This window comes from Lithobates pipiens, unplaced genomic scaffold, assembly GCF_037356315.1.
Source record: "Lithobates pipiens isolate NorthernLeopardFrog02 unplaced genomic scaffold, aLitPip1_a1.2 Scaffold_22, whole genome shotgun sequence".
Taxonomy (NCBI): Eukaryota; Metazoa; Chordata; class Amphibia; order Anura; family Ranidae; genus Lithobates; species Lithobates pipiens.
Window position 1 is genome coordinate 92,995,525 of NW_027507784.1, and position 576,716 is coordinate 93,572,240.

The 576,716-nt window shown below is 43.0% G+C and overlaps 6 protein-coding genes and 1 long non-coding RNA gene across 12 annotated transcripts in view; 2 read left to right on the plus strand and 5 right to left on the minus strand.

Moving 5' to 3' along the window:
• Window positions 1-2,785: 2,785 nt before the first annotated feature.
• Window positions 2,786-75,630, minus strand: LOC143923951 (dehydrogenase/reductase SDR family member 9-like). Of its 2 annotated transcripts, none has more exons than XM_077447901.1 (5): window positions 75,503-75,630; window positions 21,459-21,798; window positions 17,849-18,107; window positions 14,156-14,319; window positions 2,786-6,077 (listed from the first exon to the last, which is right to left on the minus strand). In XM_077447901.1, the coding sequence occupies exons 2-5, from the start codon at window positions 21,769-21,771 to the stop codon at window positions 5,854-5,856; spliced, it is 960 nt and encodes a 319-aa protein (XP_077304027.1). In that variant the 5' UTR covers window positions 21,772-21,798; window positions 75,503-75,630; the 3' UTR covers window positions 2,786-5,853. The 2 variants fall into 2 exon arrangements, with proteins under 2 accessions (XP_077304027.1, XP_077304026.1); XM_077447900.1 differs by lacking the exon at window positions 75,503-75,630 and adding an exon at window positions 26,511-26,802.
• On the plus strand, window positions 41,112-44,145 carry LOC143925428 (uncharacterized). The gene is made up of 2 exons (XR_013261972.1): window positions 41,112-41,234; window positions 44,035-44,145. It is a non-coding gene; the product is annotated as an uncharacterized LOC143925428 (long non-coding RNA).
• Window positions 75,631-83,883: 8,253 nt separating the features above from the next.
• Window positions 83,884-240,816, plus strand: LOC143923952 (bile salt export pump-like). The gene is made up of 29 exons (XM_077447902.1): window positions 83,884-84,042; window positions 90,265-90,358; window positions 92,715-92,733; window positions 95,933-95,968; window positions 100,832-100,883; window positions 104,678-104,916; window positions 105,029-105,116; window positions 109,009-109,142; window positions 110,569-110,740; window positions 110,827-110,951; window positions 111,516-111,690; window positions 115,111-115,224; window positions 118,104-118,214; window positions 122,031-122,156; window positions 125,860-126,063; window positions 180,821-180,991; window positions 181,715-181,916; window positions 188,770-188,851; window positions 192,604-192,727; window positions 193,507-193,671; window positions 196,805-196,909; window positions 196,999-197,160; window positions 202,114-202,317; window positions 203,993-204,234; window positions 205,754-205,910; window positions 210,615-210,812; window positions 229,848-230,054; window positions 232,163-232,309; window positions 236,622-240,816. The coding sequence occupies exons 2-29, from the start codon at window positions 90,289-90,291 to the stop codon at window positions 236,820-236,822; spliced, it is 4,032 nt and encodes a 1,343-aa protein (XP_077304028.1). The 5' UTR covers window positions 83,884-84,042; window positions 90,265-90,288; the 3' UTR covers window positions 236,823-240,816.
• LOC143923953 (uncharacterized) lies at window positions 134,666-145,676 on the minus strand. Of its 4 annotated transcripts, XM_077447906.1 has the most exons (4): window positions 145,523-145,675; window positions 139,992-140,180; window positions 135,541-138,827; window positions 134,666-135,294 (listed from the first exon to the last, which is right to left on the minus strand). In XM_077447906.1, exons 1-4 carry the CDS (start codon window positions 145,581-145,583, stop codon window positions 135,061-135,063), a joined length of 3,771 nt encoding a protein of 1,256 aa, XP_077304032.1. In that variant the 5' UTR covers window positions 145,584-145,675; the 3' UTR covers window positions 134,666-135,060. The 4 variants fall into 4 exon arrangements, with proteins under 4 accessions (XP_077304032.1, XP_077304030.1, XP_077304029.1 ...); XM_077447904.1 differs by having other exon boundaries at window positions 134,666-138,827; window positions 139,992-140,123; XM_077447903.1 differs by having other exon boundaries at window positions 134,666-138,827.
• LOC143923955 (uncharacterized) lies at window positions 166,959-178,214 on the minus strand. Its single transcript, XM_077447907.1, has 3 exons — window positions 178,047-178,214; window positions 173,268-173,456; window positions 166,959-170,878 (listed from the first exon to the last, which is right to left on the minus strand). Exons 1-3 carry the CDS (start codon window positions 178,105-178,107, stop codon window positions 168,123-168,125), a joined length of 3,006 nt encoding a protein of 1,001 aa, XP_077304033.1. The 5' UTR covers window positions 178,108-178,214; the 3' UTR covers window positions 166,959-168,122.
• Window positions 240,817-242,088: 1,272 nt separating the features above from the next.
• On the minus strand, window positions 242,089-364,056 carry NOSTRIN (nitric oxide synthase trafficking). The gene is made up of 17 exons (XM_077447908.1): window positions 363,803-364,056; window positions 352,778-352,863; window positions 350,200-350,283; window positions 301,354-301,416; window positions 299,556-299,637; window positions 298,305-298,367; window positions 297,115-297,219; window positions 293,726-293,851; window positions 290,625-290,723; window positions 279,085-279,210; window positions 278,871-278,979; window positions 267,454-267,542; window positions 265,919-266,044; window positions 259,546-259,768; window positions 253,719-253,802; window positions 248,945-249,073; window positions 242,089-244,026 (listed from the first exon to the last, which is right to left on the minus strand). Exons 1-16 carry the CDS (start codon window positions 363,851-363,853, stop codon window positions 248,946-248,948), a joined length of 1,644 nt encoding a protein of 547 aa, XP_077304034.1. The 5' UTR covers window positions 363,854-364,056; the 3' UTR covers window positions 242,089-244,026; window position 248,945.
• Window positions 364,057-376,964: 12,908 nt separating this feature from the next.
• The window catches only part of CERS6 (ceramide synthase 6), a 318,039-nt gene continuing 118,287 nt past the window's right edge, over window positions 376,965-576,716 (minus strand). The window contains exons 4-11 of one of the 2 annotated variants that reach the window (XM_077447909.1): window positions 555,769-555,826; window positions 522,199-522,249; window positions 517,392-517,484; window positions 456,582-456,710; window positions 436,858-436,964; window positions 389,658-389,814; window positions 383,057-383,080; window positions 376,965-379,345 (exon numbers count right to left, since the gene is read on the minus strand). In XM_077447909.1, the coding sequence (XP_077304035.1) occupies window positions 379,187-379,345; window positions 383,057-383,080; window positions 389,658-389,814; window positions 436,858-436,964; window positions 456,582-456,710; window positions 517,392-517,484; window positions 522,199-522,249; window positions 555,769-555,826 (778 nt within the window). In that variant the 3' untranslated portion in view covers window positions 376,965-379,186. The remainder of the gene's footprint in view (window positions 379,346-383,056; window positions 383,081-389,657; window positions 389,815-436,857; window positions 436,965-456,581; window positions 456,711-517,391; window positions 517,485-522,198; window positions 522,250-555,768; window positions 555,827-576,716) is intronic. The other variant, XM_077447910.1, reaches the window with a different exon arrangement.

The following is a 576,716-nucleotide window of genomic DNA, read 5'->3' on the forward strand; positions in this document are numbered from 1 at the left end:
TTGGATCTACCAAAAAACTATGTAGTGCAAGGACCTGCCTAATTGGATACATATTGATTGGATAATTTAGGTAGGTTCTCATTTACCATAGTTTTGGTAAATATAAAGTTTATTGTACGATTTTATGGTCAGATTGTAACATGTATAGTGACTCCAATACTCATGTCTCTTGACTCATCTGTACAGCTGTCGCTGCAGTCTCTCCCAATCTTTTAGCCCTTGTACACACGGTTGGAGATTCCGACAACCAAATCCGTCATATTTTGTCCGTCGGATTTTGTCCGAAACTGTTGCATACACACGGTCGAACAAAGTTGTTGGAAAATCCCTCGTGATTACGTTATTTCGTTATGACGGGACTACATTCACGCTAGTAGCCAATAGCTTTGGTGTACGAATTTGACCTGAGCATGCGTGGCACTTTGTCCGATCGGAATGCTCTACACATGATCGGAGTATGTCCGATCGGAGCATTTTGTCTGAAAATTTTACCAACAAGTTGGAAAACTTGGTCCGTCGGATAATCCGACGGAAACAGTCCGATGTAGACCACACACAGTCAGAATATCCGACAAAACGGTCCGATCGGACACATTCCGTCGGAATCTCTGACCGTGTGTACAAGGGCATACACATGTACAGAAATCCTCCATTTATTTCTATGGAGAGGCCATCCATTAAGTATATCAGACGTGGAAGAAGTGAATAGCCTCTCCACAGGAACACATGAAGATGTTTTGTCCTGCAGAAATGGAGGAGAGGGACATGGAGGTGCCTGGTGTAGTTCCCCAATTTGGCCACTAGATGTCACTTTAGTCAGAGTTTGGAACCCTGTAGTGAGGGTGGGCAGTGTAGTTGCCTAGCTATCCACTAGAGGCCCCCAGAGTAGTGAGTGCAGTGTACTATAGATAGCAAAGGAATGCCGCCCTGCCCCTGCCATTGTGGACTTCTTGAGTAGAGGGATATGTATATATAGTTTGACGAGAGTCTCCCTGGTGTTTCGGTTGATCATAGGAAGCAATACAAGGACCACAACACAAAGAAGTCATTTTTGAGGATATAGATTCTGGGAACTTCCCTTTTGGGGGAAGCAGTCAAGGAAAGGTGCAGGACCATGAGACTGCTCACACCCCTTGGGTATGGGATGAAAAACTCTGACTGAAATCCCTAAAAGTATGGGCTGCTTCTTGACTCGGCTCTCTGCCCTGTTTTCTGTTTACAACTGAAGTATTGTACTGTCACCACTTGGCATGGCTGAATCATGTACATATGTGATTAACTTTGTTCCACAAAAAGGGGTAAAAAGCTGTCATTGTATGGCTCTCTTAACCTCTATTAGGAAACTAAACTTGTGCGGAATGGCTGCAATTGGCGTCCAATGTTGTAAGGCGTGAGATAGGTATAGGACAGATTACTGCTGGTGCTGGTCACACCAGACCAGGGGCATCCCGTGGAATGCCTCTGTTATGGTGTTCTGCTGTGTGTACACGTGGACTGTGAATACATGTGCATTATATTGTTGAGTACCTGTGTATTGTTGAGTATTAGTGTCAGGAAGCTAATTGTTAGTTAATTTGGACAGGGTATAATCCCCAATCCTCATTAAATTGGCAGGTATGATGCTCGGCGGGTGTGGAGATGCGACTCAGTGTACATCTTGCGGGCCAAATGTCGGCCGGCATCAGCCGGTTCAAGAGAATGGCAGCCTTATGTCTTATGCCATGTACACACGATCAGAATTTTAGTCGGAAAATGCTCTGATAGTTTTCCGGTTGGAATTCCAATGGAATTACGCTCAAACTGTCTTGTCTACACACGGTCACACCAAATTCCAACCGCCAAGAACGTGGTGACACACATATGACAGGACTACAAAAAGGAAGTTCAATACCTAGTAGCCAATAGCTTCCATCTCCTAGTTGAATCTGAGCATGAGGGAGTTTTTGCACGTCAGAATTGCATACACGCTTTCGGAATTTCCGATAGAAAGTTTTTCCATCGGGAAAATTGAGAACATGCTATCAAATTTTTGCTGGCGGGAATTCGGCCAGCTAAATTCTGATGGAGCATACACCCCGGTCTCATTTTCCAATGAAAAGCTCTCATCGGTCTTTTGCTGGCTGAAAATTCCGAACGCGTGTACGCGGCATTAGGTTGTCAGTTTTTTTTCCCAGGCTGGTTGAATGATAAAAAAAAACTAGGGGTGTGTACTAGGCTTAACCCAGAGTAAGCATGCAGATTATGATTCTAAATGCAGTCTGGCTGCAAGTTTGCTTAATTTCAATGGCTCAGAAGGTTCTAAGAGTACAACATAGGTGATAAGGTTAGCATTTCTAAAAGGAAATCATCCCACATACACCCTTCAGTACAGCTTGTCTTTACTCCATGCACACTATAAGCTAAAAAATGGCATACAAACGCTGGATGGAAAACACTCATAATAGCATTTTTGTGCCAGCTTTTAGCAACAATTTTTTTATCTGCTGGCAAATTGCTCCCAAAAACGCAAAAAAAGTTTTTTTTTTGCTTCTAGAAGCTGAAGCTTCAAAAATGCTTCTAGACTAAAATAGTGTGCATGGGCGCATAGGATAACACTACTTGCTTCTAGAAGCAGAAAAAAAAGTTAGTGTGCATGGTGCTTGCTTCTAAAATTAAAATTGAATAATAAACCCTAAAAGTATATTATAATTTGTAAGTACAGTATACCAAATAATGGATTCACTCAATGGAGTAATGAAAGGTGGCTTGATCGGAGATTGTCATTCATGCTAATAAAACAACATCGTTTTTACATTTAATTATTTATTTATGAATAAAAAGGCTATAGATATACAGGTTACAAATAGAACAACCACTCACAGTATTGCCATTATAATAAATAAATGTTATTTACAGAAAGCATTTGTAATAAACTGCAAATCAGCTCTTGAAAAACATGAAAGGGCACAGGATTTCAACATCTAAGTTGTCTTGCCAAACCCCGTCTGATAATGCTGGTTCTTCTGATGGGCATTCAAGCCCATCTGCTGAAACAAATGTAGACTTCAAGAGGTCTGACTTTAAAAGGTAACTTCACTTTCATTGAAAAAAAGGATATTTATTAGGTAGACCAATCAGCACAATAATCAGACAAGTAGGATTTTCAGAAAGGTATTTCTGGTGCGGCAGGCTCCTTTTAGGCCCGTGTAGTTAAAATAAATAAACTAACTATATTACTTCACAAAATGTTTAGAAAAGAAAGCCTTATTTTCCAACAAAGATAAGTGTAATTTTGGTAAATGCTAATTTTTAAGCTCATTTTGTAAGACAATGTGCAGTAAACCCTGAAAAACATGAATGTCTACCTTAGTAAACTGAATTTTAATTGGTTGGCTTATGGCAGTTTGCTCTATGCATTTTTAGGTCTCATGCAAATGGATGTTTAGGGAGCAAATCTGCTCTAGCATAAATATCCTAGCAATTTTCTGTATCTGGGGAGCTGCAGGCGGCTATACATGCTTGTTCTTGTGTAAACACCAACACTTTCTTACATTGTCATGTACATATGACATATTCTTCAGACACAAAATTTATACTATTGCCATAAATCTCAGTATAAATGTATACAGTCATTCTCTTCTATAGCTATCCACAGCTCCCATGGTCAAGAAAAATTCTGCTATTTTTGTGCATTTTTTTCAGCTTGTGTTAGTGATTTACATAAAAAATAACATGCTGGTCTGCCATCTCAGCACTTCCTATGGCTAAGTATAAGTGTAATTTTATACAAAATATGAACACCCCAATACCCTTAACTGAATGGAACCCCTTTGCTCTATTCAGTTTTCTTCCACACTCTCTGGCTGTATAGAGTCAATGCAGCATTAACAGGAGCTCTGGCACAGGAGGACAGGCACCTCTATTGTGGTGATGATGAGGAAGTGGTGTCTATGGTGGTGTGGCCATTACTTTCTGGCACAGTCCACTTCCCCAGTCTCTGTTTCTGCCCCTACTGGATATTACAGAGTTGAAGCTACTTAAATGCTACTACTGGCCTGCACAGATTGAGCATTTTGCAGGAGAAGCTCAGATGATGGGCTAAGGGGTTCTAGATACAGGCATACCCCACTTTTAAGTACACAATGGGGTTTATTTACTAACGCTGGAAAGTGCAAAATCAGACTCACTTCTGCATAGAAACCAATGAGCTTTTAACCCCAGCTTGTTCAATTAAGCTTTGGTAATAAAACATGGAAGTTCATTGCTTTCTATGTAGAAGTGAGCCTGATTTCACACTTTCCAGTTTTAGTAAATAAACCTCATTGTGTACTTAAACGTGGGGTATGCCTGTAGTTATTGGCATGGCAGGTTGGGTCTGTTTCTGCAATTTTGTACAAAACTTTAATATTCCTTTGCATAAATATATAAAACTTACACATTTTGCAGCTGATTAAATATAGATAAATACTGATTGGATTAACCATTTGTAGTATGGGAGAAATGCAATGATGCCAATATTTATACCTCATTCTGCTAATGATCTATTTGTTGCCTACCTCATACAAGTGAAGTCAGAACTCCTGGTTTGCATTACAGCCAGATAACTAGCACTTTAAGACCCCCTTCATGCTGGAGGCGTTTTTCGGGCACTAAAGGGCTAAAAATAGCTCCTGTAAAGCGCCTGAAAATGCTTCCCCTGCAGTCCCAGTTTGAAAGCCGAGTGTTTTCACACTGGGGAGGTACGATTGCAGGACGTTAGAAAAAGTCCTGCAAGCAGCATCTTTGGGGCGGTGGAGGAGCGGTGTATGAACCACTCCTCCAATGCCCCTGCCCATTGAATGCATGGGCAGCTCTGCTGAAACGCCTGAAAAGCGGGAATGAACTAAGCTTCCTGCAACATTATAATGGCACAGGAAACTGTCAAAATTGGCGTGCACCACATTAACTAAGCAGACAGACCTGTTTCCTGATCTATTAGTGCCACCTTTGCCAGTTTCTATTTCAGAGTGAAAAATAAACTATCCCATGTCTGTTTCTAATTAACAAAGGGAATGTGGCAGTTTACAGAAAGAAAACTGCCGCTGATTCCTGCTAGGTGGGACCCATCATATGATATGGAATCTGGCAGTAGACTGCTCACATCCCTCTCTCTGCTTGTGCAGTGATTATACTACAAGAGCAGAGCCTGCTGGGTTAACAACCTCCCTCCCCTCCTGCTCTGAGCGAACAGGGGGCAGCAGGGAGATTGAATGATGCAGCTCAAGCTCTCCGTTCTCTGTGCTGTCTGTCAGACATGGCAGAACAAAGAACTGTGCTCCTTCTTAATGAAAGGGCTTGTGTCCCTTTTGTTATTTAGGCGCTGCCTCTGCTCCATTTTCTATATTTAGAAGAGTGATACATGCATAGTGCTTGCACATCCCTCTTTTTTAGTTCCTCCCTTAGTTTGAAGAATCACTACAAGACTGAGCTATACACAATCATGCACTGAGGTAGAAGGAATCATTGTGAAGGTAGCACAGCATGCACACAGCATTGGCAGATAACACCGTCCCAGGGACATAGGTAGTTTAAAAGTACATATTGTAACAATGTATTTCAAACATTATATGCAAGTAATTATATTCACATTAACCGGGTGATATTATTTACAGTTAAGACCACAAATTTTTTTGCCGTCTTCAAAATTGAAAAGACATCTCTCCAAACTGAGGGCATTCCCCTCTTATACAGTAGTCATGACAAGTGTCCTCCTGATGCAGATGGCCCAATAGACACATGGAGAGGTTGAATTTCCTGAGTGGGGGCACCGACAGCAATATAAATCTGTTCATACTCTCATTTTGGCATAAAGATTAACATTGTGCTACAGAATTTTTATATTGTACTGGTGGTAGGGATCTTCACTTTGTTTTTGAGTATGATATAGTCCTGAACAAATGTTGGCATGTAAGACAATGGCACCCAGAAATAGTTGGCATCTGTTCCAACACTGTAACGAGTTCTAGGATGTTGACTGGTCAGAGCATGTTCCATGCACCATACGACAATGGACAGGTCACTACTCCGGATAAGGTTTAATTTTTTTTTCTTTGCTGCATCTGCACAGGAAAAATTATGTTTTAAGTCTAAATTGTGAAAACCCAATGCAGTGTATTAAAGGTTTGTATAACAGTTTTATAAACAAAACAAAGACACCAATGTAAATGTAACAGATTATATATAATACTACAATATCAATAGTAATAACAAAGACAATGGGAGTTATTTACTAAAGGAAAATCCACTTTGCACTATAAGTGCACTTGGAAGTAAAGTCCCTGTAGATCCGAGGGGGACATGCAAGGAAAATAAAAAACTGCATTTTAGCTTGCACATGATTGGATGATAAAATCATCAGAGCTTCCACTCATTTCAGATCTACCCCTTAGATTTAGAGTGACTGCACTTCCAAGTGATCTTTAAATGCAAAGTGGTTTTGCCTTTCGGAAATAACCCCCAATAAGTCTCTAACTATACATGGGGTGGGTGTGCAAGGAGGAAAGGAAAAAATGCATGAATTTCAGATTGAATTTTATTTAGACTCCTATATCATAACAATCCAATGCGAAAGGGTTCCCCTACCATCAGGGTTTGATAATGTTAGACAAAGCATGCGCTGATTGGACTGATAAAATTGGAGGAATCCCAAAGGTTAATTATTAAGATTGCTCCAGATGCCAATTAACAAAAAAACACAGCTCTGGCTGTAAAGCTCACCTTCAATCCAAAGCTGTCTGCTACAGCACCTCTTTGCCATAATATTTTTGTAGCCCTAAGGCTACTTTCACACTGAGGCGCTTTACAGGCACTACAGCGCTAAAAATGGCGCCTGTATAGCACCTGTAAAGCGCCTCTCCTGTATCTCCAGAGCTACAATGCTTTACGGGCGGTTTTTCAGCTGCTAGCGGAGTTTAAAACCACCCCGCTATCGGGCGAATAGCGCCACCAAACAGATGGTAAAGTGGCGCTAAATATAGCGCTACTTTACCGCCGACGCCCACAATGCTCTAGTCTGAAAGTAGCCTAAAGGATGAATAATGCCCAGCATTACCCAACCCAGAACACTGGTGGAATCACAAGCTTGTTGGGCATCGTGGGCCTGCCCCAAGAGGATTCATCACCACTGTGCACTGAATTCACTATGTAATAGTGCAGATCTGCATCATTGAGAACCACGTAACTCATAAAGACAAAGAGGAAGAGAACCCTGTGGTGTCACATGACAGCCTAAAGACTTGTTTAAAGGAAAAAGAAACAAAATCAGCATAACATAATTGAGGGGGCCTCTATGGGGAAGAGTAAGAGACTTGGGGGTTAGCCTTCTCTCTTGGACAGTCATTCTTGTGATACACACAGCTGATAGTCAGGACAATCACTCTACTACACTCTGAAATCGTGTCACCTGTATTGCTTTTTGGGTCTGTTCCCTATGCATTGGAAAGAGGTGATGATGCTGATTTACTGAGGATTCTGGAGGAAGAGAAGTGACAGAAAAAGAACTGCTGAACCACAACGACAAGTTGCTTAAGGAACTATGGGGTTGATTTACAAAAGACAAAAAGACTGTGCACTTTGCAAAGTACAGTTGCAGTTGCTCCAGAGCTTGGTAAATGAGCAGAAGCTCTGCTGACTTTCACCATCCAATCATGTGCAAGGAAAAATGCTGTTTTTTGAGAATTTTCCTTGCAGCTGATTGGGTATTCTTTGGAAAAAGAAGTGTTACCTCATTTACTAAGCTTTGGAGCAACTGCACTTGCCCTTTGCAAAGTGCACTGTCTATCTGCCTTTAGTAAATCAACCGCTAGGATTGCATTCCAGACTGGTTAGGTAAGGACTGGAAGGTCTCTTCCTCACCACACATCTTGTCTTCTATCACAAAGAGAGATGTTGCATCATCCTCAGGGGCCCCTGCAATGTGCCTTTGCTTTGCTGAAAAATGTGCCGGTAGGTGTCTCTATAAATAACTATATATATACCTGGGTATATTTGCAAAGGACTACTCTATCATGTGGTGTATCATGACTAACCTGGAAGATGACAACTGGTTCTCCCATATTGTTTCTGTGAGATGGTCTATGTAGATGTTGCCTCAGATGTTTATAGAGGAAAGCCCTGACAGTTCAAACTGCTCCATTCAGGCACTTACACAGTTTGAGCCCTATGGATTTGGTCTGTATAGATTTTCTCTGCACTGAAAATTATTCAAGAGGAACTATAAATGATAGAATAGTCGTTTGATTGGATTACTGGTGTAGTACCCTTCTAGATAGATGCTAGGATTAGGCAAATATAGCTATGGCTCACTGTATACAGTGGAGCTGCAGTTTGATGTTAGGCAAATTTAGTTTTGGTTCACTGTAACCAGTGTGCCTGTGATGATTATTCCAGTCTGTTCCGTGTTTCACCTGCTGCAGGTTTTATCTCTCTCTCTCTCTCTCTCTCTCTGCTTTCTGGAGAACTGTGGGTTGTTCTGGAAGATAGACGTGGAGCAAGGCAAACGGGCAGCATGAATATTTCTACAGCCCTGGCTAATCCCTGGGAGGGTGGCTTGGGTGGCTGCTGGGGGTTTGTGTAAATCCTCTGAGACACAGAACTTTCAGGTCAATTTCCTTGGAAAAAGATCACAACCTAAGGGCCGGTTCACACAGCGAGGCGAGGCGAGGCGACACGGCTCGCCTCGCCTCGCTCCCGCAAGTCGCCCCCGTTCTGTACAATGGAACCGTTCTGAGAGGAGCGACTCGAGTCGCTCCGACTCAGAAAAAAGGTTCCTGTACTACTTCGGGGCGACTTCGGGGGCGACTTGCATTGACTTCTATACAGAAGTCCTCTGCAAGTCGCCGCTGAGCTCCCCGCAGGTCGCGGCGAGGTAAGTCGGAGACGCCTCGCCGCGCCTCGCTGTGTGAACTGGCCCTAAGGGGTCCTGCTTCCCCTAATAATGTGGAGTATCAAGGTCTCAGGTGGGTGACCTGAGGGCCTTCTTTCCTGAAAGCTGCAGAAAGCTGACTGCAGGACTGTCGTCTGAGGATCTAGCCTGGTATCACAGGGAGAAGGTGTCACATTGATGTTGGAAGGAGGCAACCAACTCTCCAAAGACATTTGTGAGTACAGACTGGTGAAAAAATCCTAGAAAACTTGGGCTGAGGCCGTTCTTTTGTGGGTCAGTCAGCTGTGTGTGTGTAAAGGGGACAAAGTGTACAGTGTTCTGAAAAGCCTGGTCGATTCAATTCCCTGTGAAAGGACTTTGCTTGGACTGTTCACCAGAGGAATATTGCAATACTCAAGTTTGCTACAGGCTCATAATTATACAGAAGATAAGTGTTCTCCATTTTGTACACAGTTTTTGGAGTTTCCCCCTCAATGCCCTAACCCTACCCCCGAGGCTGTTCATTGAGCCAAAGAGTGACTGTGTCTGTGTGTCTTGCTGTGGGGCAACTGTTAGGAAAAGGAACCCTGGGAATCTTTCTAGCAGCTCCTATGGTTGTGGTGCTACACTGGTGTCAGGTCACCTGAGACCAGGTGACAGATGCACTCCTTAGGAGTCAGGAGGGCACCGCTAAGGTAGTGGACCCTAGGACTGACTGCTGCGAATTGAACACTGGGAGGGTCAGGAAGCAGTTCTACTAAATCACTAACACAGATCCCAGTGGGAACTAGAGCATAGATTCCACAGGGGGAGGAGTCTAAGAGCCAGCAGGTGTCCACCAGAGCCTCTAGTGGTGAGAGGGTCTCACAGCTCACGGTCACGGTAGACTACAGGAGATAGAGGAAGGAAGCAGCAGACTTGAACAACAGGGATAGTAAGGGGATAAGCCAAAGGTCAGGGTGACTAGCAGACAAGGATAAACATAGAACACGCCAAGGGTCAGGGTCACAAGCAAACAGGGATAGTCGTGAACAGGCCAAGATTGATAACTGAAATCATACGTCGGAGACACAGCAAGTACACACAAAATCTAACACACAATGGTTGATCAGCATGGTTGGCGTGCAATGCACAGGTTAATATGGTGTTCCTAATTAGAGTGTGAGCTGGAGCTCAGGGAATGCTGAGGGAAAATTATATATGCAGTCAGGTGAGAGTGGCTGGCCTCTAAAGGAACACATAGGAGGAGAGGTAAGCTGACAGACACATTACTGCATAACCACGACAGTACCCCCCTTCTTACGAGGCCTCCCCCTCCCCCACCTGGGCCCAGGCTTAAAGGGAAACTCCAGATGAAACCTCCTCAGCAGACGAGGTGCAAAGATCACAGATGCAGTGATCCAAGACCTCTCCTCAGGACCAAACCCTTTCCAATGTACGAGGTACTGAAGAATGCCTCTACGGAACCAGGAATCCAGAACTTGACTAACCTCGAACTTTAGATTATCCTCAGAGACCGAAACTGAGGTAGGGAGAGGACAAGAGGACTTATTGAGGACTAAAGGCTTCTTAGGAATGGGTAAGGACTTGAGAAGACCATCAGGAGTCTGAGCAGGGTCCCCCAGACCCTTAAAGATGAGCTGGACATCCAGCACAGGACCATCAGACTGGGCAGAGGTCAGTGGATCCCTGAGGCCAGGTTGATTAGAAGGTGATGTGTCACAGGAGTCAAGCTGGATAGCTGAAACACAAGCAGAATGCAGAGAGCCCAGAAAGAAAGATTAAAAACCCCACCTGGCCAAATGAGGCTGTCTATCCAAAGGATGGATTGAGCCTCTTAAACAGGTTTGAATGGATGTAGTAGTAGTAGGGTGAGGCCAGGTTACAGAAGGTCCTGAATAATAAGAAGCAGGAAGCTCACTGGGCATAGGCTGGACTGGCATAACTGGTGCAGAGGCCGACTGAATAGCATTGCCAGGTGCAGTGACTACCACAATTGCATCGCAGGGCGTAATGACTGTGGATCTGGTGGACAATTCAACCTGGGTGTGCATCCAAGGGAGTTTAGGGACAGGCAAAGGTAAGTGGTTATGCAAACTGGAGTGAATGATCGGCTCAGGATCATAGCTGGGCTCCTCATCCAGAGTGCCACATGACTTAGAGAGTGTGTCAGTCTGACTATTGCAGGGCACATCCCAGAAATCGCTATATACAGCGGTAGGAGCAGAAGATACTAGGATGGTGGCAACAGGAAGTTTCACCTTTGGGGCAACCTTGAGTAGACAAGAAGAGGAACAGGAGGAACCCCAAGCCAGGATCTGTCCAGCAGTCCAGTCAACATGTGGAGAATGTAGCCGCAACCAAGGAAGACCTAATATGATAGGAGATGACAAGGAAGGATATCCACTCCTGGTGGAGTGTCACTATCGACATCTTAACGGGGAGGGTCTGGAAGCGCATAGGGCTCCCTGGGAGAACGCTGTCATCAATCGGCAAGACCACCAATGGCATTGTGAGGGGAAAAAGGGTAAGTCTAATGGAAGATGCAGTTCCCCAGTCCATGAAAGAGGCTCCAGAATCCAGATATGCCGAGACCGAATGAGAGGAAGCGCCGACATGAAGGAGCACAGAAAGGAGAAGACGAGAATGTGAAGGTGATATTTCAGGGTCTAATACTCCACCTTCCAGATGTATTAGCCCGAATGTTTTTCCGGATGAAGAGAACAAGTGTCTCGAAAATGACCTTTGACCCCACAGTAGAGGCATAGGCCCAGAGTTCTGTGCCTAGCGTGTCCTTCGGGAGATAGCTTGGTCCAGCCCAGCTGCATAGGTTCCTCAGCAAGCAGGAGGTGCTCCTCGGGTCGAAGAGAAGGGACAGGGAGCTCAGGCTGCCTAAAGAATGGGGAGTGCTGGTGTCTTTTTTCCAGGGACCTCTCCTGAAAGCAAATATCGATCTGGTTACACAAGGTGATGACACCTTCCAGATCTGCAGGGAGGGATATTCCTGCTAATTCATTCTTCACTCTATCAGAGAGGTCATGCAAAAAGGTTGCAGCTAAGGCCTCATTATTCCATCTCAGCTCAGCAATCAAAGTACGAAAATGAAGAGCGTACTGTCCCACAGAAGCAGACTCTTGATGGAGACATAAAAGAGCACTGGCAGCTGAGGAGACATGACCCGTTTCCTCGAAGATATTCCAAAAAAGTTTCATGAAATCAGACAGGCTAGGCACTACTGGATCAAGTTCCCACAGAGGAGTAGCCCAGGCTAATGCCTCGCCGGAGAGGAGGGATATAATATAGGCTACCTTGGCCTGATCGGACAGGAAGTTTTGAGGCTGGAGTTCAAAATGAATTGTGCACTGGCTAAGGAACCCCCTGCAGGCGTTGGAGTCCCCAGAGAAGCGGCCCAGAGAGGGCAGTTGTAATGAATGTGTGGCTGCGACTGGTGCAATAGGTGCAACAGAAGATAGTGGTTGAGGTTGTTGTACTGGGGGTCCTAATGAGGCCTGAACCTGTTCAAAACAGGAGGCCAAATCCTGAAGGAATCACATCACCTGGGTCTGATTAGATTCCTGGGTCTCAAATCTGCGGACTATACCTTTAAATGGGTCAGCTGCAGGAAGCGGCCTGTCAGGTGACCTGAGACCAGGTGACAGATGCACTCCGTAGGAGTCAGGAGTGCACCGCTAAGGTATTGGACCCTAGGACTGACTGCTGCGGATTGGACCCTGAGTGGTTTGGGAAGCAGGTCTACTAGATCACTAACAAAGATCCCAGTGGGAGCTAGAGAATAGATTCCCCAGGGGGCGGAGTCTAAGAGCCAGCAGGTGTTCACCAGAGCCACTAGTGGGGAGGATGGACTGCGCTGCAATCTGGCTCCAGGTCGTGGCCCCCAGGGTCTCACAGCTCATGCTCACGGTAGACTGCAGGAGATAGAGGAAGGAAGCAGCAGGCTGGAACAACAAGGATAGTAAGGCGATAAGCCAAAGGTCACGGCGACTAGCCGACAAGGATAAACATAGAACATGCCAAGGGTCAGAGTCACAAGCAAACAGGGATAGTCGAGAACAGGCCAAGATCAGTAACTGGAATCAGACGTTGGAGACACAGCAAGTACACATGAAAGCTAACACACAATGGATGATCAGCAAGGTTGGCTTGCAATGCACAAGTTAATATTGTGTTCCTAATTAGAGGCTGAGGTGGAGCTATGCTGAGGGAATATTATATGTGCAGTCAGGTGAGAATGGCTGACCTCTAAGACCCCTTTCTCACTGCCAAAGTTTTTCAGGCGCCACAGAGATAAAAATAGAGCCTGCATCGCGTCTGAAAAAAGCCAAGGGCTTTCACACTGGAGCGGTGCTCTGGCAGGGCACCAGAAAAAGTCCTGCCAGCAGCTTCTTTGGAGCAGTGAAGGAGCGGTGAACTTACTGCTCCTCCACCGCTCCTCCACCTGTGCTCCCCTTTTCGGGTTAAAACTGCCCCATTAGCAGCCAAATATCGTCACTAAATCAACGGTAAAGTGGTGCTAAAAATAGCGCCTCTTTACTGCTGACGCCTGGGCTGCTCGGTGTGAAAGGGGTCTAAAGGAACACATAAAGGAGAGCTAAGCTGACAGACACACATTACTGCATAACCATGACAACTGGTTAATTTCCCAGGAAAGGAATCTGTCCCTGGGTGGAGGCACTGGCAAATTATCAACCCCACTCTTCCGCTTAGCAAAGGTTCCAGTTCCCTTATTTACCTACAGGTTTAGTGTAATATCCCGTTTGGAGAGGGACATTTCTTATAACCCCAAAAAAGAGCTACAATTGTTAGACCAAAAAATACAACAGGCACTCATTTTTGTAATGGACACATTTGATGTGAAAATCACCAGAAGATTAGTATTTTATAATATGAACGCAAAGGAAACCTGTCATAAGAGATATATTAGGCTGCCATGGCTGATTTCCTTCTGAAATTGCAAATTGTCTGCACTTCTCTAGTGTGATTACGCTTTAAATTACTCAGTAAGAACACGGAATGCCAGACTGAAGTTAGAACTCCTGATATGTGTACATGATCTAGGACCCACATAGAGTCAGCATAAAAGCTAATCAGGTAGAATTTTTTTCTAAGAATATCAGCAGTAATCTGCATTTTTCTTATGGTAGTTTTCTGACAAAATACAGGAAATGGCAGCCTAGTGTGAACAAGCCCTAATAAGAAACACACACACACACACACACATACATACGCATACCAATTCGTGCTAAAAAATAATACCTGCTGATAAATAATTGTCTCCATATTCTTCCTTAATACTGCCACTTAGTTTCTCCCAGATATGTGTACGTTGTTGTAAAACCGTGTTCGGATCAGACAAAGGTGTTTTAAATAGTCCAGGTTCAATGCAGGAGACTTTTACTCCAAACGCCTTCATGTCTCTCCTTTACAGAGATAAAAAAAAAAAAAAATGAAATGCCATATGGATTTTTCCTTTTAGTTGAAATGTGTATTGTATATTTTTATGATTATAAACCAGGTTAAGGGAAGCAACTAACCAATAATCAATGTCTGAATATACAAACCTTATACAATATACAAACCTTTAAAATGTATGTCAGGTCAATATAAAACAATAACACATGCATATATATCTCCATATTTAATTTTTCTAAATAACCTGCAAGTGCAGTAAAATATCTAATGATCCACCAGTAATCTGGACTGAGTGGTGTCAGTTCTGCACAGTCTCTTACTAAACTACTCAATCTTTAATCTCTCATCTCCACAAAAAGATTTGCTGTGTGAATCGTATTTGCGAATAATGTCCATAATGTGTTTAACGTTTATTTTGTTTGGTCATCTAGTAGCCATGATGCATTATTTTCCATATTGAGGTATTTTGGAAAAATGCTGGAGCTGTTTATCAAAGAAAATGTGACAGCAGTGTAAACGCTGAGACATTCGCACAGAACATCTTTTAAAATAGACCTCTAATAATTCTGTAGTCCCAAAATATGAACTAGGAGGGCTGATTAGAATCCTTGACAAATTTTGCACAGGACACATGGTAGGTAGCTGTAGATTTTTGATGTAATGAATGCATATTTTGTGCAATCAGAATGTTTTATTTTATTTTTATTGTTAAAGTGTATGGAAGCCCTAAACCCTAAATTCTTTCCTTTTGGTCTGGTAAATATGTAATTGAAAGCATTTTGTTCTATCTGTTTGATAAGTGCAAAAAAATACTTGTTGATCCTTCCAGAAATCCAGTACTGTCCGGTATCCTGTAGTCTTTTCTCCAGCAATCAGACTGCTCGGTCCAGGTTACCACTGTGAACTACAGAACATTTCCTTCTTATGAAGATGAGAAACAAGGGAGGTGCTCCTTGGACTTAAGACACGTCCTGTCATAGGGTGAATACATGTCTTCTCCATAAATACAGTATCATAAGTGAGCATTGTCACCCTATGGCAGGAGGTGTGTTACTGGCAGGATCACCAGATGAATATAAATGAAACCCTTCAAACCTATGGAGCGACCATATCTAAGGACTTGCACATACAATAATTCTCAATGAGAACATGGGACAGAGAAAGAATGGCTCTACTACCACTTTTTATCAAAAGTAAAAAAAAAATTGATTGCAAACAGTGCCTTCATTTCTGCTTCCCCAAATTACTTTCAGCAAGGAAATGGTGTTTGGAAACTGCTTAACCTCCCTGGCGGTACGATTATTTCGGATTTTAGGTGCTAAAAGCGGTACAATTATTTGCATGAAAATTTGGCATTTTATATTGTAGTCCTGTAATTCTAAAGCCCCATACACACTATCAGATTGTCTGCTGAGTTTTTCCTTCAGACTTACCAAAACCATGTAGTAGAAGGGCCTGCCTGATTGCATACAAATTGAAACTCCTAAGGTTTGACCTCATATTATATGGTTTTGGTAAATCTGAAGGAAAAACTCAGCAGACAATCTGATAGTGTGTACGGGGCTTTAGGAATAACTCTCTTAAATCTGTCCAAACTAGAGTCTAGCAGACATCCCGGGTATGATAAAGTTTGAAAAATGAAATCATAAATTATAATATAATAAATAACTATAAATAATTGTACCAAATAATAATATAACAATAATAAAAATTATTCAATATTGTAATCAAATCAAAAACACTGAAATTTGCTCAGTTGCAGAATTGTCACTGTCATTACTTTTCAATATTTGATGATGGATCTCCCCACAAATCGCTATCCCTTAATTCTGCGAGTGATTACAATTTATTATCGCTGTTTTCTAGCTGGTCTAAAACCATTTTTGATGTAAAGGGACAGTTTTGGTTGCTATGGACAATCTCCAGTTTCCAGGCATAAAGAACAGTTTTTATAATATAAAACTGCATGCAGGACACTGGACAGACCACTAGGGACAAAGGGGATGTGAAATAATTACATACAGCAATGTAATCTGTAAGATTAAATTATACTGTATGTATATTGTGTGTTTCACTTTTTGAATTTGGCGCCGATCTCCGTCCCCGTGCGTCGCAACGCTCGCAGGGAACGGAGATCAGCTCCAAGATAGATCGAGCGAGACATGGCTCGCTCGTACAGCGGGGAGACAACGCTGGATCTGAGGGAGAAGGTAAGTAAACCTCCCCCTGGATCCAGCGACGCGGTCCCGAGTCTGGCTCGGGGTTACCGCTAATGGTACAAAAATTCCACCCCGAGCCAGACTCGGGAAGGCCGTCAGGGGGGTTAAGAGGCTCTGGTTGGGGGTAAAACTATTTTTCATATATGATGAATGGAGAAGTTCAGCTTAAAGAGGATGTAAACCCCCGATGGGTTTACTTCCTCTTTGATTCTCTGCAAAGGTAAAGCATAATGGGCTACTATGCATTGCATAGTATCCCATTATGTGTCACTTACCTGACACAGGAGCCAGCGAAGTCACCGCTGTCCCCTGTAGTCCGGAGCCTCCATCTTCTTGGTGGGTCTCGCTGCTCCGGCGCTGTCATTTGGCGTCCCTCCCGCGCATGCGCACGGGAGCTGCCACTCGCGGCATATCGCCGTTAACTGTGGCACGCTCAGTGCGCCTGCGAACCGCTGTCTACGGCGCATGCGCCGTAGACAGCGGTGCCTGTCTTACAGCAAATATCTCCTAAACCGTGTAGGTTTAGGAGATATTTCTTAGACCTACAGGTAAGCCTTAATCTAGGCTTACCTGTAGGTCAAAGTGTGTTGTAAGGGTTTACAACCACTTTAAAGAGGAAGTAAACCCTGATGGGTTTACTTCTTCTTTGATTCCCTGCAGGGGTAAAGCATAATGGACTACTATGCATCACATAGTAGTCCATTATGTGTCACTTACCTGACACAGGAGCCAGCAAAGTCACCGCTGTTCCCTTGTGTACAGAGCCATCATCTTCTTGGTGGGTCTCGCTGCTCCAGCGCTGTCATTCGACAGAGCCGCGATGGTATCACTCCTGCGCATGTGCACGGGAGCCGCCACTCGCGGCATATCGCCGTTAACAGCGGTGTGTTCAGTGCGCCTGCGCACCGATGTCTACGGCACATGCGCTGTAGACAGTGGTGCCTGTCTTTTGGAAAATGGTTTAGGAGATATTTCTTGGACCTACAGGTAAGCCTTAATCTAGGCTTACCTGTAGGTCAAAGTGGTTTGTAAGGGTTTACAACCACTTTAAAGTGGTTATAAAGGCTGCATTCTCTGTGTTAAGGTGAAAATACTTCCTATTGGGGAACTCATCGGGGGGGGGGCAGGAGCATCAGCGGGGGACCCCAGAAAAGGATGATCAGGCTGGTCTGTGTAAAATCAATGAACAGAGCATGTACATATGACATGTTTATTATTTTATTGAACAAAAAAATTGTAGGTTTACAATCACTTTAACAAATGAGAGCAAACAAGTTGACAGGGTTTTCATACACTTTAAGCTAAAATAACAACTTACCGTAAGCTGTCATTAAATCCTTCAACCCCATATTTAGAGCTAAAGTATCCACCGCCACTAGCAGCCACTCTGCCACCAACACTGGATATGTTCACAATCCGACCCTTTGCTTTCTTAAGCATGGGAAGCATGACCAAGGTGACGTGGATTAAACCAATTAAATTAACTTCAATAGGTGCTCGAATGTCATCAAGAGAGAGCCAGTCCATGGGAGCCAGAGTACCCATAATTCCAGCATTGTTAACTAAACCCCAAAGACCTAAAAGAAGAACAAGACAAAAATAATACATATACAGTAAAAAAAAGGACTTACGGTAATATTACTGTCAGAATCCGAAAATGTTGGAGGACTTAGTAACTGAACAAATCATGTAAATCATGTAAAATGACATGACCGTTTACGGTTCACATCAATTTCTGCTAGGCCAGTGCAGTGGGTGGTGAGAACTCACAGCCATATGTCCCTTCCTTTGATGCCATTACCTTGGACTGCACTTCAACTCCCAAATACTGTTTTCCCCTGTGGTTGGTGGATATGTATCCTGAGCAGCAAGACAATTGGGTTGATTTACTAATACTGGAGAGTGCAAAATCTGATGCAGCTCTGCTTAGAAATCAGCTTCCAGTTTTTTGTTTTTGGGCAAAGCTTAATTGAACAAGCTGAATTTAAAAGCTGATTGGCTACCACAATTGCACCTGGTTTAGCACTTCCAGTTTTAGTAAATCAACCCCATAGCCTGCAAACAAGGATACTAGCAGACGCGGAGGGCTTCTATGCCACTGCTGCATTGTAAGGCAGTAGGTGTGCTCACCTATCCATATATCCATATTGTCACCTTGGAACAAGATATAAAAACCACAAAGCTGGATTACACAGACAGTGGTTTAAATTGTAACTTGTCCACCAAAGTGAAAGGGTCATTGGCCACAAAACAATAATTGGCATTTTTAGGGTTTACATGCAATTTTTTTTTTGGTTTACATGCAATTTAAAGAATTCTTGGGTTGCTTAAAACTGACTTCCAAGGGTATAAAACATTCACGCTTGCATCGGGTCCCACCAGGTCTGGTGCAAGGATTTTTGACATCCTAGGCGAAACCTAATTTAGCCTCCCCCATTGGCTCCACCCTTGACTCTACTGCCTTTGCCCTGCCCATGTATACTCCACCTTTTCAATAAAGTGCCCATCAAATGCAGCCTCACCAGCGCCCCTCAATGCAGCCTCACCAGCGCCCATCAAATGCAGCCTACCAGCACCCCTCAATGCAGCCTCACCAGAGCCCATCAAATGCAGCCTGACCAGCGCCCATCAAATGCAGCTTCACCAGCGCCCATCAAATGAAGCCTCACCAACCCCCCCTCCATGCAGCCTCACAGCACCCCTTAATGCAGCTTCACCAACGCCCATCAAATGCAGTCTCACCAGAGCCCATCAATGAATGTTTGCTTGCTTTCATTAATTCGGGAGTCGGGACACAGACACAGTCCTCCGCCACCACTGCGCCTCTGACAGTATGTGCGAACGGAACAGTGGCTGCCTGCTGATGCTGAGACTTAGTTGCTTGCAGCAGAGGGAAGAGAGTAGGAACACTAGTGGCTGGGCACCCTAGGCAACAATATGCCCTAGACGGCTGCTTAGTTTGCCTAGTGGTAGCACCGGCCCTGGGTCCAACTCCCTACTGCAAAGGTTACTGTTCATTTTGCCTACGGGATGCAGGGGCGGATCCAGGGGGGGCGGCAACAGGGCAATTGCCCCCTCTGAGAACACGGCTGGCGGGTGACAGCGCGGCCGGTTCCGCAGCCAGTTCCACGGGTGCCAGCGCGGCCGGTTCTGTGGCCGGTTCCACGGGTGCCAGCACGTTTGGTTTCCGTGGCCGTTTCCGCGGGTACCAGGGCGGCCGGTTCCATGGGTGACTGCACTGAGTGCTGGTGAGTAGACGGGTGAGGGGGGGCAGCTGGGCGGCTTAGGGTCTGAGGGCTCCTGGCCAATCAGGAAGCCAGCAGGCAGGGGAGCAGGGAGATGACATCATCTCTCACTACCCTGCACCCCTCCAGTTCTGCCCTCACTGTGCGGGAAGCTGTGTGCAGCAGAGAGATTACATCATCTCTCTGCTGCCTATCACAACAAAAGACCACCAGAAAAGTGACACAGTAGGTGGCAATTACGGAATGTGTGGCAGGCTACATGTCAAGTGCCAATCCGCAATGTGAAGCAGGTGACGTGGCAAGTGACAATCCGCAATGTGTGGCAGGCAACGTGGCAAGTAACAATCCGCAATGTGTGGCAGGCTACGTGGCAAGTGACAATCAGCAATGTGTGGCAGGTGACGTGACAAGTGGCAATCCGCAATGTGTGGCAGGTGACGTGTCAAGTGACATTCCGCATTTGGTGACGAGTGACGTGGCAAGTGACAATACGCATTTGGTGACAAGTGACGTAGCAAGTGACAATCCGCATTTTGTGGCAGGCGACATGGCAAGTGACACCCTCAGGGCTCCCGCTGATTCTGCATTATGGTGAGTTGAATATTATATTATATTACAATGTAATAATAGAAATTATGCGCTTCAATCATCCTGACACCATAACAACCATGGTGCCGTAATGATTGAAGCGCCAATACCAGCCATTTCCCATATAAATTGCCCCCAAAAAAACATATTTTATAGCAGTGCCCCTCCCGAGACTAGACTCTGGATCCGCCCCTGACGGGATGATGAATAAGGTGATATACTTACCTCATTCTTCATTTCCCTGGTAGTCGTTGCTCTACTTCGCAGTTTGATGCTCCAAACAATGCAAAACTACTAGTGTTGGGGATGAGGGCAGAGAGATGATGGGTAATGTAGGGAAGAGGCTTCAGAGAGCAGGTCGCCCGGAAAGAAGGAAACCTGCAGGAGCACCAAGTAATTCATTTTGTTCATCACACCCTGGACAAAACAAGAAGTTAACCTTTGCAATGGGAAGGGGGGGGGGCATTGCAAGGGTTAATGGTTTTCACCTCCAACTTTAATGTTTGGTGTTAAAAAAAAGACCTTCCAGGGAATGGAAGCAATGGAAGAGAAGTCCTTGACAGGGGCGTAACTATAGGGGGTGCAGCAGTCGCGACCGCAACTGGGCCCTGTGATGCAGGGGGCCCATGCAGCCCCCTCTACATATGGCCGGCAGCAGCATAGGCAGCTAGGGGTACCAGTGCACCATGCACACGAGTGGCTGGAGGTGGAGGGTGACTAGCAGAGCTCCATGCTCGACTATCACACTGGCTGCTCTTTAGTTGTGCATTCCCCGCATTACTTGTGTCCTCGGCCGGCTCCTCAGATACCCCTCTCCTGCTCCATGCATTGCCGCTCAGTCCGATGTCTGTTCTCCCCAGCCAGTGGTGGAACTACAGGGCTCACAAAGGTCATACCTGTGACCACGCCCTGGAGTTCCACCGCCGGACTCGGAGGAAAGGGCCCTGGCTGGAGTTTAGGGGGGCCCTTCATGGTTTCTTGCATCGGGGCCCTGAAGGTTCTAGTTACGCCACTGGTCCTTGATATAGGATTTATAGGTGATGTCCACAGAGAAAAAAATATTTTTGAGCCAACACTTTTTTTTAGGTAACTCACCTTGACTCCCAACTTCCTCTTTCACCCATTCACCAACTCTCTGCACATTCTTAGCATCAGTTACGTCCAATAACACTGTTTTAAGTCTCTCTGATGTCTCCTGCTTCAGATCTCGAGCTCCACTTTCCGTCAGACAGGTTGCTAGGACTCGGAATCCTTGTTTATCGAATATTCGTGCAGCGTAATTTCCAAACCCAGTGTCACATCCAGTAATTAGAACATATTTGTTTGTAACTGTAGCAATTCTTGAGCCATCTCTTATCCACCACCAGATATAGAAAACAGCTGCACAAATTAACACGTATACAAACATTGTCACAATTTTCTTGATTAGCACTTCCTAGAAAAAAAAAAAAAGTTGAAAGTCAAATGAATGTAAAAAGCCTCAGCAGTGTTATACAATTAAAAAAAATGATCAATGTTATAATTAGCAGCATTATCAGTAAAAGAGCAGATTGGTTAGAATGCATTTCCAGTAATACACTTATTTCATTTCAGAAGATGCACCAAGGAATGCTGGAAGCTACTCTACCTATATTTGTGCATTTAGTTTACAGGAAGGTCAGTTTTTTCAGCACATAGGATATAATTGTTTTCTCCTGGTTCTCGTCGATGTTTCCAGTAATTTGCACATCCTTAATTATAGGAAAAATTGCACTCATGAAAAAAAACAGCAGAGTCAAGTGCATAGTGGATGGTTGAGGGAGTTCAAATTCCACTACTATTTAAATTTAGCTTTACATAGACTGCATGCATGGGCGTAGCATAAGGGGTTGCAGGGGTCACAATCGCAACCCCCCTAGCTCCAGAGGGCCCCTGCAGCCTCCATGTCATATTATCATATCCTCCACAAAGTCCAGTTCCGATCTGCCCTAGGGCCCCACAGCCACGCTCCAGTCCTGGGCTTCCACTTTGCCTTCCACAGTCCACACCCCTCTGTTCTCTTTGGCTGGGGAGAAGCTGTGAGCCATTTCCTGAATGGAGAGGAGCATGAGGTGGGAACAATCCAGGATGGGGAAGTGTCTGTGCTGTGTGCTGGCAACATGGAATGGTAAACGAGCTCAATGAGTTAAGAGGAGGAGAGTGTTGTCCTGTAGCCATGATGGGACCAATGTCACTGGTGAGGTAAGACTCCACTTAGTGTCATCTAGTCACTAGCTGAGATTCTCGGTACCCCCCCCCCCCCCACCTGGGGATGTCCGCTTACCCCACTTCCCTGACAACTGGGGAAAAGACATGCACCTCCGGGAGGTGACCTTTCCCCAACACCTGCCAACGTTGACAGAGAAACCTTCAGAAATTGCTAAAATAAATCCCCTAACACCTCCTGGGGGCCCCTGAGGGGTTGCAGGCTCCAGATTCCATGTCACATGGCTTTGCCCCCCCAGATGTAAGTTTTGCCCCCCCCCCCAAAGCCCCCTGAACACCCCCTCCTTCCTGGATGCTATACCCGCTGCTGAGCTTCTTTCCCAGTAAAGCACTCTATACTGCTCCTCCTCCACGGGACTGAAATCACATTTTTTTACAACACAGCCAGTTAGCCATGATCTGCACAGAGTATATCTACCTACTGCAACTACGCTGCCATTCCGACCAGAGAATTTCACAGGTTTTACAGTGTTGGAATGGGAAAGGAGCTCTGCCAAATGACCTGCCGGAGGTCACTGTCCTCTGATTCTCCAGGGGTGGTCCCTGTCCTCTGATTCTCCAGAGGGGATCCCTGTCCTCTGATTCTCCAGCGGTGATCCCTGTCCTCTGATTCTCCAGGGGTGGTCCCTGTCCTCTGATTCTCCAGCGGTGATCCCTGTCCCATGATTCTCCAGCGGTGATCCCTGTCCTCTGATTCTCCAGGGGTGGTCCCTGTCCTCTGATTCTCCAGGGGTGATCCCTGTCCTCTGATTCTCCTGCAGTGATCCCTGTCCTCTGATTCTCCAGCGGTGATCCCTGTCCTCTGATTCTCCAGGGGTGGTCCCTGTCCTCTGATTCTCCAGGGGTGATCCCTGTCCTCTGATTCTCCTTCAGTGATCCCTGTCCTCTAAATCTCCAGCAGTGATCCCTGTCCTCTGATTCTCCTGCAGTGATCCCTGTCCTCTGATTCTCCTGCAGTGATCCCTGTCCTCTGATTCTCCAGCGGTGATCCCTGTCCTCTGATTCTCCAGCGGTGATCCCTGTCCTCTGATTCTCCAGGGGTGGTCCCTGTCCTCTGATTCTCCAGCGGTGATCCCTGTCCTCTGATTCTCCTGCAGTGATCCCTGTCCTCTGATTCTCCTGCAGTGATCCCTGTCCTCTGATTCTCCAGCGGTGATCCCTTTCCTCTGATTCTCCAGGGGTGGTCCCTGTCCTCTGATTCTCCAGGGGTGATCCCTGTCCTCTGATTCTCCTGCAGTGATCCCTGTCCTCTGATTCTCCAGTGGTGATCCCTGTCCTCTGATTCTCCTACAGTGATCCCTGTTCTCTAATTCTCCTGCAGTGATCCCTGTCCTCTGATTCTCCTGCAGTGATCCCTGTCCTCTGATTCTCCAGGGGTGATCCCTGTCCTCTAATGTAAGGAGGAACTCTGGAAACTCTAAACTCTTAAGCCACTTTGAGTATCTTGGCATGCGGTGGGTGTATCTGCACACAAGGTGGAAGTGGTGGGTGGTAGTGGGGGGGGGGGGGGGGCAGGTCAACTCTTGCATCGGGGCCCACAAGCTTCAAGCTGCGCCTCTGACTATGCATTATTTTAGGCAGTGCACCACATTGCAATGTTGGTGTGCTGCCATGTGCTGCATTACACTGCAATGCCGGTCAATCGGAAAGGTGTTTTGGGGTGATATTCAGAATGAATTTAGCGTGCTTTGCGGTGCATTTCAATGACCTGTTTGATAATGTATGTGCTGCCTCACACAATCCAAAAACAGCTTGGCATGTGAGTGTGGTGGGGACATTCAGAGTAGAGGAGGTACAAAAAAAAAAGCCCTGGATATAACAAACAAATTAAAGAATATGTTATCCCAACATTTATATGTGTATGCTGTACCATGTACTTGTATGAAAAAGCCTCCTGTTCTCTTTGTATTGCTTATATTATGTGAAATCCCTGGTGTTCCTGCCAGTCCCCCTGCTTTTCTATTAAAAACTGACTACACTAGGCATGAGCGCACAGCGTGGCCAGTTCTCTAGCTGTGTTCACAACTCAGCCTGCTCGCCTCCAATGATCAGACTGGTGCTGGCACCCCCCTTTCCTGTACAGTCATTCAGTGGGAAGGCCGGTGCACTGCTATTTCTCCTCCTCCAGCTCTCTGAGTCCCTTATGCAGAGAACAGAGGGCATGTGATGTATAATGTAGTGTATAATATGTTTTATATATATATATATATATATATATATATATATATATATATCTATCTATATATATCTATATATCTATATATAGATATATATATATATATATATAGATATAGATATATATATATATATACACAAATGCTTTTAATTATTATTTTAAATTGAATTGGTTGTTTTACAAGGTGAGGGATCACATATACTTTAATGCAACAATGCAACTCTGTATCTATTAATATATTATTTAGCAATGAGTCACACTTAACAATTCTGTTCACAAGTAAGGGAATTATTCCTGACTTGATACCACCTTGCAGTCCCTGTACAGCAAATCTTGGACTGGAAGAGGAAGAAGCAGCAGAAATAGCCAGTCAGTTGGGCCGTTATGCTCATGTGCTAATATAGAACATATTGATAGGAGAGAGCAGAGTGACAGAGAGATGGCACCTGTAAGAACTGTAACGTAAAGTGATTGTAAATGACCACCTTGTAAAACAGCCCATTCAGTTTAAAATAGAAATGAAAGGCAAAACAGTTTTGCATAGATATATAAAAACAAAAACAAAAATTGCTTTTTGCCTTTATTATAAGGGATCACATTCCCTCTGTTCTCAGCTTCATAAGAGCTGGGGGGAGGAGAAACAGCACACTGAGCTTTCCAATGAAAGGCTGTGCAGCGGGGGCATGTCAGGACAAGTCTGAACATTGGAGAAGAGTATACTGAGTTCCCAGCATAGCTAGAGAACTGGCCATGCTGTGTTGTCCTGCTTAGTGTGGTCAGTTTTAATAGTAATGCAAAGGGGGTAGCATGAACACCAGGGATTTCAAATAAAGTAAGCAATACCAAGAGAACAGAATACTTTCTCATACAACTACATGGTACAGCAGGCACATACCAGGAATATGAATTATTGGGGTAACAAACGCTTTAACCGCAGCAAACAAAAATTGTTTTCCCTGGAGCTCAACTTTAATGGTACTACTAAAATTTTTCCAATGAGTCTCACTGCTTCTACTACAAAATCAATGAATGTAACATATATGTACAAAATTGCAGGGAACATGAGAAGCATAATTAATATATTTATTATGGAATAAAACTATCTGGGCCTATTTATTATTGCTGTAAAACTTAATACAAACATATACACAAGAATTTGTATTTTTTACAAGTTTTTAAACATTTAGTTATGCTTTTTTTTTTTTTTTGAACGTTGAAGTATTTATGAACTTTACACATTTACTATTTTTTTTTACAATGAGGTAATTTATTAATGGAGAAGGGAATGCTCACTTAGAAAAAAAAAAAGGTTCACTTAAATAAGGAGCAGAGAAGAGCTTTGTTAAATTCAAATTCCCAGCTAAGTCAATTAACAACAGAAATGAAAAATTATTTCTGTTTGCACATGATTGGATGATTATGTCCCCACCTTATTGAATAAACTTAGTGAAAAAAAAGGTTTGAATGTAGAACTATGAACTTACTAAATAAACATTCTCTATTCTCTTAGTAAATCAGCCATAATGCTGTACATGCAGGTACATGGGATATTAAAATGGGGCGAATATACTTTTTATCAGTAAACGACCACAAACAAATAAAAAAAAAGTTTCTGTATATTATTCACACCTGTAATCAGTCCTGGATGATGGAATATCTGGGTATAAAAAATAAATCATCGTAAAATCTCTGAATCAATGAAATATATTCAGACTCGCAGTACTTACATGATGTGACCTCTTGCAGCGTTGAACTCAAAACACAAGCTTGTTGCTTTGACAGCTTCCGTCTGTTAGTATTTGAGGAAGTTGCTGACCTGCTTTATATTATGACATTGTGACGGATTATGACACCAATCATATGTATTTCCTAAGAAGTAAAGGTGTGAGTAGTACAAACAGCTGCTATTATTGGCATGAGGTCAATGAGGTAATGAGCTCCTGCTATGCATTTCCAAGTTATAACTCCTCCTACAGTCTATGCAAAGTGACTTCACTAACGATTCGTTGTAATAAATCATAAAATATGATATAATTTTATTCTATTGGGTAGCTGCATTGTTTTAGATTTTTTTTATATCTTAGTCTAAGTTTAGCTAAAAAAGAACAAAACATAAAAAAATAAGCACAAGGGACATAACCTACGGTTAATATTATGTGTCCCTTGTGTCGATTCTTCTTGTTTCATGAGAAATCTTTCTCTATCCTAATAACCTCTCACCACCCCGCTACCATGATTGAAAGGCAAGCCCTCCTCCATCAGTGCCGCCAATCAGTATACAAAAAGGAAAACTGTAAGCGCAGAGATATGTGTACCTCTATATATGCAACAGTCACAGTTCATCTGTCCATATGATAAGCTAAACTATGGTAGAGCCTAAAAGGAAATGGTGGTGGTGGGAGGCAGCTTTCCTTAGAGAGAAGCCAGCTCTATAATAGGAAGACAAGGGTACAAAAAGGAAGCCCACCTAAGTGAAATAAGGTAAGTAGGATTTTAATGACACAACAATTAATGCACTTACAGGAAGGTGAATAAAATCAGGCTCATCTATGCTGGGGTACAAGGTGCAGTCCAGTCGCTGGTCCATCCTAATCCATGGGGAGGTGGTCGTGGGAGACAAAATGTGCAGTCTTTTCCTGTGGTCACCAGGAAGACAGCCAGATCTGACGTGGAACACAGGTGAAACACAGGCGATGATGTCACAGCGCTGCCAATCTGTACCCATCAGTGAGGCCTATCAGTGCCTATCACTGCCACTTATCATTGTCGTCTATCAGTGCCCATCAGTGCCGCCTATCAGTGCAGCCTCATCAGTGAATTCTCATCAGTAAATTCTCAATAGTGTCACCTCATCAGTGCCCATCACTGCCACTTATCATTGTCGCCTATCAGTGCCCATCAGTGCCGCCTATCAGTGCAGCCTCATCAGTGAATTCTCAACAGTAAATTCTCAATAGTTCCACCTCATCAGTGCCCATCACTGCCACTTATCATTGTCGCCTATCAGTGCCCATCAGTGCTGCCTATCTGTGCGGTCTCATCAGTGCATTCTCATCAGTGAATTCTCATCAGTAAATTCTCAATAGTGCCACCTCATCAGTGCCCATCAGTGCAGCCTATCAGTGCGCATCAGTGCAGCCTCATGAGCGCACATCAATGAGGGAGAAAAATTACTTATTTACAAAATTGCATTACAGAATCTAAGAAATTTTTTTTTATTTTCATTTAGCAAAAAAGAAAAAGAAAACAGTGGCAATTAAATACCACCAAACGGAAATCTGTCTCGCAAAAAATTTGGGTGCAGTGTTGTATGACTGGGCGATTGCCATTCAAAGTGCAACTGCACTGAAAGCTGAAAAATGGCCTGGGCAGGAAGGGGGTGAAAGTGCCATGTAGGCAAGGGATTAAAGAGTTTGGAGAACTCCTTTGATATCAACAGTATCTGAAATCTTTTTTTACTTAATGCTTTCTCTGACGTATGAGATAATTATATACTTCACAAGTAATACAAACACTGTTTGCTCTAACAAAACAAGTTTAATCATTTACAAGGTAAAGACAGGTTTCGTTGGTTTCTGGACACACCCAGAACATCGAATAAAATTGCACTATCATAGTATTGGCAACAGTATTTGCATGCCAATCACCTATGACTCACGGAAATACCAATCATTTAATGCAGCTAGAGCTCGCTGAGCAGTTTTTAGATTGGTATCATATTTAGCATTTCCCATATTACATCATGAAGGATGAATATTATTATTATTATTATACAGGATTTATTTAGCGTCAACAGTTTGCGCAGCACTTTACAAAATATAACATGACATCACGCAAAGGCAAATACCAAACTTTTTCTCTTTTAAATAAAATTCACCTCCAGCTACAACATTTTCATGTGTTTCGTATAGAGCAGGGATGGCTGAAGTCTTTCAGGTTTTATTAATCTGTCTTCTGGTTGGGGAAATGTCCCCTCACTTCCTACCAGGACAGGACATGATAGAAAATCTCAACAATGGGAACAAAGAAATAAAAACACATATTTTCAGCAGAGTGAGGAAAGGTTATACAGAGTCCCATTAAGAGCCAAGGAACTGGCAACATCAGCAAAGGCAATATAGATAATTCAATTAAGAGTGAGTTCTTTTAATAATGTATTACCAATTACTATAAATGTTTTTACTATAAATGTTTTTACTATAAATGTTTTTACTATAAATGTTTTTCAAGTGATCCAAAAATTTAGTGTAGGCAGGTGCAGTCTACTTTTGATTTGCAGAGGGAGGGAGCATGTTTTCTCTATGGTTTCCTGGGTAACTGGGGGAGCTATCCACTTGGATTCTACCACCCCATGTGACTCTGGTGGCCATCTTGGGTCAGGCAGAGTTTATTTAAGACCTTGGTTCCCGTGCTTGGAGCACATTTTACGTGTTGGTAGTGTATATGGACAGGTTGTCCGTCTGTAGGGGACAGTATTAGTGGTAGGGAGACGTTCCAGACCAGTAGGGAAAGGGCAACCTTCCTGGAAGCCTCCCCGTTTGGGCAAAGACCAGTCAGGCTGCACTCCATCCCTCAAGAATGATGCTTTTGGGAGTACCTGAGACCTGCTGTTACATTTTACCACTTTCTGTGGGTGCGCCCGGTCAGGCTGACTTCCATCCAGGTAGTTATGCCTATTTGAACTTGAAATGGCCCTGTCTAGATGACTGGCCAGTGAACTCTACAATTAATGTCCTGCTGTTGTTTGAGCCAATGGATATCCTCCCAGCCCAGTTGCAAGGGGAGGGTCTAGGCCGCTGGCTGTGGCTCCCCTCTCCCTGCATTGTCACTCAAGCAGGAATGGGATCAATAAGCTGCAGCTGGGGTAGAAACTATCTGTCTGGTGCCTTAAAAGAGCTACCACCCAACACTACACATGCAGATGTCAATATTAAGCATAATTAATTTCCATATTTTGCTATTAATTCAGTAAAGACAGTTTAACATCACTCTTGACAAGGTGAAAGTGTGTTGCCTGCCATACCTATACATTAAAGTGTTACTAAACCCACAATAGTAGAATCAGTCTGTATATGCAGTAAAGCATACGTGTCATACTCACTGTGTAACCTAAGGGGTTAATCATCTGCATCATGTAAAAAGGCTGTTTGATTCTGTCTTCTCTGATCCCCCCTTCTTCCACTGTCCCCTAACCTTCTCCTGATAGAACAGAGCCTTGGGGGCAAGCTGCACATGCTCAGTTTTGTGTATTGCTAGAGAGGTTTTTTTTTCTTGGGAAAAATGCATGTGATCAGCACAGGGCCAATCAATACTGTCCAGGGAGATAGTCAGGGGTCCTGCAGCCTCATAGGACAGTCAGAGCAGAATGAAAACTCATCCTACAAGCTTTAACCAGACACTGATAGTCACAAGACTGCTATATACTGCTGATGAGAAAAGGTATTTAGCAGTTTATATTTACAAAGACTATTGCATTTCTATGTTCTGTGTACTGTGGGAGACCAGATATGGTGAATGCCGGGTCCTGGGTTTAGTAACACTTTAAACTTGTTGCGGACATACGGGCCATAAGAAAGTGTAAGAATTGCAGATAAAAGAAAAATATAAAAATTGTCTTTTTCACTGAATCATTTAAAAATTGCCTCCTTAGCTGTGTTTCAATAACATTGTAGTATTTTTTTTGTTTTGCTGGTTTTTACTAATAATCTAATGTATCAAAGGGAACTACCGAATAAAACACACGTTAGTAGTAAATTTAAAGCCAATAGCTATTTACCTCTCCTTGCGTTTTACTTAGCAAATAAAGCTCTGAACATGGACATGGACGAAACGTGTTGACTTGGTACACAGTTGACACTCTACTCCACATCTACAAACTATGGGCAAATGATGGTGACCCCGGCTGTAACAGTGAGTGGTATCCCATATGAGCATGTAGAGAAGGTAAAGGTTTGGTACAGGCGCAATGGTTGGGGCACAGGTGGATGAAGTAAGATCAGCAAATAAGACTACTTAAACATTACTGAAAACATTACTGATACAAGATTGCTAATGTATACAGCAGTGGCGGTCCCATGTGTGGCCTCTAGATGGCCTTAAAGCTCAAAAATATGAGGGTTAAATGATTGCTTAGTCTAGGGGCAGAGGATACTTACCTTATTCCTCACTCCAGCAGGGTTCTCCTATCACTGTGACCTGTCCCCCACAGCTGCTCTGTAAGGTGTAATCAGCTCCAGCCTCTCTCCTGTCTTCTCGGTGTACAATACAGGGTTAATGTACTTGTATTATATGTGATGGTGCCAAAGCTTTGCCCAGAGCTAGCTGAAGCAAGGTGGTGGCAGGTAAATAAAATTGTCTGTGCTTTAACCCCTATATATAGATAACAAACATATTTAGTAGTCACTGGGTTTTTAATGTTTTACTATATAAAGGAACAAAAATACAGTGGAATCTTGGTTAATGAGTAACGTGGTTAACCACTACAGCCCCGGACCAATAAACACCTTAACCACTTTCAGACCGGACCAATTTGCTGGTCAAAGACCAGACCACTTTTTGCAATTCGGCACTGCGTCGCTTTAACTGACAATTGCGCGGTCGTGTGACGTGGCTCCCAAACAAAATTGATGTCCTTTTTTTTCTCCCACAAATAGAGCTTTCTTTTGGTGGTATTTGATCACCCCTGCGGTTTTTATTTTTTGCGCTATAAACCAAAATAGAGCGAAATTTTGAAAAAAACGCATTATTTTTTACTTTTTGTTATAATAAATATCCCCCAAAAATATATAAAAAAACATTTTTTTCCCACAGTTTAGGCCGATACGTATTCTTCTACATATTTTTGGTAAAAAAAAATCGCAATAAGCGATTATTGATTGGTTTGCGCAAAAGTTATAGCGCTTACAAAATAGTGATAGTTTTATAGCATTTTTATTAATAATTTTTTATTATTATTTTTTTACTAGTAATGGCGGCGATCAGCGATTTTTATTGTGACTGCGACATTGTGGGGGACCCATCGGACATTTTTGACACATTATTGGGACCATTGTCATTTATACAGTAATCACTGCTATATAAATGCAGTGATTCCTGTGTAAATGACACTGGCAGTGAAGGGGTTAACCAGTGGGTGGCAGTGTAGGGGTTAAGTGTTCCTAGGGGTGTGTTACTAACTGTGGGGGGGTTGGGCTTTCATTTAGTGAACACTGATCTCTGCTCCAATCACATGGAGCAGAGATCAGCGTCACTAGTTGCTAGGCAGAATGGAGAAATGCTGTTTACTCAGCATTTCCTCCATTTGGCCGCTCCGTGAGACGATCGCGGGGATGCCCGCGGCGATCGAGTCCGCGGGTCCCGCGACCAGACTGACGGGGGTCCCGACCAGCCGGCGGCGCGCTCCCGCTGGCAGGGCGGCATTGAATATTGGACGTACCTGTACACCAATATGCCTGCCCGTGCCATTCTGTCGACGTACATCGTCGTGCGCTGGTTCGGGAAGTGGTTAAGGACCAGAGGTCTTTTTACAATTTCGCACTGCGCTGCTTTAACTGGTAATTGCGCGGTCATGCAATATTGCACCCAAACTAAATTTGCATCCTTTTCTTCCCACAAATAGAGCTTTCTTTTGATGATATTTGATTGCCTCTGCGATTTTTATTTTTTGCGACATAAATGGAAAAAGAGCGAAAATTTTGAAAAAAAATAATATTTTCTTCTTTTTGTTATAAGAAAAATCGAATAAACTAAATTTTAGTCATACATTGAGGGCAAAATTTATTCAGCCACATGTCTTTAGTAAAAAAAATGTCAATAAGCGTATATTTTTTGGTTTGCGCAAAAGTTATAGCGTCTACAAACTAGAGTACATTTTCTGGAATTTACACAGCTTTTAATTTATGACTGCCTATTTCTTGAGGTGCTAAAATGGCAGGGCAGTACAAACCCCCCCCCAAATGACCCAATTTTGGAAAGTAGACACCCCAAGGAAATTGCTGATGGGTATGTTGAGCCCATTGAATATTTATTTTTTTTGTCCTAAGGGATTGAATAATGACAAAAAAAAATAAAAATTTACAAAAAGTTGTCACTAAATGATATATTGCTCACACATGCCATGGTTATATGTGGAATTGCACCCCAAAATATATTCCGCTACTTCTCCCGAGTATGGGGATACCACATGTGTGGGACTTTTTGGGAGTCTAGTCGCGCACGGCACCCCGAAAACCAATCACCACCTTCAGGATTTCTAAGGGTGCAAATTTTTGATTTCACTCCTCACTACCTATCACAGTTTCGAAGGCCATAACATGCCAAAATAGCACAAAACCCCCCAAAATGACCCCATTTTGGAAAGTAGACACCCCAAACTATTTACTGAGAGGCATGTTGAGTCCATGGAATATTTTATATTTTCCCACAAGTTGCGGGAATATTACAAACTTTTTTTTTTTTGCACAAAGTTGTCACTAAATGATATATTGCTCACACATGCTATGGGCATATGTGAAATGACACCCCAAAATACATTCTGCTGCTTCTCCTGAGTACAGGGATACCACATATGTGGGACTTTTTTGGAGCCTAGCTGTGTACGGGACCCCGAAATCCAAGCACCGCCTTCAGGATTTCTAAGGGCATACATTTTTTATTTTACTCCTCACTACCTATCACTACCTATCACAGTTTTGAAGGCCATAAAATGCCAAGATGGTACAAAACCCCCCCAAATTACCCCATTTTGGAAAGTAGACACCCCAAGCTATTTGCTGAGGGCCATGTTGAGACTATTGGATATTTTTTTTTTTTGTCCCAAGGGATTGAATAATGACAAAAAATAAAATTTTATTTTTTTTTGTTTACAAAATGTTGTCACTAAATTATATATTGCTCACACATGTCATGGTTATATGTGGAATTGCACCCCAAAATACATTTTGCTGCTTCTCCTGAGTACGGGGTTACCACATGTGTGGACTTTTTGGGAGCCTAGCTGCGTACGGGGCCCCGAAAACCAATCACCGCCTTCAGGATTTCTAAGGGTGCAAATTTTTGTCTTGTTGTCTGAACGAAAAAAAAAGAGATTGATCGGTGGGTATGCCCACCATTAGAATACCTCCCTTCATCCACCCACTTCTAATGATGGACATACATGCACCATTTATATATGCCGAAGCATGGGGGCATCCTCCCGCAAAAAAGTTATGCCGCGTACATACGTTCAAACTTTTCCATGGGCAAGCCCTCCGTCGGAATTTTGACCGTACGTACGCGGCATTAGGAGCAAAATCGCTCCTCCACCCCTTATGCCCCCATGCTTCGGCATATATGCTCTTTTTTAACTGTGGTGGTGAAATCACCTCCTACAGCACTGGAGTCACGGCTTTATGTATCGTGGGAGCAAACGCTGTTGCTGTCAAGATAAATAAATCCATGCTGCAGCTGAATAGCGTACCTGAAAACATGAAAAATGGTTAACAATAAAGCACAGTAAACAGTAAAGTATAAAAAATTAGAGAGAAGAGAGAGAGAGAGAGAGAGAGAGAACAATAAAACGACAACTATTTTTGGTTTTTATATTTTTTTTGTTTTTTTTATTTTACTTTTTTTTTATATACACTTTTTTTTGAACTGTAAACTGTAACAACTGTAACATTTCGGGTCTCTCAAAATGCAATGGCATCTTGGGAGACTCTGTGTTAGTGTGCCTAGCCTGTGAAATGCTGTACCCTACGCTAATACTTCACTAGTGTGTGGTAGCGTTCAAAACACTCACCAAGGCAAAGACCAGGATTGCCAGGACAGCGTGGACAATAACAACGGATGTCATGCCTAAATCTGCGCTTGGTACAGACACGACATCTTTTTTGGGGGGCTCGTTGAGTAGGAATACTCGGGATGGCATAAGAATAATGCCTCTCATGCAGCCGGCTTACTGCATTTGGTTGGGAATGGTGAGGTGCAGAACCGTCTGGATACAGAAGCTCTGTGACAACCTCTCTTTGGAAGAAAAGAAAGGTTAAAGTCCCGCCTGAAGTTTTGTATAGCACAAAAGCATTCAGCAAAGCCAATTGAAATAAGGAAGCAGACACTTTTTTGTACCAGCGTCTGGCCTTACGGGAAGCTAGATACGGCGCCAACAACTTGTCATTGAGGTCCACCACTCCCATATTTTTGTTATATTCGTGGACACAGAGGGGTTTCTCCACAATACCAGTCGCCGTAGAAATTTGGACCGTCGTGTCTGCATGAAGGGAGGTAAGAACGAAAACATTCTTATTATCCCTCCACTTCATAGCGAGCAAATTATTACACCGATAGCAGGCTCTCTCCCCAGCCTAAGACAGGAATCTACAAGCCGCTGGGGAAAGCCCCGGCGATTAGGTCGCACGGTGCCACATGCTCCAATCTGATTATCAAACAAGTGACTAAACAGTGGCACGCTGGTGTAATAATTGTCCACGTACAAGTGGTACCCCTTCCGAATAAGGGTGCGACCAATTTCCACACTATCTTGCCAGCGCTTCCTATGTAGTCAGGGCAGTTCTCCGGCTCTACGTAACTATCTTTACCCTCATAAACCATAAAGCTCCATGCATAGCCTGTGGCCCTGTCACAGCACTTATAGAGCTTGACCCGGTATCTGGTACGCTTGTTGGGAATGTACTGTTTGAATGACAAGCGACCAGTAAACTTAATCAGGGACTCATCAACGCAGACAACTTTTTGGGGAGTAAACAAGTCTGCAAAACGTTGGTTGAAGTGGTTTATGAGGGGCCGAATTTTGTAGAGCCGATCGTATTCAGGGTCTCCACGATGACGACAAAGTTCATTGTCACTGAAGTGCATGAACCGCAAGATCTGCTCGTATCGTTTCCTGGACATGGAGTTAGAGAACACGGGCATGTGGTCAGTCGGATGCGTGGACCAATAAGCCCGCAACGTCATGAATTTATGTGTGCCCATATTGAGGGAAAGGCCCAGAAAGTTCTTAAATTCGGAAACCGTAACTGGTTTCCAATCTCTGGCAAGGGACGGCAACTGGGGATTAGCGGCGATGTGTTGACCAGCATATAAATTGGTTTGGTCCACAATAGATCTATAGAGATCTTCCGTGAAATACAGAGAATAAAAATCAATTGGCGTAAAATCATCTGTATCCACCTGAATACCGGGTTGGGCAGTGAATGGGGGAAGTACTGGTGCTGCAGAAGTGGTGGGCACCCATTTAGGATTGGCGAATTCTGCAGGAAGGGCACTATGGGAACGACAGGCCTGTCTTCGTCTTCTTCTTGGTGGCAGTGGGACACTACTTGTGCTTGCCACCTCGCCAGCTTGAACTGCACTTATGGGACTCGCCACGTCACCACGTGATACTGCAGTGCTGGATGTACGTCCAGGGTGTACTAGGCCGCTGGTGCTTGCCAGTTCACCAAAAGGATGAGCGGCGCTAGTACTGGCTCTATACTCCATACGAGGGACTTGAGGTTCCTGCACCTCAACAACATCAGAAGATTGGGGTCGGGTACGCCTGACGTTAGCAGGGACCTCTTCTTCGTCGTCAGAGCTATCTGACATGGAGGCGCTGTCCTCTACAGGTTCGTATTCTGAGCCTGAATCTGACAGATCAGTGTCTTCCTCTTCACTATCTGTCATGCTCAGAAACGTGTAGGCCTCTTCACTAGTGTACCTTCGCTTTGCCATTTTGGGCTCTAAATTTAGGGGTACACTAGTGAGACTCACAGGTAAAAAAGCACCTAGCCTGTCAGCGACTGTATAAAACGCTACAAAAAAAACTGTTAGCGATAGCAGGGATCAAGCTTGACTCTGCGAACGCTGCAGTTATGTGTGTTGTGTTTTGTAAGTGACAGTAATCGATCGATACTGCACTTGGGTGGGCTGGGCTGGGCGGAGGGGCAAAACGCAGGTGCTAGCAGGTATCTGGATTGATCCTGCTAACAATGCGTTTTTTTAGAACCCTAAATTGCTGGGCACGCTAGTATAGATCTGATCAGATATTGATCTGTTCGGATACTATACCACTAAGGGAGGTGTATGCTTTGCGCCTAAAACCAAATTTATATCACCCGCCGGGTGATCAGGGGGTTAAACCTTTATTAGGTAATAAATGGCGGGTGCCCTGATGCTATAAAAAGCGAACTACCTAACCAGCGTCACCCGTAACACTTATACGGTGATCACTGGTGAAAGGGTTAACTAAGGGCAATCAGGGGGTTAAAACCTTTATTGGGTATTTATATGGGGGTACCTGAAGCTTTATAAAAACCTGACGGGGAGCCTAAATAACTAAATAACTAACTGGCTAACCAGCATCACCAGTGACACTTATACAGCGATCGCTGGTGAAAGGGTTAACTCTAGGGGCAATCAAGGGGTTAAAACCTTTATTAGGTTATATATCGGGGTACCTAACGCTATAAAAACCTGGCGTTGAACCTAAAAAAAAAACTAGCTTCCTAGCGGGACCAGTGACACTAATGCAGCGATCAAAAAAACGATCGCTTAGTGACACTGGTAAAAGGGGGTGAAAGGGTTAACTGGGAGGGCAATCAAGGGGTTAAACCTGTATTAGGGGGGGTAGGGGGCTACCCTGGACCTAAAGGGGCCTAACACTAGCTGCCCTGACACTTTTTACAGTCACAACTGACACTAAATGCAGTGATCAGTAAATAAATGAACACTGCAATTAGCGACACTGTGACTGGGGGGGGGGGGGGCGGGGGCCGATCTGGGGGGGTGATTGGGGGGTGACTGGGGTGAAATGTGTGCCTATGTGTACCTATGTGTCAGTGGACTGTTGGTGCACTTACTTGTATGTCTTCACTCCGCACTGTCCGGTCAAAAAGACCGCCACGAGGAGTGTGACATCACTTCCTCCTTCCTGTGTTTACATTTTCACAGGGGAGGAAGCTCGTCATTGGCCAGGAGCGATCGAGAGGGGATGGCGAGAAACCAACGGCCATCTCCTCATCACGGATCGCTCCTGCAGCGAACCGGACCCCCCACCCGCTGGAAGGCAGGCACGTACATGTACATGCTTGTGCCTGCCTGTGCCATTGTGATGACGTACAATGGCAATACGGCGGTCCTTAAGTGGTTAATAAATGCTTTGAAAGATGAGCAACTTTTTTTTTTTATTCTGACTCAGTTTGCTAGTGTTGTCTCGCAAAACAAGCAGAATTCAAGCTAATGGGGTGTGCGGTACCGCCGGGGACATTCGGAATGGTTTGGAGCCATTCGGAAAAACTTGGAATCACTTGGAAATACTCAGAAACACTTGAAAATACTCCATTCCCGAGTGTTTCCAAGCCTTTCCGAGGCTTTCCGAGTTCAGCCGAGCTGGCTCCGAGTATTTTCGAGGCTCTCCAGTGCCCCCCCCACCTCTGGCCACATGCAGTATTGCATACAATAGAAGTCAATGCATAATCCAAGCTTCCACTGTACCAACATTTAAAAAAAAATCCCTTACTTTTTGTTATAATAAAAATGGGATTTAAACACAGAGCTATGTAATGTTGAACTAGATATAGCACAAAAGCGAGTAGTGGATAATGGGGGTAATGTAAAGGTCGCAGGATAAGGGAGGTGAAGGAGGTAATACACAGATAACATAGACAGGCTGGAGATCAGTAGTGTAGGAGAGGAGGAGGGGTTAAAGAGTTACTCTTTATTTGCAGCTGTTCCGTCCTTCTCTATAGTGGTCAGGAGTAAATGAATCATTAGTCATTGAGTCATTATTCTGTAGAAATAGGATATAGCTCGGCTGCCGCAAACCTCACTCAGCCCAAGTGGCTAGCAGGTAAAAGCAACCTCAGCTCAATTCATCCAGGCCATGCCCCCAAACATATTTCAGCCCCCCCCCCCCCCCCCTGCTTAATCATTATCAAGCCCCAGGGACGGGGCTAACCACTAGGGTCAGGCAAGGTGTGCGGCAGCCGAGCTATCTCTTCCTATTTCTACAGTGTGCTTTGAGTCTGGATGAACCTTTCCCCAGCCTGCACCCTCACTAGTCAGCGGCATCCAACTCATTGGACCTTGTCAGCCTGAGTGGGGGTCCATAAGCATTTATCATGATTTATTCATTGTTCATATGTGTGACTGATCATAGCATTCCCAAGCAAAGCCAATTGGATCAGCTCCATACATAGTGTTTGTAAACCAAGCCATCACAGGCATTAATCGGCCCCGTAGCCACCCAACAGTGCTTTATCCAGTGCTGTTCATAAATTGCATCATCTGAATAATCACTTTGCCATTTTTAGACTCATGGCAGTAGTAAAGTGGTCAACTAGCAGATGCCATTGTGATGAATATCTTTCCTGTACTACTATGAGTTTTGGTTCAGGCATTTCAATTAGTGTGGTATGGTGCAAAAGTTTTGGCAGTACAACTCCAGTACAGTTCATCATAAAGCATTTTTGTAGTTCAGTTGGTGCAATACACAGCTCTCTGACCTCTTCATTAGAGCCGAACGCACAAAGAGTGAGGGAAGATATTCTCCGGCATTCGCTATGACACATGGGGAGTCCAAGAACACTTCTCTGCATATTATGCTAAGTAAAATGCCAATCATCTCCAAGTAAACACCTAGGTAAGGAACAGGTCCATAATTATGTGTAATTGGGTCCCATTGCAAAATCATGATGGAGACTCCTATCTTTCTCTAATCTCCATTTCAGACAATTAATTCTGTGAACTCCATGCATATATACGAGTCACAAATGATTGCAGCTCTGTAATCATTTACACATCAATAAATGTATATATACAGTGCTGTGAAAAAGTATTTCCCCTCTGCCTGATTTTTTATTTTTTTGCATATTTCTCACACTTTAATGACTCAGATCATCAAACAAATGGTATAATTACACAAAGATAACCTGAGTAAATACAAAATGCAGTTTTTAAATGATGGTTTTATCTATTAAGGTAAAAAAGCTGTCCAAACTTGCCTGGCTTTAGGTGAAAAAGTAATAACTATTTGTGCCACCCTTGGCGGCAACAACGCAATCAAGCGTATGCGATAACTGGCAATGAGTCTTTCACATTGCAATTTTGGTCCAATCTTCTTTGCAGAATTGTTTTAGTTCAGCCACATTGGAGGGTTTTCCAGCATGAATGGCCTTTGTAAGGATATGATACAGCATCTTAATTGGATTTAAGTCTGGGCTTTGACTAGGCCACTCCAAAACCTACATTTTGCTTTGTTTGAATCATTTGGAGGTGGACTTGCTGTTGTGTTTCGGATGATTGTCCTTCTGTATAACCCAAGTGCACTTGAGCTTGAGGTCATGAACTTCTCCCTTATGATTTTCTTGGTTCCCTCAATTATGGTTAGTCGTCCAGCTCCTGAAGCTGCAAAGCAGCTGCAGACCATCACGCTACCACCATCCAAAAAGTTAAACTTTTGTCTCATCAGTGCACAGAATATTTGCTATATTGAGGGATAATCAGGATGTTTTTTGGTAAATGTGAGATGAGCCTTTGTGTTCTTTTTGGTCAGCAGTGGCCTCTGAACTCTCACATGGATGCCATTTTTGCCCAGTCTCTTTCTTATGGTTGAATCATGAACACTGATCTCGCCTGAGGCAAGCGAGGTCATGCTCTTGGAGTCATTTTTGTAGGCCGGTCACTCCTGGAAAGGTTCACCACTGTTCCAAGTTATCTCCATTGTGGATAATGGCTCTACCCATGGTTCATGGGAGTTCCAAACCCTTAAGAAATGGCTTTGAAACCCTTCCTAGACAGATACTGTACATGCACATTACTTTGTTTCTAATCTGCTATTGATTTTTTAGATTGTGGCATGATGTGTGGCTTTTTGTGATCTGATAGCTTGCTTCACTTTATCAGACAGCTTCTATTTATGTGATTTCTTGATTCAACAGGTCTGGCAGTAATCAGGCCTGGGTGTGGCAAGTGAAATTTAACTCAGCTTTCCAAAAAATTGTGGTTAATCACAGTTCATTCATGATTCAGCACGGGAGGGGGCAATTACTTTTTCACATAGGGCCAGGCAGGTTTGAACAGCTGTTTTCTCTTAATAAATTAAATAATAATTTAAAAAACTGCATCTTGGATTTACTTGGGTTATCTTTGTGTAATAATAACATTTGTTTGATGATCTGAATCATTTAAGTGTGAGAAATATACTTTTTCATACGCATTGTTTCATTCAAGCAGGATAAGTACCTGAATTTAACCTGGCAGTAGCCTCACAAGGATCCAATCAGTCCATGTATTAATATGCTGATAGGTGGCATAGATGAGCTCATTACTGTGCTGCTTCTCCTTTCACTGTCTAGTCACAGGCCGGGGAGGGTCCTGGGTGACCCGTGCTCAAAATTTGCATGCCAATGCCATCAGACTGAGGACATCTCCCAGTGGAGGAAAAAAACTGTGCTGTGGGGGAGATCTCTGGATTGAAGGTATATATTGCGGCAAACATTGGTTTTATTTGATCTTTTAATTGACTATTCATGTTTATCTGGAATTCTTTTTAATGCTAATTGCATTTTAACAACAATGTACTGGATCCTGAACTAGATCTACTATCAATAATCCAAATTTATTGGTCAAATCTCATTGCTACCTGGCACCTGCACGAGTCATTGTGTAACCAGACCACCCATGGTCCCATAGATATCACTTAGTTGGCTATGTCTATAGTTATGCCCTTGTTAGGGAAAACTAATACTACAGGCTACTGGGAACCAAGGGATACAAACTGAATGCCCAAGACCCACATGCAGCCCTAACATTGGATACCAGGGGTCTACAGGGCCTAAGGACTAAGATAGGACTAAGGCCTAATTTACACAGTGTACTCATCTGTACACCGATGCAGAGGGCTGTCTCCACCCATGCACAGGCAGCCTGTTGAAATCAATGAGGGGCAGCTGGCTACACAGACCTACACGGATCTCCAAGCACAACCCGAAGTGTACAATCTGCGTAGGTCCGATGCAGGGATCAGAATGCAGATGTACTGCATTCCAATCTGTGAATCAGACCCGTATAGATGTACAAGGGTTGATTTACTAAAGGCAAATAAACTGTGCACTTTGTGACAAGTGCTCCAGAGTCTAGTAAATAAGGTGATACTAAAGAATAACCATCACATGCAAGGAAAATGTAAAACAAAAAACAGCATTTTTTCTTGTACATACTCTAATTGGGTGAAGTCAACAGAGCTTCCTTTCATTTACTAAGCTCTGGAGCCACTGCACTTGCAAAGTGCATAGCATATTTGCCTTTAGTAAATCAACCCCAATGTCGGGGATGCTTTGGTGATCCGTGCAGGTCTGTGCAGCTAGCCGCTCGTCATTCATTTTAACTGTGCATCGCTTTCAGTTGAAGACAGCCCCTGGCTGCATAGATGTACAGATGGGCCGCAACAAGGTCATCTAGAGTCCAGGGCGAACATGCCAAATTGTGCCCCCCCCCCCCCCCCCAAGATGTATAAGCAATATATGTCAGCAAAAATCCACTCTCCCACAAAAATCGAGCTCTATTCTGCATGATTAGCTCAAATCCTCTTATTCTACATATGCTCCCAGCACAATTATCCACCCCTCACCCAAAAAAACAGTTCCTAGCACAAATCCTTTACCCCTTAACTTTACCCTCTGGGAACAAATCCTCTCCTCCCCCACTCTAAATCCCCCCTCCCCTAACCCCCGCCCCCCTAGCAAACTCCCCCCCAAAAAATTTTTACCCCCTAGCACAAATCCCCTATTAGCACAAATCCCCCTCCAAAAAAAATTCCCCTCCTAGCAAAAATCTCCTTCCCCCACTATATTATCTTTTCTAGAACAAACTCCCCAAATCCCCCATCCTAGCACAACGCATCTTCCCCATCTCCCCTCACAACATAAATCCCCCCAAATCACCACTCCTAGCACACAAAACTTCTCAAATTTCCCCTCTTAGAACACTTCTTAACCTCTCATCGCTCCCCCCAAATTCCCCCTCCCAACACAAATAACCTCCTCCTAATCTCCTTGTCACCCCCCCGAACCTCACATGATACCATGGTGCCCAGGACAGCTGCCCCTTCTGCCCACCTCTTGTCCCGGTCCTGGGTACTCCTGTATGAATGAGGCCTAAAGACAGCCATAGGCGCTTTGAATTATGACCAGTTCAGCAGGGACCTGCTAAGATTCAAACCAGGAGGGACGGCTCTTCTCGACCAATCCCCCCCCCCCCCCCCCCACAGTGCTGGGAGAACACAGTAGCTCAGCGGGAGGGATTCCCCCATCAACACTTACTGTGTTGATAGGAGAATCGAGCAATTTTGGTTGCAGGAAAAAGAATTGCACCATCTATGGTCGGCCTAAGAAGGCCTACCACCAGGGCTACCACCTTTTCTGTAAGCCAAACCCGAATACTTTAGAAGCCTGGGACACCTTTGGGTGCCCAAGGAGAGTAGTAATGAGGTGTGCATAGCGTGTCACAGCAAAATATGGGTAAGGCCAAATTGCTCTTGCTGACATCATCACCCTGCCCCCCAGTGATGCCGAACCTGCCCCCAGACAGCCACCCACAGCTCCCGGACGGCAAAAAAAGTGTGTGTGACTATCTTGGTAACTTGGGGAGCCACGGCCTGGTCAGAATAATGTGTCTGGGTTTCAGTCCTCCTGAAACCCGAACACAGGATTCAAAACCCAGACTGTTTGGGTGAATCCCGGACAGGTGGAAACCCTACCTACCTCTCCATTTTGAAACTTTTACATAGTTTTTATTTGGCTTGTAAAATCAGCCCACTAGATGAATTGGTGTAGTCAATATAGTAATTGATGTGATCATTATAATAAATTAATACCACATTTTTCATAATTTAGCTGGAAATGTTGCTTTTTATAGCCATTTATTTCATAAATAAGAACTTTGGCATTAAATCAAAGTACTCGATATATGCCTTCAGCTTACCCCACTATGGAAATGTTTCTACTGCTTTAGCTTGTAATAAGTTCCACAAACGATATCCCTATAACCTCTGTGAAATGTCCTTTTACTTCTAAAATAGAGACAGTTTCTCATACTTCTCCGAAAAAAATGTCCTTGCCAGCTTTTCCAGTCAGTGAAATTTCGTATCAGCTGTACAGTACTGCATCATTTTGACATAAATTAATGTCTGAAAGAGATTTCCCATCTACTGTTTGATATACATATGAAAATCCAGCTGGGCTGTGTTAAAATTATTAATATGTCATCCTTTGTTTTCAGGAAATTGAAGTGCACAGCTTTGTCAAGGGGCAACGTCAGCACCACGATGCCCCCTAGTGGTGCTTGGAGCTTTTTCATGCCAAATACAATAAAACCAGATTATACTCTCCATCAGTTGTTTTTGCATGTTTTCATCAGAGGAGCCAAATAGGAAAAATGATGACCTTACTGGAACCAAAGAAAATAAATATTACCACTGATCTACTGTGCACTAGAACAAATTACGGTCGTGACTAGGTTACACGGTGGTAACCCATCATAAACACATCTGCAATTCAAGTTGGGTCCAGACCCACAGTTTAGCCACATTTGGGTTTCTTATCAGATCCTGGATGCAGTGACGGCTGGTGCTCAAATTTTTTTTTTTGGGGGGGGGGGGGGGCGCAAACAAATTTGAAAAAAAATCGTCAATTGTAGCCACTGTGCCATCAAACGCTGCCACTGTGCACATCAAACACTGCCACTGTGCCCATCAAACACTGCCACTGTGCCCATCAAACGCTGCTACTGTGCCATCAAATGGTGCCACTGTGCCCCCAAATGCGACCAATGTGCCATAAAACTATGCCACTGTGCCTTAAATGTTGCCAGTGTGCCAAACGCTGCCACTGTGCCTATTAAACGCTGCCACTGTGCCAAACGCTGCCGCCACTGTGCCCATTAAACACGTTCACTGTGCCAAACGCTGCTGCCACAGTGCCGTAAAACGCTGCCACTGTGCCCATAAAACGCAGCCACTGTGTCATCAAACGCTGCCACTGTGCCATCAAACGCTGCCAGTGTGCCCATTTTATGCTGTCAGTGTGTCCATAAAATGCTGCCAGTTTGCCCATCAAATGCTGCCAGTGTGACCCCCCCGCCCACTCGCAGTCTGCCCGGCACTTACCCTGTCTTGGTGGGGCAGTGGTGTCCTTTGTGCGTCTCCTGCCATCGTCATCTCCAGTCCTCTCCTCTTGATAGGCGTCCAATAGCAGCACCTGTCGTTTCAGCCAATTAGGTGACAGGTAACAGACCCGAGCACCTGATTTGCGGAGATGCAGTTTAGTGTTAGGAAAGCAAATAGTCACCCAGCATGGCGCTCGCAGGTCACCTTTTTTGACACCTATGGCTTATGGCTCTAATCAGGTGCTTCAAAAACACCCCCGCCACTGCAATTCGGGCGCCCTGTGTCTGAAAAGGGGCCGGGCCCCTGAATAGGGGACGGCAGCGGCGGTCATAGATAGATTCATGCAATGCATGAATCTATCTATTGGTGATAGAGGGGTGGCAGGAGAGAGGGTGCAGCGCCCGTGCGCCCTTAATGCACAAGCCGCCACTGACTGGATGCACAGAATTTTATTTTCTCTAAACACAGTTACACACAGCTAAATACATTGTGTGAATAGAAGCATTGAAAAAAAACATTACACGCATTTACCTGTGTTTAAAAATGTACTTTTAACCTATATACTGTAAATGCAGGTTCGACAGTGCCAGTGTAAATGAGGCCTTAGAGACTAATTAAAAAAAGGAGGTTATGCACTCACTCTCCACTTTATTAGGTACACCTGGCTAGTACTGGGTTGGACCCCTTTTTTGCCTTCAGAACTGCCTTATTTCTTTGTGGCATAGATTTAACCAATTCAGTCCCGGAAGGATTTGCCCCCTTAATCACCAGGCCATTTTTTGTGATACGGCACTGCGTTGTTTCAACTGACAATTGCGCGGTCATGCAGCGTTGCACCCAAACAAAATTAACGTCCCTTTTTTCCCACCAATAGAGCTTTCTTTTGGTGGCATTCGCTCATCTCTGTGAGTTTTATTTTTTGCGCTATAAACAAAAAAAAGCAACAATTTATAAAAAAAATAAATATTTTTTACTTTTTGCTATAATAAATATCCCTAAAAAATTAAAAAAACGTTTTTTTTTCTCCAGTTTAGGCCGATATGTATTCTTGTACATATTTTTAGTACATATTCTTGGTAAAAAAAATTGCAGATCGCTCTGATCTCTAAGAGGAGACCTCCAGTGCGGACTTATCATTTGCAATGGGAGAGGGAGTTTGGGAGGAAGCTGGATCCGGAGGACTGGCGGGCAATGACCCTAGCCATATCCAAATGCTCACGCAACGTAGTAATTCTGGAAAATGCATATAAGGTGTTATACCGGTGGTATTACACCCCGGTGCGCCTGGCTCGCTTTGCCCCATCCTATTCCCCTCTTTGTTTCAGGGAGTGTGCACAAGAGGGCACTATGGCCCATATTTGGTGGACGTGCCCGCGAGTGTGCAGACTATGGGTCAGGGTGTATGCATTGCTCCGTAGCCTGCTTCGAGTAAATCTTAAAAGGGATCCGTTTGAGGCGCTCCTTGGCAAACCAATCAATGCGCTATTGCGCCCAGAGCGCCAATTGGCGCAACATCTTTTTACTGCAGCTAAATTGACAATAGCCAGAGCATGGAGAACCCCAGCCCTGAGCTTCGAGGCAGTTAAGAATCGGCTAAATGAGGTTATGGTCAACGAAAAATTGTCTTCTGTTCTTTCTGACACTCATGCCAAGTTTCTGCGTGTCTGGCAGCCCTGGATCGCGTATCATTATTCTCCTAGATTCGATGTCGCTATATTGTCATTGTAAGAATCGGCTGTGCATACCCTGTGAGCCCAATCTCTTCCCCCCCTCCCCTCTCTCTTCCTCAACCTCCCCCTCTTTTTTTCTTCTCTTTCTTTCTTTGCTCTTTCCAATTTACAGTAGATGGTTACTATGGGCTGTCAAAGTATTGAACGACAAGCTTCTGTTGCAGTCATGTGAACACCCGGGTCCACCCGGACACAGAAAATGTTGGCATCGTTTGGGCAACAGCCTGCTTTACTTAATATTATACTGTGAAACACCTGAACTGTGATTTGTATGAAAGCCTATTGTATTCGAATGCAATTAATAATAATAAAAACTTTTGTAAAAGAAAAAATTGCAGATCGCCACCATTACTAGTAAAAACTATTTTTAAAAAAGTCCTTAAATCTATCTAATAATTTGTACATGTGATAACTTTTGCGTAAACCAATCAATATACACTTATTGTGTTTTTGTTGAACCAAAAATATGTAGAAGAAAATATATCAGCCTAAACTGACTAACAAATGTGTTTTTGTATGTTTTGTTTTTGAATGGTATGTATTATAGCAAAAAGTAAAAACAAAATATTTTTCAAAATTGTTGCTCTTTGTTTGTTTATAGCGCAAAAAAATAAAAAGCGCAGAGGTGATCAAATACCACCAAAGGAAAGCTCTATTTGTGGGAAAAAAAGGACGTCAGTTTTGTTTTGGTACAGTGTCGCAAGACCTCGCAATTATCAGTTAAAGCAACGCAGTGCCGTATCGCATAAAAATGGCCTGGTCATTAAGGGGGCAAATCCTTCCGGTCCTTAAGTGGTTAACTAAACTTCACACTTTGCTTAAGTGTGTAATTATTTTTCATTCTAAGTACAGAGTTTATGTAGGAGATTGAATGTTGCTGATGTCCTTGAAAAAAACTGTGTGTTTCCATAAACACCAGAGGACCAGCAGCTCTTCCAGCACTTCTCATTTGCCAGTGAAAGACTGAGGATGAAAATACCACCTCAACCATGTGAGTCACCACCACCAGATCAAAGCTGCACCATGGATCAAAGAATGCCACTGATATCATAGAGCTCCTGATCAGCCATTTCTGGTTAACCATAATGGTTACCTGTATGATCAGGCAACTAATCATTATAATGTACAAAGCTATAGATTGTTGATTGCATTTTTCCTAGTGCAGATCAAAGTAGGCTTCATAAGATTTTATGACTGGAGCTACTACATATACAGTATCTCACAAAAGTGAGTACACCCCTCACATTTTTGTAAATATTTTATTATATCTTTTCATGTGACAACACTGAAGACATGATACTTTGCTACAATGTAAAGCACTGAGTGTACAGCTTGTGTAACAGTGTAAATTTACTGTATACTCAAAATAACTCAACACACAGCCATTAATGTCTAAACCGCTGCCAACAAAAGTGAGTACATCCCTAAGTGAAAATGTCCAAATTGGGCCCAAAGTGTCAATATTTTGTGTGTCCACCATTATTTTCCAGCACTGCCTTAACCCTCTTGGGCATGGAGTTCACCAGAGCTTCACAGGTTGCCACTGGAGTCCTCTTCCACTCCTCCATGATGAAATCACGGAGCTGGTGGATGTTAGAGACCTTACGCTTCTCCACCTTCCATTTGAGGATGCCCCACAGACGCTCAATAGGGTTTAGGTCTGGAGACATGCTTGGCCAGTCCATCACCTTTACCCTCAGCTTCTTTAGCAAGGCAGAGGTCGTCTTGGAGGTGTGTTTGGGGTCGTTATCATGTTGGAATACTGTCTTGCGGCCCAGTCTCCGAAGGGAGGGGATCGTGCTTTGCTTCAGTATGTCACAGTACATGTTGGCATTCATGGTTTCCTCAATGAACTGTAGCTCCCCAGTGCCCGCAGCACTCATGCAGCCCCAACCCGTAACACTCCCACCACCATTGTTGACTGTAGGCAAGATAAACTTGTCCTTGTGCTCCTCATCCGGTTGCCACCACACATGCTTGATACCATCTGAACCAAACAAGTTTATCTTGGTCTCATCAAACCACAGGACATGGTTCCAGTAATCCATGTCCTTAGTCTGCTTGTCTTCAGCAAACTGTTTGCGGGCTTTCTTGTGCATCATCTCTAGAAGAGGTGTCCTTCTGGGGACACAGTCATGAAGACCAATTTGATAAAGTGTGCAGATTTTTTCAGATCCTCAGAGAGTTCTTTGCCATGAGGTGCCATGTTGAACTTCCAGTGACTAGTATGAGAGAGTGAGAGTGATAACACCAAATTTAACACACCTGCTCCTCATTCACACCTGAGACCTTGTAACACTAACGAGTTACATGACACCAGGGAGGGAAAATGGCTAATTGGGCCCAATTTTGACATTTTCACTTAGGGGTGTACTTTGTTGCCAGCGATTTAGATATTAATGGCTGTGTGTTGACTTATTTTGAGGGGACAGAAAATTTACACTGTGCTACACATTTACACTGTGACAATGTGATATACTCATTACTTTACATTGTAGCAAAGTGTAATTTCTTCAGTGTTCTCACATTAAAAGATAAAATAAAATATTTAACACAATGTTAGGGGTGTACTTACTTTTGTGAGATACTGTATAGCAGTGATGGCGAACCTTGGCACCCCAGATGTTTCGGAACTACATTTCTCATGAGGCTCAACTACACTGCAGAGTGCAGGAGGGTCATGGGAAATGTAGTTCCAAAACATCTGGGGTGCCAAGGTTGGCCATCACTGCTGTATAGCTACATCTGTATCTTGAAGTGCTATCACCCCAAAAACATGAAATATAGCACTTAAAAATAGATAACAAAACAGCAAAATGGGGAAGAGCACAGCTCCGAAAGAAGAGAAAATTGATAGAAAAAAATGCCTTATAACTCACTTATTACTGCTAAATATGTCCTGCACCCATGTAGGCAACTGTGTTGCTAAGCCGCTGTGCAGATGGAGTGGAGGCTGGGAGGAGCATTGTTCCTCTACAGACTTTGTAAGTGTCACCAGGGAAGCAGTGATCCAATTGGAGTGCCTTTTGTTGCCATCTTTAGAATGGGCAGTGTTTAAAAATTCCTCTGCCCGCCTGGAAGTGGCGTGCATTTGCGAGGGGCTAGAGTAGGAAAGGAACCACACTTGTCGGGAACAGTGAACTAGATTCATGGAAAGGTGCCTGTGTGAGTAGGTAAAGATTGCTATTCACGGGTCTCTGAACTTGTTGCACAGGATCTGCAACTCAACAATATAAAAACTGTTCAATCTTTTTCTGGACTCTGTGGGGTTGCTTTACTAAAAGCAAATAGACTGTGCACGTTTGCAAAGTGCAGTTGCTCCAGAGCTTAGTAAATAAGGTAAAGCTTCGCTCTACAAAGAATACCCAATCGTATACAAGAAAAAAAAAACCTGCATATTTGCTTGCAAATGATTGGATGATGAAAGTCAGCAGAGCTTCTGCTCATTTTCTAAGCTCTAGAGCAGGGCTAGGGAACCTCGGCTCTCCAGTTGTTTTGAAACTACAAGTCCCATGAGACATTGCAAGACCCTAACAATCACAGGCATGACTCCTAGAGGCAGAGGCATGATGGGATTTGTAGTTTCAAAACAGCTGGAGAGCCAAGGTTCCCTACCCCTGCTCTAGAGCAACTGCACTTTGCACAGTGTACAGGCTAGTTGCCTTTAGTAAATCAAGCCATGTGTGTCATTCCTTGGGTATCCACCTTCTGGCCATGTCCACACGCAGGCATGAACTGATCAACTCCTTCAAAAAAAATCCTATGTCTTCACCTGAGCTCCTAGAGGTGGGGATGTTACATTGCAGGCCATACCCAGGTTGCGTTCTTCTGCCTCGCCCATGCAGGCTGCAGCTGAAAGCAAGTGCAAACTGTTTTGCAACACTGGGGCACTGGACTCACAAGACAGCAAAGTACACAGGAAATATTCAGAAAGCACTGGAATACACTGACAGACAATGAGAAACATAGGCTGGGAGTGTACAGGTGCTGATAACGACACTGGCTGGGATTAACAGGAGAAACAGACTGGTGCAACGAAGCACATAACAAAATTCACTTCTGTGAATGACTGAAAGTCAGCGACTGCACACAGAGGGAAAGGTCTGCCACTGGAGTGTGTAACATGCATGCCATATAAAGATCCTGCTTAACTTTATTAGTCACAGTACAGTCTGTTAATAAAGGGGCTGGTTGTAGGGACTTTATGAAGGCATGACCTGGTAAGGTCAGTTCTTCCAACCCTTGGGACTTTAAATTAAATGAACCCGGTAAGGTCACACATTTCCATCCCTGTAATGATCAAGAGGGGAAGAGAGCAAGAGGGTGGGACTTTAAATGAAGCACGTGGTTGCAATAGGATAATTTGGTGAACATGATAGGAATTTATTGATTGCCATGAAGTACACACAGAATATACAATATAAAGATACTACATGGGTAATACATGAGTAATACAATAAAACTTGGTTATGGTACAATCTGTAAAAGTGTCTTCTACTGACGCATTTCACTCTGTAAAACTTAATTGTAGAAGCTGAATTAAGTAAAGTGTAAACTTGACTTGACACATTGCTGCTATTCTTATTCACCCTCAGCATCAGCTTTCTTTTCTGCTCATGGCACTCGGTTACATGACAATTTGGGGCAGGACTTTACAGCTAAGGACCATAACAGCCCAGAATTATATGCATAGTATGGGGGTGTGCAGCAGGGAGCTATGGCATCACTCCACAGTCGGCAACAAGTCCCCTCTCCCATTGCTTTGCATCCAGGCAATTACAGTGTAGCTCTACCACCAGGGGAGCCGCAGAATTGTTTTGTGATTTGATTTCTCTGCACACCTGAAGATGGTACACCTCACTCATCCAACACTTACTGATAAACCTTGAGGTATTTCAAAATAATTTATTAGGTCAAGCATAGCCTAAAAGAAGAGAGGATTAGCAACTGTACTTAGTGAATACAAATGTAGCACCCCTAGCTGTGTTGCTAGAGTGCTAGGATTTTTGTTTGTTGGTGTAGGTCAATTTCAGATCTAACTGGCAGCCAAGCCTGGTTGTTTTTTTCCTGGGTTGGGCAGAGATCCATTGAGAGCTGGATGACTCACAGGCAGCATCACTGAGACTTCCCCCCTACTTCTAGAATGTACTGGAACATTCTAGAAGAATGGGGGGGGGGGTAAAGTGGAGCTAGCTGGATTATTCTGAGGGCCCTGACAAATCCCCAGCAGAAGGGTTGGCAGGCTCCCTCAAATACTCAGAGTCAGCCCAGCATTGGCAGTATGGAGTTCGGATGGAAGCTGGAGATGGAGTGTTAGACTGTTGTGGCCTCTATGGGAGCTCCACAGTCTGGGGGTGACCTTGGACCTGGGCTTGGGTGTGGACAGGACCCTCTTCAAGACACACATAGGTGTCCTGACCAGAAGGCACAGAAGCAAGGAGAGAACAGCAGCAAAACACTTCCAGGCAAGTCTCCAAGAAGAAAAAGAACAGACAAGAGGGCTGGTGAGTGACACACAGTCGGGGGGACTGGCAGGCATGCTTGAGAGGATTGGGATGGTGCAGTCTGGGATGGATGTAGAGCCAGTCAGGAGGACTGTGGAGGGCTGGCAGTGCCTAAAGAGGTGATACTGGGAGCAGTAGCCAGATATAGGACAGCTAGCACCAAAGACTTCAATTTTTCTTGGCTACACCATAGGGGTCCATGGTCCCTACCTTCAAAGGGCATTCCTCTATATTCAGCTGAGATTATGCTAGCTGGTACTGGGAGTTGTTGTTCTGCAAACATGTTTGTGCTGGTGGTAGAAGGCATGTCCGAGCAAGTTCTGCAAGCATCAGAAGGCCTGCAAGCTTCAGTACAGCTAACAAGAGGTTACAGCCATGCACGCAGGAAGATACCCGCTAAAAAGTTCTGCAGGCGCCAGCCCACCTGGAAGCCTGGGGGTGGAGCTATGCCCCAGAGAAAAATCCAGTACCCTACTAGTAGAGAGGAACAAGATGGCGGTGTGTGTTTCCAGCACTGACCTGGTTGCCTGATCTGCAGGAGTGGACTCGGTGGACACCGGTGTCTGGTTGGAGCATTGCAGGGGATATGCCTTTGGGATGATCGAGAGGACAGATCAACTGCCTGCTGTGTCCAGAATGCCGGATACCGACCGGTGGTCAGTGCCTGGATCAGGTACGGGCACTGTGACGGGCCACTTACTAGGCTAGTATCCAGCCAGCAGGGGCTACAGTACTATGGCGTGGACCTGAAATCAGACTGCACAAACTGCAGCCGCGGGAAGTCCCGGAAGGCCGGATCGGTCCTTGGATCATCTGAGCAAGGTGGGGTCAAGAAGACCAGTGACTTTGAGGAAAAGAGATCTGCCGTGGCCTGCAGCCTGGTCTGTGACCTGGTAACAGTAAGCACTGCCCAGCAGAGACCAGATAATGTCCCTGAAATGCCAGCTACTTTTATGTGCTGTTCTGACCCCACCTGGAAGGAGCCAGAACAGGAGGGAAATGTGCCTTCAGGTGAGCCAGAAGAGAAAAGCAGAGACAGAGCCATAGATTGAGGTTCCCCCAGAAGCTAAATTCAGGCCCCTGGAAAATGAGATAGCAGATTGGTCATCACACTGTAGTTCATAGAAAGAGTGGGAGATGGGAGGCTCTCCGGTTCAGGAAGAGATCCAGTCTGAGGTATTAGATGTACCAGATCCTGCTGGGGGAACTAGAGAAGCTGCAGGAACCCTGATCAGTGTATAAAAGATTTTATGTGACAGATCCTCCACCACCCAGACCAGAGCAGCTAAATTCAAGCAGTGGGCCAATAGGTCCCCCAACCTTTGTGTCCTGCCAGGAAAAGGGCAGCCAAGAGAACTGTCCAGGTTTTTCAGGTTTCAGCAGGACGTTCAATGTATAAATGCTTTGGAGTGGGGTCTGGACTACCCGTATGCCCCTCCTGACATAATGGACATAATTGAGGACTCCCGGAGAGAGTTTCCGGTGGAGCAACTTGACTTAGAGCTGAGACTGTAAGCCATGCCTTCTCTCCAACATCAGTGTCTAACTTCACAAATGATTCTGGAAGAATGTTCAAACATTCCCATAGACACACTCTTAAGCCTTATGGACAGCCTTCCCAGAAGAGTTGAAGCTGTTATAGCTGCAAAGGGTGGGCCAACTCAATATTGAACCGTAACGGACTAAGACTGGGATTCCATTAAAGTTTATGTGGGTGTAAAGGCAGGTGACCCAATACTTTTGGTAATACAGTATATATATATATATATATATATATATATATACTGCAACCACTTTAAGCCAGTAAATCCACTCCATATCATCTTCTTTTTCTGAAATCCCTGTACCTTGGATTCTGCAAATTCTCATGTGTGCTGCTGATGGAACTGTAGTGTAAGGGAAGTTTGGCTAACAGATGTGCACCTGCACACAAGCATGGGCACACCAGTGTGTATCGGCGCATACACGGGCGCGCCAACGCATGCGCACAGATGTGCGCCAATGCGCACACAGATGCACGCCAATGCTCGCACACAGACGCCCACCAATGCTCGCATAACAGATGCGCGCCAATGTGCACACGTGCACTTGTTCGAGCACATGCACACGTATGGGCACCAAGTAGTGTATTTAAACAAAACGCTGACACATGAGCCTTGCTGAGTGGTCTTTCAGCTAGTACCTGTTACCTGTATATGATCTGTTCCAGCGTTCCTGTGTTTGACCCGGCTTGTACCTGAACCTTCCCGTTGACTTCTGCCTGCCTTCCTGTGACCCCGGCTTGTGTTTGACCTTGTTCCTGCTTCATGCTCCTGTACTACGCTGCCCGACTGCGTACCGAACCCGGCATGTATCCTGTCTTTGATTCCGTCTCACATTCCGATACCTGCTCTGCTCGGCTGTTGATGACATCCTGGCTTATGTTCCGACCACAGCTCTGCCTGCTGATCCAGCAACACGGAGTTCCAGTCCTCGGTGCCCATCTGTGATCTGCAGCTCGGGTTCCTGCCAAGACCCATCCTGAGCCATCTGCTACATCGGCCCTCGTGCCACTCTGTGTCTTTCACTCCCATCTCTACCAGGGGTGCTAGACAGGAGGTGCAAGAGAAGCCCTCTCTACAGCTCAGTCTCCACCAGGTACGTGACATGTAGACTCCAATCGTATGAAATTCATAGCCAGGTGCTTGACTAAGAATGGAGAGTGAGAGAAACACTGGCTGCAGCTCTCTGTAACTGCTGCCCAGAAGTGCTGAACTAATAGCTATATTAGCAAGAGGAGAGAGCTGCTGTGCAGGAAGAGTTTAAAAGACTGAGTCAGGCAGCATTGCACTGTGGAAACTGTAGTCCAGAAAAGAGAAACTCTACTGTAATCAAGAGCTTTTGAACTTCCTTCCCTAGAGGGAAATTAACAGGAGGAAGGGAAAGAGCTGCATTTTCTCAAGCTGGACAGGGCACAGCTTCCTCTTGCTAAGAAGGAGACTAAACAGTGCACCTTGCTGTCCTGTATGAACCATCACTGCTGCGTATCTGTGGCCCGAGTGGGATCCAAAACAATAAGTATGAGGGTGCTAACAGCCAGAGTCCCCTGAGTGAGAGAGTGAACTAATTGCTGTAAATGACCAGATGGTGAGCTACAATATCACTGGGACTGGTGAGCTGCTGCTGTAGGGATTTACTATTTGCTGCTATAGTGACTGAGCCCTTTAGGAGCTCACCATATGGCCATTTAGTAGCCTTATTGCTGCCTGCAGGCTTCACTGGGACTATTCTCATGTGCACCAATGGTACAACCGGGCCCCAACCTTAGTCGGCTAAAGAGTTAGGACTAAAGACTGTCCCTTTATAGCTGATACACAGAAAGATTCACTTATTGCTTATGATAAAAGGTACCTCCCACGGGGCATTGTCACATATCCTAGCCATTCTCCTAAAGTGCCCTCTAGACTAGTTATAATATTATTTTTCTTTTTTTTTCTTTTTTAATATAATTTTTATTGAAAGATTTTTCAAATACAATTCAAGATATACATTTGTACAGTGTTCAGAAGCAGTTTAAACAGTGGTGCATTTATCAGAAACATAGTGTTATAACATCCAGCAACTATCTGGTAACTACAAGAATAAATGTAATTGTGTACACCAACGCACTTTTATGCGAGCTTACATTATGGATCAAAACAGCACCTATCTCTACATCACTTTATTAATAACCAGAATACCAAGCAACAAAGGGTGTCACGTAATCTGTCTAATGTTGATCCAAGGTGCCCATTGGGTGTAAAAGCGGGAAGACTTTCCTTCTATGATGTCCATAATTTGCTCATATTTGAAAGTTTCATCAACTTTTTTGACAACCTCACTGATGCTTGGGGAATTGGAAGATTTCCACTTATTAGCAATTGTCAGTCTTGCCGCCATGAAGATCTGTATTACCATTGATCTAAGAGAAGGTGGGTATTGGTCTACATGTATGCTTAATATGGCCATGTCCAGGTTTCCCATTTTAATGATACCAGTAGTTTTAGATATTAATTTAAATAAATCTCTCCAGAAACTCCTGAGATTGGGGCATTCCCATATCATGTGTAATAGAGTACCTATTTTGCCACAACCGTGCCAACATTTGTTAGAGCTATCCTTTGAGAATTTTGCAGTGATATAAGGAGTGTAATACTAACTAAGGAGTAGTTTCTCAGCTGATTCCCAATGAGTTATGGATCTAATGTAGCAGTAGTTAAATTTGATGGCTTTTTTCCATTGATCCTCTGTAAAGGATGCAGAGAGGTCCCTTTCCCATTTTTGAAGTGGTGGTAGTTTAGTAAAATGGTTCTTTTGTTGTAACAGGTTATAAAAAAGAGAGATCCCTATGGTAAGTTTTATCATATCAGTCCAAAATGCCCAAGCCTGATGCGGGATTTTGACAGGTGTCAAAGGGTGCGACCTTAGAAAAGATGCGATTCTCATGTACATGAAATGGTCTGACATGGGAAGTGAGTATTTTTGAGCTAGTGCTTTAAAGGAGATGACTCTGCCCTGATTCATCAGATCTGTAACTAATAAATTCCTTTTTGTTCCTAAGACGCTAGTGTAAGGTCACTTATATACGTACACATTGAGGATAGAGGAATGGGAATTTCAGTAAGAGTAGAGTTATGTTCCATGTCCTGGCAGAAGTTTCTCCAGGTGTCCATTACCAGTTGTATAATAGGGTGTGAGGATCTAAACGTTGTTTTTAAAAAGGAGTTCGCTACTAGTGTAGACCGTAAGGAGTTAGGACTTGTCTATGAACTTTCTATTGCAACCCAATGCTTTAATGCGTGTGGTTGGAGCCAATATTTCACTTGGTCCAATATGCTTGCTATGTGATAATCTCGTAGAATAGATAGTCCCATTCCTCCAATCTTTCTACCTCTGGACAGGGAAGACTGGGGGCATCTTGGTTTTTTATCTGCCCACACAAATTTGTTGAGTTGAGCTTAAACTGTTTGGGAGGGCTCTAAAAAAATATAAAAGTCTCAGTAAAATAGTCATTTTATATGCCGCCAGTCTGCCCATCCAGGATAAGTGACAAGTTTTTAGTCTATTTAATTCTTGCTGAAGGGAGGAAATGAGAGGTACATAGTTTAATTTAAATAAGGTGGAACTAGGTGTCGTTACTTGAATGCCCAGGTATTGAATGGGCTTAACTGCCCATGGGTATGGGAATTGTAAGGCCAAGGATGTTTGTACTGTTTCTTCTGCATTTATAGCTAATAGGTTTGATTTGGAAGCATTGACTTTGTAGTATGAGACTCGGTTAAAATGTTTTAGCGTAGCATGTACAGCTGGCAGGGAAGTCTTGGGGTTTGATAAAGATAGAATTACATCATCGGCGAATAGAGTAATAGAGTGGGTTTATTGGGAAATTGGTATACCAGAAATGCTTGGGTGTGATCTTATTTTTTCGGCAAGGGGCTCCACTAAAAGGGTGAATATTAAAGGTGACAGCGGGCACCCTTGCCTTGTCCCATTTGTGATATTAAAACTGTCAGAGAACATACCTTCTGTACAGACCATTGCGGAGGTATTGGTGTACAGTGCCAAAATAGCTGAATTTATTTTGTCCGATATTCCAAATTTATGTAGTACTTGTCTTAAGTATCCCCAGTGGATTCTATCGAAGGCCTTCTCTGCATCTAACGAGAGAAGCAGAGAAGGAACCCCCGATGACTCCGCAGCATGAATCAAATTAATAATTCTTCTCGTTGCATCTGGTGCCTGATGACCTGGCACAAAGCCAACCTGGTCTTGTTTTATCAGGGTCGGCAGGAGTCCAGACAGTCTGTTCGCTAGTATCTTAGCGTAGACCTTCAGAAAGAGAAATAGGTCTGAAGTTGTGCGGTGAATCTGGTGATTTTCCTAGTTTGGGTAGGGTTACAATTGTGGCCGCTAACATTTCTGGAGGAAAAAAGGTTTCCAAAGTAGCCTTTTCAAATGTTTTCAGTAAGTTTGGGCTTATTATGGGACAGAATGTGCGGTAATACTCGGATGAGAATCCGCCTGGGCCTGGGAATTTGTTGAGTGGCAGTGACATAATTGTTTTATGAATTTCACCTAACATAATGGGATCATTCAGTTTTGTGAGTTGGTCGTGATTCACTTTGGGCATGGATATTGAGTCCAGGAACTCCTGGATCGATTCCTGAGAGGGTTGTGGGATAGAAGAGTCTTCCTTTAGGTTGTAAAGTGTGCAGTAGTAGTCCCTAAATGCGTTAGCAATTTCCTTTTACTGCCTGTGATTGGATGGAAAATAAATGGGATTTTCTGTTTTATTGTTTTCTCCTTTATCTGTTTAGCTAATAGTTTCCCGGCTCTATTTCCCTGGCAGTAGAAACGGGCCTTCCATTTTTGGAACATGTGATTATGTTGTGAAATTAGTAAGAGTCTGAGCTCATGCCTAAGTCCATCTAGTTGGGAGCTATTGGACGGGCCAGGTGATTTTTTATTTAAAGATTCTAATTTGTCAATCTGAGATATTAGATCTTGAAATTTCTGGTTCCTTTGTTTTTTGGCTATACTGCTTATTTTCATTAGAACCCCCCTCATAAACGCCTTGTGGCAATTCCAAAGCGTAAAAGGGTCCGACACAGACGGGGCATTAACGCTAAAGAAAGCTCAGAAGCGATACTGCTTTTGAAATCTGGGTGCTCGAAGAGAAAGGAGTAATTTTTCCATCTATTGGCCCTGGTCTCCGTGCGTAACCCCTCCACTACAATGGAAACCGGGGCATGGTCCGACCATGTAATACTATGTATAGTTGACATACTAACATTTTGCAGTAGAAATTTGTCCACCAAAAAAACATAAATTCTTGAATACGTGCGGTGCACACTGGAGAAGTAAGAGTAGTCCCGTTCTGTCGAGTGCTGACACCACCACACGTCATATAGGTTTTCTGAGGCCATGAAAGGGTTACTCTTTCTCTAGATTTGGAAGAACTTGACGAGACATCTAATGACTGGTTGGGTATGGCATTAAAATTGCCGCATAATATGGTATAACCTTGTGCATTGCATTTACCTGTTTCCAAACCTTATTTAAAAAGGACAGCTGTTTCACATTAGGTAAATATATGTTCACTACAGTGTAAACCGTGTTGTTTACCTCACATACAAGGATAATATATCTGCCCGATTTGTCTAATTCAATGTGAATACATTTAAAAGATTCAGTGTCCTTGATGAGGATGGCCACCCCTCTGTTTTTCTTTTGGGCGTTTGAGCAAAACACTGTTGGAAAACACCTGTTTTGAAACTTTGGGGGTTTAGAAGCTAAATAGTGCGTCTCTTGAAGGCATAAAATATCGCTCTGTAACCGCCTAGCTTCTTTCCAGAGCATGCTTCTTTTTTGAGGGCTGTTCAGCCCCCTGACATTAAATGAAGAGATTTTAAACCCCATAGTATGATTTAGAAGAAATAGTCGTTACTGGAGACCTTGGATCTTTCACACTTACTGTGTATCAAGTCGTGCTCAATAAGTGAGTCTGAAAATTCAACTCAGTGTTAATAAACCAAAGTGTAGAGCGATTAACGTAATTATAGATGTGGATTGCACCGGAGAGTTAACAAACTCTTTGTCTCCGGTGTAAGTAAAACAAGAAAGAAAAAAAACGTTAAAAAAAGATGTTTCAAGTGAATCAGTAGGGATAAAATCCCGTAAACTTCAAGGGGCGAAAGGAGAACTAATCATAGTTCCACAGATGTACTGGAGCTACAGATGGGTTGTAGAGTACTGTTACCTGTGCGGTCAGTCTTTCATCTCTCGGGGCCAGGCAGGAGACCGAGGACGTGGTGATGAGGCTGTCGACTGTAAGTCCTCTTCCATGTCCAGAATGCGCTACTCTCACAGAAGTTGTATGACTTCTTTCACTGATTTAATAGTAACCATTTTTCTGTCTTCCGTGATGACAAGTTTTGCCAGATAAGCCCATTTGTACGTTATCTGGTGATTTCTCAGGGGCTTGGTGATGGTAGCCATATTTCTTCTACTTTGCATTGTGTAAGCTGATAGGTCTGGATAGAAGGACAAGCCCTGTGCAGAAGCTGGCATGTTTTCTGGGTTCCTCACGAGGTGAAGGAACCTCTCCTTGGTTTGGAAGAAGTGGATCCATGCAATCATATCTCTTGGCAAATGGTCTGGGAGATGCCTAGGTTTGGGCAGTCTATGGATCTTATCTAAATAAAGGTCTGTTAGAGAGGCCTCTGGCAATGCATCCTGAAGAATTTGTTGGTGTGCACTCAGATTTGATGTTTTAACCGACTCCCGCGGATTTTAATGTTGTTCCTTCTCGAACGATCTTCGAGATTGGCCTATTTTGCCTTCATTAGTTGTAGATCATCTTCTCTCTCATTATGGGCATCAATAACTTAATTGATAGTACCTGCAAATTCACTCATTTTGTGTTCTATATGAGCAATTAACTGTTGTCTGCTGCTTTGACCTCTTTAAAATGGTTTGTGAGGGTCATGATATCTGCATGCAAGGTACTGCGGAGGGACACCAGCATATCCTTCAGGGTAGTATCGATTACTGGCTGATTTTTGGTAGGAAATTCTAATATAGAGTTCTGGAGCTCCCTGGTGTCATTAAGGGATGAGTTAACCTCCTCCTTCATATCATTCCCCTGCACATGTTGCATTTTTGCTTTGACTTGAGGCTGTGGATGATGGCTGCGAAGGGTTGTTGCACCCAGCGTGGGTGTCATTAGAGATAGATGCCTGGTGCAGTGTTGTAGCTTTGTGAACAGAGAGCCTGCCACATTCTCTGTCACAGTGCTTACCAGCGCCATCTTGGATCTGGATGCTGCTGGGATGTCGGTAAAAGTCTGTCATTCTGCTCAACCTCCTTTCTTCTTTCCTCTTCCTAGACATGGTCCCACGGTATGCCCGACCTTGTGGAAGCTAATATCGCCGATTTTGGACGCTCAGGAGCTCGGTAATATGCTCCGGTGTACCCGCGGAAGATGGAGCTCTCTTACAACGTGGCCATACTCCTCGTTGCCGGCAACGCCCCTATAGTATTATTTTTCACATGGTAGTTGATGCTTCTGTGCACTGTGTATTGCTGACTTTTTTGATTCATGAGTTAATCATAGTCTAGTGGTACAGAATTCTATTCTAAGTTACCTTGGCATAGTGATTATACTCTCTAGCGGACTGTGTCTGAATCTAATTTCTGTGTGTTTATTTATGTTCTAACAACCATTTATTCTAACCCATACCAATACATTGAGTTAATTTACCACTTCTTGGTGTCAATTCACAGGCAAGTTGTACTTGTGTTTTTATAAGTGCTATAAGTGCTTGAAGTAAATTTCATTCAACTAGGTGTGTTAAAGGGGATGAGGTTGTTTTTGCAGTCAAGGCACAGAACAAAGAACTCAAATTACTAAGTGGCTCCTTAAGGAGATAGTGCTACAATATGTATCTATTTCAAAGTTTAATTGTATGAAACAAAATGTTTGAATTGCTACACATTAAAAATAGAGGTTTATCCAATTATACCTTAAAACTCACTAATGTTTTAATGCAGTTTCCAATATGCTGCACATCGTTATACTATTTTCTATGAATAAATTAGGGATGAGCCGAACACCCACCGGTTCGGTTCGCACCAGAACTTTCGAACGGACCCCAAATTCGTACGAACTTTAGAACCCCATTGAAGTCTATGGGACTCGAACATTCGAAATTAAAAAGGCTAATTTTAACTGCTAATATGCAAGATACTGTCCTAAAAAGTATCTGGCTCCTGCCCCAGGGGACATGGGTCAATGCCTAAAATGTTTTTAAAAATGGCCGTTTTGGCGGGAGCACTGATTTTAACCACTTAACAACCGGCCCATAGCCGAATGACGGCTACAGGGCGGTTGTTTAACTCTGGGAGGACGTCATATGACGTCCGCCCATAATTCCGCTCTCGCGCGCCCCCTGGGGCGTGCACTTGAGAGCATCCGTGACCGCCGGGTCCATAGGACCCGGCGCATCACGGATCACGGTAAACGGCCGCTCATCGCGGCCGTTTACCACGTGAATGCTCCGTCAAATGACAGAGTGATCACTTGTAAACAAACCGGCGTCATCTTATGACGCCGGTTCCTCCCTCCCCTCTCTGTACCGATCAGTACAGCGGAGGGGGAAGAGATCGGTGTCAGCAGCGATGTGGGCTGCATCTGCAGTGCCCACATCGCTGCTCACCGAAAATTAACCCCTCAATTCCCTGCCATTACTCTGCATTACTCTAAAATACTCTGCAATACTCTGCAATACTCTAAAATACTGTGCAATACTCTGCATTACTGTGCAATACTCTGCATTACTCTGCATTACTGTGCAATACTCTGCATTACTGTGCAATACTCTGCATTACTCTGCATTACTGTGCATTACTCTGCATTACTCTGCATTACTGTGCAATACTCTGCATCACTCTGCATCACTTTGCATTACTCTGCATTACTCTGGATTACTCTGCATCACTCTGCAATACTCTGCAACACTCTGCAACACCCGCAAATACCTTGCAACACTCTGCAATGCTCTGCAACACCTGCCAATACCCTGCAACACCCCGCCAATACCCTGCAACACTCTGCAATGCTCTGCAACACCCCGCCAATACCCTGCAACACTCTGCAATGCTCTGCAACACCCGCCAATACCCTGCAACACTCTGCAATGCTCTGCAACACCCGCCAATACCCTGCAACACTCTGCAATGCTCTGCAACACCCGCCAATATCCTGCAATGCTCTGCAACGCAATACTCTGCAACGCCATACTCTGAGATACCCAGCCATAGTCGGTGATACCCTGCAATACCCAGCCATAGACATCCCCAGCCCCCTCCCGCCGCCCTCCGGTGCTTCTACCGACTCGCCAATACGATCAAAGCCAGAATCTTTTTTTTTTTTTTTTTTTTCAGGCTTCCCAGCTTAGAGGTGAGATGCAGGGTCTTATTGACCCCATATCTCACTGTAAAGAGGACCTGTCATGCCATATTCCTATTACAAGGGATGTTTACATTCCTTGTAATAGGACTAAAAGTGATCAAAAAATTAATTTTTGGGGAAAAAAATGTCAAACTAAAATAAATAAAGTAAAATGAACAATAAAAAAATTTTTTTTTTTAAAGCGCCCCTGTCCCCATGTGCTCGCATGCAGAAGCGAACGCATACGTAAGTCCCGCCCACATATCAAAAAGGTTTTCAAACCACACATGTGAGGTATCGCTGCGAACGTTAGAGTGAGAGCAATAATTCTAGCCCTAGACCTCCTCTGTAACTCAAAACATATAACCAGTAAAAAAAAAAAATTAATTGTCGCCTATGGGGATTTTTAAGTAGCAACGTTTGGCGCCATTCCACGAGCGTGTGCAATTTTGAAGAGTGACATGTTAGGTATCTATTTACTCAGCATAACTTCATCTTTCACATTATGCAAAAATTGGGCTAACTTTACTGTGTTTGTTTTTTTTTTTAAGCACAAAACTGTTTTTTTTTCCAAAAAAAAGCATTCGAAAAATTGCTGCGCAAATACCGTGGAAGATAAAAAGTTGCAACGACCACCATTGTATTCTACAGGGTGTTTGCTAAAGAAACATATATAATGTTTTGGGATTCTATGTAATTTTTTAGCAAATAAATGATGATTTTTACATGTAGGAGAGAAATGTCAGAATTGTCCTGGGTGCTCCAGAACGCCTGATGGCGCTCCCTGCATGTTAGGCCTCTGTATGTGGCCACACTGTGTAAAAGTCTCACAAATGTGGTATCGCCGTACTTGGGAGTAATAGCAGAATGTGTTTTGGGGTGTAATTTGTGGTATGCATATGCTGTGTGTGAGAAATAAACTGATAATATGACAATTTTGTGAAAAAAAAAAAAAGTAAAAAAAATCTTGATTTTGCAAAGAATTGTGGGAAAAAATGACAACTTCAAAAAACTCACCATGCCTCTTACTAAATACCTTGGAATGTGTTCTTTCCAAAAAGGGGTCATTTGGGGGGTATTTGTACTTTTCTGGCATGTTAGGGTCTCAAGAAATGAGATAGGCCGTCAGTACTTCAGGTGTGACCAATTTTCAGATATTGGCACCATAGCTTGTGGACTCTATAACTTTCACAAAGACCAAATAATATCCACCAATTTGTACTTATTTTTACCAAAGATATGTAGTAGTATAAATTTTGGCCAAAATTTATGAAGAAAAAATTACTAATCTGCTAAATTTTATAAAAGAAACAAAGAAAAATTCTTTTTTTTTACAGAATTTTCTGTATTTTTTCTTTTATAACACAAAAAATAAAAAAAACGAGCGGTGATTAAATACCCCCAAAAGAAAGCTCCATTTGTGTGAAAAAAAGGACAAAAATTTCATATAGGTCCAGTGTTGCATGACTGAGTAATTGTCATTCGAAAATGTGAGAGCACCGAAAGCTGAAAATTGGTCTGGTTATTAAGGGTGTTTAAGTGCCCAGTGGTCAAGTGGTTAATGACGATTAAAGTGAAAAAAAAGTGAAATATTCCTTTAAATATCGTGCCTGGGGGGTGTCTGTAGTATGCCTGTGAAGTGCCACGTGTTTCCTGTGTTTAGAACAGTCCCTGCACAAAATGACATTAAACGGAAATAACATCATTTAAAACTGCTTGCGGTTTTAATGTTATATCTGGTTCCTGCAATATGGTTGAAAATCATTGAGAAAAATGGCATGGGTAGCCCTCCATGCCCATTACCAGCCCCTTTGGGTCTTGTACGCATATTAAGGGGAACCCTGTACCCATATTAAAAAAAGAAAATGCGTGTGGCCCCCAGGCCCTATATACTCAGAACAGCAGTATACAGGCGGTGCAAACAAGACAGGGACTGTGTAGGTTTGTTGTGTTAAGTTGAATCTGTTTGTAATTTTCAACTGGTACATTTTTAAAGTGTAGCTCCAGTCAAAAAAACTATTTTTAAGCTTTTTGGAAAACATAGGGAAGGGTTATCACCCCTGTGTAATTTGTTTTGTCGTCCATCTTTTTTCATCTCACTTGCTGTTGTCTCCTTCCGTTTGCAAGTAGGAGATGTTTGTAAGTTGGATGTTTGAAAGTAGGGGCCTGCCCTATATGCTCTGCAGAAATGGCGGAACAAGGTGTTGGTTTTGCCACAACATTGTAAGCCCTCAAAGTGACTCTTGGTGGGCGCTGGAGCGCCCTGCTGTGAAATATTATATCAAGAATTGTAATTACATGTCCCTGTTAAACAGGGGCAGAAAAATTGGGCCTTAGGCACTGGTGCTGGTGCCACGACACTGCAACCTCTCCCATATACTCTTGTTTTATTGCAGGAATTAGCCCTGCTGCAAAGCATTGCATCAAAAATTGTAATTAAACGCCCTGTTAAACAGGGGCAGAAAAATTGGGCCTTAGGCACTGGTGCCACCACACTGCAACCTCTCCCATATACTCTAGTTTTATTGCAGGAATTAGCCCTACTGCAAAGCATTGCATCAAAAATTGTAATTAAACGCCCCTGTTAAACAGGGGCAGAAAAATTGGGCCTTAGGCACTGGTGCTGGTGCCACCACACTGCAACCTCTCCCATATACTCTTGTTTTATTGCAGGAATTAGCCCTGCTGCAAAGCATTGCATTAAAAATTGTAATTAAACGCCCCTGTTAAACAGGGGCAGAACAATTGGGCCTTAGGCATTGGTGCTGGTGCCACGACACTGCAACCTCTCCCATATACTCTTGTTTTATTGCAGGAATTAGCCCTGCTGCAAAGCATTGCATCAAAAATTGTAATTAAACGCCGCTGTTGAACAGGGGCAGAAAAATTGGGCTGATGGCATCACCCAGAGCCAGAAATGTTCTTCCAACATATCAGCAGAGGAGGAAGAGGATAGACAATCAACATAACAGGACAGTCACTCAGCATCAGCATAGGCAGTCTTGAAAGGATGTGATATTTCAAAAAAAATTATTCGGTTACATCAGCTTCAGGTGCTTGGTAGCTGTGGGTGATCCAAGACTGATTCATCTTGATGAAGGTCAGTCGATCAACTGATTCGGTGGACAGGCGCACCCTGTGATCGGTAACAAAGCCACCAGCAGCACTGAAGGTGCGTTCCGAAAGAACGCTGGATGCAGGACAGGCCAGTAGCTCAATTGCATACTGTGCAAGCTCTAGCCAGTGATCCATCCTCAAGACCCAGTAAGCCAGAGGATTTTTGGTGGGAAAGGTGTCCAAGTCTGACCTTGCCCCTAGGTATTCCTGCACCATGTAAATCAGACACTGGCGATGGTTGCTGGAACCGATCGTACCTTGGGGCTGCGCACTAAAAAAGTGTCTGAAAGCATCAGTCAGGCGGCCACCTTCTCCACCGCTCCTTCTGACCGATGCCTCAGCAACATGTTGTCCAGGACCAGGAGTTTGTAACCTCCCAGTCTCTGGGAACGCGTTGCACAGACCTTTCTGCAAGGCCTCCCGGAAATGTCTCATCCTCTGCTCCCTCTGCGATGGCAAGATAAGGTCGGCAACCTTACCCTTGTATAGTGGATCAAGGAGAGTGGCCAGCCAGTAATGGTCCCTCTCCTTGATCCGAAGAATACGAGGATCCTTCCGCAGGCTTTGCAGGATCAGGGAGGCCATGCAGCGTAGGTTAGCTGAGGTATTCGGTCCGGAGTCCTCTGGGTCACTAAGGACAACATGATCCGCAGCTACCTCCTCCCAGCCACGTACAAGTCCACGTGTTTCTTGGGACTGTAAATCATCCCTACAAGACTGCTGCTGCTGCTGCTGCTGATGCTGAGTGCCAGCCTCCACCTCCATGCTGACACAATCATCCTCCTCCTCCTCTTCCTCCTCCTCATCCTCTTCCTGTGTGATGAGTGGCACAGCAGGAACACTATCTGGATAAAGGGGGCCTTGAGAGGCAAGGAAGTCCTCCTCTTCCTGCCTCTGTTCTGCCTCAAGTGCCCTGTCCATTATTCCATGCAGCGTATGCTCCAAGAGGTGGACAAGAGGTACAGTGTCACTGATGCATGCACTGTCACTGCTCACCATCCTTGTGGCCTCCTCAAACGGTGACAGGACAGTGCATGCATCCCTGATCATGCCCCACTGGCGTGGTGAGAAAAAACCGAGCTCCCCTGACCCTGTCCTGGTGCCGTAGTCGCACAGGTACTCATTGATGGCCCTCTGCTGCGTGTGCAGCCGCTGCAGCATGGCCAACGTTGAGTTCCACCTGGTGGGCATGTCACATATAAGGCGGTTCTTGGGCAGGTTCAACTCCTTTTGGAGCTCAGCCAGCCGAGCACACAGACTTTCCTGGCCTGCTTCAGGACATCCTGTAAGCCGGGGTACCTGCCCAAGAACCGCCGCACCACCAGGTTAAGGACGTGAGCTACACATGGCACATGGGTCAGTTGTCCCTGTCGGAGGGCGGAGAGGAGGTTGGTGCCATTGTCCCAAACCACCATTCCTGGCTTAAGCTGGCGTGGCGTCAACCACCTCTCGGCCTGCCCCTGCAGAGCTGACAAAACATCCGCCCCAGTGTGGCTCCTGTCCCCCAAACAAACCAGCGCAAGCACGGCATGGCATCGTTTTGCCTGCGTACTTGCGTAGCCCCTGGAACGCCTACGGAGCACCGCTGGTTCTGAGGACAGAGCACTGGAAGAGGCCATGGAGGAAGAAGAAGAGGAGGGGGTGGAGGAGAGAGGTGTGTCACAACCAATAGTAGCATTTTGGAGGCGTGGTGGCGGAACAACCTCCAACACTACTGCACCTTGTCCTGCATCCTTTCCAGCTGCCAGAAGAGTGACCCAATGGGCCGTGAAAGACAGGTAACGTCCGTGTCCATGCCTGCTGGACCATGAGTCAGCGGTAATATGCACCTTACCGCTGACCGCCCTGTCCAGCAAGGCAAGGACATTGCCTTCCACATGCCGGTAGAATCACCTTCCGTGAGAAAAGGTGGCGTTTGGGGACCTGCCACTGAGGAACCGCACATTGTACAAACTCACGGAAGGGGGCCAAGTCTACCAACTGAAAAGGCAGCAGTTGAAGTGCTAGCAATTTAGCCAAGCTAGCATTCAACCGCTGGGCATGTGGATGGCTGGGAGTGAACTTCTTTCGCCGGTCCAGTAGCTGGGGCAAGGACATTTGCCTGCTATAATCGGACGTGGGTGTACTGCTAGCAGAGTGCCCGGAAGCACTTGGCTGTGACACACCTAATTCTACACCTTCATTCCTCTCAGAGCAGGTTTCAGAGAGGACTAAAGGTCTAGTGGGGTTGGAGATGCCAGCTGATGAGGAGCAAGGAGAGGTCCGCTTTGTTCTTTGGTGTGGGTCTTTGAGGTACGCTTGCCAACGAGCTGCATGGCAGGTCAACATATGTCTGGTCAAGCATGTGGTGCCCAAGCGGCTGATGTTTTGGCCACGCGAGATACGCTTGAGACATATGTTGCAAATAGCAGCGGTGCGATCTGATGCACTCGTCTCAAAAAAGGCCCACACCAAAGAACTTTTAGAATAACGTGTAGAGGCAGCGCCCTGCACAGGCGGAGCTCTGCGGTGTGATTCAGTCGGGGTGCTGCCCCTAAGCTGGCCCCCGGAGGACATCCTGCCTCGTTGGACATGTGCCTCCTCCTCCTCCTCTCTCCTACCAGGCACCCACGTGGAGTCAGTGCCCTCATCATCCCCTCCCTCTTCATCGCTGTAGCAAACCTGGCAATATGCTGCAGCTTGTGGAACATGACTGCCAGATTGCTGTCCTTCTTGAGCATCCCCTCTCTCTGCATTCACGCTACTACCTTCCTCTAGCTGAGGCCGCGTACACACGGGCGGACTGTTCGCCCAACTTTGTCCGCTGAACAGTGTTTCAGCGGACAGTCCGCTCGTGTGTGGGCTTCAGCGGACAGTTTCAGCGAACAGTCTGTCGAACAAAGTTTTTCGGAATTTCCGCAAGACAGTCCGCTGAAACTTGGTTTCAGCGGACAGTCCGCTCGTGTGTAGGCTTGTTCGACAAACTAAGTTTCGCGCATACTCAGAAAGGATTTACACAGCGAAGGTTGCATTGCAGTGTATTGGACGTCGAATTTCTCGTCCCGTCGTACGTGCCGTTCACGTCATCGCGCACGCTTTCAGCGGACTGTTCGTTCATCGTGTGTGGTCAAGTCCGCTCATGCAAATTTTGTGTGTGTACGCGGCCTGAGTGTCATCATCAGAGGCTACAAAACACTGGGCATCCTCCTGGAGCATGTACCCAACACTGTGCTCAAAGAGTTCAGGAGACTCCTCAGGAGGACATGGTGGGTCTAGGGAAGGAGTCACTGATGATGACATTGAGACGAGGGAAGACGATGCGTTGGCAGCTGCTTTGCTATTACCCTGAGACTGGGTGAGAGAGGATGAGGAGGATGAAGAGGGCTTGGTCATCCACTCTACCAAGTCATTGGCATGTTGCGGTTCAACATGTCCAGCTGCCGAAAAGAAGGACAAGCGTGTCCCATGGCCACATGTTGATGACAATGCACCGCGTCCACGACCAGCACTGTTGTCTCTAGACACAGAGCCTGCTTGCCCTCTTTTATCGGCTCGCGCCCGTCTGCCTCTCCTTGCTGGCCTTCCAGACATGGTAATGGCCTGAAAGGAGTTGGGTAAAACAGCAGTTGGGTAGTGTATATTGTGCTGGAGGCACACAACACCCACTAACTCCTGCAGATGCCTTTATTATAGAACACCAGAGATAAAGGGGTATACTGTAATGGAGTCACACAACACCCACTAAGCCCTGCAGATGCCTTTATTATAGAACACCAGAGATAAAGGAGTATACTGTAATGGAGTCACACAACACCCACTAAGCCCTGCAGATGCCTCTATTAGAGAACAGCAATAAAGGGTAGATACAGGTGTATATTGTGCTGGAGGCACAAAACACCCACTAACTCCTGCAGATGCCTTTTTTATAGAACACCAGAGATAAAGGGGTATATACAGATGTATACTGTGCTGTGCTGGAGGCACACACAACTTCCAATAACTCCTGCAGATGGCAAGTGGGCTCAAATAGAGAAGAGCTATGTAGGTGGATATAGCGGTATGTACAGGGTACAGAGCATGCAGACAGCACGCACAAGCTCCTAACACTACTGACTGCAAGCTCTATTATAAAGGATAGATCACTAGCTATATGGGTGAGGTGAATATAGTGGTGTATACTGCGGTCAGAGCACACAGACAACAATCACTACAGAAGAGCAAGATCGAAAATCGGCCGATAACGATCGGTGTATACTGTGTTGAAGGTACACAGAACACCCACTAACTGCTTCAGACGCCAACACACTACACAAGGCTGCCACGCTGGCGGCCTTATATAGTGTGGGGCGTGTACTACACAGCCTGAGCTATGATTGGCCACAGGCATCCTGCCTGTGGCCAATCATGGCTCTCCTCGCTGCTGGCGCTGTGATTGGCCAAGCATGCGGGGTCACAGTGCATGCTTGGCCAATCATGAGCCAGCAATGCACTGCGATGACGCAGTGCATTGTGGGCCGTGAGCGCCACACAAATTTGGCGCGAATGGCCCATAACGTTCGGAATTCGCCGAACGGGCGAACAGCCGATGTTCGACTCGAACGTATGTTCGACTCGAACGTATGTTCGACTCGAACACGAAGCTCATCCCTAGAATAAATATGTTTAATTCCGTTAGAACACAGCAGCAAGCCAGTACTGTCCATCTGTTCTTACAAAGTTTACACTAATGCCCCTCTCTTGTTTTGTACTTTCTATCCCAAGAGCAGGTTCTTTGTAGAGAACATGTGGACAGTAACCCAGCGATCATTGCCCTTAGTAAAATCAATATTTTTACTTTAACATGTCCATGTGCTGGTAGACAAAACCTCTAATATTAACTAACTGGTAGTGTACTGTAAGTATCTATCGATTTCTGTTTATCATTTTCTATCTAATAATCCATCTATCTGTCATATAGATATGAATTGTTTTTGTTCATGTTATTCATAGATATACCACTAGGTATTAAACTATTAAAAGGTATTATTTCTAATTTTCCCTCCCCTTGCAAAGGCTTGGTTTTCTTCCTTCCTTAGCAGACACTTCACAGAATCTCACAAAAACTGGCAAGTAAATGTACTGAAAAAAAATAAAATAAACGGGGGTGCGCTGGCCCACATACCAATGGCCAATGAGAGACACAAAAAAAATCAACCTTTGCTGATTAAAAATATATATCGTAAAGAGAAAGAACAAGCAAATGGGTGTATGTGTATACTTATAGGATGGAATGCCTATTAATTCTGTAGGAGAGCAGAAGGTAGAAAGATAGCAAGTAGTGCAAATCTGCTAATCTTTTTTAGTCTGTTCCTATGAATATAGGAATTCTAGATAGATGGTCATTATCTGCAAGGTAGCCTCTCTCTTTCAAACAATTTGACTGGCTAATTATCATGGAATGGTGTCTAACATCCACGCCATTCGTTGGTCTCAGGTAAAAAGAGCCCTCTGAACTATACAGAAAACTGCTTATAAAAGAAAAAGCAAATGGATGTATGTGTACACTTAAAAGATGGAAAGCATATAAATTCTGTAGGAGAGCAGAAGGTAGAAATATGTGCCAATATTACTAATCTGCTAATCTTTTTTAGCCAGTGCCTATAATATAGGGGTATCAGATAGATAGTCACTATCTATAACGAGATCTCTCACAATTTGACTAGCCAATTACCGTGATATGGTGTCATGCATCCAAGCCACTTGTTGGTCTCAGTCAAGACAGGGTAATTTTCATATCCCCATTGTAACCTAAGAGGTAGAGGAGAGATCACCAACAACGGCTGCAGAGCCTGGGCAATGACATCACCCATAGGCTTAATATGAAGCATCCATTGTCTGCTGTATCTCCTCTGCACTGGAGCTGGTGCTGGGACCCAGTCATGTGACAGGACCAGAGCACCTTTAGCGTATATAAGTGTACAGATCTTCCCTTTACAGGGTATATAGACTAAGCTTAGAATGGGGGTGGGAGTAGATTTATTATAGATATTGTTTGACTGAACGTCCACTTTAATGCTATTATACTGGACTGATGTAAATGTACCCCAAATGTACCAAAGAAATACCAGAATTGTGGACTGTTGCATTTTTATTTGTTTTGGAGTAAAGTTTCAAGCAAAAGAAACCCTTTGACTCTTTAATGTTTGCGCTAGAAGTAAGTTTGGAAGTCATGAATAAACTGTTCTGTAGTGTGTAAAGAGGAACCTACTGTGCAAACCTGGTTGACCATAGAGAGGGTGGTGATTGAAAGAGGAAAAAAGAGTGGGTTGCGCTAAAAAATAAAAAAATATATACTATAAGCAAAATTACACCAGTGTGGATAACTAAAAAAATGACTTAATAATTAATCAATCCTGTGCAAAAGGAAATTAGATCACATAAAAGTAAACTGTGCTGTGTCAATGAAGATAACAAATATAAATCCTTATTGTTCATGAGAACACCATAAATAATAATAAATTACTCTAATGCAGTGTGAACAATAAAGAAGGGAGAAAAAAAAAGGACTTTTTTTTCTCAAATAATCAATTGACTTAATATGTTAATGAAACATAATTGTAAATAATGAAAAAATATTATAAAAAAAGAGTGTTAAAATGTCCATAAAGTCTTTAGAAGAAAAATCTGTTTCCAACAGCTCCACGGTGATACAGTGACGGCAAACCATCCAAAATTAATGTGAACAGTGCACGACCTCCACCACAGATATTACTGCCACTTACCAAAGGTGTATGGTTCCTTATTACAGAGAACCATGCAGCGCAAGTGACTGATTCCCCCAGTCCAAGGTATTCGCAAGTGGATACAAGAGGATACAGGAACCCGTTACTTCTCCCAGCCTCCAGACATACTCCCTCTCATCGGTTTTCATAAAGAAAATAAAACTCGCAATAGTATAAAACCCAAATGATTTAATCAAATAAAAAACAGATTGCGCACTTACAGAAATGTTGCTTAAACAAGTCGCGTAACAGTACCCCGTGACCACGTCCCATAGTGACGAAACGCGTAGGGAGGAGGAGCAACGTCCTGACGCCATCAGCTCACGTGTTTGTTTGCGGAAGTATTGGGCGCTACTTATCGAGACCGGCCGGCTCGAATCTGTTACGCGACTTGTTTAAGCAACATTTCTGTAAGTGCGCAATCTGTTTTTTATTTGATTAAATCATTTGGGTTTTATACTATTGCGAGTTTTATTTTCTTTATGAAAACCGATGAGAGGGAGTATGTCTGGAGGCTGGGAGAAGTAACGGGTTCCTGTATCCTCTTGTATCCACTTGTGAATACCCTGGACTGGGGGAATCAGTCACTTGCGCTGCATGGTTCTCTGTAATAAGGAACCATACACCTTTGGTAAGCGGCAGTAATATCTGTGGTGGAGGTCGTGCACTGTTCACATTAATTTTGGATGGTTTGCTGTCACTGTATCACCGTGGAGCTGTTGGAAACAGATTTTTCTTCTAAAGACTTTATGGACATTTTAACACTCTTTTTTTATAATATTTTTTCATTATTTACAATTATGTTTCATTAACATATTAAGTCAATTGATTATTTGAGAAAAAATTCCTTTTTTTTTCTCCCTTCTTTATTGTTCACACTGCATTAGAGTAATTTATTATTATTTATGGTGTTCTCATGAACAATAAGGATTTATATTTGTTATCTTCATTGACACAGCACAGTTTACTTTTATGTGATCTAATTTCCTTTTGCCCAGGATTGATTAATTATTAAGTAATTTTTTTAGTTATCCACACTGGTGTAATTTTGCTTATAGTATATATTTTTTTATTTTTTAGCGCAACCCATTCTTTTTTCCTTTATGCCAAATGTAGTATAACATTTGGGTTTGCTGCTGAACTTTTTCTAAATTATCTTTTTACCTGACAAGCGCGGTTTTTCCTCTTTTTTTATATTTGGTGATTAAAAGAGCCTGATGGTGAGAGAAGACCTCCTCAGGTAACGCGCACTAGGTGATTCAAGCTACCATGAAACATGAATCCCGGGTGTCTGGTTGGAATTTGGGAGCTCATACTTGGACAATGAGTAAGACATAGTACTATAAATAGTGGCACAGTTGCTAAGGGGTTAATAGAGGCTGGAACCAGGAGAATGAGTCTGTGTGGCCTCGGCCCTTATGTAGAAGAGGTGATCTTGGACACTTGATCCAATGCACGTCTTGGAGTATAACCCCATACAAATCTATGGGTTGGTGGGGGAAAACTGTACAGGAGCAGGCAATGTTATGTGAATTTCGGCTGGAGAGGTTTTAGGTGTTGCAGCGGGCTACTGCTGTGCTTTAGAGATAAGTAAAAATCTGGGGTGGGGGATTTATGTAGATTCTAGGGCTAGGGAAGGTGGATTAGATCAGTTTTTATCAACTTTTATGTATATAGATATAGTAGGGAATTGATAAAACCTGTTGTGTGTTTCTCATTGGGAGTATTTCCCATCTCATCTTGTCCCAGAGACACAAAAGGCAATGAGACAAAATTCCCCACAAAGGAGAGGTAAATTCCCGGCTTATAAAGTTGTCGCTGGAAAATATACCCCCACCTCTTATTCTGGTGACCACTGTAAAATGTGGATTTCTCCTCACTTTCTATTCCTGTGAAAATGGTCACCAAAAAATATTGAAAGCATTAAAGTATTAAAAATCTGGCAGGTGGCATAAACCTTCCCCACTATCCAAAACAAAAAAGGTTTGCCTTTACATATACTTTAAGATCGCTTTTTGGCCAGCTACAATGGTCACCAGTAGTGATGAATTTGGGTGCCTTTTATAGCATCAATGCCCTTTGTATGTGTGCAGCTATGGGGTGGGCAAGCTCATGATTAGCCCATACAGGTGAAAGCTTTCTTGTCGGCTCACAAGCGTGGGTTTGAATCCAAGTCCAAATATATTTGAGCTCATCTCTAGTCACCATAATAAACAGTAGAAAATTGTCTCTGCAGTTTGGTAAAATTATGTTTTATCTCTTTAGTTTAATATATAAAATATACATGATAAAAATCTATCCCAAAATCACTATAAGCAGTCTTACTTTTCCTTATAATAGTGTGGTAGTACAAGTTAACTTTTTCGTTTTGAGAGCACAGTGAACATAAAGGTAACCCGAAGGGCCAGTGACACGAAGAAGACAGATTCACAAATAGGCCATTGAGTGCACTCACCTTTTGCACAGTCACACAATTTTCAAAATGTATTGATTTTACCACAAAAAAAATCTATGTACCCTACCTTTCTGAAGCAGGTTTCTTTCTCTGCCTATGTCTGCTGTGTGGCTTATCTTTCTGTTGGGCATTCTACATAACAGATTGCTCATAGTAAAACGACAGTTCTGGTGTGTGATCCATTGACAGTGCTGACCTATGGTATGCAATATCTACCAGCTTGTTTGTGTGTAGTTGACAAAACTCTGCTGAGCCCAGCAGAGTAAAATTGTTTATCAATCAGCATAACAGCTGAGTATTCCTGCTGACTGTAGCCATATCATAACCATAGGCTAGGACCAGATTGAAGGCAACTGGTGCCCTAAGCACAGCCCAAAATTGGTAACCCCTCAGCTCCTCCTCACGAGACTCAATAATTACAGAAAGTGAAAAAGAAGTTTGAAAATTTCTAAACCTGCTGGCAAATGAACTGGCCAGGACATAAAGGTAGACAAGTACCATGCACTGGCATGGAGAGAGAAGATTTGTGGCAAGGCATGGAAATAAATAATGGAGACCATGGCAGTAGAATCTCTTGTAGAAAGAAGGAGGGTGGGATCAGTTAGCTCAGGGTAAAGGGTTAAAAAGTATAAGTGCACAGTGTTAAGCCGCGTACACACGGGCGGACTGTCTGGCCAACTAAGTCCGTCAGACAATCCGACGGACAGTCCGTCCTACTTTCGAATGAACAGACTTGACCACACACGATGAACAGACAGTCTGTCGAAAGCTTGCGCGATAACGTGTACAGCACGTACGACGGGACTAGAAATAGGACGTCCAAAACACAGCAATGCAACCTTTTGCCGTGTAAATCCTTTCTGAGCATGCGCCATACTTAGTCCGTCGAACTAGCCTACTCACGAGCGGACTGTCCGCTGAAACCAAAGTTGGACGGACAATATTACGGAAATTCCGAAATACTTAGTCCGCCAGACTGCACGCTGAAAAAGTCCGCTGAAGCCCACACACGAGCGGACTGTCCGCTGAAATGTGTTTCGGCGGACTAAGTTGGACAGACAGTCCGCCCGTGTGTATGCGGCTTTACTATCCTTATTTTAATATATGCTCATATGCAGGGACAGAATGGACCAGGATGTACAGCAGAGGAGGATGGAGAAAGGGTTAAAACGATCCTACAATCTAGTAAACACCTCTATCATCTGCTGCTTCCTGTGATCTCCTAGTAATGAAGGATTCATTCATACATTCCAATCTCCTAACCAATGTAAACATTAGTCTCTTTAGTCTAGAAAAATCACATGATCACATGGTACAGAACCACTTGGATTGACTCTATACAGTGTCCCTGTGATCAAAGCTGTCTGCTGATGGTTCAGCACACTGGCCATCTGTGCATTATTTCTGAGATGACATTTATAAATGGCAGGCCATAAATAGACATCTACCTCCCTGCCACTTTTTCACATCAGGATAGTAAGGAGGTGGATAGGGGGAATAATGGCTAGGCGGAAAACTCTCTGGTGCCTCTCTGTTGATTTCTTCAGCACATGCTTATTTTTCTTAATTGTTAAACTATCCCTACCATAATTCATTTTAATATGACCTGAATACCCTGTATACAAATTGAACATGGTTAGTGTTTCCAGCCCCAGAAAAGTGTAACCGTTTGGTGTATTCAGAGTCCTGTTTTCTACTCAGAATGATATATAGACAAGGACTTAACTGCATGTTCCATTGCCAAAGAACGGTTATTATGAAGAAAACAAATAAATACCCCAGCATGATCATGATCAAAACACGCAACTGGGAATTATTACACTGCTATGCTACAATGAAGACAGCAACCCTTTAGATGGCCATAAACTAGCAGAATTGTAAGAATATTTGTTCAATTTTCTAATGATTAGTAGGGTCAGATTGATGCTCGTTTTCAAAAGCAGTAATAAAAAAATTAGAAGAAGCCGGATGGAAAGTTTTTCTTCTGGAAATTTCTAACAGTATATGTGGTTTTCATTTGGTTGATTATTTGTTTCAAAATACATTTGTCAAAAGCAAACAAAAATTCCCTTGAACAGCATTTCTTCAAGTCATCAAATTTACAGAGAATTGTTGTACAATTTTTCCTATGAACGTCAGTTCTAAAATCTACAAGTGAATGCCCAGCTTTACAAACATATAGCAGTCAGAAAAATAAATGAATCACGGCACTTTGGGCTACAGCAACATTTTTTATTTATTGTATATTGCAGACCAACTTGGGTACTTTGCAGTGGTGCCTATAATGAGTCACTCACCTTGTGCAGTGTGTATATACAGTATCTCTTTCTGAAATGTATATTTGGAATGATGGCTATGTGGACTGAAAGTAAACTTATTAGCACAAGTCACAACTTATTAGCACAAGTCATGAAACCAGTTAATTATACTCTGACATATCTGCCAGTATAACATAGTAATATGATAGGACCTCGTAATTAGGTTTCACTACATAACCAAACTTCACAAAATATCCCCACTGCTCCTCCCAAAACCTCCTGCTCTCTAACTTCCTAATCTCCTCCTTCTATGCTCAACTCCAGAACTTCTCCAGAGCCTCTACCATCCTCTGGAATGCTCTACTTCAATCTGCTCAGCTAAGTCCTACTCCGTCCACCTTCGATCCCTGAAAACTCATCTCTTTAGGAAAGCCTATTCCGTCTCCACCTAACAAATGAACTTTTAATACTTCTATCAGCTTACCCCTCACAGTTATTGCTTTCTGTACCACTTTCTCCACCCTATTAGATTATAAGCTCTTATGAGAAAGACCCTCCTAACCCTCTTGTATTGTATTGCATTGTATTGTAACTGTACTGTCTCCCTTTATATTGTATAGCACTATGCAAACTGTTGGCGCTATAATTATACTGTATACAGTACAGCGCCTAGAGGCGATTCAGTTCGCATTGTGCGCTATATAAGTATTTCATTCATTCATTCATTCATATAATAACAATGATAATAATAATACTTCCTACAAGATCAATGGTGTCACAGGTTTGGGGATTTTAAAAGCGGACCCCACTGGGTGACTGAAGATGACTATCTACACATAACTACAGTCCATTGAAATTTTCCATATTTTGTTATGTTACAACCAAAAATGTAAATGTATTTTATTGGGATTTTATGTGAGAGGCCAACAAAAGTGGCACATAATTGTGAAGTACTTATATTGGCAGAAGAAAGGGAATGGGATTTTTAGGGTGCCCAAAGAAATATAATAGTCAGATATATTAAAAAAAAATTGCAATTATTGATACAGAATATAGGGATGTGGTGCCCTTTTGATTATCCAATTTCTAGCAATTCTCAATGTTTTATAATTGTGAAGTAGAAGGAAAATGATAAGTGGTTTTCACATTTTTTTACAAACAAATATCTGAAATGTTTGGCGTGCATTTGTATTCAGCTCCCTTTACTCTGATACCCCTAACTAAAATCGAAGGAACCAATTGCCTTCAAAAGTTACCTAATTAGTAAATAGAGACCACCTGTGTGTAATTTAATCTCAGTATACATACAGATGTTATGTGAAACCCTCAGAGGTTTCTTAGAGAACCTTAGTGAACAAATGGAAAGAGTATGGCACAACTGCAAAACTACCAAGACATGGCTGCCCACCTAAACTGACAAGCCAGGCAAGGAGAGCATTCATCAGAAAAGCAGTCAAGGGGCCCATGGTAACTCTGGAGGAGCTACAGAGATCCACAGCTCAGGTGGGAGAATCTGTCCATAGGACAACTATTAGTCCTGCATGCCAAAAATCTGTCCTTTATGGAAGAGTGGCAAGAAGAATGCCATTGCTGAAAGAAAGCCATAAGAAGTCCCGTTTGCAGTTTGCGATAAGCCATGTGGGGGAAACAGCAAACATGTGGAAGGTCTGGTCAGATGAGACCAAAATTGAACTTTTTGGCCTACAAGCAAACACAATGTGTGGTGGAAAACTAACACTGCACATCACCCTGAACACACCATTGCATCATATTGTGGGGATGCTTTTTTTCAGTGATGCTGGGAAGATGGATGGAGCCAAATACATGTTAGAGTCTGCAAAAGACTTGAGACTGGGGTGGAGGTTCACCTTCCAGCAGGACAATGACCTTAAACATGCAGCCAGAGCTACAATGCAATGGTTTAGATTAAAGCATATTCATGTGTTAGAATGGGCCAGTCAAAGTCCAGAACTAAATCTAATTGAGAATCTGTGGCAAGACTTGAAAATTGCTGTTCACAGATGTTCTCCATCCAGTCTCACAGAGCTTGAGCTATTTTGCAAAGAAAAATGAGCAAAAACATCACTCTTTAGATGTGCAAAGCTGGTAACGACATTACCAAAAAGACTTGCATCTGTAACTGCAGCGAAAGGTTGTTCTAAAAAGTATTGAGTATTCTCAGATATTTATTTGGAAAAAATTTGGAAAACCATTCATCATTTTCCTTCCACATCACAATTATGTGCCACTTTGTGGTGGTCTATCTGTCACGTACCTGGTTGAGACTGAGATGTAGAGAGGGCTTCTCTTGCACCTCCTGTCTAGCACCCCTGGTAGAGATGACAGGGAGTGAAGGACACAGAGTGGCATGAGGGCCAATGTAGCAGATGGCTCAGGATGGGTCTTGGCAGGAATCCGATAGCTGCAGATCACCGGATGGGCCCCCGGGGACTGGAACTCCGTGTTGCTGGATCAGCAGGCAGAGTCGTGGTCAGTACATAAGCCAGGAGGTCATCAACAGCCAAGCAGAGCAGGTACCGGAACGTGGGATAAAATCAAAGACAGGATACAGGCTGGGTTCTGTACAAAGTCAGGCAGCGTAGTACAGGAGCATGAAGCAGGAACAAGGTCAAACACAAGCCGTGGTCACAGGAAGGCAGGAAGAAGTCAACGGGAAGGTTCAGGTACAAGCTGGGTCAAACACAGGAACGCTAAAACAGATCAGATACAGGTAACAGGTACTAGCTGAAAGACTACTCAGCAAGGCTCATGTGTCAGCATTCTGTTTAAATACACTACTTGGCGCCCAGACGTGTGCATATGCGTGCACGTGTGCACGTGTGCGCATTGGCGCGCATCTGACTGTGCATTGGTGTGCATCTGTGTGCGCATTGGTGCACATCTGTGTGCACGTGTTGGCACGCACGTCTGTACACGCCCGTATATGCGCTGATGCACACTGGTGTGCCTGTGCTTGTGTGCAGGTGCACGTCTGTTAGCCAAACTTCCCTTACACTAGCACATAAAATACCAATAAAATACATTTACGTTTTTGGTTGTAAAATTACAAAATGTGGAAGATTTCAGGGGGTATGAATACTTTTTCAAGGCACTGTATATTATGACCTAGATAAGTGAAAACAAGATGGAATGGATCTTTCATTGCTCACTTATCTTTGATCCTGGCCCTATCTACACTATTTCGTAAGACAGTGCGCTTGGCAATGAGAATAAAGCCAATAAAGTCTAAAACACCTGAACTCCACTCCTGCATGCTTCGTCTAGGTTACTGATTAGCAAAGCCAAGTTCAAAATTGGTGTACTAATGGTTTTGGTACATTTTGACCCATAACAAGCATGGAAGAAGAACAGCTAGGTCAAAGTTGAGACTCCAGATATCTGTAGCCTGATCTGCAGAACTGGCAGGGAGGGAGGAGTAACATCATGGGCCTGACTGCCAGTTTCCTATGTACAGTTCTGTTCTTGCTCACGTTTGAGGAAAGGGTTTTTGTGTCTGTTCAGCAATTGAGACAGTCTACAGGCAAGGCTGCAGGAGAGACTGCTGCCACAGAACATAGGCAGCCAGTGTTAAGCCACCCTTCATCCACTTGGGCGGTGAACTATGGATATGGACTGCTAGAGACTCTGGAGAGAAGTGTGGGGGATTGTGGGAGGTATAGTTTCTACAGACTGGACTGGCCTTAGATTCTAAGAGGGAAATACTTCAGCTCCCAGCAGCACTATGGTGGAGAGGAAGAGGGGTGTGGTAAACTCTTGGGTGGGGGGGGGGGGGGGGGGGCAGAGGTCTTGCAGAGAAACTAAAGATGCGTCAGGACCATTGCACCTGAATGAAAGAGTAAAGCAGTAGTGGCCATTCTACCACATCAATGCCCTGGATGCTGGTTGAGCCTGCTGCCTAACTGAGGAGCTGGATACTGAAGGCACTGACCAGGGTACACTTTGTCAGTGAGCAGAAAAAGATTCCCTGTTGACACAAACTGGTGAGAGGCTGCTGGCCAACCCTGCACTACACCTTGACAAAATAGGGACACAATTGTCTGTACGAAATACAGTGGCAGTGCCTGCACCAGTCTTTAAATAGGCACTCCCTTGAACACACCACCATAACAGTTGGGCCCCAGTAGTGAGCTGGCCAGCGAAAGAAATAGGGATATATATGTGTGTTATTGTTTCTGCAGCACATTACTCCTATTGCTTAATCGCTGCAGTATATTTCTCTTGCTGTTTAACTATTGCAGTATTGTCTTACCATGTATTCATTACAGTATATTTGAGTATATTTGCCACCAATAGCAGCTTACATACTGTATGTCCCTCAGTAAAGACTATATTTAAAATACTACTGGTAAATGCCTCCAATTAATATCCTATGCTATACACTAATAAACATTTTCTTAGCCCATCACAAGTAGTGACATACAACAATGTACATGAATGGGTCAGTGTGTATTAAGACATGGCAAAGAATAAAAGTGATATAAGATTATGCAAGCACAATTCAGCTGAACACAAAGGGTTGCTTGCTCTGCACCTCAAATATTCAGAGAACATCTTGTCTTTTCTCAGATAATATAAGGCTTTCTCTCATTGGGCTGGATGGAGATTGTGATGTCATTCACCTCTCCTCTCCACCTAGGTTAATCAGGGAACACTTTGTGAGATATGAAGAATTAGATGTAATTAAGTGGGACCAATGTAATTTGTAAAAAAATGATAATTTGTAAATTACAGCATTAATTGTGCCCAAGCTGTACTACATTTTTCCTTAAATTCCTCCTAAAAAATAGCGTGCTTCCTGTGCTTTGAGCATCTTAGATCTTTATCTGCATTGTGAGATAATCTAAGGCTAGCCATAAATGGAGCAAATTCATTTGATTCCCCCATCAAGACAGACAGTGTTGATGCGTAAATCCCTCCTGCTGGGCCATTGTCTTCTCACGGCGGGGGAAGCCATCCCCATTGGGAGAAGACAGTGATAATTGCAAGAGAGGTTGGTTCTGCGGTACCAAAGCTGAACAATCAATCAACATGGTACATTCAGCCAGCCTTTTAAAGTTTCGAAGTTCTGCAGGAGAGATTTGAATTGTGCGTGGCTGGCCTAAGGCAATGCCGATTGGTAGTCTCAAGAGATTCGGCGATGCCACTACTATGCTGCTCACTGTTGTTCTTGCTGGAGAGGAAGCTGAACCTGAGAACCCACAGTGTTAGGATCTCCTTGGTTTTGCACCATTTATTCTGCAAATCTATGCCTCCTCCATCTCCCCTACTACTTCTTGAGTATTACCCTGTTAACTATCAAATCACCAGTCATCAGATCCCTGCTTCTTTCTCTTCCAAGTTCACTGCCTTCAAACATAGACACAGTGCAGAACAACATGCTCAAAAAAAAACACTGGAAACCTTAGATTTGCATGTGGAAGCAAAATTTCAAACAGGCTTAATAGCGCTAGAGAACTGATTCCCTCAAAGCAAGGCTTTCCTCAAAGCCGTAGAAATACAAAAAGGAGTGCCAGATAAAACCTGATATAATAGTCAAAAATATTTGTATTTGTTGGTAAAAAAGCAACTGCTGTCAATTTGTTCCCCCATTAGCAAAGTTCAATCCTAGTTCTAATATAGATCTGTGAAGTCACTTTTTTCTCCGAGTTCATCCAGGTTTTATCCTGTGCTGAACCCTGATGAAGGAGGAGTAGCATTGCCCCAAAAGGAGTTGGAAGGTTTTGTGTGACTTTTTTAACTGACAATAAAATTAAGTTTTTCCTTGCTTTAGTCTGTTACTCCTTTCTGTATTTCTAGTTATAATTCTTTTTCACTCATTAATAAATAAATTACGGGATGGAATTAATCCAGTTGATAGATTCAGCACCATAAAAGAATATTAAATATACCTTTAACAGTCTGAGTTTATCCAGTATGAAAACTTTGTTAAACAATTTTTTTTGTGCAGCTGGGGTATTGTAACCGAGGTCACTGCCAAATTCTCTGTCCACTACAGAATTTAACCAGTTATGTAATGAGGAATGTTTTGTCTCTATACTGAACTTGGCCATTTTACTCCAATGCATGGAGACCTGCTGGAAATCTATAACCAAATCTCAGTGACCATGCAAAGATTTTCACTCGTGCAACCAGAGTCATTGAACTGTCAGAGAGGCGTTCGTCCGGCCATTAACCTTTCTGAAAACATCCAATACATGCTTTAAAACTTCACTTCATATTACTGGGCTGTCATTCTCCACCTGGACACTCGATATGGACATACACACCTCTCTGTGACAAAACTCAGCTAGAATACTTTTAGTGAGAACAAGCATCAGTTACAACTCAGGTAAAAGCATTTTTTACTATTTGTGTCATATATGAATATGATACAAGTTGTCATTATTTTATATTACATACAATTATCATTATCAAAAATGTATTCTAACTAAAAATGTGTTTTATTTTTTAACTTAAACAATACAAACTAACATACAATAATATATTATTATTATTAGTAGTAGCAGTAGTAGTAGTAGTAGTAGTAGTAATATTCATGTTAATAGTAGTATTTTATTTTTATTTTTTTTTATTATTGTTTTGCTTGTAGAAGTAAAACAAGAATTTTAAAAGGCTTCCTTTATCAAAACATATAATTAATAATACGTCTATAATACAGTATGGATCAGAATTTCTTAAACATGATTAATAAGAAGTCTTTTTTGAAAAATGCAATGCTAGAAGAATATTAAAAGTCAATTTACTTTTGAGCGGTGTGGGGTATTAATGCATGTCCATTAATACAATCTGGGCGATTTGCTAAAACTGGTGCAGAGAGAATCTGGTGCAGCTGTGCATAGTAACCAGTTGGCTTCTAGGTTTTAGGCCCGGTTCACACCGATGCGACAATTGCTCCGACTTTGGAGCACTTGTCGCATCAGAAGTCAGACTCTATTCGAACACCATTCTGTGTAATGGAACCATTCTAATTGGTGCACCTTGAGTCACTCCAACTTAGAAAAAGGTTCCTGCACTACTTTTGGTCTGATTTTGGTAAGACTTGCATTGACTTCTGTTAAAGAAGTCGCATGCAAGTCATGCCAAAGTCACGCTGGGGTCCGACTTCAAAGTCGCACAGAAGTCGTTAGCGGTGTGAACCCAAGCGTATTGTCGAAGCTTAATTGAACAAGCTGCAGTTAGAAGCTGATTGGTTACTATTCATGGCTGCAACAGATTCAGTATGTTCCAGTTTTAGTAAATCTTCCCCATTATATTGTGATTTAACAGGATATTCAAAGGCAGCCTATGGAAAATAATGGGCTGCCATTGCACCAACATGCACCAAAACTCAGACAGGACACAAAATTTGTAATGCAACGGACTATGGTGCGTTGCCATATGTTGTCATGCCTTACACCGTGCTACTGTGTTTGGGTATTATTCAAAAGTAACGCACAACTTCTCACTTCATTGGTGTAAATATGCCCTCAGTTAGAACAATAAGTCAGCATTTCAGTGATAACAGAGCACTGTGTAGACTCAGGCTAGTGATCCTGTCAATCTGGCTCATTGTTGATCACATGGTTTTCAGGCAGACATATTTCAGCTTTATATTGTTTTGCTGACACAACAGATATTTGTCAATTCCCTTTAAAACAGATACAAATATCCAACTGTCTCTCAAATAAAATGCTTTTCAACCCTACATTTTCAGCAGATTTTCAAAGTTTGTAGATGCCCTTTTGTAGCTATTTGGTATGCATTTGGATAAAGAGACTGAAATCTTACATGGTTAATTTATTATTATAGCTCTGATCGGGTTGCTATGATAAGCTCTGTGTGTCAGAATTTGATTGCGGATTTTAATGACAATGTATCACTCAGCAGTTTCCTTAAATTAGCATCACTTCAGATACACTCTGTAGAACATTTACTTGCAAATACCAATTAGATTATAATGAGCTGCACATAAAAACACTGTAAAATACAAACGAACATGCATTACCAAAAACAGCATATGATCAAGAAATATTCTGTAGTCAAAAAAAGAGACAGTTATAGGTAAACATATCTTATTTGTAAAATAATAATAATAGATATTACCGGTGCTAATTTTGTGTTTTTTTTATATTTTTTTCATAATCTTTTTGGGTGTTTGTAACTCAAAGTTATCTACTATGGTTATTTATTTGTATTAAATAGTTTGATTGTAGCTTCAGGGAATTTCAAGGGTATGTAAACTAATGGTAAATGTTTTTTTGTTTTTCCTTTGTTTTTAATAACAAACGGGTTTATACTTACCTACTCTGTGCAATTAGATTGCACAAAGTGGCCTCGATCTCCCCTTCTGGAGACCCCAGTCAGTGCTCCTGGCTCCTCCCCTCCATTGAATTCCCCCATAGAAAGCTGTTTTCTATGGAGATACTCATGCGGGTTCACTCCTGAGCCTTGCTGTCTGCGTCTATTACAGACAGCGGAACTTGGACCTACCACCGCTCCCTCGTCACTGTCTTTGATTAACAGCAGCGGGAGCCAATAGCTCCTGTTGACTTGGCAAAGTAAGTGAGACTAGGAAGCAAAGGGATTAAAGAGCTTCAAACAGGTACGGCACTGGTTGTTCTCCTCAGTAGACATCTACATACAACTAAATGCCTAGGCACCGGATACGTGACTGACTACCATGGAGTAGCAGTTAATGATGTGATATATCACTTTCATGGAGTGGGATTGCTTACCCCCCAACAGTCCTTGATTTCCTCCTAATTTTTCCCTCATTTTGGTCTGATCTATATAGATGTATATAAAATGCACTATTTATCTTTCAAAAGTTTTTTTCAGCGCTAAACCTTTCATCCAATTTCTGCATTTGTAAATTTCAAAAGCCAATATAAATAAATAGTAGTGGTAAAAAAAACTATTTGGGGTTTAACCAATCTTTTTTTGTACATTTATCCTTTAAGGGGGCAAGGGATATATGGGACTGTCAGTGAAGAGTGGCTTAACCGGTTCTCGACCGGCGCATGCCGATGTACGTCTGCAGAATGGCACGGGCAGGCATATTGGCGTACAGGTACGTCCAATCTTCAATGCCGCCCTGCCATCGGGACCCCCGTGAGTCCAGTCGCGGGTCCCGCGGACTCGATCGCCGTGGGCATACCCGCGATCATCTCATGGGGCTGCTGAATGGAGAAATGCCGTTGTAAACAGCACTTCCCCATTCTGCCTAGCAACTAGTGATGCTGATCTCTGCTCCATGTGATTGGAGCAGAGATCAGTGTTCACTAAATGAAAGCCCAGCCCCACACAGTTAGTAACACACCCCTAGGAACACTTAACCTCTACACTGCCACCCACTGGTTAACCCCTTCACTGTCAGTGTCATTTACACAGGAATCACTGCATTTATATAGCAGTGATTGCTGTATAAATGACAATGGTCCCAAAAATGTGTCAAAAATGTCAGATGTGTCCGCCATAGTTTTGCAGTCACAATAAAAATCACTGATCGCTGCCATTACTAGTAAAAAAATAAATATTAATAAAAATGCCATAAACTATCCCCTATTTTGTAAACACTATAACTTTTGCGCAAACCAATCAATTATCGCTTATTGCAATTTTTTTTAACAAAAATATGTAGAAGAATACGTATCGGCCTAAACTGAGGGAAAAAATGTTTTTTTTATATATTTTTGGGGGATATTTATTATAACAAAGCGTAAAAAATAAAGCGTTTTTTTCAAAATTGACGCTCTATTTTTGTTTATAGCACAAAAAATAAAAACCGCAGGGGTGATCAACTACCACCAAAAGAAAGCTCTATTTGTGGGAAAAAAAGGACGCTAATTTTGTTTGGGAGCCACGTCGCACGACCGTGCAATTGTCAGTTAAAGCGACGCAGTGCCGAATCGCAAAAAGTGGTCTGGTCTTTGACCAGCAAAATGGTTCGGGGCTGAAGTGGTTAAAGCGTTTGTAAAGCTCTGAAATGAAAAATTAATAAAGCATACCCTTCTATAGTGTGTAGTTGCCTCTATCCAAAGCACTGAGTGTTATTTCTGTCTGCTCTGTCATTGCACTGCTATCTTTATGAGTCACTTCTGACAGTCTGTGTCAATGCCAGACAATCCCGGGAGATGGCCCTGCCCCCCCACCAGCATATAGCAGATGATTGACAGCTCACCTACTATGTAACTATGTAAGGGTTTACAACCACTTTCATTTTTAGGAAATTTATGGTAGCAGCATAGACTTTCCTACATATTTTATAATATGTTATTATAAAATCAGCATTGTAATAACAATAAAAACAATGGTTATTTTGACAACAGCTTATTTGAAAAATCTCTATTCATATTGTGAGTTCTGCTTGTCTGCTGCCCAGCTCTCTCTACACCTTCCTGAATTCCCTGCATGCTTTGCAGCTTCTTCTCTGCTGTTTACTCATATTTAAGGACTACATATCCCATGGTTCTTTGCTGCTTGTAGGCAGTAATTCCTGTAATGACTCTGTCTCCTGAAAGTCCTTATCTCAGCACCTCTGTAGTTCAGAAGACTGGCTCTGTGAAATGTGTGACACAACAGTATGAATGTGTCACAGAATTAAAGGGGGTGTGGGGAGCCTCACAAAGTAAGTTTAAAAATGTATGGAAGAATTATGATTTTAAATTTTGACCATAGATATGCCTTACTTATCTTTATATATTTAATGCCATGCAACCAGGGGGTACCACCGGTCTTCTTGGAGGGGGGTCACAGGTGGGTCCGGCGTGCAGTGGGAATCAGATGTGGGCAGGACAGGTCGAAGAATCTGTGCCTGCAGGGGCAATTAGAGGAGCAATGCCCTGTGTCTCTCCTTGCAGCAGCTAAAAGACAGATTCTCCCCCTCTCCCTCCCCCTGCCACATGGTCCCCCTCCCCCTCCCTGTGCTGCCGACATCTCATTCCCCCTTCTGCAAGATGTCCCCCTTCTGCGACATCTTATTCCCCCTTCTGTGTTCTCTCCCGCCCTGTGTGCCTAGTGGGAGGTAGGTGGCCTGTGAGGTAGGCTATTTAGCATCCCATGATTTCTAACAGCAGTCCTGCATGCAACCCTGGGAAACTTGGTTGGAATCCCAGTTAGGACTCTATTTGGAGTTTGCACATTCTCCCTCTGCTTGTGTAGCGGTACCTCCTTAGGAGCTGCTGTATGTAGTGGTCCGTCTGTCACCCTGCCCCAGCCTGGCACACACTTTCACTTGCTCAGAGACATGAAAGCAGTCCTTGCACTTTTTTTAATGTTTTTATTGAGGGGATTAAACTTGGATAGGGATGGGGACTTATGAGATGCCAGGGTAATCAGTCAACGTTGGGACTACTATATGCATCACAGTATATACAATCTCCTCTTCTCCTCCTGCACTTCCTTTCTTGCAGAGTATCACTCCTCAATCCTCCAGCACATCACTTCCTTTCTTGCACTCTCCAGATTAGCCATCACTGTAGGCCTGACACTGGCTCAGCCAGGCCCAAAGCAGATGCCCTTTACAGGTAGGGAGCGTGGGCCCCTATGGTGTTGCAAAAAGAGAGTTCGAGTGCTAGCTGTCCCTGTGACTACTGCTCCCAGGTACCACCTCTTCAGGCACTGCCAGCCCTCCTGGCAGCATCTTCCTCACTCCACTGCCCATGACACCACCATCCTCCAGACTGGCTCTGCGCCCATCCCAAACTACTGCATCTCAGTCCTCTCAGGCGTGCCTTTCAGTCCTCCCGACAGTGGACAGTGTATACACATGCCAGCCCTCTTGACTGCCTCCGTGGAACTCTTGGAGACTTGCCCGGCAGTGTTCTCCCACTGTCCTCTCCTACTCCTCCTGTGCCTGCTTGCCAGAACACCTCTGTGGGTTGTAAGAGGGTCCTGTCACACCTGAGCCCAGGCCAGGCCCAAGGTCACCCCTCTCCCAGATTGGGGAGCTCCCTCAAAAGCCCAGACAGCCTAACACTCCATCTATACACTCTCACCCGATCCAACTCCTCCCCAGCTGGGCTGACTCTGGGTATTTAAGGAGGCCTGTCCCCTGCCAATCCAGATTAGGGATTGATTAGGGCTCCTCAGAACACCCCAGGTGGCTCCACCTCCCCTCTCCACCTCTCTTCCCAGAAAGTACAAGAACATTCTGGAAAGAAGTGGGAGGTCCTAGTGACACCACCTGTGAGTCACCCAGCACTGCTCTAGGTTACTCCCAACCCAGATCGCAAAACACACCCAGGCCTGGCTGCCTACCAAGCCTGGAAATTTACCTGTTCCTGTTCCCTGGTTTCTTACCACATTTAAAAGACATGACGGTAGGATAGATGGCTCCAGTCTAAATTGGTCCTATTATGTTTGTGCGAGTATGTATGCAAGTAAAATAGGGACCTGAGATTGTTAATTCCTGGAGGGTAGAGACTGATGTGAATGTGCATAATGCAAGGTACTGCATAAATTGTTGGCACTATATAAAGAATAATAAATGAATAATGAAATCTGTGCAAGTACTTGTTTTCATATATTGTATATTCATATGAATTTAGTTAATCGCTTGCTTCCCTCATAGGGTCTGACTAGGAAGGAGAACACCATGTCAGTCACGTTGAAGAGCATTAAAAAACTTGGGACAGAAAATAGCTCGTTTGAGTCAGATGAATCAGGTATAATATAGTTTCCTAATGTATGCCATCAAACATGCAAAAGACAAGCAATGGACACAGTACACCAGATGTTTTCAAGATTAATCCAACATGCAGTGTAAATGTGGAGATTAGCGAGTACTTGCATGATTTCCTGCCAACAATGTAAAGGGCTCATTAACACTTCCTTCAAAACATGGTTTTGGACATGCTTTTTTAAAGCTCTCTGAGCACCAGTCAAAGCCCCTGTCTCTAAATAAAATGGTTAGCTTACTGTCTTGTTAACACCTGCTTTTGCTTTGCTTTGCTTCAAAAATGATACCCCAAGTATAATGCTTTAGTGGTGCTTCAAAGCCTCTTCAAAGCCTCCATAGAAGTCTATAACAAAGCTCGCTTGAAGCACGTAAAGCTTTTGAGAGGCTCTAATTCAGCTTTAGCTTTGCTTTGTTTTGGAGGTATTGCAAGTATGAGATATCGACACACACACAGGGCATCTGTCAAGCTTCAAAAAAGCACCACTGAAGCATCATCGAAGCACCATCAAAGCATCATAGAAGCATGAAAAACACAGCAAAAAAAAGCATGTTGAAGTTGAAGCAAGTATAAATGAGCAGTACTTTATTCAGAAAGTACACATGTGATGTCAGATAAATGTACAGAATTCAGCTTGTAGCATGCATGACCAGCTTCAAGTGTTAGATGAAGTTTAGAATGGATCTTAAACACATTTCCTTATTTACATGAACTTATAGGCCACATTTACACTGGAGATGGGGAGCGGATAGTTCCGAGGCCGTTAAATATCACTCCTTGGTTGAAGCTGCACTCTGTGCTATGGACATGTACACCGTGGCTGATTGGCTGCAGCAAATGTGTGTGTGGCCAGGAACTCTGAAGAAATGCAGTCCCTGGACACACATTGACTACTTCCAGGGTTGGTCAGAGGTTCTATTCACATGTAACAGCTCAGATCAATGGTTGCATGCGAACAGCAGCAGTGCTGGCCATTGATTTATAGAGAGTACAAATCTGACAGTTGCTGCTGTTCACACGCACTCCCTGAAATACAGATACAAAATATTGAGCCTAGTGGACCCATGTGTTTTGCATAGACTCAGTGCTTCTTCAGGATCCACAAGCTCTATATATCTAGATATGAGTACAATATCTAAAAAAAAAAAACAATAAATGTCAACCAGCCAGTGTATCTTGTATTACCCAAGCTGTATATCAATGAAATGTAGATGTCTCAGTATTAGACCATAAAGGGACCCAAGTTTCCATATGATGTGTTGTAAAATGATGGATCCGCCATTCTTGGTGTAGTCAATGGCCAGTGTATGACAGGTACTATCTTGTGGAGGAGTGGAGCATTACACTCTGGGATTTAACTTACCAAACTGAGTGTTGATTGGTCCCTTCATATTTGATGGAATGATGTAATTTGTGGACATTTGTGTTTACCCCTGACTTTATGGGAGCATTTTGCAACTCATCATTTAGAAAATTGGATCCCTTTTCTGGTCTAATACTGAGACATCTACATTTCATTGATATACAACTTGTATAATCCTAGCTACACTGGTTAGTTTACATATATTGGTGTTTTTAGACATTGTACCCATATCTTGATATACAGAGCTTGTGAATCCTGAAGAAGCACTGGATCTATGCAAAATGCGTTAGTCCACTAGGCTAAATATATTATATCTTATACTCTCATATCATACAATTATGGATACATTTTAAACAAAAATAATCTTGCTTTAAATATTAATAAAGATGTACTATTTATTTTTAAACATCATTTCTATTTTGTGTATTGTGTGACACTCTAACATCCCCCTACTCCAAGCTCCTCCTTCGGAGATTTGGGGTTTTCTTTCCCACTTTTTGCTCATAACAATTTAATTAGGATGGTGTCAGTTTTTTTTTGACTAGGGCACAGTCTTTCCTCCTACTTGTATATTCATGAGAAAAAAGAATGCCTTGCATAATTCTCAATTCATTGAATGCTTTCTGTGATTGGGTGAGGTGGCATTTGGGAAGTCACCACCCCACCTCTTCACCTTGTCCAAACAGAGAATTTGATTAATTGAGAAGAATGCAGGGCATTTTGTGATTTGCACCAGTGCAGAGAGAGCAACTCCCCTGTGGTTACCATATAGGACAGCCCAGCTGCACAGGACCTTAAAAACAGCAAGGATTACTGTAGTAGCAGCAACTACTTCCACAGCGGTTACACAAGTATGGCATATGCATACTTACATTGGTCCAAGCTGGACTATGCAATAAAATTAGGTGTTTGCCAGAACGCAAAATAACTTTAATCTGTGTTCTGAATTATAAACTGTTTTTTTTTATTGCTTCTTCACAGATAATCTAAAGTGTAAAGAGTAAGTATTCACATTTACTTTCCACTAAAGTCAATTGTATTTGCAAAACTTCATTGGCATCCAGGGTAGAGGTGCATCACTGGAGCCTAAAGGCTCACAACCTTTGGCTTTCTCAAGAAAGTTTTTTTTTTTTTCCAAGTTAACCTATGTGCATAGGCATTGTCTTTTGTATTCTTAGATATTTAATCTTATTTTGATTTTATGTTCTGTTTATATACCTATTATGGATTGCCATGATGACCAAGGTGTAATGTGTGAAGGGCTGTGTGCCACCTGTGGGAGTATTCTCATCCCAGGTCCTGACCATTGTGGCTATGTGACAATATGTGCCTTTCCATGTTGTATACAGAAGCAAGAGATATTGCCCTTAATTTATATGAGGAACAGTGTTATCTTTACTTTCTCCACAGTAATATTCCCAACGAGATCTTTTGGCTAAGTTGTACATATAAAGGGTATGCTTTAAAACATGCCTTCCCTGGTCCATGTAGCTTCCATGTAGCTTTCCTGGTCCATGTAAAGGAATTCATCCTCTAAATTCATAACAGAAGCACTGAAGTCCTCAAACTCAGCCCTGTCAGTAGCTAAGCCCACCCTGCTCCCACTTTCAGCAGTGACTCAGCAGCCTTCCAAACTTCGAATCCCTAGGAGCTCTGGAAGCGGGAGCAGGGGAGTTGAGCTGTTGAAAGAGCTGACATTTACAACTTCAGTGTTTCTGAAATTGGAGAACGTTTTATAGTGTCTTGTGCTACAACGGTAGTTGAGGATTTTCTAAAGGTAATTTCCTGCTTATTAAGAACGTATAAATATTTGAATGTCCATATATTTGCCACAGGTCCAGTTTAAGGTGTCTACAGAATGTAGAGAGTCATCTAGTAGACCATGTAAACCATGTGCATTCACAAGCATGTCACCAGGAGTCACTAAATATCATTGGCTTTAGCATGCTGGTTTAGAGCAGTGGTGGCCAACTTTCTGGATATAGAGGGCTCAAGTGCAGTCCCTGATATTACTAAAGGGCCACATATTGCATTCAGTTAAAGTAATAACAGAAAGCTGTCAAAAGCTGCAAATATGCAACAAGACATAATCAAAGTCAAAGGGACGCCATCTAGTGCGGAATTTGTTTTTGCAGCTTCAATCATACAAGATAGCTCTACAACATAGAATACGGAAAGTTCTGTTGTAGCTGAGTGGATATGTGTCACATTCATTCAGTAAACTGTTTATACAAAGACCCCTTTGAGGATGGTACAGGAGATGGTCAGAGAGTGCAAACATTATTATTATACAGGATTCATATGGCACCAACAGTTTGCGCAGTTGCAGGAGTTGGTCAGAGACTGTGAGCATGGTATAGTAGTTGTTGGAGACTCGACACATTCTTCAGAAGACAGTCAGATTGGAGACATGTTTCATGCGATGCCTAGAAATCACTGCAATTATAGTACCTTTACAAATCAATGCTTCAATATTTGTGTTTCCTAAAGCCCAGTTAACGTATATACTTATAATAATAATAAAAAAAAAAAGAAGCACTAAATGGGGAAAGGAATAGACAGCACAAAATGCCATCTACTAGAACCTGGTATAAAGAATATTTTTCTTCACTGGTCTGAGGAAACACCTAGGTAAGGGAAATACAGACTACTGTGTGCGTGTCTACAAAGACCTCGAGGACCACACAATAAGTACCAATGGGCCATCAGATGCTTGTAAGGTTGCTTGCAAATGGTTAAAATTGTAAGTCCCTGCCCTGCTTCCTCTCCTGCTAGAACAGGAACCCTCTGGCTTGAGACTTTGACCCTCTGCCATTTTGTACCGACTTTGTACTAGACTCCTCCTCCCAACATTCACAGCCCTTAACCTTTATATCCCCAAAAGAAGGAATATACAACCAAAGATAGGGTTGTTGCACTTTACTGATGGAGCTTTAAAGATAGTATATACAAACACATCACATTGACATACTATCTGTTGTCACTTGACAGTACGTTGTCAAACGCATTTACTGGATAGTCCACAGGTGAAAACATCATGTAGCACCTTTTGTAAGCCATCTTCCCTAGCTCAGCCTCCTCCCACCTGGGGTCATTAGTACTTACTCAGGAGGTGTCCACTCATTGCTCCCCACAGGTAGTCTCACTGAGATGGGACCACTGCAGTCACCTCCTACTTGGATACACCTCTCCCAGGTCCTCCAGGGGAATAGCCTCACAACAAGGCATGCTTGGCCTGGCCTACAAGGCCTTGTGCAACACTCCCTAGCCCCCACCTTCCTAAGGGTCAGGAAGTCTACTGCACGGTCTACCTCTCTCTGGCCTCCAGCCCTGTCCAGGGCCTCCACTTGCTGGCTACATCTACCTGATGGTACGAGTCGCTGGCTCCCATGCCCCAACTGCCCTAAGACACCTCCCAACCTTGCTTATATATTTGGGCACTGACTCACTCACACATTACATTACTACAGGAAGGCTTTCGATAAAAGAAACCTAGCACCCGATGACACTATTCTCTGTAACCAGATACTTTACTGGAACAGAGCCATCTAGTGGCAGACCAGATAACAGCACCTGCTTACATGTTGTACTCATTTCCCTACAAGGACCCATATACCGCTAATGTTATTTACCTTAATACATTCCCTGCAATAAGGTAAAAAATACACTACTTTTCCTGCCCCCTCCCCCCTTACCTAAACACTTACCTGTCTCCTTCCTCTCACTGATCAAGCACTGTCTCGGCTGCAACAGTGCTGCCCCCACTTCCAGGCCTCATAGGATACACTGAGAGCAGTGGAAGTCATAGAGTCCAGTTGCTGTCATTCAAATTCTGTGAGGAGGGAGCAGGGAACGTGGCTGAGCTGCCCTTTTTGTGTCTATGGATGCACTTCGCCTGGCTCAGAAGTGTGTGTGCATGGGAGACCCCCTAGACACCATGCTCGCTAAGGGGGTACTCAGAGGAAGAAGGAGCGAGGAGCGGGGGGACTGAAAATGAGGAGGTGAGAGACAGCTCTGTGTAATATTGTTGCACAGAGCAGGTAAATATAACATCTATAAGTACAACATAAGATGAAAAAGGTAGCCTTTTTTTTTAATCAATTTAGAGTTGCTTGTTCTTTGTTTTCAGTGCAGGTTGGGCTGGTATCTCTAAAACAAAACTAATGCTATGTATTTTTATTTCCTTTTCAATTTAACAGAGACAAATATGAAAATGATACAGCAAAGAAGAAAAAGTAAGTTTCTGCAATGCTTCGAAAATGCCATACTGATGAAATAAAATGTACTCTTCATCTAATCACAATTTCTGGCTAGGTAGAATTATTTTTCTATGCTGTTTTGAAAAAGTTAATTATTTATTTAAAAAAATGGAGCAAGGAAAATTGCTGCCAATGGCAATCACAGTCCTTGTTTCACACAATAAAGAGTAGTGGTTTCTATTTTACTTTGTTCTAGGTTTGGTTGATCAAACTCAAAATTTTATAGTAGGAGTGCTACAATACTCTGTACATAGTAGTGATGGGAAATCTTTAAAGTTGAACTGAATTACAACAAAACCTTACAGCTTTGCTTCATAATCCTAAACATAACTGGAAATGTGTGTTAGCAATGGCCTATGTACAGGGTACTTGCCATTTTTGTTCCCAAAACAGTTGATAAATACTATGTTAAATCCTATGTTAGTCTGATAAATCCTATGAAGAGACCATGGCGACCACCAACACTCCCATTGAGTCTTTGTACTTTAACCACTTTTGCCGATGATCGGTCCACTCCATAGCAGTTTTACTGCTACAGGGTGGCTCACTCTATTCACAGCTGAAGCGGATCTGCAGGTGCCAAGCGCTCAATGTTCTCCGGCACCCACCAATACACACAGAACTGAAATCTGCAAATGTAACAACGGTAGAACTGAGTTCTGACAAGGGGGGAGGAATGGATTTTATGTTCCTTCAAAGCAGGGAACAAAATCCATCTCTTTCCTTAGTAGAAGCACCTCACACAGTATACAAAAGCACTGGTTAGGCTCACAGTTATTCCTTTGATTGCCCTAGATGTTTAGCCCCTTCCCAGCCAGTGTCATTAGTACAGTGACCGTGCACATTTTGAGCACTGATCATGGTAATAGTGTCGCTGGTTCCCGTAAAGTGTCAAAAGTGTCAGTTAGTGTTTGATTGTCTGCTGCAATATTGCAGTCACACTATAAGTCGCTGATCGCCGCCATTACTAGTATATAAAAAAAAAATCTATATCCCATAGTTTTTAGATGCTATAATATTCGCCTACACCAATCAATATACCCTTATTGGGATTTGTTTTACTAAAAAACATGCAGGAGAATACATGTTGGCCTAAATTTATGAAGAAATTCGTTTTTTTTTTTTTTTTATGGGGTGTGATTTGTAGCAGAAAGTAAAAAATATTGTTTTCTTTTTCACAATGTTGGTCTTTTTTTGTTTATAGAGCAAAAAATTTAAAACACAGAGGTTATCAAATACCACCAAAAGAAATCTCTATTTGTAGGAAAAAAAAATACATACATTTTATTTGGGTATAGTGTCGCAACACAGCGAAAATGTACATTAAAGTAGGCCCTCAACTGAAGCAGGGTCTAGCAGATTTGTACAAGTTCATTTCACTGAGATTTACTGTACATTATTCAACCTGGAATAGGTGAACATGGGCTTGACGTTGAGGCTTCTTGTATGTCATGGATTTTCCAATAGTGAGATCTCTACCATAAACCATGACTCTGTTCCTGTTCATTTTAGAGTTTTGGTTGTTTCTGCCCACCGGTTCCTCCTGTTGCGTTCTCCCTAAAATCTAAGAGTGAGTCCCTTCATAATTGCCACAGCCTGTGTGCCAACCTGAGATCTTAGCATGAAGATCTTCATTAAACAAATTGCTGAGTGAGTGTCTGTCAAAAATAATTGCCTTTATTTGCCTAATCTGTTTATTTCCTATGATCATCATCTCTATCTAGTGGCCAAAATGTGGTATTTTTTAGAAATAACTCAGGAAAATGCCAGGTTATGGTCATTAGATGGAGGTGATGTCATAGGAAATAAACAAATTAGACAAATTCCCCGGATTATTCAGGACAGCTTTGTGAATGCTTGAGACATATGCAGAGCACAATATTTTTTTTATAAATAAACCCCCTCAATGTCCTCTTAGAGATATAAGACTATGGGGTTGATTTATAGCCAAATAGACTGGGCACTTTACAAAGTGCAATTGCACTCTGTAAGTGCAGTTGCTCCAGAATATAGTAAATGCACAGTCTATTTGCTTTTAGTAAATCAACCCCACTGTCAGTGGGTGGTGTCACTCTCCCACATCTCCTTAAAGTGGTTGTAAACCCTTACAAACCACTTTGACCTACAGGTAAGCCTAGATTAAGGCTTACCTGTAGGTCCAAGAAATATCTCCTAAACCGTATGGAGATATTTACCCAAAGACAGCCACCTCTGTCTACGGTGCATGCGCCATAGATAGCGGTGTGCAGGCGCACTGGGCAAGCCACAGATCGCGGGAATATGCCGTGAGTGTCGACTCCCGTGTGCATGCGCGGGAATGACGTCATCGCTGTTCCGGCGAATCACAGCGCCGGAGCAGCGAGACCCACCAAGAAGATGGATGCTCGGAACTACAGGGGACAGCGGTGACTTCGCTGGCTCCTGTGTCAGGTAAGTGACACATAATGGACTACTATACGATGCATAGTAGTCCATTATGCTTTACCTTTGCAGGGAATCAAAGAGGAAGTAAACCCATCAGGGTTTACTTCCTCTTTAAACTGACAGTTTATGGTGGACTAAAGACAAATTTACTGTGCACTACACACTTTGCAAAGTGCAGTTGCACTTTAAGAGCAGTTGCTCCAGAGCATAGTTCTGCTGACTTCCATCATCCAATCACATGCAAACAAAAATGCTGTTTTTGTTATTTTCCTTAAATGTGATTGGGTATTCTTTGCAAATGAAGCATTACCTCATTTACTAAGCTCTGGAGCAACTGCATATAGAAAAATGGGGGACAAGGTCCACAGAGATTCTTCAAGGAGAAGCAGACGGCAATATCAAAAATAAAATTTTGTTTATTTGAAAATTCCACATACAACAATGGTGACAATGATATAAATAACCTCCACCACTTTCAATTAAAATTTGACAATGTTGTTAAGACACAGGTAGCTACTACAGACATTCAATCACCACACTCATATTATATAGGCTCTGAAGAAACTTGTGTTTCAAGTGAAACGCGTCAGTTGACGCCATCATGTGAGGAAGTGAGGACACAGACTGTCTGCTAGACACATTCTCCTAACCAACACTCCAGGATGTACTGTACTGTGGTGCACAGAAGTGATCCCTTGATGTGAGCGGAAGTCGCGGCGTGAGACTCTAGTGGTGTATGCTGAATAGTGAGCAGGCTCCATCCCCTCTTCCTTTTGTGAGGACATCGCTTTTACCTTGGCATGACGGTCTGTGAATCTGGAGATTGGTGAGCTGCGTTTGCTCTTTCTATATCTGGCTGGGAACTGACATTACTGCATCAATTTCTCCCTGTCTGGTCACCTTGATGCCAGGTGACAGATGCACACTGTAGGGATCAGGAGTGCACCGCGAGGTTGTGGACCCTACGGCTGACTGCTGCGGATGGAAGTCAAGGTGATAAGGAAGGCAGGGCCGCTGGAACACCGAGACGGATCCCACCGCGGTTAGAGCGTAAGATTCCCTGGGGCGCGGAGTCTAAGAGCCAGCAGGTATTCACCAGAGCCTCTAGTGGTGAGGATGGACTGGGCTGCAACTGGCTCCAGGTCGCGACCCCCAGGGTCCCCCAGCTCACACCCATAGTAGGCAACAGGAGGTTAGGGATAGATAGGGATAAAGCCAAGGTCAGGGCCGCAAGCAGACAGAGATAGTCAGGGATACGGCACAAGGTCAGGATGAGCTTTGATCACCCCTTTATACATTTACACTGAATACATCTGTGGAATTGCTATTATCCTTTAGTGGAATATTATACTGATCATTTATTGAGCAGATAGCCATTTCAGTATTGTGAATAATTTCCCAATTAAAGGCTAGCCCATCCAGATTCAGTTTTATATTATGTGAGTGTGGTGGTTGAATGTCTCTGGTAGCTACCTGTCAAACGTTGTCAAATTTTAATTGAATGTGGTGGAAGTTATTCATATTATTTTCACCATTGTTTTATGTGGAATTTTTCAAATAAAGAAAATTGTGGTTTCTCCTTGAAGAATATCTTTGGACCTTGTTCTCCCTTTTTCTATATGCTGCTTTTTGTTTCAGAGGAACACCCCTTGTCTCCCATTAGGACTAATTGAGGTGGCAGTATTTTTTTACCTGGTTGAGGAATGGTTATTCAAGACCTTTTGCTCCCCACTAATTGTACATTCAGGTGTAGCTTTAGTGACTCTTTTATCCTTGTTATATGAGAGTGCAACTGCACTTTCCAAAGTGCACAGTCTATTTGCCTTTAGTAAATTAACCCCATTTTGGGTTGCAGGCAGCACTATGCTACATGTTCCTACATTGCAAATGAGTTTCTGTGAATTGTGATTTTTCTCTTTACAGGCATACCCCAGTTTTAAGTAACCAATGTTTTTTTTTTTTACTAAAGCTGGAAAGTGCAAAATCAGGCTCTCTTCTGCATGGAAACCAATCAGCTTCCAGGTTTTATTACCAAAGCTTAATTGAACAAACTGGGGTTAGAAGCTCATTGGTTTCTATGCAGAAGTGAGCCTGATTTAGCATTTTCTAGCTTTAGTAAATAAACCCCATTGTGTACTTAAAAGTGTAGTATGCCTGTAATCCATATGTATACATTATGAGGCTTATTTACTAAACCATTTATGATTGTTCGGTCAACAAAATGTGAAGATTTGGTTCAAAATCCCCTTATTTCACCTGAACAAGACAATAATTAAATTGAATATTCACACAATTTATTTTCAGACCTTTAGTAAATCAGCCTTTTTACCTTCATGTTATAGCCATTCTTGAACACTTAATATCTTATCTTAGTGAAATAAGAAAATATATATATATATAAATATCTTCTCTTAGGCCTAACAAACATGCAGCTGCTGACAGCATACGTGTTGGTTTCTTTCAGCTGGTAAGTTCAATATGTATGTATTCATATGTATGTTAGTTGTGTACTATTATACTGTACTCTATATGTATAGTACATCATACCCAATATTATTGAATTGCTCAAGTATATATATATATATATATATATATATATATATATATATATATATATACACACATACACACACACTTTATTACCAAAAGTATTGGGACACCTACCTTTATACGCACATTAATTTTATTGGCATCCCAGTCTTATTCCGTAGGGTTGAATCTTGCTTTGGCCCAACCTTTGCAGCTATAACAGCTTCAACTCTTCTGGGAAGGCTGTCCACATGCTTTAGTAGTGTGTCTATGGGAATGTTTGACCATTCTTCCAGAAGCACATTTGTGAGGTAAGGCACTGATGTGGATGAGATGACCTGGCTTGCAGTCTCCATTCTAATTCATCCCAAAGGTATTCTAGGTTGAGGTCAGGGCTCTGTGTAGGCCAGTCAAGTTCCTCCACCCCAAACTGGCTCATCCATATTTTTATGGATCTTGCTTTGTGCATTGGTTCGCAGTCATGTTGGAACATGAAGGGGCTATCCCTAAACTATTCCCACAAAGTTGGGAGCATGAAATTGTCCAAAATGTCTTGGTATGGTGATGCCTTAAGAGTTCCCATCACTGGAACAAGGGGTCAAGCTGAACCACTGAAAAACAACCCCACATCATAATCCTCCCTCCACCAGGTGTTTTGGACCAGTGCACAAAGCAAGGTCCATAAAGACATGGATGAGCAGGTTTGGGGTGGAGGAACTTGACTGTCCTGCAGAGTCCTGACCTCAACCCCATAGAACACCTTTGGGATAAATTAAAGCTGAGACTGTGAGCCAGGCCTTCTCATCCACATCAGTGCTTAAACTCACAAATGCACTTCTGGAAGAATGGTCAAACATTCCCATAGACGCACTCCTAAACCTTGTGGACAACCTTCCCAGAAGAGTTGAAGCTTGTAGCTGCAAAGAGTGGGCCAACTCAATATTGAACCCCATGGACTAAGACTAGAATGCCATCAAAGTTTATGTGCGTGTAAAGGCAGGTGTCCCGAAACTTTTGATAATATAGTGTATAGATAGATAGATAGATAGATAGATAGATAGATAGATAGATAGATAAAGTATACTGTATATATTAGCGATTTCTGTTATGCTAGAATGTTTTAACCTGTATTAAGATAAATATTCAGGCTGCCATTGCTGATGCACACAGATGCAAACACGGCTGCTGATAGGCATATGCTCATTTATGACCCAGTAATAAATCAATACCTTGCCCAACCCCCACCCACAACCCTCCAAAAAACAAAGAGGCTGATTAAGTTGGAAATAGGGCAAAGCTACAGCTTTATTGAACTTTCCAAATGTACCAAATAACCAATGCCAGTCATAGTTTTACTGTGAGCACCCATAAATCATAAGCTCATGTAGTCAATGAGGCCTGTCCTTACCATCGGTGCCAGAGAGACATTGGACTAACCCCAAAATTTAACTTGAGGACAGAGCCCATTAAAGAAACTTTATTTGCTGGCAAGGTCACAACTTCCGCATGCAAGACACCAGATTGTAGGGTGAGACTAAAGATATAAACAAACCCTATCAGGCCTCAATAAACTATTGGTTTTGCCCTCAATATCCTTGTGGAGGACGATGCCACCAATCATGCACAATTTTTTTTCAATCCTGGGCATTCATCTTGGGTCTAAACCGCTCCAAACACGAGCTAGGTATGTGAGGGGCCCAGAAAGGAGTGACAATTTCAGGCCAAACTATAGTTAAATTGGTAAAAGTGTCACAACACTGAGCCATATCATGCTTAATGGAGGAGATTAAATGTACAACCAAGAAATGCCCTACATCGTTTCCCCCCACATAAATGATAAGCATTATGAGATCTGACTCAGATTTTCAGATGTCTAATAGCTCAGGTAATACCTGCGACCAGCGGAGGCCATGAAAAGCACACCAATGAACTCTGGTGACTTCAAATAAAAATCCAAGGTTCTTCCTGTAGTGTTGAATTTCAGCAATAAATGAAGCAGTTGTCAGTGATCCAAACGAGCACTGGGGAAAACCCTGAAATCAGAACAAAAGGTGAGGCCGAACATATAGTGAAAAACAAGATCAATCCCATCTATCTAACCACAGTGCCCAGCCTTATTTTAGAGCTCAGGATCCACCCCTTCACCAAGTGCCATTGTAGCCATGCCTAGCATAGACCAGTTAATCTCCATGTGTTGCCATGCTTTTAGCAGTCAAGGCTCTCTTTTCCTTAAATGGGGTTCAGGAAGCCTTCAATTAAAGCAGTAGTAAGCAAAAACAAATAAGTATTGGGTCCCCTGCCAGTTTATCCCATAATTATGATGCACTTACCTGCACGCGAGCCCTCCAATGCAGCACTGTCACGGCTCCCCCGGTGATTCCATCTTCACCTGGTCTTCCTTCTGGGTTCACAGGCTCCGGCTCTTTGAATGGCACATGTGCTCAAGAGCCCCCGTGCTCTGCAGTCAACGGAATAGTGTATGCCCTGAATGTAGAGTGTTACTGCACATGCAAAAGGGGCATCATCGGCTATTACCAATGTGAATATCTCCTAAACGGTTCATGAGCACGATTAGGAGACATTCATTGTAATTACAGGTAAGCTTGACCGTAAGCTTACCTGTAGGTAAAAATTATTCTAGTGACTTTGCTACCACCAGGGCTGTCTTTAATATTGATTGGGCCCTGGGCAAACATTTTCTTAGGGCCCCCCTCCCTCCATGCAATTTCGCTCTCAACCTTCTCTGAGGCATAAAATAAATAGCAGCTAGACTTAAATTCAGTATACTGTATCAGATCAGGCAGCGATTGTGATTGGTTGCCAGAGGTTACAGCATATCATTACCGCTCACTGACTGGCGGCTAGAGGTTACAGCACTCCTTAAGGCTCACTGATTAGTTGCTAGAGGTTACAGCACATGATTTCTGCTTGTTGATTGGCTGCTAGAGATTACTGTACAGTAATACTGCTCACTGGTTGCTATGGGTTACATCACATCATCTCCTCACTGCAGCCGGGCATGATATACATATGAATGCTGCCTTTGTTTACATATCAATTCCGTTGGCCTCAACTATTTACATATGCATGTCACTGCTATTTACATATGAATGCCGCTTATTTACATGTAAACATAGGGTCTGCAGGTGAGTCATCTGTACACAACAATAGGGCAGAGCTGGGCAGCATTAGTAGCAGCACTTCCCACTGAGATATCGGGACACAGCACAGGACTAAAACTTCAAGGGAATGTAAACTGGGATAGTTGGCAAGTATGAGGCAGTTGCTTTGGGCCCCACAACAATGACAGAGCCCAGGGCAGATGCCCCTTTTGCCCTGCCTTAAAGACGGCCCTGGCTACCACTGTAATGCATGTCCAATAATTCCATTGTCACAGTCCTGGAGAGAGCAACATGCAAAATAGTAATGAATATAATATATTATTATTATTATTATTATTATTATACACGATTTATATAGCACCAAAAGTTTACGGAGCGATTCAATAATTACATTGCTGCAATGTTGAACCAATATAACTATGTGTAAATATCCATACCTGGAATTATTTTTTAATTGTTTTATTTTGGACAATCAAATCGTAGCAGCAAAAAAGTGTACTTGTGTATGTCAGCAAAAAAAAGTTTTATTGTGTATGTCAGTCTGATTTATTCTTATTATGAGAGTGCTTAGACTTTTCAGTGTCCCTTTATACTTGTGCTATGTCTACAGTTCAGGTTCTCCTCTTGCTCTGAGACCTGTATGATGATATTCGGCAGCATCGCTGCAATAATCCATGGTGCAGCTCAGCCGTGCATGTTACTGGTCTTCGGCGTGATGATTGACACATTTATTTTGTATGATATTGAGTTGCAAGAAATGCGAGACCCAAACAAGACTTGTATAAACAATACTATCGCTTGGATTAATGGATCTCTTTTTGAAAAAGAAAATGAGACTCTAACCTGCGGGTAAGAAATTATTACAATTATAAATTGTTTTAATAAGCGTCTGCTAAAATATGTAACATATTTTTACGATATTATAAGTGAAGCTGAATCACCTCCCTGTGTTTCCTGGCAGCTTGCTGGATATTGAATTGGAAATGACGAGATTTGCAAGCTACTATGCAGGGATTGGATGTTCTGTCCTATTCTTGGGATACATACAAGTAAGTTCAGATTTTAATATCAGCCTATTGCTTACTACAGCTCATGGTGACCTTAACAAAAACTGCATTTTTGGGTGGCAGATGAAGTTAGAGCCTAACTCCAGGCAAGCAGCTAAAGACTACGTTAACACTTTTCCGTTTTTAGGCATGCATTTCTTTATAGAATTGTATTTAAATCTATGAAAGCCTGCATCAAATTATGCCTTAATGCATGTTGCAAAGCACTTTGCAACCCATGTAAAAATGCTTGTCAGCATATGTCAATTTTCCCAAACAAGCAGGAAAGGGCTGGGGAAATATTAACCATAGTGCTCACACAGTGAGACGGATAATAAATACCCACATATTAAAAGGTATTTAGGAAATGGCAAACTTTACCGAGGGGTCCTTGTACACACTGGCCTATAGAACGCCCTACTCTAGACAAAAATTTGTATTTGAGCTTAATTAGAGAAAATCTGGGTAGAAGCTGTCAGTATTTTATTTTTTACTTGTGTTTCTGTTTTAGAGATTTTCCCCCTCAGTTCCTGGCAGTACAGGAAGTGAAGGAAGGTCGCTTCAATGGAATCATAGACCCCAGGGGCCCCAAATTAGGCCCCTGAACAGAGTGCTAAAACCTCCCCTTCAACACCCCCCTTATTACTGTAGTGAGGTCCCAGGCCTCCTTTGGTCTAATGATAACCTCCAAAGCCAGAGATAGCTGACATCCTCCTGTATGTAGTGGGTTGTAAGGCATAGTGGGTGCAAAGATGGTGAAACTCATTGGGCGCCAGACACTTCTTGAATGCAAAAGAAAGTTTATTTCTCTTAACTAACTTTTCTGGGGGAAAGGGTGGTAGGACCAGGACACCCTTAGGTATTTGAAAGTTCAGTTGGCAGACTCTGAGACCTCAACAGGAGGACAGCCATGCAGGGAAAGGCATCTAACAAGATGCCACATTTGCAAGTGCAGGAATTTTGTCTCCTATGGCAACATTTAACAGTTCCTAAACTGTAGTATTTCCCCCACATTGGGGATTAGTTGACAAAGACCACTTTACTTTAGCAGATAGGTGGAGAAGCCCTGCTTATATTGGTGGTCAGTTCAGTGGAGAAGCACAACTTATACTGGTGGTCTGTGGGGAAGCACAGCTTGTATTGTTGGTCAGTGGAGAAGCACAGTTCATATTGGTGGTCATTGGAGAAGCCTAGCTTATATTGGTGGTCAGTGTAGAAGCCCAGCTTTTATTGTTAGTCAGTGGAGGAGCCCTGCTTATATAGGTGGTCAGTGGAGAAGCCCAGCTTGTATTGGTGGTGAGTGGAGAAGCCTAGCTTCTACTGGTGGTCAGTGGAGAAACACAGCTTCTACTGGTGGTCAGTGTAGAAGCCCAGCTTCTACTAGTGGTCAGTGGAGAAGCCCAGCTTATACTGGTGGTTAGTGGAGAAGCCCAGCTTATATTGTTGGTCAGTGGACAAGCCCAACTTTAATTGGTGGTTAGAGGAGAAGTCCAGCTTATATCGGTGGTCAGTGGAGAAGCCAAGCTTATACCAGAGGCCAGTGGAGAAGAGCCCAGTTACATTGTTGATTAGTAGAAAGGTACCCTCTTATGTTGTTTGTCCATGGAGAACTACCTAATATTTGCCATCTTATGCCTGGACAGTGAAAGGAGAAGCATGACATTGATAAGTTAATTTCTCTGTCACCCTATCCTCTGATCAAGATATTTCTTGCCCTGCAGCATACCTGATTTGCTGTTTGTGCTGCTTCTCCCTTCCCTTATCAGTGCTCTGCTGTAGAAATCATACAGAAGAATGCAAAAGGCTAATACAAATTAAAAATCAGGTAGTTGCTAAAATGGTGCTTGAATTAAAAAAAAAAAAATGTTTTTATGTTGTATAGATGAATCTAGAGCTGCATTTATTTATGCTTTATCTGCCTAAAGTTCAGTTTTAGGTTTAAAGAGATTTTGAAATCATAAAGACTAGGTATAATATGAACACAGTGCTGCGCTACTAGTATACCGTAAATGCTTCAGTAAATTAAAATTGTGACACAATGAAAACGTCCATGTGTATAGTCCCAATATCAAATGATTGCAAAGTCAACAGATGACATCAAGGATTCAATCTTCACCCTAAACCGTGCACAAATATATCTAAAAATGCTAGTGCTCTCCTCCACCAATGTGCTCTAGCCGCTCACCTTACAATCTGACCCCTTTTTCACCAGTGGGTCAAACACAGCAGGTCCCCTTTAAGAGGAGCACTAGATCCAGTGTTTTTGTCCCCATGATTAGGGATGAGCTTCGAGTTCCAGTCGAGCTCGTGTTCGACTCGAACATTGCCTGTTTGCCTGTTCAGCAAACAGTGATCAATTTGGGCTGTTCGTGGCAAATTCGAAAAGCCGAAACACCCTATACAAGTCTATGGGAGAAATCTAAAGTGCTAATTTTAAAGGCTAATATGCAAGTTACTGTCCTAAGTGTCTGATGTAACCCAGGTTTCCGTCCCCTCTTTTCCTGCGGCCTGCCAGGTTGTGTGCTCAGATAAAGGGTCTGGTATGGATTTTTAGGGGGACCCCACGTAATTTTTTTATTTTATTTGACGTGGGGTTCCCCTTAATATCCATACCAAACCTGAAGGGTCTGGTATGGATATTTAGGGGGAACCCCACGTCAATTTTCTTTTAAATTTGATGCGGGGTTCCCCTTAATATCCATACCAGACCTGAAGGGTTTTTTGTTTTTTTTATCAATGAATGAATTGTCGGCTCCCGTAATACAGAGAACACTCGTGTTCTCTGTATTACGGGAGCCGACAATTCATTATAGCTGCGAGTGATTTTAAATGAATTTTTTTTCTGCAGAAATGACACTTTGTGCAGGGACAGTTCTAAGCACGGGAACATGCGCCCCTTCACAGGCATACTATAGACACCCCCCAGGTACGAAATTTAAAGGAATATTACACTTTTATTGTTTCACTTTAATCATTATTAAAATCACTGCTCCCAAAACAAACGTCCGTTTTTAAAACTTTTTTTGCATTGATCTATGTCCCCTGGGGCAGGACCCAGGTCCCCAAACACTTTTTAGGACAGTAACTTGCATATTAGCCTTTAAAATGAGCACTTTAGATTTTGAACGTTCGAGTCCCATAGACTTTAATAGGGTTCTGAAGTTCACAGGAAGTTTAGGTCTGTTCGCAGGTTCTGGTGCGAACCGAACAGGAGGTGGTCGGCTCATCCTTACCCATGATATACCCAATATCCTTGACATAGACTCGAGACTGGTGAAGCCAGTAAGGAGGAAGAGGGCAAAACGGAGGGATTACATGTTAACAGCATGCCGGGTCGATCTACTGATTACCCCTTAAAGGGGACCTGCTGTGTCTGACACACTGGTGAAAAAGGGGTCAGATTGTAAGGTGAGCAGCTACAGCACATTGGTGGAGAAGATCACCAGCATTTTTATATATATTTGTGCACTGTTTCAGGTGAAGATTGAATCTTTGATGTCATCTGTTGACTTTGCAATCATTTGATATTGGGACTATACATATGGACGTTTTCAGTTTGTCAAAATATTAATTTACTCAAGCATGAATTTATACTAGTAGTGCAGCACTGTGTTGATATTATATTTGATTAATGTGAAGTGAACATGTTGTTAGTGATAGAAGCAACTAGGTGGAATCGTTTTATTTATCTTGATATATATGTTTTTTTGCACATCACTGTATGTAATTACGATTACTAGCAGTTTTTCATAACGTATTGTTTATACACATAATTTCACACTATACACTAGTGGGTTGCGCTGATAAATTTTACTGGATATAAAGACTAGGTAGTGCTGTATTTACTGTATACTTTCCTTCAATAGCACATAATCTCACCATCTCTCTACCACAGATTAGCTGCTGGGTCACTTCTGCAGCCAGGCAGATCCAAAGAATAAGGAAGCTCTACTTCCGCAAAGTGATGAGGATGGAGATTGGTTGGTTTGACTGCACATCCGTTGGAGAGCTGAACACCAGAATGTCCGAGTAAGTCATTTTGCTTGTTGTAACTCTCATATGTGTGAGATTAAGGTGGCCATACACTATCAAGTGACTCACTGACAATGACAGGCAAGACCATCCTCATACAAGCTATGTTGCACTGGGATCGGTTGTCTTATCTTGGTCAAGAATGGTTGAGGATGTTAGTAGTACGTGGGGAGGTGCAGAGTGCTGTGGTGGCAGTAAACACTCAGCTCAGGTTCACACTTGCCGACCAGTCCGATTTTGAGGTGCCATTTAATTTTCGGCTTGTGACTTCATTTAACAGAAGTCAATGCAAGTAGAAATGACATCGCAAAAATAGCAGCACAGGAACCTTTTTCAAAGTCGCTGTAACTTGAGTCACAATGCTTTGAATGGTTTAATTTCTGGCAAATGGGTGCAGCTTGTCATACGATTTTGGACTGTCAAATCGCATGACAAATTGCATTGGTGTGAACCAGGGATCAGAGTCCAGTTGCAGGGAACAGAACTTATATTAACATTGGGTTCATCCATTCGCAACAAGCCCAGCAGGAAGGTGCCCAAAAGGGAAAACTCACAGAATACAACAGCGATGTGTAGCAGAGCAGGTCTCGGATGTGCTGACACCATCTGTCTTGAGGGGTAAAAAGTGGCCTGGCCAATCTGTACCCAAATGGGGAGGTCTCCAGGAAGGATGGCATGTCCCTATCCTTTTCCTACTCATCTGGAACCTCTCCCTACTGCTAATCACTGTCCCTGTCAGATGGGTGACCTGACCTTACACTACCCACACTTAAAAAGCATCAAGCCTGGGAGCCAGGGCCTTAAATAAGCTCTGCCTGACCAAAGCTGGCTGCCAGAGTCACATGGGGTGGCAGCAACCAAACAGATAGCTTCCCCAGTGACCCAAGAAACCATAAAGGAACCTTATTCCCCTTGATTTCTCCTCCAACTGCAAGGCTGCTGTGGTTGAGCGCTATTTACAATGCAGAAAATAGACTGCACCTGCCTACAAGTACATGCAGAGTAAAAGTGTCAAGCCCTTTTATTTACTGAAAAGGGAATGATCAGCTATTTGTTGTACCGTAATCCAATTTTCCAGTTTATTGAAATATTTTTTCATAATTCAGATGTCTTATTCTACAATTAACATAATCCAATTTCTATTTTTACATTTAACCTAATGCCTTGTGCTGGAAATATTATTTGCTTATTGATTAACACATCATTCACAGTAAGCTACACAGCAGAAATCATGCATATGAATACACAAGCACTGGAACATCATTATGTCATCAATAAAGAAAGAACCTGCCTTATCTTGGTGGCAATGTTACCTCGGCTTTACTAAATCAAAATCTCTGCATACTTATGTAACTAAATTAATTTCTTCAATATAAATCAAATTTTCATAAATCTAACATGATTTCTTTCTGTGTATTCTCAGTGATATAAACAAAATTAATGATGCCATTGCTGACCAAGTTGGGATATTCGTCCAGAGATTTACCACATTTCTTGCCGGCTTCTTGTTAGGATTTGTCAATGGCTGGAAATTGACCTTGGTTATCATTGCTGTAAGCCCACTGATTGGAGTAGGAGCTGCTCTTATGGCATTGGTAAGAAGTCTTTAATCAGGTAATCATGAAGTCTTCATTGTCCTCAATGATATTTGTGCACATTCTGAAATGTCTTTTTTTTCAAGGCTGTTGCAAAATTGACAGGAAGAGAACTGCAGGCATATGCTAAGGCCGGGGCAGTTGCTGATGAAGTTCTGTCTGGTATTAGAACTGTTGCAGCTTTTGGTGGCGAGTTAAAAGAAGTTGAGAGGTTTGTTATTTATTATTTAACCATATCTTTAACCATAGCAATAAATGCTATTTAAAGATGTAATGGATGGAAATATTTTTGCTTGCGACTTTCAAAAATATCTTCCTAGTTAATACATTTTAATAACAAAAAAACCTTTTGTGGTCCTAGCATTGTAACTTTTGTTTAAAACCCTGTTCCAGTCTCCACAATCTGCATGTTTCTTTAAATTTTTTACTTAATCATTTTTTATTAATGTCTACTGACAAGTAATGTGGCAAATATGTTACCCTCTTTGCCTCTTTGTCCAGCTCTGGATGGTCCTTAATGATGCAGATTATTGCTAACATGATGATGTCAACATTAGGCCCTGCATTATTCAATTACGAGTGCAGGGTGATATGGCAACGCACCCCCGGCGGGTGGATCCTTGATACCCTGAACTCACAAGAAGTTACTTAAATAATGCTTGACAACATCCAGCTCAAGAGAGAAACTGGTGGTAGATCGCTGAGCAGTGAGTCGATGTGGTTATGTTGTATGTGTGATGCAATTTAAGGTTGTATTTTGTTTCTTTTCACACAGGTATGACAAAAACCTTGTTTATGCTCAGCGCTGGGGAATAAGGAAAGGTATTATTATGGGATTCTTCACTGGATACATGTGGTTTATCATATTCCTCTGTTATGCTTTGGCGTTTTGGTATGGATCCCAGCTGGTCCTGGATGAGGAAGAGTATTCACCTGGAAACCTGTTACAGGTAAGAAAGTATCCTCAGTGGAAGTCTACATAGTCTAAATAAAACCTGACCCAGATTGTATTTGTAGAACATGACTAGGGTATTAAAGATGAATTTTTCTCCCATACTGCCCGACCACCATTTTACTACTCTTTAATACCTAAGTAACCCACTCAAGACACAAAATGGAGGTTAATGGCCATCACAGCTTTTTATTAACAAATTGTATAAATAGAATAAGACTCAATGCAATAAAAATAGGAATGGTGCCCCAACGTCCTTGTAGCCTTTTCTGCTTAAAAGAATATCTGCATAAACCTGTAACTTAGGCCTCCAGCCGAACAATTCTGACTTGTTGTCTTTTACACCAAAAGCAGAAGATACAATGAATGACCTCCAATTCACTGTCAATGAACCATACAAAATAAGGGTCCTATGATGGGTCCTTATCAATTTACATTTGATCATAATGACCACCTCCAAGGACCTTGTACCCTACCAATTGCTATGACTATCCAAAGCAAACCTGTAACAGTTCACGGCAGAATGACAATAACCATAAAACAATCTTAAAGAGTGGTGGGAGCAGTGGTACATTTTTCCGACACCAGTTATATTCTGACTCCATGTTTTATTTTAACTTGAAAACTTTTATACGCCAACCCAAGTTTTAACCTGCAGGCCCTATGTCTATGTTTCTTCTCCTTGACTTTGGGTATAACATTCTAATTTGTTAGTATCTTTCTCCTTGAGATTAAGTTTGTTTTACTTATTTTAGAAGTAGAAAACACTCCCTTAGCAATAGGAATATTATTAACCTTCCTAGGAGTACTACCAAAAGCGGTAACCCCAAGTCACACGCGGGATCGCATTGCGGGATCCAGGTAAAGTTACTTACCTTGTCCCCAGGATCCTGCAATGTCTCCCCCCTGTGTGTACCGAGCCGTGTCCCCGGCTCAATTCATCAAAGTGCCGGGCTCTGTTCCCTGTGAGCTTTACGATGCATGGGGGTGGAGCCGGTGCCAAAATCAGGGAGTAGGATAGGTACAGAGCCCCACTGGATATTGAAAAAGCAGAAGTAGCATTAGGGAGACTTATTTTTATCTTTGAAGGACATCACGTATGTCTTAGATTCAGATTTAAAGGACAGCTGTACCTTTAGTACAGTTATTCTTTAACTAAACCCCCCAACCCCCCTGCATGCAGCCTATCTGGTCAAATATATACCTTCCTCCCCATTCTGGCCATATTTACTATGTGGCCTGTATCCTGCCCAGCACTGCACAGTCTTTGCAATGAAAACATCCAAGCCAAGTCCTTTAGAGGCCACCAAGAGTATGGTTGATCCATAAATATGAATAAGCCGGGGTGCACATGTGCAATGAAAAAGGCTTTCTGAGGGGAGGTTGTTTACATTGCAAAGGCTGTGTAACATGGGGCAGGGCTTCACAGTTAATATTGGAAGGAAGGTATGTATTTTTACCAGACAAGCTGCATTTAGGGTGGTGGGAGAATTAATTAAAAGACAACTGTATTATGGTACATTGTCCTTTAAGGGTAAATTCATAACATTAGCAAAGAGTTAATGTTTCCTAGATAGCATTAGAATTACTTCTTGAGTATTCTTAATGCCTGAAGCTGCTCTATACTTATCTCCTAGTAAAATGCTGATAAGAATCCACATGCCCCAGCACTTACTACAAATGTTAAGTAGATCTTTTCCCACAGGAATACTTGTAGAGGTTCTTTCCCTGTATATTTTTTTCCTACTTTGAAAATATAACTTTTATTGTCCCACCTAATTTAAATAACTCCACTGTCATCTAATTTTAGCTAAACCCTTAAATATATATTGATGTTGTACTCATTTCCACATATTTAATGGTGTTGCCTATTTAACCTGGCCAGTCAAGCTTTGTGCAGAAGTTCTGGGAATGGAAATGTAAAAACCTTGCTCAAGGTCGCATCTTAAGTCGATGGTAATTAATATTGCACACACAAAGGCATGACTGTAGGCACTGCAACCCATGCAAGATTGATTTATTCACTCTGAAATTGGTTTCAGCAGTTACAGAGAATAAATGAAATGTGTTCTTCAGGTAGGGATCCAATCATTCAGATAAGTTAATATTACATTTTAAAGGGGAATAATACTGTGTCGTGTTTTGAATAAACATGTAAAAGTGATCAGCTCTATGCAAATATTCTTTTGAACAATATTCTAAAAAAAATAGTTTCTATGTTTAGTCTGTAAATATATATGCAAATTGACACGTTTTTCATACTCTGTACTCTGCTACCTGGTTGTGGTTCCCTGAATGTTTTCTTACTAATACAGGGCAGGGTATTTCTGAGTTCAGTGGACTCTGCAGTCTTCAGTGGTGTGAAAGTTCCACAATGCTCCTGGTGGCTAAAGACGTGATCTTTGTCTAGGATTTGGACCATACAAGGGAGCTTGGGAGCAGCACATTTTTACTTTTACATTCATAATAAAGTACCTTTTTACTCAAAGTGATGTGATTTGGTTATCTTGACATTTGTTTTATTGATTTATGGCAAGTGTGTATAACTCCTTCTCTTAAAGTGTTGTTAAATGACCCCCTAAGTAGTGTGTTTGGCTAACTTTTCAGTCTTACGGTCTTGGTATATTGTGAAATTTAAAAATAAATTGGGCACCAGTGATTTGTTACCTTTTATTACTGAGCTTAATTCTAGGAGAGAAGGTTTAGGGGCACATGATACCCAAAAATAGCACAGAAATAAGACAGGTATTCTGATAGCAGTAGCGGTAGCCACTTAAGGAGCATGCTCAGGGCAACTGCAGTCTATCCTAAGGTGTGGTGGATCTCTGTAATCAATGGGGTTGGTTTACAAAAGGCAAATCCACTTTGCACTGCAAGTGCACTTGTAAGTGCAGTCGTTGTAGATCTGATGGGAAGATCGAAATAAGGGGAAGTTCTGGGTCAGATATCAATTCATAATTCAGTGATTGTCCTGCCCACACTTATTACTGGAACCTCCTCAACTGTAAAAGAGTGTAGCTGCTGACTTTTAATAAGCAGGCACCCATCTGTCCAATAAACCAGCAGTGCACTCGCCCCAGTCATTTTCACCCTGTGCCCTCCCTCGGCAGCGCCGGCCTCTTTACCATGGGCACTTGAGCTTAAAGTGTAACTTCCCTTTTTGATGGAGCTCCGCTTTAACTATACTGATAATCACTGTGCAAACAAAGACAGGTCTGCACTGTTCCACATCCCAAGTATGTTCCTCTGGTCCTCTGGTCCCCCTCTGCCAAAGGTCACGTCTTATTTCCCCCTCCTTTCCACCCTAGACTGTATAGGTCTCACCTTGATTGCACTTTTTCGTAAACCTTGGGGTGTTTTTCATTTTTTCTATAGTGATAATTAGTCAAATTTTAAGTATGGACTTTGTTTATTCTAGGTATTTTTTGGTGTCCTGGTGGGTGCTTTGAACCTTGGACAAGCATCTCCCTGCTTACAAGCCTTCGCCTCAGGACGTGGAGCTGCAACAAACATTTATGAGACCATCGACAATGTAAGCTACCACGGCATAAGATAACTGTCAAGTATGTTAAGTAAGACAGAGATCAAACTGACACATGCAGTATACCATAACAATGCATCCAAATGTTGCTTTTACTAGCTTCAGTAAATTCTACTTGTTTTGGTTAACACTACATTTTGCTAGAAAAGAATATTGCTCCAAATTCACTGATCAGGACTTTAAAGATGTCATGCCATCATCCATAAGAATTATAATGTTAAAGCATGATTTTTATTTACATATAATATCATAGAATTGTACAAAAATTACTATAAATAGATTATTGTTTCCCGCTAATGGCACCATAGTTGTATACAAAATATGGTGTTAAAATACATTTACCATATATCTCAGGGAGTTAATAGCTTGAAACTGAACAGACTCAATGTCTTGCTCATTGTGCTGTTTTGATTGTGAGGTGATTACGCATTTCAATAGATATTGTCTGCTTTTTAAGACAGTATATACATAGCCATAGGTGTGGGCACTCTATATATAAATATACACACAGGCGGACACACTGTTATAAATAAATGTGATTAACATTTTAAAATATGTTAGGTAGGTCAGTAGGGAAGACGTTGGTGTCAATAGGTCAGTGGGTGGGGTCAGTCAGTAGAGCAAGGGACGGTGTCAGTGGGATAATGGATGGTGTCAGTAGGGCAGTGGACAGTGTCAGTAGCTTTATATATTTATTATTTTATTTTAAAAACTTTTTTTTTTCTATATTATTTTTTACTATTTATTATACAGTTTTTTTAGGATCCCGATTGGGAGGCTTTGGCAAAATATCAGGGGTATAAATAGACCCTTGATGTCTCACATTTGAAACAGAGAAAGGGATGGAGGACAGAGATCCCCCAGTATCTTTCTCTGTGGTCTCAGCTGCACTAGACAGTGAATGAATGGGAAGTGCTCTGTGCTGAGTGGCTTCCTGTTCATTCACAAACTGGAGCATAGTAAGCCATAATTGCTATGTTTTAGTTATGAATGAACACAGTGATAATTCCCGGGTGGGGGAGGGCAGGAAGCAGGGGGGATCTGCGCCACACAGGGTGATTAGGGTGTGCCCAAGCACCCTGGCACAACCTGTGTGCACGCCTATGTACATATCTAAAATAATGTAATAATATAATTAGTCATGACAATATTGCACATGTCCTTCAGTCATATTACTCCATTAGGGAGTAGGGGGTATTAAATCAGCCACTGAGGGCACCAAGAGCATTGTATGTGCCCGAGTGATAAGGGAGTAGGTGCACACCTCAGGGCTAAAGAGCAAAGGTAACCAAACACTGAACACCCACCATTATCAAAACTTTGGAGTAAGGGAACCATGAAGCACTGCAAAGGAAAAGGACGATCCCAGAGGTGCTGGATTCTGCACAGACTTCACTTATCGATTTTTATAATATTAAGCGTTATAGCAGGAAAGTTACATTATTACTTCCTTGTCTGCTAGTATCAACTTAATTTTTATATGTGACAGTTTCAGTTTAACATGGAACCGAAGTAAAAAATAATTACCTTAGTTCCAACAGCCCAACACCCAGGATGCCCCTAGCCAGTGCCAGCATCTTCTCCATGGCTTCTTTTCCGGGTGCCAGTCTTCAGCTTTTTTTGATTGGCCATGTGTGGGGTGACATCATTCCCGCTCATGTGCAGAAGTGCATGTGCAGCTCATTAAAAAATTGTTAGGTCAAGTACAGAAGCATAAATACCTCCATCCCACATACTTACAAAGAAGTAAAAAAAATTGCCCATGGGACTTTTTTGGAAACACCAAAATATAAAATAGAAATAACATCCACTTTATTAGAGCATATGAGAATAAAATAGATTCGCTGTTTTTAATCTATTGTATTCTCTATGCTCTAATAAAGTTGATGTTATTTCTTTTTTTATATTTTGGTGTCTTATGACTTCCAAAAAAGTCCCATGGGCAATTCGCTTTGACTTCTTTGCATGTGCAACAGGGGATTGCGAACAGGTAGATACGTCAGTTTTATTGCAGAAGAGACATTACACGTCTCTTCTGCAATAAAGAGCCTGCCTGTTCGCAGTTTCTTTTCAGTTTTTGTCCCACTTTAAGTCTTGCAACTACATGTCAGACTGTGCTGAGACTGGTATGTGTCATGAGTTTCACTATTTTTTTACTGCCGCTCAGCTACGGAATTTTAGACTGGTGGTTATTTCGCTTGTTATAAAGCTATTTTTCTTACTCAATATAAAACACAAGATTTACAGTTGTGATTTCCAGAAAATAATAAATTTTATGCTGAAATACAGCAAAAAGCCAGGTAAACCCAATGGGATAATTTTCGTAAGTGCACTTCTATTCTACCCAGAGACGTATATGGCCAATTTTACACGTTGCAGCATTTTCTAAACTACATCTCATACAGTGCATGTAGTGACTTCCAATTTCCTTCAAATGTTCATGCAGCTCCCTTAAAGGGAAACTAGAATGGTGGGCAGATTTTAATAATTTTTTTTAACGTTTATACAATTTTAAACTGCCATTTTTGTTAGTTTTTAGTCATATAAAACCTTTGTTTTCCAAAAACACATTTAATACAGGGTGCGGTGTTAACAAATGTGTGTACTCAGGATATTTATATCACAATTTATTTGCTTGTTGGTAGTTGTTATAACCTATAGTGGTACATTTTAGATAAGCTTATGCACATCAAAGCAAGCGCTGTCTAGGCATAGCATTTCACTATATTGCAATGCCGCTGCAGTGAATAGAGCTGTATTAAAATGTGAATGGTGACATTTCAATAAAGTTCTGTGAAAAAAGCAAAATAGGCCTATGGGCACCCTGAAGTCACAAAAGCTCATCATGCAAAATGTCTGCTTTGTTGCAGGAGCCAAAAATTGACTGCATGTCTGAAGAGGGCTTTAAATTGGATAAAGTCAAGGGAGAAATTGAATTTCACAATATTAGCTTCCACTACCCATCCAGACCAGAGGTCAAGGTAAGATGCAGGACTCAGCAATGGCTTTGGTCTGTATAATGAGCATATGCTGGTCCCACAGCATGCATTGCATGAGCAGAGTATATTCACTGTACGTTTAAGGATGAACTGCTCCATAGTGCCTGCAGCTACAGAGGTCAGTGTGGGCTTGTTTTAAAGTTTAGTCAATACTTTAATGTCCATAGCTCCACTGCACATCTGGGTTAATCATGGAAAAGCATACAGAGAACACTGCTTAGATACCCAGGGTTTCAGTTTTTCTTGCAAGCTGTAGTTCATCAGTCCAACCTGTTTGTGAGAAATTTGGTGATCTGGTTTCTTTTCTAAAGCAGGAAAAATATTTCCAAAAATACCCAATGCAGGTTACTGCCTATGACATACAGAAAGGTTAATATAAAAAATGCATAATTGCAACTCTGATGACTAAAGCGCTTAAAAACACACCTTTGTGAGTAAATTATTAACCTATATTCGTATCCAATGCTTACAAATAGTATAAAAGTACATACAATAAACAAATGCTTAAAGTGGAATTTCACCGCTGACCTGTGACATGCCCCAGGTGATTGCCGAGAGGGAGGGGGAGAGGTGATCTCCCTTCTGATGCCGCTGTGCGCCAGGAGGAAGTGGGAGCTGGGACCTTCTAAAAAGAGAGTACCGGCTCCCCCCCCCCCCCAGGCTCCCCCCCCAAAAAAAAATGACATTCCAAATGGGGCATGTCAGGGGGTCATCTGCCTTAAAGCGGAAGATCCATTTTTGGGTGGAACTCCGCTTTAATTCTGGTTGGCTTAGCAGGGGATCTCTCTGCTAATCCCCTGCTGAGCAAAGTAGAGTGTGCAGAGGACAGGTCCATGTACTCTAAGTTTATGCAGAGCGGACACAGCCCTCTCTGCTCTCTGTAAATGTACTTGTGTCTGTTTACACCTGACTGCCCTCCAATCCAGTCCAGCCAGATGGAGGGGAACGAATCCCTTTCCATTTGTTTTTTGCCAAATTGGATTTGCGGTGGGCGGTGTAAACGGGCAAAAGTATGTACATCTACCACTCCATAGAGAAAAATAGAAGGTTCGATTGGGTCTGCCTGAAAAATGGACATGCTGACCTGATTTGCCCTATCATGTGAAAGGGGCCTAAGTGGTTTATACTTACCAATTATTTGCATAAAATCATATTAGAAGATTTTGATGATTGTAGCAGAGTGACTTTTACCTTTTTTGAGCACTTTGTTGTCGCACAGTAGCACTTTCCTTTTTTTTATGACTTTAGTCATTAGCGCTGCTATTATATATTTTTACTTGTTTTATCATATAATGGTGTCAGGGGGAGTACTCCCACTGGTAGCAGATGAGAATTGTAGTGATATAGGCTTTTAAACATTATATACAGTATCTCACAAAAGTGAGTACACCCCTTGCATTTTTGAAAGTATTTTATTATATCTTTTCAAGTAGTGAGTGTACAGCTTGTATAACAGTGTAAACTTGCTGTCCCCTCAAAATAACTCAACATGTCCAAACCGCTGGCAACAAAAGTGAGTACACCCCTAAGTGAAAATGTCCCCAACTAGATATTTTCTCTCCCACGTGACCCATTAGTGTTAAAAGGTCTCAGATGTGAATGAGGAGCAGGTGTGTTAAATTTGGTGTTAACGCTCTCACTTTCTCATACTGGTCATTGGAAGTTCAACATGGCACCTCATGGCAAATAAATCTCTGAGAATCTGAAAATAAATGTTTTTGCTCTACATTAAGATGGCCTAGGCTATAAGAAGTTTGCCAAGGCCCTGAAACTGAGCTGCAGCATGGTGGCCAGGACCATACAGCAGTTTAACAGGACAGGTTCCACTCACAACAGGCCTTGCCATGGTTGTCCAAAGAATTTAAGTGCACATGCTCAGTGACATATACAGAGGTTGTCTTTGGGATATAGAAGTATGAGTGCTGTCAGCATTGCTGCCGAGGTTGAGGGGGTGGGGGGTCAGCCTGTCAGTGCTCAAACCATACGCCACACACTGTATTAAATTGGCTTGCATGGCGTCTTCTAAAGATGATGCACAAGAAAGCCTGCAAACAGTTTTCTGAAGACAAGCAGACTAGAGACATGGATTACTGGCTACTATGTAACTATGAATCTATGACCTGTGGTCTGATGAGACCAAGATAAAAGTATTTGGTTCAGATGGTGTCAAGCTTGTGTGGCAGCAACCAGGTGAGGAGTACAAAGACAAGTGTGTCTTGCCTACAGTCAAGCATGGTGGTGGGAGTGTCATGGTCTGGGGCTGCATGAGTGCTGTCGGCACTGGGGAGCTACAGTTCATTGAAGGAACCATGAATGGCACCATGTACTGTGGCATGGTCCCCTCCCTTTGGAGACTGGGTCACAGGGCAGTATTCCAAAATGACGACCCCAAACACATCTCCAAGACGACCACTGCCTTGCCAAAGAAGCTGAGGTGATGGACTGACCAAGCATGTCTCCAGACCTAAACCCTATTGAGCATCTGTGGGGCATCCAACAAGCATGGTTTCTAATCATTTGATCACTATAACAGCCATATATCAGAGTGATGGCATGGCGTTTGTTTACAAACCTACCAGCTGCAGTTGTCACTGTAAATAACAGTGTGTAAAAAAATAAGCTGAAAACATTTGATTAGCAACTGCTAAGTGTAAGGTAACTTTAAAATAGTCATAAAGTTATTTTAAATTTAACTAAAGTATCCTGAAACTTAGTCTGGGCATCTGGGTTTGAATTTTCTCTGGTTTTGACACTATTAAGGGGTTGTAAAGCTCAGTCATGGAATCTGAGCGAAGCACGTATATCTGTAGTGTTAACTTATCTCTCTCAAAAGCTTGTATTGTTGTTTCTTTCCGGTGCTTTGTTACTCTGTTATCAGCATTAGTCACTTCTCAGAAGTTTTCCTGTCACATGAGATAAATTTGTGTTGGGAGGGGGAGGGGGTGAGAGCTCAGAACCAAGTTTGTCTATTCAGAACACAGTTCTTCTGCTGTGTGGAGGGGGTGTGTTCCTTTCCTCCAATCAGCTCTCACACATTGTAACTGCAGGCTCTCCACCCCCTCCTCTGTGCTCCTGACAGACGAAGAACAATTTTTAGCAAGATATTCCCTTTTGAAGGGGTGTAGGGGACAGAAGACTGCAGATAAACAAGTAAAACCTATGTAGGAGGATCTGTTTAATCTCTGTGTATCATCTGAGCCTGTTCACTTTACTGGGTATATGAGAGGGTTTACATCCTCTTTAAGTAACACATGAGATGACTTTAGCGCTCTTCTGAAAAAGTGCTAATTTTTTCAGCTTTCCATTGATTAAATCTTCTGCCTTTATTGTTTTAACTTTAGATAGTAAAACTTTTTTTTTCTGCCAGTAAATACCTTATACAGCATACTTCTTGTTTATTGTGTGGTCATTAGCCTAGGCCTATGACATCATGCACAGCTCTCTCTCTCTCTCACTCTTGTGAGAGGTTGCCAGGAAGGGAGAGGTGAGTCATAGGAGGGCCAATGAGAGCTTCAGGGCTGCAGAGCTGGAGGTGTGCTTCTGTGTGTCTGTGTAAATCCAGGAAGTAAACAGGCAGCAGCTTCAGCTGCCCACAGTTAAAATGGATGCAGCCAGACTCAGTGAAGGGATATTTCTGCAGACTATTTGGTAAGTACAGAATCACAGTATTTATAAAATAATATGCAAAATGGTTGGAGTTAAGCTTCAAATGGCAAAGATGTTTTTATTACAAATTATGTGAGCAGACTGCAGTTCCTCTCAAAGTGATTGACAAGTGATTTAAATTTTTTTTTTCAGATTTTAAACAAATTAAACATGATTGTTAAAGCTGGTGAAACTACAGCCTTTGTAGGTCCTAGTGGAGCTGGCAAGAGTACAACAATTCAACTTATTCAACGCTTCTATGACCCCGATCAAGGCATGGTGAGTAGACTAGATATCTTTTTCAGTGGCTTGGACTTTTTTTTATTTGCCTGGATATTTAAATGCTGATTTGGTCAATCTACTGGATGTTCGGTAAATTAATTAGTTTTTTAATTAATCCTCAAAATTCACTAGAGAAGTGCTGAAGTCAATGCAGCAGGGTTTCTGCACTTAGTTCCTCCGTCCCAAGTACCTTCTCTGTTTTTACAAGTTAGAAGGCTAGAAGGCTGTAAAGTCACTGCTGGAAGGGGGGAACATGATAAACAGAGCTGCTAAAAGTGCTCCTACTGTACAGATTGAGGATGGATTACTCCAAAGTTTCTGCAGCTTCAGAGGTCAGCGAAAGCTTGGTTTTAAGCCTATTTGTTAACAAAGGGTCAATATTTAAATGTCATCAACCTGGGGGGCAGAGAAAAACGTGTTGGGGAGCGTGGCCTGGTCAGAGTCTAGGCTGAGGTTGCCACCCCATTCAGTTCAGTAGGACACCTTAGATCTGCGGCTTCCAGAGCTCATCCTTCGTTCCTTGACCTATTACAGGAGCCATGACCGACTCCATCCCCTGCCAGCATTTGCACTTTAACTCCTGATTCCAGAGTAGGGATGAGCTTCGTGTTCGAGTCGAACGTACGTTCGACTCGAACATTGGCTGTTCGGCCGTTCGGCGAATTCCGAACGTTTGGGCCGTTCGCGTCAAAATTCAAAAGACGCTCGCGCGGACCACAATGCACTGCGGTGGCGCAGTGCATTGCTGCCCCATGATTGGCCAAGCATGCACTGTGACCCCGCATGCTTGGCCAATCGCAGCGCCGGCAGCGAGGAGAGCCATGATTGGCCACAGGCATCCTGCCTGTGGCCACTCATAGCTCAGGCTGTGTAGTGCACGCCCCACACTATATAAGGCCGCCTTTGAGGCGGCTTCGTGTAGTGTGTTACTTAGCATCTGAAGCAGTGGGTGTTCTGTGTACCTTCAACACAGTACACACCAATCGTTTTTGGCTGATTTCCTATCTTGCTGCTGTGTAGTGGTTGTTGTCTGTGCCCTGACTGCAGTATACACCACTATATTCACCTCACCTATATAGCTAGTGATCTAGCTTTAACCACTTAACAACTGCCCATTGCCGATTAATGGCTTCAGGGGGGTTGTTTAACTCTGAGAGGCCGTTAATTAACGGCCTCCCAGAATTCTGCTCTCGCGAGGTGTGCGCACTCGAGAGCATCCGTGACCGCCGGGTCGCATCACGGATCACGGTAAACGGCCGCTCATAGCGGCCGTTTACCACGTGATTGCTCCGTCAAATGACGGAGTGATCACTTGGAAACAAACCGGCATCATGTTATGACGCCTGTTCCTCCCTCCCCTCTCTGTACCGATCGGTACAGCGGAGGGGAAAGAGATCGGTGTCAGCAGCGATGTGGGCTGCATCTGCAGTGCCCACATCGCTGCTCACCGAATTTAACCCCTCAATTCCCTGCCAATACTCTGCAATACCAGTGCATACTTTGCAGTACCCTGCCATTACTCTGCAGTACCCCGCCATTACTCTGCAGTGCAGTACCATGCCATTACTCTGCAGTGCAGTACCCTGCCATTACTCTGCAGTACCCCCCATTACTCTGCAGTACCCCCAATACTCTGCAGTACCCTGCCATTACTCTGTAGTACCCCCCAATACTCTGCAGTACCCTGCTATTACTCTGTAGTACCCCGCCAATACCCCGCCAATACTCTGTAATACCCTGCCATAAATTGCCATACCCAGCCATACTCAGAGATACCCAGCCATACTCGGTGATACCCTGAAATACCCAGCCATAGACGCCCCCCACCCCTCACCGCCCTCCGGTGCTTCTACCAACTCGCCAGTACGATCAAAGCCAGAATCTTTTTTTTATTTTTTATTTCAGGCTTCCCAGCCTAGAGGTGAGATGTGGGGTCATATTGACCCCCCAGATTTCACTGTAAAGAGGACCTGTCACCCCATATTCCTATTACAAGGGATGTTTACATTTCTTGTAATAGGAATAAAAGTGATCAAAAATATATTTTTGGGGAAAAAAATGTCAAACTAACATAAATAAAGTAAAATGAACAATAAAAAAATAAAAAAAAAATTAAAGCGCCCATGTCCCCATGTGCTCACATGTGCCACACATGTGAGGTATCGCCGAGAATGTTAGAGCGAGAGCAATAATTCTAGTCCTAGACCTCCTCTGCAACTCAAAACATGTAACCAGTAAAAAAAAAAATTAAAGCGTCGCCTATGGGGATTTTTTAAGTAGCGACGTTTGGCGCCATTCCACGGGCATGTGCAATTTTGAAGAGTGACATGTTTGATATCTATTTACTCAGCATAACTTCATCTTTCACTTTATGCAAACATTGGGCTAACAAGTGGTTAATAATAGAGCTTGCAGTCAGTAGTGTTAGGAGATAGTGCGTGCTGTCTGCGTGCTCTGTACCCAGTACATACCGCTATAATATAGGGCAGGCCCCTACTTTCAAACATCCAACTTACAAACATCTCCTACTTGCAAACGCAAGGAGACAGCAGCAAGTGAGATGAAAAAAGATGGACGACAAAACAAATTATACAGGGGTGATAACCCTTCCCTATGTTTTCCAAAAAGCTTAAAGATAGTTTTTTTGACTGGAGCTACACTTTAAAAATGTACCGGTTGAAAATGACAAACAGATTCAACTTAACACAACAAACCTACACAGTCCCTGTCTTGTTTGCACCGCCTGTATACTGCTGTTCTGAGTATATAGGGCCTGGGGGCCACACGCATTTCCTTTTTTTAATATGGGTACGGGGTTCCCCTTAATATGCGTACAAGACCCAAATAGGCTGGTAATGGGCAGGGAGGGCTACCCATGCCATGTTTCTCAATGATTTTCAACCATATTGCAGGAACCAGATATAACATTAAAACCGCAAGCAGTTTTAAATGGTGTTATTTCCGTTTAATGTCATTTTGTGCAGGGACTGTTCTAAACACGGGAAACACGTGGCACTTCACAGGCATACTACAGACACCCCCCAGGCACCATATTTAAAGGAATATTTCACTTTTTTTTTTTCACTTTAATCGTCATTAAAATCAGTGCTCCCGCCAAAACGGCAGTTTTTAAAACTTTTTTTTGCAGTGACCCATGTCCCCTGAGGCAGGAGGCAGGTCCCCAAACCCTTTTTAGGACACTATCTTGCATATTAGCCATTAAAATTAGCACTTTCCAATTCGAACGTTCGAGTCCCATAGACTTCAATGGAGTTCTAACGTTCGTACCGAACGCGGGGGTCGTTCGCAAGTTCTGGTGCGAACCGAACCGGGGGGTGTTCGGCTCATCCCTATTCCAGAGAAAGGATTAGGGACTTTGTTCGATATTTAAGTTTGCTTTGGTTCCTCTTTTGGATATTTTACCTGTCAGAAGAAGAAATTATAGAAAATATCGCCTATGGAGACACAGAAGAAAAAAAGACATTTTGAGTAGGGTAGAAGGTTGAAAATATTTTTTCTGCTCTCTATGACTTTCCATCCAGGTGACCACTGCACCCCCACCTATTTTTGTATAGGTGTCACAGGAAAGAACAGGAAGTGAAGATAATATTTCCCTAGAGACAGAAAACAAAACTAGGTTTTAAAATTCAGGTTAGGTTGCCTCACCCTCATCATTTTGTTGCTACTTTTAAACTTCTAGGTCACACTGGATGGACACGACGTACGCTCTCTGAATATCCAGTGGCTGCGCTCTCTGATTGGTATTGTAGAGCAAGAACCTGTTTTATTTGCAACAACTATTGCAGAAAACATCCGCTATGGTAAAGACAGTGCAACCAGGGAAGAAATCATCGACGCAGCCAAGGAAGCAAATGCCTACAACTTCATTATGGACCTACCTCAGGTATTTTTGCTTTTAAAGCCTGTCTAAAATATATTTAGGTTTATGAAATAACATTGCAAATTGGCACTAGTTAGACCCTCTGAGTGGTGCATTGAAACACCACTGTAGCTGTCCACACAGGTTTTTTTTTTTTTGCTAGCACTGCTTCATCAGGAGTAGACCGAGTAGCAGTGAAATGGATAGGTATTCCAGTATTTCTTAAAAAAAAAGCACAGACTACGTTTAATAGGCTCAGTTGATTTTTTATTTCCTAAATTGAGAGTCATTGAGAGCCATTGTGTTTTTAAGGGCTCACCAGCTCCACGCTCTAGGACTTGCCATATAAAAGACTAGATAGTTCACTGAACTGGGATGGAATGGGAAAAAAAGACTCTAATAACATGTGTAGAAAGGCTCATTCAGGGTACTGGTGAGACAGACCTGGCTCCAGGATAAATCAACTGGACCTATTAAACATAGCTGGAGCTATCACTTCTTGAATTTCTTTTTTGCATCACTACTACAGAGGTCTCTGTTAGGTTCACCTGTTTTACAGAAAGGTGCCCTTACTACAAGCTTGCAAATTAGTCCTTACAGGAGTGTATAGTGCTTGACCAGTGTTTTTGAAATGCGCTGTTCACTGTTTTTTACGTCTAGAGGAAAAGAGATTTCATCTCCAAATACAGACAGGTTTCTTCACAGTAAGAGCTGTGAAAATGTGGAATAGACTCCCTGCAGAGGTGGTTCTGGCCAGCTCAGTGGATTGCTTTAAGACGGGCCTGAATTATTTCATAAGTGTACATAATATAACTGGGTACTAACATTTATAGGTAAAGTTGATCCGGGGAAAATCCGTTTGCCTCTCGGGGGATCAGGAAGGAATTTTTTCCCCTGCTTTAGCAAATTGGATCATGCTCTGCTGGGGTTTTTTGCCTTACTCTGGATCAACTGTTGGTATAAAATTGGGTATATGGGATTGTATGATATTATTATTATTATTTTTTTTTTTGTGGTTGAACTAGATGGACTTGTGTCTTTTTTCAACCTGACTAACTATGTAACTATGTAAGCTCTGATTTTCATTTAGACGGCCCCTTGTGGGGCAGGGGTCCTTCTTTAACCTCTGGAGGGCAGCTAGGAATGCCATCATTCAGAAGGTCAAATGGGGTGGGGGTATTAAGGTGATGAGGAATGTCAGTGAAGTGCAGCTTAGCTCTGTACACTGGGCCACTCTGGGAGATATTTTCGTTTACCTCCTTCTGGTTGGTCACTCCACCATGTTTGGTATCTGCCTGGCTTATCATCTATTCTCTACTCCATACTCTCTTCATCCCTTTGCATGAAAGTTTATTTATATAGCACTAGACATTGAATAAGGCCATGGCTAGTTCCATTCAAAGTTTTAAGACTGTTGGAATAAAAACGAAGATCGGTCAGTGCTTAAAGTGGAACTTCACTCTACCAATCAAAATTGACTACCTTTAATCCTCATGCTGCTAGCATTGGTAAATAAATGGGAACGTATTTCATATTTACTTGTTTTAAAAAATGTTTCTACATTTGTTTAGTTACTTCCTGGTTTCTTGGCAAGGCCAATGATGTCATATATCCCAGGAGTCTTCGGTAGGGGAGGAGAGGAGGAAGGGTTTTTTTCAGCTAAGCACACTCTCCTGCATGCATGCCTAAAGTGTTTGCTACCCCAACATTTCATATTCCTAATATGTGGCTGCTGTATGAGAAAGTATTATGTTCTCTTTGTATTGCTTCCTTTATTTGAAATCCCTGGTGTCCTAACCTCGCCGTGTGTATGTAATTTTCTCTTCTGCCTCGATCCCTCCCCTCCCCCCACCGCTGCCTTCTGGGACCTGTGTGTGTTCCAGAAGACGACGGGGCCATTCAGAAAGTGCAGCACAAGTCACGCATGTGCAGCAGGAAACCGGCTGCTGGGTTCCCTTAGTTGCAATGGTGGCACCTGCACCCGAGCCAATGGAATTGCGGGCTCCCTGGACAGGTAAGTTCCTTATTAAAAGTCAGCAGCTACAGTATTCAACCTTTTGACCTTCCTGGGCCACCTTGGAAGAAGAGGAATGGTCTTGGACCACACATAAAATATGCTATGAACAAGGCTAGTTGATGAGCACAAAAAGTTAAGCAGATCACAAGTTACAGATCACGGATATAGATGTACCTATCTGAGTAATTCTGTCCCTAGTAAACCATTGGAAAGATATCTCCCATGGGACTTTGTTGCAGCAATAGAAACCACGCAATTGGAATATATAAAAAAATATATTTTTTGAATAAGAAAATTATAATAAATGTTAATAAAGATTAAATTTTTTTATATTGTTGTGTGATTGTTGATTTCCATTGCTGCAACAAAGTCCCATGGGAGATATCTTTCCAAACCTTTTATTACATTGATATGATCAATATTTTGTTGATACGTTGGTTACTTTGCTATTGGGTGTCTGCATGTACACTGTATTCGTACCTCTTTTTACAACAAAATTAAAACATACTGAATACAGGGGCGTACCTAGAGCATTTGGCACCCGGGGCGGATCCTATATCTGGCACCCCCCCCCCCACCATAAAATGTAAAAACACCCACCGTGTCCCCTGCATACCTCTGCATCCTTCAATATCTTTTTGTCACTACTGTGTACCCCCCCTCTCCACAACTGCACCTCTGGACCCCTTTAAATTACACAGCACCCTGCACCTCTGGACCCCTTTACATTACACAGGACCTTGCACCTAAGGACCTCTTTACATTACACAGGCCCCTGCACCTCTGGACCCCTTTACATTACACAGCAGCCTGCACCTCTGGACCCCTTTACATAACATAGCACCCTGAACCTCCTGACCCCTTTACATTACACAGCGCCCTGCACCTCTGGACCCTTTTACATTACACAGGACCTTGCGCCTAAGGACCTCTTTACATTACACAGCAGCCTGCACCTCTGGACCCCTTTACATTACACAGCTCTTGTACCTCTGGACCCCTTTACATAACATAGCACCCTGAACCTCCTGACCCCTTTACATTACACAGCCCTTGTGCCCATGGATCCCTTTACATTACACAGCACCCTGAACCTCTGGACCCCTTTACATTACACAGCCCTTGTACCTCTGGACCCCTTTACATTACACAGCACCCTGCACCTCTGCACCCCTTTACATTACACAGCCCCTCACAGCTCTGGACCCTCTGCATGTTACACAGATCCCCTACAGTGCAGACCCCCCTCCCTACCATACAGACCCCCATCTACAGTGTAGACCCCCCTACAGTACAGAATCCTCCCCTACAGTGCAGACCCTCCTACAGTACAGACCCCTCCACCCTATAGCGCAGACCCCCCCCTACAGTGCAGACCCTCCTACAGTACAGACCCACCCCCCTACAGCGCAGACCCCCCTACAGTACAGACTCCCCTACAGTACAGAATCCTCACCTACAGTACAGACCCCCCTACATTGCAGAATCTTCCCCTACAGTACAGACCCCCCCTACAGTGCAGGACCCCTTCTACAGTGCAGGACCCCTTCTACAGTGCAGGACCCCCCTACAGTGCAGGAACCCTTCTACAGTGCAGGACCCCCTACAGAGCAGGACCCCTTCTACAGTGCAGACCCCCCTACAGTGCAGGACCCCTTCTAGAGTGCAGGACCCCTTCTAGAGTGCAGGACCCCTTCTACAGTGCAGACCCCCCTACAGTGCAGGACCCCTTCTACAGTGCAGGACCCCCTACAGTGCAGGACCCCCCCTACAGTGCAGGACCCCCCTACAGTGCAGGACCCCCCCTACAGTGCAGGACCCCCCTACAGTGCAGGACCCCTTCTACAGTGCAGGACCCCCCTACAGTGCAGACCCCCTACAGTGCAGGACCCCTTCTACAGTGCAGAACCCCCCTACAGTGCAGGACCCCCCCTACAGTGCAGGACCCCTTCTACAGTGCAGGACCCCTTCTACAGTGCAGGACCCCTATAGTGCATGACCCCTTCTACAGTGCAGGACCCCTTCTACGGAGCAGGACCCCCTACAGTGCAGGACCCCTTCTACAGTGCAGGACCCCCCCTACAGTGCAGGACCCCCCCTACAGTGCAGACCCCCCCTACAGTGCAGACCCCCCCTACAGTGCAGGACCCCCCCTACAGTGCATGACCCACCACAGTAAAGAACCCCCCTACAGTGCAGGACCCCCCTACAGTGCAGGACCCCCCCCTGCAGACCCCTCACAGTGCAGGACCCCCCTACAGTGCAGGACCCCCCCTACAGTGCAGGACCCCCTACAGTGCAGGACCCACCACAGTAAAGAACCTCTAGTGTACCTGGAGCCCAAGGCAGCGGCATTGCAGGGGGGAGGTGCGAGCAGCACCCGAGTGGAGTGTCACCTGTCGGCTCAGTGATCCGGGACCCGGCGCAATAATCCCCTTCTCTCTGTAGTCACGTGACTCACATCGCGCCGTTCAGATCAGTCTCGGGCAGCGGCTGTCACTCACAGCCGAACAGAGTGAAGCCGCCTCCCCCTCCTTGTCTATACAGTGCTGTGCATGGAGGAGGGGGAGGCGGCTTCACTCTGCTCGGCTGTGAGTGACAGCCGCTGCCCGAGACTGATCAGAACGGCAGCACGACGCGACCACAGAGAGAAGGGGAGCCGGGTCCCGGATCACTGAGCCGGCAGATGTCACTCCACTCGGGTGCTGCTTGCACCCCCCCCCCCCGCAATGCCGCCCACTGCCAGTGCCTCGGGCTCCTCACGGCGCTGTCTGACACATCAGTTGCGGAGAGGGGAGGGGGGGGCGCTGGCCTGACACCACCCCCAGTGTGTGGCACCCAGGGCGGCACGCCCCCCCGCTCCCCCACTTAGTACGCCCCTGACTGAATAGAAAATAATATTGATTTGATCTTGAAAGAAAATTGTAGTGAAGCTTTCTTAAATTGTTTTACAAAAGATAGCAAAAATGAATCAATGCAAAGAAACAAAAACTTTACATTAAAGACTCTATGGAGAAAATACTATATTATTGTAATGTACCCAGTATAACAACTTACAGTGGTTCTAAATTGGGGCCAAGCCCCGTTCAATGGGTTTTATTTACTAAAGGCAATTCCACTGTGCACTACAAGTGCAATGCACGAGCACTTGGAAGAGCACTTGGAAATGCAGTCACTGTAGATCTGAGAGTGGCATGCAGGGAATATAAAAAAACAGTATTTTTGCTTGCACATGATTGGATGATAAAATCAGCAGAGCTTCCTCTCATTTCAGATCTTCCCCTTATCTTCCTCTCATTTCAGCACTTCCAAGTGCACTTCCAAATGGACTTGCAGTGCACTTGTAGTGCACAGTGGATTTGCCTTTATTATATCAGCTCCTGTGTGTCTTATAGACACACAGTGCAGGGCTCATGAGCAAGCATGCACAAGTGCCCCCATATCAAGCTGCTTGTTATAGGGGCACTCAGAGAAGAGGAGGAGCCAGGAGCTCCAGCGAGGGACTTGAGAAGAGGATCGGGGCTGCTCTGTGCATAACCATTGCACAAAGCAGGTAAGTATTAAATGTTTGTTATTTTATTTTTATTAACCACTTGCCGCCCGCCATATAGCAAAATGACGGAGGCAAAGTAGCTTCAATATCCTGACCGGAAGTCATATGACATCCAGCAGAATAATAGCCGCCGTTCGCCCGTGGTGGGGGCACGCATCGCGGCGATTGGTGGTGCTGTGTGTCAGTCTGACACACCACTACACCGATCTTGGTAAAGAGTCTCTGATGGAGACTCTTTACCATGTGATCAGCCGTGTCCAATCATGGGTGATCACAGTGTAAACAGGAAGAGACCTTGATCGGCTTTTCCTCACTCGTGTCTGTCAGACACGAGTAGAGGAGAGCCGGTTGACTGCTCCTCTCACAGAGGGGATGTGCGCTGATCGATTATCAGCACAGCCCCCGTGAGGATGCCCACACTGGACCACAAGGGACATCACTAGGACCACCAAGGATGTCACCACCAGGTATGCCACTCTAGACCACCAGGGATGTCAATCAGTGTCCGTAATGGATGCCAATCAGTGCCCACAATGGGCATCACTGATTGGCAGGCATTATTGTTTGGCACTGATTGGCATCCATTTGTACCATTAATTAGTGTACATCAGTGCCACCTATCAATGTCCATCCATGCCCATCTGTGCCACCTATCTGTGCCCATCTGTGCTGCCTATCAGTGCCCATCCGCACGGCCTTTCAGTGCCCATCAGTGCCACCTATGTGTCCCCATCAGTGCTGCATATCAATGCCACCTATTAGTGTCCATCCATGCCGCATATCAGTGCTCATTTGTGCTGCCTATCAGTGCCCATCCGCACCACCTTTCAGTGCCCATCAGTGCCACCTATGTGTACCCATCAGTGCTGCATATTAATGCCACCTATGAGTGCCTATCAGTGCCGCATATTAGTGCCCATCATCAGTGCCCATCATCAGTGCCCATCAGTGCCACCTCATCAATGCCACCTTATTGGTGCCACCTCATCGGTGCCCATCAGTGCCGCTGTATCAGTGCCCATCAGTGAAGGAGAAAACGTACTTATTTACAAAGCTTTGTAACAGAAACAAAAAAAATCTATTTTTTTTTCAATTTATTTTTATTTTATTTATTTTTTATTTGTTTAGCATTAAAATTCCATAGGGGATCAAATACCACCAAAACAAAGCTCTATGTGTGGGAACAAAATTATCAAAATTTAGTTTGGGTACAGTGTAGCATGACTGCGCAATTGTCATTCAAAGTGCGACAGTGCTGAAAGCTGAAAATTGGTCTGGGCAGGAAGGTGTATAAGTGCCCAGTATTGTAAGTAATAAGTGGTTAAAATGTTACTGAACCCAGGACCCTGCATTTACCATATCTTGTCTCCCACAGTACACAGAACATGGAAATTTAATTATTTTAGTAAATATAAACTGCTAAATACCTTTTCTCATCAGTAATTTATAGCAGTCAGTGTCTTGTTAAAGCTTGTAGGCATTTTCATTCTGCTCTGACTGTCCTATAAGGCTGCAGGACCCCTGACCCTCGACCGTGCTGATGATTGGCCATGTGCTAATCACAACCCCCCCCCCCAAGAAAAGAAAAAACCATTGAGCAATACACACTAAACTGAGCATGTGCAGCTTGTCCCCCAGCCTCTGTTCCATCAGGAGGTGGTTTGTGGACAGTGGAAGACAGGGAGGACCGGAGAAGAAAGGATCAAACAGCCTTTTTACACAATGCAGAGAATGAACCCCTTAGGTTCCACAGTGAGTATAACAAGAATGCTTTACTGCATATACACACTGATGTTATTATTGTGGGTTTAGTAACACTTTAAATCTTTAATTGCACTTTAAACTACATAAACCATAGACATCAGGACCACATTTCAGTTTGTCTCTTAAAATCTCATCTTCTTTAAGCTGTCAGTTTGTTAAAAATGTTGGTGTCATGTACAGTAGTGATGGTCATCTCCAACATGACATCTGATCTCGCCTGGAGTAGCATGTGAAATATTTAAACTTTTTTGCTAGTTTTGGATAGCGTAGGGGTGGGTTAAATCCCAAAAGCTTTGTGAAACCCCCTCTTAAATTGTTGTTACCATGACAGATGTCCCTATTAGAAGGTGTCTTGGAAGGAAAGGAAATATACAGTAGGTCTAATTTTCCCTGCAGGACAGCAGAAAACATCTGAGAGAGCATTAACACTACCCTATCCAAATTTTTTTAAAAAGTGTTGATTTTAGATAGATGTATAGATAGATGTATGATATTTAAATATCAGCAGTGTAACTACCTGCATTTGATCTAGTATTAGTCCTTTGCAGTCCCTGTACAGCAGAGCTAACTCCGGGGAATGGGAATCAACACAGGAAGCCAATCAGGTTTGCTGCAGTGCTAGGGGCATACTGATAGGAGGAGAGTAGAGAGACAGAAATATGAGCTCATCAGTGTGCTGCTTCTCCTTTCACTTTGTGTACACAGGGTGGGGACATGTATGTGAAAGTGAATCGGTAGCATAAAAAAATCAGGTTCCCTCTCCTGCTAGACAGGGTTGTGCTGTAGGGAAGAGCTATGTGAATCGCAGGACTATATTAACAGACATGCTAATCCTTCTGCAGGTAAAACAGCTCCTAGATATGCATTTGTTTTGTGTATTTAGGTGTTTACCTGGAGTTCCCTTTTCTGCATGTCTTGCAGAAACCTTTCACTATTTGAATTTTGGTTAATCTAGCTATTCACGGTTAAATTCTCTTTAGTTCATCCAGCTTGCGGGATCCCACAAGCTGAACCAGAGAAAAGCATTGCTAAACGGCATAGATGTAGGAACCTCCCACTGCCTGAGTACAAGGGCACTGACGAGCAGTGATGGCATCTGACAGGATGCCGTCACTGCCCAAAATTTTCCAGAATTAATTTTTTTATCCTCAATCAATTTTTTTAATTTGTTTGTGTAGCCAGTTGGTGCTTGCAGGGCCACTCATGGCTGGAACGTAGGTTGATTCAACAGGAATTGGACGAAATCAAAGCTTCCTATGACCAGCATTAGGAAAGGAAACAAGACTCTGGAATTGTCTTTGAAGATAGCTCTTTAATGAAAGTTTTGCACAGGAACAAAGTCGGTAACTACTTAGGAAGACACCAGAAAATAACATGTTAGTCCAAAGTGGCCTAGTGTTGCCTAACATTATAGTACACAAGGATATTTAGTATAAATTCAAAAACTAGCAATCCAATATTTGTTTCCCTGCATCCCTGTTATATTCTATATTTACTACACCAATTATAACATAAACTACATTTCAGTGCTGTTTACTTGCAGAAACTAACTACTTTTCGCTTGTACTATGTCAGCACAGAAGTAATGTTGGCTGTTAATTTCCCACAGTTACTAGTTGCTTTTTGGAAGTGGCATCTCGTCAACTGTAGCTGATGGCTGTGCAATTGCTGATGACTGTTCTTCAATTCACTCTGATTCATGAGAAGAGCTCCCTCCTGAATCATTTCTGTTTTCTTTTTTATTCTTTCTGATTTCTTTACTTTTTTCTTCCTCACTGGATTTATTTTCTTCAGATTCATATTTTTGTTTCCTTTGTGAATTCTTTTCTTTCTGTTTTTCATGTCTCTTTACCCTAGCTGTATGTGTTTTTTTATTCTCCTCTATTTCTTCTTTTGATTCTTTGTTTTCTCTTTCCAGTTCCTTCTTGACTGATATTCTCCCTGATTTACATTCTCTTCGTGTATGGTTTTCTCCATGCTTACCCTTTCCCCTTTGTTCTATGGTCCTGTTATGCCTATGTGTACAGGTACCATTATGTTCACAGGTAGTATTATCATGGTGTCTTCCCTTGGTACATTTATGTTCATGTCTCTTCACCCTAGCTGTATGGGTTTTTTTACTTTCCTCTATTTCTTCTTTTGATTCTTCATTTTCTCTTTCCAATACCTTGTTGTCTGATATTCTTCCTGATTTACATTCTGTTCTTGTACAGTTTTCTCCATGCTTACATTTTCCCCTGTGTTCCCATTTCTTCTCATGCTTGTGTTCAATGGTCCTGTTATGCCTATGTGTACAGGTACCGTTATGTTCACCGGTAGTATTATCATGGTGTCTTCCCTTGGTACATTTATGTTCATGTCTCTGGGTCCCGTTACTTCCATGCTTACGTGTTTCATTGCAGTTGTGATGCCTGGTATGTTTTACCTGATCTTCCCTTTCCCCAGGTTCCTGTCCTGTTGTCTCTCCTTCTTTATAGTTGAGCTTTTGTCCCAGACTAGGAGATTTGGCATGTCTTTTCTCCCTAACTACATTGTGTACATTTTCCCCCTGATTGTGACTTGGGCTGGAATTTTCTCTTTTTAAATAGCCGAGTAAATCTCTTGGGTATCTGCTGACGTGATTACCAGTTTTTTTTCTGGCTTCTCTTTTCTCTCTAACTTCATTATCTGCATTTTTCCATTGATTGTAACTTGGGTTGTTAGATTTATTTTTCTTGGCCACATTTTGACCTACCCTTTCTCCTGGTTCCTGTCCTTTTCTCTCTCCTTCTTTATGGCCTAGTTTTTCTCCATGATTACCAGATCCGGCATGTCTTTTCTCTCTAACTACATTGCCTGCATGCTCTTGTTGACTCTTCTCTGCTGCTATGGCCAGTCCCTTGTCATTCTGGTTCTTCTGTTGATTCTCTTTTGTTTTATGACTGTTTTCTCCATGATTAGCCTGTCTATTCTCTTCTGCTATCTTATGACCCTTTTCACTGTGATTTTTGTTTCTCTTTGCCTCTGCTATGTCGTGAACTTTTTCACCATGATTTTGTTGTCCTTGCTCATTAATTTCCTCAGATTTGGAATTTTCATTTACATCCCTAGTTTCCTTATTTGAACGGGCTCTTCTTTCTCCCTTCTTCTGACCTCGTCTTTCTCCCTTCTGATGTACCCCTTCTCCTGGTTCCTGTCCTTTTCTCTCTCCTTCTTTATGGCCTACATTTTCCCCATGATTACCAGATCCAGCATGTCTTTTCTCTCTAACTGTATTGTCTACATGCTGTTGTTGACTCTTCTCTGCTGCTGTGGCCAGTCCCTCTTCACCATGTTTCTCTTGTTGCTTCTCTTTTGCTGTTTCAATACCCTTTTTTTCATGTTTAGCCTGTCTATTCTCTTCTGCTATCTTATGACCCTTTTCACTGTGATTTTTGTTTCTCTTTCCCTCTGCTATGCTGCAACCTTTTTCACTATGATTTTGTTGTCCTTGCTCATTAATTTCCTCAGATTTGGAATTTTCATTTATATCCCTAGCTTCCTCATTTGAACTGGCTCTTCTTTCTCCCTTCTTCTGACCTCTTCTTTCTCCCTTCTGATGTACCCCTTCACCTGGTTTCTGTCCTTTTTTCTCTCCTTCTTTATGGCCTAAATTTTCCCCATGATTACCAGATCCAGCGTGTCTTTTCTCTCTAACTGCATTGCCTGCATGCTCTTGTTGACTCTTCTCTGCTGCTGTGGCCAGTCCCTCTTCACCATGTGTCTCTTGTTGCTTCTCCTTTGCTGTTTCAATACCCTTTTTTTCATGTTTAGCCTGTCTATTCTCTTCTGCTATCTTATAACCCTTTTCACTATGATTTTTGTTTCTCTTTCCCTCTGCTATGTTGTGACCTTTTTCACCATGATTTTGTTGTCCTTGCTCATTAATTTCCTCAGATTTGGAATTTTCATTTACATCCCTAGCTTCCTTATTTGAATGGGCTCTTCTTTCTCCCTTCTTCTGACCTCTTCTTTCTCCCTTCTGATGTAACCCTTCACCTGGTTTCTGTCCTTTTCTCTCTCCTTCTTTATGGCCTAAATTTTCCCCATGATTACCAGATCCAGCATGTCTTTTCTCTCTAACTGCATTGCCTGCATGCTCTTGTTGACTCTTCTCTGCTGCTGTTGCCAGTCCCTCTTCACCGTGTTTCTCTTGTTGCTTCTCCTTTGCTGTTTCAATACCCTTTTTTTCATGTTTGGCCTGTCTATTCTCTTCTGCTATCTTATGACCCTTTTCACTGTGGTTTTTGTTTCTCTTTCCCTCTGCTATGCTGCAACCTTTTTCACTATGATTTTGTTGTCCTTGCTCATAAATTTCCTCAGATTTGGAATTTTCATTTACATCCATAGCTTCCTCATTTGAACATGCTCTTCTTTCTCCCTTCTTCTGACTTCTTCTTTCTCCCTTCTGATGTAACCCTTCTCCTGGTTCCTGTCCTTTTCTCTCTCCTTCATTATGGTCTAGCTTTTCCCCATTATTACCAGAATTAGCATGTCTTTTCTCTCTAACTGTATTGTCTACATGCTGTTGTTGACTCTTCTCTGCTGCTGTGGCCAGTCCCTCTTCACCATGTTTCTCTTGTTGCTTCTCTTTTGCTGTTTCAATACCCTTTTTTTCATGTTTAGCCTGTCTATTCTCTTCTGCTATCTTATGACCCTTTTCACTGTGATTTTTGTTTCTCTTTCCCTCTGCTATGTTGTGACCTTTTTCACCATGATTTTGTTGTCCTTGCTCTTTAATTTCTTCAGATTTGGAATTTTCATTTATATCCCTAGCTTCCTCATTTGAATGGGCTCTTCTTTCTCCCTTCTTATGTACCCCTTCTCCTGGTTCCTGTCCTTTTCTTTCCCCTTCATTATGGCCTAGCGTTTCCCCGTTATTACCAGAATTAGCATGTCTTTTCTCTCTAACTGCATTGCCTACATGCTGTTGTTGACTCTTCTCTGCTGCTGTGGCCAGTCCCTCTTCACCATGTTTCTCTTGTTGCTTCTCCTTTGCTGTTTCAATACCCTTTTTTTCATGTTTAGCCTGTCTACTCTCTTCTGCTATCTTGTGATTCTTTTCACCTCTTCTCTTTCCCCCTTCCATTGTGCAAACTCTTTCATCATGATTTTCTCTTCTCTTTCCCTCTGTTATATTGCGACCTCTTTCACCATGATTTTCTCTTTTCTTCCCCTCTGCTATTTTGCGACCTCTTTCACCATCATCTTCTTCAATACTCTGTTCATCCTTTTCACTGACATCTCTCTTTCCTCTTGATTTGCCCTGTTTGACCCCATCTTCTTCACTGCTCTGTTTATCATCTTCTCTGCTTTGTCCATCTTCAAGGCTACTATTTTTTGTTTCACGATTGACGTCTCTTTCGTGTCTTACTTTGTTATCGCCATTCTTGTGATGTGTTTCTTGCTTTACATCATTATATCCTTGTGCGGATTCTAAACATAAAATACAAAGCTTTTAGTAACACTTGAAAATATATTACCTAATAAATAGCTAATATCAAGTAGGTGGCTTTACTGTTTTTTAAACATTCAGTTCTCCCAAGTACACTTGCACACAGCTAAGGAATTTTTAGATATAGTCCAGTGCATAAACAATTAGACCATCCAAGTGCTAATCAATATGCAATCAATAAATCAAACAGACTCAGTTGTGTAGGTTAAGGGATAAGTTCACCTTTTGCAACATGTTACTTGTTTCACCTATATGTAACATGTTCCAGCAGCTGCAGCCTGTCCTCCTCTCCCCCCTCCCAGTGACAGAGAGTGGGCATCTTCTCCGAGAGCCCACTGTCATTGTTTGAAAATAGCGCAGCCACACGCGGTTCCGCCCACCCAGCCGTGCCATTCTTTAACAGGGTTCAGTATGTAGCACACTCCCCTTAGGGTTTGTTGAGTGTTGACTTCATAGGTCTCTCCCTGGTTACCTGCAGGTGGTTGCCAATGGTTCCCACTTAGATGCAAAGGGTTTCCCACTTAGGTGCAGAGAGTTTCCCACTTAGGTGCAGAGGGTTCCCCACTATGTTGCTAGGGATTTTTGCGTGGTTGCTGTGAGAACCTACTTGTTCCACCCTTACTCCCACTTGCTCACCGCTCAAAGACCAGTCCAGGGTATTTGGGGTTTGTATCTTATTTAGAACTTGGATGGGAGAAGTGATAAGTGGGATACTCTAACTAGAACTATTCACAATCGATAATGACAATACTCACTTGACCTCACCAGATTATCTGTAGAAGCAGACATACTGCTTTTAACCATACAGCCACATGTATGGAAGAATTAAGTCTTCTTGTTCTCTCTAGCTGCAGACTTGATGCACTAAATTATTTGCAGGATGCTCTCTAGCACCCCCTTTACTGGCTGTTCTAGCTAAAGGGGCGGTCCTCACTCGACAGGCCCCAAAGACACAGATCTGTACTCACAATAGGCAGAATCAGATGCTTTCTGGCATCTCCCTTCCATCAGTTTGAATATCTAACATGAATCCATTCCATGAATTTCCACCAAATTGAGTGCACAGAACTGATATAATGTATGCGTTCCACCTCAGTTTAGTATAACTAATGTATATAAATAACAATATATTTAGGAATACTTACCACTGATGCCAGTAACACATCTCATTCCACAGCTGATTTCACAGCAGATTTTGTTATCGTGACAGTCGTCATCTGAAGTACAGGCTGGCTGTGCGCAGGCGCTACAATTTCTAACACTCTTGTTTTCTTGCCCTGAAGTGGTTGAATTTTTTTTGGTGAATACAGGACATTTTTGGTGTTTCTTCCGACCTGCAAACAATTCCTTAGTTAAATAACAGTACAAATATAACTGCATTTAGATGGCAAATAACAAAAGTATATACAACCACCCGGCAGGTGTAAATGAAATTGTGTCTGTTTTCACCCATCTACCTCTAAACTGGTCTGTCTGCTAAAAAGAAATTAAAAGGTGTCCATCCCCTTCCATCTAGGCAGATCAGAAGGCAGTCGGGTGTAAATGGAGAGTGCAGTTCATTTTCTCCCACCGGTCCATAGAGCAAAGCGGGCTTGGTCCATGTCCACTCTGTATAAACTGAGCGGATACAGACCAGTCATCCACCCCCTCTGCTCTGATCAGCATGGGATCAGCGGACAGATTCCCTGTTGATCACAACAGAGTCCGTCCAAGTAAGGGGCCTGACAAAAATACAATTTTTTTTTAAATGTATATCTTACTTAATGAATCCACAATGAATATAAATCCACTCTGTGCACCACACTAAAATCACACTAACAGGAAGTAAAAGGAAATGTCTCCAAAAGAGTGGAAAAGCCTGTTTTAAGCTGGCCATACATTGAAGACATTTTTGTCAGGTTCCTGATGAACCCACTGATATTCAAACTGTGTGTGGTCCTGTCAGAATCCCACGGGACGTATGAGGTCCTCCGACTGGACATCCTGGGTTCTGAAAATTGAAAATGCCAGGTAAAGACATTTTCAGCCAAACAGCAGCTGTATCCAAGCAGATGCAGCCACTGTTTGGGTATTCTGACAGCTGTAGTTGCAGGCTGTCTGAATAGGTGGCAGAGGGGATTCATCCATTCAGCACTGGGGGGGGGGGGGGGGGGGCGAGTGATTTCTCTTGTTCATTCTGGATTTCTGGATTTCCCATCAATTTTTATATGGAAAAGTTGCATTGCTTCTGCAAAGCCCCCCCCCCCATATGCTCTAATCCAATTTTTACCTTATCTGTGCTCCCTTTCTGCTTATTTCTCATCCTCCACAGCCAGCAACATCACCCAGCACTTCCAAGACTAAAGGCGCATGTGACCTCCTCCCCCATGGGAGTGCTTGCGTCTAGAAAAATCATTTCTTGGTGTAAATCCCCTTAATTATGAACACTAAAAAATTACTAGAGGCTCCAACCCTTCCATGCTTCTTGTAAGATTCTCCATGGAAGCTGGACATCACTGTAAACTTTGCTACTTCAGTGATTTTCACTATCTTTCAGGTCCTGTGCTGAGCATCTGCCCTGCTGCATAATGCACACAGAAGATTTCTCACTGTTTATCAGTGAATTTAAAGCATTGTCTGATTGGACCAGGTGGAGAGGCAGGCCAGTGATGTCACAGTGATGTCACAGTGATGTCACAGTCCTCACCCCACCCAATCAAAGAACACTTTACATTCACTGAAAAAAAAAAAAACCTCCTGTGTTCACTATGCAGCAGTGCAGCCACCCAGTACAGGAAGCTAATGAAGATGACTGGAGTAGCCTTGTCTAGTACAATAATTTCCAGTTACATACTTACTTACTTTGGTCCAAGCTGAACCAATGTAACAATGTAGTGATGTAAAAATGACCAAACCTAAACCTCAATTTTAAGCTGCTGTCAGTCACCCCTGGACATAAATCACACTAAATCTGATAGGGTGTCAGGGGTCAGAAAGATACTACTTTACATATTATGTCACTTAGAAATGATAGAATAGCAGAACATTGAAACACTATCATTTATTTTTTGGCAGCATTAATATTGATATATCTATATGTATACAGTATATGTATCTCTCTCTCTCTCTCTCTCTCTCTCTATATATATATATATAGATCTATCTATCTATCTACGGTATCTATCTATCTATCTATCTATCTATCTATCTATCTATATATATATATATATATATATATATATATATATATATATATATATATATACTTATTTTGTACATATATCATATATATAGCAAGACGTGCAAGACATTCAAGACATTCCATTTATCTGGGCCTCAACCTTTTTCTACCCTGTAAAGAGTAGTGATGATTTAAAAAAAATGCAATAATTCACAGCAAATAGATTTCTATTACAGAAAGCAGGCCAGTGAAATTAGAACTGTGAAATTTTCTCGTGAGGAATTAAATGACCTTTGGACATATCCTTACTTGTAAGTTAAGCATGTAAAGGTCTATGCACAAGAATACACTTTCATGACTGGAGGAAATATATATTTTTTTCTATTCTGCTTCTCTTTAGTAAGCTTGTGTATAACCACATTCAGACATTTTTTTGTCAACTAAGCATAAACCTGGACCACTTTTAGACTGACAACATGGCAAACATCAATGAAGAGTTAAAAAATGTAATGTAAATGACATTGTTGACTGTCCTGCCTTATCATGTTTAAATGTATGTCAAAGTCACAGCCCAAAATCCAAAAGAATCTCAACAATAAGGGACATATTTATAAAGGAATGGATGTGGCATTCGCCAAGTAGTCACAGTTTAATTAATGATTTCCTCTAATTTAAAAGAAATGCCAGGCACTTTAAAGTAAATATTTGGTGAAAGTCACATTTACGGGTTTGTAAATTTGCACAAATGTCACCTAATGCAGCACTTCCAATGCCATCGCAGCCCTGCTTTATGTCAAATGAACAGATTAGCGCAAAAAGCCTTAGAGATTGGTCCGGATATTATTTTTATTTGTCAAAGTAAGAGGGATTTTTTTATTCTTTTAATGTGGCAAATAAAAATGATATCTGAACCGTTCCCGGAGAATTGGTGGTCTCGTGCTTTCACTTCACATGACCTGATTCTCCTACCTGTAGGAGTTCCAATGGGCATTAGGGCTGATTTATACCATGCAACCTGCTGGTGTACATTGGTAGGGTGCAGTGCTGAAGCACTAAGCCTGGTGCATCACACTATTTCATGCCGTACTTTTATTTAGCGCACACCATAGCAACACAGTGTTGTGAGCTGACATCATAGGAAACAAGGCAAATGTCCTTGTCTTTGCGTTGAGACTGTGGTGGGTATCCCTGCCCAGTGCATCCCAATGCAAATAGTGTGAATGGGCCCTGCAATCATCTGATTTCTTCAGAACCCCTACCAAGCTTGGATTCCAGTACTCTACCACCTTAACTCCAGAACATCCCAGTACCACTGGCATTAAAGCTTAACCCCAGCCCAGATGTTTTGTTTTAGTTTTGGATAGAGTAGTAAAGAGTTAGATTCAATTGGGTTTTGATTTCTGTCTGTGACCTTATTCATCAGGAGATTTTTTATTTACTTCCTATTGTTGTAGTACCTATGCAACACATTGGGGTGCACCTTTCACTGGGACAGGTGAACAAAGAAAGCAAAAAAAAAAAACAGTCAGAAGTTCTAATGCCACTATTATGGCCCTGTTGGAGAGAAATCTTGATAGTTGAAATCTGAAAAATCGGGTCACAGAGGGAGTCAAAACTTGACAGAGGCACTAACTCTTCCCAGATCCATCCAAAACAAAATAAACAGGTTTGGCTGGAGTTGAGCTCAAGCCATCTTTCTATATGGCTGGTTCCTCTTCTGTGCGTGCCATGCAGATTCTGTATCATTGTCTACATTGGGGTTGATTTACTAAAGCTGGGGAATGCAAAATCTGGTGCAGTTTTTCATAGAAACCAATCAGCTTCAAGATTTTTAAAGCTTAATTGAACAAGCCAAAGTTAAAAGCTTATTGGCTACCATGCGCAGCTGCACCAGATTCTGTGTGCACAAGTTTTAGTTAATCAATCCCATTGTGTACCTGGCAGCAAAAAAACCTGTGAAAGACACACCCCTAGATAATACCAAAATACCAACCAAGCCGTCCTCTTCAGTCATCCCAAGACCTCCTGCTCTCTAGCTCCCTTGTCACCTCCTCCCATGCTCGCCTCCAGGATTTCTCAGAGCTTCTCCCATCCTTTGGAACTCCCTACCCCAATCTGTCCAACTGTCCCCTAATCTATCCATCTTTAGACGATCCCTGAAAACTCTTCTCTTCAAAGAAGCCTATCCTCCCTCTAACTAACACTGTTTTACTTCCTCCATCAGCTCATCCCCCCACAGCTATTACCTTTTGTATCAATTGCCCCTTCCTTTTTAGAATGTAAGCTGTAATGAGCAGGGCCCTCTGATTCCTCTTGTACCAAATTGTAATGTAACTGTAATGTCTGCCCTCATGTTGTAAAGCCCTGAGCAAACTGTTGGCACTATATAAAACCTGTATAATAATAATAATAGATAAGGCCAGAGACGAACTTCTCATTTAGGGCCCATACACACTGGCTTAAAGAATGCTGCTTCTACAGTTTTGCATTTTGCCTGTAGAAGCAGCTCAGTGTTTTCCTATGCATCCAGGACGATTAGAGGCATATTTTAAGCCCAAGAGGCAGGAAAAACAAAAACTTTCTGGTTTGCGTTGTTGATTGGAGCTTTCTGGCAGAAACAATGCCACAAACCTAAAATTGATTTAACCAATTTAACATAAACCTTCTAAGCTTGGATGTGTTTCGGCACCTTGTACACCATTACTGCACCTTGCAGAAGTCCAAGGAGGTAAATTAGTGAATCTCCTAAAAAATGCATGCCTTTGGAAATGCTGTTACTCCCATTGCTACCAACTACAAGGAGTAAATTAGAAGTGTTATGTTAACTGGTCCATAACAGTAGGATAAGCATGTTGGCTAAATGTTTTCCATGTTTACCCTGCAATGATGGTCCTGTGTTCACTTCCAACCAGGAAAACTATCTACATGGAGAATTAGCATGTTCTCCCCAGCTTTTCTTAGGGCTCCTCCTTCAATCCAAAGGATGCTGATAAATTTCACACAAATTGAGTGTGTAGAGACGTTAGATTGTAAGTTTCTTTAGCATTAATGCATTTAAAGTAGAACTATAGGCAAAACATATTTTTTTATATTTTGGATAGAGCAAGGAAGGGTTATAACCCCTGTAAGATTTTGTGTCCCATTGCGGAGATTTATCTTCACTTCCTGTTCCATAGCCCAACAGGAAGTGAGAGGAAATCCCTGTCAATCAAGGGGATTCCTTGGGGTCACCAGAACTAGTGAAGATTTCCCCCTTTATTACTTTTCTGGGGACAACACAAAATTTGATAATGTGTGGGTAATTTCTCTTACTTTCAATGATAATGGTAAACAGGACCAATACAGAGGGTGAATCTCCTTAATGGGGGCATAGACAGCAATACAAGCTGGCAGGTGTTCTAATCCCTCTCCACTATGTGCAAAACAAAAAAAAAAAGTTTTCGCCTTTAGTTATACTTTAAGTAAAGCTTTATCCAAACAAATAAAATAATAGCATACAATGAAATAGGCACTTACCATCGGGGATTGATCTTGCTGTCACTGCTACCAGCAGCAAGGAAAAGATGAGAAGCTTCATTCTCAGTGGCACCAGGTCTATTCAGTGTATGTGTATACCGTGCTCAGGAGAAAGGAGTTCTTCAGCTGATGTTCTTCTGTCACTTTCTCTGCTATATATACCTGGCTGGAGCCATTATTCTCCCTTGTATCATACACAAGGATCAGCCCCTGCAATTAATGAATTATCCCAGGTGAAAGAAACCCATCATTAGTGACTGGTAAGAGAGGTGGCACTTTTCTGTAAAGGTCACTGGCTACGTATGTCAACCTATTGAGTTCTCACATTTGTACTTATTGTTTTAATGTAAACTCTATTCCCAGAATGAACCATTTAATAAATATTATGTTCTCACTATTTATATTGCCCAGTCCACTCAAATCCAATAGCTTTTTACTGGTGAGACAGACCTGGCTCCAGGATAAATCAACTGGACCTATTAAACATAGCTGGAGCTGTCACTTCTTGAATTCCTTTTTTCATCACTACTACAGAGGTCTCTGTTAGGTTAACCTGTTTTACAGAAAGGTGCCCTTACTACAAGCTTGCAAATTAGTCCTTACAGGAGTGTATAGTGCTTGACCAGTGTTTTTGAAATGCACTGTTCACTGTTCTTTACGTCTAGACGAAAAGAGATTTCATCTCCAAATATGGAAAGGTTTCTTCACAGTAAGAGCTGTGAAAATGTGGAATAGACTCCCTGCAGAGGTGGTTCTGGCATGCTCAGGGGATTGCTTTAAGAAGGGCCTGGATTATTTCATAAGTGTACATAATATAACTGGGTACTAACATTTATAGGTAAAGTTGATCCGGGGAAAATCCGATTGCCTCTCGTGGGATCAGGAAGGAATTTTTTACCCTGCTTTAGCAAATTGGATCATGCTCTGCTGGGGGTTTTTGCCTTCCTCTGGATCAACTGTGGGTATAGAATTGGGTATATGGGATTGTATGATATTATTATTATTATTTTTTTTTTTGTGGTTGAACTAGATGGACTGTGTAACTATGTAACTATGTAAGCTCTGATTTTCATTTAGACGACCCCTTGTGGGGCAGGGGTCCTTCTTTAACCTCTGGAGGGCAGCTGGGAATGCCTTCATTCAGAAGGTCAAATGGGATGGGAGTATTAACCACTTGACCACTGGGCACTTAAACACCCTTAATAACCAGACCAATTTTCAGCTTTTGGTGCTCTCACATTTTGAATGACAATTACTCAGTCATGCAACACTGTACCCATATGACATTTTTGTCCTTTTTTTCACACAAATAGAGCTTTCTTTTGGTGGTATTTAATCACCGCTGGGTTTTTTTTTTTTGTGGTATAAAAGAAAAAAGACCGAAAATTCTGTAAAAAAATGAAATTTTCTTCGTTTCTGTTATAAAATTTAGCAGATTAGTAATTTTTCTTCATAAATTTTGGCCAAAATCTATGGTGACAATATCTGAAAATTGATCACACCCAAAGGACTGAAGGCCTATTTCAATTCTTGAGACCCTAACATGCCAGAAAAGTACAAATACCCCCAAAATGACCCCTTTTTGGAAAGAAGACATTCCAAGGTATTTAGTAAGAGGCATGATGAGTTTTTTGAAGTTGTAATTTTTTCCCACAATGCTTTGCAAAATCAAGATTTTTTTTCCTTTTTTTTTCACAAAATTGTCATATTATATGTTTATTTCTCACACACAGGATATGCATCCAACATGCAGGGAGCACCATCAGGCGTTCTGGAGCACCCAGGCCAATTCTGACATTTCTCTCCTACATGTAAAAATCATCAATTATTTGCTAGAAAATTACATAGAACCCCAAAACATTATATATATTTTTTTAGCAAAGACCCTAGAGAATACAATGGTGGTCGTTGCAACTCTTTATCTCGCACGGTATTTGCGCAGCAATTTTTCGATCGCTTTTTTTTGTGCTTAAAAAAAAACAAAGCAGTAAAGTTAGCCCAATTTTTGCATAATGTGAAGGATGAAGTTATGCTGAGTAAATAGATACCTAACATTTCACCCTTCAAAATTGCACATGCTCGTGGAATGGCGCCAAACGTCGCTACTTAAAAATTCCCATAGGCAGCGTTTTAAATTTTTTTACTGGTTACATGTTTTGAGTTACAGAGGAGGTCTAGGGCAAGAATTATTGCTCTTGCTCTAATGTTCACAGTGATACCTCACATGTGTGGTTTGAACACCGTTTTCATATGTGGGCAGTACTTATGTATGCGTTCGCTTCTGCATGCGAGCACATGGGGACAGGGGCGCTTTCAATTTTTAATTTTTTTTATTGTTCATTTTACTTTATTTATTTTAGTTTGACATTTTTTTCCCCAAAAATACATTTTTTGATCACTTTTATTCCTATTACAAGGAATTTAAACATCCCTAGTAAAAGGAATATGGCATGACAGGTCCTCTTTACAGTGAGATATGGGGTCAATAAGACCCCACATCTCACCTCTAGGCTGGGAAGCCTGAAATAAAAAAAAAGATTCTGGCTTTGATCGTATTGGCGAGTCGGTAGAAGCACCGGAGGGCGGCGAGGGGGGGGGGTGGTTTGGAGACGTCTATGGCTGGGTATTGCAGGGTATCACCGAGTATGGCTCGGTATGGCTGGGTATCTCCGAGTATGGCTGGGTATGGCAGAGTATTGGCGGGGTATTGCAGAGGATTGGCAGGGTATTGCAGAGTATTGGCTGGTATTGCAGAGTATTGGCGGGTATTGCAGAGTATTGGCTGGTATTGCAGAGTATTGGCGGGGTATTGCAGAGTATTGGCGGGGTATTGCAGAGTATTGGCGGGTATTGAAGAGTATTGGCTGGTATTGCACAGTATTGGTGGGTATTGCAGAGTATTGGCGGGTACTGGCAGGGTATTGCAGAGTATTGGCTGGTATTGGTGGGTATTGGCAGGATATTGCAGAGTATTGGCGGGGTATTGCAGAGTATTGGTGGGGTATTGCAGAGTATTGCAGAGTTTTGGCTGGTATTGCAGAGTATTGGCTGGTATTGCAGAGTATTGGCGGATATTGCAGAGTATTGGCTGGTATTGCAGAGTATTGGCGGGTATTGCAGAGTATTGGCGGGTATTGCAGAGTATTGGCGGGTATTACAGAGTATTGGTGGGTATTGCAGAGTATTGGCTGGTATTGCAGAGTATTGGCTGGTATTGCAGAGTATTGGCGAGTATTTCAGAGTTTTGTCTGGTATTGCAGAGTATTGGCGGGTATTTCAGAGTATTGTCTGGTATTGCAGAGTATTGGCGGGTATTGCAGAGTATTGGCTGGTATTGCAGAGTATTGCCAGGGTATTGAGGGATTAAATTCGGTGAGCAGCTATGTGGGCACTGCAGATGCAGCCCACAGCGCTGCTGACACTGATCTCTTCCCCCTCCGCTGTACCGATCGGTACAGAGAGGGGAGGGAGGAACCGGCGTCATAAAATGACGCTGGTTTGTTTACAAGTGATCACTCCATCATTTGACAGAGCGATCACATGGTAAACGGCCGCAATGAGCGGTAGTTTACCGTGATCCGTGATGGACCCGAGTGTGCGCCCCAGAGAGCGCGCAAGAGCAGAATTCTGGGAGGCCATTAATTAACGGCCTCTCAGAGTTAAACAACCGCCCTGTAGCCGTTAATCGGCTATGGGTCGGTTGTTAAGTGGTTAAGGTAATGAGGAATGTCAGTGAAGTACAGCTTAGCTCTGTACACTGGGCCACTCTGGGAGATATTTTCGTTTACCTCCTTCTGGATGGTCACTCCACCATGTTTGGTGTCTGCTTGGCTTATCATCTATTCTCTACTCCATACTCTCTTCATCCCTTTGCATGAAAGTTTATTTATATAGTACTATACATAGAATAAGGCCATGGCTAGTCCCCTTCAAAATTTTAAGACTGTTGGAATAAAAACTAAGATCGGTCAGTGCTTAAAGTGGAACTTCACTCTACCAATCAAAATTGACTACCTTTAATCCTCATGCTGGATTAAGCAGGTGAAACCGCGCTATGGAATGGGTTCTGGCCAGCAGGAATATATATAGGTGTTAATTTATACCTGTAACCTTGTATTTTATATGATTTTTTTATGATGTTTATTGGTTACAATTCTACTTTCTAATTCTTTATCCTAAAAGGTTTATTAGGAGTTTTCTCTGATTTTATGAGGTTGCTGCCACCCTAGTGTGCACAGGCTGCATTGACAACCTGCTTTCATGGAATGGTTCTTAATTATAGGTTACTGGCGCTACCTCCAACCAACTTATTCCAATACCACTATTTATTTCCTCAAACTTTTATGTCTATTACCTCAACCTGTCCCCAGGGACTACGTGAATTGAACCCGTGTTCCGTGTTTTAATTCAGCACCACCCCACTTATCCAACACCTCAAACTCAAACCAAAAGTGATTAAGCACCACTTTATATCTCCTCTACTAGGTGAGCTGATACCACTTATTCTACATATAATTTCATTAGTACTTCAAATCAAAAAATGTAAGTATAAGTGAAAAAGTGATAAATGATTAATAAACCTCTACCGCAAAAAAACCAAAACCAAATTTTTTTTTTAAAAATCCAAACAAAAAAGACAAAAAAAACATAAAAAACCCAAAAAAGAAGGTAAAAAAACAGAAAAAACCCCCAAAAAAAGGGGGGAGAGAAAAAGCTTCCAGGTGTTATATAGTGCAAACACTTCCTAACTGGGAAGCAAAACTACCTTCAATTTTTGTACAAATTACTTGTGCTAATTATTAAATATCCCAAATATCCCTACATTAGTAAATGTGAAAAATATAAAGAAATATATAAAAAGTCCGATTACATCCAGTGATATATGTACCAATCCAAAACCATATAAAATTGTGAAAGGATCAATAAGGCAAATATATATACAAAATAACCAGTGTATGTATCATAAAAATATTTCAGTCCACAGTGAGTCTTCTATAGCCGTATCAATGTGCCATTACACCTCTTCAAAATACAGGAAAGGTGACTTTCGTGAGAGTGCCTGCGCTTTATTAGTGACTTTCGTGCTTGTTCCCCCTCAAGGATCCCCACTCACCAGATCCATTCACCCCCTAAGGGGTTATACGCCCATAATCTGTATCCCGTTTGTCCGGAGATTCCACCAACTAGTTGTGTCTTCAGCGGATCCTTCTCAGGGTTTTTTGTAAAGAGATGCAGGTAGATCCTTATATCCACTAGTAATTCCTCAAATAAAAGAAAATTCCCTCATGGTGTAGTATTTTTGATTATACTTGGGAAAGAGGGGAGAACAGTCTGATATTCTTCTTTAAGGCAGGTATTTTTAATTATGTAGAAACAGTAGGAGGCTAGTATCCACTTAAAAAAATGCTTTATTACCAAAAACTTTATACAACACTGTATGCAAAACAAGGGTTTTTTTTATGCAAGATGCAGTTTAACAAACCATACATCAGCATACACCGTATATGAATTGTATTATACGGCTAACAAAAAAAGAACCAAAAGGAACGAAAAAAAGGGAAAAACTGCGCTACGGAATACAAATGGTATTGAACGGAAGCTGCAATTCAAATGTACACCAAGAATACACCAAACAGAAATAGAAAAAAAGAAAAAAGAAAGAACTGCGCTAACCACGAATACCCAAAGTGAGTAGGGTATGTATATGTGCCAGACCCACAATATGGGTCTTAGTATCTTAATGTCTCTAAGACCACCTCCAAAATATAGTGCAAACCATATACAGATAAGTGCAATAAAATACAAAAACAAACCATAAATGTGTGTCAATAGTGTGAATTCCCCAAACACAATATGAGTATATCAAACTCAGTGCATATACCTCTAGAAAATAAAAAATAGAATAGAATATGAAAAAAATGTTTACAATTTTTTTCCATAAATGAACTATCAGAAAAAAAGATTGTATTTAGAGACACTCTATATAATGTCCATATAGTCATATATCAAAAAATAATAATAGAATGTCCATATAGTAAACGAACACCAGTGAAGTAAAACTTCAAGTGGAGTACAGCAGTGAAGACCAAACTTCAAACAGCTGAGTTATAAGTACACAAATTAATAATCTTCTCCAAAGATGTACTGTGCTTTTCCCATCACCGAATGAGTGAATTGGCTCCTTACCAGATCCAAGCGACCCCCCGTTACAGAGGGTCACCACAGGCGACAATAGTCAAAGGATATCCGGATAGCGATTCCTCCTCAAGCGATCCTGAATCTTTCACGCGATAGGGTTATGGCTGTTATTCCACATATCACTCCCAACTCAACGTGGTATCACATAGGGAAAAACATAGGCTCCAGATAGTGTAAAACCAAATGACTTTAATTTGCAAAAACGAACGTATACACTTACATAAAAGACTTTAAAAGCAGGTTCAAAACAGAAGCGTGCACCGGCCGGATGCACGCCAACGCAGAAACCGACCCGTCCTTCCTGGTCCAAAAAGAACGAACACGACTGGGGTGACGTCGACACGTTCGCACCGCCCTACGCGTTTCGTAATAATTTACGTCGTCCAGGGGCCTATGTTTTTCCCTATGTGATACCACGTTGAGTTGGGAGTGATATGTGGAATAACAGCCATAACCCTATCGCGTGAAAGATTCAGGATCGCTTGAGGAGGAATCGCTATCCGGATATCCTTTGACTATTGTCGCCTGTGGTGACCCTCTGTAACGGGGGGTCGCTTGGATCTGGTAAGGAGCCAATTCACTCATTCGGCACAGTACATCTTTGGAGAAGATTATTAATTTGTGTACTTATAACTCAGCTGTTTGAAGTTTGGTCTTCACTGCTGTACTCCACTTGAAGTTTTACTTCACTGGTGTTCGTTTACTATATGGACATTCTATTATTATTTTTTGATATATGACTATATGGACATTATATAGAGTGTCTCTAAATACAATCTTTTTTTCTGATAGTTCATTTATGGAAAAAAATTGTAAACATTTTTTTCATATTCTATTCTATTTTTTATTTTCTAGAGGTATATGCACTGAGTTTGATATACTCATATTGTGTTTGGGGAATTCACACTATTGACACGCATTTATGGTTTGTTTTTGTATTTTATTGCACTTATCTGTATATGGTTTGCACTATATTTTGGAGGTGGTCTTAGAGACATTAAGATACTAAGACCCATATTGTGGGTCTGGCACATATACATACCCTACTCACTTTGGGTATTCGTGGTTAGCGCAGTTCTTTCTTTTTTCTAAAAAAAGAACCAACCCTTTTCAGCAAAAAAAGAAAAACAATATATCTTTAAAAAATGTAAAATAAAAACAAAAATACAAACCAAAAAGATAAAAATAAATATAACGCACTGATTCCGGAGTGCAAAAAATATATATATATATACCAAAAAATCCACAAATTGTAAGAGTAAAAAATGTAAAATAAAAATAAAATCCAAAGTCACCTACAGCCCTTGCAGCAATAACTGCACTTCGTCCCAAAAAAGCCCTATTCCCCCAGTGCTAGAGTCCCCTTACTGCAATGGAGTTAGATGATGGTCTCCCCAGGGGACCGTTTACCAGGCTTAAGTAGGTTAAGAATGGGGCTATGTAGGTGAAAACAGCCAATATAGGATGAAAAAACCATAAAGGTTAAAAGGATTTGAAAGGTTGTTATTGGGCTCGCTTTCTTCAGCCCAAGTATTCAAACTAGCCGGTCCGCCGCGATGCAATTCCCCTGAACGCTCGGCGTGCGCTCCAGGCTGCGTTCCAGCGGGTCTGGCGCACCGGAAGTGACGTGTGTGCGTAATGACGCTGTACGCGTTTCGTCAGAGACGTCCTCAGCAGCGATCTTACATTTTTTAAAGATATATTGTTTTTCTTTTTTTGCTGAAAAGGGTTGGTTATTTTTTTGTTAGCCGTATAATACAATTCATATACGGTGTATGCTGATGTATGGTTTGTTAAACTGCATCTTGCATAAAAAAAACCCTTGTTTTGCATACAGTGTTGTATAAAGTTTTTGGTAATAAAGCATTTTTTTAAGTGGATACTAGCCTCCTACTGTTTCTACATAATTAAAAATACCTGCCTTAAAGAAGAATATCAGACTGTTCTCCCCTCTTTCCCAAGTATAATCAAAAATACTACACCATGAGGGAATTTTCTTTTATTTGAGGAATTACTAGTGGATATAAGGATCTACCTGCATCTCTTTACAAAAAACCCTGAGAAGGATCCGCTGAAGACACAACTAGTTGGTGGAATCTCCGGACAAACGGGATACAGATTATGGGCGTATAACCCCTTAGGGGGTGAATGGATCTGGTGAGTGGGGATCCTTGAGGGGGAACAAGCACGAAAGTCACTAATAAAGCGCAGGCACTCTCACGAAAGTCACCTTTCCTGTATTTTGAAGAGGTGTAATGGCACATTGATACGGCTATAGAAGACTCACTGTGGACTGAAATATTTTTATGATACATACACTGGTTATTTTGTATATATATTTGCCTTATTGATCCTTTCACAATTTTATATGGTTTTGGATTGGTACATATATCACTGGATGTAATCGGACTTTTTATATATTTCTTTATATTTTTCACATTTACTAATGAAGGGATATTTGGGATATTTAATAATTAGCACAAGTAATTTGTACAAAAATTGAAGGTAGTTTTGCTTCCCAGTTAGGAAGTGTTTGCACTATATAACACCTGGAAGCTTTTTCTCTCCCCCCTTTTTTTGGGGTTTTTTTCTGTTTTTTTACCTTCTTTTTTGGGTTTTTTATGTTTTTTTTGTCTTTTTTGTTTGGATTTTTTTTAAAAATTTTTGGTTTTGGTTTTTTTGCGGTAGAGGTTTTTATTAATCATTTATCACTTTTTCACTTATACTTACATTTTTTGATTTGAAGTACTAATGAAATTATATGTAGAATAAGTGGTATCAGCTCACCTAGTAGAGGAGATATAAAGTGGTGCTTAATCACTTTTGGTTTGAGTTTGAGGTGTTGGATAAGTGGGGTGGTGCTGAATTAAAACACGGAACACGGGTTCAATTCACGTAGTCCCTGGGGACAGGTTGAGGTAATAGACATAAAAGTTTGAGGAAATAAATAGTGGTATTGGAATAAGTTGGTTGGAGGTAGCGCCAGTAACCTATAATTAAGAACCATTTAATCCTCATGCTGCTAGCATTGGTAAATAAATGGGAACGTATTTCATATTTACTTGTTTTAAACATTTTTTCTATATTTCTTTAGTTACTTCCTGGTTTCTTGGCAAGGCCAATGATGTCATACATCCCAGGAGTCTTCGGTAGGGGAGAAGAGGAGGAAGGGGTTTTTCAGCTAAGCACACTCTCCTGCATGCATGCCTAAAGTGTTTGTTACCCCAACACTTCATATTCCTAATATGCGGCTGCTGTATGAGAAAGTATTATGTTCTCTTTGTATTGCTTCCTTTATTTGAAATCCCTGGTGTCCTAACCTCGCCGTGTGTATGTAATTTTCTCTTCTGCCTCGAACCCTCCCCCTCACCCCCACCGCTGCCTTCTGGGACCTGTGTGTGTTCCAGAAGACGATGGGGCCATTCAGAAAGTGCAGAACAAGTCACGCATGTGCAGCAGGAAACCGGCTGCTGGTTTCCCTTAGTTGCAATGGTGGCACCTGCACCCGAGCCAATGGAATTGCGGGCTCCCTAGACAGGTAAGTTCCTTATTAAAAGTCAGCAGCTACAGTATTTGTGGTTACTGACTTTTAGAGGCTGGATCTCCGCTGTAACCACATAATGCAGTGTTGTTCAACCTTTTGACCTTCCTGGGCCACCTTGGAAGAAAAGGAATGGTCTTGGACCACACATAAAATATGCTATGAACAAGGCTAGTTGATGAGCACAAAAAGTTAAGCAGATCACAAGTTACAGGTCACTGATATAGATTTTTTATTGTAAAAGTAAAAGAGAGCAACATAAAACTAGTGCGACATGTGATAAACTAACACATCGGTAGCTGGTTGGATGGATGTAGTAGCAATTCTGAATGAATTCTCAAAGTGCTCATTGGATATTTTGGTTCTAAGTTTGCCCTTCATGTGCTTCATCCTTGAAAATAGTTGCTCACAAATATAGGTTCTGCTGAAAAATGATGACATGAATAAGGCGTGATTGTGAAGAATGGGAGATTTTTCTTTGAGAAGATAAAACATAGAAAAGTCCAGTAAAGAGACACTGGGGGTTATTTATGAAAGGCAAATCCACTTTGCCGTCGCGCTAAATCTGAGGGGTAGATCTGAAATGAGTGGAAGCTATGCTTATTTTATCATCCAATCATGTGCAAGCTAAAATGCTGTTTTTTATTTTCCTTGCATGTCCCCCTCGGATCTACAGCGACTTTACTTTCAAGTACACTTGCAGGGCAAAGTGGATTTTCCTTTAGTAAATAACCCCCACTGTCATTTTTTCTTTGGCTGCATGTGTTGTGTTAGGCCGCGTACACACGGGCGGACTGTTCGCCCAACTTTGTTTGTCAAACAGTTTCGGCAAACAGTCCGCTCAAAATTAGCATGGACGGACATGGCCACACACGGCACTTTTTGAGCGGACTGTTTCAGCGAACTGTTTGCCAAACAGTTCGCTCAACTTTTGAAATGAACGGACTCGCCCACGTAAGGCGGAGGCAAATCCGCCCATTTCGAGCGCGTGTACAGGTAGGCGGGGCCCGCGAAGGAGACGTCGCGGGCTCCGCCGCCTGGAATGGACTTAAAGGGGAACCCCAACGCCGAAAAAAATCGGCGTGGGGTCCCCCCAAAGTCCACAACAGACCCTTGTCCGAGCACGCTACCCGGCCGGCCAGGAAAGGGGGGCGAGCGAGCGCGCCCCCCCTCCTGAGCCGTACCAGGCCACGTGCCCTCAACATGGGGGGGTGCCTTGGGGAAGGGGGGGCCACGCGGCCCCCCCACCTCAAAGCACCTTGTCCCCATGTTGATGAGGACAAGGGCCTCTTCCCGACAACCCTGGCCGTTGGTTGTCGGGGTCTGCGGGCGGGGGGCTTATCGGAATCCGGGAGCCCCCTTTAAGAAGGGGGCCCCCGGATACCGGCCCCCCACCCTATGTGAATGAGTATGGGGTACAATGTACCCCTACCCATTCACCTGTGAAATAAAGTACAAAAAAAAACACAACACAGAGAAAAAATATTTTATTGCACAGCTCCGGGGGGCTTCCGTCTTCGGGGGTCTTCTCGCCGGACTCCTCCGCTATCTTCGTGTAGCTCTTTTACTAGCGGAGGAGCCCGGCTTTCTTCCTCCCCGCCGCCGGCCTCTTCTCCCGACTTCGGGGGTCTTGTCCCCCTCTTCGGTTCTTCTGCCGGGCCACCGCGCCTTCTTGTAGCTCTTTTACAGGCGGTGGCCCGGTCTTCTGTCGCCGCTGCCTTCCGTTCTTCTGTCGCCGCCTTCGGTTCTTCTGCCGGGCCACCGCGCCTTCTTGTAGCTCTTTTACAGGCGGTGGCCCGGTCTTCTGTCGCCGCTGTCGCTGTCGCCGTCGCCGCCTTCCGTTCTTCTTCTTCTTCTTCTTCTTGTTCTTCTTCTTCTTCCCCAGGAGATGTTGACACGTCGCTCTCTCCGGCCGGAATGCCAGAGCCGCGCTGTGCGGTCACTTATATAGTGACAATGGGGCGGTGTCACATGGTATATGTCACATGGGTTGGTCACATGGTGACCCCGCCCCCTTACGATGTCATAGTCCCCATGTGACATCAACCCATGTGACCAACCCATGTGACATATACCATGTGACACCGCCCCATTGTCACTATATAAGTGACCGCACAGCGCGGCTCTGGCATTCCGGCCGGAGAGATCGACGTGTCAACATCTCCTGGGGAAGAAGAAGAAGAACAAGAAGAAGAAGAAGAACGGAAGGCGGCGACGGCGACAGCGGCGACAGAAGACCGGGCCACCGCCTGCTCGCTCGCCCCCCTTTCCTGGCCGGCCGGGTAGCGTGCTCGGACAAGGGTCTGTTGTGGACTTTGGGGGAACCCCCACGCCGATTTTTTTCGGCGTTGGGGTTCCCCTTTAAGCCCATTCCAGGCGGCGGAGCCCGCGACGTCTCCGTCGCGGGCCCCGCCTACCTTCACACGCGCTCGAAATGAGCGGACTTTCCTCAGAGCGGGAACAGTTTGCTCATTTCGAAAGTAGCCTACACACGGGCGGACTGTTCGCTCAAACACAGTTTCAGCGGACAGTTTTTCGGAATTTCCGAAAGAATTTGTCCGTCAAACTGTCCGCTGAAACTGTCCGCTGAAAGCCCACACACGAGCGGACTGTCCGCCCAAACACTGTTCAGTGGACAAGGTTGGGCGAACAGTCCGCCCGTGTGTACGCGGCCTTAAAGCCGGAGTCCGCTGGGAGTCCGCCGTTTTTTTTTTTTTAAAAGCCAGCAGCTACAAATACTGCAGCTGCTGACTTTTAAAATAGTGACACTTACCCGCCCAGCGCGCCCGCGATGTCGTCACCTGAAGCCGATCTCTAGATCGTCTCTCGGGTGCTGCCGCCGCCATCTTGGGTATGGGAATCAGGAAGTGGAGCCTTTCGGCTTCATTTCCCGGTTCCCTACTGCGCATGCACGAGTCGCGCTGCGCAATAAGGATGGTCCCCACTGTCTCTGGGATCCGTGTGTTACCCAGCAGGCAGCGGGGGACTTTCGTAAAGGGGTGTCGATTCTGCGGAAAGGGGCGTACCTTCTGCAGAATCTACGCCGGAAGTGGGTGCAGATACCTGTACTGTACAGGTACCTACACCCCCCTCCCCCCTGAAAGGTGCCAATTGTGGCGCCGGAGGGGGGGGGGATTCCAATGAGCGGAAGGTCCACTTTAGGGTGGACCTTTGCTTTAACTTTGTTTTTTAAGTTTACTATTTTCTGTTAAGCCGCATTCATAACCGCCTGGGGCCGTAAGTGGCCTCTGGACCACAGGTTGGACACCTCTGCCCTAATGTCTGCAAAGCAGGTTTTCTTTTCAACCACAGAGATCACACTAGACTAAGGATGAGCCGAACACCCCCCGTTTGGTTCGCACCAGAACCTGCGAACAGACCTATACTTTGTGTGAACTTTAGAACCCTATTAAAGTCTATGGGACTCGAACGTTCACAATCTAAAGTGCTAATTTTAAAGGCTAATATGCAAGTTACTGTCCTAAAAAGTGTTTGGGGCCGTTTTTTCAGGAGCAGTGATTTTAATAATGATTAAAGTGAAAAAATAAAAGTGTAATATTTAAATTTCGGACCTGGGGGGTGTCTATAGTATGCCTGTGAAGGGGCGCATGTTTCCCGTGCTTAGAACTGTCCCTGCACAAAGTGTAATTTTGCAAGGAAAAAAAGTCTTTTAAAATCAATTTCCATTGTCGGCTCCCGTAATACAGAGAACACTCAATGAGTGTTCTCTGTATTAGCCGACAATTCATTAATTGATAAAAAAAGCGTGGGGGTTCCCCTAAATTCAATTACCAGGCCCTTCAGGATTGGTATGGATATTAAGGGGAACCCCGTGTCAAATAAAAAAAAAAAAATTGACGTGGGGGTCCCCCAAATATCCATACCAGACCCTTCAAGTCTGGTATGGATAATAAGGGGAACCCCGCATCAAAATTTTAAAACATTTAAAAAGGGGACCCCCAGATGCTGCCCCCCCTGTTTGAAATGGTAAGGGGGTACAGACCCCCAAAGCATGCTCCCAATGTTGAGGGCATGTGGCCTGGTATGGTTCAGGAGGGGGGCGCTCTCTCGTCCCCCCCTCTTTTCCTGCGGCCTGCCAGGTTGCGTGCTCGGATAAAGGGTCTGGTATGGATTTTTAGGGGGACCCCCACGGCAATTTTTTTTAAAATTTGATGCGGGGTTCCCCTTAATATCCATACCAGACCTGAAGGGCCTGGTAATTGAATTTAGGGGAACCCCCACGCTTTTTTTTTTTATCAATGAATGAATTGTCGGCTAATACAGAAAACACTCATTGAGCGTTCTCTGTATTACGGGAGCCGACAATGGAAAGTGATTTTAAAATACTTTTTTTCCTTGCGAAATGAGACTTTGTGCAGGGACAGTTCTAAGCACGGGAAACATCCTTGCAGTGGCGGATTACCAAATAAGTAGAGTAGGCGCCGACCTATAGGCCGCATGCTGTTTAGAAGCCCCATGACAATAGATTAGAATAATATTTCTTTTTCACACCCCCGCATCCCTCTTCCTTGCTCCTCTATTCACCTCTCCCTTACCTCCTCCTAACCCTTCCTCCCCCTTTTTTCCTTTGTGTTTTTCTTTTTTCTGTCCCTAGTAAACCATTGGAAAGATATCTCCCATGCGACTTTGTTGCAGCGATAGAAACCGCACAATTGGAATGTATAAAAAAACTATTTTTTGAATAAGAAAATAATAATAAATGTTAATAAAGATAATTTTTTTTTATATATTCCAGTTGTGATTTCCATTGCTACAACAAAGTCCCATGAAAGATATCTTTCCGAACCTTTTATTACATTGATAGGATCAATAATTGTTGATACGTTGGTTACTTTGCTATTGGGTATCTGCATGTACACTGCATTCGTACCTCTTTTTACAACAAAATTAAAACATACTGAATAAAAAATAATATTGATTTGATTTTGAAAGAAAATTGTAGTGAAGCTTTCTTAAATTGTTTTACAAAAGATAACAAAAATGAATCAATGCAAAGAAACAAAAACTTTACATTAAAGACTCTATGGAGAAAATACTATATTATTGTAATGTACCCAGTATAACAACTTACAGTGGTTCTAAATTGGGGCCAAGCCCTGTTCAATGGGTTTTATTTACTAAAGGCAATTCCACTGTGCACTACAAGTGCAATGCACGTGCACTTGGAAGAGCACTTGGAAATGCAGTCCCTGTAGATCTGAGAGTGACATGCAGGGAATATAAAAAAAACTGTATTTTTGCTTGCACGTGATTGGATGATAAAATCAGCAGAGCTTCCTCTCATTTCAGATCTTCCCCTCATCTTCCTCTCATTTCAGCACTTCCAAGTGCACTTCCAAATGGACTTGCAGTGCACTTGTAGTGCACAGGGGATTTGCCTTTATTATATCAGCTCCTGTGTGTCTTATGGACACACAGTGCAGGGCTCGGGAGCAAGCATGCACGATACCAAGCGATACGATACCATACCAAGCTGCTTACTATAGGGGCACTCAGAGAAGAGGAGGAGCCAGGAGCTCCAGCCAGGGACCTGAGAAGTGGATTTGGGCTGCTCTGTGCATAACCATTGCACAAAGCAGGTAAGTATTAAATGTTTGTTATTTTATTTTTATTTTTATTAATCACTTGCCGCTCGCTATATAGCAAAATGACGGGGCAAAGTGGCTTCAATATCCTGACCGGAAGTCATATGACATCCAGAGGATAATAATAGCCGCTGTTCGCCCGTGGTGGGGGCAAGCATCGCGGCGATTGGTGGTGCTGTGTGTCAGTCTGACACACCACTACACCGATCTTGCTAAAGAGTCTCCAATGGAGACTCTTTACCATGTGATCAGCCGTGTTCAATCATGGGTGATCACAGTGTAAACAGGAAGAACCCTTGATCGGTTTTTCCTCACTCGTGTCTGTCAGACACGAGTAGAGGAGAGCTGATTGACTGCTCCTCTCACAGAGAGGATCTGCGCTGATTGATTATCACAGCCCCCATGAGGATGCCCACACTGGACCACAAGGGACACCCCTAGGACCACCATGGACATCACTAGGACCACCAGGGATGTCACCACCAGGTATGCCACCCTAGACCACCAGGGATGTCAATCAGTGCCCACAATGGATGCGAATCAGTGCCCACAATGGGTATCACTGATTGGCAGGCATTATTGTTTGGCACTGATTGGCATCTATTCGTACCATCAATTAGTGTTCATCAGTGCCACCTATCAGTGTCCACCCATGCCCATCTGTGCCACCTACCTATGCCCATCTGTGCTGCCTATCAGTGGCCATCTGCACTGCCTGTCAGTGCCCATCAGTGCCACCTATGTGCCCCCATCAGTGCTGCATATAAATGCCACCTATTAGTGCCCATCCATGCCGCATATCAGTGCTCATTTGTGCTGCCTATCAGTGCCCATCCGCACCACCTTTCAGTGCCCATCATTGCCACCTATGTGTACCCATCAGTGCTGAATATCAATGCCACCTATGAGTGCCCATCAGTGCCGCCTATCAGTGCCGCATAGTAGTGTCCATCGTCAGTGTCCATCAGTACCACCTCATCAGTGCCACCTCATTGGTGCCAACTCATCGGTGCCCATCAGTGCCGCCATATGAGTGCCCCTTACTGAAGGAGAAAACTCACTTATTTACAACGTTTTGTAACAGAAACAAAAAAAACGATTTTTTTTCAAAATTTTCGTTTTTTTTAATTTGTTTAGCAGAAAATTAAAATTCCATTGACAGTTGGTAAAGTGCTGTGTGACAACGGTGCCAATCTGCTTAGCGCATTGAAACAGGCAAAAATTACACACATGCCATGCATGGCACACTTTTTAAACTTGGTCGTGCAGCGATTCGTTGTCAAATACCCTGGGGTCCAGGACATCTTGCGGCAGGCAAGAAAAATCTCGGCCCATTTCAGAAGATCTTACACGGCCATGGCTCGCCTTGCTGACATTCAGCGGCGACACAATCTGCTGGTCAGATGTCTTGTTTGCGATTGCCCGACGCAATGGAACTCAACCTTCTATATGCTTGATAGGCTGCTCCAGCAGAAATGTGCAGTTAACGTCTACCTGTATGAACTCTGCGGCAGAACAGGTTCTGGGGAGCTGTTTATTTTTTCACCATGCCAGTGGCTGCTCATGCGCAACGCATGCAGACTTCTGCGGCCATTTGATGAGATCACCAAATTGGTCAGTCATAGCCATGGCGCCATCAGTGACATGGTACCTTATGCCTTCTTTATGGAGCGTGCATTGCGTCGTGTCATTGATCAAGCCATGGAGAAGCAGGAGCAGGAAGTCGCAATGCTGGATGAATTCCCAGGGGGGCCTACTCTATCTGAGACAAGTCTACAACAGGAGTCTGAAGAGGAGTCAGAGGAGGATGGTGCCGGGGCGGATGAGGAGGAGCAAGAAGATCATGCTTTAAGCCTTTCTGGGATCCCTATTGTTGTGCGTGGATGGGGAGAGGAGAACGAGGAGGACGACATTATCCTGGATGATGAGCAGGAGCCTGGCCACCGCACCACTTCCAGTTTAGTGCAAATGGGGGCCTTCATGCTCCAGTGTTTTAACAGGGACCCTTGTATAAAAAGCATAAGGGTCAAGGACCAGTACTGGGTGGCAACGTACTTAGACCCCCGGTACAAACACAAAAAGACGGAAATGTTACCACCATCACAGAGGGCTGTCAGAATGGAGCTCTTCCAGGCCTTGCTTCGAGAAATGCTGCATTCTGCTTTTGCTGGCAGAGGAGCAATTCCCACTCCCAGAGAAAGAGTTGCGGGTACCAATCCAACAGCGCCTGCAAGAAGAGGGCGGTTTGAAGATGTGTTGGTGACTTCTGATATGAGGTCATTCTTTCAGCCAACCCATCAACAGGTGTCATCCGGATCCAGCATCAGGGAACGCCAAGACCGACAGATGTCCGACTACATCGGGTTAACGGCCGATGTGGAAGCTCTGAGGAGTGATGAACCCCTGGACTACTGGGTGGGCAGGCTTGACCTCTGGCCAGAGCTTGCCCAGTTTTCAATGGAACTGTTGGCTTGCCCCTCCTCCAGTGTCCTGTCCGAAAGGATATTCAGCGCAGCGTGACCGATAAGTGCACTCGCCTAGCTCACGACAGTGTTGACTACCTCACATTTATAAAAAATGAATGAGGCATGGATCTCGGAGGAATTCAACACATGTGACCAGTAGACCATGTATATCTCTATAAACAATTTATTTAATCAAGCACACAGACCTTTTTTCTAGATTTGGCTCACTTCCTTGTACAAAAAAAGCACACTGTACTATATGCCCGTACCCCCCCCCCTCCCCTCCCGGTTGAAGAGGTTGAGTGGTGTCATATTTTTGGTGCCCAGCAGCGTGTTGCTAGTATCGGTGCTGGTGTCAGTGTTCTATATCACAGTGCTGGTGTCAGTGCTCTATATCACGGTGCTGGTGTCAGTGTTCTGTATCACGGTGCTGGTGATCATCTTCTGCACCCTCTTCATAGCGTACCCTGACCTTTCCTGAATTGTCAATATTTCACATATAAAAAAAGAATGCTTGTAGTTGTTGATCCCAGATTCACTGGGACTATGTTTGCACAGCTAGTAATTATTTTGTGGCTGGAAATATGACCTGTAGGTTTTCAAAGTTCGCCTGCCATTGAAGTCAATGGGGCCCACCGCAAACTTTGCGGTTCAAGAACTTCCGGACGCAGTCGCAGTTCGCGTTCGCGAAACGCCCCGCCAGGAAATTCGTCCATCTCTAGGGGCGTGGCACCGTTGCTGAGGATGTCTATGACGAAATGCATACAACGGAGTCACACACACGACGTCACTTCCGGTCCACTGAGTTCGTGGAGCGCAGCTGGAACGCACGCTACTCCTCCACGATCTCCCTGCTACGGCGCAAAGTTTTTTTCTTAAGCCTATTGCTTTATTATTATTTTTTATTTTTAACTTTGATCTTTCACTCTGAGCTGCTTGCATAGATATGGCTATTGTTTATACAGACATTTGAGTATAAATATGGCATGTACCATCTGGCTCCTATAGAGAGCCTTATGTAGCCATACACAGTGGTCATATATATATCTTTTTGATTCTGATCTTATATGCCAGCTTTGGGGCCACATATATAAATATTATTTTGATGAAGAATATATATATTTTTAATTTAATACATTTTTTATGAATTTTCAATTTTATTTATTTTGTGATTTTTTGGATTTGTGAATAACAATTTTTGGCATTTAAATCATTAAAAAGCTTTTTAAACAATATATTTTTTTGCGTTGGATATATAAACATACAAATCCATACACAATTTTTGGGGACTGTCTGCCAACGTTTTTATCCTGTGGTGACGAACATATTACACTATTGAGGATTGGTCTTTTTTCCTTCTGAGGAAACATCTGCCCGATGATCACCATTTGAAAAGAAGCACCATCTGGGTACCAACCACACAACAAGGAGGTGGAAGTATTCGATATAAGACGTACACAGGCGGAGATACTACATGCCCGTAACCCCTTAGGGGGATAGGAATGTGGTGAGTGGGGACCCAAAAGGGGCACGAGCATAGAAGTCACTGGATTTATGTGAACACAAAAGTCACCTTTTTAGAGGCATCTGGAACTTCATGAGACATTTATTGAGCTTTATATATACAGCTTTCACTGAGCACTTTTTGGGATATTATTGTTGTGTATTTTAGCAAATCTCACAATTTTTTTCACCTGATTATTGTGGGAGGCTGCTGAGTATAAAAAACACATTACGGTTGTTTGTATGGTCAAAAATATTGCTGCAATTGTTCTTTCTGTATTTATTTATTGCATTACGTTTTTTTTTTTTTTTTTTTTTAAATAAATCTTTTTATTGAAAAAAAATAGTGGTTGTACATATAGTAGGAAATCATCATAAAATGATCAATTGAAATGTGATTACAATGAGCATATGCATATCACCTCCAATCGATAACAGTCTGGAAATAATGATAATCATATCCATTGGTAATAAACGAGTAAAAAGTCACTTTCAAGAACATAAGAAAGAAAACAATCTTAAATGTCATATATAAAACAGTCGTCCTGTTTAATTGTTTAAACTCTAATTTGAGAGTATGTATAAGTCTTAGACTCTATTGCAATACAGTTTCCATGGGAGCCAATTCCTATCAAATTTTTGTATATTGCCATCCCTATATGCCAGGATTTGCTCATAGGTCATTACGGAGTTAAGTTTAGCTATTACGTTTTTTTTTGCACGTATTGCACTTTAGCACTATTTGCACTTTGAGGATACTGTATTATTTTTTACATTTTTTAATGGCGTGGATCCTCTAGTATTTGTGAGATAAGGATCTGTAGCTTGTATTTTTTGGATACAATAGAGTGTGAACATTATCTAGATCCTTCTAGTAAGAAGGATACACTAAACATGTATAGGTAATGGTTTATTGGACTCTTGCACCTTTTATCTTTACTTTTATTTTTATTTTTCACATTTCACCACTCTTACTGGAAGGGACATCTATGGAGTTTGCACCCACTACCTACCTTAGGTAAAATACATTTTGAACGCACCACAGCTGAGGGGTGTATATATAGGAGGTAGGTGGGAAGCAAAATCACATTAGGAGAAACGGGTTTTTTTCTGATAGGGACTTTGTTTACATATAAGATATTGATTTGAGCCCCCTTCCTTTCTCTTCTTATTCTGGTTGCTATCTCCTTTATAATAGTATAGAGCATATATGATTGATACGTGGGGTGTGGATAAGTAAATTTTTGTTTATACACTGGCACGAGGATTGGGAAATATAACCGGGGTATTATACTATAGATAAACTTGCCATTCTGTTATAGGTAGCGCCACAAACCCTATAATAACATTATAAATAGCTAAATTGCCTTAGCTCCCTAATAGGGGCTGAGGACCTAGAGGGTGGCAGCAACCTAAAAATAAAATTAAAAATACCCTGCTTCCTAAAGCGCGGCTATATATATATTTTTTATCCATATTAACAGACATGCTAATCTTTCTTCAGGTAAAACAGCTCCTATATATGCATTTATTTTGTGTATTTAGGTCAGTGTTTCTCAATTCCAGTCCTCATGGCCCACTAACAGGTCATGTTTTCAGGCTTCCCATTATTTTGCACAGGTGATTTGATCAGTTTCACTGCCTTAGTAATTACCCCAGCTGTTTCATCTGAGGGAAATCCTGAAAACATGACCTGTTAGTGGGCCATGAGGACTGGAATTGAGAAACACTGATTTAGGTGTTTACCTGGAGTTCTGTTTTCTGCATGTCTTGCAGAATCCTTTCACTATTTGAATTTTGATTAAGCTAGCTATTCAAAGTTAAATTCTCATCCAACTTGAACCAGAGAAAAGCATTGCTAAACGGCATGGATGTAAGAACCTCCCACTGCCTGAGTACAAGGGCACTGACGAGCAGTGACGGCATCTGACAGGATGCCGTCACTGCCCAAAATTTTCCAGAATCAATTTTTTTATCTTGAATCCATGTTTTTTAATCTGTTTGTGTAGCCAGTTGGTGCTTGCAGGGCCACTCATGGCTGGAACGTAGGTTGATTCAACAGGAATTGCACACAATCAAAGCTTCCTATGACCAGCATTAGGAAAGGAAACAAGACTCTGAAATTGTCTTTGAAGATAGCTCTTTAATGAAAGTTTTGCACAGGAACAAAGTCGGTAACTACTTAGGAAGACACCAGAAAATAACATGTTAGTCCAAAGTGGCCTAGTGTTGCCTAACATTATAGTACACAAGGATATTTAGTATAAATTCAAAAACTAGCAATCCAATATTTGTTTCCCTGCATCCCTGTTATATTCTATATTTACTACACCAATTATAACATAAACTACATTTTAGTGCTGTTTACTTGCAGAAACAAACTACTTTTCGCTTGTACTATGTCAGCACAGAAGACTATTACGGTAATTATCTAAAGTTGATTGTTGCATGGTCTATGCACCCAAAGCCTGTTCTTCAGGTGGGTTTTGTGGTTGGACAGCTGGAAGTAATGTTGGCTGTTAATTTCCCACAGTTACTAGTTGCTTTTTGGAAGTAGCATCTCGTCAACTGTAGCTGATGGCTGTGCAATTGCTGATGACTGTTCTTCAATTGACTCTGATTCGTGAGAAGAGCTCCCTCCTGAATCATTTCTGTTTCCTTTTTTATTCTTTCTGATTTCTTTACTTTTTTCTTCCTCACTGGATTTATTTTCTTCAGATTCATATTTTTGTCTCCTTTGTGAATTCTTTTCTTTCTGTTTTTCATGTCTCTTTACCCTAGCTGTATGTGTTTTTTTATTCTCCTCTATTTCTTTTTTTGATTCTTTGTTTTCTCTTTCCAGTTCCTTGTTGTCTGATTTACATTCTGTTCTTGTACAGTTTTCTCCATGCTTACATTTTCCCCTGTGTTCCCATTTCTTCCCATGCTTGTGTTCCATGGTCCTGTTATGCCTATGTGTACAGGTACCATTATGTTCACAGGTAGTATTATCATGGTGTCTTCCCTTGGTACATTTATGTTCATGTCTCTGGGTCCCATTACTTCCATGCTTACATGTTTCATTGCAGTTGTGATGCCTGGTATGTTTTACCTGACCTTCCCTTTTCCCAGGTTTCTGTTCTGTTGTCTCTCCTTCTTTATGGTTGAGCTTTTGTCTCAGACTAGGAGATTTGGCATGTCTTTTCTCCCTAACTACATTGTGTACATTTTCCCCCTGATTGTGACTTGTGCTGGAACCTTCTCTTTTTAAATAGCCGACTAAATCTCTTGGGTATCTGCTGACGTGATTACCAGTTTTTTTTTCTGGCTTCTCTTTTCTCTCTAACTTCATTATCTGCATTTTTCCCTTGATTGTAACTTGGGTTGTGAGATTTATTTCTCTCCCCCACATTTTGACCTACCCTTTCTCCTGGTTCCTGTCCCTTTCTCTCTCCTTCTTTATGGCCTAGTTTTTCTCCATGATTACCATATCCAGCATTTCTTTTCTCTCTAACTACATTGCCTACATGCTGTTGTTGACTCTTCTCTGCTGCTGTGGCCAGTCCCTCTTCACCATGTTTCTCTTGTTGCTTCTCTTTTGCTGTTTCAATACCCTTTTTTTCATGTTCAGCCTGTCTATTCTCTTCTGCTATCTTATGACCCTTTTCACTGTGATTTTTGTTTCTCTTTCCCTCTGCTATGTTGTGACCCTTTTCACTATGATTTTTTTGTCCTTGCTCATTAATTTCCTCAGATTTGGAATTTTCATTTACATGCCTAGCTTCCTTATTTGAACGTGCTCTTCTTTCTCCCTTCTGATGTACCCCTACTCCTGGTTCCTGTCCTTTTCTCTCTCCTTCATTATGGCCTAGCTTTTCCCCATTATTACCAGAATAAGCATGTCTTTTCTCTCTAACTGTGTTGCCTACATGTTGTTGTTGACTCTTCTCTGCTGCTGTGGCCAGTCCCTCTTCCCCATGTTTCTCTTGTTTCTTCTCTTTTTCTGTTTCAATACCCTTTTTTTCATGTTTAGCCTGTCTATTCTCTTCTGCTATCTTATGACCCTTTTCACTGTGATTTTTGTTTCTCTTTCCCTCTGCTATGTTGTGACCTTTTTCACTATGATTTTGTTGTCCTTGCTCATTAAATTCCTCAGATTTGGAATTTTCATTTACATTCCTAGCTTCCTCATTTGAACGTGCTCTTCTTTCTCCCTTCTTCTGACCTCTTCTTTCTCCCTTCTGATGTACCCCTTCTCCTGGTTGCTGTCCTTTTCTCTCTCCTTCTTTATGGCCTAGATTTTCCCCATGATTACCAGATCCAGCGTGTCTTTTCTCTCTAACTGTGTTGCCTACATGCTCTTGTTGACTCTTCTCTGCTGCTGTGGCCAGTCCCTCTTCGCCATGTTTCTCTTGTTGCTTCTCTTTTGCGGTTTCAATACCCTTTTTTTCATGTTTAGCCTGTCTATTCTCTTCTGCTATCTTATGACCCTTTTCACTGTGATTTTTGTTTCTCTTTCCCTCTGCTATGTTGTGACCCTTTTCACTATGATTTTTTTGTCCTTGCTCATTAATTTCCTCAGCTTTGGAATTTTCATTTACATTCCTAGCTTCCTCATTTGAACGGGCTCTTCTTTCTCCCTTCTTCTGACCTCTTCTTTCTCCCTTCTGATGTACCCCTTCACCTGGTTTCTGTCCTTTTCTCTCTCCTTCTTTATGGCCTAAATGTTCCCCGTTATTACCAGAATTAGCATGTCTTTTCTCTCTAACTACATTGCCTGCATGCTCTTGTTGACTCTTCTCTGCTGCTGTGGCCAGTCCCTCTTCGCTATGTTTTCCTTGTTGCTTCTCTTTTGCTGTTTTATGACCCCTTTTTCCATGTTTAGCGTGTCTATTCTCTTCTGCTATCTTATGACCCATTTCACTGTGATTTTTGTTTCTCTTTCCCTCTGCTATGTTGTGACCCTTTTCACCATGATTTTGTTGTCCTTGCTCATTAATTTCCTCAGATTTGGAATTTTCATTTACATCCCTAGCTTCCTCATTTGAACGGGCTCTTCTTTCGCTCTTCTTCTGACCTCTTCTTTCTCCCTTTTTCTGATCTAGTCCTTCTCCTGGTTCCTGTCCTTTTCTCTCTCCTTCATTATGGCCTAGCTTTTCCCCGTTATTACCAGAATTAGCATGTCTTTTCTCTCTAACTGTATTGCCTACATGCTGTTGTTGACTCTTCTCTGCTGCTGTCGCCAGTCCCTCTTCACCAGGTTTCTCTTGTTGCTTCTTCTTTGCTGTTTCAATACCCTTTTTTTCATGTTTAGCCTGTCTATTCTCTTCTGCTATCTTGTGATTCTTTTCACCTCTTCTCTTCTCCTCTGCTATAATGCCATCCCTTTTACCAGGATTTCCATTTCTCTTTTCCCCTTCCATATTGCAAACTCTTTCATCATGATTTTCTTTTTTCTTTCCCTCTGCTATTTTGTGACCTCTTTCACCATGATTTTCTTTTTTCTTTCCCTCTGCTATTTTGCGACCTCTTTCACCATGATTTTCTTTTTTCTTTCCCTCTGCTATTTTGCGACCTCTTTCACCATGATTTTCTTTTTTCTTTCCCTCTGCTATTTTGCGACCTCTTTCACCATGATTTTCTTTCTTCTTTCCCTCTGCTATTTTGCCACCTCTTTCACCATGATTTTCTTTTTTCTTTCCCTCTGCTATTTTGCGACCTCTTTCACCATGATTTTCTTTTTTCTTTCCCTCTGCTATTTTGCGACCTCTTTCACCATGATTTTCTTTTTTCTTTCCCTCTGCTATTTTGCGACCTCTTTCACCATCATCTTCTTCAATACTCTGTTCATCCTTTTCACTGACATCTCTCTTTCCTCTTGATTTGCCCTGTTTGGCCCCATCTTCTTCACTGCTCTGTTTATCATCTTCTCTGCTTTGTCCATCTTCAGGGCTACTGTTTTTTGTTTCACGATCTTTATTGACATCTCTTTCATGTCTTACTTTGTTATTGCTATTCTTGTGATGTGTTTCTTGCTTTACATCATTATATCCTTGTGCGGATTCTAAACATAAAATACAAAGCTTTTAGTAACACTTGAAAATATATTACATAATAAATAGCTAATATCAAGTAGGTGGTTTTACTGTTTTTTAAACATTCAGTTCTCCCAAGTACACTTGCACACAGCTAAGGAATTTGTAGATATGGTCCAGTACATAAACAATTAGACAATCCAAGTGCTAATCAATATGCAATCAATAAATCAAACAAACAGACTCAGTTGTGTAGGTTAAGGGATACATTCACCTTTTGCAACGTGTTAGTTGTTTCACCCATATGTAACATGTTCCAGCAGCTGCAGCCTGTCCTCCTCTCCCCCCTCCCAGTGACAGAGAGTAGGCATCTTCTCCGAGAGCCCACTGTCATTGTTTGAAGATAACGCAGCCACACGGGGTTCCGACACCCAGCCGTGCCATTCTTTAACAGGGTTCTGTATGTAGCACTCTCCCCGTAGGGCTTGTTGAGTGTTGACTTCATAGGTCTCTCCCTGGTTACCTGCAGCTGGTTGCCACTGGTTCCCACTTAGATGCAAAGGGCTTCCTACTTAGGTGCAGAGGGTTTCCCACTATGTTGCTAGGGATTCTCCCGTGGTTGCTGTGAGAACCTACTTGTTCCACCCTTACTCCCACTTGCTCATCACTCAAAGACCAGTCCAGGGTATTTTGGTTTTGTATCTTATTTAGAACTTGGATGGGAGAAGGGATGAGTGGGATACTCCAACTAGAACTATTCACAATCGATAATGACAACACTCACTTGACCTCGCCGGATTATCTGTAGAAGCAGATATACTGCTTTTAACCACACAGCCACATGTATGGAAGAATTAAGTCTTCTTGCGCTCAATAGCTGCAGACTTGATGCACTAAATTATTTTCAGAATGCTCTCTAGCACCCCCTTTACTGACACTGACTGTTCTATCTGAAGGGACGGCCCTCACTCGACAGGCCCCAAAGACACAGATCTGTACTCACAATATGCAGAATCAGATCCTTTCTCGTGTCTCCCTTCCAATCAGCTCTGCAGGACCTCTGGGTTCTGCTTCTCTCTCTCTCTCTAGGCCCCTGGGTCAACATCCCAGGGCCGCACAACCGCCTCCGCGGAGGAGAAGACAGCCACCCCTCTCCCTCCTGGGTTCTTTCTCCAGCTCAACTCCCCTGAGCACATGTACTCTGGCCTTATATACAGTATCCCACAATGCATGCAAAAAGAAGGGAGTGCGCTTATTCAATATAGTGTGCCGTAAACATAAAAAACAAAAATAAAATAAAATAAAATAAATTGCAAAAAAAGTCCAAGTAAAGCCCAATGGTAGGAATCAGTTTATATAGAGATGGATATCTCAAAAATGATAGCTTGATAGAAGGAAAACAAATCATCAATCCAACATCGATTGTAAAATTTATACAAGGCTCATCAGGCAGTGAATGGGGAATCCTGTTGGTGGATCTGTGGAGACATTCAGGTCCCAAGCGAAGACGAAATACTGCATGGAATCTTAGCACCAACACATCCTGCGCTCACCACTGGGTAGTTCCATATATAGAGAAAAGCTTTCACCAAAGCACAAAAACTTCTTGTGTAGATGGCAAAGGTCTATATATGAGCCTTAGCTAAGGCTTGTTTAAAATCTTGTTTAAAAAAATAAATAAATAACAAAAATTGTATACTTACCTCCCCTGTGCAGTTGGTTTTGCACAGAGCAGACTGGATCCTCCTCTTCTCAGGTTCCTCTTTGCTGCTCCTGTTCCTCCCACCTGTTGAGTGCCCCCTCAGCCAGCAGCTTTCTATGGGGGTACTCTAGCAGAGTCAGAGCTCTGTGTATCCATTCAGACACAGAGCCCCAACCTGACCACGCTCCTTTCTCCTCTGATTGGCTGACTAGCTTTGATTGACAGCCATGGGAGCCAATGGTGCCGCTGCTGCATCTCAGCCAATCAGAAGAAGAGCCCCGGATGGCTTAGACACTCATGGACATCTCTGGTGAGAGAAGGGGCTCAAGTAAGTAATTAGGGGGTGCTGGGGAGGCTGCTACACACAGAAGTTTTTAAACTTAATGCATGTAGAGACGTTTGGCTTTTGTAGAGTCTGTGTTACACTAATGTACTAAAACATTTGGTCATCTTATTACCATTGCAATGTTTAGTTGCTGCCTTTAAAGCTGTCCATTACTTGCTTTGGTAAAATATTTATATCATTTTTGAAGTGTTAATGTGATAACCTCCTCCTTGTTTTTACCTTGAGGATCAGTTTGAATATCTAATTCAATATGAATCCATTCCATGAATTTCCACAAAATTGAGTGCACAGAATTGATATAATTTATGTCTTCCACCTCAGTTTAGTATAACTAGTGTAAATAAATAATAATATCTTTAGGAATGCTTACCACTGATGCCAGTAACACATCTCAAGCCGCAGCTGATTTCACAGCAGATTTTGTTATCGTGACAGTCGTCATCTGAAGTACAGGCTGGCTGTGCGCAGGCGCTACAATTTCTAGCACTCTTGTTTTCTTGCCCTGAAGCGGTTGAATTTTTTTTGGTGAATACAGGACATTTTAGGTGTTTCTTCGGACCTGCAAACAAATCCTTAGTTAAATAACAGTACAAATATAACTGCATTTAGATGGTAAATAACAAAAGTATATACAACAACATAGGTAGTCTATTTAGGTTATACTTGAGGCCCTTTTCACATGGACCAGTCAATTTTTCAGGTGTACCTGCTTGGACCCCCCATTCAGCCTCTATGTCTGGCAGGTGTAAATGGACTTGTGTCTGTTTACACCCATCTACTTCTAATGGACTCTAATTGACTAATGGACTTGTGTCTGCCTGCTAAAAAGAAATGAAAAGGTGTCCATCCCCTTCCATCTAGGCAGATCAGATCAGAAGGCAGTTGGGTGTAAATGGAGAGTGCAGTCCATTTTCTCCCACCGGTCCATGGAGCAAAGCGGGCTTGGTCCATGTCCACTCTGTATAAACTGAGCGGATACAGCCCTGTCATCCGCCCCCTCTGCTCTGATCAGCATGGGATCAGCGCACAGATTCCCTGTTGATCATAACAGAGTCTGCCCAAGTAAAAGGGGCCTGACGAAAATATTTTTATTTATTTAAATGTATATCTTACTTAATAAATCCACAATGAATATAAATCCACTCTGTGTGCATCACACTAAAATCACACTAACAGAAAGTAAAAGGAAATGTCTCCAAAAGAGTGGCCATACATTGAAGACATTTTTGTCAGGTTCCTGATGAACCCACTGATATTCAAACTGTGTGTGGTCCTGTCAGAATCCTCCCACTGGACATCCTGGGTTCTGAAAATCGAAAATGGCAGGTGAAGACATTTTCAGCCAGACAGCAGCTGCATCCAATCAGATGCCACTGTTTGGGTATTCTGCCAGCTGTAGTTGCAGGCTGTCTGAAAAGCTGGCAGAGGGGATTCATCCACTCACGCTATTTAGCACTGGGGGGGGGTCGAGTGATTTCTCTTGTTCGTTCTGGATTTCCCATCAATTTTTATATGGAAAAGTTGCATTGCTTCTGCAAGTCCCCCCCCCCCCCCCCCCCATATGCTCTAATCCAATTTTCACCCTATCTGTGCTTCCTTTCTGCTTATTTCTCATCCTCCACAGCCAACATCACCCAGCACTTCCAAGACTAAAGGCGCATGTGACCTCCTCCCCCTTGGGAGTGCTCGTATCTAGCAAACACATTTCTTGGTGTAAATCCCCTTAATGATGAACACTAAAAAATTACTAGAGGCTCCAAACTTTCCATGCTTCTTGTAAGATCCCCATGGAAGCTGGAAATCACTGTAAACATTGCTACTTCAGTGATTTTCACTATCTTTCAGGTCCTGTGCTGAGCATTTGCTCACAGAAGATTGCTCACTGTTTATCAGTGAATGTAAAGCATTGTCTGATTGGACCAGGTGGAGAGGCAGGCCAGTGATGTCACAGTCCTCACCCCATCCAATCAAAGAACACTTTGCATTCACTGAATCTAACTATCTACCTATCTATCTATACATATACACACTTTTTTTTGTACATTGTATATATATTATTTTATGAGCATACATGAAAGAACAGAAAAATGGAATGTTGTGCTATATAATCGTTATATAGATATAGATATATATATATATATATATATATATATATATATATATATATATATATATATATATATATATATATATATCTATCTATCTATCTATCTATATATACATATATATAGCAAGACATTCAAGACATTCCATTTATCTGGGCCTCAACCTTTTTCTACCCTGTAAAGAGTAGTGATGATTTAAAAAATACGATAATTCACAGCAAATAGATTTTTATTACAGAAAGCAGGTCAGTGAAATTAGAACTGTGAAATGTTCTCGTGAGGAATTAAATGACCTTTGTACCTATCCTTACATGTAAATTAAGCATGAAAGTATAATGTAAAGGTCTATGCACAAGAATACGCGTTCATGACTGGAGGAAATATATATTTTTTCTATTCTGCTTCTCCTTAGTAAGCTTGTCAACTAAGCATAAACCTGGACCACCTTTAGACTGACAACATGGCAAACATCAATGAAGAGTTAAAAAATGTAATGTAAATGACATTGTTGACTGTCCTGCCTTATCATGTTAAAGTGCATGTCAAAGTCACAGCCCAAAATCCAAAAGAATCTCAACATTAAGGGGCATATTTATAAATGAATGGATGTGGCATTCACCAAGTAGTCACAGTTTAGTTAATGATTTCCTCTAATTTAAAAGAAATGCCAGGAACTTCATGTGCAGTAAATATTTGGTGAAAGTCACATTTACGTGTTTGTAAATTCGCACAAATGTCACCTAATGCACCACTTGCAATGCCATCCCAGCCCTGCTTTATGTCAAATGAGCAGATTAGCGCAAAAAGCCTTAGAGATTGGTCCAGATATTATTTTTATTCGTCAAAGTAAGAGGGAATTTTGTATTCTTTTAATGTGGCAAATAAAAATTATATCTGAACCGTTCCCGGAGAATTGGTGGTCTCGTGCTTTCACTTCCCGTAAGAGTTCCAATGGGCATTAGGGCTGATTTATACCACGCAACCTGCTGGTGTACATTGGTAGGGTGCAGTGCTGAAGCACTAAGCCTGGTGCATCACACTATTTCATGCCATACTTTTATTTAGCGCACACCATAGCAACACAGAGTTGTGAGCTGACATCATAGGAAACAAGGCAAATGTCCTTGTCTTTGCGTTGAGACTGTGGTATGTATCCCTGCCCAGTGCATCCCAATACAAATAGTGTGAATGGGCCCTGCAATCATCTGATTTCTTCAGAACCCCCCTACCAAGCTTGGATTCCAGTACTCAACCACCTTAACTCCAGAACATACCAGTACCACTGGCATTAAAGCTTAAGCCCAGATGTTTTGTTTTATTTTTGGATAGAGTAGTAAAGAGTTAGATTCAATTGGGTTTTGATTTCTGTCTGTGACCTTATTCAGGAGATTTTTTATTTACTTCCTATTGTGGTGATATCTGTGCAACACATTAGGATGCACCTTTCACTGGGACAGGTGAACAAAGAAAGCAAAAAAAAAAACAAACAGTCAGAAGTTCTAATGCCACTATCATGGCCCTGTTGGAGAGAAATCTTGATAGGTGAAATCTGAAAAATTGGGTCACAGAGGGAGTCAAAACTTGACAGAGGCACTAACTCTTCCCAGTTCCATCCAAAACAAAATAAACAGGTTTGGCTGGAGTTGGGCTCAAGCCATCTTTCTATATGGCTGGTTCCTCTTCTGTGCGTGCCATGCATATTCTGTATCATTGTCTACATTGGGGTGGATTTACTAAAGCTGGGGAATGCAAAATCTGGTGCAGTTTTTCATAGAAACCAATCAGCTTCAAGATTTTTAAAGCTTAATTGAACAAGCCAAAGTTAGAAGCTTATTGGCTACCATGCACAGCTGCACCAGATTCTGTGTGCACAAGTTTTAGTTAATCAATCCCATTGTGTACCTGGCAGCAAAAAAACATGTGAAGGACACACCCCTAGATAAGGCCAGAGACAAACTTCTCATTTAGGGCCCATACACACTGGCTTAAAGAATGCTGCTTCTACAGTTTTTCATTTTGCCTGTAGAAGCAGCTCAGTGTTTTCCTATGTGTCCAGGACGATTAGAGGCATATTTTAAGCCCAAGAGGCAGGGAAAACAAAAACTTTCTGGTTTGCGTTGTTGATTGGAGCTTTCTGGCAGAAACAATGCCACAAAGCTAAAATTGATTTAACCAATGAAACATAAACCTTCTAAGCTTGGATGTGTTTTGGCACCTTGTGCACCATTACTGCACCTTGCAGAAGTCCAAGGAGGTAAATTAGTGAAACTCCTAAAAAACGCATGCCTTTGGAAATGCTGTTACTCCCATTGCTACCAACTACATGGAATAAATTAGAAGTGTTATATTAACTGGTCCATAACAGTAGGATAAGCATGTTGGCTAAATGTTTTCCATGTTTACCCTGCAATGATGGTCCTGTGTTCACTTCCAACCAGGAAAACTATCTACATGGAGAATTAGTATGTTCTCCCCAGGTTTTCTTAGGGCTCCTCCTTCAATCCAAAGCATGCTGGTAAGTTTCACACAAATTGAGTGTGTAGAGACGTTAGATTGTACGTTTCTTTAGCGTTAATGCATTTAAAGTAGAACTATAGGCAAAACATTTTTTTTTTCCGTTTTGGATAGAGCAAGGAAGGGTTATAACCCCTGTAAGATTTTGTGTCCCATTGCGGAGATTTACCTTCACTTCCTGTTCCATAGCCAAACAGAAAGTGAGAGGAAATCCCTGTCAATCAAGGGGATTCCTTGGGGTCACCAGAACTAGTGAAGATTTCCCCCTTTATTACTTTTCTGGGGACAACACAAAATTGGATAATGTGTGGGTAATTTATCTTACTTTCAATGATAATGGTAAACAGTACCAATACAGAGGGTGAATCTCCTTAATGGCGGCACAGACAGCAATAAAAGCTGGCAGGTGTTCTAATCCCTCTCCACTATGTGCAAAACTAAAGAAAAAATGTTTTCGCCTTTAGTTATACTTTAAGTAAAGCTTTATCCAAACAAATAAAATAATAGCACACAATGAAATAGGCACTTACCATCGGGGATTGATCTTGCTGTCACTGCTACCAGCAGCAAGGAAAAGATGAGAAGCTTCATTCTCAGTGGCACCAGGTCTATTCAGTGTATGTGTATACCGTGCTCAGGAGAAAGGAGTTCTTCAGCTGATGTTCTTCTGTCACTTTCTCTGCTATATATACCTGGCTGGAGCCATTATTCTCCCTTGTATCACACACAAGGACCAGCCCCTGCAATTAATGAATTATCCCAGGTGAAAGAAACCCATCATTAGTGACTGGTAAGAGAGGTGGCACTTTTCTGTAAAGGTCACTGGCTACGTATGTCAACCTATTGAGTTCTCACATTTGTACTTTATTGTTTTAATGTAAACTCTATTCCCAGAATTAACCATTTAATAAATATTATGTTCTCACAATTTATATTGCCCAGTCCACTCAAATCCAATAGCTCAGAGTCAATGCTGGTGGGAATGGCAAGTCTTAGCCCTTGTACACACGGTCGGACATTCCAACGGAAAATGTCCGATCGGACCGTGTTGTCGGATAATCCAACCGTATGTGGGCTCCATCAGACTGTTTCCGTCGGAATATCCGACGGACCAAGTTTTCCAGCTTGGCTATAAAATTTTCCGACAACATGATCCGATCGGACCTTGTGTAGAGAATTCCGATCGGACAAAGTGCCACGCATGCTCAGATCAAATTCCTAGACCAAAGCTATTGGCTACTAGCCTGAACGTAGTCCCGTCCTAATGAAATAACCTCCTCACGTTAAGTACGATCGTATTTTCTGACAACTTTGTCCGACTGTGTGTATGCAACAGTTTCGGACAAAATCCAACGGATTTGGTTGTCGGAATGTCCGACAGTGTGTACAAGGGCTAAAGCTTCTTATTAGGCTTGTGCAATTTGTTTCGTAACGAATCGAAATTCGGTCGAATTTTGCATCTTTCGGACATTCGGATGCATCCGAATGTCCGAATTAAAAAATAACGAATTACAACGAATAGGAAATATAACGAATGAATTCGAATGAATTCAACATGATTCGGTAATTCTTTAAAGATCTAATGAAACAAAAGGTCAGCTCAAAGTAAATCTTATAGTCCAATCAGCTAATTAATTTTGTGCCGGAGGATGGATTACTGGCAAAGCGCATTCCTGAGAACTGAGTTAGAAGGGTGTTGTATTGTATTTGAGCCGAGGAGAAGAGACGTTGTCATTGTGTGTGTTAAAAGATTCAATAAACAAGCGACTTTCCAAACTACGAATCATTATCACGAATGTCTATACATACATAAATAGCAAATTTCAATGAATACGAACAAATTAATTTGACACTCTACGAATAATAACAAATTATCCGAAAACGTAATAACATAACATAACGACTATAACAGAACGAAATGATGTATTTTACGAGTGACAACGAACCGAAACTAAACGAAATTTTCCATTGTGCACAAGTCTACTTCTTATTCCTCTCAGGGGGTGCAAGTGATGACATATCCTTAATATGGTTTTCAGCTGTTATTTCGCCACTGTTTCTTATATTATCTGCTGCACTTGTGCCAATTTATACAAAGCATATTCAGAGATATGCCCCCTTATAATAGACATTGCAGGTAGAAAACCCTATAAGCTCAGGCATGTAAAGGCCAAGATTGTCCCTAGGAGATATTATAACTTACTTTCTAGTTTCACCTGTTTAAATTTTCAAAAGACTAAAATATCATTATTGGATGGACTGGCTCAGGTCTGGTGCAAGTTTTTTGTCTATACAGGTAAGGTTGTATTTTTTTTGGTTTCATAAATTCACAAGCGAAGGAGTATCTTGCTGAACCATCCTCCCGCTACCCTCCCCCCCTCCACAATGGAACGCTCTTATGGCATACACTTTATTCACTCCCCACATCCCCTCGCTCTCTTCAGCCACACTGGTATGCCCTTCACGTTGTATCTGTAATGTTATGGGGCCCAGAGTGAAGGACATCACACAGCATTGAAAATTTGATCTGTGCTGAACTGTCACTAAACAGAAGTGTGTAATGAGGTGGGGGGGGGTGGGGTTATGCATTCCCCACTTCCCCTTACTAGCTACCCTCAGCTGGCAGGTGAGCCAAATGTAAACTTCCACACTGTGCCCAGAAGGAGAGACGGTGCAGTGTTAGGGAAGGAAAGGTATATTAAAAATCCAAATTCCCAGTATGTGCCTGGGGATTTGAATTTTTCCACCCCACCCCCATCCATGTTGGTGCCCTAAGGCAGCTGCCTAAGGAGCCCTATGCTGGTGCCGGCCCTGGACTGGCCATCCAATATATGTCAGTGTGGCAAAAAAATATACTCTTGAGATCCCAATGCCAGCCTAAGCTTCTTGCACACAGATGGCAACATTTAGAATTCTGTTAATTTTCTACTCTGACCCTTGCAGGTAAACCACAATTCAATTTTGGGAATGGAGGCCATAATGTACACTCAGAGCTATTTGGACCATGGAGACACAGCCATTGGTTGTTTGTGTTTGCCAAAATCCTCTCTTCTTTGGCTTGTATTTTTTGTACATATTTCTCTACCCTGCAGAGAGAAGTGGAGAATAGCTTGCCTCTAGCAGATGGAGAAAAACATATAGAGATAAATGTGCATTTTTGACACGTGCACAGAATATTAAAAAATTAATGGTAGCAGGAGAATATTTTATTATGATTAGGCCATTTATGCATTTATTTTTAATGCCATAGTCATAGTGAGGATTGGCAGGTTTCTCTATTCACCATTTTTTTTTTTATTCCCAGCAATTTGATACCCTTGTTGGAGAAGGAGGTGGGCAGATGAGTGGAGGACAGAAGCAGAGAATCGCCATTGCTCGGGCGTTGGTCAGAAATCCCAGAATCCTTCTTCTTGACATGGCCACATCCGCTCTGGATAATGAGAGTGAAGCTATTGTCCAAGAAGCTCTTGATAAGGTGTTTTTATTTTAGAGGTTAACTGCGAGTGTGCATGAACTAACATAAAACACATTTCAAGAACAATAAAATTAATTTTCTTAAGCAAATATAAGACATACGCTTAGCTATAAACAACCAGTTGATTGCTGTGGGGGTGCAAAATCACAGGGCATCAAGTATACACACAATAAATGTTGTGTTCCCTTTCATTGCACATTCTGCTGCTTCTATAATAGACCATATTAATGCACTGGAAAATGTAATTGACAATGTGTGGCACAGTTTTCTATGCTTCTAACAGGGCTGTGGACTACACAAAACACTCACCAGTCATAATGCTACAGCTGGTTCTTTTGGAAAACTAGATAAAAAAAGTGTCAATTGGATGTATTTAAGATTATCTAAAGCCCCCTGCTTTCCCATGAAACTGGAGATCATCTTTAAAAATGTATTTTCTTCATCATGAGATTTGATTGCATCCACAGTAAACTAGCCTCAGATATCTTTAAAATAATATTTATATTTATGTGTGAAAGCTAAAGATGCAGGCATATTAAAAGCAAGATCAATCTATTCAAAGGTAAGATGAGCTTGCCCTCAATTTTAGGGCAGAAACTCAAGGACACTAGGACAACCTCAAAACCTTGAATTTTTAGCATCAATCCGTGAGAGCTCATAGGTATGAAAGAGACCGTGTTGCACAATGCTTTGAGAATTTAATGCAAACTTTTTTATGTTCAGGTTCGTTTTGGTCGCACCACCATTTCTATTGCTCATCGTTTGTCCACCATCAAAAATGCAGATGTAATTATTGGCTTTGAACATGGAAGAGCTGTGGAAAGAGGAACACATGATGAACTGCTTGAGAGAAAAGGGGTTTATTTTACCTTGGTGACATTACAAAGTCAAGGAGATAAAGCTCTGAATGAAATGGAGAAAAAAGGTAGGCAATGCTTTCTCTTGAATTTTTATTATGTCTGCTTGATATTAAATGTTTCACTTGGTTACTTGGGTTAAAAAATAAATTTTGGACAAACGCGACATTCCTGGAACTAGAGATGTAGGACAGCAGGCAAATTAATATGCCAGAATCTAGGGATCTACCTATAAATCTATGTGTCATTCCAGTTTCATTCTAAAAGTACAGTGCCTTAACAATATTCAAAAATGCAGCCAATTATTAGAAAGGATGTTAATAATACACTTAAGTCAAGGCTGAAAATTAAACAACAATATGTCTAGAGAGCAGTGACTACCCACTAAGTAGATAATTTTTGTCAAAGAATTTCTTATTTCCTTTAATATGGTGATCCTGGAACAAAACTTCTGGTGATGCTCGAACACCTTCCTTACTTCCTTACTGCATTACACAGAAAGCATTACACAGGGTTAAGAAAGTGTAAACCCACCCTCTTAAACTAGCATTTTTTCCTATTGGATAGAGCAAGGGAGGATTATAACTCCATCTATGTCCCATTTTGGAGAATTCCCTTCTTCCTGTCCCATAGCCAAACAGGAAGTGAGAGGAAAACCCTGTAAATTAAGGGAATTCCTTGAGGACCCCCAGGTCACCAGAACTTTTTTCCCAATCAGAAGATATCCCCTCTGTTGCTTTTCTGGGGACAGCGCAACATTTGTGATTTTCTTTTGCTTTCACTTTCAATGATAATAGTAAGCAGGACAAATACAGAGCGTGAATCTTCTTATCAGGGGCACAGAAAGCAAAAAACAAACAAACTGACAAGCGTTCGTATTCCTCTGCACCCTATCCTAAACTTAAAAAAATAAGTTTTGCCTTTAGTTATCCTGTATGGAGCTTTATTGTGCTTATTCAGCAGGGGATTAAAGAGAACTTAAATTAGGTTAGATTGAGTGAACTTTTGGATTTTAGAACAGTTTCTGTGTTTACTGGATATAATTAGTAGCTCAAGAGTGCTTTCATTTATTGCATGCCATTTTGCATCAATTTGAGCTATTGACTGTAACAAAGTAACCACATGGTACTCTATGCCCAGGTTAGGTGATCTAAGCCCAGTAGTAGTTGACATGACTTCCAACAGTTAAATAAATCAGTAGATCTCCTAATTCATTTTATTCAAAGAGTAATCTGGCATCAAGGCCCCAGGTGTACAGCTTGTAGCAGCTTTGGGTCACATGACTATAAAAACAGAAGTGCCACAGACTCCTCTTGTTACAGCTGTAGCACCCTCATACATAGTCTGTTGGGTAAACTTAGTATGGGGCTTCTTCTGCAGCCACAGGAGCCAGAATTATTTAGTTCTGTCTGCTCAGGACTCTACAAAGTGGGACTTTGATAGCCTCTCAGTGACTCTGGGAGAAGCTTGTGGATATTAGGGAGGATTCAAATACCTGGCCTGAATTCTTAGAAGAGCCTATCCAGTCCTTTGTGGTGGTGTGCCCAGATAGTGGATGGTTTCCTGTTAAAAAGGCTAGAGATCAGAGTAAGGGGTCTTTTTCTCCTGTGTAGGAGTAGATATGTGAGCTCCAGGGGCTGCTCCTCCTGGTTCACTCATTGGCTTGACGCTGGACTTTCATGGGACTCCGTGAGTAAAGTCTCCTCTTTTGATCTGGAGTTCTTTCGGTCTCAGGCTGTGAAACATGGGCTACTTTAGTCCTCCTTGCTACATTTTTGGATGAATGGTTCCCAGCTGTGCACATACAGACTGCATTAGCTGATTATCATCCCCTTTGGAATTTCCTGATAAAAGTGACCTCAGTTGGCAATCTGTTTTGTTTTTGGGGTATTTTACATGATTCCCAAAACACATCTACAAGTTTGTATGTCGGTAGATATGTTTCTACAACCCAATGATGCATAACATTCCTTCTGAGCTGACAGGTGCTTGATGAACAGTCGCACAGCTGTAAGCATAATCTTACAGGAAAACGGTCCGCAACTCTGTACATGCTCTTAAAATTCTTCAATTTATTGATTCTTCAAAAAAGTCATAATATCAGTACAGCAGTTGATGTGTTTCACCCTTATTAATAATGAATGAATGAGGCTGACAAGGCTGAAACATGTCAACTGCTGTACTGATATTATGACTTTTGTTGGGAATCAATAAATTCAAGCATTTTAAGAGCATGTATAGAGTTGTGGATCATTTTCCTGTATGATTATCTGTCTCCAAGTTTACCGGCATTAAAAGAACAAAAAGAAACCCTTAGGCTGTTTACTGAGCCAAAAATGTATGGATGACAATAGTGTGCCTGGCTGCATTGCACTGATTATGAAAGAACCCCGGGAACATTAACCGCGGATCCTTCTGTAGTGCGCTATACCTCTAATGGCTAAGTTTATGTTTGTTATAATATCACTATCCTCTTAAATTGATTTCTTGTTGTGGAGATATAAAACAGACCGAAATTCTCAGGTTATTCGAAGGATGGAATCTATCCGTCTTATGGAACGGATCCACCATACGCTACTGGACTCTATGCACATTCACACTGCCAAGTGGGCAACTTGGCCGCTCGGTTTGGGGGCGGAGGGGTTGGTACTTCCTCCCCTTTCCCCGCAGGTGGATCCCTGAGATGAGATAGCACTGGGCCTTGCTTTTGGGACATAGCAGTTTTAAGGACCCTGTTTTGGTTACCTTGTCCACCAAATCTCCGCACATTTTCTATTTTCTGAGATTGGTCCTATACCAGTCGTTATGGGGCTGAAGTCTATGAAAGAAGAGATTTTTTTTTCTTTTCTCTGCTACGGTCAGTTGTTGTTATTATGGTATATTTAATGTGTTTTTTCCTTAACCTACACAGTCACCCTAAAGGTCTTAGCATGGTACTTCTAGAACAGTTGCATACGACCTCTCTGATGACAGTTTACGTTTAACTGGCTCTATAGCCCTGTTCTATTTCTTTTTTGTTGTATGTTTTCTCTGGATATTGTTCCTCATTATTTCATCGGAGCGTTACTGTAACTCTGTACAATGCTACTGCAAGTTGTGTATATGTGCACTACTGTGTATTCTGTTTCTCACCCAATAAAAACGTTTGTATTAAAAAAAACAGACCGAAATTCAGAGTTTACATAAACCTTATATCAACAAGTGGGGTCATTCCTTTTTAGGAATATTACATTACATAAATTCTCCACATCAGTTTAGTGGCCGCTGTCATCTCTCGCTGACATATTTTTGGCTCATTTTGGGAGTTCTATTCAGAATGCTTGCCATATTGCTGGGAAACTGTTAAAAGGCATAACTAATACCCTGATTTGCTGGAATTAATGTGCTTTATTTTATTAATGTCAAAGCCCGACTGTACTCACAAAATAGATATGCAATGGGTCACATAGATGTTGTGGCTCTATTTTCATATTTCATGCAAAAATCTCAATTTCATAGATATATCTCATCTTTCCTGTTACTTTTTTTATAATTTTTCCTGTAGATTTACCAAAACCATATAATATGAGGTCAAACCTAAACAATTTCCTTGTCAAAAAGATTTTATTGAACATACAATAGAGTATTAGACAATAGGTTAAGTACATAATATACAACAGAAGTAATGAAACTCAGAGTTATATATTCAATACAATGTAAATGATATATTCAATTATAATTACTACTATAACAATAACGCATATTAATGGTATGGTTTATTAGAGGAATTAGCTTCTTAAGTAGCAAAGAGCTTAAAAATCATAATAGGAATAGATAGAGAAGAAAGGAAAGATAGGAAGAGAAGAAACTAGGAAGGGAAGAAGAGAGGTCCGCAGGGTCGAGTCAAGGGCCGCCATATCACTCAGAATCCATATACTGTAATCGCTTACCCATTGGTTCAGCTACCATGGTAATAGAACTTCTTTGTTAAAATTTGATGGTAAATAATTTTTTATCCACGGATGCCATACTTTTTCAAATTTGATAAGCGTGTCAGCTTCAAGAGCTGCCATTTTGGCTTGCGTCATAGTGTTGTTCATACTATTCACTACCTCATCCACAATCAATGAAGGGGATTTCCAGGCTCTTGCAAGTGTTTGTTTTGCTGTGGTGAATAAATTAACAATTAATTTAAATTGGGTGTGTGTTAGAAAGTCTGGCTTTCAATTGATGAGTGCCATTGAGGGATTTGGGGTAATGGATATTCCTAACATTTTAGATGCTATAGTAAAGATCTCATTCCAATAAATTTGAGCTTTGGGACATGACCACCAAATGTGGAAATGTGTTCCTAACTCAGCGCATCCACGGTAACAATCTGATGAGTAGTTATGCACATATTTTGCTATTCTAGCCGGTACAAGGTACCATCTTATTAGTACTTTATAATTTGCCTCTACTGCTAATATATTGGGAGAGGCTGTTTTGGTTGTTAACCAGACTTGATTTCATTCTGTGGTTTCCAGTGTTTGTTCTGAGTCCACCTCCCATTTCTGGACCTGGTTTTACTGTTTCAGGTTTAGCTAACAATTGAACATATAAGGTCGAGATTATGCCCCTAGCATGAGGGTCGTTTTTACAATATTTTTCAAAGTTAGTTAAATTAGTTAGTGAACTGTCTGTGGTTAAAAGAGGCATAAAGACATTTTTGATCTGGAGGTACCTAAATAGTTCTGATTACGGTATTCCATAATTATCACAGAGGGTTGGGAAAGGTATAAAGGACGAGGAATTCACAAGTTTGTGCATCTGCAGCATATCACTTCTAGCCCATGCTCTGAAAGATCTAGGAGATACCCATGCTGGGTAAAATACAGGGTTTTGGTAAAAAGATAGTAGAGGATTATGTAATGATTGCAAATGATTTCTGAATTTGTATCTGTCCCGTAGGGAAACAAAATATTTTGTAATTGGATTATGCAACCCTCTACAATTTCTCAGTGAGAGCCAAACCTAAACACTTTCAATGTGTATTCATTCAGGTATTTACTTTCAACTACAAAGTTGAAGGTAAATCTAAAGAAAATTGAATAAGAAAATTGTATAGTGTATTGCCAGCCTTAGTAATCAATATTCAGTGTAACGCCTGGTACACACTACTCATTTTTTTCACCCCAGTGGGCTGAATGGAAAAAAAAACGGAGGCGCTTTGGAGGAGCCGCTGTACTAACTATTACATGTATGTGAAGTTTGTGCAGCGATTTCTCCGCTGAACTATTATGTTCTGAAATGGGTACTGCCCTCCACCAGAACACAGATCGAATGACGATCGGCTGCTGGTTTTTCAGCATGGCCATTCAACAAAAGCTGGACAGGCTGCTGTACACACTGGCCTTTCAAGTACTTTCAAACAACATTTATCCAGTCATTGAACATCCAAAGATTTTTCACACAAATGTTTGTTCGTAAATCTACTAGTGGGTGGCTTACATAATGGCAAAAAACAGCATTTTTACTGAAAATGGTATTTTAAAGCTAATCTACAGCTTTAATTTTAATTTAACTAGTTTGTTCAGGCCAAGCTGGCCCGCACTATTACCCTCAGTAACGTACGCCCGCTGGGTGTGCCGTATATACTCCATGTAGCTGAGTCTACGTACAGTATACAGCATTGTGTTCCGGGTGTGAGATGACCCTCCCATCTCAAACCCAGAACAAAGTAGCATCAGTCTGAGAGGCGCTCAGCCATTCCTAGGCTTTTTTTCTCTTTCAATTAATAAAAAGCTTTTTCTGAGTCAGAGAGCAGGCAGGTTGATGATGTTACAATCTCCGACTCAGCAAATTAGAGGAAACTTTGTATTAATTGATAGAATACAAAGCTGACTATGAATGGTTGAGACTGATGCTATTTTGTTTGGGGTGTGAGACATCGGAACACAGTGCTGTATGCTGTACGTAGCCTCAGCTAGTGAGGTAAATAACTTATTTGGGCCAGCTTGGCCCAAACTAACTATTTTAACTGAAACTAAGGCTGGAGATCAGCGTTAAGATTTTTGCAAGAAAAAAGTAGTCATAAATTATTACATACAATGGGCTATATAAACTTTAAAAGTTGTGAATCTTTAGTTGAGCTATAAAGTGTATCCAAAGCCAACCACTTTGTTACATTTTGGAGTCACCAAAAAAAAAAAGAAGCTAAGGTCTTCCATTATAGGGACACTTCTTATGAGGAAAACTGAGAGATGTGGAGAGATTTCCTCATATTCAGTGTTGTGTCTACAGACAGTGGTTTGAACCCTTTCCAACTGTATCTAAAACTACAAAAAGTTAAAAATTTAAACTTTAAAATGAATCCTTGTAGTCTGGTAATGTCTGCACTGCAATGGGTAGCTGCTCATTTTGTCTAGTGAAGAGGAGATCCACCTTTACATACCTGATCCTCCACCCCCCTGGCAGAGGACTGTCCCTCCTCTATGTTCCCCCATGCTGCGGTAGTTGACTATACCTCAGTGTCATCATGTCAAGTGCAGGAAAATGGAAAATACATTAGGCTTGATGATATGACCTTAGACTGCTGGAGAAGATGCTGCAGGGACCAGTCTAGCGGTACAAAGAAGTGGAGGATCAGGTACGTAATTCCTATTTTCTGTGTCTCCTAGACCTGAATAATCAAGGAATAATTTTAAAGTTTCTCAGAGTTGAGCTGTAAATAGCGGGGTTTGTTCCTGCAAACTTAGACTGGATGAAGAGAAAATACACATCTACTACTGAAATAGAAAAAAAAATATTTACTTTTTGTAGTATTTTGATTTATTGGGGATTTAATAAAATTGCTATATTGTGATTGTTGTCTTTTTTCTGCAATTTTTTAATTAAAAATGTAGTTCAAATTCCTGCTTTGCCTATTAAATAATTGTTGATTTTTACATGTTATTTTTTTAGGAAAGGAGAATAAAGAATTTGAAGAGCCTAAACTGGAGACGCTTCAACCTTTAAAAAGAGGCAGCTATCAAGCTAGCTTACGGTATTATCACCAAATAGATTTTGTAAAGTTCACAGGCTGCTTGAATAGCAAGCGCCCTAGACGTATGTTACCGTAATTAGGTTGTTAGGTAGGAGTTGCTGATGAATAAACTCTCTAAATTGATTATTTATATATCTATATACACCTTAGTACTTAGGCTCTTGTGACAGTGATGCAATTTAATGTCTGATACCTGATAGCTTACAATAATATCTAGGTAAAGGGAGAGTTGTTTTAGAAAGGTATATACTAAAAGGTCACATTTAAGATAGGTACAATTATACATTATGATAGTTTACGTGAGGAAATGTACCCAGACGTCAGAAGACTGGCATTAAAGAATCTATTATTATGTTAGACGTATGTATATTCTAAAAGACAGATGCATTAACATACAATAAGCATTTTATTGTTCATGTACCTTTAATTTAAAAGCGTAACTCAACTTTGATGGAAAATAAGCAAACAAATAATAATAATATAGCATATACAATTACTACACAAGACATATTGTTGTTTAATGTTATTAAAAATTATCATTTCATTTATATCTGCAGACGCTATAATTTTTTTGTAAAGTTTAATGCAATATGATAACCTGGAAGCTTTCTGTACGCAGTTTGTGTAAAGAATGCCTTCAAAAATCTAATTTCCTGCTTGTTTGATTTTTGGTGAGATACTGCCCAAAGGTTTAAAGTGGTTCTAAAGCCAAAAACTTTTGTTTCCATTACTTGCATTAAGGTAAAAAACCTTCTACTAGTTGTTCCTTCCTAAATACTTACAGTTGTGCTCATAAGTTTACATACCCTGGCAGAATTTATGATTTCTTGGCCATTTTTCGGAGAATATGAATGATAACACAAAAACTTTTCTATCACTCATGGTTAGTGTTTGGCTGAAGCCATTTATTATCAATCAACGTAACTGTTTTCTCTTTTTAAATCATAATAACAACAGAAACTACCCAAATGACCCTGATCAGAAGTTTACATACCCCAGTTCTTAATACCATGTATTGCCCCCTTTAATATCAATGACAGCTTGAAGTCTTTTTTGGTATTTGTGGATGCGACTCTTTATCTTCTCAGATGGTAAAGCTTATCACTCCTCTTGGCAAAAAGCCTCCAGTTCCTGTAAATTATTAGGCATGAACTGGATGTTTGAGATCTCCCAGAGTGGCTCAGTGATATTGAGGTCAGGAGACTGAGATGGCCCGTCCATAACCTTCACTTTATTCTGATGTAGCCAATGACAAGTCAACTTGGCCTTGTATTTTGGATAATTGTTTTGTTTCAATATCCAAGTACGTCCCATGCGCAGCTTCCTGGCTGATGAATGCAAATGTTCCTCCAGTATTTTTTGATAACATACTGCATTTAACTTACCATCAATTTTGACCAAATTTCCTGTGCCTTTGAAGCTCACACATTCCCGAAACTTCAGCGATCCATCTCCATGTTTCACAGTAGGAATGGTGTACCTTTCATCATAGGCCCTGTTGACTCCTCTCCAAATGAAGCATTTATGGTTGTGGCCAAAAATCTAAATTTTGGTCTCATCATTCAAAAGGACTTTGTACCAGAAGGTTCGAGGCTTGTCTCTGGGCTGTTTGGCGTATTGTATGCGGGATACTTTGTGGCATTTGCGTAGTAATGGCTTTTTTCTGGCGACTCAATCTTGCAGCCCATCTTTCTTCTAGTGCCTCCTTATTGTGCTTCTTGAAACAGCCACACCACATGTTTTCATAGAGTCCTGTATTTCACCTGAAGTTATTTGTGGGTTTTTCTTTGCATTCCGAAAATTTTTCCTGACAGTTGTGGTTGAAATTTTTAGTTGGTCTGCCTTACCGTGGTTTGGTTTTTAATCCACTTCTTGATTTCAATTCCTTGGATATCTTTTTATATCCCTTTACTGTTTTACACAGTTCAACTACCTTTTCCCACAGATCCTTTGACAATTCTTTTTCTTTCCCCATGACTCAGAATCCAGAAACATCAGTACAGCACTGGATGAAAGGTGTAAGGGTCTGTCAGGAGTCCAGAAACTCATTGACCTTTTATACACACACACTAATTACAAGAAAACAGATCACAGATGAGGATGGTTACCTTTAATAGCCATTAAAACCCATTTGTGTCAACTTGTGTGCAAGGGGCTTCTGTGCCTCTCCCATTCGCCTATTGCTCAAAACATATTTACGATAGACCAATAGACAGGTAGATAAATAGATGCTGATGAAGTGTAGCCTTTTGGATGAGGAAATAGTTCATGGTGTCTCATAGGCTTTACTTTATCAACATCTATTCATCTACCTGTCTATGGATCTATAGTAAATATGTGTTGAGCAATAGGCAAATGGGAGGGGCACAGAAGCCCTTTGCTTTCTCTGTCCATTGTTGCCATATTTTATGTACCAAAGTCTTTTACCTCACCCAGTCTAATGAGAACCTTCAAGGCCAAAAACATCTGACATCCTTCAAAATGTACTGGGTTGTGAGGTATAGTGGGTGCAAAGATGGTGGAAGTCATTAGGCGCCAGACACTTCTTGGATGCAAAAGAGGTTTTATTTCTTTTAAGTCCTTTTTATATTTTGCAAGGGAAAGAGGGTTAGAGACACCCTTGAGTAGTTACAATTTCAACTGGCAGACTCCAAGACATCAATAGGAGGACAGCCATACATGGAAAGGCCCCAGCAAGGTGCCACTTCTACAGGTTTGCTGTCACCTATGGCAACAGTATCTAACAATTCCTTACACAGTTTTCTCAGCTGCACTACAATGTCCACTTGTAGCTCTTCAGCCCCTTGAGTTCCTAGTCTCTCAATGGACTCTCTGATTCACTGACTCTGAATCCCATGAACTCCTCTAGGCTTTTGCGGTGGTATCTCCCTCAAGCTGCACCAACGTTTCCCTGCTGGGTCCCTAGCTTGGCACACCAGATACCTTTCAAGCTTCACCCCTGCTAACCGTCTCAGTCCCTGGCTTGACACACAAGGCTGCTCTGCAAGCCTCACCTCCGCTGGCTGGGTCCATGACTTGATCCCCGTCTGAAGTTTCCCCATTCTCCACCGTGCCCAATTGGTGATAATACTGCTCCGATACTTGCTTCAGTTACTCATTTTGGTCCCTGGTAAAAGTGGTTGGTCCCTTAATGGTGATAGCTTCCCTTCTACCTCCGACCGTGACAGGTTCTCTGGCCGGCAGAACCGTCACTGTTGGTTGGGCTGCAAGCCGCAGTCCCAACCCTGTGCTGCCCTCTTATTTCTGGATAAGCCCTCACACAGCCTGGTAGCCAGACGCCCCCTGGGATAGCCCCATTTTCTGACCTAGCAGCTCTGGGGCATACTGGATAGTGAACTGCCTGGTTGTCCCCAGAGGCTGAGAAAATAGCCACGAATGACAAAGTGGACAGTGCCTTGAAGCACATCAAAATGAGCATAGACCTGGAATGGATTTGATTAGAGTATAACTGGCAACTTAGTTGGTTTCTGGGCTCCAATTTTAGTATGTGATGTTTAAAGTGGAATATTAGTCTTGGGTGAAGTTAACCCATTTTGGATTCAGATGGTTTTTGCAAACCAAGTGAAACTCTAATTTGTCTATAAGGTTTCTAAATTGAATGTAGTGTGGCAATTTATTTCTTTATGGATCACAGTAGATCATATTAGATAGACCTAGAACATATCCTTCAAAGTCTTAGCATACCCTGGTAGCATCATGTAGTATATTCTGTTTGTTTATTCTTCCCCCAGTGCATCTATACGCCAGCGCTCAAGATCTCAGCTATCCAATGTTGTCCCTGATACGCCATTTTTGACAGTAGCCGATACATCCGAAGCGTTTCACCAGTATGAGGAATTCGGCAGAAGTAAAAAGGTGAGTTTATGCCAAGAGACAAGAGGTGTATCCATAGTAGATTTTGTAACGACCTTAAAAAAAATATATCTCATCCATTAGGTGTTAAATTATATCATACTGATACACAGCTTTAGGGCTTTAGCAAAGAGACAGTAGTACAATAGATTTTTTGAACATTACCTTCTGTTCTTTTGGGTCTAGTAGCACCTGTAAACTCTGCAATCTCGTTGTCTGTGTGATGTGATATGTGTGAAAATTCAGCTTTTTTCCCATTGTTTTGGCAAAATAATATTTTTGGTAAATATGTCATCCATTAATCTTTAATGTCTAAGTTCAGCCAAAATGAAAAACACAAATATCAGCACAAGGGATATTAGTTACAGTCAGTAGGATGTGTCCTTGTGCTAATGCCTCTTCTGTTTGGTGAAATCCTCCTCCATCTATGCTCCCCCACCTCCTCTGCTATAATATATTGGTGCAGTGGGGATTAATAGAACTGTGAGAGTTTTCCAACCAGCTGCTCCATTCCTAGAAACCTTACTACAGCTTCTTTGAATGAAACAGGATCTATGAATGGGAGGGGTGGACCTATCAATCATCCTCTATATCCTTCATTCATAGATCCTGTTTCATGCCAGAAGACATCAGCACAAGGGACACATCCTACTAACTATAAATTATGTTCCTTTTGCTGATATCTGTGTTTTTCTATTTTGACTACACTTAGATGTTAGCTATTCTATATTTTATGAGCTAATTGATTATAAATATTTAAGGATTGCCCTGCTTTGTTTCAGGAAGTAATTGCTGACGACGATGACAATGTAGAGCCAGCTCCAGTGGCCAGGATATTAAAGTATAATGCTCCTGAATGGCCCTATATGTTACTAGGTTCCTTTGGAGCTGCTGTGAATGGCGCTGTAAATCCACTCTATGCCCTCCTTTTCAGTCAGATTCTTGGGGTAGGTACTCGTATCCTGCTAAACAGCTTATTAAAAAAAAACACCCATTTGGTATTTATTTTTATAAGTAATTTAGTGCTGACGTATTTTATATAAAAACAAAAAATTGTGTGAAAGAGATAAACTGTTATACTACCTTGATGGCAGTTTGGATCTCAGTGTATAGACCCAGAATGGGTAAACTATAAGGCAGCACATATATTAGTTCTTTTTTTTTTGTCTAGATGAATGATGGATGAATAAATGACTTTTGCTGAGTTATTGTATTCTCATAGAGAGAAGACTTTCCGGCCCTGATAGCTATTCTACCAACTAAAATACCTGTGCTGCTTTGAGACAGCAACAATGGGGCTGAATTACAAAGCATTTGCGCCATGAGTAGCGGCGCACACCAACGCACAACGGCCGTTTTTGTATTCACAGAGCATTTGCGCCTGTAACACAGTGCAATTCTCCATTTACTATCATGTTGCCGGCGCACGGACGGCCGCAATCTGTGCGTTGTTATAGACCTGTTGCATGGAATCTTCAACTCAGAATTAAAAGAAGCTGTAAGTGCAAATATTATGGGGGTGATGTGGGGTGATGTGAGGAAGTATAGATATGGCTGTCCAAGTAACAAATATGGCCAAAATAGGATGGAATATAAACTTTCTCTGAGCAAGCCTGCCGCGTCTACACTGGAACTGCGTGAGATCATTTTATGCACTGTGCATGCGCAAACGGCATTTGCGCCCGTTCAAGTGCTCTGGTTCACTGCGCCGGCAAAATCTTAGTAAATGTCAAGTCACATAGGTTCATTTGCATAAGTTGAACAGGTGCACCTCTAAACTTGACTTTTATTTTTGCGCTGGTTCACTTCTATGGGTTTTTTTAAGGCTATTTGCACACAGGTTATGTTAGCATTAAGAAAAAAAATTAAGAAAAAAAAAATTTGTGGGGGTCCCCCAAAATTCTGTACCAGGCCCTTCAGGTCTGGTATGGATATTAAAGTGATCCCCGCACCCCAAAAAAAATGGCATGGGGGTCCCCCTCAAAATCCATACCAGGCCCTTCAGGTCTGGTATGGATATTAAGGGGAACCTCGCGCCAAAAAAATGGCGTGGGGGTCCCTCTCAAAATCCATACCAGACCCTTATCTGAGCACGCAACCTGACAGGCCACAGGAAAATAGGGGGGAGAGAGCGTGCCCCCCTCCTGAACCATACCAGGCCACATGCCCTCAACATTGGGAGGTATGTTGATGAGGACAAGGGTCTCATCCCCACAACCCTGGCCGGTGGATGTGGGGGTCTACACTAACATAAAAGATACAATTTCTTACCCCAAAAGTGTCCCCAGTTGAGAACTCAGGACTAACACCCTAGGCAAAAGTAATAACCACATAGACCAGTCCTTTTCAACACTTTTTACTCAAGAGGAACTATTAAAAAGTTTTCAGGTCTAAAAGAAACCCTTCTTAAAATAATTATACCCACAGCTCATGTTGCATTAGCATGCTGAGTAATTGGTAGAACGTTTTAAATCAGATAATATAGAATATTACATTCCCAGAGTATTGAACATCCACGACAGAACACCCCCTCATTTGTATGACAAAGACATTTTCAGTAAAAATATTGAAATGGATCATAATAATAACAAAAAGAAACACAGACTAAAATTTTTTTTAATGGATGATAATGTACATTGAAAAAAAAACTATTGATTAAATTCCCCCAAGGACTTTTGTGCAGCAAAGAATAAATCGGACAAAATGCAAAAAATGGCAATAAATTGATGAAAACGTTATTGTTACAACAATTAAAACCAACATATTGCTTAAAAAGCTATGGTATAATTATATCCCCAATATTAACCACTTGAGACCCGCACTACGTCTATTGACGTCATGGGGTTTCGCTGGTTATATCTAAATGATGCCTGAGGCCACAGACATCATTCAGATATTGCAGTTTTCAGCCGGCGATTCCCTACACCATAAGAATGATCATAGCGGCTGTTCCGCCGCTTGATCGTTCTTACGGGCGGCGGGAGGGGACGCCCCCCCTCCTGCCGCCCTCCGGTGCTTCTACCGACTCACCGTTTCCATCAGTGAGTCGGTCACAGGATCCGCCGGCCCCAGCAAGTGATCATAGAGATTTCCGGTGGACTAGATTGTCCCCGGAGTCTCTATGATCGTTCGGAGGCCGGGAGCGATGTTATGATGTCACGCCCGGCCTCGGTATTCAAATTAACGGCGCCGATCTGGCTAGGAAGCCATGATCGTTTTTTTTTGTTTTTTTTATTATTCTTCCCAGCCTAGAGGTGAGATATGGGGTCTTATTGACCCCATATTTCACTGTAAATAGGTCCGATCGTGCCATATTCCTATTACAAGGGATGTTTACATTCCTTGTAATAGGAATAAAAGTCATCAATTTTTTTTTATTTATTTTTTTCGGCGTATCCTCCTCTTTCACATTATGCAAAAAAATTGGGCTAACTTTACTGTTTTTTTTTTTTAAGCATGAAACTGTTTTTTTTCTGAAAAAAACGCGTTTGAAAAATTGCTGTGCAAATACCGTGCGAGATAAAAAGTTGCAATGACCGCCATTGTATTCTCTAGGGTTTTTGCTAAAAAAACATATATAATTTTTGGGGGTTCTATGTAATTTTCTAGCAAAAAAATTAGGAATTTTACATGTAGGAGAGAAATGTCAGAATTGGCCTGGGTCCAAAGTGGTTAAGGTATAATTTACTAGATGAATGTTGCACAGCACTTTTTTCTAGATATTTATTAATTGTACTGTTTTGCAGCAACGTTCTGATTATTCAGAGATATGTTTGGTTTATTTTGAGTCATTTTCACAATTGAAGGCTGTGCAGAGTATTTGATTTCTTTATAATTATTTACTAAGCACTGTTTTTATTGCTTTGTTATTTTTTTTTCTTACCCTTTAGAGATTACTAGATGTTCCAGACCTATCATTTATTATTATTATTATTATTATTATTATTATTATGATTATTATTATTATTATGATAAGTATTATTAATGGTATTATATTTATTTATTTAAAACTGAAGTTTTATTTATATTTATTATTTTTATATTACATATATTATATTTTTATCGCTTATTATTTTGCAGACATTTTCCTTACCCGATGAAGAAGAACAAAGGAATCAAATTAATGGCATTTGTATGCTGTTTGTTCTTATCGGCTCAGTATCTCTAATGACACAGTTTTTACAGGTAATTATTTTCAGACCTTTAATCTAAAATGAGTGCAGAAGATTATGTTTTCATTGCTTATGATTACCTGTTACTGTGTGATTTTCCAGGGCTACACATTTGCCAAGTCAGGAGAATTGCTCACCAGAAGGTTACGTAAGATTGGATTCAAAGCTATGATGGGCCAAGAAGTTGGATGGTTTGATGACCCTCGAAATAGTCCTGGAGCTCTTACAACAAGGCTGGCAACAGATGCATCACAAGTACAAGGGGTAAGAATCCTACAAAGCCTGGGTAAACAATTGTGTAACTTCAAGACAGGGACATTTAATTTCCATATTTACATATTATACCACCAAGAGCAAAAGCAAGTAAAAAGGAGTCAAAGAACCAGAACTATTTTTTAAATTGACATTAAAGGCAAAAAATCAAAATGACATGTATGATGCAGTCTGTCACTAGCATTAACACAGCAGTCTTTGTTTTTCCTGTAACTTTGTTTTTATTATGTTGATCCAGCCACTATGTTTGCTATTTTTCCCAGACCATGCTGTCCAGCAAAAGTGGTGGTCAGGGGGTTGAAACAAAGGCAACCCTATTGCATCTCCGCAGATAGAGGAAACAACCTTAAGCCCCATACTCACTATCAGTTTTTCTGCTGAGTTTTTCCTTCAGATTTACCAAAACCATGTAGTACAAGGGCCTGCCTGATTGCATACAAATTGAAACTCCTAAGGTTTGATCTCATATTATATGGTTTTGGTAAATCTGAAGGAAAAACTCAGCAGAAAAACTGATAGTGTGTATGAGGCTTAAGACAGGAAGTGTGTGGCTTATAGGATCACCAGGTGAAAATAAGGGGAAAAAAACTAAAAGCAGAAAACAAATTCAGCAACCACATCTAAAGATTGGCAAACTTCAGTCTTTTAAATTTAGTTTTTGTGTTTAGATATGGTTCAATATACAGTACTGTGCAAAAGTTTTAGGCAGGTGTGCAAAAAGGCTGTAAATTAAGAATGCTTTTGGAAATAGAAGAGTCAACAGTTTATTTTTATCAATTAACAAAATGGAATGTAAATGAACAGAAGAGAAATCAAAATCAAATCAATATTTGGTGTGACCACCCTTTGCCTTCAAAACAGCATCAATTCTTCAATTCTTCTAGGTACACTTACTTGCATGCAGTTTTTGAAGTAACTCTGGAGGTAACTTGTTCCAAATATCTTGGAGAACTAACCACAGATCTTCTGTGGTTGTAGGCTACCTCAGATCCTTATCTCTTCATGTAGTCCCAGACAGACTCGATGATGTTGAGATCGGTTTTGTGGGGACAAAACTATCACTTCCAGGGCTCCTTGTTTTTCTTTACGCAGAAGATAGCTCTTAATAACTTTGGCTGTATGTTTGGGGTCATTGTCCTGCTGCAGAATACATATGGAACCAATAACACGCCTCCCTGATGGTACAGCTTGATGGACAAATATCTGCCTGTATGGGAGCTCCTTAACCACTTCAGCTCTGGAAGGTTTACCCCCTTCATGACCAGTACATTTTTTGCAATACGGCACTGCGTTATTTTAGCGGACAATTGCACGGTCGTGCAACGATGTACCAAAATAAAATGTATGTCCTTTTTTTCCCACAAATTGAGCTTTCTTTTAGTGGTATGCAATTACCTCTGGGTTTTTTTTTCTGTGCTACAAACAAAAAAGACAGACAAATTAAAAAAAAAATATATATATATTTTTTACTTTCTGCTATAAAACTATAAAAAATTTAAAAAATCTATTTCTTAATCTTAATCTTAATTTAGGCCAATATGCATTCTGCTACATATTTTTGGTAAAAAAAATCCCAATAAGTATATGATGATTGGTTTGTGCAAAGGTTATAGCAAAAAGTAATCGCAAAACGTAATTAAAAAATAAAATTGCAAAAACAAAAAATAAGTCAAATAACGGTAAAAAATAATGCAAGAAATAGAATAACAAAAATAGAAAAACTACTGAGAACAGTGGCTGAACTACCAGGGTCACATAGGCCACACTTGTGACCAGACTCTAGCATTCCACCACCGGGTTCTGAGGGAGGGCCCAAGCTGGGGGTCAGGGGCCCTTTGTGGTTTCTTGCACCAGGGCTCTGAAGGTTCTAGTTATGCCTCTGCAGGCAATAGTAAAGCATGGTGGAGGATCCTAGCAAGTTTCGGGCTGCATTTCTGCAACTGGAATTGGAGATTTGGTCAGGATCAATGGTGTACTCAACATTGAGAAATAAGGGCAGATACGTATCCATCATGCCATGCAATCAAGGCGGCGTGTGATTGGCCCCAGATTTATTCTGAAGAAGGACAAAAACCCCAAACATACAGCCAATGTCTTTGAGAACTATATTCAATGTAAAGAAGAACTAAGGAGTCCTGGAAGTGATGGTTTGGCCCATACAGAGCCATAATCTCAACACTGATTCTGATTACATGAAGAGACATATAGATTTGAGGGAGCCTACATCCACAGAATATCTGTGAGTACTTCTTAGAGATGTGTGGAAAACCTTACCTGACAAGCTCCTTCAAAAACTGTGAGCAAGTGTACCTAAAAGAGTTGATGCTGTTTTGAAGGCAAAGGGTGGTCAGACCAAATATTAATTTGATTTGGATTTCTCTTCTATTTGTTTACTTTCCATTTTGCTAAATGATACAAATAAACCATTAACACTTCTATTTCTGAGAGCATTTCTAATTTACATGTTTAAAGCGGCGGTCCACCCTAAAGTGGAGCTTCCGCTCATTGGAATCCTCCCCCCCCCTCCTGCGCCACAATTGGCACCTTTCAGGGGGAGGGGGGTGCAGGTACCTGTACAGTACAGGTATCTGCACCCACTTCCGGCGTAGATTCTGCAGAAGCTACGCCCCTTTCCGCAGAATCTACGCCCCTTTCTGAAGGTCCCCCGCTGCCTGCTGGGAAACACATGGATCCCAGAGACAGCGGGGACCATCCTTATTGCGCAGCGTGACTCGTGCATGCGCAGTAGGGAACCGGGAAATGAAGCCGCAAGGCTCCACTTCCTGATTCCCATACCCAAGATGGCGGCGGCAGCACCCGAGAGACGACTGAGAGATCGGCTTCGGGTGCCGACATCGCGGGCGCGCTGGGCGGGTAAGTGTCATTATTTTAAAAGTCAGCAGCTGCAGTATTTGTAGCTGCTGGCTTTAAAAAAAAAAAAGAAAAAGGTGGACTCCCACTTTAACACTTTTTTTTCCCCCACTTTTCGCACTTCTAAAACTTTTGCACAGTGCTGTATATGGCATTGTACCAATGTGCACTGTGTAACTGCTACATGCACTTTCCAAGAGAAATTAAGTTAACATTCCATGCCCTTTCCTTTTCTCATATATTCATCTGCACCTTCCTCTTACAAAAAAAATGTAACATTTTAGGAACAGGCATGGCCCCTTTATCAAAGCAAAGTAAGTTGTCACAGATAAAGGATGCTGCACAACCCGGAACCATTGACTATGCTTACTGTGATGATTGTGATTCTTCAATAATCTAAAATTTCATTTTTACATGGTAGGTATGCTAGTGAAGCTCTTATTGAATGTGTGATGACACCATTCATCTTGTCACTATAGCACTCAGTATAAGTTATGTGGCGATTGATGTGCAGCTGTTCCTTATTCCTTTCCTCTGCTAGAACCTGTACAGAAATGTAGTATTTGTCATTGCTCACTAGTTTTCAGCAGGCTGAATTCACATTATAGCATTTTAAATGCTGTATGTTTTACTGTATGTCTGTTACAACATTTTTCAGTTCTTTACTTATTTTAAGCTCAAATTTATACTGATCGGTTACCTTCAGCTGTTGAGCGTATTTTCACTCCACATATTACCTTATGCACACTGGGTGTTTAGACCCAGTCCATGAGACTCCAGTGTTTAGATGCAGGTGGAAGGCACAGATGCACCAATCAGCTCTGCTGACAGCAGCCTGTGAAAACCTATGAGAGGCTAACAGCTGCTGCGGATGGACAGGGCTGAATGGCGCACCAAGCCATACTAACCTTTAGGGCAGTATGCATCTGGGGTGACTACTTACATTCTGGACATTTATCACTGGGCGTATACTGCCCTAAATATTGATATCACTTATGCGCCGTTCATCCTCATCAAGCCGCAGGAGCTCTCAGCTTCTCATAGATGTTTACAGGCTACCGGCGGGGGGTCGTTTCTAGTTTCCACCCACACCCAAGCACCAGAGTCTATTGGCTAAATGCCTAGCGTGCAGGAGGCCTTAGAAGAAACCAGCAAAAATAAATAACTATAAAGAATAAACCTGACACTTTTCTCATGTGGCAGCTGTATTTTTTAATAGGTTTAGGTGGTTCTGATTTGTGCATATGAGCTGAAACCCCTGACCAGATAACCTGCACAGACCCAGTGACCTTGTTCTCTCTACACAAAAGAATTATGTTGAACATTGGAAGGATAATTGGTTTTATGAAATTTCCTTTCACATAAATAATAACTTAATACCCAACTTCCATGGAAAAATAAGTCTATTTCATGGAAGCAATGCAGCTCATTCATAAACAGCAACATATCACTCTCTGAAAACAGCTGCATTGTCACAATTAATACAAAACAAAAATAAAAAATGGCTATAGAAATATTTCAATACTATGACCCTTCAAAGGACAGTCCAAACAAAGCAGATATTTCAGATTGTGCTGTAAGTCAGCAGGTGAAGTCAACTGTTAGCTTTAAGGAGACCTGTACTGACGAAGTATGGTCACTAAAGTTTCTGCCCCCTGTTCTGAAAATGCTAGTTTCCTCAATGTCATTATGTTCCAATGGCTTGAGTCACAGACGTGGAACAATTATAAAAATGTGGATTTTATCAGTGGTAGCCTCCATATTTATCTTAGTACAGGCTTACCTTAATTTATCTCTGGTGTAGCCTGTTGAAGAGATTTTGGAGCCCTGGGGTCAGTTTTCAATGTCTTTGATTATTACAAGGGGTTCATTGGCATTACTTACCTTGAAGAAGCCATCCTCTATGGTCCTGACACATAAGGTCTAGATAGTGAGTCTGCAATGCCTGTGTATTTACAAAGAAGACTATATACATTTACACAAGAATATGTATTTACACAAGAATATGTATTTATTTGTTGGTTGGTGTTTGTATGTGTACTAATACTAACAATAAATGTACCTGGATTATAGGCTACCGGATCGCAGATTGGCATGATTGTAAACTCTCTCACCAACATCGGAGTGGCCATTATCATCGCCTTCTATTTCAGCTGGAAACTGAGCTTGGTCATCACCTGCTTTTTGCCCTTCCTGGCATTATCCGGGGCCCTCCAGGCTAGAATGCTTACTGGATTTGCCAACCAGGACAAGCATGCAATGGAATCAGCAGGCAGGGTAAAAACATATATTTTTTTTAAACTAAACTAAGGGTCAAGGTGTACCTGGCTTCTGATGAAACACAGCATAAAAGACATTTAATACAGACCTGTAGGGGGAAAAAACTAAAGCATATACTTATCTTTTTCCTGGCTTTTGCCTGTGGTGTCTAGCTGAGGGTGTGGAGTACTTCTAGAAAAACACTCTCTGCACTGTGAGCTAGACTTGGAGTGCTTACCGTTCCCCAGATCTCATTGCCAGGAGAATGACATCACCCCTTGCACACCAAAGCCAGAGGAAAGGTAAAGATTTATATTTTGTTATACCTTTTTCTCCCATAAACTTTTACTTTTTACTGTGTTTTAACAAGCAGAAAGAGGGGGATTAATAAACGCAAATTTTTAAAAGTAGAGAAACTCACATTGCTAGAGGAAAAAATACTGACATGACATGTAGTGACTACTACTACAGCTATAGGGTGTGACTTTATTACTTTACCTCTATCCAGGACCAATATTCCAATACTGTAGGGACTCCAATGAGCCACTGGATTCATGCTTTTCTTTGGCAGCCTGGTAAAGAGAATCCTTTCAACTTTTGTGTGCTCAAAACTCACTGATGTGAAGATGTGTTGAAAGGCTTTGGCTGGCTGTTGCAGAGACTTTCGGCACATCTGTGCACATGCAGAATTTCCCCCTTGCACACCCACAAAGATGCTGCAAGTAAAGGTGGTCATGCATCTTTGTTTTTATGCACATGCATAGTCAGGACTTTTTTTTTGGAGAATAGGTGCAGGAACTCCCCCTTTCAGGATCACCCCTTGTCTCCGACCACCTACTCACCTTCAAGCACTTGGTTTCAACCCCTACCCACCTCCCAGTATCACCCCTTTTAGAGAACACACAACCAAGTAACATTTGTAGTGGTAAGTAATTTGTATGTAATTTGTCAATGATAAAGAGAAAAGCAGTAAAATAGATAACCTGCAGCCAGCAGCAATAGACCCCCCCCCCCCCCCCATCAACAACAGATCCCCGTACACACACACGTGTCTGTGTTTGCTTTGGGGTGCACACCCTAATGCAATAGGCGATGCACACCTATGTTCACTTCAATGCCTATCCAGGAAGAAGCTTAGAATTGATTGTCCCTCTCACAATTATACATACAGATACATACACTGGATCTAATTTTAGTCAGGGCCTGTGTTGACAGACTTGGGGCTTGTGTCCATGGCCTCAGTTTGACATCAGTATGAATGCTTTTGAGATTGTTCCGAACTCATTAGCTGATATATTTGACCTGTCCATCAACACAGGGCTTTACACAGTTACTTGCCCATTTAAATTGAAAAAACAGGAGCATCTAGAGGAAGTCTATGCAGACATTAAATTCCTCAGTGGATTCCCATAAGAGAATGCAAAACCACCTTCACGCAGGTCAAATATACCTAATAATGAATTCTGAACGATCTCAGAAGAGTCTCAAATTGATGTTAAACTGATGCCAGCAATGCAAGCCCCAAGCCTCAAAAAAGTTGAATTTAGAAGGTACCGTATAGCAGTAACACACTGTTGCTGTTCTGCGTGTTTCATAATAACCCACTGGGTAGTACTTTAGCTATTTAAAAAGGTTAAAGATCCATTTATCAATGCTCATTGTTAATATAATCAATTTCATTCTATTTCCCCAGATTTCCAGTGAGGCTCTTGGGAACATCAGAACTATTGCTGGAATTGCAAAAGAGAAGCTGTTTATTGAAATGTATGAGGAACAGTTGGAAGCCCCCTACAGAGCGGCAATCAAAAAAGCCAATGTTTATGGAATGTGCTTTGGCTTTGCTCAGTGTATCGTTTTTATTGCAAATTCAGTCTCTTACCGGTATGGAGGATACTTGGTAGAGGCAGAAAATCTCCATTACAGCTTTGTGTTCAGGTACTCCATTTATTTAAACATGCTGAGTCTCCTAAAGCTGCAACAGTGCCCTTTCACAGAGAGTAGACCATCGTATTGCTGTGGCCCCTGTAGAGACCTGGGAAATCAAGAGAAGAAATTAGAATTCATAATCTTAATCTGGTTCATTTTAGTTTCTAAAAAAAAACTATTTTTGAGGTAGCTTTAACAGTGACAAATGTGTAATTTCTTTAAATTGTAATAGGCCTGTTCTAACTGGAAGATATAAATAGGCCAATAGTTCACTGTGGCTGTCCCTGCTCTTACTGGTTAAAAAAACTGTCCTGGCAATGCCTAATCTCTATCAAGTTCTCAACAAACATTTAGAGACTGCAGATGATGCAGGAGTGTAAAATGGACCAGCAGCTGGACACTTGTAATGAGGGAGATTTTGCCAAAATGCACTAGAGAAAAAGTGTAGGCAGGCGTTCTACTAGAGCAATTAAGAGGCTACAGATAGTAGTTTGGTTTAAACTGCCTAGCAGCAGGACAATTTTAATGGCCAAGGCTAGGTCCAATTTACTAGAGATAAAGAGCACAGGCTGGGGCTTTAACACAAGAACTAAGATACTCAAAATGCTACAGTACTGTAAAACTGGCCAGCAGCAGGGCAGTTTTAATTATGGTTAATAGTCCTAACTGATATATTCCTAATAACTATTTAATCTATGTGGATAGATGGGGTGCAGTGATTATGAGGTGAGGTGAGGTAGGTGCACACAATTCTTCTTCTTAGCTTTTTCTTTCAATGATGCAGCTCTATGCTGAGAGCAAAAAGCAGCCCCAGGAACAGATTGTTACTAACAAATAAACGAGGCAACTTAAGCACCTCAGATTTAGAAAAAGACCTGTGAACATAAAATGAAAATACAAAAATAAATGAAAACCCCAAAATACCACCTCTGAAATAAAGGCCCACAAAAGCCTCACAGAGACAAATCAGTTTAATCTAAAGTAAAGGCCCTATGAGCATAAAATAAAATAAATATTACCCCAAAATACCACCCCCTGAACTCAAGTCCATTTTTTTTAAGTTTTTCAGCTTTCCATATGTTTTCCCTAAAATTATTTACAATTCACTGACTCTACCCCCTTTTAATAATGAGGAAGATGGCTTAACCAAAAGTCCCGTTATTGACTTTGCTTGGCCTGGTGATCATAGCTGTAAGTGCATTACAATTAAAAAAAAAATCTCCTGGGCGAATCTGCTTTTAACTTTGCTGGTACTGTGAATGTGAAACCTGCAATCTCAATCTCATATCCGCAATCTCAATCTCATATCCGCAATCTCAATCTCATATCCGCAATCTCAATCTCATGTCTGCAATCTCAATCTCATGTCCACAATCTTAATCTCATGTCCCATTTTAATAAACTCATGATAGCAATCATTTGACAAAATTGTAGAATTTGACTGCACTTCTTATGTAAGGCTGCCTTGCAAAAGCTAGTTCATCAAGTTGCCCTATTCTAATAAATAATGCTTTATGTTTGATTCCAGGGTGATATCTGCAGTTGTAACCAGTGGAACTGCCTTGGGAAAGGCATCTTCTTATACTCCAGATTATGCTAAGGCCAAAATATCTGCTGCACGTTTTTTTAAACTGGTGGATCGTGTTCCAAAGATTTCTGTATTTACAACTGATGGAGAGAAATGGGTAAGAAGCATTTTAAAAATACTTATAATCCAGTTCATAATAGAACTCTAGGCAGCTCAAAAATGTTTGGGTGTCCAGAAAATCAAAAGCTAATTAAAATATGCTGTAGTCATAAACATACATACAATCAGATGTCTTCAGTTACCATATACTGTACATAGATCATATTTAATGATGAAGATAAAAACTTGGGCCTGAAATATTTTCCAGCCTTTACTGTCACTAACTGTGCTGTGACAGCATGGGGTGTGTTAATAGTCATATGTATAATACCAATTCCTTATATTAGTAAAATGCAACTTGAAATCAGAGGAAACCTTTATGATCTTGGCACCATAACATTTCTTAAATTTTTTTTATTAATTTCTAATGTGAACATGGCTGTATTTTTTTGATTTATACAGACTAAATTCTAAAAACCTGGGCACTTTAGACTAATGTGTTTTTAAAAGCAGTGCAAAGACTGAAATGTAATGATGGTCACCCAGTGCAACAAATCTATTTTCACCATTTATCTGTTTAGAGCAATCAGGTTTTTTTCTTCAATGGTTATGATGGGATACTGCATATTGCTTTATCTCTAATAAATATGTTAAAATATGGATGTTAAAGAGGACCAGTGCTGTGTAAACTGAAAAAAGGCAATTGAAAGGCAAAGGACTCTTCACTGGTAGAGCCTGTGGTCTCCCTGCCCCTGATCTTTTCCTGTTAATGACCTACCATGCCTTGTTTCACATTGTGTCTCTGTGTGGAGGCACCCATCTTGGTAGGTTTTGCTTCCTCAAATCAAAGCTGCCCCACAAAGATTGGTGATCTGATGGGGTTATATTCAAGAAATGGCAGGGGAAGTGAAGGAAACGCATCCATAGAATGAATAAGGCAGAAGCAAGGAGATCCTTTCACTACAGGTACTCAGGTATACTTTTTTCTATGGCAAGCTTTTGGAAGAATATTAGCTAGCATAGTATTGGCATCACAACTGCTCATGCTAAGTCTAAGCAGAAGCCAAAAGCAGGAGTGGAAGAAAAAATATTTAGGATGGCCACACATGGAGCAAATTTCTTTCCTGCAATCTTGGGTTTACAGGAAAGAAATTTGCTTGATTCTCCAATCAACACAGACAGTGTTGATGCAGGCATCTCTCTTGCCAGGCCATTGTCTTTTCCCGGTGGGGGTGAAAGCTGTCCCCAGTGGGAGAAGACAGTGATTATTGCTAATAGCTATAGCAGCTGATAGTGATTATCATAGGTAAAACCAGGCATGCTGGTTGTACCCAAGTTGATTGATCAGCTTGGTACATTCAGCCTGCTCATACATGGTTAGAATCTGCTGAATTGGCTGAGATTTGAGCCGTAAATGGCCTTAGATCAGGGGTGGCTAACCAGTGGCCCACGGATCCCTTTGATGTGGCCCGCAACCTCCTGCTCTGGAATGGCAGGTTAGCAAGCCCAGATCGCAGGTTGCCGACCCATCATACCACAGCATCGGTGTTGTGAATGAAGCTGGTGGTAGAAGAAGAAAATGGCTGCAGAGCAGAGCCCGTAAGCCGATTTTGCCACAGGCAGAGTCTATGGCAAAGTTCAGGTAACCCACAGGATAGACCCAGGTGCACTATGCTGCACCCGCAGTGTGGGTAATCATCAGTGTGAAAGCAGTTTAGGCCCTTTTCACACAATCAGCCCTACCCAATCGGACCCTCAATTCACCTCTACAGAGCGGTAGATGTAAACATATTTTTGTCCGTTTACTCTCGCCTGCCTCCAATCCGGTCCTAAAAATCTGATTAAAAAAATAGAAGGGAGTTCGCCCCCCTTTCATCTGGGTGGATCGGATTGGAGGGCCTATAGAGTAGCCGTGACCTGTCATCCGCCCGCTCCGCTCATTGTGGCCTGCGACTGGTTACCAAGTTGCTTAAGTGGCCCTCGCTCTTAAAAAGGTTGGGCACCCCTGCCTTAGATGAACTCACCCTGCAGGTATACATCTGTAACAGGAGTGCTAAGGCACAGTCACATGCTTGGAAGTTCACTGCTATTTTTCCAGAGGAATTTAAGACAAAAGGTATATTTTTTAGGGTAGTCATTAAACACAATTCACATTTATGCCCTGTACACACGATCCGAAAATCGTACGGAAAATACCGCTTTCGAAGCGATCGTACGATAATCGGATCGTTAGTACAGAGCTTTCGAGAGCCGATTAGGACAGTTCATCTGATATTATTCTATCGGACATGCACGGAAATTTTTTTCGTACGATGCCAGATCGTACGATTTTCATTTAATCAATACAGCTATCGTTCGAAAATGCAATACAAATGCATTACAACACATGACATCACTTCGGAAATTTTTTTCTGTCGTGCGGGAATTTTCGTGACTTTAGTAAACTCATCAGATTCGATCTGAGATTAGCATGCAATAAAAAATGGACGATCATTCGTCCGATAATCTCATCATGTGTATGGGGCATAAGGCTGCTTTCACACTGGGGTGGCCCGAGTATTAGTGCTAAAGCGCCACTTGTTTTGGCAGCGCTTTAGCACTGTTTAAGCGGCGCTTTTCGGCCGATAGCGAGGAGCTTTTAACCCATGCTTGCGGCCGAGAAGGGGTTAAAAGCAGCCCTGTTGTGGCGCTTTTTGGGTGCTTCGGAAGTGCTGCTCATTCATTTCAGTGGCTAGTGTGCCCCAAAGATGCAGCTTGCAGGACTTCTTCTAACGTCCCACAAGCGCATCGCCCCAATGTGAAAGCACTCAGGCTTTCACATTCGGGCAGCATGGGAGGCAGTTTTCAGGTGCTTTAAAGGCACTATTTCTAGCGTTAAAACGCCTGAAAACTGCTTCAGTGGGTCTGAATTTTCTCATTAAAATATTCACTTTTTGAGCATAGGTCCACTTTAATGACAGCCAATATTCACAAGGTCACATCTAGCATGTAAGTGTCCCGAATAAGACCCTCTAAGCTATCCCAAGTGTAGTTTAAAAATTTTCTTTATTAATATCCCAGTTGAAATACATATATGGGGGCTGTTTTAATTGCCAAAGAATTAGTAACTTTGTCCAGTCAGTCCTGATGTTTACACAGCACTCACAGACAGCAGGGTTGGGTTTGTGACCTCACGTTTCTCTGCAGCAGCTAAAGTGATTGTAAAGGTTTTCTTTCTTTAAATAAAAATAACAAACATGTTAAACTTACCTGCTCTGTGCAAGGGTTTTTCACAAAGCAGCCCCAATACTCCTCTTCTGGGGTGCCCTGGCGGTGCTCCTGGCTCCTCCCCTTCATTGGGTGCTCCCACAGAAAGCCCCCCCTGAGTCCCGGTGCTGCATCCATTGACACAACAGCTGTACTTAGCCCCAGATATATGTGACTTGCAGGTTGCAGAATGCAGATATATGCATTAAGGTGAAAAACCTTGAGACTTTACAATCACTTTAATGCATTCTCTGTATTAAAGTAAAAAAAAAATGTATAATAGTCACCCCCCTCTCCCCCCCCACTACTCACCTGAGCCCAATTTAAATACAGCGATGTGCACGTCTGCAGCAACTCTTCTCTCCTGTCTCATAGGCTTGCCTGAGAGCAGCTGGAGCCACCATTGGCTCCTGCTGCTGTCATTCAAAACTTGTAAGCAGGGGATGGAGTCAAGCCAGACTGTGTGTCTAAATCAAACACCCCGGCTCAGGCTTGAGCAAGCTGTTTCCTATGGGAGCAGTAGCGCCGCCCCCTCTATCCAAGGCCTCTATCCATCGCCACCGCCACCTCCTATTCATGCATCCAGCCTTTTTCAGGAAGCTGGGCGCCTGAATTACAGCAGTGGGGTTTTTTCTTTTAAAACACCTGATTAGAGCCAGAGGCTTTAATAGGCTACAAAATTGGGTGGGCTTGTGGTGCAGAGCGTTGCGCTACGAGCCCAGACAGGTGTTACAACAGCGAATATTCATTGCAACACTGATCCTCCTCCTGCCCAACCAAGGCAATCCTATTGGACGCCTAGGAGTAGGGGAGGAGATGCATGGCAGAAACGAGGAGGAGGGAGGAGGAGAAGACACAGGAGCCGCTACCCAATGCCCCGTTGCCCACCGCAGCCTGATGGCTGCCAATCCCCATTGCTCCTTGATGTCCCCTGCTGCCTGATCCCCACCAATGCCCATCACCTAGCTCCCTGCCGCCCCCCGAAACAAACAAAAAACTAGCCGCCACTGTATGGGAACAATGGGTGGGGGTAGGAGCCAGGAGTGTGGGCGTGGACCCCAAGAGGAGGAGGATTAAGACTGCTCTATGCATAACAATTGCATAGAGCAGGTAAGTATGACATGTTTATTATGTTCATGAAAAAAAAAATAAAGCTTTACAATCACTTTAAGCAATACTGCCTGGTCACCTCTTTTCCTCCTGCCTCTCATTGGACCCTGATGAGTTTGCTACTCACTTCTCTCCTCCTGTCAGCATGTTCCTTGTCACATCACATGTAGCCCCTTACTAACTCAGAGTTCTACTATACTGTAAAAGTGATTACAAGCTGATATCAAGACTAATTTAAGTACTTTTGTATGTAGTCATTAAAAAATGTTAAAAACAACTTGTTTAATTGGTGCCATTTTAACATATTCATGGAGTTCAGCTTTAATGAACCATGCTCTAAATGTAATTCTGTCTAAAACTCAAACACTGGTAAGTGAATAATAATTATATTTATTACCATTTCCAGAACAATTTCAAAGGAGGCATTGAGTTCATTAACTGCAAGTTTACATATCCCACCCGTCCGGATATCCAAGTACTGAATGGCCTCAATGTTTCAGTCAAATCTGGACAGACGTTGGCCTTTGTTGGCAGCAGTGGTTGTGGCAAGAGTACCAGCGTTCAACTTCTTGAAAGGTTTTATGATCCTGACCATGGCAAAGTGGTACGTTGAATATAGAAGCTTGTCAATGGGGTATTGCCTCAGTTGAGATTTTTTCTAAGGTAAGGGTGGGTACCATCACCCATATAATATAGAAAGAGGTGTCTGGGGTCACCTCAGAAGTGCTCCTGGCAAAGAGGATAAGGATTTGGACTTTAAATAAAATGTAATAATGTATAGAAACTAAAAACATTGTGGAATGAACCACAAAGACAAAAAAATTGGTTATTTTCCTAAACATCAGGCAAAACTGAGAAAAAATATATGCAATGCTTACCCTAAAAAGCTGTGGCAGTAGGGCAGCACAGACAGAGGCACCCGAAGGCATTTCCCCCCACGGTGGACACTAGGGACTGCTGAGTTCTAGATTTACAGAATGTATAGGTAGTGCGGTATATCATCCACCAATTATTTATTAAGACATATAGGATACAAAGAAAGAAAAAACTGAATGGCAAGGTAGCAAAGGGAAAAAGAAAGGAAGGGGGGGGGGGGACACAAGGGAAAGGGGAGGAAGAGGGAAGGCAGGGTTAGGTGAAACAGGGGAGATGATGATTGAAGGAAAAGAATAACACAATAAGAAAATAATGAAAATGTGAAAAAAGAAAAAATAGATTGAAAAGATTGATATATTCAATATGTTTAGTAACCGACCTATTGTGTCAGAGTATCCAATATAGCGCCCTGGGGAGGGATGCAGGAAGCTTTGTGCGATTTCAACTGATTGTTTGCAGAGTTTTGCTAGACAGTTTTTAACTAGTGAGTGTTTAGATAGAGGTCTTCTCATAAGGTATATCTGAGCAAGATCACAAGCCCCTGATGGATATACATATTAAATTCTGCGTCCTTGCTTGATGCTAATCTTAGCACCACTAGCACCACTTGCACGGCTGGCAGAGGATCAGCCCCAGTATACAGTTAGTCCCCAGTATTCTAAGACTCACCATTTGTTATTCCTGCATCCAGTTGACACTGGGGAATGGCCACCATGCTTGGGCCCACTCCTGGCATCTCTATATGCCTCCAATCCAGCTGACGCTCATCAACCGGCAGACCCTGGCGAATGGCGTCCCATGGATACGACCCTCCTCACTGCGTGAGAATCGCACACGCGCAGTGACCAAATATGGGATGCAACCAGCGGCCATTATCCTGGTGATGGGTTGTGACTCACTAAGGAGCCTCTCCCTTCCCTGGAGAACTGCTGGGGAAGCTATACCTCAAGCTGACACATGCCACAGCTAATCCTGAAAGCAATGCATAATATATTATTTATGACATTTTATTACTTTAATAACATTAGGATAGAAGATAGCCAGGTTATAGAGATTAAACATGGCCAGCTTAGTAACCAAATTACAAACATTTATTTACATATATATATAAATGTTAACATCCGCATCGATGAATCAATATTGTAATTTTAGATTAATTTTTTAGATTAAGAAGAACAGCAAGAACAGGAATAGGTCCAGCATGGTTAAAATATAAGGATATTTAGACCATAATTATAGAAATGCTTTGTATGTGCATGTTTCATTTAAGAAAGGATCTATATTAGCGTTTAATCGTTCAATCCAAATAGCTTCTTCCTGAAGGATTATGGAATCTTAGTCACCTCCCTGCAAATCTTCAGGGATCACTTCAAGCACCATAAATTTAGCTACTTCAAGCTCAAATCTGTGGTGCAAGCCTATGTGATGGCCTACTGTAGTGAATTTTCCGTTGGCAGAATAATATAGGTGATCTCCTATTCTTTGTTGGAGCTCTCTGATGGTCTTGTCCACATAAAAAGCATTACAGACACAGACCATCAGATAGATAACTCCTCTTGTGCTGCAGTTGGCATGAAATGCAGGTGTAAATAAGTCTCCGTTGACAAGTATAAGTTTTGTACCCTCCTGTATCCAAGGACATGCACAATGCACATTGACCACAGCGAAAAATGCCACAAGGTTACCCTGGTAATGGCTGCTCCTTAATATATCTCTCAGTGAAGTTGCCCTGTGAAATACCAGCTCTAGGGTTGGTCTGACATACTTTTTGAGGATAAGATGATCGGTCAATATATGCCAATGATCAGATAGGAGGTTTTTTAGTTGGTTATGATGGGCAGAGATTTTAGTCATGATTTTAACTGTTTCTGGTTTTCTGCGAGGAGGACCATATAAGAGCGAAGCTCTGGTACGCGCCAGGGTTTTGTTATAGGCTTTTCTGAGGTTAGTTAGAGTATAGCCTCTTGTTAGTAGGTGTTTACGTAGGGCAGAAGCCTTGGTGTAGAATATATATGTTTAATGTGGGACTAATGTAGCAAAGTTAGACCCTGTAGATATAGGTTCCAACACAGGTATATATGCTTGGCCTATATCTGGCTGGAAAATGAGGAAGACAATCATGTGATGTAATGTCTTGCCATGCCTCCCATTATCAAAATACTGCAGGTCTTTTTCTCTGCACAGTTTCATAATACTTTGTCAGTTCTTCAATACCCTTTAATTTATGGATTAACCTTTAAAAGACAAGCACACTTGTTAACTGGTAAATCTCAACCCCACCTCCATCCGTCTCAGTAGGCACACAGATACAAACGCTTACGCAATACAATACAAACTAAAGCTGTTTTTCATTGCTGAGTCAGCCTATTGTACATCTAGGCTCTGGTGGCATTGCCAGAATATTAATTTATAAGTGTATTTGCTCAGGTGACAGAGAGCATGTGGAGTTTACTAATTCAAACAAGCATTTGTTTTTTAAATGGTCCTTAATCACACAATAATAGTGCAGCATTCTCACACATCCTAAAGTCTAAAGTATTGAGTCATTATATACATTATAATATATATATATCCCGTATCTCATAAAAGTGAGTACACCCCTCACATCTTTGTAAATATTTTATTCTATCTTTTCATGTGACAACACTGAAGAAATGACACTTTGCTACAATGTAAAGTAGTGAGTATAACAGTGTAAATTTGCTGTCCCTTTAAAATAACTCAACACACAGCCATTAATGTCTAAATCGCTGTCAACAAAAGTGAGTAGACCCCTAAGTGAAAATGTCCAAATTGGGCCCAATTATCCATTTTCCCTCCCTAATGTCATGCGACTTATTAGAGTTACAGGGTCTCAGCTGTGAATGGGGAGCGGGTGTTTTAAATTTGGTGTTATCGCTCTCACTCTCTCATACTGGTCACTGGAAGTGCACCATGGCACCTCATGGCAAAGAACTCTCTGAGGATCTGAAAAAAAGAATTGTTGCTCTACATAAAAATGGCCTAGGCTATAAGAAGATTGCCAAGACCTTGAAACTGAGCTGCAGCACGGTGGCCAAGACCATACAGCGGTTTAACAGGACAGGTTCCACTCAGAACAGGCCTCGCCATGGGCGACCAAAGAAGTTGTGTTTTCAGCGTCATATCCAGAGGTTGTCTTTGGGAAATAGATGTATGAGTGCTGCCAGCATTGCTGCAGAGGTTGAAGGGGTGGGGGTTAGCCTGCCAGTGCTCAGACCATACGCTGCACACTGCATCAAAATGGTCTGCATGGCTGTTGTCCCAGAAGGAAGCTTCTTCTAAAGATGTTGCACAAGAAAGCCTGCAAACAGTTTGCTGAAGACAAGCAGACTAAGGCCATGGGTTACTGGAACCATGTCCTTTGGTCTGATGAGACTAAGAAAAACTTATTTGGTTCAGATGGTATCAACCAGGTGTTGTGGCATCCAGGTGAGGAGTACAAAGACAAGTGTGTCTTGCCTGCAGTCAAGCATGGTGGTGGAAGTGTCATGGTCTGGGTCTGCAAGAGCGCTGCCGACACTGGGGAGCTACAGTTCATTGAGGGAACCATGAATGCCAACATGTACTGTGACATACTGAAGCAGAGCATGATCCCCTCCCTAAAGCCCCATACACACTATCAGATTATCTGATGAGTTTTTCCTTCAGATTTACCAAAACCATGTAGTAGAAGGGCCTGCCTGATTGCATACACATTGAAACTCCTAAGGTTTGTCCTCATATTATATGGTTTTGGTAAATCTGAAGGAAAAACTCAGCAGATAATCTGATAGTGTGTATGGGGCTTTAGACATTAATGGCTGTGTGTTGAGTTATTTTGAGGGGACAGCAAATTTACACTGTTATACAACCATATAATAAAATATTTTCAAAAATATAAGGGGTGTACTCACTTTTCTGAGATACGGTATATGTGTCTCTCTCTCTCTCTCTCTCTCTCTATATATATATATATATATATATATATATATATATAAATGCAACACTTTTGTGTTTCCCCTTATTTATCACGAGCTGAACTCAAAGATCCATGACTTTTTCTATGTACACAAATCCAGGCCTTTTTCTGTCAAATATTGTTCACAAATCTGTCTAAATCTGTGTTAGTGAGCACTACTCATTTGCCAAGATAATCCACCCAGGTCACAGGTGTGGCATATGAAGATGCTGATTAGACAGAATGATTATTGCACAGGTGTGCCTTAGGCTGGCTACAATAAAAGGCCACTCCAAAATGTGCAGTTTTACCGTATGGGGGGGGGGGGGGGGTGTCCGAAAACCAGTCAGTATCTGGTGTGACCACCATTTGCCTCACGCAGTGCAGCACATCTCCTTTGCATAGAGTTGATCAAGTTGTTGATTGTGGCCTGTGGAATGTTGGTCCATTCCTCTTCAATAGCTGTGCAAAGTTGCTGGATTTTTGGCAGGAACTGGAACACGCTGTCGTATACGCCGGTCCAGAGCATTCCAAACATGCTCAGTGGGTGACATGTCCAGTGAGTATGCAGGCCATGCAAGAACTGGGATGTTTTCAGCTTCCAGGAATTGTGTACAGATCCTTGCAACATGGGGCCGTGCTCCTAAACCTTGTGGCCAGCCTTCGTAGAAGAGTTGAAGCTGTTATAGCTGCAAAGGGTGGGCCAACTCAATATTGAACTCTACGAAATAAGACTGGGATGCCATGCCATTAAAGTCCATGTGTGTATAAGGGCAGGTGTCCCAATATGATTGACAATATTGTGTATATATATATATATATATATATATATATATATATATATATATATATATATATATATATTGTAAGATATGGGGGTGATTTAACTCAAGTGGTGCATGCAGTTTTCCAGAAGCGTGCCACTCCAGACTGCGTTTTTAGGGCATGGCAGCCCACTTTTATTTAAAGGTAACAAAAAGTTCAAACAAACAGTAATCTTCCACCATCACTGTATAAACACAAACGTCAGCCTCCTGGCTTACTCACTGTCAGCTTTGTGCTGTTCGAGCGCAGACCACATCTGCCTTCTACAGACCTGCACACACAGGCTGCCACTTGCAGCCTTAGACTCCGAGACCTGCTGTCTCTTTCTCCTGGAGCCATCTCCTACTGGGACTCTCCCAACCTCCTAGGCCAGACTTCCTGTCTTCCGGGTAGAGCTGTCTCCAAGTCTGAGTCCTGAGCTCTATCCCTGGGGTGGTTATGAACCCAGCCCACAGGTGTACAATTAGCATGCCTCTGTTTAAACGAACCAGGGTGTGAAAGTGCTAATCCACACCGTGAAATGGGGTTGCCTCTCCACAATATATATATATAAAAAGTTTGAAGGATTGCTACACTTAAAATTGTATTTGTTCAATAATTTCAAAAATAGTTACATAGTAACGTGTTCAAAGACATTTCTGTTTCGGGCTCACATGCTTACGCCCTTCCTTAGGTCAGAACACATCTAACATCACAATCACATTCATGAGAATTTAAACATTTTTCAAATACAGTAATCACATATGGAATCAATTTTGTAATTAATTACTCATTAGTAGTGATGGACGAACTTCCGACGGGACGTTTTGCAAACGCGTAACGCGAACGCGGCCGATAGTTCGCGATCCATAACGTTCGCGACGGGCCCCATTGACTTCAATGGGAGGCGAACTTTACAAATCTACAGGTCAAATTTGCAGCCACAAAATAATTACTAGCTGTGCACACATAGTCCCACCACATGGCCAATGACATAACACATGTATGAGGTGAATCTGGGATCGACAACTACAAGCATTCTTTTTTTATATGTGAAATTCTGACAATGCAGGACTCAGGAGCGCATGAAGGCAATGGAGGAGAGGGAAGGTCAGGGTAGGCAAAGAAGAGGGTGCAGGAGATGATCACCAGCACTGTGATGTAGACCACTGACACCTGCACAGTGATAGAGTGATCTGACACCAGCACCGTGATAGAGAGCACTGACATCAGCACCGTGACATAAAACACTGACATCAGCACCGTGATATAGAGCACTGGCACCTGCACCGTGATAGAGTGATCTGACACCAGCACCGTGATAGAGAGCACTGACATCAGCAGCGTGACATAAAGCACTGACACCAGCACCATGATATACAGCACTGACACCTGCCCCGTGATAGAGTGATCTGACACCAGCACCGTGATAGAGAGCACTGACATCAGCAGCGTGACATAAAGCACTGACACCAGCACCGTGATATACAGCACTGACACCTGCACCGTAAGCAGCCCCAGGAGGAAGTCAGCATAGCACAGGGATGGTGGGAGCCCCTCATAATAAGCAGCCCCAGGAGGAAGTCAGCATAGCACAGGGATGGTGGGAGCCCCTCATAATGAGCATAGCACAGGGATGGTGGGAGCCCCTCATAATATGCACAGCAGAGGTACAGCCCCAGGAGGAAGTCAGCACAGCACAGGGATGGTGGGAGCCCCTCATAATAAGCAGCCCCAGGAGGAAGTCAGCACAGCACAGGGATGGTGGGAGCCCCTCATAATAAGCAGCCCCAGGAGGAAGTCAGCACAGCACAGGGATGGTGGGAGCCCCTCATAATAAGCAGCCCCAGGAGGAAGTCAGCACGGCACAGGGATGGTGGGAGCTCCTCATAATAAGCAGCCCCAGGAGGATGTCAGCATAGCACAGGGATGGTGGGAGCGCCTCATAATATGCACAGCAGAGGTACAGCCCCAGGAGGAAGTCAGCAACAGCACCGAGATAGAGAGCACTAACAGCAGCACTGATACCAGCAACTTGCTGCTGGGCCCCAAAAATATGACACCGCTCAATCTCTTCAAACAGGAGGGTACGGGCATATAGTACAGTGTGCTTTTTTTGTACAAGGAAGTGAGCCAAATAAAGAAAGAAGGTCTGTGTGCTTGATTAAAAAAATAGTTTATAGACATATACATGGTCTACTGGTCACATGTGTTGAATTCCTCCGAGATCCATGCCTCTTTCATTTTTAGAAATGTGAGGTAGTTAACACTGTCGTGAGCTAGGCGAGTACGCTTATCGGTCACGATCCCCCCTGCTGCGCTGAATGTCCTTTTGGACAGGACACTGGATGAGGGGCAAGCCAACAGTTCGATTGCAAATTGGGCAAGCTTTGGCCAGAGGTCAAGCCTGCCCACCCAGTAGTCCAAGGGTTCATCACTCCTCAGAGCATCCACATCGGCCGTTAACCCGATGTAGTCGGACACCTGACGGTCTAGGCGTTCCCTGATGCTGGATCCGGATGACACCTGTCGATGGGTCAGCTGAAAGAATGACCTCATATCCGAAGTCACCAACACATCTTCAAACCGGCCTCTTCTTGCAGGCGCTGTTGGATTGGTACCCGCAACTCCTTCTCTGGGAGTGGGAATTGCTCCTCTGCCAGCGCACGCAAAAGCAGAATGCAGCATTTCTTGAAGCAAGGCTTGGAAGTGCTCCATTCTGACAGCCCTCTGTGACGGCGGTAACATTTCCGCCATTTTGTGTTTGTACCGGGGGTCTAAGTACGTTGCCACCCAGTACTGGTCCTTGACCCTTATGCTTTTTATACGGGGTCCCTGTTAAAACACTGGAGCATGAAGGCCCCCATTTGCACTAAACTGGAAGCGGTGTGGTGGCCTGGCTCCTGCTCATCATCCAGGATAATGTCGTCCTCTTCATTCTCCTCTCCCCATCCACGCACAACAGGGATCCCAGAAAGGTTTAAAGCATGCTCTTCTTGCTCCTCCTCATCCGCCCCGGCACCATCCTCCTCTGACTCCTCTTCAGACTCCTGTTGTTCACTTGTCTCAGATAGAGTAGCCCCCCCCCGGGAATTCATCCAGCATTGCGACTTCCTCATCTTCCCGCTCCTGCTCAGCTTGATCAATGAAACGACGCAATGCATTCTCCATAAAGGCATAAGGTACCATGTCACTGATGGCGCCATGGCTGCGACTGACCAGTTTGGTGATCTCCTCAAATGGCCGCAGAAGTCTGCATGCGTCGCGCATGAGCAGCCACTGGCACGGTGAAAAAAAACAGCTCCCCAGAACCTGTTCTGCCACAGAATTCATACAGGTAGACGTTAACTGCATGTTTCTGCTGGAGCAGCCTATCAAGCATATAGAAGGTTGAGTTCCATCGCGTCGGGCAATCGCAAATAAGACGTCTGACCGGCATATTGTGTAGCCGCTGAATGTCAGCAAGGCGAAGCCATGGCCAAGTAAGATCTTCTGAAATGGGCCGAGATTTTCTTTGCCTGCCGCAAGATGTCCTGGACCCCAGGGTAGTTGACAACGAATCGCTGCACGACCAAGTTTAAGACGTGTGCCATACATTTCACGTGCGTAATTTTGCCCTGTTTCAATGGTCTAGGCAGATTGGCATCATTGTCACACACCACTTTACCAACTGTCAAATTGAGCGGTGTTAGCCACTGATCTGCCTGTGAACGCAAAGCTAAAAGGAGTGCTGGGCCAGTGTGGCTCTCGGCTTACAGGCACAACAGACGCAGCACGGCATGGCAACGTCTCACCTGGCATGTCGAATAGGTTCTGGGGAGCTTGGGCGGCGCAGCGGAAGAGACGTTAGCAGCGGAAAAGGAGGAGTCAGCCGAGGAGGAGAGGGAGGAGGATGGAGTAGGAGGAGGAGGAGGAGAAGAGCCAGGCCTGCATGCATTCCGTGGCGGTAAAACCAAATCTGCACGGGTGCCACGGGTTACATGCGTGACGGCCATCAGAAGGTTCACCCAGTGGGCAGTAAAAGTGATATACCTTCCCTGCCCATGTTTGCTAGACCACGTGTCTGTGGTCAGATGTATCTTGGCACCGACACTGTGTACCAGAGATACATTCACTTGCCGCTGAACATGGCCATATACCTCTGGGATGCCCTTCTGTGAGAAATACTTCCTTTTTGGGACCTTCCATTGTGGTGTTCCAATGGCCACAAATTTTCGAAAGGCCTTCTAGTCCACCAGTATATATTACAGTAGTTGGCGGGCTATCAGTTCTGACAAGCCAGCCGTCAACCTTGGGCAAGAGGGTTATCCGGCATCATCATTTTTTTACGCTCGAACATTAGGCCCACGGAAGCCTGCCTTTTTGCAGAAAAACGTGAGCTTGGCGTGATGGAAGGTGGACTGGAGGACAATTTTGAGGAGAGAGGAGAAGGAGAAGTAGAAGACGAGGCTGGACGTTGAGAGCCTGGAGTGTGGCTTTGTGTGTTCCGTTGCTCCCACTGGGCTCGGTGATGGCAGCTCATGTACCTTCTTAAGGTGGTTGTCCCTAGGTGAGTGTTGGGCTTACCGCGACTAATGCGTTGACTGCAAAGATTGCAGATGGCAACACTATTGTCAGCAGCGGACACGTTAAAAAAAGCCCACACTGCGGAGCCATGTGCCGGCGTCCTGGGAGCGCCAGATGTGACCATACATGGTCGATGACTCGCTCCTGATACATTAGCAGTCTGCTTTGTCCCTCCTGTGCAATGTAAGTTATTCCTGCTTCTCCTCCCTATCTGATGGTCCATATCTCCCTCTGAACTCCCCTCCTCTTCCTCTCTTGTGGGCACCCACGTGACATCACTAGACACATCATCATCGACGTCACCTTCCCCACCGCTATAAGTAGAGATCTCGGAGTAGGCAGCAACACCGGGGACCAACCTCCTCCTTGGGCTGATCTGGGTACTGTCGTCAGACTGCTGAGTGGCGGTTGTTGCTACCTCCTCTTCCTGATCCAATGCCAATAGTGGCTGCGCATCAGAAATGTATTGATTTGGAACGGAAAATAATTCCTGTGACTCAAGCGAAAGGTATGTGGTGGTGGTGTTGTTGGTGGTAGTGTCTTTGGGGGTGCACATAGCAGAGAGTGAAGAAGAGGGTGCAGATCAAGAGGATGAGGAGGGTGCAGAAGAGTAAGGCTGAGTGAGCCACTCAACCAATTCTGGTGCTTCCTTTGACATAATCGCACGCACCTTCTGCAATTTCCCACTTTGGCTCAAGCCTGTTGCTCCTGCACTACCCCTACCACCCCTGCCTGCCTCTTCCTCTGCCTGTCATTTTTTAAATGACCCTGTGACAAAACTCTCTACAGAAGTGCAGTATGTATGTGGAAGAAGGTATATAACACCCCGCTTCAATCTGTTGTTTTTGGGGGCCACTGGTCTATCACACCAGTTACAATCCTTTTTTTTTGGATTGCGTTTGTTACTCTTTGTAGTATCGCTGCAGAACCGCTCAGCAGTCACAATGCTGCACAGTGGAAATGCACTATACTATGCTTTCTATATGTGCAAGTATTTTATACGTGTATTACACAACTATATAGTGCACACCAAATAGTACACCTATACCAGTCCTTAAGGACCTTTGTGGAACTAGTAGGTTGTGATTAGCAGACTGTACCTCACTCAACCCTATATACTGTAGTACGCTATACCTTACCAGTCCTTAGAAGGACCTTTGTTGAACTAGTAGGTTGTGATTAGCAGACTGTACCTCAGTCCCTATACTGATAAAGGACTGCTGCAGAATAGGGCAGCAGTCAGCAGTAGTGCACCTCAACCCTATATATTGTGGACCTATACCGGTCCTTAAGGATTAGCAGACTGTACCTCCCTCAACCCCATATACTGTATTACGCTATACCTTACCAGTCCTTAGAAGGACCTTTGTGGAACTAGTAGGTTGTGATTAGCAGACTGTACCTCACTCAATCCTATATACTGTAGTACGCTATACCTTACCAGTCCTTAGAAGGACCTTTGTGGAACTAGTAGGTTGTGATTAGCAGACTGTACCTCAGTCCCTATACTGATAAAGGACTGCTGCAGAATAGGGCAGCAGTCAGCAGTAGTGCACCTCAACCCTATATATTGTGGACCTATACCAGTCCTTAAGGATTAGCAGACTGTACCTCACTCAACCCTATATACTGTAGTACGCTATACCTTACCAGTCCTTAGAAGGACCTTTGTGGAACTAGTAGGTTGTGATTAGCAGACTGTACCTCAGTCCCTATACTGATAAAGGACTACTGCAGCAGAAGGGCAGCAGTCAAGTATAATATTCTTTCTATATTTGGAAGAAAGAATATTATACCTGTACAACCCTATTACCATACCAGTCCTGAAAAGGACCTTTGTGGACCTAATAGTAACAGCTAATGATTAAACTGACTGTCCCTTACTGCTACACACAGCGTCATGTCTGTCCATATTTACACTGACAAAACACAGGCTGCTGCAACAATAACTTGAATAGCATTGCACTCAAAACTATATCCTGTACTACTACACCATACCAGTCCTGAAAAGGACTTTTGTGGACCTAATAGTAACAGCTAATGATTAAACTGACTGTCCCTCTCTGCTACACACAGCGTCCTGTCTGTCCCTATCTGCCCTGACAAAAGACAATCTGCTGCAACAATGACTTGAATAGCAGTGCCTCAAACCTATATCCTGAACTACACCTATACCATACCAGTCCTTAAAAGGACTTTTGTGGTCCTAATAACTAGCGATTCGGGTCACTGCAGTCTCTCCCTGCTCCACACAGCAACCTCTCCCTATAGTGACAGTAGAAAGAATGTAAAATGGCCGCCGGATCGGGTCTATTTATAAGTTAGGGGGAATGTCCAATTGTCCATGTGCTGTAATGTCTCATTTGGCTGTCCTGTACCCCATGATGGATGTGTCGTCATAGGTCAAATTCCTTTTACACAGTAAACACGTAAGTCCGCCGGGCGAACAGCGGCAATAGTCCGCCGATCGGGCGAATCGCGAACAGCCGAAATTTGCCGCGAACCGAATTTTATTCCATCATGGGTTGATTTTTTTCAAAACCACTGATACAGAAATGGTTAATCAAGCAGACATTCATCTCACTATTCCATCTGAAACCATCATATTGTTAATCTGTCAAAGAAAATATATGAATATCATGATCTAGATATCCAAAAATAATATTATTATGTATAACAAAAAAATAGAATGAGTAAAAATAATTCTGAAAAGAAAAATAAAAAAATAAAAAAAAAAGGAAAAAGGGATAAGGAATAAATATTCCTAATCAGTTATACAAACAAGTATAAATCTAAATCTGTGTTTAGCCCTTTCGGAGCAATAGTATTAAGGAATTGTATCCAATAAACCTCACTTTTTCTTAATACTAACTCCCGATCACCCCCTCGCCTATTTTTTACTAATGCCTTTTAACACCATATATTTTAACTGGGAAATTGAATGTCCCTTCTCTAAAAATTGTCTAGCCAGGGGTAATTGCATTAATTTGTCTCTAAGCAAGTATGCATGCCTAGCTATGCAGTCTTTAACCTTTTGAGTTGTTTCTCCAATATAAAGTAACCCACATGGACATTTTATGGCATAGATCACATAAGATGATTGACAGATGTAGTGGCCTTTAATTGGAGGGGGAGATATACTTTTTCCTTTAATCATTGAATTACACTGAATACATGATAAACAGGGAAATTATCCTATGTTTTGTGGTCCCAAAAAGGGTGTTTTAGGACTGGAAGGAAAGTGTTGATCTGATCTTACTAAACAGGTCTCTCAATGTCCAAACTTTTCTATAAGAGGGTAGTGATTGATAAGAAAATTCATCTATAGTGGGATAACTTTCTCTCAGTAAGATATGTAACGTGAAAAGATAGGCTATAGGGGTACCTCATCCTATATAAATTTTATAAACAAAGAACCAACATGATGGATTATCACGGTACCATGGAGGAATTCACACACTTAATAGTTTTCAAATAAATTTATTTTACAAAAGATACAATCAATAAGGCTAGTCTAATAAGGTTCAACAGCATTAATTACAATACATGTCAAAAGAATGGTTGACGCATTTCACATTTCTGCTTCTTCAGAACCAAATATTCCTGACTGAAGAACCTTGATTTGAGAATAGGAAGAGATGGGCGTCATTTATACTGGATATATTAGACCAATACAGACATAACATCATTGTTTCATTTAATGAAGTATCTATATATATATATACTTTTTGATAATTTTAACATTAATAGCAACTTACATTGTTATAGAACAACCCAAGCAGCCAAAAGCGATATGCCCTCAAAAGAGGGAGAAGTGGTGCTGATTATATGCCCAGACCAGGCCTTTAAATAATAAAAATAGGCTTACCAACATAGCCTTTAAGCAAACAATATTTCATAGACCAAAATATTAAGCCAATCAGCCTAATAAGCTGTGCTATACTTACTAAATTATCCCAGTACCAATAGGGGCGAGCAGTTGTATTCCAAAATATAGCAAATTATGCCTCAGAGGGATAATTACTTGTTATGTATCACCAGGCTTCTCTATAGTAAGTTAAATTATAAATTAGTAACAGCAATGATACCCAATACGTTTTTATTAGATAAAAAGTGGAAAGAGGTGTAGGCATATATACCTAAATAGAGATATATGTGCACTGTGGCGGCGTGTTTGCCAATCTTTATGAACAAAATGGTGTGGTCACAGATGGCAACAATCCAGATGGAATTAAAAGATGTCTGGAAAATCTCAGATAGTAATGGCAAGATATCGACATAAATAGTCTCCAAAGATAATTTACTAAAAAATAGATAATAGAACACAATATGCATCATATAGCCAGAAACAAAAAGATAGTTTAGACTGGTAGGAACCATCGTACTTACCATCCACTTATACCAGCATAAGAAACAAACAGTTCTCAGCCAGCAGACTGATACTATACTGACTATATAGTCAGTTTTGGCACCAAAAGCGGCGTTCAGTCCGATTAGCGGCAGGTGTTAGTACTGGGAGTAATTTGGATGGTAGATACCATTGTCAGGGAGCTCATTGATGATGTGGTCTCACTAAGTAACAGCCGCGCAAGCAAGAAACACAAGAAAAGGTACAACTAGAAGAGCACCAGAACCACCAGAGACCCTGAACAACAATGTGGTATATAATATATCTTCTATTTCTTTAGCAGAGATTGAAATACGGGTTCTAAATAATGATATTGGATTTTGTCCTAAAGAAAAAATGAATGATTTCATCTTGAAACAAGACCTTTACCGATTTTATAGGCATTTAAGATTTTAAAGCATATTTTCAACCTGCTATCTTAAATAGAGAATGTTTGCCTTTATCAATTAAACATTTAAATTTAAGATCTAAACATTCTAAGGTACCTCCCACTTCTTGCTCTACCATTGAGGTGTTCATTGACAAAGTTGATAATGATTTGAAGTCTTTTTTAGAAGACAAATAAAAGATTGACCATAGACCGAACAATTTGAGTCTGGAAGAGATTATGTTGTTAACCTCCTTGTCAGCTCAGCGAGATATTGTTATCAAGCCAGCTGACAAGCGGGGAGCTATTGTGGTTATGGACACCCCAAAGTGCGAAGCAGAAGTGTTGGAGCAATTATCAGATGTTGATACATATAGACGACTGGATTCCAATCTGGTACTTAAAGTACAAACTAAAATTAAGAAAGCTTTGACAGTAGCATTAAAAGATGGAATTATTGATGACGAAACATACAGATTTTTATTATGTGAACATCCCATTACATCTGTGATGTATATTTTACCTAAGATCCACAAAGACCTCATTAATCCACCTGGATGTCCCATCGTTTCAGGGATGGAATCGGTGACAACACCATTGGCACAATATTTAGACAAATGTGTAAGTCCATTATTGGTTAACACCCAATCATTTATATGGGATACCAGTGATTTCCTTAATAAGATTAATTGTATCAAATTGTCACCTTATTCCATCCTTGTTACATGGGACGTATCCAGCCTCTATACCATTATTCCCCATGAATTGGGTATGGAAGTATGTCCATGGCTCTTTGTACATTGTTACAATGATCGACAAATTGCTTTTCTCTTGGAATTACTGGAAATTGTCCTTGAGGAGAATTATATTATCTTCAAGGAAACCCATTATCTACAGCTCAAAGGAGCAGCGATGGGTTCCAGTGTCGCAGCCCCATACGCAAACTCGTTCATGAATATGATTGAAACATAATTTATTTATAATAATACATTTTTTTGAGGAAATGGGATGGTACAGATTTATAGATGACGTGTTTGCTGTGTGGGGTGGTGACATTGGAACCCTTTTATTATTTGATCAGTACCTTAATTACCTTATTCCTGGTTTGAAGTTCAATATGGTACACAGCAGGGTGGAAATTCCCTTCCTGGATACCATGTTGAAAGTGAATCGGACCAAAATTGAAAGTGATCTGTATGTTAAAAGTACAGATCCCAACCAATTGTTACACTATGACATTTTTCACACTCGATCAGTCTTCAACTCTATCCCAAGGAGTCAATTAATGAGAGTGGAAAGAATAGTCAGTGATTCACAATGTCGAGAAGAGAGATTAATGGAAATGGAAACTAAACTAATTTGTAGAAATTATCCAGAAGCAGCAGTTAAAAGAGAACGTCTAAATCTAAATAATAGTAGGCCAGCAATAGACATACTAAAATAATTCCTTTTGTAACACAATTTCATCCATTTTCTAATGATATTTTTAATATGAATAGATGAATTTCCTTATCCACCGCTACCCTCCTATAGAAAAGGTGGGACATTTAGAGACCGTTTAGTAAGATCAGATCAATGCTTTCCTTCCACTCCTAAAACAACCTTTTTGGGATCACAAAACATGGGATAATTTCCCTGTTTATCATGTATTCAGTGTAATTCAATGATTAAAGGAAAAAGTATATCACACCTCCCACAAAGGTTTTGATATTACAAATAAAGGCCACTACACCCGTCAATCATCTTATGTGATCTATGCCATAAAATGCCCATGTGGGTTTCTTTATATTGGAGAAACAACACAAAAGGTTAAAGACCGCATAGCTAGGCATAAATACTCGATTAGAGACAAATTAATACAATTACTCCTGGCTAGACACTTTTTAGAGAAGGGACATTCAATTTCCCAGTTAAAATATATGGTGTTGGAAGATATTAGTAAAAATAGGAGAGTTGGTTTTAAGAAAATGTGAGGTTTATTGGATAAATTTCCTTAATACTATTGCTACGAAAAGACTAAACACAGATTTAGATTTATACTTGTTTGTATAAGTGATTAGGAATTCCTTCACCCTTTTTTCCCTTTTTTTTTCTTTTTTTCTTTTCAGAATTATTTATAATCATTCAATTTTTTTTTGTTATGCATAATATTATTTTTGGATATCTAGATCATGATATTCATATAATTTCTTTGACAGATGAACAATATGATGGTTTCAGGAATAGTGAGTTGAATGTCTGCTTGATTAACCATTTCTGTATTAGTGGCTTGGGAAAAAATCAACCCATGAAGGAATACAATTATACTAATGAGTAATTAATCATGAAATGTATTCCATATGTAATTATTGGAAATTTTTTAAAATTCTCATGAATGTGATTGTGATGTTAGATGTGTGCTGATCTGAGGAAGGGCGTAAGCATGTGAGGCCGAAATGGAAATCTCTTTGAACACTTTACTATATAACTATTTTTGAAATTATTGAACAAATACAATTTTAAATGCAGCGATCCTTCAAATGTGTTGCTTATACAGTATGTATAGTCAGGAAGACCAGACTGCTTTATACTAAATATTGACTAGGCTTAGTATATACAGTATAGTATGTGAAAAAGCAGTACATCCACATAAAAGTGTCTCCTACACAAATAAGAAAGTAAAATATATAATGTAATGTCCACAAGTGTATGATGACTAATCAACACCACAGGGAGTGGTAATATGGATTAGTGCCAATAAACATTGAAACACAAAAAAGTTATATAAAAAAATATAAATTTTATTAACACAAAAAATAGACAGTTAAAAAGTTCTTTGTTAATCAACAGACATAGCAATCATAAACAACGTGTCTTGTGCTGCCAAAAGAGATGTTATCTTATCACATATGGGGTGACGATTTGGTAGTTATCCCAACATGTTTTGCCACCATGGGCTTCCTCAGGGGATTATATATTATTTTAGAACAAGATGTATGTCACCAAAACAACTTCCCACTGCCTTTAAGACAAAAGCAAAGGGCAATGTGAAGAACACCAGGGGGTGCACAGAACGGCCACAATGGACCCAGAAAAACCAAAAGCACAAGTTATTAATGTGCAAAAAAGAGCCAGGGGTGCCAGGATGGAATTATGCCACTGGTTGTCAAGAAAAGACAAGCAGCAGGGAGCTGGTATGGAGCTATAGCTATGTATAGTCACCCTTGGAGAACCACAATTATCCACATTTTTGCTGCTTTAGGCACTGGAAAAAATCAAGTGTTCGTTGTGCTAAAACTCATTCTTTCATTTTAGGTGTTGGCTACTGTAGCCATATAGTTGTTTAGGGAAGGTTAACACAGAACGATGTCTATATTAGAAATGTTTTACTAATCATTAATCACCACTTCTAAACAAGAACTAGTTATGAAATAGGGAAGGGGACTTTTTTATTTACTGAGAAAATAGATGGAAGTAGAAACCACAAACATACACGTGTAACCCAGAGACATCATAAGTATCTACTGTATTTTTATAGAATGAATACATATTTTTGCCTCTGTGAGTATTTAGGTCATAGTGAGTTCCTTGGCAACTTTTCTTACTAAATACCATTGAAGCTACTACCAAACTAGGCACCCACATCCCCCTAAATATTTTGGACATCTCATTTATATATAATCTATTCATTATAGGGTTCCAATAGATTCTATCAGCCTTTCTCAACCTTTTTCCCCCAGAGGATTCCTTAAAATAACTCTTAGCCCTTGTACACGCGGTTGGACATTCCGACAGAAAATGTCCGACCGGACCGTGTTGTCAGATAATCCGACCGTGTGTGGGCTTCATCTGACTTTTTCCGTCGGACTGTCCGACCAACAAAGTTTGAGAGCTGGATATAAAATTTCCGACAACATGATCCTTTCGGACTTTGTCCGATTGTTTGTAGAGAATTCCGATCAGACAAAGTGCCACGCATGCTGAGATCAAATTCCTAGACCAAAGCTATTGGCTACTTGCCTGAACATAGTCCCATCGTAACTAAATAACGCCATCACGTTACAAACTATCAGATTTTCCGCCAACTTTGTCCGACCGTGTGTATGCAACACCAGTTTCAGACAAAATCCGTCTGAAAAAATCAGACGGATTTTGTTGTCGGAATGTCCGACCGTGTGTACAAGGGCTTAGGTCTCAGCAGACCCCAGCTAAAATGAATTTACAAGGATTCAGTGGGAAGAATGTTCCTTAAACTGGTAATCAATGGGAAGATTATTTCCCTTACAGACAGCTAAAAAAGATCACCGTTGTCATGCAGATGGATTTGCCAAGTGGCGTTGGATCCAGAAATGAGGGCAACCAGCAGCAGTTCAAGAAATACCAAGCAACAACTTGAGGAACCCTGGTTGAGAAAGGCTGCATTAGATAATCATTGCCAACACCTACAGTATGTCTGGACACTATGGGTTACATTAATCACCCCAAGCATACACAATGGAAGGGGGTGTGGGAGTGTGCACTTGATATGGGTTTTCAAGTCATTGTGTGGTCCTAGACTGTAGTTTTCAGATGATATTAAAATATTTAAATGTCTGTTTCCAAAAGAAGTGCCTTGAACATTCTGTCTGTTCCTCATTGTATTACAATTCTCCTGATAAATGTTTTTTTTCTGTTTGCACAGCTAATAGATGGCCGTAACAGTAAGAACATTAATGTATCATTCCTCCGCTCTAAAATTGGCATAGTATCTCAGGAACCGGTGCTGTTTGACTGTAGTATTTCTGAAAACATCAAGTATGGAGATAATTCCAAACAGCTTTCCATGGACCAAGTGATCGAAGCAGCAAAAAAGGCTCAGCTTCACGATTTCGTCATGGGGCTTCCAGATGTGAGTAGGCAGCTGGAGAGGTTCAGTTGCGCATGGTGCTCGGTGGATTTGTGGTACTTTATATTATCTTTAGAGCACTGAAGCTCTCAGTTAAATAACTACTAGACTCCATATCTTCATAGTATGTTCCGCTTAGTTTTGTGTTGCTTTTCCCCCGCACTGTAAAAAAACTGTCCACCTAAATTGATCCTAGTTTGTTTGACAATTGGGTGGATACTAGACTCTAAAGTACAGAGCCTATGAAAACTCTGCTTTAGTTTTTAACACAGCTGGGGAGTGCAGAACTTCTATCAAGTTTTTATTAATGTTCATGACATGGGCATTTTAACCTTTCCAAACTTTGCTACAAAAGTGTTTTTTGTTACTGTGCTGGGGAGACTATACTTCTGGAGTTATTCTGTGCCCAGAAAAAAAATCCATGCTACAAGAATTATTTTGTTTCACATGTATTTCAGGATGTGGGCATATAGGACCGAGAACCTTTACCCTTTTTGCATCCATTTGAACAAAAATAGCATTAGAAACCTGACAAAGGTTGAAACCAATTCTATTCATAGTTTAAGGAGATCACTGGCTTATCTGCAAGGGACATCGGTCCCAAAGAGGAAGAGGCAATTCTGCCTCATCTGTGCCACCAGTACCCCCTGCCAGTGCCACCTGTCATTGCCACCTACCAGTGCCCACAGTGCCCACTAGTGCCACCTATCAATGCCCATGAGGGCCACCTATCAACGCCCACAAGTGCCACCTGTCAATGCCCAACAGTGGTGCCAATCAGTGCCACCTAGCAGTGCTTGCCTATCAGTGTAACCAATCAGTGCCCGCCTCTTATTGCCACCCATCAGTGGCATCACTGCCACCCATCAGTGTCCATCACTGCTGCATCATCAGCGTACATGAATTAAGGAGAATAATTACCTGTTTGCAAAATGTTATAACAAAATATAAAAAAATATCAAACATTTTTTTTAAATGTGGTCTCTTTAAAAAAATTTAACAAAAAATAAAAACTGCACAGGTGATGCAAATCAAATACAACCAAAAGAAAGCTCTATTTGTGGGAAAAAAATGATAAAAATTTAATTTGGGTACAGTGTTGTATGACTGCACAATTGTCATTCAAAGTGCATCAGCGCTGAAAGCTGAAAATTGGTCTGAACAGGAGGGGGGTTTAAGTGCCCAGTAAGCAAGTGGTTAAGCAAAATCTTTTCTATTCACAATCAAAAAATAGGTTTTGGCTGAAGTTGTGATTTAAACTGATGTCTTCCTTTAAAGGAGAAGTTTGGCCAAAGCTTTTTTTGCTATACTTCTCCTTTAGATCTCAGGAGTGCAGTTAGTTCTGCACTCCTGTATCCCAAACCATCAAAGGATCAAAACCCAATAATTTTCAAAAACTAGGTTGCTGCTCTTTTAACAGTGAAAACACTGTTTCTATTAATCTATGCGTGAAAATAGGGGCGCCACCTATACATAACTATAAATGGTAAAGTATAACAATGAAATGTGCATCAATGTAAACAAAATATCATAAATGGAACCATATATTCAATGAGTCTGGAAAATTCCTCCAACAATAAGTGTCCAATCACGCGCTCCCAAATAATAAATATACCGACAGAAGTGCTTCAAGCTCCTGTGTGCCGTTTTCAGCTTAAGCCCCCTGTTGGCTGATGTTATAGGCCCAGTCTAGGCTCTGAAAAAACCATATACTCAGAATCCACCCAGAGGCCTGGACTGGCAGCTGGCTCAGCCTCTCAGTGATTGACCGCCACAGGCTCTCTGCAGGCTCAAGACGCAGGCTCAAGACGCAGGCTCAAGACTGAGAGCTGAGTGATCAGTGGTGTTTGATCGCTTAGTTTTGGGTCTTGGAGGAGGTGGGGGACAGATGCAGCTGGGATCGGTGCTGCAGCCATCTAGGCAAGTATGATTGCTTCATAAATTAATAAAATTAAATTAATCATAAAATAAGAAGTAGAAAACTTTGGTGCTCTATTTGATGAAGATTAAATACAGCTGAATTCACATTGTATTGTTTATTGATTACAATAATGTTGCTGCCATTGGATATTAGATAACAATATTGATTTTTATATTATTTTCTGCTACAGAAATATGACACCAATGTTGGAGCTCACGGGTCTCAGCTGTCTCGGGGACAGAAACAGCGTATTGCAATCGCTCGAGCAATTATCAGGGACCCTAAAATTCTTTTACTTGACGAAGCAACATCTGCATTAGACACGGAAAGTGAAAAGGTGAGAGATTAAAGTCAAATTATCATTTAGAGCTAAGTTCACTTAGGCATAATAGCAAGCCAGAAAAGTGAAAGGTACAGTCAATTCTATCCTCTTCACTCTGTATAACCTAATCCTATCCTTCCTTATGGAGGTGGAAGTGAAGTCAATTCCTCCTCCGCAGAAAAATAGACATTTTGTGGAAGTATGAAGTTAGGAGAATCATAAACCCTGAGATTTTTTTATATGTACACTAGACATGTGCAATTCGTTTAGTTTTTAATTAGTTTTTGACGAAATTCGACAAATTCTTTAATTCGGAAATATTCTAATTAACAAAAATCCCTTAAACTAATTTGAAAGTCTGAAGTTCGGAAATTTTAAAATTCAAAAATCCGAAAAAAAGATCAAAAATCGGAAAATCGGAAATAATAACTAATAATAACTATTACTAACTATTAAATTATAGGTATTGGAATTTCCTTTCAAATTTTTCCGAGGTTACAAATGATCCAAAATAATGGATGCCGCATCTAAATGAATGGAGTGTAACAAATTAATAATAATAAGAATAATAAATAATATTAAAAAATATTATTATTTAGTTACGCTCTCTTTGTTTAGATGCGACATTCGTTATTTTGGATAATTCGTAACTTTAGATAAATTTGTATCCGTGGAGTTCACAACAGCCAAATTTGAAAGGAAATTCCAATACCTATCATTGAACAGTTATTATTAGCTAGTTTTATAGTTATTATTTCGGATTTTCTATTTTTTGGATTTTCATTCTTATTTGCGGATTTTCGTTCTTTCAAATTTTCTTTTTTATTTTTGAATTTTCAGATTTTCAAATTTCCAAATTTTCAAATTTCCAAATTTGTTTGAAATAACAAATTTCAATCACAACGAATGACAAGAAAAATAAAAAAACAAAAACAAAACAAAAATGAATTAAACAAAAACAAGCAAATCTTTTGGTAGTGCACATGTTTAATGTACACAATGACAAATGCCTCCTACACAGCTCCTGTGTTCCACCCTTGGTGGAGACTAAATATGGTCATGAAAAAACACATTGTTCCACCATTGAAACCTACAAGCCAGGTGAGATCAATGATTTCATGACATATAAATAGAAAGTGGCTAAAAGATGTTGAATTAGATTCACTCCTCTTAAGCCGCGTACACACGTAGCCGTCTGTCCGACGTACTTAGTCTGGCGGACTTCCCGCCAGACTGTCCGTCGGACTTTCCGAACGGGCTACTTGCCCACAAACGGCACTTTTTCAGCGGACTAATACGGCGTACTAAGTCCGCCGTACTATCCACCCAACTTTTGAAATGAACGGACTCGCCCACACACGCGGAGGAAAGTCCGCTCATTTCGAGCGCGTCTCCAGGTAGGCGGGGCCCGCGAAGGAGACGTCGCTGGCCCCGCTGCCTGGTATGGACTTAAAGGGGAACCCCAACGCTGAAAAAAATCGGCGTGGGGGTCCCCCCAGGTCCACATCAGACCCTTGTCCGAGCACGCTACCCGGCCGGGCAGGAAAGGGGGGACGAGCGAGCGCCCCCCCCCTCCTGAGCCGCACCAGGCCGCGTGCCCTCAACATGGGGGGGTGCCTTTGGGAAGGGGGGGCCGCGCGGCCCCCCCACCCCAAAGCACCTTGTCCCCATGTTGATGAGGACAAGGGCCTCTTCCAGACAACCCTGGCCGTTGGTTGTCGGGGTCTGCGGGCGGGGGGCTTATCGGAATCCGGGAGCCCCCTTTAATAAGGGGGCCCCGGATACCGGCCCCCCACCCTATGTGAATGAGTATGGGGTACAATGTACCCCTACCCATTCACCTGTAAAATAAAGTACAAAAAAAACACAACACACAAGATAAAATAGTTTATTGCACAGCTCCGGGGGTCTTCCGTCTTCGGGGGTCTTCTCGCCGGACTCCTCCGCTATCTTCTTCTAGCTCTTTTACTAGCGGAGGAGCCCGGCTTTCTTCCTCGCCGTCGCCCTCTTCTTCCGACTTCGGGGGTCTTGTCCCCCTCTTCGGTTCTTCTGCCGGGCCACCGCGCCTTCTTCTAGCTCTTTTACAGGCCCGGTCTTCTGTCGCCGCCGCTGTCGCCGCCCCCCCTTCCCCAAGGCACCCCCCATGTTGAGGGCACGCGGCCTGGTGCGGCTCAGGAGGGGGGGTGGCGCTCGCTCGTCCCCCCCTTTCCTGGCCGGCCGGGTAGCGTGCTCGGACAAGGGTCTGATGTGGACCTTGGTGGGCCCCCACGCCGATTTTTTCCGGCGTTGGGGTTCCCCTTTAAGTCCATACCAGGCGGCGGGGCCAGCGACGTCTCCTTCGTGGGCCCCGCCTACCTGGAGACCCGCTCGAAATGAGCGGACTTTTCTCCGGGCGGGAAAAGTCCGCTCATTTCAAAAGTACGGCGGACTGGCATACACATGGCCGGATTGTCCGTCGAAATGCGAGTCCGGCGGAAAGATTGGAGTGTAAAACTACTTTCTAAGTACGCCGTACTTTCGGGTCAAAAAAGTATGCCGGAGGCTACACACGGGGGGATTGTTTGGCGGACTTCAGTTTGCCGGACTTTTCCACCCGCTTGTTTGATTGTGTGTACGCGGCATTAGATTCAAAAAAGGATGAAAAAAGAGAAGGTTGGTATTTAATGAAAAAAATGGCAGCTGTTTTATGATTCACAGTGCTTTGCCAAACTAATGTTACCCAGCTAGGTTTTAGATCTACATGAACCTAAGTTTTGCAAAAAAGCTTGAAGGGGCTTCACCCATCTCATGGGTAGTAATCAGGGTGAAATGGAAACCCCTATGAAATGTGGGACTTTTTAAATGGAATAAACAAACATATATTAAAAATTAAAAAAGAGAAACATTTATTACAAAGTCTTTTGCTGATTACACGGGGTATGTGAAAGAGGATAGTGACTGGATAGGGACTTGAGTTTATCAATCCATGTTCTATTCCATGTGGTATCCTTTGGGGGCTTGACAGAGATGGTGAAATTGTTCTTAATGGCTTTTAACAAACTTGAGAGCTCTTTGGTGGCGTATATTCACACTTCCTTGGCTTGGTCCCCTTTCGATTATTACAGTCCTTCTTCTTTTTCTGATAATTTTTAAGATATTGCACTTACCTTTTTCAGCTATATGTAAGCGTGGATCCCAAAGGCAATAGGGTCGCCCCCCCCCAAAGTTTTTAACTAAAAAAAATAGTTCCTTCAAGTTTGTATAGGGGGAATAATGTTTTTTAACTCACGTGATTTAGGCAGACAGCTTTATTGTCATCCTTCAGAATGTCCTCAGGGCACAGAGCAATACGCTCCAAATACTCCCTCTGTTGATTTCAGCTTTTTTTCCCGTGGTAAGTGACTGGCAGACCGTAGGGCAGTGTTTTCAGTGGAATTGCGTCACATCCGGTTTCTCGGCTGTCCCACAGTAGAACACATGGCCTCTCAGAGTCGGCCGGGCAGTAGCGTGACACGCTGCTGAATTTATTTGTTCCGAAAAACCATCATATTGTGAATGTGAAGTGAGTTAATTAAGTGTATTGTACTACTAAGGCTTACATCATCTCCATACAAAATGGCACGTCAATATATGTCCATTGATTCCTGATCCTTGCTGGAGCATATCTATTTTCATAATTTACCAGTGCCACTGCTAATTTAACAGGCCATGCAGATCTCTGTCATGAAAGGGATAGAGACTATGTCATTTGAAGCTGCACTGAAACATATTCTGATGTTCTGTAATTTGAATCTATCTTTAACCACTTCAGCTCTGGAGGGTTTACCCCCCCCCCCCACACACACACATACACATGACCGGGCCATTTTTTGCTATTCTGCACTGCGTTACTTTAACTGACAACTGTACCCAAATAAAATTGATGTCCTTTTTTTCCCCACAAATAGACCGTTCTTTTGGTTGTATTTGTTTGCGCCCTCCCCCCAAAACTTTTGAGCACCAGCCGCCACTGGTGGATCCTGAAGAAGCAGTTTATGCAAAACACGTTGATCCTATATGCTGACATAATGCTGTAATTGTGAATATCAATACATTATTTAATTGGATTTATATCTGAAGTATTTTAACAAATGGTATTTTAAATGTGCCACCATTCATAGGGGTTTCCGTTTCACCCTGGTTACTACCTATAGCATGGGTGGAGCACCATCAAGCTTCTTTTGCAATGTATATTAGGTATGGTGCCTCAATGAGATTGTTTGTTGCTAGCTCATCTCACACACAAGATAATTTCTAATGACAAACGTTTTGCTTTACATGATATTTATTGTGTCGTCTTGGTTTTCAGACAGTACAAGCTGCCCTGGACCGAGCAAGAGAAGGTCGTACATGCATCGTCATCGCTCATCGGTTGTCTACCATTCAAAACTCAGACATCATTGCTGTCATGTCTCAGGGCATTGTGATTGAGAAGGGCGCACATGAAGAACTCATGGAGAAGAAAGGGGCTTACTACAAACTTGTCACAACTGGAGCACCTATCAGTTAACGAAAACAGACTAATGTATCAAATACAGGAGTGCTAAGGAGTAATCGATACACTGAGAGGGCAGACGCTCTAGGGATCTAAATATCATATTAACAATGCCTATGAGCTGTGAAGTGGTACAGTAAGCATTGTCTGACCTTTTTTCCTACTTGTGACAGTTGGACATTAAAAGCTGAATGTATGCAACTAAAATACAAAAAAAAAAACTGTTTCAATTTGGCTTTACTACAGCAATGACAAAGTTATGGCAATGGTGTGAATTACTCACTCCCATATAACAGCAATGAAACAGCCATTCTCAAAAGTCAGTGTTTTTAAGTTATTTATTGCAGAGGTAAGCAAATTCAATTTAATGAGAAGCCAGTTGGTACAATACAGGAGTCATCAAGCACTTTTAAGAAAAACAGGAAACATCAGATTCCATTGTCAATAATAGAAATTAAGAAAGTTAGGCAGTGTTCTTGTTTTGAAAGGGTTTGTTCACCTTTACCAAAAACTGCTTATACAGGTAAGGAGCAGCTCTAAATAAAAACAAACTCCAGCTCTGACTAAAACTGAATATTGCTCTTGCTATAGGTGTAGGCCATTTACATACCTCATGAAGCCTGAGTAGGCCTCTCTTTGCAAAGTTCCAGGAGTTTTCCAGTAAATGGCCTACACCTATAGTAAATGGCATTGTTCAATTTTAGTTTTTTGTTTTTTTGGTAAAGGTGAACCAACCCTTTAGGCACATGGCTGTTTGCTTTGTTTAATTAGTCAAAGTTAGTTAGTATAATAGCATAATTAGGAAGCATATATGACATTTTGGTGTCAAGGTGGTCTATCACCACAGCCTTCAATCAAGTTGAACTCTTAATTAATAAAATTCAATCCAGAATTTATGCTTAAATCGTTGATTTCCCTGTGGTGTGCATCAGACCTCGTCTCATAAGATGGCGATTTTGGTAGACACTGGGGCATCTAGGATTACTTCTAGACTCAGCAATGGTGTTGGTTCGTAATAGTGTTCCATCAGGCTGGTTGACGCTTATCCAAATATACAAATGTAAACTAGCATGCTGTATATATGCAAGGGCTGCTGGTGTCTGTCCACTATGTGTATATTTCAGAGGTATATCAGTAGCACATTGGGTAGAAGGCAAGGTTCACTGGGGCTTTACCAAATTTAGGTAGATTTGTAAATAATAATTTTTCTAATATATATTGATATATTTGTAAATATATGTACACTTTGATTCAGTGTATTTGTATCTTAAAATATGGTCCTAAATCATACCTTTTAACATTCTGAGATGGTAATGAGGGACACCTATTAGCAAAAGTATGTAGGCGTAGGTAACGCCCCCTGCCACAGCCCCCTTAAAGGAGAATTGTACAAAAAAATGATTGGTTAAACCCAGAAGTACTTTTTTACCACTACTATTCCTTTATATTGGCTTTTGGAATTTACAAATGCTTGATTTTTAGAAATGGTGATAGGTTTAGCACTGAGAAACACTTTTTGATAGATAAGTAGTGCATTTTAAATACAATTATATAGATCAGACCAAAATGAGGGACAAATGAGGTGGAAAGAGGGACAAAGGGACTTTGTTCCAAATCAGGGACCGTCCCTCGAAATCAGGGACAGTTGGGAGCAAAGAAAATTGCAAAGAAAATTCGATGTATTCTCCTTGCAAAAAATACAGTTTGAGAAAAAAAAAAAGCCAATGGCTATAATTTTAATTGAAAGTTGGGTTTGCAAAATTTTGTAATTCAGGAAGGTGCTGAATACAACACAACAAATACACAAGAATAAAAAATTTTTTTCCATTAAAGTTGATATTTAAGATCTTTATTTTCTATTTTTATTAAACCAAACTCCGGGCAGTTATAAAAGGCACACGATAATGCAGCCCTGTATTAATTAATAAAAAAAGAAAAAAAGAGAACTGCGCTAACCTCAAATTCCCAAAGTGAATGGGATATGTGTATGTGCTAAACCCACAGTATGAGCCTTAGTGTCTTTATGTCTCTAAGGCCACCTCAAAAATATAGTGCATACTGTTATATATACAAATATGTAAAATTAAATACAAAGATAAGACACAAGTGCGTGTCAATGATGTGAATCACCCAAACACAGTACAGATTGTGTAGATCTCTGTGCATATACCCCTTAAAATAAAGAATAAAAGTTTTCTTAAAACTGAAAAAATACATAAAATAAATTATCAAATTATCAATTATCAAAATATACATTTGTTTCTTGCAAATTAAAATCATTGGTTTTACACTATCTGGAGCCTATGTTTTTCCCTATGTGATACCACGTTGAGTTGGGAGTGATATGTGGAGTAACAGAACAGCCATAGCCCTATTGTGTGAAAGATTCGGGATCGCCTGAGGGGGAACCGTTACCCGGATATCCTTTGATTGTTTTTGCCTGTGGTGACCCTCTGTAACGGGGGGTCGCTTGGATCTGGTAAGGAGCCAATTCATTCATTTGGTGATGGGAAAAGCACATTATATTCCTGGAGAAGATTATTAATTTGTGCACTTCCAATTCAGCTCTTCATACGAAGTTTTTCTTCACTGGTGTTTATTTACCATATGGACACTTTATAGCAATAGCTTGGCATATAATTATATGGACATTACATAGTGTTTCAAAATATTTTTTTTGATAATTTATTTTATGTATTTTTTCAGTTTTAAGAAAACTTTTATTCTTTATTTTTAGGGGTATATGCACAGAGATCTACACAATCTGTACTGTGTTTGGGTGATTCACATCATTGACACGCACTTGTGTCTTATCTTTGTATTTAATTTTACATATTTGTATATATAACAGTATGCACTATATTTTTGAGGTGGCCTTAGAGACATTAAGACACTAAGGCTCATACTGTGGTTTTAGCACATACACATATCCCATTCACTTTGGGAATTTGAGGTTAGCGCAGTTCTCTTTTTTTCTTTTTCTGTTTTGTGTATTTTTGGTGTACATTTGAATTGCAGCTTCCGACCAATATCATTCTCACTCCGTAGTGCAGTTTTTTCCTCTTTGCTCTTTTCTGTATTAATTAATGCATCATTGAATGTATGTAAACAATGTAAGCCCTTGAATTTGAATTGGTATTACCAGCTTGTAGTTTGTTTTACCGCAGAGTTCAGACTGGGAGAGGGAGCCAATCACTGGTTCTGCAGCCCTCCTGCACTTACAAGGAACATGCTGATAGCAGATGTTAGACTGTCAGCTCATCAGTCTGCTGCTTGTTCATTTACTGTACAGTCACAGGCTGGGGGAGAGAAAATCCCTATAAATGTTACTTTGAGGCAACAGGTTTCCTGTCTGGCAGATAAAGGCTGTGCTGTGTGGTATTTGCTTGGAGCTCAGCTTTTCAGGGTTCATTCACACCGGCCACAGTTGGTATGCAGTGCAGTTCAGTGGGATCACTGTAGTGCCAATGCGCCAATTTCATTGTATCACACTGTTTATTTCTTTTTTTTTAAAACAAACTTTATTGAAATGTTACATAGAGACATTTCATTAAGGCCAATTGGCTGCCGCATGGTTTGAGGAAGTGGATTGCCTTGCACTGCCTGCATTTTATCTCAGATCACTACAATGCAGCTCTGGGCTGCATTGCAATGTGAATAGGATATACAAAAAGTTATGTATCCTAACAGTGCCTGGCGTTTTACATTGCGGAAAAAAGGCGGGTCACCACACTACTATGAATTGATCCTTACTTTTCTCTGAGATGTGCACACACAAATATGAAACTGGTGACTGTCTCTGAAAGGACAAATTATATAAAAAATGTATAAAATCAGCACCCCACTGCAGGCTAATTAGTATCTAAAAAATAGAAGACCTTTTCTGAAAGATGTTCAATTTAGCAAGGTGACTTTGAAAAACTAGAAATGGGTTTCTTTAATGGCTCATGGCTAATTATTATAATTAAATTGTCTGTATCAATGACTGAAATAAACATTTTTAATAACAGCTTCTTTGTGGCCTTACAGTATATACAGTAGTCACTTTTTATTTTAATAAATTCTTTGATTTAACAGAAATGGCATTTATAAAATGAATAAATAAATGCGGCGCTGCCTAAAAAATGTAAAGTGCAATAACTAAAATAAATAATAAACTACAAGTGCAAGGGTGAATCTGTCTCACTACAGTGATAAAATATGCAACAATCGAACAATGAGTAAAGTGCATCTAATATGCAATATAATAAATAATCATATACGTGCATAAATAATCAAAATTCATAGGTGAAATAAATTCCAAAATATAAAATTGCAAAAAAATATAAAATGCCAAATAGGTAATAATGTGCAAAATGCAATAATAAACGGTGATCATCAAAAAAAGTCCATGCATATAATTAGTGACCATAAAATAAAGTCCATGCATAAAAAAACTTTTGAAGTGATTTCCAATATGTGACAATCCACTGCAAACTTCAGTGCCCAACTTGTGCACCACCAGTTTCCCCCAGCCTCTCACCTCAAGTATATGGCAAACAAGCGCTGTATATACCCAGATGTTACTCCATCCTTATCCATCCAGCCTCAGTTATATACCGCTGTATATATACAGTTATTGCTTTCCCAATTTCTCCAAATATATCCAGTTAAAATTGGTGGTACATATGGGATGGAAGAAAAACAAGGGGGGCTCTCATGTGTAGTATTTAAAACACAGCTTTAATAGAACAATATATCTTCACTTACATGTAAAAAAATGACAGCAAACTCGTAGCAGACACGAACTTCCGGTCTCGGCCGCGACCGGAAGTGATATGTGCAACACCTAGCTCCTTCCCTGACGCGTTGCGTCACAACCTATATGCTGGTGTAGAGATCACCATTTCGTGCTGGCTGCTTCCTTAGTATATTTAATATTTTTTAGACATATATTAATTAGTTAGGTGGAGCGCATTAGTATTTTCAGTCAAACAGAAATGGCATTACCATTCCACAGAACAGAAAGTTCAAAAAAAAATCCCATGTACATAAGTATTCACGGCCTTTGCTCAATACTTTGTTGAAGCACCACACTTTTGCACCAATTACAGCCATACTTAGCTTGATACTAGCTTGACACACCTATTTTTGGGCAGTTTATCCCAGTCTTCTTTGCAGGACCTGTGACAGACTCCAGACACCCTGACTGGGTATCTCTGCCAAGAAGCTGCTTCCCAAGCTCTGGAATACGAGGCCAGTGAATCTGGCTATAGTTAAATCAAGAACTAGGCAATAACAGTTTTGAAACCAAAATAAGAACTGTTTATTGAACAAACTTACACAAAATATATTACCCCACAGGAAGATATTCCCCTCCTAATCATATTACCCTAACAATGCAAACTGCACACAGGAATATAATTACCATACCCTAATTAACTAGTCACTTAAACCAACCATCCTACTGTAGGTTACTCAAGGCCCGCCCAGACAATGTTGTGATTAATTGGATATCCCCACTTTAGGTCAGACTTGCCGGCATCGAGTTTACAAAGTACAGTACACATTATTGCAAGTATAAACACATCCCCACAGTAGTTTGCTAGCAGACAATAGGTGTGTTAAGTAGCACAATTAACAATGGGTGAAAGACCCTTAGGAGGCACTCTAAACCTACTTACAATAAACACATTATAGCAGGCAACCCCAGAAAAGAAACTGGCGCAGAAAATATTTACAGAAAAGATATTACAAATTAAACAGTAGCAACAGTAAAATAAAAGGATGACAAACATACTTAAGTTAAATTTGTCTGGTTATTGGTTCAGTGCAGAGTAAGTCCAATCTGATAAGCAAGAGTCACTGGTCTTCTAACATTAGCAATTCCAGTGGTGTAAATGAGAGCCCAGAGCTGCCAAATGCAACTGTTTTTCTCATCCATGGACAGTGTGTTGCCAGAACTAACACTACCCAATCAAAGGGGCCAATGTGGTTAAGGTATTTTAGAGGGGAATTTTATTATGCTCAACAAATACGCCCTTAATGCCATCTATCCTAAATACAGCTAGGTGTCACAATTTGACAACCAATATATTATTTAACAGAATTAAATAATGATTTGTTAAAATACCAAATGTGATACAGGTCTTATGTACTTTGGAGGTCTAATGAGTCTTATTAGTCTTCTGGACTTTGTCAATTAGGTGTCCTTGGTTCTAAAGAGGTTGGTATCATCCATCCTTATCCATTAGTGTAACTACAGAAGGTAATCCCATTACATTAGAAATGATGGAGAATGGATTGAGAATTTGAGATGTCTGAACTCTTTGTTTTCAGTCGAAAAACAGGTTTACAGATATGTATTACTCTCGAGATTGTTTATGACCACTTATGATACAACATCACCAGGATCCTTTAAAGACCCTAGTTCAGTGATGGCGAACCTTGGCACCCCAGATGTTTTGGAACTACATTTCCCATGATGCTCAATTACACTGCAGAGTGCATGAGCATCATGGAAAACATAGTTACAAAACATCTGGGGTGCCAAGGTGCGCCAACATTGCCCTAGTTAGTCAAGGTTCATGATAATAATGTATCTTAATGTGTCTTGAGCTTGGTTGTGTTTCATCAAATGTGTCACAATTCATAAATGACATGAGCCATGAGATTTACATCTGACCGTTTTGATACATACCAACATGCAAATTCTGGGTAAAATCAGGGTGAGTACCACTCGCCTATTCTCTCCACACACTTTGGGGTTCACTAGATCTCACTTATCACAATTTTGTGCAGGTAGAGACAAACCATTTAATTTCTATTTGCACAATTGTTTCTGTAATGGAAGAGCTTTAAATATGTGGGATAGTCATACACAGCTACTGAAACTAAAGGGCACACCAGAAGGCAAAATTACTTTGGGCCTTCTGGAACAGACACTTTAAAAAAAATACATAATTTGTCTAGGGTACCGAGAGGGATAAAACATTCATTAAATTCTCTGTTAAGGTAAACTGGACCACACTTTCTGAAGGTTTTGCCTTCCTTTTGGCTCCTTTGGGTTTTTTTGAAAATAGGATAGATCAGAGACTGACAGATCAACAAATATCAGATGAAGCTAAAATAACAGAATGACAATCAGAATGTGCAAAGTACAATAGAAAGAATGTTTGTACTTTCCCAGGAGCCTCTTGGTTCTTGGCACTGACTCATATTATATTATATAAGAATTTCTCTGAAAAGACAAAAAAGTGAATTTTTGAAAAAAAGATAACACCTAATATCCCAATCAAGCAACAGTGAATTTGAATGCATGATTTATTGCAAAGGCACATGCTACACTTGTCGTTATTACTAATGTTGTTTAAAGAAACAAAACAACTAAAATACCATGTTTAAATTAGAGAATGCTAAAATATGTATTGCTAATTTTACGGGAAAATCAGGTGCACAATTTGTGTATAGTGTTTTTCAACCTTTTTCCCTTTTTTTAGTCAAGGCCCCCTTAAAAAATTATGCACCCCTTTCTAAAATGTAAAAAGACTAAAATAAAGTTTTACATATTGCAGCAGAATCCACACATGTGGGTCATCCGATATAAGGGGTGTTTTATTCCTCCACTTTTGCTAACTGGTACTGACTAGTATTCCAGTGTTTCTCTTTTCCCTCAGTTTCTTTCCATCCCTCTGCTAACATGACCGCAGTGCTGACAGAGGGGGGAGGGGAAAACAAGTATGCTGTGCAGGTGCCTTACGTCCTCCTTATCACTCGATGACTTCATCGGTTGTTAGGATGCCAGCGGTTGGCCTGCATGGTGCCCAAGGTTATAACGCTACACAATAAAAACTACAGGCTTTGTATAATAAAAAGTCAGGCCTAAAAAGCCCACTTGCTGGCTTGTTGACAATTTTTGAGCAATTTATTGCAATTTTTAGGCATTTTTCCAAGGCACCTCTGAAGAACCCCAAAAAGGCACCCCAAGGTGCCATGGCCCCCTTGGCTGAAAAAGGCTGATCTAGTTGATATGTTGTAAAACTCTAATCATTATGCAGCATTGAAAAGTGCCCTTGGGAAGCAAAAGATCCGCTTTATATTTTTTATTAAGCTGAGTGTAAAAAAAATGGAAATCACTTGTTTGACTTAGGGTGGCACAGTGGTGTAGTGGTTAACACTCTCACTTAGCAGTAAAGCAGTCGCTGGTTTGAATCCCAACCACAACACTACCTGCATGGAGTTTGCATGTTCTCCTTGTGCCTGCGGGTACTCCAGTTTCCTCCCACACTCCAAAGACATGCAGGTAGGTTAATTGGCTTCTGTCCCAAATTGGCCCTAGTATATAAATGGGGACCTTGGATTGTGGGCTCCTTGAGGGTAGGGACCAATGTGAGTGTGCAATGTACAGGGATAGGCACAATTGTACACACTCACTCAGGTTGAACTGGATGGACCGGTGTCTTTATTCAACCTTACTAACTATGTAACTATGTAATGCCTCAAGGCAGTCAGAACTGAAGAAAAAAAATTCACTAACTTACGCCTGGTTGCAGAACTCAGGATCACAAGAGCTAAACAAACACATTGGGGTTGTTTTACTAAAGGCAAATCCACTTTGCACTACAAGTGCATTGCAAGTGCACTTGGAAGTGTAGTCGCTGTAGATCTGAGAGGCGACATACAAGGAAAATACAAAACAGTATTTTTTCTAGTATATGATTGGATGATACAGTCAGCAGAGCTTCCCCTTGTTTCAGATCTTCCCCTCAGATCTAAAGCAACTACACTTCCAAAGGGTATTTGCCTTTAGTAAATTAACCCCAAGAGTTTTGGGAATCTGCACTAAAAACCACCTTTAGTGACGAACAATGGTTACATGCATGTGTATTTGCACATAAATGTGCAATTAGCACGGGCCTCCGGGAAACATCTTATAAACTCTTGACAAATTGTTACAACAAACCAATTAAAATACACAGATGGATTCTTACAGCTTCAGATCATTGTTGGTGCTGTGACCAGGCAAAAGGCACTTTACAACACATCTGGTGGGATTGCACCTTGATACAGCCATTCTGGCGGAAAGTTAGTGAGATCATAAAGCTCATCACAGAAACCTCAATCCATCTAACAGCAGCATGTTGCTTACTAAATACCTCGAAATTGCTCAATGAAAAAATACAAACGTTCGCTCACCAGATTCTTACGGCTGCAAAAGCTGTGATTCCTAGACACTGGAAAACGGCAACCACTCCTACAATTAAAGTGGCTTCACGAAGTACAAAATTTATACATTATGGAAGAAATCACATCAACAGCTCACAATACAACCGATAAATTTAACAAAACTTGGCAAACCTGAATAATCTTTAAATATTCCGAAGAATATGACGCATTAACAGAAAATTAACTATGGCAGCCCTTGGACTTATGTCTATTTCCTACCTACTTTCCTTTGCCTTTTTATCTTTTTCCTCTATTATTCCTCTCTTATTAATATATACATACATTGAGTGTATAATTAGTAAAGTATCTTAAACAAATAAGTAATTCATATGCAATTTAAGAAACAACAGTGAAGATATGTCATATTTTATTAGTTATTGAACTAGTTTTGTGATTACACTACCACTCTAAACTACATTGATAATTGTTTAACTATTACTTTGATGAATTTTTGTACTCACTATTAAGCTTATAACATAAACAAATATCTGTACAAATGTCATTATTTTTATACAATTGTACAACCATTATTATCTTTTTCTTGTAATGCCCAGTACACACGGTCGGACTTTCCGACGGAATATGTGCGATGGGATCTTGTTGTCGGAAAATCCGATTGTGTGTGGGCTCCATCTGACTTTTTCCTTTCCGACACACAAAGTTTGAGATCTGGATCTAAAATTTTCCGACAACAAAATCCTATCGTTTAAATTCCGATCGTGTGTACACAATTCCGATGGACAAAGTGCCACACATGCTCAGAATAAATTACGAGATAAAATCTATTGGCTACTGCCCTCTTTATAGTCCCGTCGTACGTGTTGTACGTAACCACATTCTGGACGATCAGATTTTCCGACAACTTTGTCCAACCGTGTGTATGCAAGACAAGTTTGGGCCAAAATCCATCGGAAAAAATCCAATGCATTTTGTCGTTGGAATGTCCGACCGTGTGTACAGGGCATAATAAGAACTTATATATATATATAAAAAAAAAGAAGCTACTAGAAGCAGATATCCAAAAAATCTTTTAGTTTTTTTTCTTTCTTCACAATAAAGTTTATTGTATATGTAAAAGAAAAAAAAGGGTATGGAATACAAAGTATAATGGGTATTGCAGGTCCCTAAAATGCAAACATTTAACAAGAGATAAAATGTTACAACATAAATGTATAACTGTAAAAATATTTTTTTTAACCTTTTGTTTAATGTTTTTATTTGTGGGATGGGGGCTTCCAGGCCTTGTATTTTCATGAAGGTCTGTTTTAAATCGAAAGCAAACTGCACAAAGAGTGTATTATGTACTGTAAGGTTGGGTTCACACATATGTGATCCAGGAACCAGCGTGATTCCTGTGCAGGTTCCCGCATCACATGGCACTTGCAAGCAGTGCACACTTTCCACTGTAAACCAATGTGGGTGTCAATAAAAAGTTAATAACACCCTGAGATCAGTTCACAAATCGCAGTGTGAACTATCAAATGGTAAAGGAATCGGATCGCATAGGTGTGAACACCATGTGATCCGATTCCAGTGTGGACCAAAAAAAGAGTCCTGCACCATTTTGGTGTGAATGTGATGCGATCTCAGCCATACATTGTTTTATGGCTGAATTCGCATTGCACAGACATAGCATGCGCTCTGCACAGCAATGCGGTGGGAATCACATGTGATGTCTGTGTTCGCACATGTGTGAACCCAGCCTGAGTAGACATATTAAATAGACATATAGCGGGAACACACCACACCTATGCTCCACCTGCTGATTCACCCCGTGGGCTCTCCCTTTGTCCCAAAACATCTTCTGTACTTCACCAAACAACAAAACTATTTTGTTTTATTAATTTTCCTCAATGGATTACTTTTTAGAGATGGTTTAGAGCCAATTTACCAGCATTCAGGAGGTGGTACTGCAGCCTGAATAGCTGTTTTTTTTATATGTAGATCTCAAAGGGGATTTTACAATAAAATACCATACTGCAACCTTGAGCAAAGCGTTTGCCACACAGTTACTCCCAAGTCCTGATGACTTTAATGGATAGGCTGGTCAAGTGACACCCTCCTGCTTTATGAAGCAAGACAATGTATACAAACTCAAACAGCCATTACCAAACAGACTTGGTGATGATCACAAGCACAATCAGTGCTCAAAACTACAATAAGAAATGGAAGTCCATAAAGTTAATAAAGTTCACAGCAGCAGATGTAGATTGTAGGCAGGCAGTCAAGGGGAAAAGAGGGGTGGCGTTAAAGCAGATAAAGCACCTGTTTTTACTGCCCCATTGCCCCTCATGAATTCTTCCTTCCATTCAATGACCAAAACAGCATAAGCTATGTCTACTTTTTTCTTTTACATAAATTATATACAGTACTTATATCCTACACATCATGCTACAGAACCGTATATATAGATTGATTATTTTTTGTATGATGTAATTTATACTTAATAGTTCAAAGATTACATTAAATAAGCTGTCATTTGTAATTAAAATGTATCATGTTTGCATGAACTCTCATTTGCTTGTATGGATTTTGTATGGAGTACAAATTTCAAGGCACAATACTCAAAGTTTTCTGTAATAGAAACTGTTCTGCTGTGTCTGGGAGCCAGAAGTGCGGCATCCACTATACATTAGTGGAGGTTAGAAATATCTATAGAAAAAAATTAAACACTTGCTTCATTAAAGAGAAGATATAAAAACTATTAAGCAATTAAAAATGTAATAATTCCATGTGACTGGATTTGGGCTTTAAATGGGATGGTGACACCATGCTTCCACATAATGCAAAGCAATCTATTTTACACCTGTACTGTAGATGGAGCTTGGATCAAAGGGAAAAGGAGTTCTGGAGACTTTAAATGAAGTCAGTATGACTTTTTCATTTCGGTTTAAAAAATAAAAAAAAATTATAAAAAATTATAAAGAATTTACACTAAGCATCTGAAAACTGATTGTTAGGGTCTTCTTCAACGTATGTAGATGGAAAATAACCCTTCTTTCCATTGAGGCTTCCAAACCACCATCCATCATCGCTCTTCTTTTGAATAATAATCAAGTCCCCTGTAGATAAAAAATAAATTAAAAAAATGTTATTTGGTGTCAGAATGTACAGGCATAGCCCACTTTTAAGTACACAATGGGGTTTATATACTTTATTGGTTTCTATGCAGAAGGGGGCCTGATTTTGCACTTTCCAGCTTTATTATTATTATTATTATTATACACGATTTATATAGCGCCAACAGTTTACGCAGCGTTTTACAATGTATAAGGGGGGACAATACAATTACAGTACAATACAAAAGGGTACAGGAGGGCCCTGCTCGTAGAGCTTACATTCTAAAGGGAGGGGGTGGTGGTACAAAGGGTAATAGCTGCAGAGAATGATTTGATGGGGGTGGCTTTGGTAAATAAACCCCATTGTGTGCTTAAAAGTTGGGTATGCCTGTACAACAGGGATTCTCTACACACAGGTCCAGCAGTTATAAATCATTTATAATCACCTTAAAATGCTAATATCCATTTTTAAGCCAAATGCCTTGTCTGGGCTTCCTCTGATGCTGAGACTATGTGAGCTCCAACTAAGTGCACAATCAAGTACACACGTCCAGACTTTCCGACGGGTGGGAAATGTTCAATGACAGGCTGTTTCGGTAAATCTGACCGTGTGTAAATGTAACTGGCTACTCCCAAACTGTCATTTGAAGTAAAACACATAGCCAGGTATTATTCTACACAATTTTTTTTTATTGTGCAATAAAAAAAATGAAATTAGACATGCTATCTCCCAATAGAACTTAACCAAAAAGTGCATTCTATGCATCCAAAAATATAGAAAACATACCAAATCAAACCATTATTATTCAACCAAAAAAATTATGTCAAAGCAATAACTCCAAGGCCAATAATAAATAACATGTTATCGCCTCCGATTCTGCAACATGTCTGGTTGAAGAACGGCCTTTCAGAAACGAACGGAAAATCACAAAATGAAAAATGCAAAAAAGAAAAGCGCAAATTCAAGCGGGGTTCCACCCTAAAGTGGAACTTCCGCTGATCGGAACCCTCCCCCCCTCCGGTGTCACAATTGCCACCTTTCAGGGGGGAGGGGGGTGGAGATACCTGTCAAAGACAGGTATTTACACCCACTTCCGGGCATAGACTCCCATGGGAGTCTATGCCTCTTCCTGTCCTGCCGCGCTGTCTGCTGGGACACACACGGGTCCCAGAGACAGCGCGGATAATTCCTATTGCGCTGCGCGACTCGCGCATGCGCAGCAGGGAACCGGGAAGTGAAGCCGATTCGCTTCACTTCCTGATTCCCTCACCTAGAATGGTGGCGGCAGCAGCCGAGAGCCGAGTCAGCAGCTGTAGTATTTATAGCTGCTGGCTTTTAATATTTTTTTCCCCAGTACAGTCCCTTTTTAACACGCACCGACCTTCTAATAATGCTAATTTAGCAGAAGGATCCCAAAGGGTGGTGCTAAAGAGCTGAAAAAACACGTAGTATGTCTATTAGGTCACTACATTTGTAATTGTTGGCCTACATTTGTAATTGTTGGCCTACATTTGTAATTGTTGGCCAACATTTGTGTGAGCGTGTGTATGCAAGACAAGTTTGAACCAACGCCCTTCAGACAAAATTCCACGGTTTTGTTGGCCAACAATCTGATCATGTGTACGAGGCATCAGTGTTTAGTCAAAGCCTCACATTTACCAGCTCTCCCAGAATTTTACTCCTCCAAGCCCCTTTGGCAGAGGCTGTGGCCGATACTAGTGGGTATGACAGGATCGGTGTCAATAACCAGGGGTCAAGTCCTGGGGAAAAAAGTGTGGGAACTCACACCCAAGATCCACTCCCCCACCAAAAAAAAATAAAAAAAAATAAAGGTACGCTCATATGCATATATATTTCACAGAAAATATAGTACATTTATTGTAAAGTGCCAGTTTACAAATACAAAATAAGTTAACTTATCAAACAGAAATTCCTTGCGAGGGAAAGATCATCACCCATTGTGTTGATTATTCTAACACAAATACACCCTGTTCCAAATTCAAATACAGCAAATTAGAAAATATCCCACAAACTGGAATAACGTTGCCCTTGCCGTGCAAGATTATCGGCAACGGATCAAAAAACTCACGGATCGGATCATTCCTTGGATCTGAGTCACAGATCGGATCTTTTTTCGGATCAGCAAATAATAATTGAATTTGCAAAAACCTGTGAAAAATTTCACCACCATATAGTCCCCACTGCAATATACATCTCCCCTACTGTAATATCCACGTCATCTCCCCCAATAATATTTTGGCTGAGCATGGATGGGTATGGCTGGGTATTAGCAGAATATGTATTGGCAGGGTAAGTATTGGCAGGGTATTGCAGAATATTGGCAGGATAAGTATTGGCAGGGTATTGCAGAGTATTGGCAGGGTATGGCAGATTATTGCTGGGTATTGCAGATTATTGGCAGGGCATTGCTGGGTATTGCAGGGTAAGTATTGCAGAGTCTTGGCAGGGTAAGTATTGCAGAGTAAGTATCGGCAGGTTATGTATTGCAGAGTATAGGCAGGGTAATGCAGAGTATCAGCAGGGTATGTATTGCAGAGTATTGGGAGGGTATTGCAGAGTATTGGCAGGGTAAGTATTGCAGAGTAAGTATCGGCAGAGTATGTAATGCAGAGTATTGGCAGGGTATTGCAGAGTATTGGCAGGGTAAGTATTACAGAGTAAGTATCGGCAGGGTATGTATAGCAGAGTATTGGCAGGGTATGTATTGCAGAGTATTGGCGGGGTATTGCAGAGTATTGGCAGGGTATTGCAGAGTAATGGCAGGGTATGTATTGCAGAGTATTGGCATGGTATTGCAGAGTGCTGGCAGGGTATTTCAGCGTATTGGGTAATGCAGAGTATTGGGTATTGCGGAGTATTGGCAGGGTGTTGCAGAGTAGTGGGTAATGCAGAGTATTGGCGGGGTATTGCAGAGTATTGGTGGAGTAATTCAGAGTATTGGCAGGGTATAGCAGAGTATTGGTGGAGTAATGCAGAGTATTGGTGGAGTAATGCAGAGTATTGGCTGGGTATTGCAGAGTATTGAGTAATGCAGAGAATTGGTGGAGTAATGCAGAGTATTGGCGGGGTATTGCAGAGTATTGAGTAATGCAGAGTATTGGTGCAGTAATGCAGAGTATTGGTGGGGTATTGCAGAGTAATGGCAGGGTATGTATTGATGAGTATTGGCATGGTATTGCAGAGTGCTGGCAGGGTATTTCAGCGTATTGGGTAATGCAGAGTATTGGGTATTGCGGAGTATTGGCAGGGTGTTGCAGAGTATTGGGTAATGCAGAGTATTGGCGGGGTATTGCAGAGTATTGGTGGAGTAATTCAGAGTATTGACAGGGTATAGCAGAGTATTGGTGGAGTAATGCAGAGTATTGGTGGAGTAATGCAGAGTATTGGCTGGGTATTGCAGAGTATTGAGTAATGCAGAGTATTGGTGGAGTAATGCAGAGTATTGGCGGGGTATTGCAGAGTATTGAGTAATGCAGAGTATTGGTGCAGTAATGCAGAGTATTGGTGGGGTATTGCAGAGTATTGGGTAATGCAGAGTATTGGCGGAGTAATGCAGAGTGCTAGTGACTAACCTGGTTTACTTCTCGGGAGAGCACTGGGTAGAGGGGAGGGAGGAGACAGTCCGTATCCCAGCGGCGTGTGTCTGTCGCTGGCTGCGCTGGAGGCCGTATGCGCACTGCCCACTGACTCCAGTGCGTGCCCACGTGTACAGCCGATGTCATGTGACCGGTTGCTAGACGCGGAGCGGCCCTAGCCTAGCAACCAGTCACTCGGGCGGCAGAGGAGCTGCGGGCTACGCACTGGCGGCGGGCTACTCAGGCGGCTAATGGGAACGGCGTTCCCGTTGTGGAAATAGTACGGAAACGCTGTTCCCATGCGTTCCCGCAGGACTCGAGCCCTGTCAATAACCCCAGGATTTGTGTGAGCGCAGAAAATACCCCCAGGGTTGATGCAAGTGCAGAAGAAATAAAATAGGATTGATGTCATGCTAAACTGCTCCCCAGAATAGGTGTCACTACAGCAAAATACCTCCGAGGTTGGCGCTCAGTGCACCTAAATACACAAGGATTGGTGTTCAGTGCAGAAAATACCTCCAAGATTGTCAGTGCAGTAAAAAAAAAGAAAAAAAAACAGCACTGTTGTTCAGTGGTTTTACTTATTTCAGTACCTGCTCCTGTGATGTTCTCTCTCTCCCATGATATTGTCTCAGCACTCTGCAGTGACTTGTAATTGTAGGGTGACACTGCCCAATGGGGGGGGGGGGGGGGTCACAAATGCTGTGGGCACAGGGGCAGCTCGTCTAAGGGGTAGGGGGTCCTTCGATGACAGGGAAAAACAGCAGGATCCTGAAAGGTCCTGCGCATTCTGCTTGTTATAACTATATCAAGCGACTAAAGCTTATTGAATAAAGCTGAACAAACAACAATGATGATGTGAAAAGTGCAGTAAGCCAAAGCTGCCTACAGTGAACAATAAATAATGAATTGCAACTGGCTGTTTGTTGCTGCTTTTTCATACTTTTAGTTTCCCTACTGACGTCTGATTATGTATGTTGCCAATAGCAAACGTTTTCAACTTTGGCACCCATTCCAAAAGAGAAACAGTAACAAACCGAACGTTTCATACCTTTCTGTAAGCCCAGTTCATCATTCCTCTGAGGCTCATATGGATATAAGACCCGGCATGAAATATTACCACTAGTCTCCATGTCTGCAAATAGAGTTAATGGGGGTTATACATCATTTCTATACTGATAGTTTGTAAACTGTAACAATGTCACAGAGTAGTGATTGTTCAATTTCTCGTTTTCAAGAGCTTCTCCACATATCATTTATGTAACACAAGCAAAGAGATAGGAGATTCAACATACTAGGTCTCCCACAGCCCACAGGACAACAATCCTAAAGCCCCATACACACTATCAGATTATCTGCTGAGTTTTTCCTTCAGATTTACCAAAACCTCGTAGTAGAAGGGCCTGCCTGATTGCATACACATTCAAACTCCTAAGGTTTGTCCTCATATTATATGGCTTCGGTAAATCTGAAGGAAAAACTCAGCAGATAATCTGATAGTGTGTATGGGGCTTTACCTTCATTTATTTCATTGCAATGGCACTTGTAAAGATTGCGCTGCTTGCCATGCCAAGGAACCCATTATCTGATAATCAGCCGAAACATTCGGCCTCTCTAGATCCCAAAGCAGGCTTTGTAAACTCTGCTTTGAGTGGTTCCTCACCAACAATTTGGCAGCTCCGAATGTTGGTTTGGTGCATGAAGCACGCAACAAGTTAGCTGATCAAATTTTAGAGCACAGTCCTTAGAATCTACTGGTCACTACTATATATATATTTATCTATTCTGTTTATATCTTCTTTTGTATTGGTTTAACTGTATGTCTTTTTTTTCAACCTACAGTATCTCATAAAATTGAGTACACCCCTCACATTTTTGTAAATATTTTATATTAACTTTTCTGTGAGGATGCCCCACAGATGATCAATAGGGTTTAGGTCTGAAGACATGATTTGCCAGTCCATCACCTTTACCCTCAGCTTCTTTAGCAAGGCAGTGGTCGTCTTAGAGGTGTGTTTGGGGTTGTTATCATGTTGGAATACTACCCTGTGGCCCAGTCTCTGAAGGGAGGGGATCATGCTCTGCTTCAGTATGTCACAGTACATGTTGGCATTCATGGTTCCCTCATTGAACTGTAGCTCCCAAGGGCCGGCAGCTCTCATGCAGCCCCAACCCATAACACTACCACCACCATGCTTGACTGTAGGCAAGACACACTTGTCTTTGTACTCCTCAGCTGGCTGCTGCCACACACGCTTGACACCATCTAAAGCAAATACGTTTATTTGCTCTCATCAGACCACAGGACATGGTTCTAGTAATCCATGTCCTTAGTCTGCTTGTCTTCAGCAAACTGTTTGCAGGCTTTCTTGTGCATCATCGTTTTCCTTCTGGGATGACAGCCATGCAGATGAATTTGATGCAGCGTGCGGCGTATGGTCTGAGCACTGACAGGCTGACCCCCACCCCTTCAACATCTGCAGCAATGCTGGCAGCACTCATACGTCTATATCCCAAAGATAACCTCTGGATATGATGCTGAGTATGTGCATTCAACTTCTTTGGTCGACCATGGCGAGGCCTGTTTTGAGTGGAACCTGTCCTGTTAAACCGCTGAATGGTCTTGGCCACCGTGCTGCAGTTTCGTTTCAGGGTCTTGGCACTCTTCTTATAGCCTAGGCCATCTTTATGTAGAGCAACAATTCTTTTTTTCAGATCCTCAGAGAGTTCTTTGCCATGAGGCGCCATGTTGAACTTCCAGTGACCAGTATGAGAGAGTGAAAGCGATAACACCAAATTTAACACACCTGCTCCCCATTCACACCTGAGACCTTGTAACACAGACAAGTCCTATGGGAAAAATTACTAATTGGGCACAATTTGGACATTTTCACTTAGGGGTGTACTCACTTTTGTTGCCAGGGGTTTAGACATTAATGGCTGTGTGTTTAGTTATTTTGAGGGGACAGCAAATTTACACTGTTATACAAGCTGTACACTCACTACTTTACATTGTAGACAAGTGTAATTTCTTCAATATTGTCACATGAAAAGATCAAATAAAATATTTACAAAAATGTGTATACTTACTTTTGTGAGATATTGTATTTATATAACTACATACACTGTATATACACACTATATCACCAAAAGTATTGGGACACCTGTCTTTACACACGTTTACAGGCACTTTAATGGCCACCCCCTAGCCACCACAATATTGAGTTGGCCCACCCTTTGCAGCTATAACAACTCTTCTGGGAAGGCTATCCACAAGGTTTAGGAGTGTGTCTATGGGAATGTTTGACCATTCTTCCAGAAGCCCATTTGTGAGGTCAGGTACTGGCTCAAAGTCTCTGCTCTCATTTTTCCCAAAGGTATTCTATCGGGTATAGGTCAACCCACACCATAATCCCCCCCTCCAATAAGTGATTTGGACCAGTGCACAAAGCAAGGTCCATAAAAACCTGAATGAGTGAGTTTCGGGTGGAGGAACTTGACTGGCCTGCTCAGAGTCCTGACCTCAACCCGATAGAACACCTTTGAAAAGAATTTGAGTGGAGACTGTGAGCCAGGCCCTCAACATCAGTGTGTGACCTCACAAATGTGCTTCTGGAAGAATGGCCAAACATTTCCATAGACACACTCCTAAACCTTGTGGACAGCCAGAGTTGAAGCTGGTAAAGCTGCAAATGGTGGGCCAACTTAATATTGAACCCTACAGACTAAGACTTGGATACCATTAAAGTTCATGTGCGCGTAAAGGCAGGCGTCCGAAAACTTTGGGTAATATAGTATATTATATATATATATATATATATATATATATATATATATATATATATATATATATATATATATATATATATATATATATATATATATATATATATATATATATATATATATATATATATATATATATATATACATACACACACACACACACAAACATATGCACACACATTACATGATACATTCATTATAATGCCCTATATTTACCAAATTGCAAGCTTTCATGCAAAATGTAACCCATAAATTTGCCCTGTGCTTTTTGCCATTCTTTGTATACTTTCAAGTAACCTTTGCAAGATCCATCATTGTAGTCAACCGGCAAGGTGGGCTCCTGCAATTAATGTAAAACGTGCTCTTCTGGGAAGGTAATGGACATTTATGTTGAACCTCCTCCTACCTACATCATTACAATAGATTAAATAAAAAAGCAAAGATCCTTTTTAAAACCCTACTACAATCATCTGAGAAATTTGATGTAAAGCAGTGGTTCTCAAGCCTGTCCTTGAGTACCCCAAAGAGGCCATGTTTGCAAGTTTTCCTTTATCTTGCACAGGTGATTTAAATGAGAGTCAATGGCTTGGTATTTTGGACAGATATTTTATCTAAGAGAAATTCCCTAAGGCCAGGTTCACACTGGTACGACAAATGCTCCGAAATTGGGAGCTCATTTCACATGACGTGTGAAAATCAATGTTTCCCTATGGAAGCCGTCTTAAAGCGGTAGTAAACCCGCAAATTTTTTATTTTTTTTTAAACCTGCAAAGCAAAAGGCATAATGAGCTAGTATGCACCGCTAGTATACTTACCTTAGAACGAGGCCCCGACATCTGGCCCGATCCACGCCGAGGGAGCTGATATGCTCCCTCGGCGTCTCTTCCGGGTATTGCGGCTCCGGCGCTGTGAGTGGCCGGAGCTGCGATATCGTCACTCCCGCGCATGAGTGTGGGAGATTTCAGTCCGGCCGGACGAGCGCTGCCGGCTTTTCACGGCGAGAACCCCCTTGTGCGCATGCGCCGCTTCAGTCAGCGGTGCATACCGAGGGGAATATCTCCTAAACCGTACAGGTTTAGGAGATATTTTTTTTACCTACAGGTAAGCCTTATTATAGGCTTTCCTGTAGGTAAAAGTAAAAAAATTGACCATACAACCACTTTAACTGGTCCGACACAAGTCGGTCCGACTTTAAAAATGCTCCCTGTACTACTTTGGTCCAACTTTGATCCTACTTCAGCCCATTAACTATCATTGTAGTAGGATCAAAGTCGGATCCTTGTCCTAACCATCCGACTTTGGCATCCGACATTGTGTTATTTCCTGCCCCCTGCTGTAGCCCCTCCCATTGTGTGTTAGTTTTGATTGGTCAAAGGACAAGTTGTACTATCTGAAAAGTCAGATCAAAGTAGTATCCTGTTCATGAAAGTCGGATGGATGTAGGACCAATGTAGGACCAATGTAGGACTGATGTGTTAGAGCAAAGTAGGATGAAAGTCGTAATACTGTTGTGTAGTATAGTGTGAACCTGGCCTAAACATGGCCTATTGGGGGTACTTGAGGACAGGGTTGAGGACCACTGTTGTAAAGAACTTTGTAAACAAAATTAATGGCTCATCTAAATTCTGCCTATATGTATTTACAAAGAATTTAAAGTGATTGTAAAGTCTTTTTTTTTTTAAATAACAAACATGTTATACTTACTTCCTCTGTGCTGTTGGTTTTGCACAGAGTAGCCTGGATCCTCCTCTTCTTGGGTGCCTCTTCGCTGCCTCTGGTCCCTCCCTCCTGTCAAGTGCCCCCACAGCAAGCAGGTTACTATGGGGGAATCTGAGCCATGTCACAGCTCCATGTGTTCATTCAGACACAAATCCCTGACTGGCCCTCCCCTCCCCTGATTGGCTAACCGGATATGATTAACAGCTACGGGAACCAATGGTGCCACTGCTGTGTCTCAGCCAATCAGGAGGAGAGTCCCAGATGGCTAAGACACTCGTGGACATCGCTGGAGAGAGATGGGGCTTGGGTAAGTAATTAGGGGGTGCTGGGGAGGCTGCTAAGGTTGTTTTTTTTAGAATGCCTTAAGATAAAAAACATTCTGCCTTACAACTCTTTTAAAAACTTCAGGAGTGCTATAAAAATACAAATATAATCTGTGTGTACAGTTTATATTTCTCATCATCGCAAACAAAAATACAACAGTTGAATTTTTGACACATTACAGAGGAGAATTTAAATTGAGTTTCTACGTAGTTTGTAAAAATGTAGGGTAGTATGAGGAAGAATCTCTACTGCTATCTGTAATCCCCTTCTCTCCCCTTAGATCCTTCAGTGGTATTCAGGCCTCTGCAATAAGTAGGAATGAGAAGAGTGATTTGGGCAAAGGTGATATAAAACCCAGTTCCAGCTTCCAAACCCCCTTCCCCTCCTCACCCCTACGTCCCCTCCAAGTGACATTCTATGCAGGTTTCTCCTCTAAGCTGAGGTTGTTTTCATATTGCTCCTCATTGTTGGGATGTATGACACTGGACAGCACTGGGTAACAGAGCAGGTAGTTTGCAGGGAACAGCACTGGGGAAAGTTGTTGTTTTTTTTCTTTAAAATGTATATTTTAAAAAATTTCAACTGAAATTGAGCTTTAATTTCACCTTCCTCCACTGCAAATTATTGCGTCAAAATGGCGAAATTTCACTATAATATCCCTACTTTCACTGACATTTCAGGCAATAAAAACTCTCAACTTTACTCATCCGTGAACATGAGTTAAACCTATTGGTTCCTCTCTTTGGAGTACTTTCTTATTATATATTCACTTGTGAGATCAAAAAGGGGGCTGGCTAATGGATCCTCCATTGGAATATATGGTGTATGCACTCCTGAATGAAGCAACAATTCAGCTTAGAGAATCCTTGCTGTTGCAGCTAAACTAGTGTGTAGTATGGGGAGATCTTCTTGTTGGGATATGGACAGTAGTAAATACCAATCAAAGGGTTAAACCCTGGATGACTTTTGCTAAAATTAAAAATCTATCTATTTAACAGTATACACTATATTGGTTTTAGCTTTGATAAATGTATCATTTTATCAGTCACCTCCATGTTCCCTCATTGAGCCACGCATATTTTTTGAAGATCTTTTGGTTAAGCCTCTTGGTGGTTTGCTGGGAAAATCCATTTCATCAGGTTCTATGACATAATCATTAGTTGAGGAGTTACTGTATCCAGTACTTCTGCTTGATATCCTCCTGGTGGAAGTACGCCTTAGCTTGCTGGCATTTATAGATCGGGATACCTGCACAGAACACAGCTGACATCCCTGTGAGAAATAAACAGAGAAGCATTCTCTAAAATACATTCATCAATAGCTTAGAGTAGAATCAATAGCTTACAGTATGATAATGAAAACAGAACTCAAGTCGCTGCATTAGCTACATCATATACCAAACAGCAGAGCACCTACAGTGGATATAAAAAGTCTACACACCCCTATTAAAATATCAGGTTTCTGTGATTTAAAAAAAAAATGATACAACAATAAATCATTTCAGACCCTTTTCCACCTTTAATGTGACCTATAAACTGTACAACTTGCAAAACAAACTGAAATCTTTTAGGTGGAGGGAAGTAAAGATAAAAAAATAAAATAATATGGTTGTGCACACCCTTAAACTAATACTTTGTTGAAGCAGCTTTTGATTTGATTACAGCACTCAGTCTTTTTGGGCATGAGTCTATCAACATGGCACATCTTAACCACTTCAATACAGGGCACTTAAACACCTTCCTGCGCAGACCAATTTTCAGCTTTCAGCGCTGTCGCACTTTGAATGACAATTGCGTGGTTATGCTACACTGTACCCAAATGAAATTTTTATCATTTTTTTCCCACAAATAGAGCTTTCTTTTGGTGGTATTTGATCACCTCTACGGTTTTTATTTTTTGCGCTACAAATAAAAAAATACCGAAAATTTCGAAAAAAAAATGTTTTTTTGTTTCAGTTTCAAAACTTTGTAAATAAGTACGTTTTCTTTTTCACTGATGGGCACTGATGGGGCTACACTGATGGGCACTGATAAGGTGGCACTGATGGGCACCAATGATGTGGCACCAATGAAGTGGCACTGATGAGGTGGCATTGATGGACACTGATATGTGGCACTGATAGGCGGCACTGATAGGCGGCACTGATGGGCGACACGGATAGGCGACATGGATGGATACTGATAGGTGGCACAAATTGGCACTGATAGCTGGCACGGATTGGCATGGATGGGTGGCACAGATGGGCATGGATAGGCAGCACAGATGGGCATGGGTGGGCACTGATAGGCGGCACAGGTGGGCACTCATAGGCGGCACAGGTGGGCACTCATAGGCGGCATTGGTGTTATACTGTACTAATGGATGCCAATCAGTGCCAAACAATAATGCATGCCAATCAGTGATGCCCATTGTGGGCACTGATTGGCATCCATTATGGGCACTGATTGGCATCCATTGTGCTGACTGGCATCCCTGGTGGTCTAGGGAGGATTACCTTTTCCCTGGTGGTCTGGTGGCGTCCCTGGTGGTCCAGTGTGGGCATCCTTGGGGGGGCTATGCTGATAATCGATCAGCACAGAACCCCCCTGTCAGAGGAGCAGCCGATCGTCTCTCCTCTACTCGCGTCTGACAGACGCGAGTGAGGAAAAGCCGATCACCAGCTCTTCCCATTTACACTGTGATCAGCTGTGATTGGACACGGCTGATCACGTGGTAAAGAGTCTCCGTCGGAGACTCTTTTCCGAGATCGTAGTTGCCGGGTGTCAGACTGACACCCCGCAACAACGATCGCCGCGATGCGCACCCCCGGGGGCGCGCAGCGGCTCGTAATCCTGATCACGTCATATGACGTCCGATCAGGATTATGAAACCACTTTGCCACTGTCAATTCCCTATAGGGCGGGCGGCAAGTGGTTAAATTGGCAATATTTCCCCACTCTTCTTTGCAAAAACACTCCAAATCTGTGAGATTGCTAAGGCATCTCCTCTGCACAGCCCTCTTCACACCCCACAGATTTTCAATGGGATCCAGGTCTGGGCACTGGCTGGGCCATTCCAAAACTTTCATATTCTTCTGGGCAAAGCCATTCCTTTGTTGATTTGGATGTATGCTTTGGGTCATTGTCATGCCGAAAGATGAAGTTCCTCTTTATGTTCAGCTTTCTAGCAGAAGCCTGTAGGTTTTGTGCCAATATTGACTGGTATTTGGAACTGTTCATAATTCTTTCTACCTTGACTAAGGCCCCTGTTCCAGCTGAAGAAAAACAGCCCCAAAGCATGATGCTGCCACCACCATGCTTCACGGTGGGTATGGTGTCCTTTTGGATACGCAGTGTTGTTTTTGCACCAGACATAACTTTTGGAATTATGGACAAAAAATTCAACCTTGGTTTCATCAGACCATAACACATTTTCCCACATGCTTTTGGGAGACTTCAGATGTGTTTTTGCAAAATTTAACAGGGCTTGAATGTTTTTCTTGGTAAGAAAAGGCTTCCATCTTGCCACTCTACCCCATAGCCCAGACATATGAAGAATACGGGAGAATGTTGTCACATGTACCACATGGCCAGTTCTTGCCAGATATTCCTGCAGCTCCTTTAATGTTGCTGTATGCCTCTTGGCAGCCTTCCTGACTAGTTTTCTTCTCGTCTTTTCAGCAATTTTAGAGGGCTGTCCAGTTCTTGGTAATGTCACTGTTGTGCCATATTTTCTCAACTTGATGATGTCTGTCTTCACTGTGTTCCATGGTATATCTAATGCCTTGGAAATTCTTTGGTACCCTTCTTCTGACTGATACCTTTTAACAATGAAATCCCTCTGATGCTTTGGAAGCTCTCTGCAGACTATGGCTTTTGCTGTAGGATGCAACTAAGAAAATGTCAGGAAAGACCTACTAGAACAGCTGAACTTTATTTGGGGTTAATCAGAGGCACTTTAAATGTACTGACTCCTATTTAACATGAGTTTGAATGTGATTACTTAATTTTGAACACAGCTACATCCCCAGTTATAAGAGAGTGTGCACACTTATGCAACCACATTATTTTAGTTTTTTTTTATATTTATTTCCCCCTCTAAAAGATTTCAGTTTGTTTTTCAATTGAGTTGTACATTTTATAGCTCACATTAAAGGTGAAAATGGTTCTGAAATGATTTATCTTTGTCTCATTTTTTTAGATTACAGAAACCTGACATGTTAACAAGGGTGTGTAGACTTTTTATATCCACTGTATATACAAATAAGACCATTGTAAATTTCAGTGTGGCAAACACCTTCTATAGAATCTAAAATACAAAAAAAAAATATTTTCTTTTGCTACAAGAGAGTCTGAATTAATTTAAAAATATTCTATTACTTTCAAACTACTTAATACAGAACACAATAAGGAAGGTACAATGCAGAATTTGGCTTGGGGACAGAGATACATTTTTATTGTACTTGTGACTAGAGGAAAAATGCAAAATGTAAAAATGCATATAAAAGCAAGAGAGAAGGCCTTCAAAAAAATACAAGGTTAAAAGATCATCATCAGCATTCAGACTGCCATACTGAACCAAATACAGCCTAAACACCTGTCACAATAGACACATAGCGGAGGAGAGCAAAAAAAAAATCCCAAGAAATTCTTTAAGTATGTAAACAGTAAAAAAGGGAGGACAGACCATATTAGCCCCATAAAGAATAAGGAAGGACATCTGGTTTCACAGAACGGGGAGATGGCAAAGGCAAAGGGACAGAATTAGAATTAGACTTTATAACATTATTAAATCATGGGACCAGATGGCCTGTACCTAAGGGTACTTAGGGAACTCAGTCAAGTAATTTCCAGGCCATTGTTCCTAATTTTTACTGACAGTCTACTGACTGGAATGGTACCAGCAGATTGCAGAAAAGCCAATGTAGCACCAATATTTAAAAATGGCCCCAAATACATCCCTTGGAATTACAGACCAGTTAGCCTAACATCAATAGTATGCAAGCTCTTGGAGGGGATGATAAGGGGATATATACAAGATTTTAGTAATGAAAACTATATCATTAACAGTAATAAGCATGGATTCATGAAGAATCGTTCTTGCCAAACCAATCTATTAACCTTCTATTAACCTTCTATGAGGAGGCGAGTTGCCATCTATATAAAGGAAGAACCATAGACGTGGTGTGTCTGGATTTTGCAAAAGCATTTGACACAGTTTCCTATAAAAGTTTACTGTACAAAATAAGGTCCATTGGCATGGACCATAGGGTGAGTACATTGGATTGAAAACTGGCTACAAGGGCAGGTTCAGAGGGTGGTGATAAATGGGGAATACTCGGAATGGCCAGGGGTGGGTAGTAGGGTCCCACAGGGTTCTGTGCTGGGACCAATCCTTTTTAATTTGTTCATAAACATCTTGGAAGGTGGAGTAAACAGTTCAATCTCTGTATTTGCAGACGATACTAAGCTAAGCAGGGCAATAACGTCTCCGCAGGATGTGGAAACCTTGCAAAAAGATCTGAACAAATTAATGGGGTGGTCAACTACATGGCAAATTAGGTTTAATGTAGGTAAATGTAAAAAATAATGCATGTGGGTGACAAAAATATAAATGTAATCTATACACTAGGGGGAGAACCTCTGGGGGAATCTACGATGGAAAAGAACCTGGGGATCCTCAGCAATGGCATGCAATGCCAAGCTGCTGCTAACAAAGCAAACAGAATATTTGCATGCATTAAAAAAGGGATCAACTCCAGGGATAAAGGGATAATTCTCCCGATCTACAAGACTCTGGTCCGGCCGCACCTAAAGTATGCTGTCCAGTTCTGGGCACCAGTCCTCAGGAAGGATGTACTGGAAATGGAGCGAGTACAAAGGAGGGTAACAAAGCTAATAAAGGGTCGGAAGGATATTAGTTATGAAGAAAGGTTGCAAGCACTGAACATATTCTCTCTGAAGAAGAGATGCTTGAGAGGGGGTATGATTTCAATTTACAAATACCATACCGCTGACCCCACAATAGGGATAAAACTTTTTCACGGAAGGGAGTTTAACAAGACACGTGACCACTCATTAAAATGAGAAGAAAAGAGGTTTAACCTTAAACTACGTAGAGGGTTCTTTATTGCAAGAGAGGCAAGGGTGTGGAATTCCCTTCCACAGGTGGTGGTCTCAGCGGGGGGCATCGATAGTTTCAAAAAACTATTAAATAAGCACCTGAACGACCACAACATACAGGGATATACAATGTAATACTGACATATAATCACACACATAGGTTGGACTTAATGGACTTGTGTCTTTTTTCAACCTCGCCTACTATGTAACTATGTGACTCTTGCTTGTGGCATAGTAATCAAAGAATATTTTTTTAATACAAGGACTGTGCCATATGTTACCATGTACACAGTTCACTCAAGTTGTAAACCCCTCCCATTGTTAGTACACTAGACTGTCTAGTTATTTTGTACTAGGTGCCCAAGGCTGCACCTCCCTAGGAAAAAAATGATGTACAACCCTGAATATAAACTTGTATAAGTGTATACACTTAAAGCAAAGGAAAACACATTGTGCCAAGTGTCCCAAAGCAAGCAATTAGAAGATATTTTAAACTCTTCTGACTAGCACAACTGAAATCTAATTACTTTGAATTTTAGGGCTTCCTGAGCATTTTCACTGGATTAAAACTGCTAGACTAAGTATCCTTGCTGGTATTGAAAAATTAATCTTGTGGACCATTGTTTTAAATTAAACACAATAAAACAAACGGAAGTAAATCGGAAATACACTATTGGAAGCATTCTTAGTTTGTTCCATGTACTCCTGTATTGGTCTCTGGAGGAGAGATCGCAGCATTTGGATGCACTCCAAGCGCGGAGAGAGAGGAGCCTGGAGGAGAGGCAATACACTATTAGTCCCACTTACAAAAATAAGGGGTTATAGATGGCCAGTGAGTGTGGTGGGTAGAAGGAAGCACGAAACCAACACTGGAGTGAAAATTGCACGTTATCTTTTGCCACTTTTTTAACTTTTATGAAATAAGAAGCACAAGAGACACTTTATGACAGCTTTATGATGCACTTTATACGACTTTATTGTTATTAAATTTGTATGATTTTTTTTTTTACATAGCATTTTTTTTTTTGCACTTAGCACTTATTGCAAAACGTTTGCCATGTCATGGACCATTACACTTTACTTATAGTAGACCCTCTGTCTTTCTCTCTCTTTTATGAAAAGCTGTAATGGTGCTACTCTATCCTGACCATCTGCTACCTTGCCTGGAAAAGCACATGCTACATTGGCAATATGTCAGTCCATGTGAATTTATTTGTTTAAATATGTTAAAAAGTGGTTAATACATCAAGCTTGCAGGTTATTTTCAGTCTAATGATCCTTCACATTTTCATACATGCATTCTGTTATCATTTTAATTTACCTTTTCTCTCCACTTGACCATGCGTTCACTGCATGGATGTGTTGGAAGAGACTGCTGCTCCAACTCCGCTAGTGCCAAGGACAGTTTGAAATAATTGGCTTCAAGAAGATTCGCTTTTAGACCAGTCTATGAGAAATGTAACATTCACATTTTAGAATATCACTCAGCAGTCTAGAAGATACAGAGCCTATAAACCAAGGTCTTAAATGAGTTGGTTCAACATTTTTTGGGGTTCTTTAACTGTTGCAATATATATTTATTCCAAAGGAAACAAACTTTGGACATTCAAAGACTGATAGTTGGGGGTCCCTGAAAATATTACAATGATAATTAATATGATACATGAGACTGGGACAGAGTTAAGCATTGTTTTTAGTATTGAATATTGTGGGGAATGGTTATAACCTCTATCAGTGCCATCTGCCTCCCCATTGTGGTCATTTCCATCATTTCTTTACCTGGTTTACCTTCGCTCAGACAGGATGTGCTGACGTCATCGCATTCGGCTCTCTGAGCTGAGCGAATGGGCACTCACAAGCCATCCGGCTGTTTATGCTGTTTTTACTTCTACGTTTGTAAGTGTATTTTATATCTTTTTTATTAAACAACTGTATCAGTATTACACCGTGGGAAGTTCCCTTTTTTTATATTTCTGGGTGACACCTGATGCACATCCGAGAGTCTCTGCTACATCATAATAATGGTTTGTCAATCGCATTGGGTTCCTGGTCAGAGCTGTTTATCCCAGATCCCCTAGGACAAGGCCCTGGCTGAGTGTTTAGCCGCAAACTGTTTGTTGCTTGCCTCTGGTAAGCATGCATTTTTCGCGGTGATCAGCACTTATTGGTGACGGAAAATTGCACGTTTATATCACATTATCTTAGTTGATAATTTGGACTTTATTTGATATTTGATTTTGCATTAAGTCTCACACCCACTTTTAATTCTTTGTTATCACATTCCTTTGGCTTATTTTCATTTAATTATTTAATCCATGTTGTCATATATTTTTTTATATATATTTATTTAGCACTGGTTCACCACTAGTGGTTTCACTGTCAGCGCAGCTATTTTTTTCTGATGTTATATGTGTGTATTCCATATATTAGCTGCTGCTTTATGTTCATTTCTACTTTTAATTAATTCTGTTAGGAGCGAGGTATTTTTCTTTTTTTTCATTATATGATTTTTTTAGCCTATGGATGCATATTGAGAGCTCATTAGAAATGAATGGGCAATGCATGTCAATGCGCACAAGAAAATGCACACTGGTGTATGGGGTCCCTTCGATTAAAACAGAATAAATGTCTCAGTATTTTGTGTGTCTATAAGTAATCAAAGTAATGATTTTAAAAAATACTGCAAAATTTTCCGCAAGAAGAAACAGTAAAATGTATGCTATATCATTTTTGTAGGTTGCTAAAGAAGCACCGCAGGGAAATGTGTATCAATAGCAATAGAATAGGACTTAAATCTCTGCTAAACAAACTAACATTTCCTTTTATATGTGTGCATACATTTTGAATAATACATACCTCATCTAGAAGAATGGCAGTTTCTTCTTCATTCTTCGTATCAGAAAATGATGGATTTTCTTTATAGGCTCTCATCATTTTCTCCAGTCCTGGAACAACATACATTTCTATGCCTGAGGTTCTTATATAAATTTTGCATAGTAAAAAACATAAGTAATCAAAATTCAACATCTTATACCATACATTCTAATGTCTACACTGCTGTGTTTTATAACAATTTGAATAAAAGGCAGTGGAGCTACCAGCGTGCAGGGATGGAGTTCTGCAGAGCCAATATAGCCTGTGGTCTATAGTGTATTATACATTGTGTTCTGTACAACGCTGTATCCTGGCCTAGGCCAACAAGGCCCAGGCCTAGGGCAGCACTTTGCAGGGGGGCAGCAAGGAAAGAGTCCCCGCCAGCTTGTGCTACCCTGTTAGTGTAGCGCCAGTCTTATGGGGCGGACTGGGCTGAGAGGCAAATTAGTCTAGCACCCCCATAAAGCGGCTGGCACTGCTTCCAGTATGTGGGAGGCCGGAATTCTGGAACTGTGGGGGGGGGGGGAGGGGGGACACTGCTTCTAATTTTGACTGCCCTAACATCCTGGACCACAAACCTTCCTCCCTGTGCAATGTTTTCTGCTGCACCATTAGCATGGTTATATCTTCTTAGTCCTCTCAATAAAATTATTAGACATTTGTGCTTAAAGTAGAACTATAGGCAACACTTTTTTTTTTTTTTTTTTTTGGATAGAGTAAGGGAGGGTTATAGCCCCTGTCAGTTTATTATACAGGAAGTGAGATGAAGTCTATGCAAATTAAGGGAATCCATTGCCCCCCCCCCCCCCCCCGGCCCTCAGAACTAGTGTTCCGACTTGAAAATTTCAGGGCAGGTCCTAAACAGCAAGGGGTGTGGCCTTGACAGGAAAGGGTGGGTCATATTTAAATTAGGGGGTGCAATTCAGCTGGTTTCCCATTGCTGCAGTCCCTACAGGGCTTTGTGTACTGAAAGTTTTTGTAAATGTTCCTTCTTTTTTTTTTTTTTATTAAAATATCACACATGTTATACTTACCTGCTCTGTGTAATGGTTTTGCACAGAGCAGCCCTGATCCTCCTCTTCTCGAGTCCCCTCCTGGCTCTCTCCAATGCCCCCCCCTGCCGAGTACCCCCATAGCAAGCTGTTTTCTCTGGGGGCACTCATGCATGCTCGCTCCTGAGTCAGCTCTGTGTGTTTCCTGCTGCTGTGTTTGAATCAATGAGGATGGAGAGAGTAAAAAGTAAAAGTAAAAAAACCTTCAGCCTGTAGAATCACTTTAAGCTATACATTACTAGATTTTAGAACATTCGTACGAAAATTCCGATTGGTACATTTGATAACTTGACCAATGTCATTCAAAAGTGCTTCAAAAATTCCATTTGCTTTAAAACATTTGGTTATGGAATGAATGCAAACCACATTCACAGTTAGAAGTTCATTCATTCAAGAAACGTTTTCCATCCTGCTCCTTCGGAAAATTACTGTCTATTCAAAACCAATAAGATTTCAAAAATCAAAATGAAAGTTCCTGAAATTGAGGTTTTCTAAGGAAATCCTTCCAATGTTTGGCCAGCTTTAGCCCTTGTACACACGATCAGAGATTCCGACGGAATGTGTCCGATCGGAGCGTTTTGTCGGATATTCCGACTGTGTGTGGTCTGCATCGGACTGTTTCCGTCTGAATATCCGTCGGACCAAATTTTCCAACTTACCGGAAATATTTTCCGACAAAATGTTCCGATCGGACATACTCCGATCATGTGTAGAGAATTCCGATCGGACAAAGTGGCACGCATGCTCAGATCAAATTCCTACACCAAAGCTATTGGCTACTAGCTTGAACGTAGTCCCATCGTAACGAAATTACGTCATCACGTTCTGAAAGATCGGATTTTCCGACAACTTTGTCCGACCGTGTGTATGCAACAGTTTCGGACAAAATCCGTCGGACAAAATCCGACGGATTTGGTTGTCGGAATCTCCGACCGTGTGTACAAGGGCTAAGAGTCAGACTGCATGGAAAACAGATTAATTTCCCTGGCCAAATTTCAATCCATGTATGGGCAGGCTGGTTGTACAGAAGTCGATTTACTGATTTGGATGGAGTGATTTAGAATCTTTTCAATCTCAGATGGAGCCCTGTCCATGTTGTGATGTCACCACTATCCCCACCCTTTCCTTTATATAGCTTTTACATCTTTTTTTCTTTGTGAATAAGCAGCCAATATAGGCCATGCCCTACTATATATTCATGTGGGGGGGGGGGGCTGGTATCTGGGGGCCCCATTATTATTAAAGGGGACATGCAGATTCTGTTAAGACCCCTGCCTACAGACTCCCACAAACACAGGGCAAGGCCTGTGGGTATAGGGTCCTTGCCCACCCATGTTGAGGGCAAAGCAGCCAGGTATGGTTCAGGAGGGGAGGACACAAGCTCACCCCCACACCCCAACTTTTCTTAGGCAGCCAGGCTGCATGCTCAGACTAAAGATCTGGTATAGATTTCAGAAGGGACGTCATACATTTTTTTAGTGTGTGAGGTACCCCCTCAAAGTCTATACCAGATTTAAATGGGTTGGTATGTATTGAGGGGGGGGGGGCTCTAGGCAATTTATTTTTCATTCTTGCTGTAGGACTACACAAAACAGTACACATGTCCCTCCAAAGAACCCCCAAAATACATAGCAGACCCTTGAAGGGCTGTTTTCTATTAAAAATAAGAAAAGCCAAAGTAATGACAGCTGTCATTTGCCAGCTTTTTAAATGTGTTTTTCCTTTGTGAATGTCAGTGCAGCTGCAGCACTTTCAGTACATCACAGAGGTTCACTTCTTTAAAGGCAGGAATAGGACACCCCACAGGTATGTTATTTAAAGCAATTGCACATTTTCAGTGTTTCACAAATAAATCACTGTTCCTGGCCAAATGGATAATTACCGTATTCATCGGCGTATAACACACACTTTTTCCCCCTGAAAATAGGGGGAAAATCACAGGTGCGTGTTATACGCTGACAGCGTATCTTGGAGTAGAAGGAAGGAGACGAGTGCCGCTGGAAATCACCGTGCCGTCATCTCCACTCTGCTCGACGCTCAGCTCGGCATGGCGCTTGGCTTGGCATTCGGCTCAGCTCAGCACTCAGCTCACACCAAGATGACATCTGTACACGAGGCAGCAGGAGCTGGCGGCTTCTTGCTGCATTGCGGAGCGGTGGAGCGGCTGAGAGGCAAGTCACACCTAAATGCTTGCAACACTTTATGGGCATTCATAAGGGATTTCATTGGGGTCAGTTAAGAGCATAATAAAATTACCAGCATAAATTGATGACATGGGAGAAGTAAATGGAAGGCTGCAGATGGGCACAGATCAGGCTGCACTGAAGCTGCAGATGGGCACAGATCAGGCTGCACTGAAGCTGCAGATGTGCACAGATCAGGCTGCACTGAAGCTGCGGATGGGCACAGATTAGGCTGCACTGAGGCTGCAAATGGGCACAGATCAGGCTGCATTGATGCTCACTGACCTTATTTTGCTTACAAGTGGTTTATTTAAAAAAAAAATAATTCCTGAAACTTGCCTCTTAAATTGGGGTGTGTGTTATACGCCGATAAATACGGTACTTTGTATTGGTACATGTTCCCCAGCGAAGTGCACCTCTCCCCGTGCTATTTTTGACACCCCCTTGCCTACTAACCCCGCAAATGACAGATTTGACTCCCATTTATTCCATTATGGTTTGGGCTTGGCAATCCGAACTTCTTTGAAATGTCACCAAACCCCTGCTGAAACGAACCCAGGGCAGTTGCGTTCATCACTAGTAATAATTATATTCATTATTTTCCCAGCTGGGACAGGGGTTCTAAACCTTCCTTACTCTTTGCAAATGATGAGATAGAAGGGGTTGGCGTCTCCATGACTTTGAAGTACATTATTAGTTTACACGACACTTTTCATTGCTACTAATCACAATAAAAAATTTAAAAAAACGTATCAAGTAAAACGGATACAAAGTGGAACTGCCATAGTATAGAATTCACGTCAAGGGCACTCAGCAGGGAGGTGGAGTGAGGAACGCTGGTGGGGAACCCCAGAAGAGGAGGCTCGGGGCTGCTCTGTGAAAAAACATTACACTGAGCAGGTAAGTGCAATATGTTTGTTATTTAAAAAAAAAATACTTTTAATATTACTGAAGGCTGAAGTTTAAATATGGATATTTCTGTAATGTAAGTATGTACAGTATGTGTATGTGCCACACCTGGATGATCCCTGGAAGATGGAAATCATTATAGTAGGAACGGCTATTACAGTGATTGCAGCTAGCTTCTGGGTGTCATGCCGAGTGGCTGCCCTGCTTCTTAGCAAACACAAGAGGTTAGCTCGGCACAGGCACCATTCAGAGAACATGCATTTTCTCAATAAATGCAAAGCGTTCTCTAATTGGACGAGGCGAAAATTGTAATGTCACTGCCCCACCTCATCCAATCAGGGAATGGTTTACAACCATTGGGAAAATGCAAAGTGTTCCCTGAATAGTACCCATGCCGAGCGAGTGACCTCCTATCATTAGTATCCGGAAGTTAGCAGCGATGTCTGTAGTAGCAGTGCCTACTGATTTCCAGGGATCGGCCAGGTATGGCACATACATACTTACGTGGGTCTAAGCTAAACTTCAGCTTTAAGATAGAGTGCTGAATGAATTTCTATTAAAAATAAAATGTGTTCACAGAGACACACTAGGTACAGTATTGATACAACCATTGTATGCAGTGCCGGGACAAGGTCATCCAGCGCCCAGGGCAAAGATGCCAAACTGCGCCTCCCTTTCCCTTAGGGTTAGGGTCAGGGTGCCCCCTACCCCTGCAATAAACCATTGCGCCAGGGGCAGCCACCCCTCCTGTCCACCCCTTGTCCCGGCCCTGATTGTATGTCTGCAGAGACATGATCAGTACATCCTGTAGACATGGCCAAAATATGCTCCACAGCTTAATAAATGAGCAGAAGCTCTGCTGACTTCCATCATCCAATCATGTGCAATTAAAAATGCTGTTTTTGTTTTTCTTGCACGTGATTGGGTACTCTTTGCAAAGTTAAAGAGGAAGTAAACCCTGATGGGTTTACTTCCTCTTTTTTTCCCTGCAAAGGTAAAGCATAATGGACTACTATGCATCGCATAGTAGCTCATTATGTGTCACTTACCTGACACAGGAGCCAGCGAAGTCGCCGCTGTCCCCTGTAGTCCGCCGCATCCATGTTGCTGGTGGCGTCTCGCAGCTCCGACGAATCACAGCGGCGCAGCCGCGATGACGTCACTCCCGCGCATGCGCACGGGAGTCGCGTCTCGCAGCTCCGCCGCTGCCATACGGCGAAGCCGCGATGACGTCACTCCCGCGCATGCGCACGGGAGTCGACAAATTAGGCAAATCCATTCTTGGATTTGCCGCATTTAGTGCGCCTGCGCGCCGCTGTCTACGGCGCATGCGCCGTAGACAGCGGTGCCCATTTTCGGGCAAATATCTCCTAAACCATATAGGTTTAGGAGATATTGCTTGGACCTACAGGTAAGCCTTAATCTAGGCTTACCTATAGGTCCAAGTTGTTTGGAAGGGTTTACTTCCTCTTTAAGCCTTACCTCATTTACTAAGCTCTGGATAAACTGCACTTTGCAGAGTGCAACTGCACATTGCAAAGTGCACAGTCTATTTGCCTTTAGAAAATCAACCCCAATCAGTGCTGTAGTGACGCAACCAGAAAACGCAATTAATACCATACAGAAGCAATCAGACGTATGTCCGCACAGACAAAACCAGTACTAGGAACACAAAAGGGTTGATTTACTAAAATTGGAGAGTGCAAAATCTCTTGCAGCTCTGTATTGAATTCAATCAGCTTCTAACTTCAGCTTGTTCCATTAACCACTTCAATACCGGGCACTTAAACACCTTCCTGCCCAGACCAATTTTGAGCTTTCAGCGCTGTCGCACTTTGAATGACAATTGCGCGGTCATGCTACACTGTACCCAAATGAAATTTTTATCATTTTTTTCCCACAAATAGAGCTTTCTTTTGGTGGTATTTGATCACCTCTGCGGTTTTTATTTTTTGCGCTACAAATAAAAAAATACCGAAAATTCTGAAAAAAAAAATGTTTTTTTTTGTTTCAGTTTCAAAACTTTGTAAATAAGTATGTTTTCTCCTTCACTGATGGGCACTGATGGGGCTACACTGATGGGCATTGATAAGGTGGCACTGATGGGCACCAATGTGGCACCAATGAAGTGGCACTGATAGGCGGCACGGATGGGCGACACGGATGGGCGACACGGATGGGCGACACGGACGGACACTGATAGGTGGCACAAATTGGCACTGATAGCTGGCACGGATGGGCGGCACGGATGGGCATGGATAGGCGGCACAGGTGGGCATGGATAGGCGGCACAGGTGGGCATAGATAGGCGGCACAGGTGGGCATAGATAGGCGGCACAGGTGGGCATGGATAGGCGGCACAGGTGGGCACTCATAGGCGGCACAGGTGGGCACTCATAGGTGGCACAGGTGGGCACTCAGGCGGCACAGGTGGGCACTCATAGGCGGCACAGGTGGGCACTCATAGGCGGCATCGGTGTTATAGTAATGGATGCCAATCAGTGCCAAACAATAATGCATGCCAATCAGTGATGCCCATTGTGGCCACTGATTGGCATCCATTATGGGCACTGATTGGCACCCATTGTGCTGACTGGCACCCTGGTGGTCTAGGGAGGATTATGGATTTTTATTACCTTTTCCCTGGTGGTCTAGTGGTGTCCCTGGTGGTCCAGTGTGGGCATCCTCGGGGGGGCTGTGCTGATAATCGATCAGCACAGACCCCCCCTGTCAGAGGAGCAGCCGATCGGCTCTTCTCTACTCGCGTCTGACAGACGCGAGTGAGGGAAAGCCGATCACCGGCTCTTCCCATTTACACTGTGATCAGCCGTGATTGGACACGGCTGATCACATGGTAAAGAGTCTCCGTCGGAGACTCTTTACCGAGATCGTAGTTGCCGGGTGTCAGACTGACACCCCGCAACAACGATCGCCGCGATGCGCGCCCCCGGGGGCGCGCAGCGGCTCATAATCCTAATCACGTCATATGACGTCCGGTTAGGATTATGAAACCACTTTGCCGCCGTCAATTTGTAATAGGGCGGGCGGCAAGTGGTTAAGCTTTGTCAAAAAAAAACAAAAAACTGGAAGCCGATTGGTTTCTAGGCAAAACTGCACCAGATTTTGCACTCTCCAACTTTAGTAAATCAACCCCAAAGAGTACTGTAATGACAGAAGCAGGTATACATCCAAATAGATAAAATAAGCACAATGACACTACATTGAATGTGTCCGAATGCACAGATTTATCAATGAATGTATTTACTGGTGGACATTTTGAAAAGAAAACTAACATTTGAATGGCCATCAATAGTATGTTTTGTTGCTCGTTTTAACAGGCTCTATCAACCTTTTCCAACCCTTTTTAACATAACAGGAAATTTACTAGAACTGGAGTACTGTGAATCTTGTGCGGCTGTGCATGGTAGCCAATCAGCTTTTAACTTCAACTTGTTCAATTAAGGTTTGACAATAAAACCTGAAAGCTGGTTTCTATTCAGAGCTGCACCAGAGTTTAGTAAATCTTCCCCAATGTTCTCTACATATGTGGTCAGTGGGAAGAATCCCCCCTTACACATAGCTAAACAAATGTATTGGTATCAGTGGTTACTTATCTGAGTGGCAGAAATTGCTCTTTGCTCAAGTAACCCCAAGCAACCTCTGCAGGAACCCTAAAGTTCCACAGACCCCTGCTTCAGAAAGGATGAGCTACAGTGGCTAAAAAAGTCTACATACCCCTGGTAAAATGTCAGGTTTCAAATCATTTCAGAACTTTTCCCACCTTTAATATGACCTATAAACTGTACAACTAAATTGGAAAATGAACTGAAATCATTTAGGATGGGGAAGTCAAAATAAAAAAATAAAAAAATAATGTGGTTGCATAAGTGTGTACACCCTCTTATAACTGGTGATATAGCTGTGTTCAGAATTAGGCAATCACTTTCAAACTCATGTTAAATAGGAGTCAGTACACACCTGTCATCAAGCCTCTGATTAACCCCAAATAAAGTTCAGCTGTTCTAGTAGGTCTGTCCTGACATTTTCTTAGTTGCATCCTACAGCAAAAGCCATAGTCTGCAGAGAGCTTCCAAAGCATCAGATCTCATTGTTAAAAGGTATCAGTCAGCAGAAGGGTCCAAGCAGAGGCGGCTCTTTAATTAGGCAAATTAGGCGAACGCCTAAGGCCCTGCACTCGCAGGGGCCTCGCGGGTCACCTAATTTGCTTGTGATCAAACACTGATGTCACGGAGCGTCCGATGGCAGCAAGTGTGGGGAGCGAGACAGTGGTCTCTAGGTGGCGGCAGCGGCTGGATTACAGCACCGGGCGGGCTCCAAGGTATATGGGCGGCATGTCCATGTGGATCCCACAGCTCCTTCAGCCTGTGCCGCTCTCCCGACCTCTCCTCTGCACCTGCCCCCTAATTGGTTCAGCAGTGCGGGGGTCTCTGAAGCTATCCTGCTGAGCTGCCCCATGATTATGAAGAAGAGGAAGGAGCTCTGCTGCCTGGCTGACCGGAGAGAAGGTGAATGTTCGTGCAGCCTGCCTGTGTGCCTGAATAGGAGGAGCGGTGGGGAGACTGCACATAGTGGAAATTATTTTTCCATATCCATCCTGCAGCCGCTGAATGTCTGCAGGAGGGAGAGGAGGAGAAGTGATTATTAAGTGGCTGCATGGAGGAATATGGAAAAATTGATTTTACTATGTGCAGTCTCCCCACCGCTCCTCCTATCTAACTTTTTCTCAATCCCCGTGCTGCAAGGCCCCTCCGTGTTCTCCCTGGCTCCGCCCCTCCTACTCTCCAGCAGAGTCTAGCCCCTCCGTGTGCTCCCTGTGCCCCTCCTGCTCTCCAGCCCCTCCTTGTGCTCCCTGGCCCCACCCCTCCTGCTTTGCAGCCCCTCCTTGTCCTTCCTGTCTCCGCCCCATTTCGCCAGTACCCCCTGCTCTCCAATCCAAATCTTTCTGCTCCCCCTTTCCAGCCCCCACCCCTCCTGTGCTCTCCACCTTTCCCAATTCTCTCTGGTCCCCTGCACTCTCAGCCCTCACCCCCTGCACTCTCCGCCACACCCCCCTGCACTCTCCGCCCCCACCCCCTGCACTCTCCACCCCCACCCCCCTGCACTCTCGGGACCCCACCCCCTGCACTCTCCGCCACACACCCTAGCACCCTCCACCTCCACCCCCCTGCTCTCTCCGCCCCCATCCCCCTGCACTCTTCACCCCCACACCCTAGCACTCTCTGCCCCCACCCCCTGCACTCTCCACCCCCACCCCCCTGCACTCTCCGGACCCCACCCCCTGCACTCTCCTCCCCCACCCCCCTGCACTCTCCGGACCCCACCCCCCTGCACTCTCCGGACCCCACCCCCTTTCATTCCCCACCCCCTGCACTGTCCAGACCACACCCCCTAACACTCTCCACCCCCTGCATTCTCCGCCCCCACCCCCTGAACTCTCTGCCCCCACCCCCCCTTAGCACTCTCCACCCCCACCCCCTGTACTCTCCGCCCCCACCCCCTAGCACTCTCCGTCCCCCCCTGCACTCTCCAGACCCCACCCCAGCACTCTCTGCCCCCCACTCCCTTGCACACTCCAGCTCCTCCCTGCTCTTTGCCCCCCAGTGCTCTCACAGACCGGGACATGGGGCAAAGAAGGGGCTGCAGATAGGGACAAGGCTAGAGATCTCTCTCACCCCCTTTCCCTCACCCCCTCTTTCTCACCTCTCCCCTCTCTCTCTTTACCCCTTCCTCTCTCCCCCTCTTTCTTTTTCTCTCTCTCTCTACCTCTCTCTCCCCCTCCATACCCCTCTCTCTCATTATGGGCATGAGTGGGGCCTCATGTGTAAGTTTTGCCTAAGGCCTCACAAAGCCTAGAGCTGCCTCTGGGTCCAAGGCATTATATATACCATGCAACACAGTGAAGAAAGTTATCATTAAGTCAAGAAAATATGGCACAACAGTGACATTATCAAGAACTGGACATCCCTCCTAAATTGATAAAAAGACAAAAAGAAAACTGGTCAGGAAGGCCCTACAGCAACATTAAAGGAGCTGCAGGAATATCTGGCAAGTATTGGCTGTGTGGTACATGTGATAACAATCTCCCGTATTCTTCATATGTCTGGGCTATGGAATAGAGTGGCAAGATGAAAGCCTTTTCTTAGGAAGAAAGAGGGAATTATGAACAGTTCCAAATACCAGTCAATACTGGCACAATATTCAGGATTCTGCTAGAAAGTTGAACATAAAGAGGAACTTCATCTTTCAGCATGACAACGTCCCAAAGCATACATCCAAATCAACAAAGCAATGGCTTCACCAGAAGAAGATTAGTTTTGGAATGGCCCAGCCAGAGCCCAGACCTGAATCCCAAAATCTTTGGGGTGATCTGAAGAGGGCTGTGCACAGGAGATGCCCTCGCTATCTGAGAGTTGTAGTATTTTTGCAAAGAAGAGTGGGCAAATATTCCCAAGTCAAGATCTGTCATGCTGATAGACTAAAAGACCCCAAAAAAATGAATGCTGTAAGAAAATCAAAAGTGCTGTACAAAAATCAGTGCTTCAACAAAGTATTTAGTGGGGGCTTTTCCTCCATTTTACTTAGCTAGGTGGATGAAGCATCGGTCAGATGCTGCATCTGTCCCCCGGGCATCTCTGCAATGAGAACCAAGCGATCGAACATCATGGCTGGCTTGGTTCTCACAGCTCCCTGAGCAGAGAGCGCTGAGTTGGGGAGGGGCAGGGATAGGCCGTCTCAGGCTCTCAGAGGCTTACTGAGAGCCTGAGATGGGGGTCAGTCCAGGCACCTGGGCGATCCAGACTTTATTTTCGAGATGACGCGGTGCCTGGACTGATATCTGTGATGTCAGCAAAGAGCGGACTGAAGTCCGCCCTCTGCTGAAAATGGGTCAAAGGAGTGCAGAACTAACTGCACTTCTGTGACCTATAGAAGTCCAGCCAAACAAGCTTAGGCTGGACTTCTCCTTTAAGGGTGTGCACACTTATGCAACCATATTATTTTATTTTTTTATTTTTATGTCTCTCCACTTAAAAGATTTCAGTTTGATGTTCAACTAAGTTGTACATTTTATAGGTCACATTAAAGGTGGAAAAAGTTGAATGAATTGTCTTTGTCATTTTTTTTACATTACAGAAACCTGACATTTTACCAGGGGTGTGTAGACTTTTTATATTCATTGTATATACTAGGACGTGGTAATGGAGCATGACTAAAATAAGGTTCTCTTTTTTTTTACCTTCTCTGTCTTTAACAGCTTTATCAATGTCATTCTGAAGTCGTTCTAGTTTCCCATTGATCGAAGTGATTCTTCTCGTATGATCCATAGAAGCAGAGCCATCTTCCTCCTATGACACAACAGGGAGACAACAAATAACATGGAAATATACCGGCACAAAACTTGTGAAATCATAGCTCTCTTTTTTATTTTTTTTTATTGAATAACAACTTACATAATAATCCAGGAGCAGAAATTCTGATTTATTGTCCTCTGTAAAAATGGTGGTTTCCTCCATAAAGGCTTGAATATCCTTTTCAACATCAATGTTTTTAATAGCCTGGTCTATTTGACTTTGACACTGTAAGATAAATGGCATTGAGAACAGTTTAAAACAAGTAAATATCATGGGCACCGAGTAAAAAACCTAAAAATAAAATTACCTTTTTAATGAAATGCATAGTGCAACACAAAGGGGTTGATTTACTAAAGGAAAAAGTTCACTTGGCAAAAAACGTTGCACTTTGCAAGGGTATTTTCCTCAGAACTTGGTGGATGTAGTGAAATGTTCCGTTGCAAAGAATACCCAATCTTGCAAAGAGAAGAAAGAAAAACTGTATTTTTGCTTGCACGTGAATAGGTGATGGAAGTCAGTAAGAGTTCAACGCATTTACTAAGCTCTGGAAAAGATTATATTGCAAGTGCAACTTCCCTTAAAAAGTGAATAGTCTATTTGCCTTTAGTAAATCTACCCCAAAGAATAACAATGATGTGTAAACTGTAGAAAGACATAATCTGACTACAGTAACTGAAAATCAGATGTGCATAAAGTCTAACCCCATCCAATTTTTGTCTTTAGATATGACAGAAGATAAGGGGACATCCATTCAAAGGGGACAGAGACATCAATAAAAACAAAATAATCAAATAGGATTATGACAAACTAGAACCTCTGTTGAGGGAGATTTCCTCTTTATCCTGTGCAGCTGACAGGAATCATATAGAACAGAAATAATCTTCTCTATGGAGACGCAGACAGTATTTAAAATCTGACCTCTCCAAAATGAGACATAGCCAGAGTTCTAAAGTTTAAATTGACATTAAACTTACATCATAAAAAAAACTATCAATAAAGTGTGTATTACATGCTATTCATACTCACTCACTATGAAATTTGTTTTCTTTATTCTGCAAAAAAACTGGTTGATCCTGCTGTTCTCTGTTCCTCCCTCCTGTACATGTTCCCAACGCAGTTGGAGATTTCTCAGAGCAGTGTTGGCAGCTCTGCACATGCTCAGTTTTCAGTGAGTTTCTATCCTGAGCATTATCTCTCTATCACATCTGAGCAGCCCATGTGCCTATGGGTGTATACAGAGTGGTAAAGAACAGCCCAACCCCCTCCCTCCTCTTCCATGCCCAATAACAAGCTAAACACAACGGGGGCAGGATATTACATGTAAATTGATGGAGGCTTCACCTTCCTCTTATCCTAAGAAACAGGGTGGAGGGGGGTGACAGAGCCTGTGACTGGCAGAAATCCTCCAACAACATGTTATTGCCAAACAATATTAACCATTTAAGCCCTGGACCATTTGGCTGGCCAAAGACCAGAGCACATTTTGCGATTCGGGAATGCGCCAATTTAACTGAAAATTGCGCGGTCATGTGGCATGGCTCCCAAACAAAATCGATGTCCTTTTTCCCCACAAATAGAGCTTTCTTTCGGTGGTATTTGATCACCTTTGCGGTTTTTATTTTTTGCAGGGAGTGGTGATCAGTAACAGTGTCATTAGGCAGAATGGGGAAATGCTTGTTTACATTAGCATCTCCCCATTCTTCCTCTCCATGAGACAATCGCGGGTATCCCCCCAGACATCGAGCCCGTGGGACCTGTGATCGTGCTCATGCAGCACCCGCAACCCGCCTCTTAAAGGGCAACGTATAGGTACGTGAATCTCCCTGTACGTGCCCTTCTGCCCCGCAGTATATCTGCGTGAGGTGGTCGGGAAGCCGTTAAAGATTTCATTTCAGATTATATATATATATATATATATATATATATATATATATATATATATATATATATATATATATATATATATATATACATATGTATATATATATATATATATATATATATATATATATATATATATATATATATATATATATATATATATATATATTTATTTATTTATGGTTCAGAGCCCTATGTCCAGTACGGATAAGGATGACAAACAGGGTTAACACAAACTTACCACTTGAAATGGACCTGAAAGTGTGCCCTGGTCTAACGTACGGTATACCAAAATAAGGGGGGATACCCTAGATAAGAAATGAGGATTAAATGAAATGAACATGAAATTAAGTGAAATGAGTACTCTCGTGAGGAGTATGATGTCTTGAGAAATGCCCTAAAAAGGGGATGGGAGGGTGGGTATCGCGCATAGGACCCGACAAGGAACACAGCCGAACGAGCTGATTAAATAACCCTCCGGGCTCCTCCCATAAATACAGGCCACCACATTGGCCTTTTTACTTATGGTTCAGAGCCCTATGTCCGGTACGAATAAGGATGACAAACAGGGTTAACACAAACTTACCACTTGAAATGGCCTGAAAGTGTGCCCTGGTCTAATGTACGGTATACCAAAATAAAGGGGCAAAAACATTCAGGTAGGGGATAGTTCTTTATTAATTGAGTTTGATCATTGAGTGAGTTTAACAAATGCCTGAGCCATTTCCACTTGCGGATTGTGGCTATACTGAGCGAAGCAGGCAGACTCCCACCTGCCTAGCCTTTCAATGACCTGGTCTGGGACCCCGTGACAGGATGCTGCTGAGGCTGCCCCAATGCGGAAGGAGTGACAGAAGTACCGGATAGGGTTCAGATGAAAGTTGCGTAGAAGTACCCTCATGTGTTTCATAAACTGACCAGTACTCAAGGGCTTGACGAGAAGGAAGAAGGGGACTGGAGTCCGACTGTAGGGGCAGGAATTATTGAAGGTCCTCCAGGCTGTCTGGTAGGTTGAGGGTGTTGCGAGAAAGTGAGACGTTGATGAGCTTGGCCACTGTTTGCAGATGTTGTGCTAAACAGGGGTTTAGCTGAGACCGACCAAGGATAATGGCTGATACTGGATCGGCTCCTGGCACCTGTGCTAAGAAGGTGTAGTTAAACATGACAGCGCATCTGCTGCGAGATTGCTCTAGCCCGGGAGCAATGTACCATCAACTTTAAACTGAATTTATAATGACAGATGTACCAGCCTACATGGGAAGGACATGACTGCTAGGGATTTTAGACCTATCTTTGCAATAATCTCTGCTGGTTGTCGGTGGTGAAGGCCATAGATTGCCCTGTCCAGCAATGACCCCAGAGCTGTGCGGCTGTTACTATGGGACAGAGCTGCCATGACGGGGTGTAGCTGGAGAGGGAGCGTAATAAGTGACAGAAATGATACGCAATGACAGGGACAAGAATCTACGACTGGATCGATGATTTGACAAAGAATCCGTCTCTGGAGCATGTACAGAAATGAGGCCAAACAACTGGGCGCACCGGGGCGAATCGGTGCATTCCTGAAATGCGACTGGATTCGTATCGGAGCGTAATACGTGACAAGAAATGATATGCCATGACAAAGATGAGAATCAGGGACTGCGCCTGAACCTGCGAGTGACTCCGTCTCTGGAGCATTTACTGAAATGAGGCCGAAAACTGGGGCACACCGAATCGAATCAGTGCATCGGAGATGCGACTAGATTCGAATCGGAGCGCGGTAAGTGACAGAAATGAATGAAATGATTTGAAATGAAATGATTTGAAATGATTCGAAATGAAATGAAATGAATGAAACGGGTGACATGATTGAAAATACGTTCATGAAATGTAATGTGAGTGGTTTGTGAGTTCAGGACATCGTGTTTAGTGACATAGTAAACGTGAAACGAAAAAATGGGAGCCGAAGCCCTACCTGCGACAGCCGGCCCAGATGCGTTGTACGACAACGGCAATTTTTTGAGTATTGCGATACTCGGACAAGGAAAACACACAAACGCTTACGAAGACAAGACGACTGACAACACGGACACGATCGGGACTAACGAACACGGGAACTCACGAACACTGAACTCACAACGTTTGGTCTCGAATAGTCGTCCCTAGATCTCTGACGTAACAGATATCACGCACAGGACCCGACAAGGAACACAGCCGAACGAGCTGATTAAATACCCCTCCGGGCTCCTCCCATAAATACAGGCCACCACACTGGCCTTTTTACACACACATATATATATATATATATATATATATATATATATATATATATATATATGGCTATTTAAAACAGTTTATTGACATTAAGGCTGTTTTATTTATTTTAAACATGGGACCAGTATCAGAGGAAATCAATTTCCTACTGCCCCTGTTTCCATGCAGACAGGCTGGGAAAGATCTGAGTCACATGACAGCTGTATAGTGATTAGAAAAGGGGTATTTAATAGTTTTTTTTTTTATTATTACTTTAACTCCAGGCAAATATAAAAGACACAAACTGATACATCTTTGTAATGTAATAATACATCATTAAATATATATTTTTATTTTAAGCAATGCAATGCCCGAATATGACCTAGAATCAGCTTCTTGTAGCCCATGTACAGCAGAGCTTAGACCGGTGGAGGGAGTAACGCCACAAGGAGCCGACCAAACATACTGCAGCACAGCGAGCATGATGACAGTGCCGCTGAGAAAAATTAGGTCTCCTGCCCTGCCATAAAGGGGCGTGATGTGTGGCAGAGCTGCGTAAATCTCAGGACTGCAGAGACAGAAATACAAATCCTTTGGCAGGTAAAGAGACCCCACTTATGTATTTCATTTGTGTACCAGGCTGCTTGCCTGGAGTTCAGCTTTCAGCCTGTTCTAACCAATTTCCAAACTAAAAAAATGACTGGAATAGGGTTTTAATTCATGGATGGGCTAGACCACGATTGTTATCATTATAACTATAGCGAGGGGGTCTCATTGGTGCTGAACATTAGTCAGTACACAAGGATATGGTACACATTTTAGATATTTAGCAAACAGATACTAGTAATAGTTTGACAATTTGCACTGCAGCTTTTCAGGACAGAAAACAGTCACACTGCAAAAGGATATGGCCTCATGCAAAATGGGTGTTTAGCCAAGGTAGGTGCGCCAGTGTTTCACTGCAGCTGGAGGGCAAAGTCATATCGTCCAGCCCCACTGCTGACAGCCTATCAAACCCTATGGGGGTCTGACAACTGTGGCTGTTGGATGGGGCTGGGTGGTGCATTTAGCAATATCTACACTTAAGGCAGTATGCTCCAAGTGACGAATGACTGAAATGTAAGAAGTCTGCTTTCCAGACATTCACCCCTGGGCACTTACTGCTCTGAACAGTACCACTGTGCACCACCCAGCCCCATTCAGCCACAGCAGCTGTCAGACTCCCATAGAGTTCAACAGGTTGCCGGCAGTGGGGCTGGACGGCATGTCTAGGGCTTCCAGCTGCAACTTAATGCTGGAGCCTTGTGTGCCAAGGCTAAACACCCAGTGTGCATAACGGCCTAAATCTGCTGATCCTTCATGGCTGCAATGTCTACAGTCTCTCATATAATCCTTATCCCTATTTGTTGAACATGTTGTTCCATTTTAATTGAGCCTCCTAGTTCTAGGCTTGCCCTGAAAGTAGAACTACAGGCAAACATTTTTGTTTTCATTTTGCATAAAGAGTTATAACCCCGGTCGGATGTTTAATTTTTTTTGCCATCTTTGTCCCATTGCAGAGATTTCACTTTACTTCCTTTCCCATAGCCAAATAGGAAGTGAGCAAATCCCTACAAATTAAGGAAATTTCTTGGGGACTCCCAGGTCACCAGAACTAGTGTCCACGTTGGAAGATTTTCCCTCTATTACCTTCATGGGAACAACCCAAAATGTGACATTTTCTTTTACTTTCACTTCTAATGATAATGGTAAACACGACAAATAGAGAGGAAGAATCACCCTAACGTGGGGGGGGGGGGGGGCACAGACTGCAATAAAAACCCAACAGGTGTTCTAATCCCCCTTCACTCTATCCACAAATTAAAAAAAAAGTTTTGCCTTTAGTCAGTGGCGGACCTACCGGGGTCATAGCAGTCAAGCTTGCACCCAGGCCCTGGCATTTCGCCACTGTCGGGGGGAACCCAGCGGGGTTTAAAGTCCCACGACTCTGAGCGGAGAGCGTCTCTCTCATACAGCTCAGAGTTGACAGTTCTCACTGCTTCCCCTCCGTCCTCCCTCCTTCCTCTCGCATGGGATGGCACGGCTGATCTTCTCCTTCCCCCCCTCCTGTGTGTGCTTTGCCGGAAGTCAGCGTGAAGCTAATAAGCTCACTCCTGCAGCAGTACACATATGGGAGAGTGGTGGGGGGAGAAGGAGCGGAAGGGTTGTGCCATCATGTTCGAGAGAGAAAGGAGGGAGGATGGAGAGGGGAGCAGATAGAACTGTCAGCTGTGAGTTGCATGAGATACGCTCTGCTTGCTCAGAGCCGTGCTGAGAAGGCAGGCAGCATCCATGAGCACTGATCGGCTGCACTGATAGGCAGTGCTGATAGGAGGCACTGATAGGCTGCACTGATATGCAGCACTGATAGGTGGCATTAATGAGCAATGGTCTGTGGCATGGTTAGGCGGCACGGCACTGACAGGCAGCACTGAAAAGAAAGGCCTGGGAGTGTGAGGATTGAAAATGAGCTAGCAGAAGGCCGGCAGGACAGGGGTGATAAGGGAACAGCAGAGGTTAATAGGAAGTTGTTTAACCTCCCTGGCGGTATGATTCAGTCTGGAATTAGGTGCTGAAAGCGGTACAATTATTTTGCATGGAAATCTGGCTTTTATTTTGTAGTCCTGTAATTCTTAGGAATAACGCTCTTAAATCTGTTCAAACCATCTAGCAGACATCCCAGGTATGATAAAGTTTATAATATGATAAAGAATAATAAAAATTATTCAATAATGTAATAAAATCCTAAAACACTGAAAAATTGACACTTTTTGGTTGCTATGGACAATCTCCAAATTCCAGGCAGTAAAAAACAGTATTTATAATATAAAAGTGCATGCAGGGCATTGCACAGACCACTAGGGACAAAGGAGGTGTGTATTTTTTAATACAGCACTGTAATCTGTAAGATTACAGTGCTGTGTGTGTTTAGTGTGTTTTTACTTTTTTTGAATTTGCCGCCGTTCTCCACTCCCGTGCGCCGTAACATCGCAGGGAACGGAGCTCGGCGGCATTCGGCACTGTGAATCGAGCGGAGGACAGCTCGATCACACAGCGCGGCGGACATCGCTGGATCCAGGGGACAAGGTGAGTAACGCTCCCTGTGTCCTCCCCTGCATCGAGCGAAGACATCCCGAGTCTGGCTCGGGGTTACCGCTCCTGTCAGTATATTCCTACCCCGAGCCAGACTCGGGATTACCGCTAGGGGGGTTAAGAAAGTTGGGAGTGTGGGGATTGGTTAGAAAAGTGTGGTGTGGGGAGGGGTTTAGTTTATTTAGGGGGCAGGAGGGGCTTCCCGGGAAACAGTGCAGAGAGAATTTGGGAGGAGAAGTTTCCCACCTGCCCTCCCTATGTGTTGTGTTTTAATGCTTATTTATTTTCAGGTGCGGTATTGCAGAGAATGTCATGGCAGTGGACAATTGGCGGTGGTGGTGGTCTTTGATGGTGGTAACTAACCCATGAGATGGAAGTGTGGGGGACTCGTTGGTGGTATGGGCCCCCCTTTGGTGTACAGTTAACACGGGTTGGCTGAAGATGGTAATGGTGACACTACGGGTAATGAGTTGTCTTCGGGCTGGTGTTATCACGGCCGTAGGCCTTGTACGGTAAAGGCCCGCAGTGTAGATGTGGAACAGAGTTATTGGGGAAGTGCCGTCAAAGACCACCCGGGGGACAAATCTGATATTTGAGTTTTTGTTATGGTTAACTAGTTCACGACCGGCGCACGCAGATGTACATCGGCAGAATGGCATGGGCAGGCATAATGGCGTACAGGTACGTCCATTTTTATATGCTGCCCTGCCATCGCGTGAGTCCGGTCGCGGGTCCCGGGGACTCGATCGCCGCGGAGATACCCCTGATCGCCTCACGGGGCGGCTGAACGGGGAGATGACATTGTAAAAAGCTCCCCATTCTGCCTAGCAACAAGTGATGCTGATCTCTGCTCCATGTGATTGGAGCAGAGATCAGTGTTCACTAAAACAAAGCCCAGCCCCCCACAGTTAGTAACACACCCCTAGGAACACTTAACCCCTACACTGCCACCCCCTGGTTAACCCCTTCACTGGCAGTGTCATTTACACAGGAATCACTGCATTTGTATAGCACTGATTGCTGTACAAATGACAATGGTCCCAAAAATGTGTCAAAAATGTCCGATGTGTCCGCTATAATGTCGCAGTCACAATAAAAATCACTGATCGCCGCCATTACTAGTAAAAAAAAAATATAAATAAAAATGCCATAAAACTATCCCCTATTTTGCAAACGCTATAACTTTTGCGCAAACCAATCAATAATCGCTTATTGCGATTTTTTTACCAAAAATATGTAGAAGAATATGCATCGGCCTAAACGGAGGGAAAAAAAGGTTTTTTATATATTTTTGGGGGATATTTTTTATAACAAAAAGTAAAAAATAATGTGTTTTTTTTTTCAAAATTGTCGCTCTATTTTTGTCTATAGCGCATAAAATAAAAACCGAAGGGGTGATCAAATACCATCAAAAGAAAGCTCTATTTGTGGGAAAAAAAGGACATCAATTTTGTTTGGGAGCCACGTTGCACGACCGTGCAATTGTCAGTTAAATCTACGCAGTGCCGAATCGCAAAAAGTGGTCTGGTCTTAAGCCAGAAAAATGGTCCGATCTGAAAGTGGTTAAAATGTTATATATATTTTTTATATTTGTGAATAAAAGGCTGCTATGGCTGGTTATACTCCAATTAAAGTGTGGTCTCGTTATAATAGGTAAGTTTAGATGGGGAGTTAAGGTTGGAGTATAAATTGGCAGCAGTCATTATAAGGGGCACTGATAGGCGGTATTGATGAGCACTGATATGAGGCACTGATGGGCACTGACAGACAGCATTGCTGGGCACTGATAGGTAGTACTGTACTGGTAGTACATTGATTAGCAACGATAGGCGGCACTGAAATGCAGCACTGATCGGCGGCACTGAAATGCAGCACTGATCGGCGGCACTGAAATGCAGCACTGATCGGCGGCACTGATAAGTGCCATTGATGAGCACTGATAGGTGGCACTGGTAGGCACCTCTCCTTTCCTTACACAGACTCAGCATTGGGGGAAAGGACGGCCGATACCCAGCAAGCCTGTTTACATGTGATCAGCTAATCACATGGTAAAGGGCTGCCATAATTGCGCTGGATGCACATCCCAGGGGGCATATGGGAGGCAGAGTTCTGTGAGGATATACATGGACACCCTACCAAAATTGGAAGCCCAGGTGTCAGCCTTTCGCTGGCCTACTAGTGCAGTAACTACATTATACCCACTAGTCTTATTCTTTCCACACCCTTATTAAATAAGTCTGTATATCATTTATTAACATTCATATTACTTTATGTACTGCAGCTCAGAAAGCGGGAAACAAATGTGTTTGCATTAGATCATATGATGATGAACCAAGAGGCAAAAGGTCAGTAATATGGAAAACTAATAATTGAACATATACTGTATGTAAATATCATATACATAGAAAGCTTGTTAAACAATAAAACTAGAGATGATTACCAAAGATTACAATCAGGGCTTTAAGGCTGAACTCTGAACAAGCAGCTAAATACACAGTTAAAATACACATACTGTATGAAAGCTGTATTATCTGTCAGAGAATATGTAATGCTTTGCAGTTTTTTTCTTGACACCCCTACCAGACACCACAGACAGGTCCTTGCCCTCCACTGCAGCAGTGAAATTTGGTCAAAACACACCTACAGCCTTCTGATTGGATTATAAAAGAAAAGCAGAGAAGTGATCTTATCACTCTGCCGTTTTCTCCTCTTCTTTACAAGCTCACCCTTCAGAGTTTAAATGGGTGCTGTACAGGGGACTAGAGGAAGCTAATATTATGATACTTGTATGTCTGCAGTTTAGGATACAGCATAAGACCCAAAATGTTTCTTGAGATGTGTCACATAAGATTACCAAAATTCGCTCACCGGATATTCAACTTGTAGTGTGATGATTATAAAATTTTTACAATTAGGTGAGTATATAATGCTTAATATTCCACATTAAAATATAGAGATTCAGTAAACTTTATTTCCCAAGACCGCCTGCTCTCTAGCTCCCTTGTCTCCTCCTCCCATGCTTGTCTCCATGACTTGTCCAGAGCCTCCCCCATTCTCTGGAACTCCCTACCCCATTCTGTCTGACTATCTCCTACTCTGTCCACTTTTAGGCGACTCCTGAAAACTCATCTCTTCAGAGAAGCCTATCCTGCCTTCATCTAATAACCAAATCTTTTATTTCTCCCATCAATTAATCCCTCAGTTATTACCTTTTGTTCCACCAATCCCTCCCTTATTAAAGCTCCCAGGGCCCTCCTAACCCTCTTGTATTGTTGCTGTACTGTCTCTTTTTGTATCGTAAAGCACTGCACAAACTGTTGCCCCTATATAAATCCTGTATAATAATAATAATAACTTTGTAAAACCAAGCAAAAGTCATTATAATGCTATGTGGCTATTCTCTGAATGCATCTATGGATTGCGGTCATTGAATGTTGTCCTATAGCTTAATCTCTAGTTATCTATTTCTCTGGGGTTGCAAAAGTTGGTGTTCTCCTCCCTTTGGACTCAGCTAATATTGTGCCATCTCCCAGGACCACAAATGCACAGTGCCCCAGTTCTTGGACCCCAGCAGTCAGTATGACGTTCTGGGATACCCATTATGACATTGCCCTTAACACTTTGGGGTTGATTTAGTAAAACTGAAGAGTGCAAAATCTGGTGCAGCTGTGCCTTGTAGCCAATCAGCTTCTAACTTCAGTTTGGAGGAACTGCGGTCTGCTCACATAATCTGTAATAAAAACATCTTTGCCAGTCTGAAGCTTCCCTCCAACCACTTAGCATATTATTTTATATATATATACTGCGATTCTGTACTTGCCAAATATGCTGCAGAAATCTCCCTCCACTGAGTCTGGCTGCAACTATTTTAACGGCAGGCAGCTGAAGCTGCTGCCTGTTCACTTCCTGCATTTACACATAGGCACACCTCCAGCTCCGCAGCTCTCATTGACCCTCTTATGGTTCATTCCACCTTCACAAGAGTGAGAGAGAGCTGTGCATGATGTCATAAGCCTAGGCTTTTTACCAGACAAGAAATGGGAAGTGGGCTGTATAAGGTATTTACTGGTCAGAAAAAAAATGTTTTACTATCCAAAGTGAAAACAACAAGGGCAGAAGATTTAATAGATGGAAAGATGAAAAAAAACACTGAAGTTCCACTTTAAGCTTTAATTAAATAAACCTAGAAGCTGATTGGTTACTATGCAGACCTACAACAAATTTTGCACGCTCACGTTTTAGTAAATAATCCCTCATATGGCAATGTGCCATGGTTGGGTAGTGGTTTTCTTTTTAATGTGGTAGAAATTCTGAACTAAGAGTCAAATAAAATAAAAATAAAAACACATCTGTAGTATACCATATAACAGGAAAAGTCAAGAATCACTTACCACATTGAGTGTCTGTCCATAGCTGGAAACATGCTGGTTATATAATGTTAGTATATGGGAGAGGACTTGTATTCTTTCTTTTTCAAGATCTTGGATACTCTGAAATCCAATAAAAAATAACTGAAAATGTACTCAATAACAAAACCAATAATACAGAAAGAAGAGTCATTTACAATCATAAATGCAATTGATACTTTTCTTTTTGTATTGTTGTTAGATATACACTTTTGTCAGTGTTTTGTACTTGCCAAAGGTCGTTCCCACTATATGACCCCAATATGGGTGTTCAGAACTGCAATTTTTCTGTTTATTCATATATATCACTACCCCTGAAGGAGCTGTTGTAAGTTAAAGTTGTGTTCCCCCCCAAAAAAAAATTATTAAAATTCCTAAAAAAATAAAAAATAAAAATTTAGATTTTTTTTTTAACTCACCTCTAAATGCTTGTTGCTAGGGGTTCTGTCGTAGTCTGCCTCCTTCAGTGCCCGGGCACCTGACGTCACTTCCCCTCGGCTCAGTCAGTCATCTGGGACACGTGACAGGTCCCAGATGACTGCTCGGCGTGTGTCATGGCGTGCGGCGCCGCTCGCGCCTGCGCAATGGGTGCCCAGCTGTGAAGCCACAGCCGGTGCCCACAGTAAGAATGCCGTTCCCCCACATTGCTAGACCCTGAGACAGGTAAGTGCCCGATTATTAAAAGTCAGCAGCTGCAGTATTTGTAGCTGCTGACTTTTAATTTTTTTTTGTTAAGGGCACCCCACTTTAACTAGTTCTTTCTCAAATGCATGATAAACAACCTGGAACACATTAGCATTTCACTCATTCTGGCTCAATAATCAATGATCAGTAGGGGATGTCTTTGAGGATTTATATTGCTGAAGAACTTGGCATGGCATGTAGAGTGATATGGGACACTCCAGCTTCACCAAATATAGTCATGAGGACACTTCACGTCATTAGGTGTGTAGCAAGGTCCCAGGCCTCCTTTGGTCTAATGAGAATCTCCAGGGCCAGAGATAGCTAACATCCTTCTGTATATGGTGGATTGCAAGGCATAGTGGGTGTAATATGAGGTATATTAATTGGGCGCCAGACACTTCTTGAATGCAAAAGATTTTATTTCTCTTAACAGAACTTTGGGAGAGAGGATTAGGGCCAGGTACCCTAATGCTGCGCACACACAACCGGGCTTTCCGGCAGAAAAGGTCTGACGGTCTTCCTGACGGAGTTCCGATGAACTTCCAACCGAACAGACTTGCCCGCACACGAACGGACCAAAGTCTGTTCATTTTGAACGTGATGACGTACGACGGGACTAGAAAAGGAAGTCCAATAGCCAGTAGCCAATAGCTGCCCTAGCATCATATTTGGTCTGTCAGACCAGCAAATAGGCGAACGATTTTCCCGATAGAAATTGATTCCCAGATTTGAAGCATGTTCTATTTCTAGGTCCATCGGAATTTTTTAACAAAAAAGTCAGATGAAGCCCACACACGATCGTAATATCCGACGGAATGATTCCGACTGACCTTTTCTGCTGGAAAGTCTGGTCGTGTGTACGCGACATCGGGTATTTGGAAGATTAATTGGCAGATTCTGAGACTGCAACAGGAGGACAGCCATGCAGGGAAAGGCATCCAGCAAGACACCACATCTGCATGTGTAGGAATGCTGTCTTCTATGGCAACAGTCTTTAACAGTTTCTAACACAAAGTGTAACAGTTCCTCAACTTCCACTACAAGCACTTCACACTGAGATATCGGGACACAGCACAGGGCTAAAACTTCAAGGGACAAGGGAGTTTAAACCTGGATAGTTGGCAAGTATGAGACAACTGCTTTGGGCCCCACAGCAATGACAGAGCCCAGGGCAGCTGCCCCTTTTGCCCTGACCTAAAGAGGGTCCTGGATCTGATTGATCATTGATCTTTACAGTATGGACCTAATTGTATAGCTGTTGGGCTGTGCCACTAAGAATATAACTTTTTTTGCAATTTGCAAGTTGACTAGTAAAATAGACTGGTCTTTCTTTTTGTCTAATACAATAATATATGTTATTGGTGAATGTAAGATTGTTTTTAACATTAAACAATAAATGGATTGTGTAACAGTTATATAGGGTTTACATTTTTTGCTGAAGAGTGGAACAGTGTTTATTTTTAGGAGATGACATCTGATAGGTTACAATGAACATCTGTATTTTATACCTTGCTGTGGTACTTTGCTATACTGAATATGCCGGAATTGTTCCAAAACAGTTATTGGATTTTAAACTATTTAATTAGCATTAGTAGTAATAATAATATACCGTATATACTCGAGTATAAGCCGAGATTTTCAGCCTCTTTTTTTAGGCTGAAAGTGCCCCCCTCGGCTTATACTCGAGTCACCGCCGTTGCCTACACGATCAGCGTGTCGTGCAGACAGACGGCGGCCATTCCACTATTCAAAAGCCGCGCCTCCCTGTCTGTGATAGGCGGAACACTCAATTTCCCAGCAGTCAGTGTTCCGCCTATCATGGACATCCGCTCATTCTCATACTATGGACGAGGATGAGAGGATGTCCGTGATAGGCGGAACACTGACTGCTGGGAAATTGAGTGTTCCGCTTATCACAGACGGAGGCGCGGCTTTTGAACAGTGGAATGGCCGCCGTCTGTCAGACCAGGAGGAGAAGTGCGGCATGGCACGGCTCGGCATGGCATGGCACGGCTCGGCACACAGAGGCTGCAGAAGGCAAAGAGACAGGTAGGCTGCGATGGACACAGGGATGGACGGGACACAGGGATGGACGGGACACAGGGATGGAAGTGACACAGGGATGGAAGTGACACAGGGATGGAAGTGACACAGGGATGGAAGTGACACAGGGATGGAAGTGACACAGGGATGGACACAGGGATGGACACAGGGATGGACACAGGGATGGACACAGGGATGGACGCATGTCTCACCCTCGGCTTATACACGAGTCAATAAGTTTTCCCAGTTTTTTTGTGCTAAATTAGAGGCCTCGGCTTATATTCGGATCGACCTATACTCGAGTATATACGGTAATATTGAATTGCTTGGTATGATTAAAGAGTATGATTAACACATACCTGATAACAACTCTCCAAACTGCATTCCCACTTCAGCCTCACTTCTTGTCCATTGATATTTTCCTGATAATAGTCTTCATCTGCTTTGGTCAGGACTTCTGTTGATTTTTTCAATTTATTCAGAAGCTGTAAATTGAAAATAGGAACACTATAACCACAAAATAAGCATTCCCCAGGTCTACGTTTCCAGGCATATAAACCATCAATATAACACTGTTCAATCTTAACCTGGGATTTTCTAATGGGTTCACATTAGATATCCAGTAGCAGTTGAAGCGGCTGTAAACCTTTACAGACACCCACTGAAGTGCCTAGCCTCAGGTGATACACATGCATAGCTGAGGCTGTCAATCACCTGCTGTGAGCTTGAAGGGGTTGCTTGGTGTCCAGTTAGGCCTCTTGCACACTGCACCTTGAAAAAAGCTCAGTACCACTTATTTTTTTACTGAGCTAAAATACAGCCAATTAATTTTAATGTACCTATGTACACTGGCATGTAAACAAGTGCCATGTATTGCTCAGTAAAAAGAAAATAGAAAATCTGCATATTGTGAACGGGAGAGTAAGTTTGCGCGCATGCACGCGAAAATGCGTGATCTTGCGCAAACACATATTTGCGAAAATGCCCACAAATACATACAAAAAAAGTCTGAAAAAAGTAGATGCTCAAACAGGAGTATCGTGTGCAAGAGGCCTTAGACTATTAGACGTGACCCATTCAGATCGCAGAGGGAGGAGGAATCAGATAGGAACCACACTGTGTGTTTTGGATTGAGGCAAGTACACACTATATATGCTTTTTATGCTTCATTTCAGAGTTTCAGAGTATGAAGCAGAGATGACTATAGTTACTGTATTTATTGGCGTAAAATATGCCCCTTATCACCCTGAAAATTGAGTACAAATAGCGTGTGCATGTTATATGCCAATACTTCAATTTTAGCTGCCTTGGAGGGGACAGGGAGGGAGGCGGGATGAACGCCGTCAGATTACATGCAGTGAGAATCTCCTTGGTGGCCTCTGTAATAGGAAGTCCCGTCGCCTGGGCTGCCATTGGACCACTGTTCTGTCTATCATAGGAGATTCTCACTGTATGTAATCTGTTGGCGCTCGTCCCATCCCCCTCTCTGTCCCCTCTAGGCTGCAGATGGGCATCGATCAGGCTGCACTGATGGCAATGGTGAGGCTGCTGCACTGATGGCAATGGTGAGGCTGCTGCATTGATGGCAATGGTGAGGCTGCATTGATGTGGAATGGTGAGGCTGCATTGATGGCACTTGTGAGGTTGCAGATGGGCACTGATCAGGCTGCATTGCTGGCAATGGGGAGGCTGCATTGATGACAATGGTGAGGCTGCATTGATGGGGAATAGTGAGGCTGCATTGATGGGGAATAGTGAGGCTGCATTGATAGCACTTGCGAGGCTGCAGCATTGATGGCAATGGTGAGGCTGCTGCATTAATGGCAATGGTGAGGCTCCATTGATGGCACTTGTGAGGCTGCAGATGGGCACTGACCCTTATTTTGCTTCAAAGTTCCTTATTTAAAATGTACCTTTTTTCTGAAACTTTCCTCTTAAAATTAATGTGCATGTTATACGCCGATAAATACAGTATATATAATAATTAAGTAATAAATGATACATAAACAGTAGAAATAGAACAGGTAACATGTTACAGCTACAGTATATTTACAAAATGCCAGTAAACTGATTCTAGTCAGACCATGGACAGAATTATGTTAGGATCAGGGAAAGTTTTCTCTTACTGGAGGTGGTCTGTTGGATGTCGATTGTATTATTTGATGTCAAGTATAGACCAAATAGATGAAGGTGAATAATTTAGCTGAATGAGGTTTAATTTATCCAAACGACTTAAACAAAAGTAAATGGCAAAAGTGTTAAATTAAAGATTTCAAACAATAAACTGAACTGGTGAATCGACATTTAGACCTGGTCCACACTGGTGCAATTTCTGGGGTGACTCGAGTTGCACAGAATTTCATGACAAAAGAAATCATATTGGTTTCAATGTTGCATGTTCACATCACTGTGGGTCAGCATGGTTCCTTCACTGCTTTAGTGCAATTCCCGTGCAATTTTGTCTCCACAGACTACAATGGAAATGCATAAAATTTGCATGAACATGCGACTGATGCAGTTTTGAAATTTCATTTTTTTTAACCCTCAACTAACCTCCCAGGCAAATGCTTGGTCCTTCAAAATAAGTAGTAGTAGTACTATGCACCCAAGGCATAAAATCGCATAAAAAATGTACAGGAATAAAATCACATCAAAATCGCAAACAACGTGCACTACATAATCGCACCTTAAATTGCATCAAAATCACATCACTAGTGTGAACCAGGCCTGAAAAAATATATAGATATGTTAACCGTTCACCAAACAAGTAATAAAATAGCAGGAAAAAATGACTGAACCCTTCCTAGGTAGCTACTACAGTTGGGCAAATGGTGTGGGCAGAACAAAAGCTCAGCCCAAACATCGCCTGTTCAGCGAACATCTGAATTTGCAGGGCGTTCAGTGGGTGTTTTCGCCCTGCTGAACGCCCTGCAATGCACTGCATGCTGCACAGTGCATTCAAAGCTTTGTCCAATCAGGGCACAGTGAATAGCTGGTTGTTAAGGTGTGGGGCCAGGAAGTTGGCCGCGGCGTTCTTAACAACCAATGGGATATCAGCTGTTAATAGGCTTCCCTGCTGACAGCTGAACATTTTTTTTTTCAAATAATAAAAAAGTAAAAAAAATGGCAGCCCCGTCCATACCAGGAAGTTCGGGTCTGGCATGGATTTTAAGAGCAACCACACGCCAAAATCCATACCAGTTCCTTACCTGAGCATACAGACTGGCAGGCCAGGAAAGGGAGGGGGGGTGAGCAACATCCCCCCCCTCCTGAACCATACCAAGCCACATGCTTTCAACATGGGGGGGTGGGTGCTTTGGGGCGGGGGGCTCATCCCCACAATCCTGGGATATGGTTGTGGGGGTCTGCGGACAGGGGGCTTATTAGAATCTGAAAGCCCTCCAAATCCCGGCCTCCTATGTAAATGAGTATAGGTTACATAGTACCCCTACCCATTCACCAAAAGAGTGTCAAAAAGTAATTAAAAAATAGAGACAGTTTTTGACAATTTATTAAAAAATTGAAGAAGAAAAACAATGTCCCCCAATGTAGATCCATTGTCAAGTACTTGCATATAAGCCTTCAAAATGGAGACTTTTCACTTTTTTAAGTTCGGGTCCCACAGACTTTAATAGGGTTTGCGGTTCGGGTCAGAACTTTTTCTCTGTTCAGGAGTTCTGGTGTGAAACGAACAGTGGGGGTGAGGGGTGGGGCATTTGGTCCAACTCTAGAAGCCACATAGACTCACCTTCTGCCTCTCCTTCTCCGATAAGGGCTGTTTGGTGTTTTCATTTTCTACATGATGAAAAAGAACTTCATGTTTCTTAGTATGATCCATAAGCTTCTTTTTAATCTAAAAAAAATACAAAGTAATTAAAGGTAGACAGCAGCTGATTTTGAATATTAAAGAGTCAGTCCATCCAATACTGATATTACAGTTTTTCGTAGCGGCAGAAGAAATAACCCATCTGACTCTATATTATACCTTCAAGGACAGTGTTCCTGCAAAGGGACTTCTTGGCCCTGCACCCCCCCCCCCCCACATACTTACCTTACCAGTGCCCCCTTGCTGTTCTATGCTCCTCACCAGTCAGCACTAAAACGACTGGCGGCAGCGGCACCGAACAGCTGTGATGTCACTTGCCTGGTCATGTGACAGTGCTTAGGGTTAGTGTTTGGCTGCACAGCCTAAGAACTCTCACATGGGAAGAGGTCACATGCTCCTCCATAGTTGAAACAAGGTGTATGCACACCAGCTGTTAAGTAGCAAGGATTGGATAGCTGGTAAGCTTGGTATGGCATGGGTAGGGATGGGCCCTTTGCAGAGATGCTGCCGCTTCGCCCTGTATGAACCAGGAGAATGTGTCTTTTTGAGCTAACTAGCTCTAGTTTTCATCTAGCATCCACTGAGCTGGTTGCCCTGCTAGTTAAATGCCTATATTTGCCAATGTCCTTATCTTCACTATGTCACTGAACTCAGACAAGCGCTTACTAGTTCAAGTCTCTAAACTCACTGAGGCACGAGGGCTGGGGGGATAACATAAAATACTGCATCAAAAAGCATCAGTAAGCATCAGTCAAGAAGCAGGGTGAGAGCCCTGCTAAATCTGCCTGCATTACTATACATTCAGATTAAGATATAATACAGTTGTGTAGCACCTCCTGCTGTCTTTAGATTGTAAGCTCCATGATCAGGGCCCTCCTATTGCTTCTGTATTGTACTGTATTATACTTGTACCGTCACCCTTTATATTATAAAGTGATGTGCAAACTGTAGGTGCTATATAAATCCTGTATTATAATAATACCTAGTCAGCAATAGCAATCCACCTATTGCTTGTACTTACTACTTAAACATTTAAATCAATAAGACTTTCTACCTGACAATGCAATGCCTCCCTACTCTGCATCCTCAGCATTACATAGAGCAGGAAATACCTTGATCTGTTGTTTCCAGTTGTTTAGCACAGCATTTGCCGCCTTGTCAACTTCGTTATCTAGCTTGGAGTGGAGAAGAATGGATTCATTAGTACAGATTTTTATTTTTTAAAAACCTTTAAAATATCCTGCTAGGTCCTTAGGACCAAAAGACAAACGTGGTTAGGAAGGCTGGGCTCTGTGTTGTTTATGAGTAAGCTGCACACTCAGGGCTTTATAAGACATAGGGGGGATTTACTAAAACTGGTGAAAACCAAATCTGGTGCAGCTGTGTATAGTAATCAGATTCCAGGGTTTCTTGTCAAAGCTTAATTGAACAAGCTGAAGTTAGAAGCTGATTACTGTGCACTGCTGGACCAGATTCTATGTGCACCAGTTTTAGTAAATCTCCCCCAAGTCATTAAGACCCCTTTCACACTGGGGTGTTTTTCAAGTGTTTTTCAGGCGCTTTAGCGTTAAAAAAAGCGCTTGAAAGAAGCCTCATCTGCAATCCCAATGTGAAAGCCCGAGTGCTTTCACACTGAGGCGCTGCGCTGGCAGGGCGTCAAAAAAATTCCTGCATGCAGCTTCTTTGCAGCGCTTTTGTAGCGATGAACACACCGCTCCTAAAGCGCCCCTTCCCATTGAAATCAACGGGAAGCGCCTGCAAAATGCCTGCAAAACTCCTGGAAAGCGCCTGCAAAGTGATTTTGGCAGCAGCGCTTTGTGGGTGCTTTTAACCCTTTATTTGGCCACTAGCAGGGGTTAAAAGCACCCCAATAGCGCTCGAAAAATGCTGGTAAAGCGCTGCTAGTTTAAGCGTCGCTTTACAAGTGTTTTTCGGGTGCTGACATTGTGAAAGGGATCTTAAAGCACTCGGGCTTTCACATTGGGATTGCAGATGAGGCTTCTTTCGATTGCTTTACAGGCTCTTTTTTTAATGCTAAAGCGCCTTAAAAACACATGAAAAAAGCCCCAGTATGAAAGGGGTCTAATAGTGAATAGTCACTAAAATACTTTTACAGCTATAGTAAATAGTGGATGGATGGGGCTCTTTGATGTTGGTTTATTTGCGAGTTAGAAATATGTTTGAAGTTGTCTATGCAGTAAATGGTTTTAATGTCAGGAGATGGCTCTGACTATGACTCTCAGTGTGCGGTAAGAAGGGCGAGAGGCTGGAATGAAAAATGATGTCTTTAGCGCTAGTCACAACAAATACTTAGTCTTAACAAATATACAATTCAAGGCTGTAAATGTAGCACAGTCGCTTACCTTTTTCCTTCTCTTGTCATGTTCTTCTAAGATTTGATTTGTTGGTTTTATGGCATCTTGTTGCATAGCCGTGCCAAGTTTTCTAAATACAAAGAGCAAACATTTGTGACGTCACTTCCTGTTTCCGGTCCCATGTTTTTTGCTCTTTTGCTTTTAAGGATCATTTAGACCCCGCATTTCTCTATAAAGAGGACGTGTCATGATGTATTGTTATCATAAGGGATTTTTACATTCTTTGTGATAGCAATAAAAGTGACCAACAAAATTTTATTTTTTAAATAGGAAAGTGTAAAAATTAAAAGAATGTAATAAAATAAATAAATACTTTTTTTTTAAAGATGTCCCCCATCCTTGCTTTCTTGCGCACAGTGGTGAACGCATAAGTAGGTCACACCCACATATGCAAACATCGTCCGCACTACACATGTGAGGTATCGCAGTGAACGTCAGAGTGAGAGCAATAATTCTAGCACTTGATTATCTCTAAACTCTAAACTAGTAACCTGTAGAACTTTCTAAAATGTTGCCTACGGAGATTTTTAAGTACTGTTTTTAAGTACTAAGTACTATTCGGGGCCATTCCACGAGTGCGCGCAATTTTTTAAAGCATGGCACCTTAAGTGTCAATGTAAAAAAATAAAAAATTAAAACTGTATATGTATTGGGGGTTATTTACTAAAGGCAAATCCACTTTGCACTACAAGTGCACTTGGAAGTGCAGTTGCTGGAGATCCGAGGGGAACATGCAAGGAAAATAAAAAACAACATTTTAGCTTGCACATGTTTGGATGATAAAATCAGCAGAGCTTCCCCTCATTTTAGATCTAACCCTCAGATTTACAGTGACTGCAATTCCAAGTGCACTTTTAGTGCAAAGTGATGTCAGGAAAAGGCCTGGTCAGCAATTGGTTAAAGCTGAACTCCAGGCAAACCACTAAATAAACAGATAAAATACATATAAGGAAGCTGTTTTACCCGCCAAACAATTTCATTTTCTGTACATCCACTACTGAGATTTACACAGATTTACTGCACTTCAAAGCCATGTGTAGCCGGGCAGGATACCTAACTTTTCTCTGCTGCAGTTCAGTAATACTACTGTAGATTTGAAAGAAGATAAGTGGGACTTTTACAGTGCTTGTAATAGACAAAACTGACTTCATAAAATCTTAATACATTTATTTAATTACAGCATTAAAAAGATTATATATAAAAACAAATCGGCTATTGACATCATCTTGTTATCCTTATTTTCACGGTGGTACAGAAGTAGAAACTCCCAACATGTTTCGCACAGCAGGGCTTCTTCAGGGGAAAGTAACCGCCAGTATTCTGGGAACTGTGTTACAAAAAACAAATATACATAACTCCTCTAACAGTGACATAGCAGGAATGTGGTACTGATAGATTGCTATCATTTACCCACACTAAAGGATGTGGTGCTGATAGGTTGTTATAATTTACCCACACTACTACGTATAAAACTATTGCAGGTCCAGTCCTCTTCCCACCCCAACCCGTGACTGGACATTGAAAAGAGAAGCAGCAGAGTTCATCTCTCTGTCACTTTTCTCTCTCTTCCTACCAGCATGCTCCTTGTGCTGTCACAGAACTGAATGGCTCTTTGTGCTGCTTTTCCTGCTCCAAGACTAAGCTCCGCTGTGCAAGGGACTGGTACCAAAGCAAATTCAGGTACTTACACAAGATTTATTTGTAATCTTTGCATAGATTATTTTGTGTAGGTGTGTATTATATGCCCCATGTGTAATAATACCTTGAGATTGAGATTTGTACTTACTTGTGTACTTCAGCTGTTGCCTTCATTTCTTCAGCAGCACAGGCCCAAGCACTATTAATGCAACTAAATAAGATAATTATAATTAATTGTAGTTCTTCACACAGCATTTCATTTATCATCTTCCTCAAACTTATTTGGCCTGGAAACACAATTCTATCATCTGGAAAAGCCATGAGACTAAAGCAAGCCATAGATCTGATTTTTGCTCCATTCCCCCATCAATAAAGTCAATGTTGATGGATGAAATCCCTCCCACAGCGCTCCCTGTCAGCAGCACACAATGATTATTGTTAGCAGCTATAGTCACCGGCAGAAATCGCATGCAAACAAATTAGACAGGCTAGTTGTACGGAAGTCGATCGATGGATCAATACAACCAGCCTGCTCATAAATGGATCGAACCTTGGCTGGCCCCCCTGCTGAACTGGCCAAAATTTGATCCATTTATGACTGGATAGCTGGAAGCCTGGACTACACTTTTTATTATCCTAGGCCAAACCCTCGCAAATCAATGTAAGAAAGATAAGGTGATACATTTGGCATAAATTCCCACAAAATATTTCTAGCTTTTGAAATTTACATAAAACAAGGCATCTCTTTTTTTTCTCTTTGGTATAAACTGCAGATCAAGTCAAATTTAGGAAATTATAGTTTTTAGCATTACAATACATTTAAAGGGGTTCTTCATCCCAGGAGGGAGTCGGCATACTAGCTGTGGGCAGCCTACTGCAACTCTTTGGGACTCCACTGCACATACGCAAGCTGCGCTGCACCCCTTGATTGATCCTGCAGTCTCCTTGGGCCTGTGACGTGTCCCTAGAGGCTGGGGGAGGGGGAAGAAGGGGGGTCAAACTTAAGCTCAGTATGCCGTGGCGATCTTACCGGAATTTGGAGCAGATACCTGTCAAAATCAGGTACCCCCCCCCCCCCCCCCAAAAAAAACCCATCCCAAATAATAGAGAGGAGAGCCGGAGGAGGAGGTAATGTGGAACTTCCCCTTTTGGGTAAAGTTCTGTTTTAAAGTGTTTGTAAATGATCACCTTGTAAAACAAGTAAAACAACCCATTCAGTTTAAAATAGAAGGCAAAACATTTGTGTATAGATTAAAAAAAAACAAAAAAAACATTATAAATACAAAGTTTCCCCTTTTTTCTAAGTGATCACATTCCCTCTGTTCTTAGCTGCATGGAGGGGATGCAGCAGCACACTGGGCTTCCCAGTAAAATGCTGTGCAGGGGAGGTGTGCCAGGACAAGGTTGACTTCCCAGCGCAGCTAGAGAACTGACCACTCTGTGTTCCCCTGCTTAGTGTGGTCAGTTTTTAATAGGAAAGCAGGGGGACTGGCAGAAACAGCAGGAAATCCACACAAGGAAGCAATACAAAGAGAACAGGCAGGCTGAGCTCCCGGCACAGCTAGAGAATTTACCATGCTGTGCTCCCTTGCTTAGTGTGGTCGGTTTTTTAATAGGAAAGAAGAGGGACTGGCAGAAACAGCAGCAAATTCACACACAGGAAGCAATACAAAGAGAGCATGTTACTTCTTCATAAAAGTGCATTAGCAGCCACATATCAGAGATATGAAATGTTGGGGTAACAAGCGTATTAATGAATACCACACTGCATCATTTGTTTTTATATCTCCCTGGAGTTTAGTTGAACTGCAGGCATAAAAATGTTCATTTAAATATATTCCTTAATGGCCACAAAGGATAAGAATCTACTTTGTATGCACTAATGCCTATGCAAACACAGTTATTGTTGTAAACGTATAAGAGACGCCATCACTGTGCAGATAGTAGAGCTATAGGGGGATCCAACAGCCCCCACCCACTACAGAAAGCTACAGGAGGGGGTGGATAGAAGACCAGTCACCCCAGCAGTGACCAGCCTGCATAGAGGCAAAGTATCACAATGGATTATGCACAGATCTGGAAGAAATACACCAAAATGCATATAAGAACACAGATGGCTCGTGTATTTAGTCAATATTTGCTTTTCCCAGAGTTCAGCTTTAAGGCTCCTTTCACATGATAAGCCCACTCAGATTCGCCTGTCCGTTTTCCAGGTGGATCCGAGCGGGCCACCCATTGACTCCTATAGGCAGGCAGATGTCAGCGGAGATGTGTCTGCTGGCACCCATCTGCCATCTGATCCGCTCAAGACAGACGTATTGGCAATACGTCCGCCATCCTTCTGGCGGATCGGATGGGATCTGATGAAAATGGACATGCAGTCCATTTTCGTCCCATTTACCACATAGAAATCAGCAGGGCTCTGACAGGTCCCTCCCCACATCCGCCAGCTCAACGGAGATCAACGGATCGATCTCCCGCTGAGCTGGCAGACTCTGCTGAGCGGATCCCAAGCATTATCTATAGCTACATTTAGCTGTAGGTAAATTTCTATTTTTTTTTACATCTTGATGTTTCAAAGAACTAATAGAGGGAAGTAATCTGATACTAAAAAAGCCTAATAGTTTTCATTTTATTATTACAAGATCATTAATGTGGCCTCTGGTAATAAATAAAATATAAATACAATAGAGACTGTACCATCATCAAGGAATTGAATATTAAAGAAACTTGGGAGCCTAATTCCCAGTTAGGCCTCTTTCACACGGGGCGGATCAGTAAAGATCCGCCCCATGATGATCCGCTCGCTCAGTGGGGATCGCTCCGTTGTCCCCGCTGAGCCGGCTGCGGAAAGGGCAGTCTCCGCACACTGTGCAGGGACCGCCCTGTCAGCTCTCCGCTCTCCTCTATGGGGATCGGATGATCACGGACCGTGTGTCCGTGTTCATCCGATCCGCTCTGCAGACGGACAGAAAAATAGGATTTTCCTCCGTCTGCAGAATCGGACAATTGCGGAGGCGGACAATAGCGGGTGTCTGCGGATGCTCATCCACAGACACCCGCTATCCCATAGGGATGAATGTATGGCCCGTATTTCATCCGCAAACGGATGGATGAAATACGGACATACCATCCGCATGTGTGAAAGGGGCCTTAGGCTACCAGGGATGGCAATTGGACTATCACGGTACAATAAAAAACAATACAATTGGGAATCATAACAAAAATATACAAAGATTTACAGATGATTTTATTAATGCCAACAGAATAATCATCATTTACAAAATAAAAACATGGTAGTGGTATATGAATTATCACCAATAATTTTATGCCTACTGTGGCAGGTTGGATCTATTGTGTAAAATCACTTACCTGTATGTGATTTTGTGCACAAGCAACTGGGGGGCGCACGCGCCGTCGGAGCCATGATCGTGCGCTGATTGGCCACAGGGGGAGCCCCCAGAGAGATAGAACAGTGGTCTGCCGATGTAAACAAGGCAGACAGCTGTTTTGTCAGGCATGGGCACTGTGATCTTGTGTTCCTGCTAATCAGGAACACAGATCACTGTGTCCATACAGTGAGCCCACCCAGTAAGGAAGCACAAACAGGGAACAGACTTAGGCTGCATTCACACCTGAGTGTATTTTTTTCTGGCAGAAAGTCAAGCGATTTTGCCCCAATTTTTGCTGTATTTTTTGCCGCAATATTGTGTCAAAAGGTCACCAATGTAAAAAGCAGAACAATGCCTGTAATCTGCCTAAAAAGAAGCTCATGTACTTTTTTCAGCTTCAGGCATTTTGCTTCAGGTGACAAAACACTCAGATGTGAACAGGTGCCATTTAAAGGAATGTGATTTTGCTTGTTGGGCATTTTTCATGCATTTTTTCTGGCGTTTAACGAGCTGAAAATGCTCAGGTGTGAATGCAGCCTCAACCCTTTGCATTTTTTTTTTTACAGTGATCAGTGCATTTTTTAGCACTGATCACTGTAATAATGTCACTGGTTCCGAAACAAGTGTCAAAATTGGCAGTTACGGGTCCAATCTGTCCGCCGCAATGTCACAGTCCCGCTAAAAATCGCTGACCATCGCTATTAGAAAAAAAAAAAATCCAGAAATATATCCCCTATTTTTTAGATGCTATAACTTTCGCGCAAACCAATCAATATACGCTTATTGGGATTTTTTTTTTCCAAAAATATGTAGCAGAAAAATATTGGCCTAAACTAATAAAAAAATGTTTCATTTTTTTTTTAATTGGATTTGTTTTATAGCAGAAAGCAAAAAATATTGTTTTTTTTTCTTTTCAAAATCGTTGCTCTTGTTTTGCAAAAAATAAAAAACCAAAAGAAGGCTACTGTATATTTGTGGAAGAAAAGGGAGATCAATTTTAATTGGGTAGAGCGTATTTTGATATGAATTTGTTGGTTTTGCACTATTATATGCATATCTTCAGTGTGGGTGTATGTATAATTTGCATTTATTTATGGATTCAGGTTTTGCTTTTGAAGTTTAAAAGGAACAGCGCACCAATTCTTTCACATTATTAAGATGACATTATCATATGTAATGACTGCACAGAGATGTCACTGTCATACAGTTCATGGTTCAGTATCCCGATGTATGTAGATGACACATGATCACACACAGAACTATTCATCTCCCTGATAAACTGTCAAAACATTGCAGATCATTCACCTGCCATATACAAGCCAGCAGTGTAGAAGAATAAATTAGATTCAAGTAACACCACATCTCCCTAGCGTGCAATAAACACTAACCTGCGTCTGATCTCAGAACTGAATGCGATTATTTCTGAAAAAATGACCCCCTATCATATGGGCACAACAGTAGCATTCTCTTGCAACTGAAGCACATTGGAGGAGATTTACTCAAACTGGCGCACACAGAATCTGGTGCAGCTTGCATAGTAACCAATCAGCTTCTAACGTCAGCTTGTTCACTTAAGCTTTGATAATAATATCTAGAAGCTGATTGGTTGGTATACACAACAGCGCTAGTTTCTGTGTGCACCAGCTTTAGCAAATCCCCCCTACCCCATCTTGTTTTTTTGTGTGTTGGACAGAGCAGGAAGTACCGGTAGTTAGAACCCAACTTTTGGGAACCCATTTTGGAAATTTTCATTCACTTCCTGTGTGATCACCCAGACAGGAATGGAATTCAATTTCTTCATTGGGGGGCACAGGCATTGATGACATTATTTTCAGTGAATAGGCCGGATAGAAAGGGGCTAAGATTGCTGTTCCTTTATCTCATCTGTGTCCTTTCATAGGTTATCAGTTAATTAAAATGTTATTTTAATTTTGTGTGTATGTGTGTGTTAGTCATTAGTTCATATGTTGAGAAACGTAAATCACATATGTAATCACTTTCCTTGGGGTTCTTGCAAATAAATATTAAGATAAATACCTTCAGGAATTGGAGACTTCCCCAAAGACTGATCACTGAATAAAAAAATTGGAAAGTCTAGGCCCAAGCACTGCAGGCACAGACCTCCAAGACTCTTGCCACGGACAAGTTCCTCTCTGTCCCCCCTAAAATTCTGTTTTATCGTCACAGCTTTATTGGTGGTTGGTTTCTTGCCTGTATTGGTAAAGTTTTTTTTAAGAGTTATAACCTTAGGTGGGTTGTTTAGTTATTCAAATGCCAATTTGTCACTCATAGGAAAGGACAGACATCTAGACCACTGCAAATTTGTTTAGGTGATTGTTGGCGGAAGGTCCTTCTCCGACTACGCCAAGCATGTGGGCAGGGTCTACTCACCCATGCACGTGGGGTAATCCTCGTGAGGAGCATGCTTATCAATGCCCAGGACCAGGCGGAAACTGTGGACATGTGAAGGGTCTAAAATTAGCAGTTCCCCGATTTGGAGATGGGCCTTTGCTGTGTGCAGCAATAAAGTACAGAGTTCCTCTGAAAAGGAACGTGCTGTGCCTGCATTCACTCCACCAATCCAGCGTACTTCTGTTACCTCATTCCCAGTACCAGAATGGGATCCTGCCAATCCCTTACAGTAGACCTTATGTGTGCTTTCATTTAACTGGGTCCTTCCCGTACTACATGACCAGGCCACCGATCATGTTAACGCTAGTCTGCTCCCAGTTGTCATGGGAGACAGACTGCTAGAAAGGGAGCAGAACATCGAACCCCCCCCACTACTGGAGGACCTGTTACCTTACCAGGTACCAGGCCTAACGACTGGTTGCTTGTAGCTTGTTCCTTACTTTGTTACCCGTAGCAACTATACTCATCTTCTATTACTTCATACCCCATAGTGCATTAACCGACCCTGGTTCTTTTGGATAATGCCAGAACCAACATGCACCCCTTTGAATACAGACATCCCAACCACCATAAACTCATTTCAAGGAGGTGGCAAACTCATTTCGGGGAGGCGGACGTGGTTTACGCCATGCTACCCATTGGGCGTGGCTTAAATGGGATGTGGTTTATTAGAGTCTGAGATGACTTACATAGTGTAGAATGTAGTAATGTTAAATAGGGAATGTACAGTGCGGAGTGTATGGCGGTGGGTAGTATGTGCATGTGAGGAATGTGGAGTGTACAGTGGTGAGTAGTATGAGCAGGATGGTGTTTTAGGGCAGTGGATGGTGTCAGTAGTTCTTTATTTTTATTATTATTTTTTTACAATTGTATTTTTTAAATAATTTTTTACAATTTACTTTTTTATTTTTTGGTTTTCACAGTGATTAAGGGTGGGGTGTAGTGGACCGTGTCAGTAGAGCAGTGTGTCAGTAGTTTTTTGTTTTTATTATTTTCTCTATTTTTTTAAATTTTTGTTATTATTTTCTTTAAATCATTTTTCAAATATTTTTTTCACAGTGCTTATGGGGAAGGTTTTTTTTTAATCAACCCTGTTGGGGGACAATGTGTAATTTACTGGCCCCTTCCTTTTCTGATTGAACAGTGAGTGATCGGTACTGATCACTCCCTCTGTTCATTACTAATTGAAGCATATTATACTGTGTTTACTAGGGTTCCGTTTTTAAATTAATAGGAAGTCACCGCTCAGCACAGTGCACTTCCCATTCATTCATCATCCAGTGCAGCTGAGGCGTGGGGGTTAAGCGATTTTTCGCAGGCAATTTGTCAGGGCAATGGCTGGTGTTAGTGCTTCAATCATCATGACACCATGGTTGTTATGGTGTCAGGAAGATTGAAACGCATTATTTCTATCATTATATTGTAATATAAAATGAAATAGTTCAACTCACCATAATACAAAATCAGTGGGAGCCTTGAGCGTTTTACTTGCCACCATCGCTTGTCACTTGTCACTATGCCTGCCACCAAATAGGGATGTCACTTGCCACGCTGCCTGCTACCAGATGAGGATGTCACTTGCCATGCTAACTGCCACCAGATGGAGATGTCACTTGCCACTATGCCTGCCACCAAATAGGGATGTCACTTGCCACACTGCCTGCCACTGGATGGGGATGTCACTTGCCACGAAGCCTGCCACCAAATAGGGATGTCACTTGCCACACTGCCTGCCACCGGATGGGGATGTCACTTGTCACTATGCCTGCTACCAAATATTGATGTCACTTGCCACACTGCCTGTCACCAGAGGGAGATGTCACTTGCCACTATGCCTGCCACCAGATGGGGATGTCACTTGCCACTATGCCTGCCACCAGATGGGAATGTCACTTGCCACGTAGCCTGCTACCAGATGGGAATTTCACTTGCCACTATGCCTGCCACCAAAGGGAGATGTCACTTGCCACTATGCCTGCCACCAGATGGGGATGTCACTTGCCACTATGCCTGCCACCAGATGGGAATGTCACTTGCCACGTAGCCTGCTACCAGATGGGAATGTCACTTGCCATGCTGCCTACTATGTAAAATCAAGCAACCCCCCTCCCCCTCCCCAGCATTGCAGAGTACTTGTAGCCAGGTACAACGCTGTCAGCCTCTCCTTAGCGCAGGTATACTAGCTACAGGTGAAACACAGGCACATGCGAGGGAGAGATTTGAGTGAACGCTGGGCGGTGAGAGATGACATTGTTCTCTCTCTTCTGGGTCGCGGCTGCACCTCTGTGTAGAACAGCCTTTGCGGCCCTGTAAGTAAGGGCGGAACGGCGGTGTGGGCACACCTCACCACTGACATTACTTGTCTCCACCACAGCCCGGCAGCAGAGGTGCCACAGGTTGGGGACCTCTGCTATAGAGTATACAACAAAAAAATGTAAATTACTGTGTGCTCCTGAAGTGTTCGGGATTAGCTTGAAGAAAGGAAGGGAGAAGAGCACACAGAGGCAGGCCTTAATAAAGACCCTCTTCTTGGCTCACTTCTTCTTTCCTGGAGGTGCCCATTCTACTCTGCTCCATAAGTAAGGCTTGAAATCACTATCACTATTACCAAAACTTTATATTGTTTCCCCGAAAATAAGACCTAGTGTGATTGTCGGTGATGGCTGCAATATAAGCCCTACCCCCAAATAAGCCCTACCCTGTTTCCCTGAAAATAAGCCCTACCCTGAAAAAAAGACCTACAATGACTTTAACTAGGGATTATTTGGGGGGTAGGGCTTATATTGCAGCCATCACCGGGGATTTTTTGGGGAAACAGGGTATATAATTTATTACCAAAAGTATTGTGACGACTGCCTTTACACGCATATGAACTTTAATGTCATCCCAGTCTTAGTCTGTAGGGTTCAATATTGCGTTGGCCCACCCTTTGCAGCCATAACAGCTTCAACTCTTCTGGGAAAGCTGTCCACAAGGTTTAGGAGTGTGTCTATGGGAATGTTTGACCATTCTTCCAGAAGCGCATTTGTGAGGTCAGTGACTGATGTTTGAGAGAAGGCCTGGCTTGCAGTCTGCACTCTAATCCATCGAAAAGATGTTCTATCAGGTTGAGGTCAGGACTCTGTGCAGGCCAGTCAAGTTCCTCCACCCCAAACTCGCTCATCCAATTTTTTATGGACTTTGCTTTGTGCACTGGTTTAAATCATTTGGTGGAGGGGGGATTATGGTGTGGGGTTGTTTTTTTCAGGGGTTGGGCTTGGCCCCTTAGTTCCAGTGAAGGGAACTCTTCCTTGGTGAATATTTTTATTGAGGTTTAGCAAGATGAATAGAAAGAATGAACATTATTTGCAATGCAATCAAAGCAAGTAAACCAGTGGCGGCTGGTGTTCAAAATTTTTTTTGGGGGGGGGGGCAAAAATTCTGAAAAAAACCCCATCAAACTTTGCCACTGTGCCCATCAAACGCAGCCACTGTGCCCATTAAATGTTGCCACTGTGCCCATAAAATGCTGCCACTGTACCCATCAAACGCTGCCACTGTGCTCATCAAACTTTGCCACTGTGCCATCAAACATTGCCACTGTGCCCATCAAATGCTGCCACTGTGCTTATCAAATACTGCCACTGTGCCATCAAATGCTCTCACTTTGCCCATCAAATGCTGCCACTGTGCCATCAAATGCTCCCACTTTGCCCATCAAATGCTGCCACTGTGCCCCCCTCAGCCAGCCGTCTGTCCAGCATGGGGGGGGGCAGCGGGTGATTGTGGCAGGTGGTGAGCTGCAGGTGGCGAGCGGTGTCCTCCATGCTCCTCCATGCTCTCAATGTCATCTCCCGTCCTCTTCTCCCGTCCTCTCCTCCCGTCCTCTCCTCCCATCCTCTCCTATGACTGGACACCTGATAGGTGTCCAATCACAGTACCTGTCTTTTCTGTCAATCAGGTGACGGGTAACAGACCTGAGCACCTGATTGGTGGAGAGGAAGTTCAGTGTTAGGAAAGCGAATATTCATTTGCTTTCCTAACAAAGCTGGGTGAACTGCGAGCGCGAAACATTTGGCTCTAATCCAGCACCTCAAAAACACCTACGGCTGCTGTAATTCAGGCGCCGGGCACCCAAAAAGGTCCAGGCAGCTGAATAGGGGGTGGCAGTGGCGGCCATGGATAGATGCATGCATCTATCTATTGGTGATAGAGGGGGTGGCTGGAGAGAGGGGGCGGCATCTGTGCGCCCTTATGGATGCACCGCCACTGAAGTCGCATGAGAGGGTATCATATAACATATCTATTAAAAAACAAGCTTCTGTGCATATTGCAAGCCATTTCGGAGGCTGAGTCAATGGCACAGAGAGTTGTCTAACACCCCCAGACACCCCATCTGGGGTGAAGGGAACTTAAGGCATTAGCATACCAAGATATGTTGGACAATTGTATACTCCCAACTTTGTGAGGAAAGTTTGAGACTGGCTCTTCCTGTTCCAATATGACTGTTGGAACACAACCCGGTACTGTGGAGTAAAGAAAAGTGTATAGTAAACGCAAGGATTAGCACATATATTGAATGGCGCCTTTGTCAGTATTCTGAACTCCTATAGAGGAGTCAAAGTCTACTATATACGAATCTGCCTTTTCATCTTATCACTAATCTTATCTGAGGCTAATCAATGACATAATTGTATGCTTGTCCTGCTGAACGAAGGATTAAACAGTCAACAAGGATTATGTGACAAGGATTTAAGCCAGGTATGCATGAATCAGAGTTTGGCCAGCTCATGCAGAGTCTGTCTGAATTTCTATCCATGTATGGGCTGGCTGGTTGTACACTAGTCGATCTATTAATCAACTTCTGTACAACCAGCCTGTCCGGTTTTTCATGAACAATCAATAGTGCCCCCAGCTATAGACGGCAACAATGACCCGTACTATGCTGTAAATATAGAGCAGGAGATCACTGCACCCAATAGTAATAACTCTTGCCACTCTGCTGCTACTTTGCCTAAAGTCAAGGGGTGTGGATCCTGGGGCATTCAGACATTACAGGGCCCTGTCCAAAATTCTGGGACTGCCCTGCAAAATTTGGCACAATTAGCAACTAAAAACCAAAGTGTGTATAAAGAAAAACATTTTTAAAGGTTTTAGATTTAGAGTAGGAATGGATTAAAACATATGTACTGTATAAATAATAATAATATGAATACAGGCATTTGTAATTATATATGTGTATAAAAAAAAGGTTTTACCTTAACATGTTAAGTCTGATAGGCAGCACCGCAGCACCACCAATGCTGCCTGTCAGACTTATCAAGACAAGGTAAAATTGCCGCAGCCACGAAGCAGAGATTTTCAGTCATGGTATGTCGGTGATCATCTCTGGCTGCCATGTTAGCCCTTTGGTGGGCACTCAGGGGATATAAAAACACAGTGGTACCATCTATTATTACTATGTGAAGAATCCTAAGATTCAAAATCTTTTCACTTAAAGTGTAACTCCACTTTTGTTGAGAAAAAAACATTCCCCTCTGGGTCATCTACAGTATGTACATTGCAAGGATTATAACAACCTTTGTTGCAGATTCCTACCTTTTGTTATTCTGAAGAAATCCATGTGTGTTTGTCTGTGTCTCTGTCCTGAGTGAGTCTAATGGGAGTGGTTTCATAATTATCAATTAGCTGTGCACCTGCAGAGCACTAATGAGCAAAGCCGCTGGGCCTGCATCCCTTTAGACGTGTTCCTATTAGAAGTATCTCACCAAAACATTTTTGTTGCAAGTGATGCCTGAAATCTGACTTGTATCTTAGACAGACTTCTGGGAAATTCACGGAGCCAATCACACAAGCAGGAAATCATTTTTTCTGGGGAGGGGGGGGGGGGGGGTCTGTACACATTCTGTGTAAAGAACACCTCCAGGTAGCCATATTGCATTGCATTTTCAGAAAATTACAGCGGCTGCAGAGATTGAAAAGGAAAGGTAATTTTTAATAACTTTTAATCACAATATGACTTGTGTGGCAATTGTATACCCTATATTAATATTTCCAAATTTTTTTTCTGCAAAAGTGGAGTTAACCTTTAACCACTTGCCGACCAGCCGCCGTCATTATACTGCAGCAGGTCAGCACGATCCTGTGAACTGTCGTAGTTATACATTGGTCCCTTTAAGCGGGATAGCAGGTGCGAGGAAGAAGGGATGTGTGTGTGTAAACATACACATCCCAGTTCTGTGAGGAGAGGAGAGAGAGATCGTGAGTTCCTACAAACTGGGAACCACGATCTGTCATCTCCTATAGTCAGTCCTATCCCCCACAGTTAGAACTCACAGCTAGGAAACACAATTAACCCCTTGATCTCCCCTTCCTGCCAGTGACATTTATACAGTAATCAGTGCATTTTATAGCACTGATTACTGTATAACTATCAATTGTTCCAAAAATGTGTCAAAAGTGTCCAATGTGTCCACCATAATGTCATAGTCTCGATAAAAATCGCAAATCACCGCCATTACTAGTGAAAAAAAAATAATAATAAAAATACCATGCATCTATCCCCTATTTTGTACACGCTATAACTTTTGCGCAAACCAATCAATATACGATTTTTGCAATTTGTATTACCAAAAATATGTAGAATACATATCTGCCTCAACTGAGGAAAAAATTTGCTTTTTTGAAAAAAATTGGGGCTATTTATTACAGCAAAAAAGTACAAAATATTGTGTTTTTTTCAAAATTGACAATCGTTTTTTGTTTATAGCGCAAAAAATAAAAACCACAGAGATGATCAAATACCACCAAAAGAAAGCTCTATTTGTGGGAAAAAAAGGATGTCAATTTTGTTTGGGTACAGAGTTGCATGACCGCGCAATTGTCAGTTACGCCGCAGTGCCAGATTGCAAAAAATGGCCTGATCATTGAGCCAATTCTTCCGGGGGTGAAGTGGCTAAAGATTAAAGCCCCATACACACTATCAGATTTTCTGCTGATTTTTTCCTTCAGATTTACCAAAACCATATAATATGAGGTCAAGCCTTAGGAGTTGCAATGTGTTTGCAATCAGGCAGGTCCTTGCACTACAGTATATGGTTTTGGTAAATCTGAAGGAAAAAATCAGCAGAAAATCTGATAGTGTGTATGGGGCTTAATTCCACTATTGTTGGGGAAAAACATTATCCTATGGGTGTTCAATGTACATTGCAGGGATTTTAACAAACAGTGTTGCAGATTCCTACCTTTTGTTGTTCTGAAAAAATTCCTGTGTATTTGTCTGTCTATGTGGTGGTAAGTAAATCTGTATGGGAATGGTTTCATAATTATCAGCTGCAGCACCTGCAAGACTGTAATGAGGTAAACTGCAGGGTCTGCATCCCTTTTAGCTGTGATTTCCTATTGAGAGTATCTCACCTAAAATGACATTTTTGTTGCAGGGGATGCCTGATATCTGACTTGTATCTTTGTGTAGACTTCTGGGAAAATCAGCGAGCCAATTATACAAGCAGGAAATTATGTTTCTGGGGGGGGCTTCAGTACACATTCTGGCATATTGAATAGCATTTACAGAAAATGACAGTGCTGCAGATTGAAAAGGACACTACATTACATTACATTATAAATTGTGTCGCAATTGTATATGCAAAATAATTTTTTATTTTTTTTTTTGCTATTTTTTTTCCCCACAAAAGCGGAGTTACCCTTCAAGGGTAATTTCCTTTCAATTCCTCTTGTGTCCAGAACAGTATGTGAGGGGAAATCTCCCCAGCAAGACAAAAACAGAATGAAATAACCTAATAGGGGTTTCAAATCTTCCACACTCCATCCAAAACTATATACAATTTGTCTCTAAACAATATGGAAGTAAATAGCCTTAGAGTAAACCAAATTGGAAAATCAAAGTACAGTCTGCTATAAATAGTAATGGTAGGTGGTGTTACTATTTGTAGACTATCAGCACTGAAGACAGGCATATCAAAGTCTAGGTACGGGACTGAGATCCTCAGCTCTGAATCACATTGTATTGACCACCTGACTAATGCTCCACCACGTACCATGTAATGGTATCAAAGTGCAGTGTGCTGCGACTGTCCCCATAGAAGCATACAGGATATAAAACAAACACAGGTAACCTTTGACTTTTTAAAGGGATTTTCCTATTTGCTCATTCAATCCTGCCTCAAAATCTTGAAGAAAAAAAGATTAAAGTTACAGCAGGATTATGTTTTTTTTTTTTCTATCATTCACCTTAAAGTGAATGTATTCTTAGTCTTTGGCAACCAGTAGCCCAGGGGTCAAGTCCTGGGGAAAAAAGTGTGGGAACTCCCATCCAAGATCCACTCCCCCACCAAAAAAAAATAACAAATGATACGCTCATATGCACGAACACTTCAAGAGTGGTATTTTTCATCCAATTTTCGTATTGTGTGTATGAAGCTTAAAGTTGTTGTAAACCCTTACAACCAACTTTGACCAACAGGTAAGCCTAGATTAAGGCTTACCTGTAGGTCCAAGAAATATCTCCTAAACCTACACGGTTTAGGAGATAGTTGCCGAAAGACAGGCACCGCTGTCTACGGCGCATGTGCCGTAGTCAGCGGCGCGCAGGCGCACTGAACGCGCCGCTGTCAATGGCAATATGCCGCGAGTGGCGGCTCCCGTGCGCATGCGCGGGAGTGACGTCATCGTGGCTTCGCCGATTGACAGTGGCGGAGCAGCGAGACCCACCGAGAAGATTGATGCGGTGGACTACAGGGGACAGCAGTGACTTCGCTGGCTCCTGTGTCAGGTAAGTGACACATAAGGGACTACTATGTGATGCATAGTAGTCCATTATGCTTTACCTTTGCAGGGAATCAAAGAGGAAGTAAACCCATCAGGGTTTACTTCCTCTTTAACTGTTAGTACATAAAAAAATAATAATTTAATAAACATAAATACTGTAATTCTCTGAATAATCAGCATTCATTTAATTGTGCTCCCATGCAAATGTGAACATCATGTTCTGATCTTTATTGGGGAATGTTATTTTGTATATAGAGTGTTTATGTGGTGAGTTTACACTTTTCAACAGAGTTTGGATAACACAGGGTTAAACGGAAAGGTCATAAATGAACTGCACATTATCTGGACAGAATGCTTGGGGAGATAGTGATGTGTTCCTGCTTAGGAGATGTATGTTAGCTTGGGGGGCTACAAACTTTGCAGGGCTCCAACACACACTCGCTGCTATTCCAACCCTTCACATATTTCCACATAAACTTCCCTCCTGGCATTAAACTTTGCCAGGTATTGTGCTCAGCTTACCACCCCAAACTGATGCTCAGCTGATGCTCAGCTCACCTCTCTCCCTGCATGTCCTGCGAGCAGAATAGCTGTGCTCCTCCTCTGGGTTTTCTCATCATATGGCACTGAAGATAGAGCGGGGGGGGGGGGGGGGGGATTCAGCGGGACACACAGAGCAAGTATGCAGGAGACGGGGGGGGGGGGAGATGAGGAGACAGAAAATCAAGAGGAGCCGGCGGGGAGGAGCGCATCATGAGAGGTCTGACTAAATACAAACTCTTAGCAGCAGGGACCTGATCTACCCATCAGCTATCTGTAATTGACAGGTAGATCGAAGAGGAAGCTTTCATGGGGCCCCCTACTGGCAATGCCTGAATGGTCAGTCCACCCATGGTGTGCGGCACTTATTATTGCGAGCTGTGTCAGCGGCTGCTGGTGTAGCACCTGCCACACAGCTCGCATATTTCAAAGTCTTGCAGGACGCGTCTGCTAACGGGAACTGAGTTCCTGTTGTGGAAAAAGTACAGGAACTCCGTTCCCATGCGTTCCCGCAGGACTTGAGCCCTGCAGCAGCCTATAGTTACATTTCATTTAGCTATTTCCAGAAGCAACAGAATGGCTCAGAGCTCTCCCCCTACAACTGTATGATAGCACGGGGTGCCTGAGCGGGCCAATAATCAACCACCAGCAGTGAGCACTGTCTTATCCTAGAATTGCGAGTGAGTCCCATGTTCCTTATGAAATGAAATATGTGGTGTATTTCTTAGACTACTTTCACACTGGAGCATTGCGGGCGCTGGTGGTAAAGCGGTGATATATTTAGCGGCGCTTTACTGTCATTTTAGCGGCGCTATTCAGCCGCTAGCGGGGTGGTTTTAACCCCTGCTAGTGGCCGGAAAAGGGTTAGAGCCGCCCAAAAAAAAGCCCCTGCAGCAGCGCTTTGCAGGCGGGTTTGAAGCCCTGCCCCATTGTTTTCAATAGGAAGGGGTGCTTTAGGAGTGGTAAATACACCGTTCCTACAGCGCTCCAAAGATGCGACTTGCAGGACTTTTTTGACCGTCCTGCAAGCCCTCGGCCTTTCACATTGGAGAGACGGCAGCGGCTGTTTCAGTGCACTTTGCAGATGCTATTTTTAGCACTGTAGCGCCTGCAAAGTGCCCCAGTGTAAAAGGGGCCTAAGGCTTTTGTGGCTGAACAGGACACTAGTTAAGCACCTAGAGGCGATTCAGTTCGCATTGTGCGCTATACAAGTATTTCATTCATTCATTCATTCAACGGTACAAAAGGTAAACCGCGCTACTCAAACAACAAAAGAAAGCAACCTATAAGCAGCAACCCTAATCGTAATACTCCGATATCAAACTAAATAGGTGAACAAAATGAGCTGCGCTAAAAACAATGAAACTAGAAAATAAACAAACACCAAAAAACCTAATCAACCTATACCAATAGACGTAAAAACAATATTAAATTGACAGAAAAATGTGATTAGTGAATAGTATACATGAATACTAACGTATCGTCATAAAGTGAATAAAATGTATACTAGACCTAAAATGACATTAATGTGAATATTACAAAGAAAACCCCCACAATAATTAATGTAGATTGACACAAAAAAAGGGTTATAATGTGTGCTAGATTTAAACGAATAGTATTAACTAAAATAATATTCAAATAACCATAAAAAGTTCATATGTGATGAAAAAAAAAATATTTTTATATAGTCCCAAGATTAATATTGGTTCTTCAAACTTGACATAAAGGTGCAAAAATATCCACAAATGCGTGTATATAAAAACAAAAAATTTTTCAAAACAATCCTCCACTAGTGAGAAGAGGGGCCGCTTACCAGAGCTTTAGATCCCAGTGTTAGTGAGATCAGTAAGGCAACAGCACAGAGGTTTCTGGGTGAACCGTCACAGGCATCCCACCATCTCCATCTCCAATATGAAGCCTCCAATCAAGAAACGAAGGTGTCGTAGATTGCTGACACCACGCTGTCTCTATCTCCAATACGAAGCCTCCAGTCCGGGAACGAAGGTATCGTGGATCATATAAAAAATCAAAGACACTCGCATAGCGTAAAACCACTTGGTTTAATAAAGTAAAGTTTAAAAGATTTACACTCACATGCGTAAAGAAAAAACGATCATATAAAAACGAGCCGGCCGGACTCGTGTGCCGCCCGCACTTCCTGGTTGGGCGTAGAACGCGGAGACGTCAGAACGCCTATCTCCCTACGCGCGTTTCGTCACGAACGGACGTGTTCACGGGATGCGGGACGGCGTTCTGACGCACCGCCTATATACAAATTCTTAAACGGACAGCCTCGGTCTGAGCCTTTCTACGGTTCCTGGTGGAGAGGAAAAATTTGAAACTTAACCGTTTAGATATTGAGATCAAAAACTTAAAAGATAAAATATCGCCCTTCAAAAATAATGAGGAATATTTAGATAGATCCAAAGGTCTTCTCAAACTGTTGGAGAAAGAGGATAGGGAACAAAAACTAAAAAAGAAAAAGAAATATAACCGAGATATCTTGGACTATCAATCTCTGACTGTTTTTGAATGGCAAAAGAGATTATTGATAGAACAAATCGATGTCTCCGGTCCAGCTATGGATACTACCCCGGTGGTTATGTCTCAGGGTGGGATACCACCCCAAAATATACAAAACCAGACAGTACCATCTGCAAATTCTGTAAATTCCCGTTTCCGCTCCCCTGGTGAGGGAAAGAGAAACTACAGTCAAACGAGAGGTGGAAAGCGAGGACCCCCTCAGGGGCATGACAATAGAGGAAGGGGACGGGGTGGGCAACGTCAGAATGCCCCCCCTCTCCCCCACATATATGCCCAAGCCCCCTCTCCCTATTATGGTCAGGCTGCCCCCCCTCCAAACTGGGGACAGGAGAGACCGTTTGTACCTCCCCCTGGATGGATGGGAAACTTTGCTTCAAAACAGGGTTATTTTCCATCCCCTACTTATAGTCAATTACCCCTCCCTTCTCAATATCCAAAATCTAACCCATCAACTGCTTATAATAACAGTCAAGTGGTACATTATGATGTGGACTATCAATCTCAATTTAATATTCCTACACAAAACAGTTTTCTGCCTTTACAAGATTCGGGGTTTCCACCTATGGAGGGTATGACTAATCTGAGGCCTAACAATATGGGTCCCTATAATGACATTCAGGGAAGCTCTGGTAATGGCAACTTGGGTATGAACCCAAGCCACAGCAATTGGGGTTTTCCCAGGCCAAACCAGGGCATCAAAAGAGTGGTCGAGCTAAGAGAGGAACTAGAGGGGGGAGGCGTACTCAGCCCAAAAAGACCAAGAACATAACTGGTGCAGGTATTTTTAACCTTAGCTCGGCCACTCTTAGTAATTGTGAACTGAGTGTCCTGGATAAGGGCCTCAAGTTTGCCCCAGCCAAAAACATGAACAAGTTTCAAACATACATGGATATTCATAGGTATGTTAGAAAACTCAATATTCAAAGATATGTAGCTTCAAATCCTACCAACTTTCTTAGAAATACCTCTGGCGACTATTGTCACTCGGGGCTTTCTAATCCATCACTTTTCAACCCACCTGGGCATTTGTGTCCCTCTTTAAAAGTCTTTCGCGATCTGGCCCTCAAAGACCTTGAAGAATTGCGTATAAAAAAAGTTAGAAATAAAGAGGTGATTGATGCTGGCATTGAATCCCTTTGCAACAATAAAAATGTGGTCATCCGCCCAGCGGACAAAGGGGGGGGCATAGTCATCCTTAATAAGGATGACTATATAGGCGAGATGAATCGGATTTTGGGAGATAGGGCTACTTACATCTCCCTACCCTCTAATCCAAATGTACAATACAAAAGAACTTTGGAGTCCCTTGTTGCCGAGGGATTCGATCAGGGAATCTTAAATAAGAAAGAAAAGGCCTTTCTTGTCCCAAAAACTCCTAGAATCCCTGTAATCTACTACCTACCTAAGGTCCATAAGAGTCTAACCTGCCCCCCGGGACGACCCATTATTAGTGGGATCGATTCCATCACTTCCCGGGTGGGCAGGTATATAGATTTCTTTTTACAACCTCTAGTGCGTCGAATGCCATCATTTATTAAAGACACTAGGCATATAATTAACCTTCTCGAGGGATACCATCCTAAACCAGGGACTCTGCTGGTGACTGCAGATGTTGCGTCACTTTATACAAGCATACCCCAAAATATGGGCCTAGAGGCCGTTTCAGATTCCCTAGAAAGGTTTTCTGACCTCCCCTCAGAACAAATAATCTTTATTATGAAACTTTTAGACTATGCGGCTACGCATAACTTTTTTTGGTTTGGAGGGGATTTTTTTCGCCAGATTAAAGGGGTCGCAATGGGGGCCAAATATGCCCCTAGTTTGGCGAATTTGTTTATGGGGAAATGGGAGGAGGATGTCGTCTATGCCCGTGTCAGGCCACAGCTGACCTTTTGGGCCAGGTACATAGACGACATCCTCCTCCTATGGGATGGGAGTGAATCGGATCTCTCCTTGTTTATGAGTGAGCTTAACGCCAACACCAGGGGTATACACCTCACTTATGAAGCCAGTCTTACCAAAATAAATTTTTTAGACCTTACTATCACTATTAAAGGAGAACGTTTTATTACATCAACTTTCTTTAAAACCACCGATAGGAACTCCTTTATACCTACTACTAGTTGCCATCATCCATCTTGGCTCAAATCAGTACCTAGAAGTCAGCTCTTAAGATTGAGACGTAACTGTACAGAACAGGATGTTTTTATACAACAGGCCCGCGTTCTCACTCAGAGGTTCATTGATAAAGGTTATCCACCTGAACCCTTGACACGTCTGATAGATGAGATTAGTCAAGTAGAAAGATCCGATTTACTAAAGGAACGAGAAGGAGACCGTCAAAACAATTTTCGTTACCCCTTCATCACCAATTATTCCTGCCAACACACTAGGATCAAACATATACTTAAAAAACATTGGCATGTACTTAGGAACGACTCGGTATTGGGAACCATTTTGCCTGACAGACCCCAAGTAGTTTGTAGAGGCGTAACATCTTTGAGGGATAGGGTGGCCCCTAACGTTTTGGACCCACCCATGAATCGTCCGCATTTTTTCTCGAACCTTACTGGGTACTATCAATGCAGGAAGTGCACGGTATGTAGCTTAAATGGCTGTCGGTCTAGGAGAAGTACTACCTTTAGATCTACGGTCACATCTAGGTCTTATACCATAGAACCCTTTATTACCTGCTGTTCAGAGGCAGTGGTCTACATGCTGGAGTGCCCTTGTGGCCTCCAGTATGTAGGGCGGACCAAACGTGCTTTACATGTACGTTTGAACGAGCATATTGGGAATATTCGTAGAGGATATACCCAGCATTCGGTCTCCAAACACTACCTGCTGGCACACAATAGAGACCCTACCAACACAATATTTATGGGAATTGACAAGTTCAACCCCCATTGGAGGGGAACCCATTTGGTAAGAAGCATTTCCAAGCTTGAAATGATGTGGATACACAGATTAAAAAGTTATGTTCCTCATGGTCTTAATATTGAAGTAGACGTAAATGCGTTTATTGACAATTCTTGAATAGTATATGATTGGTTGGAATAATTTACATAGCTTAAGCTTCCTGTGGTAGTCGTTGCTTTTTCAACTGTAAACTTGGTGTGAGTTCCATGAGTCCCCAATGAGGTTTTTTGCCCTTATCATTTTTTGACATGCCATATCAGTGGTTTTACTACCATAAAAAGTTTCCAATTTCCACTGGTATATAATTCTTTCAATTAAGAACGTATTAGTATCTGGACATACGAGACAGTATATATCTTTACTACAGAAGCTGTCTTGTTTATCCGTTTGGATTGTTTTGTTTGTGTTTAATATTGTTTTATTATTTTATTGGATACCTTTTGATAAATATATTTTTCAATTGGTATTTGAAAGAAATTTTTTTAATTTCTTTTTATGTACTTCTATAACAATTTTGTATTTTTAATTTATGGTTCCTAAAAGAATCGAGAGGGTTATTATTATGGGTTTGCCTCTGCGTAATGGTAGGGCAAAAATCTTTACCCCTTTTTTTCTTATGTAAAATGGTGGACTGGGGGTTAATATGGGCATTCCAGTCCTCTTTCCCTCACCCAACATGGTGGATTGAGAGGACAGCATGGAGCTCAGACCGAGGCTGTCCGTTTAAGAATTTGTATATAGGCGGTGCGTCAGAACGCCGTCCCGCATCCCGTGAACACGTCCGTTCGTGACGAAACGCGCGTAGGGAGATAGGCGTTCTGACGTCTCCGCGTTCTACGCCCAACCAGGAAGTGCGGGCGGCACACGAGTCCGGCCGGCTCGTTTTTATATGATCGTTTTTTCTTTACGCATGTGAGTGTAAATCTTTTAAACTTTACTTTATTAAACCAAGTGGTTTTACGCTATGCGAGTGTCTTTGATTTTTTATATGATCCACGATACCTTCGTTCCCGGACTGGAGGCTTCGTATTGGAGATAGAGACAGCGTGGTGTCAGCAATCTACGACACCTTCGTTTCTTGATTGGAGGCTTCATATTGGAGATGGAGATGGTGGGATGCCTGTGACGGTTCACCCAGAAACCTCTGTGCTGTTGCCTTACTGATCTCACTAACACTGGGATCTAAAGCTCTGGTAAGCGGCCCCTCTTCTCACTAGTGGAGGATTGTTTTGAAAAATTTTTTGTTTTTATATACACGCATTTGTGGATATTTTTGCACCTTTATGTCAAGTTTGAAGAACCAATATTAATCTTGGGACTATATAAAAATATTTTTTTTTTTCATCACATATGAACTTTTTATGGTTATTTGAATATTATTTTAGTTAATACTATTCGTTTAAATCTAGCACACATTATAACCCTTTTTTTGTGTCAATCTACATTAATTATTGTGGGGGTTTTCTTTGTAATATTCACATTAATGTCATTTTAGGTCTAGTATACATTTTATTCACTTTATGACGATACGTTAGTATTCATGTATACTATTCACTAATCACATTTTTCTGTCAATTTAATATTGTTTTTACGTCTATTGGTATAGGTTGATTAGGTTTTTTGGTGTTTGTTTATTTTCTAGTTTCATTGTTTTTAGCGCAGCTCATTTTGTTCACCTATTCATTCATTCAAGCAAAGGTAATGTAAGTATAAGAATTTGGTGCAGCTGCCATTAGTCAATAATGTGAACCTGTTGCTTTGCCCTGTATAGACAAAGCACGGGTTTATTTTAAAGCCCAGCTAACCTTTTTTTTTTAAAATCAGTTAAATAAAACTCTAGGTCAGTGGTCATCAACCTTGTCCTCAGGCTGGATTCACACCTATGCATTTTTAGTGCTTTTTGCATTTTGCAGATTTGCCCTACATTCCATTTACCATGGTTTCTTATGGAACTCGTTCTGTAGTGCAAATCTGCAAAATGCAAAAAGCACTAAGAATGCATAGGTGTGAATCCAGCCTAACAGGCCAGGTTTTATGTATTACCTTGGGGAGATGCAGACTAGAATACTGCAATCACTGAGCAGAAAATGATATCACCTGTGATGTATTTCAGTTATCTTACAAACCTGGCCTGTTAGTGGGCCCTGAGGACAGGGTTGATGACCACTGCTCTAGGTGCATCAGAATAAAACCTGTGTAAAGTCTTAAAGTCAGTTTTCTTTAGAAAACAAACACACCATAGATAAAAATGCTTTTTCTCTGCCAGTGTGCCACATAAAAGGACATTTGCTGATTGTGTGGAAGCAGTAGTCTCTGCAGAGGTCCCCTACATGTGCCTATTCCCCGCTGAGTTAGCGCTAGAGCTCTGCATTCAGCAAGGGGCGTGAGCTTTGCTGATTGTTGAGTTATAGGTCTGAATCTGCAGGGGGCTTGTCATTTCTCTGCAGATAGGCCGCTGCTTTCTTCTCTTTAGTATCCTGGCAGGGGGCAAGCTCTTCTACTATGTGGCTGCGTTGTAAGAAAAAAAGAACTGTAAGACTTTAAACACATTTGTTTTGTGCTTATGTTATGTTGCAAGAGAGGTGGCAGGTAGATTGAGCCAGGTATATCATGGAGTACATTACCAGACTGTAAAGAACTGGTATGTTTCTTGGTCACTCTTCAGTTTCTAATACAACAGCTCATATTCTGTTTCCTAGAAGCTGCTTCTGGCAGGGTTCCATCTAGCCAATATCTATCACTTTCTGCAAGCACTGCATCAACTGAACTCATTATTTTTATCAAAGTGTATAGATTGACATCACCGGTGTAGACCCCAGATGCATATAAGTGACTTTTACTGGCAGGGTGGTTTAGCACTTTTCCCAGATCTGAGTCCATGACTAGTGATAAGGGACTTCAATTTAATGGGCTCTATTAACTTTCTTGTTTTTTTTCAGGATTGTATTGCTCCAAACGCACAGAAAGACAGAGTTGGGCCCCAGATACTTATGGCAACACTTATAGACTCCAAATCCATTTGCAGCTTGTAGCGTGAAAAGGGTAGACTTCTATATGCATCCTCCCAAAAGGGTCACACTAGGCCTCTGTGAGGATCCAGCTTCCTCTCAGCTCCTCCCTTCAGCAGGGTCTCTCCTCTTGGCACTACATCTTGGTTCAGGTTCACCCCCCTACCAGGAAGGACAGCTTAAGAGGACCACTTCTGGCTTCAATCCAGGCCTTCACACATGTTAGGCCCCATTCAGGTAGCTGGCTTAGTAAGACTACAGATGGAACTCCTCCCTAGGCCTAAGCTAGGGGGAAAAGGTCCTCCTCAATAGTGATGGACGAACTTCCGACGGGACGTTTCGCGAACGCGAAATGCGAACGGACCCAAACGTTCGCGAAACCGACCGTTCGCCGCGGGCCCCATTGACTTCAATGGGAGGCGAACTTTGCAAACCTTCATGTCGAATTTGCGGCCACGTGGTAATTATTAGGGGGTAAAACGTAGTCCCACCATCTGGACAATGACATAATACATGTATGAGGTGAATTTGGGATCGATAACTACAAGCATTTTTATTTTATTTGGGAAATTGTTCTAACAATTCAGGACTATGGAGCTAATGAAGGCAATGGAGGAGAGGGAAGGTCAGGGACCAGGGTAGGCAAAGAAGAGGGTGCAGGAGATGATCACCAGCAGCGTGACATACCGGAATGACACATGCACCGTGATAGAGGCATCTGACAGCAGCACCGTAATACAGAGCACTGACAGCAGCACCGTGACATACAGCGCTGACAGCAGCACCGTGACATACAGCGCTGACAGCAGCACCGTGACATACAGCGCTGACAGCAGCACCGTGACATACAGCGCTGACAGCAGCACCGTGACATACAGCGCTGACAGCAGCACCGTGACATACAGCGCTGACAGCAGCACCGTGACATACAGCGCTGACAGCAGCACCGTGGCATACAGCGCTGACAGCAGCACCGTGACATACAGCGCTGACAGCAGCACCGTGACATACAGCGCTGACAGCAGCACCGTGACATACAGCGCTGACAGCAGCACCGTGACATACAGCGCTGACAGCAGCACCGTGACATACAGCACTGACAGCAGCACCGTAAGCAGCCCCAGGAGGAAGTCAGCACAGCACAGGGATGGTGTGATCCCCTCATAATAAGAACCCCCAGGAGGAAGTCAGCACAGCACAGGGATAGTGTGATCCCTTCATAATAAGAACCCCCAGGAGGAAGTCAGCACAGCACAGGGATATCATAAGCAGCCCCAGTAGAAATATGACACCGCTCAACCTCTTCAAAGAGGAGGGTAGGGGCATATAGTACGGTGTGCTTTTTTGGGTCAAGGAAGTGAGCCAAATGAATTAAGAAGGTCTGTGTGCTTGATTAAAAAAATAGTTTATAGACATATACATGGTCTACTGGTCACATGTGTTGAATTCCTCCGAGATCCATGCCTCATTCATTTTTAGAAATGTGAGGTAGTTAACACTGTGGTGAGCTAGGCGAGTACGCTTATCGGTCACAATCCCCCCTGCTGCGCTGAACGTCCTTTCGGACAGGACACTGGATGAGGGGCAAGCCAACAGTTCGATTGCAAATTGGGCAAGCTCTGGCCAGAGGTCAAGCCTGCCCACCCAGTAGTCTAGGGGTTCATCACTCCTCAGAGCGTCCACATCGGCCGTTAACCCAATGTAGTCGGACACCTGACGGTCTAGGCGTTCCCTGATGCTGGATCCGGATGACACCTGTCGATGGGTCGGCTGAAAGAATGACCTCATATCCGAAGTCACCAACACATCTTCAAACCGGCCTCTTCTTGCAGGCGCTGTTGGATTGGTACCCGCAAATCCTTCTCTGGGAGTGGGAATTGCTCCTCTGCCAGCGCACGCAAAAGCAGAATGCAGCATTTCTCGAAGCAAGGCCTGGAAGTGCTGCATTCTGACAGCCCTCTGCGACGGCGGTAACATTTCCGCCATTTTGTGTTTGTACCGGGGGTCTAAGTACGTTGCCACCCAGTACTGGTCCTTGACCCTCATGCTTTTTATACGGGGGTCCCTATTAAAACACTGGAGCATGAAGGCCCCCATTTGCACTAAAGTGGAAGCGGTGTGGTGGCCTGGCTCCTGCTCATCATCCAGGATAATGTCGTCCTCTTCATTCTCCTCTCCCCATCCTCGCACAACAGGGATCCCAGAAAGGTTTAAAGCATGCTCTTCTTGCTCCTGCTCATCCGCCCCGGCACCATCCTCCTCTGACTCCTCATCAGACTCCTGTTGTTGACTTGTCTCAGATAGAGTAGCCCCCCCTGGGAATTCATCCAGCATTGCGACTTCCTCATCTTCCCGCTCCTGCTCCTCCACAGCCTGATCAATGACACGACGCAATGCACGCTCCAGAAAGAAGGCATAAGGTACCATGTCACTGATGGCGCCATGGCTGCGACTGACCAGTTTGGTGATCTCCTCAAATGGCCGCAGAAGTCTGCATGTGTCGCGCATGAGCAGCCACTGGCGCGGTGAAAAAAAACCCAGCTCCCCAGAACCGTTTCTTTCGCAGAGTTCATACAGGTAGACGTTAACTGCACGTTTCTGCTGGAGCAGCCTATCAAGCATATAGAAGGTTGAGTTCCATCGCGTCGGGCAATCGCAAATAAGACGTCTGACCGGCAGATGGTGTCGCCGCTGAATGTCAGCAAGGCGAGCCATGGCCGTGTAAGATCTTCTGAAATGGGCCGAGATTTTCCTTGCCTGCCGCAAGATGTCCTGGACCCCAGGGTATTTGACAAGGAATCGCTGCACGACCAAGTTTAAGACGTGTGCCATGCACGGCACGTGCGTGATTTTGCCCTGTTTCAATGCGCTAAGCAGATTGGCACCGTTGTCACACACCACTTTACCAACTGTCAAATTGAGCGGTGTTAGCCACTCATCTGCCTGTGAACGCAAAGCTGAAAGGAGTGCCGGGCCAGTGTGGCTCTTTGCTTCCAGGCACAACAGACGCAGCACGGCATGGCAACGTCTCACCTGGCATGTGGAATAGGTTCTGGGGAGCTTGGGCGGTGCAGTGGAAGAGACGCTAGCAGCGGAAAAGGAGGAGGCAGCTGAGGAGGAGAGGGAGGAGGATGGAGTAGGAGGAGGAGAAGAAGAGTCAGGCCTGCATGCAATCCGTGGCGGTAAAACCAAATCTACACGGGTGCCACGGGTTACATGCTTGACGGCCGTCAGAAGGTTCACCCAGTGGGCAGTAAAACTGATATACCTTCCCTGCCCGTGTTTGCTAGACCACGTGTCTGTGGTCAGATGTATCTTGGCACCGACACTGTGTGCCAGAGATACATTCACTTGCCGCTGAACATGGCCATATAGCTCTGGGATGCCCTTCTCTGAGAAATACTTCCTTCCTGGGACCTTCCATTGTGGTGTTCCAATGGCCACAAATTTGCGAAAGGCCTCCGAGTCCACCAGTTTATATGGCAGTAGTTGGCGGGCTATGAGTTCTGACAAGCCAGCCGCCAACCGTTGGGCAAGAGGGTTATCCGGCATCATCATTTTTTTACGCTCAAACATTAGGCCCACGGAAGCCTGCCTTTTTGCAGAAAAATGTGAGCTTGGCGTGATGGAAGGTGGAGTGGAGGACAATTGTGAGGAGAGAGGAGAAGGAGAAGTAGAAGACGAGGCTGGACGGTGAGAGCCTGCAGTGTGGCTTTGTGTGTTCCGTTGCTCCCACTGGGCTCGGTGATGGCTGCTCATGTGCCTTCTTAAGGCGGTCGTCCCTAGGTGAGTATTGGGCTTACCGCGACTAACGCGTTGACTGCAAAGATTGCAGATGGCAACGCTATTGTCAGCAGCGGACACGTTAAAAAAAGCCCACACTGCGGAGCCATGTGCCGGTGTCCTGGGAGCGCCAGATGTGACCGTACATGGTCGATGACTCGCTCCTGATACATTTGCAGTCTGCTTTGTCCCTGCTGTGCAATGTAAGTCATTGCTGCTTCTCCTCCCTATCTGCTGGTCCATATCTCCCTCTGAACTCCCCTCCTCTTCCTCTCTTGTGGGCACCCACGTGACATCACTAGACACGTCATCATCAACGTCACCTTCCCCACCGCTATAAGTAGAGATCTCGGAGTAGGCAGCAACACCGGGGACCAACCTCCTCCTTGGGCTGATCTGGGTACTGGCGTCAGACTGCTGAGTAGCGCTTGTTGCTACCTCCTCTTCCTGATCCAATACCAAGAGTGGCTGCGCATCAGAAATGTCCTCTTGATATGGATCGGAAAATAATTCCAGTGACTCAAGCGGAAGGTATGTGGTGGTGGTGGTGGTGGTCGTGTTGTTGGTGGTAGTGTCTTTGGGGGTGCACATAGCAGAGAGTGAAGAAGAGGGTGCAGATCGAGAGGATGAGGAGGGTGCAGAAGAGTAAGGCTGAGCGAGCCACTCAACCAAGTCTGGTGCATCCTTTAAAGTAATTGAACGCACCTTCTGCAACTTCCCACTTTGGCTCAAGCCTGTTGCTCCTGCCCTACCCCTACCACCCCTGCGGAAGGGCCTGCCTCTTCCTCTGCATGTCATTTTTTAAATGACCCTGTGACAAAACTCTTAGTCCCTATACCGCTGAAGGACTGCTGCAGTATAGGTGAGCGGTCAGCAGTGGTGCACGTCAACCCTATCTATTGTGGACCTATAGCGGTCCTTACAGAACAGCAGACTGTACCGCACTCAAGCCTATGTACCGTAGCACCCTATACCAAGTTACCAGTCCTTATAAGAACTTTTGTGGACCAAGCAGGTTGTGTATTAGTGTTTAGCAGACTGTACGTCAGTCCCTATACCGCTGAAGGACTGCTGCAGTATAGGGCAGCGGTCAGCAGTGGTGCACGTCAACCCTATCTATTGTGGACCGATAGCGGTCCTTACAGAACAGCAGACTGTACCGCACTCAAGCCTATGTACCGTAGCACCCTATACCAAGTTACCAGTCCTTATAAGAACTTTTGTGGACCAAGCAGGTTGTGTATTAGTGTTTAGCAGACTGTACGTCAGTCCCTATACCGCTGAAGGACTGCTGCAGTATAGGGCAGCGGTCAGCAGTGGTGCACGTCAACCCTATCTATTGTGGACCGATAGCGGTCCTTACAGAACAGCAGACTGTACCGCACTCAAGCCTATGTACCGTAGCACCCTATACCAAGTTACCAGTCCTTATAAGAACTTTTGTGGACCAAGCAGGTTGTGTATTAGTGTTTAGCAGACTGTACGTCAGTCCCTATACCGCTGAAGGACTGCTGCAGTATAGGGCAGCGGTCAGCAGTGGTGCACGTCAACCCTATCTATTGTGGACCGATAGCGGTCCTTACAGAACAGCAGACTGTACCGCACTCAAGCCTATGTACCGTAGCACCCTATACCAAGTTACCAGTCCTTATAAGAACTTTTGTGGAACAAGCAGGTTGTGTGTTAGTGATTAGCAGACTGTACGTCAGTCCCTATACCGCTGAAGGACTGCTGCAGTATAGGTGAGCGGTCAGCAGTGGTGCACGTCAACCCTATCTATTGTGGACCGATAGCGGTCCTTACAGAACAGCAGACTGTACCGCACTCAAGCCTATGTACCGTAGCACCCTATACCAAGTTACCAGTCCTTATAAGAACTTTTGTGGACCAAGCAGGTTGTGTATTAGTGTTTAGCAGACTGTACGTCAGTCCCTATACCGCTGAAGGACTGCTGCAGTATAGGGCAGCGGTCAGCAGTGGTGCACGTCAACCCTATCTATTGTGGACCGATAGCGGTCCTTACAGAACAGCAGACTGTACCGCACTCAAGCCTATGTACCGTAGCACCCTATACCAAGTTACCAGTCCTTATAAGAACTTTTGTGGAACAAGCAGGTTGTGTATTAGTGTTTAGCAGACTGTACGTCAGTCCCTATACCGCTGAAGGACTGCTGCAGTATAGGTGAGCGGTCAGCAGTGGTGCACGTCAACCCTATCTATTGTGGACCGATAGCGGTCCTTACAGAACAGCAGACTGTACCGCACTCAAGCCTATGTACCGTAGCACCCTATACCAAGTTACCAGTCCTTATAAGAACTTTTGTGGAACAAGCAGGTTGTGTGTTAGTGATTAGCAGACTGTACGTCAGTCCCTATACCGCTGAAGGACTGCTGCAGTATAGGTGAGCGGTCAGCAGTGGTGCACGTCAACCCTATCTATTGTGGACCGATAGCGGTCCTTACAGAACAGCAGACTGTACCGCACTCAAGCCTATGTACCGTAGCACCCTATACCAAGTTACCAGTCCTTATAAGAACTTTTGTGGAACAAGCAGGTTGTGTATTAGTGTTTAGCAGACTGTACGTCAGTCCCTATACCGCTGAAGGACTGCTGCAGTATAGGTGAGCGGTCAGCAGTGGTGCACGTCAACCCTATCTATTGTGGACCGATAGCGGTCCTTACAGAACAGCAGACTGTACCGCACTCAAGCCTATGTACCGTAGCACCCTATACCAAGTTACCAGTCCTTATAAGAACTTTTGTGGAACAAGCAGGTTGTGTGTTAGTGATTAGCAGACTGTACGTCAGTCCCTATACCGCTGAAGGACTGCTGCAGTATAGGTGAGCGGTCAGCAGTGGTGCACGTCAACCCTATCTATTGTGGACCGATAGCGGTCCTTACAGAACAGCAGACTGTACCGCACTCAAGCCTATGTACCGTAGCACCCTATACCAAGTTACCAGTCCTTATAAGAACTTTTGTGGAACAAGCAGGTTGTGTATTAGTGTTTAGCAGACTGTACGTCAGTCCCTATACCGCTGAAGGACTGCTGCAGTATAGGTGAGCGGTCAGCAGTGGTGCACGTCAACCCTATCTATTGTGGACCGATAGCGGTCCTTACAGAACAGCAGACTGTACCGCACTCAAGCCTATGTACCGTAGCACCCTATACCAAGTTACCAGTCCTTATAAGAACTTTTGTGGAACAAGCAGGTTGTGTATTAGTGTTTAGCAGACTGTACGTCAGTCCCTATACCGCTGAAGGACTGCTGCAGTATAGGTGAGCGGTCAGCAGTGGTGCACGTCAACCCTATCTATTGTGGACCGATAGCGGTCCTTACAGAACAGCAGACTGTACCGCACTCAAGCCTATGTACCGTAGCACCCTATACCAAGTTACCAGTCCTTATAAGAACTTTTGTGGAACAAGCAGGTTGTGTGTTAGTGATTAGCAGACTGTACGTCAGTCCCTATACCGCTGAAGGACTGCTGCAGTATAGGTGAGCGGTCAGCAGTGGTGCACGTCAACCCTATCTATTGTGGACCGATAGCGGTCCTTACAGAACAGCAGACTGTACCGCACTCAAGCCTATGTACCGTAGCACCCTATACCAAGTTACCAGTCCTTATAAGAACTTTTGTGGAACAAGCAGGTTGTGTATTAGTGTTTAGCAGACTGTACGTCAGTCCCTATACCGCTGAAGGACTGCTGCAGTATAGGTGAGCGGTCAGCAGTGGTGCACGTCAACCCTATCTATTGTGGACCGATAGCGGTCCTTACAGAACAGCAGACTGTACCGCACTCAAGCCTATGTACCGTAGCACCCTATACCAAGTTACCAGTCCTTATAAGAACTTTTGTGGAACAAGCAGGTTGTGTGTTAGTGATTAGCAGACTGTACGTCAGTCCCTATACCGCTGAAGGACTGCTGCAGTATAGGTGAGCGGTCAGCAGTGGTGCACGTCAACCCTATCTATTGTGGACCGATAGCGGTCCTTACAGAACAGCAGACTGTACCGCACTCAAGCCTATGTACCGTAGCACCCTATACCAAGTTACCAGTCCTTATAAGAACTTTTGTGGAACAAGCAGGTTGTGTATTAGTGTTTAGCAGACTGTACGTCAGTCCCTATACCGCTGAAGGACTGCTGCAGTATAGGTGAGCGGTCAGCAGTGGTGCACGTCAACCCTATCTATTGTGGACCGATAGCGGTCCTTACAGAACAGCAGACTGTACCGCACTCAAGCCTATGTACCGTAGCACCCTATACCAAGTTACCAGTCCTTATAAGAACTTTTGTGGACCAAGCAGGTTGTGTATTAGTTTTTAGCAGACTGTACGTCAGTCCCTATACCGCTGAAGGACTGCTGCAGTATAGGTGAGCGGTCAGCAGTGGTGCACGTCAACCCTATCTATTGTGGACCGATAGCGGTCCTTACAGAACAGCAGACTGTACCGCACTCAAGCCTATGTACCGTAGCACCCTATACCAAGTTACCAGTCCTTATAAGAACTTTTGTGGAACAAGCAGGTTGTGTATTAGTGTTTAGCAGACTGTACGTCAGTCCCTATACCGCTGAAGGACTGCTGCAGTATAGGTGAGCGGTCAGCAGTGGTGCACGTCAACCCTATCTATTGTGGACCGATAGCGGTCCTTACAGAACAGCAGACTGTACCGCACTCAAGCCTATGTACCGTAGCACCCTATACCAAGTTACCAGTCCTTATAAGAACTTTTGTGGAACAAGCAGGTTGTGTGTTAGTGATTAGCAGACTGTACGTCAGTCCCTATACCGCTGAAGGACTGCTGCAGTATAGGTGAGCGGTCAGCAGTGGTGCACGTCAACCCTATCTATTGTGGACCGATAGCGGTCCTTACAGAACAGCAGACTGTACCGCACTCAAGCCTATGTACCGTAGCACCCTATACCAAGTTACCAGTCCTTATAAGAACTTTTGTGGAACAAGCAGGTTGTGTATTAGTGTTTAGCAGACTGTACGTCAGTCCCTATACCGCTGAAGGACTGCTGCAGTATAGGTGAGCGGTCAGCAGTGGTGCACGTCAACCCTATCTATTGTGGACCGATAGCGGTCCTTACAGAACAGCAGACTGTACCGCACTCAAGCCTATGTACCGTAGCACCCTATACCAAGTTACCAGTCCTTATAAGAACTTTTGTGGACCAAGCAGGTTGTGTATTAGTTTTTAGCAGACTGTACGTCAGTCCCTATACCGCTGAAGGACTGCTGCAGTATAGGGCAGCGGTCAGCAGTGGTGCACGTCAACCCTATCTATTGTGGACCGATAGCGGTCCTTACAGAACAGCAGACTGTACCGCACTCAAGCCTATGTACCGTAGCACCCTATACCAAGTTACCAGTCCTTATAAGAACTTTTGTGGAACAAGCAGGTTGTGTGTTAGTGATTAGCAGACTGTACGTCAGTCCCTATACCGCTGAAGGACTGCTGCAGTATAGGGCAGCGGTCAGCAGTGGTGCACGTCAACCCTATCTATTGTGGACCGATAGCGGTCCTTACAGAACAGCAGACTGTACCGCACTCAAGCCTATGTACCGTAGCACCCTATACCAAGTTACCAGTCCTTATAAGAACTTTTGTGGAACAAGTGAGTTGTGAATGTTTAGCAGACTGCAGCAGAAGGGCAGCAGTCAAGTATAATATCCTTTCTATATTTGGAAGAAAGAATATTATACATGTACAAGCCTATTACTGTACCACTGATACCAGTCCTGAAAAGAACCTTTGTGGAACTAATAATAACAGCAAGTCTTTAAAATTACCCTCACTGCCTGACAACACTGCTTCCTTCCTGTCCCTATACAAATTGGCAAAAAAAGAGAACGATTAGTGGTTACTGGAACAGCTCTTTTGTGGACCTTGATAGTAACAGCTAATGATGATGATGATGATGATGATGATGAAAGACTAATCTGGCTGTCCCTGTAGCATACACCGTCCTTTCCCTTTCTCTAAACTAACAAAAGACACTCAGGCTGCTGCAAGAATCAGCAGCACAGCAAACCTATCAACACCTAACACCTATACCAGTCCTGAAAAGAACTTTTGTGTACCAAATAGCTAGTGGTTTATCTCTCCCTACTCCACACAGGAACCTGTCCCTATCTTAACAGAAGAAAGAATGTAAAATGGCCACCGGATCGGGTGTATTTATAGGTTAGGGGGAATGTACAAGTGTCCATGTGCTGTCATGTCTCAATTGGCTGTCCTGTATCACATGATAAACGTGTCACCAAAGGTTAAAGTTCTTGTATACATTAAACACGTAAGTCCGCCGCGGCGAACGACGGAAAAAGGCGTTCGAACGTGCGGACCGCGAATGTCGGAAATTCGCCGCGAAACGACCGCCGGGCGAACCGTTCGGCCATCACTACTCCTCAAGATCCACTCAAATATTTATACCCTCCCCCAACACGTATCACTAGTAACAAAACTCCTATTGGTTTGACAGAAAAGAACATTACCATTCATACACCGCTCCCATTGCCTCTCCCTTCTCTGTTACCAGAGATGCTCCCTGATAGCAGGTAGCGAATGTGTCTGTCAGACTGGCGTTAGGACTGACAAAAAGAAAACAGAATTGTCTACCAATTCACTACTTCAGATCAGTTATTAAAATGAAGAAGTACAGCTAAAGCTCATTTGGCTGTACTTCTCCTGTGGATCATTGTGCAGCATTACAGGCCTCTCATACCTCCGCCCAGAGCACTGTGCATTACAGGCCTCTTCAGACCATCATCCAGAGCACTGTGCATTACAGGCCTCCTCAGACCATCATCCAGAGCACTGTGCATTACAGGCCTCCTCAGACCATCATCCAGAGCACTGTGCAGCATTACAGCCCTCTCCGACCACCATCCAGGCCACCATCCAAAGAACTGTGCAGCATTACAGGCCTCCTCAAACCATCCACAGAGGCTAAATCTGTATCTGTGAATTTGTTCAAACCGTACTACTATAAATAATAACGTATTCAAATTTTTTACTCCAAGAGTATATAATAAGTATGGAAATTCTAGAGAAATGCTTAAATAATGTATTACAATTGAATTAAACCCATTAGATTTTAGTAGACTAAAATGATATTATCATTTTCGTTGTGACAACAGTTTGATATAGATAGGAGATTCGACAGGACGCTGACAATAGCGATCTGTGTCCATCGAACCTGTGGTCGAATGTGCCTAACCTTAGCTCTATTAGTCCAGGATTATTCTACATAGAGACAAAAGATTTGACATAGAGAGAAAAGATTCGACATTATAGAGACAATAGCAAAAAAGGTCAAATGTGCCTAACCTAACTCTATTAGTCCAAGATTATCCGACATAGAGAGAAAAGATTCGACATGAAGATTCGACGAAGCAGTCGCCGCAAGCGGACATTTTTGGTCAAATGCTCTGCCCATAAGCTATAGAAGAATTCTAATGTTGGTTGACTAGTAATAATAATTAATAAATATAATTATTACTAGTGTCATACAACATTAGAATTCTACTATAGCTTGTAGGTGGAACATTCAACCAGAAATGTACGATTGCGGCGTCGTACGGTTTAGCTGCTCCGTTGAATCTTCTTAGAACATTCGACAGACACTTCAATGACAGATTCAACCTTAATTATTTTGGATTTTTGGACGAATGAATTTTTTAACGAAACAAAATAAATAAAAACGAATTTTGGGAGTAACTAAATACATTTATTTTTCGGACCGAAACAAAATATTTTAGTGTACTAACTACGACTAAAACTAAAACAATTGCAGATGACTAAAATGGGACTAAAACTAAAACAGCATTTTAGCCAAAAGACTAAGACCAAAACTAAATCAAAATTTGATACCAAAATTAACACTGCTGCCCAGCACTGACTGAGCAAGACAAGGTGACAATGACATCAGTTATCAGTATGACGTACATCTGGAATTTCTGGATTTCTGGCTTGATTTTCATTTAATCATATGGAAAACAAAGTGATAAGTAGGGATGCCAAGGTCAATAACTGCCCTTGTGGTGCTTCCCCAGTAGCCTTTTTTTGGGGTAAGACACAGTGCATTAATATTCATTGCAAAGCCACATGCATACCTCCCAACTTTTTGAGATGGGAATGAGGGACACCTATCAGCAAAAGTATGCAGGCATAGGACATGCCCCTTAACCACTTTCAGACCGGACCATTTTGCTGGTAAATGACCAGAGGTCTTTTTACACTTTGGCACTGCGCTGCTTTAACTGGTAATTGCGCGGTCATGCAATGTTGTACCCAAACAAAATTTGCGTCCTTTTCTTCCCACAAATAGAGCTTTCTTTTGATGGTATTTGATTGCCTCTGCGATTTTTATTTTTTGCGATATAAACGTAAAAAGACCGCAAATTTTGAAAAAAAATGATATTTTCTACTTTTTGTTATTAGAAAAATCCAATAAACTCAATTTTAGTCATACATTTAGGCCAAAATGTATTCAGCCACATGTCTTTGGTAAAAAAAAAGTCAATAATTGTATATTTATTGGTTTGCGCAAAAGTTGTCACATCTACAAACTAAGGTACGTTTTCTGGAATTTACGCAGCTTTTAGTTTACGACTGCCTATCTCATTTCTTGAGGTGCTAAAATGGCAGGGCAGTACAAAACCCCCCCCAAATGACCCCATTTTGGAAAGTAGACCCCCTAAGGAAATTGATAAGAGGCATGTTGAGCCCATTGAATATTTTATTTTTTTGCCTCAAGCGATTGAATAATGACAAAAAAAAAAATTTTTTTTTTTTTTACACAAAGTTGTCACTAAATGATATATTGCTCACACATGCTATGGGCGTATGTGAAATGACACCCCAAAATAAATTCTGCTGCTTCTCCTGAGTATGGGGATACCACATATGTGGGACTTTTTGGGAGCCTAGCCGCGTACGGGGCCCCGAAAACCAAGCACCGCCTTCAGGCTTTCTAAGGGCGTAAATTTTTGAGTTCACTTCTCACTACCTATTACAGTTTTGAAGGCCATAAAATGCCAAGATGGCACAAAACCCCCACAAATGACCCCATTTTAGAAAGTAGACACCCCAAGCTATTTGCTGAGAGGCATGTTGAGTTCATGGAATATTTAATATTTTGCCACAAGTTGCGGGAAAATTACAAACTTTTTTTTTTTTTTTTTTTTTTAACAAAGTTGTCACTAAATGATATATTGCTCATGCATGCCATGGGCATATGTGAAATGACACCCCAAAATAAATTCTGCTGCTTCTCCTGAGTACGAGGATACCACATATGTGGGACTTTTTGGGAGCCTAGCCGCGTACGGGGCCCCGAAAACCAAGCACCGCCTTCAGGCTTTCTAAGGGCGTAAATTTTTGAGTTCACTTCTCACTACCTATTACAGTTTTGAAGGCCATAAAATGCCAAGATGGCACAAAACCCCCACAAATGACCCCATTTTAGAAAGTAGACACCCCAAGCTATTTGCTGAGAGGCATGTTGAGTCCATGGAATATTTTATATTTTGCCACAAGTTGCGGGAAAATTACAAACTTTTTTTTTTTTTTTTTTTTTTTCACAAAGTTGTCACTAAATGATATATTGCTCACGCATGCCATGGGCATATGTGAAATGACACCCCAAAATAAATTCTGCTGCTTCTCCTGAGTATGGGGATACCACATATGTGGGACTTTTTGGGAGCCTAGCCGCGTACGGGGCCCCGAAAACCAAGCACCGCCTTCAGGCTTTCTAAGGGCGTTACAGTTTTGAAGGCCATAAAATGCCAAGATGGCACAAACCCCCCCCAAATGACCCCATTTTGGAAAGTAGACACCCCTAAATTTAGGGGTACACTAGTGAGACTAGGTAATAAATGGCGGGTGCCCTGAAACTATAAAAAAATAACTAACCAACCAGCGTCACCTGTAACAGTTATATGGTGATCACTGGTGAAAGGGTTAACTAGGGGGCAATTAGGGGGCTTTATGCGGTAGTATATGGGGGTCCCTGGCGCTATAAAAAGCTGCAGCGAACCTAAATACCTACCTGCCTAACTAGCGTCACCTGTGACACTAATACAGCGATCAGAAAAACGATCGCTTATTAGGCTGGGTTCACACTGGAGCGATGCGGGAACGCCACGAATGCGCGGCGGGTTCCCGCATCGCATGCCTCCCGGCGGCAGTTCACACTGCCCTATGCGAACTGCTGGGAGTGTCAGTGAAATGTTACTGACACCCCCAGATCAGTTCGCATATCGCAGTGCGATCTGCAAACTCGGATCGCATGGTGTGAACACCCATGCGATCCGATTCTGCTGCGGGCCAAAAAAAGGGTCCCGTGCGAATTTGCGGCGGGTGCGGCGGGTGCGGCGAATGGCTGAACTCGAATCGCACAGAGATCGGATGTGATTTGCACTGCAGTGCGGTGCGAATCACATCCGTTCTCATAAACCGCTGCAATGTGAACCCAGCCTTAGTGACACTGGCGACGGGGGGTGATCACGGGGTTAAACCTTTATTGGGGGGGTTAGGGGGGTACCTTAGAACTAAAGGGGGCTAACCCTAACTGCCCTAACAGTTATTAGTCACAAATGACACCCGCCGGGTGATCAGGGGGTTAAACCTTTATTAGGTAATAAATGGCGGGTGCCCTGAAACTATAAAAAAATAACTAACCAACCAGCGTCACCTGTAACAGTTATATGGTGATCACTGGTGAAAGGGTTAACTAGGGGGCAATCAGGGGGCTTTATGCGGTAGTATATGGGGGTCCCTGGCGCTATAAAAAGCTGCGGCGAACCTAAATACCTACCTGCCTAACTAGCGTCACCTGTGACACTAATACGGCGATCAGAAAAATGATCGCTTATTAGGCTGGGTTCACACTGGAGCGATGCGGAAACGCCGCGAATCCGCGGCGGGTTCCCGCATCGCATGCCTCCCGGCGGCAGTTCACACTGCCCTATGCGAACTGCTGGGAGTGTCAGTGAAATGTTACTGACACCCCCAGATCAGTTCGCATATCGCAGTGCGATCTGCAAACTCGGATCGCATGGTGTGAACACCCATGCGATCCGATTCTGCTGCGGGCCAAAAAAAGGGTCCCGTGCGAATTTGCGGCGGGTGCGGCGGGTGTGGCGGGTGCGGCGAATGGCTGAACTCGAATCGCACAGAGATCGGATGTGATTTGCACTGCAGTGCGGTGCGAATCACATTCGTTCTCATAAACCGCTGCAATGTGAACCCAGCCTTAGTGACACTGGCGACGGGGGGTGATCACGGGGTTAAACCTTTATTGGGGGGGTTAGGGGGGTACATTAGAACTAAAGGGGGCTAACTCTAACTGCCCTAACAGTTATTACAGTCACAAATGACACCAATGCAAAAAAAAAAAAATGACATTGGTGTCACTGTGACTGGGGGGCAGGGGTAATTGGGGGGGTGATCGGGGGGTAAAGGGGGGGTGTGAGTGTGCCTGGCATGTTCTACTGTGTGTGTAGAGTGTTGGTGCAACTTACTGATCCGCTCTCCTCCGTGTCGGAACGAAAAATACCGACACGGAGGAGAGAATACATCACTTCCTCTCCTGTGTTTACATTACAGGAGAGGAAGTGATGTCACCGGGGATTTCTATTCGTCGGGAGCGATCGCGAGGGGGTGGCCATGAATGAATGGCCGTCCCCTCGTCCGGGATCGCTCCCGTACGAATACCGACCGCCGCAGGCACCGGGCGGGGGCCCGATCGGGCCCCCGACCCGCGGGAGGCAAGGGACGTACATGTATGTCCTTATGCCTGCCCGTGCCATTGTACCGACGTACATCGGCGTGCGGCGGTCGGCAACTGGTTAAAGGAGAATTGTAAAAAAAAAAAAAATAAGATTGGTTAAACCCACAAGGGCTTTTTTTTACCACTACTATTCCTTTATATTGGCTTTTGGAGATTACAAATGCAGCAATTTAAAACTCAGATGAAAGGTTTAGCGCTGGAAAACACTTTTTGATAGATAAAAAGTGCATTTTTTTATACATCTATATAGATCAGACCAAAATGAGGGACAAATGAGGAGGAATGAGGGACAGGGGGACATTGCTCCAAATCAGGGACAGTCCCTCGAAATCAGGGACAGTTGGGAGCTATGGCCACATGTACATCTCTGATAGAGTAACAATGTTCATGGACCTGCCACTCCCTGTTTCTCTATCTTTTCCAGTATCTACAGAAGCTTTCAAGGACACAACACACATTCTGAATCTTTAATGTGATTAATCAGTAATTAATCAATGTGTTAGCCAAGCGTGACTTTTTTAAAGCTCCTGAGCATCTCAAGCTGTTATAGTGTTCTATTTAACATTGATAAATGGTCCTCCTGTGGTATACAGTTCATCATATGTTTTGCTATAGCGTAGTGTAACAACACATATATCACATTGTGCACATTGGTATGGATTGAGAACAAGATTATATAAACTGGAATTCCTCTATAAAACACAAGCTGTCAAAGTACGCTGAGAATGGACGTTTCTAAAGAGTCACAATACTACTGGCTCCCATATGAAGAAGCATGATTTGTATTTTGAGCAACCGCTACCCTAGACAGCGTCTGTGCATAGATATATAAAGAGTAATGGGGTGGGAGTGCAAGAAATTGTATTTTGGCTCAGCAACCAAAATGCTAATAAAGCTCTCCTAAATGTGCTTCTAGTACTATCTATCAGGCCGCGTACACACGCGGGGACTGTTCGCCCAACTTTGTCCGTCAAACAGTTTCGGCAAACAGTCCGCTCAAAATTAGCATGGACGGACATGGCCACACACGACGGACGAACAGTTTGCTGAAACCGTGCGCGATGACGTGAACGGCACGTACGACGGGACGAAAAATACGACGTCCTATACACTGCATTATAACTTTCGGCGTGAAAATCCTTTCTGAGCATGCGCGCAACTTTGTTTGACGAACAAGCCTACACACGCGGGGACTGTCCGCTGAAACAAGGTTTCAGCGGACAGTTTTTTGGAATTTCCGAAAAACCTTGTTCAGCGGACTGTTCGCTGAAACTGTCCGCTGAAAGCCCACACACGAGCGGACTGTCCGCTGAAACTTGGTTTCAGCGGACAGTTTCAGCGAACAGTCCGCGCGTGTGTACGCGGCCTCAGAGCCCTGTAGTTCGGCAACGTGTGATGAACATGAGGTCAGGAAACTGACATGGCAGCAACTGTCAGACCCCAGAAGGCCTACTAAAGCCAACCATAGACGCAAGGCCGGGACAAGGAATGGACAAGAGGGTCAGGTGCCCTGGGCAAAGCGGAGCAAGGAGGGCACAGAATGGACACAGGGCAGTAAAAACCTATTTAATGGCATGCATTAACAGCATGGGAGGGGTGCAGTTCCACATCCTTGCCCTGGGCGGTAGACGAACCTGTCCAAAGATGGTTCGAATCTTCGCAAGTTCAGCAGGGAGTGGCCACGATTCAAATCTTGTATGTGCAGAATGATTGTACCCAAGTTGATTGATCGACGAACTTGGGTACAACCAGCCTGCCAGATTTTTCATGCGTTTATTGCCAGCAGCTATAATCATTGTGTGTTCTCCCGGCCAGGACAGCTCCAACCACCACATCCCCTCCCCCGCCAGGAGAACACAATGGCTCCGCGGGAGGCACTCCCCTGTCAACCCAAGGTTACAGGAAAGAAAATCGCACCACCTATGGTCGGCTCTTAACTCTTAGCACCCTCATACAAACCAAGCAAAGCTAAACATGTGGTAAATATTAATATTTCACAGGTACGCTTTCAGTCATAATAATTTAAGCCTAAATATTCTGATTCTTGCACATGATCAATTGTGTCTGGTTCTCCTTAATACCAAATGTAAACTTTAGAATGTAAGCTCTATGAGCAGGGCCCTCCTGTACCTTTTGTATTGTACTGTAATTGTGTTGTCCCCCCCTATACATTGTAAAGCACTACGTAAACTGTTGGCGCTATATTATTATTATTATTCAGGATTTATATAGTGCCAACAGTTTGCGCAGCGCTTTACAACATGAGGGCAGACAGTACACTTACAATATAAATCAATACAGGAGGGACTAGAGGGCCCTGCTCGTTAGAGCTTACAATCTATAAATCGTGTATAATAATAATAATAATAGTGTAAACATGTAAAATCACGTATTGTTTTGAGGGTACAAATGGATTGAGCCCTTGTTCACACTGAATGCAGCTTTGAAATTGTGCGACTTCATCTGAAATCGCACTATTTTAAAGCAGCATGTCAGTGCGACTTCAGATGTGACTTTGAAGAGATCTGTGCAGCCTAATGCCAAAAGTTGCCAATAGAAGTGCGGGAACTACTTTTTCAAATTGATTTGGTACGGCAAAGTCAGCGTCACATTGGTTTGAACATGGCCATTGCCATAGGGTGCAACTTGTCATGCGATTTGACCTCTCAAAACGAATAACAAGTCACTCCAATGTGAATGAGGCCTTTCAGTCAGTGGGGTGCAAGAAAATGATAATATGCTGAACTCCTGTGTGATTCCTCTTCCTCCTCTGCATATCATTGTACGCATGAAATAGACTCACTGCAGAGGTGGTTCTGGCCAGCTCAGTAGATTGCTTTAAGAAAGACCTGGATTCTTTCCTAAATGCATATAATATAACTGGGTACCAACATTTATAGGTAAAGTTGATCCAGGGAAAATGCAAGGGCCCCTCAGGGGCTCAGGAAGGATTTTTTTCCCCTGCTGTAGCAAATTTGATCATGCTTTTCTGGGGTTTTTGGCTTCCTCTGGATCAACTGTGGGTATAGGATTGTGTATATGGGGTTGTATGATTATTATTTTTTATGGTTGAACTAGATGGACTTGTGTTTTTTGCGCAGTATGAACCACAATGGAGCCGCTAAAAATTGCCGAAGCTGAACACCTGTGAGTCAGCTGTACACGGCACCTGTAATAGGGCCCCCTTGCCACGCTTCGCTCGCCACGCTTCGGACATGGCCTCGCTGCGCTCGGCATATTTATATTCTAACTCTATGTCCACTTGTATGGTGGGGCTTTAACCTGTACTCAGGGCAGAATGTAGTGCACAGGCGCCGTGTAGAGCTGATGATCAGCTGTTCATCTTCGGAGACTTTCGGGGGCTCTGTAGTCATTCGTACCGTGCAAGTGCTGCGCCTGCACAGTACAGGGGGGACATTATCTGCCGGGAGACCTTTTTCGGCAGGACACCGGAACTTATATACTGTATGTAGCTCCTTCCCTACTCAGAAAGCCACAATTAGGCAATGCCAACAACTAATTATCCTGATAGTTGCATAGCGCCCAACTGTCCCTGATTTCGAGGGACTGTCCCTGATTTGGAGCAATGTCCCTCTGCCCCTTATTTCTCATAATTTGTCCCTCATTTTGGTCTGATAGTTGTATACAAAATGTACTTTCATCTCTTTGTAAAATCACGTATTGTTTTGAGGGTACAAATGGATTGAGCCCTTGTTCACATTGAATGCAGCTTTGAAATTGTGCGACTTCACCGTCAAGTCGCTACCGGCTCATAAATCCCCGGGCCCGGACGGTTTACCCTACGAATACTACAAAACGTTTCTGCCCCTTCTGCTCCCTTACTTGAGCAGACTGTTTAATGCGTTTCTCTTAAACACCCCGGTCCCTTCCGATATGCAACGCTCCTTCATCACCCTGATACCCAAGCCCGATAAGGACCCCATTCTCTGTGCCAATTATAGGCCCATTGCACTCCTAAATACAGATCTAAAGATCTTTACGAAGCTCCTCTCCCTCCGGCTCAATAGGGTTCTCCCCTCCCTCATCCATAAAGATCAGGTGGGATTTGTCCCTCTTCGCCAAGCCGGCGACAATACCAGAAGGGTCATAGATTTAGTCGACGTGGCGAATAGGGGGGGCACCCCGTCTTTGCTTCTGAGTTTAGATGCGGAAAAGGCATTTGATAGACTGGGGTGGCCCTTCCTGTTCGCTACGTTGCAGCACATGGGGATGAGGGGACCGTTTCTGCGGGCCATACGCCACCTTTATTCCAACCCGTCCTCCCAGGTTAAAACCCCCTTCGCCACATCCTCGGCGTTCTCGGTATCCAATGGCACGCGCCAGGGCTGCCCCCTATACTATTTGCTATCTGTGTGGAACCCCTGGCGGCGTCCATTCGGCGGAACCCGGATATCAGGGGCGTCCCGGTTCGGGACAGGGAATTTAAGGTGTCCCTGTTTGCGGACGATGTCATTCTCACCCTGACCCAGCCCAGAATATCCCTGCCTAACCTACATAGGGAGTTGGACCGCTACAGCGCCCTATCGGGCTATAAAATTAATGCATCCAAATCGGAAGCCCTACCGGTAAATATCCCGCCCCAGGAAGTTGAACATCTCCGAACCACCTTTCCGTACCACTGGAAAACCGATTCCCTGAAATACTTGGGGGTTCATATAACCCCGACCTTTGAATCTCTGTATCAGGCAAACTTCCTGCCCCTATATGGTGTTATTAGGCAATTACTTTCCCAATGGCGGAAGCACCAGATCTCCCTCTTTGGTAGGATAGCTTCGGTGAAAATGACGATTCTCCCGAAGCTCCTCTACCTTTTCCAGACCCTTCCTATCCCAGTACCATATCACCACCTGAGAAAATTACAGGCGGACCTGCTTGATTTTACGTGGAATTACAAGCGTCATAGAATCCCCCGCTCGGTCATGACAGCCTCTCGCTCGGCCGGGGGACTGGCGTTTCCGGATCTTGTAAAGTACTTCCAGGCAGCTCAGCTCCGGGCAGTGACCTCTTGGTTCACCCAGAGGTCGTACAACAGGTGGACGGAAATTGAGAAGCTCTGGATGGCTCCAGTGCATCCTAATAGTATGCTATGGAGCGCCCCAGCGTTGACTCCCCGGACCCAGCTGCTAGGATCTATGTCCCATCTACAGGGCCTATGGCGCAAGCTTACTAAGATCTATGTCTTGTCCTCGGACAAATCGCTCCTGACGTCCTTCCTGTACCACCCTAAGATGCCAGACAGTCTGACGTATGCGATGTCCCACCCCTGGTCGTCCCGAAACCTCTTCCATCTGGGGACCTTAGTGGACCCCAGATCACGGAGAATGTTGTCTTATGCTGATCTTCAGTCCAAATTTGACCTCCCGAGACAGAGCTTCTACAGCTATCTGCAGATACGGCACTTTGCCCAGACCATATCCTCTGACTTGCGATTCTCCCCTCCCTCCGCTTTTGAGACCATAATCCTAGAGGGCATGGCCCAAAGAGGATTGATATCAGCTATATATAAAATCCTTAATGCACCCCCGTTAACTTCGGCATGCAGACATGCTTACATGCTCAAGTGGGAGGAACAGCTGGGGGAGGAGCTAACGGATGAGCAATGGCAGACGATATGGTCCCAGGCCTCGAAAAGCTCTCTATGCACACTCTACAGGGAGAACGCGTACAAAATTTTGTTCTTCTGGTACATGACCCCAGACATCCTTCACGCCATTTACCCTACTACCTCTGACAGATGCTGGAGGTGCTTGACCCACAAGGGCACGTTGTTCCACATTTTCTGGCAATGTCCCCTGGTGGTTCCCTTCTGGGAGGGGGTCCGGCGCCTTTTGTCGGATCTCTTGGACCGGCGGGTGGTCCTGGACCCTAAGACCTTCTTGTTGGGCATCCCTTTCCCTAAATTGACGAAGTCCCGCAAGACATTGTCACGACATATCCTGACAGCGGCGAGATGCCTAATAGCACTACATTGGAAAAGGGCACTGCCCCCCGCTCTCGGAGCACTCCATGCTAGAGTTCAGGACGTGGAGTTGATGGAGAGGATGACCGCCAGGATACGGGACAGGCTTGAGGCCCATGATGTGGTCTGGAGCCCATGGAACCTACGGGAGCTCCGGAGGTGAAAATGCCGCAGGGACCACACACGGTGACTATACCCCCTACCTTTCCTTACCCCTCCTTCCCCACGTTCCCCTATCCCTCCTTTTTCTTTTCTCTTCTCTTTATCTCCTTTGCTATTCTCTCTCTCATCCTCCTTACCCCTCTTACTTCCTATCCTTCTCGTCTCTCCTCTTGTTCTTCCTCTCTCTCTACTGCTTGGTACTCCTATATCTCTCTGCCAGTCTCTTTCACCCTTTTCCTCATGGCTGGTGTTCCTATGTGCCTTGCTGCTCCTCTAGCACACTACTTCGTAGATGCTGCTACTCATGAGAGGTTAATACTGTTGGTAGCTGTTTATGATCGGGTGAGGGGCTACCCTACTGGACCCTAAGGTGGGCAACACCACTTGTTGATTAACAGGGTCGGCCCGATTGTTCGCGGGGGGCCCCCCCGGGGCTGGCGGTTGCCGGCCCTGGGGGGCCTACTGGAACGGGCCACTGGTTGGGTGGTCCCTGCAGCCCTCTCTTCTCTGTTCTGACTGTTCTACTATGTTGTAGTAATGCATGACGTGTAATGCACTCTTTGAATATAAATAAATATATTATTTGATAAAAAAAGAAATTGTGCGACTTCATCTGAAATCGCACAATTTTAAAGCAGCATGTCAGTGCGACTTCAGATGCAGCTGCAGAGCGCAGCTGGAGCGCACGCCGTTCGATCAGGGTGACTACCCTTGTGGATTGGCGAACCGGGCTGGTGCTAAAGTTCTTTCAAGCCTCCGTCCATGCAAGGAGGCTAACTGTTTGATGAAGATAAGTAGCTTTGCATCCAGTATATGGGTAGCCTGCAGTGCCTAAAAAACGGGACCCCCTAAACTTTAGGAGAAGGACAGAGAATTGGGGACTTAGGCTCCATATAACTGTGTATAGTGCTGGTTTGCACAAAAAAGGACTGTACCGCTGCTTTTAAGCATATACTTTTTACTTTATTTTTATTTTTTTGATTTTTTCTGACTTTTATTTTATTTTACTTTGTCATTTTTATTGGTATACTCTTTTGAGCTGCATCATTGGTACATATATACTAAATTTACAGGCTCACAGTGCAATTGGTGTAGATCGCACCTTTGGTTTAAGGGGACTTTTTTGTAAAAAAACCTTTTTTGCACAAAGCGCTGTAAAATAATTTTTTAACATATGCAAAAGCTCTCTTTTTTGTAATTATATAACATTTTTGTAATAAAGCATATTTTAAGTGATTATTAGTCCTCTGCTATATATATATAAAAAAGGCATATACATTTTTGCAGAAGCTACTAATTTGTAGAAGCCTTTTTGAAGAACCTTTTTTGTAGCCCGTTTCCCTTTCTCTCAAGTGGTCAGTTATTGAGAATACTACACCAGGAGCAGATTTTTTCTTTCTTGAGGACCCATTGGTGGATAACAAAGCCTCCTTCTCTCATCATTTCCAATAAACCCTGGGGAGGACCAGTTGAAGACAGAGCTAATTAGAAGAATCCTCAACCTAGTGGAACACAGATTACAGGCAATATACCCCCTAGGGGGTGCGTGGATTCGGTGAGTGGGGACCCTTGAGGGGGAACGAGCACGGAAGTCACCAATAAGCAGGCCTAATCACAAAAGTCACCTTCCTGTTATTTGAAAAAGAATAATCGCACAGTTGAAAATACCTGATAAGAGACTTTTGTGTGGACTTTATATATATATATCTATTGATATTCTGATCTTATTCACATTTTTTCTAGGTTTTTGTATTTTTTTACATTCGTAAGGGGGTTAGAATTACCCCGCACATTCGTTTTATTTTTTATCTCATTTTTTATTTTTATTTTTATTTTTCATGGTTTTGGTTGTCTTTGTTTCTCTACTGCAATAACTTTTTTCACTCACTGGGGTATTATAGTGGAAATATAAATTGTGCACAGTGAAAGTAATTATTAGCACAGGAACTGCGCTAGCGCAGTCGATTATAGGTGTTATATTTTCCCCTATAAGGGGCTTTGTACACGGAGTGCGTTTGTTTTTGTTTAGTATACTAATATTTTTAGTATCACAAAAATTAGTATCACAAAAATATTTTGAGCATTGCTTGGGATTTTTGGATTTCATATGTGGTTTTGGGTGCTTTAGGGTTTAATTTATTTATTAATTATCCCTTTGGGATTCTGACTGATTGACTACGTTGGTGAATAACTGAACGTGTCCACCTTTTTTCGAGGTTATCCAACGTAGGGTAATCAATATAATTGGTTTGTAGTGGCACGTGGTTGAATTTGGGTTAACAGAAAAAATTTGTTGGACATAAACACAAATAAATTGGGACATTATAGCAAACACATATTGGGTTGCACAGAGCCTATAGGGAAGATAAAAGGTAATATAAGGTTTGAGGTAGCGCCATTAGCCCATCACTACTATTTAATGTATACAAAATGTACTTTCATCTCTTTGTAAAATCACGTATTGTTTTGAGGGTACAAATGAATTGAGCCCTTGTTCACATTGAATGCAGCTTTGAAATTGTGCGACTTCATCTGAAATCGCACAATTTTAAAGCAGCATGTCAGTGCGACTTCAGATGCAACTTTGAAGAGATCTGTTCAGCCTAATGCCAAAAATTGCCAATAGAAGTGCGGGAACTACTTTTTCAAATTGATGTCGTGACGCAAAGTCAGCGTCGCATCAGTTTGAACATGGCCATTGCCATAGGGCGTGACTTGTCATGCGATTTGACCTCTCAAAACGCATAACAAGTCACTCCAATGTGAATGAGGCCTTACAGTCAGTGTGATGCAAGCAAATGAAAATATGCTGCACTCGTGTGTGATTCCTCAAAAAGTGTTTCCCAGTGCTAAATCTTTCATTTGATTTCTAAATTGCTGCATTTGTAAATTCCAAAAGCCAATATAAAGGAATAGTAGTGGTAAAAAAAAGCACTTGTGGGTTTAACCAATCTTGTTTTTTTGCACAATTCTCCTTTAAGGAGGCGTGGTAAGGGGTGTGTCCTATTCCTGAATACTTTTGCTGATAGGTGTCCCTCATTCCCATCTCAAAAAGTTGGGAGGTATGTAGTTGGGTTTGTCAGGGAAACTCACTTGCATATTGAGTGCAGCAGGTACCAAAACTGTTTACTACAACATGGTCATGCATGTATATGTTTTTTTGTTTTTTTTAAATAAATCCGGTGTTCCCTTAATTTGTGAAAACTCTAAGGCCGCGTACACACGGGCGGACTGTTCGCCCAACTTTGTTCGTCAAACAATCCGACAAACAGTCCGCTCAAAATTTGCATGAACGGACTTGACCACACACGATGAACGAACAGTCCGCTGAAAGCGTGCGCGATGACGTGAACGGCACGTACGACGGGACGAGAAATTCGACGTCCAATACACTGCAATGCAACCTTCGCCGTGTAAATCCTTTCTGAGCATGCGCGAAACTTAGTTTGTCGAACAAGCCTACACACGAGCGGACTGTCCGCTGAAACCAAGTTTCAGCGGACTGTCTTACGGAAATTCCGAAAAACTTTGTTCGTCAGACTGTCCGCTGAAACTGTCCGCTGAAGCCCACACACGAGCGGACTGTCCGCTGAAACACTGTTCAGCGGACAAAGTTGGGCGAACAGTCCGCCCGTGTGTACGCGGCCTTACATTGATACCTATACTGTATCACTTACTTTTTGTTTATGCCATCCAGGGCTTTTGTGAGTTTGCTGGAAACCTTTTCAAGTCCTTTAGCATAACTTAACTCCAGGGAAGCTCTGTGAAATTAAATGTAAGAGGCTATTAAAGGGTAATTTATTCAAAGTGTTATATCAGCAAAAAAAATACCATGCCATATATCTCTGCAATAGATGCACATATCCCCCTGTTTTATCTCTTTAAATATCTTGCAAATACAGAAAAATACAGTAACATATCTGTTGATTTTCCAAAAATGCCCTCAGCTCAGGTCTACCGTACCTTGATAAAACAGCATTTTTGTGGACTACGTGGTGTCAGCCCTGCCCAGTTATTTTGAGCTAAATTATTAAAAAGTGGTTGTAAACCCACATGAAAAAACAAACAAAAAACACCTTCAAGACAAAAGGCATAATGAGCTAGTATGCATAGCATACTAGCTCATTATGTAATACTCACCTGAGATCGAAGCCCCCGCTGTGGTGCCCGTACACAGCACCGGCTGGCGACATTTCTTCCCGGAGTTACTTCCAGGTATTGCGGCTCCGGCGCTGTGATTGGCCGGAGCCACAATGATGCCACTCCCGCTCAAGCGCGGGGGAGCCGCCGGTAATGGCGCACTCACTGAAGCAAACAGCATGTACATGCCATTGCTTCAGTGCGCATGTGCCAATGATGTCGGCACATGCAGATACAGGGGACATCTCCTAAACCATATCCGGGGTAGCTACAGGTAAGCCTTATCATAGGCTTACCTGTAGCAAAAAGTGGATTGTAAGGGTTTAAAACCAGTTTAAACCATCCCACTCTACTACAGTGCCTTCAAAAAGTATTCATACCCCTTGAAATTTTCCACATTTTGTCATGTTACAACCAAAAACGTAAATATTTTTTATTGGGATTTTATGTGATTGACCGTTACAGCTGCAAGTCTTTTTGGGTATGTCTCTACCAGCTTACTTTTACTTTTTCAAGGAACTGTATCTCTATAACAGGGGTCGCCATACTTTCTAAGCAACGGGCCAGTTTACTGTCCTTCAGGATTTACAAAGGCTGTGCTGGGGCCAGTGGGAGTAGAAAATACATCAGCATCAGTGCCCCATTATTGGTTTCATTGGAAGGAATAGTGCCCCATTGTTGACATCTATGAAAAAAATAGTGCCCCATTGATGGTGTCAGTAGAGGGAATTTCTGCATATATATATTGTTTTTCTTTTGTTATTGTTATTGTGATGTATTAATAAAAACCCTGTTTTATACATTTTTATAAAATTCTTTTGTACTGACTATGTTATTAACCACACCTATACAATCCCTTGGGGCATTCTCTCCTTTCTGCATTGGTTTTTCAGTAGAGGGAATTGTGCTCCATCATTGGTGTCAGTTGGTGGAATAGTGCACCAAGGGCCACAGTTTGGAGACCACTGCTCTATAACATAGGCATTCATTTTTCTGTAGTCCAAGAATTAGGAGAGCGAATTCGAGTCTGTGGGGTTGATTTACTAAAGGCAAATAGACTGTGCAATTTGCAAAGTGAAGTTGCCCTCTGTAAGTGCAGTTGTTCTAGAGCTTAGTAAATGAGATAAAGCTTCATGTGCAAGTAAAATAAAAAAAAACAGCATTTTTACTTGATTGCATGATGGAAGTCAGCAGAGCTTCTGTTCATTTACTATAAGCTTTGGAGAAGCTGCACTTGCAGAGTGCAACTGCACTTTGCAAAGTACACAGTCTTTTTGCCTTTAGTAAATCAACCCCTGTGAGCTGACACAGGAGGCATGTGGGCAGGTTTGTAATTGTACGAGTTTGGCCGCAATCCCAAAATGCTCTACAAATCTGACAAATCGCACCACGCTTGTTTAGATGCCATTGATTTTCAATGGCACCTAAACACGGGTGAAATTCTGCCACGATTGATGCCCAATAAATAGCACTGCAAGCGCAGCAAAGTGTATCCAGTTTGCTGCGATTTATCGTGTGACAATTGCAGCAGAACCGTACCCGCAAGCTATTGAAAATTAATGGCACCAGAACAAGGGTGGTGCGATTTGTCAGTTTTGCAGAGCGCCCAGCTGTGAACGAGGTCTTATGCCCTGTACACATGGTCGGAAATTCCGACGGAAAAGGTCCAATCGGATTATGTTGTCGGAAAATCCGATTGTGTGTGGGCTCTACCTGACTTTTTCCGTCGGAAATTCTGACGGAAAAATTTGAGAGCAGGATCTAAAATTTGCCGACAAAAAAAATCCAATCAGATCGTTTGTAGAGAATTCCGACAGACAAAGTGCCACGCATGCTCAGATCAAATTACAAGACCAAAGCTATCGGCTACTAGAATCTACGTAGTCCCGTCATACGCAACGAACGTCACCGCGTTCCAAACAATTGGATTTTCCGACAACTTTGTCTGACCGTGTGTATGCAACACCAGTTTCGGACAAAATCCGTCAGAAAAAATTTGACGGATTTTGTGGTCGGAATGTCCGACCGTGTGTACAAGGCATTACAGTTCATATACACTTTTAGTAAACTCATTTTTGTGATCCTTATTATAAAGAATAACAAGTGGATACCTACCTTTGTTGTAGAACAGACATAAGAGTCTTGCAAAAGTTTTCTCCATTTTTAGAAATGTTCTTGAGGTCTTGATATACTTTTTCATACTGACAAAGACAAATAACTTTTTAGCAAAATCTAATTCAGGAACAGTACCAGTGAAATTGCAGAGTACTTAGTCACAATGGTTTATGGCTGGGTGCTGGAACCATTTAACTGACAAAGAATGCAAACCAGAAGACATAACACAGCATGTATCCGTGCTGCACTGCTGCTAAAGCAACCTGATATTAGACTTAAAATGGCACTAAACTCTGATTTAAAAAAAATTCTATTGAAGTATGTATTCTTAAAGTAGATCAATAGTCATAGCATACACTTTTATGTTCTAACATCAGGATTGTAATAATGCAAACAATAGCTATTAGTGGCAATCCAATTTAAAGAGAAAGTAAAACCTTGATCGGTTTTTCCTTATTTCTTCTTCTCTGCAAAGTAAAGGCATAATGTGCTATGGTAGTATGCATCGCATACTAGCACATTATGTGACACTTACCTGCAAGCGAAGCCTGTGCCGTCCCCGCTGCAGCCCGCATCCATCTTTGCCCATCTTCCTCCCGAGGCATGTGCGTGGGAGCTGCAGGTCACGGCACACGCTCCTGAAGAAACGGCATGGGCGGCCGTTCCTTTAGAGCGCATGTGCCGATGATCTCATTAGTGTAGTAAACAGTGAGAATCTCCTAAACAGTGCATGTTTAGGAGATATTTACAATACCTGTAGGTAAGCCTTATTCTAGGCTTACTTATAGGTACAAATGTTACAGGGAAGTTTACAAATTCTTTAAGCGTACTTGAAAGCTCTCCATTTATGTTGTGAGTTTTGCCTGTCTAGTGGCTATCTTTCTCCACAACTTCCTGGATTCCCTGCATGCCCTGAAGCTTATCCTCTGTTGTTTACTTTCAATTTCTAAGAACTACATATCCCATGGTACCCTGCTCCTTGTAAGCCGTGATTCCTGTACTGACTCTGCCGTTTGAAATATAGTACTTGGGGAACTCAGTCAAGTAATTGCTAGACCTTTGTTCCTAATTTTAACTGACAGTCTACTGACTGGAATGGTACCAGGTGATTGGAGAAAAGCCAAAGTAGCACCAATATTTAAAAAGGGGCCAAAAACATCCCTGGGAACTACAGACCAGTTAGCCTAACATCAATAGTATGCAAGCTCTTGGAGGGGCTGATAAGGGACTATATACAAGATTTTAGTAATGACAATGGTATCATTAGCAATAATCAGCATGGATTCATGAAGAATCATTATTTCCAAACCAATCTTTTGACCGTCTATGAGGAGGTGAGTGTCACGACCACTCGGGCACTCCGATCGTATTCAAGGGACTCACCTGTAGAGATCCGTCGTGGAGAACTCGTCGTTTTCCGTTGACGCGCGCTAAAGCCAACGAGCGCATCCGCGTCAACACGAACGCACGCGCACACGCACGTAGGTCACGAACGGGGGCACGTCTACGTGTGAGGGCGCGCTGACCCGTCGTACGTCCGCTTGGCGCCCTAAGGCCTATTTAAGTCACCAGTTCCCTTCCACCCGTGCTGTCCGGTCTACAGCGTGTCCGTGATCCATACTATTCGTAAACCTGAACCTGTTACCTGATTCCTGACTTCCGGCTTGTTCTCTGATTCTGATTGACTGCTGCCTGCCCACGACTCCTGCTTGTTCGACTACGCTTTTGCCTTATCCCTCTGTACCACGCTGATCGTATCCTGCTGACCCGGCCTGTATCTGACTACCGCAGTTCCTGCTACCTACCTGAGTTCCTGTTCTACGGGACGTCTATTCACCAGCCAGTCTCCGCACAAGTGCTTACCTGCTACTGTCAAGTGTCGTTCTCTGTTCCAGCCTGTTGTCTGTGCCAGCTGACCATCTGGACCTTTACCACCTGCCAGGCACTTGTGCCCCCTGAACTGTTGAAGTACCTGTTCCCATCTCCAGGGGTTCAATAGCCAGGGGATACGAGGGGCCGCTCCCTGCATTCCGGGCTCCATCACCAGGTACGTGACAGTACCGGACAGCCATGTCCGAGCCCGCGCAGGGAGCCTCCCCCATGGACGAGCTCTGCCATCATCTGGCCGGCCTTACGCAAGCAGTTAAGAGTTTGCAGGAGGGCTACGGAAGACTGGAGGAACAAGTCCAGGCACTATCTGCTTCAGCACCGGCCGCTCCAGGGGCCCATGCTTCGCCCTCGGTAATTATGTTACCACCGGAACCCAGGGTGCCAACTCCGGAACGATTTACGGGAGTCCGAAGCAAGTTTAGGGCCTTCCGCAATTCCTGCGAGCTGTATTTTGCTTTGCAACCCCGGACCTTTTCTCTGGAAGCGACAAAGGTGGGATTCATCATTTCCTTGCTGACAGATGAACCTCAGACCTGGGCACACCGTCTGTTAGAGCGTAAAGACCCTTCTCTTGACTCCATGGACACCTTCTTTCAGGCCATGTCTAAGCTCTATGAGGACCCCCAATTAGCTGCTACCGCAGAAGCAGCCCTACGTGCCCTGCAGCAGGGTCGTAGACCAGTAGAGGACTACGTCTCGGAATTCCGGCGTTGGAGTGCAGACACGGAATGGAACAACGCGGCCCTGCGTTTTCAGTTCCGCTTGGGCCTTTCCGAGGCCTTGAAAGACGAGTTGGCCCGTGTAGGCATCCCCGGGACATTAGAAGCCCTAATAGACACCTCTATCCAGATCGACAGACGCCTGAGAGAACGCCGCCAGGAACGCTCTTCTTCGGCTACCCGTCCAATCTGGATGCTACCACGGGTGCCTAGTCACCCTACTCCTCCCGTTCCATCTGCATCCACGTTGGACACCCCAGAGCCCATGCAACTGGGCCTCCTGCGCCCGTCTTTGACACCAGAAGAGCGCCAACGTCGCCGGACCAATAACCTGTGCCTGTATTGCGGAGAACCAGGACATTTTGTTCATGCCTGCCCAGCCAAGATACGTAAGTGTCTTCCTGTTCCTCCTGTTCCCGCACCCATGCTGCCTGATAACACTTCTCATCTAGCTGTTCCTGTCCTTTTGCAGCTCCCAGGAAGGACTATCCAAACCCACGCGGTTATTGATTCCGGTGCTTGCAGTGGCTTCCTCGACTCTTCTTTCGCCCGAAGACATAGGATTCCCCTCAGACCAAGGGAAAAGGGACTCTCCGTATACTTGGCTGACGGATCTACCTTAGGCTCAGGACCAGTGACTTTGGAAACTAGTCCTCTATCTGCTGTCATAGCCGGGACTCATCAAGAACTTCTGTGCCTGGATGTTATTCAGTCCCCGCTATTTCCAATCATCCTCGGCATGCCCTGGTTGAAGGCACACAATCCGCGGATTGATTGGACCACCGGGACCATCGAGTTCCTCTCGGACTACTGTCATCTGCATTGCTGCCAGAATCCTGTCGGGGACTCCTCAATTCTCCTCTGTTCCGAATCTGATGATGATGATATTCGACTAGCGGTACCCAAGGAATACCACGCCTTCCTAGATGTTTTCAGTAAAAAGGGTGCAGAGACCCTTCCTCCTCATAGGTCATATGATTGTCCTATAGAACTACTCCCGGGGGCAGAGATCCCCTTCGGAAGAATCTTCCCTCTGTCTGAGACTGAGCTGAGTGCCCTAAAATCTTACCTAGATGACAGTTTGGAGAAGGGGTTTATTCGGCCTTCCACCTCTCCGGCAGGCGCTGGCATCTTCTTTGTCGAAAAGAAAGACCACTCGCTACGCCCTTGTGTGGACTACCGGGCTCTGAATAAGATTACCATCAAAAACCGCTATCCCCTGCCATTGGTACCTGAACTCTTCCAAAGACTGGGATCCGCTAGGTTTTTCTCGAAGTTAGATCTTCGGGGGGCCTATAATCTTGTACGCATCCGGAAGGGTGACGAGTGGAAGACTGCCTTCCGTACCCGCTTTGGGCATTACGAATATTTGGTGATGCCTTTTGGTTTATGCAATGCCCCGGCCACCTTCCAACATTTCGTTAATGATATTTTTAGGGACTATCTAGATTTGTTTGTTATAATTTACTTGGATGATATTCTAATTTTCTCCTCCACTCTAGCCATTCATCGGGAACACGTGAAGAAGGTACTGGCCCGTCTCCGTCTCCACGGTCTGTATGCCAAACCAGAAAAATGTACCTTTGAACAGCAGAGCATTCAGTTCCTTGGCTTGGTCATCTCAGTAAGAGGAGTAGAGATGGACTCCCAGAAGATCTCAGCCATCCAAGATTGGCCTGCCCCCTCAGATAAAAAGGGAGTCCAGCGTTTCATAGGCTTTGCTAATTTTTACCGCAAATTCATTAAGGATTTTTCTGCCATCATTGCTCCCATCACTGGACTGACTAAACAGAACCAAAGGTTCCAGTGGACCCCTGAGGCACAAAAAGCCTTCCAGTCACTGAAGGACCTATTCGTCTCTGCACCAGTCTTGAAACATCCCGATCCTGCTCTGCCATATACCCTTGAGGTGGACGCCTCGGAAATAGCAGTAGGAGCAATACTGTCCCAAAGGCAGGGACCCAAGTCCTTACTTCACCCAGTCGCCTTTTTCTCCCGCAAATTATCTGAGGCTGAGAGAAACTATGATGTTGGAGACCGTGAGCTCTTAGCTATCAAGTCCGCCCTTGAAGAGTGGCGTTATTTACTAGAAGGGGCTACTCATCCAATTTTGATCTACACTGATCATAAAAACCTGGAGTATCTGAAGTCAGCCAAGAGACTCAAGCCTCGTCAGGCCAGGTGGGCACTCTTCTTTTCCCGATTCGTATTCCACATAACGTACCGTCCAGGATCCAAAAACACTAAGCCGGACGCTTTGTCCCGTATGTTCAGTCAACCGGAGAACTCACCTTCTTCTGACACCATTCTCCCGGCGGGGAACTTCCTTCTTCTTCAAGGAGATGTGATCTCTCAGCTCAAGCAGGCGTCCCTAGGCACCATTCCTCCGGCTGGCATTCCGTTATCTTCCAGTGATGGCCTTCTTTGGCATGAAAGCAAGATTTTCGTCCCCCAGACAGCCCGAACTCTGGTTCTGGCCTCCTGTCATGACCACCCCTTGGCTGGCCACTTCGGATCATTCAAGACCCTGGAACTACTTAGACGCACCTTCTGGTGGCCGCGGATGAAGGACGACTGTAAAAAGTACGTACAAGCCTGCACCACTTGCATCCGAAGTAAGGGCGATAAACTAAAGACCTGGGGCCTTCTGAAACCATTACCCGTCCCCGACAGACCATGGAGAATGATCTCCATGGACTTCATTGTGGAACTCCCCCCTTCAGAGAACCATTCCACGATTTTCGTTGTGGTCGACCGACTCACCAAGATGGCGCACTTCTTGCCCATGAAGGGCACCCCTTCAGCCGCGGAGACAGCCAACATTTTTATAAAAGAAATTGTGAGGCTTCACGGCATTCCTGCCAACATCACTTCCGACAGGGGGGTGCAGTTTACCTCAAGATTTTGGAAGGCACTCTGCGAAGCTCTGAAGATTGACCTCCGCCTATCCTCAGCCTACCACCCACAGACCAACGGTCAGACTGAGCGAACAAACCAAACATTGGAACAATATCTTCGCTGCTTTTCGTCCTTCTCCCAGGACGACTGGGCTTCTCTATTACCAATGGCGGAGTTCGCATACAATAATACTGTTCATTCAGCTACCCAGCAATCCCCGTTCTACGCGAACTTTGGATTTCATCCGTTGTTCCTGTCTGGTGACCTTCCCGAGTGTTCCGTACCAGCGGTCCAGAGAAACCTGAACTTCTTCGAGGAGAACAATAAGCTTCTGCAGGAAACCCTGGCCAAGTCACAGGAACATAATAAGGTTGTATTTGATCGCAAAAGAAGAGGGGAGCTGGACCTTAAGGTTGGAGATCGGGTCTGGCTGTCTACCCGGAACCTTAAACTCTCCTGCCCTTCTAAAAAGCTGGGCCCCAAGTTCATAGGTCCTTTTCCAATCAAGAGGAAACTCAACGATGTGGCCTTCGAACTCAAACTCCCGGAATCCTTCCGAATCCACCCAGTTTTCCATGCCTCTCTCCTCAAACCCACCGTCACGGACCTCTTCACCGACAGAATCTCTAACCCTCCGGAACCCGTACTGGTCAATGGGGAAATGGAGTTCGAGGTAGAGGCTATCCTGGATTGCAGGAAGAGGCAAAACCAGACGCAATTCTTAGTCAAATGGAAAGGGTATGGACCTGAGGAAAACTCCTGGGAGCCGGAGACCAATATCCACGCCAAAAGACTTATCCACGCCTTCAAGAGGTCCTATCCGAATAAGTGGGCTCGTTTAGGCATCCGGAGGCTGCCCCTTGGGGGGGGGCAATGTCACGACCACTCGGGCACTCCGATCGTATTCAAGGGACTCACCTGTAGAGATCCGTCGTGGAGAACTCGTCGTTTTCCGTTGACGCGCGCTAAAGCCAACGAGCGCATCCGCGTCAACACGAACGCACGCGCACACGCACGTAGGTCACGAACGGGGGCACGTCTACGTGTGAGGGCGCGCTGACCCGTCGTACGTCCGCTTGGCGCCCTAAGGCCTATTTAAGTCACCAGTTCCCTTCCACCCGTGCTGTCCGGTCTACAGCGTGTCCGTGATCCATACTATTCGTAAACCTGAACCTGTTACCTGATTCCTGACTTCCGGCTTGTTCTCTGATTCTGATTGACTGCTGCCTGCCCACGACTCCTGCTTGTTCGACTACGCTTTTGCCTTATCCCTCTGTACCACGCTGATCGTATCCTGCTGACCCGGCCTGTATCTGACTACCGCAGTTCCTGCTACCTACCTGAGTTCCTGTTCTACGGGACGTCTATTCACCAGCCAGTCTCCGCACAAGTGCTTACCTGCTACTGTCAAGTGTCGTTCTCTGTTCCAGCCTGTTGTCTGTGCCAGCTGACCATCTGAACCTTTACCACCTGCCAGGCACTTGTGCCCCCTGAACTGTTGAAGTACCTGTTCCCATCTCCAGGGGTTCAATAGCCAGGGGATACGAGGGGCCGCTCCCTGCATTCCGGGCTCCATCACCAGGTACGTGACAGTGAGCTACCATCTACATAAAGGAAGGCCCGTAGACGTGGTGTATCTGGATTTTGCAAAAGCATTTGACACAGTTCCCCATAAACGTTTACTGTACAAAATAAGGTCCGTTGGCATGGACCATAGGGTGAGTACATGGATTGAAAACTGGCTACAAGGGTGAGTTCAGAGGGTAGTGATAAATGGGGAGTACTCGGAATGGTCAAGGGTGGGTAATGGGGTTCCCCAGGGTTCTGTGCTGGGACCAATCCTATTTAATTTGTTCATAAATGACCTGGAGGATGAGGTAAACAGTTCAATCTCTGTATTTGCGGACAATACTAAGCTAAGCGGGGCAATAACTTCTCTGCAGGATGTGGAAACCTTGCAAGAAGATCTAAGCATATTATTGGGGTGGGCAACTACATGGCAAATGAGGTTTAATGTAGAAAAATGTAAAATAATGCATTTGGGTGGCAAAAATATGAATGCAATCTATACACTGGGGGGAGAACCTCTGGGGGAATCTAGGATGGAAAAGGACCGGGGGGTCCTAGTAGATGATAGGCTCAGCAACGGCATGCAATGCCAAGCTGTTGCTAACAAAGTAAACAGAATATTGGCATGCATTAAAAAAGGGATCAACTCCAGGCATAAAAGGATAGTTATCACGCTCTACAAGACTCTGGTCCAGCAGCACCTGGAGTATGTTGTCCAGTTCTGGGCACCAGTCCTCAGGAAGGATGTACTGGAAATGGTCAAAGGAGGGCAACAAAGCTAATAAAGGGTCTGGAGGATAGCAGTTATGAAGAAAGGTTGTGAGCACTGAACTTATTCTCTCTGGAGAAGAAACCCTTGAGAGGGGATATGATTTCAATTTACAAATACCATACTGGTGACCCTACAATAGGGATACAACTTTTTTGCGGAAGGGAGTTTAATAAGACACTTGGCCACTCAATAAATTAGAAGAAAAGAGGTTTAACCTTAAACTACATAGATGGTCCTTTACTGTAAGAGCGGCAAGGGTATGGAATTCCTTCCACAGGCGGTGGTCTCAGCGAGGGACATCGATAGTTTCAAAAAACTATTAGGCCTCTTTCACACTAACGTCCCGTTCAGGCCCGCCTGTCAGTTTTTCAGGCGGACCTGAACGGGTGCTCCATAGAGGTCTATGGAGCGTCGGATGTCAGCGGTGACATGTCCGCTGACATCCGACCCGCTCCGATCCGAAAAAGTGTAACGGAGGAAAAAGCTATTTTTCCATCCGTTTGCGGATCGGATCGGGTGACGACGGGCACTGCGGTCCGTCGTCATCCGATCTCCCATAGGGGAGAGCGGCGCTGTGACAGGTCCGTCCCTGCGCAGTGTGCAGAGACAGACCTGTCATCTCCCTGCTCAGCGGGGATCGACGGAGTGATCCCCGCTGAGCAAACGGACATCCACGGGGCGGATCAGAACTGATCCGCCCCGTGTGAAAGGACCCTTAGATAAGCACCCGAATGACCGTAGCATACAGGGATATACAATGTAATACTGACATATAATCACACACATAGGTTGGACTTGATGGACTTGTGTCTTTTTTCAACCTCACCTACTATGTAACTACTATGTAACTATGAATCAAGAAAATGCATTGGGAGCTGAATAACAGGAGTAGGATAGAAATAATTGAAATACAATGTGTAGCACCCCTCCTGCATGGGGTAAAGGAGTTGGCTTACCTCCAGACACAGGAAGAGGGCCAGCATTACCCCAGAGTGGATCTATGACCACAGAGGAGAGCGTCACACAACAATGATAGGCACAGGTCACTTTAGTCTTTTCCATAGCGGCTTCAGATGCATTATTTTGGGGGTGCTGTGCTAGCAGTATAAGTGGAGGAGCTAAGTCCTCATGTGGTTGATTAATGCCAAACAATAACCTCCAGTAGGTGTCAGGGCCAGCAATAAACGCAGCAGCTGACAGGACCAGCAATGATAATCCCCAACAATAACCCCCAGCATGTGTCAGGGCAACCAATTACCTATAGCACAAAATAAGCACAACAACAACCCAAAGCACAATAATAACTATTAGCACAGTAATAATGCACACCACAAGAATGAACCCTGCACAAAAAAAACACACACCTCAGTAGTAACTCCAGCACAATAAAAACCCACATCACAATAATAAACCCAGCACAATAACCCTCACCGCAAAATTAAACCCAGCACAGTAATAACCCCACAACCTACTAATAACCCTACAGCACAATAATGACCCTCAGCACAATAATGACCCTCAGCGCAATAATATTGCCAGATTCCAGAAGCAACCGCAAGGTGTCAAAGGAATAATTTAATGTGCTTCACATTTCACCTGTCAGACACATGTGGTGTTACTAAAAAAGTATCCCTTTATGGCAAAGGGCTTGTAGCGTTGTTTCTTTCCTTCAATGTCTTGCTATGTTATAGACAAAATAGGGGCCTGGAAATTCACTAAAACAAATAAAACCACTGGTTTTAGAGAGGAACTAATATCCACAATACGTACCTCTCCTGCAGCAGGAACCCTGCTAGTGTCGACATCTTCTACCAAGCTTCTTCAGGGTGTCTGGCTACTGCCGTCTCCATTGGCCAGTGTAGGATGACATCACTCCAGTGCTTGTGCAGGAGCTCAGTCATTGTGGCACACACGATCTATGCCGAAATGTAAACTGAGCTGTGCAAGCACAGCTCAGTGTATATTCCAAAGAGAACCATGAGAGGGCAGGTAGGTTTATTTACGACCAATAGAGATATTGCATGCCTCTTCTGCACTAAAGAGCCTGCCAGCTCACAGTTTTCTATTTAGAAGATTTTAGTTTCACTTTAATATTAAAATGTGACTAAATGGATCAACACCTTTCCAATGGTCCTTTGCTGGCACCAGCATCTTCTCCTTTGTGTCAGTTATCGGCCGTCTCTTTGGCTGGAGCGCGATGACCTCAGGCCTACACATCACAAACACTTGCACACTCCTCTCCAGGCCCCAGCTCACCAGGCCATGCCACAAGCTTATATAGCCTTCCCCCAGTATTCAACACTTGCAAGAACCTCCTAGTGGTAGCCAGAAGGGCAAAATAGGCTCAATAGCACAAGATGGTCATCACCCCCATTATTATTGTCTCGAGTGCCAGTGACACCCAGTGGTGGCAGTAGGGAGCTGCAGCAATCCTAAAGTTTGGGGAGAAAACAAATGAGAAAAAACAAAAAAGAAAAACTTCAGGAATTTGTATTGTCAGATTGCTCATTAACACTCATCAAATGCTATGTGCTTCCCACCCAATGTGTAGTCGTTTTTGATGGAGTGATCTGCATATTTTTTCTGGGTCACTAACTCAGAAAGCATGGTCAGTGGTAGGTTAGAATCAGAGCAGGTCAGTTAGGATTTTCAGTAGGAGGTCAGTAAAGGTAAACCCCATATTTCTCCTAGAAATAAGAGTGGCAGACCTGGTCCCACACCCCTTTAAGGCACTCCGTCTTTGAAGTGAAAAAACTGCATCCGGTATGAGATATTTCAAGGATAATGTTATTAAAGCTTATTTAAGCAGACCTGTCATGCTTCATATAAACTACAATTCTTCTCTTTACATAATTGAAGTTGAAAATCAAGAATTTAAACCTGAGTTGAATGTATGGGTTGTGACATATTTGAGCAGCATAATTAACTTTCAAGAGTTAATTATTTCCTGTAAATCTCTGGTTCTCAATTATGCATAGTATGTGGAGTACGCTAATAATTAAAATCATCAATAATCACTGATAATGAACATGCATATTGGCATAAGACAGATTATTTTAATCAAGCGCAGCACAACAAAGAAAATATACTATTTAATACATGGCCGTAATAGCAAAGTAAACACATTTCTGCCTGTTTGCCTTTCCTACTGGAAAAAAAAAGCATTTGTCTACTTACTGCAGATCCTGCAAGTGGATCCCTAGTTTTGAAACGGTGTATCTGATCCATGATGCCAGACTGCTAGGGTGAGGCCAGGAAGGAGCAGTTGATTCCGGGAGGTATTACATATTGGTCACATGGTTACAGAAAGGTTGATATTCGCAGCAATGAGGTATAATAAAAATATTTCAGCAAATAAGCAGTCACCTTACAACGGCCATACTGGGATGTGATAGGCGTTCTTTATCACTTGCTGTAAGGCAGCTGAGCTTTGGGATAAGTAATGTGTGCTTTGTAAAGTAAAGAGTAACTTATTATAAACTGACTGTAATGAAGCCAACTCATATATGGACTTTAGTCCTCTTCTACCTGATAAAGTATATGGCTCATCTTAAGGTGACATTCCACCCCTTTAAATGTTTTCAGCAATAAATACGCTGTTCATCCGGAAATCTGTCTTTTATTTTGATTCTGCAATCATTGATAGACATTTCCACTTGCGTCTTGTATGCCTGTATACATTTTCTGTGTTGGTTGTTTTTAAAAGGGTCTTCTATCGCTCTGTGTTTTTCCTTCCTGTAGAACAGAAGGGACCTTTTTAGAATAGAAGGTATTTACATGTCTCATTCCATCATATAGCCCAAAAATTTGAGGATTATTCATCATTTCGGAACAGTGGGAGAAGCCATTTAAGTCATTCCATTACGTCCCAATGGCTAACTGCACATCTAGAACTGCTGGTGTATAATACAGATAGTGATGGTGTCCATTTATTTAAAACTGGATACATCTGCTTCAGGCTTGTTGGCTATTATTAGTGCAGCGCGTGATAACAATGGTTTATTTAGAGTAGGACTTGTAGACAGGTGTAGGTTGACCTCCCAGCACAGGTGGCACTGTCCGCTACCACGATTCAGGGAGAGCAGAAGACCGGAGGAACTCATGTTCCTCTTAGGCCTCTATGTCAGGGCTGGGCTCAGTCCTTTCTTCTCTGAGCTGGCCACTCAGCTGTCAGCTAATTGCTAGCTCCTATTTCTTTACAGCTACTTACCTGTTGATATCCTGCTTGCCAATCCTGCCTGCTTAAGCCGTCCAGCCCAGAGGATCTCTGCTTTTGCTTTGGTCAACATCACAGAGACTATCTCCTGCATTCCTTTTTAAAGACTTGCTTGGCTGACATCCCTTCTGGCTCCAGATCCTGCTTGCTGTTCCACTACACTGATCCCTGACTTCTGGCTTGGATGACTATCCATTCCGTTTACTGAACTTTGGCTATGTTTTGATTATGTTTGTTCTTTTTACTTTTATTATTAAACAGGTTTGATTTAACTGTACTTCTGTCTTGGTTAGGGTTGCCACCACATCCCTTTAAACCCGAACACATATGAATTACACAGGTTCTGAGGCTAATGTAATGCAGTAAAGGCACTGTGAGTTAAATTACCACCTTAATCAGCCTCAGAACCTGTGTAATTAATATCTGTTCAGTTTTAAAAGGATGAGGTGGCAACCCTAGTCTCACTCTGATTTCATGGTTTCTGACACTCTGCATGTGTCATTGGGTAGGCAGCTGTCCAATAGATGCTGCTGCCCCAGATGACCTCCACAGCCATCTTTGATGAGGGTAGTGCTTATAAAAAGCACTGGCTCACTGAAGTTTGTGCACTTTAGTGTGTTTGCTTAGGTCAGGGTCAGGGACAGGAACCCACTGGTTACAGAGAGTGTGCCTAGTGTAAGGGAAAGTTTCCAGAGGAGGAAGGAAGCTTCTCCACAGACTCTTAAAGTGTGATTGGCACTTTCTTGAAAATACATTGTATTGTCAAAAGTATTTTACACGCACATGAACTTTAATGGCATCCCAGTCTTAGTCCGTAGGGTTCAATATTGGGTGGGCTATTAGGCCCTCCCTTTTCAGCTATTACAGCTTCAACTCCCATGTGCAAGAAAAAAAGAAAAAAAAATCGGGGGCAAGAGCTGCCCATTATTCCCTGATATCTAGGGCAAAGGGCACCTTCCCTTGCAAAGTCAGCTGTCTTTTCTCCTTTAGTAAATCAACCCCCATGTCCTGGAAATCCTATACACTTGTCCGTTCTTTCTGTGAATGCTGACTAATGTGCTTATTAGTGGTGGACTTTATCAGCTGTTTGGATTACTTTCTGTGCTACAGTTAATACGTATTGCTGTTCTGTCCTCACAAGAACAATGAAAACCAGAGAACTGTAAGGGAAACAGATTTACATCACATTGTTAAATTTTGAAATCATATCTTGTAATGGCCTGAGAAGAATTTGACTTGAAATATCAAAGATGTAGCATCAAATATGTACGAGTGAACTTCAAGCCAGGAGACATCATTAGATTTCAGGGTTATGAATGTGCCAGAGTTAAATGTTACATAATACAATTAACTGCCCATCTTTCAGGATGTCATGGGAATTACTGCTGTTCAAATGAGATCCGAGTGATCTGACTGTTATTAAATAAAGGAATGTAATTAAAGGTACTTTCAAAATATATTTTAAAAAATCCTTATAGTAAAAAAGACTTTTAGTTAAAACAGGACTGTTCTAAATAAATTCACAGTAGGAGCAACCCAAAGACACAGGTACTAAAAATGCTTATAACTTACTTTTAGTAAGTTATGTAAATAGTTTATTGTCCATATCCTGGGCACTTTAGATACCATCAGCAAAGCCTCTACATCCAACAACCTCCAGACCAATGACCTTAGATACTACATATACTATATTTTCATAGTTGCCAACATTGTAAAAAAAAATGATAGAGGCTTTTTTGTCGGTAGGCGGGGGTCTTGTAATAATTAGGGGGCGGGGCATTCATTTTTATGTGTAGTGTAGCGTGGAAAGGAAAATGCGACAAAGAATGGGCGTAGCTTAAACAAAACGACCAAATCCTGTTGGGTGGAGCATCCCACTCCCTCAGTAAGTACCTCTCATTAGTGATCACCTGTGTCATGGTGGAGAACTCATGTTCTCCCATATAGAGGAGTATAGCTCCCATGGTTCAGAGAAGCAGGATCTCCTAATCTATGGATAGTGTAGAACCCACTAATCATGGGGTACTTTGTCGCAGTAAGTGGGCTTAAGCACCATATAGCAATATGGTGTGACCAAATCCCCATATTTTTTGATAATGTTTTTTGAAAATGTCTAGGTGTTTTTAAAAAGCCTTGCTGGAGGTAAATTTTAGTTTTGCATGTGTGCGCTGTAATATTTTTGTCCTCTTACATCAGTGTCCCAGCAGAGTCCCTCTTACATCAGGTGTCCCCAGAAGATCAGCTTGTTGAGGCGGATGGGAAGAACCCAGATGCAGAGCCTGGGTTCTGCCCTTTGTTTCTTCCCCACAATAGCTGGTCTTCTGTAAAATGGCAGCTGGCGGAGACAGTTCAGTGCCAGCCGTGGACCTCTAGTGGCCAAAAATAAATAAAAAATCTGGAAGACTAGAATTTCCTGGGACACTTGCTGAGAAACGCTAAGACCAGGACAAAGGTCTTAATCCTGGGAATGTCCCGGGAAATTCGGGACAGTTGGCGACTATGCACTTTGTTCTGTGACATGCTAGTATCTACAGATATCAACAGTGCTAAACAACTTCAACAATGCATACCCCCATATAGTTTCTCTAGCTTATCCTTGGCAGTCATAATTATGAATACACAAACTTGCTCTAAACCCATAACATTTTGGACTGACTGAGTCAGATACATCAGTACTTCTTTATGAGTCTGCTGTCTCTTGTCACATTCTGTGCTGTGTGCAGCCTCCGTATTTGAGAACTACAATGGAGGATGTTGTAGGCCTACTGGCCTATATTTTCACAAGCTCAATTTCAAGAAATACAGATATGTGCAGCTGCATAGATTTAGCATAGATTTTGCATGTGGAAGCTCTGCTGGAGAGGTGGGACATTTCACCTGTAGCTCCAGGTATGGAAGTCCTCCTTGAGGATGAGACATCAGAAGATGCTGCCTAAGGACAGTGACTACTCGCAGACAGATACAAATTTATTGACTGTCTCCTCTTCTATTAGCATTATTTTTGATGCTGATACTACAGGGCTTAATACAGCCGAAACAAAATATTCAGGAGGCTGTCCTCCAAGATTTGTGAGTGGACCCAAAACATCCTTTCTCCCCCCCCCTTTTCTTCTTTTCCCCTCTTCCCTTTCTACTCTTTCCTTTCCCCTTTAACCCCTTTCTTGCTGGTGCTTTCCCCCCATGAGTTTTACTAATGGCCTATCTCTAATGTATTATTTGTAGAGAATTTTTTAACTATATACAGAGCACTGGTGTCTTCCCCTTTTTAATTCCACACTTGATGGTGTTGGCATTCGCCCAGCAGACATATGATGACAGTAGCTCCTGGCACTCTAGCATGTTTATGAATTGTATGTATTTAATAATTATGCAGCACCTCTCGAAAATTCACACATATGGTATTATTATTATTATAAAGGATTTATATAGCGCTGGCAGTTTATGCAGCGCTTTACAACTTGAGGGTAGACAGTACAAATAAAATACACTTTAATACAGTAGGAATCAGAGGGCCCTGTTTTTAGAGCTTACAATCTAAGAGGGAGGGTCAAGAGATACAAGTGGTAATAACTGTGGGGGATGTGCTGAAGGAGAAAATAAATGTACAGCTGTTAGGTGGAGGCCAGATAGGCATCTCTGAAGAGATGAGTTTTTGGGGATCGTCTGAAAGTAGACAAAGTAAGAGACAGTCGGGCAGATAGGGGGAGAGAATTCCAGAGGATGGGAGAGGCTGAGAAGAAGTCCAGGCAAGCATGGGATGAGGTGACAAGGGAGCTAGAGTGCAGGAGGTCTTGGGAGGAGCGAAAAGGACTATTTGGTTGGTATTTTGAAACCAGGTTAGAGATGGAGCTGGGGGCCAGGTTGCGGACGGCTTTGTAAGTTTCTGTTAGTATCTTGAATTTAATTTGTTGGTTGAGTGGCAGCCAATGGAGGGATTGGCAGAGAGGGGTAGCAGACGCTGAGCGGTTTGTGAGGTGGATAAACCTGGCAGCAGCGTTCATGATGGACTGAAAGGGGGGTAGCCTAAATATGGTATATGGGCACTTTAGCCCACCTACTAAGTAGAGGATGGTTGCAACTGCTGGTTATAATATGGGTTGTTGTTTGTATGGTTATTATATTGCATTTCGTAACATATTCTTATTTGCTTTAGATCTTAAACCTCACCCGGCTCCTGAAGAAGAAAAACTGATTACGAGAAATGCGTTGAGCCTCACCCCCAGTTTGATACAACATATATACGTTTATATTTACATACTAAGTATCTTTATGGATATATGCATGTTGTTTATGGTTATATGTACTGGGGGTGTGACATACCTTCTGGATGAGTTTGATTTATTTTGAATATTGGTTATAAATGTGCTGTAATTTAAACTTATATTTTTTAACTAAGTGTACAACAATAACATTTTATGTTTTTAATACATATTGTTTGGTGCCTTAAAAATCCGCTAGGCGGTAATATTGGAAAAAAAGACACCACACCTCCCCTTGTGGAACGGGCTAATGAGCTGCACTCCATTAGGGACCTCGAATGTCTGCTATCGCAGGAAATGGATAGGGAGGAACTGTTTAAACAAACTTGGATCTCGTGGTCTTTGTTTCGGTTCCACGCAAATTTCAGGCTTGGATTACGGAGGATGTTTCCAAGGCATCTTGTGAGCCATGATGGCGTGTCTGGATCATCCCCGCTTCCCTCCTTATTCTTCCTCATCTTCTCTTTCTTTTTTCTACTCTTCTGCAGTTTTCTTATCCAACTTGAAATAACAGCTGTAGTGATTAAAATACGACCCCTTTTCCAACTGGCGAACCAGCTCACTGGTCGCACCCGACACTTTGATTCTACAGGAGGGCAACATCAAATTTATCTGACAAGGTTATTCATTTCTTTGGCTATCCTTTAGAAACTCCAAGATGGCTGTTGCCTGACTTTTGGTACATTCTGTCTTCCTAACTTGTAAACCGTATGTTTCTATGACACCCTTTGTGTATGCAGTCCACTAGGCGCTAGGTGCATTTTCGGCTTTTATTTTTTGTAAAAAAAAGACTTTTGCTCACCCTCCCTTCACCCTTCGAATCACTTTCCTTAGTCATCAGAGACAGGCATGTACTGGCCATCGGGACTACCGGGAGATTCCCGGTGGGCCGATGGCTCAGTGGGCCGGTCTGGTGCAGTCCTGGAGCCGCTCCTCTCTGACAGTGAGTGATTTCGATTTCACTCCTGTCAGGAGGAGCAGTCTCCGAGATATGCTGGAGAGAGCATTAGGCTTTCTGCTCCCTCCAGCCTGCAGGGGGAGATAGACACGGTCAGCAGACTTTCCTTCCTCTCTCCCCTATCGCTTGTTATCACATGACTGGAGAGAGGAAGAAGAAAGGCTGCCTTTAGAACCTTGAGTACATGTGGGAGGGGGACACTCTGATGCAAGGAACTGGTGGTGGGACTCTGATGCAAGGAACTGGTGGTGGGACTCTGATGCAAGGAGCTGGTGGTGGGACTCTGATGCAAGGAGCTGGTGGTGGGACTCTGATGCAAGGAGCTGGTGGTGGGACTCTGATGCAAGGAGCTGGTGGTGGGACTCTGATGCAAGGAGCTGGTGGTGGGACTCTGATGCAAGGAGCTGGTGGTGGGACTCTGATGCAAGGAGCTGGTGGTGGGACTCTGATGCAAGGAGCTGGTGGTGGGACTCTGATGCAAGGAGCTGGTGGTGGGACTCTGATGCAAGGAGCTGGTGGTGGGACTCTGATGTAAAGAGCTGGTGATGAGAATCTGATGTAAAGGGGATGCTGATGGGACACTCAAAACGTAAGTGGGCCGGTCTGGATGACGTCCAGGGCCGAATTTCTGTCCCAGTCCAGCCCTGATCAGAGAGAAGTAAATTATCCAATAATTTAGGAGTGTGACCTTCCCCTTTCATCCATAGTGCAGTACTGGGTGTCCAAGTGGCCAATTACGCAGTCTGAGTGCTGTCACATGGTATTTACTTTGAAGTAATACTTTTGTTGGAAACTTACTGTCCGATGTCCATTTAAAACAAAAAATTTGAATTCTAAAACTAGAAGTTCACTGTAAAAGTACTGAGAACGCTGCAAAAACGTAATCCCATTTGATTCTTTTGCTAACGTCAGTGTTGTGATTACACGGATGGAAATAAAAAGAACAATAGAGAAGCCTTAAACAGGAGCACTTTTTTATTAGTCACTCCTATACATACTGCTTAGGGGAATCTTTGAGCAGATAATGCCATTATTACACCCCCTGAGTTTTACATTATTGGTACAATATAATACAATATCTTATTGCTATAAGAAAGAATGAATGACATCAGACACTTTCAATACCCAATGTGTAGATTACTGGAACATACAGAACTGATTTTTGACTTCTCTTGCAAGCAGCATGTGCACTAAAATTATCATTAACAGCATCAAACAGAAGCATTTGTTGGGGAGAGGAAGTTGAACAGAATACCGCTTTTAAAACAAGTGCTGAACCAAAGTGTAGCTGACAAGTACACGCAATCACTTCTTTTTTAATACCAACAAATGGTGTGCAGTTACCCCTAACAACCAAGCAGATTTCAACTTAAACTTTATTTAAAGTTTGTGTTCTGATCAGTTGCTATAGGTTAGTGGACTTGCTGTAGAGCAGTTTTCAGTACAGGGAAGCATTGTATGTTCCTTGCTGAGTCTTCATTATTATGTTTAGGTGCTGAAACCTCTAGTTTATTCCCCATAAGGGTATATGGAAAATTCACCTAATCCTGTGACCAGAGTAGCTTGGCTGAAAAAAAAGCAGAGCTCAGCTCTTTTATAACTTTTCAAAGAGCAGGGGAGATGTTTCCAAGGGTCTCTAAGCAATGGTTAAGACCTGGCAGAGAACCATGTTACATTCCCAGGGCTTTTTTTCTCAAACAATAGGTGCTGGCACTTAACCACGATCCCCCCAAAACCTCTCCCCCCACACACACCCTCCAAATCACATCAAATAGTGGGTGTGGTCATATTTCACAAACAGTAGAAGGGTCTTAAAGGGGCATTAAATATCAGGATTGCATTACATACAGAGTGCAGCGTTCATGGGGGTTACACATAGAGTGACAAGCTGTCACTTGTAAACACAGAAACCAGACTTCTGTGTTTACAAGTGATTGTGGTGAGCAGGCACCAAAGGGTCTGAGCCAGAGGTGGTGGAACTGAGTTCCACCAAGTTCCCTCTGAAAAAAAGCCCTGCACATTCCACCTAAAATGCTCAAGCAGAGTTGAATTTTGCATCAAATACCTGTGGCCACTTATGTTTGTTAGAATTATAGCAATAGCAATAGACTGTAAGGTTTGTTAAAGTGGTTGTAAACCCTTACAAACCACTTTGACCTACAGGTAAGCCTAGATTAAGGCTTACCTGTAGGTCCAAGCAATATCCCCTAAACCTATATGGTTTAGGAGATATTTGCCCGAAAACGGGCGCCGCTGTCTACGGCGCATGCGCCGTAGATAGCGGCGCGCAGGCGCACTGAGCGCGGCATTCTCAGCAACGGAGCTGCCGCGCGTGTCGGCTCCCGTGCGCATGCGCGGGAGTGACGTCATCGTGGCTTCGCCGAATGACAGCGGCGGAGCTGCGAGACCCCACCAACAAGATGGATGTGGCGGACTACAGGGGACAGCGGTGACTTCGCTGGCTCCTGTGTCAGGTAAGTGACACATAATGGGCTACTATGCGATGCATAGTAGTCCATTATGCTTTGCCTTTGCAGGGAATGAAAGAGGAAGTAAACTCATCAGGGTTTACTTCCTCTTTAACAGTTATTTAGAAAATCAAATTGCTATTATATTCTGCCTTATTCAGTAGGGATGGTCATGTGCAAAAGAATTTATGATTTCCAAAATTCAGTAATCCAAAGCATGCCACAATCCCAACCAACCTGCCCATAGTAAATTCAAATCCGATTGGTTGCTACAAGGCAATATATTTTACACATCAACACTGCACATTGAACTTAATTAATTAAAAGCCAGATTTGGTATAATGGACTAATGCACACTGAAGGGCATTTTAAGCTAGATGGGAAGTGGATGCAGGGTGAAACATACAGAAGTTGTCTCTAAGCACCTGCATACTTTTCTTTCAAGAGTGCAACAGGGCCCCCAATTAAATAGAGACCAGCATGATTATGCTATGGTTCATTTCCTCTACTTTTCTATTAGATAACCCATGAGCCAATTGAGTAATGAGTATGGGAGGAGGCAAACCAATGTTTAAGGCTTGGTTCACATATGAGCGCCATGCGGCTCACGGCAGGGGTCCGTGCTGGTTTCTCTGTTTCAGGTCCGATTTCAGACGGAATTTTGGGCTGAAATGCTGAGATATGTGCACCATAGAGAGCCAGTCAAAATCTCCTGCTATTGCGAATTGGATACGGGGGTCCTGCATTGAATTTGCAATGGTGTGAACCCAGCCTTAAGTTTCAACTTGTTGTAACTCACTACTGGGTTGCATACCTGGGTTTAGCGGGTCTAAAACCACTGGGGAAGAAACGCATGCAGGCAACTTGCATTACATTTAATACCATCTTGTGATTAGTTTACATGCATAATCCAGCCCACAGGTGTACCTGTGCTTTTCCTATTCATTTGCACTTCTCCTGTCCCTTTTAGCAGAGCTAGCCATGTGTATGTGTAAGAAAATTCTAGCTTACACAGGGCTATGGACTCTTTCCCTATAACATCCACATGTGACAGTGCTGGGTGCCTGAATGGCTAGTCACTAAGCTCTAAAGCTGTCACATGAGGAAGGGGCGTGAATCACATGCTTCTTTATACCTGGAAGTACTTGTTTATTTTCTTCATTCCCTGAATGGAACAGTGGGGGAAGCAAAGGAAAGGAGAGTATTGGCTACTGGTGGGGCTAGCAGCTTGTTTTGTCTAGTATGGCCAAGGCGCAAGTTAGCATTAAAACAAAAATACACATCACATATTAAAAAAATACTTATGAGAATACCTGCATAGAACTCACATGTATGTTTAAAGGAAAAATACAGCCAAAGCTCGTTTGGTTGTACTTCTCCTGTGGATCACAGGAGTGCCCTGTTCCAGGCATGTGAGCGAACTTCATTTTTGCAATGTTGCCCCAGGCTGGACCAGCTTTGTGACCTCAGCCAACAGTGGGATTCAGTCCGCTGTTGGCTGAGGTCACAAAGCTAGTCCAGCCTGGGGCACGATTGCGACAATGAAGTCCAAATTCGCTAACATGCCTGGACCGGCACCAGGCTCAGCCTCTCAGTGAGTTGCTGAGAGCATGAGCTGGCTGCTGCCACCCCCTCCACAGCCCAGCACTCCAGTGAGTGGGGGGGAGGGGGGCAAAGCAGAGAGAGGTGACTGACAGCCAACAGCTCTCTGCTCAGGGAGCCCTGACAGCAGAGCGATCGGCTGTGTTTGATCACTCAGTTCTCAGTCTTAGAAAGGGCGGAGAACAGATGCACCTAGGTAAATATGATTCTTAAAAAAAACAAAAAACTTCTCTTCTAAATTTGCTAAACAGCTTCTGATGATGCAAGTGTTGTTCATAGCTGGATTTCATAATATACCAACATGGATCACTTTCATTGGTCCACTTAATGGCCAAAGAATTTTGTGACAACAAGGTTTAATAACTCTCATATAAAACAATTATTATCTCAGTACAAATTAACATGTACTGTATAATGTGTACTGTAAGGCCGCGTACACACGCGCGGACTGTTGGCCCAACTTTGTCCGTCCAACAGTTTGAGCGAACAGTCCGCTCAAACTTAGCATGGACGGACATGGCCACACACGACGGACGAACAGTTTGCTGAAAGCGTGCGCGATGACGTGAACGGCACGTACGACGGGACGAAAAATACGACGTCCTATACACTGCAATGCAACCTTCCGACGTGGAAATCCTTTCTGAGCATGCGCGAGACTTAGTTGGCCGAACAAGCCTACACACGAGCGAACAGTCCGCTGAAACCTTGTTTCAGCGGACAGTTTTTCGGAATTTCCGTAAGACCTTGTTCGGCCAACTGTCCGCTGAAACTGTCCGCTGAAGCCCCACACACGAGCGGACTGTCCGCCCAAACACTGTTCAGCGGACAAGGTTGGGCCAACAGTCCGCGCGTGTGTACGCGGCCTTAGAGTTGGTTCACACAGGGGCGACTTGTCAGGCGACTTAGCCGCCTGACAAGTCGTATTCCGGTCTGTACTATGGAACCGTTCTAATAGGAGTGACTCAAGTCGCTCCAACTTAGAAAAAGGTTCCTGTACTACTTTTGGGGCGACTTCAGGTGACTTGCATTGACTTCTATACAGAAGTCATTTTGCAAGCCACTGCTGAAGTCGCGTGCGGGTTGCTTGAGGCAGTCGCGCTGCAAGTCGTGCTGCCCCTGTGTGAACTGGCTCTTACTGTTTAATGTTTACCGCCTTACATATATTTTTTTGAGTAGTTAAAAATATAGATGGCAGTTTCCTCCATCCCAGAATTCTACCACCCTTGTTCTGTGCCTATGTGGCTTTTCCACAATGTGCTTTGACTTATTGCCCTGCATTATAAAATAACACCTGGAATCTGATTGGTTGCCATATGCAACACCCCAAACTTTTCCTCTACTCTCATTTTTATACAAGAGGCTTTTGTTCTCAGTGTACAGGCTGACCGTGCCCTGCAATGGGTTTACCAAAAAGAGTAAACCGTGCAAAATCTCATCAGCAAAGCTCCTGGAACATTCACATATCTATGCAACAATTTTATTAATACATCTTGCATATAAAATAAGTTGTTATAAAAGTTTGAACACAAACTAAGCTCTGATCCTCAATATTGCTTTATTGTAGTACCAAGCAGCCACAATACAGACCTGTGTATGGCACATTAGCCTCGAGCAGTATGGGTGTTATGTTCATGAATGCTGCCATAAAACACTATTGATCATCAGAACTTTGTGTAATTGTTTTTCTTTGATGTTCTAATGCAGAAGGGAAATCTCAGCCTGTACACCTCTACCTGGAAAAGACTAATGGGGTCATGACTCCCCTCTATTTTACATCATCTAGCTGTTCTATTGATGGCCCAGATCATTGCCAAGGTGTTCTACTGCCAAGCTTCTATAATACTGTCAAATGTATAAAAAGTGGCAGTGTGTGGTATAATGGACAGGCAAGGTAGCGTGATAAGAGCAGAGAAATCACATACATTTCTTGAAGTAGTAAAGAGGAATAGTAAGGTCCCTTTTGTGGATAAGACAATCAGGAGTATCTCTGGCCAGATCGGAGCCTTAAAGCTGATCTCCGGCATTTAATGAGGTTTAAATAGTTCTGTTGGATCAGCTTGGTCCAAACTAACTACACTATATTGTCAAAAGTATTGGGACACCTGCCTTTACACACACATGAACGTTAATGGCATCCCAGTCTTAGTCCGTAGGGTTCAATATTGAGTTGACCCACCCTTTGCAGCTATAACAGTTTCAACTCTTCTGGGAAGGCTGTCCATAAGGATTAGGAGTGTGTCTATGGGAATGTTTGACCATTCTTCCAGAAGGGCATTTGTGAGGTCAGGCACTGATGAGGACAAGAAAGCCTGGCTCGCAGTCTCTGCTCTAATTCATCAGGTGTTCTATTGGGTTGAGGTCAGGACCCTGTGCACTGGTCAAAATCATTTGGTGGAGGGGGGGGGGGGGATTATCCTGTGGGGTTGTTTTTCAGGAGATGGACTTGGCCCCCTTAGTTCCAGTGAAGGGAACTCATAAGGCGTCAGCATGCCAAGACATTTTGGGCAATTTCATACTCCCAACTTTTTTGGGAACAGTTTGGAGATGGCCCCTTCCTATTCCAACTATGACTGTGCACCAGTGCACAAAGCAAGGTCCATAAAGACAGGGATGAGAAAGTTTGGAGTGGACGAACTTGACTGGCCTGCACAGAGTCCTGACCCCAACCCAATAGAACACCTTTGGGATGAATTAGAGTGGAGACTGCCAGCCAGGCCTTTTCGTCCAACATCAGTGCCTGACCTCACAAATGTGCTTCTGGAAGAATGGTCAAACATTCCCATAGATACTCCTAAACCTTGTAGACAGCCTTCCCAGAAGAGTTGAAGCTGTTATAGCTGCAAAGGGTGGACCAACTCAATATTGAACTAAACAGACTAAGACTGGGATGCCATTATGGAGTCAGCATACCAAGACATTTTGGACAATTTCATGCTCCCAACTTTGTGGGAACAGTTTGGGGATGGCCCCTTCCTGTTCCAACATGGCTGTGCATAAAGTAGACATGTGCAATTCGTTTAGTTCCGAATGATTTTTTAACAAATTTTTACAAATTCGTTAATTACGAAATTTCAGAATTTCTGAATTTTTCTATTTCTGAATTTCGAATTTCCAAATTTCGAATTTCGAAGTTTCAAGCTTCCGAATTTCAAAAATTCGGAAATTCTAAAAATTCGGAAATCTGAAAGTTCAGAAATCCGGAAATCCGAAAATTTGAAATTCGTAAATTTAGAAATTCGGAAATTTGAATTTCCTCCTTTCTCACATGATAGTGTTTGAAAATAAATGGCCACATTCTGGGATGAGGTTACATGCTTCCCTTTTACCCTTGAGCACCCACAGAGCCTCAAAGCTGGAGATCACGTAGAACATAGGTACTCAACCTGTGGTACTCCTGCTAAACTACAAGTCCCATCATGTCTCTGCCTTTGGGAGTCATGCTTATAACTGTCAGCAACTTGCAATGTCTCATGGGACTTGTAGTTCTGCAACAGTTGGAGGGCCACAAATTGAGCACCCATGACGTAGAAGGTGAGTATAAGTGGGTCAAGGGGTGTGCTTTAAAGAAACTCTATCCCGATGCCAAGTTAGGTCAAGATGACAGAGTCCCTTTAAAGCAGTTCAAATCAATATTTTTTTCTACAGACAATGTAGCCAATATGTCATAGTATTTAAAATGGACAATTTACTAATCAAAAAGGAGCATGACAATCAGTACAGCTCATGGAACTACTTGGAAGAGCTTGTTTATGGCCACTTAAGGACTATTTTATAATCTCTATTAGTCAAAATGTGTAAAAAATAGAAAATGATTTTCTTTATTATTAATACTGTTTGTTCGGATTTTATTGTTACTTTATCTAGAAACCAATGTCAGGTTGGTGTGGACTCTATGCTAACAAGTTCATACTTTATGAGACGAAAACAAATATTTGTCTACTTACTATGTCTATACTTGATTGTTTGTGTTTTATACCTTTGTCTGCAACCTTTTTTGATAAAAAAAAATAAAAAATGTGCAAGTGTCAGTGATGAAGGAAATATTATTTTTTTCACATGATGCTCTTTTGTAACAAATGATAAATATGTCATGGAAAAGGGAAAAGTCATGGAAGTCGCACATTTCTGCAAACCCCTCTATGAAGGTGTATGACAGCCTCAACCTGGGCTCCAACCAGACAACGCCCTCAACCAGTTTCACTCCGCTCCTGGAGCTTAGTCATGACTAAGCTCTGTGGGCAGAGTGAAATGCGTTGGGGGCGTGTCCCTGGGAGTTGGGGGGGCGTGTCATATTCCTTCTTGCAGGGTTTTGCAGAGATGTGCGACTTCCAGGTCTTTTCCCTTTTCCATTAGATGTCTAGAGCTGGGATGAGCTCTATCCTTGTCTGCACCCCAAGCGGTTGCTATACAAGAGAACCTGATGAAGCCTTGAGCGGCACCTGTAAATTTTGTTTGGATGATAAATATGGCAAGCCACCCCTGTCGCCAGCAACGGATATATCGCTTGAAAGAAACGTCACAAACTTTTGTTCAGCACTTAATGAACTATCATCTTTCCCCTTTGTGTATAGGTACCGTGCGTCCACCACTGTGAAAATGACCGGACTGTTCATTCCACAGTAAAGTGTGTTTGGCTATGTGCACATATTATATCAATGATCATAAACACTGTCTTAATCGAAAAAAAATATCATAGAGCTTTATCACAGTCATCACTAAAAATAAAAAATAAAATAAAAATCATAAAACGTTTCACTCTGAAATTTAAAGCAAATACAAAAAAATAAATAACATTCAAGCATATGAAAATACTGACTCATTTGCAGCAGTTACCAAAACATAAAGCATGCTCACACGCACATAGACTAGTGCTTTTTCTATCAGTCACAAACTTAAAAATATAGAAAAAAAAAAGAAAAAAAAATGTTAGTGCACTATTCAAATGCTTGATATTCCTATACTGGATTCTGTTGCAGAGATATTACGGAGCAATGTCATTCACAACTGACTAAATGGTTCCAGTAGCAAACAGTTTATTGTTCCACTGAAGACAGTTTAATGTTCATCTGAAGAGGTTCCAGCCGTCAGATAACCATTAATTCCGTTAGTACCGTTCACTCCATTAGTGCTGGAGTTATGAGGTTTTTGTACGCGGGGTGGTGAGTCTTCGTCTTCTGAACTGGATTCAATATCACTTCTGTCATCTTTTGACACCTGCAGAAAAGATTATGAAAACAGTTTAATATTAAAGTGTTTTTTTCATCAAAATACATGCTCAAAATAAAGGACATTTAAAGCAGTAGTAAACCGTGTCTTTTTTTTTTAACCTGCAAGGCAAAATTATAGTGGGCTAGTATGCATCGCATACTAGCACATTATGTGAAACTTACCTTAGAACGAAGCCCTTCCAGCGGCGAGCTGTCACCACTGACAGGGCTTCCATCTTCACCTGTCTTCATTTGGGGTTCGCAGACTCTGGCTGTGTGAGTTGCTGGACCCACGATGACGTCACTGCCGAGCATGCGTGCAGGAGCCGCTGTTTGCGACACAGGACTCTGAAGGGACGGCCCCGGTGGAAATATGGTATCCATATTTATAGGCAGCTGAAGCTGTATTTGAAATGGTTTTAAAAGGTTCTGTCCCCTCCTCCCTTGCAAGTGCCCCCATAGCAAGCTACTTTCTATAGGGGCACTCACACAGGCCTGCCCCCAATCTGGGATATGTGCGTCCATGGGCAAACACAGCATGGCTTGGCCTCACACCCCACTCCCCCCTCACAGAGTTTAATTGACAGGTACATGAGTCAATGGTTCCTGCTGCTGCCTCAATGTCTGGTGAAGAGAGAAAGAGGAGCGTAGACAGAAGCAATCCATTTCCTAGGTTTCGTGTAAACCAACCAAACAAACATAGATAACATAAACAAAGCCTAAGCAACAAAGTAAGCTCTTTAATTACATAGTTGTTGGCAAACCAAAATTAAATAATGCCCTTGCTATAGGTGTAGGCTATTTATGTAGCTCATGAAGTCTAACCTAAAAACTCCCAGGAGGCTGCTAAGCGAGGCCACCTTCACCCTAACCATCCCAGGATTTTTTTTTTTTCGATTTAAACCCGCTCACATGTACTCTTTCTCTCCTGATGCAATAGCTCTAAACCCACTCCTGAAATGATGGAGGAGAACGGTAATAGCTGGACCTTGCTTAGCGACATCCTGGGAGTATTCTAGGCAGGCTTCATGAGGTATGTTAATGGCATAAACCTTTCTTATTTGCGTTTGGTCACTGTGGCTTGTTAATAAATACTACATTTTTTAAGTGCAATCACCGGAGTGTGGATCATCTTTTCCTCATACACCTACAACCCCTGGCAAAAAATATGGAATTACCACTTGGAAAATGTCCATTCAATTGTTTAATTGTGTAGAAAAAAACTAATCACCGACGTGCCTCAAAACTATTTTCATTTAACATTCCAAACTTCTGGCTTTAAGAAACACTTAAAAAAAGAAAGAAAACTGTAGTCAATGGCAACTCTGAGGAAAATATTATGGTATCATGAAAAAAAAAATACAGTACACCACTAGTACTTTGTTGCACCACATCTGGCTTTTATAACAGCTTGAATTATCTGAGGCATGGATTTAACTATCGATACACAGTATTCTTCATCAATCCAGCTCCAACTTTCTCTTGTTGCAGTTGCCAGATCAGCTTTGCAGGACGGATGGAGCCTTGTCATAGACCATTTTCTTTCATTTCCACCATAGATTTTCAACTGGATTGAGGTCCGGACTATTATCAAGGTCATGCCATTGACACCATATGCCTTTCTTGAAGTTACGTTTTTACAGTTTTTGCCCTATGGCAAGATGCATTATCATACTGAAAAATGATGTCATCATCATCAAACATCCTTTAAATTTTTGGAATAAGAAAAGTGTCCAAAATCTGAATATAAACTTGTGCATTTATTGAAGATTTAGTGATTGTCATCTCTCCACGTACCTTTACCTGACACGCAAGCCCATATTATCAATGATTGTGGAAATTTGTTTTCTTCAGGCAGTCGTCTTCATACATTTCATTAGAACGTCACCGAACAAAAGTTCCAGCGTCATCACCCTGACCTGACATCCACAGTCCATGATTGCTTTTCTTTAGCCCACTGTAACCTTGTTTTTTTTCTGTTTGGGCGTTAAAGATGGTTTTAGTTTTGGCTTTTCTGTATGCAAATCCCATTTTCTTTAGGCGATGTCTTAGGCCGCATACACACGGGCGGACTGTTCGCCCAACTTTGTCCGCTGAACAGTGTTTCAGCGGACAGTCCGCTCGTGTGTGGGCTTCAGCGGACAGTTTCAGCGGACAGTCTGACGAACAAAGTTTTTCGGAATTTCCGTAAGACAGTCCGCTGAAACTTGGTTTTGTCCGTCCAAACTTGGTTTCAGCGGACAGTCCGCTCGTGTGTAGGCAAGTTGGACGGACTAAGTATCGCGCATACTCAGAAAGGGTTTACACGGCCGAAGGTTGCATTGCAGTGTATAGGACATCGTTTTTCTAGTCCCGTCGTACGTGCTGTACATGTCATCACGCTCGTTTTCAACGGACTGTTCGTTCATCGTGTGTGGTCAAGTCCGTTCATGCAAATTACGCAGCCTTACAGTTGGGTCACAGACATTGACTCCAGTTTTTGACCATTTGTTGCTTATTTGTTTTGTTGTGTATTTTCTGCTTTCAAGGCATATTGCTTTACATTTTCTATCTTGACACTTTGATGTCTTCCTTGGTCTACCAGTATGCTTCCCTTTAACAACCTTCCCATTTGATTTGTACTTGGTCCAGATTTTAGACACATCTGACTGGGAACGATCATCATGTTTTGCAACATTCCGTGATCATTTATCTTCTTGAATAAGTTTTATAATGCTCTCCTTTGTTTCAACTGACATCTCTGTGTTGGACCCTGATTCATGTTAATCAGGTTGGTGCAACAGCTCACCAAGGTGTGCAAACATTCTTTTTTACTGCAGACTAATTAGCAGATATAATCTGGTGCAGATATTTGTTTTAGCCCTTGTACACACGGTCGGACATTCCGACAACAATTTTGTCCGAAACTTGTGTTGCATACACACGGTCGGACAAAGTTGTCGGAAAATCCGATCGTTCAGAACGTGGTGACGTTATTTCCTTACGACGGGACTACCTTCAGACTAGTAGCCAATAGCTTTGGTCTAGGAATTTGATCTGAGCATGCGTAGCACTTTGTCCGATCGGAATTCTCTACAAACGATAGAACAAAGTACCATCGGACCATGTTGTCGGAAAATTTTATAGCCCAGCTCTAAAACTTTGTCAGTCGGATATTCCGATGGAAACAGTCCGATGGAGCCCACACACGGTCGGATTATCCGACAACAGGGTCCGATCGGACATTTTCCGCTGGAATGTCCGACCGTGTGTACAAGGGCTTAGAACTGCAAAGTGCATGGTGATTCCATAATATTTTCCTCGGGAATTGATTGATTCCATTTTTTTTTCTGTTTGATCTGCAAAAACAGTTGCAATTGACTACCGTTTTGTTTCCTTTTTTTTTCTTCTTTTTTTAAGTATTTATTAAAGCCAGAAGGTTGGAATGTTAAATGAAAATAGTTTTGAGGCATTTCTGTGATTATTTTTTTCTCTATACAATTAAATAATTGAATAAACATTTTCCAAGAGTGGTGATTCCATACCTTTTTCCAGGGGTTGTAGAGGAAGGGCAATATATAACTTTGGTCAAAACTGCACAGTTTATTTTTATCTAAAAAATGCCCCTTATCTGTGTAGCCAAATTTTGGTAAAGGTGAACTATCCCTTTAATGAAAATTGTCCATGCAACAAACACCTAAGCTCTAAAATGATTTGACTTTCTGTAACTGAAACTTACATGCAAAGGATTCCACTTTCCAGTCTTCAGTGAGAGCAGAATGAAAAGAGCATAAATTGTCAAAACACGTGAAAGCAGATATGTAAATTGAGATTCTCAAGAGTAGCGTGCACAAATCAGCCACAAAAAAAAAACAAAAAAAAACATACGGCAATAAAGCAACATAATTAAAAGATACTTGAAAATTGTGAGTCGTATGTAAACAACTTCACCAAGTAAATGATCCCTTCATTACATGAATTAAACAAGGCCCTTATGATTTATCAGTATAATTAAAGCAAAACTGAATCTTTATGTAACAGGGATTCGTGAAGAAAGCTTGTGAATAAAACATAATGGGAAGAGAACGATACTGAAGGCCTAGCTCCGGCCTCCAAGTTCAACAGTAAGGGCAGATGTACTTTTAAAAAACACATTAAGCTCTTTGAACAGAAGAGTAAAATTAATAATACAAGTCATGGATACCAAACAATTTTGCCATTATTACCTATTAGCCCTCCGCCTTTATTTCCCTGTGCCTTTAAAGCATCCATCACAGGCCCAGGTCAGTATAAGCATTGCAAGTTACATTTAGTCACTCTGCATCTGAAACTACAATCTTGTTAATGTATAAACAATCTTTTTCCTAAGCTGCAGTGAGTCATGTAATCACTGGAGATCACAAACTGCTGAAACATTAAGCCTCAGCTTAAAGTAGTTCTAAAGCCTTATGCCTCATACACACAATCGGATTGTTCGCCAACAAAAACGTGGAATTTTGTCCGAAGGGCGTTGGCTCAAACTTGTCTTGCATACACACGGCACACAAATGTTGGCCAACAATTACGAACGTAGTAATGTACTAGACGTATTACGTGGTTTTTCAGCTCTTTATCGACACCCTTTGGGCTCCTTCTGCTAATTTCGTGTTAGTAGAAGTTTGGTGAGTATTGATTTGTGCTTTTCATTTTGTGATTTTCAGTTCGTCTCTGAACTTTATTTCATTTTATTTAAACTATTTATTTATTTAATTTATTTAATTTAATTTATATGTTTAAACTATATTTCATTTTATTTAAGTTCGTCAACCAGGCATGTTGCGGAATCGGAGGAGATAATGTGTTATTTATAATTTGCCTTGGGAATTATTGCTTTGACATTATTTTTTTAGTTGAGTAATTATTTGATTTGTTATATTTTCTATATTTTTGGATTGCACTTTTTGGTTAAGTTCTATTGGCAGATAGCATGTCTAATTGTATTTTTTTTTTTTTAAATGCACAATAAAAAAATTGTGGAGAATAATACTTGGCTATGTATTTTACTTCAAATGACAGTTTGGGAGTAGCCAGTTACATTTAAAAAAATTACAATGTAAAATTGACAAGGGACACCAACATAGTTTTATCTTTGATCTTAAAAACTACGGGATAATGGTGTTGTGGTAACTTATCTCCAAAAAAAAATTAAAATAAAATAATATTATTCTTGATATCACTAGAAAAAAAAAGCCTTTGAAAATTTGTTTGCAAAAACTCCATCAGTATCATCAGCAAAGCAGCTTCATTATTATCCCATTAACCTCCCTGGCGGTATGATTATTTCTGATTTTAGGTGCTGAAAGCGGTACAATTATTTTGCATGGAAATTTTGCGTTTTATATTGTAGGCCTGTAATTCTTAGGAATAACTCTCTTAAATCTGTTCAAACAAGAGTCTAGTAGACATCCCGGGTATGATAACGTTTATCATATAATACATAACTATAAATAATGATAACAAATAATAATAAAAATTAATCAATAATGTAATCAAATCCAAAAACACTGAAATTTGCTCAGTTGCAGAATTGTCGCTGTCATTAGATTTTGTGTTTGATGACGGATCTCCCCACAAATCGCTATCGCTCAATTCTGCAAGTGATTCTAATTTATTATCGGTGTTTTCTAGCTGGTCTAAAATCACTTTTGACATAAAGGGACAGTTTTTGGTTACTATGGACAATCTCCAAATTCCAGGCAGAAAAAACTGTATTTATAATATAAAAGTGCATGCAGGGCACTGGACAGACCACTAGGGACAAAGGGGGTGTGTATTTGTGTATACAGTACTGTAATCTGTAAGATTACAGTACTGTATGTGTTTTGTGTATTTTTACTTTTTTGAATTTGGCGCCGATCTCCGCTCCCGTGCGTCGTAACGTCGCAGGGAACGGAGCTCGGCGGCACTCGGGCACTGTGTGAATCGAGCGGAGGAGCTCACACACACAGCTAGGAGGACATCGCTGGATCCAGGGGACAAGGTAAGTAACTCTCCCTGTATCCAGTGATGCGATCCCGAGTCTGGCTCGGGGTTACCGCTCGTGGTACTGAAATCCCACCCCGGGCCAGACTCGGGATTACCGCCAGGGAGGTTAAAGCAGAAGAGAATGTGTGCTGCATTTCGAGATTTCATAATTTGCTGCGTCATGAATATTAATTCTCCATTACCAACGCTAGTTTACAAGACCGACTGCTTCTGGCTCCTCCTTGCTTCTGAGCATAGGTGTTTGTACTTTGGACTTTTGTCTGACAGACTTGTGTACACACGCTTGGAAAATCCGACAACAGACATTTGTCCGCGGAAAATTTTAAAACCTGCCATCCAACATTTGTCCGTGAAAAATGCGACAAAATCCGACAGCTTGTCATCACACATTTACGTCACAAAATCTGATCGTGTGTACGTGGCTTTAGGCCCCTTTCACATGGGCTGCCCCATTAGGGCTGCCTGTCAGTTTTTCAGGTGGACTTGATCGGACTCTCCAGTCTCTTCTATCGAGCTGTGGATGTCAGAGCTGACATGTCCGCTGACTTCCACCGCTATCCGATCCGATCCTGTCTGCAAAATCAAGACAGATGGTGGTACTATTTTCCATCCGTCTAGTGGATTGGATTTGATCGGATGAAAATGGACAGGCAGTCTGTTTTCACCCGATTTCCCCATAGAGGAGAGCGGGACTGGGTCCGTCTCGGCTCTGCACAGTGAGCGGGGGCGGACCTGTCAAGCAGAGGCGCCTTTGTGCAAGGGGCCTTATCCCCTTCCACACATACAAACCATTCATTTTATCAGTTCAATTACATCAAAAGAGATGAAGTATTCATCCGATTCTAATCCGTTTCACATCTTTTTTTTACATTTACTACCAATGCAAAAAACATTTTTTGTCCGATCCGTTTTTTTAAGACCCCTTTCACACCACACCACCGATAGCGTGGGCAGTAAAGCGCCGCTATTTTTACCGCCGGATTTGCGGCGCATTTTGGCCGCTAGCGGGGCGCTTTTATCCCCCGCTAGCGGCCGCGAAAGGGTTAAAACCACTGGCAATAGCGGTGTTTTGCCGGCGGTATTACAGCGCTGCCCCATTGATTTCAATGGGGAGCAGCGGTGGAGGAGCGGTAAACCCACCGCTCCTTCACCGCTCCAAAGAAGCTGCTGGCAGGACTTTTTTCTGACGTCCTGCCAGCGCACCGCTGTAGTGTGAAAGCCCTCGGGGCTTTCACACTACACACAATGGTGCAGCTTCTTTAGGGCGTTTTGCAGGCACTATTTCTAACGCTATAGCACCTGCAAAACGCCCTGGTGTGAAAGGGGTCTAAAGGAAGACCAATAGAGCTTTGATCCGTTAAAAAAAAACTGATGTTTACGGATACTGATGTGAATTGATGATCATCTATTTACATTCATTTTTTCAAAGAGATGCAATGATGTCCGTTTTTCATCCGCCAACGGATGGATGAAAAACAGACAAACGGTCCACATGTGTGAAAGTGCCCTAGGAGCTATAACAGCTTCAGTTCTTCTGGGGAGGCTGTCCGCAAGGTTTAGGAGTGTGTCTATGGGAATGTTTGCCCGTTCTTCCAGAAGTGCATTTGTGAGCTCAGGCACTGATGTGGATGAGAAGGCCTGGCTCGCAGTCTCTGGTCTAATTCATCCCTAAGTTGTTCTATCAGGTTGAGGTCAGGTCGTGTCGTGTTCTTGGATGCAATCCGTTATACAATCTTGTACCAATATTTGGACTGCATATTAAAAATATTATTACAAATATGAATGGATTTATATTGTAATACTTTTTTGTGTTATTATAATATATTACTACAGATCAGTTCAATATTGTTTTTAATCCGCTGTTACTATAATGAGATCTGTATATATGGAATAATAAATTTGCAATCATGTGTATTAATCATGTATGTGATGCGCCAAATTTAAAGTCCCAGGTATAATGTTTGAATTGTGGATATTAGCTAACAGTTGCCCATCTCACTGTTACATGTTAGGCCCCTTTCACACATGCGGACCGCATGTCTGTATTTCATCCATCCGTTTTCAGATGAAATACGGACATACATACATTCCTATGGGATAGCGGGTGTCAGCGGATGTTCATATCATCCGTCTCCGCTATGGTCCAATTCTGCAGATAGATGAAAATCCTATTTTCCTGTGTGCAGAGTGGATCGGATGAACATGGATAGATGGTCCCCATAGAGGAGAGCGGAGATCTGACAGGGAGGTCCTGTCATCCGCCGGCTCAGCAGGGATCAACGGAGTGATGCCCACTGAGCAAATGCGGATGTTCGCGGGGCGGATCATCACGGGTCCGTCCCGTGTGAAAGGGGCCTTACTGTTGCACATCTAAAGGGATGTCCATAAAACAGTAAAAACACAAGGAGTCCTATTCTTTCTCCACACTGTCCAAAACTAGAAAAAAGCTTTTCATACATGGTAATTAACCAGTTCTACACAGTGACACTATAGTACAAGGGTAATTTCAGCCAACAATCTGTTTTTGATACTAAGTATTCATTTCATGATTTCAAGAGCTCATGTGTTTTACTTTTGTTTTATTCCTACTTGCACACCATTGGCGTTATTTACTAAAGGCAAATAGACTGTGCACTTTACAAGTGCAATTGCTCTAGAGTTTAGTAAAAAAGCATTTTTGCTTGAACATGATTGGATGATGGAAGACAGCAGAGCTTCACCTCATTTATTAAGCTCTGGAGCCGAGTGCACAGTCTTTTAGTGTTTAGTAAATCAACTCAGTTACTGTATTAAATTGTATCTAAGCCCAAAAACATTTTTATTAATACACCGTGTTTCCCCCGAAAGTAAGACCTACCCCAAAAATAAGACCTACCCTGATTTTCCAGGAAGGCTGCAATGTAAGCCCTACCCTGAAAATAAGCCCTAGTCTAGGGTGGCTTTGGGCTTCTGGAGTCCTCTATTGCTACTGGAGTCTTCCTCTTCTCCCAGCTGTCAGCGGGAGATTTCTACCCCCTCTGCGAGGCTCAGGAGGTGTAGAAGACCTCAGGCAGGTCACGAAAGTGCCGAGCTGCTCTCAGCTTTTCACTGCTGCTCTCCTCTTCTGCCAGCTGTCATTGGGGGATCTCGTCCCCCCCCCCCCCCCACAGTGCTTGTGCCAGGGAAGACCAATCAGGCGGGTCACGGAAGTGCTAGACGGTGCTTTGGGAAGGTATGTGACATGGTTGGATTGCAGAGACACATACCTTTTGCATCATATTCTGTTGTGGTGGCGGGGATTCTGGCAGTTTGAAATGACTTTTTTATGCTGTTCACAATGGGGACTAAATTGCAAGTCCTTCCCCCCGAAAATAAGCCCTACTGTGTTTTTGGTTGCAAAAATGAATATAAGACCTGAGCTTATTTTCGGGGGAAGCGCTTTTCGGCCGCTAGCAGTTTTAACCCCCGCTAGTGACAGAAAAAGGGTTAAAACCGCCCGCAAAGCGGAGCTGCAGTGGTGCTTTGCAGGTGGGTTTGGAGCGCTGCCCCATTGTTTTCAATGGGAAGGAGCGCTTTAGGAGTGGTAAATACACAGCGGCTGTTTTTGGGCGCTTTGCAGGTGCTATTTTGAGCACTCTAGTGCCTGCAAAGCGCCTCAGTGTGAAAGGGGCCTTACTTTCACTGGGTGGCTACACTCACTCCTCCATTGTATCTATGGGGGGAGCTATGAATGTCACCCAGGCTGGACTTCAAACATGTCTGCCTTTGTTCATCTCCTTTAAATTAGGGCTGATGGGATTAATAGTTTACCAAAAGAAGGATAATTTCAGAGGAAAATAATATCAACAGGTATTTTCTGTACTTCTTTAAAAATGTTCTTAGCCTGAAAAAAAAAAAAGAAAACGAATCCACCACATCTCAGGACTGGTAAGCCTCAAATTATTACTTATATCTTTTTGGGTTTAGTCCTAATGTACCGTAATAATTCCAAACATTTTACTTTTCAATTTCTACTGAGGAAAAAAGAGGAGAAACTATTATTCCCACCTATATTTTTGTTATTTCTGTTATTTTGTATTACATAGTAAAGATCTGTTGTAAGAATGGGTGAAAAAAGAAAAGGTCTGTGTGTGTTTCAGCCGGGAAGGAAAAGAATAGACTATTGTAAAAATGAAATTATTGATTTTCAGAAGTCGGGGTTTTGAATAGAGCTATTATTGTGAGTGACATTGCGTTTTACTTGGAAGGGCTATCAAAGCTCAGGAACATTCTCAAACAGTACTCCATGTTCAAAGACTGATGGCTACAACAATAGGGATGGAGAGCACAAACCTCACCTTGCCTTTTGAGATTGCTTTGCAGGTGATCTTGATTATTAGGTAAGACCAGAATAGATGCAAAGACTGCAGGACTAGAAGCAGAAGATTAAAAACCCACCAGGAAGGATATGGACCCACAATTTCCCAGCTTTCAAACAACGTGGTGTTTAATATCCTGCAATACAAACATCAGATATTAAACAACTGGGTTATCATGACTAGTAAACTCACATATACAAGGCATCAATGGATTACTAGTGAATCATCAATGAATGTGAACACTGCATAAGCATAAAAAGACAAAAAAAAAGTAAATGGTGTTATTGAAGATATAAATTGTAAAAGAATGACTTTACTACACTAACTGCACACAAGTACAAAGGAGAGCAAATGAAAGGAAAGTTATACAAATATATTATAAAAAGAATCAAATCAACAACAAGCAAGGCCTCTTGCATTTAAAGTGTTACTAAACCCACAACAGTAAAATCAGTCTGTAGATGCAGTAAAGCATGCTTGTTATCAGTGGCGGCTGGTGTTTTTAATTTTTTTGGCGGCAAACAAAGCCCCCCCACCCGGGCCGCCAGTGGGGTGGCACTAACACCCCCAGCAAACCCCCCATGTGTGCGGTGCAAGACTAACAACGCCAGCAAACCCCCCCCCAGTATACCACTAACACCCCCAGCAAACCTCCCACCCACCCGCTGTCTGGTCAGTCCTTACCCTGCGGTGTGCCACTTATATTGGCATGGGGCGGGGTCACCGTGTGATGTCATCTGGAGGCCCTGCACCTTATTATGTCACCACCTGGGGCATTATGGGCGGTGACGTCATAAGAGGCGTGTCTCCAGTGACCCCGTCCCATGCCAATATAAGTAGTGGCACACCACGCACCCGGCATTAGAGCGGGAGAGCGCGTTGAGTCAACATTGGAAGAAGAACAGAGGGAGAAGACTGGGCAAAAGAGCGATCAAAAGAGTGAGAAGATAGCGGAGGAGACCCTGCAGAAGACAACGGACAGAGGGAGAAGAACCTGAGAGAGAACGAAGAAGAACCGATAGTGGCAGAAGACGTCAGCAGAGGACACAGAAGAGCTGGAGAGGGGAGAAGAGATCAGAAGAGACGAAGAGACTGCCTTAATAAATTCCTCTAAAAACATGTGTAATGTGTTTTATTTTTTACACTTTTTTTTCAGGTGAATGGGTAGGGTACTCATTCACATAAGGTGGGGGGCAGGCATCTGGGGGCACCATTGTTAAAGGGGGCTTCCAGATTCCTATAAGCCCCCTGCCTGCAGACCCAGACAACCAACGGCTATGGTTGTTGGGAAGAGGCCCTTGTCCTTATCAACATGGCGAGAAGGTGCTTGGGGGGGCACAGGGCCCCCCATGCCCCAAAGCACCCACCCCCCATGTTGAGGACATGTGGCCTGATACGTTTGGGGGGGGCACTCACTCGTCCCCACCCCCTTTCCTGACCTGCTGTGCTGTGTGCTCAGATAAGGGATTGGTATGGATTTTGGGGGGACTCTCACGCTGTTTTTTCGACATGGGGGGTTTCCTTTAAAATCTATACCAGACTGAAGGGCCTGGTATGCTCTTGGAGGGGGAACCCATGGCGTTTTTCTTTTTTAATTTGGAGTGGCATTCCCCTTCAAGATCAGAGCACAAGTGGCGGGCCTATATCGGATTAGTTAAGACGGCGATCTGCCTTTGATTCGACTTTGATCCGACTTTAGTGGTATTCAGTGGGCTGAAGTAAGATCAAAATCGGACCAAAGTAGTGCAGGGAGCATTTTCAAAGTCAGATCGACTTGTGTCAGACCAGTTAAGACAGCTCCCGTCTTGTGATTTTCACATGTCATGTGACATGAGCTCCCAATGTCAGAGCGTTTGTCATAACAGAGTGAACACAGCCTAAAACCAGCTTCTCTTCACAAAAGTCCTGTGAAGTGTTCTCTATTCATTTGATTGGATATACTTTAATTCTGCAATGCACCCAGGCATTACCTTTGTATGGAGTGCAGGTACCACTACTTATTGCTGGGTGTATATATATATATATATATATATATATATATATATATATATAGTAATAATAAGGCCCGGACTGGCCATAGGGCCGAGAGCCAGGCCGCTTGACTGAAAAGAAGCTGGCAGGGTAGGCCGCGGGACAATATGCATGGCTGAAAGCCGCAGTTCGCGCATGTGCCCTGCAGCCACCGGTCACCTGCCAACCAGGACCCAAGGAGAGGAGGAGGGACAGAGAAGCCAAGGCCACCACCTCCCCTATATGCAGCCGCAGCACCTTGCTGGCTTTCAAGTGTGGGAGGTGGGTAGAGACCCGAGAGACACTGTGAGTAATAATTTATACCTGGCTCTGTGAGTAATAATTTATACCTGGCTCTGCGAGTAATAATTTATACCTGGCTCTGTGAGTAATAATTTATACCTGTCTCTGTGAGTAATAGTTTATTTTATACTGAAACCCCAAATCACCAACCGCCCAGAGACCCCCACCCCACACAGGCTGCTCAGTCTAAAATGCCCGGGCCTTTTTTTGGGCTCAGCCCGTGCCTGGTAATAATACACATACCTACACAGCGTATATAAATCTGTATCATAATTAAAACACTTTCAAACATAAATTCATTAAGGCACAGGAGAGATGCAATGACATGACTGTGCCACCTAGTGGTGATAATAAGCATAGCACATGTTCTCTAGGATAAAATAGTCAGCTAGGGTGCGGGGGGCGGGGGGGAGCAAAGGCTTCACAAACCAGAATCCTCCATTTTTTGCTGATTAAAGGGCACATTCATACGCATGTAATATACACAGTGTATAGCATATAGATGTCTTATAGATGTCTTATTGGCAAAAGCATCCAGAATTAGAAAAATGTTATCCTGAGTGGCCTTAAAAGGTTTTTAATTTGGACTTGTTTATTTTATGTATGGTAGAGCCCTGGGGCCATCATTAAAAAAACATACCGTATATACTCGAGTATAAGCCGAGATTTTCAGCCTCTTTTTTGAGGCTGAAAGTGCCCCCCTCGGCTTATACTCGAGTCATCGCCGTCTGACTGCTCGATCAGCGTATCGAGCAGACAGACGGCGGACATACTACAATTCGAAAGCCGCGCCTCCGCCTCCGCCTCCGCCTGTGATAGGCGGAACACTGAATTTCCCAGCAGCCTGTGTTCCGCCTATCACGGACATCGTCTCATCCTCGTCCGTAGTACGAGGATGAGACGATGTCCGTGATAGGCGGAACACATGCTGCTGGGAAATTCAGTGTTCCGCCTATCACAGGCGGAGGCGGAGGCGGAGGTGCGGCTTTCGAATTTTAGAATGGCCGCCGAGGCGCCGACGAAGAGCGGCGATCCTGGCAAGGCACGGGACGGAGGCAAGGCAAGGCACGGCACGGGACGGGACGGAGGCAAGGCACGACACGGGACGGAGGCAAGGAGGCAAGGCACGGCACGGGACGGAGGCAAGGAGGCAAGGCACGGCACGGGACGGAGGCAAGGAGGCAAGGCACGGGACGGAGGCTCGGGACACAGGCTCGGGACACAGGTAGGCTGGACACACACACACACACACACACACACACACACACACACACACACACACACACACACACACACACACACATGGACACACACACACAGGGATGGATGGATGGAGACACACACACACAGGGATGGATGGATGGATGGAGACACACACACAGGGATGGATGGATGGATGGAGACACACAAACACAGGGATGGATGGATGGATGGATGGAGACACACACACACAGGGATGGATGGATGGATGGAGACACACACACACAGGGATGGATGGATGGATGGACACACACACACACAGGGATGGATGGATGGACACACACACACACAGGGATGGATGGATGGATGGACACACACACACACAGGGATGGACGGACACACAGGGATGGACGGACACACAGGGACGGACACACACACAGGGATGGACAGGCATGTCTCACCCTCGGCTTATACACGAGTCAATAAGTTTGCCAGTTTTTTTGGGGGTAAATTGGGGGCCTCGGCTTATATTCGGGTCGGCCTATACTCGAGTATATACGGTACACTTTTTTTGAATTTCTTTTTTACAGAATTCTGAGTTTGAAAGTCAGAATTCTGAGATTGAGCCTAGGTTTACACTGAGCTGCGGGAATGAAGCCGTGCTAATTCAGCTGAACTTGCACAAATTTCACTCCAGCATGTCAGTCCCGATTTAGGCCGCAATTTCAGAGACATCTGTGCAGGTTTCTGCACAGATATCAATGTAAATCGCAGCCCAAAATGGCAAAAAAGTAGTACAGAAACCGCAAATGTAGCGTCACGCCGATTAGGTCATTGCCACCGATTTGACATGTATTGTACCAATGTGAACCAGGGCTAAAAGTCAGAATTCTGACTTTCAAAGTCACAGTTTGAAAAAAAATGTTTCAAAATTTTGAATTCTGTAAAAAAAAAAAATCTTCAGAATTGACTTTCAAACTCAGAGTTATGTAAAAAAAAAAAAAACTTTTATGATGACTGTAACAATTTTTTTTTTTTTTTTTTTAAATCTCAGAATTCTGTAGAAAAAAAAGAAAAAAAAAGAAATGATGATGGCCCCAGGGTTCTTCCATAATTATGTGGCCAGTCTAAATGTAAATGGTGCTTAGCTGATTTCTTCTTTAAGGACAATGAAAGGAGCTAGGGTTGAAACAGAATTATTACCAATGTAAGAAGCTTGCCATTCCAGAGTAATTACTTTCTGATATAGTGGCAATGTCTGAGATCGCTTCCCGTTCCTTGTTGCCAGAGGGTTCCTCATAGCCGCACTTGATTAAAGTCTTAGAGTCTTGCAATAGCTGTATGACCACTTTTTGATCTTTGCTAAATTGCTTATTGGCTCTCTACTGTATTAGAGTCAAACGTCAGCAACTGTAATAATAAGGTGCATCAGCAGAAAAATGAACAAAGTGTAACAAAGTAGTTGTGACACCCCTGATACTATTAATGCTGGTACAGAAATATGAACTAGAACACATTTATATGTTTGTCAGCCCTTCAACTGTAATCAATCAACCCAAAGTTAAAGGTTTAGTCCACCCAAAACAGACATGATTGTCTTATGTACATGGTGTCAGGCTGCTAAGCTCATTGGATTTTCTACGGTGCCTCTGGATTCTTTTACTGTATCTCTTTAAAGAGTAACTCCACTTTGATAGGGGAAAAAAATTAAGAAAAAATAATATATAGCATATACAATTGGGACACAAGTCATATTGTAATTGAATGTTATTGAAAATGACCTTTTCAATCTGCAGCCGTTGTCATTTTCTGTATAATGCAATGGAATATGGCTACCTGGAAGTGTTCTGTACACAGAATGTGTACAGAACACCCCCAGAAATCATTTCCTGCTTGTGTGATTAGCTAACTGATTTTCCCAGAAGTCTGTACTAAGATACAAATCAGATTCGTAGGCATCACCTGCAGCAAAAATGCCATTTTTGGTGGGATACTTCCAATAGGAAATGCAGGCCCAGCAACTTTCCTCATTAGTGCCCTGCAGGTGCACAGCTGATTGATAATTATGAAACCACTCCCATTAGACTCACTTTCCCATATGGACACAGACAAACACACAGGGATTTATTTAGATTAACAAAAGGTAGGAATCTGCAACAACGTTTGTTACAATCTTTGCAATGCACATAGACCAGCCATAGGGGAATGTTTTTTTTCTCAACAATAGTGGAGTTACTCTTTAAGGTTCCAGTAAGGAGATCTCTCCACCTAAGCCCCCTGCTCTGCCTTTATGCTGCTTATTAATTTTACTGTAGGAAAATACCGCAGCTGTACTGAGACTGTGTTGATAATAGTTGCTGAATTGAGAACAATAGCAAAAGGGATAGATGTATAATTTCCACCTACGTGGGCCTACCACCTTGTGCCCACCCACCTCCTTTTTTTCACAGTAGACTGGCTAACTTCAATATGATGCTAACAAGATCAGATGTCACAGCAATGCACACCATGCTAGGGTTGGTGGTAAAAAGGATGACACAAACCATCAAAAGCCAACCTTGCACTTAAATAGCAAGGTCTGCTTACTCACTAAGAGCCTCATCCACTATCCTAATTGGTCCTTCATTACAATCTACATCAATGTTCACTTATTCACCTATGTTAGTGTACTAAACTGTAAAAAGAATATCTGTGGAGGAAAAAAGTTAATTAATACGTACCTCACCCCTGCAGCCACCAGTGACATCACTTCCTCTCCTGTAATGTAAACACAGGCAGAGGAAGTGATGTAATCTCTCCTCCGTGTCGGTATTTTTCGTTCCGGCACCGAGGAGAGAGGATCGGTGAGTTGCACCAACACTACACTACACAGTAGAACATGCCAGGCACACTCTCACCCCCCTTCACCCCCCGATCACCCCCCCAATCACCCCTGCACCCCCAGTCACAGTGACACCAATTGCATTTTTTTTTTATTCTTGCATTGGTGTAATTTGTGACTGTAATAACTGTTAGGGCAGTTAGGGTTAGCCCCCTTTAGTTCTAGGGTACCCCCTAACCCCCCCAATAAAGGTTTAACCCCGTGATCACCCCCCGTCGCCAGTGTCACTAAGGCTGGGTTCACATTGCAGCGGTTTATGAGAACGGATGTGATTCGCACCGCACTGCAGTGAAAATCACATCCGATCTCTGTGCGATGCGAGTTCAGCCATACAGATAGTATGGCTGAATTCGCATCGCACCCGCCGCAAACTCGCACGGGACCCTTTTTTTGGTCCGCAGCAGAATCGGATCGCATGAGTGTTCACACCATGCGATCCGATTCCTGTCCGAGTTTGCAGATCGCACTGCGATATGCGAACTGATCTGGGGGTGTCAAAAACATTTCACTGACACTCCCAGCAGTTCGCATAGGGCAGTGTGAACTGCCGCCGGGAGGCATGCGATGCAGGAACCCGCTGCGGATTCGTGGCGTTCCCGCATCGCTCCAGTGTGAACCCAGCCTAATAAGCGATCGTTTTTCTGATCGCTGTATTAGTGTCACAGGTGACGCTAGTTAGGCAGGTAGGTATTTAGGTTCGCCGCAGCTTTTTATAGCGCCAGGGACCCCCATATACTACCGCATAAAGCCCCCTGATTGCCCCCTAGTTAACCCTTTCACCAGTGATCACCATATAACTGTTACAGGTGACGCTGGTTGGTTAGTTATTTTTTTATAGTTTCAGGGCACCCGCCATTTATTACCTAATAAAGGTTTAACCCCCCTCATCACCCGGCGGGTGATATAAGTTTGAGGGTCAGATAAGGTCTGCATCGCCCCAGGCAACGTCAGGTTAGTGCCAGTACCGCTGACACCCACGCGCAAAGCATACACCTCCCTTAGTAATATAGTATCTGATCAGATCTATATTAGCGTCGCCAGCAGTTTAGGTTTCCCAAAACGCATTGTTAGCGGGATCAGCCCAGATACCTGCTAGCACCTGCGTTTAGCCCCTCCACCAAGCCCAGCCCAGCCCACCCAAGTGCAGTATCGATCGATCACTGTCACTTACAAAACACAACACACATAACTGCAGCGTTCGCAGAGTCAGGCCTGATCCCTGCGATCGCTAACAGTTTTTTTTGTAGCGTTTTGATACAGTCGCTGACAGCCTAGGTGCTTTTTTACCTGTGAGTCTCACTAGTGTACCCCTAAATTTAGGGGTGTCTACTTTCCAAAATGGGGTCATTTGGGGGGGGGGGGGTTGTGCCATCTTGGCATTTTATGGCCTTCAAAACTGCGATAGGTAGTGAGGAGTGAAATCAAAAATGTACACCCTTAGAAATCCTGAAGGCAGTGCTTGGATTTCGGGGCCCCGTACACGGCTAGGCTCCCAAAAAATCCCACACATGTGGTATCCCCGTACTCAGGAGAAGTAGCAGAATTTATTTTGGGGTGTCATTTCACATATGCTCATGGCATGTGTGAGCAATATATCATTTAGTGACAACTTTGTGAAAAAAAAAAAAAAAAAGTTTGTAATATTCCCGCAACTTGTGGCAAAATATAAAATATTCCATGGACTCAACATGCCTCTCAGCAAATAGCTTGGGGTGTCTACTTTCTAAAATTTGGTCATTTGGGGGGGTTTTGTGCCATCTTGGCATTTTATGGCCTTCAAAACTGTAATAGGTGGTGAGGAGTGAAATCAAAAATTTACGCCCTTAGAAAGCCTGAAGGCGGTTCTTGGCTTTCGGGGCCCCGTGCACGGCTAGGCTCCCAAAAAATCCCACACATGTGGTATCCCCGTACTCAGGAGAAGCAGCAAAATTTATTGTGGGGTGTCATTTCACATATGCCCATAGCATGTGTGAGCAATATATCATTTAGTGACAACTTTGTGAAAAAAATAAATAAATAAATAAAAGTTTGTAATTTTCCCGCAACTTGTGGCAAAATATAAAATATTCCATGGACTCAACATGCCTCTCAGCAAATAGCTTGGGGTGTCTACTCTAAAATGGGGTCATTTTTGGGGGTTTTGTGCCATCTTGGCATTTTATGGCCTTCAAAACTGTAATAGGTAGTGAGGAGTGAAATCAAAAATTTACGCCCTTAGAAAGCCTGAAGGCGGTGCTTGATTTTCGTGGCCCCGTACGCGGCTAGGCTCCCAAAAAGTCCCACATATGTGGTATCCCCGTATTCAGGAGAAGCAGCAGAATTTATTTTGGGGTGTCATTTCACATTTGCCCATAGCATGTGTGAGCAATATATCATTTAGTGTCAACTTTGTGAAATAAATAAATAAATAAATAAAAGTTTGTAATTTTCCCGCAACTTGTGGCAAAATATAAAATATTCCATGGACTCAACATGCCTCTCAGCAAATAGCTTGGGGTGTCTACTTTCTAAAATGGGGTCATTTGTGGGTGTTTTGTGCCATCTTGGCATTTTATGGCCTTCAAAACTGTGATAGGTAGTGAGGAGTGAAATTACAAATGTATGCCCTTAGAAATCCTGAAGACGGTGCTTGGTTTTCGGGGCCCCGTACGCGGCTAGGCTTCCAAAAAGTCGACCACATGTGGTAGCCCCGTACTCAGGAGAAGCAGCAGCATGTATTTTGGGGTACAATTCCACATATAACCATGGCATGTGTGAGCAATATATCATTTAGTGACAACTTTGTGTAAAAAAAAAAAAAATTGTCATTATTCAATCACTTGAGGCAAAAAAATAAAATATTCAATGGGCTCAACATGCCTCTTATCAATTTCCTTAGGGTGTCTACTTTCCAAAATGGGGTCATTTGGGGGGGGGGTTTGTACTGCCCTGCCATTTTAGCACCTCAAGAAATGAGATAGGCAGTCATAAACTAAAAGCTGCGTAAATTCCAGAAAACGTACCTTAGTTTGTAGATGTGACAACTTTTGCGAAAACCAATAAATATACAGTTATTGACTTTTTTTTTTACCAAAGACATGTGGCTGAATACATTTTGGCCTAAATGTATGACTAAAATTGAGTTTATTGGATTTTTCTAATAACAAAAAGTAGAAAATATAATTTTTTTAAAAAATTCGCGGTCTTTTTACGTTTATATCGCTAAAAATAAAAATCGCAGAGTCAGTCAAATACCTTTAAAAGAAAGCTCTATTTGTGGGAAAAAAAGGACGCAAATTTTGTTTGGGTACAACATTGCATGACCGCGCAATTACCAGTTAAAGCAGCGCAGTGCCAAATTGTAAAAAGACCTCTGGTCATTGACCAGCAAAATGGTCCGGTCTGAAAGTGGTTAAATATGAATAGAATAAAAAGGGTGTTGCGCGTCCTAAAATAAAACTCAGTAGCTACTAGATACTCAATCTATATCTTAAAAGTGTCAAAGATATGATAACGTGAATAATAATTAAAAACAAAGTGCAAACGTGCTTAGTAAATCGAAAATAATAATATCAGGAAAAAAATAGAACAAAGTGCATCTGTGCATAGCATATCAAAATTATTAAAAAACTTCAAAATAATATGCAAGTAATTCAAATATCAACGACAGTGATGCTGTGATAAAACATATAGTATAGAATAATAAAGTGCATACAGCAAAAAATATAAAAAATCCCCCAAAAAATTGGGTTTAATTAGAGTGACCCATACATAGTCCAATCGTGAATATTAAGGTGAAATATCACAACCATATAAAATAATGCAGTTGTGTGTTCACAGTGCCAAGCCAACTCTCTCCGTTCAGGTGGTTTTCATGTGTTAGTGCTGGCCACACCAGGTAATTACCTTACTGCTGTAAGGTATACAGCAAAAATAGCCTTTTATAAGGAACACTTGAACTCGGGAGATGGACAGGGAGGGAACTTCACACTTCTCTAGCGTCACCGTCAACCATCAGATTCCTCCGTGGATACTATCAGCATATACACTCAAGGAATAGATAGAGTCCACCATAGTGTAGTAGATTAAAATAATATCGATTTTATTAAACAAACAGCAAACTACTCACAAAGGTAGAGAAGGACAGAGCGCACAGCAAAACAGACCGACGAGCGTGTCGCTCGGGTGTAGGCGTCACTTCCGGTTTCCTACGCGTTACGTCATACAGTGACTTCAACTGGGATGTGAAGTCATTGTATGACGTAACGCGTTGGAAACCGGAAGTGACGCCTACACCCGAGCGACACGCTCGTCGGTCTGTTTTGCTGTGCGCTCTGTCCTTCTCTACCTTTGTGAGTAGTTTGCTATTTGTTTAATAAAATCGATATTATTTTAATCTACTACACTATGGTGGACTCTATCTATTCCTTGAGTGTATATGCTGATAGTATCCACGGAGGAATCTGATGGTTGACGGTGACGCTAGAAAAGTGTGAAGTTCCCCCCCTGTCCATCTCCCGAATTCAAGTGTTCCTTATAAAAGGCTATTTTTGCTGTATACCTTACAGCAGTAAGGTAATTACCTGGTGTGACCAGCACTAACACGTGAAAACCACCTGAACGGAGAGAGTTGGCTTGGCACTGTGAACACACAACTGCACTATTTTATTTGGTTATGATATTTCACCTTAATATTCACGATTGAACTATGTATGGGTCACTCTAATTAAACCCAATTGTTTTTTTGGATTTTTATATTTTTTGCTGTATGCACTTTATTATTCTATACTATATGTTTTATCACAGCATCACTGTCGTTGATATTTGAATTACTTGCATATTATTTTGAAGTTTTTTAATAATTTTGATATGCTATGCACAGATGCACTTTGTTATATTTTTTTCCTGATATTATTATTTTCGATTTACTAAGCACGTTTGCACTTTGTTTTTAATTATTATTCACATTATCATATCTTTGACACTTTTAAGATATAGATTGAGTATCTAGTAGCTACTGAGTTTTATTTTAGGACGCGCAACACCCTTTTTATTCTATAGGTGAAGGTAATGTCCCCATCCCTCTGGTTGAGGAATGTTGAGTGGCATTCTCTTGGGTCTCATCAGATGTCCCCCAACCCCCCAAACACCACCACCTTGTACTTCACACGCCAGTAAAAATGTATATTTCCCTTTTTCCCCACTGCCATTTTTTTTTTACTTTCCCATGCACCCGATTAACATGGAGGGCCCTTATGAATAGGCAAACCTTGCTTGTAGAGTGGTGCACAGGACCGGACAAGAAGCCAGAGCCATCCCATCTATGAGGTCATTTGTGGCTGCTACCTCTGGCAGCATTTACAGAGGCATGCTGGAGGTTTGCACTGATGCTAGAGAGTCTATACTGGACAATCTGTCCTCTGTGCAGTTCAATAATGCAAAGTCTCGGGTGGCAACCCCTGGCTTTGACCTGACTAGAACAATAGACAAAATGTCACTCTACGCTGCTAACTTCAGTTATATGTAGGAATGAGTGAAATAATCTCTAAGAAATTTTGCTAAAGCAGAAACTCTCAATTTCCCTTACTGCTTATGCTAAATATGATCTATTATTTTTCTATCTTTAAAGAGGAGTTTGTGTATTTTGGGTATCTTTTTTTTTTGTTCTGTGATATGGGGCGATGTCTAGTTCAGTGGTAGATGCATTTTCAGTGGGTTCACAGCCAACAGAAACTTCAGTTTAAGGGAGTGGTAGCCCACTTTTATTGAATGTAACAAAAATGAAAGCTCATACATGCACGAGTTGCCCACACAGGGGTTCTTCTCCCGCAAATTACAACAAAAATGAAAATGCCAAGTCAACTGGCTCTGAAGGCTCACTCAGCCTTGGCTGCAGTACAAAGCTGTGCAGGCTCACTCCAGGCCTCTAGGAAGGGGCTCTCCTGACACTCCAGGCTTTCACATTCCTCTAAGTCTTAGGCCGCGTACACACGGGCGGACTGTCCGTCCAACTAAGTCCGTCAGACAATCCGACAGACAGTCCGTCCTACTTTTGAATGAACGGACTTGACCACACACGATGAACAGACAGTCCGCTGAAAGCTTGCGCGATGACGTGTACAGCACGTACGACGGGACTAGAAATACGACGTCCAATACACTGCAATGCAACCTTCGGCCGTGTAAATCCTTTCTCAGCATGCGCCATACTTAGTCCGTCCAACTTGGCTAAACACGAGCAGACTGTCCGCTGAAACCAAAGTTGGACGGACAATATTACGGAAATTCCGAAAGACTTAGTCCGCCAGACTGTCCGCTGAAAAAGTCAGCTGAAGCCCACACACGAGCGGACTGTCCGCTGAAACACGTTTCAGCGGACCAAGTCCGTCAGACAGTTCGCCCGTGTGTACGCGGCCTTACTGTCTTCTCTGGTCACCAAGACTCTCTCTTCCAGTTGTCTCAGCTATGGTCTCCCCAACTGTGTCAGCTGGCCCAAATCTCTCAGTCCACTGACCTGGAACCTCTCCCACATGGAGTGCCGTCTCAAGGGTATTGCCTGGGTTTTTAAATAGTAGCACACCTCCCTCCTGGCTACAGCAACTGCTCCAACACCAACTCATATCCCACCTCCTCTGAGCTATGCTCAGCTCTGCCTTATAATGAATGTGTGCACTTGAACACACAAACAACCTGCAGAACTTCTGGAAAGCCCATACACAAGACTGAAGACTCCGTCCCTCTCAATGCTCTTTGAAGTCTTCAAGTTTCCAGCCCCAATCCAGACTTACAAAATCCAGAGAAAATTTAAAGCATAGCTTTCTCTGCTCACAAAGCTTCTGCTGGAACTTCTCAAACTGCCTCTTTGAGAGTCCTGTGTCCATTTTACCCTCATTTTCACCTAGACCAGGGCTCTCACTCTCACAGTTCTTTGTATTTGTATTTTTACTTTTTTTCAATGTTTAAGTTTCATTTTTTCAAGTTTTTTTCTTTCAATGAAAACTGTAAAATGATGAGGATAATGAGGGGTGTGTCTGTTGGCATAAGAAAAGGTCTAAGATAGTTGAAAGGAGTTTCTGTTATCCCCAGAAGCCACTTAAAATCAATCACACCCTTAAAAAAACACATACCCCATCTTTTGCCTTCTTCACTGACTCCAACTCATTACGCCAAAATTGAAAACTTTCACTAAATTTCGCCAATTTATGATGCCATTTCAGGAAAATTAAAACTGTTAAATTTTGCTCAGCCTTAGTTATAAGCACATAACCACAGTGGATAAACAGTAAATACAGATGTAGCACCCTTTAGTGTCATAGTGTTGTTAGTGCAGGTTTGTTAGTGTAGAATGGTTAGTGTAGGAAAATGTATTGTAGGCTCAGAGCTAAGCATGATCTGGGATTCTTGGTCAGGGTTCGGTGACTCAGGGCTGGATGACTCATCCTAACAGCCTCTCTGGTGCCTGTCTTCTGGGACATTGGGGAATGTTCTAGACATGGTGGGTGGGAGCTAGAAGGAGCTGCTTGAAATATTTATGAGGACCTCAGCCAATTCCCAGTAGAGTGCAGGCAGGGGGCAGGCCACCTCATAAATAAGCAAGAGTCATGCCAGCAGGGTCAGTTGGATGAAATACAGAGATTGAGTGCTGAGGAGGCTGTTGATGGCCCTTGAGGGTGCCCCCTAGTCTGAGGAGGGGTGAACCAGGGCTCCAGTGCTGGAAGGATTCTGCCAAAAAACATGGAGGAAGCCCTCCTTGGGGGCATGAGAGCAAGGAGAGAGGACAGCAGGAGCATGTCAACACTACTGGGAGATCTCCTGAGAGTCAGCCGGGTGGGTTGGTGTCAGTCTGGAGGACTGTGGGGAGAAGTTAGCCTGGAGGGCTAGTGAAAGGGGCAGCTGCAGCAAGGTGGGTTGGCAGTGCCTGAAGAGGTGGTGTTGGGATCAGTAGCCCAAGAGTGATGCAAGCTGGACCCTGTTCATTTGCTACACATACAAGGGGCCTGCCTGTATTGGGCCAACACTTTAAATCTGACTATGAGCCTGTCAGATCTTCACAGTGATCCAGATGAGTTCTACAAGCAAGTGCTGGAGGAAGACATGGATCTGTATATAGAAACTGTATATAGGAAGAGTTCTCCCTGAAATGTTATTGTTGAAGTCAAAGGGCATCCCCTACCTTTCCATCCATATCCAAGTTATTACCCCTTAATAAATAACAAAAACAAAGTCACTGAATATTCTCTGATTCTGGAGTGCCTGTTAAAATTTGGTGTGCCTGGCTGTGCAGGGTGGGGGATCCCAGTTCATCTACGGCCCTTAAGTGGGTGAGCTGCACAGACTATGCCATTCCACCAACCAAAATGCTAAAACTGGCAGGGTCAAAAACTAATAGAACCAGACCTGATATACTTGCAGACAAGGTCAGGGCTGTAGTGGGGAACCTTTTATTATACATGGAAATGTGTTACTTAGAGCCATCATCATGACATGTGTGCTACCTCTAGTACCTCTATTATCTTAGACCATCATCTACGTTGGCTGTGTCAAAACCAGCCCTGCCTGGTATGGAGATATAGTAGATGTGCCATTAGAGTTCTTCAGAGGTATGAGTATCCAGTTACCCAATAGGAGTCCACACATAACGGAAATATGAATTTGAGATTCACTTTTTCTATATTTGAGCACCTTTATAACTTGCTGTAAAGTAAGCGAGGAAAACAGGCAGCAAATGTTCCATGAATTTATCAGAATAACAATATGTATGACTAAGCTGTGATCCCAGAGGAAGAAAAGTTCTTACTGTAGCTTTTCTGATTTCTTGGGAACAATTTTACCTTTTAATAAAGTTAGTTCTTTTAGAACATATTTAAATGTGCCTGCAGCTGTGTTTATCGCTCCACACAGTCATCAATTATAACAGGGACTACTTCGGTATGTTACAGATTAAAGCATTTTTGTTTTTTACTTTTAACGTATTTGCTGTGTGCTCCTATAATATTTAACTGGCTTTTCTCCCCTTTTCATAATTATCTATTTTGTGGTTTATTTCTGTCATTACCCACTTTTTCCAGTTTTACTTGGTGACTTGTTACGATAAGCTGGGTGCGCAGGGGTCCAGTTCCACTTTAAAGAGACACTTTCATCACGTAAAAAAAAAAAAAAAGAAGCAAGAAGCCTAATGTCCTCCTGTTCATGAGATATCACTGCCTGATGAATCTACACATCTGACCAGGGGAATAGCTAAGGGAAGGATAGGAAGGTCTAAACCCCAAAAACCCCAACCCTCCTCGAGTTAGTGCCCACAGATGCATCAGGCAGCCAAAGCAGGAGCCGCTCCTGCTGTCTGTCAATTCAGTGAGGGAGACTGCCCCTTCCCTGCCTCCAGTAACATGACCCAGCCAAGAGAGGACTTTCTTTACTCTAAACTGCCCTTGTCTAGTAACTGTGTTTTATGGAGGGGGAGGGAGCTATACTGAGGGAGCATCAGAGATGTAATGCTTCAGAGAAAAAGCTGTATTGAGTGGGGGCGGGGGGGGTATATACTGGGGAAGCTGTACTGGTAGGGAGAACTGTACTGAGGAGAGCTGTGGTGGAGGGGGTATTTTGGCTTGGGGAGGGAGGTCATTTTGTTGTGCTCTGTCTACTGACCTGTGCGTTACGCTCCCCTGACCCCTGCAGTCTGTGTTACTCACTCCTGATCCTTGAACGTTTGTGCATTACACACTCCTGAACCCTGTGCCTTATGCACTTCTGACCCTAGTGCTCTTTGAAATGTTTACTCCTGACCCCTGTGCATTACTTTCTCCTGAAACCCTGCACTTTGTGTGTTAACCCCTGTATTCTGTACGTTATGTACTCCTGCTCTTTGTGCATTATGCACTCTTGTACCGTGTGCTTTCTATGATATACATTCTTGACCCTTGCACTTTGTGTCTTAAGCACATCTCTGATCGTGCAATTTACACCCAAGTTTTAAGCCCCACCCACAACGCTCTGCACACACCACCAAATGCTTTTTTTTCTGGGTCCCCATGGTTGAACTCCCCAGGAAAAAAACAAAAAACATCTACAGCCCTGCATCTGACATTTCTTTTTTTGAATCAAATATTTTTTATTGAATTTTCTTTATTATATAACAAAAAACACATTAAGCATTTCCATTACATAGCCCCAACCAACATCAGTACCAGGAAAAGAAAAAAAAAATTCTAGTTGTGTTGAATACCTGTCCCCCCTGTACTCTGTAGCTCTTCTCTCTGGTCCTTACATCACTACAGGATACATCGAGAATGGTGGAAGGAATCACATCAATTAGCAGGGGGAACAGGCATCCATTACCAGAAGATTCTTTATTTAGCCAGCAGTACTTCCTATATACAGCAAAATGTTTGAGGTGATTGAAGCACAACAATCCCTTGTTGCTGATCATCTTTTCTCAGAGCATCCTTTTGATGACATATTACTGTATGGTTACTATTGTGGACCCTGCCCCCCTCTGTTACAATATAAATAAAGGAGCCAATATACAAGTAAAGGTGTAGGGAATTATAGCAGTGTATCCCACAGTGTTGTTAGGACATACAAATGTATCAATTAATAAGCATAGTGATCTATGCAGGAGAAAATAGGATGACTGTACTGAGGAGAGCTGTGGTGGGGGGGGGGGGGGGTATTTTGGCTTGGGGAGGGAGGTCATTTTGTTGTTGTGCTCTGTCTACAGTTCTACAGTTCACCCATCTTGTCCGCCAGGCTCCTGGCATTGGTGAACATGCCACGTAGTTTAGACCAGTTGCATACTATCCTCTTATTTGGTGTTCTGAGATTGCAACTAGGACTTGTTACTATACTTACCCTGGGTCTATGTGCTTTAGTCAACCTACCACTAATGCCCCCAATGCTACCCTCTGGACTATGTTCTGCACTGAATATCACTACCTCTTGACCCTATAGTACTAAAGCATAAATATGTGTGAAAACATACATATATCAATATTAAAGACTGAATTTTACTCATGTGTAGTATGTAAACCCAAGAAAGGTGACCAAAAACAATATTCAGTGAAAATGATAAAGAAGTGGTCCATAACCACTTTTTAAAGTGCGAGTGCCACTACAGTCCCAAGAAAGAAAATTCCAGTGCCCAATTTGAGTAAACTCTTACATGTTTCTACATTGTATGTAGAAACATGTAAATATTCACTATTCCGCCTTCTATTTGATTCTTCTGGAAAATGATCCATTATTTGTCAACTGATGCTCTGACTGTCTGCGATTTGAGTTGAGACGGAGGATTGCCTATATCCATCGGGCTGGGTTTTGTACACAAACCTGTTTGATTTGGGGGGCATATGCCCAGCTAAGTCCAAGTCCTCTGGTAAGCCTCCTCCATTCTCATGGTGGTGGTGGGGGTGTCGTTTTCACCTCTGAAGAGTTTGCTCAAATTGGGCACTGGAATTTTCCTTTCTTGGGACTGTAGTGGCACTCGCACTTTAAAAAGTGGTTATGTACTATTCTTTATAATATTTTTCACTAAATATTGTTTTTGGTCACCTTTCTTGGCTTTACATACTACACATGAGTCAAATTCAGTCTTTTATATTGATATATGTATGTTTTCACGCATATTTATGCTTTACTACTATAGTATAGCGCTACACAAATTTTTTCTTAAATATGTGAGGCAGCCTGCCCTTGACGTCCAATGTCCTCTGTGTACAAACAGTTTTGAACAGCACAGTGTCATGCTGGTGATAGTGAGAACTCTGAACATTAACTGCACATCTCATAACTGTCATGGGTTCTTTGTTAAAAAACTTCAACAGCTATTGTTTTATTAGGTTTTCACAAATACATAATATCACTAGAATACCAGATACAAACAGGGGACCTCATGGGAAATTTATGTAAGCAAATTGCTTGAAAAAGGGAAGTGCACGGAGGGGGAGTGGCCGGATGTGCAAGGTGCGGCGGGTGTGTGCGGAGATGTGAGTGAGTTGCTGACAAGCTCTCTCCCTGTGTCTGCGATGCTCAGCATATACTGGCCGGGAAGACGGAGCGGCTGATCGGATGAACGGTGACTGGCGGGACACATGTAAAGTGACGAGATAGCGGAGACTCCGGAACTCGCCGAGGGGAGCCGAGACATTACCGGAAGCTGCCGAGTCCCGCCGAGTCTAGTCGGAAGGACACGCTGTATGAGAGACACGCATGGGATGCGTTACGGTCAAGCACTGTCTTGGGGGATACGCTGGGGGAGGTGAAAGGAGCTGCGCAAGGCTTTGGTGCAGGAGGAGATCTCAAAAGCCCTGAGGTATGTGTAGAGGGACTGGGGGAGCTGGACAGAGGCAGAGGAGTCAGGATAATTAATAGCAACGAAAAAGGGATACCTGTCCCCTCCACCCCAGACCCAGCTGCTCACTGGTAAGAAGATTTCCGTATGTATGTATGAGAGCTGTGTATCAAGGGAGCTTCCAACTCCCATATTAGGTGGATTGATATCCCACCATCCCCAAGTACCCCAAGTTGGTTAATAACGGATAAACCGATATGAGAAGTATAAAATACAGGATCGGTGTGAATGTTTGAACTGTTTTCTGTTTTCTTCTGTTTTTTTTTAAATTGCATAAGTGCGGTATATCCTGTTTACATAGATACCGGCATTGAGTCACGACTTTTATGAAGGAAAGATTACTGATATTGGCCGGACTTATATTTAATTGGCCAACCCAGCGTATGGGACTTTTCTTGTCTCCCCCTCCTCCATTGGAGCCCCCCCCCCCCTTTTTTTTTTTTTTTTCCTTTTGCCCTGGCTCCCTCTGAGGTGTCAAGGAAATGTTTATCCTATTTCTCTAAGGCTCTTTGGACTATAATACTGTTCTTGTTTTTACCGCTGTAACTGTGCTGCTTCACTGATTGAAGCCTCCACCTTAGCCTCCATTTTGGCAGTGATCTTGGTAGTGACCCTGAATAAAAGATGTCAAGGCGTCGAGGAGAGGAACATGTAACAGCGGAGAGTGAAGGGACACAACACCCTCGCTCCTCAAAAGAAAAGAACTCACAGGTAGCCCAAGCAGCTGCAGCAAAACTAGAGCGGTACACCCGTACATTAGGCCAGTCTCCAATAAAGGGAGAGCAATCGATATCATTGGGCCAACCTGCACAAGTGAAGCCGCAACAAGGGGGCCCAGTGGATAGAAAAAGCCAGGGTCAACCCTCAGCATCAAACGTTACGGGCGCATCAGGCCCAAAGAATACAAGTAAACGTCAAGGGGTAACCCATGGAGATACGGAATCATTGTTGAGAGCAACTCCCCCCACTGAGGAGGACCCAACCTTAAGAGAGGTTCTTCAAGCTGTTAACGTATGCAAAACATCACTGGGAGAGCTATGTGGTCAGTTTAAGAGTATGAAGGAGGAGCTGTCAATGTTCAGACAGGACATGCAAAAAGCAGCAGAAAGAACTGCACAGCTAGAAATAAGGATAATCCAAATGGAAGATGATTTGTACCCAGTGCAGCAAGAAGTTAATAGCATGAGGAAACAACTAGTTAATCAATTTACCAGAATGGATGAAATAGAAAATAGGCTACGCAGAGATAACATAAGGATGTTGGGACTGCCTGAGGGGTGTGAAGGGCCTGATCCGATAAGATTCCTAGAATCATGGTTTATAGAAAAGTTCGGCAGAGAAAAATTCTCAGCTTTTTTTGCAATAGAAAGGGCTCACCGAGTCCCTTTTAAGCCCACACTTACGGGGGGTCGTCCCAGACCAATTATCCTGAAATTTTTTAATTATAACGACAAAGTGGCACTGATGCGTGGGGCAAGGGACCTGGGTAATGTTATGCATAACGGTGTGAAGATCTCCTTTTTTCCAGATTACTCCCCAGAATTACAGAGGCGTAGGGCTGAATTTTTAGAGGTCAAACGTACCCTACGGTCCCATGGGGTCTCGTACGCTCTCTTATACCCAGCGCGGCTGCGAATAGCGGCGCTGGGGGGAATACAGTTGTTTGACTCCCTGGGTGATGTAGCCTTATGGCTGGAGGCCAATAAAGAGTCATTGTAGATATACAAGGGGGGGGTGGGAGGGGAGGGGTGAGGGGGGGTGGGAGGGGAGGGGTGAGGGGGGGAATGGATATTTTTTTTTTTTTGTGTTGTTGTTGTTTCACTCTTCTGGAACACGGGGAGAGAGATGAGAGTGGTTTAAATGAAGTATGAAAGATTGTTAGAAGGGGAGATAGGGTTAAAGGTTGTGATAATATTTGCCACTTGTTTATTACCACTTTTGGTTTTTGTAACTTCCTTGGCGGAGGAAGAAGGTTATAAGAGTGGGGAAGGGAAAGAGGGCAGGGAGGAGAGTGTGAAGGCCATGAGTAACCCCTTGGGGGATTGCCTAAACAGGTGGAGGGCTGGGGGGGTGGGATGGGAGGGGGTGGTTAGGAATGGGCGGGAGGGGAGAGTGGGAGGATTGGGTCAAGTAATTTCTGAGTTAGGGGTACATAAGAAGATGAGGGTTGAACACTACAGCGTGGTTGCACAAATAATAGCTGATTTAGAAATCAACACTATAAAGATGATACACCTGTGGGGAATTTGTAATTTAGGAGGCTGGGGTTGGCGCACGTATAGTGTATTTCCACTTTTTTATTTTCTTTCTTTGTGTATTTTGAATAATGCAGGACAAAATACTTAATGTGGCCTCCTGGAATATAAGAGGCCTGGGGAGCCCAATTAAACGTGCGACGGTTTTCTCGATGTTGGAGAGGCACGGGATCGGTCTGGCCTGCCTGCAGGAGACACATTTAACAAAATTAACTGCACCTCAACTTAAAAATAGAAGATTTCAAAACCAGTACCACTCCACTTATACATCATACTCGAGAGGAGTGAGTGTGATGGTGGGAACTGGGGTGAGGTTCTCTTGCAGACAGGTCAGTATTGATGAACTCGGCCGTTATGTTTTTTTATACTGTAGTTTGGAGGATAAACCCTATGTCTTAGCAGGTGTCTATGTACCGCCCCCATTTAAGATGGAGGTGGTGTACAAACTTATGGACTTCCTGGTGAATAAGGAGGAGGTTCCAGTTATAATGCTGGGGGACTTCAATGAAGTGCTTGACAGAGGGATCGATAGATTCCCCATTAAACAACATCTGGGACAGTCAGGGTCAACAAGGTTGAGTGACTTCCTGAGGGAAGTGGGATTGTTAGATATGTGGAGAGTGAGGAATGTGAACATTAAGCAATACTCTTGTTTTTCAAGTTCGCACTCGACACTCTCCAGAATAGATATGGCCCTGGGTAATGAGGAAGCACTGCAAGATGTAAGGGATATAGAGTATCTGCCTAGAGGGATATCGGACCATTCATTACTGAAAGTAGCACTGAGTATAGGGGAGAAAAAAAGAATAACGGTGGGGGGCTGGAGAATTAGCCCATTCTGGCTGGAATTATTGACGGAAGTAGAAGAAATCCCAATAAGAATAAAAGAGTTTTTAGTATTTAATATAGATACGGCCCCAGCTAATATAACATGGGATACATTAAAAGCATATATTAGAGGTATCCTGATCCACCAGGTAGCTAAAATTAAACAGAAAAATAGGAGTTGGGAGGAAGGGATCAGGAAGGAAGTAATGGAGGCAGAGGAAAATTATGTTAAAGATCCCACTTATGAAAAGAAAGGGATATGGCTGAATAAACAGCAGGGGTACAGATCATTAATTACTAAAAGGGAAGAAAATAAGCGGCTATTTCAGAAGCAACGTTACTTTGGAGAAGGAGAGAGTGTGGGCAGGATGTTGGCTCAGCTAGTAAGAACTAACTCCCCCCCATCTATAATCCCAGCGATTAAGTCCATGAATGGGAAAGTCCTCACAAATGGGAAAGAGATTGTAGAAACATTTAGATCTTTCTATGAGGACCTATATAAATCCCGAGGTCAGAGAAATAAAGATGATTTGGATGCTTTCTTGGAGAAAGTGAAACTCCCAAACCTCACACAAGAGGAGAGAGAGGACTTGGAAGCCCCCTTAACCTTGAGTGAGATACAGCAGGCGGTGCTAGGCATGGCTAATCAAAAATCTCCAGGGCCAGATGGCCTTCCGGTGGAGCTATACAAAAAATATAGTGAAATCCTAATTCCAGAGCTACTTAGGACCTTAATGGGGGCAAAGTTAGAGGGGAGACTACCCGCATCCATGAGGGAGGCGACCATTATCGTTATACCTAAGGAAGGGAAAGATCCCCAAGAGGTAGCCTCGTACAGGCCGATATCACTTTTATGCTCGGATGCAAAAATCCTGGCTAAGGCCTTGGCAAATAGGCTAAATAAGGTAATTAAGAGGCTTATACATATAGACCAGACAGGCTTCATTGAAGGGCGATCAACCAGTATGAATATAAGAAGGGCTTTTTAAAATATTCAGGCTCCCCAGGTGGGGACGGGATCAAGGGCCATCTTATCCTTGGATATGACAAAGGCTTTTGACAGTTTAGAATGGGAGTATCTGTGGCGTGTCCTGGAGGGATGTGGGTTTGGTCCCACATTCATCGGATGGATTAAAATGTTGTATAGTACCCCCACTGCGAGAGTAAGAATAAATAAAGAACAATCTGAATGCATAGAAATGAGTAGAGGGACAAGGCAGGGGTGTCCACTCTCCCCAATGCTCTTTGCTGTAGCAATGGAGCCACTGGCGATTGCCATTAGATCAGAACCGGGGATACTAGGGTTTCAAATGGAGGAGGGCAGGGAAGAAAGGATCGCATTATATGCGGACGATGTCCTCCTATTTTTAGGGGATACTGGCCAATCTCTGGTAAGGGCAATTAAGTTAGTGGAAAATTTCGGAGGGTTTTCGGGCCTAATAATAAACTGGGGAAAGTCAGAACTGCTTCAACTAGATAACCCAGGCGTGGGAATTGCAATGGGGATACCGCGGCTGGAGGTGGTAGAGGTAATGAAATACCTCGGTATATACTTAACAGCAGATTTAGAGCAGTATGCTGATAAAAATTTGGTCCCGTTAGTGGGTAAATTTAAGCGAAGCTGTGATGCCTGGAGCCGACTCCCACTGTCAGTAGCGGGCAGATGTAGCTTGATAAAGATGATATGGCTGCCACAATTGCTATATGTCCTGCATAATGCTCCAGTGTGGATAGGGAGGAAGTGGTTTAAAAAACTTGAGACCCTCTTCCGAAAGTTAATCTGGAAGGGCGGACAGGCGAGGATTCGACTCCAGGCATTACAGCAGCCAACAGATAGGGGGGGCCTAGCGGTACCCAGTCCCAGGAATTATTACTTAGCAGCTCAGTTGCAACATTTGGTGGGATGTGATCAGGAGGGGGAGGTTAATCCAAATGGCAGAGTAATGATGATAAGAGCCCCACATAAAACCATGGTGGAGGTACTGGAGGCAAGCTCTTTTTATCGTAAGGATCCCATAACAAATATGGTAAGCAAGGTATGGAGAACGGTAAAAAAGATGCTGGGGGGTAATGGATGGACAGAATACACCCCATTATGGGACAATATGAATTTGCAAGAAGTACGGTCAATTGGGAAAATCAGTACCTGGGAAAAGAAGGGCATAACTAGGCTAAGTCAAATTTATGATGGCAGCACTGTAAAAACATTCATAGACTTAAAAAGAGAATTCGGCGTACCGCAAAAAACATTTTATCGTTATTTGCAGCTTCGGCATGCATTGACAGCGCAGTGTGGCTCACAGATACCGGAATGGGATAAGATATCTCTTCCCCAGGAGATAATGAAAATAGATAAACCCCAGGGAGCTATCTCTGCCCTTTATGAATTAATATGTAAGACTACTGAAATAGAATCAGGCTTAGTTAAACAAAAGAAGAAGTAAGAGGAGGATATAGGTGAAATTACAGAGGAACAGTGGAAGAGAATATTGGAACTAGGACCATGGGTATCGGTCTCCCCGCCACAGAAAGTATCACATTTAATGTTGTTATATAGGGCCTATTTCACTCCTAAGAGGCTGTTACTATTTGGAAGAAGGACGGATGCCGACTGCCCTAGATGCCGAGGCCATGGGGATCTTATACACATGATGTGGAGATGCCCAAAGCTTTTTCGCTACTGGGATGGAATAGTAAAAATCATAAATAAAACGTTTGGGACCAAGCTGGACCGAGACCCCAAGACTTGTATCTTGGGGTATAGGAAAATAGCGGGGGAACCAAAAAATACCACGTTGGCAGTTATACGGTGTTTATTTCAAGCGCGGAAATTGATCGCGCAGAAATGGCAGTCTGATAGAGCGCCTCTTCTGAGTGAATGGACTCAAGTTATTAATGATTTAATTTGGAAAGAGAAAACTGTATATATACGAAGGGGAAACCTCAGAAGGTTTGAGAAAATATGGAGACCATGGTTGAATGAAATGGGGTACCCACCTGATTGATAAAAAAAAATGGATAAATGGATACAGAATAGGATAATATAAAATTTATAGAGGGTAAAATTTAGGAGCTGGTGTTCAACCTTGAGGGAGGGAGGGATGGGCTGGGGGAGGGGGAGGGGGAGGGAAGGGGGGAGGGTGTGTTAAAATGCTAGGTGAACGGAAACAGAAAGCGCTAAAACACCTCAACAAAAGAAATATTATTGACACTGCTCTGTATATAATTTGTTTGTAATCTATGTAGCTTATACTATTACTCTCCTTGCATGAAGTAAAATAAATAAAAAGAATTTAAGTATTAGATGAAAATAAGGGGGAAAGAAAAAGGGAAGGGGGGGGGGGGAAGAAAAGGGGAGAGAGAAAAATGCAGATGATGGTTCAGCAGCCTAGATACCTTCACACAAGTGGTGATAATAAACTGGTTATTAATTTTGGGCACCCGGGCTACGGCCGCCGCTGTAATCAGTATAACCTTTTGGCTGATCTCTGATGCAAAAAAAAAAAAAAAAAAAAAAATAAATAAAATTGCTTGAAAAAGTAGAAAGGACTTCTGGGTACATACTACTTTTGCAAAGCAGTTCAAGAAGTGAATGCCACATGCATTTATCTTGCAGCAAACATTGAAAAAAACATGTAAAAAATACCTTACACTCTGACATGCTCACCTCAACAAGAGTACCTGTTCTGCTGTAATAGTTTTAATAGAAAAAGTTGCACATAAAATTAAACTGTCTATATCTCTGGATCTATTGATCTGGATGAGTTACAGTAAGACATGTTGTATTCACTAAAGGTAACGGCTACTTATTTATTTTTTTATATCAGGCTTAAAGCAGTATTAAACCAAGAATATTTCAGTTTAGCACATTGAACACAATAAAATAAACATTCCCCACACCATGGATTGCTGATCAATGAAGCATAGCCCTATAATGTGCAAGTTCCTAATAGAGTTGAACTTTCTGCCCTGCCCTATTTCAAACCAATGAACTAAAACTACCTCCTAGGTCAAACACCTACCTCTTTCATCTACTCCATTGTTATTGACAATGTTACACTGTTATTAAATAAATAAATGGGGGGTGGGTTGCGCTATGGAACCTTAAGAGTGAATAAAAGTGTAAAGGTAAGAGCAGCCTCTATTGATTTCCACCCGGGGGTGGAAAGGTGCAGAAACAAAGGGAAATAATAGATGTGGCGCTATACCTATATGTGGGGGTTACCATTAGGTTGGTATATAAAATATGTGAACAAAAGTGTGCTAAATGTGTTAGTCAATTTTCACATGTGTGAGAGTAATTCCTAACGTGCTGGTTAGTTTTGGGCAGAGATAATATATATTTACCAGCGTGCTGGTTCAAAAACCAAAATTATGAAAAAACAAAAAACAAAAATACAAAAAATATATAAAAAATATCCAAAAAATAATAAACACACAATGCACAACAGTTGCAATAGATCAAGGTATGGCAAATCCTGTGACTTTCTTATGCTATACTTATCTCTATAGCAATATGCAATGCTAAAGTGCAGGTGCGAATAAATTCATATGAAACAGAAAGTTGGGACTAGGTGTGGTACCTGGTAAAATGACCGTGAGAAAAATATAATAAAGTGCCACGAAATAATAAAATATCACAGTGATAGTATAAACTGGTATTAAGTCTGCTAGTGATGCTATATAAAAATTAATAAAATTAATATGAAACCTAAATACCATACACATAAAGCATAAATGTAATAAAATAATAAAATAATATAATATAATGCAAAGGATTAGAAAAATAGAGATAGAAATATGCAAAAAACGTGCAAAAAATAGTGCAAAAGATGTGCAAAAAATGCAGGCAAATTGTAAACATTAGACGTGATGAAGCAAGTCTCTATTAGGTGGCGGAAAAATCCGCAGGTGCAAAAAGGAGGGGAGTGATGTTTTCCAATCGTGTTCTTCACATTCGGTGGCTTAAAAGGGTATTAAATTATTATGCTCTCACCGGAAGGAGGACCCCATCCGGGGTGGATCAACTTTCACAATATTAGCTATTGTGCGGCTCTCTGGCTTCCTTCAGCTGTAAAGGTTAGGGATCCCTCGTTCCTCCGTGAGTGCAATATGCCACGTTTATATAGAGTAGAGAAGAGGCACATCCATAGTGTGATACCGTTTTAAAAATTTGTTTATTGCAGCAAATAGGTAAAAAATACTCACAAACAAGTAGTTTAAAAGTGCGGTAGTGTGTACAGCTTTAAAATTCCCGCTCTGCAATCTCCGTCTGAGCTCGAGGTGTACGCTGCCTGGCCACGCCCTACGCGTTTCGTCACACGGACGTCATCTGGAGCCTCCAGATGACGTCCGTGTGACGAAACGCGTAGGGCGTGGCCAGGCAGCGTACACCTCGAGCTCAGACGGAGATTGCAGAGCGGGAATTTTAAAGCTGTACACACTACCGCACTTTTAAACTACTTGTTTGTGAGTATTTTTTACCTATTTGCTGCAATAAACAAATTTTTAAAACGGTATCACACTATGGATGTGCCTCTTCTCTACTCTATATAAACGTGGCATATTGCACTCACGGAGGAACGAGGGATCCCTAACCTTTACAGCTGAAGGAAGCCAGAGAGCCGCACAATAGCTAATATTGTGAAAGTTGATCCACCCCGGATGGGGTCCTCCTTCCGGTGAGAGCATAATAATTTAATACCCTTTTAAGCCACCGAATGTGAAGAACACGATTGGAAAACATCACTCCCCTCCTTTTTGCACCTGCGGATTTTTCCGCCACCTAATAGAGACTTGCTTCATCACGTCTAATGTTTACAATTTGCCTGCATTTTTTGCACATCTTTTGCACTATTTTTTGCACGTTTTTTGCATATTTCTATCTCTATTTTTCTAATCCTTTGCATTATATTATATTATTTTATTATTTTATTACATTTATGCTTTATGTGTATGGTATTTAGGTTTCATATTAATTTTATTAATTTTTATATAGCATCACTAGCAGACTTAATACCAGTTTATACTATCACTGTGATATTTTATTATTTCGTGGCACTTTATTATATTTTTCTCACGGTCATTTTACCAGGTACCACACCTAGTCCCAACTTTCTGTTTCATATGAATTTATTCGCACCTGCACTTTAGCATTGCATATTGCTATAGAGATAAGTATAGCATAAGAAAGTCACAGGATTTGCCATACCTTGATCTATTGCAACTGTTGTGCATTGTGTGTTTATTATTTTTTGGATATTTTTTATATATTTTTTGTATTTTTGTTTTTTGTTTTTTCATAATTTTGGTTTTTGAACCAGCACGCTGGTAAATATATATTATCTCTGCCCAAAACTAACCAGCACGTTAGGAATTACTCTCACACATGTGAAAATTGACTAACACATTTAGCACACTTTTGTTCACATATTTTATATACCAACCTAATGGTAACCCCCACATATAGGTATAGCGCCACATCTATTATTTCCCTTTGTTTTTACACTGTTATTATCCTTGTAATTAACCAATGATATGCTCAGTACTGTCACTGTATAATCATGAATTAGTATACGTGAATCCACGTTATTGTTATTGCGATGTACGATCATCTATTTTCTTTTTTCCGTTCTATACAAGACAAGTACAACTTCTACCAAAACAATTTTTGTCCAAGCTGCCTTCCACTCCATGGCACAGTTAGTTCCCAAGTTGGGGTGTCTGGGTGTGGGGATGGTGGCGAAAACATTAAAATAGTACTAACGCCACATTTTTCATTCAGGCTTCAGTACCACAACTGTTATAACAATGTAACCCAGTAAGTAATTCTCTACCATACACTATAATGAATAATAAGAAATGTCATTGATTTCTTATCCTTCTGTATTGATACTCTGGGAAAATCTCAATAAAAACTATTGTTAAAAATAAATAAACATTCCCCAGTAAACCACTTGGCGATCAGGCCTTTTCTGGCACTTTTTGTTAACAATTTGAAATCAGTAGACTTGTGCACAATGGAAAATTTTATTTCGTTTCAGTTCGTTGTCTTTTTCGTAAAATACAGAATTTCGTTCTGTTATATTAGTTATGTTGTGTTAATACGTTTTCGGATAATTCGTTATTTCTGTAGAGTGTCGATATTCATTATATCGAATCATGTCGAATTCATTAATTATATGCGCTATAATTTCATTCGTAGTCGTTGAAATTCGATATTTATGTATGTATATATATTCGTGATAATGATTCGTAGTTTGGAAAGTCTTTTGTTTATTGAATCTTTTAACACACACAATGACAATATCTCTTCTCCTCAGCTCATACACAATACAACACTCTTCTAACTTAGTTCTCAGGAATGCACTTTCCAGTAATCCAACCTCCAGCACAAAATGAATCAGCTGAGTTGACCTTTTGTTTCATTAGATCTTTAATGAATTACTAGATCGTGCCGAATTCATTTGTTATATCCACTATAATTTCTTTCGTATTAATTTAAATTTATTTTGTTATTCGGATGCATACGAATGTCCGAAAGATGCAAAATTCAGACTAATTTCGATTTGTTACAAAACTAATTGCACAAGCCTAGAAATCAGTATTTTTTGCTAGAAAATTACTTATAACACCCAAATATTATAAATATATTTTTTTAGCAGAGACCCTAAGGAATAAAATGGCGATCATGCAACTTTTTATGTCACACAGTATTTGCGCAGTGGTTTTTCAAACACAATTGTTTTGGAAAAGATACATTTTAATGAATTAAAAAAAAACACAATATATACTCCAGATTCCTTTGTATAATATTAACGATGATGTTATGCTGAGTAAATAGATACCTAACATGTCACACTTTTAAATTGCGCACGCTGGTGGAATGGGGACAAACTACGGTACTTATAAATCTCCATACGTGATGCTTTAAATGACTTTACAGGTTACCTGTTTAACTTTACAGAGGAGGTTTGGTGCTAGAATTATTTCTCTCACTCTAATGTTCGCTGCGATACCTCACATGTGTGGGGCGAACATATGTTGACATATGCGTGCACGACTTACGTTTTTTCATATGTATTGTATTATTTTTTGTATTTATTGTATTTTTTATTTTTACACTGTCAATTAATTTTTTTTTAGCACTTTTATTCCTATTACAAGGAATGCAAACATCCCTTGTAATAGAAATAAGCATGACAGGTCCTTCTTTTTTCTCAAAAAGTCCCCAAATCTCTCCTTGACCTTTAAAAGCAAAAGATCAAAAAAAAATTTTTTTTTGACCTTTTGCTTTAAAAAAAAGAAAAACTACTTCCACTCTGGACTGAATGTGACATAATGATTAATGATGTTCCTCCAGTCCTCCAAGGCCACAGAGGCAATCTAAGACTATCTACTCTTTTATCACCTTTGAGACCATCCAGCCGCACCAGGCGAGCCGGCGGAAGTCCGAGAGACACCGGTACTTCTGAAATTGTTCCAGCGGCTCATGAACCACTAGGCACACTTATTAGGAAAACTTATGTTTTTAGCCATAATCCTGGCATATCACTTGCAAATATACACATTGTGGTCGGCAAGTGGTTAAACAGTTACAAATTTCAATGCTGTTGGCTCCTGCTATCTCTGTGCAGCTTCCTTGAATTTCCGTTCTTCATAAGAAATAGTTAACAGTGGAGACTGTAGTCTAGAGTCAGTTTGTTAGCTTGGAGAAGGGAAGGGGGAGATTAAAAAAGGAGCAGCAGAATGTCTTGCCATCCTAGGATAGGGAGCTGTGTGTTTCTTTTGATGCTCACAGTGTAGGGAGACACAGCTGAATGCAAGGGTGAAAGGAGAGAACAGTGGTAGGCTTGTTGGTCCCGATTGGGGAGATTTTTTTTCTCTCTTAAAGTTTCCCAATAGGGACAAAGGTGACAAGAGTGTAGGATCCCTTTAGAGCTAGCATGTGGAAATCCCAATGCTGGCAATGAATGGACCCGCTGTGGGAGCGGCATATACCGCCACCTTTAGTCCTCGTGCCTGCACACTCTACACACAACAAAGGGGCAGTTACGCGTTTCGAGGTTGTTCCCTCATTACCAAACCCGCCTCCCAAGGTGACAGATATCAAATTTCCTGAAAACGCACCACACTGAATCTCAGGAATGTGGACCAGTGTGAACAGGCCCTAAAGAAACGATAAGTATGTCAGCTCAGCATATGATGATAAAAAGATCTGATGATCCCACACTGTTGGAGAGAATGGAGAAGTCAAACTGAACACTATGCCACCATTAATTCTCCAAAATCAGAAATGACGATGACAAAATGGTCAGATTAAAATCTTATGTTTGTGGTGAACAGCCTAAAACAATGGCACACTTTATGAAAAACTAAACACATGCAACTCGTTTATTTCCAAAAGTTTTTTAACCACTTCAGCCCCAGAAGAATTTACCCATTTACACATTTTTGGGCCCATTGGCATTAATACAGTGATCAGTGCTATAAAATTGACAGTGAAGGGGTTAACACTAGAAGGCCCTCGAGGAGTTAACTGTGTTCCCTGGGAGGTGATTCTAACTGAAGGGGGAGGGGACTGACTGGAGGGAGTGATGGATCGTGGTTCCTAGCTAATAGGAACACACAATCTGTCACTCCTGTCAGAACAGAACAGGGAAGTGTGTGTTTACACACACTTGTCCCTGTTCTGTCTCTCCTGCTCATGATCACTCGTGGCCGGCAGTTGCGATGACCACCGGCCACAAGCACCGGCGCGCCTGCTATCCCGACCCTGCTTGCAGATGTATAGCTATGACGGCTCGAACAGGGGAGCAAACCTGCCGCAGTATAACTGCGATGGTTGGTCCGGAAGCGGTTAACGAACTTTGACAAATTTGTTAATCCTGAAATTTCTAAATTTCTGAATTTTTACATTTCCGAAATTTGGAATTTCTGAAATTTCGGGAATTCAGAAATTTGAAATGTTGGATATTCGGAAGTTCGGAAATTCAAAAATCTGAAATTAGGAAATTTCAAAATCTGAAATAATAAATAACTAATAATAACTATTAAATTATAGGTATTGGAATTTCTTTTCAAATTTGGCTGTTAGTGAACATAATGAGTATGAATTTATCCGAATTTACAAATTATCTGAAATAAAGAATGCCGGATCTAAATGAATGGAACGTAACAATCTAATAATAATAATAATATTTAAAATTCAGAAATTCAAAATTCGAAAATTCTGAAATCCAAAAATGTGTAAATTCGTAAATATAAAAAATTCGGAAATCCGAAAATGTAAAAATAAAAAATTCAAAAATTTGGAGTTCTGAAATTTGAAAATGATTCAGAATTTTCGAATTTCCCAAAAAAGCAAAAAAAAACAAATGAAACGAAAACAAAAATGAACAAATTTTTTGTCAGTACACATTTCTATAAAAAAAAAAAACAATGTATCAGAGCTCAGATTAAGAAACAAAACAGAGGAAGCTAGATAAAAAGTAGAGCTATCATAATTCTCATTAAAACAGTCTAGGCTAGAAGCAGAGCAGGATGTCATAAAACTGCCATGTTGTATACAGTTTGACAAAGCAGTTTAACACAATACACTGATGTTGTAACTTGTCCAGTTCTGGTTCATGAACTATGATTCCAACTATTATAATATTATACTCATAAAGCATGATTACTCTGATATATAAGAAAAGAATCAATTGTAAACCAAACAGTCTTATGTTACAAGTAGCAAAAAGCTAATGGGACACATTAAATCTCGTAAGCATCAGATTTATTTATATGAGTCCGGGCTCACCCCCCAGGGAAGAAGTCTTGGCTTTTTAAAAAAAGTCTCTGGTCCATGCGAAAGTAATTGGTGGAAAGGGTAAATATTATACGTTAAAATAGGTACTGTAATATAATGAATTTTTTTCTTGAAATATACTTCTAAAAAATAGTTTTTTTTCTCTGATACACCCGCAGGAATGATAAAAAATTGCTCTTCCTTTTCTATCTTTTCCCCCCTGAAGAAGACCGCAACAAAAATAGGTTGAAATGCATTGGGGTATTGGGGTGTCTTTTATCGGATAGTTCTACATCATGGAGTAATATTTATATACTTTCTTAGAACTTTATGGAGATATAGAGTGATGCACTTATCTTGATCCACTTAACTGTTCGCGTCATGTACAACAGAGCTCAAATTTTAAACTTTTGATTGCACTGGAACAATGTTTTTGATCATTGTGTTCTCTAAATAAATAAAATTATTTTGATTTTATAAATCAGCTGTTTCTCATTGCTGCTTTAAAACCCCATGGGTAATCCATCCTTTTCTTTCTAGGGCTCCCTAGAATACCCCAGACAGCTCCACCTCTCTTCTCCTCCTTTCTTTCTAGAAGACACTAGAATGTTCTAGAAAGTAGTGGGAAGTCCCAGTGATACTGCCTGTGAGTCACTAGCTCTACTCTGAGCCACTTCCAGTCCAGATCAAAACAAATAGGCCTGGCTAGCAGCCAGGCCTACCTAGATTTACCTACTCTACCAAAAAACCTATATACATCACTCTAGCAACCTAGAGGGTGCTACACAGCTACACTATCACAGAATGTTTTTTAGCACGACATTACCGCTTAGATTGCTTTCACACTGAAATTGCCCGCCATTAGTGCTAAAGTGCCACACGTTTTAGCAGCGCCGTAATGCTGTTTAAGTGGCGCTTTATCACTAGCGGAGTGCCTTTAATCCCAAAACTCCAGTTTTGTGGTGCTTTCAAATCGCTTCTCAGGCGCTTTCAAATGGCTGCCCATTCATTCCAATGGGCAGGGCGTTTTAGTTTTTCTAAATACTTTTTTGAGCCCTCCCAACCCGCCCCAAAGATGTTGCTTGCAGGACTTTTCAGAACGTCTATCAAGCGCACCGCCTAAGTGTGAAAAGTCATACTGGAATGAAGTTTATGAAAGGGATCTTAGATCAGCAGGATAATCCTCTGTGTACTTCCATAAGATAATTACAGAGGTGTGCCTGAAATACAGGACTGTGTGTGGCTCCCAACTGCGACTGACATTTTTAAATGTCAAGAATTTCATATAAAGTGACTATAAAATCAACCGTGTTTTGTATTTGCTTTTGTGTAAGGCAGTGGAGTCAGAAATTATTAGAATGTAACTGCGAAAGAGACAATGTTAGGCTATACTCTTCTGACACCAACAATACACTGGTTGACAATAAGACACAATAATTATTTAATGACTAGAATGCCATTGTCATCGTCACACATAAGCCACGGGAATGTCAAATAGAAAGAATGGGCTGGGTTTTTAAGACATTCATTGTAGAGTTTACACAAGACATGACACAGAAACAAATGACGATTTAAAGTGTAGGTAAAGAGAATGTTTTGGAAAAAATCTGGAAGGATTCAAATTTCGGTCACGTCTTTATTGATCCCTTTGTCCCCAATGAGTTGATTCAACTGTAATATTGGTGATGATGGCTATTGTCTCTGATACAGAAATTGATGGGAATTTAAAGATTTGTGAGCTTTCACAGCAACATGAGTTGAAGAGAAAACTTCCAAAGGTGACAACAGTTCTGGTGACAGCTGTATAAGAGGGGAGCTCATTTTAGTGAGGCCATCTGTTACTTCCTGTTACATCTCTGGGACAGAAAGTGAAGGCAAATCTCCCTGCTCAGGCACAGTTAGCAAAAGTAATAAAGTGGTTTTAATCATTCCCTGAGCCAACTAGTATGGTTGTGTAATCCAGGTGAATGTATAAGGAATCATTAAGCTCTACATAACCTTGTAAACATCAAATTCAAGGGTTAATCCAGAGGTATGCAAAACAAGGACGAGTCAGATAGCTACCACATTATCCTTACAATGCAGAATATAATTCCTACTGACCATAAAAGGTAGACTGGTTGAGAATAGCAATTTCACATATGTTTTGGAGGTAAGTGTTATGCCTCATACACACGATCAAACAATCCGGTGGAAAAGTCTGGCGGACTCAAGTCCGCCGGACAATCCCCCCGTGTGTGTGCCAGTCCGCCGTACTTTTGAAATGAACGGACTTTTACCGCCCGGAGAAAAGTCCGCTCATTTTGAGCGTGTCTCCAGGTAGCCAGGGCCAGCGAAGGAGGCGTCGCTGGCCCCATCACCTGGCTATGGACTTAAAGGGGAATCCCTACGCCGAAAAATCGGCATGGGGGTCCCCCCTAGGTCCATATCAGACCCTTATCCGAGCACGCTACCCGGCCGGCCAGGAAAGGGGATGGGGATGAGCGAGCGCCCCCCCCCCCATTCGGAGCCGTACCAGGCCGCGTGCCCTCAACATGGGGGGGTGCCTTGGAGAAGGGAGGCGCACGGCCCCTCCACCCCAAAGCACCTTGTCCCCATGTTGATGAGGACAAGGGCCTCTTCCCGACAACCCTGGCCGTTGATTTCGGGGTCTGCGGGCGGGGGGCTTATCGAAATCCGGGGGCCCCCACCCTATGTGAATGAGTATGGGGTACAATGTACCCCTACCCATTCACCTGGTGAAAAAAAGTGTAAAGAAAAAAACACAACACATGTTTTTAAAATAATTTATTGCACAGCTCCGGTGGTCTTCAGTCTTGGGGGTTAATCTCGCCGGACTCCTCCGCTATCTTCTGCTAGCTCTTTTACTAGCGGAGGAGCCTGGCTTTCTTCTTCGCCGCTGCCCTCTTCTTCCGACTTTGGGAGTCTTATCCCCCTCTTCGGGGGTCTTGTCCCCTTCTTCGGTTCTTCTTGCCGGGCCACCGCGCCTTCTTCTAGCTCTTTTACAAGCGGTGGCCCGGTCTTCTGTCGCCGCTGCCGCTTTTTTTCCTGGATTTTTCTGCATAGGAATTGCCCTTTAAGTCCATAGCCAGGTGACGGGGCCAGCGACACCTCCTTCGCTGGCCCCGGCTACCTGGAGACGCGCTCAAAATGAGCGGACTTTCCTCCGCGTGTGTGGGCGAGTCCGTTCATTTCAAAAGTACGACGGATAGTCCGGCGGACTTAGTACGCCATATTAGTTCGCCGCAAAAGTGCCATGTGTGGGCAGGTAGCTCGTTCGGAAAGTCCGGTGGACAGTCCGGCGGAAAGTCTGCCAGACTAAGTCCACCGGATAGTCTGCTACATGTGTACACGGCATAATAAATACCATTACCACCCCTCCAGTTGGCAGATGGGGTATGGTTTCACAGCACAGTGATTTGGGTACATTTATGAACTGTTGGAAGACATTTTAGATATGATTTCTTAAAACAGTTAGGGGTTGCCCTGGTGGAGTCAGGTAGAGGATCAATTACAAATAAGGTGTTCTGAGATATTCGTGTCTAAGGAAGCAGGAGCCTGATGTAGTAATGGGTCTTTTGGCTTGGTTCTTTTATACATACAGTAAGCGTCAAAATCGTTAAAGATATGGAGACTCTTTTACTTCAAAACAAGATGAACATTTCATGAAAATGTAGTTTTACTGGTACAAATTCACATTCACTTCTAAAAATTTACATCTGCCCAACTTATGGTCCTAGATCCACTTTTACCCTGCAAACTGGTTTCATAAGGGATCCCATGTGTGGACAGTGCATGAGTTTCCTCTTCCCCTCTTCCCCCCTCCCCGTTGTCCTTTTCCCACACCTCTTGTCCTACCATGCTCCCATTTTCTTGCTTACCATTCCTAGCCCTACTTGTTTCCTATTTTCTTCCTCTCTGACCACCCATAGTGATACTGAACTATATTCTTTGCTCAGTTTGATGAAGATACCATCATGGATCCGCAGTAATGTTTGTCTGTCAGCTTAAGAGGCCAGCCACTCTCACCTGGCTGCTTAAGTAATCTTTCCTCAAAGCATGGCTCCACCCCAGCCCCTATCAGGGAACTCTATATTAACCTGTGCACTGCAAGTCAGCCCTGCTGATCAATATTGTGTGTTTGGCTTCAGTGTGCTACTTGCTGTGTGTTCTACATCTGACTCCAGGTATGGGTCTTGATCTTAGCTTGTTCTTGACTATCCTTACCTGCTTGTTGAAGGTAAGAGGTCTGACCACTTGTTATGGTGGTCAGAAATCTAGCAATGTAAAAACTGTTCCAAGGACTGGTTGGCTTATTCTGCTGAATTCCCAACCGTGCACAAAAGACTTGCCAAAACCTGGACACAAACTGGCTACCCCTGTCTGAGACGATTACCTTGGGTAGCCCATGTAAACGAAAGATCAAAAATGGAAGCCAGTTCTTTAGATGTGGGCAACTTCTTAAGTGGAATACAATGAGACATTTTAGAGAACCGGTCAACCACCATAAGGATAACAGTGTTGCCCTGCGAGTTGGGTAACTTCACAATGAAATCCATAGACAGTTGGGTCCAAGGCCTCTCTCCATTGGGTATGGGTTGTAGGAGGCCCACTAAAAGGTGTACTGGTGCCTTACTATGGAGCCGGCTACATCAGCGCATAGACTAGGCCACCAGAATTGTTGGTAAATAGCCCAAATTAGTTTATTCTTCCCTGGGTGGCCAGTAGCGTTGGTATGCCTGGAGCACCGCACTGAGGAGACTCTTAGGGACAAAGCAGTGGTCACAAGGTTTCTCAGGAGGAGAATGGATCTGAGAAGCGAGAATTCTGTCGCCCAAAGGTGACGTGAGACTGGTACGAGCTGTAGCCATAATGTGAATGGGAGGAATCACAGAAATGGGAACCGACTCCATCTTGGAAGCATACTAAAACTGTTGCGACAATGTATCAGCCCTTACATTCTTACTGGGTAAGAATGAAACTGTATTAATACAAATGTAATTGAAGCTTGATGAAGCGTTTAGCCTCAGACAAGAATGTGAGATCCCTATGGTCAGTCAGAATAAGAACCGGCACAATGGTACCTTTGAGATGTCTCCTATCTTTAATGGCTAAAATGATCGCTAAAAACTCTCTGTCCCCAATCTCATAATTGCATTCCACAGTAGACAATTTCTTGGAAAAGTAGCCACAAGGATGCATAACTCTCTTAGAGGTAGGACGTTGAGACAGCAGGGCACCAACTTCAGTCTCAGATGCAACAACCTCAAGGATCAGGATCTAGGATCAGGATGTACCAACACAGGAGCAGAAACAAAGGCAGCCTTGAGACTCTCAAAGGCATTAATGGAATCCGGAGACCAATTCTGTGGGTTACCACTCTTTCTGGTCATATCAGTCAGGGGTTTGACCAGAGACAAGAAGTTACCAATAAACTCCCAATAATATTTGGCACAGCCAAGAAAATGTTGCAATGGACGTAAACCCATGGGTCGGGGCCACTGTAGAACTGCCGAAAGTTTCTCTGGGTCCATCGAAAAACCAGCAGTGGAAATGACATAACCCAGGAATTTAACCTGTTCACAATGAAACTCGCACTTGTACAATTTACAATACAGGTTATTATCTCTCAACCTCTGAAGCACATGACAGACATCTGTGTGGTGGGTCTCTAGGGAATTGGAAAATATGAGCATATCATCGAGATAAACCATCACACATAGCTGCAACAAATCTCGGAGGACATCGTTGATAAATTCCTGGAAAACTGCCTGAGCATTGCAAAGACCAAACAGCATTACATGGTATTCATAATGGCCAGTTCTGGTATTAAACGCAGTTTTCAATTCATCTCACTCCTTGATCCTCACGTGATTGTATGCCTCTCTCAAATCAAGTTTCCTGAAAATTATTGCTCCCTTGAGGTGGTCAAATAACTCTGTAATCAATGGAATCGGATAAGCATTCTTAATCGTGAAGCGATTGAGACCCTTATAATCAATACAAGGTTTCAGTTCCCCACTCTTGTTTTTCACAAAGAAGAAACCAGCACCAGCAGGAGATGAGGATTTACGGATGAATCCTCAAGAAAGTACGCCGTCAACATACTCCTCCATGGCTTTGTCCTCTGAGATAGACAAGGTGTAAATCCAGCCACGAGGGGGTATGGCACCAGGTTGAAGGTCAATTGCGCAATCATATGACCAGCAAACTACTGGCTTGACTTTTGTCAAAGACATTGCTAAATTTCTGGTACTCCCCCAGCAGGGAGGAGAGAGAAGAGGTGCACAAAACCTTAATCACTTTCAGAAAACATGTCTTCCTGCATTGTGGCGACCAAAAAGAATCTCAGCATGAAGTCAATCAAAAGGGGGGTTGTGCCTCTGTAACCAAGTATAACCAATAACCACTGGGAAATGAGGTGAGGAAATTACTTGGAATTGTATTATCTCACGGTGAATAACCCCTATGGCCATGGTCAATAGAGCAGTATCATGAGTCACATGGACAGGCTTTAGAGGTTTCCTATCAATAGCCTCAATGACAAGTGGAGTGGCATGAAGCTGCAGTGGAATTTAGTGCTTAGACACAAAGGCACCATCAATGAACAGGTCTGCAGCCCCAGAGTCGATTAGAGCCTATATGTTGATGGACGACTCAGACCAAGAAAGGGTCACTAGAACCAGGGGATTATCCTTCTGGATAACTGGAGACAAAACAATGCCACCTAATGTCTGTACCCTACAGGTCCTCAGGTGAAAGCATTATCCCAGATGGGTAGGACAAGACTTCAGGAAGTGACCTGCCTAGCCACGATAAAAGCACAATCTCTCCATCCTCCTAATGGCCCTTTCATCGGCAAATAGAGACATGTGAAGTCCAATTGCAAGGCTTCTACCTCACTGGCAGACTCGGTATTAGGAGGTATGGGAGGTGAGAGAGGCACGGGTGGGACTGCAAAACTCAGAGCAAAACGTACAGGAGGCTTCCGCAAGCGCTCCTTAAAGTAGAGTCTGAAGTCAATGAGAACGGCAAACCTGATCAACTTATACAGCTCAGTGGCTAGGTCTCAGGATGCTATCTAATCTTTAAAGGTATCCGAGAGACCATGAGAAAAAGCAGCCACGAGAGCCTCATTGTTTCAAGCAACCTCTGATGCCAGAGTACGGAATTTAATGGCATAATCGGCAACAGTTCTCATACTCTGTTTGATCGATATGAGGCTCTTGACAGCAGAAGTGGAGTGTGCGAGAATGTCAAATACCCTTTTAACCACTTGACCACTGGGCACTTAAACACCCTTAATAACCAGACCAATTTTCAGCTTTCGGTGCTCTCACATTTTGAATGACAATTACTCAGTCATGCAACACTGGACCTATATGAAATTTTTGTCCTTTTTTTCACACAAATAGAGGTTTCTTTTGGTGGTATTTAATCACTGCTCGGTTTTTTATTTTTTTGTGCTATAAAAGAAAAAAATACCGAAAATTCTGTAAAAATAAATATTTTTCTTCGTTTCTGTTATAAAATGTATCAGATTATTATCTTTTCTTCATAAATTTTCACCAAAATTTATACTACTACATATCTTTGGTAAAAATAAGTACAAATTGGTGGATATTATTTGGTCTTTGTGAAAATTATAGAGTTCACAAGCTATGGTGCCAATATCTGAAAATTGATCACACCTGAAGTACTGACGGCCTGTTTCAATTCTTGAGACCCTAACATGCCAGAAAAGTACAAATACCTCCCAAATGACCCCTTTTTGGAAAGAAGACATTCCAAGGTATTTAGTAAGAGGCATGATGAGTTTTTTGAAGTTGTCATTTTTTCACAAAATTCTTTGCAAAATCAAGATTTTTTTTACTTTTTTTTTTCACAAAATTGTCATATTATCAGTTTATTTTTTCACACACAGCATATGCATACCACAAATTACACCCTAAAACACATTCTGCTATTACTCCCGAGTACGGCGATACCACATGTGTGAGATTTTTACACAGTGTGGCCACATACAGGGGCCCAAAATGCAGGGAGCGCCATGAGGCGTTCTGGAGCACCCAGGACAATTCTGACATTTCTCTCCTACATGTAAAAATCATCATTTATTTGCTAGAAAATTACATAGAACCCCAAAACATTATATATGTTTTTTTAGCAAACACCCTGGAGAATACAATGGTGGTCGTTGCAACTTTTTATCTTTTTTTGAATGCTTTTTTTTGGAAAAAAAATCTTTTTTGTGCTTAAAAATAAAAACACAGTAAAGTTAGCCCAATTTTTGCATAATGTGAAAGCTGAAGTTACGCCGAGTAAATAGATACCTAACATGTCACTCTTCAAAATTGCACACGCTCGTGGAATGGCGCCAAACGTCGCTACTTAAAAATCCCCATAGGTGACGCTTTACATTTTTTTACTGGTTACATGTTTTGAGTTACAGAGGAGGTCTAGGGCTAGAATTATTGCTCTCGCTCTAACGTTCGCAGCGATACCTCACATGTGTGGTTTGAACACTGTTTTCATATGTGGGCTGGACTTACGTATGCGTTCGCTTCTGCATGCGAGCACATGGGGACAGGGGCGCTTTAAAAAAAAAATGATTGTTAATTTTACTTTATTTTAGTTTGACATTTTTTTCCCCCCCAAAAAATTTTTTTGATCACTTTTATTCCTAGTAAAAGGAATGTAAACATCCCTTGTAATAGGAATATGGCATGGCAGGTCCTCTTTACAGTGAGATATGGGGTCAATAAGACCCCACATCTCACCTCTAAGCTGGGAAGCCTGAAATAAAAAAAAAAAAGATTCTGGCTTTGATCGTATTGGCGAGTTGGTAGAAGCACCGGAGGGCGGCGGGAGGGGATGTCTATGGCTGGGTATTGCAGGGTATCTCCGAGTATGGCTGGGTATCTCCGAGTATGGCTGGGTATCTCCGAGTATGGCTGGGTATCTCTGAGTATGGCTGGGTATCTCCAAGTATGGCTGGGTATCTCCGGGTATGGCTGGGTATCTCCAGGTATGGCAATTTATGGCAGGGTATTGCAGAGTATTGGCAGGGTATTGCAGAGTATTGGCTGGAATTGTACTGCAGAGTATTGGTGGGTACTGCAGAGTATTGGCGGGTACTGCAGAGTATTGGCGGGTACTGCAGAGTATTGGCGGGTACTGCAGAGTATTAGCGGGTACTGCAGAGTATTAGCAGGTATTGCAGCGTATTAGCGGGTATTGCAAAGTATTGGCGGGTATTGCAGAGTATTGCAGAGTATTGGTGGGCATTGCAGAGTATTAGCTGGCATTGCAGAGTATTAGCTGGCATTGCAGAGTATTGGCTGGCATTGCAGAGTATTGGCTGGGAATTGAGGGGTTAAATTTCGGTGAGCAGCGTTGTGAGCACTGCAGATGAAGCCCACAGCACTGCTGACACCGATCTCTTCCCCCTCCGCTGTACCGATCGGTACAGAGAGGGGGAGGGAGGAACCGGCGTCATAACATGACACCGGTTTGTTTACAAGTGATCAATCCATCATTTGACGGAGCGATCACGTGGTAAACGGCCGCGATCCTGTAGACCCGGTGGTCACGGATGCTCTCGAGTGCGCGCCCCAGGGGGCGCGCGAGAGCGGAATTCTGGGAGGACGTCATATGAGTTAAACAACCGCCCTGTAGCCGTCATTCGGCTATGGGACGGTTGTTAAGTGGTTAAAGAAAGCCACAAACTCAGGGTAACTCAGGACGACAGGGTTTTGCATCTCCCATAGCGGGTTTACCGAGGCCAAGGCTCTCTCAGAAAGCAAAGAAATCACAAAGCCTACTTTTCTTCTATCCGTGGGAAACGCCTGGGGCAGCATCTCAAAGTATATCCCAACCTAATTGAGAAACTCTCTGCATAGAACTGGATCGCCCCCAAATCACTGGAGAAGTGGAGTGGAACAATCCTCTTATAGAAGTAATACTTGAAGCAGGTGCCTGAACAGAGACTGGGGCATCAGCAGGGACAGCCTGCAACACGGGTTGTACCGCAACAGCCCCAGTGGGAGGATCCAGGTGAGCAGTGCAACTCAGGAGCATCCATTACACTATGGCAAATTGATCCATGCAGTGAAGCTGCTCATCTAATCTGATTGTCTGTATCTTCTGAAATCATGGATTTTGCCTACTGTCAAGAACCATGAATCAGACTGAGACAAAAGTGCAGTAAAAATCACACTATTTAATAAAATGGTAAAAACAGAGCAAAGGTAAACAAAACATAGCCAGAGTTCGGTACACAGGATGGGTAGTCAGAACAAGCCAGAGAAACGGGAGTCAGTGAAGTCAGGTGCAGAAAACAGGATCAGGAACCAGAAGGGAAGTCAGCCAAGCAAAAAGTATTTTACAGGAAAACACAGCATAGAAAGTCAGAGATATGTTGACCAAGGCAAAGGCACCGAAGATCTGATTCAAGGAGTTTATATAACCAGCAGCTCTAGCTGACAAGCAGGAAATGAAGACCAGGTGAGTCATTGTGGAAGGAAGAGGCTTTGGCAATTAACTGACAGCTGAGCACAGAGCTCTGAGAAGGAAGGGCTGAGCCCAGCCCTAACAAGCGGTCTGTGCCTATTTACATATTCATACCGCCATTATTTACATGTTAATGCCGGTTATCTACATGTAAATACAGGGTCTGCAGGTGGGTCATCTGTATATGACAATAGGGCAGAGCTGGGCAGCATTAGTAACAGAACTTTACACTGAGATATCTGGACACAGCACAGGACTAAAACTTTAAGGGACAAGGGAATTGAATCTAGGATAGTTTGAAAGTGTGAAAACTGGTGCAGCTGTGCATGGTAGCCAATCAGCTTCTAACTTCAGCCTGTTCAATTAAGCTTTGACAATAAAACCTGGAAGCTGATTGGTTTCTATGTAGAGCTGCAACGGATGCACACTCTAGTTTTAGTAAATCAGTCCCAGTGTTATGTAGAGTCTTAACCCACTCCCTGTCCTAGGGTGACAACATTACTCAGAACGGTTGGCACTCTAGGGCAGGGAGTGAGTTAAGCCCCATACACACTATCAGTTTTTCTGCTGAGTTTTTACTCCAGATTTACCAAAACCATATAATATGAAGTCAAACCTTAGGAGTTTCAATTTGTATGCAATCAGGCAGGCCCTTCTACTACATGGTTTTGTTAAACCCGAAGGAAAAACTCAGCAGAAAAACTGATAGTTTGTATGGGGCTTCAATGGTATGATCACCCAGTTAAAATAAAGAATACAAAACCAATGAATAGTATGGGCATTTAAATGTACATTCTAGGGTATAGCAGATGCAGACAGCAAAGATATGTAAAAATATAACAATTTTATTAGATATTACATAGGTTAAAAAACTCATTTTAAAACCATATTCAGAAGTTGAGCAGCCATATAGATATCCATCTTGGCCTTAGGATCTGGTTGAGATCTATATGGCTGCTCAACTCGTGAATATGGTTTTAAAATTAGTTTTTTAACCTATGCAATATCTAATAAAATTATTATATCTTTATATATCTTTGCTGTCTGCATCGAATATACCCTAGAACACACATTTAAAGTCCCATAATACCCATTGGTTAATATAGTTCATTTTTAGGGAAGGTACCTTCTAGAGCAGGGATATGCAATTAGCGGACCTCCAGCTGTTGCTAAACTACAAGTCCCATCATGCCTCTGGGTGTCGTGGCTGTCAGTCTTGCTATGCCTCATGGGAATTGTAGTTCTGCAACAGCTGGAGGTTTGCCGCTAATTGCATATCCCTGTTCTAGAGGTTTGACTACATTTAACACTCCATCCCCACACACCAAATTTCACAGTTAAAATAAAGGAAACAAGTTTGAAAAAAGAAAATCATTGCTGCCAGCACACTTAAAGTAATACTAAAGCTAAAACATTTTTTTACATTCCTTGCATTAAGGTAAAGAACTTTTTCTGTTTCTTTGCCCCCCTTTCTCTGTGTGAAGGGAAAGAGAGGGGAGAAGAGATCCAGTGCTGTGTACCACTGCATCTATTCTCCCCTCTCTTTCTCTTCACACAACACTCCAGCAGCAGCAGCTGGAGCCATCGGCTCCTGCTGCTCTCAAACAAATGCAGTGGGGAGGAAGTACGGGGGGGTCCCACTGTGTAAGTCCATGGAGCAGGGCTCCATAGACACACAGCTCAGCAGTGAGCAGACATTCTGTGCTCTTATAGCAAGCGGCTTGCTATGGAGACAAACAAAGAAGAGGAGGAACCAGGATCACTGCTGGGAAAGCAGAGAAGAGGAGGATCGGGGTCGAGTATGTTGAATATAACATATCTCTTATTTACATTTTTTTTAACTTACTTTAGTAACCATTTAAGGAAAGGTAAGCTGCAATAGTATACATTTTGTTCTTGGATTCATTCTGCATTCTTTTAAATTATATACAGCATCTCACAAAAGTGAGTACACTCCTCACATCTTTTCACGTAACAACACTAAAGAAATTACACTTTGCTACAATGTAAAGTAGTGAGTGTACAGCTTGTGTAACAGTGTTAATTTGCTGTCCCCTCAAAATAACTCAACACACAGCCATTATTGTCTAAATCTCTAAGTGAAAATGTTCGAATTGGGCCAATTAGCCATTTTCCTTCCCCGATGTCATGTGACTGGTTAGTGTTACAAGGTCTCAGGTGTGAATGGGGAGCAGGTGTGTTAAATTTGGTGTTATCGCTCTCACTCTCTCATACTGGTCACTGGAAGTTCAACATGGCACCTTATGGCAAAGAACCCTCTGGCAATCTGAAAAAAATAATTGTTACTCTACATAAAGATGGCCTAGGCTATAAGAAGATTGCCAAGACCCTGAAACTTAGCTGCAGCACTGTGGCCAAGACCATACAGTGGTTTAACAGGACAGGTTGCACCGAGAACAGCCTTCGCCATGGTCAACCAAAGAAGTTGAGTGCACATGCTCAGCGTCATATCCAGAGGTTGTCTTTGGAAAATAGACGTATGAGTGCTGCCAGCATTGCTGCAAAGGTTGAAGGGGTGAGAGGTCAGCCTGTCAGTGCTCAGACCATACGCCGCACACTACATCAAATTGGTCTGCATGGCTGCTGTCCCAGAAGGAAGTCTCTTCTAAAAATGATACACAAGAAAGCCCGCAAACAGTTTGCTGAAGACAAGCAGACTAAGGCCATGGATTACTGGAACCATGTCCTGTGTTCTGATGAGACCAAGATAAACTTATTTGGTTCAGATGGTGTCAAGTGTGTGTGGCAGAAACCAGGTGAGGAATACAAAGACATGTGTGTCTTGCCTACAGTCAAGAATGGTGGTGGGAGTGTCATGGTCTGGGGCTGCATGAGTGCTGCTGGCACTGGGGAGCTACAGTTCATTGAGGGAACCATGAATGCCAACATGTACTGTGACATACTGAAGCAGAGCATGATCCCCTCCCTTCAGAGACTGGGCCGCAGGGCAGTATTCAACCCCAAACACACCTCCAAGATGACCACTGCCTTGCCAAATAAGCTGAGGGTAAAAGTGATAGACTGGCCAAGCATGTCTCCAGACCTAAACCCTATTGAGCATCTGTGGGGCATCTTCAAATGGAAGATGTAAGAGAGCAAGGTCTCTAACATCCTCCAGCTCTGTGAAAAAGGACTCCAGTGGCAACCTGTAAAGCTCTGGTGAACTGCATGCCCAAGAGGGTTAAGGCAGTGCTGAAAAATAATGGTGGCGACACAAAATATTGACAGTTTGGGCCCAATTTGGACATTTTCACTTAGGGGTGTACTCACTTTTGTTGCCAGTGATTTAGACATTAATGGGTGTGTGTTGAGTTATTTTTTTTTATTTTGACGGGACAACAAATTTACACTGTTATACAAGCTGTACACTCACTACTTTATATATATTATATATTTATTTTATATATATATATATATATATATATATATATATATATATATATATATATATATATATATATATATAGAGAGAGACATGGCCGGTAAAGATTGCAGAATTGTTTGTTTTATGCTAAAATCCTGCAAATTACACTGTCCCAAGTGCTACAGTCATTTCTGAGTTTGTATATCAGGAGCCCTGACTTTCTCCTGATTTCATAGTTTAAATGTATAGTATATTTCAGAAAGTGACTCAGAAACAGAGAACTGAAAATCTTTGGCCTGGGATATAAAATTATTTTTAGTTAAACTTACAATAATAACACAGATAAATTAACCTAATCAGAATATGCGTTAGCTGAAAAAAGTCTGCGTGCTACTTCCCTTTAAGTACATAACTGACATTACAGTACTATTAAGTATGAAAGTGCCATGCACTAATATTGTTTCTGACTTAATGGCTAAGTAGGTGACAGCTGCGTCATCCTTTGGTAAATCTTCCTTCAGCAAAAATATTTTGAAGCATGGAGTATGGAATGATCAATGGATTAAAGAAATTCATGAAATCAAATCAACCCAATAAAAGCCTTCTAATGGCAGGCTGTCATCAACGAAGCTTAGGATATCATTATCACTGCATAACATAAGTCATTTTCTTCAATGTCATGACTACTTACCATAAAGGGAAAACACCAAGTCTAGCAATTACGAAAACCAGAGCAAACACAACAAATAGGAGGTCACACAGTTTTTGACATTTTGAGTAATTTGCCATTTTTGCTGCCTGGAAGAGAGGGAAAAAAAAATAAATGAATAAATTGACGTTACTGCAAACTGACTGACAGCTCCAGCCTGTTATTAACAACTGGTGATTTTTTTTATTTTCACCCTTTAAATTGTTTTTGTAGAAGAAATTAAAACAGACGCTCCAGCCTTGAGACATTGCCTAGATACTGTTTGACTTTTGTTCAGAGTAGGATTATAGGATCAAGGAGAAATTTATTAAAGTGCCAAGAATGTCTGAAAGCCAAAGTGATAGTGGCTTGTTTATTGCGTTTTCACTTGGTTTATGACAAGGTAATACATTTCATGACTTATATTCTCTGTAGCTGTATACGTAGATATAACTGATATATATAGTGTGTGTGTGTGTATGTGTGTGTGTATATGTATATATATATATATATATATATTATATATTTATGGCTGAAGCCCTATGACCGATACGTATCCGAACAATACAAACTTATCATGAGATACCCTATATGAAATGGACCTGAAAGTGTGCCCTGGTCTAATGGACGGTATACCAAAATAAGGGGGCATACCCAGTAATTAGAAATGAATGTGTTTGAAGAGAAATGTTTTGATAAATGCCCTAAAAAAGGGGATGGGAGGGTGGGTATTGCGCACAGGAAACCGACAAAGACCACAGGCGAGTGGGCTGGTTAAATACCCCCCGGGCTCCTCCCATAAACTCAGGCCACCATACTGGCCTTCTTACTTATGACTGAAGCCCTATGACTGATACGTATCCGAACAATACAAACTTATCATGAGATACCCTATATGAAATGGACCTGAAAGTGTGCCCTGGTCTAATGGACGGTATACCAAAATAAGGGGGCAAAACACTTAGGTAGGGATAAGAGAGTTTTTATTGTTTCCAGCTTAACCTTTATTGAGCAAGTTGAGTGAATGCTCGGGACATCTCTACCTGTGGGTTAGGGATGTACCGAGTGAAGCAGGCCGATTTCCACCTGCCCAATCTTTTGATGACGTGGTCCGGGACCCCGTGCCGGGATGCGGATGAAGCTGCTCCGATGTGGAAGGAGTGGCCGGAATACTCACCGGGATTGAGGAGCAAGTTGCGGAGGAGAATTCTAACATGTTTAATGAACTGGCAGCTCGTTAACGGTTTGACCGGGAAGGGCAAAAGAGGGCTAGAGTCCGGGAGCTCGGGTAACCGAGAGAGTAACTGTGTAAGCACAGCGACCGGACACCAGGCGTTGTTGGTTTTGTAGAGGTGGATATCTACGCCGGTGCCTGTTTGCTGGGTCTTGGTTACCGAGAGGTGGAGGATGAAGTGGTCCTGGTGACGGAGCAGATGACGTCTGCTAAGGACTGGAGTATGTGGGCTGTTATGAGTGAACTCGCTGGGCCGTAGGAAGCCATAGTAGGCCAGGTAAATGGCTGCCTGTATGACCAGACTGGGGAGAACACCGAAGGGGTAACTGGTAAGCATGGTGGACATGTCCCTGAAGATGGAACTGGTGATGGGGAGCCGTTTGACTTTTTTTTTTTTTTTAACGGTTTTTATTGTAGTTTTACAGAATAACAATAAGTATTGAACGGTGTCATACATCAGTAGATTGAAAATCGGTTACCGATACATACTTGTTATCAGAATACAAACAGTTGCGAACTATTTCAACAGTGAAGCACAGTATAATTGCTGGGAGGAAGGCTGAGAACGGTGTCATGCCACTCCAGACACCCCATCTGGGAACTAACTGTATCTGGAGGCGGCAGACAACCCCTTCCCGAGTGTGCAGTATAAGTCGATGCAGGAAAAACCTAGAACTTAACTGAAAGAAGGGGAGAAATAATAATAAAAAAAAAAAAAAAAAACAGTTACCAACATAGGTCCCTAGTTTATAGTGTCGACAGTACATCACAGTTGATTACATAAGACTTAGAACCCGATGTTGGGTGCTTCCGCACAGTTGTGTGCAGGTAATTTGAAATACAATTCTGCCAATACAGGGGGGTGCAATGGGTTACAGTAGGAGGTGCAGGAATCCTACGTATTATGTGACAGAGAAGTCATTCCAGCTCTATGCCCGTTTGACTTTTATTGGCGGCTGTTGCTTCTGGATGCCGCGCAGGATGGCTCGGATCGCATGGAACGAGAAGATGGACGGCTTGGTAGGATCCTGAAGTGAGAGGAAGTGCTGTATGCCAGCTAAGTATAAGCGGATGGTGTTAAATGACAAGGCCAGTTGATTATGGCAGTATGAGGTGAAGGCTAGTATGTGCCTAGCGTCTGTGGGGGTGCCTACTGTGGAGGCGAGCAGAAATGTATTGAACGCCTTCCAGGCTACTCGGTAGGCTTTCAGAGTATTGTTCGATAGTGAATGGTTGATGAGCTGAGTGGCTCTATGTAGATGTGGCTCTAGTCCAGGGTCAACCGAGACCAATGCGGGATAGGAGCTGAAACGGTATCTGCACTGGGAACCTGCTGAAAGAAGGACAGGAAATTAAAGCGGGACAATGCGTCAGCTGCACGGTTGTACTTTCCTGGGATAAACGTGCAGTAAACATTGAACTGATGCTGCAGAGACAGCTGCACCAGCCTGCGTAGGAAGGACATCACGGAGAGAGATTTGGACCTGCCCTTGTTGACAATTTCGGCTGTGGCCTGGTTGTCGGTGGTGAAACCTACAGTTTGTCCTGTCCAGGTATGACCCCAGAGCTGGGCGGCTGCTACCATGGGGTAGAGCTCGAAAAGGGATGACAACTGACTAAACCCAGGGATCCTGAGTATTTGAGAAGGCCAGGGTCCGGCGAACCAATGGTGGCCAAAAATTGCCGCAAACCCTGTGGAGGCCGCGGCATCTGTCACTACCTGTGGCGAGAGAGGTGAGATATACGGGATGAACAAAGAGATACCATTCCAGGTGGACAGGAACTCGTCCCACATCGACAGGTCTGCTAAGGCTGCGGTATCTAGGCATAGGATTTGATCCGGGTCTTGTGCCTGAGAAAGGTAGACCAACAGGCGTTTCGTCATTCAGACGTCATCTGGCGCTCCAGATGATGTCTGAATGACGAAAAGCGTAGGGCGTGGCCAGATACGTACACCTCCAGTGCAAACGGCGTGCTAGCCGAGCGGAAGTTCCGAACGCTTTTTACAATACGTGTTTTATCGTACTAAATGTGAGTACTTTTAAGTTGTTACAAATAAACTGAGTTGCAAACATACTATACCATGGAAAGTCCTCTTTTTTACCATATGTAATACGAGGTACAACATCCCCACGGAGGAACGAGGGATCTCCCCAGCATTTCAGCAAAGACAGCCCAAGAAGCGACACAGTGGCTTATACTGTGGAGGCTGATCCACCCCAGACGGGGTCGTATTTCTGGTGAGAGCAAAATTCATAAATACGAACGGATAAGCGAAGTTACTCCCTCCACTCCTCTTCTATACATAGAAAACCTTTTTCACTATCTAATTTTCATTTTTATTTTTCAATTTTTACCCTATTAGACTTTCATATCTGATTTGTCGTTGCAAGATTTTTTTCACATTATTTTTTTCACATTATGGACTAAATCTCTATTATTACTTGTATTTTTTCCCAATTTTCTTATCTCTACTTGGGAATTTTTTAAACCTAACACAGTGTGTATATATTTGTTGCACTTTTCATATTTCATTTTTCACTTGTGTTCACAATTGTACATATTTGAATTTTTTGGTTTTTGTTTTATGGTCATTTTATTGAATTTGTAAACCAAAGCACTTGGTTACGCCATCACCACAGTCACAGGCACTTTGAGTATTTTTTAGAATTTCACTGTTGATTATAGATTGAGTTTAGTAAACATAGCATCAACCATTCATCCATTTATTTCAGCTATCTAATTCATTTATTTTATTGTGTAATTCACATTTATATATATATTTTTTATTCTTATTCTTATTCTTACCCTTATTTTTATATCAATTTATTAACCAGCACGCTGGAAAATTTATATTCACTTCTGTATTCACAATTTAATATTGACTGATTCTTAGCACTATACTATTTATATTATTTATTGGGTTTATTATTTTAGTATATCTTGGTTCATTCAGGATTTTAAGAGTTTAATATTATTAGCCAGCAAGCTGGAAAATCTGTACATTTCTATGACACTTATATTTAGTGAGTTTAAAAAGGTATAGCGCCATATCTATTTTCTCTATCTCACCTTTCTTACTGTTCCATCCATTAGGACGGAAACAAAATAGAGGCTGCTCTTACCTACATTACATTATATTATATATACTCTCTGTTTAACAAATCCCATAGCGTGCCCTATCCTTTTATTTGTATTTTAATGAGAACTCTTCGGAAGGACTCAAGGAGTTTAAGCTGGGAATGTGGGAAGAACGAGGCGCAGACAGGTCGTACACCAAACGATTTTTATTAGAAAATTTGCCCTTGACAAGCCCAATAGGGCTAACTCTCCACATATTGAAGGGGGGCTGTGAGAAGGGACCTATGACAAAGCCTCGTTCCACCTCGTTCTGCAGCAGTTGGTCAATGGCTTGCTCGTCAGCGGCTGCTGAGCGGAGGTTTCTGCACTCGTAGGTCTGGTGGGGTAAGGAGATGAGGCCGGTGTGGAAGCCTGTCGTGAAGCCACCGATGAGGAAGGTGGCTAGTGAAGGAGTGGGGTGCATAGTGAGGTAGAAGCCCAAGCATAGGAGGTCTATGCGGCTCAGTCATGAGCCCTTGTGTGCTTTGACCTGGGGTGCGCTCTGTAACATACGACACAGATGTGCAATAGGCGGCACTGGCTAAAATTGCACGAGCCGTAGTTATAATTATTGCAGATGGCCGCTCCCCCTACGGTTCGGACCGTACGTCCGAATTTGTCCACTTGATTCTTTGGCGCAGGGCCTGATTGGCCTAGGGCTGCACCAGAGGTGGAGGGGAACTCTACCGGGCGACTAACCGGTATGTTGGTGCACCAGGAAGCGGTATGGGTGGAGGACTGGCAGATGGCACACAGGGGTGAACGAAGGCCGGCAAAATGCCGACAGAACAGTTCCGTGTTCATAAGGCTCCAGTCTGTGGGTTACTGGAACTGTGTCAGTTTAGCGGCTGCCTTGGCTGAGAATGACCGATGATAGTCGTAGAAGGAGAAGCCTCCGTATTTGTATCCTAGGTCCACTACCGTGTGGAGGTACAAATCCAGCTCTTCCCTCCTGGCAGGGGATGCTGAGCAAATGACGTCTCTCATCATCCCAAAGGCTAGGGCAAACTCTGGGATGGAAAGTTTACGATTCAGCCTGGGGTCCTTAGCTTTGAGGACTACGGAGACGTCTCCCCAGGAGTAAGCCTTGTTTTCTGCAAGGTCATGTACCGAAATGAGCAGGGAGGCCAGGTTGACATCCTTGCCGTCCAAGATGTCCTTCCTAATGCCGGCCGGCACCAGATGTGCTGGACAGACCACGGGACATGTTCCTTCGTTACCTGTCGGCAGTGGTGACGGGACTGGAACCGGAACAGGGGTGGTTGTGGCTGGGAGAGCTTCTAGGAGCGTCACTCTGGCCTGGACGTCCGTGACCGTATTGGTTAGGGACGACACCATAGCGTGCAGTTGGCCTATAGCCGATGAGATGGACTGGAGCGTAGCCTGAGGCGGGCTACTAGGCCCGGTCGTAGCTGGTGGGGTAGAGAGGAGCCTGAAAAGCTCTGCCTTCCTAGCCGTAGCGGGGAAAGGAATGCCCCTGCGTCTCAGCTCCGCTGTCAGCCTGGGGATAGTCCAACCCCTGAAGGACTGTACGCTGTCGCTCACTGAAGGCGGGCGAGGAGACAAGGGGGCGGTAAGGTCTTCGCTGCCGAGTTGGGACATGGCTCCAGGTAAATCGTGCCCTAGGAGTGATGTCCTATCTCTTTGGGGACGAAGGATGGACGACCGGAACCTATAGAGGGTGACATAAGTCAAGACTGTTTCTCTATTTTACCAAGCAAACCCACCTATTTGCTGAGCACTAAGGCGGGAGCGAACGTGTATATATATATATATATATATATATTGTCCCAAGCCTTCACATACATATATATGTATGCCAGCATGGTTGCTGTCGCATTTTCCACGCCTTTCCTTCTCTCCCTCCTTTTTTTTTTTTTTTTTTTACCTAGGAAGATAACGTCCAAGCTGGTGCAGGGTGGACCTACTGAACTTGACTGACCTGGAGAGAGAAACAACAGATGACAATTGGTGAGAACCTAACAAGTAAACTGAAGAGTGACGTGAACGGCTGGCTAACATGACCGAAGTGCACCGTTGAGTAGACATTTTTCCCGCCACCACTCCTTTTTTATCACCGCCATTTATTTATCATCCTCATTTTTTTTTTTTTTTGCTGTCCAATCCGACGTATCATATGCGTAAAGGACGAAGTGCGAGATGACCCGTGTCCAATGCGGGAGCGTAAATAAGTGCTGTAGTTATGACCGTACAATAAGGCAACCTGTTGAAAAAGTGAAATGTGGCCGTTCCCTCTGGGGCACGCCGAACCGAATCGATGCATCACGGATGCTACTGGATTCGAGTCGGAGCGCTGTAAGTGACAGTGAAATGAAGCATGATTTGCCATGACAGAGGCACGAAATGGTCGTGTCGCGAGTGCGACTGACAACAAAGCGGACTCTGGAGCATGTACTGAAATGTGGGAAATAACCTGGGGCGAACCGGAACGAATCGGTGCATGTGTATGTGCGACTGGATTCGAACCGGAGCGCAGAGCGTGACAATGAAATGAAATGAACAACTTCTGTCATGACAGAGGTCTGGATCGGCTGGCCACGAACTGCGACTGGAACCGACCGGTCTCTGGAGCATGCACTGAAATGAGGCTGAAAAAATACCTGGGGCCGTCCGGACGAATCGATGCACAGGGATGCGACCGGATTCGAACTGAACGCACTACGTGACAATGAAATGTTTCCCATGATAGAGCTACGAATCGGAGAGGACGCAGCCTGCGACCGTCAACGAGCGGGCTCTAGAGCATGTACTGAAATGAGGCCAACGCAACTGGGACACGTTGATCGAACCCGTGCGTTTTGAGAAATGCGACTGGTTTCGAATCGGAACGTGATAGGTGACAGTGAAATGATTCCCATGACAGAGACCCGATCGATTAGCACCAAGCGGTTTCTGGAGCATGTACTGAAATGAGGCCAACGCAACTGGGACACGTTGATCGAACCCGTGCGTTTTGAAAAATGCGACTGGTTTCGAATCGGAACGTGATAGGTGACAGTGAAATGATTCCCATGACAGAGACCCGATCGATTAGCAACGAGCGGTTTCTGGAGCATGTACTGAAATGAGGCCGAGCAACTGGGGCACACCGGAGCGAACCGTCGCATTTAAACGAATGCGACTGGATTCGAATCGGGGCGGGGTGAGTGACAGAAATGAGTGAAATGATGAAATGACCTACGTGAGCCAGCTGTGGCAGAGGTACGAATCGTTGTGCCGTGAGGTGCGACTGGCAACGATTAGACTGTGGAACATGGTGATGAGTAGGGATGAGCTTCGTGTTCGACTCGAACATTGGCTGTTTGGCCGTTCGGCGAATTCCGAACGTTTGGGCCGTTCGCGTCAAAATTCGAGTGACGCGCGCGCGGACCACAATGCACTGCGGTGGCGCAGTGCATTGCTGCCCCATGATTGGCCAAGCATGCACTGTGACCCCGCATGCTTGGCCAATCGCAGCGCCGGCAGCGAGGAGAGCCATGATTGGCCACAGGCATCCTGGCTGTGGCCAATCATAGCTCAGGCTGTGTAGTGCACGCCCCACACTATATAAGGCCGCCTTTGAGGCGGCTTCGTGTAGTGTGTTACTTAGCATCTGAAGCAGTGGGTGTTCTGTGTACCTTCAACACAGTACACACCAATCGTTTTTGGCTGATTTCCTATCTTGCTGCTGTGTAGTGGTTGTTGTCTGTGCCCTGACTGCAGTATACACCACTATATTCACCTCACCTATATAGCTAGTGATCTAGCTTTAACCCCCCTGACGGTATTCCCGAGTCTGACTCGTGGTGGATTTTTTATACCAAAATCGGTATCCCCGAGTCAGACTCGGGACAGCGTCGCTGGATCCAGGAGGAGGTTTCCTTACCTTCTCCTTCGAATCCAGCGTTGTCTCCCCGCTGTACGAGCGAGCCGTGTCTCGCTCGATCTATCACATCGGCGATCTCCGTGCCCTGCGAGCGTTGCGACGCACGGGCACGGAGATCGGCGCCAAATTCAAAAAGTGAAATAAACAGTATACATACAGTATAATGTAATCTTACAGATTACATTGCTGTATGTAAATATTTCACATCCCCTTTGTCCCTAGTGGTCTGCCCAGTGTCCTGCATGCAGTTTTATATTGTAAAAACTGTTCTTTATGCCTGGAAACTGGAGATTGTCCATAGCAACCAAAACTGTCACTGTACATCAAAAATGATTTTAGACCAGCTAGAAAACAGCGATAATAAATTAGAATGACTCGCAGAATTGAGCGATAGCGATTTGTGGGGAGATCCGTCATCAAATACTGAAAAGTAATGACAGTGACAATTCTGCAACTCGGCAAATTTCAGTGTTTTTGATTAGATTACATTATTGAATAATTTTTATTATTGTTATATTATTATTTGGTACAATTATTTATAATTATTTATTATATTATAATTTATGATTTAATTTTTCAAACTTTATCATACCTGGGATGTCTGCTAGACTCTGGTTTGGACAGATTTAAGAGAGTTATTCCTAAGAATTGCAGGACTACAATATAAAACGCCAAATTTTCATGCAAAATAATGGTACCGCTTTTAGCACCTAAAATCCGAAATAATGGTACCGCCAGGGAGGTTAACCACTTAACAACTGCCCATTGCCGATTAACGGCTTCAGGGGGGTTGTTTAACTCTGAGAGGCCGTTAATTAACGGCCTCCCAGAATTCTGCTCTCGCGTGCCCCGAGGTGTGCGCACTCGAGAGCATCCGTGACCGCCGGGTCGCATCACGGATCACGGTAAACGGCCGCTCATAGCGGCCGTTTACCACATGATTGCTCCGTCAAATGACGGAGTGATCACTTGGAAACAAACCGGCGTCATGTTATGACGCCTGTTCCTCCCTCCCCTCTCTGTACCGATCGGTACAGCGGAGGGGAAAGAGATCGGTGTCAGCAGCGATGTGGGCTGCACCTGCAGTGCCCACATCGCTGCTCACCGAATTTAACCCCTCAATTCCCTGCCAATACTCTGCAATACCAGTGCATACTCTGCAGTACCCTGCCATTACTCTGCAGTACCCCGCCATTACTCTGCAGTGCAGTACCCTGCCATTACTCTGCAGTGCAGTACCCTGCCATTACTCTGCAGTGCAGTACCCTGCCATTACTCTGCAGTACCCCCCATTACTCTGCAGTAACCCCCATTACTCTGCAGTACCCCCCAATACTCTGCAGTACCCGCCATTACTCTGCAGTACCCGCCATTACTCTGCAGTACCCCCAATACTCTGCAGTACCCTGCCATTACTCTGTAGTACCCCCCAATACTCTGCAGTACCCTGCTATTACTCTGTAGTACCCCGCCAATACTCTGTAATACCCTGCCATAAATTGCCATACCCAGCCATACTCAGAGATACCCAGCCATACTCGGTGATACCCTGAAATACTCAGCCATAGACGCCCCCACCCCTCACCGCCCTCCGGTGCTTCTACCAACTCGCCAGTACGATCAAAGCCAGAATCTTTTTTTTATTTTTTATTTCAGGCTTCCCAGCCTAGAGGTGAGATGTGGGGTCATATTGACCCCCCAGATTTCACTGTAAAGAGGACCTGTCACCCCATATCCCTATTACAAGGGATGTTTACATTTCTTGTAATAGGAATAAAAGTGATCATAAATATATTTTTGGGGAAAAAAATGTCAAACTAACATAAATAAAGTAAAATGAACAATAAAAAAATAAAATAAAAATTAAAGCGCCCATGTCCCCATGTACTCGCATGTGCCACACATGTGAGGTATCGCCGAGAATGTTAGAGCGAGAGCAATAATTCTAGTCCTAGACCTCCTCTGCAACTCAAAACATGTAACCAGTAAAAAAAAAATTAAAGCGTCGCCTATGGGGATTTTTTAAGTAGCGACGTTTGGCGCAATTCCACGGGCATGTGCAATTTTGAAGAGTGACATGTTTGATATCTATTTACTCAGCATAACTTCATCTTTCACTTTATGCAAACATTGGGCTAACAAGTGGTTAATAATAGAGCTTGCAGTCAGTAGTGTTAGGAGATAGTGCGTGCTGTCTGCGTGCTCTGTACCCAGTACATACCGCTATAATATAGGGCAGGCCCCTACTTTCAAACATCCAACTTACAAACATCTCCTACTTGCAAACGCAAGGAGACAGCAGCAAGTGAGATGAAAAAAGATGGACGACAAAACAAATTATACAGGGGTGATAACCCTTCCCTATGTTTTCCAAAAAGCTTAAAGATAGTTTTTTTGACTGGAGCTACACTTTAAAAATGTACCGGTTGAAAATGACAAACAGATTCAACTTAACACAACAAACCTACACAGTCCCTGTCTTGTTTGCACCGCCTGTATACTGCTGTTCTGAGTATATAGGGCCTGGGGGCCACACGCATTTCCTTTTTTTAATATGGGTACGGGGTTCCCCTTAATATGCGTACAAGACCCAAATAGGCTGGTAATGGGCAGGGAGGGCTACCCATGCCATGTTTCTCAATGATTTTCAACCATATTGCAGGAACCAGATATAACATTAAAACCGCAAGCAGTTTTAAATGGTGTTATTTCCGTTTAATGTCATTTTGTGCAGGGACTGTTCTAAACACGGGAAACATGTGGCACTTCACAGGCATACTACAGACACCATATTTAAAGGAATATTTCACTTTTTTTTCACTTTAATCGTCATTAAAATCAGTGCTCCCGCCAAAACGGCAGTTTTTAAAACTTTTTTTTGCAGTGACCCATGTCCCCTGAGGCAGGAGGCAGGTCCCCAAACCCTTTTTAGGACACTATCTTGCATATTAGCCGTTAAAATTAGCACTTTCCAATTCGAACGTTCGAGTCCCATAGACTTCAATGGGGTTCTAACGTTCGTACCGAACGCGGGGGTCGTTCGCAAGTTCTGGTGCGAACCGAACGGGGGGGTGTTCGGCTCATCCCTAGTGATGAGGCAGATAACACAACAATTTACGAAAACAGTGCAGATTTTCCTTCGAGCATTTGCTACTGAAATGAGGCCCGTGAAATGAAGGGCGCTGCGAAAATGGTGCGTTTGAGTGATAAACGACCCGGTTTGTAACGAATGACTCGAGATATTTCAAGTTTACGATACTCAAAATGAAATGTTTTAGTAAAGGAAGGCCAAACGAGACCCTTACCTGCGGCAGTCGAGCCAGAGACGTTGTACAAAACACGAACGGGAACAAAAACCACGAGACTTCTGGTAGAGAGAAGTTTCCGAACGGCAACGAAATTCGAGTAGTCGGCCTAGTGACGTAGTATTGCGCACAGGAAACCGACAAAGACCACAGGCGAGTGGGCTGGTTAAATACCCCCCGGGCTCCTCCCATAAATTCAGGCCACCATACTGGCCTTCTTACATATATATATATATATGGCACTAGCTGGCAGGATTGTGGGCAGTGTATATGTGTTGCCTAGATTTCTTGCCTACACATTGTGAAGGGCTACAGGGTTTGTGTCTGATATGGACAAAACAAAGTTACTATCTTCTCAGAATTGAATTAAGTTTTGGTCTGGGTCCTGGAGCCCAAAGTCTTTGTAGAGCTCTGGGTAGGAGAGACCCCATTCCTAGTTCCTCATCTTACCAGTAAAAACAAATGGGAAAGTGGCACTGTTACTCGATTAATAGTGTTATTGTCCATTCAGAGAAATGCAGTTCTAATTTGGAGATGAAATAATAATGATTAAAAAGCAAGTAGGAGAAAAACCTTTGTGTTTTCCTAGCAACAAGTCCATATTTCAGGGCAAGCCTTCAGAGGGGAGTTGGAAGCAGACTCCAAGTTACATGCAAAAAGAGAGACAGGAAAGGAGCCACCAGATTAAAGACAGTTGCATTTATTTGAAACACACACATACATCCACTTACATATAGTTTCGAGAATTTCCAGCACAAAAGTACTCAGCGGCGTCAGCCAGCATTAGAGAACCTGTAGATGTTTTTCCCATCAGATGGAGGGTCCCGACTCGCCAAACTTCCCTGTGTGACGGTGTACACCGAGATCGAGGCTTGGCTCGGGTCCACAGTGGAACGCAGGTGTTGTGACACCAATATAATATAACATATATCAATTGTTTCTAAAGTAGTTTTGTTTTTAACTAATCTGTGTAGTCAACCTAAGGGGGTTGCAATATCAGATTTGCTATATATTTTTAATTAACCCCAAATATATGATTGCAATTTTATGTATACATTATGTGTACAGAAAAAAAGCAAGACAATACATGGATATTTGTTTGTATTGAATAATTTTCCTTATTTTTCCTGGCTTTTTCTTTATATATTTTCCCACTATTTTTATTTTTTATTTTTAGTATATTTATCCATGTATATATAGAGCCCAAACTAGGGAATCACCTCCCCTTGCATTTGCAATAATTAAAAGGTTAAAAGTTTGCAGCTGTGTTTCAACTTGATAGTAATTGTTATTTACTGCAGTCGTTAGATGGCAGCAAAATTGGTCAGCACATTTAAGGCTGAATACAACCTGGGTTTCCCTAAGCTTGAGGAAGTAGCGCACCTGTTTGTCTACACGCAGTGCGCATGCTTCGAAACGTTGTCGCTATTGGCAGTGACATCACCACGCTCGACGCCTGCGTTCCACTGTGGACCTGAGCCAAGCCTTGATATCGGTGTACACCGTCAGACAGGGAAGTTCTGCAGGTCGGGACCCTCCATCTGATGGGAAAAACATCTACAGGCTCTCTAATGCTGGCTGATGCCGCTGAGGACTTTTGCGCTGGAAATTCTCAAAACTAAATGTAAGTGGATGTATGCACCTGTGCGTTTCAAATAAATGCAGCTGTTTTTAATCTAGTGGGGCCTTTCCTGTCTCTCTTACTCATCTTACCAGTAGCCACACTTGCTCAGGGTGAGGAGGCTGACTGCTGACAGAACACTAAAAAGGTAAAAGTTGCCTGTTTGCAGGGCTGCTGTTAAAAATCACAGAGCCCCATACAGCCTACCTAACAGTCTCCCTCCCCCTTCTCAGAACATATCAAATTAGATTCTCACTAAAATGCCACAACAGAAATTATACCCCCACCAAACAAGACCCATTTAAAGTGAATACCGCTGCTCTGCAAGCGGCCCGCAATGTTGCAAGGTAGGGTTAGATAGAGCAGGCGGTGAAGAGGGAATATGCCTCTTCACTCCAGAGGCACTCTGAGGAGCAATCCAAATGCTGACTGATCTTCAGTGAGCAAAGAACATTTGAACAGGTCCTTCATTATTTTTTACATTTTTTTTTTTAGAATTACATTTTTTTTGTTTTTATTTATTTATTTATTTTACTGAATGAATGAATGAACGAAATACTTGTATAGCGCACAATGCGAACTGAATCACCTCTAAGCCATGCCATGTAGTTTACTGCCCTCTTGGGGAGCTCTTATGAAATACTAGGGGTCTAAATGGACACTGAATGTATCACTTTTGAGACAAAGGTACAGAGGACAGAGATTCCCCAGTCCCTTTCTCTGCAGCCTCAGCTGCACTGGTCAGTGAATAAATGGGAAGTGCTCTATGCTGAGCGGTATCCTGTTCATTCACAAACTGATGTATGGTAAATACAGTTTACTATGCTTCAGTGATCTATGGGCACAGGAGTGATCTGTACTCATTGTGCTCATTCAGGAAAGGAAGGGGCTGGTAAATATGACATATTTACCAACTCCCAACTTCAGCCAGTGAGAGGGGAGAGGAAGGAGGCCATCACCACTGCAAGACAAAAAGGGCACACAGGGGGACCTGGACAGCTGGTAGAAGGGGGCACAGATTTAACAACCAATCCCCCTGCAGTGCAGCCAGATGGAGAAAGAGGAGGAGGAGCTGGGAGCGCTGCAGGAGTCAGCAATAAGGCAGTACAGCTGGGCTATATGGGCCTCGGGCCCAGTACTCGAGGGCTGGCTGTGCTGCCTTATCAGTGGCCCTGCCTGTTTGTAGTCTGGAAGTCATTAGGGGAGCACTCTTAGCCCTTGTACACACGGTCGGAGATTCCGACAACCAAATCCGTCGGATTTTGTCCAAAACTGTTGCATACACACGGTCGGACAAAGTTGTCACAAAATCCGACATGATGACGTTATTTCTTTACGACGGGACTACGTTCAGGCTAGTAGCCAATAGCTTTGGTGTAGGAATTTGATCTGAGTATGCGTGGCACTTTGTCCGTCGGAATTCTCTACACATGATCGGAGTATGTCCGATCGGAGCATTTTGTCTGATAATTTTACCAACAAGTTGGAAAACTTGGTCCGCACGATACTCCAATGGAAACAGTCTGATGTAGACCACACACAGTCGGAATATCCGACAAAACGGTCCGATCGGACACATTCCGTCGGAATCTCCGACCGTGTGTACAAGGGCTTAGTCAGGAACTGACATGAGTTTAGTTAGTAGCAGATGTTTTCAGATTTTTTTTTTTTTTACTACAGACTAGCTGTACAAAGCCCTCCTGCACTGAGACTATGTTTGTTTGCTGCCTTGCTGAATAATAGCGCAGGGCAAACCAGTTCCTGGGTGTCTCTGTTTCATGCATTCAATACCACACTGATAAAAATGATTCTGTTGGCTTGTAATTTTAACATAAAAATTTCATAATTTTCAAATACATTTTAATTCATTTACTTTGATATTTTAAGTACCTTACTTAATTTTCATTAGTTCTTAAAACACATTGAGGGTTATTTACGAAAGGTAAATCCACTCTGCACTGCAAATGCACTTGGAAGTGCAGTCGCTCTAAATTTAAGGGGTAGATCTGAAATGAGTGGAAGCTCTGCTGATTTTATCATCCAATCATGTGCAAGCTAAAATTCTGTTTTTTATTTTCCTTGCATGTCCCCCTTGGATCTATAGCAACTTTACTTCCAAGTGCACTTGCAGTGCAGAGTGGACTTTCCTTTAGTAAATAACCCCCATAGTTACATAGTAGGTTACATAGTTGCATAGTAGGTGAGGTTGAAAAAATATACAAGTCCAACCTATGTGTGTGGTTATATGCCAGTATTACATTGTATATCCTTGTATGTTGTGGTCGTTCAGGTACTTATATAATAGTCTTTTGAAACTAATCGATGCTCCTTTGCTGAAACCACCACCTGTGGAAGGAAATTCCACATCCCTCTACCCTCTACACAGTTTAAGGTTAAACCTCTTTTCTTCTAATTTTAATGAGTGGCCTCTCAAGCATCTCTTCTCCAGAGAGAATAAGTGCTTGCAACCTTTCTTCATAATATCCTCCAGACACTTTATTAGCTTTGTTGCCCTTCTCTGTAGTCGCTCCATTTCCAGCACATCCTTCCTTCGGACTGGTGCCCAGAACTGGACACCATACTCCAAGTGAGGCCGGACCAGAGTCTTGTAGAGTGGGAGAATTATCGCTTTATCTCTTGAGTTTTAATGCATGCCAATATTCTGTTTGCTTTGTTAGCAGCAGCTTGGCATTGCATGTCATTGGTGAGCCTATCATCTACTAGGACCCCCAGGTCCTTTTCCATCCTTGATTCCCAAAAGGGTTTTCCCCCCAGTGAATAGATTGCATTCATATTTTTGCCACCCAACTGCATTATTTTAAATTTTTCCACATTAAACCTCATTTGCCATGTAGTTGCCCACCCCAATAACTTGTTGAGATCTTCTTGCAAGGTTTCCTGCAGCAAAGTTATTGCCCTGCTTAGCTTAGTATTGTCCGTAAATACAGAGACTGAGTTGTTTACCCCATCCTCCGGGTTGTTTATGAATAAATTAAATAGGATTGGTCCCAGCACAGAACCCTAGGGGATCCGATTTTACACCCCTGACCATTCCGAGTACTCCCTATTTATCACCACCCTCTTTGTACAATAAACGTTTATGGGGAACTGTGTCAAATGGTTTTTGCAAAATCCAGATACACATCTCCGGGCCTTCCTTTGTCTAGATGGCAACTCCCCTCCTCTTAGAAGGTTAATAGATTGGTTTGGCAAGAACAAGTCTTCCTGAATCCATGCTGATTACTGCTAATGATATTGTTTTCATTACTAAAATCTTGTAAATATAGTTCCTTATCATCCCCTCCAAGAGCTTGCATACTATTGATGTTAGGCTAACTGGACTGTAATTTCCAGGGATGTATTTTGGCCCTCTTTTAAATATTGGTTCTACATTGGCTTTTCTCCAATCAGCTGGTACCATTCCAGTCAGTAGACTGTCAGTAAAAATTAGGAACAATGGTCTGGCAATTACTTGACTGAGTTCCCTAAGGACCCTGGGGTGCAAGCCATCTGGTCCCAGTGATTTATTAATGTTAAGTTTTCCAAATCTATTTCTAATTCTGTCTCTGTTAGCCATGAGGGTGCTTCCTGAGATGTGTCATGAGGATAAATACACACCTTTTATATTTACTAAAATAATGTATAATATTGAGTAATCGAGACAAAACATTTAAGGTATGTGCATTTCCATATATTCTAATTTACATTTACTTAAAAAAATATCTTTTCATTTGACTGAAATGTGGGACACATGTTTGCCAAACGTGCGATCGCATACGCTTTGATACTGTATATTTTAAAGAGTTTGACATCTTTTGGAACTTTGAACCCATGGTTGCGGTATACAGAGGCAGAACGGGGAACTGCCTATGTAAACAAGGTGATTCCCCGTTCTGTCAGATGACATGTCAGAGATCTCACCCAGTGAACACACTTAACCCCTTGATTGCCCCCTAGTGTTAACCCCTTCCCTGCCAGTGTCATTTATACATTGATCAGTGCATTTTTATAGCACTGATTAATGTAATAATGTTACTGGTCCCCAAAAAGTGTGATTTGGGGTCAGATTTGTCCGCCGCAATGTCTCAGTCCCACTAAAAATCACAGATCGCCGCCATTACCAGTAAAGACAATAAAGAAAGAAAAAGTCCCTAAATCTATCCCATAGTTTGTAGATTCAATAACTTTTAAAACCAATCAATATACACCTATTGCAATTTTATTTACCAATAATATGTAGAAGAATATATATCAGCCTAAACTGATTCCCAAAACATCAGCGATCCACCTTCATGTTTCACAGTAGGAATGATGTACCTTTCATCATAGGCCTTGTTTACTCCTCTCCAAATGTAGCGTTTTTGGTTTGGGTCAAAAAGCTCAATTTTGGTCTCATCACTCTAAAAGACTTTGTGCCAGAAGGTTTGAGGCTTGTCTCTGTGCTGTCTGGCACATTGTAAGCGGGATACTTTGTGGCATTTGTGTAGTAATGACTGTCTTCTGGCGACCATACAGCCCATCTTTCTTCAAGTGCCTACTTATTGTGCATCTTGAAGCAGTCACACCACATGTTTTCAGAGTCCTGTATTTCACCTGAAGTTATTTGTGGGTTTTTCTTTGCATCCCAAACAATTTTCCTGACAGTTGTGGCTGAAATTTTTAGTTGGTCTACCTGACCGTGGTTTGGTTTCAACAGAACCCCTCATTTTCCACTTCTTGAATAGGGTTTGAATACTGCTGATTGACATTCTCAATTCCTTGGATACCTTTTTTTATCCCTTTCCTGTTTTATACAGTTCAACTACCCTTTCCCTCAGATCCTTTGACAATTCTTTTGCTTTCCCCATGATTCAGAATCCAGAAATGTCAGTGCAGCACTGGATGAAAGATGCAAGGGTCTGTCAGGAGTCCAGAAACTCATTGACCTTTTATACACACACAATAATTACAAGCAAACAGATCACAGGTGAGGATGGTTACCTTTAATAGCCAGTAAAACCCCTTTGTGTCAAATTGTGTGCATGTTATCAGGCCAAAATCCCCAGGGTATGTAAACTTTTGATCAGGGTCATTTGGGTGATTTCTGTTCTCATTATGATTTAAAAAGAGTAAACACAGTTGATTGATAATAAATGGCTTTAGCCAAATATTAACCATAAGTGAAAAAAATGTTTTTGTGTTATCATTCATATTCTCTAAAAAATGGCCAAGAAATCATACGTTTTGCCGGGGTATGTAAACTTATGAATACAACTGCACATGTGTGTGTTTTAGTTTGATTTGTTAGCTTGTAAGAGGCATTTTTTTCTTTTTCTTTTTTTATGAGTTTATTTTTACATTTGATACTGCTTTAATAATATTACATTTGTAACACTTTATAAATAATAAATGTTAATTTGTTTTGAAAGCCTGTTTCATGAGACTATTCCTTTAAAAAAAAAAAAAATATTGTATTATTTTTACATAAAAACATTCATAAATATATCAAATATATTTGGAAAATAAGTTTTACCAACCTAAAACAAAATGAGTAAGTTACAAGTTAATATCACTTAAAACTAAGTAACTAAGTAATAGGGCAGCACAGTGGTGTAGTGGCTAGCATTTTCGCCTAGCCACAAAAGGGTCGCTGGTTTGAATCCCAACACAACACAACACTACCTGCATGCAGTTCTACCCTGTGTCTGCATAGGTTTGATCCCACACTCCAAAGACATGCTGGTAGGGTAATTGGCTCCTGTGTAAATCAGCCCTAGTATGTGTATGCTATGAATGTGAGTTAGGGATCTTAGAATGAAAGCTCCTTGAGGGCAGGGACTGATGTGAATATACAATGTAAAGTTCTCTGTAGCTTCACAGTGCTATATAAGTACTTGATATAAATAAGTTAATGTATGTGTTCCTAAATTAAACTTTTCTATAAATGGGGAAAAATGTAGTTGGCTTTACTTGAACTTATGATCTATAAACTGGAAAAATGTAGTTGGCTTTACGTGAACTTATGATCTATAAAACGGGAAAAAAAATTCTGGCTTTCCCTAAACCTCTGGTGTATAAATTGGAAATATTGATTTGGCTTTACTTAAAACTATAGTTCCAGACAAGTTAAGTTAGGTATTCCTAACTTAAAACACTATGGTCTATAAACTGAAAAACTTTGAGTTGGCTTTACTTAAAACAACAAAGATGAAAACATGAAAAGTCTAATAAGTCAGACAAAAATAAGTTTAGTTGACAGTACTTAAAAATCTGATGCAAATAGTTTCCTCAATTTTTTTGAGTAGACCAAGCACAATATTTTTTACAGTGCAGTTAAGCCTATCCCTATTTTTATATATTTTTTTTATATTTAATTACAATCCTCACATTTGGGGCCACCATACATATAGTCCTTTTTGATATTCTTCAGGCCTGAGTTTTAGTGTGTCAGGCTTCGTTTTAGCATTGTAGCTTGTTCTATAAATATTTCCGATATTTTAAATGTAGTAAAAAGCTAGGACTTTAAAATGCTTACATGATTATGGATGGCTAATTATAATCACACTATTTGGTTTCTCTTACCTCTAGGAGAACGTCAGCCATGTCATGAAGGCACATCACTAGGGTACCCACTCGTACCATATTGTTGACATAAGAGAACGTAATAAGAAATATTGTTGCAAGATGATGAAGAAACATAATTCCGAAGTCCTATAAGAGAACAAAAGTCACATGTTCAGAGTCAAATCAGAGTCTACGATAGTTTCAGATTTTCTTTTCCTCAAATTATGGCTATTTCTGCTAATTTCTTGTATCCACAGTGAAGGTTTTTTTTTTCCCAAAAAAAAGAAAATTGTTGTTTTTATCCATTCTATACTCTATACAAACTACCAAAAATGTCTTTATCATAAAAGCAGATTTTAGGTATTTAAATTAAAGATTTTATGAACGCTTTCACGATTTTTAGTTAATATACAACTTTAGCAGTTCTGATCACTTTTTTGGAGTTCAAAAGCGTATCTATACCCTAAACAAAAATGTAATATATTGCAGCTTACCAACTGCGTTAGCTTTCTTTTTTAGGCTTTATTTTTACTTTCATTTAGTGGTTCTGGAAGTAATACATTTCCTGTCTTAGGGTGACAACTTTCACTGTAGTTTTTCTATAGGGGAGCAGTGTTGTGACCCTTCTCCTCTCATTTCTATTACATAGGATGAGGTGAATATATCTGAGAAGACTGATAACATTGTTTGAGAAAGATACAAGGACACTAGATTTATGGCAGGATCAATGGACATTTTTGAATACCAGCAAAATGTGTTCTTAGCTTAACCTCCCTGGTGGTATGATTGTCAGATTTTTGATGCTCAAAGCGGTACAATGTTTTGTTTGGAAATTTGGCGTTTTATATTGTAGGCCTGTAATTCTTAGGAATAACACACTTAAATCTGTCCAAACAAGAGTCTATAGACATCCTGGGTATGATAAAGTTTGAAACACTAAATCATAAATTATAATATAATAAATAACTATAAATAAATAATATAATTATAATAAAAAATATTCAATAATGCAATCAAATCAAAAACACTGAAATTTGCTCAGTTGCAGAATTTTCACTGTCATTACTTTCAGTGTTTGATGACAAATTTCCCCACCAATCACTATCGCTCAATTCTGCAAGTGATTCTAATTTATTATCGCTGTTTTCTAGCTGGTCTAAAACCACTTTTGATGTAAAGGGACACTTTTTGGTTGCTATGGACAATCTCCAGTTTCCAGGTAGAAAGAACAGGGTATATATATATATATATATATATATATATATATATATATATATATATATATATATATATATATATATATATATATATATAATATAAAAATGCATGCAGGGCACTGGACAAACCACTAGGGACAAAAGGGAGATGAAATAATGTGATACAGTAATGTAATCTGTAAGATTAAAGTGTACTGTATGTGTTCTGTGTTTTTTAACTTTTTGAATTTGGTGCCATGCTCTGTTTCTGTGTGTCGCAATGCTCGCTGTGAATGGAGCTCGGCACTGTGATAGATCCGGCGGAGGACACAGCTCGCACACACAGCGGGGAGACTTTGCAGGATCCTGGGGGCAAGGTAAGTAACTTTGCCTGGATCCTGTGATGCAATCCTGAGTGTTGCTTGGGGTTACCGCTTTTGGTACTGAAAATTCACCCCGAGCCACACTCAGGAATACCGCCAGGGAGGCCACAAAAAAAAAGTTAAAAGAATGCAGCCAGCCACAACATCTTCATAATTCTTAAGCTGCAATATACCCAGTATTACATTTTCGTTCTTGGGTTTCGATATACTTAGCATGTGCCAAGTAGATAATAACTATACGTTTTATGCAATGACTTTATTCAAATAATAAAAAATAAAAAAAATATTCATAAAAAGGTTTGAGCTTTGTCATAATGCAACTCTGTTAAATCGTATAATCGTCAGATACATCCCAGTCTGCTTGCTTCATATCTATCATGCATACATTTCATAATGAATAGTTTATTGATGACTGAAATTTATGGAAACTGTTTTTTTTTCCAAAATATATTAAAACTGTCAGCTCTCAGTAATATAACCTTATAATGTCAGCCAAACCAGCTTGCTAGCCACCAATGTCATCTTAATATGCAAGACCATGAGGCTATATCCTTCTTTTAATCAGCAGGCCCTGGGATTTGATGACATATCTCTGCAGTTCATATTATGTGATCATAGAAAATGAAGCCAATAAATACAATTTAGTAATTTTAAATTTGCTGAGATAAGTATTGAGTATGACAATAAGTTGGTATTGTCATACTCAATGACAAAAAAGGATATATGATTCATAAATATTTTTCAGAAACAAGTTCAAATATGCATACGGGTCAAATGAAGCATAAGTAAAATGACAGCAATTGGACTCAATAATCAACCTTTCCACCTACCCATCATGTAAGGAGAATTAGGGACCTCTGTTATTCAATAAATGTACTCAACATTACAATACTCACCAAAGACCATACATTGGCTGCTCTACCTAATTCCTATAATACCCCATTTAGTCTATTATTACTAACATCTTGTAGATTTTGTGAAACATAGCATCTCAGGTCAATGTTTTCCCTATTGGGTGTGCACACAGGTAAGGTAAAAGTGCTGTCTTTCTGTCTACAGATGAATGTACAGGTTTGTACTAAGGATGCACCGATACAAATTTTTAAGATTGAGTATGAATACCAATACTTTTTCTCAAGTACTTGCCAATACCAATTATCAAACTCACTCATCCATGTCTTTATGGGCCGTGCTTTTTGCACTGGTGCGCAGTCATGTTGGAACAGGAAGGGGCCATCCCCAAACCGTTCCCACAAAGAAATAGTCCAAATAGTCCAAAATGTCTTGGTATGCTGACGTCTTAAGAGTTACCTTCACTGGAACTAAGGGGCCAAGCCCAACCCCTGAAAAGAAGCCCCAACCATAATTCCCCCTCCACCAAATGATTTGGTCCAGTGCACAAAGCAAGGCATAAAGACATGGATGAACGAGATTGGGGTGGAGGAACTTGACTGGCCTGCACTTGAGAGTCCTGACCTCAACCTGATAGAGCACCTTGGGGCCCCATACACACTTTTTCAGTTTTTCTGCTGAGTTTTTCCTTCAGATATACTAAAACAATAAAATATGAGGTCAAACCTTAGGAGTTTCAATTTGTATGCAATCAGGCAGACCCTTGCACTACATGGTTTTGGTAAACCTGAAGGAAAAACTCAGCATAAAAAAATTATAGTGTGTATGGGGCTTTAGAGTGGAGTCTGCGAGACAGGTCTTCTTGTCCAACATCAGTGCCTGGCCTCACAAATGCGCTTTTGTAAGAATGGTCAAACCTTCACATAGAAACATTCCTAAACTTTGTGAACAGCCTTCCCAAGAGTTGACAGTGTTATAGCTGCAAAGTGTGGGCCCACGCAATAATAAATTCAATGGGCGAAAACTGGGATGTCATTAAAGTTGATGTGCATGTAAAGGCAGTCATCTCAATACTTTTGACCATATAGGGTACGTGCGGGTTGGCCGCAGTGCGATTTGAAAAAGAGTCCTGTGCAATTTCAGTCTGGTTCAGGTGCGATTTCTAATCTAATACACTACAATTTGCATTGGAATCACCTGAACCACTGAACAAAATCACACCGGACCGGGCTTTAAAATCGGACTGCAATCCGGCCAGCACATATGTGAACTAGGTCTGAATGTATTGGTTTTAGTATTGGAGCATTTGCACAAGTACAAGTACTTGTGCAAATGCCTAGTGTCAGCACCGATACCAGTATCGGTGTTGGAGCAACGCTAGTTTGTACATTAAGAAGGAAGTGGGTAAATGGAGGGCTTCTGTATACAAGCAGCCCCTGAGTTACAAACATGGCTCATATTTAAGAATGGAGGCAGCATAATGTCACGCTGGTCCCAGAAACTGCTGGGAGGCCAGCTTGCTGTGGCAGTAAATTAGGTTATCTGCAGCCGGTAACCATAGATCCATCCCAACAATAGACCCCGCCCCCAAGTTACAATAGATCCACCCCAACAGCAATAGTTTCCAGTAGCCAGCATCAATAGACCCCTCCCTCAACAGTAGATCTCTCCCATCAACAATTGATCCACCCCCCTTCCATCCTCCAGCAGAAATAGACCTCCCAAGCAACAATAACGCTCCCAGTAGCTAGCATCAATGGCTGGAGTTGTACTTAAAAACTGTACCTGTTACAACTTACATACAAATGTAACTTAGGAATTAAGCTACAGAATTTATCTTGTTTGTAACCTGTGGACTGCCTGTATTCAGGATGAGTCAGCTCTCCCTACTAAAGGTCACCAAGAGCTTTAGGATGTTAGCAGGTGAAAAAATCCCACAAAGTCCAACCAAAGACCAGTAAACGATTAAAAAGGAATTTTTACTTGCAAATGACAAGAAATCTTAAGCTCCATAAATATTTAGGTTACCTCAAATCTGATAGGTTTATGTGAATGGAGTGAAGAAAGGTGTTGGGAGGGGGGGGGGGGGGGGGTTATAGGGAGTTGAATGAATTCTCTTCATGCCCCAACAAAGCAGAATGAGGTGACTGTCATCTCATGTCTATAGATACTGTGATAAACATATTTCACAAGCAAAAAAGGGATGGAGTACACTCAGTACTAAAGCTTTGGGGTTTTATATAAACAAAGGTTCTAGTGGGCGACAGCAGTATTAAAATAAAATATGTAGCAGCCATAACCCTTTGTAGGGCGGCCTTGACTTATTGGGCTTGGCTTTTTCTTCCACGTCTAGGGGTTCCCAGGGTTGATACCCAACAACTTGGACGCTGACACCAATAAAGTCCTTTTGAAAGGTTTTATTTTGCAGGGGTAACATCTAATAACACAGTCTCGTAGAGGAACAGAGGGAGTAGCCACTCGCAGCTGGGTACCTCACGGCTGAAAAGATCGCTAGCCAGAGACCATGACAATCAGCACATTGATCCGGAACTTGTCAAAAACCTCTGAACATGTACAAGTTATAACTGAAAGTGGACAGGAACCTTTTTCTTTAGTACCTGGAACATTCTCTGTCTCCTTGATAGTACTGGAAAAAAGTGTGGATTCGTCAATGTCCTTCCCAACTCAGTAACCAGGCACTTCTCACAATGCCACTTGTTGGCCCTCCTCCAAAGAGTCTTCCCCCGGTCACTTTCACGAGCTGTGGGGCCCCTCCAAGCCGAGAGCACACCCGGACACCTTGAATCCTCCCTCAATTACTGCGCCTCAGACCAGCCAGTTCAGAGACTCAGAACAGACAGATCCCTATCCCAGACCAGACGGGTCTATTGAGGGTAACCAACAGAAGCATGTTGCGGGATGTCAAACACCCCTTGACCGGGACCACTCGCTCACTACCCCGGTCCTGGAACCAGAACAGACCACACGTGCCTCACAAACTCCTCTCCCTGAACACGTGACCTTTACATCTTAAGTTCTCCTTCCCAGACTCCTCAGTGGGGCCCGGCACACCCACTGATTGGTTCTGAGAAGGCTCATACCCAAAACGTCCAACCAGGCCTGGTTCTGGCTTGTCATGTGCACTTCACTGTACACATCACCAAGCAGAACTTCTATCACAGCCCAGCCAAACTGATGTCGAGGTTAACCTACATAATTAACCCTCAGAACCCCTATTGTTCTAAGGCATAAAACTAAATTTACACATGAATGACATTTTGTCCAAAATGTCATCTGCTACAAATACATTTCTGTCCAGGGAAAGAGAGGGTGGGTTCACTGGCCACCACTTTTAGATCCAGTTCACACAGAATTGCGTGCTGCATTCCCATGTGATTCCTGCATGTAAAAACATGCCACTCCAAATCGCGTGGTACTGCAGTACCATGCAAAATGGTGCAAGCTTGAGCTCTGTGTTTGAGGTTCCATTAACATTACAATGCCATTATTATCTGAGGGTGAGAGGCGCTAAGTATACAGCTGGCTGGGTGGCCAAAATATGGTTTTGTTTTCTTTTGGCTATACCCCTGCATAGGAAGGAGTTTTTCTTTTGTTACCCCTGCTTGGACAAATAATATTGGGCTGGAAGCTCAATATTCACATCGATGACTAGACTGTCCTTTGTCTGCTTTGTCTTGATGGAAATATGTCACCAGCAAACCATAAATGGGTAATCAATAGTCCAAATGTTTATTGACGCAATCACATCTCAAACCGTGTCAGCACAACATTTCGAGGTCTTGCAGGAGCTCTTTGTCAGGCATGTGATGCCTCTAAACGCCAAATACCATTGCCACATATTTGATCATTTTGATACTGTTAGTGCAGTGAGACAATCAAATTTCAACTAATAAACATTATTTATTATCTGTCTGTTTTGTGTGTTTAGGAGCCCACCATGCTGAATAAAACATAGCCAAACTGTGCTGGTAGACATCATCTTTCTACACTGGGTTACTCAAATCACAATGGCTTTACTTATCAATGTCTGATATAAGAGTACAATTGATCCTCATTGGTAATTGGGATGCGCAGTGCAGAACTCTGATTACTGTTCCCAGAAATTAATTTACTGCACAACACTTTCGTCTTTGAACATGGCAGTGAGTGATGTAAACTGCTCTGCCAATTATGCTCAGTTACTTAAAGGAGAGATTAAAACTCCAGTTACATACTAATTAGAATCATTTCAGACATCTCAATGTTATTAGAGAAGAGGCAATCAGCATTACAGCACAGAACAAGTCTTTATCAAATGTAATAACTAGAATTGCACTGATTCATATATTACAAGGCAATTTATCTGAAGACGAAACAATCATATATTGAATAGTCAAAGGGAATTTATAGCCTGTACAAAACAGTTTGACTCTTGCAATTTAGATAGGAAGGTCACCAAGTGATTGCCCCTCAGCTCAGCCCAATTCTTTAAGAAAACAGTTAAATATTTAATTGAAATACAGTGCCTTAAAAAAAATTTCATACCCCAAAAAAATTGTCCACATTTTGCCATGTTACAATGAAAAACATAAACATATTTTATTGGGATTTTATGTGATAGACCAACACAAAGTGGCACATAATTGTAAAGTAGAAGGAAAATATTAAATGGTTTTCAAAATGTTTTACACATGAATAAATATGTGAAAAGTGTGGCGTGCATTTGTATTCAGCCTCCCTGACTCAATACTTTGTAGAATCACCTTTCGCTGCAATTACAGCTGCAAGGCTTTTTGGATATGTCTCTACCAGCTTTGCACATCTAGAGATTAAAATGTTTGCCCATTCTTCTTTGCAAAATAACTAAAGCTCTGTAAGATTGGATGGAGAGCATCCGTGAACAGAAATGTTAGTCTTGCCACAAATTTTCCAGATTTTTCAAGATTTTGATAAATCCTCTGCCCACAGACCCCCACAACCACAGCCCCATGTTGAGAGGCTGTGTCTTGGAATAGTTCAGGAGGGGGGGGTGCTCGTTCACTCTGGGGCCGCTCTGCAATGCACATGGTTGCAATGCGCTAGTGCAGCAATCAATGGGTTAAAGCAGGTGGGGAGGCAATATATTGCCACCTTACCACCTGTAAAATACTCTCTGGAGTGTAACCTGAACGTGGATTGAGACCAAAGCTCATGGTGTGCGAGTCCTGAAAGCTTTCATAGCCTTGCCTTAGACAAGGGTTTCTAGGTTTGTCGTTCTTCAGCATTTCACAGGTCAATGTATTATCTATTTTCTCGACACATCCATTTTTTCCCCCAAAATGTATATTTTAATGTGTCTTTGTGCACTAAAATGAATCTGAAATACTGAAAAAATCTATTTGAATACTAAAAATATAGATTTGATAGAACAGAGCAATTATCGTGTGAAATAACAACTTGCAATTACCACCACTAAATTTTAAATGCTCCCTGCTTTCGGGAAAATGTAGTGTAAAGATATGTATCCTCTGCAGTAACTGTGCATGCGCCAGATTCGGGCAAAACAAACCGAGCACTGAGCTGCACCTAAAGAGGTTACTGAACTCGGTTAACGCCTTACATGCCGAATGGTTAGAGGGGACACAAGCACGACACAAGCTCAGGTACCTTGACAGCTGAGAGGGCACACAGTCATGAGTCATCATTATTAACAGTAGGGATACACCGGGGATTAAGGATTTCACAGTGGCTGTAGCATGAAGATCGAGTGGGGGGGAGGGTTGGGCATCTGTTAGTGGAGGGAGGGGGTGGTATTTGAGGGGGTAGGGCAGGGGTGTCCAAACCTTTTTCAAAGAGGTCCAGATTTGATGAAGTGAACATGCGTGGGGGCCAACCATTTTACCTGACATTCTTCAAACCATTAAAATTAAATGCAAATCAACTATTTTATGCAAAGTTTATTGCAAACAACATACTTTTCATTTCGTCACATGGATGACAAATCTAAACAGTTGTTAAATCACTCTGCCTTTCATATCTGGAGGCCAGATGAAGAAAAAAAATCCAAGAAGCTGAAATATATGTCAGGAACATTGTAAATTACATTACATATGATTGGTAATAAAGGTTATCTGTCAACTTTTAAGTTAAAAAAATATAAACAGGGACACTGTTGGAAGTTTTCTTTAATCTAATATCTAATATTTATCAATAACAATATTAACAAATGAATGAGTGGGTTAGATCTTTATAGTATGATTGCGTTGTATATATTTATGTCTTCTAGATATGAAAAAGTGAAACATATAGACTTTTATACTTATGTGAAAATATACATTTTGTTATAATTCCATAAGCATTCTTATGGAGAGCCAACATGTGGTAGTAGTTAAGGTTGAGCTGGTTTACTTCACCCTCCCCCATGGCAAATGAGATGAGATAAGATTACACATTTCTTAAAGATAGAGTTTTGTAATATAATGTAATATAATATATATATATATATATATATATATATATATATATATATATATATATATATATATATATATATATATATATACACTACCTTTCAAAAGTTTGGGGTCACCCAAACAATTTTGTGTTTTCCATGAAAAGTCACACTTATTCACCACCATACGTTGTGAAATGAATAGAAAATAGAGTCAAGACATTGACAAGGTTAGAAATAATGATTTGTATTTGAAATAACATTGTTTTTACATCAAACTTTGCTTTGGTCAAAGAATCCTCCTTTTGCAGCAATTACAGCATTGCACACCTTTGGCATTCTAGCTGTTAATTTATTGAGGTAAGCTGGAGAAATTTCACCCCACGCTTCTAGAAGCAGCTCCCACAAGTTGGATTGGTTGGATGGGCACTTCTGGCGTACCATACGGTCAAGCTGCTCCCACAACAGCTCAATGGGGTTCAGATCTGGTGACTGTGCTGGCCACTCCATTACCAATAGAATACCAGCTGCCTGCTTCTGCTGTAAATAGTTCTTGCACAATTTGGAGGTGTGTTTAGGGTCATTGTCCTGTTGTAGGATGAAATTGGCTCCAATCAAGCGCTGTCCACTGGGTATGGCATGGCCTTGCAAAATGGAGTGATAGCCTTCCTTATTCATTTATTTAATGAAGATGCCAGTTGGGGACCTGTGAGGCGTCTGTTTCTCAAACTAGAGACTCTAATGTGCTTATCTTCTTGCTTAGTTGTGCAACGCGGCCTTCCACTTCTTTTTCTACTCTGGTTAGAGCCTGTTTGTGCTGTCCTCTGAAGGGAGTAGTACACACCGTTGTAGGAAATCTTCAATTTCTTTGCAATTTCTCGCATGGAATAGCCTTCATTTCTAAGAACAAGAATAGACTGTCGAGTTTCAGATGAAAGTTCTCTTTTTCTGGCCATTTTGAGCGTTTAATTGACCCCACAAATGTGATGCTCCAGAAACTCAATCTGCTCACAGGAAGGTCAGTTTTGTAGCTTCTGGAAGGAGCTAGACTGTTTTTAGATGTGTGAACATGATTGCACAAGGGTTTGCTAATCATCAATTAGCCTTCTGAGCCAATGAGCAAACACATTGTACCATTAGAACACTGGAGTGATAGTTGCTGGAAATGGGCCTCTATACACCTATGTAGATATTGCACCAAAAACTAGACATTTGCAGTTAGAATAGTCATTTACCACATTAGCAATGTATAGAGTATATTTGTTTAAAGTTAGGACTAGTTTAAAGTTAGCTTCATTGAAAAGTACAGTGCTTTTCCTTCAAAAATAAGGACATTTCAATGTGACCCCAAACTTTTGAACGGTAGTGTATATATTCTTTATACTACAATATTTCTTGATTTGGATATTAATAAGAACATTGGGCTTTCATTGAATATAATATACATACTGATGTATGTAACATTATTTGATATATATGATAGATAAAGTTATATTGTATAGTTATATGTTGTACATATCTCCTGGGATTCCTATGGTATGTCAGTGTATGTCAACAGCCAGGCCTCACTGAGGGGAGGCAAAGCTAGGTCTCATTAGAAGAGTCTGTATGACAATAAGACTCAGGAGAACTTTAAACCAGCCCTTTTAAAGATAAAGTGGGGGTCAGATTTTAGGAGTAAAAGCTAGGAACAAAAGCATAATTTAGCAGACTGCTACAGTCACTCAAGGAAGCTGCTTTAGCTTCAGACTTACACAGACTTAGACATACACACATCTGAGATATATATACCGTATTTATCGGCATATAACACACACTTTTAATGTCAGGGGAAAATCGTGGGTGCGTGTTATATGCCGATCCTCCACTGTTTCAAAGCTTCTCTGCCACTCTTGGTGGCTTTCGCCTATTTCCAGCTGCACTGGGCTGTTCTCGGCTATTTTCGGCTGCACTCGGCCGTTCTCGGTGGCTTTCGGAAAGCCGAAAGCCTGGCTTTGTGTTTCCTGGCATGAAAGTGGCACAAGTAATTCCACATGTACTGGTTTGCACTCACCATCAAAACTATTTCCTCAGGTAAATATGTCAGACTATATAATGGCTACAACAACGATGACCTTGGATACAAAATTTTTATATTTAAGGAAGTTACGTCTTTATAATCATTTGTGCACAACAGATAAACAATCATTCTAGTTTATTTCTCAAGTTTATTTCTATTTTGCCTTTCCTAAGACCTTGCTTCTGCATTATGTATTCCTTTTCTACAAAAATACCTTATATATTCTCTACTTTAATTCAGCCTGCACTCTAAACTTGATTTGTGTACACATTCTCATACAATAAGAAGCTTTTCTGATATACTTTCAAACATGAAAGCTGAGGAGATTAAAGCAGAGCTTCAAATTGTCTCTTTTTTTCCTTCAAATCCTTTTCCTCATTCCACCACAATCGTCCTTTTACGTCTCATGATGAGTTGATGCCTATCAACAAAAGTACTATTCAAACACCAAAAATATTTAGAGGGTCATTATCCCAAAGTGGACCTGTACTTAAAAATTACCAGTGGAATCATTTGATATTATTAACCACTTACAGACCGGACCATTTTGCTGGTCAAAGACCAGACCACTTTTTGGGATTCGGCACTGCGTCGCTTTAACTGACAATTGCGCGGCCATGCGACGTGGCTCCTAAACAAAATTTACGTCCTTTTTTTCCCACAAATAGAGCTTTATTTTGGTGGTATTTGATCACCCCTGCGGTTTTTATTTTTTGCGCTATAAACAAACATAGAGCCACAATTGTGAAAAAAACTCAATATTTTTTACTTTTTGTTATAATAAATATCCCCCAAAAATATATAAAAAAACATTTTTTTCCCTCAATTTAGGCCGATACGTATTCTTCTACATATTTTTGGTAAAAAAAATCGCAATAAGCGATTATTGATTGGTTTGCGCAAAAGTTATAGCGTTTACAAAATAGGGATAGTTTTATAGCATTTTTATTAATAATTTTTTATAATTTTTTTTTTTACTAGTAATGGCGGCGATCAGCGATTTTTATTGTGACTGCGACATTGTGGGGGACCCATTGGACATTTTTGACACATTTTTGGGGCCATTGTCATTTATACAGTAATCACTGCTATATAAATGTAGTGATTCCTGTGTAAATGACACTGGCAGTGAAGGGGTTAACCAGTGGGTGGCAGTGTAGGGGTTAAGTGTTCCTAGGGGTGTATTACTAACTGTGGGGGGGTTGGGCTTTCATTTAGTGAACACTGATCTCTGCTCCAATCACATGGAGCAGAGATCAGCATCACTAGTTGCTAGGCAGAATGGAGAAATGCTGTTTACACGGCACTTCCTCCATTCAGCCGTCCCGTGAGACGATCGCGGGGATGCCCGCGGCGATCGAGTCCGCGGGTCCCACGACCGGGCTTAAGGGGGTCCCAACCAGCGCGGGAGCGCGCCGGCGGCGGCGCGCTCCCGATTGGCAAGGCGGCATTGAACATTGGACGTACCTGTACGCCAATATGCCTGCCCGTGCCATTCTGTCGACGTACATCGTTGTGCGCTGGTTGGGAAAATGTTAAAGTGGAATTACACTGCATCTGAGCACCACAAACCTAAAATACTATTTAATTCATTTTTTAAATTCAACACAAATTCACCTATCCACCCATGTCTCCGTGTTTTATTTTGCTGAGAAATCACTTTTTGAAAAACAATCCGTCAGCATTTTTAGCCACAGTCATCTTGAGCAAGGGTACATGGTTAATGTAGCATTGACTTCCTGGAATCCATCTGTCCTTAGCTTAGCTAGCAGGCAGGAGGGTGTGCTTAACTGAGAAAACCCCTCCTCCCCTCCTGAAGACTCCTTGGATTCATGACATCATTTGCCAAGACCTGGGAGTCAGGAAGTAACTTACAAGAGAAGTATGGGACTTGTTTTTTTTTTTTAAATCATTCTTACCTAGGTGGATGCTGCATCTGTCCCCCGGCGCCTCTAACACTGAGAACCGAGCAATCAAGCACCGCCAATTGCTTGGTTCTCACTGCTCCTTGAGCAGAGAGCTGCTAACTGTCAGTCACCAGCTCTCTGCTCTGTCCCATCACACTCACTAGAGTGCGGGGCTCTGGAGGAGGCGGGATTGGCCAGCTCAGGCTCTCTGTGGTTCACTAAAAGACTGATCTGGGTGCCGTTCCATTCATGTGGGCAGATCCTGACCATATGGTAGCAATCTTTCCTTCTTGTGAAATTACTGGTTGGAAGTTATAACTTCAAACTTCAGTAATTTGTCCGTTAACCCAACTGCTTGAGTACAGGTTTTGAAAATATAGAAAATTACCTTAAAACCAATATATAATAATTATTTGAATAGTACTTAGTAATTAACCCCTTGCCATCCAGGCCATTTCTGACACTTCTCTTCTACATGTAAAAATCATAAGTTTTTGGTATAGAAAATAATTTAGAATCCCCAACCATTATATGTATTTTTAAGCAGAGGCCCTAGAGAATAAAATGGTGGTTTCAATTTTTTATTTATGGTAATTGCACAAAGCGATTTTGCAAACGCAATATTTTGGAAAAAGCACACCTATTTTGGAAAAACCCTCAATTTTTGGTCAAATATAAAATATGATCTGATGCAGAGTAAATAGATACATAACATGTCACGCTTTAAAATTCTGCATGCACTGTCATGGAATGGCAACAAATTACGATACTTAAAAATCTCTACAGGAGGAGCTTTAATTTTTTTTACAGGTTACCAGTACACAGAAGGTCTAGAATTATTGTTCTCTGTATAATGTTTGCAGTGATACCTCACATGCGTGGAGCGAACACCGCTTACATATGTATGTGTTTGCCACTGCACTTGAGCATGAGGAACAAAGGGGCTTTCATTTTTTGAAATGATTATATATATTTTTTTTTACACTGTCCCTTTACCTTTCTTTTCTTTGATCAATTTTATTCCTATCACAAGGAATGGAAACATCAGCTGTGACAGAAATAAGGCATGAAAGTCCTCTTTATGGAGACATCTGGGGTCTATAAGACCACACATCTCTCCTCTACCCTGGAAAGCCTGAAATAAAATGAAAAAAGAAAAACAAACAAAACACTGATCTCATGCTTTCCAGAAGACAAAATTTGTTTACATCTGCCATAACCAAAAGTGAGGTATGCTGTCACTTCCGGCCTCCTAGACCATAGAGATGTCCACGGTCAACTCTATGATAACTCAGCGGTGCCAGACCGGAATACCAAGCTCCCTGGTAGCATTGGAAGAGCCCCCAACGTGTGTGTGTGGGGGGGGGGGGGGGGATGTTGTCCCCTCCATCTGGCTGTAAAAGCAATCCAGCAGCTAATTAGCCACTAGGATGGCTTTTATAACACAGGGAATCACTGGCTGAAAAAAAGATAGCGGGATGATGCTTGTAGCTGCAGGCATTATCCCAGTAGAACCACCGAAAGTCCAGAATGTCATATGACATGCTACTGGTGGTAAGTGGTTAGGGTACAGGGTAGATATATAATGATGTGGCAATAGTCATTGAAACCTAAAAATCTACTTAATACTTTTTTTATTGCCAAATACATTTTTAGGTAAACTCCATCATCTATCCATGTCTCCATGCCTTATTTTGTTGCAAAATCACTAGCCTGTGACCATCTTGAGTAAGGACAGAGGATTCATGTAACATTTAGGCTGCATTCACACTTCAGCGTTTTGAATCGCGGGCAGATTTGGATGAATCTGCCCACGATTAGAAAGCGCGAATGTGTGAATGACAAATCGCGGTGAATTTGAATGACACCTCAAATCGCAGTGCGGGTCTGCCACGATTGTTGCGTGATAAATCATGGCAACCCACATCGCGTGAGGCATGTCGCCCAGAAGTAGCCCCTGAACCTTTTTTGGGTGACATTAACCCCATGATGTGGGTTGCTGCGATTGAAGTGTGATTTATTGCGCAACCATCAAGGCAGACCCAAACTGCGATCTGAGGTGTCATTCAAATTAATGGCATCTCAAATGTGAGTCTTTGTCATTCACACATCAGTCCTTTCAAATCATGGGCAGATTTGCAGAAAATATGCCCACAATTCAAAATGCTGAAGTGTGAAAGCAGCCTTACTTCCTGGAATCCAACTTCCTTTAGCTCAGGCATGCAGGCAGGAGGGCATGCTTAGTTAGCCAAGAAAGCTCCTCCTCTTCTCCTCTAGATGAAAGAAAGAAATGCCTAGACTCCTGGATGGTATGACATGCTTTTGGCCTAGGCCAGAAACCAGGAAGCAAATGAAGACATTTAAAAAGGTTAAAACAAGTAAATATAATTAACCTTCTATTTACTAAATCTAGCAGAATAAGGAATAGTTGATCATGAGAATGTTGATTGAGAGAATTTAGTTTGACTTTAACTTTCTTGGTAAGATGGATAAGTTACATCATCCACACTTTTTGAACTACCATAACATAACCGTAAAAAAAAAAAAATGTAGATGTTTCTAACATCTAAAGCACCTTCCATAACTTATGCCCATACAGTACATTACTTTAAGAAAACAATGTACGTTGCAATGGTTGGGTCATCATGAACCATTATTATGCTTATATTAAAAATACAGAATCATAGAAGGCCTGACAAATCTTTCATGGAGAAACCACAGCTCCAAGTTCTTTATACATCAAAAAACATAGGCATTTGGTCATGTGATGACTGCTAAAAAGTTCAGATTGTCTGATCCCCCCCTTCAGCACAGATCACATACCCATTATTTAGGCTTCTTGTTATGTTAGCTCAGGAGAGAACTAAGAAAAGCACTTTCTCCAGGGAAAATATTTCAGCTTTTTTGTTGTTCTTTTATGTCAATCCCAATAACACTGTTAAAGTGTATGTAAATCCAAAGTTTGATTCATATTTGCTGTATAATTTTCTTATAGTGGAACTTCAATCTCTCAATAAACATTTGTTATTTTAATCCCTGTGCTGTCAGCCTTAGTAAATAGATAGGAAGGTATATTATATTTTCCATTTTTCAAACTCCTGTGAAGGATATCATAAAAACTCTATGTAGCGCCTGTACTCCTAATGAGTACGCACTATGTGTTTAAATTTAGTTTTTGCCCAAAACTGTAGTGAGTTTTGGGGTTAATTGTGTTAAATTGTACTTTGGCATCAGTTTGGCTGGACTGTTTAGAAGTACTGCCTAGTCATAGGTGGGGTTGTACACCTGTGGGAGGCTATAGAACGCAGTCTGGTTGGACGCATCACCAATCTCCATCTCGGAACCAATCAGTGGGTGCGTTTGTCTCACTGCATAATCCAGGAAATGGTACTTAAGGTGCCAAAGTCACGTGGTTTGGCGTTCCGGTCCAGAAGTTGTTGCTGACTCTGTGGTCCTGGTCCTCCTGACCAGCCCCCAGGGGCCCTCATGGCCTGGGGTACGGATCGATCCGTTTCTGAGCCTCAGAACTGGCTAGTTGGTGGAGGCGCAGTAACTGGAAGGAGGATTCTAAGGTGTTCCGGTGCCGTCTCGGGTTTGGAGAGGCACAGCAACTCTACACGCGATCGGAGAAGACTCTTCAGTAAGAGGGCCACGCACAAGGCTGGCTTCTCGGTAAGAGCCTGGAAGCTGAGCTGCCATGGACATTGACTGAATCCACAATTCTTACGGTATCGCCGGACCGGCTGAAAGATTCTGGTACAGTAAGAAAAGTTCCTACTTCTACCCTTCCAGTTGTAACTAATGCCGCGTACACACGGGCGGACTGTATGGCGTACTTAGTCCGTCGAAACACATTTCAGCGGACAGTCCGCTCGTGTGTGGGCTTCAGCGGACTTTTTCAGCGTGCAGTCTGGCGTACTAAGTATTTCGGATTTTTTTAAATTCTGTCCGTCGTACTTTGGTTTCAGCGGACAATCCGCTCGTCAGTAGGCTAGTTCGACGGACTAAAGCCGCGTACACACGGGCGGACTGTCTGTCCAACTTAGTCCGCCGAAACACATTTCAGCGGACAGTCCGCTCGTGTGTGGGCTTCAGCAGACCTTTTCAGCATGCAGTCTGGCGGACTAAGTATTTCGGAATTTCCGTAATATTGTCCGTCAGACTTTGGTTTCAGCGGCCAATCCGCTCGTGAGTAGGCTAGTTGGACGGACTAAGTATGGCGCATGCTCAGAAAGGATTTACACGGCGGAAGGTTGCATTGCTGTGTATTGGACGTCCTATTTCTAGTCCCGTCGTACGTGCTGTACACGTCATCGCGCAAGCTTTCAACGGACTGTTTGTTCATCGTGTGTGGTCAAGTCCGTTCATTCGAAAGTAGGACGGACTGTCCGTCGGATTGTCTGACGGACTAAGTTGGCCATACAGTCCGCCCGTGTGTACGCGGCTTAAGAATGGCGCATGCCCAGAAAGGGTTTACACGGCGGAAGGGTGCTTTGCTGTGTATTGGACTTCCTATTTCTAGTCCCGTCGTACGTGCTGTACACGTCATCGCGCAAGCTTTCGACGGACTGTTTGGGTATCCGTGTGTGGTCAAGTCCGTTCAGTCGAAAGTATGACGGACTGTCCGTCGGATTGTACGACGGACTAAGTACGCCATACAGTCCGCCCGTGTGTACGCGGCATAAGTTTCAACTACGTTTTTAACCAGGTCTGTGTGAGAGACTTTGAAAAGCTAGAATTACCTGTTGGCTGCTAAACCCAAAACTTAAGGATTTATCCAACAGTTAAAGAGTCCAGTTGCGAAGGCTGTTCCCTGGATTGTGTACATAGAGAGAGAATTTTATTGAAGTCAGAAGTTCCAAGCACCTGAGCGCTGATACCCTCTATTCCCAACTTAAAGACTGAGTTTGTTTAACCGTTTTATGCAAAATAAAAATCCTAACAAGGAATTCAAGTGTCGGTCTCTACAGTTACTGGGTTATCAACCCTGGGATCCCTAGACAAGGACAACGAGTATGAGCCGGAGGAGGTAATCGGTAAGCCCAGAAAAATTCAGCAGCTCCTTCGGGGATTAGTGCTACATCTAGATGAGCACATACTGCTCTACAATAAAGCTATAGTAAGGCAATCTCTGGAGAACAGAGATAGATATAGGGTGCTGCAAGGTAAGTGTGAGCTTTTTGCCTATTTTAAAATACCGACACTAAGAAAGAGATGAGAGAAGCAGAGAAGCAGAGAATTTTGCCCAGAGTTACTGTTCAGATGTTTTCTTTTTTAAATTCACTGTAGGAATGTGATATTTCTACAGACTTCTCAAGTACTTCCAACAATGGCTGGCATTTCAAATAGTCTTTTCCAAGCTTAAAAATTTACAGGTATGTCCTTGCATATCTCCCAACTGTCCCTCATTTGGAGGGACAATCCCTCATTTTGAACCAAATCTCTGTGTCCCTCTTTCTACCTCAGTGGTCTGTCTTTTTGGCCTGAAGTAAGGATCACCATAAAAAATGTATTGTTTAACTATCAAACGTTTTTAATTGCACCAAAACTTTTATCAAAAATGTAAATGGTTTGATTTTTATTTTGAAATGTCAAAATAAAGGAAAAGAAGTGATTAAAAAAATGGGTTAAACCAATAATTTCATGCACATCATTCCACATGGTTCGTGTTACTAGAGGTATGGTAAGAGAATGTTCTTTGTCTAAATATTTCATACTATAATGTGTCCCTCTTTTCCATTTCACAAAGTTGGGACGTATGTCCTTCATCCTTAAAGTGATTCTACAAGATATTTTTTTTTTACTAACAAACATACTATACTTACCTTCTCTGTGCAATGGTTTTGCACAGGGCAGCCCTGATCCTCCTCTTCTCGGGTCTTCAGCCAGCACTCCTGGCTTCTCCTCCTTGGTGAGTGCCCACCGAGGAGGAGAAGTCGCTTGGTATGGGGGCACACATGTGGGCTAAGTCCACTGGCTAAAGACACAGACAGCGGGGCTCATCCTTGCTCCACAGGCAGTGGCGTAACTAGAACCTTCAGGGCCCCGATGCAAGAAACCATGAAGGGCCCCCCTGAACCCCAGCCAGGGCCCTTCCCTCTGAGTCCGGCGGTGGAACTCCAGGGCATGGTCACAGGTATGACCTTTATGAGCCCTGTAGTTCCACCACTGGTATCAGTAGTTTTTTCTTTATTATTTTATTTTATATTTTTAGGTGCCCCATTGCGGGACTGTCCCTAGGCAGGATGGGGTACCCGTCCCCAGAAGAGATGAGGTCCTTTTCTCCAGGGCAGATGAAGTTACTGCCCCCAAGTGAGAAGGGGTCCCTGTCCCCACGTGAGAAGGGGTCCCTGTCCCCAGGGGGAGATGGAGGGGGTAATGTAATGGTGTGTGGGGGATGGGGTCCTCTCACTCACCATGACAAAGCTGTAGGCCATGCACTCATCCATGTTGGCCTGGGCTCCATCCAGTGTGCTGGACAGTTGATCAGCATATCTCCCAGAAAGACCTTTCATCATCTGTGTATGACGGGGGAGAAAAGAGGGCTGGCAGACAAGCCTGCAGTGTCCTCCGGGGGGCTGGCTCTCATAGGGCTGCACTGCATCTGTGTGCTTAAAGTTTGTTTACCCGGGAGAAGTATGCATTCAGAGTGGGCCGGACTCGGGGGGGGGGGGCTGTTGCAGGACTCTGGCTGGGGAGAACAGACATCGGACTGAGCGGCAATGCATGGAGCAGGAGCGAGGTACTCTGAGGAGCCGGCCGAGGACACAGGTCATGCGGGGAATGCACAACTAAAGAGCAGCCAGTGCGATAGTCGAGCATGGAGCTCTGCTAGTCACCCTCCACCTCCAGCCACCCGTGTGCATGGTGCACTGGTACCCCTAGCTGCCTATGCTTCTGCCGGCAATATGTAGAGGGGGCTGCATGGGCCCCCTGCATCACAGGGCCCGGTTGCGGTCGCGACTGCTGCACCCCCTATAGTTACGCCCCTGTCCACAGGGCTTCGTCATGTGATTTGATTAACAGCAGCAGGAGCCAATCTTCTCTGTGAGGAGGGAGAGAGCGGACAGAGCCGTTGCTCTCATGCAAATCACTGGATCAAGATTAGGCTCAGGTAGGTATAGCGGGAGGGTTGCGGGGGAGCTGCACAAAGAAGATTTTTTTACTTTTAAAACCAATTTTAACAGATCTTCAGGTTTTATAGCTGAGTGCAAACAAGGTGCCTTCCCCCTCCTCCTACCTACCCTGCATACCCTGTTTAGAAAACATCAATTTTTTTTAATCCAGTCTGGTCAGGTGATCAGCCCAGTAAGTACATAGATTTATTGCACCCGGAATGCAGGGTAGGTAGAAGGAGGAGTGAACATTTCATGAGAATAGTCAGTGTTAGGCTTTCCTTTCACTGTACAGTGGTAGTAAACTTCTTAAATGAAATACGAACAAAGCATATCCTTCTATAGCATGTACTGGCCTCAATCCAAAGCCCCCAGTGTGATTTTTGTCTCCCTCTGCTACATGTATAAGTCACTTCTGACAGTCTGTGCTGACTCTAAGCAATCCTGTGGGGTGCCCCCCCCCCCCACCCAGTACACAGCAGGTGATTGAGAGCCTCAGCTGTGCATGTTTCCCAGTGCCAGATTAAACTCTGTGGAGGCCTCTAGATAGTCAAAACCTTGAGTCCCCCATCGCAGGTTTCTGGAGGTTTCCCGTGCAGTGCTCGCTCTAGTGGAATAACATCAAACTAAGTAATGTGCAAATCGGCTGTTAGATGGAGATGATCATTACTACTGTAGATTACACATACTTAGGTTGCACCAATTTTTTTTACAAGCTGACAGCTGAGAAGATGAGCTTTGGAGAGACAAACTGTAATGTGAACCTGATGTCTATGGTTTATGTACTTTAAGTTGTTATTGGGTACATTCAATACAGTATTTTCTTTATAGAGTCTTTAATGTAAAATGTATATTTCTTTGAGTTGATTCATTTTTTCTATCTTTTGTAAACAATTTAAGAAAGTTTAATTTAAATTTTCTTTCAATAGCAAATCAATATAATTTTTATTTTTTTTTGGTGGAGAATGCGGGCATCTCAGTATAATTTTTATATCACCCTCTAGTGTACAGTTAGTTAAATTTCATTTTGACTCACAGTAGAGTAGTCTGTGTGAGTCTGGTAAATTGGTTGAGGGTTACTGTAGGACAGGCCCCCCCGGTTCAAGAAGCTTGGAGAAGTTTCTATAAGCTAGTGGGTGGAGGCCAGGAGATCCTGATCTGCATATTTGTGGAATCTGGCTAATATTCAGGCAGGAGACCTGCCAGGGTGGCTGAGTCAGCCTATATGTATTATGGAGCCTGGTCAGCAGGGGAGTCAGGTGAAAGATGTAGTGAGGAAGCTGTGTTTGTGTAGCCTGCAAGGGGACCCCAGGACTGAGGGGGGCTCTGTCTCCAGGCTGGGTGCTGAGGAAAGAAGGAAGAAGGACAGATGGATCTCTACCATGCCGCAATCTCTTCTAGGGGACACCCTGGCTAGCCTGGGAGGACCTGGACAGCAGTCTTCTCAAAAGCAGAAAGATTTCCTGGGACAATGTGAGTACCTCTACACCCCCAGGGCCAAAAAGGGAGAAAGCTGCAATATCCGGCCAGCTTTCTGGGACAGTTACAACCAGCTAAACCTTTGTCCTGGGACATGTCACCAAGCAGCTAGGTAGGCTGGAAATTTCAAGAGAGGGAACATACAGCGCCTACAAGTTTGGACTTTGCTCTAGTTCCACCCAGGAGAGACAGAGCTCATAGAAAGGGAATTACATTGTCAATTCCAGAGAGACTGTTGCTGTTCCAGAGAAAATACAGTCGAGGATTTGTCATTTTTGCAGTGTACATAGAGAAGGAAGCTGTCCTTCAAGTCAAGATGGACATCCCATAAATCCCTATTCCCTATTCAAGTTGTTTTCCTCAATAAAAACAACAAAAAATGCCCAAGTACTGATTCTTTGACTCTGAATAGAAGTTGAAAAATGCACGCTGCCTGGTTGTGCAGGAATAGGAGGACCCAAAATCCAAGGGCCCTCTAGGGAGTATCGCTAAATTTGGATCCGTTGTTGCAATGCCCTTAAAGTGCAAGAGGAGGCGCATAGACTGGTGCTTATTCTGCCTAGCTACTAATCCAGCACTGATCTTTCTCTATGGGATTGTGTAGCGGGAGTTGCATGTTTTCCTTCCTCTCAGCTCTCAGATTACACTCAGCTTTCTGCTCTATGCTGTGCATTGTGGGACATCAGAGACCTGTCCCAGGCCTTCTGGAGCTGAGACTTTGAACAGCTGTTGTGAAAAAAGGGCTGCAGATAAACAAGTACGACTTATGTAAATGGTTTTGATTAGGGATGAGCTTCGTGTTCGAGTCGAACGTACGTTCGACTCGAACATTGGCTGTTCGTCCATTCGGCGAAATCCGAACACTTGGTCCGTTCGCGTCAAAATTCGCATGGCGCTCACGGCCCACAATGCACTGCGATGGCGCAGTGCATTGCTGGCTCATGATTGGCCAAGCATGCACTGTGACCCCGCATGCTTAGCCAATCGCAGCGCCAGCAGCGAGGAGAGCCATGATTGGCCACAGGCAGTATGCCTGTGGCCAATCATAGCTCAGGCTGTGTAGTGCACGCCCCACACTATATAAGGCCGCCATTGAGGCGGCCTCTTGTAGTATGTTGGCATCTGAAGCAGTGGGTGTTCTGTGTACCTTCAACACAGTACACACCGATCGTTTTTGGCTGATTTCCTATCTTGCTGTTGTGTAGTGGTTATTGTCTGTGCCCTGACCGCAGTATACACCACTATATTCACCTCACCTATATAGCTAGTGATCTATCTTTAATAGTGATGGCCGAACGGTTCGCCCGGCGGTCGTTTCGCGGCGAATTTCCGACTTTCGCCGTCCGCGGGTTCGAACGCCTTTTTCCGTCGTTCGCCCCGGCGGACTTACGTGTTTAATGTATACAAGAACTTTAACCTTTCGTGACACGTTTATCATGTGTTACAGGACAACCAATTGAGACATGACAGCTCATGGACACTTGGACATTCCCCCTAACCTATAAATACACCCGATCCGGTGGCCATTTTACATTCTTTCTTCTGTCACTGTAGGGAAAGGATCCTGTGTGGAGTAGGGACAGAGAAAACGCTAGCTATTTGGTACACAAAAGTTCTTTTCAGGACTGGTATAGGTGTTAGGTCAGCAGCCTGAGTTTCTTTTGTCAGTTTAGATAAAGGGACAGAGCGCTGTATGCTGCTATTTTAGGGACAGCTCAGCCAGATTAGTCTTTCTTCATCATCATCATCATCATCATCATTAGCTGTTACTATCAGGTCCACAAAAGAGCTGTTCCAGCTAATCGTTCCAGCCTACTCTTTTTTGCCAATTTGTATAGGGACAGGCAGGAAGCAGTGTGTCAGGCAGTGAGGATAATTTTAAAGACTTGCTGTTACTATTAGTTCCACAAAGGTTCTTTTCAGGACTGGTATCAGTGGTACGGTAATAGGCTTGTACACGTATAATATTCTTTCTTCCAAATATAGAAAGAATATTATACTTGACTGCTGCCCTTCTGCTGCAGTCTGCTAATCATTCACAACTCACTTGTTCCACAAAGCTCTTTATCAGGACTGGTAACTTGGTCTGTCTAGGGTGCTACGGTACATAGGCTTGGGTGCGGTACAGTCTGCTGTTCTGTAAGGACCGCTATCGGTCCACAATACATAGGGTTGCCGTGCACTACTGCTGACCGCTGCCCTATACTGCAGCAGTCCTTCAGCGGTATAGGGACTGACGCACAGTCTGCTAAACACTAATACACAACCTGCTTGGTCCACAAAAGTTCTTATAAGGACTGGTAACTTGGTATAGGGTGCTACGGTACATAGGCCTGAGTGCAGTACAGTCTGCTGTTCTGTAAGGACCGCTATCGGTCCACAATACATAGGGTTGCCGTGCACTACTGCTGACCGCTGCCCTATACTGCAGCAGTCCTTCATTGGTATAGGGACTGACGTACAGTCTGCTAATCACTAACACACAACCTGCTTGGTCCACAAAAGTTCTTATAAGGACTGGTAACTTGGTATAGGGTGCTACGGTACATAGGCCTGAGTGCAGTACAGTCTGCTGTTCTGTAAGGACCGCTATCGGTCCACAATACATAGGGTTGCCGTGCACTACTGCTGACCGCTGCCCTATACTGCAGCAGTCCTTCATTGGTATAGGGACTGACGTACAGTCTGCTAATCACTAACACACAACCTGCTTGGTCCACAAAAGTTCTTATAAGGACTGGTAACTTGGTATAGGGTGCTACGGTACATAGGCCTGAGTGCGTTACAGTCTGCTGTTCTGTAAGGACCGCTATCGGTCCACAATACATAGGGTTGCCGTGCACTACTGCTGACCGCTGCCCTATACTGCAGCAGTCCTTCAGCGGTATAGGGACTGACGCACAGTCTGCTAAACACTAACACACAACCTGCTTGGTCCACAAAAGTTTTTATAAGGACTGGTAACTTGGTATAGGGTGCTACGGTACATAGGCCTGAGTGCAGTACAGTCTGCTGTTCTGTAAGGACCGCTATCGGTCCACAATACATAGGGTTGCCGTGCACTACTGCTGACCGCTGCCCTATACTGCAGCAGTCCTTCATTGGTATAGGGACTGACGTACAGTCTGCTAATCACTAACACACAACCTGCTTGGTCCACAAAAGTTCTTATAAGGACTGGTAACTTGGTATAGGGTGCTACGGTACATAGGCCTGAGTGCGTTACAGTCTGCTGTTCTGTAAGGACCGCTATCGGTCCACAATACATAGGGTTGCCGTGCACTACTGCTGACCGCTGCCCTATACTGCAGCAGTCCTTCATTGGTATAGGGACTGACGTACAGTCTGCTAATCACTAACACACAACCTGCTTGGTCCACAAAAGTTCTTATAAGGACTGGTAACTTGGTATAGGGTGCTACGGTACATAGGCCTGAGTGCGTTACAGTCTGCTGTTCTGTAAGGACCGCTATCGGTCCACAATACATAGGGTTGCCGTGCACTACTGCTGACCGCTGCCCTATACTGCAGCAGTCCTTCAGCGGTATAGGGACTGACGCACAGTCTGCTAAACACTAACACACAACCTGCTTGGTCCACAAAAGTTTTTATAAGGACTGGTAACTTGGTATAGGGTGCTACGGTACATAGGCCTGAGTGCAGTACAGTCTGCTGTTCTGTAAGGACCGCTATCGGTCCACAATACATAGGGTTGCCGTGCACTACTGCTGACCGCTGCCCTATACTGCAGCAGTCCTTCATTGGTATAGGGACTGACGTACAGTCTGCTAATCACTAACACACAACCTGCTTGGTCCACAAAAGTTCTTATAAGGACTGGTAACTTGGTATAGGGTGCTACGGTACATAGGCCTGAGTGCGTTACAGTCTGCTGTTCTGTAAGGACCGCTATCGGTCCACAATACATAGGGTTGCCGTGCACTACTGCTGACCGCTGCCCTATACTGCAGCAGTCCTTCATTGGTATAGGGACTGACGTACAGTCTGCTAATCACTAACACACAACCTGCTTGGTCCACAAAAGTTCTTATAAGGACTGGTAACTTGGTATAGGGTGCTACGGTACATAGGCCTGAGTGCGTTACAGTCTGCTGTTCTGTAAGGACCGCTATCGGTCCACAATACATAGGGTTGCCGTGCACTACTGCTGACCGCTGCCCTATACTGCAGCAGTCCTTCAGCGGTATAGGGACTGACGCACAGTCTGCTAAACACTAACACACAACCTGCTTGGTCCACAAAAGTTTTTATAAGGACTGGTAACTTGGTATAGGGTGCTACGGTACATAGGCCTGAGTGCAGTACAGTCTGCTGTTCTGTAAGGACCGCTATCGGTCCACAATACATAGGGTTGCCGTGCACTACTGCTGACCGCTGCCCTATACTGCAGCAGTCCTTCATTGGTATAGGGACTGACGTACAGTCTGCTAATCACTAACACACAACCTGCTTGGTCCACAAAAGTTCTTATAAGGACTGGTAACTTGGTATAGGGTGCTACGGTACATAGGCCTGAGTGCGTTACAGTCTGCTGTTCTGTAAGGACCGCTATCGGTCCACAATACATAGGGTTGCCGTGCACTACTGCTGACCGCTGCCCTATACTGCAGCAGTCCTTCATTGGTATAGGGACTGACGTACAGTCTGCTAATCACTAACACACAACCTGCTTGGTCCACAAAAGTTCTTATAAGGACTGGTAACTTGGTATAGGGTGCTACGGTACATAGGCCTGAGTGTGTTACAGTCTGCTGTTCTGTAAGGACCGCTATCGGTCCACAATACATAGGGTTGCCGTGCACTACTGCTGACCGCTCACCTATACTGCAGCAGTCCTTCAGCGGTATAGGGACTGACGTACAGTCTGCTAATCACTAACACACAACCTGCTTGTTCCACAAAAGTTCTTATAAGGACTGGTAACTTGGTATAGGGTGCTACGGTACATAGGCCTGAGTGCGTTACAGTCTGCTGTTCTGTAAGGACCGCTATCGGTCCACAATACATAGGGTTGCCGTGCACTACTGCTGACCGCTGCCCTATACTGCAGCAGTCCTTCATTGGTATAGGGACTGACGTACAGTCTGCTAATCACTAACACACAACCTGCTTGGTCCACAAAAGTTCTTATAAGGACTGGTAACTTGGTATAGGGTGCTACGGTACATAGGCCTGAGTGCGTTACAGTCTGCTGTTCTGTAAGGACCGCTATCGGTCCACAATACATAGGGTTGCCGTGCACTACTGCTGACCGCTGCCCTATACTGCAGCAGTCCTTCATTGGTATAGGGACTGACGTACAGTCTGCTAATCACTAACACACAACCTGCTTGGTCCACAAAAGTTCTTATAAGGACTGGTAACTTGGTATAGGGTGCTACGGTACATAGGCCTGAGTGCGTTACAGTCTGCTGTTCTGTAAGGACCGCTATCGGTCCACAATACATAGGGTTGCCGTGCACTACTGCTGACCGCTGCCCTATACTGCAGCAGTCCTTCAGCGGTATAGGGACTGACGTACAGTCTGCTAATCACTAACACACAACCTGCTTGTTCCACAAAAGTTCTTATAAGGACTGGTAACTTGGTATAGGGTGCTACGGTACATAGGCCTGAGTGCGTTACAGTCTGCTGTTCTGTAAGGACCGCTATCGGTCCACAATACATAGGGTTGCCGTGCACTACTGCTGACCGCTGCCCTATACTGCAGCAGTCCTTCATTGGTATAGGGACTGACGTACAGTCTGCTAATCACTAACACACAACCTGCTTGGTCCACAAAAGTTCTTATAAGGACTGGTAACTTGGTATAGGGTGCTACGGTACATAGGCCTGAGTGCAGTACAGTCTGCTGTTCTGTAAGGACCGCTATCGGTCCACAATACATAGGGTTGCCGTGCACTACTGCTGACCGCTGCCCTATACTGCAGCAGTCCTTCATTGGTATAGGGACTGACGTACAGTCTGCTAATCACTAACACACAACCTGCTTGGTCCACAAAAGTTCTTATAAGGACTGGTAACTTGGTATAGGGTGCTACGGTACATAGGCCTGAGTGCGTTACAGTCTGCTGTTCTGTAAGGACCGCTATCGGTCCACAATACATAGGGTTGCCGTGCACTACTGCTGACCGCTGCCCTATACTGCAGCAGTCCTTCAGCGGTATAGGGACTGACGTACAGTCTGCTAAACACTAATACACAACCTGCTTGGTCCACAAAAGTTCTTATAAGGACTGGTAACTTGGTATAGGGTGCTACGGTACATAGGCTTGAGTGCGGTACAGTCTGCTGTTCTGTAAGGACCGCTATCGGTCCACAATAGATAGGGTTGACGTGCACCACTGCTGACCGCTCACCTATACTGCAGCAGTCCTTCAGCGGTATAGGGACTGACGTACAGTCTGCTAATCACTAACACACAACCTGCTTGTTCCACAAAAGTTCTTATAAGGACTGGTAACTTGGTATAGGGTGCTACGGTACATAGGCTTGAGTGCGGTACAGTCTGCTGTTCTGTAAGGACCGCTATCGGTCCACAATAGATAGGGTTGACGTGCACCACTGCTGACCGCTCACCTATACTGCAGCAGTCCTTCAGCGGTATAGGGACTAAGAGTTTTGTCACAGGGTCATTTAAAAAATGACATGCAGAGGAAGAGGCAGGCCCTTCCGCAGGGGTGGTAGGGGTAGGGCAGGAGCAACAGGCTTGAGCCAAAGTGGGAAGTTGCAGAAGGTGCGTTCAATTACTTTAAAGGATGCACCAGACTTGGTTGAGTGGCTCGCTCAGCCTTACTCTTCTGCACCCTCCTCATCCTCTCGATCTGCACCCTCTTCTTCACTCTCTGCTATGTGCACCCCCAAAGACACTACCACCAACAACACGACCACCACCACCACCACCACATACCTTCCGCTTGAGTCACTGGAATTATTTTCCGATCCATATCAAGAGGACATTTCTGATGCGCAGCCACTCTTGGTATTGGATCAGGAAGAGGAGGTAGCAACAAGCGCTACTCAGCAGTCTGACGCCAGTACCCAGATCAGCCCAAGGAGGAGGTTGGTCCCCGGTGTTGCTGCCTACTCTACTTATAGCGGTGGGGAAGGTGACGTTGATGATGACGTGTCTAGTGATGTCACGTGGGTGCCCACAAGAGAGGAAGAGGAGGGGAGTTCAGAGGGAGATATGGACCAGCAGATAGGGAGGAGAAGCAGCAATGACTTACATTGCACAGCAGGGACAAAGCAGACTGCAAATGTATCAGGAGCGAGTCATCGACCATGTACGGTCACATCTGGCGCTCCCAGGACACCGGCACATGGCTCCGCAGTGTGGGCTTTTTTTAACGTGTCCGCTGCTGACAATAGCGTTGCCATCTGCAATCTTTGCAGTCAACGCGTTAGTCGCGGTAAGCCCAATACTCACCTAGGGACGACCGCCTTAAGAAGGCACATGAGCAGCCATCACCGAGCCCAGTGGGAGCAACGGAACACACAAAGCCACACTGCAGGCTCTCACCGTCCAGCCTCGTCTTCTACTTCTCCTTCTCCTCTCTCCTCACAATTGTCCTCCACTCCACCTTCCATCACGCCAAGCTCACATTTTTCTGCAAAAAGGCAGGCTTCCGTGGGCCTAATGTTTGAGCGTAAAAAAATGATGACGCCGGATAACCCTCTTGCCCAACGGTTGGCGGCTGGCTTGTCAGAACTCATAGCCCGCCAACTACTGCCATATAAACTGGTGGACTCGGAGGCCTTTCGCAAATTTGTGGCCATTGGAACACCACAATGGAAGGTCCCAGGAAGGAAGTATTTCTCAGAGAAGGGCATCCCAGAGCTATATGGCCATGTTCAGCGGCAAGTGAATGTATCTCTGGCACACAGTGTCGGTGCCAAGATACATCTGACCACAGACACGTGGTCTAGCAAACACGGGCAGGGAAGGTATATCAGTTTTACTGCCCACTGGGTGAACCTTCTGACGGCCGTCAAGCATGTAACCCGTGGCACCCGTGTAGATTTGGTTTTACCGCCACGGATTGCATGCAGGCCTGACTCTTCTTCTCCTCCTCCTACTCCATCCTCCTCCCTCTCCTCCTCAGCTGCCTCCTCCTTTTCCGCTGCTAGCGTCTCTTCCACTGCACCGCCCAAGCTCCCCAGAACCTATTCCACATGCCAGGTGAGACGTTGCCATGCCGTGCTGCGTCTGTTGTGCCTGGAAGCAAAGAGCCACACTGGCCCGGCACTCCTTTCAGCTTTGCGTTCACAGGCAGATGAGTGGCTAACACCGCTCAATTTGACAGTTGGTAAAGTGGTGTGTGACAACGGTGCCAATCTGCTTAGCGCATTGAAACAGGGCAAAATCACGCACGTGCCGTGCATGGCACACGTCTTAAACTTGGTCGTGCAGCGATTCCTTGTCAAATACCCTGGGGTCCAGGACATCTTGCGGCAGGCAAGGAAAATCTCGGCCCATTTCAGAAGATCTTACACGGCCATGGCTCGCCTTGCTGACATTCAGCGGCGACACCATCTGCCGGTCAGACGTCTTATTTGCGATTGCCCGACGCGATGGAACTCAACCTTCTATATGCTTGATAGGCTGCTCCAGCAGAAACGTGCAGTTAACGTCTACCTGTATGAACTCTGCGAAAGAAACGGTTCTGGGGAGCTGGGTTTTTTTTCACCGCGCCAGTGGCTGCTCATGCGCGACACATGCAGACTTCTGCGGCCATTTGAGGAGATCACCAAACTGGTCAGTCGCAGCCATGGCGCCATCAGTGACATGGTACCTTATGCCTTCTTTCTGGAGCGTGCATTGCGTCGTGTCATTGATCAGGCTGTGGAGGAGCAGGAGCGGGAAGATGAGGAAGTCGCAATGCTGGATGAATTCCCAGGGGGGGCTACTCTATCTGAGACAAGTCAACAACAGGAGTCTGATGAGGAGTCAGAGGAGGATGGTGCCGGGGCGGATGAGCAGGAGCAAGAAGAGCATGCTTTAAACCTTTCTGGGATCCCTGTTGTGCGAGGATGGGGAGAGGAGAATGAAGAGGACGACATTATCCTGGATGATGAGCAGGAGCCAGGCCACCACACCGCTTCCACTTTAGTGCAAATGGGGGCCTTCATGCTCCAGTGTTTTAATAGGGACCCCCGTATAAAAAGCATGAGGGTCAAGGACCAGTACTGGGTGGCAACGTACTTAGACCCCCGGTACAAACACAAAATGGCGGAAATGTTACCGCCGTCGCAGAGGGCTGTCAGAATGCAGCACTTCCAGGCCTTGCTTCGAGAAATGCTGCATTCTGCTTTTGCGTGCGCTGGCAGAGGAGCAATTCCCACTCCCAGAGAAGGATTTGCGGGTACCAATCCAACAGCGCCTGCAAGAAGAGGCCGGTTTGAAGATGTGTTGGTGACTTCGGATATGAGGTCATTCTTTCAGCCGACCCATCGACAGGTGTCATCCGGATCCAGCATCAGGGAACGCCTAGACCGTCAGGTGTCCGACTACATTGGGTTAACGGCCGATGTGGACGCTCTGAGGAGTGATGAACCCCTAGACTACTGGGTGGGCAGGCTTGACCTCTGGCCAGAGCTTGCCCAATTTGCAATCGAACTGTTGGCTTGCCCCTCATCCAGTGTCCTGTCCGAAAGGACGTTCAGCGCAGCAGGGGGGATTGTGACCGATAAGCGTACTCGCCTAGCTCACCACAGTGTTAACTACCTCACATTTCTAAAAATGAATGAGGCATGGATCTCGGAGGAATTCAACACATGTGATCAGTAGACCATGTATATGTCTATAAACAATTTTTGGAATCAAGCACACAGACCTTCTTAATTCATTTGGCTCACTTCCCTGACCCAAAAAAGCACACCGTACTATATGCCCCTACCCTCCTCTTTGAAGAGGTTGAGCGGTGTCATATTTCTACTGGGGCTGCTTATTATGAGGGGTTCCCACCATCCCTGTGCTGTGCTGACTTCCTCCTGGGTGTTCTTATTATGAGGGGCTCCCACCATCCCTGTGCTGTGCTGACTTCCTCCTGGGGGTTCTTATTATGAGGGGATCACACCATCCCTGTGCTGTGCTGACTTCCTCCTGGGGCTGCTTACGGTGCTGCTGTCAGCGCTGTATGTCACGGAGCTGCTGTCAGCGCTGTATGTCACGGAGCTGCTGTCAGCGCTGTATGTCACGGAGCTGCTGTCAGCGCTGTATGTCACGGAGCTGCTGTCAGCGCTGTATGTCACGGAGCTGCTGTCAGCGCTGTATGTCACGGAGCTGCTGTCAGCGCTGTATGTCACGGAGCTGCTGTCAGCGCTGTATGTCACGGAGCTGCTGTCAGCGCTGTATGTCACGGAGCTGCTGTCAGCGCTGTATGTCACGGAGCTGCTGTCAGCGCTGTATGTCACGGAGCTGCTGTCAGCGCTGTATGTCACGGAGCTGCTGTCAGCGCTGTATGTCACGGAGCTGCTGTCAGCGCTGTATGTCACGGTGCTGCTGTCAGCGCTGTATGTCACGGAGCTGCTGTCAGCGCTGTATGTCACGGAGCTGCTGTCAGCGCTGTATGTCACGGAGCTGCTGTCAGCGCTGTATGTCACGGAGCTGCTGTCAGCGCTGTATGTCACGGAGCTGCTGTCAGCGCTGTATGTCACGGTGCTGCTGTCAGCGCTGTATGTCACGGAGCTGCTGTCAGCGCTGTATGTCACGGAGCTGCTGTCAGCGCTGTATGTCACGGAGCTGCTGTCAGCGCTGTATGTCACGGAGCTGCTGTCAGCGCTGTATGTCACGGAGCTGCTGTCAGCGCTGTATGTCACGGTGCTGCTGTCAGCGCTGTATGTCACGGAGCTGCTGTCAGCGCTGTATGTCACGGAGCTGCTGTCAGCGCTGTATGTCACGGAGCTGCTGTCAGCGCTGTATGTCACGGAGCTGCTGTCAGCGCTGTATGTCACGGAGCTGCTGTCAGCGCTGTATGTCACGGTGCTGATGTCAGTGCTCTGTATTACGGTGCTGCTGTCAGTGCTCTGTATCTCCTGCACCCTCTTGTTTGCCTACCCTGGTCCCTGACCTTCCCTCTCCTCCATTGCCTTCATTAGCTCCATAGTCCTGAATTGTCAGAACAATTTCCCAAATAAAAAAAAAATGCTTGTAGTTATCGATCCCAAATTCACCTCATACATGTATTATGCTATTGTCCAGGTGGTGGGACTACGTGCTACCCCCTAATAATTACCCCGTGGCCGCAAATTCGACCTAAAGGTTTGCGAAATTCGCCTCCCATTGAAGTCAATGGAGCCCGCGGCGAACGGTCGTTTTCGCGAACGTTTGTGTCCGTTCGCGTTTCGCGTTCGCGAAACGTCCCGTCGGAAGTTCGTCCATCACTAATCTTTAATAATAGAGCTTGCAGTCAGTAGTGTTAGGAGATAGTGCGTGCTGTCTGCATGCTCTGTACCCAGTACATACCGCTATAATCCACCTGCATAGCTGTTCTCTATTTGAGCCCAATTGCCATCTGCAGGAGTTATTGGAAGTTGTGTGTGCCTCCAGCACAGCACAGTATACATCTGTATATACCCCTTTATCTCTGCTGTTTTCTGGTTATTGTCTGTGTGCCCTGACCGCAGTATACACCGCGATATTCACCTCACCTATATAGCTAGTGATCTATCTTTAATAATAGAGCTTGCAGTCAGTAGTGTTAGGAGATAGTGCGTGCTGTCTGCGTGTTCTGTACCCAGTACATACCGCTATAATCCACCTACATAGCTGTTCTCTATTTGAGCCCAATTGCCATCTGCAGGAGTTATTGGAAGTTGTGTGTGCCTCCAGCACAGCACAGTATACATCTGTATATACCCCTTTATCTCTGCTGTTTTCTGGTTATTGTCTGCGTGCCCTGACCGCAGTATACACTGCGATATTCACCTCACCTATATAGCTAGTGATCTATCTTTAATAATAGAGCTTGCAGTCAGTAGTGTTAGGAGATAGTGCGTGCTGTCTGCGTGCTCTGTACCCAGTACATACCGCTATAATCCACCTACATAGCTGTTCTCTATTTGAGCCCAATTGCCATCTGCAGGAGTTATTGGAAGTTGTGTGTGCCTCCAGCACAGCACAGTATACATCTGTATATACCCCTTTATCTCTGGTGTTCTATAAAAAAGGCATCTGCAGGAGTTAGTGGGTGTTGTGTGCCTCCAGCACAATATAAACTACCCAACTGCTGTTTTACCCAACTCCCTTCAGGCCATTACCATGTCTGGAAGGCCAGCAAGGAGAGGCAGACAGGAGCGAGTCGATAAAAGAGGGCAAGCAGGCTCTGTGTCTAGAGACAACAGTGCTGGTCGTGGACGCGGTGCATTGTCATCAGCACGTGGCCATGGGACATGCTTGTCCTTCTTTTCGGCAGCTGGACATGTTGAACCGCAACATGCCAACGACTTGGTAGAGTGGATGACCAAGCCCTCTTCATCGTCCTCATCCTCTCTCACCCAGTCTCAGGGTAGTAGCAAAGCAGCTGCCAACGCATCATCTTCCCTCCTCTCAATGTCATCATCAGTGACTCCTTCCCTAGACCCACCACGTCCTCCTGAGGAGTCTCCTGAACTCTTTGAGCACAGTGTTGGGTACATGCTCCAGGAGGATGCCCAGTGTTTGGTGGGCTCTGATGATGACACTCAGCTAGAGGAAGGCAGTAGCGTGAGCGCAGAGAGAGGGGATGCTCAAGAAGGACAGCAATCTGGCAGTCATGTTCCACAAGCTGCAGCATACTGCCAGGTTTGCTACAGCGATGAAGAGGGAGGGGATGATGAGGGCACTGACTCCACGTGGGTGCCTGGAAGGAGGGAGGAGGAGGAGGAGGAGGCACATGTCCAACGAGTCAGGATGCCCTCCGGGGGCCAGCTTAGGGGCAGCACACCGACTGAATCACACCGCAGAGCTCTGCCTGTGCAGAGCGCTGCCTCTGCGCGTTATTCTAAAAGTTCTTTGGTGTGGGCCTTTTTTGAGACGAGTGCATCAGATCGCACCGCTGCTATTTGCAACATATGTCTCAAGCGTATCTCACGTGGCCAAAACATCAGCCGCTTGGGCACCACATGCTTGACCAGACATATGTTGACCTGCCATGCAGCTCGCTGGCAAGCGTACCTCAAAGACCCACACCAAAGAACAAAGCGGACCTCTCCTTGCTCCTCATCAGCTGGCATCTCCAAGCCCACTAGACCTTCAGTCCTCTCTGAAACCTGCTCTGAGAGGAATGAAGGTGTAGAATTAGGTGTGTCACAGTCAAGTGCTTCCGGGAACTCTGCTAGCGGTACACCCACATCCGATTATAGCAGGCAAATGTCCCTGCCCCAGCTGCTGGACCGGCGGAAGAAGTTCACTCCCAGCCATCCACATGCCCAGCAGTTGAATGCTAGCTTGGCTAAATTGCTAGCACTTCAACTGCTGCCTTTTCAGTTGGTAGACTCGGCCCCCTTCCGTGAGTTTGTACAATGTGTGGTTCCTCAGTGGCAGGTCCCCAAACGCCACTTTTTCTCACGGAAGGCGATTCCGGCTCTCTACCGGCATGTGGAAGGCAATGTCCTTGCCTCGCTGGACAAGGCGGTCAGCGGTAAGGTGCATATTACCGCTGACTCATGGTCCAGCAGGCATGGACAGGGACGTTACCTGTCTTTCACGGCCCATTGGGTCACTCTTCTGGCAGCTGGGAAGGATGCAGGACAAGGTGCAGTAGTGTTGGAGGTTGTTCCGCCACCACGCCTCCAAAATGCTACTCTTGGTTGTGACACACCTCTCTCCTCCACCCCCTCCTCTTCTTCTTCCTCCATGGCCTCTTCCAGTGCTCTGTCCTCAGAACCAGCGGTGCTCCGTAGGCGTTCCAGGGGCTACGCAAGTACGCAGGCAAAACGATGCCATGCCGTGCTTGCGCTGGTTTGTTTGGGGGACAGGAGCCACACTGGGGCGGATGTTTTGTCAGCTCTGCAGGGGCAGGCCGAGAGGTGCTTGACGCCACGCCAGCTTAAGCCAGGAATGGTGGTTTGCGACAATGGCACCAACCTCCTCTCCGCCCTCCGACAGGGACAACTGACCCATGTGCCCTGTGTAGCTCACGTCCTTAACCTGGTGGTGCAGCGGTTCTTGGGCAGGTACCCCGGCTTACAGGATGTCCTGAAGCAGGCCAGGAAAGTCTGTGTGCATTTCCAACGATCATTTAATGCCTGTCCTGGTGCCGTAGTCGCACAGGTACTCATTGATGGCCCTCGGCTGCGTGTGCATTGGCCATGCTGCAGCGGCTGCACATGCAACCGAGGGCCATCAATGAGTACCTGTGCGACTACGGCACCAGGACAGGGTCAGGGGAGCTTGGTTTTTTCTCACCACGCCAGTGGGGCATGATCAGGGATGCATGCACTGTCCTGTCACCGTTTGAGGAGGCCACAAGGATGGTGAGCAGTGACAGTGCATGCATCAGTGACACTGTACCTCTTGTCCACCTCTTGGAGCATACGCTGCGTGGAATAATGGACAGGGCACTTGAGGCAGAACAGAGGCAGGAAGAGGAGGACTTCCTTGCCTCTCAAGGCCCCCTTTATCCAGACAGTGTTCCTGCTGTGCCACCCATCACACAGGAAGAGGATGAGGAGGAGGAGGAGGAAGAGGAGGAGGAGGATGATTGTGTCAGCATGGAGGTGGAGGCTGGCACTCAGCATCAGCATCAGCATCAGCAGCAGCAGTCTTATAGGGATGATTTACAGTCCCAAGAAACCCGTGGACTTGTACGTGGCTGGGAGGAGGTAGCTGCGGATCATGTTGTCCTTAGTGACCCAGAGGACTCCGGACCGAATGCCTCAGCTAACCTACGCTGCATGGCCTCCCTGATCCTGCAAAGCCTGCGGAAGGATCCTCGTATTCTTCGGATCAAGGAGAGGGACCATTACTGGCTGGCCACTCTCCTTGATCCACGGTACAAGGGTAAGGTTGCCGACCTTATCTTGCCATCGCAGAGGGAGCAGAGGATGAGACATCTCCGGGAGGCCTTGCAGAAAGGTCTGTGCAACGCGTTCCCAGAGACTGGGAGGTTCCAAACTCCTGGTCCTGGACAACGTGTTGCTGAGGCATCGGTCAGAAGGAGCGGTGGAGAAGGTGGCCGTCTGACTGATGCTTTCAGACAATTTTTTAGTCCGCAGCCCCAAGGTATGATTGGTTCCAGCACCCATCGCCAGCGTCTGATTTACATGGTGCAGGAATACCTAGGGGCAAGGTCAGACTTGGACACCTTTCCCACCGAAAATCCTCTGGCTTACTGGGTCTTGAGGATGGATCACTGGCCAGAGCTTGCACAGTATGCAATTGAGCTACTGGCCTGTCCTGCATCCAGCATTCTTTCGGAACGCACCTTCAGTGCTGCTGGTGGCTTTGTTACCGATCACAGGGTGCGCCTGTCCACCGAATCAGTTGATCGACTGACCTTCATCAAGATGAATCAGTCTTGGATCACCCACAGCTACCAAGCACCTGAAGCTGATGTAACCGAATAATTTTTTTTGAAATACCACATCCCTTCAAGACTGCCTATGCTGATGCTGAGTGACTGTCCTGTTATGTTGATTGTCTATCCTCTTCCTCCTCCGCTGATATGTTGGAAGAACATTTTTGGTTCTGGGTGATGCCAGCAGCCCAATTTTTCTGCCCCTGTTTAACAGGGGCGTTTAATTACAATTTTTGATGCAATGCTTTGCAGCAGGGCTAATTCCTGCAATAAAACTAGAGTATATGGCAGAGGTTGCAGTGTGGTGGCACCAGCACCAGTGCCTAAGGCCCAATTTTTCTGCCCCTGTTTAACAGGGGCGTTTAAGTACAATTTTTGATGCAATGCTTTGCAGCAGGGCTAATTCCTGCAATAAAACTAGAGTATATGGCAGAGGTTGCAGTGTGGTGGCACCAGCACCAGTGCCAAAGGCCCAATTTTTCTGCCCCTGTTTAACAGGGGCGTTTAAGTACAATTTTTGATGCAATGCTTTGCAGCAGGGCTGATTCCAGCAAAAAAACTAGAGTATATGGAAGAGGTTGCAGTGTGGTGGCACCAGCAGCAGTGCCTAAGGCCAAATTTTTCTGCCCCTGTTTAACAGGGACATGTAATTACAATTCTTGATATAATATTTCACAGGAGGGCCCCTTCCTGTGCCCACCCAGAGTAACGGTGAGGACTTATAGTGTTGTGGCACCAGCACCACAACCACCAAAGGTCAATTAATCTACCACTGTTCAACAATGGCATGTAATTACAATTCTTGATATAATCGTTCACAGCAGGGCGCTCCAGCGCCCACCAAGAGTCACTTTGAGGGCTTACAATGTTGTGGCAAAACCAACACCTTGTTCCGCCATTTCTGCAGAGCATATAGGGCAGGCCCCTACTTTCAAACATCCAACTTACAAACATCTCCTACTTGCAAACGCAAGGAGACAGCAGCAAGTGAGATGAAAAAAGATGGACGAGAAAACAAATTATACAGGGGTGATAACCCTTCCCTATGTTTTCCAAAAAGCTTAAAAATAGTTTTTTTGACTGGAGCTACACTTTAAAAATGTACCAGTTGAAAATTACAAACAGATTCATTTTAACACAACAAACCTACACAGTCCCTGTCTTGTTTGCACCGCCTGTATACTGCTGTTCTGAGTATATAGGGCCTGGGGGCCACACGCATTTCCTTTTTTTAATATGGGTACAGGGTTCACCTTAATATGCGTACAAGACCCAAATAGGCTGGTAATGGGCAGGGAGGGCTACCCATGCCATTTTTCTGAATGATTTTCAACCATATTGCAGGAACCAGATATAACATTAAAACCGCAAGCAGTTTTAAATGGTGTTATTTCCGTTAAATGTCATTTTGTGCAGGGACTGTTCTAAACACGGGAAACACGTGGCACTTCACAGGCATACTACAGACACCCCCCAGGCACCATATTTACAGGAATATTTCACTTTTTTTTTCACTTTAATCGTCAGTAAAATCAGTGCTCCCGCCAAAACGGCCATTTTTAAAAACATTTTAGGCATTGACCCATGTCCCCTGGAGCAGGAGCCAGGTCCCCAAACCCTTTTTAGGACAGTATCTTGCATATTAGCCGTTAAAATTAGCACTTTTCATTTCGAACGTTCGAGTCCCATAGACTTCAATGGGGTTCTAACGTTCGTAACGAACGTGGGGTCCGTTCGAAAGTTCTGGTACGAACCGAACTGGGGGTTGTTCGGCTCATCCCTAGTTTTGATTCATCTGTGTTTATCACCAGAGGCATGTCACGTCAGTGGGTATACTGTATGTAAAGGTTTAGAACTGGTTTCATTTTGTGCTCATTTTCTTCTCTCCAGTTTTATGAAGCAGCACCTATTAATTTGAGTGGGCAAAGACTGTGCAGCTTTCTTATTGTCTCCAAATGTCAAACTGCTAATTGCCGTCTCCAGCCAACTTTACAGCTGCAATGCATATTAACAATTTCTAACTTGGAATGCTCAAATTCTCATTGCTAAATGTGAAAAAAATATATATATAAAGTAATTAATAAAAAGCATGGAGAACATCTTTGGATGAATAGGTTCCTACGTGCCATCAGTCTGACTGTTTAGTAAAATATATTACTCATAGCATCAATTTATATTTTGCAGCCTCTTAAACAACAAACTGCATAGCAGTTATTTAAAGCAATGCATATATAAAGCAATCCAATCACCTCGATAGTTCTGATGGGAAAAGGCAACAAAGAAAAAAAAAACACAAGCGCTGGAATGGTGCCATTGATTTTTTTTGCTGATAGGTTTGCTTAAATTAAATATTGAAGAAACCTTGGCACCCTCTCAATTCCTCCTAGCTACATAGTAACTCAAAGGGCACCAGATTTAGACATGAGTATGCTGTCAACAGATCCTGTAATAATGTAAAATTTATTACCGTATTTTTCGGACTATAAGGCGCACGTAAAAGCCTAAATTTTCTCATAAAATCGACCGTGCGCCTTATAATCCGGTGCGCCTTATATATGACCTTCGTGGAAAAAGCCACCCGGTCTCTTACCGTAAACTGACGTACCGTAAACCTCTCTCAGGTTGTTGGGGCAGCGGGTATACCGTAGAAAATGAACGAATGAATGCGCACACCTCCTGACTAAGATGGCCGTAATGCCCAATCCAAGCAGTGCAGCTTCGTGAGCATTACGGCCATCTTAGTCAGGAGGTGTGCGCATTCATTCGTTCATTTTCTACGGTATACCCGCTGCCCCAAAAATGGCTCCTGTTAAGAGACATGCTTACGAAGCGGATTTCAAACTGAAGGCTATCAGTCATGCAGTAGAGCATGGAAATAGAGTAGCTGCGAGAGAATTCAACATTAATGAATCAATGGTACGAAAGTGGAGGAAGCAAGAAGATGCCCTGCGCCAGGTAAAGAAGACCAAACTGAGTTTCCGAGGAAACAAAGCAAGATGGCCACGGTTGGAGGACAAAATTGAACAGTGGGTTATTGAACAGAGAACCGCAGGTAGAAGCGTCTCTACTGTCTCTATTCGACTCAAAGCAACAGCGATCGCACGCGACATGGAGATCAACGACTTTCGAGGAGGTCCCTCTTGGTGCTTTCGTTTCATGAAAAGGCGGAATCTCTCTATCCGCACAAGAACCACTATGTCACAGCAACTGCCAAAGGATTACGAAGAAAAGCTGGCCATTTTCCATACCTACTGCAAGAACAAGATCAATGAACAGAAAATCCGACCAGAGCACATCACCAACATGGACGAGGTCCCCCTTACCTTTGATATCCCTGTAAACCGTACTGTCGAGAGAACAGGGACCAGTACGGTATCTATACGCACTACAGGAAACGAAAAGTCATCCTTCACTGTAGTTCTCGGTTGCCAGGCTAATGGCCAGAAACTACCACCCATGGTAATTTTCAAGAGGAAGACTCTGCCAAAAGAAAAGTTTCCGGTTGGCATCATCATCAAGGCTAACCCGAAGGGCTGGATGGACGAGGAGAAGATGAGTGAGTGGCTGAGAGAGGTTTACGTCAAGAGACCGGGCGGCTTTTTCCACGAATCTCCATCCCTATTGGTCTGTGACTCCATGCGCGCCCATCTGACAGATACTGTCAAAGCCCAAGTGAAGAAAACTAATTCGGTGCTTGCCATCATTCCAGGTGGATTAACCAAAGAACTGCAGCCACTAGATATAGGTGTCAACAGGTCGTTTAAAGTTAAACTGCGAGCTGCGTGGGAGCATTGGATGACAGAAGGCGAACACACATTCACCAACACAGGGAGGCAACGCCGGGCGAGTTACGCCACTATCTGCCAGTGGATCGTGGATGCCTGGGCGAAGGTATCAGTCACCAGTGTAATCCGAGCTTTCAAGAAGTCCGGAATTATCACTGAACAGCTAAGTACCGGTACCGATGACAGCAACGAGCCTGACTCGGATACTGATGAGAATGATGAGAGGGATACGGGCGTGCTTGATGCCGAAATCGCCCAATTGTTAAACTCAGACACTGAAGATGAAGAATTTGATGGATTTGCGGGAGAAGAATAAAGTGAAAAAGTGAGTGTCTGGTTTTGTACGGTATTCACCGGTAACTGAACAGTGTTAATAGTTATTGAAGAATAAAGTGAAAAAATAATTGTCTGGTTTTGTATTTAATTGAACAGTGTTAAGAGTTATTGTTATAGACCATTTTATGGTTATTGCTAAAGAGTTGAATAAAATTTGACTTACAGTACCGCATCCGAGTTGTGTTTCATTAAATGCGCCTTATAATCCAGTGCGCCTTATAGTCCGATGCGCCTTATATATGGAAATATCCATTATATTAGCCGGTCGTTGCTAGTGCGCCTTATAATCCGGTGCGCCTTATCGTCCGAAAAATACGGTAGTCTTTCTGAATATTTGAGGAAGGAATAATGTATGAGGGTGACATTATGTCAAACAAAAATATATAGCTATTCCACCAAACTCTAAAACTAAAATAATATATATTATTTCTTAACAGTAACAACCAGAACTGTCAGCATCCATGCATTGTGCGACATGGTAAATTGTATCTGAAACACGTTTTGTTTAGAGCTTTCACACTTTTCTGCTTATTCTGCTGCTATATCTTATATGATGACTTATAATGATTTCAAGCTCCGCTACAGTGCATGGAAAATCCTTGCTAAACAACTACTGCATGAACAATTTTAGTGTTTAGCTCTAGTGCGTGCGGTTTTGGCATTAAGATGCAAGCAGAGAGAAACAGGTGCACCGTCCAGCCCTAGTGCTGGCAGCCTGTAAAAGTTTGCGAGGGGCTAAGAGCTGCTGTGGCTGGATGGGGTTGAATGGTGTACTAAGTGATACTAACGCTTAAGGCAGTATGTGCCTAGGGACAAATGCCCAGAATGCAGACTACTTGCATCCTGGGCAATTTGTTCCTAGACCAATACTGCCCTACGCTTTATTAGCACCGTCCTGTTCTAGCCAGCCGCAACAGCTTTCCGTCTTTTAGAGTTTAACAAGCTACCAGCATTGAGGCAGGATTCCGCACCTGTGCCCTCTGCCCGCATGTAAAGGCTCAGTGTGCAAGGGGCTTAAAAGCCATCTAAAGACTCTTTTTCTTGTTGCTCATAGCAGTCAGACAAAATCTTTAAAGCCTAAACCTAGGTTTTAGTGAACTTTGAATAGCTGGTCCAAACTAACTATTTTTTTCACTAACATATGCAGTGGCTGTGTCTACTGTAAAAAATGTGCGCAGCATCAGCTACATACATTATACAGCACTGTGTTCTGGCAGCAGTACAGGAACAAAGGTAAATGTAGCGGAGTACTGCTCGGCTATTCACAGGAGGCTTTATATTTTATGAAGGAGTAAAAGGCTTCCTTTGAATGGCTGAAGTGTAGCGGCAGGCAGTTGACATCACAATCTTCCTCGAGAAGATTCATTGTCAGACACAACTGAGGTCCCAGGTTCAAGTCCAGGTCCTGACAGTACTCCCCTCCACCCAGGATGTCTTATGGCCTGGTTTGTGAGGGAACCTCTGGTAAATTCTCTTGTTAATCTAGGAACATGAACATTCTGCTCAGGCTCCCAAGAATTTTCTTCTGGCCCATATCCTTCCCATTGAACCAGATATTGCAATAGATCCTGGAATAAAGAATTTTTTCCATCACATATTCTTCTTCACCCTGTACCTCAACTGATAGAAGGGGTGGAAAAATTCTTCCAAAAAATGTATTTTTGTGAAATGGTAGAGATATGTAAAACACAGCGTGAATCTTCATACTGTCTGGAAATTTTAGGTGAAAGGCGACTGGGTTGATCTGGGCCGATGGAAAGATCCCACAAACTTTTGTCCCAACTTTGCAGATGGAACATGAACCTTCAGATTTTTAGTAGATAACCAAACTTTATCACCCACATGAAAGGTAAGTTCTCTGCGATGTCTATCTGCAGTCTTCTTGTAACTTTCCTGAGTTTCCCTCAAAGTCTCTATCAATTTCTCCTGGATCTCCTGTAAAGCAGTTAATCAGCTGGTAACAGCAGGAATTGGGGTTGAGATAGGGAGATCAGGGATAAAAGTTGGATGATGCCTGGTATTTAGGAAAAAAGGGGTCTGAGAGGTGGAGCTATGTTTAGAATGGCAAACTCCGCTGTAGGAAGATTATCCACCCAGTCATCCTGAAGATAACGATCAAAACATCAAAGGTACTGCGCTAACGTTTGATTGGTCCTCTCAGCCTGACCATTAGACTGAAGATGAAAAGCAGAAGACAGATGATTTGTTACTCCTAAGTCCTCGTGCCCATGGGCCTTTAAAAAAAACGAGCTGTAAAGCTAGTACCAACACCAGGAAAAAAGAGGAGTTAAAACCGCAATTTTATCTGCGTTTTGCATTGGCGTCAATGCACATTTAGCCGCGCTAGCTTTCAGCTGCGTTTCTTTATTCAAAGTCAATGGTTCTCTATGGGAGCGCATTGATTTGAATAGAAGTCGAACCGTAAGTCGCATCAAGATGATCCGACTTGCGGTGCGACTTGTATGCTAATATTGAAGGGGAACCCCATCAAAATTTTGCAAGAGCTTCCCCCAAGGTCCATACCAGACCCTTTTCCAAGCACGCAGCCTGGCAGGTCAAGAAAGGGGGGTGAGCGAGGCCCCCCCCGGACCATAGCAGGTCCTCAACATGGAGGATGGGTGCTACAAGGGCCTCTTCCCAACAACCCTTGCCCGGTGGTTGTTGGGTCTGTGGGCAGAGACTTATGTGAATCTGGAAGCCCCCTTTAACAAGGGGGCCCCCAGATCCCGGCCCCCACCCTAGGTGAATGAGTATGGGGTACATCGTACCCCTACCCATTCACCTAAAAAAAGTGTCAAAAATAAACACACTACACAGGTTTTTAAAGTATTTTAAGGCAACTCCGGCTCTTCGCCCTCTTCTGGCAATTTCTTCTCCCTCTGCCGGTCCTTTTCCCCTCTCCGGTCTTTCTCCCCTCTCTGGTCTCTTCTCCCCTCTTTGGTCCTTCTTCCCTCTCTGGTTCTTCTCCTCTCTGTGCTGTCCTCTCTCTTTGCTATCTTCTTGGTCTTTTGCAAGGTCTTCTTGCTTTTTTGCTGGGTCTTCTCCCTCTGTTCTTCTTCCCATGTTGACTCGATACGATCTCCCTGAGTAATGCTTGGTCCGTTGTGTGCAATGACTTATATTGGCAAGGGGCAGGGCCACCCGATGACATAAGTTTGAGGCCTCACTCCTTGTGATGTTCCTGCCAATGCATGATGGGGCGATTACAACACAAGTGGTGTGGCCCCCAACTTGCGTCATTAGGTGGCCCCGCCCAATGCCAATATAAGTCATTGCACGTGGCGGACTCAGCATTATACCCTGGAGATCACGTCGAGTCAACATCGAAAGAAGAACAGAGGGAGAAGACCCAGCAAAAGAGCGAGAAGATAGTGGAGAGAGAGGACAGCACAAAGAGGAGAAGAACCGGAGGGGAGAGAAGAACTGGAGAGGGGAGAAGGACCAGAGAGGGCTAAGAATCAGAGAGGGGAGAAGGACCGGCAGAGGGAGAAGACGTCACCAGAAGAGCCAGAGCTGCCTTAATAAAATACTTTAAAAACCTCTGCAGTGTGTTTATTTTTGACACTTTTTCTTAGGTGAATGGGTAGGGGTATGATGTATCCCATATTTACCTAGGGTGAGGGCCGGGATCTGGGGCCCCTTGTTAAAGGGGGCTTCCAGATTCCGATAACTACCGGGCAAGGGTTGTCAGAAAGAGGCCCTTGTCCTCATCAACATGGCAACATGGGGACATGATGCTTTGGGGTGGGGGCACAGGGCCCCCCTTGCCCCGATGCACCCACCCCCCATATTGAGAACATGTGGCCTGATATGGTCTGGGGGGCACTCACTCTTTCCCCCTTTCCCTACTTGCCAGGCTGTGTACTCGGATAAGGGTCTGGTGTGGATCTTGGGGGGGAACCTCATGCTAAATTTTGGCGGGGTTCCCTTTCAAGATTCTCAGCACCCAAGTCACCCCCCGCAAGTCGGATCATCTTGATCCGACTTCTGGTGCGATTTCTATTCAAATCAATGGGCTCCCAGAGGGAACCATAGATTTTGAATAGAGACAGAAACGCCGGACAAGGCTTAATGCTGTGTATACAGCGTTAAGCCTCATTATATCACATTTAATACCTTTTACCGGCTTCTGTGGTTTTCACAGTTCTAGCGCTGGAGCCTCAGAACGCACTGGTCCTGGGTTTTTTTTGGAGCGTAAAAACTCCTATGCCACTTACAGCTCCCAGATGCCTTGGTGGGCATGAGGAAATAGGCTAGCATGCAGAGGCATTTTTAAGCTGTGAAAAACGCTCCTAAAAAACAGCTGTAAAAACGCCCATGGGCATGAGGCCTAAAGCTGAGCAAAATCTTTTCCAAAATTTTGAGTGAACTGTACTCCTCTATCAGATACTACATCTTCTGGAATTCCACGTGGTTCAAAGACTTCTCAAACCATCAAATTCGCAGTTCCTTCCGTAGAGGGTACCCCCTTGACCGGTATAAAGTGAGCCATCTTAGTGAGGCGATTGATAACAACCAAGATAGTGGTCATTATTTTAGAGGGGGGTAAATTGACCACAAAATCCCTACAAAGTAGTCCCCGTGGTCTTAATGGGAAAGGGAGTAGCTGGAGCAACCCCAAGGAGAAGAACGGGGTGTCTTATTGAGAGCACAGACCAGGCACGAGGCTTCATAACCTTTGACATCTCTTTTGTACCCAGCCAGAAACTCCAAAATGTCCAGCAAGTATGGAGTCATGAACCAACCTGAGGACTTCGTCCCGAGCAACTTCAGGTACATAGAGGCGATGTGCTTGAGTCCAGAAGCCATTTTTGTACTCAAGGATCATGTCCATAAAAGGATTATTGAGGAATGAGTCATTCTCGTACCCTTCATTGAGGAGACTCAAGAATACTTTAGAACGTATGGCCCCTAGAAAGTTCTTTTGTGGCAGGACTGTGTATTCAGAGTTGAACTTCCTTGGGTAGCCCAGATAACATTCGTGCTAAAGCATCAGCCTTACCATTCCTTGACCCAGGTCGATATGAGATAATAAAATTGAACCTGGAAAAGAACAATGACCAACGTGCTTGTCTAGAAGACAATCTCAGAACAAATGAATTCCACATTCTTATGATCGGTGAGAATGGTCACAGGATGCCTTCCAGAAAATGGCTCCATTTAGAAAATGCTTCCTTTCTTACTCCATCTGGAGAAATAATATCTTAAGAACTGGATCTGCGCTTGTTCAAACTCACATTTCTCCAGTTTGATGCAAAGTAGATTCTGCCTTAATCTTTCAAAGACAGTGCAAATATGCTTGCAGTGCTCTTCCAGGTTATTGGAAAAGATAAGAATGTCGTCAAGATAAGCAATGACAAATTGGTAAAAACAGATCTCAAAAAAACATAGGTTTATGAAGTGTTAAAAAGGTCCCAGGGGCCTTGCAAAGACCAAAAGATATGACTAAGGACTTAAAATGTCCATATCTGGTTCTAAAGGTGGTTTTTCATTCGTCTCCTGGATGAATACGGACCAGGTTATATGCCCCCCGTAAGTGAAGTTTTTCCTGGCAGAACGAAGTCTTTCCAACATTTCTGAGATCAAGGGGAGTGGATAACATTTTTTAATAGTGTCCTTATTCATGTGCCTGTAATCAATGCATGGACTCAAAGTGGAGTCTTTCTTTTCAACAAAGAATAGGGCTGCTCCTGCAGGAGACGTTGAGCGTCCAATAAAGCCCTTCTCTAAATTCTCATCAAGCAACTCCCTGAGCACTTTTAATTCAGCTTCTGAAAAGGCGGCTGAAAGGTATTTCTGTCCCTAGGAGCAGCTCAATAGGGCAATCGTATGGCGGTTCTTATTACAGACATCCCGGAACGCATGGTATTGTGGAGACAAGTTGCCATATGACTGGGTAGTTACCACACCAGCTTTCAATTCCTTGACCATTGGAGAACTTGTTTGGTAAGCTTCCCTACAGTGTTCCTTGCATGGGGAGGATGTGAAATCTATGGTCCGTGTTCCCCAGGTGATAGAGGGATTGTGAGTGGAGAACCAAGGAATACCCAAAATGGCTGGAAATTTGAGCGATGTGATCAACTGAAAGCTGATGGTCTCACGGTGGTCAGCCTCAAACTGGATTACCAGAGGAACCATTTTATGGGTAACAGGTCCTGAAGATAAGGGTGAACCATCCATCTCAATAGAAGCAGATATATTTCTGGCTTGAATGTTATTGCGGTGGGCAAACTCTATGTCCAAAAAGTTTCCTCCAGCCCCAGAGTTCAGCATAGCAGAGCAGGGAATTTCACGGCCCTCAGAAATAAGTTTAATAGGGATGACAAAATGAGATAATGGATAATTTACTTTATTTTCTTCGAGAATCAATGGTGAGAGGGGCGTCAGAAACTGCGGCAGGCCTAAACAAGGCATATATGTCCTTTTTAAAGGAGCATTAAGGAGCATTTAAAGGGTAACTCCACTTTGTGGGGAAAAAAATAAAATAAAATAAATAATAATATGGCATTTACAATTGGGCTACCAGTCATATTGTAATTAAATGTTAATAAAAATTGCATTAGGCAACCTTGAAGCAGTCTGTACACAGATGGTGTACAGGATGCCCCCCAGAAATGTAATGTCTTGCCTGTGTGATTGGCGCACAGATTTTCCCAACAGTCTGCACTATAATACAAGTCTGATTTTGGGCATCCTCTGCAACAAGAATGTCATTCTTGGGGAAATACCCCCAATGGGAAATCACATTAAAAGGGATGCAGACACTTTCCTCATTAGAGCCCTGCAAGTGCAACAGCTGATTGATAATAATAGAATCACTCCCATTCACATTTCTTCAGAATAATAAAAGGTAGAACTACCTGTAATGTACACAGATCACCCAGAAGGGAATGTTTTTTTTTCCTCAACAAAAGTGGAGTTACTCTTTAAAACTTTCAGTGCAGGGGGAGCCCCACTGCAAAGAATTCGTTTTCCCGGAGTTCAGCTTTCAATGATTGATTATACACTTTTCTGATCTGTTTTAGGAACGTTCAATCTATCAGTGGTGTAGAACATTCCACTGTTTAAAAAAGTCACAGTATATTTGTATGAATTTTCTCTATAAGGAGTAATAGCGATTTTTTTAAGCAGAAAATGTTCCCCACTGAAATTACAGTTGATGCTCAGCCATGCATATCACCAGTGCCGTGTATTTGGTATTCTGTTATGAAAACCTTGGTACAAGTAAGGTCGTTTTAAATTGCTGCTGCAGTAGCTACATCCCTACAATAGAGATTGGCTCAAACTATTCCTGCTGCTCCGTGCTCAGAGATTCAATAGCAGAAACCGCAACAAAAAAAGTAAAAATGAAATACTGTATATGAAGTTCAGAGATGTTTCCAAAAAATAATCCATGCACATCCATTATCTAATGGCTCTGTAATATATTTTTCATGAAATAAATTCTTACTGCGATTCTTACTTGCTAACATTTTTTTTAATCACGTTTATTGCTGTCACAAGGAATGTAAACAGCCTTGTGATAGCAATAAACATGTGACATATAGTCTTTATGGAGAGATCTGAGGTCTAAGCCCTTGTACACACGGACGGAGATTCCGACAACCAAATCCGTCGGATTTTGTCCGACGGATTTTGTCTGAAACTGTTGTATACACACGGTCGGACAAAGTTGTCGGAAAATCCGACGTGATGACGTTATTTCGTTACGACGGGACTATGTTCACACTAGTAGCCAATAGCTTTGGTGTAGGAATTTGATCTGAGCATGCGTGGCACTTTGTTCGATCGGAATTCTCTACACATGATCGGAGTATGTCCGATCGGAGCATTTTGTCGGAAAATTTTACCGACATGTTGGAAAACTTGGTCCGTCGGATATTCCAACTGAAACAGTCCGATGTAGACCACACACAGTCGGAATATCCAACAAAACGGTCCGATCGGACACATTCCGTCGGAATCTCCGACCGTGTGTACAAGAGCTAAAAGACCCCAAATCCCTCCTCGGCACTCAAAAGCATTTAAAACACCAAGATCTGTATTTTTGAATGCTTTAGATTTTTTAAAACTAGTGCTGATTGTTTTCCCGAGAAGTAATGTCATATGATCGATTTTGGTTTACTGTTATAAACAGCGGACCAAAGCTGATCCGGCTTTGCTTGGCTGTCCGGCCAGCCGATGGATGCACCGGCTGGCTACTCGGGTCTACCGATGGGACAAGAGAGCTAGAGAGAGCCACAGAAGGCAGCAGCAGATATTAAGCCTCTCCGATTGCTATTACAAGAGAGCTGAGCGCCTGCTCTTAAAAACAATACTGGGGTGAAGCCTGCAACTGTACTGGTGCCGCCCCCTGAAAAATGCTGTCCGAGGGAAACGCCTTGTTTGCTTTGCGGTAGTTACGCCCCTGTGCACTGCTGTATGCACACTACATACCCCATAGTCCATAGTCCATCTAAGGAGTGAGCAAGAGATGGTGGCTAAGTTCCTACATACAAGGGACCATGGTGAATGAACGTAGCCACCATCTAAAAATAAGCCAGTTCACAGCAGAAAAAATGGAATTTGGAGATTTAGAGAAGGCTGAGAAAAGAAGGGACTTTTCGGAGTTAAGAATACGTAAATAAATAGAATTCTTTTAAAGCAAGAGTTTAGTGTTGCTTTAAAGCCTAAACCTAAAAGCATAAATTAAATATATTGTAGCTTGTCAGCCCTTAGCTAGGATGGCAACATTCATTTTTTTTTATTTTTTATATCTACATATGTAGGAGCTGATTTACAAGGTAAAGGATTTGTATTTCTCGCCATCCAGTCCTGAGATTTGCTCAGCTCTGCCACACAGCACAGTCCTGTCTGGCAGGGCAAGAGACCTGATCTACCTCTGTTGTTATTAAAGTACAATGTCATTGCTGGTGTACTTGCTGGTACTTGGTCCACCATCCCATTAGTACAGCTTGCCGTGCTAATCACTCCCTTTACCCCATTCCAGTGATCTTCACTATGAGGTACCACACAGACTTTATAGAGAAAATGTCCCCGCTGTTGTGTCTTTAACCACTTGCTTACAGGGCACTTAAACCCCCCTCCTATCCAGACCAATTTTCAGCTTTCAGCGCTGATGCACTTTGAATGACAATTGCGCAGTCATACAACACTGTACCCAAATTACAATTTTTATCATTTTTTCCCACAAATAGAGCTTTCTTTTGGTGGTATTTGATCACCTGTGCGATTTATATATATATATATTTTTTACAATGTCACCTACAGTATTTTTTTTTTATTATTTTATTATAAAATGTATAAAAGGGTAATTTTTGTCCGGCGTTGATCTACGCTGATGAGGCGGCACTGATGGGCACCGATGGGTGGCAGTGATGGGCACTGATCGGTTACACTGATAGGCAGCATTTCTAGGTGGCACTTATTGGCACCACTGGTGGGCATTGATAGGTGGCACTTGTGGGCATTGATAGATGGCACTTGTGGGCATTGATAGGTGGCACTTGTGGGCACTGTAGGCACTGTCAGATGTCATAGATGAGGCATAATTGAATTAAAGCCATATTCCACTGATGGCTGCAGAATGAATCACTTATAGGAATGCATGTGCGCTTTGAAGATGTACCGTCAGACATATTATCACTACAAAGGATGTGCAGCACTGAGCAGGATAATACATTGAAGGTAAAGGGTTAACAAAGGTGGCTGCACTACAGAAGGGTGGGGGGTGGGGGGGGGTCCATTGCATACAGTGCAAGTTCACTAAAAGGAAACCTGAAACCTTTTATTAACACTTAAAGTTCCCTCCCCCAGCCTGTTACTGCACAGTGAAAGGAGAAGCAGCAAACTGATGAGCACATCTCCTTGTCATTCTACTCAGTGGGTTGCAGGCGCTTATCCCTTTCATGCCTAAGCCTAAGCCTATTTCTGACATTTGTTCCTTACAAGTTAAAATCTGTATTTTTTGCTAGAAAATTACTTAGAACCCCCAAACATTATATATATTTTTAACAGAGACCATAGAGAACAAAATGGTGATCGTTGCAATATTTTATGTCACACGGTATTTGCGCAGTGGTCTTTCAAACACAATTTTTTGGGAAAAAAGACACTTTCATGAATTGATAAAAATGAAAAAGTAAAGTTAGCCAAATTTTTTTGTATAATGTGAATAGTAAAGAAGAAGAGTAAATAGAAGAGGTAAATAGATACCTAATATGTCATGCTTTAAAATTGTGCACACTCATGGAATGGCGACAAATTACGGTACCTAAAAAAACGGTTACCAGGTTAGAGTTACAGAGAAGGTATTTTGCTAGAATTATTGCTCTCACTCTAGCGATCATGGCGATACCTCACACATGTGATTTTAACACCGTTTACATATGTGGGCACAACTTATGCATGCAGTTTCTTTGCTGCACGATCTCGCGGGGACAGGGGTGCTTTAAAAAACGTTTTTTTCTTATTTATTTTTTATTTATTTACATTGTCACTTAAAAAAAAAAAATAATTCTGATCACTTTTATTGCTGTCACAAGGAATGTAAACATCCCTTGTGACAGTAATAGGTGGTGACAGGTACTTTTCATGTAGGGGATCGGGGGTCTAAAACCGCAAATACCTCCTTTGCACTTCAACGTCTTCAGATCGGCAAAAACGGCAATTCGGAAACCTGTAATTTTTTTTTAAATCTGCGCCATTGGTAGCCAATTAAACTAGAAGTGACGCCGCTTCCGTGTCATGGCGTTGTTTATGTGTTTTTACATAGGCGACTGTGTTTCAGTCTTGCTCTTGCTGGTGAAAGTGCCGTATCGTGGATCGGATATCCCAGGGGGACTGGAGGCCTGAGAAGAGCGGCGGAAGGCAGCGGGGGTGGGGGGGTGGGTGGCCATATCGGTTGTTATCCCTAAAGAGCCAACCGCCCGCTCTAAAAATTTGTACCGGGGTGATGCCTACTACATGCATCTAAAAATGCCTACATGCATCACCCAGGTATAACCCCTTCAAGCCAAGGCCGCATATGTACTAAGGGGTTATACCAAGGTAAGGTCAGGTACACACAGTGCTTTGATAAAGTATTCATGCCCCTTGAATTTGTCCACATTTTGTCATGTTACAACCAAAAAGGTAAATGTATTTTATTGGGATTTTTTCTTTTACTATGTTTTTACTGAAGATTTTCAAATAAAAATACAAACATCCAGATCCATTGTCCATTCAATATAAGGAGAAGTACATTGGTGCGTGACTTAACGTAGTCAATGTGAACAATACAGGAAAAATAAAACAGAACGATAAGAAAAATAAGTAAGAGAAACTCTGTCACATGTTGGTGATGTTGGTCGTGCCCCCAAGACATCCGGACACCCCTATTGGGAGCAAGCTGTGTCTGGGTGGGAGCAAGACCAGCCATCTCTCTCAAGTGTTAATGTATTTTCTTTCCTTTGAATGCTATTATTTTTGGAAATGACAAGAACAACAGACAGTTGCATAGCCAAAAATACTATGCTAAAATATGAAGGAGGCGTTTCTCTCTGCCGATACATAACATTAAACAATGATACAGAAATGAAGGATCATTGGTCCCGACCAATATCATATCGTTAGATAATCGATTGTCAGAGCCCTGCCTGGAGATGCAATGTGCCTTGTTTTGATAAAAAAAAGGCCATTCGGCTAGGGGCTCTTGAACTAGCAAGAATAGTATAGTCGTCCATAGGACTAAAGAACAGGGTACTGTTCCTGCTCAAGGGAAAAAAAGAAAGCTATGCATAAGCACAGAGGGCCCAAAGAGAAAAATAGAAAGTAAGAGGAAAGGGAGAAGAGAAAGAAGAAGGGGGTGGGGGGGGGGGGGGGGGGAGGCCAGCTCTGTCCCGGAGGTTCACTGCGCATATATTGACTTGTAGTGTTGGATTAAAGTTCTAAAAACTGCATAGGTCAGTGGCTCTCAACTCCTGTCCCCAGGATCCACTAACAGGCCAGATTTTAATTATTACCTTGGGGAGATGCAGACTAGAATACGGCAATCACTGAGCAGCAAATGATATCACCTGTTATGTATTTCAGTTATATTGCAAACCTGGCCTGTTAGCGGGTCCTGAGAACCACTGGCGTAGCTGGTTGCGCTAGTGGGAAATAATCAAGCCAGGGATGCTAAGTGCATAAAAATGTATTGTGTACATCAGTTAGTATCGCCGTCAGTTTCTCATTTACCAAGATACCATGCACCCGACTTTTTACCTCGTCGAAGTTGAGAATTGCCATCTTCCACGCTTTTGCAGTCATCTACTTCATGGCCAAAAATATATGGGTCGCTAGAATGCGCTCTCGTTTGGCTGCGCCTTCTATCATTTTGTGTAAGAGCTTCACCCAGGGGTCTTTCTGCAGGTTTAAATGTAACACTGAATTGACCATGTTATAGACCCTTATCCACAGTTGTTTAACCACTTGCCGACCGCCTCACGCCGATGTACGTCATCAGAATGGCACGGGCAGGCATAAGCACATATATGTACGTCCTTTGCCTCCCGCGGGTCGGGGGCCCGATCGGGCCCCCGCCCGGTGCCTGCGGCGGTCGGTTTTCGTTCGGGAGCGATCCCGGACGAGGGGACGGCCATTCATTCATGGCCACCCCCTCGCGATCGCTCCCGACGAATGGAAATCCCCGGTGACATCACTTCCTCTCCTGTAATGTAAACACAGGAGAGGAAGTGATGTATTCTCTCCTCCGTGTCGGTATTTTTCGTTCCGACACGGAGGAGAGCGGATCAGTGAGTTGCACCAACACATCCCACACACAGTAGAACATGCCAGGCACACTCACACCCCCCCTTTACCCCCCGATCACCCCCCCAATTACCCCTGCCCCCCAGTCACAGTGACACCAATGTCATTTTTTTTTTTTTTTTTTTTTTTTTTGCATTGGTGTCATTTGTGACTGTAATAACTGTTAGGGCAGTTAGGGTTAGCCCCCTTTAGTTCTAATGTACCCCCCTAACCCCCCCAATAAAGGTTTAACCCCGTGATCACCCCCCGTCGCCAGTGTCACTAAGGCTGGGTTCACATTGCAGCGGTTTATGAGAACGAATGTGATTCGCACCGCACTGCAGTGCAAATCACATCCGATCTCTGTGCGATTCGAGTTCAGCCATTCGCCGCACCCGCCGCACCCGCCACACCCGCCGCACCCGCCGCAAATTCGCACGGGACCCTTTTTTTGGCCCGCAGCAGAATCGGATCGCATGGGTGTTCACACCATGCGATCCGAGTTTGCAGATCGCACTGCGATATGCGAACTGATCTGGGGGTGTCAGTAACATTTCACTGACACTCCCAGCAGTTCGCATAGGGCAGTGTGAACTGCCGCCGGGAGGCATGCGATGCGGGAACCCGCCGCGGATTCGCGGCGTTTCCGCACCGCTCCAGTGTGAACCCAGCCTAATAAGCGATCATTTTTCTGATCGCCGTATTAGTGTCACAGGTGACGCTAGTTAGGCAGGTAGGTATTTAGGTTCGCCGCAGCTTTTTATAGCGCTAGGGACCCCCATATACTACCGCATAAAGCCCCCTGATTGCCCCCTAGTTAACCCTTTCACCAGTGATCACCATATAACTGTTACAGGTGACGCTGGTTGGTTAGTTATTTTTTTATAGTTTCAGGGCACCCGCCATTTATTACCTAATAAAGGTTTAACCCCCTGATCACCCGGCAGGTGTCATTTGTGACTAATAACTGTTAGGGCAGTTAGGGTTAGCCCCCTTTAGTTCTAAGGTACCCCCCTAACCCCCCCAATAAAGGTTTAACCCCGTGATCACCCCCCGTCGCCAGTGTCACTAAGGCTGGGTTCACATTGCAGCGGTTTATGAGAACGGATGTGATTCGCACCGCACTGCAGTGCAAATCACATCCGATCTCTGTGCGATTCGAGTTCAGCTATACAGATAGTATGGCTGAATTCGTGTCGCACCCGCCGCAAACTCGCACGGGACCCTTTTTTTGGTCCGCAGCAGAATCGGATCGCATGGGTGTTCACACCATGCGATCCAAGTTTGCAGATCGCACTGCGATATGCGAACTGATCTGGGGGTGTCATTAACATTTCACTGACACTCCCAGCAGTTCGCATAGGGCAGTGTGAACTGCCGCCGGGAGGCATGCGATGCGGAAACCCGCCGCGCATTCGTGGCGTTCCCGCATCGCTCCAGTGTGAACCCAGCCTAATAAGCGATCGTTTTTCTGATCGCTGTATTAGTGTCACAGGTGACGCTAGTTAGGCAGGTAGGTATTTAGGTTCGCCGCAGCTTTTTATAGCGCCAGGGACCCCCATATACTACCGCATAAAGCCCCCTGATTGCCCCCTAGTTAACCCTTTCACCAGTGATCACCATATAACTGTTACAGGTGACGCTGGTTGGTTAGTTATTTTTTTATAGTTTCAGGGCACCCGCCATTTATTACCTAGTCTCACTAGTGTACCCCTAAATTTAGGGGTGTCTACTTTCTAAAATGGGGTCATTTGGGGGGGGGGGTTTGTGCCATCTTGGCATTTTATGGCCTTCAAAACTGTAACGCCCTTAGAAAGCCTGAAGGCGGTGCTTGGTTTTTGGGGCCCCGTACGCGGCTAGGCTCCCAAAAAGTCCCACATATGTGGTATCCCCGTACTCAGGAGAAGCAGCAGAATTTATTTTGGGGTGTCATTTCACATATGCCCATGGCATGCGTGAGCAATATATCATTTAGTGACAACTTTGTGAAAAAAAAAAAAAGTTTGTAATTTTCCCGCAACTTGTGGCAAAATATAAAATATTCCATGGACTCAACATGCCTCTCAGCAAATAGCTTGGGGTGTCTACTTTCTAAAATGGGGTCATTTGTGGGGGTTTTGTGCCATCTTGGCATTTTATGGCCTTCAAAACTGTAATAGGTAGTGAGAAGTGAACTCAAAAAATTACGCCCTTAGAAAGCCTGAAGGCGGTGCTTGGTTTTCGGGGCCCCGTACGCGGCTAGGCTCCCAAAAAGTCCCACATATGTGGTATCCCCGTACTCAGGAGAAGCAGCAGAATTTATTTTGGGGTGTCATTTCACATATGCCCATGGCATGCATGAGCAATATATCATTTAGTGACAACTTTGTGAAAAAAAAAAAAAAAAAAAAAAAGTTTGTAATTTTCCCGCAACTTGTGGCAAAATATAAAATATTCCATGGACTCAACATGCCTCTCAGCAAATAGCTTGGGGTGTCTACTTTCTAAAATGGGGTCATTTGTGGGGGTTTTGTGCCATCTTGGCATTTTATGGCCTTCAAAACTGTAATAGGTAGTGAGGCGTGAAATCAAAAATTGACGCCCTTAGAAAGCCTGAAGGCGGTGCTTGGTTTTCGGGGCCCTGTACGCGGCTAGGCTCCCAAAAAGTCCCACATATGTGGTATCCCCGTACTCAGGAGAAGCAGCAGAATTTATTTTGGGGTGTCATTTCACATACGCCCATAGCATGTGTGAGCAATATATCATTTAGTGACAACTTTGTGTAAAAAAAAAAAAAAAATTTTTTTTTTGTCATTATTCAATCGCTTGAGGCAAAAAAATAAAATATTCAATGGGCTCAACATGCCTCTTATCAATTTCCTTAGGGGGTCTACTTTCCAAAATGGGGTCATTTGGGGGGGTTTTGTACTGCCCTGTCATTTTAGCACCTCAAGAAATGAGATAGGCAGTCGTAAACTAAAAGCTGCGTAAATTCCAGAAAACGTACCTTAGTTTGTAGATGTGACAACTTTTGCGCAAACCAATAAATATACAATTATTGACTTTTTTTTTACCAAAGACATGTGGCTGAATACATTTTGTCCTAAATGTATGACTAAAATTGAGTTTATTGGATTTTTCTAATAACAAAAAGTAGAAAATATCATTTTTTTTCAAAATTTGCGGTCTTTTTACGTTTATATCGCAAAAAATAAAAATCGCAGAGGCAATCAAATACCATCAAAAGAAAGCTCTATTTGTGGGAAGAAAAGGACGCAAATTTTGTTTGGGTACAACATTGCATGACCGCGCAATTACCAGTTAAAGCAGCGCAGTGCCAAAGTGTAAAAAGACCTCTGGTCATTTACCAGCAAAATGGTCCGGTCTGAAAGTGGTTAACCTTAATGCATGTCCACCATATATGCTTCATGTTTCCTAGGTCTATACATCCCCTAAAGCATGTGGAGGGGTAAGAAGGGAGGCATTTTGAAATTCTGGCTGGAGTAAAATACCAGATTTTTTCCATGTCTCTGGGGTTTGCGGTGCACCAAAGTCCCTTTCCCAGTTGGAGCAGTAAGATGGGACATGTGAGTTAGAATTGTTTAGTATGGAAAAGTATAATAAGGAGATAAAGCCTTGGGTTGTGGGTGATGTACGGCATCTAGTCGTGTTTTTTTGTCAGTTATTCCAGCAAATGACGGATTTGGAGATAATGAAATTTCTCATAACCTGGGATGTCATATGAATCTTTGACGTATTAAAAGGTGACTATGCTTCGGGAGGACAATAGAGACTGAATCATCGTTAAACCCTTGCTACGCCACCATTGACAACTCTGAGGACTCTCCAAAACCCGGGGGAAAATAAGGGCAGTTAAATATCTCTAGAAGAGGGAGGTGTGGTGATATAATTTGAGCTGAATATTTTGTAGAGTCCCACACGGCAAGGGTGTGGAACAGGACAGGGTTTAAAGGTTTAGTGCGCAGTTGTGGAGGGAGCAAGGGTAAAAAGGAGAGCGGGACCGGGTCCGTGTCTACTACATCAATAAAGGTCCAAAGGGGTGCAACCTTTCCTACAAACAATTGGACAAGAGTGATAAACTAATACAAAGTGGCACATAATTGGGAAGTGGAAGAAAAATGATAAATGTTTTTCAAAATTTCTTACAAATAAATATGTAAAAAGTGTGGCGTCAATACTTTGTAGAACCACCTTTGCCGCAATTACAGCTGCAAGTCTTTTTGGGGATGTCTCTAACAGCTTTGCACATCTAGAAAGTGACATTTTTGCCCATTCTTCTTTGCAAAATAACTCAAACTCTGTCAGATTGGATGGAGAGTGTCTGTGAACAGCAATTTTCAAGTATGAATACTTTTTCATGGCACTGTACATTGTTTGCATTTTAATATATATTTAAGCACACATTAATGAATACAGAGAATCATTGATGTGTGTCTTTTATAGCTGCCTGCATTTCAGCTTTAATTACTAGTGACAATTAACTACACAGTTTTTCTTTCTAATTAAATGAATGTAATTATCTGCAGAATCTTTATAAGGCTGGAGCTGCTTATTGATCGGCAGTTTCCAAAAATCACATTTCTCTGCCTTGACTATAATTGACTACAACGTGATACTTGATCAGACAACAAGTCACCTACAGTAGTTTATTTATTATTTATATTTTATTTTTTAACATGTTTAGCAGAAAATTTAGATTTATTAGAACTTAAAAATAAATGAAGACGGAAGCAATTGTGCTCATAGCTGCATGTGACCTCACTGGTGAGGCCCCTTTTTGTTACGATGACACCAAAAGAATAAAGGGAACAGGTGACAGCAGGACAAGAAGACCAAAATGGCAAAGCTTTCCCTATTTTACTTTGCAGTCTGTTTCAGTTGCTTTCCCATTTCAGTAATTTCCCATCATTCCCTGTCTTTCAATCTCTAGAACAGGGAATTAGGGGGGTTTTCTTAAACGGGGGTCCAGAGATAAAGACCTGGCAGATATTCTAATCAATCTCAGCTCTGTCCAAAACTAAAAGAATGTGAGAATGTGATTGGTCATATACTGTATACGGTACTGTGCAAAAGCTTTAGGCAGGTGTGAAGAAATGCTGTAAAATAAGAATGCTTTCAAAAATATATATACCAGCAGAATAGCCCGTCCTGTCACCTCAGGCGAAGAGGAGAGAAAGCCACTGGGATTTCAAATGCCCTGACAGGTAAAGCAGCGACGCGATCTATCAGAACAGGAGATCGCCGGCTTCGGGTACTGCGGGACCGGGTGTGATGGGAAGGGGCCACATTGTAAGTACACCTTACAGATTTCCTGTAAAGGTGATCTTACACTTTAAACAAATATGAAATGCTGCATGTGAATATTTCATATTTACTTATTTTTAGCCAGGAGATGGAGCTCTAGGCTAATTTTCACACATTTCTTTGGCTTTACTGCACACACAGCAGAATGATGAGTCAGAAGAAGGAATCAATCCCCTTCCATCCTCTTAAAGCGGAGGTCCACCCTAAAATGGACCTCCGCTCATCGGAATCCCCCCCCCCCTCCGGCGCCACAATCGGCACCTTTCAGGGGGGAGGGGGGTGCAGTTACCTGGATAATCCAGGTAACTGCACCCACTTCCGGGCTAGCTCTCTGCGGAACGAGCGTAGGTTACGCCCCCGTTCCGCAAGCGCCCGCCCCCTTCAGCAAGTGCCCCGCTGCCTGCTGGGAAACACACAGCTCCCAGAGGCAGCGGGGACCGTCCGGATTGCGCCGCGCGGCTTGCGCATGCGCAGTAGGGAACCGGGAAATGAAGCCGAAAGGCTCCATTTCCTGATTCCCATACCCAAGATGGCGGCGGGACCCGGCAGCCGAGCGAGCGATCGGCTTCGGGTGCCGACATCGCGGGCGCGCTGGACAGGTAAGTGTCACTATTTAAAAGTCAGCAGCTGCAGTATTTGTAGCTGCTGGCTTTTAAAAAAAAAAAAAAAAAACGCGGAGTCCCGGTGGACTCCCGCTTTAATTTGTTCTGGACAGCTCCCTATATTCAATTAGGGAGAGGCTGTCTGAAAGCAAATAGCTAATATTTTCTTTAAGTGAGATTAAAACTAAATTCCAGTTAACACTTTTTAAGTTTTAACAAATTAATACAAAATCCCTATTGTAAGCACCCCTGTCGGTGGTAAACGGTTGGTCTTAGCCCTTGTACACACGGTCGGACATTCCGACAACAAAATCTGAAACTTATGTTGCATACACAAGGTCGGACAAAGTTGGAAAATCCGATCGTACGTAATGTGATGACGTTATTTGGTTACGACGGGACTACGTTCAGGCTAGTAGCCAATAGCTTTGGTCTAGGAATTTGATCTGAGCATGCGTGGCACTTTGTCCGATCGGAATTCTCTACACACAATCAGACAAAGTCCAATCGAATCATGTTGTCGGAAAGTTTTATAGCAAAGCTCTAAAACTTTGTCCGTTGGATATTCCAACGGAAACAGTCCAATGGAGCCCACACACAGTCAGATTATCCGAAAACATGGTCCGATCAGACATTTTCAGTCGGAATGTCTGACCGTGTATACAAGGGCTTAAACCTTTAAATGCCATTTTGCAATAGCTCAGTCTGTTAAAGTTAAAAAAAAAACTGATTTGCTCGATTATCAGGTGAAAATAAAAGCCTAAAAAAACTGCAATATATAACATTTTTGTTTTGTGGGTTGATTACACTTTAATTCTTAAAATAACAAACAAATGTTACAATATAAACCATCCAGGAGATAAAACACAATGTCAATTTTAACATATTCATAAACTGTCAAGAACTTATTTTATTGCTGCAAAGATGTTAGCAGAAAACAAACACAGAGAAATAATGGATGAATTGGACAAGGCAAAGGATCATCATTTTGGCATAAAAAAAAATCTGTAACTTTTTCTTTTCTATTGAAGGGAAGCTCAACAATTTAATATAACAATGTAAGGGTATGTGATGAAATTAGTTTCTACCTTTCGTTTGATGTCTGTAAATTGAGAAAACATCAAAGACCAGTAAAAGGACAGCTCGACAATGTAGTAGTAATGCAAGTCAGCTGTTAGTTGCTGAAAAACAAATAGAACCGTTTCAATTTTAATAATTATGCAAGATTACAGAACACAGCATAAAGCAAAGTATTTACAAAGTGTATTAACAGAAGTAGAACTCTAAATGCAAAACATACAGTATCACAACAATCTCTCCCATCATTAGTGAAGCATGCCCCTCACCAGACTTTAAGTCTTCAGACTATATAAAGCAGGTGGTATTTTTTTTTTTTTTTTTGCGGAAAAAAGGCGGAATAGAGAATGATCAGAATGTCACTCAATTTTTTATTTTTATTTTTTGCTGTCAGTGGCCCCGCCACTATTACCAGGATGGAGAAAATGTCTAATGCTGTGTACACAAGGTTGGACTTTCCGGTAGAAAAAGTCAGACGGAATCTTTTCATCGTATATTCCGATCGTGTGTGGGCCTCATCTGACTTTTTTTCCCCGAAAATTCTGATGGACCTAGAAATAGAACATGTTTTAAATCTTTCCAACGGAATCAATTTCTATCGGGAAAACCGTTCGTCTGTATGTGGTTCTGACGGACCAAAAATGATGCATGGGCAGCTATTGGCTACTGGCTATTGAACTTCCTTTTTCTAGTCCCGTTGTACGTGTTGTACGTCTCCGCGTTCTAGGCGATCGGACTTTGGTGTGATTGTGTGTAGGCAAGACCGTTTCAGCGGAACTCCATCGAAACTTCCGTCAGAAAAACCGTCAGAATTTATTCTGACGGAAAACTCGGTCGTGTGTATGCGGCATAAGTAAGTTTTCTTCTTACTTCCTGTTGTGTCTCTGGGAATGGATATAAATGGATATAAAGAAAAATCTATCCAATGACACAGCAAAAGTAAACAAACAAACAAAAAAAAACTTTCAAGGATTTTAACTATTATGCTGCGTACAAACGACCGGAATTTCTGGCAGACTAGGATGGAAAGTCCATCGGGAAGACCGTCCAACTGACTTTCCGAATGAACAGACTTGGCCACACACAATCACACTAAACTCCAACAGATTTGAACGTGATGACGTATGACCGAACTAGAATAAGGACGTTCATAGCCGGTAGCCAATAGCTGCCCTAGCGTCGGTTTTCGTCCATCAGACTAGCATACAGATGAGTGGATTTCTCTATAGGAACTGGGTCCGGCGGAAAAATTTGAAACATGTTCTATTTCTAAAGTCCGTCAGATTTTTGGACAGCAAAGGTTCGATGGAGCCCACACACGACACTTACAGTATCCAATGTTTAAAGCGGAGTTCCGCTTAAAAAATAATAATAAGTCAGCAGCTACAAATACTGCAGCTGCTGACTTTTAATAATCGGATACATATCTGTCTCAGGGTCCAGCAAAACAGGGGAACGAAACACAGCTGCTATACTCCAGAGGATCTCCACAGTCCCCTTGGCTTGTAGAGTAATGTAACAAAAATGTAAATTAAAGCACCACACCATTGATAAAAAGTCCACATAAGACTTTATTCTTTATATTTATTTATATAAAAGTCAAGAACACAGCCCAAAAAGTAGGCTACTCTTTGGACTGTATTCCTAACTTTTATCTGACTAAAGTCGTATCTGGACCTTTTAGCAGTGGTGTGGTGCTTCACTTTACATTTTTGCTTCTGGAATTTGATATGGCAGAAACTTTCAGACATTATGTAACCATTTACCATCAGACTAAAAGAGAATAATAAAACACAAAGTATCCGAAGACAAATTAGGGAGAAAATTTACATTTTGACAAGTAATCCTGCATGATTATATAAGATTCAGGCTTAAATTATTTATAACTCCAGTCGTGACCATTTCTCTTTAAGTAGAGCGTCATTAATGGAGCTATTGCAGCCCGCTAAGCCCAACATTTAGGGACACAGAATAGTTTCTGAAATAGAATTAAACAGCTGGGGCTCAGAAACATGAAATGGCCTCTGCAAAGATCAGCGCTTTTTAAATATCTATGTGGTGTTCAGCAACAGATGCGAACCTCCAGGGTTTAAAAAAAAATCCTTCATGTTGTCGGTTCATATTCTTTTCAAACTCTGAGCTAACATTTTTTTTTCCTTTTAATGTAAGCTTCCAAAGCACACTAAGTTGTATTGCAATTTAAACATAGGGCCTCTGCTGGGTGACACTGCCACCACTATCCCCAGAATACAAGAATTAGATAACATCTACGGAACTTTCCCTTTACATGTCTCGAAATTTTTTACTTTAAATCAGAATCAAGATTAGCTACAAACATGAACATCTGACATTCAAACACAGTTGATAGACCAAGATTAATCATTCACCGGCTGTAGTTTTGCCCTTGGCTTTTAAATTAAAATGGGACTTTCACCCTAAAGGTCATGCCCTGTCGCCCTTCCTCCTCCTCCCTCCCTCTCTTATAATAGACATTTTTTTGTTTTAACTCAAGTTGGCCATACATGGATGGAAAGGGACTGGCTGAATTTCAATCCATGTATGGGCAGGAAGGATATACAGAACATGAACACCGTTAAAGTCTATAGGACACGAACATGAAAAATCAAAAGTGCTCATTTTAAAGGCTTATATGCAAGTTATTGTCATAAAAAGTGTTTGGGCACCTGGATCCTGCCCTAGGGGATATGCATCAATGCAAAAAAAAAGTTTTAAAAACTACAGTTTTTTCGGGAGCAGTGATTTTAATAATGCTTAAAATGAAACAATAAAAATGCAATATTCCTTAATAGCCCTTTCATACTGAGCGACAGGGGGCATCGGCGGTAAAGCGGCGCTATTTTTAGTGCCGCTTTACCGTCGTTTTAGCTGTGCTATTCGCCCACTAGTGAGGCGGTTTTAAACCCCCTCTAGTGGGCAAAAAGGGGTTAAATCTGGCCACAAAATGCTGCCAGAGCAGCGTTTTGCTGGCGGTAGCGCAGCGCTGCCCCATTGATTTCAATGGGGAGCAGCTGGGGAGAAGTGGTAGAGCTGTGGTGGAGCAGCGGTGGAGGAGCTGTGAGTTCACCGCTCCTTCACTGATCCAAAGAAGCTGCTGACAGGACTTTTTGTGACGCCCTGTCAGCGCACCGCCCCAGTGTGAAAGCCCTCGGCTGTTACTGGAGTTCATGGAGCAGCTTTTTTCAGGCGCTATACAGGCGTTATTTTTAGCACTCTAGCACCCTAAAAACGCTGGCAGTGTGAAAGGGGTCTTAAATATCATGCCTGGGGGGGTGTCTATAGTGTGTCTGTAAAGTGGCCTAGTTTTCCCGTATTTAGAACAGTACCACAACAAAATTTAATTTCTAAAAGAAAAAAGTAATTTAAAACTGATCGTGGCTGTACTGAATTGTCGGGTCTCGGCAATATAGATAAAACTCATTGAAAAAAACAGCATGGGTTCCTAACCAAAATTTTTTTTTAAATTGCGAGGGGGTCTGGTATGGATATTAAGGGGAACCCTGCGCCAAATTTAAAAAAAATGGCATAGGGCCCCCCCCAAATCCATACCAGATAAGGGTCTGGTATGGATTTTAATGGGAACCCTGCATCAAAATAAAAAAAAATGGCATAGGGGCCCCCCCCCCAAAATCCATACCCTTTTCTGAGCACACAACCTGGCAGGCCGCAGCAAAAGAGGGGGGGTGAGAGAGCACCGTCCCTCTCCTGAATCGTACCAGGTCACATGCCCTCAACATGGGGAGGATGCTTTGGGGTCCCTGAAGCACCTTGTCCCATGTTGATGGGGACAAGGGCCTCATCCCCACAACCCTTGCCCGGTGGTTGTGGGGGTCTGCGGGCAAAGGGCTTATTGAAATCATGAAAGCCCCATTTAACAAGGGGGGACCACCAGATCCCAGCCTCCCCCCATGTGGATTGGTAACGGGTACATTGTACCCCCATCATTTCACAAAAAAAGTGTCAAAATGGTAAAAAGACAGGAGACACTTTGGGACAAGTTCTTTATTAAAACATTTTAAAATAAAAATGTCCCGCGATGTAGATCCATCTCATGCTGCCCGGCAAGCCAAAAAAAAGAAAATAAAAACTGCAACAGCTTCGCCTCCATGGGATGCTCCTGCCCAGTGACGCTTCTTCTCAGTGACAGCTGTTATATAGCTGAGAGCGGGGCCACCCAGTGATGTAAATGGGTAACCCTCCTCTGATGCCACGTCACCGAATGGCCCCTGCCCTCAGCTATATAACAGCTATATACAACAGAGAAGAAGCGTCACTCGGCGATAGGCCTCCCATGGAGGAGGAGCTGTTGCGGCTTTTTTTTTCTTTTTTGGCTCGTTGGGCAGCGTTGACATTTTTTTTTTTTTTAATAAAGGACTTGACCCAAAGTGTCTCCTGTCTTTCTTACTATTTTTGACAATTTTTTTGTGAAATGGTAGGGGTACAATGTACCCGTTACCAATTTGCATAGGGGGAGGATGGGATCTGGGGGTCCCCTTGTTAAAGGGGGCTTCCAGATTCCGATAAGCCCCCCGCCTGCAGACCCTCACAACCACCGGGCAAAGGTGGTGGGGATGAGGCCCTTGTCCCCATCAACATCAACATATAAAATATCTGTGCCCCTTCTCAAATGCATGGTGATATCAAAGTTTACAAGAAGTGGAATCACTCTTTTAGAAGATGAAATCGTTGGCAATATGATGTATCAGTGACAAAGAATGGGCACACAAAATAGACCAAAATTTCAAACTCATTCAGATTTTCCTGAAAATAAGAGGCACAGGTACAGAGTGTTTTGCTTACCTGATAAGGATAATTGTACCAACACTGTCTTGTGTTCCAGAGCCATAGAGTCTTAAAAGAAGGGAAAAAATATATATATCGTTAGATCTTGTTAAGCCAGACCGAATATCGTTTTTACAATAAAATGCAGCTTTGTTAATTAAGGAGTTTATCCACTTAAAAAAAAGTGCAGGAATGGAAAATAACAAACATTCATACACACCTAGATGGCTACAGCACCAATCTCAGCTACAACTTTCCCCCGATGCCTCTGAGAACTGAGCGATCAAAGAACACTCACTCAGTTCTTGGTCTTCAGTGAGCAGAGAGTGGTGCCTGTCAATCATCAGCTCTCTGCTCTGCCCCTCCAGCGCTCTCTGGAGCACCAGGCTGTGGAGGGGGCAGGAACAGCTGGCTCAGTCTCCCAGCAGCTCCCTGAGAGGCTGAACCAGCGGCTAGTCTGGGTATTTGGGTGGATAGCGACTTTAAAGTCAGGATCGATCCACAGCATGGGCCAGCTGAGTGATGCCAGCCAACAGTGGACTTTAGGGAAACACCTTTTAGCATAAAGTATATAGGCAAATTACACACCTATGTCACACTCTCTCAGTTATATGGGATATGAAGAATTACTAAGTAAAAAATAAATGGTCAAACCCATCAGTGCTGACTTTTTTCTCTTTATACTAGCTTTTCATATTTGCAAATGCAGTCATTAGGTCCTGGTTCACACTAGTGCAGGTTTACAGCCCACGTTTGCATTGGCACAGCAACCTATTCATTTGAATTCACGCAGGGAAAAGGTCCCTGCAATATTTAAAAACTCGAAATTCATATAGGATATCTGCGCTAAAGCATAAATTACAAATGTATAATTTGTAATTTATTACAAATGACAAATTACATAAAGTAGAGGGCCACCCTAAAAGACAAAACTACATTAAAATGTTCCAAAAATAATAAAAAAAAAAAAAATTAATTTTTTTTTAAAACTTACCAGAAATGCCTGTTGCTAGGCAGATCATCCTAATCTGCCTCTTCCTACTCCGCGGTAATCTTCGGTGGTCTTCGGTCTTCTCCTACGCTCGCTGTCTTTTGGGGAATGGGGCGCGGTGTGTTCTGGGAACTGTGTGTGTCCCAGAGCACAGTGCGCCCCATTCACAAAGCGCTGTGCGACTAGCATATGAGCAGTAGGAAACGGGCAGTGAAGCCGCAAGGCCCCACTGCCTGTTTCCCTTAGATAGAATGGAAGTGCCGGGACCCGAGAGCCGAGGGATGGGTCGGCCTCGGGCGCCGACATCGCGGGCACCCTGGACAGGTAAGTGCGCTTATTAAAAGTCAGCAGCTACAGTGTTTCAGCTGGCCCTCCCCTTTAAGCAATCAGTGATACTAGATGCAAGAATTGTGATAAATATATGAAGCAGCGCTAAAAAACTCAATATTGTGAACATACAAAAATGAATCAATATAGTGGCATCAAACTTATTAGGTGAAAAATATACATAAAGAAATCACACCAACTATATAAAGATAATGTTCATAAGATATAAAGTCCATATGCAGCGCTGGGGGTAATAGATAGATGAAAAGGCGGGTTGAAAGGTTCTTCATTTCCAAGTTCGCCTGTATCCACCGTCTTTTCATCTATCTTTTACCCCCAGTGCTGCATATGGACTTTATATATTTTTGAATACACTGTAATTAAAGTGGTTGTACACCCTGTACAACCACTTTTATCTACAGGTAAGCCTATATTAAGGCTTACCTGTAGGTGCTGGAAATATCTCCTAAACCTCCACGGTGCATGCGCCAATGTCTATGGTGCATGTGCACATTAGAAAGGGAGATCATGCCCTTTCTAAAGGGGTCATGCCGTGGCTGGCAGCTCCCACCCGCATGCGCAGGTGGGAGGTCACACAACTTCAGCCAGTCACAGAGCCGGAGTTTGCGGCCCCAGAAGGAAGAGGGGTGAAGTTGGACGCTCGCTGCTAGTGGGGACAGCGGTGACATCGCAGGCTTCGGTTTCAGGTAAGTGACACATAATGGACTTCTATGCGATGCATAGTAGTCCATTATGCTTTACCTTTGCAGGGAATGAAAGAGGAAGTAAACCCATCAGGGTTTACTTCCTCTTTAATATCCTCTGCCGCCTTCTGTGGCTCTCTCTAGCTCTCTTGTCCCATCTTGTCCCATTGGTAGACCCGAATAGCCAGCCGGTGCAACCCAGCCGGAGTGTCGGGGTGTCGGACCCTCTGGAGGGCTATTTGTTCAACTGTCTTTGTGCATTAATCCATATTTCTGCTTTCTGCCTCTCAACAATACCTTCTGTAATCTCAGTTGATATGTACAAGAGCCTATTTTGATCGGTAATTGCTCTAAATATACACTATAGTTATGCCTGTTCTTTGTTATTCTCCTTTGACTCCCCTGCAAGGGAGAAATTTCTTTGTCATAGTTTTGATCACTTAATAAAAAATTTTAAAACTCAAAAAAAAAAAAAAATGCAGTAGCTGGGAAATCACATGGTGCTTTTGCACCATGTGATCCTGCATCTGCGCTGCGTTTATAGATTCGGGGGGGTACCAGTAAGAATAAATGACAGCCCCTCGCATTTTGTCTGCGGTGCAGGAATAGCTGCTTGTTGTGGGGGTAGGAGGAAGGAGCCAGGAGAGCTGGCGGGGGACCCGAGAAAAGGAGATTTGGGGCTGCTCTGTGCAAAACTACTGCACAGGACAGATAAGTATGACGTGTTTGTTATTTTCACATTAGCACCCAGAGGAAGAGCAGAGAGGGGATAGAGAACAAATGTCACCATTGTGCTGTGCTTTGTGACTGACAACAGGAGGACTGGTCGATCATACACCCCATCCTGATGCAGCCAGGAGCCAGAAGTGTGCATATCAGATGCTCTCAGCAATGCTTAGAGAGCTCTTATTGAGGAAACAAAAAATAAAAGTAACAAGGTGAAAAGTAAGAAAAATATGGTGCCGCCTTCTGAAAATGTTATTTGCCTGGCTGATGTGGTGATGTCTTCAGTACATTTTGCAGTTACAGCTATACAGGTCAGGGGTTCTACTTGCTGCATACGTGTTCCAGATTACCGATTCTGATAGAAAATGGCTTCAATAACATGCTTTGTACATCTTTCACAACGCCTTTTTTAACTGAGCATAAACATGAAGGCATAGCAAAAATAAAATAAAAAGTACCTTTGAGCTTTTAACAACTTTAAAAAATGATATCTCCCCTTTTATGCTTGACATTACCCTGAACCTTCTATTTGCTGTCCCTTTGAATGAGCTATAACAGGGCACTTACATAACACCGTAACACCATAGCAACAGGACATTAAAATTCACGCTGAACAATGCTCTCTGGGCTTTGTGAATAGCTAATCAACTTCAGTTAGTCAGCAAAATGATATAATAAGTAAGGGGCAGAATGTACGCTATCTTCTCTTCAGAAATTATACATTTTTTTTTTTTTTTTTATAATTTAGCATACAGCAAAATGTTGTATCAAACAATCCTCCATTGTCAGTGCTGTCATTTTTTTTCACTTATTTTATGGCGTGTTTTTATACTTAACCTTCCACTGGACCTCTTAAGAGATGGAAAGGAAATTTGGCCAGCCTCATAATTAGAGAGGCACCTACTCTAAATGACTCTATTATAGAAGAAAAAATTAAAACTTGATATAAGATACTAATTTAATCAAATGTGCCCAAGTAACTCTCTTTGAAAACTTCTATTGATTTGAGTACAAACAGTACAGAGGGTACAGTTCTTTCCCTATACTTCAATAGCTGTTTTCTGACATTACAGAATAAAGTATTGGTACAGGTATGTATAGGCTTCGGCTATTTCATTCAAGTGCTGGATGCAGAAGTGTCGGTGTTATTATTGCAGTGCCAGTGGAAGAAATAGAAATATCTGGCAAAACATGCCCCACACAATATATCTATGGGTCTGATTTACTAAAACTGGAGTTAAGGGCACACGGGCGCTGCCCCCTCTCTCCAGCCACCTCCTCTATCACCAATATCGCCGCTGCCACCCCCTATTCAGGCACCCGGCCCCTTTTTGGGTGCAGAGCACCTGAATTACAGCAGCAGGGGGTGTTTTTGAAGCACCTGGTTAGAGCAATAGGCTCTAATAGGCGTCAAAAAAGGTGACCTGCGAGCACCATGCTGGGCGAATGAATATTTGCTTTCCTAACACTAAACCGCATCTCCGCCAATCAGGTGCTCGGGTCTGTTACCTGTCACCTGATTGGCTGAAATGACAGGCGCCGCTATTGGATGCCTATCAGGAGGAGTAGATGGGAGATGAGGATGGCAGGAGACGCACAAAGGACCCCATTCATTGCCGTCACCTGCCGCCCCACCAAGACACACAGAGGGCATTCATGGGCAGACTGGCAGCATTTAATGGGCACACTGGCAGCATTTGATGGGCACACTGGAAGCATTTGATGGCACAGTGACAGCGTTTGATGGGCACAGTGGAAGCGTTTAATGGGCACAGGGGCAGCGTTTAATGGGCACAGTGGCAGCGTTTGATGGCACAGTGGCAAAGTTTGATGGGCACAGTGGCAGCGTCTGATGGCACAGTGGTAGCGTTTGATGGCATAGTGGTAGCGTTTTGAAGGCACAGTGGCAGTGTTTGATGGCACAGTGGTAGCGCTTGATGGGCACAGTGGCTGCAATTGATGATTTTTTTTCACAATTTTTTTTGCGACCCCCCCCCCCCCCCCCAAAAAAAAATTTTTTGAGCACCAGTCGTCACTGCTGGAGAGTGCAAAATCTGGTACAGCCCTGCATAGAAACCAATCAGCTATTTTTTATTTTGTGAAAGCTTAACTACTTGCCGACCGTCGGCCGTCAAATGCCTAGGTGGCGCAGCTCTTGTGGCAGGAAGGCGTCATACGACGTCCTCCCATTTAAACAGGGAATGCGCGCGATCGTGCGCATGCATCCCTGTTCCTTCGGTGGCAGCGTGTCACGGAGACACTGCTTGCCACCGAGGGGGGTGAACAGCCATAGGGTATGGCTGTTTACCATGTGATGAATCACGGCCGATCACAGATGGTTACACCCCCACTGTGCACGTCGGCGGCAGCGTGTTCCCAGGAACACTGCTTGTCAATGAGGCTGGTAAACAGCCATTGGCCGGCTGTTTACCCATGTGAAACGATCACAGCCGATCACTAAATGTAAACAAACCTCGGTAACGAGACGTTACCGGGTTCTCCTCCTCACACACCAATCGTATGTGAGGAGGAGATTGCGGTAACATCTCGTTACCGCTTACAGTACACACCAGTCACACTGATTACACCCCCCCCAATAAAGAGGACCTGTCACCACCCATCATAGTACCTGTCTCTCACAGTCCATCAGAGTACCTGTCACAGTCCATCAGAGTACCCGAGTACGTGTCACAGCCCATCAGAGTACCCGAGTACCTGTCACAGTCCATCCGAATATCCAAATACTTGTCACAGCCCATCAAAGTACCGGAGTACCTTTCACAGCCCATCAGAGTACCCGAGTACCTGTCACAGTCCATCCGAGTACCCGAGTACCTGCCAAAGCCCATCCGAGTACCCGAGTACCTGTCACAGTCCACCTGAGTAACCGAGTACCTGTCACAGCCCATCAAAGTACCCGAGTACCTGTCACAGCCCATTAGAGTACCCGAGTACCTGTCACAGCCCATCAGAGTACCCGAGTACCTGTCACAGCCCATCAGAGTATCCGAGTACTTGTCACAGCCCATCAGAGTACCCGAGTACCTGTCCCAGTCCATCTGAGTACCCGAGTACCTGTCCCAGTCCATCTGAGTACCCGAGTACCTGTCCTAGTCCATCTGAGAACCTGAGTATCTGTCAAAGTTCATCTGAGTATCTGAATACCTGTCACAGTTCATCTGAGTACCCGAGTACCTGTCACAGTCCATATGAGTACCTGAGTACCTATCACCGCCCTTCAGAGTACCCAAATGCCAGTCACCAGGCCATCAGAGAACCTGTCACCAGGCCATCAGAGTACCCGAGTACCTGTCACCAGGCCATCAGAGTACCCGAGTACCTGTCACCAGGCCATCAGAGTACCCGAGTACCTGTCACCAGGCCATCAGAGTACTCAAGTACTTGTCACCAGGCCATCAGAGTACTCAAGTACCTGTCACCAGCCCATCAGAGTACCAGAGTACCTATCTGCAGCCCATGCCTCATAGAATATATGTTGGGGTGTTTGCTTTCCAAAATGGGGTCATTTTGTGGGTAATTCCATTGTCCTGGTGCTCCAGGACCTTCAAAAGTGTGATGGCTAGAATGCCTGAAGGTACTACTTCAATGTTCGGCCTCTCCATGTGGACAGGCTGTGTAAAAGGCCTACACATGTGGTATCGCCATACTCGTTAGAAATATCTTAATTTTTTTCCACATTTTCCAAAAACTTCTGGAAAAAAATTAACTGTTCAAAAGACTCATTATTCCTCACAGATTATACGTTGGGGTGTTTGCTTTCCAAAATGGGGTCATTTTATGGGCAATTCCATTGTCCTGGTACTCCAGGGCCTTCAAAATTGTAATAGGTGGCTGTGAAATGAGATGTGTAATTTCTGCTCGTAGAACACCTGAAGGTACTACTTCAATGTTGGTGCTCTGTATGTGGCCAGGCTGTGTATAAGTCTCACACATGTGGTATCGCCATACTCAAGAAGAGTAATAGAATGTATTTTGGGGTGTAATGTGTTGTATGCATATGCTGTGTGTGAGAAATAACCTGATAATATGACAATTTTGTAAAAAAATTATAATAAAAAAATATCTTCATTTTGCAAAGAATTGTGGGAAAAAATTACAACTTAAAAAAACTCACCACGCTACTCACTTAATACCTTGGAATGTCTACTTTCTAAAAAGGGGTCATTTGGGGGGTATTTGTACTTTCCTGACTTGTTTGTGTCTCAAGAAATGAGATACACCTGATGTACTGAAGGCCTGATCAGATGTGATCAAATTTCAGTGATTGGCACCATAGTTTGTAGACTCTATAACTTTCACAAAGACCGAATAATATACACTAATTTGGGTTATTTTTACCAAAGATATGTAGCAGTATAAATGTGACCCCCTCGTCCGCCTGCTGTCTGACCGGCACTTACCCCATCTTGGTGGCGGGTCAGCCAACCGATGACGGTAGCGAGCTGCATGGGTCCTCCATGCTGTCCTCCATGCCTCCCTGCATCTCTTCTTCTGTTCTGCTAGGCGTCCAATAGGATCGCCTCTGCCTTCAGCCAATCAGGTGACTGGTATTAGACCCACGCTTTCTGATTGGGGAAGAGGCAGTGTTAGAAAAACAAATATTAATTTGCTTTTCTAACACACCTGGGTAGGCTCCAAGCGCAATGCTCTGCGCTCCGAGTCCACCTTTTTTTAAGCCTATTATTAGAGCCTTAATTTGTCCTTGGCTTTAATCAGGTGCTTCAGAAAAACACCCCGCCGCTGTAATTAAGGTTGGCCAGACATCTGAAGAGGCAGAATTTCTCGTGTTCGGTGGCAGACTGGGGTCCTCTCATAGGCTTCGCTCATAGGCTTTTGCTGCTCGGAAGCGTTTGCTTCTAAACATTTCCATAAATGTCTTGCACGGATAGTAGTTCAAATGAGTCAAATTTATGCAGACAATAAGGTTAAGAAATGTTTCCCTTTGTGTTTATATAATCTACCTGTTACTTCAACATTCTTCAGCATCTGAAGATCATCCTTCTAAGCAGACTTATTATTCTTTCAGCATGTAAGAGAACTATAATTGTCTCCAGTACTCTAGTCTGTTGCCAATATATCATGCTGGGAAGAATTGTAGTGTAATTTAATTTAGAGCAGTGTCACTGTGTCTTTTTGTGCGATTTCAAAATAGTTTTATATAAGAAAATTCCATGTCTGCATGTCGCCTCCAAAAACAATTTGAAATCGGCACTTTATGCCACACAAAATGGCTAATAGCTATAAAAAAAATCTCCACTTTTATTCAATCGGCTCATAGCTCTATGTGAAAAAAATCCTACTTGTTTTCGGGTATAACACGTTTAGTGATGAATTTCAGCAAAAATATAACTGAAAAACTTTGTGTATATCATCTAGGATCAAGTTCTTTTTTAAAGGGTAACTACAGTCAACATACTGTTTCCCTGTATAATAGGGGGAAAGTCCATAGAATTTAAAATGTGTAGAGTCAGAGCCAGATCACTGTATTCATTTTTTTAATGCAAACACACAAAATACATAACCCAATTTTTTGGTCAAATTTAAAAGATTATGTTATGCAGATTAAATAGATACCAAACATGTCACACACGTGCACGGGTGAGTGGGGCACTTTTTTTAAAAAAAAATTATTTTTTTTGTCTGTCGCTTTATTTTTTTTTGTATCGCTTTTATTGCTGTCACAAGAAATGTAAACATCCTTTGTGACAGCAATAGGCATGTGACAGCTACTCTTTATGAAGAGATTTGAGGACTATTGGACCCCAGAGCCCTCCTCTGCCATTAAAAGAATTTGCTCACACCAAGATCGGCATGTTTGAATGCTTTTGATTTTTGAAAATGGTGTTGTTGACATCTGGGTAAACCGGAAGTGATGTCAGGTTATCGCTTATGGGTTACCATAGCCGAGAGCTGAACAAAGCTGATCTGGGCTTTGTTCTGCTCTCCTATCAGCCACCGGAAGCGCTGGCTGTTCGGTTGGGATGGGAGATCTCAGTGAAGCCATGGAAGGAGGTGGGAGGGGAAGGAACAGCCCCACCTCACTGCTTGTAAAAGCAATCCAGCAGCTAGGTAGCCTCTATGATGCTTTTACAAGAAATCCGAATGTCAGCCCTAAAAAAAAGGGTGCTGGGACGATGCCTGCAGCTGCAGTCATCATGCTGGTAAGTCTAATCATGTACGGTGTGTCGCTGGTCGTCAAGTGTTTAAATATGCTTTGTTTTACAAATAGATACAATGCAAATGATTTCCAGAGCACTGGGCTAACGAAAGGGACCGCACAGCAGATGCAGACTGCTATTGTCTAACCAAAGCCTTGCATGGAATTGTTACTCCTCTGATTTATTTACTTGTGTGTGTAAATTTTTGGTTCAAGTTATTGAGTTCTATAAGCAACAAGCTTTTTACAAAAATAAACCTAAACCTCCACCTGCTGGTTCAAAAAGACAAGCTAAAGAAATGTAAATGTTTTTTAGTCCTGACCATAATAAGTAAATGTGTTCAAAAAAATTAAGGTAAAAATAGTACTTTAGGTCTTCTTCTCCCCCTTGCTGCTCCATAAAATAAGGGCATGCCTGACAAAGGTGCCCTGCGTGACTCTGAAACGTTGCTCTACCTGTTCTGTGATGTGATCATGCTTCAATAAAAAATTGTTTGGACGCTATTGGTTAATCCATGGTGTGCTGGCAAACATCCTCATTGTGGCTTTCTGATCCAGTTTCCAGCTGGTGGTTGCTGCAGCACCCAAATCTTCTAGAGCTTTATCCAGGAACGTGTGCGATGGGAATATGGAGTGTTATTTAAAGAATTTAAACGTGTACCTATTGGTTGAAGTAGCCTTCCTTCTGGTCCGTTTGGCTTCCGCTTCTTTGACAATTATGATCCTTCTCCAAGGGCAAGTTCTGTGTGGGGAATAGGCACTAATCGGCTACATTTACCTGCAAAGTCAAATCACTGCAACTTTCTCACACCTAATCTACCCTCAGCAACAGAAAACAAACATGTACGAGGGGCAGTGACCAGACTGACCCAGAGATAGCCTGTACAACTGATATGTACTAGCAGCATTAGCTGGTGACCCATCTTTTAGGATTGTAACTGTGCCATAAAGTATAGAAGGTGCTGATGGAAACAAGGTCTGGTTTTATGGAAATTATCACATTTAAGCTACACAGTGTTCACAAATCTGCTTGAAAATAGTTTTTGATCCTTTTTGTAACTGGAGTGTCTAGCTAATGCAGAGGCAGATTAAGGCAGAATGCAGCCTTATGCAATGTAACAGCTTTGACCCCCTTTCTCTTCAATTAACACTGATAAGGACTGCAGTAGGCACAGAGAAGCTGTCCCATTTGCATTGTTTGTACCAGAATGGCTCCATCAGGGACAGACAAGTGCTTCCTCTCTTAGCCCTAGGTGCCTGCCTAGGTTGTCTTCTGGATGGTACAGTTCTGCCTTAAAAATAACCTTTGTCCGGACTATATACACTAAATTATTTACCTATTCTGAACAGTAGTAAAAGCAATAAATGCATTTTAAAACATTCTCCTCTGTAGCTATAGACATTGTGGAGAAAATTCATCATCAAGTTTCACAACAGAGGCAGTGAAATCTTAGGTATTTTCTGAGGAGAGCAGAATGTTGGTGGCCTGCCAGCCTTCTAATGTTAACACACAGCAGGTGTTTTTAAGCTGTTAAAAATCACCAAAACTGAGAGTCTTTGTTGTGCTCTATGCGTATTAATTATTCCATAGTATAAGCGACTAGAGAGGTCTGGGATGTTTTGTAAGTACAGTATATGCTGTGACAGTGAGAGGCCCTACCACTGTAAAAACGTAGAAGAAAATGACACAGGATTCGCATTAAGGCCTAATGCAAAGTTCCAGACTAGGGTCAGAGGGGCCCCAGCCAGGAGTCAAGAGCAGGAGGTCTCAAACAGGGGTCGGAGGTGCCCCAGGCAGTAGCCAGGAGGTTTTTTTCCCAGGAGTCAGCTCCTATAAGGGTGTCAAAGGAACCCCTAACCAGAGGCCAATAGTGGGCCATGCAGCAGGGTGCTGTAACTAGAGGCTGCGTGACCCGAGAGACCCAAAAGAGCTGGACAACACAGTCAGAGGGGCTGCAAAAAAGAGCAGTGGTGCTGCTAAGAAGGGACCAGGATGCTTGGAATTTTCAGTTGACTATTCATGTTGATGTGGAAAAGCCCCTACATGGGCAACTGATATTTATGTAAACTTTCAATTTTAAAAAAAAAAGTGGGCTGCCCTGCTCTAAATTTAATTTGAACTGGTGCAACACATTGGAAAAAAGCACCTACCATACTGAGTATAATCACCTCAATACCACAATGCAAATAATTTAATGTCCATAGTCAGATGTGCACTTTAAAGCAGAACTAATACATGACATTAGCGATCTTCCTCACCACTGCTGACATCTTTGCTTAGTCTTCTTCTGGATCTAGTGTCTTCAGTCATTTTGATTGGCTGGCCCCGGATTAGTTAAAGTAACTGAGATTCTCATGTGTGGGCTCAGTGCAAAATGTAAAGAAATTTATGTTGGAAACATTCCATAGAATTGTGTCCTGTCTCTGCACAACAAACATTGGACACTGTGACAGATTCACACACCTGTTGCAAACAGGTTTTGAATAAAATTCAAGAGGTTGAATAAAATGAATTTATCGCAAAGAGACATGATGGGAGCCAGCTAATGAATTGGGCTCTGGATGCAGTCAGTGTCCTACTAACCCAAGAGACTTAAGCAGAAAACTCACAATCCTGGCAGCTTCCTAGTGCAAAAATGTCCCACTCTGAGCACTGACATGTCCCTGTGCGCCAACTTACAGTTGGTTTTGATTACCACCAGTTTTCTTATCTGCAAACTGATGGTATTTCTTGTTAAATTTGTTGCAGCCATAGTGACACATTCTTAAAGTAGCACAAACAAAATTTACCTGACCAGAAAGAGAAAAAGGAAGGCACAAGGACCTCCATAGTGCAGTAATTAAAATGAAGATTTTATTAAAAAGGTGTAACTTGCACTCATAAAAGCAAAAGGATGGCAGGGCAGACATGCGGATAACCACAACACTGGACTTGGCAGATCAAAGTGGAGGACAGAGGCATCAGACACAGCAAAAGAGTTGGTAAAATACGCTGGGTGTAGCTGTTTTAAGTTGGAGAACCTCCAATTCAACCGAGGAGCTGTCTTGATGATGGCAAACACATTTCCGCCCTGCATCCCTTTTGCTTTTGTGAGTACAACTTACACATTTTTAATAAATTCTTTATTTTAATTACTGCACTATGGTGGCCTTTGCGACTGTCCTTTTTCATTCTTTCTGTGAAAGTTAAATGGAGCATCAGCTCCAAGTCTGCAGCTGCATTGTCCACTTTAGTATCGCAACAGTTATATATATAATTTTCTGCTACCTATTCAGTCTGCATACAGTTTGTGTTTTTTTACTTGTCACATCGTTGGTCCTATCTTTGAAGGGCTAATTTAGTGTTAAAGGATATGTTCACCTTTGGGAATATGTTACATTGGGAGTGGGGCTGCAGCACCCACTCCAAATGCCGGTGACACCCCACCCCCCCCCCCCCCCCGTGAGAAATTCCCCATACTAGCTGTCACTTTTTTAAATCAAAGGTGAACTAATCCACGAGACCAGTGGGTGGTATATTCACTAGAGATGCACTAATACCAGTTTTTTTAAGATTGAGTACGAGTACCAATACTTTTTCTTAAGTACTCACTGATACCAATTACTAATACCTATATTTAATGTCATGTGACAGTTTGTTTAGACTAATAAAAAATTATCACTTAAGGTGATGGTTAGCCCCGATTCAAATATATGCACATTGGATGCATTGTGAACCACTCTGATACGCATGGCATGTGAACCAAACCGGATTTTCACATATGTACGGGCCAGCCACAGTGCCATTTTAAAAAGAGTCAGGTACGATTTTCAGTCTGGTTCAGGTGCAATTTACAGTCTCATACACTTTAATAATTTGCACCTGAACGGCACCCGAACAGTTACACGAAATCCCACCAGACTGTTTTTACAAATCACACTGAAACCGACCCCACATATATGTGAACCCAGTCAGTCTGCAGGTATTGGTTTTAGTATCAGAGCATTTGCACAAGTACTCGTGGAAATGCTTATTATCTGCACCGATACTGTTGCTGGTATTTCGGTATCGGTGCAATGCTAATATTAACGTCACTCATCAACACTTCCCCAATTTGGTTCACCTGTTTTTGCCAAACCATCCATGTGCTGTGTAGTTGTGCACTGCATTCATGGCCTTTACCCCACCATGAACAATTCAAGATCTACCTGAATCTGTTCCATGAGTCAGGACTCCAAATTAGACTATAGCAAGGCTGTCATGAATTAGACGCAGGACATTTTGCTGCCAGAAAAGTGTTGCAACTGCTTCGATGAAACACCCCAACAGAGTCAATTCTGCTATATATGCCTCCTGATAGCCTTTTTTTTAACCAATAATTCCACCTTAACACCACTGTTTCTTGCAAAGTTAAATGGGAACGGCACAGAAAACTCATGCTGAAATATTCATATTACAGATGTGTCTTGTTGCTCTTGAGCTAGTAATTCCCCAAAGGCAAAAATGTGTTGGTAGACACGCTGAGGCGGATTCCCCTGGGATAGTTATTTGTTCGGTAGCTAGGCTCGTAGAGGGATGCTCTTGCCCTGGCACATTACAGACAAACGATGTGTTTAATTTAACCTGTATTAAGTGTTTTTCAATGAACTGCTGTGCTTAGATTGTGTGATCCTTATATATGTATGCACTGGTTTAACAAAAAAAAAAAATCCCTGCTTTGAACAGATGGTGATGTGCATCATTTCCCATGCATGGAACACTGTGGGAACTCTTCTAAATACTGCACAGACCAACCGTGTTTCATAATTACTATTCAAATTTTGGCAGGAGTCTCGATCACTAATACAACACTGTCTCTGCAGGAGATCACTCAGCTCGTGGAAGTACTACCGCTTACCTGACTGCCTTCAATTTGCTTGGCTCCCAAGAGAGGAGAAAAAGAAAGTTAATTTCACAGAGTGCCTACAATTTTTGTCTCTTTTCACTTTTCCGAGTTGCTGTTCAGCAAATCACATTATAGCTAAACTCTAGGTAGTAAAAAGAACTAAATGACGCACTTATATAATCATTGAAAAACAATTCAATGTCTTTTTTAGATGTGACTAATGTAAATACCTGAATTGGACTTGGTATCAGTCTCTTTTGTATAGTACGTATTTAGGGAAAAACATAAGAAGAAAACGGTTTCTATGAATACTAAAATATAAGTGACTTTAGATCATTAATTATGATTGTGATCGGGGCTTTTTTTCAGCTGGAACTTGGTGGAACTCAGTTCCACCACCTCTGGCTCAGGCCCTCTGCTCCCTGCTGACCACTATTACTTGAAAACACAAAAGTGTGGCTTCTATGATTACAAGTGGTAGCTTGTTCCCCAACAGCTCACACAGATCAGATCTCCCGAGTGGCTCCCACTGAGTGAAGGATGGAGACAAGGGAGATGCAGGTACACGGGGTGCAGTGCAAATGCCAATATCACCACTGGATGAACTCCCCGCAAGTAAGAGAGGTGGAGGCAACTATAGTATACTATACTATAGGTACTAGAGCTGGTTGGGTACTTCAGCTCAATACAGCAACAAAAATAAGACACGTGGAAGATGGTGGAGCTTTTATGAAGATAGGGCAGTAGAGGGGGGTTGTATGCAGAGGTCAGAGCTGAAGAGGGGTAATTGTGATATGTGGATGGGGGGTGGAGAGGTAAGCAGCTGTGGAAGAAGGCTGAATTCTGCACTCTGTGTGTAGCGCACCGCTAAACTCTGCACTCTGTATGCAGCGCACCCCTGAACTCTGCACTATTTACGTAGCACACCCTGAACTCTGCAGTCTGTGTGTAACCCCCTCCCTGAACTCTGCAGTCTGTACATATTGCACTCCTGGTATTTAATGACCCTGTTAAGACCCTCCCACCGTTAGTGAAATTTGACCAAACCCACTATTTGATGCGGTTTGGAGGGTGTGTGTAAGGGACGGGGGGTCATGATTGAGTTCCTGTACCTATTTTCTGAAAAAAAAAGCGCTGATTGTGATGACTGTAACATATTAACAACTCAAAAATCCCCCATTTGGCAAGTATCTGTTTAGTATTAGTGTCTTGGGATCTAGTGGAGGGATTTATTTTGACCTTTATGTGAACAAGAAATTAATGCACCAAGTTCACTATAGACCATTTACCGTTTACTAAAGGGAAATAGTCACAAAATGCAGTTGCACTCTGCAACTGCAGTTGTTCTAGTGCTTAATAAATGAGCAGAAGCTCTGTTGGCTACCTTCATCCAAAAATGCTGTTTTTCTATTTTTCTTGCATGTGGTGTATTCTTTGCAAATTGAAGCTTTACTTCACTTACTAAGCTCTGGAGTAACTGCACTTGCAGAGTACAATTGCATTTTGCAAAGTGCACAAGGATTGGGCCAGTGTTACCACATGACTGCAGCTTCAGGTAAGGAAAATGGGCATTTGGAAAGTTTTTTTTCATTGAAAACTGAACTTGACTGATTTAAATGGGAAACAGCTCCACTTTGTCTAGTGTTAATAGAAATCTATCCCTGCATATAAGAATCTGTATATTTGTTTAGCCCTTGTTCGCACTGCCACAGCTTCAGAGTCGCACGCCTTTAAATCCAACATCCCTGTGCAACTTCTTTTTTTATTAGAAGTCAATGCAAGTCACGTTGAAGTTCCCCCAAAGTAGTGCAGGAACCTTTTTACCTGACAAGTAGCAGCAGTGTGAACTGGGGCTTATAAATGATTCAAGTTTTATTTTGGGAAGTCCAAAAATTTTAGAAAGTAAAATAAAAGCATAAACATGCCTAAAGCTGTAATATTTAGCTATTCAAGAAAAAATCTACTGATAAAAAAATATACTGCCAGTAACTGCTATTGGTTTTAAAACATTTATAATATACAGTACATTCACTTATAAAGCCAGACTTAGTCTCCTGAGTTTGTTTAATGTTTAAAATAGCCTTGAAGAAGTTACATCATTTTAAAATTTACTCGCATTAGCTGTAGGAAATGTATTTAGTTAGTAAAGAAATAAACATTAAAATTCTTATATGCCTTTACTAGATATTTTACTGATTTCACATTTTTATATACCACTGCTCAGTCAGAACTAATATTTACATTCTACCAATTTTTCTTTTACTTAAACTTCCCCAATAACAAAAAGTCTACTCTCTACCCCACTCCCAAAAAATTAACAGGGTTTGTATGTGCTTAAAGATATAAACTTTATTTGAGGGCCCATATACACTATGTACATTTTGATAACGGGTGGTAAACCAAGAGATGCCATGATTTATGGTGACTTTCATTTTTAATAACACAACAACATACTATTACATTAGCGGGTAGTGCACCTGCTCTGTAGCACACTACAACGTACATGCCTGGTACAATTAAACCTTTTACAAACGTTACCAGAACAAGAACTTGTATAAAAGAAGTATTCTGTTCTCTTTGTATTACTTCCTTGGTGCGAAATCCCCAGTTTTCCTGTCGCTCCCTCTGCTTTCCTATTAAAAACTGACCACACCAAGCAGGAGAACACACAGTGGTCAGTTCTCTAGCTATGTTGGGAACTCAGTGTTCTATCGTCCAATGATCAGACATGTCCTGACACCCCCCATAGCCTGGGGAGATCAGTGTCCTGCTGTTTCTCCTTCACCAGCTCCTATGCAGCTGAGAACACAGGGAATATGATCACTTATAAAAAACGGGGGGAAAAAAGTATTTATAATGTTTTTTATATAAATAAGTGTGTTTCACTGTGCACCAGACGTGATTATAAATAATTATTCATAGTGATAATAACAATAATTGTGCTGTTACTTACTATATAAACCATATAAAAAAGGGGAAGAAATAATCAGTAATATACTAATAATACTCCACAGAAGCACACACAAATCTTTAAAAATTGTAAAAAAAAAAAAAAAATGTATATAAAACTGAATATAAAAAATACAGCAAATGAATAAGTCCACGAAGTGAAAGTCCAAATAAGAGTCAGACACCAGTGTGAAATCTTGCAGACAACGAAGCACCTTGAATCCACCCCCAAAATGTTGAAGTGTGCCCTTCTCCTTTAGGAATAACACTCACCAGACCAAATTGCCACCCATTATCATGAGTAGGCAATAGCGCTTAAACAGTTGTTCTGACTTCTTTTGGGAACATCCAAATCACCTCTCCATCCTTCCTTATAATATCAGCTCTCATCAAATATAGGTAGAAAAAAGAGAACAGGAAGGCCTCCAATGGTGTATTACTTCTAACACCAAAGTATTTATTTAAAATTATGAGAGACAAAATGTGGAAACAAATCCAGATAATCACATTGTCTGATTTTTGAAAGAATCTATTTGCAAATTGTGGTGAAAAATAAGTATTTGGTCAACAACAAACAAGCAAGATTTCTGGCTCTCACAGACCTGTATCTTCTTCTTTAAGACCCCTTTCACACCAGGGCGTTTTGCAGGCGCTATAGTGTTAGAAATAGCGCCTGCAATCCGCCCTAAAAAAGCTGCACCATTGTCTGTAGTGTGAAAGCCCAAGGGCTTTCACACTACAGCGGTGCGCTGGCAGGACGTCAAGGAAAAGTCCTGCCAGCAGCTTCTTTGGAATGGTGGAGGAGCGGTGTGTTTACCGCTCCTCCACCACTGCTCCCCATTGAAATCAATGGGGCAGCGCTGTAATACTGCCGGCAAAACGCCGCTATTGCGGCGTATTGCCGGTGGTTTTTACCCTTTCTCGGCCGCTAGCGAGGGGTAAAAGCGCCCGCTAGTGGCCGAAATGCCCCGCAAATCCGGCGGTAAAATGCCGCTAAAAATAGCGGCGTTTTACCGCCCACGCTATAGGCGGTGTGGTGTGAAAGGAGTCTAAGAGGCTCCTCTGTCCTCCACGCATTACCTATAATAATGACACCTGTCCACAACCTCAAACAGTCACACTCCAAACTCCACTATGGTGAAGACCAAAGAGCTGTCGAAGGACACCAGAAGCAAAATTGTAGACCTGCACCAGGCTGGGAAGAGTGAATCTGCAAGGCAAGCAGCTTGGTGAGAAGAAATCAACTGTGGGAGCAATAATTAGAAAATACAAGACTACTGATAATCTCCCTCGATCTAGGGCTCCATGCAAGATCTCATCCCGTGGGGTCAAAATTATCACAAGAACGGTGAGCAAAAATCCCAGAACCACACAACGGGACTAGTAAATGACCTACAGAGAGCTGGGACCAACGTAACAAAGGCTACCATCAGTAACACACTATGCCGCCAGGGACTCAGATGCTTGGTGCCAGACGTGTCCCCCTGCTTAAGTCAGTACATGTCGGGCCCATCTGAGGTTTGCTAGAGAGCATTTGGATGATCCAGAAGAGGATTGGGAGAATGTCATATGGTCAGATGAAACCAAAGTAGAACTGTTTGGTAGAAACACAACTTGTCGTGTTTGGAGGAGAGAGAATGCTGAGTTGCAACCAAAGAACACCATACCTACTGTGAAGCATGGGGGTGGCAACATCATGCTTTGGGGCTGATCATGAAAGAATGAATAGGGCCATGTATCGTGAGATTTTGAGCAAACCTCCTCCCATCAACAAGGGCATTGAAGATGAAACGTGGCTGGGTCTTTCAGCATGACAATGATCCCAAACACACCGCCCAGGCAACGAAGAAGTGGCTTCGTAAGAAGCATTTCAAGGTCCTGGAGTGGTCTAGCCAGTCTCCAGGTCTCAACCCCATAGAAAACCTTTGGAGGGAGTTGAAAGTCCGTGTTGCCCACCAACAGCCCCAAAACATCACTGCTCTAGAGGAGATATGCATGGAGGAATGGGCCAACATACCAGCAACAGTGTGTGACAAGCTTGTGAAGACTTACAGAAAATGTTTTACCTCTGTCATTACCAACAGGGGATATATAACAAAGTATTGAGATGAACTTTTGATATTGACCAAATACTTATTCTCCACCATAATTTGCAAATAAATTCTTTCAAAAATCAGACAATGTGATTGTCTGGATTTGTTTCCACATTTTGTCTCTCATAGTTGAGGTATACCTATAATGACAATTACAGGCCCACTCATCTTTTTAAGTGGGAGAACTTGCATAATTGGTGGCTGACTAAATACTTTTTGTATAAGATTTGTTTGCATTACACTACTGTGAAGTATTATTAGTATGTTACTGATGATTTCACCCTTTTGTAAATGCTTTTATATGTATACACAAATGTTTTACCTTTCATTTCTATTTTAAACTGAATGGGTTATTTCACAAAGTGAGGATTTATAATGACTTTAATAACTGTCATCATATTGGCATTTACTGTTGCTAAATAATGTTTTGCTTCAGTAATCCAAGCACTGAAAGTGTGAGCTCTGTAACTGATCCAATTGTGGTGAGATAGCTTAAAATGATTGTAAAGTCTTGTTTTTATTTTTCTATAAAAATAACAAATATGTTATACTTACCTGCTCTCTTGCAGTGGTTTTGCACAGAGCAGCCCAGATTATCCTCTTTTGTGCTCCTGGCCCCTCCCTCCTGTCAAGTGTCCCCCACAGCAAGCAGCTTGCTACGGGGCCCCCGAGTCGCAGCTCCGTGTATCAATTCAGACATGGAGCTGCAGTGTGGCCCTGCCCCCTCTCTCTCATTGGCTAAGTGACTTTGATTAACAGAAACAGGAGCCAATGGCGCCACTGCTGTGTCTCAGCCAATCAGGAGGGAGAGTCCCCAGCCGAGGCACTCGTGGACATGGCTGGATCGAGATGGGCTCAGGTAAGTATTAAGTGGGCTGAGAGGGGCTGCTGCGCGCACAAGGCTTTTCATCTTAAAGCGGAGTTCCACCCACCTTTGAGAGGTGGTCTTAATCGAAGGACCAACCCACCACCCCTCATTTTTGGATATTAAAAAAACATTTTTTTGTTTCCTTCCTACTTTTTTATGAAGTACATAGTGTACTTTCGATCCATCCGGGCCGCAGTGCAGGACGTCATATCCTTTTGTGTGGCGAGCCCCCCGTCATCTTCTTGGACCTGTGTGTGTCCCAGAAGACAAGCTGGCATTTTGCAACTTGCGCAGGCTCAGTAGGAAACGGGCAGTGAAGCCGCAAGGCTCCACTGCCTGTTTCTCTTAGTTAGAACGGGGGTACCTGCACCCAATCTGATGGATGGATTGGCCTCGGGGACAAACATCACGGGTTCTCTAGACAGGTAAGTGTCCTTATTAAAAGTAAGCAGCTACTGTCTTTGTAGCTGCTGACTTTTAAAAGAAAAAAAAAATTGTGGCTGGAACTCCGCTTTAATGCATAGAATGCATTAGAATAAAAAAAAAACTTTTTTATTTACAACCCCTTTACCTTACAGTCTAGTAGATTGGCAGACAGTGACTCAATCCAAATGAGAGTGTATCTATATAAAAAAACCTTTATTTTTTTTTTCGTTTTGGATAGAATGGGGTTGGAACCCTTGAAAGGTGCAACAGCTATCTGCGGGAAATGTCCCCTCATCTCCTGTCCTGGGAAATTGTCTCTGAATGGACAAAGTGACAGTGTCTCTAAAGTAAACAGCGTTGAAGCACGCTTACTATATTGGCCATTAAGGTATTAAAACGATCACATGCATCCCTAATCACAATCTTACCAAGAGAGAATAAATTCAGTTCAGTTAAACTGCACAGCAAACTGTCCTCTCCTCGTGTTTAGTGCTACAATGTTTAGTCCTAGCTAGACCCTCCCCACTTCTTCCATGTTCCCTTGGTCAGTGCTAGTTATTCACAGAGACAGCGCTTAGGAAATTGTCTTTGTACACTTCAGAAGGCTGAAAAACCTCCACTGTGATGCAATTGGCTGAAGTAATATTGCATTGCATTCACCTTCTGCATCTTATTGAAGAGTTGGGCTTCATTCACACAGGACATCCTACACCGTACACCCATGGAGGGCCGTGTTTACCTGCACTGAAGATCTGTGCATCACTGTGAAGGCATTCCCATTGATATCAACTGGGATGCGGCGGTTTCCAATTTGACATCTATGTGTGTGTACAGTATCTCATAAAAGTGAGTACACCCCTCACATTTTTGTAAATATTTTATTATATCTTTTCATGTGACAACAATGAAGAAATTACACTTTGCTACAATGTAAAGTAGTGAGTGTACAGCTTGTATAACAGTGTAAATTTGCCGTCCCCTCAAAATAACTCAACACACAGCCATTAATGTCTAAACCGCTGGCAACAAAAGTGAGTACACCCCTAAGTGAAAATGTCCAAATCGGGACCAAAATGTCAATATTTTATGTTGCCACCATTATTTTCCAGCACTGCCTTAACCCTCTTGGGCATGGAGTTCACCAGAGCTTCACAGGTTGCCACTGTAGTCCTCTTCCACTCCTCCATGACGACATCACAGAGCTGGTAGATGTTAGAGACCTTGAGCACCTCCACCTTCCGTTTGAGGATGCCCCACAGATGCTCAATAGTTTAGGTCTGGAGACATGCTTGGCCAGTCCATCACCTTTACCCTCTGTTGGAATTCTGCCCTGTTGCCCAGTCTCCGAAGGGAGGGGATCATGCTCTGCTTCAGTATGTCACAGTACATGTTGGCATTCATGGTTCCCTCAATGAACTGTATCTCCCCAGTGCCAGCAGCACTCACAGCCCCAGACCATGACACTCCCACTACCATGCTTGACTGTAGGCAAGACACACTTGTCTTTGTACTCCTCACCTGGTTGCTGCCATACATGCTTGACATCATCTGAACCAAATAAGTTTATCTTGGTCTGATCAGACCACAGGACATGGTTCCAGTAATCCATGTCCTTAGTCTGCTTGTCCTCAGCAAACTGTTTGCGGGCTTTCTTGTGCATCAGCTTTAGAAGAGGCTTCCTTCTGGGACAACAGTCATGCAGACCAATTTGATGCAGTGTGTGGTGTATGGTCTGAGCACTGAAAGGCTAACCCCCCACCCCTTCAACCTCTGCAGCAATGTCTGCTCTATTTTCCAAAGCCAACCTCTGGATATGACGCTGAGCACGTGCACTCAACTTCTTTGGTCGACCATGGCGAGGCCTATTCTGAGTGGAACCTGTCCTGTTAAACCGCAGTATGGTCTGCAGCTCAATTTCAGGGTCTTGCCAATCTCCTTTTAGCCTAGGCCATCTTTATGTGGAGCAACAATTCAGATTTTTTTCAGATCGTCAGAGGGTTCTTTGCCATGATGTGTCATGTTGAACTTCCAGTGACCAGTATGAGAGAGTGAGAGAGATAACACCATATTTAACACACCTGCTCCCTATTCACACCTGGGACCTCGTAACACTAACTAGTCACATGACACCGGGGAGGGAAAATGGCTAGTTGGGCCCAATTTGGACATTTTCACTTAGGGGTGTACTCACTTTTGTTGCCAGTGGTTTAGACATTAATGTCTGTGTGTTGAGTTATTTTGAGGGGACAGCAAATTTACACTGTTATACAAGCTGTACACTCAATACTTTACATTGAAGCAAAGTGTCATTTCTTCATTGTTGTCACATGAAAAGATATAATAAAATATTTACAAAAATGTGAAATTTTTGAGATACTGCAGGCTATAGGACCATTCAAACAGTGCAGCGTGGCTCACGCATTCACAGTGGGTAGCATGTCATAGTCGGCTTCATTTAATAAACATATCGTGCTGGGGACCCGAAGACTGGTGAAGTACCGGGCCAGGTGAGGACTGGACCAATCCTTGGACAGGTAAGTGTTCTTTTTTTAGAAGTCAACAGCTACAGCATTTGCTGACTTTTATTTATTTATTTATTTTTTGTTAAGCCTAAAGATCCTCTTTAAACAGTGTTTTTTGTTTGTGGTGCACATGAAAGTGGGTCCTTTCCCACTCTGCCATGTTGTGGGCGGGGTCTACTTACTCTACACATGGGGGTATCTTTTGCGTAGAGTGCGCTCATCAACGCCTGGGACAATGTGGAGACTGTGGTAATGTGAAGGATCTAACATTAAGGCAGTTCCCCGACTTAGTGATGAGCCGTTTCAGTATGTGCAGTAATAAAGTTTAGAGTAAATAGAATTTCTCTGTGAAGTTTCTTGCCCACGTCACTAAACACTGTAACCTCTGTAGGTTGGATTAGGAGGGATATGCTGAGCCCGCTCACCTCTGTTACCTCACTCCCAGTAACAGAACGGGGTCCTGCTGAGCACTAGCGTGGACCTAATGAGTGCTCTTATTAACTCCTTCACTTCCCACACCTCAGGACCAGACAATAGAGCTCCATGGATTTGGCTACGGTTGATACTGGAAACAGACTGCTAGGGAAGGAGCCAGGCAATGACCTCTCTACTACCAGAGGACCTGTCACTCTTACCAGGTACCACACTTGATGACTGGTTGCTTGTGTCTTGAACTAGTGCTTAGTTACTCTCAGGGCCGGTGCTTACTACTAGGCAAACTAGGCAGAAGCCTAGGGCGCACTGCTGCCTAGGGGCGCCCGACCACTGCTGTTCCTACTCTCTTCTCTCTGCAACAAGTAAGTCTCAGCATCAGTAGGCAGCCGCCGCTCCATTCGTACATAGTGTCAGAGATGCAGCGGTGCTGGAGGACTGTGTCTTTGTCCCAACCTCAGAATGAATGGAAGCAAGCAAACATTCATTGATGGGCACTAGTAGGCTGCATTGATGGGCGCCGGTGAGGCTGCATTGATGGGAGCTTGTGAGGCTGCATTTAATGGGTGCTGGTGAGGCTGCATTTGATGGGAACTGGTGAGGCTGCATTGATGGGCGCTGGTGAGGCTACATTGATGGGCACTGGTAAGGCTGCATTTGATGGGCGCTGGTGAGGCTGCATTTGATGGGCGCTGGTGAGGCTGCATTGATGGGCGCTGGTGAGGCTACATTGATGGGCACTGATAAGGCTGCATTTAATGGGCACTGCTGAGGCTGTATTTGATGGGCGCTGGTGAGGCTGAATTTGATGGGCGCTGGTGAGGCTGAATTGATGGACGCTTCATTAAAAAGGGGGAGTCAGGGGTGGAACCAGGGGGGGGGGGCTTCGGCAAAATGAGGTTTCGCCTAGGGTGTCAAAAATGCTTGCACCAGCCCTGGTTACTCTTAGCAACTACACTCCTCTTCCTTGTCTTTCTAAGTTACCCTTTTGTAGCGGAGTTACCTCATACCCCGTGTGTGCTTTACAGACTCAGGTTATTTTTATGCGCCAGAACCAACATGCATCCCTTTGAAAAACTTCAGACCAGTTGATGCAATTTTACTGAAGAACTTACATAACACAGTCCAACATGAACAAAGTAAATTCCTAACCCTAACCATAGCGGTGTAGTGGCCTCATTAAGGTGAGAGTCCATACTGGCATTATCCATGGCTGGATGACTTCAGAAAACCCCGGGTCCATCAGCAGCATCAAACAATTGTGTTCACAGGTGAAGCTGGAACCCACTTGAACCTTAGGACCTTAGCTGTCCCCCTTTTATAGCACAGGTGGGCTGGTTAGAATCAAGAGCCTAGGAATAGAGCTTGAACCAAATTGACCCTTTCCCCAGCCTGGCCCAGCCGCTGGCTCACTGCAACTATACTCAGTTCAACCTGCCTACATGTAGATAAGTGTAGATCTGCTTTAAATGTAATTAACTTTACACTACAATATCCTTACCTAATGGCCAAATGTCTACATGGATCACATTAGTTATCGTTTCCAGACAGTCTCATTATGGGCACATGGAGTTTTGTCTGGTGGATATGAAAGTTAAAAATATGCAAAGGCTGATTTAGTTGATATTTTGGATATGGCACAAGGTCCAGGCGGGCAGAGAGAAGCAGTGCTGAATAAGCAGGAATTCCTTCTCCTGGGATTTTGGCTGAAACTAGCTCATAAGACTGTTTTGACAAGAACAATAGTTTGTTAGCATAGAGAAGCTACTTTCCCAGTAGCTGTCTCTATATTTACTCTGTATCAAAAATCTCTAAAATAATAAGTTTCGCTATTTTTTATTTTTTGTCTATATAACCTATTTTGGTCATATAAAAATAATCTAAAGGAATAAAAACATTTCACACAACCAGGGCAATTTCTACATTAAGGAAAAGGAAGAATCTTGTCTCAGGCGGGGAAGTATAAAAGGTTTCGTTGAACTGTATGCATATCTCCAACTGTCCCAGATTTCGAGGGACTGTCTCTAATTTAGGAGAAGCTCAAGACCCATCTCTTCTGAAGACCCAGATGGTCAATGGCGGCAAAAGCGCTTTAGTTTGCATATGTAGCGCTATACAAGTCATCCATTCATTCAGAAAGTCTCTCTGTCCCTCTACCCCCCCCCCCCCCCCTCATTTGTCCCTTACCTTGGTCTGACCTATATAAATGTATATAAAATGCACTTAATAATCTTTCATATAGTGTTTCTCCGTGCTAAACTTTTCATCCAGTTTCTAAATGGCTGCTTTTGTAAATTTCAAAAGCCAATATAAAGAAATAGTAGTGGTAAAAAAGAAAAAAAAGCACTTGTGGGTTTAACTACTTCAATACAGGGCATTTTCATCATTTTTTCCCCCACAACTAGAGCATTCTTTTGATGGTATTTGATCACCGCTGCATTTGTTTTTCTTGCACTATAAACAAAAGAAGAGTGACACGTTTGAAAAAAAACACATTTTTAACTTTTTGCTATAATAAATATCCCAATTTAAAAAAAAAAAAGATTTTCCTCAGTTTAGGCCGATATGTATTCTTCTACATATTTTTGGTAAAAAAATAAATAAATAAAAATAAGCGTATATTGATTGGTTTACACAAAAGTTATAGCGTCTACAAAATAGGGGATAGATTAATGGCATTTTTCTTTTTTATAGTAATGGTGGCAATCTGCAATTTTTATTGGGACTTTGACATTGCGGCGGACATATCGGACACTTTTGACACTATTTTGGGACCATTCACATTTATATAGCACTGATTACTATATAAATGTCACTGGCAGGGACGGGGTTAACACTAGGGGGCGATCAAGGGGTTAAATGTGTTATCTAGGGAGTGATTCTAATTGTAGAGGGAGGGGACTCACAAGGGGAGGTGACCAATCGGTGTTCCTCTGTACTGAGGACACACAGTTGGTCTCCTCTCAGCTGACAGGCCCTGCTCTATTATCGCGCAATCGTGGGAGCCCGGCGGACATCGCAGCCGCCGGGCACGCGCATTGGCTCCCAAATGGCACAGCAGGCGTGTGCCCCATAGACGTCCTGCGGACGTCATTTGACGATAATGGCAGCAATCTGCGATTTTTATCGTGACTGTGACATTGCGGCGGACATATCGGACACTATCCGGGTCAGATGTCAGCGGACATGTTGCCGCTGACATCCGTCGCTCCATAGACCAGCCGCTCTGCTGAATGAAAGGAAGGAGCAGGGAGGAGGCAAGGCCCAGACTGACAATCGTGGAGGAGCGTTTAGAGGCCACACTACTACACCCGACTATTGGCTGCAGCCTGCAGAGAGACTACACGTGATGGTGGACAGCCAGGACCACATTGTTGAGGTACAGAGAGGGGGGGGGTTACACTATACAGAGAGGGAGAGGGGGGTTTACAGTATACGGGGGGGGGTTACAGTATACAGAGAGGGGGAGTTACTGTATACAAAGGGACAGGACAGTTACAGTATACACAGAGAGGGAGTTACAGTATACAGAGAGGGGGTTACAGTATACACAGAGAGGGAGTTACAGTATACAGAGAGGGGGTTACAGTATACAGAGAGGGGGTTACAGTATATACAGAGAGGGGGGTTGCAGTATACAGAGAGGGGGATTGTAGTATACGGGGGGGGAGGTTACAGTATTTACAGAGGGGGGGTTACATTATACAGATGAGGGTTATAGTATACACAGAGAGGGGGGGTTACAGTATACATAGAGGGGGAATACAGTATATACAGAGAGGTGGGGTTTCAGTATTTGGAGAGAGAGAGGGGAGATACAATATACAGAGATCTAGGGGGTACAGTATATGCAGAGAGGGAGTACAGTATATACACAGAGAGAGGGGGATACAGTATATATGGAGAGAGTGGTATATAGTATACACACAGCGAGGGGGGATACAGTATATACAGAGAGAGGGGGTACAGTATATATATATATATATATATATATATATATATATATACATATATATATGTATATATATATATATATATATATATATAGAGAGAGAGAGAGAGAGAGAGATACAGTATATACAGAGAGAAAGGGGTAAAGTATATACAGAGAGAGAGATGGGATACAGTATATACAGAGAGAGGGGGATACAAAAAATTCTAAGAAGTATTTTTTTTTTATGTCATGGACAAAATTTGAGAACTAACATTTCTATCCTACAATCATTCCATACAATCACGCCACCCCCATCAAATCATTCTCTGCAGCTATTACCTTATGTACCACCACCCCCTCCCTTTAGAATGTAAGCTCTATGAGCGGGGCCCTCCTGTACCTTTTGTATTGTACTGTAATTGTGTTGTCCCCCGTATACGTTGTAAAGCGATGCGTAAACTGTTGGCGCTATATAAATCGTGAATAATAATAGTAATAATAATAATTCCATAAACACATACCACATACAATGCATATATCATTTGAGGAAGATATGCTTATAAAATAGTTTACCATTTGTCAATAGAAAAAAATATTTCCCCGGATTTAATTTTAAAAATCTGTTCACCTTAATTGAAATGCTTTTCTGGAGTACAGCTTTAATATAGCCTCACTTCCCTAATTACATTCTCTATATTATAAAATAAAGTGACAATCCATCACAGAGAGTAGGGTTGCCCCATACCAGCCAAAGCAGGCATGCGGGTCCAGGATTTCAGATAGAGAAATCTTGCCAGCAGATTCACATGAAGATGGAAGAAATTGTTAAATGATTTTACTCTCAATCTTTCCCCAACACCTAAAATATCATATGGTAATATGGCAAATTCATAAACACAAATAAGAACGGAAGATTTTAGATAAAGCTCTCAGAAATCTGGTCTATCTGCATAGACTGTGAAGTTGCTATGGCGTTCAAAAAATAGTTAAAATCCTTGGATTTGATAGAGTATTTTTATATATTTTTTAGACTTTTTAAAAAGGAAAAAGTGAAATAGTTGCTAGGCAACTTTGTATCAAGAAAGACTAGTAAAATGCATAAACAGCCCAATTTAATTCCATCTTTTCAGCTTTGCAGCGTTATTTTATTCTAACAACTAAAACTCAAAAATTGCAAATATACAGCAACAAAAACATTGCATCTATTAAATAAGTAAAAACATCAAATGTGAATAAAAAATAGTATTAAACCCAACTGAGTATTTCTTAAAACCACTAAATGTACTTTTAAATACAGGCAGTGGAAATACCTGAATATAGCTTTATAGAAGCTTCTTGCAATCCCCCACAAAGCAGATCCCAGAGAGAATTAAGAGCAATATGGTGTCTAATGGGGTTGCCATACACGCTTCGATCTTATTATCCGATCAATGTGCAATTCAATCAAAACAATTGAATCAGTAAACAATCGAGCCATATTTTCCCTGCCAATCAACTTAGACTTGGTTTAGCTAAGACTTAATGAAACTGAATCGATCAGCCAGGGCAAAAAATGACCAATCGTGTTGCATTAATCATCATGAATATGATCATATTTCAATTGATCAGATTATGAGATTACTAATGGAAACAGAGATGTGACCGATCACTTCCAATCATAAGTTACAATTGTATCCAAACAAAATCCTTTTCCCCGTTTGTGGCATACTGATCAAATGGGTTCTCGACCGCTTATTCCTAGCGAAAAAGTTTGATTGGAAAATAAATGGATCATTTATCGAAGTGCCACCAAAACACCGTGAGACTGCTGTCAGGAAAGCGCAAAGTGATGAAAACAATGAACTATGATTGTCGACAACTGGGCAGTGTCATTTGTTATTAACTGCCTTGATGAGTAGAAGAAAGAATGGGCCAAATGAACCCATTAAAGGGTAACTCCACTTTCGTGGGAAAAAAAAAATAGCAAATAAAAAATATATATATATAATAGAGCGTATACAATTGCGACTCAAGTCATCCTGTAATTGAATGTTATTAAAAATTACCTTTAATTTTTAATCTGTAGTTTTTCTTTATATGCAATGCAATATGGCTACCTGGAGGTGTTCTGTACACAGAATGTGTACAGAACTTTCCCCAGAAACATAATTTCCTGCTTGTGTGATTGGCTCATCGACTTTCCCAGAAGTCTGCAACTAAGATACATTTATTTTTGGTGGGATACTCCCAATAGGAAATAACATCTAAAGGGACGCAGGCCCAGCAACTTTCCTCATTAGTGCCCTGCAGGTGCAGCAGCTGATTGATAATTATGAATCCACTGCCATTAGATTTACTTTCCCACATGGACACAGACCAACACACATGGATTTCTTCAGAATAATAAAAGGTAGGGATCTGTAAAAAGGTTTGTTAAAATCCTTGCAATGTACATAGATCACCCAGGAGAGAATTTGTTTTTTTCAACAAAAGTGGAGTTACTCTTTAACTATTTACTATGACACCATACAGCATTAAAAACAACATTGTTCAAATGAACCTTATTCAACACTAGTGGCGAGCCAAACTGCCCTGGGTTTGGATCGGCAGGGGAACTGTGAACTTTGGGTAGTGATGTCACTGCTATCCCCACCCCTCGAAATTCAGGATGATACATTGGCACACAATGTCAGTGCCACCAACCTGAAATCTCCAGCCATCTTCCCAAATGCTCTCTCATGAGTAACCCCAAGAATGGGTCCTCATGTCCCAGCAGGCCTACCATTCTTTCTGGCAACAAACCTACAAGCTGTAAGTCATGGGTAGTCAAGTCCCTTCTATTTTCTGCCTAGGTCCCCACCCACACCATAATACATAGAGCACAATACTCCACCCACTACATCATCAGGAGAGTGGTCTTTCTAAAAGGGGTACTACCACCTGCCTACATACAGATACTACAGGAACATCAAACTTTGGCTTTGTGACCAAACTTTGGTTGCAGTTGCTAATAAAATTATATTGGAAAGTATTAGCGAACAAGAATACACTTTGCATGGTGAGCTTTGCTTAAACTCTTAACAAATACCATTATGCCTGCCATGGAAAAAATAAGTGCCACTCACAAACTCCAAAATCGTTCTACTCATGGGATTGCTGGGTGCCAAGGCCAGAAGGAGCTTGTCTCACCTCAAAGAAGATCTGGCCGAGCACCAGGCTAATCCGATAAATGTGAAGAAATGTAATGTACCTCAATGTCCCCTGCCCTTCCATGAATAAGCCCATCTATGGTGAAACCCAATGGAGGAGGAGATCCCCAGGCAGAAACAGTGTTGTATTGTGTATTCAATTTCTTTACTTTTGTTGTAAAAATGGATAGAGACACCAAGGTCACCAAAACGAGTGTTCTCATTGGGAGATTTGTCCTCTAATCCTGTTCTAGTGGCAACATAGAATTTTAGATTTTCTTTCACATTCACTCTGGTAACAGTAAACAGGACAAACATAAAGGGTGAATCTCCTTATTAGGGGCACAGAAACCAATAGAAACCTGACAGGTGTTCTAATCCCTCTCCACTCTATCCAAAACATTTTGCCTTTAGTTACTGTATAAGTATATGTAACCGCTTGCCGACCAGTGCACGACAATATACGTCGGCACAATGGCACAGTTGCGCAAATGGGTGCACCTGTACAACCTCTTTAAGAGGCAGTATTGTGGGCACGTGCGCGTCGCGGCGTACTCCGTGACTGTGCCCACGGGTCCTGCGGACTCAATGGCCGCTGGGGGCCCGCGATTGTGTCACGGAGTGGAAGAATTGGGAGATACCTTTGTAAACAAGGCATTTCCCTGTTCTGCCTAGTGACATGACCGGGATCTAATGCTCCCTGTCATCGGGAGCAGTGATAGCTGTCATGTCAGTGGTAGCCCACCCCCTGCCACAGTTAGAATCACTCCCTAGGGCATATTTAACCCCTTGATCGTCCCTAGTGTTTAACCCCTTCCCTGCCAGTGTCATTTACGCAGTTATCAGTGCATTTTTATAGCACTGATCGCTGTATAAATAACAATAGTCCCAAAATAGTGTGAAAAGTGTCCGATGTGTCTGCCATAATGTTGCAGCCATGATAAAAATCGCAGATCACCGCCATTACTATTAAAAAAATAATAAAAATGCCAATAATCTATCCCTTATTTTGTAGACGCTATAACTTTTGTGCAAACCATTCAATATTCAATATTGCTTATTGTGATTTTTTTTACCAAAAATATGTAGAAGAATACATATCGGCCTAAACTGAGAAAGAAATTCGTTTTTTTATATTTTTTTGGGGGATATTTATTATAGCAAAAAGTAAAAAATATTGCTTTTTTTTCAAAATTGTCGCTCTTTTTTTGTTTATAGCACAAAAAAATAAAAACCACAGAGGTGATCAAATACCACCAAAATAAAGCTATATTTGTGAGGTAAAAAAAGGATGTTAGTTTTGTTTGGGTGCAACAGCGCACGACCGCGCAATTGTCAGTTAAGCGACACAGTGCCGTATCACAAAAAGTGCTCTAGTCATGAAGGAGGTAAATTCTTCCGGGGCTGAAGTGGTTAACTTAAAGTTGATTGCCATGATCAATTGGAGTGCAGTGCCCGCCATAACACATCAATGCCTGAAAACATATTTACGCTACCACTCGCTTTTCTCTGTACTTTGGTGCAAACAATCTCAAAAGCAAAACTGAAAAACTGAAAAATATTCCACGCTTAATTTAAGCCCGAAAAAATGTCCCTCTTTCACCAATTAGACTGTATTATCACACGCTGTAGTAGCAGTAACACTTTATCTGACACATATGGGTAGATTTACTAAAACTGGACCATTCAGAATCTGGTGCAGCACTGCATGGTAGCCAATCAACTTTTTGTTCAATTAGGCTTCGACAAAAAAAACCTGGAAGCTGATTGGTTTCTATGCAGAGCTGCACCAGATTTTGCACTCTCCAGTTTTAGCAAATCTGCCCCATTACATTCAGTTGTTTGTTAGTGAATTAAAGCGGTAATGAAAGCAAAAACAATAATGTTATATTGCAGCTTACCAATTCTTAGATGTAATGGTTGTATTAGTTTTCTTTTAAAGGCTTTGTTTCCTTTATTTTCACCTGTTGATCTGGCCAGTAAGTCTGTTAGTTTTTGACCGACCAAGCTGTGCAGACAAAGTAGCAGTTAGAGGGTTGAGAAAAACCATTTAACACCAGCAAGGGTGCTTACACTGGCCAGCTTTTATGTAAAACCTTTATCCAAAAGGAAAAAAAAACTGCTAAAAAAAAAGTGTTAGATGAAGTTTGGTGTTAAAGTATAACTAAAGGCAAAACCTTTTTTTTTTTGTTTTGGATAGAGTGTAGATGGATTAGAACCCCTGTCAGTTATTATTGCTGTCTGTGCCCCCGTTAAGGAAATTCACCCTCTCTATTTGTCATGTTTACCATTATCATTAAAAGTGAAAGTAAAAGATAATTCCACATTTTGGGTAGTCCTTAGAAAAGTAATAGAAGGGAAATCTTCCAATTGGGGCACTAGGTCTGGTGACCTGGGGGGGCCCAAGGGTTCCTCTTAATTTGCAGGGATTTCCTCTTACTTCCTGTTTGGCTATGGCACAGGAAGTGAAAGGAAATCTCTGCAATGGGACACAGATGGTGAAAAGTGTTACAACCCTCCTCCAAAATGAAAACAAAAATAAAGTTTTTGCCTATAGTTCTACTTTAAGTTGTTAGTTAGGCCCATCTAAAAATCTGCTAATCTAACATTATCCCCCCCCCCCCCCCCGACTGACAATGCTGCTGTCCAAAGCTGTCTCCATTACTTCCCCAGTGGAGTGGAGACACCCTAAGACAAGAAGGGGGTTATTGGCCTGATGACCAGGTGAAAATAAAGGGAAGAATGCTGAAAAAGAAAATATATGCAGCCACCACATTTAAAGGAAAAGTACAGCCAAAGCACATTTGGCTGTACTGCTCCTGTGGATCACAAGAGTGCAGTTCATTCTGCTCTCCTGTGGCCCGTTTTCAGCTGACAGCGGGCTGAAGCCCACTGTCGGCTGATGTCACAGAGCCGGTCCAGGCTCCAGAAAGATCGTGACCATATGCCTGGACCGAAACCTTGGCTCAGCCACTCCCACCACCTCCACAGCCCAGTGCCAACTCTCTGCTCAGGGAGCTCTGAGAACCGAGCGACCAGCGGTGTTTGATCACTCAGTTCTCAGCCTTAGAGCCGGTGGGGGCCAGATACAGCATCGGATCGATACTGAATCCACCTAGGTATTATTCTACAATAAAAACAATTCCCATACTTCTCTTTTAAGGATTGTTATGCTGCAAAATAATCAATTTTAGTGTTTTGGTTTAATACCACTTTAAGGCATATATCTTAAAACTGAATAAAAAAAATCAGATACAAGTATTCAGATTTGATTGGAATGGCAGCTAATTATAAGTATTAGTGCAGCATTTCTAAGTAAGCCCAGAAATGTAAAATCAGAAATTCTTAGTTTATTACACCAAATAAACACCAACGCAGGATAAAAAAAAATAAAAAATGTGCCTACCTTTTTAAGATATCTGATCCCATATGTGAAGATATAAAGGTTGAATGTAAATTTCCACCTGTAAAAAAAAAAAAAAAATCACACACATTTATTAAGTTGAACAATAACGGAGTATACTAATATTAAAATAAATGGTCAGGTTTGTCTACAAAATGACAAGGTCAGCTAGTTATATCATACCAATGAATGACAAAGGCAACATAAAAGTATTTAGGACATTATCGATTTTGAAATGTTTTTTCCTGATCACTTTTGATGACTTTGTTTTATTACATTTTTTGTAACTTATTTGACTAGGCAGATTTTTCGGCATTTTTCTAAAGCATTGAGATTCAAGATCTTTAATTTTATAACAGATTAGCGGTTGAGCTGAGCTGAAGATTCAGGCGGCAGAATGATTGTCAACAATAAAGATTGTAAGACCAATTAGTAACCAGAATGCGATCTAACTTTTAGGTGAATCATAACTGTCAGTTTTGTGTTGGAGTTGTCTGGGGATGAGAACAACCAAGATAAAAGAGTTGTAATGAACAGCTTGATCAGATGTCTAATAGCAAAATAAAAAAAAATAAAAAAAGACTTCTTAACACAGATGATCCGAAATTAAAGCAAAACTAAATACATCAATGTAACACTTAAAAAAAACAGTTTCATTCCCAGCACACTGGCATTGCTAACTGTCACATTTGCTTGTGTTTTCAATCAAACTGTAAAGTCATCAAATGACTGGTGTCATATATGATTACATGTGCACAGGGCAGGACTAAGGCCCCTTTCACACTGGGGCGGTGCGGCCGTCGGCGGTAAAGCGCCACTATTTTTAGCGGCGATTTACCGTCCTTTTAGCGGCGGTCTGCGGCCGCTAGTGGGGTGGTTTTAACCCCCGCTAGCGGCCGAAAAAGAGTTAAAACCGCCCCCAAAGCGCCGCTGCAGTGGCACTTTGCATATGCTTTGCCAGCGGTATAGCTGCGCTGTCCCATTGATTTCAATGGGTAGAAGCTTTGAACACATCACTCCTTCACCGCTCAAAAAAATGCGGCTAGCAGGACTTTTTTTACCGTCCTGCTAGCGCACCGCTCCAGTGTGAAAGCCCGAGGGCTTTCACACCGGAGTGAAAGGGGCCGGTTTTTTCAGTCGGCTACTCTCAGCTCCGCTCAGCACTGCGAGAGGACCTGAGAGCCGCTGTAACAACATATTCGGCAACCCATCGCAGTTTGCTACGGAAGCGACATCTTGGTACACCCCACACTCGTCCACAGTTAGGATACACTAAGAAGGGGGAAGCGGACATCTTGTCACACCCACTGGAGTTTTGCATTGTACACGTATTTATAACAGCAAAGTCAGTTTATATAGTGAAATATAGGATTTAGAACTCCGTCTGACTACTTAGATCTTGAATTTTAAAAGCAGCGGTAGTCAGACGGAGTTCTAAGTCCTGTATGTCACTATATACTGACTTTAATGTTATAAATACATCTAAAATTCAAAACTCCAGTGGGTGTAACAACATGTCCGCTTTACCGCTTCTTAGTGTATCCTTGCTGTGGAAGAGTGTGGGGTGTACCAAGATGGCGGCGACGGAACGTCACTTCCGTAGCAAACTGCGGTGGGTCACCGAATATGTTGTTACAGCGGCTCTCGGGTCCTCTCGCAGTCCTGAGCGGAGCCGAGAGTAGCCGATTGTACTTGGCTCGGCTCACAGGCATGCCCAGTCCCTGTGTTATGTCCATCATAGGGCGGGACTGGGTGTGACTGTGAGCAGAGCCGAGCCAAGCCGAGTACACTCAGCTATGTATGTCGACGGGGCCCGCAGGGCCCCCTATTGGGCAGGGCCCATGGGCTTGAGCCCAGTCAAGCCCAATGGTAAGTCCGGCCCTGCATGTGCACCATAATGGCAGTTGCAGATAAAACAGAAGCTAAGATGGCAGCTTCCTTGGCTTGAAAGGATAGGAGGGTTTAGTTTCTCTTTAACTGTTTCCTAAGACATACCATGAATGATAACTTGTCATAGGTGCTGGTGAGCTAACATTTCACATGTCACATGTGCAGCATAATGGCAAATACACATCAAACAGAAGCTAAGATGAAAGCTTCCTTGGCTTAAATGAATAGGAGGGTTTAGTTTCTCTTTAACTGACAGAGGAAAAATAACTATGGCTATTCCTCCGCAAGACTATACACCCAGACTACATATCCCAGGGATCTTTGCTACCATTGGAGAGATTGCTAGGAAGAGCATAAAAGAGGTCAGAGACCTGCCCGGCAGTCTCTTCATCCTGGTCCCTGTGTGTGACGGACCTCTCTGTACAGGGAGAGCGAGGTCGCGGCCTACCACGCAGGGCACAACATTTCAGCTGGCTGAGAAGGGCCTAGCAATGCCTGTTGTCTTTCAGACATCCATCTAGCATCCCTCGGCTGTCTGTCAACCCGCGCTCCATGCTTCACATCAGGTGGTTGTTGCGAGCGGATCTGCTGCAAGGACACCTCTGCGGGAGTCGCTGTTCGGAAGGCATCTGATTGGCCTGGTCATTGGTGAGAGGGAAATTGCCCACCTTTGCAAACCTTTCTTTGGTGCTTCACTGGAACATTGTGTGCAGACAGCTTTACCTTGGGAATACTTTACTGCACTCCTATTTGAACACTGTACATAGACATCTTTAACTTGAACCATCCCAAGAAATACCATTACCTTGTTATTGCACCTTATTGGATATATGAAGAACTCCAGTAAAAGTTATCAGAAAATAAACGCACTGAGTTGTTTGACTTATTACTTCAGGTGGTGCAAAGATGTCTAAACCCAGAGTGTCAGGTGGATTGGATAGTTTACAGGGTCATGTTGATGTAGATGAGCTGGTAAAGCAGTCCCCAAGGGGGTCGTGCTAAATCTACATTTGGTAAACATATTTCTACACATGGTAAACTGTATGCACACAAAACACCCACTCCAAAAAAAGATAATGTGCACCAATTCCGATGGGTATAAAAGAAAGGGTGACCTTGCAGCACAGTACATAAATACAAGAAAAAAAATAGCTTTTTATCAGTAATCTATAAAAAAAAAATAGTAACACGATATATAAAAGTTACAAGGACAAAACTGCACATAAAAAACAAGACATACACAAACTTGCTGAAAAAAAGTCAATTGTCATTTATGAATTAGAGACTATTTCTTTTTTTTTTTTTTAGGCCCCTTTCACACATGCGGACCGTTCAGATCAGTCTGTCAGTTTTTTCAGCGGATCTGATTGGTCGCTCCATACAGCTCTATGGAGCGTCGGATGTAAGCGTCGACATGTCCGCTGACATCCGATCCGCCCCCCGATATGATCCACTCTGCAAAATCCAGACGGATGCAAACCCTATTTTCCACCTGTCTGGCGAATCGGATTGGATGAAAATGGACAGGCGGTCCGTAATCATCTGATCCCTCATAGGGAAGAGCCGACTCTCTGACAGGTCCGTCCCTGTACAGCGTCCTCCGCTGGCTAAATAAGTAAGCGGCTAAATACAATGGCTAAATACGAACAGCCCCGTGTGAAAGGGGCCTTCTTTTTATGATTTCAGGCCTCCCAGGTTGGAGTTTGCTTTTTCTACTGTGAACAGTGAACACTAGCATTTACCGCTGTTTAGAACATCCTCTGCTTGCAGACAACATTTGCAGTTAACATTTTATTTTGAATTTAGAGTCACTGATTCTAATGTATACAAACATCTCTCTCTATCATTTCACCTTCTTCTATATTTATTTTAAATCAGTCTGCTTAGGAGCACGTTTGTGTCCATCTAACATTCTACCAATTCACTCAGACCTGATGAAGGGGGATTGTTTGTCCCTCGAAACGTGTTGGTTGTCCTGCTCCCTGTTTATTGTAAGCAGGTAAACAATAAAAATTTTGATTCCTAAATATTTTTCATTTGGCTCTCTATTTGACCTGCTATACTTGAAATTAACAACATTGGTGAATGTCTTCTTCTGGGGAATCCCCAACTTTGTGGTGGGCTGCCAAATACAGGTTAATTGGGCTCAAGTAATGACTTGACTCTACATTTTGATAACTAGTGAAAATCTGTGTTCAGCGCCCTTCCAGCACTACCTCTTGGGCCTTTCTGACCTTCACATTTGACAAAATGCACACTTTATACACATTTTTTTTTTAAATATTTGCTGAGACCTCAGCTACAGGCATACCCCACTTTTAAGTACGCAATGGTTTTTTTTTTACTAAAGCTAGAAAGTGCAAAATCAGACTCCCTTCTGCATAGAAACCAATGAGCTTCAACCCCAGATTGTTCAATTAAAGTGGTTGTAAACCCTCCCCCACAACTATGTCCCATGTAAATCAGCATAAAAAACCCTAATGAACACTGCTTGTAGATATCTCCTTAGTTGCTTAGTATTGTTGTAATTCTTTTTGTTCTTTAGAAAATCATCAATGAGCATGCCCAGATCTCCCCTGATTTACGGCACACTCTCTATGTCTTATCTATCTGTTATCAGGACTTCCTAGGGCACACAGCACTGAACTCCCAGGAGGCTGCTAATCACTCAGAGCTTCCTTCTACACACCACGTGACCATGTGACATGACATGCAGTGTAAACCAGGGAATTGGACAGCAGTACTGCAGTCTTATCAGCTGAAGCTCATAAGACTCATACAGGCAAACACTAGGTAATCAGCACAAGTAAATACTATGAAATAAAACAAGTCAGCTATGAACAGGGAAATTGGGTTGCCATAGAAACGCTGGATTGAGAAGGAGGCTTGGTTAACAGAACAGGAAGTGCTCAATGTAAGGGCGGAAATAAACTCCACTGTGGACTCAGAAAACAATAGTTAAGATGGCGCTGCCTAACTCCTGGAAACAAGTTTTTTTAAAGTTTCTTTCAACAGTAAGTAATATGCAATTTGGGCTGGATTACAGTGGCTATACTTTGATAATTACTTATTATAATGGACTAAATGAAAAGAAGCATCAGAGTGGGAGAGTTTACTTCCTCTTTAAGCTTTGGTAATAAAACCTGGAAGCTCATTGGTTTCTATGTAGAAGTGAGCCTGATTTTGCACTTTCTACCTTTGGTAAATAAACCCCATTGTGTATGCGGGGTATGCCTGTACTTTGTTTATGTCTTGTCTTTTATGTAGTTTTGTCCCTCTAAATTTTAACTTTGCTTTATTTATTTTCTTGATTAAAACAATATTTTGCATCTATGTACTATTCTCTGAGATCGTCCCTACTTCTATGCCTTTAAAGTGCTATTTCCACATATGCTGGCAACAATCCTTACCACTTCCCAAGATCATATTAACTGCATTTTCATTAAAGCTGAACTAGGAATTAAAAAAACAAATAACATATCCCCCCCCCCCTCTCCTCGATTTTAGTTATATTTCTGTAGTGGTACCCCAAAGGAGCTGCCTGAATAATTGTGCCCAGGTCTCCCTCTGATTATCCTGCAGGCAATTACACAGTATTTTCACACAGTCAGGCACACACACTAATCTGCTTGTTATCTTCAATGACCAGTCCAGGGGATTTTTTTTATATTTTATTTGGAGAACTTGGATAGGAGAAGGAATATTAGTAGGATACTCCAAATTAACTATTTACAAGTGAGGACAACTTCTTAATAGAAGTGCGTAGCAGACTGTCAGCAGCACTATGGGGGTTATTTACGAAAGGCAAATCCACTTTGCACTACAAGTGCAAACTACAAGTGCAAAGTGCACTTGAAATTGCACTGAAAGTGCACTTGGAAGTGCAGTCGCTGTAGATTCGAGGGGGACATGCAAGGAAAATAAAAAACAGCATTTTGGCTTGCACATGATTGGATGATAAAATCAGCAGAGCTTCCCCTCATTTCAGATCTACCCCTTAGATTTTCCACGACTGCACTTCCAAGTGGACTTTCAGTGCAATTTCAAGTGCAGTTTGCACTTGTAGTGCAAAGTGGATTTGCCTTTCGTAAATAACCCCCTATGTGTCCTACAGTGACAACAATGCTCCTCCGCAGATATAGTACAGTGCTCATCCTCGGATAGGAAGTGTGTTACTGGCAGGCTCACCAGGTGAAAATAAAGGAGAGAAAGCCTGGAAAAAAAATAAAATTAATGACTGCTAAGCCACAATATTTCAAATTTTTGTTCTTGTACTTATATACACTTGAGAATTTTGAAAGCACATTATGCTTCTTTTTTCTATTTAGTAGAGCTGTGGTATTTACTGTCTATGTTCCAGTACAACATGTATCTATTCATCATCAATATACAAGTGTTCTTGATGTTGATTCACCCCTCCTACACTCACTTACATGGAAGTTCCATGACCCAAAGGACAAACAGCTTTTGTAAATTCCTTTAAAATAATAAAGTTGCATTTTTCTACAAACAAGTAAAGAGATGAAACAACGCCACACAATGCTTACACTCTATTGTTATATTTCTGTACATCATATTTGTTGAGAAAAGATTTGTAGTATGACACAAACATGGTCTGAGGAATTCAATAAACAGTTTTAGATGTAAATAAAGATGAACAGGAAACTCTGGACAGCCACACTCAAAAGAAAGCTTCTTTTGCCTTTTATTCAAAAATCGGGATCACACTGTACAAGCCACAGCAAAGCGATACAAACAGGATCTGGCACGTTTCACACTACGGAAAGTGCTTACTGTTAGCTACGAGTAAGCACTTTCCATAGTGTGAAATGCGTCAGCTCCTGTTTGTATCGTTTTGCTGTGGCTTGAACAGTGTGATCCCGATTTTTCAATAAAAGGCAAAATAAACTTTCTTTAGAGTGCGGCTGTCCAGAGTTTTCCATTCATCGTCATTTGCTATACGCATTAGCCAGCACCTGGGGCTCTTCAGTTCTAGAGGAGAAGTTTTTGTTTCGACTGACCTGCCTGAAGCAGTGGCACCCCCTTCTTTATCCTTTTAGATGTGATTTCACTTTAAGCCCTTGTACACACGGTCAGACATTCCAACAACAAAATCCGTCAGGTTTTGTCCGACGGATTTTGTCCGAAACTGGTGTTGCATACACACGGTCGGACAAAGTTCTCGGAAAATCCGATCATTCGTAACGTGATGGCGTTATTTAGTTACGACGGGACTACGCTCAGGCTAGTAACCAATAGCTTTGGTCTAGGATTTTGATCTGAGCATGCGTGGCACTTTGTTTGATCGGAATTCTCAACAAACGATCAGACAAATTCTGATCGGATCATGTTGTCGGAAAATTTTTATATCCAGCTCTCAAACTTTGTTGGTCGGACATTCCGATGGAAAAAGTTAGATGAAGCCCACACACAGTCGGATTATCCGACAACACGGTCCGATCGGACATTTTCCGTCAGAATGTCCGACTGCATGTACAAGGGCTAAGAGTGTCTCCCCAAGAATGACGTTTTGCCCAAATCTGATTTGTATCTTAGTGTAGACTTCTGGGAAAATCAATGAGCCAATCACCCAAGCAGCAAATTATATTTCTGGAGGGCGTTCTGTGTTACAGAATGCCTCCAGGTAGCCATATCTCATTACAGCCCTGCAGATTGAAAGGGACAGGTCATATTAATAACATTCAATTATAATATGTGTCGCAATTGTATGCACTATATTCATTTTTTTTATTTGCAATTTTTTTTTAACGCTTTAAATAGTTCTGACTACTGAAAGTTTAAGAATCTGTCGCCTACCACCAGTTAGCAAATTAGGAAAATTACGTTAATTAAAGCCAGCTCTGAGCTGGAGTACTAAGGTATGCCAATGCTTAGAATGGCGCATGGCTGTGCTGGGAAGTTGTCACGAATGTGACAGCTTCCTGCACAGTGCCGTATCCCCGATCCCCTTCAGCTGTTGGCCAAGGAGATTCCATGGCAAAAAGCTGAATGTAAACAAAGGGGTTGAGGTACTAGGAATTTCATTGCCCAGATATGGAAATGCCCACATTTGGGAATGACTTGAGTCACTGGATGGGCAGAGCCTGGTCCGCCTTGCTTTGGATTGACAGGGGTTGATTTACTAAAACTGGAGAGTGCAAAATCGGGTGCAGCTGTGCATGGTAGCCAACTGGTTTCCATTCAGAGCTGCACCAGATTTTGCACTGTCCAATTTTAATAAATCAACCCCACAGTGTACAGAAGAGGGCAGATACAAAAGCTGTATGGACACTTCAACTTCAGTTCCCAGCTCTGACAGGTACCCGCATGGGGCACAAGCACTGACCACTTCCCCCCTCCCAGTCTCCCAGTATAATTAAAGCGGTTGTTCACACAATTTTTAAAGTTCATCAAAGTCTTTTTAAATACAGCATAGAATGCAAAATGGAACTTTTTTTTTTCCGGGTGTACCTGTATATATGTGCCTTGGTTTTTCTTTGCTGCATACACTCTCTGCGGCTGTGGGCGGGTATTTTGTGGGAATTTGCGTCATTTCCTGCCTCGCTGCACTGTCTCCTGGGATCTCGTCTCATTGCTCCCAGGAGTCAGTGTGGAGGCCCGGCGGGAAATCTCGTGGGATTTGCTGTGTATACTATTGTTAGACATCACAACCGGGCGGGAACTCTCTAAGATGCTGCCCGTCGTAATGACAACCAGGATGTTTACGACGCTCCGCGCCGTTACAACTGAGCATGCACGGAAACCAGCAAGGAATGTTGGTAGATCTGCAATACTGGAACCAGGAAGTGATTGCTTGTGGGCTTCAAATGCCCACAAGCAAGATGAAAACGGCGGTACACATTTTATATAAGCTACTATTTGAAACAAAAACTGACATCTCGGGAGGAAATTACTTCGAAAAGTGAGTGTGACATTGTAAATATTTGAATATTTAAGTGTAAAAAAAAAATATCACGAGTGCACATCTGCTTTAACTTCCAAAAAATATATATGTAGCGCCCAGCTCCTGATGGGCAGATGCTATTGTTCTTTTTCTAATTTAATTGTCTAAAGCTGTAGTTTGGCTCAGACTCTAATAGTTCTGATTTCTGTACCAGTCCAGCTGGGTTGCACTGATTCCCACTTGACCGTAGGTGTCGCTGTCACAGTCGGTGGATGTGGAACAGCAGCAGGCTGGATGCATTGAATGCCACCTCTTGCTCGGAAATAGTTCAGTGGGTGTGCTTTCCCTGCTGTGCATTCTGGGATAGGGTATTTAAGGTACAGACACCATTTTCTCGGGGGTTCTGCCTGTCTGTCCACTATCCTGACCCCATGGCCCTCCTGGCCTGGGGTCTGTGTCGCATGGATCTGCGCCTCGGCGCTGGCTGGCCTGAGGCCTTGTAACTGAGAGTGTAGGCCCAGGAGTGTCTTGAGGCCTACTGATCCAGGGGTGGTCCTGTGCTGTCTCACCTGCGGGGAGAAGCCAAGCGACTGGAGAATCCAGGGAGGGCTTCCCAGGTGGAGGACCGAGCGCAAGGCTGGTGTCTCTGGAGGAGCCTGTAAACTCAGTTGAAGGACGCAACCCGGATCAATATCCTTACAGTATCGCCGGGTCGGCTGAAAGAATCTGGTACCGTATGGTAGTTCTCAAAACCACTAAGTTCAATTGACAAGTCTGTGGCAGAGACTTTGTTTAGCATTTCATCGGCTGGTAGGTCAAGTGAGAGGGGCCTATCCGGTGACTGCTGGATCCAGCCTGTGGAGCTGTTTGTCCTCTGGATCAGACCAATACCTCTAACCCGCAATTACTAGATGCCTAAAGTCCAATTATCCTCTAACCCTCTACTAAAGGACTGTGTCTTTTTTCTTTCTTCGGTGTTATCCCTGAATAAATCTTCAAAAAAGGACTAAGTGTCGGATTTATTATCATTTGGGCTACTTTCTACGGGACTCCCCTAAGACGAAGAAGCGAGCAGGTGAGGTAACGGTAAGCCCGAATAAAACCAGCAGCTCCTTCGGGGGTTAGTGCTACATATATTAATCAAACTAATGGAAAATATTGTGTTGGACAGATAGAACATTTTGATTTGCATGATAACATGAATTAACCACTTGCTTACTGGGCACTGATGGGCTGCACTGATGGGCACCAATAAGGAGGCACTGGTGGGCATTGATAGCTGCCACTGGTGTGCCCTGAGAGGTGACACTGAGAAGTGGCACTGATGGGTGGCACTGAAGGGCATCGATAGGTGGCACTGGTGGGCACTGAGAAGTGGCACTAATAGGTGGCACTGATAACTGGCAGTGATGGGCACTGATAGGTGGCAGTGATGGGCACTGATGGGTGACAGTGATGCGCACTGATGGGTGGCAATAATGGGCACTGATCGGCACTGGTAGGTTACACTGATAAGCAGCACTGCTAGGTGGCACTGGCGAGGCACTGATTGGCACCACTGGTGGGCGTTAATAAGTGGCACTTGTGGGCATTGATAGGTGGCACTCATGGGCATTGTGGGCACTGGCAGGTGGCAATGGTAGGTGGCACTAATAGGGGATACTGATTGGCACAGATGAGGCAGATGTGCCTCCTTCCTCCTTCCGATGTCCCTTGCACATAAGCCTGTGATTACCGAGCTTTTGTTTACACACGTGGTAAAGCAGTGGTCATCAACCCTGTCCTCAGGGCCCACTAACAGGCCAGGTTTGCAAGATAACTGAAATACATCACAGATGATATCAGTGGCTGCTCTGTGATTGCAGTATTCTAGTCTGCATCTCCTCAAGGTAATACATAAAACCTGTCCTGTTGATGGGCCCTGAGGACAGGGTTGATGACCACTGCGGTAAAGGGCCGGGACTGACCCCTTCCTCGGATCTGTGATCAACTGAGTCTTGGTGACTCAGTGATCACAGTGCGCACGGGGCGCACGGGGAGAATGCAAATGGGAGGCCATCATTCAGGTCCGCGTTGTAGCCGTCATTTGACTATAGCATGGATGCCAAGTGGTTAAAGTGAACATCCAGCCAATATTTAAAAAATACTGTGAGAGATTTGTACGGCTATCCACGCCTTTGTTAGAAAAATTTCTCTCACTTCCTGTCCTGGTGACAAAGGTTTTTATAAAAGAAAAATTCAGATTTTGTCTGATTAAACAAATCAGACAAGGGTTCTATCCCTCCCCCACTCTATCCAAAGCAAGAGTTTTGGATGTGCATAGACTTTAAATATATGCATTTCATCTCATTTGTGTATCCATGGAAGTTTTCCTTTTATAGTTGTGTGAAATCATCTCTGGTATAAGGCAAATAAATGTCAACAGTCTTCAGTGGGAGATGAAGAGTGATATGAAGTGGGAGCAAAGGATGGAAGAGGCACTAGATAAGTGATGCAGAAAAAAATAAAGCAGCATAAGTGATGGAGTTCCCCATATCTAGGATTCTAAATAGAAAACTGTTTACTTTCATAAGACAGTCAGGAAATCAAAGAGATGCGATTTTTCAATGTATAACTTCAACACCACAAAAAAGGCAGTTGAGCCTCTGACTGCCCACCTAAAGCTAAGTCCACACTGGGGCAAGTTCTAAAAAGTGATCTGCGGTGGGTTGTTTTTCAGAGGATGGCTAAGCTGTGTCTTCCAGACATTCAGGAGGTGATCTTGCCACTTCCTGAATGCTTTTTTTTGCAGAATGGCTATCTTAATGGAGCTAATATGATGTAACTGCTGACAAGACATTTGGCTCACGGGTGTAGCATAGCCCCATTGAGTTGATTGGGTGAGTTTGATAGGCCATGCCGAATGTCAGATTTCCAAGCCACATAAAATTTTCATGTATACGGTCCCCTGTGGCTGTATGGTAGGTTTTAGGTGGGCAGTCAGGAGGGAAGTAACCGCCTTTTTTTACCACTCCCATACCGCCAGACAGAGAGGGATGGACAAGCCATATAAATTTGCTGTCATCATGACACAAAGCATCGTGGCTGCAGCAAATTTAGCATGGCTTGTGGAGTTGACAGATGACACCACCTAACAAAATGCGCCCATTCAAATTTATAACTAAGCCACACAGTAACCATGAGTCACAAATTCAACATTCGGCAAAGAAAAAACGCAAAGAAAAAAAAGGGATCCAGAAAGCAACAGGATTGTGTCCTTATTTCCTGGAAGCCATTGCTTAGCCACCCTTGAAAATGGATCCACTGCAGGTCACTTGGCAAATCCTAATATGTGTCCTGGAGCCCAGAGGTTTGGTAGAGTCTTGTGTGGGATAAAGCCTCCAACTCTGGGTCCACGTTATGCCAGTAACCAACACCCTGATTTTGTTAGGGAGCAGATGGTAGCTCGGGCTTCTCCTTCATGAAGAGACCCCTGTACTGCCAAAAAGCAACAGTTCCACAGACACATTGGAAGTGTGTGTCTAAATATTGGTATGAAAGTCACGAAAGCAGGTTGGAAATTGTTAGTCCCTTGTTACTCTATAGAGGTATTCTGAACCTTCAGTGTACCCCCCTACCTGACTGCTAAGCCTTAGCTTATTGTTGATATAACCTTGCTATTAAAATGACTAAGCTGCAAGGAAAAACTGTAAATTTCTATAGGAATATAAAAGCAATGTTCACTGCTGTTCTTATAAGGCCATACTGCAAAAAAAAGCAATTCCATTTTTAGTGAAAACGTTTATTTAGGTGTTCTTTTTAGATAGATTTTCATTTAAACTGCTTCCGTCTCCGCTTGAAAAGACATTTGACACTATTAAGCTGTGCAATGCATGTTCCTTTGAAAGTCAAAAAGGTTTATCCAGTTCTGATGCAAAGACACTTATCTTCAATTTTTAAGATCTTTGCTGGCTTACTGATGATAATATGAACTGAAGTGACTGTACCATGTCTCCACTTATCGTACATCCTCGTGCTTCAATGACAGTCCTTCATTTACATATAATCTTCATTTTCAGTATTCATACCATGTATTATGTAAGCATATTGGAGTATGTGCATACCTTTTTAAACCTAATGCAAACATTTATCAGCTCTGGGGAGGCTGCATTGAGAACTATCATGAATACAATAGCTGTTTCACTAACTTATAAATTTTGCCCTATACTCAAAAAAACTCTCCAAACCCTTAAACCCTTCCTTATCTGAATACAATCACCTCCCACCATTCCCCTACATGAAACCCTTGATGACCTGCTTTGGGTTGTTGTTAAAATGTCTCTATAGGCAAAATTGATAATCTGTCCTTTGCAAGCTTACCATAATATATGCACATTGACACATCCAAGGTGAACAGCACTGTTGCAGAACCTTGAATCCACTCCACTGTGGACACTCAGGGTTCCAACACAAGAGCTGTTTATGTTCACGATCCAGGGCACCAGTAATCCCAAACTGCTCATCATTATCAACTTCTTCATATGTCTTTATTGATCCACAAACGGCCACATACAAAACATCTCCTGCCCAGGTATCGCCCCTCCTTAACACATTTCACCCTAATAGGCTTAATCGTAATCTAGCCTTATGGTTAAGCCTATTAGGGCGAAACATGTTAGGAGGGGTGGTCCCTGAGAGCAAACTTTTTGTATATGGTCATGCCGTTCATGGATCAATAAAGGCATATGAAGTAGTTGATACCAGTGTGTGGTTCATGATTACTATATACACAAAGACATTTTAATTTTCATTTTCAAGCCTAGCAAACTTTTTGTATATGGTGTAGGGACTTTGGTGGAAAAAGCTGAATCTCTGGGAAGCTGTGCCTGTACCTTAGCAAGACTGCCTAGATAGGACATGTAATCCTGTACAAGGGAACCTTGGATTACGAGAATAATCCATTCCAGGAGAATGCTTGTAATCCAAAGCAAGTTTCCTCATAGAAGTCAAAGGAAATGAAGATAATTCGTTCTGCATTGACTTCTATTACATGCAATACCGCCTACCGCGTAATCTAGCCTTATGGTTAAGCCTATTAGGGCAAAACATGTTAGGAGAGATGGTCCCTGAGAGCAAACTTTTTGTATATGGTCATGCCGTTCATGGATCAATAAAGGCATATGAAGTAGTTGATACCAGTGTGTGGTTCATGATTACTATATACACAAAGACATTTTCATTTTCATATTATTTTTTATGAAAAAAATGTACCTTGTGATTCTGCCCTAAACGGCAAAATGCTGGTGCTTATTCTTCTGCAGTTTAGCCTAACATATCTATTGTATATTGAGAACTATTAAATGTATATATATATATATATATATATATATATATATATATATATATATATATATATATATATATATATATATATATATATATATATATATATGTAGGAAGGCCAGTATGGTGGCCTGAATTTATGGGAGGAGCCCGGGGGGTATTTAACCAGCCCGTTCGCCTGTGGTGGTTGTCGGTTTCCGGTGCGCAATACCACGTCACTAGGCCGACAGCTCGTGTTGATCACCATTTGATTACCATTCAGACAAACGTCTCCCTTCTTGGAAGTCTCGTAGTTTTCGTGTTCCGTCCGGTTTTGTACAAATCTCGCCGGCTCGACTGCCGCAGGTAGGGGTCTCGATTGACCTTCATTTCTATTCATTTCTACTTTATTTGAGTGTCGTAAACCCCAAAAAATGTCACATCGTTCGGGTTGATACCGGGTTGTTATCACTCATGTCGCACTTGCCCGCACACGCCCTTCATTTCACGGGCGTCGTTCGGTAGGTTGTCTGTGATACTTTGTTAGCTACCGGTTGCATAATCTTGTTCGTCATGTTCCGCAGTCATATCGTTGTCAGTCGTATCTTGCGGCACAACGACCCATGCCTCTGCCACAAACTGGCTCACGTAGGCCATTTCTTCATTTCACCTGTCACTTACTACGCTCCGATTCGAATCCAGTTGCATCACCTAAATGCACCGATTCGTCCCGGGGTGCCCCTAGGTATTCGGCCTCATTTCGGTACATGCTCCAGAGTCCGCTCGTTCCAACCGTCCGGGTCTCTGTCATGGGTTCATTTCACGTCACCTACTACGTTCGAATCGATACCAGTCGTTTGCCAAAAAAAAAAAAAAAAAAAACGCACAGGTTCGATTAAACGTGTCCCAAATAGCTTGGCCTCATTTCGGTACATGCTCCAGAGCCCGTGCGTTACCATTTCAACCCGGGCCCTGTCATGGGATTCATTTCACGTCACCACTACGTTCGAACCAATACCAGTCGTTTAAAAAAAAAAAAAAAAAACGCACAGGTTTGGTCGACGTGTCCCAGTTGTCGTTGGCCTCATTTCAGTACATGCGCTAGAGCCCGTTCGTTGACGGTCGCGAGTCGCGCCCTCTCCGAGTCGCAGCTCTACCATGGGAAAACATTTCATCCTCATCTAGTTCGCCCGGGTCGAATCCGGTCGCATTTCGTTTGCATCGATTCGCCCGGACGGTCCCACATTTTTTGTAGCTTTTTCGGCCTCATTTCAGTGCATGCTCCAGAAATCCGGGTTGGTTCCAGCCTCAGTTTGGGGCCGGCCATTCCGGGCCTCTGTCATGACAGTAGTCCTTCATTCATTTCACTGTCACATTCCGCGCTCCGGTTCGAATCCAGTCGCACGATCGGATGCACCGATTCGTTCCGGTTCGCCCCCCAGGTTGTTGCCCTCATTTCAGTACGTGCTCCAGAGTCCGTTCTGCTGTCAGTTGTACTAACGACACGACCAGTTTGTGCCTCTGTCACGGCAAATCGTGCTTCATTTCATGGTCACTTATAGCGCTCCGATCCGAATCCAGTAGCATCTATGATGCATCGATACGGTTCGGCGTGCCCCAGAGGGAACAGCCACATTTCATTTATTTTTTCCACAGGTTGTCTGGCGCTGGGCCAAAAAAAAAAAAAAAAAAAAAAAAAAAAAAAAAAACACGGAAATCTCAAAAGGATACAGAAACAATAAGGGAATAACGGCGTGATGGTTTAGGAATCATGGCGCAGAAATATCTACTCACCGGTGCACTTCAGTTAGCCAACTACTTACGTCACATGCCAGTTTTCCTTGTTAGGCTCCTTCAAACAAATGTCATCTGTTGTTTCTCTCTCCAGGTCAGTCAAAGCTTAGTAGGTCCACCCTGCACCAGCTTGGACGTCGTCTCCCAGGTAAAAAAAGAAAAAAAAAAAAAAAAAAAAGAAGGGCTAGGAGTGGAAAAGGCGACAGCAAGACGGACCGGTACACATATGTATGTAGGCGAAGGAACGTCAGTATATATGTGTATTCGCGTTCGCTTCCGCCTTAGTACCCAAGCAACAGGTGGGCTCACTTGGAAAATAGAGAAACAGTCTTGACTTTGTCATCCTCTATAGGTTCCGGTCGTCCATCTATCTTCCCCAAAAGAGATAGGACATCACTCCCGGGACTCGATCCATCAGGAACCATGTCCCAGACCAGCAGTGAAGATCTTACTGCCCCCCTGTCACCTCGCCCGCCTTCAGTGGGCGACAGCATTCAGTCTTTCAGGGGCTGGACTATCCCTAGGCTGTCAGCGGAGCTCAGACGCAGGGGCATTCCCTTCCCAGCCACAGCTAGGAAGGCAGAGCTGTTCAGGCTCCTCTCTGCCCCCCCAGCTACCGCCGGGCCTAGTACCCCGCCTCAGGCTACGCTGCAGTCCATCTCTTCGGCCATAGGTCAACTGCATACCATGGTGTCGTCTCTGGCTAGCTCGGTCACGGATGTTCAAACCAGGGTGACCCTCTTAGAAACACCTCCAGCTACAGCCACCACTGTTCCGGATGCAGTCCCGTCTCCTCTACCAACAGGTACCGAAGGCACATGTCCCGTGGTCTGTCCAGCACATCTTGTGCCGGCCAGCATTAGGAAGGACATCTTGGACGGCAAGGATGTTAACCTTGCCTCCTTGCTCATTTCGGTGCATGACCTGGCAGAGAACAAGGCTTACACCTGGGGGGATGTATCCGTCGTTCTCAAAGCTAAGGACCCCAGGCTAAACCGGAAGCTATCCATCCCCGAGTTTACCCTAGCCTTCGGCATGTTCAGAGATGTCCTTTGCTCAGCCTCTCCTGCCAGGAGGGTTGAATTAGATTTGTATCTCCACACGGTAGTGGACTTGGGGTACAAATATGGTGGCTTTGCATTCTACGACTACCATCGCTCCTTCTCAGCGAAAGCAGCCGCCAAACTGGCACAGTTCCAGTCTCTCACAGACTGGAGCCTGATGGACACGGAACTATTCTGCCGGCATTTTGCCGGCCTTCGTTCACCCCTGTGTGCCGTCTGCCAGTCCTCCACCCATACCGCTCCCTGGTGCGCCAACATACCGGCTACTCACCCGGTAGAATTTCCCTCCACCTCGGCCGCAGCCCCAGGCCCTTCAGGCTCGGCACCAAAAAACCAGGTGGACAAGTTTGGACGCAAGGTCCAAACCATTGGGGGCGCGGCCATCTGCAATAACTTCAACTACGGTTCTTGTAATTACAGCCAGTGCCGTCTACTACATATCTGCGTTATATGCCACAGGGCGCACCCCAGGAATTTGTGCGAGGTCAAAGCGCACAAAGGTTCATGACTGAGCCGTATAGACATACTTTGCCTGGGCTTCTACCTCAACACGCACCCCACTCCTTCACTAACCACCTTCCTCATAGGCGGCTTCACCGCAGGTTTTCACACCGGCCTCATCTCCCTACCTCACCAAACCCATGAGTGCAGAAACCTCCGCTCAGCAGCCTCTGACGAACAGGCCATCGACCTGCTGCTGCAGAACGAGGTGGATCGAGGCTTCGTTATAGGCCCCTTCACTCAGCCCCCCTTCAATATGTGGAGAGTTAGCCCTATTGGGCTTGTCAAGGGCAAGTTTTCCAATAAAAATCGTTTAGTGTATGACCTGTCTGCGCCTCATTTTTCTCACATCCCTAGCTTAAACTCATTGATCCCTTCTGAAGAATTCTCCTTAAAATATTCCTCAGTGGACATGGCAATCCAGGCCATCCTTAAAGTAGGCACAGGCGCATGGCTGGCGAAAGCGGACATATCCGACGCCTTTAAACTGTTACCTATCCACCCGTCCCTCTGGTGCTGGCACGGGATTAAGTGGAAGGATCAATACTACTTCGCCACGAAGTTGACATTCGGCTCCAAAAGCAGCCCGTGGCTGTTCGACATATTTGCCCAATCTCTCGAGTGGATTCTCTTACATAAGGTCGGCTGTCAGCAAGTTATCCACTACTTAGATGATTTTTTATTGATAGAACGGCCAGGCGCACCTCCCAGAGATCTTGACAAGTTAAGGACCGTTTTCGGGAACCTCAATGTTCCCATCGCTGAACATAAGGTGGACGGACCCGCACATTCAATCACTTTCCTGGGTGTTATTTTAGACGCCGGCTCCATGAAAGCCAGCCTGCCCCTTGACAAACTAACCCGCATCAGGGCGGCACTTCACGAGTTCACTCGGACCAGGGGATGTACTAGGAGACAGCTGCAGTCACTGTTGGGCATGCTCAATTATGCCATGCGCATTATCCCACAAGGCCGTTCCTTTATCTCACGACTGTTGGTCTACCTGTCTCAGGCTCAAGACCCGGATCATATCCTTTGCCTAGACACCGCAGCTTTAGCAGACCTGGCAATGTGGGACGAGTTCCTGTCCAACTGGAATGGCATCTCTCTTTTCATCCCGTGCATTTCACCTCTCTCACCACAGGTAGTCACAGACGCCGCGGCCTCTACAGGGTTCGCTGCAATTTTTGGCCACCATTGGTTCGCCGGACCCTGGCCTTCTCAGATACTTAGCATCCCGGGCTTTAGTCAATCCTCTTCACTCTTCGAGCTCTACCCCATGGTTGCAGCCGCCCAGCTCTGGGGCCCTACCTGGTCCGGACAAACGGTAGGCTTCACCACCGACAATCAGGCCACAGCCGAAATTGTCAATAAAGGCAGGTCTAAATCCCCCTCCGTGATGTCCTTCCTACGCAGGCTGGTGCAGCTGTCACTACAGCACCAATTTAACGTCATCTGCATGTTTATCCCAGGGAAATATAACCGGGCAGCTGACGCCCTCTCCCGCTTTAATTTCCGGTCCTTCTTTCTACAGGTTCCCAGTGCAGATGCCGCATCAGCGCCTATCCCGCATTGGTCGCAGTTGACCCTGGACTAGAGCCGCATTTACTAGGAGCCACGCAGCTCATCAACCGTTCGTTATCGGACAATACTCTCAAAGCCTACCAGGTAGCCTGGAGAACCTTCAACGCATTTCTGGTCACCTCCTCAGTAGGCACCCCCACAGATACTAGACACATTCTAGCCTTCATCTCGTACTGCCACAACCAACTGGCCTTGTCTTTTAACACCATTCGCTTATACTTAGCTGGTGTTCAGCACTTCCTTTCAATCCAGGATCCTACCAAACCCTCTGTTTTCTCGTCCCACGCTGTCCGAGCCATATTACGCGGCATCCAAAAACAACAGCCGCCAGTAAAAGTCAAGCGGCTCCCCATCACCAGTGCCATCTTCAGGGACATGTCCACCATACTCAACAGCTACCCCTTTGGTGTTCTCCCCAGTCTGGTCATACAGGCAGCCATTTACCTAGCCTTCTATGGCTTCCTTCGGCCCGGTGAGTTCACTCACAACGGCCTACACGGCCCAATCCTCCGCAGATGTCATCTGCTCCGTCACCAGGACCATTTCATCCTCCACCTCCCGATAACCAAGACCCAGCAGACAGGCACCGGCGTAGACATCCACCTCTACAAAACCAACAATGCCTGGTGCCCGGTCACGATGCTTACACAGTTTCTCGCTCGGCTGCCCGAGCTCCCGGACTCTAGCCCACTTTTGCCCTTCCCGGTGAAACCACTAACTAACCAACAATTTATTAAGCATATCAGGATTCTCCTCCGCAACCTGCTCCTCAATCCTAGTGAGTATTCCGGCCACTCCTTCCGCATTGGAGCAGCTTCATCCGCATCCCGGCATGGGGTCCCGGACCACGTCATCAAAAGGTTGGGCAGGTGGAAGTCGGCCTGCTTCACTCGGTACATCCCTAACCCACAGGTGGAGATGTCTCGAGCATTCACTCAACTGGCTCAATAAAATTAACCAGGAAACAATAAAACTCTCTTATCCCTACCTGACTGTTTTGCCCCCTTATTTTGGTATACCGTCCATTAGACCAGGGCACACTTTCAGGTCCATTTCATAAAAGGTGTCTCATGATAAGCTTGTTTTGTTCAGATACGTATCGGCCATAGGGCTCCGGCCATAAGTAGGAAGGCCAGTATGGTGGCCTGAATTTATGGGAGGAGCCCGGGGGGTATTTAACCAGCCCGTTCGCCTGTGGTGGTTGTCGGTTTCCGGTGCGCAATACCCTCCCTCCCATCCCCTTTTTAGGGCATTTATCAAAAAACATTTCTCTTCAATCATATTCATTCTGATTACTGGGTATGCCCCCTTATTTTGGTATACCGTCCATTAGACCAGGGCACACTTTCAGGTCCATTTCATAAAAGGTGTCTCATGATAAGCTTGTTTTGTTCAGATACGTATCGGCCATAGGGCTCCGGCCATAAATATATATATATATATGATTATTCAAGAGTTATGGCCTAGTAGAATGAGCGCTATATTAGGGAGCTTCTTATATGCAATTTGACACTGTACTAAATGGGCTATTTATGGATGGACAGGTTTTTAAGGACTCATGTTGTGAATAAAATTTTATTTTAATAATATTATTATTAATATTATTATTATTTAATAATATTATTTTATATAATATAATATTTTAATCAGTTGAGTATTTATTTTTCTGGAGTCGTGTGTGGCACCGTAAAGTTCTTTTTTATATTTGTATTCATTTATGTTTTTCGTCTATGGATGTGATGCCTTCTCAGTGAATTGTTCTATGTTTTCCTATCTTTAGTAAATCAACCCCAATTGAATAAGATTGTTCTGGACAGCAGATACAATGCAAAATGCTGAAGTACAGCCGTTCATCTCCTTCTAGCTATAGGATCATTCGTTTCTCATTGAATGATAGCTGTCGGCAGTGGAAA

Bases quoted from the DNA above. Each gene is read 5' to 3' on its own strand.
- LOC143923951 (XM_077447901.1), bottom strand. From the start codon at position 21,771: ATGTTTGTATACGTGTTAATTTGTGCAGCTGTTTTCTATATCTGGTGG. The intron at 18,108-21,458 runs GTGAGTTACCTA...TTCTTCTTTTAG, and splicing joins AGAGGAAGTTGGGAGTCAAG to GTCTTTGGGGTTTAGTTAAC. The intron at 6,078-14,155 runs GTATTATTTTTT...TTTCCTGTGCAG, and splicing joins AGACAATTATTTATCAGCAG to ATGCAGCAAAGAAAAAAAAA.
- LOC143923952 (XM_077447902.1), top strand. From the start codon at position 90,289: ATGTCAGTCACGTTGAAGAGCATTAAAAAACTTGGGACAGAAAATAGC. The intron at 193,672-196,804 runs GTAGGTACTCGT...ATTATTTTGCAG, and splicing joins TTTTCAGTCAGATTCTTGGG to ACATTTTCCTTACCCGATGA. The intron at 205,911-210,614 runs GTAAGAAGCATT...TACCATTTCCAG, and splicing joins CAACTGATGGAGAGAAATGG to AACAATTTCAAAGGAGGCAT.
- LOC143923953 (XM_077447903.1), bottom strand. From the start codon at position 145,583: ATGAAGCTTCTCATCTTTTCCTTGCTGCTGGTAGCAGTGACAGCAAGA. The intron at 140,181-145,522 runs GTAAGTGCCTAT...AATTGTTTGCAG, and splicing joins AGCAAGATCAATCCCCGATG to GTCGGAAGAAACACCAAAAA. The intron at 138,828-139,991 runs GTAAGTATTCCT...TTTTATGTTTAG, and splicing joins ATGTGTTACTGGCATCAGTG to AATCCGCACAAGGATATAAT.
- LOC143923955 (XM_077447907.1), bottom strand. From the start codon at position 178,107: ATGAAGCTTCTCATCTTTTCCTTGCTGCTGGTAGCAGTGACAGCAAGA. The intron at 173,457-178,046 runs GTAAGTGCCTAT...ATTTGTTTGCAG, and splicing joins AGCAAGATCAATCCCCGATG to GTCCGAAGAAACACCTAAAA. The intron at 170,879-173,267 runs GTAAGCATTCCT...TTTTATGTTTAG, and splicing joins ATGTGTTACTGGCATCAGTG to AATCCGCACAAGGATATAAT.
- NOSTRIN (XM_077447908.1), bottom strand. From the start codon at position 363,853: ATGGATCAGATACACCGTTTCAAAACTAGGGATCCACTTGCAGGATCT. The intron at 279,211-290,624 runs GTAAGTGATTCT...TTTATCTTACAG, and splicing joins ATGGACAGACACTCAATGTG to TGTCAAAGTCAAATAGACCA. The intron at 259,769-265,918 runs GTAAATTAAAAT...TATTTCTCACAG, and splicing joins TGGTCAAGTGGAGAGAAAAG to GGATGTCAGCTGTGTTCTGT.